The 576,716-nt window shown below is 41.0% G+C and overlaps 1 protein-coding gene and 1 non-coding gene across 9 annotated transcripts; both read right to left on the reverse strand.

Moving 5' to 3' along the window:
* Positions 1–56,447: 56,447 nt before the first annotated feature.
* Cacna2d1 (calcium voltage-gated channel auxiliary subunit alpha2delta 1) lies at positions 56,448–484,468 on the reverse strand. Of its 8 annotated transcripts, XM_087206740.1 has the most exons (41): positions 484,217–484,455; positions 412,196–412,277; positions 395,900–396,016; positions 262,979–263,038; positions 231,835–231,876; positions 211,633–211,762; positions 184,714–184,845; positions 165,571–165,637; positions 161,817–161,867; positions 160,629–160,728; positions 137,548–137,706; positions 132,884–132,988; positions 122,459–122,537; positions 121,437–121,486; positions 120,193–120,282; positions 116,438–116,515; positions 115,099–115,173; positions 114,663–114,737; positions 111,127–111,183; positions 106,982–107,053; positions 105,548–105,619; positions 102,133–102,194; positions 96,302–96,378; positions 95,057–95,077; positions 94,340–94,400; positions 82,028–82,125; positions 79,276–79,363; positions 78,104–78,166; positions 77,448–77,551; positions 76,737–76,823; positions 75,454–75,521; positions 74,859–74,897; positions 73,340–73,411; positions 72,104–72,256; positions 71,974–72,026; positions 71,571–71,626; positions 71,057–71,186; positions 68,959–69,068; positions 68,505–68,587; positions 66,681–66,759; positions 60,327–60,514 (listed from the first exon to the last, which is right to left on the reverse strand). In XM_087206740.1, the coding sequence occupies exons 1-40, from the start codon at positions 484,318–484,320 to the stop codon at positions 66,730–66,732; spliced, it is 3,252 nt and encodes a 1,083-aa protein (XP_087062866.1). In that variant the 5' UTR covers positions 484,321–484,455; the 3' UTR covers positions 60,327–60,514; positions 66,681–66,729. The 8 variants fall into 8 exon arrangements, with proteins under 8 accessions (XP_012925803.1, XP_012925804.1, XP_004839822.1 ...); XM_013070349.3 differs by lacking the exon at positions 66,681–66,759 and having other exon boundaries at positions 56,448–60,514; positions 484,217–484,454; XM_021253995.2 differs by lacking the exons at positions 60,327–60,514; positions 66,681–66,759 and adding an exon at positions 68,180–68,284.
* Positions 420,464–420,569, reverse strand: LOC147829179 (U6 spliceosomal RNA). The gene has a single exon (XR_015449455.1). It is a non-coding gene; the product is annotated as a U6 spliceosomal RNA (small nuclear RNA).
* Positions 484,469–576,716: the final 92,248 nt, after the last annotated feature.

The raw sequence follows: 576,716 nt of genomic DNA on the forward strand, positions 1-576,716 counted from the left end.
TGCTCTCCTTTTCTTGATTTCTTAATTTTGTGTCTGCTTCACTCCTTCACAGTACATCCCTGCGAGCACTTCAGACAATTACTCTGTCCCTGTGCTACCTGTCATTTTCCCCCATAAAATTATGTCAGGAAGTAAGCACAATACAGCATTTCTGGACCACCCTGTTTGATCTTGATATATAGTCCTTTGTGAATATAACCGTATTACATTTTTGGCATCCAAAATAAGCTTATATTGAATCCACAGTCAAGTGGAATTCTCAAGGCTGAAGACCTGCTCTCGACACAGCTGGAATTCCTTAAAAAAGCACCTGCAGACTCAACATCTCTCCACATCCTAGTGGGATACTTGGAATGTTAGCTAACTGTGAGACTAAACATAAGTCACCCCTGACTGCCCTGTAACTATGTTCTAATAACTCCGCTTCTACCTTCCTCCACTCAGAGCTTTCCCTGCTGATTGGGTCTCTGCCTATTTACCTGAGCAGAAGCCCTAGCTTGATAATTTGCCATTTCAGAGCATGTGCTTGGTCCCTAAACCAGGCTGAGTAACTGAGGCTGTTCCTGGCTTTCCACAGCAGAGCAGGTGTGGGTGCCTTTCCTATGGGAGCCTGCCATGGGGTTTCCCGGTGCCTTTGCATGGCCTCTGCACCTGCTCTGCTCTTGCTCCAGCCGTTGAGTTGGATACACCAGCCTGGCACAAGGTTTGTTTCCCGGTGTCAACCCTCTGGTCAGTGGGCAGGGGCAGATCAAGGACCTTGGGCTGCTTGTAGTCTGGTGGTGCACTTAGTGCTCTTTTGTGTAAATGCAATATGTCTTCTGATGTAATAGTATGATCCCAAGTGTAGTTTTGCAGACTTGTAGAAACCTGGCACAACATACAAAAATGAAACAAATCCTATATGTGGCTGTGTGTACATGCATCACAACTGCATTCATATGCATGACAGATTTTGCAGCTGTATTAAGGGTGATAGGATGCTTGTTGAAGTGTAGGCACTTTGTATTGAAATGCTTGATGGTGGCCTGTACATTTACTCCATGAAGATGCTTTAAAATGAGACATGCTTTGTGCCCTTCCATTGAGTCTCCTCAACTGGTTAGAAAACTAGGAGATGATCAGTTGGTTTTCACAAGTAGATCCTGATTACCATTTCATAGCAGTTCTGCTTTGGGATTTTTGTTAACTTGTATATTATTGGCTGACAGTCTTTAACAAACATAGTCACATATTCATTCATATGTTCTATTTTTTCATTTCATTCACTAAATTCTGAACAACACAAGAACAACTATAAATTATTTTTACACTTTTTCCTAATAAAATTATTGTAATATTTCCACATGCATACCTAAACAGTATTAATTTCTCAGACAAAAATTTACCCAAATAGGAAAGATATAATTGTATATATTTATATAATTTATATACATATTTATATAATGTATATAATTATAAAGAAAAGAGGACATAGTAAAATAAAAGCAATACCAACACTGAATTCTTCCATAGTCCTTTATTATATGTGAAAAAATGTTATAAGCAACTGATGTGTCTTTAATCCTCTCAAAAACTTACAAAGCAGATATTATTGATAAATTACATTTTATAAATTAAAAGAACTGAATCATAAAGAGTTAAGAACTAAATAAACCCTGGAAATGAATCTAGGCAGTCTGGAACATTCTGGAATTATCTAATATAATATGGCCCTTCACATTTCAACTATTACGTGATATATACATTGAGTAGTGCATTATGAGAAAATTCTTAAGAGATGGCTATGTATTTTTATATGTTGTTCTGAGTGTTGGAGTTATATTTATTTTTTCTGAGAATTCTATGAAATATAGTAGTTTGTCTCACAGAGACAGTTATGATCTACCTAAATTATAGTTTTAGTCTAACTAATTAAAAAATAAGTTTTCTATCTAAAACTATCAGATAACTCTTTCTAATTCCAAAATGTTATTTAAAATTAAGAAATGAAATTACATACATACAATTTGAAAGAAATTGGAAGTCTTAAGGGAGTTCCTATGTCTTCCCTGTTGTTTTGAGACTGCCCCAGCAAATCAGCCTTGCAGTTCCAGGATTCAGCTGGGGGAGAGTTTCCCTGAATCACCTTAATATCCTCCTGGTAGTCACAGGGATTTCATTATAGAGCTCAGAGAAGCTCCTCATCTTGCTTAAAGCCAATCAAACAAAAAGCTTTTGGTCAGAAAGTGCTGTGAAGTCATTTTCCATGCAGCACCAGAAGTATTTTACAGGTAAACAAATGATGATGTTCACCCAGTAGGCATGCTCACACCTTGAAGATTTGTTGTTCACTGGTATTTTCTATGTACTACATAAAATGTGAACTTTACCAATTAAATTTTTCACTTACTGTCAATGCACTAAAAAAGTCAAGCTGTTAAGTCAGTTAAACTATAAAAATTATTAAATTCCATAGTTTTACAAACAATCATAAATTTTGAAGTTATTTTTCCCATTTCAAAATTGTATGAGACTATTGCGTACCTATAGCCAGAGTGGTCCTATCTAGCCTAATATTAGTTTATTATTTTGGTATCTTTGACATAAAGAACATAATTATCGTTTCAACAAACTTATTCCTGGTTGTATGAGACATTGTTAATAATCTGTGAAATATTCATAATTTAAACTTTAAAACTTCATTTAGATTAATCACCGAATGACAGTGTTCTACTGTTTCATAGGATGTGGCAATTTTTCTTCTTATTTTATTTTAAAGATCCCTGTACATTTTGTAGAAATTTATTTCTCAAGAACACCTTAAGTATTCTAAAAAGTAATATGCAGAAAAGAATTGTGGAGAATATAAATTAAGGAAGAAGCTTCATATCATTATGTCTTCTTAAGTTTTTTTCTCTCCCTCTCCTTAAGCCTAAGGGTCCACCCCACCCCACATAGCATAGCTGTGGTCCCAACCAGGCATTAATCAATGGATCCTTTTGGTCACTCCATTTGGGGTAGGGTGGAAAAGCTTATCTTATTCTGAAAGTTGAGTTTTTATTTTTAAACAAAGGGAAACGAACCCTTGTTTCACCATTGTGTCACCAAAAAATCCAATATATCTAATTAAAGCCTATGGAATTTGATATATATCCTTCCTTTTATAGACTTTAAATTTTTATTAAATTCCTTTTAATTCCCTCCCTGCAGGAGAATCCAGTTAAATCCACAGAGGAAATATCAAGCAATGTAATACAGCTTTTGGAACAGAGCAGGACTGAGTTAGAGTACTGATTTTTCCATTTCAAATTTGTGGGGTTGTCACGGAACTACTTAACCTCTTTAAACATTTCCTATCTGTCACGTGGACACAGTAATAAAATATCTGAAGTTGTTATGAAGCTTCAAATGCAACCTATGGAATTTAGTAAACTATATGTGATATCTGATGCATTTGTTTTCCTATTATAAGCTCAACTGTTCTTTGGGCAGCTATTTTTGCAAGCCTTGAATAATCTTCATTAATCGTACCTATACTGTAGGGGTATAAGTGTATAACCTTTCTATTTTAGCCAGAGTGACCAAATTCTATGTAAGCCAAATGCTGGCAAAAGCTCAAAATGAGAGAGTATTTGTTTGAGATTGATATGTGTCTCACAGACTAATTTGGACTCTTGATGTTTAGTTTCCTCTTCTATTCTGCTTGCAACAAGATGATAACTGCAGAGAGATATAAGAAATGTTTACAATTCAGTTTATCCTCTCATGGTCTTCATTAACTTAGTGTGGGTGTTGCTCCTTCAAAAGGCCAAGGTTCAAGGTTCTGTTTTTTAATTGCAATGCACTCTTTCCGATGGCTCTAGGAGCATCAGCTTTATCATTGCCTGGGAGATTTACAACGCTCCCTTCCGTCTTCAGCTTGCTAATAGGCAGGGGCTGAACTCCCTGGAGCCGGGGCTGGGAAACAGGAGCGGTGGTTTAAAGCTGGAGTTGGAGTCTCGCTGCGCTCCGAAGCTTCCTAAAGGCATTTGCAGATGTGTGAATGTCCATTAGTGACCCAAGGGGATTAATGCTGGCACCAAGTTTGCCGGTATGAGGAGCCCGGGTGATAACACTGTTACACCGTGAGCAGAAAGGAAAGCAGACAGGCCAGGGGCTCGGCTGTTGCAGAATTCAAAACGAAAGTGTGTGGGAATAGAGGGTGCTTGTAAAAGAAAAAATTCAAAAGGAAAACCATCACATTTGGCCTTGGGGTACATAAGTTTAATATTTATATTGAGTAAATACCTAACATATTTATCGCAACATCCCAGGGCATTAAGGCCAAGTAATGTGATTTGATCTTCCTGTGTCTGTTTATGTGCGTGGTAATTGACAGTAAGCAACGCTGAACTTTCATTTCCTGCTCTCTCAAGCGAGGACAGACAGCACTGGGAGGATGACTCCGTGGCTCCCACAGAAACTGCCCTTTGAGGAAGAAGCTTCCTGATTGCACCACGGATGCAATCATCTTTTTAAGATGATTTGTACTCTTTCTGCCCACCCCCGACAGCTCCAAGCTTCTGTTTTTGCTCCAAGATCTCTAACCACTGTGCACACTGACTTCAAACTGGTCCCCTTTGGTTTTCTTGAGTTTATGGTCGATCTAAGGGTTTCTACGAAGTTGGGATCAATTAAACCAAACAAAATCCCTAATGTCTTTGTTCACTATCAACTAACTCCTCAAAAGATACATTCATAATCATTGTTTATAATAAGATAAAGAAAAAACAACCTACTGCTCAGGAAAATACAGATGATTGAACAGGAAGTGAAAAGTTTCAAAATTATTATAGCATCCAAAATATTATGAAAACTGATATCAAAGGTGTGCTTGTAATTTGGTTCTCTAAAATGTAAAAATGGAAAAAGTGAATGTATTCACTAAGCCTACATACAATTTATTGTAGAATGTCTATAGTAAGTAACAATGTGTTACCTACTTGAAAATCACTGAAAGATTTTATGTGTTCTTGCAAAAATAACATATGGTGTAATGCACAGCCTAAGAGTTTTAATTATTCTACAGTATATCGTGCACCATGATAATACTTAATTTTCATTGTCACTTAAACATATGTTAAAAGCCTAATGAATAAAATTGAGATATTACAGTCACTCAAACTGTTAAAGAAGGAACTATTTTTAAAACGTAAAACCATGTCATGGAAAATTCCTATGTCCAAAACAAAAGCTATGTGATTAAAAATGAAATTGATCTGTCTTTACAGATGTGCAAAGAGGCTGCTCATGGAGCACTGATGTGGCAGCTCCTCGGCTCAGCCCCATGACCCTCTGCCGGGGCAGCCATCCTGGGCGCCATCCTGGGCACCATCCTGGGAGTGGCAGCGTCCATGGCCTCTGCCAGCTCCATGCTCCCGAACCGTGTACCATACCAGTTGTGAGGTCCAGAAACACCCGTGGATAGCTCCACCTGTCCCTGGCACAAAGCCTCCCTTCACCAGGGAGGTCACATATATAAATGTGATCCCAGTTATGGAAAAAGAACATCTGTAGGATTTTACCTATGTATGTTTATTATTAACCTCAAAGAGTACAGCTTGAAGTATACACATGAAATATTACGTGTGAGGAAGGGAAGATAGAGGGTAAGGGGCGATTTGGGAGTACTTCTGAATAAACAAACAGGAAAGAAAAGCTGATAGACACTACTTTCCAGCCCTAAATGCCTGCACCATGGCTGAGCCCAGGTTCACTGCTTTCTCTGAACCCAGAATTCAGAATAGATTCACGAGGGTGATTCTGAAAGCCAGGCGAGGGCAGTGCCGGTCCGCGCCGGCTCTAATACACAACAGACCGGCTCAGTAAGTCTTGGAGACCATTCAACAGCCACAAGCACATCGTTGCAACACAGAGCAAGCGAAACAGGGCCTAAAGTTCTCATGAATGCAGCGCACTGTCTCCTCATCACGCCAACGAAAGCATGGACAAGTGGCTCTCAGTGTAGCCCCCAGACCACGGACTCCGCAGTGTTTGTGAAACGGTCAGAAAAGCAAACTCACGGGACCCTTCTCAGAGGTACGGAGTTGGAAATCCGGGAGGAGGCCCCAGCGACGGCTGTGAGCCCTCCAGGTACTCCTGACGCACCATCTCGCAGTTTGAGAACCACAGGCCTCGATACTAATACCTTGCTTTTGAGTCCCTTGATGTTTTTAAAGAATCGTCATCCTGTCGGCGTGTTTCCCACAAACCGTATATCAAGCAGCAGAGAAATTCGAAGTGCCCCCAACATTTGGAGGAGCCAGGGCTTCAAAAATTAGTTATAAAGTCCTGTTCACAAACCTGTCTTGGTGTCTTCTCAGTCTGTTGCTGTGATTTCTCTTTTGAATGCAGTCAGAACTTCGTAAATATAGCTCATATAATACACAGCTACCTTAGTATTTTAAGCTTTCCATTTGAGGGATACAAACTTTATTCACCCTGTACAGCCGGACAGAAAGTCTGCCAGAGAGTAGACTGCCTAACAATTGAAATAAGAAATCTGCATGGGGAAATCCTCTTGGAAAGGTGATGAATTTGATCAGTATTTTCTTTGACATCTCTGTAAATGGGAGGTGCTAGGTGAAAATATAGAGAGCACAAAAGTAGAAAGGATTTTTAAATTTCATATTTACCAAAATATACTTTAGAATTAATTCTCTGATATCCTTGTCTCTGAACTATTATAGCCAGATAGAAAAAAAGTGTTCATCTTCATTGTAGGGGTTAAGGTGGGCATAAATTATTTTGTAGAAAATAAAATACAATCCCCTATCTAACACATTAATTTGGAAGTCTATTCACCTAATGCCTAACACATGAAGTGAATAGACATTCCCCACTTAATGTGTAAAAGAGTTATGGACACTGTCAAGAAAGAAGACAAAGCAAAACCAAAGAAACGTGTAATTCTAGAAACTGGTGGTGTCTTTATTCGAGTCTAATTCCATCCCTTAAAATGTGTTCTTCTATTCTCATACAGACTAAATTACATGCAAGTAGATAAGTTATATACAACTTGTGAGCAAAATACACAGAGAATGAGTAAATCTTAAAAGTTATTACAGTAAAAGGTGCATTGCCATCAGTTACCCCGAGAGGACTGTCCCTTGCTTTGAACACACTTACCTCATCATTCTGACCACCAGAGCAGCTCTGGAAGTCCTTTTTCATGACTGTCTTCACAGAGCATGATGAAAAATGCAGTGACTGCTGCAGCTGGGTGCCCTCCAGTGGAAAGGTGGGGTGGTGAAAAGCGCGTCCTCCTCTGCGTGTCCTGGATCCGGCGCCATGACACAGTCTCCTCCCCAAAGTCAAAGTGACCACAAAAGGTAAACATTCCAAACTGACTCAGTACACTGCTGCAGCAACATCAAATAAAGACACTCATGGAAGAGGACTTCCAGAACTGCTTCAGAAAGTAGCAAGAACACTGGGATGGGTATTGAAAGCAAGAGAGAATATTTTCAGGAGGATTAAGGCTAATGTGCCTTTTACTGTAATCATTTTTTACACTTAAACATTCACTGCATTTTGTTTTATCATACCTCATATGTAAGTTCCATTTAAAACCTAATATTTGAAATCTCTCTTACTGATTAGGTTTCCATTGTATTTATCAGAATAAGATTAGTTCTTGATCTTGTAAATGTTTCATGTAATTCATTAAGTCATTGCTTTTGTGAAAGAGAATACTTGACTCCCAAAGAATTTTTATGATAAATGGATTTTTCACTTCAAAGTTATTTCTAAAGTGATTTTGGTTACTGATGTGTTTTAAATAGATCTACTCTTACAAATGCTCTAAAGGAGCCTAAAGTTTTTAGCTTTATCTTTTGCAAATATATGACGTTCTGACAACCAGATACTGGTAATTAAATATAGATCCAATGTAAACATGAGAAGCCATAAATCATTGTATCTTTCTTCCATGAGTTAAATGCATAATGCGTGTACTTCATAAAACCCAGTGGGTTAACCTTGCTCAAATCTAAGCAAAGGACGCTTCCTCCAATGGACTGGAAATATCTTATTACTGGTATTATTATTGAGATAGTTGTTTAATTCAGTGACTAAGTGATTAAGACAAGCAATACCACCATTTTTTAATTAATGAAAGCTTAAATTAGAAATCAAAAGTTCCTTCTCCTAGCCTTAGAACTTTTCCTAACCTGTCTTCTAATGCTAAGTTATTGTAGAAAAGCCATCACTTAGAAAAGAAAAAGTTTAATTTAACAATACTATTTTTACAAATATTGGCATGCACCATATTTTAAGCTGAATTTATCAATGCTTGTGCCCAGAATTCATGCAATTTTTATGTTTAAATGGTTATTTGCATACAAATTAATTTATTTGCAAAAAACACTCCAAGAAACCACAGATGGTTATCATTTTTCAATGTAACATTCTCAGTTTGTGAGAAAGACTTTAACGAGCACTGGTACTTTCCTGTAATGTTAGGTAAAGGCTATGATTTATGAAAGGAAATAAAATATGTCTAGATTATGGCTACAGGAAAAATGCTTGCAATCTTACAATTTAGGGATGGATTTTCTTTTCTCAAACACACGGAAGTGCCTGGTTGGCCCACATGGAGTCATTATAGAATGTTACTCATCATCAGTGATAACCCTTGACTTTTGTCGTGCTGACAAGTAGTAGGCTGGAAAAACAAGTAGCCTTGGATTGCGATATGATCACAAACTCTCTCAGCTGGATTTAGACAGCATTAGTGTTCAGTTACGTTTCATTCATCACTGTGACATGAGCGGAGACGGCGGAGGACAGGACCCAAACTTCTGAACTCAGAATCTCCTCCTTCGCGGTGCTTCCTGGTGTGTGCTCTGAATGACAGACAAACCTCAGGGCAACTGCTAAGCCAAGCAAGTGAGAGAGTGCTGAAAACCCTCCCAACCTCTCCAACCATACTTCCATACTTTGTATTTATTAAATCTATGTTATACTTCCAGTGTTTTCTTTGTGCTCAAGTAGTTCCTAAAATTGAAGTGTGCCCTTCTAACAGAAGGAAGATTGTCAAAGAAAGGTACGCCTTCTTTTCTGTTCTATTCATATTTTAATGGACACGGAACCTTTACTCTTAGGAATATCCCAAATATTGGTTTCCTGCTTGGAAAAAGACAATGCTAACACATGCACACCGAATCTATGTGTTCTAAGAAAGATTTCACAGAACATATTTTATCACACGTATACCTCGTGTCTCTCAAATCACGCAAACACATGTGCACATGCACACACATGCTAGCATACTTTCCCAGTGTGTTGACACTTCCTATGTTTTTACAAAGAAAAGATATTGAGTGGATATTGAAGGAAACAATGTTTTCGCTGCTGTGAGACAAAACATTATTTCCTGTTTTTCTTTTAGAAGAAAGAAAATGAAATGTTTTCTCAATTTTATTTCCTCTCAATACAGAGGAAAAAGATATGAGGCATATTCTTGATGTTTTAATTCACATCTAGAAATAAGATTTTAAAGAAATTATGTAAAGAAACTGAACAAAGGAACCACGAGGACTGCTTGAACTTGTGACTGTTACATTAGGTGAGCAGACAGGAGTTTGAAGGTGTATGCTAATCAAATGTTCCATTTGTTTTATATTTTTAACCCTATGATTACTTTTCCCTAACTGTCTAAGGATTTGGATAATAATTCACAATTGATATCTCTGCCTCCATTGAGGCAGTATTTCAAATAAGCTTTGCATAATCTTCAGAAACTTCCATGAACTTGCTCTCTCATGCAGAAGATGGATATATGGAAAGCTCTTTCCCCAGGGATGTTTTGCAATCTCTAGGAGAGAATGACCCTACAGATAATGAATTTTATTAGGAATTAAAAGAACACAAATATTTAACAATCAAATTGAAAATGAAACATTTTTTGCTTTAAAATTAAACATGGAGAGTGGCTTTTCATCTGCTGCTAAGGTATTTTCAACAGCAACTTTGTATAAAGGGCCAGGTCACCCTACTGACAATGTGTTGTACTTGTCACTTCTGTATTGGGAATTCCAGGTTAGTATGTGGAGTGAGTTCAGTGTGTCCTCCCTGGGATGGCCCCAAATGTCCTGGGAACCAGTACATGTGATTCTCTTTGAAAAAAGTGGGTTTTTGCAGCTGCAACTAAATTGAGGGTCTGAAGATGAAATTGTCCTGGATTACTAGGGTGGGTCCTAAATCCAGTGGCAAGGGTCCTCGAGAGAGACACACGGAGGAGAGCATGAAAGAAAGAGGGAAACAAGTGAAGACAAATCCCGAGATTAGAGTTGCTCAGCCACAAGCCAGGGAATGCCTGGAACCTCCAGAAAGACTGTCCCCGGAGAATGCTGCAGGAAGCCAGCTCTGCCAGCATCTTCATTTCTAACTTCTTGGTTCAAAACCATGTTGACATAAATGATGGAAGCCACCACCTTTGTGGGGATTGATTATGGCAGCCCTACGAAACTAACACAGCTCCCAATTGCATAAATTAAAGAAAGTACAGCCTGTAATTGTAATTATAGACCAGTAGCTAGGCATCTGATACATAGACGTCCACATGCCTTCCAAAAGGCTGTCAAGACTTTGAACTGTGAGCAACAAGTTTGCTTTGTGGTCTTGTTTTTGTTTTTCTTAAGACAAATCCACCTTTGGCAGAATAATCTAGCAATAATTCTGATTGTGTCAGAATAATTTATTTGGAGTAATTTAATTGCAATGCATTTTTGCCTTATGAATGAATGATGGCAATGAAAATATCATTACATAAGCTATAAAAATTTGCAATCTCCATGAAAAATGTGGCAAGAGAGAGGCTCCAGGGGTCTCAATGCCAGAATAGCTCAGCCAGCTGGGCTTGTAGGAGGCATAGTATTATCTTCCCACATGCAGAAATCTATAAACACCTATAAAAGCTGTATAACTCCTCTGAGCTTTGTTACTACTTTTAACATTTTTAAAATACTGAATGAGAATTATATGATATATGAAGTTATAAAATATATTCTTTCATATAATACATTAATATGTAATATAAAATGCGGCACTATAATCTTTCCTTGAAAGAAGTATTGTAAAAATTTTTCAAAGAACAGAAATTTGAAAAAACAATGTGCAGGAATCCATCTACCACGACTTCTATTAATCTTTTTTTTTCTTGGCGTACTCAGCCCTGTGACACAGATCTTGCCAAAATGATCTTCTCTGAAATAGAGACAAATAGGACGAAGAATATCTCTTGAAGATTACCAGGGAATCTGAGAGTTCTCCACACCGGCTAGTCCTTATCTCCAAGAGCTGGCTATGTGGGTCCAGACCGGCACTGGTGCCCACTTCCCTGACACCCACTTCCCTGACTCAGGCTTCTCAGCACTCATCCAGTGTGGCTGTGTGTGCACTGGGGAACTGACCACTGTGCTTTGGGCTCTTTTAGAGGGGATGATTCTCACTGTGACTGTTTCCCAGGCTCCTCTGCAACCGGATGTCTGTAGAGCTCAGCAGTGGGTGAATGTTGCGCTCACCCTGTGCTCTGCATTTCAGAGTGTCTGTAGGCTTGCTTCTAAGGCTAAAGGGACACGAGCCATCTTGACCACAATTGTTGTTTGTGGTCCGGTTCTGGGGTGACCTCCAGGAGCTCAGGAGTTGAGGGCTGTCCCAGCCTGTGATGCTGTTGGGGGCTGGAGCCCTTGGGGACGGGGTCTTGCAGGAGGAAGACGGTCCCAGGCGTGCCCTGGAAGGCTGCCTTCTCCCTGGTTGCACCCTGCCACTTCCTGGCCACCCTGAAGTGAGCAGTTTCCTTTCCTGTGTGGTGTATGCCCCACCTGGGCACGCAGCGATGGCTCAGCAACCATGGACTGCCGCCTCTAAAATGTAAGCCTAAAATAAATCTCGCTCCTGAAAGTTGACTTTCTCATCTATCTTGTCACAAGGACAGAGTTCACAAGGACAAACCTTAAATTCCAGCACGTAATTTGATAGAAGCAGGGGAAACTAGTACGTTTTTGAATAGTTAACTCAGCTCTAGAGATTTTTAGTGTCTTTCCATAAAGTGCGTCATCTTCATGAGTTAATTAGTAATACGCATCCCCTGATCTCAATCACAGGACGGTTTCATTATAGTGCAGCTCTGAAATCAGAGCAAACAAAAGCAAGCTACCAGTAAATGTCAGCCACTCTTCCTTTAACCCTTGGAATCGAGCATTACAGGTCAGGCCCTAGATTTCAAAATCTTCTGTCACCGAATTCTGTGAAGCACGGCTTTCCTAGAGATTTTAACTTCTCTCTAAACTTTTTCTGAAGCCACTTGCTGTTCTAAGTTTCTCAAATGTTTTACCTTGCATTTTTTCACTCTTGCTCAATCTAATTTCATGGTCATCCCCAGATTTCATGCTTTAGTTTTGTTAACATTGTACAAGTTAATAACAGCCACACTTGTAGTTCCAGGTCTGTGTTCTCATTTGAATAGAAGTAGGTGTTAATTCCAGAGGTCTGTTGATGCTGATCTTTAAAAATGAGCATTCAGATCTCTCTGTCTTAGGTAGGAGTTGCAGGAGACAACAGATAATGAGAAACTCCAGCTGGGCCACTGAGACTCAGAGTATTCTTGCAGACTGGAAGCTTAGAGACACGAAAGTGAGGGGAAAAATAATGGACACAAATCTGCAAAAGTCTCTGTAGTGAGAGAAGACATTAAAATATTTATAAATTTGACAAAGTACTTAGTATTTTATTAATACTAGATTATATCACTTTGGTCCAATGCCATTGTAGCATTGTAGTACTATATTATACTTACATATCTATTACATCAATTAGATTATGATCATCTCAGAACAGAACATCAGTCTTATTCATACTTCTATTTACAGTATTCACTGATACTAGTTGCTTTAGGAGTATCAAGGTGTTCAATTAAATTTTATAAGTAGATCTGAAGAAAGAAGAAAAACCTGAGGTAGAGTGATTGAAAATGGTTGCTACGGTTTAGGCTGCAATCAGTTGGAAAGCTGCCATAGAGAAACTCGTTGATCAATTTAGATGGTCAGTTGAGCAAATTCTATGCTGCCAAAGGTTGCACTTACATAAGTTTGATTTTGATTGGTTTCTGTGTGGCCCACTTTGGTAGAGGCAAATCTAGCAAGCAGAAGCATCAATGAATCACATTGGATTGGGTGAGAGGGTGTGGATTGATCAGGATGTCTACTGGTTTTAAAATAAATTCAGTCAGCAAGGGAAAGTGCAGAGACTGCAAGGATGAGCCCGATACAAGGATTAGACTTCCTTGCATGTAGGAGCTGGGTGTGCTTTTAAATCCAAGAGACCGCAGAGCTAATTGGAAACTGGAATCCACCAGACACAGAAAGTGACTAGGAAGACAGAAGTGAGCTCGCAGCAGGCCTCCTGGTGTTGAGCTCAACCCCAGAAGTACATGCACCCAACGGCTGCACAGCAGGCGGCTTTGCACTCAGGTAAGGTGTGTACAAATTTGAAAGATGACAACTGGATAAAATCGTTAAAATTGATAATGAAAAACATCACTAGCCTCCAGGAAGACAACACTTAGAAGCCATGTAACCCTTAAGAAGTGGTGACATGAAGTCATTTCCCTTATTTTAAAAACCTGTACTGATGAAAGAGAATTATGATTCTCTCATGATCCTGTTTTTCTTTCCAACTGGAAAGGATTCAAAATATGGTATATTTTCCATTTTTATTTCTTTAACATGAAGTATTTATGAACTCTTGATGTTTTGACTTTTCCCTCAGTATGTGGACTTAGAGAACTTTACCAGTGTACTGTCCCTACCAGACTGAAACCACAAGCAAAGTGATGAGGCCATTTTGTTGTCCCATCTCCTGAGGATCTTCCCAGCTTCGCCCCATTCCCAGGCCACGGCCCAGGCAGGGGTCCCCTCCTCTGGCTAGGAAGCCAGGAAGACCGCGTTTCCATCCTCCCAGGCGTCAAGTTGAGATCACGCAGCCAGCTTCCGGTTGTGGGGGCGTGGCTGGAACTGATGCTCGCCTGTGCTGAGCTCCTGTTTCCATCCTTGCCCTGTCCTGATGCAGCTGTGATCTTAGGGGCAGTGTGACCAAGACGGCAGAGTGCCAGGAAGGCGTCACCGCTTGGCCCGGCAGGTCAGGATGTGCTGTGAGTATAAACCAAGCCCTAACCGCGCAAGCCATTGGGTTTGTGTGACTCTGTATCGCAAACGTAAGCCCAGCCATGAGACTGCACTGCCAGTGTGAGGGAGGCATCCTCCAGGTCTCCATTCTGCTGTGGTAAGGCTTACCCATGGTTGCATGTCTTTCAACTTCTATTCCAGTAACTTCTTTTCCGCTCTCTCTCTCTGACCTGAGGGTCACAGACCTTACAAAACAATGCATATTTGTCAAAAAGTAGTTGCATAAAACATGATTAGTGGATTACTGAGTGAATCTATATATAGATTGAATTGAATACAGATTTATAAAATGTATTCATTACTGCTGAGAGTTTGGGATTCTATTCGGCAAGTATCAGTTCAAATGTTATAGTCCTAAGCTGAGTAGAGAAAGGAGCATTAAATTAAAATGTAAGGCTTTTCTTTTTCTTTTCTTTTTCTTTTACATAATTGTATACGTCAGACACAACTAGAAAATACATAATTAACCTGAGTTAGACACTTTAAAAATTGACAGAAATTAGTTGAACATTTAAAATCATCATATTTATGCTATAGAATTCCACTTTTTCTAATGACAGTATATAATGTAAAATAAACAAACAAAAAACCAACAACAACAGAATACTGCTAGTTGCTAGTTTTCTTCTAAGGGTTTTTAGAGAGAAAAATTTGTTTGATATCATATAACAAAAATTAAGTTTGCTTTAGAAACTAGATGAATATACACAACATCTCCCTCTTCTCTCTCCAAAATTTCTTGGTCGTGATTGGAAAATGTATATAGATATATAATATGTGAATATTCACCTGTACATGCCAAATACTCAGAAATGTGGATGATAACATGCTGTTATGCTCAAAACTAAAGGGAGAAAGTCTGAAGTGCCAGAAATAACTAGGATTTCTACGAACCTAGAAAGAGGATGAAGTGCAAGAGTGGCTTAGTCACCAAGAATGCACGCGACAGCATGAGGGAGGCAGAGGGCAGCACAGGGCGGCGACGCCCCCATCGCTTCGTGGAGGCGGGAAGGGAGTCGGGAGCCCCTCAGAAAACTCTGTTTGGCCACCAAAGCTGCTGAAGATACCTCTGAGTGCAGGATTGCATAGTCAGCTACGAGTCTATTGGTACTCGGGGTGAAGACAGTTTTCCAACAGCCGAGACCCCATCTTACTTCCAAAACAACGCAGCTCTGAGACACAAACAGAAAACCCAACTGTGGGAACTGCTTCATTAGGAAGCAACAGGAATCCCAGTGGGAGGCAGTGAGATGAACAATATAATGATGTAAGGGACCCAAAAGAGTAGAAAATGCCTTCTAACTCAGTATCATTTGGAAAAATCAAACAGTTGTGCTTTTAATTGAGGGATAAACACAAGCTACACTGACTGAAGGCACTGAGATAAAGTGAACACGTTTTACAGTTTGTCATATGGTAAATGAACTGTAAAGAAAGAAAAGAAGAAAACTTGAAGCTTCATTTTTATCCCCCCCCCCAACAAAAAAGGAAAAGAGAGAGACTATAAAGCTAGCCTGGAAAATTTAGCAGCTTATGCTTTGGAGAAGGAACTAGATCCAAATTCACCCCTGGCTTCTAGGAGAAAAAAGTCTTTCCTCAGGAGGAGCCAGGCACGGGTTCTGTCTAAATGGCTGTGTCACACTCTCAAGCTGAGCCAGGCTCTGCTGGTCTTTCCCCGGACTCTCACTGGGGCCCGCTGCATCCCTGTGTGTCCATCCCCTTCGTCTGCATTGGACACCAGCACCAGGCTGAAGGCCACCCTAATCCAGAATGATCTCAACTTGATCTCTGTGCAAGGCTGTGATCTCATTTCCAAATACTATCCGGCACATTCAGATACCTGGAGTTAGGACTTCAGTATATATATATTCTTTTTACTACTGAACCCAGAGCCTTCACAGGAGCTACCTCCCCAAATGCTTCCACCACACACTTTTTAAAAAAAATATATTTGAGACAGAGTTTTGCCCAGGCTGGGCTCAAACCTGCAATCCTCCTGCTTCAACCTCCTAGAGTGCTGAGGCTGCCTTTAACATGTCTTTTAGGGGGATATATTTCAATCCCAAAGAGAGATGTAAGTGTTTGTGATGATTTAAAAATAGACATTTTCTTTATTTGGTCTCAAGCATTTGGCAGCTTTTCTAGAGGAAATTTAGCGATCCTTATCAGCAGATGTAAAATATGGACATTCGCTGGCGAAAGGAGTTCATTCGGAGATATGTCCCCTTAAGTTATAATTGGAAATAATTAATTCACATTATTTATACAGCATTCAAGCCTTTAAATGACCTTAATATATAGCAAAATGTTAATTAAATACTTAAATCTGATGGTGTGCAGCGGTTTTCTTTTGTGGCGTGATATTCATATGTTAAAAGAAGATTTTCTAGGCAGCACAATTTTGTACTTTCCCTTTTATGTACATATTTTTCAAATTTTTGCCAATGTGTGGACATATGTTACTTTCTATAAGAGCAGGAAAATAAATAAATCAATAAAAGCGTTGTTTTAAAACCACCTGTTCTTGCCCTCCCGCAGTTTAGAGACCTCGTGTCTTGTTATGATAAGCTGTATCTGCTCATCTGCTTCTTTGTCTTGTGTTTTCCTGAATTTTAATCCTTTTTTTCCTGAGGCTTCTTTGATCAACAATGTTATTGTTTTTCATGTCCTACTGAAATAACAAGGTACCGCGTGTGATTACAGACCTGCGGAAGTAAATAGAAAATGATTCTGAAAAACGTCTACTTAAAAAAATCAGAATGCTTCCAAAACATAAAATAATCCAAGAAAACCTGCAGAGAAGTTCTGCTCTTTCACAGATGTGGCAAAATCCCCCACTCCCAACCAGGGAAGGGAGAGGGGAATATAAACCACAAGTAAGAAAGGAGGAACATGGAGGCTCGGACCCAGAATTACCAGACTATTTCCAAACTTTTCATGCTTTCCCTTGTTTGAATAAAAGGCACAAGCTAAGCAGTAGATGCTCTGGGAGCAACCGGTCAGTTCCTGCAGATGAAACTCCGATGCCCAGTGAGTCCTCAGCAGTGGGAGGCCTGTCTTCAATCTCCTCACTCAGACTGCAGGGGAGAAATCCACGGGTGCTTCAGAAATATCAGCCCCACTTGCAGAACGATGAGGGAAGCATTATTAAAAAATAAGCTCTTAAACCAATACAGAGAACACATGTGTAAATACCGAATAGTTTCTCTGGTGTGAGAAACTGAAAGTGTAAATAAGGACTAAATGTATAATAGGTAATGTGAAATAGGAAGAAAAGGGGCAAAGGGGAAGGAAGTGGGAGGGCTAGGGGAAAGGAAAGAAGGGAATGGGATTAATATGAGAAAATGGAAACAAAGTCTTTGAAAATAGGGAGGGATGGAGGGGTTGAAGGGAGGGCAGGGGAAGGGGGAAAAATAAGAACCAAGAGAGATTATGTAAAGGTGCAAATTTCCAATGATGAATGTAACTGTGTTGCATACCTAAAATGTACCAATAAAATTAATTTTAAAAAGCAATACAGAGAAGTGAATTTGAAAGAAAGAAGTTAGGCCTGAGAACATAAATTTTAAATTGAAAATCAGGGTCAAGAAAACACCAGGAAGAACTGGGAAGGGTGGGAAACCTGGTGGGATGTGGAGGCCCAGCCTGGCCCAGCCATCAACCTCTGTGGGGTGGACCTGGGCCGGGGGCGCCCAGAGTGACCCTGACATGCTGGCAGCAGCACAAAGACAGCTCTTAGATGCCACCTGGCCTTCAGTCTTCCCCTAGAAGTCAGGGAGGTAAAGCCTCGATGTGCTTCTGTAATGTTTCCCTGTGGGAAGCTTCTGGCAAATTCCTGATACACCAGGCCATTGAAGGCCACATTCTAAACCTGGCACACATTTGTTCTTTTATTCTAACTTTGGGAGTCTTTTTATCCATGAGTCACATTGTATAAGAAATTTATAGAAAATGAAAAAATATTAAGCTATTTTTAATACTGGATTATACAACTTTAACCAAAATCCTTGGGCCAAGTGTTGGTCTGTGTGTGGAGAAATTCGCAGTTTCCTGTGCTTTCGTAGGGCAGGTGCATCGCTACCCAGTTTCTAGGAGAGTAGTCTCCCCGGGAATAGGACCACCTGCATTACAGAAGTCACTTACGAACCTCTTCGCCAGAAAATAGAAATACACAGGAATATATGAATAGATGTGTTCATCCTAGTCATATGTATGAAATTTTAAAAATTGAAATAGTACCTCACATCCAAAAAGGTACTTAATTACACTTGAAAAATTATTGCACAATGTAATAATGATTAGAAACTAATTATTTTTAAGTGGAACACCTTGAAATAACTAGCAGAATAAATACATATTGTAGATTTAATGACAAAGAGAATTATCTGTACTACAGTGTTTACCAAAACACAAATTAGAAATAGATTATTAAGAATATATATTTCTTGGGCCGGGGATTTAGCTCAGTGGTTCCGGCACCTGCCTCGCAAGCACAAGGTCCCGAGTTCAATCCCCGGTACCAAAAAAAAAAAAAAAAAAAAGAATATATATTTCTAATTTGTGTTTTGGCTTTGACCGTTTTAATTTAAATTAAATTTTAACAGATACATAACATGTATGCATATCTATGGGGTGTCCTCTGACGTTTTGATCCAGTAAGAATAACTATTAAAAAAAAAATTGAAACTAACAAATGCTGCAGAGGAAGTAGAGAAAAGGGAATTCCAGTCCACTCTTGGTGAAGATGTAAATTAGTATAGCCGTTATGGAAAACAGTATGGATGTTTCCCACAAATTCAACACAGGATTTGCCATATAATCCGGCAATCTTGCTACTAGGTATAAACTCAAAGGAAATCGAATCAGCATGTGGAAGACATCTGCGTTCCAGTACTGACTGCAGCATCCTTCACAGCAACGGAGAAATGGGGACGACCAGGTGGCCGTCATCTGATGAATGGACACGCAACATGTGGAACGCATACACAGTGGAACACTACTGGGCCACAGGGGGTGGTGTTCTGTCACTTGTGGAAACACAGGTGGGACTCAAAGCTGTCGAGATAAATGAAATAAACCAAGCACAAGGATGCAGAAAGACAAGGTCCTCTGTGATCTCATACGGAATCTAAGAACTGGTCTCACAGAAGTTGAAGTAGAACGGTGGTTTCCAGAGGCAGGAAGGAGGAACGGAACGGCAGGGGGCTGGGTCATAGATTCTGAGTTACAGACAGGCAGGAGTAAAGAGGTGGGCTTCAGTGAGTGCAGGATGATGATGCATTGTAAACTGGAAAATGCGATATGTAAGGAGTTTGAATTCATCATAAAGCCATGTGTGAAGAGACAGATATTTTTAACATGGTGACCAGATTAATGTGGAATATATCCACAGTATACAACAAAAGGTATCAGAGTGGAGGGGAGCAATCAAAGCTATGGTTACTTTTACTTTTTACGCTCTTCACATTTCTGTGGCCTGTTCTGTGACCCTAGGAAAGTGACCTCTCTGCTTACATCATCAACCAGGCGCCGAGTCCTTGGATTGTAACAGAGTTTGGGGAAGAGAAATCACCAGCAGCAGATCCTAAGTAAGAGAGGTCTGGTTATTTCTTTCAGCCCCCACTGCTGCTCAGTGGGGCAGAGGCTGTGGTCTACTGGCCTGGCCACCACTGCCTTGGGAGACTCCTATGCTGTAGACACAGCTCTGAAGGCTCCTTTCATATTGCCCTCTGCTTCTTGCTGAGTCTGGGGCTTTATGGTTCCCTTCACTGATTGTCCTCGAGTGCTTTTCCATGTTCCCTATTGCTTCCCTCTAGGCTACTCATGCTATGCAAATGGTTCCTTGGTTAAACTGTCAAAATACACCTTTAAGCATAGTTTTCTATGTAGACAATTTCTGTTACTTTAATTTTTACCAAATGGGACCCCAAGAAACAGGCCCTGTAAACTGAATAGGGACCTCTTGCTCTCATATGGGATGGATCCAATGTGTGGTGAGCACTAGTATTAGAATTACTCACATTTTCACCGGTCGTGGCCCCAGACTGTCAGAAGGTCAGATATTTGCACAGCTAGTGGGAGTGAAGGCTTTCACCACTGTGGTGACAGTGATCATTATAAAAACTCCTTAGTGAATTAGCATTTTCTGACTGAGCTGATGGCATGGAGAAAGAGGCACACAGATATTCCAAACTCAAAGTAAGATAGAGAATCACTGGGCTCTCAGGGTGTCGAATGCGAAATACTTTATTTAACCACACAGAAGACGTGGCTGAAGATCCATCCCAAGACCTGATCTTTACGATTAAAGAATTGCAATTCCAATTGAATATGCAAAGCTTTCATTCTCTGCTGCTGAGGGAAAGACAGGCTTGGTAGGAACAGCACCCTGAGATGGGGTATAGCAACCTGTGGGCAGACAGAGACCAACAGGCTAACCCACAGGAGACCCAAATCCTCCTCAGCATTCTGGAGACGAGAAATTTGCCAGTGTTCCACACTATTCCAGAGGGCGAGCTGCCCCTTTGCATGAGAAATAATAAGAACTGAATTATTATTATTATTATTATTATTTGCCCCTTTGAATAATTTCATAATTTCACCAACAGCACAGAGCTACACGCTCTTCAGGTCACTCACACCTCCAGACCCATGGATGGCTCAGCACAGCCCTGGTGTAAAAGCCGAGTTTGCTCCAAGCACAAGGCAGCATAAGCACAACAGGCCTTCCCTGTTTCCAGTGTATGGAGGAGTAGCAACATCGGTGCAAGGTGTTGACAGGAGTATTCGACCAAAGCAGATAAAATGTGGATTGATTTTAGCTGGACTTGGGAGAACGCTAAGATGCTAGCTGAAGCGCCTGGGAGTAAGGTGGGCAGTGCCCTCGGGCCGTGATCCTGAGGAAAACCGAACTCCGCGACAGACAAAGCCGGCGGAAGCCTGTGTGAATGTGTCTGTCCATCGAAAGAATGCGTTCGAGGCAACACAGCTCTGGGCAAGGGAGGCTAGCACTGTCACTGGTGTCCTGAGAAGCGCAGCTGGCTGTCCCTCCGCTTCCCCGTGTCACCTATCTGTGGGGTAGACAGGAGACAGATTTTCATAACTGTGTAGCTCCTTAAACATGACCGGGATCTGAAGCTGCTCACAGCAGCTTTCCTCATGAGGTCCATGAGCCCGGATACGCAGCCTTGGGAGTATCAGTGTCTTTTCAGCTGTCACCACCAAAGGTAAGTGGAAGTAACTGACCTGCACTAGAAAGATGGGAGAGTGCTGTTTGGTGGATATGGCTTGGAGAATAAAGAGCACAGCCGCTGCATTGTGGTTGCACTGCTCGGTGTCCGTGTACTGAACCAGCAAGACGGCCAGGGCTCCGTGGACCACGAGAGGCCGAGAAGGGCCGACCCAGCTCTGAAGCACGGTGGCGAGCACAGGGCTGCTCATGTCTCCAGGCACAGCTCCGTTAGCCCTGCTGTGCTGTGAGGAGAATCCACCCGCCTTTAGGGTGGTCGGTTCCGTGGTGTCTAAATCATATCTTAGGGCAGCGGTTATTGGAAGAGTGGATTCTGGGGCTGGGGAAGGCTGGGCTTTGGTGATTCCTCTTTCCTTCTTGGTGTTCTTGGATGTTTCCCTCTCCAGTGAGCATCTCCTGGGCTCTCACCCCGGAGTCCCTGTGAGTTCAGCTGATAGGAGGCCTCACCAGCAGGCATACGATGGAAGGAGACAGTGACTGGTTCCCCTCAGTCTCCACCTCTGCCTGTCTGTCCTTCTGTCTCTGTCTCTGACTCTGTCTCTCTCTCTGCCCCCCCCGCCAAGATTTATGTCAGTGTCTCCGGCTCTCTATTTACAGTATCTTTCTCTTGTGAGACACATGAATATATTCTGGATTGCTTTATGGTTATTTCACAAAAATTCTCTAATTACCAAACATCTTTTCAGTGTATCCATTTTTAATGTACACAGGCTTTTTTATATTTCATAATGCAGTGTGAAAAGTAATATAAACCAAAAAATACTGTGTGGTGATAGAATGATAGAAGCATTTCCCAAGACTGGCTAAGGTTTTGAGGATCATAAAACACACCATCAAGGGGACTCTTGGAAAATTCAAGAAAAAACATATTATGTGTGGTTAGGTCACTGACGTCAAAGCACTGATGTGTCTCACGAGAACAGATGCAAGTTTTAAATATTTCATAATTTAAACACATTGTTTTCTTAGCAGTGTTTCATATCACAGTAATTAGAATCTGATGCCTCTTAAAAAATCTGAAACTATTGGTATGAATTGCCCTAGAGCTTCAACAAGACAAAAACGAACACTGTCTTAGTTTTTCTCTCACTGTTGAGACAAAATACTTGACACCCAAAGTTAAAGGGAAAGGTCTATTGAGCTCACAGTGTGTAGAGGTTTCAGTCCATAATCAGCTGGCTTCACAGCAGAGTGGCACACAGCAGGCAGGAGGGTGTTGCAGAGGAGCAGCAGTTCATGGCACCCACAGGGTAGCAAAAGCAACAAGGGACCTTAACGGCGTCTTTCTGTCCCTTACATCTTATCCAGACTGCTTAGGCCAGGCAGCACTCACGCCCTTCATCCTAGTGCCCTTGAGCCTAGCACTGCACCGTGCATCAGTTCCAGCAGCACACACTGTAGATCCAGCCTGTGAGCACGTGAGTCTTTGGGACACATCTAGGTACAGCCCATGACATGAAGATAGCAAGGATCTCTGTTTTCTTAAAAGTAAATTAAACTTACAAATAAAGCTACATTAAACGTTTATGCAGAGACCACTTAGACAAGTTAATAGTGATTAAATAATTTTCATTTTCCGAACATGGATTCATCAAGGGCAAATCATGAAGTGAGAGAATGTGCTTGAAAATGCAGAGTAAAAATTGCCATCTCAGTGATCACAATAATTAACTAGGTTCTACCAGAGCTTTAGAATCTCCACACATCTTCATTAAAAAGGTATTAATTTACGTAATTCTTTCAACAACCACATAGAAGCCAACCTAATTAACGTGGACCTACAGTACATCAGGACTCAGGTTGTGAAAATTCATCCATTAGAGAAGTCAGGCTTCATTTTTCGTGCACATTTCTGTCTCTGAAGATACAGAGCTGATGACAGCTGTCTCACCTGAGAGGTGACTAGAACCACGTAGGACTCACTGGTCAATACTTACTAAAAACCAATAAACAGCCACAAGTACTTCTCATAAGAAGATCTACTCTTCACTTTCATGAATGATAGCAAAATTAAATATAAGATGAGATATTGTTAGCCTAAAATATGAAGAATATATAAAAGCACACAGATGTGAATAGCATGATTGTGTTGGTCTCAATAAGAAGCATTTAAAAACTACATTCATGTGTTTTGCAATTAGATGTCTTATTAAAATATGTACTAACAATAACTTTTACATGTAAACAGCTTCTGGTTTTGAAACTTTTGGTCCCGTTTTGTTAGCACTGTTAATTTGCATCGAGAATTAAAAAAATAAAAACTTTCAAAAGTCAGAGCAAGTCTGACTGCTGGTCCCATTTTTCAGGGTCTAAATTCATAGAATCTGAACTTATACCAAAAATTATCAACACTGCCAAGCGGTCTCTGGAATGGAAGGTGACCTGAGCATTTGCGGAGCCCCTCAGATCCAAAGGCAGCTGAGTTTCTTCTCAGCGCTTCAGGGGCTTTTATTTCTGACCTCTGTCTTGGCTCTTATTGGCCCCAACCTCTCTAATTGACTTCAACTCCTTAAACCCCAACAAACAAATGAAGACCATGACTGTACCAAACCTGTCCACCCCACCTCAGCCGCACTGACCACCTGGAACACTTCTGAATGCACACATGGGCTTTCTATCCGCTTTCTCTCCTCCACTTTTTAATTTGTAGCTCAGATCTTCCGACCTTTCTAGGGGCCAGTATCCAGGCTCTTTCTGTCACACTGCGGCATTCTGATATAGTAATCGCTCTGTTTATCTGTTGTGTCCCCCAAATAAATGGAAGTCTCCTGAGTGTCCACTTCATCATTTTATTCCCCCAGCTTACTGGTTCTTTTATGCAAAATAAAATAAAATTCATTCACTGCAATGATATTTAAAAATTCTATAGAGCATTTATATATTTTTGGAAGTCACCAAAGTTGCTAGTGCAGAGGAGAATGGGCAACAATTAATAGTGTCATCTTGGGTGGCGGGAACCTCTCTGCTTCACACTTTGGTCGTCAGCACAACAGGCCTAAGGCAGAAGCGGTGGAGATGAACTACAGTAGAAACCCGTAGCTTTACTTTTCATCTGATCCCACCTACTTTCCTTCTCCCTCCAGCCTTGCTTAGTACTTCAGTTTCTGAGTGTTGGATTCCTCCTGATCCATGGAGTTAGCGTGGCCTTAATCACTCACACAGCTCTCTCTGTTACTGAGGTCTTGCTCGAACCATGCTCATGGGGGCCTAGCCAGAGTCCCAGCTCCTGGGCAGGCGGTGACTCTCCCACCTGCCTGTCACATCTGGGTTTTCTTATTGCCCACACCCTCATGTGGACTTGCACATTTACATAGCCAGCAACGTCCCTCACTAGAATATAAGCTCAGTGACCACAGGGAAGTAAAGCAGCTGCATTTTTAGCACCTAGGACAGAGCCTTGCTCACAATGAACAAATGTTCCATAAAAAATTCTTGAAGGGGGGGGAAATAAAGATTTTAAACGACTAATCTTTAAAGAGCCAATTCATTTGAGATTTTAAATTAATTGAATAGTCAACTTCAATTGCCACAGTCAACAGAATCAGGCAAGCCACCACTGGTCTTTTAATTAGTTTCCTACGACAGATGGGTTAAATGGCAGATTTAGTGTTGCTGTATAAATGATCTTGCAGAATTACATGAATATCTTCTGCATACCTAAAAGATTTTCATGTTCTTAAATTACAATAATAGTTGCAGGTTACAGACACAGAATGTTTATTAAGTACTTGGACATTTTTCCCCAATGCTTATATTGAACAAGTTGTCTTGGGGTATTTGTTGCATAAATCTTTGTTGGGACTTCTCCATTGCAGGCAGTGGCTGGGTCCTGAGTGCTTTTATTCCCCCCAACTTGGCGGTGGGAGTGCTGCCAGATGCCTTGTCTTGCACAAGCTGACTCCACTGGGAAGATTTAAGCAGGAGACGGGTCCCCTTTTCTCTTTAGCTTCAGAGTGGAAAGCAACTGAGCACCGATCTGCAGATGACTTCTTCGTCCACCATGAGGAGAAGCCCAGACAGCCTGTGATTCTGGGAGGGAAGTTAGGGAACGGGCTGGACCCAGCATCACAGGCTGTGCTGTGCTCCCGGGGTCCAGACACGGCCCTTCCATCCTCTGCACCCCTGGGTGTGAGTCTCACCTGCTGCTTGGAGCTCACTCAGCCCTGGCCACGTGGATTCCATCTTTGCAGTGGAGGAGTTCTGGTCCACACCAGGAGCATTTCACAAGAATGAGTGTTTTAAACAATTAGTGTCCTTGAGTCCTGTGACTTTTTATGATGTGAAAAAAGAAAATGAATATGAAGTGATAACGGAATTTACCTTAATCCATGCAGTGAACTCGTTTCAATAGCATATACTTCATGAGATACCATTTGGGCTGGAGGCTGAGCCTATTGGAATAAAAAGGGATCGTACACATTACATATTGTAGTTTTTGTTTACTATGGCCATTTATGTTATTTTTAGATTAACCCATAAGTGTAGAACTATTTAAATGTAAAAATAAAATGGAAAGAAACAATAAAATATCTCTTTATCAATTAAAAGCATGGCAACCTAGACCGTGAATACCCAGGTTGTGCCTGCAGTGGTAAACCATGTATGAGAATTTGTTAGCTAAAGTTTTGTCTTCAAACCAGGACTATACCAGCAGTCTCATTGTCGCTCTTTTTATGTTGCTGCAAGCCTCTGAAGAGAAGGCAGCCACAGAGAGGTAAGACAGTGTTCTATGATCAAGTCATGATCTTTACTCAAGTAATTTTTTGTTTGTTTTGTTGGTACTGGGGATCCACTCCAAAGGGCTCCACCACTGAGATACGTCTCGGCCCCTTTTATGCTTGATTTTGAGACACACTCTTACTAATCGGTCCAGGTTGGTGTTGAAATTGCTTTCCTTCTTCCTCAGCATCCCTCAGTGCTGGGATTTTATAAGCTATCTATTGCTAATTTTGTATGAATTTAACAGTATGAAATAGCAGATATGTCATCAAAAGAAAAGGGAAAAAAAGGCCTTCCTCTAAGCAGGCGAGGAAAGGCAGAGTTCTGAGTACACATGGGCGATCCAGTATGGAGATGTGTTTGGCCGAATAGTCTTTCAGTTGTGTTCTTCCAGGCAGAGAGAGGCCGGTGGCTGTGCCCAGTGCCCTGTGGTGTCATCACCATTGTGGCTGATACACATATGCAAGAACCAGCTGGCCCGTGGGGCCTAGAGTCTCAGGGAAATATGATGTGACTCTGGCTGCTGGATGAACTGACGGCACAGACAGTATGTAGCTCTCATCAGATTCAGCACTGATGTCACATACTTGGACTGACTTTTTTTTTTTGGTACTGGGGATTGAACTCAGGACCTTGTGATTGTGAGGCAGGCGGCAGAACCACTGAGCTAAATCCCCATCCTGGACTGACTCTTGATACCATGCTGCCCGACCCTCTTTTATTTTATTTTTTAAACCAAGTATGATGAAATACAGATATGATCTAAAAATGCAGCAAATGCTTAAATGTAAAAATTTTACTACAGCAAAAGGCACTGTCATCAATTCTCTCAAAATCCTCCTCCTCAATTCAAACACACTTGTCCTATTGCTCTCGCCATTTTCGGAAGCAGTTCTGGAAGTGCTCTTTCGTGAGTGTCTTTAGTTGAGCTGTCCCGGCTGCCTCCATGTCCTGACCAGGTTCAAAAGCTTTCCTTTCTTGGTCATTTTGACCTTGAGGAAGAGGCAGAAGTCACACAGTGCCAGATCCAGTGAACACGGTGGACGCAGCGTCAGGATTTTACAAGCTGCCTTTCTGTTGGATGGCACTTGGCAGCAGCCTTCTCTCTATACTTTTTTATCACGCCTTGTAAAATAACATGGACATGTAACTTTTGCTGTAGGACATTTTTAAAATGTAAACCATATATGTCAATCACCTCTTGTTTTATTGTAGAAAAGAACAGAAATTTGAGCCACTCCACTCTGGGTTTGAAATACTGCTTGTGCTACCTATGAGCATGAGGATTTAGGACAAATTAGCTGTTCTGTATTTGTTTTCCTAAAAAGATAAATGAACCACTAATATGAAAATAAAAAGTTTTGTTAAATTTAATGGTGAAGGATTTGGCCTATTTAACTCCCTCAATAACTTGTCACCATTATTATCATTTCTCTATTCAAAATCCAGGGAAATCACATGAACAGATTTGTTGAATAAAAGCATCAAGAGAAACCATGACAGAATTGGGCCAGTCTCTGTTACAATGTCTCTATGAACAACTAATTTAACCTGCACCAAATAAAAAACAGTATCACTGCTATTCTAGTTGCTTTAACAACTTAGTTTACTTGAACTATTAAAATTCCCTGTCAATTCTAATCGTAATATGATTAATTTATTATAACTACAGCAGAAATTAACAGAAGTCTTAAATTCTCAGAGACAATGCCCACACTGGAATTTTTTGAAGCTTCAAAGCTAAGAGTATTGTTTCTTGGAATGAATTTAAAATGAATGCCTAAGTTGTGTCTTTAAGAATTTACTAAAAGTTTTTTCCAATGCATGATTTTATCAATATAGCTGTTAGCTATTAACCTTCAAATTTTATTCTTTCAGAATATAGCTTGAAGATTAAGGTAACTTCATTGATCAAATAATATTATGGTACAGTAATTTTTTTTTTTTTTTTTTTTGCGGTATCAGGGATTGAACTCAGGACCTTGCCCTTGTGGGGCAGGCATGGTGCCACTGAGCTAAATCCCTGGCCCTGATACAGTAAATTGTTTCTTATACAATCAGTATATTCAACTTTAGGTTTCTCTCAGTACTGTAATTTGAAGGGAATCACACAAGTTATGCAATGTTTTTAACAGCTCCTGCACTGAGGAGAAAGCAAGGCTATGAAGTACAATGTCCTTGAAGGTCTAGGCCGAGGTGCAGCATCAGTATTCTGAGTGCCCTGTGCTCATAGAAGACCTAAAAAATGACAGACCAATAACGAAAACTAGAGAAATGGCTCAAATTTATGTGCAGAAATAAATGAATATTACATTTTCAAAAAAATATTTAGGCGATGGAATAATGCTAATGATATATTGAGTTAAAATAAGTCATGACGAGCAGCTTCACTGAAGAAAAATTATAAAAGAAAATAAAACGTTAATATTTTAGAGTGCTGGCATTAATATGATCGGTCTTTTCTTATATATATATCTTTATATATATTTAATTTTCCAAAGGTCCTGTTTTTCATTTAAATCAAAATGAAAATTATGAAACCAAATTTTATATATATATATATATATACAGAGAGTATCTGTGATAGAAGGATATAGCTTTATTTCTAGCATTTATAGGTGTAACGAAGAGTACATTTTTCTTTTTTTCAGTTTATATTGGGCTTTATCTATTATAAAACAAAATCTAAACAAAACAGCTAAGAAAACTTCCTATTAATTTAGCAATGCTCACAGGATAAGGCTCTTGGTCATAAGCGCTTTCGCGCAGAGAACTGAAATCCACAGCACCTGGTTCCCTTTGATCCCATACCCGACACTTTGCTCCCCACAGTGAGTGAGACACTGTGTGCGCAAAGCTAGCACACACGGGGTAGCTTACAGATATTGTGAAGGACACAGCAGCACCTTGGCAGCCGCATGGCCCTGCCACGGACATAGCCCAGAGCAATCCACGTGCAGGCTTCTTCGGCAACATCTAGTTGCCCTCCTGGCGAAAGTAGCACGTGGCCTTCCAATTTGAAGCAAGTTCTCCTGGTGACAGTTGACAGTAAAAACCTATCAGAATAGAGTTCAAATTTAAAGTCTTTGCTGTTTAAAATATCTCCTGTGCTCGGAAACTTCATTTAGCCGATTGCATACACACTAAGCAGACCTTTCAGGTCAAAGCATCGGAATCGATTTGTGTTTATTCATCTACCGGCACATTTACCAATAGGATGGCAAAACTGAATTCAACAGGGAGACCAATGCTGCCTTCTTCTACTTGAATCTATGCCATTACACATGATTTAACGGAAACGCTAGGGCAGGTGTAACCATTTAGTGGAATATAAGAAAAGATAGACCGTTATTTCCAGGTGCATCTGTGTGTGTTTTCTACTCCCATACTGCACATGAGTTTCTGATAAGAGTATCTAATCTCAGTTGATCTTCCATGAGTGAATGAAGACAATAGCACCCATTAAGATGGGTGTCAACTATAAAAATTAATGAATTATTGGTTGTCTGGAATGTTAGAAAAGGAGGAACTATGAATTAGATTTAGGGGTTGGAATAAAAAGGATCGAGGGACCCATTTGTTAGAGAATATTAATATAATTCAACTGGCTTTTAGAAACTTGAATGCACCATTGTGGGAAAAAGTTAGGCTTAGTTCCAGCTCCTTCTCTATCCCCTCCTAGTGATGTGGGTGTGGGGAAACAATAGTCACTCACACTAAAGAGTCCCAGGTGTCATAAATATGTTATTCCTCCTCTTCAAAAACAGTTGAGAGGAGTTATCAGTGCCTGGCATGGTAGGTACTTCATGAGTATTTATTATGATTCATATTCTTTTTAAATATTTACATAGGCTAGAACAGAAAGTCTCATGCGACACATCATGGTATCAATTTCACCTGCCAAGCCAAACATGAACAAGTGAATTTTAAACAAGTATGTTTAAAATAGGCAGTAATGTTTTAAATATTCTTTTGGCTCTAAACAATTGTCTTTCTTGTGGAATTTGCAGGTCTTGAGCAGCTCTAGTAACCTGATCATGGCCAATCCTCATTTTACTTTCTCCTCGGGTGGGGAGGAAATTTTTTACTCCTCTATATCTCAACCACAGATATTGCCTTTGCCTCTGGTCATCTTCTGAATTTATCTTCAGAACTCTCACAACAGCTGCTTTTGACAACCTCAGCCTAACGCCGTAGCCTAAACCCAGGAAACCATGAAGTACAAATTGATTACTGAAAGAATTTTCACCATTAAAACCCTAGATTTATTCTAGAAGACATCAGGGTTTCCAAAACAGCCACAAAAAGGATATTCATTCCAGGCACAGTACTTTTCATTAGCTCTGCAGATTTTTTTTCATATGCATGGCCGATAGAAGTCGAAACCTGCAGTTTGTGTTTTCCCATTTTATCTATAACTTTGTAGACAGAGAAGTTTCAAATTTGATGTCACATTGTGTTTCCATGGTCCAAGCTGTTGACAGGAAAGCTCCATTGTCACACCCACATCCTGGGGCTAGCTCACCCACAGTTTTGCTCACTCAGAGACACAACTTGCCAGCCTTACAAAAATACTGTTTTACCACACAAAATGCAGTCACGCTGTCCTCTGATTGGGTACGTCCCTGCCTTCTCTACCTGCTCTTGGGGAAATCTCTGCAGAGTTGGCATTTATGATCTAAGTCTAGATTTCTTACCTGATGTATCTATATTTTCTTTTATACTTTTCTCCATTCATGTCACAAGTAGTTTGTTGCATCACTTAAATACCCATGTCCATGAAGTATTTACAGTTATGCATTTTGAGAGTCCTTAGATTTTCATTCCATCTGACTTTTTGCAATGTTCATCTTCTTTGTTTGTTCAGACCAAATATTCCACATTCCCTTGAGTTACTTTTCACTACCATTGTCATAGACTACCAACGCCAGCCTGGAAAAGAGGCCAGCCAATCTAAAATACAGTGTCATTGCTTCTTCAGATAATTCTAGTACCAGAGAAAGTTCTGCTCAGATCCATAAATATTTTCTCAGTGAGCAATTTATCCCTGCTTTACTGCTGAGGGAACTGTGGTGTAGAAATGCTAAGAAGTTAGACTAAACTTACTCAAAAGGAGAGTAATGCTGTCATGTATCACAGGTCTTACTGGCTTACAGAGTTCTACTTTTCCGGGTCAGTAACTTCTATCAGCAACTACAGAAGATTCCAGACTCCTGCTCCCTCAGACCCCGTTCCTGGTGTGGCAGACCCACAATGATCATTGTATACCTTCTGCTGAATTTGAACCTAACCTCTCAGTCTTTCTCAAGGGAATTTGGGACACACGCACTGGCAGGTGGCTGGAGTTGGCCCTCAGAGAGCTATCTTCTTAATTAAATTAGAATAAAAGTGTACCTTTGTTTATACATCTGTGGAATGGGAACATGGGACTACAAAATTTCTAATATCTTTGCCACACTAACATTTTGTAAAGTTCACAAATCTGTACTTCCAGAGAACAAATAGAGATTCCTAAATATTTATTATAGAAAATACATGTGAGGTCTATAGTATGTTTACGATATGAAAGTAGTGTTATTCATGAACTTACATTCATGTTGTAACCTTCAAATAGCTTTCCTCAGGGTTGAAATTTCTCATGCTTGATCAAAGACCAAAGATAATTTTGTCCTGGAAAATACACACAGCATATCTTTATTCATCTAAAAGTCCTATCCTGTATGTGAAGCAACAAGGAAAATAAAGAAGAGGAGCTGCACACAGTTGAAACAGTCCATGTGTCTGGTCTGCACTGAGGCATATGCTCCTGAGAATAACCATTTGAAATATGTTTTACAAATTGCATTTTTAATGGAATATATGTAGTATGAGGTCAGAAGAAATTCTTTGGTTATTTCTTTGAAGTCCGATGTTTTAAAAATAATGCCAATACTGATTTAGGAATCTTTCAAAATTACATAACTGTGGTTTAGTTTTGCTTTTTAACCTAGAGGTATAATCCTTTTCCCCCCTTTTGAAAGACACCAGAAAGGCACTGTGTTGAGAAATCTCTCCCTTTATCACCCTCTTCCTTTTGGCCAAAATATGCACACATCTGTCCAGGGTTGAGAAAGGCCCAGCCACCACGTGCAGCCTTTACGCTCCCCCCTGCAGCCCAGGAAAGTACTACCTGCATGGTGGGAGCTGTCCTCAGCCTAGCACTGTTAGCGCCCATGGAACTGGAAACTCAGCAAAAAGAAAAAGAGGAAAGAAATGGACAAGGACCATTTTCCTTCTACCAAAGTATTCATCTTTTGCCAGGGTTTAGAGCTGGAGATACAAGCAAGGAGTAGGACTGAGGAAAATGAAGCCAAGTACAAAACCCTAAAATATCTCTAATGGCGTGTAAGGGTATTTTTACAATAACAAAAATACTAATACATTAACCTAGTGAAAACTTCACCCCAGGGTTCACACATTTAGCTGTCCCCTCGGTGCGACTTGCCAGTGTGGATTCTCTCTACTTTGGAGATGAAGATGGCTTTACTTGTCCAGAATTACAGGGGTCAGACAGCGAGGCTGAGATGCTTGGGCGCTGACTCTGGTTCCCAAATTGAGTACCCGGCCCTCGGCGTCCTGCTGTGGGTACACATGCAGGCATAAGACATATGCCCTTATCTAGGGTGCTGCAGTTAGGGTTTAGCTCTTTATAGCTAGGGGAAAGCCCACCCGCTATTCTGGGCATCCATCACTTCTATACAATCTTTTTGTTGTTGTTGTTGGTACTGGGGATCGAACTGGGGTCTTTGCGCTTGTGCAGCAGGTGGCGAAACCACTGAGCTAAATCCCCAGCCCTCTTCTATATAATCTTTAACCCTACACAAATGTGAGTCTTAAGAACTCTTGATATTATGCTCTTTTCTGTGAAACTCTAAGACACTGCTTATAATGCAATTGGGTGACATATGACTCAGTAAGCCTTTTGCATTCTGTCACTCTCTTGCACCTAACCAAACGATTTATTATAGCAGTGGCAGGGCAATGACATAAAATCTGGAAATTCTCTTCCTTAAGTGCCCTGCAGTGCTTGATTTTCCGGAGTGTTTTTGAAGACTAAGTTCCTGGGGAATGAGGGCTGCAGACATACGGCTTAATCAGCGCATGACATTATTGGTGCTCTCCCCAGAAAAAATTCCCTCCTCCTCAGTATTCTGTTGGACATAACAAAAATCCTGGAGGGCTGTAGCTGCAACAACACCTGATGCCCCCAGTGGACGTTCATATATGACCAACCAGGGATGATGTGCAAAAAGCGTTTCCAGTTTTCAAGTGCAGCACTTAATATTTTAATTCTAGTAAAATACATGAACAGTAAACAGCAGCTTCAGAGGTGCCTAAAATGCATGTGTCTGTCTCAGTAATCTTTGCATTCCTCCCCACCATTCTGAACGTGGAAATATTCCCGCTTCAGTGGTGCCCGCCCCCCTGCCCTCAGGAGCAGTAATAGAGGGAATACGGAGGCGAGGTCAGTAAGGAACTGTGAGGAGAAAATGAGGCCCTGCGCATAATTAGTATTTGCAATTCTGTGACATTGTACAGTACTGGTATATTAGCAATAGAGGAGGAGGGTGTACGCCTTCATTATAGATTTTACATTTCTAGAATATAATTCCAATCACAAACCAATTTCCATGTGAGCAGTGGTGAATTGAATTAGAGTTTTTAGAGGAACAAACACCCCCCCGGCTGGATTCCTTGCAGCTGGTCTATATGCTGGTGCCATGCGTGGGGAACAGGAAACACCTGGCTCCCTGCCGCTGGCACTCACTTAACACGATCCCGGCAAAGCAGCCCTCACGCGATTCAGCAGAGGCTGTTCCAGCATGGACTAGTGCAGCTGGCATTGCAGCCTGTCTGCTGAGCAATTTCCAAGCATTTTGTGGATAAGAATCGTTATGGGGTCACCAGAAGTTTTTAAACTATTGTCCCGAGGTCCTCTGAAAGAGATCATTTGCAAATTTTAAATTCACTGGGATTTCAATGCACAAAATATCTTACTTTTACATTTTTATTGTCATGGAGAGAATACATCTCACCTTGCAAAATGGAATGTGTATTTCTAGTTCTCTGTTTTTAAAAAGCATAATAAATAAAATCTTTGTGGGAGTTTTAAATGTCAGCACAATATATGTGCCTTAGGGCTTTGAGTTTCTCTTTTACCTTTTATAGTGCTTGAAAACAGAATCCTCCTCGTATTTAATATCCCACTCAAGTTCTGGCTTTGAATTTTGCAGTGCAGAGTTTGACAGTTACCACCAATACATATGCTTCAGATATGCTAACAATTTCAGCTCCGGGAATGAGGTAGACTGGCTTTTTTTGTTAATTGCCACAGTTTCATAATCAGCAGTCTGCCTAGGTTAACCAAAGAAATTGAGTTTAAGCTGTTGCTTTACTATTCCTTCTGACGGCACGAATACTCATTTCTGAAGGAAGGAGATTGAATAAATAGATTCTCCTCTCAACTTGGAAGGCCTAAGAGGCAAATACTAAGAGACATAAGATTACAGAATATCAGTTACTGTATATGAAACAATCTGCAATTATCACCCTGTTTCCACAGTCGCCATGTAGAACTGCGTGACTGCTCGAGAGATCTGTTCCCATCCCAGTTTCCTACCATCAGAGAAAATCATTTAGTATCTCTGGTATTAAAATGTGGCTCTGGCTCTCAACTGTTGTTGGGATGGACCTTAGTTTTAAAATTGTAATCTACCGAGCCAGGGATTTAGCTCAGTGGTTCCAGTGCTGGCCTTGCAAGAGCAAGGTCTGGAGTCAGATCCCCGGTACCAAAAAAAAAAAAAAAAAAAAAAAAAATTGTAATCTACCTTAGGTCAAATTTTACAATCTGCTCAGTTAAAAAGTTAATTTGACAACTATCAGAGCCACACATATTCTGAATGGGAAAGAAAATAAATTTTCAAGTGCTTCGTTTGAATTATTTGAAGTCAAATTTCTTGTTTTTGATTTTTTTCGGTTTTCTCCTGTTAAGAAATTGTCACACAAAAGGAAAATTGATTTTCTGAATATTCAATAAAGTTCATTCAACGTAGATATTTCAGTGGCTGATTTTCTCTGGTCTTATAATCACTGTTATGGAGCCTCAAGAAATTCTTAGAAGTGTATGTTATCTAAAGGAGGAGAGGGAGCCAGCTGGCATGTGTGCTTCTCAGTCCTAGATATTCCGCCGAAGGAAAGGAGTTCGGCGTCTGAGTAACTACAGGCACCAGGGAGCCGGAATTCCCTGTGTCAAGACTTCTTCTACACACACATCTAAGAAGTAGAACCTGGGCTTTGTCATTCATTCCTTGTCTAGTACAGAAAACACCAACACAGCAGATGATGTCAGCCTTCAGGACAGAAGAAAGGCTTGAGGCCGCTTCAAAGACATGTCTAGAATTCTTGGTTTCCTCCACGTGAGCCGCCCTCAATGGAGAAGTGGCTAAGCGAGTCCACTGCTTGCTATTGGATACTTCTGTGAGTCTGGATTTTCTGCAGCCTGGGAGGGAAACAGAAAATGGTCAAACATGTCTTACTTGTCAGTAATGGCATGAGTACTGCCAAGTGAAAGACCATCGCCAAAGCACGTCGGGCTTCATCTCCACAACACTGTTCATGTGCAAATGTACAAACACACTAAGCTGTAACTTGCCCACCTTGGACTTAGCACTGCATCCACGTGAAGTGGCTGTAGACATTGAAATAATTAATTAAAGGCACAATTTCTGTTTTTTTTAATTGTAAAGCATTTTATTTCAATGACAAATGAAAAATCCAAATTTGAATTAAAGCTAGAACTTCTCCCTCTGCCTGAAGTAGGAGGGGAAACTACAATTGGAGAAGGCAAATAACCCTGTCTTTTTGTACATCTCTACCCACAGCTCACACTGGAAAACCTGAAAGGAAGACGGAGCTGCCACAGCGATGCTGTTCCAGTGGGACTCTTTTGAGCTGGTATTGCTCCTCTTCAGGTTTGTCAAATATGTAACGCTGAAATTTTTTGTGGGTTGTCCTAAGATCACCCACACACAAACACCCCATGTACACAGAGACGAAAATCTCCCGGCTGCAGTGCCAGGAACATGAGTTCTCTGATCCTCAGCTAGGACTCCCGCCTCACCCTGGGTGTGTGGCAGTCCCCCAGGATGCTCTGCTGTGGCTGCCTCATGCTTCCAGGCATCGTCATGGATACAAGATAAGCACAGCCCAGGTCTCTCTGAGATGTGGGTCCACATCCACCTTCTAGAAAAGTCCACCATCGATTACTCATTCGCAAATGCTTGTTGAGCTTCCATTAGGTAACATGCTTTCTAAAATACATATATGCTGAAATATAAATGAGTCATCAGACTTAAAGTGTATCTTTCCCTGGGGGTGTTTGCATTTTTAAAAGATTGTTTTTAAACCACATGAATAAACCACAACCCTAATTCCACAGACGGATTCATCCTAATAAAGCAAGTTCCAAAAGTTTACATAGGAGGCTCTCTAGAGGCAGTGATGTACTGTATGCTCTTTAAAAAATTTAATGTATTACAAGTAGATATAATAAAGAAAATAAAAAAGCCATTCTACGAAAAAATAATTTTTCACAACAAAAATTATTAGAGAATAACCTTGGTAAATACACTGGGTACCATGATCTTAAAAGAACATATTTTTCATTCGCTAATCTATTTCTCAGCTCATTTCCTAATAATACTATACCTTTTTTGCATAAAATCTTTTAAGTATTGAAAAAGTATCTCACATCTGTATAATTTTGAGCAATTTCTTCCTATTTCACAATATTTATTTTTCTTTTTAGTCCATATTTTCACCTTCAGTTTCTCACACCAGAGAAACAATGTGATATTTACATGTGAGTTCAATTTATTTCACTTAAGAGTATGTTCTCAAGGTGCATCCATTTACCTAGAAATGTCTCGAGTTTATTCTCCTTTATTCTCCGTTATATTTAAAAATCACACTTTTTTTATCCACTCATCAGTTGGTGGGCAATTGGGCTGTTTCCAAGCTTTAGCTATTACAAACTGTGCCACTATAAACATGGGTGCACATATATCACTGTGGTGTGATGCTTTTCATTCTTTTGGGAAGACAACCAGTAGGGGAGTAGCTGGATCAAATGGGACCTCTAGCCCTAGTTCTTTGAGGTATCTCCACACTGATTTCCACAGTGGTTGCACCAGTCCGCACTCCCACCAACAGTGGAGAAGGGTTCCTTTCTCCCTATACCCCTGCCAGCATTTGTTGTTGGTTGATTTCTTGATAACAGCTATTATTTCTGGAGTGAGACAGAATCTCAGCGTTGTTTTAATTTGTGAACATTTTTTCATGTATTTATTTGCTGTTTCTACTTCTTCTTCTGAGAAGTGTGTATTCATCTCAGATACTGGGTTTTGGATTGAGTCTTTAAATTTGGTGGGTTGATTCTTTTCAATTTTTATATGTTATAGATATTAGTCCTTTATCACAATAGCATTGAACAAAATGAAATACTTAGGAATCAATCTCATAAATGAAGTAAAAGATCTTTACATTGAAAATTACAGTACTCTGAAGAAGGAGTTCGAAGAGGATATTAGAAAATGGAAAGACATCCCTTGCTCCTGGATAGGAAAAACTAATGGAGTGAAAATGGCCACACTCTCATAATGGTTATAGAGATTTAATGCAATCCTGATCAAATTATAATTAGCATACCTCAAAGAACTATGGAAATCATTTCTAAAATTCATTTGGAATCAGAAGAGACCTAGAGTAGCAAAAACAGTTCTGGGCAAAAAAGGCAAGGCATTACAAGGGGGCATCACAATCCCTGACCTGAAATTATATCACAGAGCTGCTGTGATAAAAACAGCATGGGAGGCAGGAGATTTAGCTCAATGGTTTTGCCATCTGCTGCACAAGCGCAAGGACCCAAGTTTGATCCCCAGTACCAAAAAAAAAAAAAAAAAAAAAAGCATGGTACTGGCAAAAAACAGACCTGAAGATCAATGGAACAGAGTAGAAGATGCAGAAAGAACTTCAAACACACTCAGCCATCTTATATTTGACAAAGGGGCCAAATACCTTCAGTGGAGGAAAGACAGCCTCTTTAATAAAGGGGGCTGGAAAAACTGGCTTTCTGCATGCCAAAGACTAAAACTAGACCCATATCTCTCACCATGCACTAAACCAAAATCAAAGTAGAACAAAGATCTAAATATTAAACCAGAAACACTGAATCTGCTGGAAGTGAAAACAGGTAGAAAGCTTGAGAACATAGGAGTAGGCAAAGACTTCATGAACGAAACCCAGGCTGCATGGGAACTACTACAAAGAATCAACAACTGGGACCTCATCTACTAAAAAGCTTCTACACAGCAAGAGAAACCACCAACAGAGTGAAGAGACAACCCATAGAGTACGAAAGACACTTAATTTTTGAAACATACTCTTAGAATTTTCATTGTGTGAAGGAAATAAATTCCTAATATAATACAATGAATTTTACATATAGTACTTTTAGTTTTTAAGAAGCTAGAGGGTTTTCAGTGTTTGGTTTTGTTTTCTGGTACAATCCTTATGACTTTTGTGTAATTTTGGTACATTATCAAGAAATACTATTTTAAAACATTTGTTATTTTCATTATTCCACCTAGGTCTTGTTTTCCTAATTTGTAACTTACTTGACCCTTTACACGTCATCATATCCCTGTACTGAAATAATTTCTTAGGCCTGTTCATGTTGACGCTGGCAGTAGATATTTTATGTATGTCCTTTATTGTGTTGGGGACAGTCCTTCTGGATCCAACTTACTGAATTTTGATCACAAAAGGATGTTGAAGTTTTTCAAATGTGTTTTCTTCATATATCAATTAGGTGAATTTTATGCTTCATTCTTCAATGTGATGCACTATATCTAATTTTCATATGCTGAACCAGGCCTGCATCCCAAGTGATCCGAATATGTAATATGGTTAATGTGCTGTTAAACTAGATTTCCTAGTATTTTGAGGAAGGTTCTTGCCTCTAGTATCATCAGAGACACTAGCTTTTCATTTTCTTTTTTATAGTAGTTTTACCTGATTTTGTCATGAGGGTAGTTCTGGCTTCATAAAATGAGTGACTTTTGGAATAATTTGCAAAGTATTGGTATTAATCCTTCTTGAATTACTTGGTAGAACTCACCTGCTGTGAAGCTGCTGACTATGGGCTTTGTTGTTATGATGTTCAGCGTGAGGGTCTTCCTTACAGATTCATTGATCACACTCATTAGTGATTTCTCTGTTTCCATTTCTGCATTCTGTATTTGTAGTTCGTGTGTGTACAAATTTATCCAATTTTTGGCATGTCTTTTATAATCTTTTATATTTCTATAGAATCAGTTGTACACTTTTTTTTTTTTTTTGGTACCGGGGATCGAACTCTGGTCCTTGCGCTTGAGCAGCAGGAGGCAAAACCACTGAGCTAAATCCGCGACCCAAACAGGAGCATCTGATATAGCTTCTTTAAGGAAATATACTATGCCAAGATCCAGTTTTATAAAATAAGAACACCATGAGAATCTGCACATTGCAGAAGTGCTCACTGCAGATTTGTTGGTACCTCGGGAGAACCTAACATGATTTCCTGTGTTTACTGCCCCTGTATTTCTTTTTCTTTTTCTTTTTTTTTTTTTTTGGGGTACCAGGGATTGAACTCCCTTGTGCTTGCACAGCAGGCAGCGAAACCACTGAGCTAAATCCCAGGCCCAGGATAACTTTTTAAAAGCAAAATAGTAGTACTACTATATACAGTATTATCTGATTTCACTGCACAGAAACTAAATATTATCTGGTGACAAATATCATAAACACCAAGTATACTAACCTGAGCTTACTAGATACTAAACAATTCACAGAAGAAACTGGAACTTTCTGTCATAAAATAAGACAAAATGAGATGAAAGCAAGACTATAAGAAGCATTAATTTCCTTTTGAAATATCAATTGAATCAAAATCAATTAGACTAACATGGAAACCAATCATGTAAAAATTGCTATATACTAATAGCAAATAACATAATTCAACATTTTATTTCTACCTATTTTTTGGTTATAATAGAAAGTTAGTATGGCTTCTTTTGTTTATTACCAAAAATATTTAATGCATTCTTTAAAATTTTTATAACCATTTCCATAAATACACACATATATTCGGTATATTTGAGAATGCTTCCAGGTTTACAGTTTTTGCAATGCTCCAAAATACATTTATTCTGTGTTCCACAGCTTATCTTATAACGTTTCTCTATTAGGAGGGGAGAATTTGCAATTTACAAAACTATGATTTGCTTTTTAGTGACTTACTCATGCAGAATGGATATCCAAATAACAATTTTAGGTTAAACTAAGATAAGACAATTACTTTTAATCCTGTACACTGGAAAATGTGGACTTTTCAATATCACCAAATTCTCCGAATTTGTGCAACCAAAGTCATCTCTCATTCATGAACACTTTAGTGTACGGTAGATGCTACTGAAGGAGAAGAACATTTCTCCAGCTTCCAGACTTTTACGTCTTAACAAAATTGAAAATAACAGATTAATTTCACCCTTGATACACTTTGAGTTTCCATTCTAATTAAATGCATTCTTTTCATTGAATTAGTGACTTGTTTTAAAAGGTGTCAAAGAATATCATTTATAGGTCTGTAGCTCTGTTAAGACAATCTGTTTGAAGGAGGGGAGATTGAATAATGTGTGGTTACAACAAATAATTTCAACATTTACACTGTCATTATAAAACTGTCAAGATTGGGTAAAAAGAAAATTAAATGGAAAATGAAAAGATTCACGTTCGTTTGACACACAACTCAGTTTTCCTCGGACTTCCTTGGCAGACCATGTTAATCTTGCAAATTTGTCAGCTCCATTTTATAAGTAAATTAATCGAGAGCCTCAAAATGTACATTTATTTCAAAAAACAAATTCAATCTATATTTTACCCTATTATAACTTCATCTTTTTTCTATTATACCCCACCAAACACATTGGCTCAGCTCGTAACATATCATGGTTTTAGGGTTCCCTCTTCACCCTGCTTACTTCATCAAGCGTGGTTTCTGTCCCTCACACTTCATGGCACCCACAGGCATGAAGGGCAGTGGTTTGCTGTTTTCTATCTTTGCTTAATCTCTCCAATGCCAATGCCATTAACACAATAGGTCACCGTTCCATTCTTCTCTCCCCTTCTGCTGCTCACTCCTCCCTCTCCCTTTCCAGCAACCTCCTGTCCTCTTCAGCTCCTACACTAACAGGAGTGAATTTCCCTCCTTTCCTTATGCATTCTTAATACTAAACACGACAAACTCTGTAAGAAAAAGGTTTAAAAGCATTCAATCTTAAGACAAACTGCATGCGCACTAATGCAGAAATAATCTAGAAAGTGTAAGAAAAAAAATAAAACAATCTTTATTTGGCTTGAGTGTCATTTCCATATTTTAGTTGACAGAATATTCCTTTCTTAAAATGTGTCACAAAATGAACTTCAGTGATGAATGAACCACGTTGTTCTAAGGGTGTAAAATGAATGACTTCGTATGAAACAAAGATGGATACATACAATGCAGTTGCTTTGTTAATTTAAATCTTTTAGAGGTAATTTTTCAAACTATTTTAATGGCCTGGAGCCAAATTCTATGCTTCAGGTGAACAAAAATCTATCCTTTCTAAATGAGCAGTGTGGACTGGCAGCTCACTTAGAGGAGAGAAATGCTGAATGTATTTTCTTTGCTATAACTATCAATAATGATTTAAGTAAACTATAAAATATAAAAATAACCCCTTTGTGAAGAATAATCTTTGCTTCACTGCTCTGCTAAGATAAATGTAATTTGCACTTACAGAAAAACAAAAATTTAGACTAAAATGTAGTTCAATGTCACATCAGTCTTAGAAGTCTTCCTTATGTCTCAGCCATATGGTTAAACATCAGAAAAAATAATGTCAATGAGATGTATGTTTTCAGCAGAGGACAAAATATATGTTTTCATTTTCTGGCTTAAAATATTGCTGTTCTAAATATTCTTTCTCCAAAGCACATGAATATAACATACAGCTGAGTTATAAAATTGTAAATGATTCAGTGTTTGAATAAATTAATATGGGGTCTCAAAGTTTGGTCCAAATACCAAGGAGTATGCTGTTAACTCTTTATTTGCTAATAGATTTTAAAACTCTGATTGCTCTGATTATTTAAAACTGGATTACTTTCCAATAAAAATGTCATATTATAAGAGAGAAATTAAGCTACAGTCTAAAGTGGTCTCCGAGTTTCACTCGGAATTAGTATGCAAGGTGGGGAGAGAGAGACTACTATGTTTATGGCAGCAAATATAAAAAGTTGAGCCGTTTCAGTTCAGTTAAACAGAATGGACTCTGAGCAGTGTTGTTTCTTTGTGGATGATAGGAAAGAAATGTATTATTGGGGAAACTAAGGCCAGAAGGAGTGAGGCCCATGCAGGGGAGGGCTGAATGGTGCCACTGAGAAAAAGTGTTAAAATGCATAGTATGGACCAGAGCAGGAGAGCAATGCAAGCGTCTTATTTATAAGAAAGCATGACTCTGGACTGGTGGAGTAAGAAGAATAAATCTGATGGGCAGAAATGTTTTCCTTTTCAATTCAAGTATAAGCCAGGTGTGAGGGCCTAAAACTAGCACTTTGGGAGGCTAAGGCAGGAGGATCTCATTTTGGAGCCCAGCCTAGGCAACTTAGCCACTTAGATTCTGTCTTAAGATAAACGTAAAAAGGGCTGGGATGTAACTTTGTGTGAAGGCCCTGAGTTCAATCTCCAATACTGACAAAGAATTAGACTCATAGGCCTAGTTTTATATATGTATTCCTAAAAAGGAAGTAAAAAAATTAAAAATCAAATAACATCACCCAGATTCCTATTTGCAGTCTGTGATTGATCACTACTAGTCAGTATTTTCATCCAGAAAATAATTCCCACCTCGATAAAAATTCAATATTTGCTGTAATACTCATTTGCTTTAGATTTCTCTTATTTACAACAAAAATATTGTTGAGAACACTTTCCGTTTTTAAGTTTTTTAACTTTTTATTAGCACGTGTTTGCAGTACCTAACTCATCATGGGAAGTGGGTGTCTATACGTAACACATTTGAACAATTTTTACTTTCCCTTTCCACTTCCCTGCCTCTCCCCTCTCCTAGGAGCATTTTCATTTCTTGCTTTATGAAAAATATAATAGCTACATGGACTTTTTTCTTTAAAATTTTAAAGAGAACACATTATTTACAAAGCAAATTCCTTTTTTGTGTTAACTTTTAAAATTTCATGGTAACTGACATCTTTATTATAGATTTTCTTCCTAAGCCAACAAATATTCTTCCCCATTTATTTTAAGTTCCTTAGTGTTATTTTAAAACTTTGCTTTATTCGCTTATTAGGTTTTTTTCTGAGATGTTTTCTCACTCATTGTATGTAAGATTTTCATTTTGTACCACTTTACTATATATTCATTTTGCATATTAATAATCCACTGACTACACAACTTTATGTCCATCTCGAGGGTTGGCTTTAATGTTACCATCAAAGGATACTTTTACCTTCTTCTTTACAGCTTTTGTAACTCGCTCCTCGTTTCTTTTCTATTGTAGTGGGTATTTATACAGCATCGGTCAAAAGCACTCTTCAGTGAGAGCGTCCTAGTAAGACTCAGCCCATTGGGCAGGGTGTTGTAAGGAGACATGCGCTTCCCCATGCATGGAAGGGCTGATGAACCCCCACCTCCCGTCCTTGGTACATGATAATGCTGTGCGAAGAGCAGCAGGAAACTATACACTCCAGGATCCAACCCCAGATGTCTGATTTCCTTGGTCTGAGCCAGGCTCTATAACCATGCAGTCACTGTGAAAGCCACTGATCTTATAGCACAGGAAATCATCCCTCGTCCCCTGCTGCACCTTTCTGGCTGACCTCCCTCCACTGCACAGACACTGTGTGCTACGGCCCTAGTAGCCCGGCTTTATCAGTTTCCTTGGCCGTGGTTCTTGGCACCGCCTCTGGAGACATTTTGCAGTTACCCAGTCTATGAGAGTCTGGGGAATGGTTCCCTCCCGCTTTTGCCTTGGCCTGGCTCTCAGGAGAGAGCAAAGTTCACGAGTGAGCCATTTACATGGGTGGTGACTAACAGACGGCCAGAGGCCAGGTGCGCTGCTGCTAGACATCTGCTCTTTGCATTTTGTCTGATGCCTTTAACTTAGTTCATTATTTACTTTGTTGTGATCTAGAGTCTCCTCCTTCCCCTTCAGAGCTGGTATCCTCACAAAATATAGATTGGCAATTATTAATTTACTTTTGCACATTTTCTCCCTTTGTACACATATCTCATTTTAGACGATGGTGAAAAGATCATGATTCATTATTCGACATAGAAAAGCACATCTGGAATCAATTACATCGAGTCTAACTCGTATAGCACACGGTACAGAAGCTGCATGAAATCTTTATTTTTTAATTTTTTTATTTATATAATTGGTACATTTTAGGTATACAATACGTTTACATTTATCATTGGGTGCTTGTACCTGTACACGATGTATCTTGGTTCTTATTTTTTCCCCATTCCCTGTGTGCCCTTCACCCCCTCCGCCCTTCCCTATTTACATAGACTTCGTTTCCATTTTTTTTTTCTTTCTCATAATTTTTCCTTTCCCTTCTTTCCTTTCCCCTTCTCGTCCCACCACCCCTACACCTTTGGACCTTTGCTTCCTATTTCAAATTATCAATTATTCATTTTAATCCTTATTTACACTTTCAGTTTCTCACAGTAGAGAAACTATTTGGTATTTACACATGTGTGTCCTATTTATTTCACTTAAGAGTATGGCCTCAATATGCATCCATTTAGCTATAAATGTCTCTAGTTTCTCATTCTTTATGGCTGAGTAGTACTCCATTTTATAAAAAAAAAACCCACATCTTCTTTATCCAGTTTCCAGTTGATGGGCACTTGGGCTGTTTCCAAACTTTACCTATTACAAACTGTGCTGCTATAAACATAGGTGCACATGTATCTCTGTGGTATGATTCTTTTAATTATTTGGGGAAGATACCCAGTAGGGGAATAGCTGGGTCAAATGGGACCTCTAGTCCTAGTTCTTTGAGGTATCTCCACACTAATTTCCACATGCATGAAATCTTTATTGATGGTAGACATTGCTAACACAATATGGAATGTATATAGTCTCATATTTCCCTGCTCGTTTGCTTGGGCTGGACTTGGGTGCTACAGCAGGCACGATCGATGAAGAAAAAGTCATGTCTTTTTAAAAGAAGTAACTGCTTTGCATTCATCTGGATTTGCACAATTATGATCTAAAAGGAGTTGCAGAGTATAAATTACTGTTCACACTCTTAAGATGGAGAAGATCTTGAAATGGAATAGCAAAACATGACTCTAAGTGTTGCTTACTGGTGTTCCTCAGGAGAAATCATAACTTAGCATTTTTTCTCTTTTTATACCATCGACAATCAAGAATCCTGCTTTTACATATATACTGTGCTTGAAAATCAATATTTCCTATTTTAGGAATAATCTATTTAATTTAGAGTGAAAACTAATCAAATTATGGGGATTACCTAATCATGCCTAGAGGTTACATTCTGCAGTTAAGGCACCATATTAGACACGTGCATGAAATTTCATAGTTTCATAGTTGATCATTAAACTCTTATTCAGATAAATAATGCAAATATAGTGCTTTCAGAGGTATTGAGGACAGGTGGTCTAAAAATAAAGAGTCATAAAATATAAAACTATGTCATAATCCAAGGAAACTACACTCTAATATCCTTATAAATGTACCTGAGAAGCAATCTCGGACATTAAAACTGAAACAAAACATTAAATTACCGTGTCCATATATTACTTAATAATAACATTTTTCTCATCTGCTCTCTGATTATGCAGTTATCTAAATTACAGAAAGTACAATTTTACTTGCTACATGAAATTGAACAAAGGGATAGAGATGCTGAGAAGGGTCAATCTAAGATGAAAGTTTCTTCTCAAGAGAATTCCTAAACATATACCTTATTTAAATGAACATGATTGGAGTTAATTTAGGGTGCTTTTATCAATGACAACTGACATTTCTTGCAGTACCAGCAGACAGCACACTCTTAGGTTTTTCATCTCTAAGCCTAATTAGCATCTTTGCAGTGACTCTTTGTATGTGGTCTTTAGTATGTGTTGCTGCGTAATTTCTGTCACCTGCATAGTGAAGGTCAGAAGATTTCTCAGTGGGACATAACTGTGGTAGAGACAAAGGGGCAGCACATGCACAGAAGGTTCACAGTGCAAGGACCGAGGGACTCTAGTAGAGGCTAGGAAGGGGTAGGTAGCTCAAGATGCTTTGGGAGCCAGGAGTTTCAGCACATCAGATACACATACACTAAGGTGGCAACGAAGTGACCAGGACTGAGGAGAATCACCAAGCTTCACTCCAGACAATACTGTGTGTTTCTTGTGTTGCCAGCAGGCACTGTAACAGAGGCAGTGCAGACGCCATAGGTCAGACACGGGAGGGTATCAGACAAAGACACTGGCTCTTGCAACAGACATATATAGTTTACATTTTATTGCCTTAGAGACACTTTTAGAATTAAAAACAAAATTTTTAAAGCACTGAGGATATAGCTCATTGCAAAATCTCTGGATTCAATCCACAGTATGAGACAGGAGAGAGAGAGAGAGAGAGAGAGAGAGAGAGAGAGAGAGAGAGAGAGATCATAAAAGAAGTATGGGGTGTGTAGAAGATGGAGAAGTTCTTTTAACTCAATGGATACAAAAAAGTCTACACAGGAGAAGTGCTGTTTGAAATGAATATTCCTTTCTTTACTTGGTCTTCCCTTTGCATATTCCAGTTTCATTGCTCTGCCAATAAATACATCAAAGCTAGGTGTGGAACACATTTAATTTTTCATAAAGATTTTGAGAAAATCTCTACTTGAGATTTGTAGCTCATTTCAAACGTGGTTGTTGCAAGCCGAATGTTTGTGCTGTCCCCAAACCTATGTTGAACCCTGCTCCCCCAGGTGCTGCTCGGGGGCGCGATGGTGTTGCCAGCAGAAGGTTGTCAGGATCAGTTGCGCTCATAAGGATGGAGCCCTTCCAATGGGATCGGAGTCTGCACAAGAATCAACAGAGAGCTCTCAGCCTGGGGAAAATAGAAAAAGTCTGCAAGTCAGAAAAGGGCCCTCACTGGGACCGGACCATGCTGTGAACCTCTGTGACATTTATAGCCTCCGGGGTTGTGAGAAACAAATTTCTCTTGGCAAATTACCCAGACTGCACTAATCTATAATAGCAGCCCATGTGACTAAGACATTAGTCTAAAACATCATCCACAATGCTACTATAAGGCTTACCTAAGAAGCAAGACTATTTGCGCACACAAATGCAAATTAAGACTTTCTTTAAAAACATTTGTCACATGCTTCTTCAAAAAGCAGCAGCAAGCAAGGACAGAGTCCTTTTGCCCCTATATTCCAGCCAGGTACTTGCCCCTAGAGGACGTAACACTCACAACCAGGGTGAGGCACCCTTAATCCCAGCGTAACACACTTAATATCAACACCACACTCCCTAGATCCTGCCACCTCCAAAAATCCCCACCCATGCCTGCAGGAGGCTTGGGGGGGGCGCATCTGATGCAAGCCACCACAATCATCTCCTATCCTAATGGGACCACCGGGGGCTGAGTGGCTCTGAGAGGTGGCTGCTGCATGGAGATTATCAAAGCCTGCACTTGAATGCCGAGGGACACACATTAGAGTTTGAAAATGCAATTTCAATATTTTAGGGCACTTTGAATTTATAGGTATTCAAGCTTAGTTTAATACTTTTCTTTTTTTAATTCACAATTTTTCTGATTCTCCAATTCTTGTTTCAAAGCAATCTTACTTTCATTAGTAGGCAGAAAATGCAATAAAACATATGCAAAAAACATTTCATTGCAATACAGTTGATAGTCAATTTTAGGTCTGTATTTAAGCTACTTGTAGTACCACTTTCTTTATAAGTGTGCACCTATGCAAAGACATACATATGCTATGTAACGTGTACTTCACTGGAATCAATAATGTAAGCTTTCTGGGACTGCTTGGCAATTTTGCTGTTTTCTTCAATTTAATGACATTTGGGTGCAATGACATTTCATTACAGAAAGGTTGAAGTATCAGGGTAGTAAATTCATATTTTAAAAGAACACATTTCCATGCCTACTTATGGGCTGGATAGTGTTAGAAACAGGGATTAGAGTAACAATAAGAGATTGTCTTTCCTTGCTTGTCTGGTCACCATAACTCTCTAACAAAGCAGGCCACTGCTCTGCACCCATTTCCCTTCATCTCTCCCTGGAGGTTGAGTTGCCTGGCTCCTGCGGGCTGAGACCCACCCGCTGAGCCTCTGCTGGGTGTGTAAAGCAGGGCCCTGCTTTCCTGGATCTACACAGAATCAAACTTCCTCCTGAACTCTGGCTGTGCACCTCCTTCACATATTTATCTATTTTTTATCATCACATAGTTACTACTTTAAAATATTATTTTGAACTTCCAGTTTATGACTTTGGCCTGGTTCACCTTTGGTCATCTAAGACTTCTGATTCTTATTTCTGACTCAATCTCTGTAAAAGGACCCCTTTTTCATCTTATCCACATGTAACAATTAAAAACAAAACATGTGTGAGTAATTCTCAAGTGACAGATAAGAATGTGAGGGCTGGCTGACGTCCTCTGAGGCGTCCTGACCTGATGTGTGAGTGACCAGGTAGGAGAGAGCAGAACTAGAGAGGCAGAAACAGACCCCTGGAAGATGGGGTGGTGTCACCATTACTTAGGCAAACTCTGCCACTGAGCTGTACTGCAGCCCAGTCCCCATCATTTAAATTGAGACGAAAACACTCAAAGACTAACCAGGTAACTATCAGAAGCATTCTTGTCATTCTAGCAATAGCAGTGAGACAATGGCCATATCGATTATGTGCTTATTTTGCTAAGTACCACTTATTGAGTCCTATTATATTCCTATCCTATACGTTAATAATTGATCCAACAATATTGCAAAGCAAATGTGGTCGTAACCATTTACAGTTAGGGAAACTAATGCCCGGAGGTGCTAAGCAAATCCTACCTGGTCGCTGCGGCACTTGGGGTGGAGTGGCGGCATGGTTGGCCTTGGGATCCACCACAGGCTTTGGTGAATGCAGTTCTGAGTGTATCTGGTGGGTCAAGAAGGCATAGACTTGAGGTCTGTGTCTGGTCCCCCTCTTTCCCCTCTAGCACTGCTCCTGCACTCTGCTTCCTTGTGGCTCTGAACTAAGCTTCCTTGCTCTGCACACCCTTCTGCCATGAGGTTGCTTGGTGCTGGTCAAGCATGGCTGAATCCACTGAACAGGGAACTAATTAAGCCTCTCCTCCTTTACCCTCTGAGCGTTGGGCAATGTGTCTCAGCAATGAGAAATCTGACCAAAGCAGTTACACTAGTAATCTGCTTCTCCATTATTGGACAAACAAAGCTATAGATGAAACTAGGCTTTTTAAATTTTAAAGTCTATGCTTTTTACACACGTTTACTGCATTTTTATGTGTTATAACAGAGACATGCTTCAGAGAGGGTGGCTCTTCTTCAAAGGAGCTGTGCTTCAGAACAGCAGGGGGCTTGGCAGAGATGGTAGCATTCGAACTGTGTATTGATGTGTCTCTGTTCACAGGGCTGTCTTAGTCCCTTTCTTGTTGCTGAGACACAATACCCGACAGCAGGGAGAAGAGGAAAGCTCTCAATGGCTCAGTCTGTAGAGGTTTCAGTCCATCGTCTGCTGGCTCCAAGGCAGGGCAGCCTGACAGACAGCATTGCTCCTGGAAAAGCAGCAGGAAAGAGCGTGAAAAGGAATGGGGAAGAGAAACCCTTTTAGGCCACTCCCCAGTACCCCAAGCCTTCTGAGCAGGCCCCATCCTCCAACAGCAAGTGGTGTAGGCTCTCACCGATGGATATCACACCCGTGATCCAGTCACCTACCTATGAGCACTTGGGGCTTTGGGGGACATCTAGACAGAACCATATTGGAAGGATCCAAAGAAGGCATTGTGGGATCCACGCATTCTGGCACTGAAATAGGTGTTCCCCTGTATGATTTCCAGAACTTTAGGCAATTTGGTAAGGTTTGAGTTAAAACTGCAGTTTTTGGTACAGGGATGGAAATGAGGAGAACATGATCTCATATTTAGGCAGAGGCCAGCTTCTAATTGGTATCGTATGTCCTCCTAAGACTCTCGTATTTTATTTTATGGGCAACGGGGAGTCACTAAATGTTTCTAAACAGGAGAAGATGAAATCAGGGGTAAATTTTAGAAAAATAAATAGAATGGAGGATGCACAGAAGTGGAAAGAAACCCAAAGGAGGGAAGTCAGACGGGAGCGCTTTAGATAGTTTGGGCAAAAACTGTTACAAGTCGGAAGCAAGAAAGCAGCACAAGGCATGGGAAGTCATGAGAATCAAAAAGGGATTTAGGGAGATTTGTCTGAATTCAATAGTTAATGGGGCTGAAGTTTCCAGTTTAGGTGGCTTTGCATCTCTGACACGGCCCTGAGGTGAGGCATACAAAAAGGAGAGCAAACAGGGAGACATGGATGACAGCTGTTTACTTGGCATGTCAAGCTTGACATGTATGTGAGATACCAAGGTCTGACGGTCCAGGGGCAGTGTGGGCCAGAGAGTGAATGAGGAACCGTGAAATTTGATAAAATCTGATAGCTACAGGATGCAGATTGGGATAAACATGGAACTACTGCTGAAACTTCCTAAACAACAGAATCTGAGGGAATGGGGATGAGAGGCCTTGAGCAGCAGCAGGAACAGAGCGAGAGTGAAAAGATGGTGCCTTGGAGCAAGGGGAAATTCAAGTCTTAGGAACGTGGAAGTTTACTGAACAATTGAGATTGGAACAGGTCATTTAGAGATCATTAAATGTGGATTTAAAGCAAAAGTGAAGAGGACATTTCAGAAGATTGAGAACTATCATTAGGAAAATAAGAGGCAAAAGTAAGCACAGGAAAAAAAAAGTCTAAAAGGTTTCCAATAACAGGAAACAAGACTACAGATGGTGAGACGTGTGTCTATTGAGCATATGCTACATGGGCCCATGTGTGAAGGTCCACCTTCTGCATCCCCGCACTGCTGGTTGAAGACAAATGTTCTCCCTGAGATAACTTCATCATCCACCTCCCTGTGACTTCATCATGTCTGCTGTGGTCCAGATGTGTCCCTGCTCCTGCATCTGGATGGAGACCTGGGGACAGTATGAATCTTCCACCTGCCTTCCCTCACGGAGTCACCAAGTCCAGCTTGGTCTCCATCGGGCCTTTTCTGTAGCCCTCCATCAACCCTTCAATATCAAGCCCCTTGCCCACATGGTGGTTGTTAGCATTAGTAATAGAATACATATTTGGATTGTTTCTCAGATGACCCCTCCCTGTACCCTTCTGGAGCCTGTGCTATGTGCGTGCTTCTCATCGATGTCTCCCTCGTGCTCCAAAGAGTGGAAAATGGAAAGTTCTGGTACTATTCTGACATGCTAGGTATCCTGACAGTAGTCCATGCATGTTGGGAACCCTCTTGATGCCTGGTTTCTCCAGGTATGCCTGCAATCCTAAGAACTGGAAGGATCAAGCTTAAGGCTAAAGACAAAAGCTGCAGCAGCTGTTAGACAGTGGCTATTATCTTTGTTTATTATATGCAAATATTTATTGAGTGACTTGAATAAAGCAGACAGACCAGGAAAAGGAAGATGGACATACCTACATCGTGTCCAGGTTGGGGAGCTGGCATGTGGATCCATGCCATTTGGCATCAGAGCCTGGAACTTTGACCCTGAGCCTCATGACTTCACTTTGGCTCCTCAGACTTTTTTGAGTGTTTATGAGTTAAGAGGGACAGGCAGGCTGAAATGAATCTGAAATATTCACCTTGTAAGTGGATCTTTAAAAAGGTTTGATTAATGTTCTATTTTATTAAGAAATGGTCATTATTTAGTAAAATATGATTATAATGAACCAGATTGTCAAGTCATATCACGTTCTAACCTTATTCTGACTTCCAAGTATCATTTTCTGTAAAAATGAGCCTGATTGACAAGGTTGCCTGATAATATTTATAGAAGTCTGTGGTCGACCGTAGGGTAGAAGACATTTGATACTCATATGACTCGAACTGGAACAGAATGTCCCATAAAAGCAATGACCCTAATGGTGGTCCAGCTTATTAACCACAGTAAATGGGAACTTTATTCAGCTATACGCAGCTATATAATCGAGGTCCAAAGAGAAAAATGAACCAATGAAAAATTCAGGCCTGAAAAAAATTACAGTTGAGGTGGGATCATAGAGTGCATTCAAAATATGTATTCATAAAGTGTGCTCATTGAATTGAACCAATAGTCACCCTCTACATGGGGCTTTACCAAATACGATTCAGGAATCACCTGCATTGAAATTGTCATGCCTGTAGTGCACACCCCCTGGCCATGAGTCCCCGGCTTCACAGCCCCCCAAGATTCTGACCTAAGAGTTGGAACATGGGTGTTAATCAGTACTAAATCAAAGCGAGCCCATCTCCATTAGCTATTTCTAATCTGCTGTCCATGCTGAGAATCATTCTATTGTGCACACTGATTTGGGCCAGCAGGGTTTCCTCTCTGCAAGTCCTTGTCTTTGCATCTCCACCATTTCTGAAGTGCAACACTGCCTTTCTCCCTGGGATGTGGCCCCCTCCCTCTGCCCGGCCTGGACCTCCTCCAGTCTTCACCGGCTCGGGGAACCGCACTGCTGACATTAGTGTTACTTGCCCCAACTCTGAAAATTCCTGTGCTTTCTCCCTTTATTTTCCAGTATCACAAACCATGAATCATGAAAGTGTTTCCTTTTTCTCTTCTGCATATTTCAATAACTGGTCCACTTTTAACTATGTAGCTTTGTTGTCAATCATCAAAATGTTTTATCTTGGCAGTGGTCTCTTCGCTGTAGGAGCCCTTCCACTAAGAACCCACACTTCCCCTGGGGTACTTTGCTGAAGTGCAAATACGAGCATACTCTTCTCTGCGTACGCATCGTTTCCTGAACATTCCGTGTCACCCAGAGAGGAGCCCAGGCCCCAGTCCTTTGTCTCTCCAGCCTCCTCTTCCACCTGGGCGTCCTTTCCCCAGCTTGGATTCACCTCTGAGCTTCCACGGTGCCCCCTACTTGTAACACTACTTCCTGCAGGAGAAAGTCCTGGGACCTCGTTTCCGAGAGTAAATTTTATTAAATTCTCAATATTCCAGCCAGTAGTGTACTTCGGAAAGGGACTACTTTCGCCTTGTCGGAGTCTACTTCTAGCACTTCAGTGGAATGAAGAATGCATGGATGTTTTCAACGACAGATTAATGATGCAGGTGGTTAGAATCTTTACAATGCCAGCAAAATGTGATGGTGACAACCGGAAGGTGGCTGTGAGGATAACCATCCCCAACACAAAGTAGGACCCTGCCTATACTAGGCTCTTTAAGTTAATCACAGCACTCGATCATCCTCACGGCAACTCCAGGGTGGCGCCTGTTATTGTTTCTACTTCAAGTCTCAGAAATGAGACAGGGACACAGTGTGCAACTTGCCCATGGTTCCTGACTCCTGAGTGGTGGAGTGAGCACTCGCCTCAGCAGCTTGCAGTTACCATGTGGCTACGCTGCCTTCACAAGGCAGACTCTGGCAGCTGTCCGTGGGTTTATGAATTTCACAGATCATTAGGACTAAAATTTAAAAGTCGGAGGGGACAGAGATAAAGGGAACTTAATAAGTTTTCTAAAAACTTCACCTTGCACTTTAAAATTGTTATCAAGTACTCCATCCTTTGCAAAGGAAGGTTGTGTTTTCTTCAACATTTAGGAAAGGAGACTATCTGGAAAAGTCCTCCCAAGAACAAGAGTTTGGCAAGATTACTCCACGTCTGCTCCGACCTACACACTGTCTGCCAAGGTGTTGCCCAGCCAGTGTCTGGAGCCAGCATCATAAGGGGAGTTGCTCAGCCAGCCAACGCAGGTCCTCGCTGCTGGTCTGGGTCAGACCAAGCCCTCACGGCTTCTTCATGTGCGAAGTGTGCACTTTTAATTGCGTGGACCGTGTGCCTTACAATCGGTTGGCTTTTCTCCAAGTTTCTTTTTTCTTTTTTTGGTACCGGGGATCGAACTCAGGACCTTGTGCTTGAGAGGCAGGCACCATAACCACTGAGCTAAATCCCACGGCCCTCCAAGTTTTGTTATTAGTATGTTTACAATACATAATGATTAAATTCACCTTGAAGAACCAGTAAGTATAAATATCACATCTGAATCACTTCTACTTCCCTTTCTCCTCCACACGCCCACCCCCCTCCTCTCAGACCCTTTTTGCTATTCTTTTTCTTATAGTGAGCATCTTTTTCTTCACAGAAACTTCATCCTATGGTATAAGAACTATTTAAATCATCTGTCCTTGCCATAAAAAGTTCATAATGAACTTAATTTTTAGATACCTTTTTAGAGAAAATAAAAATGTGTCTTACGATTATAATAAAACATTTAAGAAAAAATCTGCACACCTAACGAAACTCAAAATATGAAAATGATTTGTATACATTTATATATAATTTAACGCATTATCATTCATAGCCAGATGTTTGAGCCCATGGTTCTACTCTAAAACACTAGTGGAAGAGGTACAAAAGCTTCCTATCATGATAAATGCATGGTAGAAGTGCTTTTACAGTTGTGTCACCTGTACCGGGGGTAAGCACTGCAGGATTCTGCTGAGCTCTTGCCTTGGAACAGCTATGGACCTGCTTTAACACAGCGTCCCCGTGGATGCTGGCAAGTTAGACTGCTTTTCTAACTGTGGCAGTAATAATAAATTTCCTTCTATAATATTTTTAAAGAGTTCATTTAAAATAATAATAAACAAAAGCCATTTTTGAATTGTATACAAATTCATAAAACAATTTTTTTGTGCAGGAAACCTGGAGTAACCCTGAGATACATAATATTCGGAACTGAAGACTTTTCATTTATTAGGACCTCTTACCAATACTTTAACATTCTCGAAGTCATGTGAAACTAGGTTTCTTAGATAGTGTGCCTCGCGGATCTGCAATTCTACAGCCTCACTGAGAAAAAGGCAGAGAGGGTGTCTGGGTGTACACGGGAATGTTCTAATTCTAGGTTTACAAACCCAGGGACCTGCAGGGCCAGTGGGCAATGACAGGTGGAGATATTCTGAGTGGTCTGCGGCGGATGGGACAAAGGGGCAGGGAAATGGCCCTGTGGCCTGATAAAGGACCACAGGTCAGGAGAGGTTGCAAAGGCAGAGCTGGGAAGGGTAACAAGACTGAAGGGGAAATGCAGAGTGGAGACAAACTGGATCCGATTAAGCAGATGTTCAGAAAATAAATGTTATCTACCTTATACTAATAAACAGGGTTTTTTCTGTTAAAAATGTCTTGATCAGGCATGGGTGTCAGATTTTCTAGTACTCACCATCCTGGGTATCCACACAGCACATTCCACCCACACATAGACGTTTTGCTCTGCTTGATGGGATTCTGCAGGAAAATAGGCTTACAATATGGCAGGCTGCACTCAATACTGGGCTTGGGACCTTATTGTTTCTTAGGCGAGCACAGGGAGCCAGCTGGAAAGCTGGTATATACCTCGAAGAGAACCTCGCTCTGCCTCTCAGAGCTCCTTTACACACTTCTTCACTGTCTCAGCTGTTGTTTGCTATGAAATTCTTAGGAGCAATATTTAAATGTTAGGTGTACACATGATGAACACTTTTCATATACTCTTTCACTTGTTTCTTTCAAACTATTTTCCCAAGGAATTTAAAGGAAAACGGGAACTGTTTTTGCCTAAGAAGACTTTTCATGTTAGAAGTTCCAAGTCAGATTTAACAAGTTCCTAAATACCTTCATGGGCAAGGCATGGTTACATACAGAAGTTGCAAATGGCTTTGTTTGTGAGTTGAGTTTTGTAACTGTATAAACACCAAGTTGATTTCCACAATTCAGAACTATCTCCACTGGAAAGCTTGCTTTCTTACAATGGATTTATGACTGAGTCCTCTATCTCTTTCAACTGGATCTTAATATAAGCAAATAATTCAAATGATATGGTGACTGTAAATGATAAACTTTTATTCTGAATATACTGTTTTTGCACAAGATTTAACACAACATTTTCTGGGATTATAAATATTTTTATAACAGTATTATACAAATTTTTACAAAATGTTTTTAACAGGCTAGTTAACTTCCACAAAAATGTCAAGAGAACATAATGGGGGGGGTCTATTTTTCACAAAAGCCACTTGGCCTTTTTCAGGGATGCACATTGAGCATTTCATTGAAAGAATCCCTAAAAGCATGATCCAACAATCACACAACACAACAGAAAGGACAGCTTCTCCAAGCTTCTCAACTGGCATCTATCCAAGACAGTGGCCCATTACTCAGCAGAATTTCTCTGAGATAATTGCTTTGATGTGAACTAGAAATAAGGTAGGTGAAGCAATTGGTAAGGGCTTGTCTAAATCTTCCAAATTCTGTAAATTGTCAACACTCGATACTTTTGTTTGGTGATATGCTCTTTACAGAAATGTATATTGAATATGAACAATATTAACATTCTGCTATGAGAAACAATACAAGGTCCAGATAATAATGAAATATTGAAATTTGGGGCAAGTGAAAAAGTCACAAAATCCATTTTCTCTCGCCAGGTTAGACTCTACATCTTTCGACATTTTAATGTCAACTAACATGATTGATGGAATTGCTTGAGAGTTTTAAATTAAGACATAGAATTTAAACTTTGATGAAGACAAGACAAAGATTTAAAGGAGATGTAAAGTTACGAGAGAGAGCATCAAATAAGCAAGTAACACTTGGATTGCAAAGGTCACTTAAAAGGGGTACTGCCTATTTGAACCCCGTAAGGCCAGTTTTAAAGTTAATAAAAGGAATATTGTATAGGAAACTTACAAATGGCAGCAACACTGTTTTGCTCTGTTTGTTGTCCAAGTTAATCAATAACTCCTCAAGCATTAGAAACATGAAAAAAGATTGTACTAAAATCGTATAAGCCCAGGACCTAAAAATCTCTTCAATCAAACTTGCTAACTATGTCATGTTAAAAACCTTTTACAAAGTGGACCACGATTGGCGTCTGGCAGTAATGCTGGTTGTTCACGTGAGGAGAAGAGAAAGAAATGATGAATGCAAACCTCCATCCTGTGGCTGAGGACAAAGCCAAGACTCATTGTGACGCAGCTGCAGTGACACACTACGTTCAGCTGCGTGAGCACAGCACAAACTAAATATGTAATAAAAGGTTCAAAAGCCTTTTCATGGATCTATTATACTGCTCAGTCTTTGAAAATCAATTTTGGGGGTGGGTGGGTACCGGGGATCGAACTCGGGTCCTTGCGCTTGCGCAGCAGGCAGCAAAACCACTGAGCTAAAGCCCCGGCCCTGAAAATCAATATTAATATCAGACTTTGAGATTTCTATCAACAGAATTCATAGAAAAACAGTACATTTAATGTAGCAACTTGGTGGAATGAGTGCTATTGTCTTTTGAAAAAGAGTACGCCAAACCCAGGATGACTAGTATTGATTCTGGAAACAATTTTTAGTCCAAGAGCAAGTTCTTACCCAATTTTCTACCCTGTAAGTGGCTGTTATGATACAGAACTGTAATCAAACGGAGCCCTGCCGAGGTACGCTGAGGTTAAATGCGATTAACACAACAATAATGCAGCTGATGAAAACATACTATATAAGTGACATGGGCCAGGAAAATATATTTAATGGACTTTAAACGCAATCTTAAGGTAGTTTGTTGTATGCTGGAAGCAACTGTTTGTTTTAATGTGCGTCACTTATTTACATAAACTAACAATTTATATTTTTGATATCCCCTTCCCAACACTTTCATGATTTAAAATTCTGCAAAAGTTAACAGTAAGATTTAAATATCTAATTAACAAACAACGTGATTTAAACATATTATAACTTGTTTTTAAATCACTTTGGTGTTTTCTAAAACATCAATACAAGTTATGAGTAGACTAGAAAATTACAATGCATTAGAAATGGTAACTGATGTCAACTCTTAGAACAATAGTTGGCAAAGTGATTCCACTTCTCCCTTCCCCCATTTTAAATTAAAAAAATCTTATTAAGGAAGTGTTCACACATGGTACTTGGGATACAGTGGTGGTACGAGGGGATTATAAACATATGCAAAACTAAAAACAAAAAAAAAATGTATCTTCAACATTGCTAAAGAATTGGCTATGATTTTGATATGTAGAAGATATGAAAGCATGCTGGGTAATGTAAATAACTTTGATGTTAAAATTATATATAAGAAATTTCCCAGCATATGCACACACCAAAATTTGGCATGTTTGAATAAAGAAAAATGCATTTTATCATAAATATATCTGCATACTTTCAGCCTTCGGTAAAATTATGCACTTTTCCTAGAGTTACCCATTCATTGTTTTCGCCCTTTCTTCAAACACTGTTTTTTCCTGGAAATAATGTTTAAAAGCATAAATAATATTTTGATACCATATTAATCTATAATGAAATATCTGATTTACTACACTAACCATTTTCACTAATGAGGCTGTATAAAAACAAATGTCATTATTCACAATCAAGTGTTCATGTGCATTTGTAGAGATTCAAGGTTTCCTATTTGTTCAGATTGTTACAAAACCCTCATCAAATGTCATGGGATTTTGGCCAAATGATCACAGCATCGAAAATGGAGGAAAAAAGTAGAGCCGGGATCGTCCACCCTCCTGTGAAATGAACAAACAGGGAACCTAGGGTGTAGCTTCACTGAGAACATATATGTACTTTTCAAAAAATAAATGTGTTAAATCTGATTTATGTACTTAAAATATCTGTACATGGGTTTTCAGGCAGAAGCACGAATCTGTATAAAATCCATTAATTCTCATTTTGCCATTACCTAACCCTCTCATTCCGCATTTACATTGCACAGTATATTCAGAGTAGTTTAATGACATTTCTAAAGATAACTTAAGTGCATTTAACTGCAAGTTTCATATTCTTACATGACAATAATGTCACTTGGGTAACTTTTCAATAGACTACACTCTACAATAAGAGAAAAACAAACCAAAAAGTTAAAATAGCAGCAGGAGCATCATGCAAAATACCCTTGGTGACCCAAGTTCATTTATCACGAGAAAAACACTTTCCCTCCCCCCAACAAGCTTCTCTTAGAGCTTTTTTAAATACCTGGCTAGCACTGCATAACCGTACTGTGAACCAAAAGAAGGAACATTACATCAGAGCTTTATAGGGCTTACATTTATGAGAAAATATGTCACGTATTCAAATTTCACCCTCAAGCATCTTTAGTTTAATAATTTCTTAGCTATTATTTTCAAACTATCAATTCACTACCCCATTTAATTGGTCATCAATTGTGTTTTATTTCTGGCAGAGAAGTCATTCTGCATAAGGCATTTTATTCCCGGCAAAAGTTTTGTAGAAAATTAGCCATTATTCATATTTCAGCAGCTCAGAGCACTGTGAATTCCCTTTCCTTCTTTCTCCATTCCTCTACAGTCAGGGAACTACTCAAAGCAGGATTTAACGTTTAACAGAAGAATAAATGAAGGCAAAAATAACTATCCCTTTCCCCCACTTACAGATTTTCTTGGTAAATCTGCAGCAAGTTGAAATTTTAGGCCAAAATCAAGACGTCCCCTATGACAAACAGTCGTGTGGGGAGCCCTCTGACACATGCTCACCAGCAATGCAACAACTCCTGTTACCCAGCGGAGCACACAGAGTCTCTGCTTGGATGTTCTATACCATGGTGCAGCGTTCACATGAGGCTGAGGGTAGACCCCCGACATGCAGCCACTGGGGGCCCCAGGTTCTGTGTCTCAGAGATGCCATGGGACAGGCGCAGCTCGTGTTTGGCTGACTCCACGCGTGTCCCTACTTTAATGTCATCTCAGACTCCTGTTTTGGCAGGGTCTGGAGTTTAATTCCGTGGTTTTGGTTTCAGAAGGTCACAATAGGTAGTGTCTGCTGCCAGATACAAGCCAGAGGAGTAGAAACTGGAGTCCGAGAACAGACCACAGGGAGGATCTTAATCCAGAAACACCACCACAGTCGGAATAATCCTCCTGTTAGAAAGGAAAGGAAATGGGGAAATCTTGAAAAATATTTAGTAAGATACCTTCCAGAGTAAGCTTTCTTTAGTCCACTTTTGAACTCACCTTATAAAAGTGCTTTAACTGCAATCCAAATAAATAACACTTAGGTTTATTGCTTAGCATTTTGGGTAAAGCAATTTACCTAATGGCACCTGAAAAATGCTGTACATTTTAAGTTGTAAATGTTGATGATTAGAAAGGGTATACTTTAATAATAAATGCTGATTTGAGCAATGTACCAATTTTTAAATAAAAAAGCACTGTCATGACATCACAAATACACTACATTTGAAAATCCAAGAAATAAAATTTAAGAGTTCCATAACTCCAAAGTATTAAGGTTTTAACAACTGTGCACCACAAGAAAAATATATTTAATAAGTAAAACTCCTTTTCCCACATTTCTTACATTCAATTTTTCAGTTGAACATGCACTGCGTATGTAGCACCTTCAGCAAGAATTTTTTTTAAAAATGAAAAAATATATATTTGAAGAAATAACAAGAAAGGACAGCCTGAAATCATATCCGAAATACAAAATTAAGCTGGAAAGAGAGGTCTGTCTTACACGGGGACACAGAATGGCACAGCTACCTGGGCTCCCCTCAGTCTGAGTCCCAACGGCTTCCTGCTAATGCCGAGGTATTATTTATCTTCTGCCCCTAGGATGCATGTCTGCAGCACATTCACATCCTTTAACTCCTTTAGTGTAGTGAATTTCATTTTTAAATCTTCACGTCTAATCATTCTTATAAACAACTGTTAAAAATTCACTAATCAAAGGTTCAACTTCTAAAAATCAAAATAGTGATTATACAAATGAACGATACACAAAGCTGTTCTTTCTTTCTTTCTCTCTTTTGAGAATTATTCTACAATGACTTTCAACTCTCAAAGAATAAGAGCTTTTGCTTTTGGTTGTCAGAGTTCAATACTGTGCCTACCACTTAATAAATAAAGAACATTAGGTTCTGGAACTGCGTTTGAAGAGTGTATACTTCTTTTGTATTTGTGTAGAGAAGGCCAAGAATAAAGAATCTATAAAAGAATATTTTAATTTTCAAACACTATCCCCCAAATCTAGACAGAATCACAAAATAACCAATTCTTGGTCTTCATGTATCTGACTTTCAGGAGCACTCTGAAGTATACATTTTTCTTTCTTAAAATATTCCCTCTGCACTCTTCCAGTTTTCCGTGGCTCCTGCTGAGGGCTACTCTTTTACTTTTTTGCTCCTGGGTTTGATCTCTCCCTGTTTCAGTTGCTGCTTCTCTTTTTTTTCATTAACTTTATCGGTACATTTTAGGTACACAATACAGTTACATTCATCACTGGGATTTTGCACCTGTGCATGATGTATCATCTTGGTTCTTATTTTTTCTCCTTCCCCTGCCCTCCCTTCACCCCCTCCACCCTTCCCTATTTACAAAGACTTTGTTTCCTTTTTTTCTTTTCTTGTATTTTTCTTTTCCCTTCTTTCCTTTCCCCCACCCCTCCCACTTCCCCTGCTCCTTTAGACCTTTTCTTCCCATTTCAGAATATCAACATTCAGACACTATCTCTAGGCGATTCGCTCTGGTCCAACGGCTGTAGCTGTCCTCACCCTTTTCTGCCTTCGGCCCTGAATTCTCCCCCCGCCTCCACAGGAACATCTCTCCTCTCATGCGTTCTGGAGATCCTGACTCACCGGGCCCATAGGCGGCCCTTCTCAGGGTAGCAAAGGGCACTTCGAGAGTGGAGCAGCAGCCCCACACTCCAGCTCACGAGATTCCTCCTTTTCCCCAAAGACCCCATCAGCTCGGCCTCTATTTCTACTCCACACTACAGCCAAGCCCACTACCTCCCAGACTCCCAGGTCCCACGCCCGGCACTCTCCTGCCTCAGCTTCTGCACAAGCCGTCGCTTTGCTCAGGGCTTCTGCTCTGTCCTGCCCTTTCCTACCCACCCCCTACCCCCAGCAGTCTTCTTAAAACCACACAGCACATCTTCCACATTTTTGTCTGAAAATTCTCATCATTCTCAAAACAAATCTCAATTCCTTGCGAAAGTCACAGTGTTCCATGGTCGACAGCCTCGCTGCAACTCCAGCCCTCGCCGCCGATGCTGCCTCAGAAGTACCATCTTTCTCTGCAACAGCTCAAGGTGTTTACTACCTCAGGGCCTTTGCACTCGGCTCTTCTCTTTCTCCAGGTACTTTTCCCTCCAGATACAGTAACGTGCAACCTGGTTAAAAACAGGCACCAGTTGGGGCCGGGGATTTAGCTCAGTGGTTTTGCCGCCTGCTGCGCAAGTGCAAGGACCCGAGTTCAATCTCTGGTACCAAAAACAAAACAAAACAAAAAACAGGCACCAGTTACCTTTGCACTTCAGGTGTGTGTTTGTGCTTCTCACATGAAGAGGAGTAATAGAATACATACGAGGTATGCTGTGTTTGACAAATGAATAGTAGAGAGTAAAGCAGCTAATGCACTAGTTAGAAATGTCACAGACATAAAATACGAATTCACGTCCTAATCATCACTTAACCAGCAGTACTACACAGTTCTGGCTAAGTACGTATCAATTTGATGGAATAAAAGTTATCATTCGGCTACAACTCATTTATGTATAAATGATTCATTTTATCAAGGAAATCCCTGTAACGTAATACATATCATTGTACTGTAGACTGCATTATGGAAGGCAAATATTCTCTCTGGCTCTTCACTGTTTTTCTTTTTATACATGTTGCTCTTTTTTTCCATTTTCCCTGTGTGCCATTTCAGTCTGGGAAGGGGTAGTTCGAGCTCTTGTTTCTGACTGGAAATTCTGCCCCACAGCATCCTGGTCATGTTTTTTCGTGTGTTCTGCATGGCATCGACACAGTGAGGGGTGAGATTATGCTGTGAATGAGCTGCTGTATTTTAAAGCACTTCAGCCAAAGTGCAGTCGATGGAAGGAACCTCAGCATTTTCCATCCTGGAGAGACTGAGACTCCACTGACTCCTCGATTGGACAAAGCAGTCGGATTCTTAAAGATTACAGCATCAGAAAATAACAGCTTTGACGGTAAAGCTCAGGCTGGCCTCGAACTCATAGTGATTCTCCCGCCTCAGACTTTCAAGCATGTGCCACCACACCCTGCTTTGTATTTTGAATATGACAGGCTGATTTTACTGGACTTCCTCATGCGAGCCTCTCTCTCAAAAGATCATAAAAAAGATATCACCTAAGAATCCTTCCATTTCCTTCTCCAGAACTCATTAAAAGAAAGAAGAATCTTAACTGATTTTTGCCCCAACATTCACTTCATAGAACTGTGCATACTCTTGGCAAAAATCTCCATTGTTGGTGGACTGTACACTGACACAACCACTATGGAAATCAGTGTGGAGACTCCCGCAAGACTGAAAGTGGAAATACCATTTGACCCAGCTATTCTTCTAAGTATCTTGCCAAAAGAGTTAGAGACATCATACCACAGTGATGCATGCATACCCATGTTTATAGAAGCACAATTCACAATAGCTAAATCTTGAAAACAGTCTGTATGACCATCAACACATGAATGGATAAAAAATGTGGTATTTGTACACAATGGAGTACTACTCTGCCATAAAGAAGGATAAACTTGAGTCACATGTAGGAAAACAGATGTACCTTGAGAGCATAATGTTAAGTGAAGTAACTCAGACAAACTTATATATCACATGGTTTCTCTTGTATGAAAAATTATATATATTTGTATATATGTGAGAAAGAAAATAAGTATTATAATCCAGTGTAGACAATGTATCTAAAAGTGTGCCATGACTTAGTACAATTGTCTTATATGTTTTATATGTTCTTTGGCCTATTAATCTGGCTTGCAATTTGTGTATATGATAATTTTATAAGGTCTTGTAAGATAAACAAATGAATCTGATACTGAAAAAATAAAACAGGAATCCCCCACAGGGAGTGTAATCTTTACATCCTGCAAACATGGACTAACAAAAGTCAAAGAAATAAAATCTCCATTTACTATTGTTAAATAAGTACTGCTAAACTCTTCTCTGCCTTTCTTTCCCCAACTAGTATCTGGGACAACTAACTGCACAAAAAACACTATCCTTGTTAAATTGACATAGAAATCCTTGTTGAATTTACTAAAATAAATTTAGAACTAAATTTTCCAAAATAAAATACTGTAGTCATTTGGCTAAGGAGTTTCTGTCCTTTCTTCTCTGGATTATAGCTGTTGTTTAAGTTCTCAAAAGGCCGGTCACTGGTGAAAACCTCCACTAGTTAACAGCTGACTTTGGAACTTAGATACGTCAGCACTGAAGCCATCCGGTAGTTTCCAAGTGAATCTATAATCGAAACTGTGAGGGAATACTTGCTGCACAACAATGCTTCCAGTGGAAATCAGCCCTAATGCCACCTTCAGCCTCCACATAGCACTGGCCTGACTCAGCCCAGGAGCTAGGTAATTTGTTTAACTCTTCAAGTACAGCAGGATTAATGCGCATACACATAGGAACCTATTTCTGAATATTCATTTCTGTGGTCCCAATAACATGATTTGTATGAATCAGGTTTGCATAGAACAATACTTTCTTTTTCCTTTTTTTTTTTTTTTTTTTCCGGTACTGGGGATTGAACTCAGGACTTGTGCTTGGCAGGCAGGTGCTGCGCCCCACAATACACATTCTCAATAGACAGATGATTGGCTTGCTTTGCTTTCTGCTTTAATTAATGAACAATTGCAGCTCTTCGGTGTGCCCTTCTTTGCTTTTCTTTTCCACCTGTGTCTTCATGAACCCTGTGTCACAAACAGCCTCACCTGGACTCGGGTGCATTTCACGTCACGTCGGGAACATTTCCACTGCAGCTTTTTTTATTTTTACATTTTCTGAATGGAATATTCTCAGTAAGCAGTAATAGCTGAGAAAATGCTGTACTTATGCATTTTATATCTAATTCATAAATAGATATGTTACCTAAAATTCTGTTAGAGAAAAGTATACATTACAATCAAAGACAAAGACATGATGAATGTTATACTGTTCCTCATCTGTAGAATATAGTCATTGAACACCAAGATGGTCCAGTTTTCCCTTTTCTGTTAGGGCCACAAATAGGGACACTGATAGACACACAGCAGCACTGCACTCTTCCTATTCAAACGGTTGATTAACTGCCTACTTCTTGAAGGCACCTGTATATCAATTTTGGGAATATGTATATATGGACAGCAACCCAGCCCTTTTATTTCATCATCAAACCTAGCTAGGTACCTTTACCTGGGGTCTTTTGCCTCGGAAGTCTTTATCCCAGCCCTACTTTGGTTACTTTCTGCTTTGGTTACTCTGCCCCTCGCCCACTTTCCTGTGCTCTGTCTCTGCCCAGTAACGGCCACACCCCATCTAGTTGTCTCCTAATCAGTGGTACCTGGGCACCATGGAAGAAGGAACACAACGTGAGCTGCTCTAGTCACATGTGTGTGATGCTTTCAGAGTATCAGAAATGAAACTGCAGGACAATAGATGGAGCACAAATGAGGCCCCCAGGCATCTACTTAGCAGTATTGCTTATATAATTCAGAAATTTCTCAAAACATTAAAACATAATGACAATTTGACATCAAATAAAATAATTTTAGAAATTAGAGAGGCTATATTACAATATTTCAAGAACACCAATATTTTTAGAATAAAATCCTCAAAGGCTGTTTAAACTAAATTTATTTAAAAGAAAAACCGGAATGATCGAAGTCCTCATACAATGCTTGATAAAACTGAAATGGTCCATTAAATTTGTTAGCATTTTAAAAAATAAACTGATAGAACCAGCTCTAATAATTGTTAGGTATTTCTCTTTAGCAAACATAAGATGTCACCAAGCCTGTATAAAATTTGACCCACATTAACTTAATTTGTACCAAAAAACCGTGTAAGAAAACTGACATTTAAATAAATATAGGAATCTAATTTGTTCTGCTTGGTATGAGAAACTTATGCACCATTTGAAATCACCACTTTAAAAAGAATATTAGTACTGAAATTCTAATCAGTGTCTCATGGCATTTATTACTGTGGACTTAGGAATATGAATCATTTTCTAACATTTCAAGGCAAAAACAAAACGAAAGCAAAATGAGAGAAAGTGACTGACCATCCACACCACATGACAACTTGCAGTAAAATGAAGGTGGGAGCTGACGTCATGGACTCCTCGTGCATAGAAGTCCGTCCTATTAACAACGGGCAAAGTAGCCGTGCAGGAAAGGAAAGAAAACACAGAAAAGAGGACATCCGAGATGAGATTTCATGCAGTTCGCTGGCAATTAGCAGTCAATGTGCGCCTCCATCCAGAGCAGATGCCGTGACCCTTGCAAATGAGTGTTACCCAAATACTCCCCAGCTAGACAACACTATACATCATTAGCACACCAAGCTACATGGCAAGAGCTATACTTTCACACACAACCCCGTTTACAGGAACCAGAATTGCTGAAAATTCATCTTAGTCAAATTGCTGTAATGTTTTGGTGAAAAGATACAGACTCCTAGGAAGAGGATGAGAATGTGGGTTTGGTGATTTTGTATCTTTCGATTTGCCTGGGTGAATTCATCTGCCCTTGTATTGTCAGAAGTCGGTGAGCAGCCACTGGGCGTGAAGGCTCCCTAGTGAGGGACAGCACCCGTGGGCCCACAAACTCTTTTGGGAACCAGAATAACAGGGTCCTCAAATATGGATCGTGTGAGTCTTACTAGGTAGCACTGAAAGAAGAGATAATCTTAGTTCCGACTTTGAATCACTTTTAAGGGAAATGGTCAATTCTCCTCACAGAGACAAGCTGGATATACTGGCCATCAAGTCTTGGAGTTTACTTCTTCTTTGTTCCATTTTTGTTTTTTTGGGTTTTTTTGGTACCGGGGATCAAACTCAGGACCTTGTGCTTGCTAGATGGGCAGCAGAGCCACTGAGTTAAATCCCCGGCCCTCTTTGTTCCATTTTAAAATTTATATTATCTAGTTGTTTGATAGATATCTGGGAAAATGCTTAATCTTTTGTGGTTGTAACTCTAAGTACTTTTAAAAACACAAGTTAATCAACAGATGTTCTGATGTATTTTTAGACTAACAAATGTATGAGATGTCAAGTTTCTGTTTTTAAGCTCATTGTCCAAGCCACCTAATGTAGAACACCTTGAAAAATCAGAACGGGGGAATATTCTATTTCAAATCAGTAAAAATGGACAGAGATTTTTGTGGCATTTATTTTTGAGAATAAATTTTGTAATTAAAATAATTTTGAAAGCATAAACTTGACTATATATACAAGTCAGAAAAATGATAATTGGGAAAGAGACGATTTATAGGAAAAATAGTGATCATCTTTAAATAATATATATTAAATGCTCTTTGTAATTTATAAAATTAACCTTGCAAAATTGAATAGCCTAACTTCAAATAGTTAGAAAATATATAATTAAAGAAAATAATATCAGAAACCAAATAAAGGAAATTAGAAATATAAAATAATAGGAAAATGGCAACATAACAGGTATTTAACATACTTAATGAAGACAAACACAAACTAATAGGAATATTTTCATAAAAATAGTATATTTTCAAGTTTTGAATACAAATGCAAGCAGGCAACACATATAAATAATATTTACTATGAGTTATTTTATTAGAAAATCTTTAAAATCAGATTTGTGATCATGTAGTATCAGTAGATTGATGGAGTTGTGTTTGAAAGTACAATTTCTGTGGGGAAGACAGAAGAAGCAACTATTTAAATTTGTGCTAATCATGACAAATTTGGGAATGAAAAAAATCTACCTACCAGCAAGTATATCACATTAATGAGAAAAAACTATGGTCAAGACATTTATGTTTGAGATAAAATTCCAATTTACCGCTTAAGTTCTGGTGGACAACAGCCACTTATTTATGCAATTTTAATCCACTAAACATGTTGTCTTACCATCTCACTGTTGTCAAAGCAGACATCTGGCCCTTTTCGGTATCTGGGTTGCTTAACCATATCGCAAGGATTTGGACCATCAGCTGGAGACTTGTTAAGGAAGAGGAAGTTACATTTCCCCCCAACATGTGATTAAAAGTGATAGAATGAAACCTATTTATTTATCAATTTAAGCAGGAGATACTTATGCCATTACTTTCATACAACACCATCAATTCCAGTGCATGGGGATGTAAAGAGCTGAATTGAATTTTCCTCCTAGGGCTTGAGGGGAAGAAGCAACTTTGACATTCAAAGCCAATGTTTGGCGAAGCATTCATTCTTCCTCCCTGAGGTGATCACAGGACTCTGGTACTAGTGTTTCTCTTTATAAGCAAAAACAAAGTGACCAAGTGACCAACACACTGCTTTATGTTGGCTCTCCATCCTGAACATCTCTGATGTCAAAGGATACACGTCTGCTCCGCCTGGATGAGCAGCCGAGTGTCACAGGGACAGGACCCTTTGCTCTCGACCATTATGAACATTAAGTTGGTGTTCATAAGCTTTTCTACGTGAAAGATTCTGCAAAATTAGTGTTAAAGATCGCGTGAAATGAAAATTATCTTCTGGGAAAGGAATGGAACTATTTCAATGATTCTCACATGACAAAATATGACCTATGAAAACACAAAGCATCACAGCTGTAAGTAGTAAAAAGAATGAGTGTATTTTTAAAAACAAAGATTATTATCTTTGTATTTAATACTACGAACTTATTACCTCCCTCAAATTAATATTAAGGAACAAATGTCATACGTAAGACATTTGTTACAGCAATTGTGTTAACTCTGTAAAATAAGCCCTGTCTAGCTGTTGAAACTCATAGGGAAATGGTCCATTTTACATGCATAAGGAATTGTGGTATTCATCCCTTAAAACATGCCAAAGGAGCCTTATTATAGATAGGAAATTGGGGTAAGAAAAGTGGCTAAGTGTTCTCAAGCAAAGGGCAGAACAGTCGCAATGACGACACCCAGGGAAAGGCGCCCAGAGGCAGATGTGCTTTCTGCTCTTCCCAACATGGCAAACTTTAGGCACAGAGTCTGCTGAGCACTTGGATGTGACAGGCGTGACCAAGACACCACCGTCTGAATGCGGTCAGTCCCGGACTGGACAGCACAGAGAGACAGAATCAAGGGCTTGAAATGCCATCCCCACTTTTAGTCACGTCTACACCTCCTTCTGTCCTTCTCTGTAACCAACGTCAACATGTAAGCGGTGTCACTAAAAGAGTAATTTTACAATTATACAAATTTCAAAGTAGAATTTTATTCAGCCCCCCACTGATTTGGCACACAAACCTAGAACAAATGAGATGAAAATATAACTCAATCAGAAAGCCTGATTCAAAGGATGTCTCCATCATCCCGACCTTTAGCTTCCAACTGAACTTAGTTCTTCAAGTACGCATTGCTCCTCTTGGAGTCAGGCAGGATCCACAAACACGCTGCAGCCCTACAGCTGACATGCCCACCTCCAGCCCATACCAGCTGCTTCTGCTCTGAGCTCACGTTTGAGTCCTCGGCTTTGGCCCTCCTCCTCTGCGGACACAGCAGCTTGCAGAGCATGTCATAAAACACCAGCTGCCGCGTCTACTCACCATTCGTGGTCGGCATGGTCAACGCTTCTTGACAGTTGTTGTAACTGTCACAGCTTCTTTGCAGAATCTCCTAGCAACTCAGCATTTTAGCGCCTTCACCATCTCAGCCTACCTCAGCTCCTCACATTTCCCTCATCTCTGTTAACATTTCTTTTGGAACAACCGGCCTCTGTCTCTAAAAACGAAGTGTCCCAACTCTGCCTCCTGAGGGGGACCTGCTGCCCAGCCTGGCTCCCGAGACATGGATCATCACTTTCCCCTCAAACCTTTCAAAATCCCCATCCTTCCTTTCTCCTTTCTTCCATTACAGCCAATTAAATTTTCCATCTCATCGCAAAACCTTTAAAGATGTTTTATGAACACTGACTGAATAACATTAACCATGACTGTATGAAATTATACTTTCCCAGATTCTTCAGTTTCAAGTCAAAGGTAACATTCAATTCTTCATGTCAGAGAGGACTAGAAATAAAAACAAACCAAAGAACTATCCTTTTGGAAACCAGCTTAACTACCATATGTAAAAGGAAACTATATTTGGCTTAGAATTATTAAATAACGCACACTAATTGTATTAGAATTAACGTAAATATCATTCTCTAAATCAAAAAGTTGCAATATGGATTCTGTTAGATGAAAAATGTATTAAATATATCCAAATTTCTCTATGTTCTGACTACAACCGACAGGCAGTTATGTTGACCATATAATTATAGTTGAGTTACTACTTAGCAAATTTAGAGTTTTAAATGCTATACATTTTTAAGCCTTCCAAGAAACTGGAGATGTCTGATATTTCCAACTGAAACAGTTAGTCCCATCTGTGAACCCAATGATGGTTTCTGCCATCCCCATAAAGATTGTGAACACCGCTGGGACTTGGTGGACGGCAGACCCCGGCACAGAGTACCTGGAGCAGTTCCCGCAGTCCAGGATGCCGCTGAAGGACTTGCTGTCATTGTAGAAGAAGTACTGGGTTTGCTCAGTGATGCAGCTCTGCTTGGACAGGGAGGCTGTGAAGTCCTCCTCCTCCACGTCCACTGTGAGGGTCAAGACACAAGTCAGCAGGCCACCCGGCCTCCTTCCCAACCGGCCAAAACCAACACCAGAAGACATCAGGGCTTGTGTTGTGTGGCACCCTGACAGCCCCCTAAGAGGTGCCCAATGCGTATCAACAGGATATCAAAAGGACAGCTACAAAACAGGGGACAACAGGAATATAAAATTTTTCTAGAATATTAGGAAAGGCCTGATGAAGTCAACCTACAGAAGTGTCAGATGGATGATGCCTCTCTTACATGCCCACATGAGCGCACGCGCGCGCGCAAACACACACACACACATGCTTTTGTTGAGCTAAACTCATGATGGCCAAAGTGAGTTTTCATTGTTATGATGATGACCACACAGGAGCCTTTCCGTACCTGCTTCCAGGAGCCCAGGAAAGGTCAAACTCAGGAGAAACTGCTGGAGAATAGACCTGAATTTTTAAAATGAATAATTGAGAAAAATCTAGAAATTTTCCTCTATGAATTTTTTACTAAAAACTTCAACATTTTATATGTGAACGTACAAATAAACAATATATTTTCCATCCATTTGAAAGTTGCTCACTGAAAATGTAGGAACATTTTTATACACATATTTCCTAAATTAGACCAAACAGTGTAATTTTGCTGTAATCTGCGAAAGAAGGCAGGGGTTTGGGAGACCAAGTTTGGATCATGCACGTGTTCAAAGGCCCAGCCCGCAGTGCTAGTGTGCAGCACTGTACTCTTCCACAGCACCTTTCTTTTCAAGGCCAATCCAGCTGAAATGGCGACTCACCAGGCAGCAGCGGTGGCCCACCAGCCGATCTGCAGCACGTCTGCTATGGAGGGCTGTAAAACACCAGGAGCAAGTCAGTTCCTGTCCACGCTGCCCAGGCCAGGAACTGGCCCACCGAGCCTCCACTCACCACGTGTGCCGAGCGATGTCCGGCTCCTTGCTTCGGGGCTGCACCTGGCTCGCACACTGACTGATAGTCGTAAGATTTGTTAAAAGCATACACTGGTATATTAACCAGGTGTCTCATCAGGCTGGGGTCGATCTCTCCAAAAAATCGTCCAATCTGATGAAGAAAATATGTATTAAAGTTTCAAATGTACACCAGAGATAAATATCTGAACCGGCCCAGTGAAAAGGAATAATCTAAGAAACTGAACTAAAGAACAGAAGCGCTGAAGAGCAAATCCGGCGAGAAACCTGCGTGTGGCAGTGGAAAGGACTGAAATTGCACTCTGGTCTTCAGAGCCTGTCCACAAGCTCCCTTGTCGGGAATGGACACGGCACTAAGCACCCGGGCCCAGGGAAATGCTGCGGGGAGGGGACAGAGGTCAGAGTGAGAGGTCCTCTTTCCAGGGGGAGCAGCCTTGAGTGGACCACAGAGGAGCACAGTAATAACCGCAGTAATAATGTCTGTGCTACAGAAATGACCGTATATCAAACATCTCTGCGTCAGTACATACAGTGAAGCACAAAAGCAAACAAACACAAAGGCAAACACCTTGCGGGGAAGTGACATGTAAGCTAAATGAGCAAGTGGACTGAATAGAGAAACAGAAACAAAAACAAAAACAAAGAAGTTTGAGGGACTGAGGGACGGGAAGAGGCTCGCGTGCAGGTGAGAGTCAGTTCTTCAGCCCCAGCCAGGCCCGGCTGCTACACAGGAAGGCAGGCCAGTGCTCAGAGTCTTTGCTTTTTTCCCTTTATAACTAGAGAAGCGCCAAATGCAGATTCCGAAATGAAATAAATTGGCAGCTAATTCCAGTCTGTTCAGTCCTGGGTGAGCTGCCGATCCGCAGAGGAACTACCACCGCAGCTGCTTCAGCCAGCCTCTACCAAGTGACAAATGGTTAATACGAGACGATTTTCTAAACGTCTGAAAGACTGAAATAAGTTCATGTCATATTAAAATCCTTACTAACGTTTTAATTATAACTATCTAAGAAGTAAAATCAATTAAAAAGCTTGAAGAAAAGCTAGGGTTGGCATGGATTTCTTAATGGTTTACACTATATTAAGCATTTTAGAATTTATTTGTGACAGAAGAAAAACAGTGTACCAACTTCTCTAACGTCTGGAGGCATCTGTCAGGGACATATGACAGGGACACACACGCTGGAGACCTCGCACCCCCATGTCAGCTGCGTACCTGATTCGTATAATCATCATGATTTGCCATCAAAAGAAATCCACCATCATCTAGAATCACACAATCCATTACCTACAACATAAAAACAGCAGTCAGTACATCTTTAGGAAGTGTAACAGCCGGACTGTCATTACTCCATTGTTTGAGAAGATCAAAACAGCAAAACCAGGGGGAATTTAAATCACTATTTTCTCTTGAACACCCATGCCAGAGTCTCTGACTAAATAAATATCAACCGCCAGGGCTGATTGCAAAGCACCAACCCTCTTCTCAGGACAACTCGCCCGGACAAACCCTAAGAACAACTCAAATAATCTTTTTACCAGTTCAAGTCAACCACTTGATCCAGGAAGTTGGACAGACTAAAATATTTGATAATGTATTATTTTAAACATGTAAGGTTTTGACAAGAAAATATTTTAGAAATCATTTCAGATACTGTATTTCATAGATTAAAGAATAAAAGCCAGCAGCATTAAGATTACAAATATCTTATATTTTGTGCTAAAAATGTTTGATTGGACAATTGGAAATTAAAAAGGAGGAAGCAAAACAAAAAAAAAATGCCCATGGCTAAGAAAAAAGAATTCATCCTGCAATAGAGGAAAAAAATCCCACCAAGTTTAAATAAAAATCAATGTAATAATTATTATTGAATAAAATCTGAATTACAACACTGTTTTCAGAGTTGGGAACATAATGAATTATGCTTTCCTAATGTGGAAGCAGATTGCTAAAACTTTTGCTCTAAGAACAGCCACTACATAGTCTATGCACAGTGGACAATTTATAAAAATTTAAATTTGCTGGTTGCCACTTTTGTTCAGATGCAGAAAGAATGGAGAGGACATGAATTCCCGCTTCCACTGGAAACCATCCACCCACACAAAAGATCTGAAGAAAGCAGTGGTCTTCGTCGTTCATTTTCAACTTTGGAATAATTTGTATATTATAATTAGAGCACCTTCAATTTTTGAACAAAGCCTATACACTGTTTTTCAATTTCTCAAACAGAGTTGCAAATAATACAGGACAATGCAAAACCCAGGCCTTGTTAATTCAAACATTATAACAAACTATGTGACTCCAGGATCTACTTGTAAAATTTTTTCCCCATCACCATAAATTGTGTGAAAAAACTCAGAGAAGGTTCAAAGGATGAGAGAAGAAGTCATCGAGAACCAAGAAGATGTTTTGGTTAGAAATTTCTCACCGAGAAATAGAGGTGAAGGTAAATAGGTACAAGAATAATGACTGAGAATGAAGAGAACCTCACCCATACCAACAGGAATTTTTTTGCCTTCCCATACATCTGAATGTTTTTAAAAGACGTATTTAAAGATAAGAATTAAAAGTACAAATATTTAAATTAATATCTACTAATCAGTACATGCTTTCATAGAATTTAGCATTTAATTACAAATTCCTACATCTTTTTTATCAATACTGTAAAGTCTCAACAAGCAAGAGGAATAAAAGAAAATACTGTCACTATATATATTTTAAAGAGTTTTCTTACATCACTGTTTCTTTTGCAGTCACAAATTGGACCAGCACACTGAAAGACAGAAATACAGTTATCTCATTTAAAACATAGATTTGAACTATATTTATTGCTGCCAGGCTTTAAGTAGATACTTTGGAGTAATTTATCTAGTATAAAATAAGATTACATAATGGCCAAATAAAAATAGTAATTTCAAGGGCTGCAGATGTAGCTCAGTGGCAGCACACCTGCCTGGCAAGTGCAAGGACCTGAGTTCGATCCCGTGTACTAGAAAAAAAAGTGACTTTACCTTTAAAATTAGAAAATATCAATCAATTGATATCTAAATTAGCATATCAAATTATAAACTTAAAAAATTTAACTACTGACTAAATAAAACAAAGTTTAAATAAGCAGGCATCAATATGTCTTTTTTTTTTTTTTTCGGTACCGGGGATCAAACTCGGGTCCTTGCGCTTATGCAGCAGGCGGCGAAACCACTGAGCTAAATCCCAGGTGCTTATATTTCAATGTAGTGGCAGTGAAAATTTATTTTGCCACTCTATAGGGAGCTTATGGTTTTGAATTTTGAGAATGTTAAGTATACCATAAAAAAAAAAATTCTTACCGGATCCCTGATTGAGGCTTTGGTGAAATTCTCTATCCAGGAATTCACATCAATTTTAATTCCAACAACTAAAAAATTAATGTTAATTAAAGGCATAGTTAGCTATAATACTTTCTTCACTACATGACAGTCCAGGGCAGGGATGGCGAACCTTTTAGAGCTTTCAGTGATAACAAACAGGTAGCTGTGGCACACGTGCCATAGGTTCGCCACCTCTGGTCTAGGTGATTTACGTAACAGCAAGTAAATGCTGGGTTGAAAATAATGTTTTTCACACAGATATATTTCCTAGGGTCTTCGTTAAGAAATAATGCTACTAGCTCTTAAACTATTACATAAACTCTAATTTATATCCCCCAAACCGTGCGCTCGTGTACTGCTCCTGCAGGCCGAATAGGTAAGCGATGGTGACAGGGTCACCTCAGGGCTGCGGTTAAGCTGAGCTGCGTCTGAGAAGGGCCAGGGGACAGAGGGGGCGCGCAGAGGGGGCGCAGAGGGGGCACGCGAGCTGGAAGCGCAGGGCAGCAGACAGAGCAGTGGGTGAAGCCGCACCCGAGGGCAGGAGGGCAAGCAGGCCCACGCGTGAGTCCCACTGGTGCTGAGCCGTGACGGGCGTGTCCTCGGAAGCGGGGAACCACTCTCCCTTCTCCCGCGGCCCTCCCGGAGCTCTTCACTTTAAACCACACGGGTCACACAGTGGGCAAAGGCACGCTTTTCTCTGGGCCTCAGCACTCATTCCCGCCCACTCCCAAGTCTCACTGATGCGGTCTTCTGTTTCTGTTTGCTTGCTTGATTTATCTTACTAAAAATTCACTTTTCCATATATTTTATTCCACATTTGGATACTTACCTAGTTCTTTTTGATAGACATTCAGAGGTCTAACATATAGCTATACCATAATTTATCTGTTCCCCAGTGATGAAATTTTCATGATTATGTCAAAAATGTATACCCTTGGTCACCTACCTGGGTATATTTGAGAGCACAAGAGAGTTCTAGTGTAGAATGGCTAGATCAACCCAAGATTTACAATTTTGGTATATAATACCAAATTGATGGCCTAAATTTGTGAATAGCATATAAATATAGCTACATCTTTGAAAATTTTTACACTTTGTATAACAGCAATTCCTTAATTTCATAATTACTAACTGTATACTATATTAAAATTTTTCATATCATTGACATTGAGGTTTCCTGGTAAATGCTGACAGTTTGTGATATAAAACCGAGGGCACATTTTACTTCTGGTCATGTTCGTGTGTATAATGTGCATGCTTACCTGCAGGCTTAAGGAATTTTCCTTGGATATATATTTCTACAGCTTTGCTTACCATAATGCCTGACTCATAGGCACCAGGTCCACTTTCTAAAGAAAAAAAAAAAACAGACCAATCTAGATAAGTCATGAAACTGAATTTCTTTTAACAGATACAGGTGGAGAGTGTTTTCCTTAAAAATGCTAGTGTTTGTGATTACATAGAGGTGTGTGATCTCGTTTTTGTTGCTTCTTCCTTACAGCCCAGACTAACAAGAATGCCCATGAATTGGTTTTCTACAGTGTGACATGTGCACAGCAAATCTCCACTGCACTGCATTTGCTATAATGTCAGGGAGGCTGCTGAAGTGAAATGAAAGGATGGCCTTGGAGTTATGAAGCTACCTCTGCCTTTGATGGATATACACCCTTAGACAACACTGAAATTCACTGAACTTTGTTTCCTCGTTTGTGGAGATGGGAATAAAGAATACCTGTGCTCAGAGATGTTGAAGAAGTAAGTTGGAAAGTTTTTTATTTTTGGAGAGCAAGAACCTGGTAAAGTATTTGTAAAGAATCTACTATTTTTATAAATACTACAAAATACAATTAATCAATTCACTCCGCTTAAATTCACTGTAGATTTTTCAACATATTTTCTGGTGTGGGAGAGTAGGTAGTAGAATACATTGTATAAAAAGAATAGAGAAAGCCAAGTTCCAGAGCAACACTTACTATTAAAGTAGGGGGCTGTGAAAACATAGTTATCATTATCCAGGCTCCGCTTGTAGAAGCTGTCCTCATAGGTTTCTGGGTTTTCTTGCCAATTTTCTCCAGCCCTAAGGAGGAAACGGCTCATCATTTGTATTCTTTAAACCACCTGATAGCCTGCTTTTCCCTGTGAGGACTCACTGGGCTTTGCAGAGATGTCTGGATCTCAGAGGTGTGGGAGGGAGGGGGGTAACTGACAGTGCACCTGATGTTGTGCTCACTGCTCAGCAGTGGATCCGCTCAGCACTATGGTAAGAATCCCAAAAACTGACTGGGTTTTACTCTGCTCTTGACTAGACAGAAAATTATGGATGAGTCAGTTGATAAGCTAATTAATATCAATAGGCTTGGTGTCTACTTTGTGCACTGTACAAACTATTCATATACACGTATATATCATCAATGAACTAGCAATGATATCATTGAAAAATCCTATGGTGGAATTTCTCAGCAAAAGTATTTTGTAATATATTTTAATATAACTCTTTAAACAACAACTGCAATTTAATCTAACATTGAACAGCTCCCTCTGAAGAATGGCTTCCTTATACAGTAATGCGCGGCTCCTCAACACAGCTTGTCATAGTGCAGTTATTTTTACAGATGTTATTTGAACTTACTCTTTGGGATAAACTCTGGTAATCCCACCATCAGTCACAACAAACCGTGCTCTCACTCCCTTGCTGAAACAGAAGACGAAAGGAGGAAATTCTGTGTTAAGCTTACTCTGAGATACCGAGCTAGGTCTTGGTGATTCAAAAGGAAAAGGACAAGTTCGGAAAGGAAATCGAAGATGCAAAGCTATGTTTTAACAAATGGACAACTTTGAAGCAAGTGCTGGGGGTGGGGGGTTGCGTACGGAAGGGCTCTCACAGCAAATAATGACTGGGCCGCATCTCGAGGATGGAGTGGGAGCAGACAGGGATGACGGAGAAATAGGCAATTATTTATCACAGGCAGTGTGAAGAGTCTGTATGAGGGGAAGCGAGTTAAGAGTGCCGGTGTTTGGTGTCAGAAAAGCATACGGTAAAGAGGGGATCAGTAGAAGTCAAGTACAAACTTCTTAAGAATGGGCAGCTCATGAATGGTTCTGAGGTTCATGCAAGAGAACTTCATCTTTATGCAGAAAGCAGGGCTGCACCCTGGAAGGGTCTGGCAGGAGCACACTGTAAGGAGAACCACTGAGGCTGTGTGTGAGGACAGGGCAGCACCAGCAGGCTCAAAAATCAGTTGCTGGAACTTCTTAAAGACGGGATTCTAAGGCATTGCTTGTGAAGGAGAAAGGACATTGCTAGGGAACATGCATCATTTAGTTATGAACTGAAAAATGGATTCTTAATGAGAATCATAACAGATTTCTCAGTTTCTTCAGTGGAAGACTGCAAAGTGCAATTAGAAAGCCGACTAAACATTCACTGGAATCCAATGTTCTCACAAACACAGGGAGACACAAACTGGCCTGTTTCATGTGGTTTATTCTCACTGAAGTGTAAATCTGAGTAACAGCAGATTTTATTATGGAAATATACCCCAAACTGAACATGCACGCTGTCAACAATGCCAAAATGATTTTCTTGAGAAATTCTTATTAAATATAAATAACATATCTGTTCTGTATATGAATTAACCATGATGAACCAACCATTATGTACTATAAATATGAACTAGTAAAAATAAAAAGAGAAATAATAAATTTTAAATTTATAAGGCCCATTATCTAAACATTCCCCAAAGAGAAGCTAAACGGAAATGCAGAATGTATATTTTTTTATTAATAAGAACAAATACTTACATGTTTTTCTGCTTACTCCAGTAATTTTGGACAAGTTCATTTGTAAAACCTGCATCCAGCAAGACTCTATTAATCAAATCTGTATTACCTAACAGAAAAAGGATATCTTCAATTATATTCACATAGTTTTTTAATTAGGACAATGATGAACATTTTCATTATTTCATTCATTTTTTTAAAACAATTTAGAATAGATTATGTTTCCATGAATTAAAGAATACATTTTATACTCCTTATGTATTTTCTGTATTGTTCATGTCATTATTGTTTTTTTTTTTTAAGAAAATGGATGGAATTAGCAGTGAAAAAGTGAATTCCAAATGAGAGAAACTGCTCTGTAAACTTTATCAAAAAGATAACCTGATGTGTGTCATGTTAGGAAATAATGAGCAAGTTGTTTTCCTTTTTTTGCTTTTTCTTTGTTCTTTAATGTTCTTTAAGGTTAATATGGTGACTCCAACATAACTTCAATTCTATATACATAAAGATTTTACATACATGTAAATCTTGCACTCAACTGTGCATGTGTGCATGTATGTATGTGGATGTCATAGTACTAATTCTAAACTTGTCATGTAAGACCAAACAAAATGTTCTTTCTATACTGAAAATTATTTTTTTAAATTCTTCCTCATTCTCTGTAGCAAAGTATAAGACAATCATGGAGTAAATCTGACTTTTATGAGAAGCTCAGTACATGTTCTTTTGGCTCTCAGCAGACACAAGGAATAGATCACAGACCAGTGCTGCTCATGACAGGACTTTGGCATCTACTGGGATTGGTAAAGAGCACAGGTTGGGGTACAATTTCTGGAATAACTGAAGAGGGCAAGAGCCCAAGTTCAAAGGTACCGAGGGAAGAGACGAGGTGGACCATGGCTGATTAATAAACTCAAAAATACAATGCCTTTTCCCTCTCTCCTGCCTCCTCTACTCTAGCCCAGGAAGCACTGAAATAGCCTTTAAGACCCTTACCCCATCTCACATTTATGATAAAATTTCATTTATTCAGATGAGGAATATATGGTAGGAATATCCAATTACAATAAGAAGCGGGGTGGGGTGGGCTGGAAACATTGTAAATGATTTTAATTGCTTTACGATTTCCTTCATCTGGGATTAAAGGATCAACTTAATCCCTATTTGAAAGTACTCACTTCATGCTAGGATCTGTCTTCTTTATTGTATTATTTTAGAAATTGCATGACTTTAAAGTATAGCACATTTGGAAAGTAAATGATATATTTTAATAGTCTCCAATCTTTTTATGTAAAAAAAAGGGTGATTCTAATTTGTCATATAAATCAAGTTTGCAAGTAATTTTATGATTTTTCTAACATTTCATTATGTTCTATGTGTCTTGGCATGTCTCCTACAGGGGTTACATACAATATATAAACTACTAGAACTGATCTTTACTGTTTCTTACATACACTTTTTAAATGTTATGAGAACTTTTGACTTTCTCTTTTTGTCATTATTCTACTTTACAATTATAAATGGACAGACAGTCCATTTAAAGATTAAAGGATAACGGGAGGATGTAAGGCAGGTAACCATTATAGGTCAAACATTAAACTTTAGGAAAGAATCTGAATTTCACTAGTGGACTAAGTGTAGGTGTTTTACATAGAAAAATTAAACGTGAATGCACTTTTAAAAAATAAACTATTTAGAGCATAGATTTCAATCACATAAAGTTTTAGAGTTAGTTCTATACACTGTTTGATAACATAAAATAACTTTAAGAAAAAAGCTAACTTTATGGTATGTGTTCTTTTCTACAATTAATTATTTATAAATTCTCAATCTATGCATGATTATGTTATCATCACAAACACTTCCCACTGGGTTATAGGAGGGACAGATATGAAGAAAGAGACTAAAGAATAGACAACAACAGTAAGAATTGTACTGAAAGCATTTGTTTAAACATTTATACGGTCTTGGGAACTAGAGGCAGTGAAAAAATAATTCCAATTTTCCTGGTTTTCTGAAAATTTATTATGTATATTAAGACAAACATTTACAATAAAATTTCTCTTTGTAAAGACTATATGGGTGCAGGGTCAGGGATTTAGCTCAGTGGTGCCATGCCTGCCTCGCAAGTGCAAGGTCCTGAGTTCAATCCCCAGTACTGGAAAATAAAAATAATAAATTTAAAAACAGATTATAGGGGTGCTACATAATTTTGCTATCCAATTCAAGATAGTTAGCAATCTTATTACTTATTAATAGAAAATAAGCAGTGACATAAGGTAACACTTAGGCCCTGGCTTAGGTTGAACTCACAGTGAGACGAAAGGTCTGGAACCCCCTGGCAACACATGAACTGGGGGCCTCAGCTGCCCAGCACAACTTTTGAGTACCTCTGTGAAGCAGCCTGCTGATTCGCACTGAAGTCAAGCCACTAGCAAGTCGTTAGTTTTTGTTTGTGACAATTTTAAAAAGCAAGAGCTTCAAGAAATGGGTTTTTCACTTTTGATAAGTAATAAAATGCTTTAACTCTTCTTGATATAAAGAGAAGAAAAAACATTTTTTTACAAAGAGAGAAAGGAGGAGACGAAGGAAGAGAAAGATGGGGTATGGATCAAATTGTTACATTTTACCATTAAAATTCATAAAGTATGCAAATCGATGAGCACACTAATAGACTAATAGGGTTACTGCATGATATGCTAATAAGAGCTGAACTTTGACCACATCAGATTAAACACACTGAGGGAATTACTGCAGATTAATGCATACTTACATGATGGGTTGTTTGGAGTTTTTCTGTCAATAAACTCATTGAAATTTAAAAGGAATTCAGTGTTGTTATCAGATGGTTTAAGGTCATTGCAGTAATCTCTGAAAATACATATTTAGGGTATTAATAGTAAAACTTTACTGGGCATTTAGAAATAATAGACTTCTTCTTTTCATTTTCTCCCCAGCTGCATAGCTTTGCAAGCTGTTGAACTTCTTTTTATCTTTATTTCCTCATCTCCACATGGAATAATAGTTTGTCATATCTTAGAGGTGAGATTACAGACAATAAATATGTGTTAAAGCTGGTCTCTGTTCAGTATGCATTAGGCTTCGCTGTATGTATTAAACTATTATCATTGCATATTATAGGTTTACAGTTCTCATAGAAATTATAACAGGAATTTAAAGACTCATTCATTAAAATATTAATAAGTTGATTACATTAACATTTCATGAGAAATTATTGTATTAAAAATTAGTGAAAAATATCTCTTTTATTCCCAGCTTAACAGACAAGTACGCTCTCTTCATTCAGCCAAGGGCAAGGATTTTCTTAGAACATGATGAAAATATGTTCACAGAGACAGGCAGTTAGAAAAGACAGGGTTATTTTAATACTTTCAAATGTTGTGGTTGTTATTTTATAAAAAATTTCATTGTTTTAATGTCTTGCTTGTTAACTGTAATACAGAATCAGAAAGAGTATCAGAATTCTGTCATATCAAACTACAATGTTCTATCTTTCCCTTTGAATATTTTGGGCACCCATGATTTTCAACATCATAATCTGGTTATTTGAAGACCACTAATTGTACCAAACGTGCACGTGACATGTTCACTCTGGTCCACCGGAAAACCGCACACACTGGTATAACCACTGACCTCACCAGCTTGACCTGCACAGGAAGGCTGTCATGCTTGTAAAAGTGGATACTTTTGCCAAATTCTGATTTTTTTTTTGCTTAAAAGCTCAAATTTTCTCATTGGCAACAAATGATGTTTAAATGTTTTCTTCAAGATAAAGGGCTCAATGGATTCATTTTTGAAAAATGTCTGCTGGATATCACAGGCTGAATAGCTATCATTCATTTTTTCATCTCCCATTTAAGTACAATAATATATTTTAATAGAGGCAAAATGACCCGCTTAATTCAACTCCCAACTCAATCACACAAGTCCTTTTCTCTGAGACATTCAGGTTACTCTAGACTTTCCAGTCTTATCAAACAATAATAATAATAATAATAATAATAATAATAATAAAGAATAGGCTCCAATCAAGTTAATGATTTTTACTGGCTCAATTCTGGACATTTTGGAGTAAAACTGGCTTTACCCCCATGTGGGTGGCTGGTAGTGACATTGCTCTGATTCATGCTAAGCCACAGTTCTGCCATAGCTTTGCCCTCCGGCACAAATACCAATTCAGGAAAAGGGCAAACCGCACTTAGCATCATTATGAAAATACCTGAGACCTGGTGGATCCACTGAAAAAATTTAAAATCCATACAGCTCAGGAAACCTTAGTCTGACAACCACAGTCAGAAATGATTCAGAAATTCAAAATAAAAATGAAGCAACACAGATCTAAGGAGCTCACAATTAGAATTTCCTGGGCTAATACAACCAGAAGAAAATGCTTGAGACAAAACACAATTAAATAGTAACCAAAGAATAAACATTTTCAGATGCAAAGCCATCACCCAAACACAAAGTCTCCGAAGACACAGCAGAACCAAAAGTCAGAACTTCAAAAGGAAAAAACAAAAGAACAACTTCTTGGCTTATGAAAAAGTTTAGCCTAGAGGCAAGATTTAGAAATCTGACATGCCAAATTTGACATGAGGTGTTGACAGAGCTCAATTTGATTTCTTCTTGCAGCACAAGAGCCATGGCTGGTGAAACTACCAGTGGAAGAAGACAAATCCTGTCAGAAGCAAGACAGAGAAGATTTAAGCAATGGAAACATGAGAAACCCTGAACGCTGTGTCACTGGAATGGGTTTCCTGGCGATAGATCGGAATGATCCGGAGGACAACAGGAAATTCCATCGCCAGAGCCCGCTGGATGCCGAGACAGGATGGTGTCCGAACGTGTGTCCCAGAGAAGCATTGACGACGTTCAGACAGTGCACTGCTGTTCACCCCCAAGCCAGGAGCTTGAAAACAACATAATCAATAACCCATCACCATTTCTCAGGTCCTCATCCCAGGGAGCCCAGTGGGTGTCAGTACAAAGACTGTGGTCAGCAAAACAGCTCATGGTTCCCTGGATACCCCGAAAGACCTTCCCAGTTCTCACCCTGTGCTGCAGTGTTTCTCCAAAAGAAACCAGTTTTGTACACAATGCTCATTAGTCAATCTCTCCTAGGAGGAAAAGAATTCCTCAGGAAAACTGAGGCAGCAAAATGAAGAAGTGCTCAGCTGAATTTGAAGGAAAAACACAGAACATCAGTTTGTCTTCAAAGATTTAAAGTTACATCTTGTGGCCATTTTGCGTCTCAGATTAACTGGGCTTTGAAATGCACGTGGCTTTGACATTAAATGGACTATGGTATTCCAAATCTGGCCAAATTATTTCTAGGATACCCGCAGTGCATCTGTTTTCATGAGGCTCCTCAAACTTACAAAGGTGAAACACTACACGTGAATGCTTAACTATAGGCTACAGCATATTGTTTCCTTCTCATCCTAACTCATCTTTACTTCTGATCACCCAAGAATAAGGTAAAGTAAATCCGTGTGAGACGGCTCACCCTGGGGACCAGGCACCTCAGAAAGGTGCAAACGGCACCCACTGCAGCCACATTCTCAATGTCTTCCCTTTGCAGTTTTAAAATCTAAGAAAATGGCAAATGTTGATTATTAACCAGAATCAAATAGCTTAACTTATTTCAGAATGAACAAGAATTTATTCCTAAAATCTGTAAGCTCTTTATTTTAAAATAAGTAATTTTTAAACGCCCTTTATTAATAATACTCTACATACAGGGCCAGGGATTTAGCTCAGAGGTTTCACCACCTTTTGTGCAAGCTCAAGGACCTGAGTTTGATTCCTGGTACCAAAAAAACCCCCCAACTCTACATACAACTATTGCCTCCTGCCTAAGCTGTCAGGAATGATAACATACTCAATTAGAGCTTATTTACTAAGAACTATGATAAATATTTGCATGCATTGTCTTGTATAAAGTTAATAAGAAATTTATAAGATAGATATTATTTTGCAAATAAAGACCCATAGGGAGAATCTGAGTAATAGCCACAACAATAAAGATCTGAGAAACAGACCCTGTTTCTCATGAATGACAGTGACAGAAAACTACAGGATTGCAGTCCTGCACCACACATCTATTTTTTCTCAGTTTTCTCTTTATCCTCATTTGTCACTTTATTTTCTACTGCTCTGAATACACAGCCCTCACTCACTTTTCCAGGAAAGCTCCCTACAAAAACATTCTACTCAGATGTACCCGGTGTTCTTTGGAGATTCTTTAGGGCTTACATATTCCATGCGCATGCTCAGACCTTAAAAGCAGCAGGGAGATGCTTCCAATCTCATCTTATTCCACATCTTTAAAACTGTTTCCTAATCTGTGAAATGGGATAATAATTCCAATTTACCATGGCATTGTTCTAAACAGTAAGTGCCATAGTGTAAGTGAAGGGCTTAACACATGCTGAGGCAAACATTCCCACACCCTACCTTATCTCCCATCTCAGATGTTTCTCCCTCACAGGAGCACAGGTGAGTTCTAGTTTTTCAGCAGCTACACAGACATCAAATATGACCTAGACTGCAGAAACCATCATATGCTAATCCCTAGGGGAGTAAACAAAGCCTGTTGCCCATGAGTTGGAATTGGGAGGGACATTTATTGTCTCTATCCTGTCTATTCCTGGACTTGTACCACCTTTTCTACCTACTCATATGGTAAAGCTGGGAAAGCTATACTGGTATTTATCAGCTGGGAGATAGCAGTGAAACAGCATTCCTGACAAGAACACAGATATGAGATTTTGGAGAAAATGTCATTTTACCCTATGGTGAATTTCAGTCTCTTACATTTTGCTATGTTCATTTTCTTGAGGGAAACTCCGTTTTCTAGCTAATATTAATATTTGGATTCTAAAGGAGAATTTTTTTCTAGTTTAAACTGATTTCAGTAGTTTTATCACTTTAAAATAACCAAGTTAACTTAAAGTTGCTCAAAGGTACTGATGTCTGATTCCAGTGCTCCTAGCCCAGAGGAAGGGGCTTCTGGGCCACCTTTCCAGTGCTCCCAGCCCAGAGGTAGGGCTTTCCGGGCTGCCATTCCACCACTCCCACCCCAGAGGAAGGGGCTTCCGGGCTGCCATTCCAGCAATCCCAGCCCAGAGGTAGGGCCTTCTGGGCCACCATTCCACTGCTCTCAGCTCAGAGGAGGTGAGCCACATGGATGCCAACAGCACTGACCCCCTCATTGAAATGAGAAGACACATAAACAAATCTCAAAACCAAACTTCCAGATCACCTACAGCAACCCTAAAGGTAAACGAGATGGAACACTCTGATACTCAACCACCTGGACTCCCTGAACTGGCAACAAAAGAGGATCTGGAAAAAATGAAATCAGAAATAATTTCTCAGATAACAGCAGAGATTGTGCTTGTAGTGAAAGACATGATTAATAAAACTAGAGAAGAGCTAAGGAACATTATGGAATCCAACACAGGAAACAAATGCAATCCATAAAACAGATGCAAACAGATTTCCAGGAGATCAAAAACCACTGAAAGTCTATACAGCAGAATGAGCCAATGTGAAGAGAGAATTTCAGATATAGAAGATAAGATTGCAATTAGTGACCAGGAAAAGAAAAATTGCTTGAAAATTCCAAGGGACCACAAGAAATCCAGCCAACAGCTGCTAGACAATACAAAGAAGAATAACATAAGACTGATTGGAGTCAAAGAAGAAACAGGAGAGAGTGTAGATGACATAAAAGACTGTTAACAGAAGTAATGACAGAATACTTCCCAAGCAGGGGAAAAGAACTTGACATACAGATAAGTGAGGCATATAGGACTTCAAATAGCCTTGATCAAAAAAAAAATTCACACATAGGCATATAATTATTAAGATTCCAGAAATGCAACAGAAGAATGAAGTTCTACAAGCAATTAGAGAAAAGATGCAAATCACATACAAAGGAAAACCCATCAAAATCACAGCAGATTTCTCAAGCAAACACTCAAGGCAAAAAGAGCTGGGAGTGATGTATTGCAAGCCCTAAAGGAAAACAACCTCTAACCCAGATTGATGAACCCTGCAAAACTATCTTTCAAAATTGATGGAGAAATAAGATACTTTCATGACAAAGAGCACCTTAGAAATTTCATGAATACCAAACCAGCACTCCAAAAAATTTTAGACAAAATTCTAGGAACAGACAATGAGGATCACAACCCCAGAAAGCACAGGAGAATGAACCCATTGGGCACGATAAGAAATTAAATGTAAAGGGGAGAATCCAACAAAAAGAAAATATCATGACAATGATAAGTCAATACGTTTCAGTTATAACCATCAATGTTAATGGTCTCAATTCAACAAACAAAAGAAATAGACTGGCAGAATGGGTCAAGAAGCAAAATCCAACAATATGCTGCATACAAGAAACACATCTATTTCAAAATGAAACTCATAGACTGAAAGTTAAAGGGTGGAAAACAATACTCCATGCAACAGGAACTGGAAGAAAAGCAGGAGTAGCTATCCTCTTTGCAGATCAAGTGGATTTCAAACCAACACTGATTAAGAGAGATGAAGAAGGACACTACATCCTTGTAAAGGGAACAATCCAACAGGAAGACATGGCAATCATAAATATCTGTGCACCAAACACTAGTGTGCCCAACTATATAAAACAAATACTAATGGACATGAAAAGTCATATATGCACTAATACAATTGTAGTGCGGGACCTCAATACCCCAGTGTCACAAATAGATAGATCAACTAGAGAAAAAATAAGTAATGAAATACAAGAACTCAATTGACGTCTTGAACAAGTGAACTTAACAGATGTTTACAGAGCGTTCCACCCCCAAAAATCAGAATACACATTCTTTTCAGCTGCACATGGGTCGTTCTGCAAAATAGACCAGACACTCTCTTATAGAACATGTTTAAGTAAGTGCAAATGAATTGAAGTTATCCCCTGTATATTATCAGACCATAGTGCAATGAAATTGGAGATCCATAGCAAAAGAAACCACAAAAATTTCATAAACACGTGGAAATTGAACAACACACTTCTGAATAACCAATGGGTCACAGAGGAAATTAAAGAAGAAATCAGACAGTTCCTTCAATTGAATGACAATGACAATATAACATATCGGAATCTATGGGACACAGTGAAAGCAGTCTTATGAGGGAAATTCATAGCAGTGAATACTCATATTAGGAAAACAGAGCAAGCCCAATTAAACAACCTGATGCTGAACCTCAAGTTTCTAGAAAAAGAAGAGCAGGACAAACCCAAGGCTCATACAAGGGAGGAAATTATAAAGATCAGAGCAGAAATCAATTCAATAGAGACTAAGAGAATGGCACAAAAAAAATCAATGAAGCCAAGAGTTGGTTCTTCCAAAGAATAAACAAAATCAACAAACCTTTAGCCAATCTTATCAGAAAAGGGAAGGAAAGGGCCCAAATCCATGAAATTAGGAATGAAAAGGATGAAATTACAACAGACTCAGCAGAAATTCAGAAGATCAATACCTACTTCCAGAACCTATATGCCAATAAGATGGAAAACAGAAGAAATGGACAGATTCCTAGATACATAGGAATTACCAAAGTTGAACAAAGATCTAAAAATTCTAAACAACCAAATATCAACCAATGAAATTGAAAACGTAATTAAAAACTTACCAACTAAGAAAAGCCCAGGTCCTGATGGCTTCACTGCTGAATTTTACAAGACATTTAGAGAGGAACTACTGCCACTACAGGTTAAACTCTTCAATGAAATTGAAAGGGAAGCAATACTCCCAAATTCATTCCTGGAAGCCAGCATCACCTTGATCCCCAAAGCAGAGAAAGACCCAACCAAAAAAGAGAACTATAGGTCAATCTCACTAATGAACATAGATGCAAAAATCCTTAATAAGATACTGTCACATAGAATGCAAAAGATCATCAAGAAGATCATACATCCTGACCAAGTGGGATTCATCCCAGGGATACAGGGCTGGTTCAACATAAGCAAATCAATCAATGTAATACACTGTATCAATAGAGCCAAGGACAAAAACCATATGATTATCTCCATAGATGCAAAAAAGCATTTCACAAAATCCAACACGCATTTATATGATAAAAACCCTATAAAAATTGGAATAGATGGTCTCTACCTCAATCTGATAAAAGCCATCTATGAAAACCAACAACCAGCATCATACTAAATGGTCAAAAACTGAAATCCTTCACACTAAAATCAGAAACAAAACAAGCATGTCCACTATCACCACTCTTGTTCAATATAGTTTTAGAAACATTAGCCATGGCAATTAGACAGGAGAAAGAAATAAAAGGAATAAAGATAGGAAATGAAGAAGTCAAATTGCCAATATTTGCAGATGACATGATACTGTATATAGAAGACCCCAAGAAATCCACCAAAAGTCTTCTAGACTTAATAACCAAATTCAGTAGAGTAGCTGGATACAAGGTCAACACACAAAAATCAATAGCTTTCCTCTACACGAAAAACAGACTAAGACAGAAATAGGGCAACAATTGCTTTCACAATAGCACCCAAAACCTGAAATACCTAGGAATCAACCTAACAAAAGAAATCAAAGACTTCTTCTCTGAAAATTAGAGCACTCTGAAAAGAGGGATTGAAGATGATATCAGAAAATGGAAAGATGTCCCCTGCTCCTGGGTAGGAAGGATCAATATAGTGAAAATGGCCATACTTCCAAAACTGCTATAATAGATTCAATGCATCCCAATTGAAATCGCAGTAGTACACTTTACAGACTGAAAAAACAATCCAAAAATTCATTTGGAACATTCTTGGAACAAGAAGAGACCCAGAATAGCAAAAGCAATTCTAGGTAACAGAGACATGGCATGGGGTATCACAATCCCCAACTTGAAACTATACTACAAAGCTACTGTGATAAAAACAGCATGGTCCTGGCAAAGAAACAGACCTGAGGACCAGTGGAACAGATTAGAAGATGCAGAAACAACGCCAGACCCACTCAGCCATCTCATCTTCGATAAAGGAGCCAAACAACCTCACTGGAGGGAAGATAGCCTCTTTAATAAATGGTGCTGGAAAAATTGGGTTTCAACTTGCCAAACATTAAAAGTAGACCTGTATCTCTTGCCATGTACTAAACTAAAATCAAAATGGATTAAACATCTAAATATTAAAATATAAATGCTGAACCGGCTGGAAGAGAAGTTAGGTAGAACTCTTGAAGACATTGGGGTAGGAAAAGATTTTATGAACAAAACCTCAGTTGCCCCTGAACTAGTGCAAACCATCAACAAATGGGGTCTCTTCTTAATAAAAAGCTTCTGCACAGCAAGAGAAACCACCAGCAGTGTGAAGAGACAATCCACAATGTGAGAAAAAATCTTCACCTGCTTTTCCTCAGAAAAAGGTCTACTATCTCGAATCTGTAAAGAACTTAAAAAGATCAGACCTCCCAAGTTTAAAGACCCAATCCAAAAATGGGCATCTGAAATGAACAGACATTTCTCACACAAAGAAGTAGAAATAGCAAATAAACATATGAAAAAATGTTCAACATCACTGGTCATTCAAGAGATGCAAATGAAAACAACGCTGAGATTCCACCTCACCCCAGAAAGAATGGCTGCTATCAAGAAATCAACAAATAACAAATGCTGGCAGGGCTGTGGGGAAAGAGGAACCCTGCTCCACTGCTGGTGGGAGTGCAGACTGGTGCAACCACTGTGGAAATCAGTATGGAGATACCTCAGAGAACTAGGACTGGAAGTCCCATTTGACCCAGTTATTCCCCTGCTGGGTATCTTCCCCAAAGAATTAAAAGAATCATACCACAGCGATACATGTGTGCCCATGTTCATAGCAGCACAGTTTGTAATAGCTAAAACTTGGAAGCATCCCAGATGCCCATCAACTGGAGACTGGATAAAGAAGATGTGGGGTTTTTTTATAAGATGGCATACTACTCAGCCCTAAAGAATGAAAAATTATAGACATTTATAGCTAAATGGATGCACATTGAGGCGATACTCTTAAGTGAAATAAATAGGACACACATGTGTAAATATGGAATAGTTTCTCTAGTGTGAGAAACTGAAAGTGTAAATAAGGACTAAAAGGTATAATAGATAACGTGAAATAGGAAGAAAAGGGGCAAAGGGGAAGGGGAAGTGGGAGGGGTAGGGGAAAGGATAGAAGGGAATGGAATTAATATGAGAAAATGGAAAAATGGAAACAAAGTCTTTGTAAATAGGGAGGGGTGCAGGTGTTGAAGGGAGGGCTGGGCAAGGGTGAAAAATAAGAACCAAGAGAGATTATGTAAAGGAGCAAATTTCCAATGATGAATGTCATTATATTGTACACCTAAAATGTACCAATGATTGGAATGAATAATCGATAATGTGAAATAGGAAGAAAAGATCCAAAGGGGAAGGGGAAGTGAGAGAAGGAGGGAAAGGAAAGAAGGGAAAGGAAAAATGATGAGAAATGGAAAAAATGGAAACAAGGTCTTTGTAAATAGGGAAGGGTGGAGGGGGTGAAGGGAGGGCAGGGAATGGGGAAAAAATAAGAACCAAGATACATTGTGTACAGGTACAAGCACCCAGTGATAAATGTAAACACACTGTATATCTAAAACGTACCAATAAAATTAAGGAAAAAAAAGGTACTGATGTCTGAAAAGTACTAGTAAGATCGCAGGTGTCACTGCTAAATCAATAAACAATGGCATCGTTTGAGGACGCTGACAAGCATGCGCTGGGGGCTCCCAGGGAAGAACACCCAGTCTCGAAACACACAGCCCACTAGTGGGCGTGGCTCTACTGGAGTCAGATGGAATCTGGCAGTCTCATTCTTCCCGTTTTATTTTTTTTCAGGATGCTTTTGAGTAGAAATTATATTTTCATTAAATGGTAGAGATCCAATCATATGATTTTTAAAAATATTCTTCATAGACTTACAGGTCCTCTGGTCACTCAGTATTTATTCAGTAGTTCTCCAGCATGGGCTGGAGCTTGGGACTGAAGGGCAGTCCCGATGTGCCCTGCCGTGCATGGAGGACAGTACTGCAGAGCCGGCACTGCGGGCTCCCCGAGGCAGGAGGCGGGGTTCACACTCCAGGGAGCCCTGGAGTTCCCAGTCTGAGGAACTGGAATTTGGGGTTGGAGCACTGCAGGGTGTGCACAGACAGAAGAAAGGGGGCAAAGACAACAACAGAGGGGCAGTCGGTACGCAGAGCTGTTCAGTGTGTGAAACCTAGCGCAGAGGCGAAGGCACTGTCACCCTAAGGCCAATCTGTGACCCCTGCTCCACACTGCCTGCCCAGCCCTGCGCAGCCCATGGCCGGCAGCACAGCACGAGCTGCTGTGCTCCTGTGAACTTCGTGAAGACAGGCGGCCCCAGCCTGCCAGCCCAGAGATCCCGAGACGGGTGTAAAGTGCAAATCATCCTGCGGACAGCCGGCCGGGGCAGCGCATCAGGAACAGGGACTTCACAGATGACCACTGCTGCGCAGGTACAGCGCAGAGGCGGACCGGGATCAGGAAGTGGAGTCAGGAGGGACTGGGGAAGTGGGGACACAACCAGGGGCCCCGCAGTTTAGGTGCCCCAGGGGGCGGCTGGGGCTGGGACAAAGCAGGGGAGCATAACACTGCTGTCTGATTCCCTGACGCAACAAACAGAGCTTCCAAAGAGAAGGCACATCAAAGATGCTACATCTGAGGCACACTGAGGAGATGTCCCTAGGTGTCTGCGGATGTCTAACACTGAGCTGCGCAGTGAAGAGTCTGCAAGGAGACACCTGGGGGCTCTGTGTGAAAAGGCAGCGGGCCCTGGGCCTCTTCCCAGTGTCCGGCACCCTGTTGGGCACCGACTGCCCTTCCAACATGTAGGCAGCATGCAGATGGGTGGCTCATGGCGTGAAGAGAAGACATCCAGGCAGGCTTGCTCAGGGGAGTGCTCAGAAGAGCAAAGGCAGCTCACAGAAGGCCTGGGAAGGGCAGCCGCAGGGGACAGAAAGCCAGAGCAGGTGCCCTCCAGCGCTAGGAGGATGGTTCCCCAGAGCGCAGTGCTCTGTTTTGTCCATGGGGAAAGGAAGAGCCTTGCATAGAACAGAGCTTTCGCTTTGTCAGCTGCATCTTCTCAAAGTGCTACACAGACTTCTTGTTTCTATGCAGTACTAGGATTCAGAAATTTGCTTAGGCCAATATAACAGCGTAACTTTGAATGACTCTCATGAACCCTATCTTCAGTCTCAGAGTAATTTCTTTGGAAAGTATAAACGTGAAAAGTAATATAAATATTCTGCATCTATTTTCTTAATTAATTTAGCCTAGATTTATATGAAATATATTTATTTGAATACTATAAGTATCTGCTGGGTACTAGGGGCTCAAAAGCTGAGGAAAGAAAAAGAACTCTTGGGTTACTGAATAGTTTCAAATAATTACAAGAAATTAGAGCTGGGATAAAAGATGTATATTAGGGATAGGGGCAGAAAATTACACGAGAGATAGATAGAGTAGGAGGAGAAAAATTATATGACTATGAAAAATTATAGGAGGCAGTATCACTCATGAAAATAACTTTCCCCAGAAAGCTATGTTAGAGTATAAACAAAAATCAATCATGAAGCTAAAACACTGCGTACATGTGTATAAGTATGCATTTGTGTTTGCACATATCTGTGTATAACTATGGGTGTGCATGCATGTGAGCTCTGTAAGTGGAATATTATATATATGCCCACAAGTGCAAAAACACAATTCTTCATTACTATTGGAGGTACTAAAAGTTCCACAGAGCAAGGCTGCGTCTGCCTTGCTCAACACTGTGTTCTGAAGTTAGCACAGCGCTTAGCACAGCACAACTGCTAAGTATTTGACGAAGAAATGAATAAAAGAACAGGATAATGTAAAGTTTTAAAGTCATTGTTCCTCTTGGTTCCATAATTAGGCACTGAATCAAAATAGGGTGGTCAAGCCTGATTCAGAACTTCTGTTGAAAGACTTCCCCAACCATATGAATTATAAAAAAGACAAACAAGACGAAACCAACCTTGGGGCTATGAATGTGTAGCCAGATTCCTCAAAGTTATCTGGTTTCAGGGTTTCTGAATCTGCAAAGATAACGATACAGGATTAGATACACAACACAGAGCGCAATGTTCCAAGATCTGATGACTATAAAAGGCATTAGAAAGACTACCTACTAAGAAAAATGGGACTACTTACATCCTAAAGTTGAGTCAAGCCAGAAACTAGGAATATCCTCAATGCTTTCGAATATAATAAATCATATGAAGTAACTTCATTATATTATTACAACAGATATACCAGAAAAAATGCTCTCTCTATTCTTCCTATTTGCTAAGGCAAACTATACCCAAAAAGCTTTAAAAAGAAACTTTGTTACATCAAGTATTTTATTTAGAATATCAATAGGAATGCCTAGTAATATTATGATAAAATAATTTGAATATACTCATGAATGCACTTAATGAATTAATAACATTCATCATATTATGTATGAATTAGTAGGTGGAAGGATAAAACAGACATGGCTTTATATCTAACAAAAGAAAGCTTGCATGTGAAACAGGTTGCAATGTGCAATGTATCTTCCTCCCCCAGTACTTGAGGCTAAGGCTTGAGTGACCATGGAGGAAATCTAGCAAATGAGAAGCACAGAGGATAATATCCAGTAGGAATGGAAATACCTGGAGATGTCGAGTGTACTACATAGAAAGAAATTGAGCAACAAGAAAATACTTGCCCTTCATTTTTCCCTTTTTTGCTGTGAAAATCCATCAGAAAGAGAAAGCAGGGAAACAAAAAAAAAAGAGGGTAAAGCAAAAGGGGTCACAAACAATATTTTATTCAATGCTTTCTTGAATAAAAATATTGTGCATAGATCAAAGGTTCACTTATGTACTGCTGCAGTCCGGAAAAACACAGAATTCTGAAGGCTGGAAAGTATGTCCTTTTTCTGGATTACCCTTTCTGTACTGTGTTATCTCAAGGGCCTGTGCAAAGTGGTTAATGCAGGTGCAATACAAACGCTGGCAGCCCATTAACAGAAGCACTTACCAATCATCAAAGCCTCACTACTCATCCCTTTGTTTATTAAGTGAAGAGCTAGCTCATGCAATACTGTGTTTGGTTAAAAGACCATCATATCTATTAATGCAAGTGCAAATATAAAGTTATTAGACACCACGATATCCTACAAAAAGGCCTGCAGAGAGCAGAAGAGAACTGACAGAGAGGTGCAGGAAATTATAGTTTCCTTAAAATTACATGTGATACATAATTGTATTAACATATATTAAAAATAATTACATATTGATATATAGCTTTTATTTGTTCTTTGTTATTAATGATTAAACAGTGTGGAAAGGATATGATGGTCATTTTACTTTACTAAATCTAGCGACCCCCCCCCAAAAATAAAGATTAACAAGGACTTGAAATATGCATAGTGTTAAGAGTTATTCCACATTCCAAATGATGCTTAAAGAAAAAAAAAACTAATCCATTGGAGTTACTGAGACATTAATTTGGACTATGGAAAGAGTTAAATGCCAAGCACAATATTATTCTGGCCAAGTGCAAAAACAAAGCAAAGTGAAAGGAAAGATAAGAAAAGGAAAAGCTTTACTAGCACAGGGCCATGAGAGGAGAGCATGTAGATAGCATGTGGAACATTTCAGGCAGCCAGAGGACCCTTCAGCGACAGCCACGGAGGACACGCCACTGCAATGATTCCAGGCGCACATAGCAAGGCGGGGGGGCGGGGGGGCTGCTGAGACTGCAGCACCTGCTCATATTCTATCCAAGTAGAATATTTCTTGTTCCTTGCATGTTTGGAATGGGTTAGAATCATTGCTGTAGATTTGGTGGTCGCACTCACTAAAACCTACTAAAATGGCTTGCATATTCCAAAATCTAGACGTATTTCAACATCGGAGGCTAGGAGATTGTAACAAATAGACCCTGAAGTTGCTTTCACAGTACTTACATCTGGCCTGAGTTATTGTCTCCTCTATTTTGGCTTTTATATAGTAAAAACTGTAGGTTGGTAATACCAAGGCCAAACTGCAATAGAAACAAGAGAAGCATAAACACAAACAAACAAAAGTGAAACGTAACTTAAAAAAAAGGACACATCAGGTTCATGGGAAAATCCAAAGATCTTCCTCATGGGGGGAAAGACATATTACTTTGACAAGAAAATGCATTCAGCAAAAAGATTACTTAATTACTCTCTCCCTTCCCCGCAAGTGACCCAGCTCTCTGTATGGCAGGAAATCAAGAGGCAGGTGGAAAATTAGCTACCAAACATGCCCATGAGTTAGTTGAGGAAGGAGGGTCATGAGGTCCCTTCTACCTTGCCAGAAAATTATATTAAAATACTTTGAATTTTAAAATGTTAAAAATATCCCTCATGTTTTTCAAAAATAAACAGACCACTTGGATATTGTCTCACGAATGTATTGTATGGTACTAGAATACTTTGTATTCTACAGACACAATTAAAAATCACCAATGGGAGAATCATGACTATTACTATTGCACAGTGCACAAAGTCGTGTGAAATGCCTACTATTTTAAAACTGTGAGCCTTGGGTCAGTTGGAGAGTGCCCACTCACAGGTCCATGCAGTGGCTTTTGGGCACTACAGAGACTGCCCCTTGAGATCATGGAGCCATGCCAGTCTCCAAAGATGTCCCAACCAGAGACATCTCAGCACAAGTCTTGGGCCAAATTCCAAGCACTTTGGACACAAAGAATGTCAAACAAGCACTTCATCACACTTCATTTTGTGAAGGCTCAAAATAGAAAGGTATCGTGGAGGTAACCTTACTCATTTTGAAATCATGATTAATGCGATGTATCTAAAAGTGTGCTGGTGTTTTACAACTGTTAACAGACTCGGATTACGCATTCCCCAATAGCACTCACGCTGCCTTACATGCACACTCGTGCCCTTAGATGCTCTCAATACTGAAGGAGACTTGTGAGCTACAGGTGCAAAAAGCATCAAACCAACTCTCTTAACCAATAAACTACTTTCTAAACAAAGTCCTTGATAAGATGACCGATTAAGTTATCCAAATTACACTTTCCACATTTACTCCAAATGTTAGTGGTACAGAGGTCTGTGTGCTTCTAGGGTCCCAGGCATTGTGTGGGGTGCAGGGGCATTTACAGATTCATTCAATCACCTGGGTCTCAGGTTACCCTCAGCTTGGGGATTGAAATCCAAACTATAATCTCATCACATGTTATTTATGGACAATGTAGAATAAGACAAAATATGAAATTTCAGACTTTGCTTCTCCTGAATATAAATGTTAAAAGTTCACTATATGGAGAAGGGGCATCAAGAGTTTAGTTGCTGGAGTTTATGCAGTAAAGATGGCAAAATGAGTGGTTGCATGTTACCTCTGAGTCCCAAATCCTTTGGCATCACAAATTCATAGACTTTACCAATACAGAAAGGTCAGGGAAATAAAATGTAATGTAGACTCAATGAAAATTTCTATACTCATTTTATAGGTGGCTTCAAGTGGAGGCAGAGATTAAAGTTAAAATGAGCAGCACAGTCCGTATGAAAATGAGATGACCTTTCAGGATTCACTTGCCATTTATAAAATGTGGGGCAGAATTACTGAGCATTTGAAGATGGGCTCCTAAAAATTCCTCTCTGGGAAATTAGGGCATTTTTATTGCTACATCAGCATTTATTGCTAAGAGAAACCCTAATTATAACCAATAACATTATGTCACGTGACTGCTACATCTCAGACAGTGCACAAAAATAGTGCGACAACCCGGGAGGACCACCACAGAGGTCTTAAGGTGGCCAAGCAAATGTGAGTTCTGTGGGCCTGCAGGACTAATGCTGCTCTTCATAGCTGTGATCCATTCTACAGGAAATGACAGGTGTGATGATGTCCAACTCAGTTATGTCTTCTATATATTGACACGTAAGTTCTCTAGCAATACCCAGAGTTGACAGTGCTATCACATGCAGTGTTTGCTGTTTCTGGCTGAATAAAACCAGCAGACTAAGAGTGCTGTATTTCCTCTTACAGATTAAATCTTAATAAAGCGAGTGACCATCAGACGGATGGCAGAGCTCATGCAATGTTTATGTGACTCATAGAACCATGATTAACTGAGTTAAACATGCTGTAACAAACCTCTAAGCTCAGTCATTTATTCCATCAAAGTAAACTCTTCATTTAAAAGAGAAAAAATTCTATTAAAATAATTACTCTATTTCAAAATATGGTACTAAACTGGATCAAGGTTACAATTTGGTATCGCGTTCCTTAAATCAAAACATATTTTATTTTCTTCAACTTAGAAGCAACACTTTGCTCTAAATCGTTATTTGTGAATGCATTGGTCCAGAGATTCAGGGAAGTTTTTAATGGTGGAAGGAGATTTAATCTGACCCCTAAGTTCGAAGTTGGGAAGAGAATGCCTGAGAAAACCATGCAGAAATGAGGGCGCTGGTGAGATGCTGTGTCATGGATGCAGCAGAAATGACAGGCAGAAAGGCCAGGGGGGACATGTGATGTGCTTATCCACCCAGAAGTCCATGAGGAATGCTCCAGGAATGGAGACTGATGCTGTATTTGAGCAAAGAACAGTCACCCACCCACATGTGACTTATTTCCGGGTGTGTGAAGGGGAGAGGCTGCCAGCAGAGGCCATGTGTGAGACAGCTGCACATTCCAGTAGCACACGACAGTTCCCACCAGTGGGCTCAGAACTGCAGTGGACTCAGCCCTCATCGCTGATGCCCTAGCAAGGTCAAAAGAAGGCTGCATTTCGATTAGAATTTGTTCATCTGGGCAAGGGCTCCCAGCATCTCGTGTTTATGATGAAATTGTCTCTTGGGAGAGAGGGCTCCCAGATGTCCTCTCTTCACACTTTGGAAACAAGCGACCTGTGCACATACACAAAGACTGTGTACATCTTAGGTAAAATGCTGGAAGCATGAAGATAAGAGTCAGTGGATGGAAATAAGTAAAATAATTGAATCAGTCGTTATGATGTTTCTCAAGAAGTCTTACAATATGTCAAGAACTGAGAAAATGCCTGGTGCATTGGAAAGCCAGCGCTCTGGGAGACTGAGACCAGAGGACCACAAGTTTGGGTCCAACCTGGGAAACTGCCGAACTTAGCAAGACCCGGTCTTAGTGAAAAACAAACAAAAGGGTTGGGGATGCAGGTCAGTGGAGAGATCTTGGGTTCAATTCCCAGTATTGAAAAACAAAAACAAAACAAAACACAAACAGAAAATGTGAGCAAGGACAGCGCATGGTACAGAAAGACACCAATACTCGTGCCCCCCTCCTTCTCTCCTGCTTTACTTCTCGGGAACCCAGGGAGGCAGGCTCCTGAAGCAATAGCACTGCAGCTCTGGGGCTATGCTAGCACTCTAGGGGCTCTTCAAAGGTCCCGTGTATGTTCTGGGGAAGAAATGGAAATAGAAAGGAAAGAGTAGGAAAAGAAACGGGCCACCACAGCCTATGGATTAGGGTAGGTATAAGAGTGTAGAAATACTATTCAGAGACCACCATACTTGAGTAGTGCAATAGAAAATGTGGGCATTATTACAGGACATGACTCTACAGGATGCAAAGGATTGTACATTTCTTTAAAAAGGCTGCAAGTTGAAATTCATCAATTGTTTATACATTTGTAGAGTGCCTGCTAAGCGACACTGTCTTATAAGCTCAGGGTTGAGAAATAAGTCAAGCAGGCCACACTCTGACCTCTGAGAGCCTGCTAGAGAGAGGGGAGGAAAGTCTCCAGGTGGAAGGGCACTGGTGGCTGCAGAGCAACAAGGAGATGCTCATCCAGTGAGCAAGGAGGATCTGAGCGACGAACACAGACAGCTGAGCTGACAGCAGGTGTGAGCCATTGATGGCTGTGGCAGACTTTGGCTTTCACTGACCAAGAGGAAATGACTCCAGGGGTGAGGAGGAAGAAACAGTGTCATTGCAGGGCCAGGATCCTCCTTTCTACGTGTGAAGAGCAGAAAGAGACAGAAGGCAGAGGTCCAGGTACGAGTTATGTATGTGTTGGTGTAGCAGTTCTCTCTGACCACTTCTCTCTGAAATGGAAGCAGGCATCACCAAGGGAAGGGATAGAACTCCGTGCAGGTGTGCAAAATCTGTGCAAAATCTGCAAAATCTAATCCTGGGCTGGAGATTTAGCTCAGTGGTTCCACCACCTGCTTTGCAAGTGCAAGGGCCCGAGTTTGATCCTCGGTACCAAAAAAAAAAAAATTGTGAGATCTTGACTTCACTGCAGGACTGAGATGCCTAGGCAGCACCAGGGCACACTTGAGGCTGAGTTCTGGAATTTTAAGTGATATTTGAGTTAACCAGTGTTCTTCTTTGGTTGCTTTCAGTGTGGTGCTGCTAACCATTTGAACTTAACGGGGTTTAGCATTTTGCTCAGTGTGGTTTTCTGAAGGCAGGAGAGACTTGCCCAGGTGAGTCGTGCTGAGCAAAGACAGGCACGTGGAATGAAGAGGGAGAGGAATGGGAACATAGACGGGCTGGCAACTTTCATATCTCATGTGAGTCAAAGGATTGTTGCTGTCAGGCGGGGTGAGAGGCCAGGGAAAGCTAATATGCGGTAACCTGAGAGGTGGATGAAGAATCTCCAATTGAGAATATAAAGACGGCTCAGATTACACTGGGAGAGTTACAGACCATGACTTAGGAGGAGGTGGCTAAGATACTGGGATAACAAGATCGGCAGAGAAAAGGTCATCAAAAAACAGGAGGTAGATATGGAAAGTCAGCTATGTCAATACTTAAGTGTGGCCCATGGACCGTGCCCATTTGGAAACTATTCGTAGCGCCCCCTCCAGGCCACCATGAAAAATGCAGAAATTGAGAGTAGGCACTTAAGAGATTTTTACAATAATTTGACAAACTTACTTTATGCTAGTGGAATCTAATAACATTTTTTGAGCTTTTGATTTTAATCTTTCAAAATTTATTTTAAGAAATAATTTTTTGTTTTATTTCCCAGCAGCATGGGTATGTCATAAATAAGTAGAGGGACACTGATCTATGTGCATGCAGGAGAGAGTGACAATGAGCCAGACTTCTGGAACTGAGAGAGGGGTGACCATTCATGAGGGGGAACAGGGGCCGTGAAGTCTGGGGACATGCGATTCCAAGACAGAAGTGTCTGAGACGAAGAGAGAGGGTGTCTAACAAGAAGACCACAGTCACATAAGCTTCAGTGTTACAAAGACACAGGAAGAGGACCACAGTGAAAGCCCTGAGCTCGGAGGAGAGTGAAGCAAGAGCACAAAGGAAATGCTCAGCGAATGTGAAGACACAGGGTGACTTCCAGGACCTCACTGGCAGTGGGCTGGCCAGTTTCCCCGGGCTTGCTGGGCGGGCATCTCCCAGACATCAGCTAACAGTTTACTAACAGATGCCACCAGAAGAAAGAAGCTTTGCTGTTAGGCTAATTCACAACATAAAGACAATAATGTAAACTAAATGACAGCTTAAAATAGGAAGTCAGCGGAAGTTTTAACTGTAAATTATAGTTATGGGGATTTCGCCTAGGTTCAGGACTAGTGTATGCTGTTATATATCATATTTTCATTTCCAAATTCTATACTGATAGACTTCCCATCTTTTTCATTCTGAAAATCAGACTCCATAACTGCAATATATTTTTATGTCGGAGAGAGTTGTTTTTCTATTGAAAATTGCCTAAGACTAAGCAGGTAACGTTCACCACTGGAGACATGGCTCCTAGACCTTAACGTGCATGTAAGTATGGCTGGTTGGTTACCTGTAGTCTGTCCCATTGACTGGGGTCCACGTGTAGGTCCTGTTGCCTTTGTCAATGTATCTCTAGAAGAAAGTTTGACAGATTCATTATCCCCTCATTTCTCTGTGAATTTACATCAAGAGCACTAGCAGCTACTTACTAATGTGGTGAACAGTACAGTACCTTTCTCCTCAAATGTCTGATATATTCCATCCTACATTTATTTATTTTGTTATGAGTGTGCATAGCAAACTTTAGGACAGAATATATACCCAAATAATGAAATTTAGTGACACATGAGTGTAAAACATTAACTGATAGTATTCCAAATCGATAGTACTTATTTTAAAGTAGTACCCTTAAAACTTTGAGAACATTTCCTGAGAAACACATTTTAATAATGAAATAGGACTATGAAATATTAGACAAGGCTCAGATATTTTCATCAAGTACATTTAAGAGTAATTAAGCATGTCAGGAAGTGAATGCAGTCAGTGTGCCTAGATGCAAATATACGACTAGGTTAGCACTGTTATGACTAAAGTACTACTAAGGCATCCTAAGGGGTAATGACTCAGTGTCCCTGAAGTTAGGAAAATACCTAACTCCACTATGGAAAGGAAGTATGGAGTTAAATTACATCATGGACCTAGAATCCTTCATATGAGGCTCCCAAACAATAGTAAAAACACGCTCATGTTCTCCTCCCCTGGGCACAGTGACAGCACACCTGCAACTCATCACATTCACAGTCGCCTTCAGTGTCATCATGCCCACCACAGCAATGGCCTTTATTGTATGTAAGCTGGTGTCAGATACTCCACTACATACTTTAGTCCCTTCTCATTTAGTCGAACCCTTAGAGTAGATATGATTTCCCATAACTTATTGATGAAAAAATAGGAAAAGGATATTAGGTACATAAAATTTCAAGGTAAAGAAAAATGTCTGATGACAAATTCATTTTTATAAAAATGACACAAGGCTGCTTGTGAACGTGAAGCTCCCTATGACTGTGGGTAGTGTGAGGAGGATTGGTGAGGTGGTATTGGACTACTAAAATTCCTTAAAGAATTAAAGTGCCAATGTTTCTATATTTCTGGTAGTCACAAAACATATGGCAAATTAGCATTGTTCAACAAGTTATAAAAAATGATCAAAATAGCATCAGATACGAGATCACTTTTGCAATATTAGCAGCAGAAATGATCACATCATCAGTTTTTAATTTGTAATAAAACAGCCATATAGACAATTTCAAACATGGTTAATACCTGGTTTTTTAGTTAAATCTATTTTCCAACTTCCTACGAAGCTTGAAGATATCCTCAAACTAGCTTCTTGAGGAAATTTTTATAGTTGTAAGTACATTTATCCCCAACATTTTAAGTAAACTCCTACATGAAACAGTAGAAATACATTCTAGTTTTAAGCTCAAGCACATTGTTATAAACACTGGATTACTGATGGGGTATATGTAATGAAAACAAACTATTTTCAGATTTGGGCAAATAAGATTCACTTAGCATACATTTAAGCAGAATTTTTAAAATTGTTTTAAACTTGTTTTCAGTAGTAACTCCATAAAAATATCATTAAGAAAATGGGAATTTGCATTTATCCACTAAATTTGTGACACATATCATTTCTCATGTATTCCACAGATTCACTTTTTTGCTGAAAAATTTGATTACTGAAAGACCTGACTATAAAAAAGTTTACAGGTTAATTTGAGACAGGCTTTTGTAAAAAGGTATTCGGTACAGTCAGATGTGAGACTGAGCTCTATGGGAAGCATTTCAGGATTGAGAAATTTCAAATTTCAGGCAACTCATTAGGTCTAACATTGGGAAATGTGCTAACTTTGGCCTTTCCTATCTCACAGATAGGGAAAGAACATGATTTCCTGCAACAAAAAATAATGAACTTCACAAACCATGTCTGACCTTGACATATAGAACTGAAACACTGAATAAGATTAAGCCAAATAGCACTGTAATTTGAAGGCATTACACCTTAAACTGCCAAACTCCATACCTAGAAAAGATAAACATCCAAATAATGTGTAAGTACAATATTGTAATTGTTTTGAATTTTAGAAAATAATTGATAAAGACTGAAATGTATGTGTAGCTCTTCTTATGTTTTGGTAATAGGTAGAGTGGTAGCTCGGTTCACAGACTTAATTCTTTCCACCATTCTGGTCATGAACCGAACTTGCTGAGAACTGAATCAAATTTCCCCATAAGGTCAACATTAAACCTGACCATGGAATTTGTGTTCTAATGATATTAAAGTGAGAAAAGCCACCTGCTAATGGACCATCACGTTTGTATCCTATGTCCCTTTTAGGAAGGGTCTACTGAGGAATTCACAAGAAAAGCATGCCTCGAAATAGGGTGGTAATTCAAGGGAAGGATATAAGGAATGGCATTTATAAAATCTTAAATTTCCAGGCACAAAAGCTTCTGAATCTTACATTCTTGTAAACATTAAATATGTGAATGTCTGCTTTTACTCTGCAGGTGGCTAGTCATCGATAGACATGTTCCCCAAAGAACCTTTACAAACAGGGACCCAGTTTATTATACAAACCAGTGATTAGTGGAGCTGGCTGTGTTATCAGATGATTCAGTTTCAGATTTAAATGTGGGAAAATTATAAGGTGTATAAACATTAAAGAAGATAAGTCAAACCAGAATAAAATAAACAAAAAATAAATACAAAGACAAAATAGTACTTGAAACACAATGATTAGAATACAAATGTATATCATGTAACACATACAGTTATTAAATATTAACCTCAATTTTTCATTATTGCTATTGTCTAAAATATGGCATAAAATTACACTGTATAATCAATTTCTTATAATGATAATACACACATGATATAACTTTCAAGAATAATTTTTAAAAATATGTGGTTTATGAAATAATTCATCAAGAAACCTAAAGCATTAGTTTTATAAAAATAAAAAAGTTAAAAATACCTTAGTGAAAAAAACCCAAAAACCAAAAAACAAAAAAAATCAAAAGTTTGCCGGGGATTTAGCTCAGTGGTTCTGCCACCTGCCTTGTAAGCTCAAGGACCCGAGTTCGGTCCCCAGTACCAAAAAAACAAAAAATAAAAAACAAACAAACAAACAAAAATACCTTAGTGAAAAATTTTTAAAGTTTCTTACTGGCTTAAAAATAAAGAAAAATTGGGCAGGGGATTTAGCTCAGTGGTTCTGCCACCTGGCTCGCAAACTCAAGGTCCTGAGTTCGATCCCTGATGACAAAAAAAAAGAAAGAAAGAAAAAGAAAAATTGTTCACTAAAAATATCTCTTTTTAAAGTAAATACTGGCTTAGCAGACAGAAAAGACAAATTACCAATATCATTTACCCTTAGCACATACTTTTATAATGAGAATAAGCATGAATTAATTCTTACCTCATCTTGAGATTTTACTAGAGTTCTGAAAGTTTTTTCTCCACTTTCTCCGTCTATCATTTTATTTCGAATCTAAAGAAAAATGAAATAATTACTTTATCCCAGGAGCCAAATTCCCCTTCTAAAGTGTGATAACTGATGTCATCATTATTCAAAGGTTTTCCTTCCTTACTTTAAACACATTGAATAAGAACAGAGGGTTGGTTTTACCATCATTTGTAGTTGTTTCCTAAGAATTTATTTTAAGTTGCCTCATTATAATTTATCTTACATTATTTTTAAAATATTAAAAACATTCTTAATAAACTTTTTAACCAGTCACTGATTTTTGAATATAATTAGTAAAAATTATTTAACTTATACACTGGCTACATTTAAGTGAAAAGTAATCACTGAGAAATAGAAATGTACATGTATTTACAGAATTAGCATACAGTATGGAATACTTCAAATTTCTACCTCACTCAAATAATCAGTTTCATGAGAGGGATGTTTTTAAGACTAGCCTTTATACATTTTAGTTTTCATTTGTCCTATTTAGCAGCAGAAGAATGGAATAAGTGGAAATTATAATGAGCTACTAGGACTTAATACAACATAGCTTACAATTTCCCAAATCTTAAAAATAAGTAGGGTCACATTTATCACAAAATATTCCAGCCTGCTGGAATTTCTCAGAATTTTCCTTATTTTCCATTGTATATTCCTCAATTGGTGACTTAAATTTGGCTTTTAGTAACCACAGATGCTAAGTAAACACACTTGAGGTGAGGCAAGAATCAATTTAAAATAGAAGAACGCATGTCCTAATTTAGTTAAAATATTTGGGGGCTGAACATGGAGGGCAGATAACCACTTTTTATGTAAGTTGGGTGGCCACTTATGAGACGCTCAAAAACAGTAAGATGTGACCTGTTCCTATATATCGTTTCCTTCTATCTCGATCTAAATTGAGGGGAAACTGGCTTTGAGAGGCTGATTGACCTCCTTATGGTGCCCAGTGGAGGCCCGTCTCCTCAACACTTCATCCTCTTTTATCATGTCACACACTTTACAACAGATATTCATTAACCACCTAAAACACCACAGAACTATGCCACAACTCAGGGTACTTGGAATAAGTAATCAAATTCTGTGGTTGCACAATGAGAGAATAAATGTGCAAAATGCGCAAATCATGTAGAAATTAAAATACAGTGTGACAAATTATAAAAGAAATTCAGTAGCCTTTGCATAAATAAAAGGAAGTGATTCATCGGGAAAAATACTACAAGTCTGCGCCTGGGTGAGGATATTTTTAAAGATGAAGAACAGCCGTGTTTGTGTGTGCACGACTGAGAGACACCTAAAGTGATGAGGCCACTGGACAGACTTAGAGAATGGAAGGATCCAGTCCTCCCACCTCAGGGATTGTTTACCCCTCAACACACTCACCTCCACTTTTATATCATTCTCCAGCTCTGCATCCAGGAAGTCCAAAGTGACTGGTTCCTGAGATTTGGGGTTCTGCACAGAAGAAAGCAATAAGTATGTATCACATTATTGAGTGATGCTGGGCACAGAATGATTTAACTGATATTTAAATAGGAAATTAATTCTGTAATAATTACTTACCAAGGATACATTAATTGTATAAAGATATCATCACATGTACACACATATATATACACACACATATACATACATACATATATATATACATTGATATATATATATATATATACGACACTAGGTAGCTAGAGCTAGAAATTGAGCTTTAAGTGCAGCAAATATTAACTAAGCACCAATTGACAAAATCTCAATTCAAATGCTGTCTTAGACACTGCATTTATAGTCCCAAGTTCTATGGGGGTGGGAATGGGAGGACCCACTTATAACTTTTCTTTAAGCAGCGTGACAGAAGAGTCAAATAAAACAACGTGATAATAAACCAAAGGCAACATATAAGCATACAAGTTGTGGATTCAATAAAGAAATTACATAAGGAAAATACTTTTAGAATTATGTTTGGGTATTTTAAAAAGTAAAACGAACTTTTTTGAGACCTGTGCTTCCCTCTGAAAACATAAAAGGTAAAGAAAGAAACAAGCCTGTTTCAAACATTTGAATCTCAGAAATGTTATATTTTAATGATTCAAACTAATTCAAAATTCTGTATTCTATACAATAAAATTTGTGATCAAGCGATAAGCAGTGGAATAAAAATTAGGTTGTAATTAATGTCTAAATAGATCTGTAAGCCCTGGGGAAAATCAGCTCCCACTTCGATACCCCCTGTTTCTTCTGGTTAGAACATGAACATAATAATAAAGTTCACTGTGGAACAAGATCAACTATTTAGAGTTGTATCAAGTGATACTATTAGCTCAGCAAATTTGTCCCATATGATATACTTTAATTTCTCAATCAGAAAATGAAGATGCACTGAACCAATTGAAAAATGAACAAATGCATTTTAAAACTTGCTAAAGTAATGAAATATGTCATACTAGAAATTCAAAGTTCACTAGAATAAAAATCACAGTACATATGTCATTTTCCAAATGCAAATTGTTAGAAACTAGATGTTATAATGTTTATCAAAATAAATATTACCCAAATCTGACAATTACATAGCAGTAATAAATGCAAAACTATGGTGGATAAGGGCCAGGTTCACTGGAATTTTATTAATAATAGCCCCAAAATGTCCAGATCGTCAATATTTCCCACACCATTTCAGGAAAACAGACTTCCCAAGATAGTAGCAATAGCTAAAGACATACTGAAATTGAGCACACACTATTTGGATATGGAATGACTTAGTACATACGGCATGTATTTATTTTATAATTACAGCACAATGCCTTCCTTCAAGGAGTACCTCCATTTAAGTAATCAGAACTTTTAATTATCATGGGTTTTCATGAATCTTAAAGCCAATTAAAATTAATCTTCCTTGTCTTTTAAAATTAAAAAATACCACTTGTCTTTTTAAATTAAAATAGCCTATTACTACAGTCAGAAGAATCTATCGTACTGAAAGTATTAGATTTTTTCAAAGGTAAAAACACTGATCCTTCAAAGAAAGGGTCATGTAGACAAAAATATTATTTTGAATAGAGCATGTTTCATGAGAAAACACAGGCCACTATTGAAAATCCTATAAATCCTTCATTTATAAAATGAAACCTAGAAAGTTTCTATTGATAGGTCAGTTTATGTTTCAGAATTTTTTATTTAAAGTCTCATAAAATAAACTATTTCACACAAACAGCATCACATCAGCATTAAAAATTTAATAACCAATGCAAAACAAAGTCAAAATAACCCAAATGATAAGATAACTACTGAAATAAGAATGTTTGTCTTACATGCAATGGACAACGCATAGCATGACCAGACCCAAACAGCATGCAGGGAAGAGACAATATCAGGAGGGTTTGGGAATATGAAGATCATGTCCCGGTCCAGCATACAAAGACGCAGAGAGGAGAATGAAATCAGGGAAGTGCAAAGCGAGGCACAAGTTGTATTTTAAATGGCAACCCAGCTGACTGCTTTTCATAAAGGGCATGGGCACTGAAAAATTAAAAACCAGGCTAAGAAAAGAAACTATCTGGTACCTAGTTCCTGGAGGCTCAGTATGTTTTCTGGGTTTTTAAAATTCCTTTTTAAAATTTCTTCAATAATTTTAATTTTTCATTTTTTAGTACTGCAGGATTGTAGCACCTAACGATGACCTTCCTTGAGGGGAGCTGGTGCACAGACACATGTAGCAATGCTTCTGTCACCCACTTCTTCCCCTCCTCCTGCCTCCCTCCATTGCTTGGTCCCTTGCCTTTTGCAAAAGACCTCTCTATTTCCGATCTTTTATTTTGCTCTTTGCTTTCATTTTGGGTTTCTTTTATTAGAGAAATGTGATATTTAAGCTTGTGTTAGGATTTATTTAATTTAACATTTTGTTCTCAGTGTGCATCCATTTTCCCACAAGTGACTCAAGTTAATCTTTCTTTATGCAGAGTAGTACTCCGTTGCTTACACTGCATATAATACACATTCTTTATCCAATTTTAAGCATCCAACATTCCTTATTACAAATTTTGGATAGCAACGGACATAATGATGCGATCATTTGTTCAAATAAGAGGCAAAAATACAATGATAAAGTTTAGATTTGAAATAATTAAGTCAGTATCATTGTAACAGTTAATACTTCAAAAATATTCCCCAAACTGAGAAGTCTTATGTGGTTGCTAGTTTGCCATTTGGGGTTTCCTTAGAATGAAAACAAAAATAAAACAAAGCATTATTTGTGTTGTTTATTTTTTAATTATATCATAACTTTACATGCAATATTTAAAGTTGCTGCAAAAATAAATCACTAAAATGCACATTACTGTAAAAAAGTGTAATTTAAGATAATGCATAAAAGAAACATGCATGCAGAGTAACAAAATTTTAATATCTTAAGAAGGGTATACACGTGATTTTAATATCTACAGGAGTCATAAAAGACCCAAAGGCCTTCACATGCAACAACAGGAAATTCAGATTTTCACAGAGGTCCTGAGCTGGAAGGGGTTCAATGCGTCTTCTAGTTTGGGGTCTTGGTACTTCAGGAAACCCTCTGAGCTTTAGCAATGATTAGAAGCTAAATTAAACTAAAATGTACAGGAGATAGGGCCTGAGATTAGCATACATATTTCCAGATGCAGGGAGAGTGAACAGGTAGCTCACTTCCGCTTTCAAGAGGAAGACACCAGTATACTGTACTCGTGGGTTTTGTGACTGGCTCAAGGCTCAAGGATACTGAGTCTGCTGCCAGTAGGAAAGAACCAGAATTCCGGCCTTCCATCTCTGCTTTGCATTGTACCCCTCCGTACTATAATGTCATCAACAGGAAACAGTAGGTTTACATAGAAAATCTTAAATATTGTTAAACTGCCTTAGAAACTCTGAAATTATTTACAAAGTTGTAGAAAGTATCCTTTATGCTGATTTGTACCTACAGAAATAGGAATACACATAATAACTTTTACATTTTGTTGCCAATGGAGAAAAGGTTTTGCAATGAGTATGTCAGGAAGTAAAAATTCATAGCATTTGTTTGCTATTTTGAACAATTTAAATTTTCTGCACAGACATTTATCTAACTTCTAAACTTCAATTACACTTGCAGAAATTCAAAGAAATTTTGGCATAAAATGTCTAACTTATGGAAGTTAACACATTGAAATTGAACTTTTACATGCACTTAGAAGGCAATTTTACCAGCAAATGGTTAGAATCACAGATTGACATTAATTTCATGATATGTAATTTCTTTTTTAGAAGCCATCTCATTATGATTACTCTGGTTGTTAAGATTATTACAAAATTTACTCAGCAATCTGTAGCTAGCTAGGGCATACCCTCTCCCATCATTAATACAGTTTTGGTTCAGTTTATCAAGAACCAAAGCTAATTTTTGTCTCATGCTCTGGAAGCTTGGAGTCAGGAGAGGCAGCTCTAATCGTAAGCTTTAAGAGCAGAAGCTTGTTCTAAATTCTGATTTAGCAAATTTGAAAGCATTGTCACGTCCACCCTTGTTCAGTTACCTGCACATTGGGTCTTCTTTGTCTTACGTTAACTGTTGGTTTCCCTACACCAATAGGCTGAAGCAACAGAGAAACGGGAATTCATCACACTACTTATCCACACAGGGGAGGGTTCCATAGTGTAACCAGTCTGGGCCTCAGACATTTCTTGATCAGAAACAGATATAACTAATATACTTAGCATTCAAAGTATTTGGTACCACATAAAGTTCATGATGAATAAATTTTGTTAAAAATGAAAAGTTTACAAATATTTTTAGTGAATAAAAATTGGTATGCTAGTAAAAATCTTTGAGACACGATTGTTATTATTTTGTATTTTTCCTGGAATTATGTTGTCTCAAATAAAACTTCCTCTTTATTAAAAGAGAGAGAGGCAGGGAGAGGGGGAGGGGGAGGGGAGGGTTAGTGCCACACCAACAAAATGAAAATCAAAACTAAAATCAAACCGGGCCAGAGATTTAGCTCAGTGGTTTCGCCGCCTGCTGCGCAAGCGCAAGGACCCCAGTTCAATCCTGGGTACCAAAAAAAAAAAGAAAAGAAAAAAAAATCAAACAAAGAACAAGCCGGAGAGAGACCCTTGGGCCCCTCCCGGTCCACCCATGAGGTCAGAGTGAGATGCTCTCTGCTCTGTGCCTCCGGGGACCAGGCCGACCTTGCAGGGAGCTTGCCAGCCTGAGAGCTGGGAGAGAGAAGTTCTTGTTGTTTATAAACCACCGCCCTGTTCTTTTTATGTCTGTTTGTTGTTTTTGTCATAGCAGCCTAGATTACAGAATTATGATAGAACATTAAAAAATCTTAGACATCAAAATTTGTTCCTCTGCGTTCTGCAAAGATATCAAATGTTGTGTCTATTGAACTAATGGACAAATTCTACCATAGCACTGTAGATTTATTTTAATGTCCCCCAAAACAGATTACACATAATTCCCTATTCAATAAATATATTTGTCAGAATTGGTCAAAATGAAATAGCTAGTAAATAGACCTGGGAAAAGGGGAAGAAATATAAAATGCATTTTGATATAAACCAGTAAACAAATGCCACATTATTGAAAATGCAGGCAATAGTATGATTCCTTAGAAAGGTACATATGTAAGAAGTTCATAGTGACTTCATTTCCTGATATTCTGGGCTTTTTAAAGGCACTTGTGCTACCTTACACAAAACACAACAGTGTAATAAAATATTTTGAAATAAGATTATAATATCAGGGAGAAAATATAAGATATTGAGCAAGGAATACATACTTGCATAACACTATATTTTTACCTCATCAAATAATAATGAGCACGATAGATGTAGCTTTATTTTCTTTCATTTTTATTGATGAATTATTAATGAAAGAATAATTCTGTTAGCATAGCATCTGCTACTATATTGACTCTTTGTATTTGACAACTTCTCAGTCAGCTTGTATCATCTTTTTGTAAGGTTCTTGTATAAATCTGTATAGCATGTAGTTTTACCCATAAAATAGGAATCACAGTATTTATTATGTTAAGGATGAAAATTCATGAACAAATTTCAGGAAAATATAGCACATTATTACACAAATGTTTTTTCTTTTGGTAATTTTCAGACAGTATTTTTTGAAATGTCCTTCTGTTGCATACTTCTTTTAATAAAATCTACACTAAATTACGAAATGCTAATTTCACCTAGCCTTTCATGAACATTTCTACAAAATTTATATTTTCTTTGTGATTTTATGAAGTTGGTGAATTGATTATTCCAAATATGAGTGAAATATATATTAACATCATTCAAACAGTAATAAGATACTATATGTATGTCATTAGGAAAAGCTGAATGGGGAAAACCTTTTTCAAATTATTACCTCTTTTTCGCCATGAAAACAATCTAAACTGCTGTTACCACTAGATGATGGATTTATATATCTTCCTAATACATATATTTCTGTCATTATTAATTTTTGTCTATATTTTAGTTCCTTTAGGGGAAGGTTAAAGTCTACAATCAGAAAAGTAGGGATCTTTTGCACATTTCAACACATTTTCATTGCTTTTAGATTACTTAGCAGGATATAATTTAAAATACTTTGAACATACAAAGACCAAAAATAATGCAAAAATGTAAGCCTTCTTTAATATTTAAAGATATAAATGTTTTCAATTACAGCATAAATTCCAGGACAATTACTTGGCCATAAACAACTATATTAAGAGGAATTTAACATGACTTGCTTTTCAGAACTGTGATAGTCTAATAACATGAGAAGTAGCTAGCATACCTTTCTATGAAAGTAATATATTTAAAAATAATGGGAGGATGATCACCAGCTACAGTTGCTGAGCTGATCTTTATACCCTTATGGACTGTAAGTGAAAAAAAGTTCAAAAGTAGGAAAAATTAAAATAGGGAAGTTAATTATAATGTCTAATCTTATTTAGCATATATTAAAATAACATACTTTATTTAATATAGTTTTATACTTAGTATTGGTGGCTCTTAATTGTTTTGGGGGTTTTTTTGATACTGGGGATCAAACTCACGACCTTGTGCTTGCAAGGCAGCTAAATCCTCAGCCCTAGTGGCTCTTAATTCTTGATCTGAACAACACTTAAATGCCACAAGGTCACGAGTGTGTGTGTGTGTGTGTGTGTGTGTGCGCGCGCGCGCGCGCGCGCACTTCTGTGCTAATGCATGGGCTTGGCATAAGGAAGTCTGCATGGTTTAATGTATCTTCAAAGTTAAACAAGAACATAAAGGCCGGGGATTTAGCTCAGTGGTTCCACTGCCTGCCTCACAAGTGCAAGGACCGGAGTTCGATCCCTGGTACCAAAAAAACCCCAAAAAACAAAAACAAAAAAGAACATAAAGATGTTTATAAAATTGCAATTATATAGGATTTTGTCTGATTTTACAACTAGCTAAATAAGTTTTGTCATTAATGCCTTGTCAAGCGCTAATGAAAAGTGAAAGGAGTTGCACGAGACATTTTCTGGAAACATTTCGTAACTTTGGAAAACAGGCATAAAGGTGAAGGTAACATGGCTGATCTGAGGGATTTTATGACTTCCAGATTAACCCACGGAGTAAAAACACGGTCCCAGTCTGAAGCTCACCACCCGGTTCCTGCCTACTGAACTTGGTACACATCTCTCCAAGCCTGCCCGGAAGGGGGAAGAAACCCTGGGAGAGGAGAGCAGAGAGGACTGGAAGAGATGCGCACCGGAGGATGCAACCACGGCCAAGGACTGTGGCCAGTGCTCACCAGGGTCTCCCGCAGCTGTAACCAAATCTGCAAGTGGGATTTATGAAGACGAGGGCCAGGAGGTAAGACTGGCAGTCTCTGCAGAAAGATTACTAACTCAGCTAATTGCCTTGAAAAAAATGAAAACCTTTTTCACGTCTTTATTTATCATCAGCTGTAACCTTGTCATTAAGGAAAGGAACCACAGTGCAGACTATTCTGTTGTATGTAATGCCATAAAGTGAATCTTAAAATGACAATCCCAATAAGCACATGAACCACTAATGATACAAAATACTAATCATGGTAAACACATACCTTTGGCTGAAGATTTGGATGCAGCAACACATAACCATTAGGATCAATTGCAAAATAATAGCCATTGGGGCATAGCTGAAAAAAATCAAAAAGCATTTATAGACATCCTGAGTCACAATAAGAAATGCATCTGTTCTTTAAAAAAATCTTTTGATAAATTATTTATTAAAAACATTTTATAGCATGCAACATGGGAGCTCTACATTTTATTGGTAATGATTTGGGGGTTTTTTTGGTATTGGGGATCGAACTCGGGAACTTGCACTTGTGAGGCATGCAGCTCTACATTTTATTTTAAGGACATTTTTAAACATTTAGTTTTTTGTTAAAGTAACTGCACGTAATTTCTTAGAATTACTTAAATGCCTTATGGACAAGCTAAAGTAGTCCACAGTTCGAAACTAGGAAGGCTATCGGAAGAGTAATTGCATCTTACCGTGAAGCGTGGTGTCAGTCTCTTAATGTCTTCCAAAGAGACATCGACACCCATCACACCAAGAATCAGCTGGTTCTATAAAAGATGGCAAAAGTTAATGCATTTTATACCACAGTTTATCTGTTTCTGCACAATTATTGTATATGTTTATCACTTTACTACAGTAATGGTTACAGCCCATAGTAGCTTAAATAATTACATGAAGATGAGGCACATTTGCTGTCAGTTAAAGGATTCTTGGGTTTGTTTTCCTCAATTTTATCATCATTATTGTTTAGCTTACATGAAATCTTGATGACTGTGTTTAAATATAAGACATATATAGTGTGAGCCCAGACTGGGCAGCCTAGCTACCTAGTGAAACTCTATCTCAATATAAAAATTCTGAACACATATGAGAAGGATTTAGACAACTATCCCTTCCTGAGCTCCAATATTTAGAACTCAGATATATTTAACAATGGCAATAGTCCCCAGGTAGAAATAACTAATGTTTTATATGGCTATATTATTAAAATAAATAATTCAATTGAGATTTATAACTGAATGAACAATGCTTAAGCACAATGGACTTCATTAAACCATAAACTAGAAATAAATATCCCCTCAAGTCGGAAGTATCACCTATATTATAAAGTAAGTGTTTAGTATGAAAAAAATACAACTTCTGCAGTCTCTCATTTGGAATCAAGCTAAGAAATAGGAATGCAGTCCTGTGTTTAAATCAAAAGTACTAAACAAATAAAAAAGTAAGTACAAGATATTTTGTAATAATGATTCAGAATGTTCAAGAGGCAGCATTTTATTTCACAGACAGTACTACCAGAGCTACAGAAATCAAGTGTTTTAATGAAACTCATTAAGTATTTTTCCTGTATCTTACAAAATAGGAAAAAATACTACACATCAGACCCGTAAGTTACAGGGTTACTTAAAAAATCTACTGTTTGGGAGTCAGAAGAGTAAGGATTCAATAAGTATATCTGTGTACATCTGCTACAAATAGCACTATGTGGTCTTCTGATATTTTTCTGAACTCCATGAATGTTTCAAATGGATTTTTAAAATGTGCACACAATATTGTTGTCCATTTGTCATGTAATTACTCCCACGTCTGCCTTGTGCTCTCAGGGGGCACAGTTAGGCGACTCTGCTGGGGACCGGGTGCTAGGCCCATCCTCTTTCCCAGGGCCTCTGGGTATGCAGCGGTGGCCACAGGCCTCCAGCTGAAAGACAGGTGGCCTGTGCACATTTCCTCACAGAAATATCTTCTCCACATTGAGTTTCAATGTCCCAGTTTATCATTTACTGTTATTAATTTGATCAATTAACTTTTAACCTTTAAATTTGTCTCATTTTCAGACTGGCCGGTTCTGTTGAAGACCGGAAGAGTTCCAGTAATGACGAGTCCCAGTTCCTAAAAATAGATGCAGAGAAAAGACAAATGAGCTACAGTTTCAACTCTGCCCTGTTGCACTGGCCTCTGATATCTAACGCTTTAAGTTATAATTACTTTATAAAGAACCACTAAAATAGCAACAAATTTTAATATCTATTAGTTTATTTTTTTAAAAAATCACTAAAAAGTCTTGAAGTCAATAAAACTTGTTATGCAACTATTTAAGAATGCAATGTTTAAAATAATATTCTAAATGAGAATTACAAATAAATAAAAATAATTAACTTACACAAACAACACATAGCCTCTCATTTTTTCAGTAATTCTACCCAATCCCACCTTTTTTTTTTTTTCAGTGACAGTTCACTTATGATCATGGTCCTCCACATTCATAATGGTATTCATATAATTTTAAATGATTTATTCCTTTTTTGTGGCTTAATTCTTAAGTTTTTTGATCCTATACCAAAATTTTCATGCTATAGCAGAAATGGGTAGTTGAATAACATAAATAGAAACATACTATTGATACTGTATTTCTAGAATATTCTAGATAAATACTTGTCATTTAAAAGAAGCAATATTACTTCTAAGTATTCCCCCAAAGTAAACAATACTTTGTGATACAGTAAAATAACACAGAAAGAACTGAAGATATTGAACAGGAAATCCTAGTTCTAGACACTTTAACGTAACAAATATAATGCCATTCTATTATTCATTATGTAGATAAATTCATATATTAAATGAATCCATGGAGATTAGTATTACCAGCTGATTTTATATTCCTGTCATCTGTGGCCAGAGTGTGTGTGTGTGTGTGTGTGTGTGTGTGTGTGTGTGTGTGTGTATGCATTATTATTTCATGTCAAACATTTTCAACAAAATAATTTCTTAAGCAAATAGCAAATTTGCCAAATTGGCAAAATATTTAGTAATTTTTCAGGAAAACATTCTTAAACCAAATTGTCATCAACTCTGTTTTGATTCTAAAAACAGCATAGTCTTATGAAGAAAATTTCCTTAAAAGGCTGTGGTTCATAATTGTGCCCATGGTAATCTCTAAAATAATGGGAACTAAGTTAGAGACTAGGGACAATCACAAAAAAGCTTCCAGGAACATAAGGCAAAATTATTTTATGTAAAGAAAATGAAGGAACCACTACAAGTAGTTGATAGGCAGGTGCATTATGCTGTACATATTAGCTTTCCATTTAGTTTTAAGGGGAGGTTAATGAAAATATCCTTAATCACACAAATTAATATTCTCAGTAAAAACCTTCTACCTCAATAACTTCAGGATAGAAACTAATTTTTAGATTAATTTCTAAAGCTAATATTTGAAAGATAATTCAGTGAAGATTACTTTGGAGAGATTCCAATTTAAATTATAATTTATTTGTGCATTTTAAAAATTTCACCATGATAAAATCAAGATGTATATGGACATAGTCTTTTTCTTTGCATTGCTTTTGCATTTGTACAAAATACCATGACAGGCTTCTTATAAAATGATCCTATGCATCCTAAAATGAGATCCTAGGTTACTAACATTAGATTTCAGACCATTGCAGAACTCAGCTTCCATGCCCTCCTCATTCATCAAGAGGACCAGAAGAGGAATATTCTGTTCCCAGACACTGTGCACAACTTTAGAAAATTAAACAAGAAACAGATACCTTTTCTGCCCCTAAGATTTCATTTTTATGTACTAGAGCTCAACTCTTTTCATAAAATTTTTATATATATTTTACTTACTTTTCTCCCAAATAAATTGATAACCTCCACAATATTTTCCTAATCTTGTTTCAGGCCTTGTGTCCTATTATCCCAAAAGGTGATCATAGTATTATTCCTTCTCTACACGCAAATTTTAATTTAGAGCTCACGCCATCAATTACAGAGAACTGACTTGTATTCACATGTGTAGCTAAAATGTCAAAAATTTTAAATCATTCCTCTCTCTCTCTACCTCAAATATATGATTTCTTTCCTTTGTAAAGCCAGAGCTCTTTGAATTTTCCATATTATATTTATTACATTTTGTCCTGAAATATACCTTTTTATTTTAACAAAACTGTTTATTTGACAGCATGTGCTGTATGCAGTATGTATTTGATTATAAAAATAACTTAAATACATGATGGGTCACACCATTCTCAAATCAATAAAAAGAATTACACTGTTCCTACTGAATATCCAAATTGTGTGCCCCTTATTTTATATGTAGTTCCAGCTTGTAAAATGGACATTTCCTAATGTCATTTCTGCTATCAGGAAGAACCTTGCCAGCAGTGCAGATATTCTGGTTAATGAACTCTTGGTCATAGGAAACACAACAGGCCATGATTATCGACTCCCCTAATATACACTGTCCTGTGACAGATTTGGAGGGGTGAAACACTGTGGCCATAGATTTAGATGACCATGTGACCTTAAGTAAATAAGTGACATCGAGAAGGAACACTGGGCAGGCATTATAGCTAGGACTCGAGGTAAGTGAGCGTGCCTTTATCTTACATAGCATGCAAGGCTGCTGGTAATAGTGCCTATTTTCTTCTAACTTCCTGTACATGTTTATTTTTTAAGAAGCAAATGATAAGTAATCCTAAACGGATTTCACTCTGCCCTTTGGGTTCATCACTACATTTAGAACAGAAATAAGGACACACAACTGGATTCCAAGTAGGGAAGAGGGTATTTTTGAATCAGCATTTACTTTTCAGGGCTTAGTGTTTTGGCTTTCTCCAATATGTGATTTCAGTAAACTGTTAAGAAAGCCTTCAAATTAGGATTGAGCATATGGATAAATATTAGCTGATGTACTTATCTATTACTTTTGCATCAGGAAAACAAAAATAATATCAACACAACTTTGGGCTTCCTAAGGTCTTGGCTGGGCCACGTTTTGTTGTGGGTGAGGGACAGTGTTGTTTGGGCACTGCAGGATATTTAGGAGGCCAGGGGTGCTCCTACAAGCTGCAAGCCCTAGCCCTGGGCCAGGACAGTCAGAAATGTCTACAGACATTTTCAGACAAGGGAAAGTCTCCCAGCTAAGAACTGCTGCTTTGGAGTATGATGGGCACCAGTACTAATACACCAACAGTGCAGTGGACAATTCAACACATGGCTGTTATCACACACCACAACCAGTCAGCTCAAAGTCATACTTCCATAAAGATCTCCAGGATTGAATTGAAAGCAGGGATTTTATATGAAGAAGTGATTAGGTTTGTGCTGATTCCAGGGCAGGGTGAGATTTTTGTTTGTCTAACTGAATATACTTCTGAATTTTGGTGAATCTGCCTACAGTTGTGCAGGTCATACATATTTCTATTAGCTGACATCTACTTGAAAAATACTTCCTTCCAAATTCTTGAAGGAATAGGTTTTCTTCCACATTTCTTTTGGCTTTATTCTTTTACATTAAAAATTCAAAATGTTACTGAAGTGCTGAAAATTCATGATTCTATGTTAGAAATTCTACATTCTCAGTAGATCAAATGCAAAATAACACTGTATGTTTGTGGTTCTCTATTTCACACAAATCTAGGATTTTAATCAATTCTCTAAATTCTAGCAAAGAAGTCTGTGAGCAAAGAATTTTAGGAAGGGCTCCCTGAAGATTAAAGGAGAAATTCATCTAGGAAAAAGTCACTCTGCAGACTCTCCAGCTCAGTATCCCAAGCTCTTACCAGCGCATCCAAGTACACATTTGTCCACTGGACTTTTCTAGCTTTTTCTCCCGCTAAAACCATCGGTCTTCCTAGTACGTCCAGATATTCCTATTTGTACAAGAAGGAAAAGTTACGGTTTAAAACTGGGGATGCTGTGTGTTTAAAAAAACTTCCAAAGGAAAAAAGTAATCTAGCGTTAAACAGGAATATGGAAGCAAACTCCTGAGAGAGTGAACATATAATCCCTAAATTCTACTTTGGGCATTCCATAAGTGGTATTCCACATACCCTGAATCACCAATATATGGTTTATTTATACAATATATTGATTCCAGTTTTTTCCTAGTAACAAGCAGAACTCCCAGTGCTAAGTGAACTATGTTCCTTACGAATATCTTCATGTTGATATAAACTATTGAGGATCTGTGATTTACTGTGAGAAACTGAACAAATTGGAAATAATAAAGCAGCCACCCTCTTGGTTTCCTATCACAGACTTTTTGGCTGAAATTCCAAACTACATTTAATCATATCAAAAATAACTGAAATACTGTGTCCAGTCTTGACATCAGACTCAACTGCAGCGCTGTTTCGTCTCAGCATTCAATGCACTTGGCGTTCATTTCCACAAAGGCCAGGCTACCTCTGCTAGACTGTGACTTTGTCTATCTTGTAGATTCTTAGCTATGTTTAGAATTAACCAACACTTTTAAATAGTAATTTATGGATACTGTAGAGTAGTATATATTCAAATTAACTTAATTACTGAATTCTGCAAAATTTACTTAATACACTTGCTTTCCACTAAACGTTAGAGAATCACCTCCTTGAAACTCCTCTTTAAACAAGTCAATAGATTTGCAGTGATTACCCATACTGAGTAGACGCTTATAAATTTGTCCAGAATAATGACTGCTTAGGATTCCATATGATTAAGAACTCGTTTACATGATTTGTAACAATCAGGTTCGAATTGCCTTAGACTGTTCGTCAATATGATTTTACTCATTTCTCATGCTGTTTTTAACATCTCATGCTGTTTTTAACATACTCAATTTAACCATGAATTTTGGATGCTTGGAAATACTGGGAATCTTAATAAGACCAGTATGTTACCATGATATGCATGATTTTAATACTCCTAATATTATGGACCTTTCTTTTCATTTTCAGCTGCTTTCAGCACACTGAACATATTTAAATTATAAAAGAAACATTTTGAATTTTGAAAAATAATTTAAGTAAGATTTAACTAACCATACCTGAGTATTAATCCTTATTGCTCCAATGGATGGAATTTCATAATAATAACCTGAAATACACATACATTATAAATATGGATATTACATCATAATGAAGAACCACAAAAATTGCTTTATGATTTGTAGGGAAAAAGGATATTCTTTTCACTTCTACATTGAGCAAAAATGAAAGTATAAATACAAATGATGAATTCAGAAAATGTTTCATTAACAAATATTCACAACTGTATAAATATTTTGAAATAAATAGAACTATATTTCTTAGATAGTATAAAATATCCTCTACTACAAAGTAGTAGGAAAACTAGCATCATTGAAATAGTTTTTCACCAGAGAATTATAAAAGATGCAGAAAGATATACAATTATAATATGCATATAAAATATATTTCTAGGGCCGGGGACTTAGTTCAGTGGTTTCGCCGCCTGCTGCACAAGCGCAAGTCCCCAAGTTCGATCTCAAGTACCAAAAAAAATATATATATATATGTGTATATTTCTAACTTTCAGAATATATTCAGGTTCCTCTTGTTTCTGTGGTTTCACAGTTTATTTTCCAAACACTATAATTTTTCTAAGTACAAAGGAAATATGGGCACTGCATGAAATTTAAATTATCTAGGAATGTATGAGACATTTTTCAAAAAAACAGTAATTCAGTCAGAGAAAAAAACGTACACGTGCCACACTGTCATACATAAATTATGTAAAATTCAGGTATTCTTTCATTTCTAATTTTCCATATGAAATTATATCCATTATGTATGTTTAACATTCAATATAATGTATTTTTTTTGAGTTTAAAATATTATGATCAGCAGATGACTGCAATTTTTATAATGGAATATTAATGTCAAGTTTTTGAGGTTTGTTTTCTCTACAGAAGCATCTTCAGAACTGTGTTGTTGCTTCAGTTCTGACAAAATGATCGACAACTTCGCATTATGTTAAATGGGACATGTGCCTAACAACAGTGGGCAGGAGAGTTTTCCTCCAATAAAACACAGCGAGGAAGCAGCTCACCTTTGTTTTCGCAGGCCATCCACTGGATGGGTCCTCGGTCGTAGTTGTGCTGACCCACGGAAAATGTGAACACGCGAACCTGTGTGAGGTGGAAACACAGGCTGATGACAATGCAATCAAAGAGCAAAACAGCAAAATCGATACATTAAATAAAAGCAAATTTTTCATGAGGAGAAAGTCTGAGTTCAGTAAAGAGTTCAGGGAAGCCCTGGAGAGAGACCGCACACCTGCTCCAAGCACCGATTTAAACCTGCCCCAGGTGCCAACTATAAACGAGCACCGCAGGGCCTGCACCACGGCCCGGACTCGGCCAAGTGGGCCGAGGCTGCAGACGGAAGAGGCGGCTTCCAGCTCCATTTCCCCTTCATCTTCCTCCCCTGCACTTGGCCGGGCACCCACACACCGGCCACTGCTGGGGGCACCTCCCCTGTACCATGGGTAAACTGTGATGACATGGATACAAAAAGGTCATCGTAGTTTAGTTCCCTAGGGCAATGTGGTAAGTTTTGCTGCTTTTGCACCACGGGCATATTGAATATGGACCCATATCACTGCGATGTTAGTATATTTCTTTCTAGAAAAGCTGGCTGGCATAGATGCGTGTTTTAAGCTCCCAGCTTTTCCCTAATTGATGTGCATTGACTAATTCAACTGACACTTTCTGTTTTATCTATTTTGCCTTTTACCCATTAATACACAGCACATATCATGCACAGCTGTTTTTCTTTCCTTGGTCCCAGGCACACACCAGGGTGACCCTGACCCTCAGAGCTGGCTGTGCAGGAGCCTCCCGGAAGTGGACACATCTGAGCTTTAGTCACTTCGAAGCTGTTAGCGATGAACGACGACAGCACGTAGGCTAACGGTGGGGCTGGCTGGCGAGTGTGCGGGCTGCCCCCTTCCTGTGTTTCCTTTCTTCTTTTCTGTCTTTCTACTCTCTCTAGGAGTTCTCCCTCAAAACTCAACGGCTTCATCTTCTTGACTTCTTCAATTGGGTCACGGGGGCGTCTGTCTGTCTGTCTGTTTCCAAGTCACGCTCACCTGCTTGAGCTTGCTCCTAACGGGGAACACGGTCAGAGGCAGCATGGTCACCCTAACCGAGAGTGGATTTAACTGCTGACCTTTCCAGATCATGTCTGGAGCCAGGAAACACTGCAGGGTCTTCAGAAAGCACTGGGTGTGTCGTTCACAGAGGCCTTGGGGGTTCAAGCAGCACAGCTGTCCCTCCTGTCCCCACTACCAGGACCAGGCTCCACGGAGCCTCTCTCCCACACATCCGTCATGTGCAGAAGGAGCAAGAGCGGCCGAAATGACCCCATCTGTGCTCTGGGAGGCGGGCATTTGTAGCAAGAGGCTAATTTAGACCTACACCATGTGATTATCTTGACTGATGCTATTCAAGTAGTCCAAACACACACTGAACTTATCCTCAACTCTCCAGCTCAAAGGGAAAACAGGCTTATATGGCTCTATCTATCTCAGTACAAAAGTTCCACTCAACTCCCGTGTTTGTCTACATGGAGCCCCGGAGGCTGTCAAAATTAAGAATTTGAGGGAAGACCTGGGTGTGGAAACACACATTCCATCACATTTAACTACAAGGTTTTACATAAGCTAAACTATCTCTGTTCCTTTTTCACATAGGTGCTTGGCTATTTAAATGCAAGCTGCTGAATCACTCGCATATTATTAGTGTTTTATTTGCATCTATTTTCTCCGTTTTTACTTGCCTAGTAGCAGACATCTTTAATGACTCAGTATTTTTCTGAAATTTTTCTCCCAGTGGATCCTAAAATCTTAAGACTTACAAGTGCAACGTCCTTTTCACAATTTATGCAGTTACTTTTCGGTATTCCCATTACAGTATTTCGAAAGCCTAGTAGATCTCAGGTGTTCCTTTTCTCTTAGGTTTATATATTCACACATATATTTAACAATTTTATAAATCATATGGGTTATTTTACTACTTTCTGAAATTATTTTATAAATGTAAACTTCATTGGGGAAAAGATTAATATAAGACTCAAAACTTACACTTGAAAAGTCAATATGAAAATGATTCTTTTCTCAGGTGCTGCATCATTGCTGAACTTGCCTTACTCTGTACATTTTAGATAATTATGCAGTAAGGCTTTGAACTTCACCGATGTCACAAACATTTGCACTGCACATTTTGTAGTGCATGTAGATAAAGAACTGGTTAGATTTTATAAAAATCTGCATATAATAATTTTCTACTTGGAACTGTAATTGGTTTCATTCCTCTTAGTTTGTGCTGTTTTACTGCCACCCTGTGGGAAAGCCAACAAACTAACTCTAAAATTTCAGAGGCTGAAACCCACAGAGATAATAGCTATTCCAACTTTACTGATGTTTTCTCCTTCTTTAAATTTAAAATTCTTCTTTAGTCATAATTTTGGAGAAATAGGAAAATAAAGAGATACCTGGAAGTATGCATAATTTTAAATTTAAGACTTTTGATTCTCAAAGATATGTATTTGTAGAGTTATCTTATTAGTGTACTTGCAACTTGGAAAGAGACCACTTGCATACGTACGAAACAACTCAAAATTGTAAACAGGGAGTCACAAAAGCTAAATATTTCATCAGAACTTTCAAGTCGGCATATTACTTACTAATATGTCTCTTTCATGGAAAACTCAACTGTTGCGGAGGAAAACGGTTTCACCCATGTCTAGTAGCACATTTGAAATACACATCAGGTTCATGTGACAAATATACCCTGGAAATCTTCCACGTGCAATGTTCCTAGGAAACCAGCTAAACGTTGCTGAACTATCCTGTATGACTTTAAGTAGGTTCTTCTTTCAAAATGTTTGCTTCTGTGAAATTTTCGTCATAAGGTCACACGAGACAAGCACAGTAATAAATGGCTTTCATAGATATTTCCATGTGTGAGGAAACAGCAGAGACTAAATGTCGGATTGGGTTGAAGTAGATCCAAGAGTGCACAATTTAGCACCGAGTGTGGTACCTCCTGCACAAATGGAAACACTAAATTCAGCAAAAAGGGTCAAGTTGGATGGGTGCTCTCCACTTTCCAGAGGGACTGAGGACAGGGTCTGCCGTCACCCAGCAGGGAGCTGTTCATTACCACATGCAGGAGGAAGAACGGAGCCCAAACTGGACTAGACTCCTCTTTCACTGCATCAGTTCAGCTCTTTCATTATTTTTGTATCATAGTAAATTTCTAATGTTTATATTTTGTAGGCATGCTCACTGGAAAGAATACAATTCTCAGGCAAATATTAAGTATATTCATACACTTATATTATTTACATCTTGTATTACTTCTATAGGATACAAAAATTCTTGGAATTCTTGACTCATGCTTATAAGCATATTCTTTAAGGTAATAGTAATCCAGGAAGCAGATTTAATACAATTAGACACAAATTAAGAATCGGTCTTTATTACTAGTTGTAAACTTACATAACTTTACCTTCAGATGTTTGGAAAAAGTAAATTTTTCTCTTAAAGTATTCAAACCCGATGACTACCCTGGCCTGCCTGATTGGAGAAAACTTAATTAACAGCAAATTTGAATATTTGAAATGCATTACTGATTGGTTCCTCATAGATCACTAGTTTCTAACTTTATCCTATGGTTCTGAATTCTGTTAGTCTGTCTTTTGTCTTGTTTGTTGAAGACTAAAACACTTTTCCTCAATGAAGAGTTGTCCAAAGCCACAGGTCAGCCTTTTTAAAGGCCATAGAAATCTGTTTCCCGGCCGAACTGAGTTACTGGAAACTGTCACCTCCCAATTATCAGCTATCCAGAGTTCACGTTTAATTTACAATAGGCAGATCTCCAAAGTATAATGGAATTAGTCTATGAGGAAATGAAGCCAATAAAACTAAAATAAAAACTTCAGCTATCGAAACATGCTAGAAAAATGATGTCAGAGATGGGCTTTCATTAATGTACTCTGTGTACTAAAAGTTTTGGTATTGAGCCTATCAAAATACTAGACTGGACTGAGTATTTTAGGAGAAAATTCCACAGTGGTTTCCATAATTCACAAACATACAGAAACCCAAAGCGTTTGAATAGCTCAGGCCTCTAGTTTCATAGCAGTATTCAACAAATAAAAGTGTTCACAGTCAGCTTCTCCACTTAATTTATTTTCTGCAGCCCAGTGATCCGAAAGGTGGGTGTAGCCCCCAAAGCTCTGATGTCCCATCTTGGCCCGAGGAAGCTGTGAGGAGCAGACCCTGCAGATCCAGGAGGGACAAGTCCTGCTTTCTGCTGGGGGGAAGACTTCCCGTAGACAAATGCTAATTAGCATGGCCCAAGGCTGTCCGGGAGGAAGACCCACAGACACATGCCAGCCAGGCACACGCTGGATGAAGTTGTGAAATTCAGGCCAGAGATTATTTTATTTGCATTCTTGACTCTGTCACTTAATAGCTGTTGACTTTCAATAAGTTATCTAACTTCCCCAAGTTTGACTTGTATATTTCCAAAATACGGGCAATGACAATGAGAACTGTGTCAACGTTTTTATGATATGAGTATTTCAGTTGTGAGTAAAATAATAGATGTAAAACATTTATATCACATGGAAATATAAGCTCCATAAATATCAGCTATGATAATGAAGGTGAGAACAAAGACTAAAATGTTGTCTTCTTACATCAAAATACCAGAATTCAGTGAGGTGACATTTTCCATTAGTGGGACACTAATCTTTCGCTGAGAATGCCTTGCTAGAGGATGAACTTGGTGTTTTTGTTTGTTTGGAACAACTTTGGATCCCTTTATTCTGTTTAGCAATAAACCCTACTATTAGAAGGCAACGTGTTCTAAATGTCAGGTACCTACACAGGTTTATCTATTTGAAGTTCCCAAGAGACTGACAAGAATAAGGATTTCTATTGACAGTTATAATAAATTACGCTTGCATTATCAGACCATAGGGAAGCAATTTCAGGTTCCTTCTTTCTCCATATACATCTGTAATACTTAATGAAGGAGGAACAGGCTGCGGCAGAGGTGGTGAACCCATGGCACGCACAGCGGGCACCCAGAGCCCGCTGTGTCAGCAGGAAGCCAAGTCACCCCAACAGCTGAGCATCAGGTAGCAGATGTTTCTTCTAAGCTACAACCTCAGGACTCAGGTTTCATTGCAGTGTTGGCTTTTTGAGATAAATAAGTGGGTTTGAGGTTGCAGTTTGTGTGCTCGGTCTCTAAAAGGTTCGCCATGGCTGGGCTATGGGCACCATGCATTTCCAAGCAATCTCCAGCTCTGTAAGGAGGATTTTGAGTGGAAGGGTCAGAACTGAAGCCACAAAATGATTTCAGAGGTTCTTGAGAAATGATGAATACTTTTCTGACACTGATAATGAGAATCCTCTTTAAAAACTGCATTGGACTGAGGGAGGTGCTGGGACAGGGAGAGCCATTACGACCAGGCTTTATGTCACTTGAAGCCCTCCCAGCTTCTACTCCTAAGGTGAAGTACGGGACAGTGGGACATCTATCGCTACTGTACTCCACAGTCTAGCCGTAAAGAAAATTTCTCTTTTAGCAATCCTCTTTTTAAAAAAGAACAAAGGTATTGATTTTTCTAGCATTTATGAATTTCTTACAGTTAGCTGCAGGAGCACACTTACCGCAAGCGTAACAAGACAACCACCGTCGCTGTTAGCTCTGAGCAGATATCGTACATCAAGCACAGAACTGGCTTCCCAGAACCCACAAGTACTCTGCAAACTTCCACCAACCCCACCTCACGGGTCATAAAATAGAGAGGGAAGGTCAAGATAAGAAGTCAACAGTGATTAAAATATAAAATGGAAATCCAGAAGAAGGGACAGCAAGAGGAAACAAGGCACCCTGGGAGTGAGTGAGGGAGGAGTTTGGGCAGACCTCTGGGGAGGCGGAGTAGGAGGACCCCTTGAGTCCAGCAGTCTGCAGAGTTCTGAGTCCCGGGGGGAGACAGCCACGGAATAGGTGGTCTTTTCTGCCTCAGCACTGCAGCAGGAACAATGGGCAATGCAAGTTGGAGTGGAGCATTTCTGCCTAACATTGCTTAATGGCAATTTCTTCACTCTAAAGTGTATCATGCTATAAACATGGTGCTTAAGGTATTAGTTAACTTAGTCTTTATGAGATTTTCATCAGTGTCAATTTTTTTTTTTTGGTACCAGGGATCGAACTCAGGACCTTGTGCTTACAACACAGGCAGCGGAACCACTGAGCTAAACCCCAGCCCTCATCAGTGTCAATCATATTCTAAAAAAAGCAAATGTAAATATTAGATTCAAGGAGACACACACAGGCATGTGCACAAAACATGTCTTTAAAATCGGTGACGCCTCAGTTAGGAGGGCCAGTACCACAAGGGCTTCAGCTCACAGTATCCTTAGCATAAAGAGCAACTTTGCATTTTAGGAATGAAGTACTAGCTCCCACTATAAAGCTGAAATTTTTAGAAAATGTTGAATGTGCAGAAATATCTGAAATACAAGTTTACTACAAATGGTATATTATTAAGTAGTATTAAATATTGTGTCAATTAAATGTCCTTCATTGTTTGAACTCTCCTTTCAAAGGTTTCGTTTATACTTGATGGAGAAGACAGGCAGAAAGATAGCAGAGAAGGCAACAGATTACTTCCTGTGAATTATTTTCCCTACTATCTGTTGAAAAATTGACAAATTTCCTCCTAACTACATAAAACACAAATGCGTACTCTATCACTTTTGACTTTAAGTTTTTATAGACTACAGGACATTTCTAGTAGAGATCTGAATGTAATGTAAGAAAAGCTTTCTCTAAATTACTGAAGTGTATTAAAGTAAATTTTAGCTGTGTATTCTTTATTATTCCTCACAATACACTTCTTTTCTATTTTCTTCTCATTCGATTTACCAGGTATTTTGAAGTCTTCATCATTCATTATTATTAATGTTAAAACGTCTTTTTTATTAATTCTGAAAATTAAGCAGAGAGAAAATAATTTCCTAGCTGGGGAAGCAATCTTTGAGTGTGTATTGCTAAGCAATCCATTGCTATTCTACACAAGATCAAATGTAGTTGACTTCGGTACTACTGGGAATTATCTTTCAACTCCATGTCTGGTTTTACTTTCCCTTATTCATTGTCTGGGCTGTGATCGACTTCATTTTGGCCTCGGCACCATGTCTGAGGGGGTCTGGTACACACGGTGAGCCCTCGGGAATGGGGCTGCAGGTAAAGAGTAGAGCAGAGGGGCTGTAATTGGGAACAGCTGTACGAGGAGACGAACGTGGATTCAGTGTTACAGTGGTACCTGTCCACCATCAGGTAGATTAATTCCCCTGAGTAGCACATTCCACAGAAGAATCTAAACATTTTGTCCCAACTCTCAGCACTTCCTGGCTTTGCTGACTTGCACTGTGCATTTGCCGGTTCATTAATCAGCTCTCCGGATGTGCCTCCTACCTACCTGGTTTGCTTGGCAAGATTTTCCGATTCATGTGGATGAAAAATGAATCCAAACAAACCACTCAACAGCCACACTAATGCCCAACAACAGGCTTGGGGAAAAAGCAGGATTCTAAGAGTAGTTTTCAGATATTTTTTAAAGTGCACAAAACTTTACAACTTTATAAATTGTTATTTTTTACAAACATGTTACAGTGATGGGAACACAACATGAGATCTCCCTTCTTAACATACTTTAGGAGTGCAGTTAATTATTTTCATACAAGTGCCATGGTATGCAGCAGGCCTTCGGGTTTCTTCATTTTGCATAACTGCAGCTTTATCCCTATTAATTCAGTAACTCTGCAAGTTTCCTTTTCCCCAGCCACTAACAACTGTTATTCCACTCTGATTCTCTGAAAAGGACTGACAGATTCCTCATGTGAGTGGAAACATGTAATGTTTGGTTTTCATGAACAGTGTGATGTTAACTTAGTGTAATGTCTTCAGGCCATATCCATGTTGTTACATGTTATGGGATTTCCTGCATTTTCAAGGCTGTATAGTATTTCACTGTATGCATAAACCTTTTTTTCTTTATCTCCTTCCCTGTCAATGGACATGTATGTTCTTTTCATCTCAGGACCATTTCAAATAGTGCTGCAATGAATGTAGAAGTGTTCTTAAATATCATGAATTCAATTTTTTCAGATAAATACCGAGAAGAGAGATTAGTGGATCTTATAGAAGTTCTATTTTTAATATTTCAAGGAAGCTCTGTATTGTTTTCCATAGTGACTGTACTGTTTTTCTTCTGTTCTCCATGTGCCAAGGTCTTCCAATTTCCCTACATTTTCTCCACACTTGCCTCTTGTGTTTTGCTAACAGCTACATTGACAAGTGTGCAGTGCTATCTCATTGTTGGTTTGAACTGCATTTCCCTGATGACCAACAGCACTGATGACTGTTTCTCCCTTGTTGGTAATTTGGATGTCTTCCTTGAAGAAATGTCTGATTCATGTTCTTCGCTCATTTTTCAGTCTGGCTATCCATTTTATTGTTTTGTTTTGCTATTGAGTTGCAGGATTTCCTTCAATATTTCGTATCTTAACTCTTTATCATTTTCATGGTTTGCATATGCTTTCTCCCATTCTATAGGCTGCCTTTTGAATCTTGTATTCGTGGAGCTTGTACTCTAGGCTGGAGAGCTAAAGTCCAAGGTTAAACAAGACATGGGCCCATATTATAGGAGCCTGTAATCAAGTGAGCGGCAGAGCGGCCATGCTGGGTCCGTACAGTCTGCTGCGGGGACAGAGGCCAACCGTGCAAACCAGTCTGAAGAGGGACAGAGACACCAAGACTTCCCCAGGCTGTCAGGATCTCTCTGAATGGTCCACAGTGAAGGGAAGTTACTATGTAAGGCAGGGTATGTACATTCTATCTTATCCTGATGTAACTGCACCTTGCTATTACTTTTGACTCTGTTGATTTCCTAGATATGTTTATAGAATCAAGTTAGCCCTTGAAAGTAATCATAATCTATTAATAGCCCAGTGCATTTGCCAACTTCACACACAAAAAAAGAATATCTCCTCTATGCCATTATAATCAACAAATGCTTAAAAAATAACTTAAGTCTTGGATTAAACAGTATGACATTAGAGCATATGTAGTATGCAAAGAGTTCAGTATGAAAAATGATTTGTAAGTAATTTAAAGTTAGATGTGTGTATATGGATTCAATTCTTTATTTTCAAGAGCATGTAAGCTGAAAAGCATCTAAGTGTTTCAAAGCATTTCAAAAAAATTTTTATCAGAACTTTACTCCTTTATGCACAATATTTTTCTGCTAACCATCCAAGTATATCAATTCATAGTTCTCTTTTCAACACATATGAACTAGTCAAGTAATTCATATAGTTTCCTGAAATACAAACCTTAGAACTAGAAATGAGCCACATTCCTCTGAAAAGTGGAAATTCCAAGCAAAAGCAAAGGGAAAACCTAGGTGTGGTGGTGCACACTTTCAAAATCCCATCTACTCAAGAGGCTGAGCCAGGCAAATTGCAAGCTCAAGGCTGCAGCGAAGGCAACATAGTGAGCCTTTGAAATATATATATGAAAGCTAAGCCAACAGGCATCACTGCAGTCTTCTTATAATTTTTGTTTGACTTTTTGAAATATAAGAAAGATTATAATTTCTCAGTTTTTTTTAATAGATCCCTCACAACATAGCAAAGCAGGCTGAGTGAGAATCACTGTCTGATAATAAAATGCGCCGTGAGTCAGAAAATTGAAAGAAGGTGACAATAAGAAACAGAAGTTAAAGTTTTTATGGAAGTGGATACTATCCACAGTACCAGGCCCTCTCGTGTCTCTCTTGCTGCAATACTTGCCTCTTGCTGTAAAGCAAGCAGTGAGTAAACATATTCTAAGCACAATATACTCATCTTCACAGTGTGCATTGCTTACTGAGAGAGCAAGCATTCTTTTAAATATTATATCTACAAAAGATTTGTTGTAAAGTTTTCTTTGAGAGGATTGAAAAGGATTCAGCAACTGAGACACAGTTTTGTTTTGTTTTTTTCTGTTGTAGATTTCTTCCTGCAAACACACAAGACAATCTACATGCAGACTTGTGGTGTATGCAGAAAATTTGAGTAGTACTACATTTATTAAATATTAAATGGCATCTTACCCAAGAAAAACTTAAATTGTTCCTACTTTTCCATTCTCTTCTGATTTCTTTCTTTTTGTAATATTTTCATATTTAGAATTTGTACATAAGAATCAAATAGATCCTAAAAGTCTGAATTATTTTGCTAGTATGTTAGTCAGATGGTGCTTGTGTATCTCATGAAAATATTGTTTATGTGACTTCATATTTGGGACTAGAGTTTTTTACAAAAAATTCTGCCCTCAGCACTACCATCTGCCATCTCTTTAAAAACTACCTAGATATTAAAATGAAGAGGTTGTAACACGGCACTCACTTTTTTGTCTTTATTATATTTGGTAAATATCTCCTGTGCTCTCTCTTCTCCTCCATCCGTGAACAACATGATGATCTTATTGCAGTTGGCTCTGGAAACGTTATACTGTGAAAGAAAAAGAATATTCATAATGACTGGGAAAATAAATCAACATGGGAGGAGCAGACATGGGCTGCAAGTAACAAGTGAAATGCCACGCCCCAGTGAGCGAAGATCTCAAGGCCTCACTTCTTTTGGGTTTTTGATCAAATGTCACCCTGCTGGTGACAGCTTCCTTGACAACGATGCTTTTAATCATAATCTCCTTTTTCAGCTGCATGTTTCTTTAGACCATTCTCTTACTTTAGTACGTCTATACTTTTTTAGAGTCTTCCCCCATAAAACAAAAGATCCATAGAAGTTGGAAATTTTGTCTGTTTCGCTCAGTGTTGTTTCATTGCCACGAAGAGTACTGAGCGAATAGTAATCTCTCATCGATTGATCAGTAAATGGATTTTAAATTAATAAATGTGTAGGTCAACTTTATGCCCTTGTAACTTTGTACCCCAAAGTAGGAGCGTTAAGTAAGGCCATGCATACCTTTTCACATACATATTCAAATGCTCTTCCTCTCTTCCCTTAGTCATCTATTTTATTCACCTTTACATTTGCAAGATGACCAGCTCCCAACTGCTCCCCTAGTGGACAATAACAACGCCCCATTCTCTGTAAATGCTAAACCTATTCCCTCAGTATCATCCTGTCCTCCCTCTGCTGGCCACACATATTCTAATTCTGAAAGACTCAACTCCAGTGATAAGTCCCCTTCAACTTTAAAGTTTCCAAAAAGAATTGTACATAGGAGAACAATGAATTAGTACCCAAAAACTACTCAAATGAACCACTTAAAAAGCTGGACTTTGAGGCAGGATATTATAATCTTAGATTTTTTTCTATTGTGAAATGTATTTCTTTAAATGCTGAGAAAAACAGACCACAGAAATTTGTAAATTGGAGCTTCTTTGAAAAAGTCAACCCTCTAGTTCAGAGTTAGCCAAAAGAAATTAATGTGAGCTTAATATATAATTTTAAATTTTCTAATAGCCATCATAAGGTGAGTAATAAGTATCTATAATTGATTCTAACATTTCATTTAATCTCATTATTACTCAAATTATTATCATTTCAACCTGAAATCAATAGAAAAGTTACTGGGATAATATACATTTATTTCCTTCCATAACAAAGCTCCAAACTTCAGAGTATATTTTATACTTACACCTCATCTCATCTTACACCTTAATTCTATTATTCAACAGCAACATACGATTGTGATTTCATATTGGACAGCATAGTCCTGGCTTTATGTGATTAATCTTTTAAACAATTATTGATTCTACTTTAGTGTTTGAGCTCACTGAAGGTCCATACTCTTACTTTTCAAAGACGGTAAACCCATTTCTTGGAGTAAAAATGAATGAAGACAGCATTTTGTTTGGCATAAGACCCTGGCAGTGAAAGCTGTCCGTGAAGTATCCAGGAAATACGAGCACTGACCGAGCTGTCTCTCACACCCTGGCATGGTTCTCTTCTTTCAAGATAACCCATCTGCAGCTTTGCCTCCACAGAAAGTTGCACATCATGTCATCAAAATATGTTTGGGAAAGGCCCTAAAGGGGTGCTTAATTAAAATTAATTTCTCAGATAATTTAACATTTTATCAACAAAATGGGCAAAATAATGTTCCTAAAGGACGACTGCCTGAGAGCAGTACAGTAAGTAAAGTTTTATTGAAGCAATGGAAATATTATTATTGAATGCAAATGTTAATATAAGGTAACACACTAGGTCTTGGTGATCATTTTACTTTGTGTGTAATATAAGATTATAATAACATTTCCTAAGAAAAACAGATCTTTGAGCATATATCTAATGGGAAAATTCCAGAAATACTTTGTTTTCAGCATTGATTTTCCCTAGAAGTAGGTTTTCCAGGATCCGTGGTGGAGCAACAATAGCACAGCAAGTTTTCCAAGTTGCAATTATGTAAAAACACATCGCCACAGTAATTAACATAACTGGCTTGTAACAAATTGAGAAAAAAAATTGATTGCTTCCATAAAATTAGAATCAGCAGAGTTGGTAATTATTTTAGTGTGGCATTTTGGAATACCGCATGTCTGTCTGCTGTATTCCTGCGTGGCCAAAGCACAGCACGGTATCTAGCAAGTATGCACGCAACACAAATTGCTTTGAAACTGCATCTCGATGTACTTGGTAATATTTCATGTAATTCTGCCTGAAGACAGATGTGAATCTTCATTTACAGGTTAGCATGGGACTTCATGCCTAATTCTGTCTGATACTTGCCTCAGTGACTTCAAAGGCAAATCATGCAAGGACAAACATGAACCACAGAACGGCACGGTATGGTAATGAGAGTCAAAGTATTTGAAAGAAGTGGCGAAGCAGCCCTCCACTTTGCGTTAACCAAACCATGATATTTGGAGAAATTCCTAAATAAAAATATCGAAACTGAAGGGACGTGGAGAAAGCAGAACACAGGAGCCCTAGAGACTGAGAACACATTAAAAGTCATTTACAACTTGGGAGAAGAGAGGGCAGTGGCCAAGGGGAGTTAAGTCTTGTTTTATCAGCAGCTAGCAAGGACCTTGGGGTCACTGTGGCCTCGCTGGTGGGTGAGCCTCTGACACTGCACCCTAAACCAGAGACCCTGAGCCCTGAGCAGGAGCGAAGGAGGTGAGGGAGCTAATGATACTGAGAATCATTACAGTGCCAAGGTGCAGAAAGCTCTGTTACTAACGGAAGAAAAACTTCTATTAAAAATTAAGGTTTATATTCCTTTAATCAAGGGCAAACATATCTCAACCTCATGGTTATTGAAATTTGAATTCTGAAGCTTCAAGCTTTCGAGTTTTGTTACTGAGCAAGCACCTTCATTTCATCAACGGTAATTTCCCCCGGAGATGGCCACGCAGAATGTCTCTGTTCTTCTGTCTCCCTCCTGGCTTGTTGAATGGTGTTGGTTGAATAGTTAAGACCTCAAACTGAACACATCTGAAACTAGTTGTACCCTAACCCTGCCTGGGTCCCCAGCTACCTTGAGCTTCATTGACACTGCATGGTCTTCTATTGGTGTCCTTGGCCTGCTGGCTTCTCTCCCAGCCAGGCTAACTCATTGCAACTTTGTAGACATGCCATGTTTTGTACTTCTCAGAGTTGTCCACTGTTCTTTCCTTCGAAAATGATTTTCCCTCTATCATCTCCCTCCGAGACTGCTCATCATTCACAAGTCCATTTTCAAGGAACTGGCGCCTTTGCAGGCTTCCTTAGGGTCAGCTGTACTCTGAGTACAGAGCCTGTACTCTGTGCTGGGTAGGCAATGGCTCTGACCCAGGAAACACTACTCTGACCCAGGAAACACTACTCTGACCCAGGAAACACTACTCTGACCCAGGAAACACCACCTTAGCATTGTACTGGGATGGCAGTTATGCGTGATGCTGGGCCTTCCTGAGCACAGATGTCTCATTTCTCTCTCTAATTCTTGCCCTAGCACAGCAGGAAATTGAGGGGCACTCCATAAATACTGGCTGTGAAGGAATGGGTGATGCAAACAGTCTAGAATATTCACTCAGGGACCAACAAAGTCAGATTTCCAGTGAAGACCAAATGTAAAGGTTCATTTATTCAGTGATACAGCAGGGATGCCAGGAATTATAGGTTGCCTCTTAAACAGATGTGGCTCGTTAGTCCTTTGTTACAGAAAGAAAGATCATGAATCCATTATGAATCTGCCACTCTGCATCTGCATGTGGCTGGCTGTGGGGCAGGTTCTATGTCCAGTCCTAAGCACAGCTCTGAGGTCCCCACCCTGCTAGCCCCACGGGGACAGGAGGAAGCCAAAGTATGGAGAAGCCCCCTCTCCAAACTGTCATACCAGCTCCTCACGAGAGACAGGAAATTCAGTCATGGCTCCTGCTCTGCAGTAGTTAAAAATGAGACAAAGGACAGGGCAGAGCACTAGTCCTCAGCACAAGAAACACACTGGAACTTGGGGCAGGCAGCAGGCCAGGCCAGTGGTTAACAGAAGCGGAAGTTTGCACAAGTGAGTCTGGGCAGGCCGTGCCGAGGAGTTCCTGCTCCGGGACTTGGCTTTCTGTTTACCTTAGTTTCTACCACTAGGACATTTTTGTTCATTTAGGAAAAATAAACTTAAAGACCTACACTTGCCATTTGAAATGAAAATATTTCTTATCCCCATGTGACGACTGGAAGTACAAGTGTTCAGGTAAGGACTGCAGCGACAGGGGTGAGGAAAAAGCAAGATATTTTATATAGGCCAACTAGTTTGCATGTACTCAAGGTAAATCAAATCATTAACTTACAAATGAGTTTTTCAATTAGAATTTGGAGAAAATGTGGGAATAAAAGGTCTAAAAGAAAATACATACATAAAAGAAAGTACATACTACTTGAAATTTAGATTTAAAAATAAAGAGTTCAAAGATTTTTACTGCCAATGTCCACCTGGTGCAATTGTTTCTAAATAAGTTAAAAACAGTGTGGTTATTGAACCCTCAGAGAGAAGTAGCTATCAGGATATGGAAGTCCAGACACAATAATTCAATAATAAATGAGAGAGACATAATATTGATACTCACATTAAGCAACTGTTCAAAAGCAAAACTGAAGCCTTTCTTGTAATCTGTTATTCCTTTTGCTGTGATGTTATTCACTGCGTCTTTCAACACTTTCTTATTTCTTACATTTGCTTGGACCAGGTGCTGAAAGCAGCTTACATCCTGAGCATTGCTGTTAAACTGCAGACGATAGAAAAAGAAAACATGTAAGCGACCACTAAAATCAACTGCTTGGTCTTCACAGAATTAGTGTGTAGGCAGCTCAAGGCCACAATGCTAGTTTCCCTCCAAAGGGTGCCTGGTGCACGCAAAGTGCCCGGAGGACCAAGGGCGGCTTCGGCTATGCCTCTGTTCCTCCTGTCAAGGTGATCTGCTCACTTCCCACAGCTTGGTTTCCCTGAGAATGTGGGATTTGAGTCACATGAGGCCACTTCCAGGTCTCCAGTGTGGTGAACATGTAACCCCTCCCTGAAAGAATTAAAGACAACAGAATATACTCAAGGTTTGGAAGTGATCTGAGATGCCTGCTGAGGATGCAGGGAGAAGGCAAGCACTTTAGTCACCTCCTCTCAGGAAAGCTTACCTGGGAAGAAAGTTCCTAGAGTGACAAGAATAGATGTTTAGCAATTTTGAAACTTAGTGGTGGAGCAATTCCATGGGGCTAAAACCAGAAAGCATTCTGAGAGAGTCAAGAGTAATGGGTCATCTAGAAATGTCACAGTGCAGGGTACAGGAAAGACACAGGGAAACCTTAGAGAGCAGGTGAAGGCCAGCAGGTCATTACTACGAGGCTATGAGAGGACAGAACGAACTCCAAGGAAACCTGTCCCACACCAAAAACCCCTACAGTTGGGTGAGTATTTCCACAAGGACACGGAAAGTAGGAGTGATGTAATGCTGTCTAGAATCATCCTGTCTTTTATTAATTTGGTAATTGGAGTCCTTTCCTCAGATTACTGAGGCCCAGACCACCACAGATACAAAGGGAGAATGACAGAAAACATGTTTGCTAGAAGGCAGGTGCCTGGCTGGGTAAATGTGGAAGGATATTTTCAGATCGGTAAGATATAATTCAGTGATTTCAATGGGTGGCTCCCACATGCTTACCTGTCATTACGGAGTGCCACATTCTCTTTCCTCTGAAGATCTCCACGCTTCATTTCAAGAACACAGCAAGTTCATCAGTCCAAAAGCAAATATTGACCAGTGGTCAAGAATCAGAACAAATGAAAATATTGTGCTCCAGACAATAAGTGGATTGCTCACGCATGCATGCACTCTCACACATACCCTGCATCTGGAAGCAGACATCTACATGGTTTTCACCTTATGCAAAGTGTAATACAAACCCTAAAATATTATACATGTCCTCTTTGCAGATGCCTTACAAGATGAGCATAATCATTACTCCCATCAGACCCAGGAGGAATCCTAGGCTTAGAGAGGTTGAACAGCGCAGGGGGACAAGGAGTCCTGCAACTCACGAGCAAGGAGCCAGATCCTAACCAGCGCTGACACAGGTCTGTGCCTCCAGCTAGCCCTGTGCTGCTGGTCAGGACAGGCGACGGGTGAAGCTCAGCCTGGAAAGCCCCTCACTGCACTCTGATGCAGTATCAGGCACAGGGTTTCCAGTGTGCACGGCTCAGTTTGGGTCTCTCCTGGGAAACGGCACGGCTGTGACTCCAGAGCAATGCTCCATGAAGAGCGGGAGATGGGCACTGCGGTTCAGCAGGACAGGCACACGGGCCACAGTGTGGGAAGGGGCGGCTGGGCAGGGAACCCAGGAAGGAGATCCAGGTTCTGTCACATAGACAGGACTGATGACATGGGTCAGAGAGAGAGAAGCAGGGCTCGGTCACGTGTGCTCTAGAGGAAATGCTGAAGAGCTGGGGTTTCATTCTCTGTCGAGGGAAGAAAAAACACAAACCTGCGCTGGAAGGCCTTATGCCAAATGCAAGATAATCCAGCCTAGAATTCTAAGCCTTCACCCTGGCTGCCCTGTGGGAAAGAGATCTAAGCTGAGCAAAATTTCAAGGAGAGAGTACTTGGCTGGTGAATGCAGTTGCCCGGCTGAAAATACTAGGTTGTTGGTTGTGGAGATGCTCCGCGGGGAAGGACTCGGGGTCCTTCTGAGAAGCACTAGGACACGGCGGTGGATTCCCCATGCGGATGAGTCACGGGCCTGAGCCTGCTGGCAGGCCGGGTGTGTGACACGGGCCTCAGGGCACACGCAGGACTGGCCGGGTCAGGACACTGGAGCCCTGGGTAAGAGAAGCAGAGTTCACCTGAGGCTGAGATTTCAGAGTGCGAGAGACACGTGGAGATGCCAAGAAACGATCTAATGTGAGGCTCAGAAGAAGCTGTGGGTTAAGATTAAAAAACACCCCCCGCCCCAAAGCAGAGATTCGCTATTGAAATCTGGCTTAAAGGCACGAGAGTAACGGCGAGGTAGGATCTGGACACGGAAGACGGAGCTCGGGGGACAGGGAATCTAGAGGCTGGAGCTCTGGGGTGAGGACTGCCGCGGAAGTCTCAGGAGGGAGACAGAAGCCACCCGCTCGCGCGGGCTCGGCGAGACGCTGGGCAGAGCTGCAGGGTGGGACCGAGGAGAGAGGGTGGCCAGGGGGGGTCCCCAAGGCTGAGAGGACTGGTGGGGAAGAGAGCACGGAGGCGTCCGTGCAGAGCGGAGCTGAGGAGCGAGGGAAGGCGGGAGGAAGCTCCGTGGCTGAGGACTTCCGGCCGGAAACGGACCGCGGGCCCGGCAGAGCAGAGGAAGCTGGGCCGGAGGAGGCCATGGGACCACACAAGGCCGGGAGCCAGCGCTGGGACGGGGAGGGCAGCGTCCTGCTCGGGTGCGCAGCTCAAGCCCTTTCCGGGCTGTATTGCGAACACCACTTTCACAGGCTGGATTTGCGAGCATGAATGTGTGTATTGTATTTCTTATTAATATACCATTATTTGATATAATCATTAGGGGGTTTCTGTAAACTCAAAGGTTCAAAACTCATCATCTTCAATCAGAGTGACTACTCCCATTGCCTTAATCTTTGCCTTCTGCTCCTTGATAGCTGGATGCAATCATGCTCCACTTTAAAAATTAAAGAATGTGAGAACTCCTCCTATATTCGTGAGAAAGCAAAGTTTGCCAATTTATTAATAGGAAACATCTGACTTTAGAGAATTATGAGAAATAGTTACAGGAAATGTTATTAACTGATTTGCTTAAACCATGAGTCATGGTGAAGATAAAAGTTAGGCAGCAAATGAACACTGAACACTGAATTGCTATCCCTGAGTCTTTCATTTGGCCTTGGCCTGCTTTTAAAGCAGAACAGTGAAGCATCTCATTAAGTCCCTTAAATATAAATTGATTAAATGTGAATCCGATTCACTAAGTACAAATTCAGTGGTGTATAACAGAAATATTACAATTGTTCTCATAATGCCAGTCATAAATAATGCAGAGTGTGGAATAACTTATGAGGTAGAACTCCCTCTAGCCAATCTTACTCTCCTAGCAAAGGCATGATGAATTTTTAAAGCTTTAAATTAGATAAGAATACATTTCAGATATCTTAGGCTCAATTGCCTTTAGAATGTGTGTGTGTGTGTGTGTGTGTGTGTGTGTGTATGTGTCTATGTTTATTTTCATGAACTTAAATGGCAGCTTTGGTAACCTGTGTCCTGATATTAAAACCACCTATTAAAAACCTTCAAGCAACAGTATAAGACAGCTTTAGAAAACTTGGAAATTGTGTAAGGTGAGTGAAAAGCTAGACTTCAGGAGCTCTGCTTTTATCTTAAGAAAATGCCTCTTTTGAAAGTGTGTATTTAACATTGCAGAGTCAAAAATGGAAACAAACATCACACTGGATCCTTTGCCAGTCCCAGAAAAGCCAGGCCGCCTCCACCTCTCTCATACAGAACACCTAAGAGTCACCAGCTCACATTTCTTTTTCTGTGTTATTAGCTCACATGCTCAAAAATTTCCCATTCCACCACCATCAGGAATGGCACATAATGAGTATGCTGTGCATATTTACTGAATTCACGTACACATTTTCTCCATAATGCCTTGGATATAGGATGTGAGAAAATTAAACTAGTGCAAAATGTTGATCAATAATCAAGTCATAGACTTATAAGATAGGAAATTGTGTTTTCCTTTTGCCATGTGTTAAATTTGTACGTTCAGAAAAAATTGAATCCATGAAAATAGTCAACTGAAGAGGTGGACAACAACTATCACACATGCTGGCCCATAGTAGATTTTTAAATGATTCGAAACTCCATTACTTAAATAACTTGCAACTCCATTATTTCAAAAGGTATTTAGTAAAAAAACATGAATGTGTTCAGTATTGAAAGTGGAATATGTTGTTAATTAAGGACAAAGATTCAGGTCAACACTCAGGTTTAAGAGCTTTAAATAAAGTTCACTGAAGGACAACCCAAGCAAGCCTCAAATACGAGGCCAGTGCGAAATAGTTTCTAAAATAAACATGATCTGTAAATTTCAATGCCTCCCCTGCAAAAAACCAAAACACCCTTCCTTTTAAATGTCGCATCAAGTACAAGTGTCCAATTAAAAGAGAGTTAAGAGCCACAATCGATTGCTAATTTCCCAAATGAAGTAAGTGGAGCTCTTGCTTTGGTGAAGGCAGTTTCTGTTTTGCTTTGCTGTCCGCTGCCTGGTGAGAAACCCTTGACCCACAGGTCCCTCCATCTGCCGATCACCCTGTCCCCTGAGCCTAGGATGTCCCCCTGAGGGTCCTCTGCCGAGGAACAGGCTCTGGCAGCACACGGCCTCCCAGAGCACACGTCTCCCCTGAGAGGTAAATGGGCTCCTGGGTTTCGCCCCAAAAACTTGAGGAATTAAGGGGAAAAGGGAGCCAGAGTGGTGGCCTGCATGTGGGGCTTTGAGCCCAGCCATCTCTGTCTGCCTGTTAATTCCCTCCCTCCTCTCTCTGGCTCTGTCCCCTTCTCCTCCCGAGCTGAGCTGCTGCAAAGGCGACCTGGTGGTGTAGGCCCTGCAGATGTCCAGTATGAAGCATTGCTTCTGTGGCAAAACCGGGTGCAATTTATAACGCGTTGGTTTTGAAAAAACTACCCAATACCTAAACTATTTCTTAGAACCTCCCCAAAGATCCTCCTTCTAATACATAATAAACATAATAAACCCTAAATAAATTCAAATCGAACCTGCGGGCTTTGAAGCATGGGCGATCTTGAAATTAAATCTGTCGGTGAACTTTTTAATGAAAGTTAAGTGTGATTAATAGCACATAACAAATTTAAATTATGTAATTAACTGAAACTCGTGGCAGAAATTACATAATCAATACAGTCTTGCAGAATCCTAAAGGACAGCATCTCACGCTGCTGAGATTTCAGTCAGCAGATGGCAATGGAGGAAAACGGTCGGGGAGGAAGCAGGTCTGCAACTCTCAGTTACACCTGAGTTTTACGCACACATGAGGCACAAGTTAAACATTTCCTTAGACTTTCATAACTTTCGTAGGAGAGGGGAAAATAAAAATCATATAGAAGCAAAATGTGTATTTGAAACCAATAGAAGACAGCTGGGTACATCTGTCCGAACAGATCCTCCCATAGTCAGGACTGACTCCTGGATTTTTATCAGCTTCCAGAAATTCTGTACCATTTCAAAGTGTACCTGAGTCAGTCTCATAAACACAAGCTCTTTTTGTCTGCTAAACTGCAAGTGAAATGTACACTTCAACATTTATATTACACGAATTTCCTTGTTTGCTGCAGAAGTGAAACTTTGTCTCCTACATCAATTTTTTCATGGTTCTGTGAATTGTGCTCTTTTTCCATTTTTTGTTACCTTTTAATTTGAGCCTGTGAACCTATTCTTTGTGATTTTTAAAGAATATTTTGGACTTAGAAGATTTGCCATCAATCAGATAAATATTCACTTATAACTCGTACAAATATTTCATTTTTTCTTTCTTTTTTTGTGTGCTTATTTTACATCTTGACATTTAGTCATGGTGGAAATTATTTTCCGCAACATTAGGAGGCGATGAATTATGTTTTTCAAATGGGCAATTTCCTTGTATTAAATGAAGTTTTGATTCATGATCTGTTTTTATGCGATTTGGGTTGTATTTCTACAACTTTTGTTCATTTACTTTTTCAATTATTCCTAAACTTCTCACTTTTCGTAATAATGAAACTTTTGGTTAGACTGTGTCAAGAATCACATGTGTGCCAGGCTACACGCACGATATGCTTTTTGCCACTGATTCCTCCTCCAGCCGTGGCTGTGACTCTGCTGTCTCCCGAGGAAATGAGGGCTCCCACGGCCCGCACTTGGCCCAAGCCCGGACGACCCAACACTTCTCTGTCTTTTGCCACTTCTGAGTTAATTAATACCACAGCACACACCACCAAACCCTGTTAGGATACTTTCCCATATCTGTCTTCCTACAGAACTTTAGAAATATTTCTGTCTAATTAAAATTACATTTACTGGTAAGGTAGAAAAAACGATGTTTTCATCGGAGTCTGCTTTTCATTTCAGGAAGAATTACTCATCAATTCCGTATTTCAGTTCTTATAAGCCTATCTCATCTATTCATACACTTGTTTTTCTATTTTTAATTCAGGCCCCAAATATATTATTCAGAGTACCGCTAGGTAGTTTACGATTTTCCATAACGTTGCTCACGTGATTTTAATTTTGCCGCTAACCCCGATCCAGGGAAAACCAGAAGCTGTGGCCACATCCCAGTTAGACTCGCCGCGAACGTACCCCTTGCAACATGCTGCATGCGATCCTCGATCCTCGGCTCTTCAGACCCACAGCGCTGTCTCCACAGGGGTGGCAGCCGTTTGGTCGCCTTGGCCCATTGCATAAAGACAGGAGCAGACTAATAAAAATTCTCCACTCAGACTCAACTCCAGTCCAGACCCTGCCTTAATCAGTATCATTGATACAACAGATTCAATTGCTGCCTCGGGGACTTAGCCTCTCCCTTTATGAAATAAAAGCTTTGCTAGATCATCTGGAAAACCACTCAAGCTCTTATACCTGTAGGTTTAACAATCAGAAAAAAATTAAATGCAAAAGGAGTAATTCCGTGTGTGTCTAAAGAAAATAGTATCAGTAGAGAAAATAGAATTGTTTTATTATAATTTAATTATTGTATGTACTATATAAGGACAACATTTATCTTTATGATATATGATATAAAGGCAAAATATGTTTGCCTATGAATGTAAGTGATCATACATTAGAAGTGTCAATATTTTTATTTCTAAGAAATATCTCAATTAACTTGAAACACAATACACTCAATAGTCAGTCTGTTCACCTTTTCTGAAATGTTGCATTGATTTCAAAGTAAGTTCCAAGTATCATTGTTAAAACAATCTATTTGTATCTTGATACAAAAAGTTTTGAAATTCTGCACATGCATTCAGGAGAATTTTAAGCAGTTGAAAGAACACCATTCTTCTACTTGGCAAGTAATCTGTATTTTGTTTCTTCATTCATCTCGCCTTGACGTTTCAGCCATCTTTTCTTCCAATACGGTGCAATCCTGATGCTGCAATGTGTGTCCAGCTAGAAGTAAGGGCAGCTTCCCTCCCCACTCCATCAGTCCGGAGACTGATGCTAGGATCATCTCCACTGCAAATACTTTTCATAGCCCTCTGCAAATCTGAATGCCAGCAACTGAAGAGAAAACCTCAATGAAATAACGCAAAGCTCACATACTCTTTGATCTATTCTGCTGTAGCAACACTGTGAAGCAGACCTGATCAATACAGTGTTTTCATGATAGGGGAAGCCGACTGCTTGGAAAATTTTCCCTAGTTGAAAAAAAAACAGCATTTAGAGTATGTGTTCATGGCTCAGTTTGCTTAAACAACCTAAACAAAATGATAGCTACTCATACATACTGAAACTCTTTACTGAGCAGAGTTACTACAGGACTGAGGAGTAAGGTTAACTCTGCCCATAAAAGAAAAGTGAATTCATCAGTGATTTACAAGTATCTCAAAAATCTCGACTCTAATGTAGTTAGTTGTTCAGCAGTGTTACGACTGACAAAGAAGTGGCAGAGATACAAAAGTGACCATCATGTGCCTTGAACTACTCCTGACACAGTCATAGCTGCACAAAACATCTTGGGGAGGAGGGAGAATGAGGATGCAGAAAATACAGAGCACACATGTATACAACATCAGGTGGAGAGAAATGGCAGAAAGAAACGTGACGTGAAGGGAAGTGATGGAGGGAGAAGGGGGTGGAGGGACTGGAGAGATCCCCGTGGTGGGTCTCTGACAGGGGAGCATGAGAGGACAGAGCTGAGGAAACGGGGGACAGTGGGGAGCCCTCTGGGCCAGAAGTGTCACAATCCCAAATCCCCAGCAATTTCTGATCTGCACAAATCTACATGACGTGCCTCAAACAGGAAGGGGGCTATGATTTACACAAAGTTATTAACATCACCAGTGAATTCTCTTGAACATGGAATGGAGTCTGGAATCCACAAAACCAACTGACGAAAGTTACCACAGAGAGTTGACGGAATCCTGTTCCATCTGTCTTAGTTCCACTGAGATCTAACAGACATGTTTGAAAGCACACAGTGCGGAGAGGATCTAAATTCTCCAAAAACGGAACAAAGGTCATATTTAGCACAGAGCACACAGTGAAGTAGAAGAAATCTCCTGAGGAGTGAAGAGCTATTTTGAAATCTATGTTGAAGGGTGTCATGGGGGCTAGGGATGTAGTTCACTGGGTGAGTGCTTGTCTGGCATGAGCTAGGCCCTGAGTTTGATCCCCAGCCCCTCAAAATAATAAAATAAAATATATCTTATGGATGTCATAGCCAGGAATTACTGAATAAAACATGAAAATGATGAATTAATTGTGAGAAAGAGTATATGCCTACAACTGTACTTGAAATTTGTAAGAAAAATGATACAAATTATGGGTTTATGATGAAGCCTTTTGCATTTTAACATTTAAAGGAAAGATCTTAATGTCTTAGCACATGTTTTTTAAGCTACAATATATATTATAATTCTAAAAATGCTTTTATATTGCTTTAGGAATTTTCTGAAATGTGATATTAACAAGTAAGATTAAAGTCATAAGCATTCTACCTAATGTAGCTATAGTATCCATTTGGACTTTAATTTGTTTTGAACTTTTAGCCAACCAAATAGTTAACAACAAATACGATCATTTAATTTAATACCTAAACAATTTGAGTACACCTACAGCTCAGGGCAGGCTAAGTCATTCTCTTTACTTAGATCCAAAATTAAGTATAAATGTAATTTGAGAAAATCCTAACCAGTAAGTGCTGAAATCCATGCAGGCTTTGCCTAGTTCACCAGCCAATAAGTCTATTATTTTTAGACTTTTAAAATAATACCTCAGTTCAGAATAAAAATTTTCCTTTGGCCTCATCTTTTGAATACTACTTTTCTATTTATTTCCAAAACTACACGTAGAACTAATTTCCAAGTATGAAAAACTTCGTATGTCATGTAATCAATGGACAAATATTTATTATGCTAGTCAACACTTTCTTATAAATGCTTCTTAGGTTTGCAAGGCAATTAAATAATCCTTTGACATGTCTCTTTTTTTAAAACTAAATAACCTTCTTAATTTGGCCCTGTTACTCTGGTCCCTAAATGTATTCCTTTCTTCTGTCTTTTCTTCATCTTGTATAATTTCTTCATATGTCTTTTAAATGAACATAATTTTTAGAGCACTTACCTTAATCCTAAAAAAACAAAAGCCAAGTATATAAGGAGACAATTTGGCTTCCAGAGACCTTAATTCTATGCTTTCTTCTTGTGTTTTTAAACACCTCACCAGAAAGCAAACGGCTGCAAGATAAAAGCACTCATGAATATGCACAGTACTAAGAATTGCCCAAGTTACCAAGATCTCAGATGGAAGTCCATGATGAGCCGGGTGCACTTGCTAAGTGTGCCTGCTCCGTCTGTATGCATAGATCCCCTCCTGGATGTGGGGAACCGGCCTGGGGGGACGCAGGTAACAGTGATGGGACCAGTAAGTACTAGGGCCTGCTGAGTGCTGAATCTGCCTCCGTGGGCCTGGGATGGAGCTTGGGATTCTGCTTTTCTAAGCACTGCCTCCCACAGCCACCAGGCCAGGCCCATGCTGCAGGGCCACCGGTGCCAATTTAAGAAGAGGAGCATAAAGCACGGGCTTCCTGTTGACACAAATGAGCATGGATCAACATCAAGTCTTCCGGAAATCCAGATGGATGGATATTTTATCAGACACAAGATGAAGTTATGCTCCTAGATTTCATTTGTCACAGAAGTCTATTGGCTCGCTGCGGCTCTTTTATTTTATTTTAGCTGTGGTAAAGGGGGTGCCTGGTTTGTGAGGTGATGTGAATTCTACCGAAGAGAACAATTACCTTTATGGTCAAACTGTACAAAAACTCACAAAGTTATCATATGTTGATACTTTTAAAAGCTACTTCCTAACTTTAAAATATGTCCTTGTCTAGAACACATTCAGCATATTTCAGAAGGAAAGTGGAGATTTATAGCACACAGGGAAGGGGATGGCTGAGGCTGTGCCTTACCCTGCCTACACAGTGAGCACAAACCCACCCCGAAACAAACCCCACTCTGAGTCCAGCTGGGGTCAGACAGTCCAGGCAGGGACCCTGAGCTGCATGAGATTTTTACACCAACTTGCAAGCTAACGTTAGCTTCTTACTGTTTCATAGATAATAAGCAAACCAAACCACACCAGAAACCTCTCTGGGTCAGAGACTAGGGACAGATTATCACTCACAGGTGTAGCAGAAGCCAAATGGCCCAACCCCAATTACTGCAGCATGACAGAAGGGCGGGCTCACCCACACAGGCAGTGAGATGTGATTCGGGTGGCCACTCTGCAGATGAGGAGGTCCCTTATTGTAAGTGAAGACACCTACAGCACATCCATCTTCCCCTTCACAGAGAGCATTGTAAATTACTCCGCAGTGTAAATTTCTTCTGGGAAGAAGAATCTCTGTCTTGACCATGTCGGGATACTCAAAACTCTGAGCTAGTGGCTTTCCATGCTTAGACCCGAAGAAAGAGGACAGATTCATGAAGAGCTGTTTGCCAACAGGTGGTAGAAAAGTATGGAAATACAGTAATAACAAAAAAACACAGTAATGGTTATAACCTATGAACACGTCATATGTGACATTTCACTCGGTGCTCCCTGCTGGTTTGGAAAGTTGTATATGCTTCTGTCCATCTGAAAGGGAAGAAGCTGTGATTTGTGAGTGTTGGGTCACTCACAAGAGGTCACATAACCAGTAGTGTCAAAGGTCGTGCCCGGTCACTGTAAGATTCCATCCTGAACAGGTGTGTGTGAGAGGAGAGACATGGCCCTAAATCCAGAGGGAGCCTTGCTGATGCTATGGGAGAGGTGGGACGTGCGGAGGATCAGCACAGGCCAGTGGACATCAGGGCCCTCATCCATATACTACGGGAAGCGAAGACACCCATGATGTTTGGAATATCATATTCAAAGGAATACTTTGTTATTTGGAAGTGTGAACACAGACCTGTCTCACTCAGAGGACTGTATCTCAGAATCCACAGCCTATTTCTACTTTTTCTGGAGGGAGGGTTTTACAATGCCTTGAGTCCAGGGACTCATGCACTGCAAGACAAGGTTTCCACCACTCGGAAACATTCCCAGGTCTTTTTATTTTGAGACAGGGCCTTGCTACACTGCCCAGATGGCATTCTAAATCAGGATCCTCTTGCTTCAGCCACATGCGTAGGTGGGGTCGCAGGCCTGTGCCACCAGTGCCAGCGCGGGGGAATCCCTTCTCTCTGCAGCAGTTACATGTAGGAGAAAGATCCCACCTGGCGTAGGGCTGTGCTCCCCTCCCCTCTCTGGCCTGGCCATGCTTCCTTTTGCCTCATTTTGCACCTGCATTTATAAACTGTTACTTATGGATTCTTTAGTGACTGCAGCCTGGATGAATGGTAAAATTTATCTTTTCAGTGATCCACCCTACAAGCAACTGCAAAGATATTACACAGAAATATATTTTGATTATTTCTTTTTTTCTGGTGAGAAATCAAAGACAGCAGTTTATGATGACCACAAATTAGATAATCTCACAGGAAGAAAACTGACTCAAAGACCCTGCTCATAATGGTACCACTGGTGTCTGGTCCAGCAGGTAGGAGGGATGTGCTCGTACTCCAGCATGGGAAGACCCTGCTCAGCTGTTAGCATGCCTATGTGTCAGCGTACGTTTTCTTTTCATCCTCTATCAGCTCACAGTATTTCACTCCTAAAACGTCAAGCTCCTTCACATCTGGAAAGAAACTGTACTCCCCATGTCAGCATCTGAGATGCTGTGACTGAGATGCTGTGACTGAGCTGCTGCCTGCGGCCCAGCGCTGCCTCTATCAAAGCATCGGCCTGGATTAGTGGGAAGCGGCTCTGCTCCACTTACATTGACACTGCCTAATGCAGGCTCGCTTTCTACACAGAGATCAGCCATGGGGCCACTGGACACGCTCAGAAATGGTTCCGCATGAGTCCTGGCAGCTCATCTCAGATTCAGGCATAAAAAGTGCCCTTAGTTTTTGTTAAGAGTTATAGGCACATAAACCTAAACATGCGAGGCTGCTGGCTTCCTCTGTCCAGCGGTCCGGGCCACACTGAGGAAGTGTCAGTGCAGATCTGACTGTGAATCTCTCAGGGACTGAACGTTCTCAGGGACGGAGCACATGCAGAGGCTTCCTGGGGAGACTTAGGAAGTCTCTTCAGTACCATGAGAAAATGCATCCCTGCAGTCACAAAAGCGAAAGAGAAATGTTCCATTGCTGTTTTCCTGGACTTTATATTCTCAGAGTAGCATGTTACATTGGGTGAAGGGCTTCTTTAGCTCACAAGATCAAGCCACCCCAAGTGAGGACACAGAAGATGGGATTTACAAAAAGCTGCCTGGGGATCAGTAAAGTCTCTTGTAACCTGGTCCACAGAAACCACGAGGAACTCTCTTGCAGTGTGTTTCTTAGTAACTGTGCTTCATAAGAAGTTACTTAACACTCTTCTCTAAAGAAATGCACATTTAAAGACTACAATATTTTTAGGAAAAGTCATGGTCTTCAAATTTGTTAAGTACTGAGAATTCCAATGTCAATCCCATACAAGATCTTTAAGTAGGAAAGAAGCACAACTCACACCTTGCTGGTCAAAGGTTCAAAGTATAAAACACATCCGAAAGATACTTAATCAGAAATTCTTTGAAAAGGCTCTAATTGATAGCATTGTTCAATCTAGTAGGAGCTATTGATACTCCATGCACATTTGTCTTCATGCCAATCTAGTGTGTAACTGCCTGAGACTGCAGCCTACTCCCCGCTGCTGCCACGCCAGCCAACTGATAACCCTTGGGAAGAGTTAACAATTTCATATGCTCTAGCGTATTTCCCTCTCAGAGGGCATAATTCTCATTTATGTAATCCACACTCGTTCCCAGAGTTACCCAGAGGACCAGGTTCTACTCACTTTAAAATAAGTGGTGACTTATTTGATAAGGCATCAATTCAATAGTTCTCATCTTTCATTCCCACATTTCTCAACAGACTGCCTTAGAGCTAATTTCCACATAAATACTCGAGCTTGAATCCTTGTCTTGGAAACAGTTTCTGGAGAAACCCAATCTAAACCGACCCTAGCAGTGATCTTAGCAAGCAGAACCTGTATGACTGAATCACTGGCAGCTGTATGGCAATGGAGACTCCCTGGTACCTGGGTGGACTAGTGCTAATTAGGGCGAAGGAAGGGCCTCAGTGCTGCTGAGTCACAACTGCCAAGATTTCTGTCTCTTGTAATCTAGGCATACTATAGATTAAAGGGGATGCCCTAAGCCTCTGGGAGACACAGGGACAATACTAATCTAAAAGCTGGAGTTGGCTGGTTGTCAAATTTCATTGAAGGAGATGTCAGCCTCAGAGCAGCCAGCTATGAACTAAGAAAGAAGAAAGCAAGCCAGAAGATCTCTCTGACAGCTAATAAAGAGACTCTCATTTCCTGCTGCTAGAGGACTAGCATGTGCTAGAAAGTGGGATCACACTTGCTTTTGGGACTCCTAACTGCAAAAGTGCTGCATCCAGACCCTTCACAGATTTCTATGTAGAAAGTCAGGGTATTAGGAATTAAGGAATGGAACCTTAAGAGTAGGATGAGGAGATTCAAGTTGGTGCAGTTCAACATGGAACATCTGGATAGGTAGATGTAGCCTGTTCCCACTGTTTAGAGGACAGCAGCGTCTCTGTCCCTAGAGACTATAAAAGATGGCATTTTCTCTCCTAGTGGTCCATCCCATCCCCTCTCATGGCTCTAGGCAATAAAACGGCAAGGGACAGCACAGCCGGAATGGAAAAGCTAAAACAGAGACTGTTTGCCAACTGAGCTGCAGGACCTGTCCAGTTTGAACCAGCTGACGTCAGGAAAGCCTGTCGAGGATGCTGAGGGACCTTGAGGAAAAATGCGCCTGCTATCAACATGGCATGAGGAGCGAGGAGCCCGAGATAAGAAGACACATGGCCTCCATACAGCAGTGAGGGGCTTGGCTGGCTGGCTGGCCAAGGCCCCGAAGGAGCAAGTTTGGAAGACTTTCCTCAGGGCAAAAGTTCTGAAGAAGAAACGGGGGACAGACCCATGGGAGGAAGCAGGAAGTGCACATATCCCTTTGTTTCGAGTCAGTGGTCACTGGAGAGGGTCCTCAGAGGGGACGTGCTGAAGGACAGGTGGGTATGAGGATTTGTCCTCAGGAAGGCATTCAGCTCCCGATGGGGTTGTGGGGGTGCATGCATGGAAGAGCAGGAGGACGTACATGTGGAACTGGAGACACGAGTGCTTTCTTACCTACTCTGACCTAGCTATTGCTACTGGCAAATGGCCAGCCCATAGGGAGTAGTCCAACCCAGTGTCCTCCAAAGAACCAGGAGGAACTTGGTGCAAAATATTATTATATTGCATGCCATCTCCCTCGAGAAGGGTACAGTTTGTTTTTCTTATAATTGACACATAACCCAGGAACAGGATTTTCTTTTTCCTGGTGCCTCATGCAGCAGCACTCACCCTGAGTGCAGATACTGTTTGATTTTTTCATTATGGGATCCTACATAACACCCTCTAAAGTGAAGCAACCCATTATTCGGAAAAGAAAGGTCAATAATAGATACATGACCAAAGAGTCCACTGGGCCTGCCGCATGCTGTGTTCCCAGAAGCTGCCCACTTGATAAAAACTGCAAGTGCCTTTTACATGAGGCTCCAGATCCGAGATGAAAATAGGGGCCGGGACGCTGTCTTTCGTGAAACAGCACGTGTTTTCCACTGCGGTTCTTCGAATCGTGGCGCAATGTGCTGGAGCTAGCTTATAACTGCTCATGACAAAAAAAGATCGCATTTGCAAGAATTTTTAAGGACAGCTGACCTCACAATGGTAGCATGAACCTGGCATGGTGCATTTGTATCATAAAAATTGCCAAATGATACAGTAAAGTGTTCCCACTACTCCTTGGCTATGCCCGCAAAAAAATAAAATGCTTGAGTGTGAGTAGCAAGGAACCAAATGGGGAAGAGCAGGGTGCCCCCCGTCACTATCACTCAGAGTGACCCACTGGGGGAATGCGTGTGTCCTGTCCCTGTAACTTTAGGCTCTGCAGAAACATATGTTCTGCTTTCCCGCAGTGTGTGCTGAGAAAGCAGGAATGCTCTTGTCATGCTAAGACTTCCACTAAACCTAATTCTACAGTTACTATTTGGATATTTTGAGCCTCACAGAATAGTAGGTCAAGTTTAAAAAAAAAGAGATTATTGTGAGGGTTGCTGCCACAAAATATAGAGAAGAGGAACTAGGAATGGAACTCAGAGCATTTATTCAGGTACTTCCATCTTTGGGGTAACTATGAATGGACAGCTGCTGAAACCCTCATTTAAATGGCCCAGAACCATGGATGGATTCAAGGCCTCTGGGAAAACATTTGGGTCACCCCACCAAGGAAGGCACCAGCACAAGGGCTGAACAGAGAGGAGGGAAAAGATGAAAATAAATGATGGGGAAAGAGTTAGAGGACATGGGGAGTATAAAAGATCAAGATGTGGTGTGTGTACAGACTGATTCACTGATGATTAGAATTGTGTGTTATAAACATAAAGCAAAGATAAAATGAAATAAAATAGGAGAATAAATTTTGATCTTGGCTTTCATTCTGGAAGCCCACCATCCTGGTTAACCATGTTTGCCTGTTTGTTTTTAAACACTGACATCAGCCTCCGTCGTTAAGAATCACTGATCAGACAGAGCGGACTGGGCACCTCGTCACTATTAGTGTCTACAGCTTTGGCTACTCCTTCCTCTGAGGCCCGAGTCTGTTCTTCCCACCAGTGAGGAAGGTGGGTACCGAATATCTGGGCAGGACTATTTTGAAGTGGCTGTTCAAGATGACTTCCGGGCTTTATCAGCAGAATGAATTTCCCTTAAATTAAACTGAGGCCCTGTAGTTGGCTTCTGCTTCACCTGCCTCCCTCCCGTGCAGCGACCTAGCAATGTTTCCTGGGATCACCTCCCAGACAAGACACCGACTCCCATGCAGTTACAGTTTGTGCAGGAAGCCAGAGGATGTGAACCATTTTTAATGTCTGCTGCTTTCCTATAAATTTAATGTGATATGCCCAATCTACTGTAAATAGAATGTGTGTAAATCTTTCTCTTTGCTAACCAAGGATAATATTTTGTTAGCAATAATTCCAATGCCCTTACAATTTATGTGTTTATATATAAGTGAAGCTAAATTGCATTCTTTTGAAATAAGAGGTGAGCTCACACACAGGGTCTGACTGTAAAATGAGACTAACATGAATTGGAGATCTCATGCATTATGAAACTTTACTAAATAATGTCAAGGACAACAACAAACTCAGGGATTCCTAACACTTACATGAGGCAGACACAGTTCTGGCATGGAAGATGGGCACCTCCCCAGCCCCTTTCATCCTGTGTTGGACACATCCCTCTCTCTGGCCACATGAAACAAATTCACAAACAGTTTCACAGGGTTTCTTGTGAGTTTCTTTAAACTATGAAACATCTCCAGTTCATTCCCCCAGACAATTATGTCACCTTTGAGAAACTTTCTAGAGACCCTTGTATCATACCTATTGGGTTCTATTTACCATAGTTATGCTTACCCAGAAACAACCCACTGAAAGTATTTTAGGCAAAGTGCACACAGATCCAAGCGAGAAGCCAATGTGGACCAGAGCAGTGAGGGTGCAGGCAGGTCCCAGCCAGGGCCCCACCCCAACCCCAGCAGCTTGGGCCCACAGGTCCCAGCCAAAGGCCCCCTGGAGAAGATCTACACAGGCGCACAGGCAACAGTAGAGGCCACCCATATTCCATCCATGTGTGTGTGCAGACCCCAGCCAGAAGCCGGCTCAGACACCAGTGATGGGGAGCCCAGCTCCCAGCCAAAGGCCCTCCCAGACAACAGCTAGGTAAGGGGGCAGGCCCCAGCCAGAGGCACACCCAGATACCATCACAAGTGTGCACAGACCCCAGCCAGATAACAGCACAGCACAGGGATCCAGAAGGCCACCACTTCGAAGCCAGGAATTGGTGTAGTGGTGAGCACCAGAGAAAAAGCCTCCCAGTGGCTTGCTGAGAATTAAAGAGCACTGGGTGAGCAAAAAGTCACCTCCACTAAGGCACAGCAGGCTGCATCCATTGAAATGAGAAGTTTCAAATCCAAACTTCCAGGTCATCTAAGGCAACCCCCAAGGGAAATGAGATGGAACACTCTGACACTCAACCATCTGGACTCCCTGAACTGGCAACAAAAGAGGATCAGGAAAAAATGAAATCACAAATAATTTCTCAGATAACAGCAGAGATTGTGCTCATAGTGCAAGACATGATTAATAAATCAAGAGCAGACACAGATAAAAAATTTAAAAAGTAAATGATGGAATTCCAACATAGGAAACAAATGGAATCCATACAGCAAATGCAAACAGATATCCCAGAGATTAAAAGCTCCACTGAAAGTTTACATAGTAAAATGAGCCAATGTCAGGACAGAATTTCAGATATAGAAGATAAGATTGCAATTAGTGACCAGGAACAGAAAAGTTTCTTAAAAATAGTAAGGGACCACGAGAAATCAATCCAGCAGCTGCTAGAAGATGCAAAGAAGAATAACATAAGACTGATCAGAGTCAATGAAGAAACAGGAGAGAGTGCAGAAGACATAAAACACCGCTCACAGAAGTAATGGAAAAAAACTTCCCAAGCAGGGGGAAAGAACTTGACATACAGATAAGTGAGGCATATAGGACTCCAACTGGCCATGATCAAAAAATCTACACCTAGGCCTATAATAGTTAAAGATTCCAAAAACTCAACAGAAGAACAAAATTCTACAAGCAGTTACAGAAAAGAAACAAATCACATACAAAGGAAAGCCCATCAGAATCACAGCAAGCTTTTCAACACAAACTCTCGAGGCAAGAAGAGCCTGGAGTGATGTATTTCGAGCCTGAAAGGAAAAGAGCCTCCAACCCAGAATGATCTACCCTGCAAAACTATCTTTCAAAATTGATGGAGAAATAAGATAATTTCATGACAAAGAGCACCTTAGGAACTTCATGAATATCAAACCAGCACTCCAAAAAACTTTAGACAATACCCTAGGAAAAGACAATGAGGATCACAACCCCAGGAAGCCTAGCAGAATGAATCCACTGGGCATGACAAGAAATTAAATACAAAGGGGGAGAATCCAACAACAAGAAAAGGTCATGACAAGGATAACTCAATGCATATCAGTTACAACCATCAATGCTAGTGGTCTCAATTCACCATTCAAAAGAAATAGACTGGCAGAATGAATCAAGAAGCAAGATCCAACAATATGCTGCATACAAGAGACACAATTAATTCAAAAAGAAATTCATAGGTTGAACGTTAAAGGGTAGAAAACAATATCCCACATGACAGGAACTGGAAAAAAAGCAGGAGTAGCTATCCTCTTTGCAACACTGATTAAGAGGGACCAAGAAGGACACTACATCCTTGCAAAGGAAAAATCCAAGAGGAAGAGATGACAATCATAAATATACATGCACCAAACACTAGTGTGCCCAATTATATAAAACAAATACTAATAGACATGAAAAATCAAATAAATACTAAATACAATTGTAGTGGGGGACCTCAATACCCTACTGTCGCAAATAGATCAACTAGACAAAAAATAAACAACAAAACATTACAGCTCAATCAAACTCTTGAACAAATGAACTAAACAGATGTTACAGAATGTTACACCTCACAAAATCAGAATACACATTCTTTTTGGCTGCACATGGGTCATTCTCCAAAATAGACCACGTACTCACTCATACAACATGTTTAAGTAAGTGCAAAGGTAGTGAAGCTATCCCCTGTATATTATTAGACCATAGTGCAATTAAACTGGAGATCATAAGAAATTGCAAGAACTTCACAAACACATGGAAGTTGAATAACTCTCTCCTGAACAACCAATGGGTCACAGAGGAAATTAAAGAAGAAATTAGACAGTTTCTACAATTAAGTGACAATGCCAGTACTACATATCAGAATCTATGGGACACAATGAAAGCAGTCTTACGAGGGAAATTCATAGAAACGAATACTCATATTAGGAAAACTGAGTGAGCTCAAATAAATAATCTGATGCTAAACCTCAAGCTTCTAGAAAAAGAAGAGCAGGATAAACCCAAAGCTCATACAAGGGAGGAAATTATAAAGATCAGAGCAGAAATCAATGCAATGGAGACTAAGAATGATACAAAAAATCAACAAAGAGTTGATTCTTTGAAAGAATAAACAAAATTGACAAATCCATACCAACCTTGTTAAGAAAAGGAAAGAAGAGACACAAACCCATGCAATTAGGAATGAAAAGGGTGAAATTAAAACAGACCCAGCAGAAATCCAGAGGATCATCAATATCTACTTTGAGAAACTATATGCCAATAAGATGGAAAACACAGAAGAAATGGACAGATTCCTAGATATGTATGAATCATCAAAGCTGAATAAAGAAGACTGAAACATTCTAAACAATCCAATATTATTCAACAAAATTAGACAAGAGAAAGAAATAAAAGGAATATAGATAGGAAATGAAGAAGTTAAATTGTCATTATTTGCAGACAACATGATACTCTATATAGAAGACCCCAAAAACCCCACCAAAAGTCTTCTAGACTTAATAACCAAATTCAGTAGTGTAAGTGGATACAAGGTCAAGAAGCAAAAATCAATAGCTTTCCTGTACAGGAACAACAGACTCACTGGAAGAGGAACTAGAGAAACAACTCCCTTCACAATAACATCCAAAAAAATGAAATACCTAGGAATCAACCTAACAAAAAAATCAAAGACCTCTACTCTGAAAAATATTGCAGTCTGAAAAAAGACAGGGAAGATATCAGAAAATGGAAAGACATCCCTTGCTCCTGGGTAGGAAGAACCAATATAGTGAAAATGGCCATACTTCCAAAACTGCTACATAGATTCAATGAAATCCCAATTGAAATTCCAATAGTATACTTCATAGAACTTGCAAAAACTATCCAAAAATTCATTTGGAACAAGAAGAGACCTAAAATAGCAATAGCAATTCAGGCAACAAAGAAAAGGTAGGGGGTATCACAATCCCCAACTTGAAACTATACTACAAAGCTACTGTGATAAAAACAGTATGGTGCTGGCAAAGAAACAGACCCGAGGATCAGTGGAATAGATTAGAAGATGCAGAACCAACTCCAGACACACTCAGCCATTTCATCTTTGATAAAGGAGCCAAACACCCTCACTGGAGGAAAGATAGCCTCTTTAATAAATTGTGCTGGAAAAACTGGGTTTCAACTTGCCAAAGATTAAAACTAGACCTATATCTCTTACCATGCACTAATCTAAAATCAAAATGGATTAAACATGTAAATATTAAAATAGAAACTCTAAATCAGCTGGAAGAGAGGTTAGGTAGAACTCTTAATTGGTGTAAGAAAAGATTTTATGAACAAAACCTCAGTTGCCCATGAACTAGCATAAAGAATCAACAAGTGGGATCTCTTCTGATTAAAAAGCTTCTTCACAGCAAGAAAAACCACCAGCAGTGTGAAGAGACAACCCACAATGTGGGAAAAATTTTTCACCAGCTGCTCCTCAGATAAAGGTCTACTATCTAGAATATATAAAGAACTTAAAAATCAGACCCCCCCAAATTTAAACATTCAATCCAAAAATTGGCATCTGAAATGAACAGACATTTCTCAAAGAAGTAGAAATAGCAAATAGACATATGAAAAAATGTTCATCATCATTGGTCATTGGAGAGATGCAGATGAAAACAACACTGAGATTCTACCTCACCCCAGAAAGAACGGCTGCTATCAAGAAATCAACCAATAACAAACAAATGCTGGTGGGGCTGTGGGGAAAGAGGAACCCTTCTCCATTGCTGGTGGGAGTGCAGACTGGTGCATCCACTGTGGAAATCAGTATGGAGACACCTCAAAGAACTAGGACTGGAAGTCCCATTTGACCCAGGTATTCCCCTGCTGGGTATCTTCCCAGAAGAATTAAAAGAATCATACCACAGTGATATATGTGCACCCGTGGTCATAACAGCACAATTTGTAATAGCTAAAACTTGGAAATGGCCCAATTGCCCATCAACTGAAGCCTGAATAAAGAAAATGTGTTGTTTTTAATAAAATGAAGTACTATTCAGCCATAAAGAATGAGAAATTAGAGACATTTATAGCTAAATGGATGCACATTGAGGCGATACCTTGGGTGAAATAAACAGGACACACATGTGTAAACACTGAATAGTTTCTCTGGTGTGATAAACTGAAAGTGTAAATAAGGACTAAAAGGTATAATAGATAATGTGAAATAGGAAGAAAAGGGGCAAAGGGGAAGGGGAAGTGGGGGTGGGTAGGGGAAGGGAATGGAATTAATATGAGAAAATGAAAAAATGGAAACAAAGTCTTTGTAAAGAGGGAGGGATGGAGGGGTTGAAGGGAAGGCAGGGGGAAGGGGGAAAAATAAGAACCAAGATACATCATGTAAAGGTGCAAATTCCCAATGATGAATGTAACTGTATTGCATACTTAAAATAAACTTAATTTTAAAAAAGTATTTTTGGCATATGCTTAGTAAATATCATTAACTAGTTACCTGGAGCTTCAGCACATAAGAGATTATATCAGGTCCCTGCCTCCCCTTCACCCTCTGCTTCCAGGAAAAGGAGGAATCAATTGCAGACTAGTGCTTACCTCCTTTTCACAAGTGATCTCAGAGACAGACCCCTTCTCTAATTCCACACAAAATAACCTCACCACCAATTCCTTGTTCTCCACCCACATCGCCATGACTATAAGCACTTCAAGTGGGAAATTATATCTACCAGGAAATGGCCAAGAAATACTTTGCCTAAGGTCTGTGAAATAAAATGAGCCATGGTAACATTTATTGGTCTTTTCATTTGGTTCAGAGTTCAGTATTTTCTAGCTGTGCATAAGAAAGTTTAAGACAGCTCTGAGCTCACTCCATTGTCTATGGGTTCTTGTGTTATTTTTAAAAGGATGCTGGAAAAATATAGTACAGGGTGGTTATTTGTCCAGAGTGAAAGTGACCTTTACAGTGAGTAGAGAATTGCTTTTGAATGCTACCGAGACCTGCTCCGTGGGAGCCCCAAGGTACCTGTGAGTGTAGAGTTCACTTCACCTATTTAGGGTCCTGGAGTGAAGGAGAATTGGAGAACGCTTGTGTTCATTATTTCAATTACCCTATGCAGGGTTGACACTCAGGACTCAGAGAGGATGTCGGTATGGCAGGGGAGAACGAGTAACAGCGGAGAGAGGAGACCTCAGAAAGCGCCCTGTGACAGTATCAGAGATCCCTCAGAACACAACGCAAAGCTGCAGCATCGAAAGTCAGAGGTAATTCAGGAAAGCAGTCGTCTGGTACTCACGGAAGCTACGTTCACGAAGTCGTCATCTGAGAGCGTTTCCAGCATTTCAGAGACAGACGTTCGGATCAGCTTCAGAGTCAGGCCACTGACGCTCCCGCTCCTGCAAACAGACCGAGGGGCCCCAAGCTGCTCACCCATGACTTAATAACAACACCACGAAGCAAGACAGCATAGCGACTCATCAGGGCCATTCACATCGTTGTCAGTTAGAACAATCATCCCAAGCAATCAGCACCAAAATCAGCAGCAGACCTCAGATCTTTTGGCACCGTGGACATTATAAGAAACACTGTTTTCCTTTCCTACCAATGTCAGCATGTATTTCTAAGTGAACTATCGACATTATATGGCAAATGGCAGTTTTTAAAAATATATAGATGGATACTCGGATATTCACGCATCCAGAAAGACGTGTTAAACACCGGGTCTGTCAGCCAGGTTGGAGTGAGGGCAGAGGTTGGGAGCCAGAGCCCAGGTGCCCGGAGCCTTCTGCTGACTTGATTAAGCAGTAACCAGAAAGCCAGCCGCGTGGCGCTGTGCTGGTTACACCCCAAGGAGGAGTCCCCTTCTCCTCTCCATCTGATCCACGCTCTGCCCCTCCCTGTGGAGTGCTCACTGCTGGGCACTGTTCTCCCTCCCACCTCAGTCACCCAAATGAAGCAAGGGAACAAATAAACAAAAGGGTCAATGCAAAAACGCTACGAATTCTTTCCTTGTATATTAACATGTCCTTTGAAAAAGTCCCAGTACAAACATTTCATATATTTAATATTTATTTTGGGTCAAAACCCTAAGAGTAAATTGAATCATTGACGACCAAGTGCCTATGAAATGCTTGTTTAGTTTTGTTGTATGAGGGACTGCTTTGCTTTAGCAATGCTGTATGTTAATACAGTCCTCAAGATAAAACAGGCATTAGAAGCCAATAAATGATTTTTCAAAAAGCTCTGATTTGAGAATAACGCTGTCATTTTCCGTTGTGGTATAGATATACATGTGATTCTCCTCATTTCAATCAAGTAGCTTTGCTGGTTTTGTTTTGTCTTATATGGCTTCTCTGTCTGGATAGAAAAATATCATAATGATTGGGGATTTTTTGACCTATCACACATTTCTTAGTCCTGACACACTGTTACCTACAGATCCACTCCCATTCCCACATGTAAATGTGTAACACTAACTACTCACACGTCCACCAGAATGAGCATGTCCTTGGGAGACGCTGCCCCTTGGATGTACCTGAAACAAAAACGACACGGATATTTTCTCTCTTGCAATCCATCAAACATTAACGTGGGCTGCACTGGCATCTGCAGATCTCTGAGGTAAGTTGTTTCCAGGCAGAGACCTGCTGCTATTCTGTTTCTGCAGAAAATGCTCTTTTATTCACATTCTGCAATGTCAGCTTCAAAAGGCTCTGTTTAACACAGAGATCCCAAGGCGTGACATTTGAAGTATATTTTCCAGATATTTATATCAAAAGATGGAGACTAATCCCAGTATTGAAGGAAATTAACTTGCAGGACACTTTTTCTCCTGAGAAAAAACTGGTACACAGTGGAAATTATAGGAAATGTATTATCCTGAACTCAATAATTGACCACAGATATGTCATCTAATGAATAACAGATTGTCATACTATTGAAGACAAAAAGTAAAACAAAAACCAGGTTGTTTAGGCACTTTTAGAAAGTGGCTTAGGGATGGGCACAGTGGCACAGGTGTGTAATCCCAGCACCTGGGAGGCTGAGGTAGGAGAGTCACTGTGAGCACATGGCCAGCCTAGACTACATAGGGAGACCCTGAATCAAAAAGACATAAACAAAAAACAAAATAAAAAATAAATAAAAAGTGGTTTAGAAACCTAAAAAGGGTTTTTAATAAGATGAGATCCCAGTTGTTGATTTTTTCTTCTAGCTCCCGTGCTGCTGAGGTTTTGTTCATGAAGTCTTTTCCTATGCCAATGTCTTCAAGAGTTCTACCTAACTTATCTTCCAGCAAGTTTAGTGTTTCTGTCTTAATATTTATATCTTTAATCCACTTCGATCTTAGTTTAGTGCATGGTGATAGGTATGGGTCTAGTTTTAATCTTTGCCAGGGTGAAATCCAGTTTTTCCAACACCATTTATTAAATAGGCTATCTTTCCTCCAATGATGGTGCACTGCAAAAGAAACCACCAACAGAGCTAACAGACAACCTACAATGTAGGAAAAAAATTTTAGCAGCTGTACCTCAGACAAAGGGCTACTATCTAGAATACATAAAGAATTGAAAAAGATCAGACCCCCTCAAATTCAAAGACCCAATTCAAAAATGGGCATCTGAAATGAACAGACATTTCTCAGACAAAGAAGTAAAAGCAGCAAACAAATATATGAAAAAATGTTCAACATCACTGGTCATTCTAGAGATGCAGATGAAAACAACACTGAGATTCCACCTCACCCCAGAAAGAATGGCTGCTATCAAGAAATCAACAAGTAACAAATGCTGGCAGGGTTGTGGGGAGAAAGGAACCCTGCTCCATTGCTGGTGGGAGTGCAGACTGGTGCAACCACTATGAAAAGCAGTATGGAGATACCTCAAAGAACTAGGACTAGAGGTCCCATTTGACCTAGCTATTCCCCTGTTGTGTATCTTCCCCAAAGAATTAAAAGAATCATACTACAGCGATATATGTGCACCCATGTTCATAGCGGCACAGTTTGCATTAGCTAAAGCTTGGAAGCAGCCCAAGTGCCCATCAACTGGACACTGGATAAAGAAAATGTGTTTTTTTTATAAAATGGAGTACTACTCAGCCATAAAGAATGAGAAACTAGAGTCATTTATAGCTAAATGGATGAATATTGAGGCCATACTCTTAAGTGAAATAAATAGGACACACGTGTAAATACAGAATAGTTTCTCTAGTGTGAGAAACTGAAAGTGTAAACAAGGGTTAAAATGATTAAAATGAATAATTGATAATTTGAAATAGGAAAAAGGGTCCAAAGATAAAAGAGTGAAGGGAGGGGAAGGGGAAAGGAAAAGAGGGAAAGGAAAAACAATGAGAAAAGAAAAAAAAAATGGAAATGAAATCTATGTAAATAGGGAAGGGCGGAGTGGGTGAAGGGTGCACAAGGAATGGGGAAAAAATAAGAACAAAGATACGTCATGTACAGCTACAAACACCCAATGATAAATGTAAACGAATTGTATACCTAAAATGTACCAATAAAAGAACAACAACAACAACAAAAGAGACCAAAAAGGGAATAAAGGAAAATAAAAATAAAAAAGGTTAAAAAAAAAAGAAAGAAACCTAAAAAGGGTAACATCAATAAAAAATAAATACAAAAGGCCAAAAAGGTTACTAAAAATTGTGTAATATGCAATGCTATTACAAAGCATTTCAAGTGGTAGCTCTCAAAACTTTACTGTGTCCGGCCAAGATGCAGCTGGCAAATGAGTTTAAAATGTTGATCCTCAAATTCAGCCACAGCCCCTCAGAATCAGCATCTCTGCACCGAGAAGAGACCCAGGAGTTTTATGCAGATGGTTCACTGATGGCGGAAGAGCTGAATTTCAGCAGCCGGAAACACTCGGGCTGCCTGCCACAGACTGGCAGGAAGCAGAGGGCCTGCTCCTCACAGGCCGCTGAGCCTGAGCTCAGCTCCTCGCTGCAGATCCAGGGTCCAGAGACTGCCGGACACCTGCCTGGTGGCTTGCAGCAGCTGCGGCATGGGGCAATCTGCACAGGACTCCCTGGCCCGGAGCCGTGAGTGCCTACCTGACCCACATGTGTTTCCTTAAAGAACGGCACTGGCAGCGAGGTAGGGGCATCCGCGAGGGACATGGCCTCGACTTCCCTAGTGCTGCCCCTGGGCCTCCTCCTGTGCCTCTCAGTGGAGGAGCGGAGCAGAGCGTCCTGTCTGCTTCTCACGACTGGCCTCTAGTTTCTACGTTTCTCCCCAAATGATCAATTTCTAAATCCAAACCATGTGACAAACTAGCTTTGGCTCTACTCAAAGACCTACAGCTCCACAGGGACACGCTGGAGAAACCTGCCATGAGCAACACTCACAGTAACACAAGTCACATTGCTGGTGTTCATGGAAGCTGCTACTGGGATCCTTACTAAGGCATTTAAAAGCCTCACATATGCATCCTTTGAGTGAACAAGTTTGCTTCTCATGATGTGCCTGAACCCAGCAGAAAGTTCAAGATAGCCTCAATATCCAATAGGGTATTTCTTTAAAAAGTTACCATACAGTCTACTTCTAAATGATATGAAGGGTCTCTTGTCATGAATGTGTACTCCAAGGTACTGGCAAGAAAAGTGCAAAACACTGTGTTGTTCCTAAAGTGAACACATTAGGAAAGAAATAGTCACACATTAAGTATATTTTTAAAATACTCAAAGCCCAATTACTAGTAAAATGTCCCCAAATTGGTAATTGTTTCCAACTGAGTCCAAGTATGGGTTATTAGTATTTGTCAAGCTTTGTGTTAGGAGAATGAACTGGTTAAATTGTGGGGGAACAAGTAGAAATTCTTTATGGAAAAAACAAAACCTAAATTGTAGGACGATAACCAAGGGCAGCTCCTACCATGGGGTCAGCTCTCGCTAGTTCACCACCAGAGGCAAACTCTGTTCTACCTGTGCCACCCCTCCACCTGCCGGAGTCCACTCCAAGCCAACCAGCAGCCCACGAACTTCCCCGCCAGCTAGAGGGGCGTCAGTGCTGTGTGTGAGCGTGGAACCAAACAAGGGCCGTGTACTAAAGCTCTCCACTGTCCTTTATCTTTATTTATATTTATTTTCAAAACTATGAGCACTCTCTACCATTAGGTAACACTCATCCCAATAATGGAAAGATTCCCACTAATATTTTACCAAAAAGTTATGATCTCTTTTCTTCTATCTCATTTTTTTATGGCCAGCTAAAAAACCCTTACCATGGTCTCCGGCGTACATCATAAAGATCAATCTTGTTTGGAGTTCTACTGTCTACCCACGGAGAAGCTAGGAAAAAAGTACAGAGATGAGATCAAAATGGTATATGTGCTGTAAAACTTGAAAAGGCACAATGTGCCTTCGACACAAAATTCCACTTATTACAGCAGTGTTCAAATGGGAGGCTCCTGGGCCAGGGGTTTAGCTCAGTGGTTTTGGTGCCTGCTGTGCAAGCACAAGAACCCAAGTTGGATCCCCGGTACCAAAAACAAAACAAAACAAATGGGAGGCTCCATTTTTCTTCCCTTGGAGTTGTCTTTGTCAAAGTGGAAAACAGCATCTCGGCAGAAAAGCAGCGTTGTCAGGTCTGTTTTCCAGTGAGTGAGGCGTCAGCTGCAGAGCGATGCGGGGCGCTGGCTGCTGAGCGACCAGGTCTACCAGGCGAGTGGGGGTCACACAGTCTCCCTTCTCTTCTTAAACTGAGAATGCAGCTTTCAGAAATGTATCTGCCATGCGTGGAAACTTTGCTTTCGATTATTTGGTCCCTATATTTTCATTCCATGAAGTCCTGTCTTAGTCTGCACAAGATGACTTTTAGGCTTGTTACCCTAAAATCATGTGATTTGTTGACTTTCACATTCATATCACTGATAATGGCAAATCCACATTGAAAGTATAATGAAGGGTTAAAGTATAATTAAAATAGCAGCATTGAAATTGTTTTCTTTACATTTATTTGAATGATGTGAGCTAATCTGAATCCAGTCAATGATTTGTGTGATTTTACAGCCTTTATATTTTAATGAACATCACAAGAAACCTGAGCTTAGTTGTGCTGATTTTAATGCAATTAATTTACACTGATTCTAATTTAATCCACATTTACTTTAATGAAAAAGCTTCACAAAGCTGTATGTGCCCACACAGCTCAGAACTCATGGAGAAGAGGAAATATTGATGCATTCAACGATGACTTTGTTGGAGAAGTTCTCTCTCTTCCCGAACATGGCCAGACACACGACCCTGAGGAATACTGCTAATTCTCAAGACCGCCGCAACATAATCTATTTTCCCCTTCTCTTTATTCAGAAACTACGGAAATAATGAAGAACTTTACAGAGTCAGATTTATTAGCCAACTAAGATAATTTGGGCAACTAAAATAAGTCAGAAAATATACACAGTATGTCCCTCCTTGGCTGTGAAATTAGAGGCAATGGAGGGAAATGATTTATTCATTTTAAATGACTAATCACATTTACATGAAAGAGTTCCTTTAAATATAGCACTCCCCCAAGATCCAATTACTGGCACATGTAACTGATATGGTAAATTTATTTTATTTTAAGTCTTTCAATTTGCATTTGCAGAAACTAAGTGCCAGTAATATAAAATATTTTTCCCTTTGTAACACTAGAATTACGCAACAAGCAAGCTGGCAGACATCTCTATTCGCTTTCAAATACTTCTCTGTAATATCTGACCCCAAGTTAATGTCTTAGTGATCACTAAAAGTTTAAAGACTGTGTGTCTTAATTTCAGCATCACGCAATGCCGGGTACACATTGACTCCCTCCCAACTCCAAATGCCCCCTTTGGTTGCCTCCATGGAAGTAGATCTGGGCCTCTGATAGTCTGCACCACCAGCTGGCCCACTTCTGGCTCTGCACAGGTGGCCCAGACACGAAGGGAGAAGATATTGGGCCCCCAGTGTTCCAGGAGCCTGGCCAGTTCTGGCCCCAAGGTCAGCGGTAAATCCAGCTTTCAGAGGCGCCTGGAGCCCAGACGGCGGGTTCCCGGTAGATGCCCCTGGTGTGCGGCTCAGCGACCTCTCTGCCTGGGTAAGTCACCGCCACCTTCTCTAGAAGAAGGAATCTGGCTCTCTGCACAGGGGGAGGGGGGAATTGGGCCGCTTTCCAGGCCCTCTGGGCCTTGGGGGTCATAACTACACACAGGATTAGATGGTACGACATGAACCTGCTTCTTGTATACCTTTCAGCATTCTCTGTGATTCTAGTCAACCCCTGAGTATCCCACTCACCGTGATAGTCAGTAATTCTTCATTTAAAAATAAACTTTCCCTGTTTCAAAGGACGGTGTGTTTTCCTCTTCCCTGATTGGAGCAAGACTGATACAAATGTGCAGTGGACATGAGAGAGGTGACATTAGTTAGCACAGCCAATCCAATGGTCACAGCCAGGAGTAGCAAGAAGCCAGCAAGGAATTTGAGATGTGATTTGATGACACCAGGAACTGAAAGTTATTCTTTGTAGAGCACATTCATCCAGCATTTCTGTTTTAACTGCTACAACTGCTAAGTGCAATTAGCTCATCAGAATTACTACATTCCATAAAATATATATTTCTCTTTAAAGACAAAAAAAAGTATAATTTATATTATGAGCCAGATCATTAAAATTTAATGTAACATACAAGCATAGGTGGTTTACTTTTAAAAATATATTAATAATCTTTTATGAGGTTTCTGAGATATTTGCTTTTAAGTAATAGCCCATGATTAGACTAAATTTAAGATATTTCTATTATGGTAAAATTAAATAATATAATCTCTTTTGTGATGTTACTAATTAACATTTAAAATCCCACTGTGGTAGTTAAGTGGCATGTTATTTATATAAACTCAGAATTATGGCAGCTCCAATAGTAAAACAGACAATAGATATACAAAGTGACCCCCTGAAATAATCAGCTTCATAATTGTGCACAGTGAGACTTCACGCCATGAAAGAAATCACAGCTTTGCAAATCCCCAGAAAAGTGAAGTGTGGATCCACTGCAGAGTTCCTTCTGGCACGAGGGGGGACCAGAACCAGCCCACACAGGGGCATCTCATTTCCCAGTGCTATCATTAAAGGTGACAATGATAAATTATGAGGATGTTTCCCCTTATCAAAAATAAACTGCACCAGGAAGGGAGGAGAGGGAAAGGAAGGCAGGGAAAAGAAAAAAAGAGAGAGAAAAGGAAGATAAAACAGAAACAAAGCTCTTGTAAATAAGAAGGGGACAAGAGGTAGAAAGGAAGGGAGGGAAATGGGGAAAATATGAATCAAGATATATCATGTACAGGTACAAATTCCATACGATGAATGTGATCACTATGTACATCTACATTGCACCAATAAACTTAATGATTAAAAACCTGGAGATGTATCTTTTATTAAATCTTCGGGAACGCTATTCTGCTTCACCAGACATCAAAGTTGTGCTGGGGATCTGTCAAACCTGCAGCTTAAGCGAGCGCTTACCTAAACATTAACTCAGAACACTGGAGGAAACATGCAGACTTTGGTGCCATTTTATAGGTAAACAGTCCAAAAGTTAATAGGAAAGTATTTGTTGTTCATTTTAGTTCTTAGGAAACAATGAAGCAAATGATGTATTGACGAGTGACTCTATTGGTAGAAATTCCATTTTAGATGATAGCTATTGTATTTCCGATTAATACATTCAAATGTACTTTCCTAATTTTGAAAGGCATCAGATTTTTTATCTCATGAGAATAAAAAGAAGTGCACTTCCTACACTCAAAAACGCATCTTCTAAGTTACTCCTGGGCCCTTTGCCTTGCTCTACCTGGGGGATCCTTTATTTTAGCCTTGTCCCAGTCACGGGGTCAAGAACATTAGTCACGCTGAACTGCAAGACAAGATAAAAAACTGGGACTGGTTATGAGCAAAAATTAACTCACTGGGTTTGTATTCCACAGCTCAAATAATTTCTGTGAATCTGAGAGCTGCTATCCACCTACCACCATCTTGGAAAGACACCCTCAGCTCTCCTGTGTCCCACCTGGACCCTGCATCTAGGATGGGGACAGAAGTCTCCTTAAATGAGAGTGAATTATGTCCACACAAGGAGGAGCCAGAGGATCTGGGAAAGCCAACAGCTGGCATCTTCAGACCTTGAGCGATCTGAGAAATACTCAAAATATAGAAAGATGAGTCTATAGTAGTTAGGATGATGCAGAATGCTTTAAAGTATGGTCTCAAGCTCCCCGTGCCTCACTGCTCTAAGCCATCTGCCCAGCCATGGCTGGGGTGTGGAGGGAGTCTGCTCCCAGCAGGTATGCACACACCTAAACCTGCAGAGCATCTGTCCTCTCCAAAGCATCGCTTCCAGGCCGCCCAAGGCACTGGCCAGGGCATTGGCTGCTAAAGAGGGAGGATCTATGTGGAAGGCACACGTGGGTCACCACAATCTCCAGCTTGAAGTGATGTGCACTACACTCAAGTTCCACTGGTGACAATGAGCCCCATGGCCCCACCCAGACACAGAGAGGTCTGAGAAACAGTTCCTGGCCACGTGGTCATGTCCACAAGCAACTTCACCACAAAAGGCGAGGACAAGAAGGGCAGCTAGCGAGCTCTGCCGCCGTACAGATGGACACTGAAAAATCAGTGACATTCTGTGCTTCTCACTGTATCAGACTGTGTGTGCCCAGTGCTGTCCTCAAGTAAGCCACCCGAGAGGAGTAAGATAGGAAAGGGCTCAGCTCAAAATCTAGAAAATCAATGTAAAATGTCACATTTAAGAATTATTTCTAGACTGCATTGTAGGAAAGGGACTATCTACATGAGAAATTCCCTGGAAGGAATTCCCTAGAAGCGCCTGGCATTGCTGCTGATACTGTTTGTATGACAGACGAGACGAAGCCCGGTCTGCAGAAGCACTGTCTGACCCCTGAAGCAACTCTGGGGCTCCAAACCTGCCCCAGAAATCAGCAGGCTGTGAAGACCAGGCAGCCCCAAGCTCTAGCCTTCAGACTCCTCACAGACTGCTCCTGACAGCTGGGCGAGTCCCAGGGCACTGGCTGCAGCAGTCCTTGGGCTCCCCGAGCAGCCACCCTTCCTCAGGGCGGGAGGTCTCCATCTTTTCCCTGGTGCAGTGGAGTGGTACAGCGCATCAGTGGCCAGCTTGCATCCCTCACTGCTTTCCCAAGGGGAGATGCACGGTAGCAGAGAAACCATGTAGATTACACATCTCAGCAGCAATCGGAACAAACAGGGCAGAGAAAACCACTTAGGAAAAGTTATACTACCTGATACAGATGACAGGGCCATCTGGACTCTGAACTGCGAGTACCAATTTGTGGGATCCTTGGGTCAACTATGGGGAGAAAATGAACTATTTTACACAGGTGGGGGTATGCCAAGATGCTAGTGGTGGCAGAACAGTAGCTCATGGCAGGGCTTCAGTGTGCATGTCTTTCTCCCTCTTCACAAGGGTATGTCTCAGGAGTGAGGTCCTGGCCCTGCTAGAACAGATGCTTCTCAGCATCTCCAGCATGATGGACTATTGATAAAATTCAGGGCAGATAGCATGCAAGCAGAAGGGACACACGTACAGCTCTTCAGCCCTACCATCACCTTCCACTTATTGACATGTCCCCTTCTTCTGGCCCCAAGTTTGGAAGTGCTAGTGTTGAGTGAGCTACAGCTACCAATGAGCATAACTAACTTTCTAAGGAATGACAGACAGATGGACGGATCCTAAGTTTCTGGACAACCCCAGTGGCCACAGTTTCCTAGCCAATGAGTTTCCTATAAGGTAGAACTCTACCTGAGATTTAAAGCTATCAAGATTTAAAGCCCTATCAGGATTTAAAGCTAGGATGATGCATAGGAGTCAAAATTTTCATAACGTATTTTAAATATGGTTAAAATTTTTCAAAAAAATTTTTTTCTTTCCTTCTTCTAGATTCTATGCAAGCCAAACTGGATATGAACCAAATTGCATGAGAACCAAATCAAATTCAATAGTTAGGTTCAGTGTTGACCTTACAGGGAAATTTGATTTGGTTCTGGTTCAATTGAGTTTGTGACCAGAATGGTGGAGAGAATTAAGTCCCTAAACCGAGGAAACACTATATAATGTTTACAGACCTCGAATCTTTATTCAACATTGCCTTATGTTTTACCAATCAACCCTGGATTTGGGGGGGTGGACATATGTTTTTGAAAAGTAAATGGTCCCAAGACAGTAACCATTTCAGATCAAGATTTCCAGTGCCGAATAACTGAAGTTTTATAGCTTATATCTACCATTGAGATTCACATGCAGAAGATAAATCTAGAAGAGAGTCATTCCAATTGGATACTTGATTATCCAAGAGTATTCTCTCATCTTTCCATAAAACTTATTCCTCTGGTTGGAAATAGTCTAATGTAGAACATTATTATAGTGAGAGAAGTTTGAAGCCAGACAACCTGGATATTCCTACTGCATGCATGAATCTGGATAGGATACATAACTCTTTTCAGCAAAATGGGATTAACAGCCCCACTTCTAAGGGTTACCAGGGTGACCCATGAGTTACAGACAAGAACCACATCCACACATAAGAAGAACTCCACCTATGGACATTTGAAAAACAGCAATGTTGAATCACTGGAATTATTTATTGTAGATTTTCAAAAACTATATTTTTAAAGATATACTTAGCTTTTAACCACTTAAAACTATGTTCATATGATCTGGGTTTTAGCAACATGTCTTCTTTCCATTCTACTCTGTTCACATAATGTAGGCTACTATTAATTTCTAGGGATTGAAAAACTGACTTTTATTTTTTAAAAATCCATGTAGAATACTGGCACCAGTGATGGAATGGCATTCACAAGCTATGCAAGTCAGAAGACCAGAAAATACTAAGTCTGCTTCCTAAGATTGTTCCAGCTGCATTTTTCTCATTTCAAGTATGTAGCGATCGAATTCTCTGAAACTCCCCTCTAACACTTTCTTCCAGCTCTAGTGCTTATAATCATGACTTAAAATTTATCCAACTTAATTAATACTTAATAAATACTTCCTAGCCTCTATGTGCAAGGCACTGTTAGGTGCTGATCAGTGTCTCAGTAGGTAATGAACTATTCCCACTGCCAGCTGCATTCACTGAGATGGTCTGAAAAAGGGACATTGCAGAGAGTTCCTGAGAAGATAAAATTCCATAGCTGTTGTTACACTGATGACTGAAGGTAAAGGCAGATGGCTCTTTGGTGTGACAAGGTACACATGACCAGAAGGGGGCGCTAGGAACAAAGAACACAGATACAGAAGGACATGTACAGATACTAAAATGAGTTAAATAAAAGCAGGGAGATGGTGTAAAGTGTGAGACTTGAGCTGCATTATCAACCTGACTGTCTTGGGACCCACTCGGGAGATGAAGAGCACACACTGGGTGTGTGGGGTGCTGGGGTCCTGGGGTCCTGGGAACTGTGCCCAGTCCTCCCCTCCTCTTCGGCACTGTCGCTCTGCTCCTCTTGCCAGCTGCCTGAACTAGGCATTCAGCTCTACCATGCCTTTCTGCCATGATGCAGCCTGGGAGGCTGCTACCCCGGAGTGAATACCCTGAAACCTGGCCCATGTTTTCCTCTCCTCCATTAAGCTGTGGGTATCAGGTATTTTGGACCAGCCCAGGGACCCTGACCAACACACGGAATTATATAATGAAGGGTGCAGTGTGCAGTGATGAAGTCGTCTCTGGAGCATCGGAATGGCAGGCTAAGGGAGCCAGAGAACACTAAGTGGACTGAATCAGCTTGGATAACTTCACAAGGGAACTCATAATCTAAATTGTCATGATGGTTTATGTCTAGATGTCCCCCACACATTCATAGATGGGGCTTCTGGGAGGTGACAGGACCATAACTACGTGATACTCATGACTGGATTAGTACATTGATGAGAGTTTATGGCTAAATGTGATGTTGGAGGTGAAGCCTGGTTGGAGGAGGTGGTCACTAGAGGCATGGGCTAGAAAGTCTATCTCCCTCCTCCACCCTTGATCTCTCTCTGCTTCCCAAAGCCATGCTGTGGACTGTTTCTCTTCTGCCATGCTGCCCTGCCTGGGGCCCAGCCGACTATGGACTGGAACCTCTACACACTGTCAGCAAAAATAAACCTCTCTTTCTTTGAGTTGGATGTTGGATATTTGTCCCAGCATTGAGAAAGTAAGAAAACTGTAATAATTTCATTAATCCGCTTTTGGATTGCATTTTAATATGTTTCTAAGTTTTCTGTCTTACCCACATGTGAGCTCTAGAGAAAAATTCTTTCTGATAATAGAATCTTCAGGATTCCTCATTTCCTTCAGAAAAAGGAGTTCTGCCCTGTTTTTATTCCTTCCTTAGCTCAGACTCTGTTCTCCTGAATTAATAAAATCATCTAAAATATTTTTCCTGAGCATGGAGACTCTATATTCAGATGATATCATTATATTGGCTGAAAGTGACTTTGATATCTCTACTGCACTATATATAAAGAAAAAAACAGAATATACAAATACTGAGGGTTATGGCTAAGGATAAATCATCATATTTTAAAAATAAAAGCCCTATTACATGGTTTAATGGCAATTCTGCAGATGCCAGATAATCCACATAAAACATTTTCTCATACTACAGATGCATACTTTTATGTTAGTGGAAGTAACCATGAATGAGGCCCAGTTGTATGTCAGGTGGAATATTCAATGAAGTAAATGGTCACACAGACATCATTTAAATGCCCAGTAGGTAGTCATTGGGTGAGACAGAAACAGGCACAAGCATGGTGAGCTTTCTGAAGTATGTGATGGAAGGTTGGAAAATAATGTGAGTCATGTTCCACTTAGAGAAAAGTATAAAGAAAGTGACAAAGAAACAGGTCCCTATTTTTATAGTTACATAAATCCAATTAGATGAAAATAATAATACATTTTAAAAATGAAAACACATTATTATTCTATAGGAATACATTCTCTGATTTTACAAGGCAGTAAATCTTATAGCACTTAAAGGTGGTATATTTCTTTAAAATATTAGGACTGGGATTTAGCTCAGTGGTTCCGCCGCCTGCCTCGCAAGCGCAAGGTTCTGAGTTTGATCCCCAGTACCAAAAAAAAGGTCTACATTTGATGTACCAGAGAAAATGAATAACACAAATAAGTTTTAGACAAAAATCTTAATTTTCTTCAATTAAATATACTGAACACAAAATTAATTACACAGTAAAGATGATTCTATGCTTTTAGGGTTGAATGGCACAAGGCTGGAAACATCAATATGTAAAGTAAAAGGCAACAGGATGAGCTATTTTATAATTTGAAACCAATGAAGTTCTTAGCAATATATATTAATATATTTTATGGGGTTATTGTTCCCAGTCTAATTACAAGCACCTTCCAATCTTCATATTACTGTCTGACTTAACTACTCTAACCTGTGAATATAAAAACACATCACCTAGTCACTTCAACCACCACTAGACTCATTGTTGATCGCAAATTGAGCAAATAATATAAACCTCCTCTGTGAAAATTAAGACAGAGTCAGGTAACAGGTGAGGATCTCCAAACAGTAAAAAGAAGTGAAGCTACAGAGTCACCTCTGTAACACAGGATTATGTGCAAACGTCCAAACAGTGTGACACTCTCTTACATATGTCCAGCATGTGTCTGCACCTCACAGTACAAGTGACAGACCGTACACAGCAACGCCAGTCACAGAGTTCGGAACAGAAACCTACCACCCAGGTGAAAGTAGCGATATTTACACCCTCCTGTTAACATTTCCAGCCTCGCTGTTCTAAAGTAAAACCCTCATTTTACTTGTAAAATAAAAATATTTTTGATGTATAATTTCGGCTCCAACATTCTTACAGGCAGTCAAGCTAAAAATTACAGTCCACTTCTGCTGCTAGTCATGAAGTTCTCCTGGTAAAGAAGTGGCATAGCAATACTTGGCGTTTAACCACTGGTGTTAAGAAAAGTAATAAACACTTCAATTTAAAGTGTGTTTATTCAGTGACTGACAAATCTGTAAAATATCTTTAAAACTGAGCCATGTGTCCTTTCACAAATATCCAAGTTTAAAAAATGCAATTTTTAAAAAACAAGAGAGAGGCTGGAGATGTAGCTCAGCAGTACAGCACCTGCCTGGCAAGCAGGAGCCCTAAGTTCCCTTCCCAGTACAAACAAACAAACAAACAACCACCAGGGATCACTGAAAACACTACTTTTAGAAATACCATGGGTGTTGATGCAGGGTTATCTCATCTTGTTAAAACTGGCTACAGATCTATCCACTATCTCTTTAATGGTGAACAGAACAAGGCATCTTTGCATGATTCTTGTCATTTGCTACATTATATGAAAAATATTCTAAGGTTGTTCTTCCAAAAAGAAGTATGCAATTTAAGATAATCAGGTGCCACGAGGAACAAGTGATCCTCACTGCATATACTGCTCCAGGCTCCCCTGCATTTTACCCACACACCCCACTGGCCAATGCCCCCTCAATACATTAGTTCTATATTTCATAATCCCATGGTTCTGAATGAACAAATGAGGTAGAGAAAGAAAAAGTGATCAATAAGAGGTAAATGTTATGTGGAGATGAATTAAAGTTTTCTATTTCTGTTTGCTTTTCTTTATAAATGCAACTATTTATCTAAAAATACTAAGTGCTGCCTCCATTGGCATTTCCATGGGCCAATGATTCTTAAGTAGTGGAGTAACTTTTAATTTCAGGCGACACTAATAGGTGAAATGAGTAGTTTGTACCTACAGTTTTCTCCTACCATGTATCAGAGTTCACGAGGTTGCTAGCTATGGAAAGCAGTTTTAACATCTTTAAAGTTAATTAATATAAATCAATTAAGAGCACCAAAGAACTTACAAATGAAACTGATTTTCTAATAAGCACATATTGAATGAAGATGTTGTTAGATGTGGGTTTCAGCTTTTTAAGTCTTATTTTGTTTTTAACTGACACATCCTAATGATGCATCTCTGTGGGTGACAGTGTGAAGTTTCAGTTGATGTACACCTTGCACAATGATCAGATGACAGAATGCAGCATAGAGAACACCTCAGACGCTTATCACTTCTTTGTCTTGAGGACATTCCGAGTATGCTCTTCTAGTTAGTGACATACACACTACCGTACTGTTAGTTAGTCACTGCCTGTGCTGGAGGACGGCAGAGTGGATTTCTTCTGCTGTTGGTCAGTCTCTCCCTGTCACTCCACCTAGTGTACTCAGTCTTCCCATGGATGAGCATGGGATGCATGTTCACCACACCGGGAGCTGTCTAATGGCCTGTCATGCTTGCACTAGGCAGGTCACCCTGGTTACCCAGTAAAACAACAACTGTGGACAAGGCAAATGCTACAGTCCTGCACTCACAGGGGATGATGTTCACGCCTGCCTTGGAAATCATCTCACCAAGTTAGTGGTGAAGAAGCAGGGACAGCAGTAGGGCGTGATTTGAACAAAATCTAGAATGGTGTTGAAAACAGCTGTTACACAAACCAAGAACTTCTCCCAGGATAATGCTCTTATTATCAAACACAACACACTTTTCTTCCAAATTGAGAGGAGAAAGAAGGGTTGGAGAAAGAGATAGAAGAAAAAGAGAAGGGAAAAGACAAAGGACAGATAGCAATGCTTTTCAAAGCTGAGTTCTTAGCTACATCAACCAGATTCGAAAGCAAGCAGAGGCTGAGTCCAAGGACAGACATGGGGATTCAAACTTTCACTAAGTACCCAAAGAGAAGACTTTTCATAATCATCTCTGGGGAAACAGTCCTTACCTCTGGAGACCTCCACAGTAGAAAACATGTTTTCACATACTTTTAACGGGCACATGACAATCACAAAGGAGGCTCACCAACCCTGGCTTTCCTCTACATCGGGGCAATACAATGAGAAAGATATTTAAAGCTTCCTGTTTCCCAACAATTCTGCCACTGAACCTGATGCTCCTCACCAGAGGGCAGTGAGGGTTTCTGAAGGTGACACCCCATCAGGTGTTGGAGCTGGGACTCAGAGACTGGCGACCCACTGAAGGCCCCCAGACTGGGCCCTGCCCAAGCCTGGCCTTTGACAAGGAACATGAATATATTTTAGACTCTGTTGTGAATCAGAAGATTTTAGTTTCTGCAAAACATTTCATTTTTAATAATTCTGCAGCAAGAAGTTTCTTGAGATAATGAAACAAAAATCAGCAGCTTACACAATTAGAGAAAAGTATAAAATTCTACATTTGGGGGTGTGTATAAAATAGATTTTGATTCTCACAGTTCTGTGGCATAATTGGGAAGATGACTTTCCCATGCTACAAATATAGACACTGAGAGGCAGAGAGAGAACCCTGACAGATTTAGCATAAAGAAATACAGAATAAGCCAGACATGGCTGTTTATGCCTGTAATCTCAGTACTCTAGGAGGCTGAGGCAGGAGGATCCCAACTTTGAGCCCAGCCCAGACAATGTAGCAAAACTCTGTCTCAAAACTTAAAAAAAAATTTTTAAAGAGGGGCTGGGCAGTAACTTAATGAAAAGGCCATGCGTTTAATCCCCAGTACTGCAAACAAAAGAAAGAATTTTAAGATAACCAGTTAAGTTTAAATTTAAACACAAAACAAATAGTGTTTTAGAAAAGGTATATCCCAAATAATTCATGAGGCATACTTAGGCTAATTGGTTCCTCACGGTTTGCCTCAGTAGACATCTGTTTCTCCGGCAATTCCGAGCTGACCGAAGGTGAGAGGCCAAGTCTTCAGGGCACAGGCACAGTCTAGGATGATAGCTTAGCCCCGGCGAAAGCCCTTCCCCAGCTCTGGTTCAGCAGCCCAGTCAGCAACCTACAACCTCAGTTGTGTTTCTAATATCTTTTAAAGCCGGGTGTACATGAATTGTGCCAGTTGATGCACCGCTGCTGCCATGCCTACAGCTTGGTATGTTTAGAGCATCTCTCGCCATATTATCTCATTGAGCACAAAATCCCACAGGTGCTAAGCTGAGGAGTTATTAATGTTTTGTGTGTTCCAGGCTTGATGACTAGGACCCAGAAACTAGGACATCCGCCAAAGTCCTCAGTGCCACTGAAGCCATGTCCCAGGAAGCTGAGTCTGCATGTGCAAACCCAATTAGGTGAAGGCCTGTGAGCGGCTTCTGCTCACTGAGATGATGGATGCAACAGAAAGACCATCTTCAAGCTTTGGTGTAACGAGCAGTAAGGAGGGATGAGCCATTCTATGCTGGCTTGCATCAAAATGGTAAAACTAGAGAGGAAAGTGTGATGTGCTGAGAATACATACAAAAATTATTTCATTGTTAAGTCTTTAAACCTGAATGTGTTAAATGTGCTGCAAAGACATCTTGGTGTAAACAGAAACGCTGTCCTGCTTCTCACACTGTCTTTCTGGCTTTGCTAGGGACTCGATGCCACTGTATGACTATTGTTACAGAGACCAACTGGGCAGCGGAAGCATTGAAAATGCATGAGCACAGCCAGCAGCCCAGCTGTGTGGAAAAAGCCCCTTCGGCAGGTGAGCGCCCTGGGGCTGACACCCTGCGCTGTGGTGTCCAGGTGTCTCCAAGCCAGGCCAACAGCAGGTGATGAGCCTGGGCCCAGGGTCATTCCTACAGCTCCTGCTCTGGGGGCCCTGTGGATTCGGCTGCATGAGCATCTAAAGATCTTCCCAACGGAGGGAACAAAAGTCAGCACACTTTAATATCTGATCAGGGTTAAATAAATGGAAGCCATCACTCCCTGCTTAGCATTTAAAATGAATTGGCTGCAGAAGATGGTTTGCTGGTAAGTGTACAAGTTGAGTTATCTGTAAAAACGCTGCTCTCTGAGAAGCATTCAGAACTCAACGCATCTCCCTCTGCCTCGGTCCCATTCCTTCTCGGGTCATACACACAATGCAACTTCTTCCCTCTTCTCATCACTTCCCCCACGAAAGCCTTCCTTGTCTCTCTTTGTCATATCATCCACTTCTTTTGGGTTCAGAGCTCCCATTTTTCATTATTATACTCATTTTCGCTAACATGTTCTCCCTCTTCCATTCACTTCTCATATGTGGAATTTTATAATAAGGTAATTTCTTAAAGATTCATAAGATACCTACTGCTGAGTTATTGATAAATGTATTTGATCTGTGTTTTATGGGCAAAAATAAAGTGTCCAAGTCCCATATTTTTAATTGTATTCAGAAATGTTGTATAAGAACTGATAAAATTTGAAGGCTTATTATACTCGGTTTGTTACGTGATGCATGAATAGTGTTGCTTTTTTCTTTATAATATCTTATAAATTTAATTTTAGAATTAATAATAATAATAAATAATAATAATAAATTAACTGAGAAGTCCTTTAAGTGTTGGAGCATAGGCCCGCCAGCACAGAGGAGGTGAGCTGCATGGGCACCAGCAGCAACCACCCCCCAACCCCATTGAAATGAGAAGATGCATAAACAAGTTTCAAAACCAGACTTTCAGATCACCTAAAACAACCCCAAAGGGAAATGAGATGGAACAATCTAATACTCAACCACCTGAAGTCCCTGAACTTGCAAGAAAAGAGGATCTGGAAAAAAATGAAATCAGAAATAATTTCTCACATAACAGAAGAGATTGTGCCCATAGTGCAAGACATGATTAATAAATCTAGAGAGGACACAGATAAAAAAAATAGAGGAGCTGAGGATCATGATGGAATCCCAACATAGGAAACAAATGGAATCCATAAAACAGATGCAAACAGATTTCCAGGAGATTAAAAACTCCACTGAAAGTCTATGCAGCAGAATGACCCAATGTGAGGACAGAATTTCACATACAGAGGATAAAATTGCTATTAGTGACCAGGAAAAGAAAAATGGCTTTAAAATTATAAGGGACCATGAGAAATCTATCCAGCAGCTGCTAGATGATGCAAAGAATAACATAAGACTGATCAGAGTCAATGAAGAAACAGGAGAGAGGGCAGATGACATTAAAAAACTTGACAGAAGTGATGGCAGAAAACTTCCAAAGCAGAGGAAAAGAACTTGACATACAGATAAGTGAGGTATATAGGACTCCAAATAGCCTTGATCAAAAAAAATCTACACATAGGCATATAATTGTTAAGATTCCAGAAATCCAACAGAAGAATAAAATTCTACAAGCAGTTAGAGAAAAGAAACAAATCACATACAAAGGAAAGCCCATCAGAATCACAGCAGACTTCTCAATGCAAACCCTCAAGGCAAGAAGAGCTTGGAGTGATGTATTTCAAGTCCTAAAGGAAAACAGCCTCCAACCCAGATTGATGTACCCTGCAAAATTATCTTTCAAAATTGATGGAGAAACAGGATACTTTCATGACAAAGAGCACCTTAGGAACTTCATGAATACCAAATCAGCACTCCAAAAAATTTTAGACAATATTCTAGGAAAAGACGATGAGGATCACAACCCCAGGAAGCAAAGCAGAATGAATCCAGCAGGCATGACAAGAAATTAAATGCAAAGCAGGAGAATCCAACAAAAAGAAAAAGTTATGACAATGATAAGTCAATATGTATAAGTTATAAACCATCAATGTTAATGGTCTCAATTCACCAATCAAAAGAAATAGACTGGCAGAATGGGTCAAGAAGCAAGATCCAACAATATGCTGCATACAAGAAACATACTTAATTCAAAAAGAAACTCACAGACTGAAAGTTAAAGGGTGGAAAACAATATTCCATGTGACGGGACACCCCCCCCCCAAAAAAAAAGCAGGAGTAGTTATCCTCTTTGCAGATCAAGTGGATTTCAAATGAATATCTGAAACACTCTGGTCCCAAGAATTTCAGATAAGGGATACTCAACTTGTATGTACAAATCTACTGTGAACATGTGTTTTCATTCCTCTTAAGTAGAAACTTAAGAACAGAACTGTTGGTTCTTAACAGTAATACAAGAAATTTCTATATTGTTTTCCAAAATGGTTTAATCATTTTACATTTCACATTAGCAGTATTAGTAAGTTCTAACTGGTTCACACCTAAGCTGACATTTGTTCTTTTAAAACTTAACTTCATCTCCCTAATAAGTGTATAATTCCATCTTGTTATTGTACTGATTAGTATTTCTCTGATTCTAGTGTTGCACACCTTTCCTTGTGCTGGACTGGCTATCATCTTCTTGTGTCTACTTTTTAATTGGGTTGTCTATTAATGAGCTGTATGAGTTTTTTATATATTCTGGTCTTAGGTTATATGCATTATAAACATGGTCTGTTTAAGGATTACTTTTCATTTTCTTAATGATATCATTTAAAGTTCCAAATTTTGATGGAATCTCATTTATCAATTTTTTTCTTCTACACATCATGTTTTTTATATCCTAGGAAATTCTTGCCTACCCTAAATTCATAAATATTTTCCCTTATAATTTTTTCTTAAAGTTTTATAGTTTCAGTCTTTCATATTTAGGTTCATAGATCCTTTCAAGTTATTTTTATGTATGGAAATAAAGGGTTGAGGTTAATTTTTTACATACAGATAACAGGCATTCTAGTGTCATTTGCTGAAAACACTATCTTTTCCTCTGCTCTTGAATTGAGTTTATGTTCTACAAAATGTTAATGTTAAATAATCTTTCAAAACTCAGTGGATCATATATGTGTGGTTCTATTTCTAGATTCTCTGTTTTATTCCAATGATCTATAAGTCTTTCCTTACACTAACACTGCCTTGATTATTGTAGCTTTAGAGGAAGTCTTAAAATTAGGTAATAAATGTCTTCCAATACTGTTTTTCTTTCTTTTTACTTTTCTAGGTCCTTTGTACTCCTACATAACTTTTAAATTTCAATATCCAATTCTTCATTTATAGCAAGTATACATAGACCTGAATTTTTATATATACTATATGTTTTCTAATCCTGCTAAATTCAAATACAAGTTCTAGGGGCTCCTAGAGATTTCTTAATATTTTCTCTGCAGATGATCATTTCATCTACATAAAAAGATTTTACTTCTACCTTGCCAATCCTATTCTAATTGTGTAATTTTATTGCCAGACTATTTTGGTTTGGGCCTATGTTTCAAAGTTTAATAGACAGATGAAGAGTAGGCATATCTGCCCTTGTTCCCCACCTTAGGGAGAAAGCATTGTATCTTCTCCATTCATATAAGGCATTCTCGCTGGAAGTATGGAGTACATGTCTTTAATCTGTTGAGAAGGTTCTGTTCTACTTCTAGTCTCCTGGTAGCTTTTACCATGAACATCTGTAGAATTTAGTCTAATACTTTTTATGCAACTACTGACAGGATCATATGGCTTTTTCGTTTCCTCTGTTAAAATAATGACTTTTGGGGGTTGATCTTCCAATGCTGAACCAACACTGCCATCCCTATAACAAAACCACTTTCTACATACTGCCAGATCTGACTTCTAATAGTTCGTTTTGTTAAACAAATTTCTATCTATGTTCATACTTTTCTCTTCTATTATCTTTATCCAGTTTTAGGATTAGCACAATGTGGATTTCCTAAAATGAGGGGAGAAGTGTTCCTTCTTTTTTTGCTTTAATTGTTTGATATAATTTATCAGTTAAAATGTATATGAGCCTGGTGTTGTCATATAGGTAGGTTTTCAAGCTAGGATTATACTTTCTTTAATAGGTGCTACTCAAATTTTATATTTCCTCCAGAGTCAGTTTCATTAATTTGTCTTCCAAGGTACTTCGTATAGATTGTCAAATTTTATTTCAAAAAAGATTTTTGTAATATGCTTTCTATATCCCTTTAAATTCTGTAAAATCTCTGGTAATGTCTTCTAGATCTTGATATTGTAATTTAAAAATGTATAATTGATATTGTGTAATAGGAAGAAAAGGTCTAAAGGAGCAGTAGAACTGTGAGTGGTAGGGGAAAGGAAAGAAGGGAAAAGAAAAAATATGAGAAAAGGAAAAAAATGGGAACAAAATCTTTACAAATAGGGAAGGGTGGAGGGGTTGAAGGGAGGCCAGGGGAAGGGGTAAAAAATAAGAAACCAAGATACTCATGTAATGGTACAAGATCCCAATGATGAATGGTACTGTATTTTATACCTAAAATGTACCAATAAGCTTAATGGGGAAAAAAAGTGTTGGAGCATAGGGAAAATATGTCTATAAGAGGAAAATTCTACTATCAAGATAATTACCGATGTGATAATTTTCCCTACATCAAATATGAACATTAGCATATTATTATAAATTATTTCTTACAATATTTAGTACAAACTGGGCCTTTCTTAAGGTTCTGGATTTCTGTAAAAAATAATCACCACTGATCTCGTCTTTAGGTGTTTGCAATCACACAGGACACACAGTCTTTACCTAACCTGTGTACCGGTCAGACTGAAGGCTCCCTGGTGCTGTTATTTGTTATGATAGGAAGCCTAATACAATCTACTTTTATATTAGTCCTTTTTACTATGAATAATTCAATTTACTAAGCATGTTTAGTTAACCTCAATCCCCCAAATAAGCCTCCTACTTAAGGTCATATTGTGTCCCCTGAAAGCCAAATTTCCTACAACATTTCCAATGATTCAGGTCAAGCCTTTGAGAAAGAAAATGCATTTTGTGTTTGGCAATTCGTTCAGCAAGCAGAGAAGCTAAAAATACCAACAAACCTTTCACTGAAAGTATCTGAATGGGTTCTCAGGATGTACCTGAGATTAAGTCTTCACTTTTGGTACAGAAATTACTATTTATTTCTCCTCACTCTCCTTTATAAAACTAAAGAGCATTAAAAGATGTTGTTTTAATTTCTAAAGTATATTCATCATCACTGAATATATATGATCACTCACCTGCCCATAATTCACCCAGCTTCTCACAAAAAGCCCAGTTCTTCAAAGGATTTCCTCTTATTTCTTGTCATACTCAATATAACAAATCCACATTTACCAATTAAGGCAACGTACTAACCTTTTGTTATAAATTACAATGTAGACTCAAAATCTGAAGATAAATATTTGTGCTAGTTTCTAAAAATTTTATTAATTCCTCTCCTGTGACTCGCAGTCTGGTCTATGCTGAACATTTGTACTGTTGTGTCAGAAATGTTTCTGGGCTCACGTGACCTCCAGCTCCAGGTTCTCACCTGTTCCCTCTGCCACTCTTACCTGGTGAGGCTGCAGGTACAGCCAGCCCAGCCTGAATTCCAGGTAAAGGTGACTGGGATCATTTTGGAGTCATCCAAGGGGAACATCTTTTTTCATTATAGAGATAGCATGCTATGATCCTCGACAGTGAAGGCAACATTCACAAAAAATATTGTAGCTGGAACTCCCGATTTCTTCTGAGAATTATCGAGTCTCTATAACTTACCTGGGTAGTAGCGGGCCAGGCCAGTGGCACTGCCAAACACCTGCCACAGCAAGGTAGGGTCCTCCTCTCGGTTTTTCTTGAAAACTTCATCTAAGGCACTTGTCCAGTTGAGTTCATTCAACACTATTGTTGCTAATAAAAAGAAAAGAAATCCATTCATTCAAACTTATAATTGAAAGTCGAATCTTTGACTTTTATAAAATAATGTGACATATTCTCCTTGCTCTGCCTAAAAAAGCACGGTAAACTCAATGGTTATCAGAAAGTCTTAGATGTAGAATTGCTTTTTCAAACAAAACTTTCCCTGATGTTGACACCACTGACATTCTGCCTGGTGTAGCTGTGGGGGACAGTCCCCCAAGCATGGTGGAGTCTCTGTCCTCACGCAAATGTGACCAGCAAGAAGCCCTGCGAGGTAAGGCTCTGTCACTCAGGTCCCGAGGGCGGAATCAGGCACATCTCAGAACTGCCAACGCTGTGCTGAGACATCACACTGAAAGAGGGTCCGTATTGTCCCTCCTTGTCCTTAGGAGACTTTTTAAAATGTTTACTTTTTTAGAGACCCAGACCTGCCATTACTTTAAAAAAAAGTTATTAGTATATGTTTGCAGAACTAATGATTACATTTATTCTGGGGAACTGAAACTAATATAAATTGGTAGTTACCAGAATTAAAAAATATTTCTCATTAAGCATAGCTTATTAACAGTGCTTATCCAACAACCAAAATGCATAGAGTTTGATAAAGAAAAACATCATTCAGGGGCCTGACAATATGAGTGTTAGAAAACATGAACCAGTTGATACTCTGTCACCACCTTCCAGACAACAGTTTTGCTTTCCTGATTATTCAGTTAATAACACATAACGGTGATAAGGGTTAGGAGACTGATTTTTGTCCCTATTTATAACTCCTCACTGCTCCTGAATAGCTATTTTACACACGCCATTCATAATGATGAACGAGAAGCCCTTATACTGTGGAGGTGGTGGAAGTGCAAACCTGTGGTATGTAATCTATAACGAGGGCTGCTGTGACCACAGCCTACTAAATCCAACACATTAAAAGTTTCACTGATACAGAATGTAACTTTCCCTGTACTCAAAAAGATGGAATACATAGCTTCATGTCTCCTTTCTCCTTACGTGTAAAAATGGGTACCTGGGACCAGCACGTCAGCAGATTGGGCTGCTCCGAATTTGGGAAATTCAGATAAAACCCAAACAGTGTCAGAGAGTTAGAGTCAGGAGACACAGGTCTACCTTCTTATGTTCTTTACAGTGATCTCCGTTAATAAAGCAAGTGGATTCAACTGTGCTTAAATCGTGCACGCATGATCTTTTATATGTTCAAAAGGAAAAAGAGACTTTGTGGAGAAAGATGAGCAGCAGATGTATTTATATTTAAAAGTTTGTATCATTTACCAAGAAAGAAACAAAAACAAGGAGCTCACAAAGCTGTTCTGGGAGGAGCATCCTGATGCAGCTCCCATCACTGAAAGCTACGGAGATTATCATCTGTGAGGATGTGATTACCCTCAGAAAGCGCAGTTGTGTGTGTAAATATTCATGAGCTGGGCCATGCCCGCAGTGCCACTTTGGAACTGGAGAATTCATATTCAGGAGCACGATCCAATGAACGCTGAGGGGCAGTTATATGAAAATTTATATTCGCAGAGATAACCTGAACAGATACTCATCAGTCATGAATATTTATATTAATATACAAAACATCACAGAAAAGAGGGACATTGTATTTTTATTTAAACATTCATGACTTTTATACTAATAACCTTCTGAACAAATAATGACGTTTATTTGAGATCCATGTAGACTTCATTAATCCCCAATCTATTCTATCTCTTCAATTTCCTTGACTCTAACTCACATGAAACAACAACAGACAGCTAATTACTTTTAATAAACTTTTATTTGTTTTCAAAGATGCTAATTTTTTCTTAATTTTATTTGATAGCTCAACAATTAGTAGCAGGCACTGATGCACCGATTGTGAATTCTGCTATTGTGTACTTGGCAAAAAGGCAAGCTCTGAATCAAAGGCAAGCTCTGAATCACTCCTATCTTCAGGAAGATATATTATAAAATCTCCAGTTCATACATTTGAAAATTCTTTTTCAGATCAGCTATTGCTTAGGTAGATTTCAAATTGTTTTGAAATGTGTTCATCTATGAATGAGTAAAGTACATAATAAATATAAAGCTTCTTGAACTGATTTTAAAGTTTATACAAAGTGAAGGAAATTGTATTTTGTGATGATCACATCATCCAGGTTTATAGATGTGATGATACTTAGTGTGTAGCAGGGTGGAAGAATACAGACACTGCCCCTTCTCTGTGTATATTTAAAGGTAATGGTTTCTGGCTGCAGTCAGTATTCTATTAGTCACCATCTTTATACGGAGTCTCTGCCATGGAAGTGAAAACTAGCACAGGCTCTTTACAGGGGGGTGTCTGTCTACTGAGCCACACACAGCCCTTAGCCCAGCTACCCTAAGCGAAGAGATTCCAATTGCAAAGAATGTGGGCCTGCAGTCCCTACTCAGCAAACGGTAAGAGTGAGAATCATTCATTTAATTACACCATTCAAATCCCTTAAAAAACAAAATAAAGAAAGTAGGGTAAATTACTACACTTGGATTTTTTTCTCAAAACATACTGAAAGCAGCACAAAATGTTAAGAAAAAATATACAAAGCATAAAACAAAATAAGCAAGCAATGTGAGTGCTATTTCATATCCTTGGTTATTTAGCTATATTTTCCTGAGCCAGATTAGGAACTGTCTTTGACTAATACACATAGATTATTTTAGTAATCTGAATGAACAGACTTTTCTTACGTATAAAATTAAATAGCTCGTCCAGTTTTACTCGTGTGCCTGGCATTTCTCCATCTAGGTGCTCCGAACATAGTCAAGGTAAAAATTGCTGAAATAACTCATACAGTGCTGAGATGTCATAAACTAAGTACAATTCGGGCCATGCCAGCAAGGTTCTCCCTTCCTGCTGTGAACCCTAAGCTGGCCACTTTCACTGTATTTAAATACACACAATGTACCAGAATCTCTAAATTTGTAAGCAGAGCTTATTTACAAAGTTATGTTTTTAAAGTAACTATTCTGGTTACAAATGAGGAAAAAGCCAAATGTACTAGAAAAGTTAAAAGTTGTTAGGGGAGAGCCTTTGTTTAATATTATGAAGAGTTTAGGTGGCTATGACCTTTCTCCGTTGTCAGCAAGTATTTTTAATCTGTACTTGTTTTCCAAAATCCTAAAATAAAAGGTATAAACATATTTCTTCCATGATGGAAAAAATTAACACAACTTAATTCTCCAGGAAATTACATTTTTAAGGAAATATTACTCTAGATTATAAAAATATTATTAATTCACCTAAAGATGCTACATGCAAAAATATTTATAGAACTCTGACTCATTAATATTTAGCAGATTGAAAAGCTTTCATTTGTCACTGTATATTATAAAGACTTCAAAGTACAATTATTACTCCATAAGTCAAAATCTTTAGTTGAATACCCAGAGCAAGAAATCAAAATTCAATTCCCTGCAATAGTATTTAATATAAGAATTAATAATAAAGTATATAAAAGAATTTCAAATATTTCCTGCCCCAAAATAAAACCACTCCTATTCTGACAGATATTTTATCAATATTGTTTGTATTTCTATTTTTCTGCAAGTATGCTGTCCCTTACATTATCAGTCATATGTTGTATACAATACTCTATTATATTTGTAACTGCCCCCTTTTTCCTCATACCAGGAAAACAGGAACATTTTGCATTCACACAAATCTGTGATTTCTTGCCTGAACTGAGGTGGGAAATATTTGAGTGCACTGTTTCAAAGGCTAACTGACTAAGGTCCACTTAGCCTTCAGTTACCAAACGACTTAGCTAAGTATCTTATGGCTACTTTCAGAGTAATTAACTCCCATTTTCTATCAACTCTTACAAAATGAAGATCTTTATCTGCTAGAAACTTATATTTTGCAAAACATTAAGCCCTTTCTAGGTGTCCAAGGCCAAGCCTACTGAAAGCAGTGAATATCTGGAAAGGAAACCTTGACTGCCAGGCCTCTATTCTGATGAACACAACAGAATTTCCCTGATAATGGATTCAAAATGCCAAGCGTACATTGCTCTTCTCCCCATACAGAGCTCCCAAAGGCATGGCCTTGGCACACAGCAATCTCTCTTCAGGAGCATCCCATTATTCTGTCTCGCTTCTCAAGGGAGAGAAGAAAAATACAATTTGTAATGGCACAAAAGAAGCATCTTGCATTTGCTGTTAATTCTTCAAAAAGTCCATGACTCTTCTACCTGTGTATTGTTTATGACACAGGATATAGAACCACTGAGGAGCTCTGAATTTAATTTTCTTCTAAAAACTTCAACCAATAAAATGATCCATTATTGCTGCCTGTTGTGTTTGAGTTAAGTTTGTACTAAGCTTCAACATATCCTATTGATTTATTCAGGGTCCAAGACCTCACTGCGCATTGAGGGCTCTATGTAGCTCCTCAATGCTATGCATAAGGTCAACCAGTTTTCTACTTTTAACAGCTTGACTGAGAGAGAAATCACTGACATATAAAAAGCATATATATTAAAATGTAAGACTGGATGTTCTGACACATGTATAAATTGTGAAACAAGGACCACCTTCAAGCAAATTAACCTATCCCTTACTCTGCATAGCTACCACTGTGTGAAATCTGTCCTCCTAGAAAATTACAGATATTACAGATATACAACATTAACTGTCCTCACCATGCTGTGCATTAGATCTCCAGAAATTTCTGATTTTGCACAATAAACTTTATATCCTCAATTACTGCCTTCTAATGAAACGATTATGGTTAGAGAAGAGAGAACAAAATTTTTTATGGTTCACTTTATATAATAACCTAGATAAGTCTTTCATTTTATATATATATATATATATATATATATATATATACATATATATATATTACGACTATGAGAGGGTCTAGTCACCAAAATTTACTTTTGATCAACAATGCTCAATTTTAAACAAAATAACTGGCCACAGTATTTACTATACTATTTCCATTTAACTAATAAGGTCACTAGTATTATAGCTCTTCACTGAGGTTAAAATTAACACATTATTTAAATTATGGCCATTATTCACAAATCCATTCAGTAACATTTGTTAAGCAATTACAGAATGCCAGTGTTAACCACTCTCTATGAATTATCTCATTTTACAACACTCTTCGTGTGACTCTAGTATTAACTTGACTTTTTAGATGAGAAAAATCAACCCTGGAAAAGTTAAACAAAAAGCTCACAGTGAGAACTGTTGACACCATGTTTAAACAAGTGTGTGCTATTTTCCAAAATTCTTACTGTTTGTGTGCTATTTATTTCTAAACTTCCATTTTACATACTGATCTGATTATGCTGAATTTTATATCCAACAGCAATATTGACTTGAACATTATGAATTGTTGTATGAATTCTTCCTCCACCACCGAAGGGTTCTCTACAGAGAGTGCTGTCTACTCCCAGACTGGGCCAACGTTAGGAAGACTTTTGGGGTCACCATCAATGGGATGAAGGCAGATGGAGTCCATGAGGACCACGATGCTCTAAGCCACCTACAATGGACAGCGTGCATGGCCCCACAACAAAGATGCATCAACTTGTGATGCATTCAGTGTCCATGCCAAGAAACCAGGCTCAAATACCGCTAATAAGGAGAAGACTGATTCATCTGGGAAAAAAAGCAATGTTACCCATGATGAGGGTCAAGAAAGAGTCACAGTGCAACTGCTCCCAAGTGAAATCTGATGTAGTGTTAAATAACATTTCACGGATTATATTATGTCACTATTTCAGGCCATGTTTTGGCACCCTTTGAGTTAGACAAATTTTCATTTTAGTTCCAGAAGCTCTAATGCACTATATTCTCTTACCTGAATAAAGATTTCAAAGTTGTTTATAGTGCTACTAAATGTCATGCTCACTATCAGTCTTCCTTTAGGACAATCACAGAATATTATAGGGTTTTAGGGGCTTTATTAAGATTCAATACTAACTGTAAAGTCTATTTCTACACAGAACTCTCATCTTCATTGTTATAGAAAGTGCTCATTCCATACCCTAGTAAATAAGGTGGTCATTAGAAGTGTTGCATTGGACAGATGAGCCATGCCAGATGTCACTAATTTTATTCATCAATCCTAAGCTCTAAAAGGAAAAATGTTAATAAGAAAAAACCCACTGATCCAATTAAGCACACAGACAAAAAGAATCCACTTGGAGATCTCGTCAGTGTGCACAGATATTAAAACGAGAGAATCTTTTTAGTGACTTTGGCTCATGGAACCTAACCTAATCCCAGTGTAAATGAAAGATGAATAAAGCAGAGGGAGCTGGAAGAAGGAATCTCATCTCTAATCGCCTCTCAGGAATCCACCTCCCACTGTGCTGGGCGAACGCCCCCCGCCCCAAGCGCAGGGTCTTTGATGAGCAGATATGCCTTCTTCCTGCAGCTAATTTAGTGGTGATATTAAAAAGCTCTTGTCCTTGTCAGTTCTCTAACCCTTCTATTCCTGAGGTTCCTGGCCTTGCTCCCTGCTCCTTCCGTTTCCTGCAGACTGAGCACCTGGCCAGTGCCCAGAACACAGCTGTTCTGCTTTAATGAAATCTGCAATTTGTGGTGCACGTAGAAGAGCTCAGAGAAAATCCACATTATTATGAAAGACAATAAGAATCTAGCAAGGGAAAGAGAAGGCATTAGGAGCCAATAGCATGTCTATTAATTAAAGGGTTTCACATCACTTCGTATGAAATGGCAATTGCTAAGATTTTGGGGTGGGGATATAGGGATTTCATACGAAGCCTCCAGAGAACAGGGGACAAGTAAAAGAAAACTGTTTTACCCTGTAAGCATTCTACATTTTCCTGTTCCTAATATTGTTAAAGCCAAACACACTGCGGTTAAGATCGGCTGTCACCAATCGTAATCATTAGGACAACATGCCACGTGCACTGTTTCACTTCTTGAGCTTCTATTCTTTTCACCAAAACAAAACAAAACAAAATGAACACAACCAGCCAGGTGTGGGGTTCCCAGTAAATCCAACCCTCCAGGAGGCTGAGGCAGGAGGATTGTATGGTCAAGACGGCCTTTGGCAACTTAGCAATTTAGCAAGTCCCTGTCTAAAAATAAAATACGAAAAAAGGGTTGGGGATGTAGCCATGTGTGACAACACATGTTGGGTCCCTTATATGACTCTCCCTAACCCTACTGCCACTAACCCTAACCCCCATAGCAAATATTGAAAAAAGGAAAGAGGAACCTAACTATACTAAGGATCCTACATAGCCTAGAGGTCTGGTATGAAAGTCAAATAAGTCTATGCATGAAACTTAAACTAGTGAACACCATTTTATTATAGTTCTTTCCTAAATTGTATGAAAACTTGTCAGGTATTCATCTGCTTTAAATGTCTTGCATAGACAGCAGCTTTTTACATATCAACTTATTGTTTTGCTACTGTTGATTTTCTTTTACCTTAACAAAAACACATCTTTATATGCAGCAATTGAAATGTCATTCTCTTTATTTTGAAGAGTCTCAGTCTTTCTGCCCATCCTATTTTAAACCTTGCAAATCATAAAATACTCTTCAGTAGAAACTGCTGAAATGTTTTCATTTTAAATTTGAAAACTGCCTAATTTATATATTTAAATCAAGAACTTCAGTGTAATTAGCTGAGGAACACAATCTAGTCTCTCTCTCCATTGATATTATCTCAGAAGATCGTTTTCATTAGAAACTGGAGTTGTTGGTAAATAAAAATGTAAACCAGCCAGATCTCTACTTCCACATAGCAGAGTGGCTGTCCAGGAAGCACTCAGCTTGCTACATTCTGAACAAATGAAAACAGCTAAAAATTCTCTAAAGATCTTTTATTTAAACCTTAACAAGGAAAAATAAAATACGTGAATTTAGAAACTCAAAACCTCTGAAAAAACAGAAATGAAGCTGCAAGGGAAATAGGAAAAAATACCCATTCCAGGCCAAATTTCAAAGCCTCGGTATGGAAGGGTTTCTGCATGCACAACACAGACTTGCTGGTGATGCTTTGATTCGAGAAGCATTTTTTCAAGGAGCATGTCCACCCATGCAGTGGGAGCAGAGAGAGTGCTCTTCCCAGCCACGAGGGCAGCCTGCACCTGGCCTGGGGAGTCAGGAGCCCCAGTCCTTACACTTCAGCAGCGGGCAACACCAACAGTCACCACACACAGCTGCTTGGGGTGACACACCCTTAGCGTAGTGCTTGTCCCTTGTGCCTGCACTGGAGAGTTTGCCTTCCTTTACCATTATCTTTTTCTTTTCTCTTTCTGATGCTCACCATTTAAAAGATTTTTTTAAACGTATCTGAAAGGGCCAATAAAGTAGCTGAAGCGCTAGGGTGAATGATTCCCATCTGCCCCCTGCAGGACCCTGCGCTCCTCCCCCAGCTGAGTTCCTGTCCAGCAACCATCACGTTTTCCTGGTGTGAATGTCATGAAGAAAAGTCAATCATTCGTTCCCAAACCACTTTCACTGTTAAACGATAACGTCAGACCAAATGTACGTGTGTGCACACATATATGTACATAATATCTATGCACACATTCTAATGGCAACATTTAATATACAATTTCAGTCAGCAGGTAAGCTTTACAATTCCCAGTGCTCCTGAAATCAAACCACTTTGGTGAATGCTGCCCCAGTCACAGCACTGACTGCTGAAATTCTGATAAAAGGAATGAAATTCTATAAGATTATGCAGACTAGACATGATACATGTGAGCACACAAACATGCACAGGGAATTCTGCATGTCCAGGGTCTTATTAAAGCCCAGGAGAAACTCCGGCTGAGATATGCCAACCAAATCAGATCTGGGAAGTGTGCCTGAGCTCCGAGACCGCCCAGCTGCACGAGGAGTTTGGTGTCTGTGTGAAGCCCAGAGGACTAAGTTCACAAGGAGGGCGGGGAGGCTGGGAGCTGAGCACCTGACAGGGCTGAAGGAGGAGGTGACCGAGGCCGCACTGTCACTGAAGCTCACCCTGCTTGGTACCGGAGGGTCTGCGCCTGCCCGTTCTGGAGCAGAGAGCTGCCTGTGATTAATTCCAAGATAGCAAGATCGGAGTTCCTCACACGGAGCTCGGCCAAAATGGAGCACAGACCCAGTTTAAACACCGGGACAGCGCCATGGTGGGCAGGAAACGAGGTCGGGAAGGACGTTCAGAGGATCGTGCATGTTCAGTCCTGGCACAGGGGCGTGGGAGAGGGTCCACTGCTCCTGAGACAACAGGAGGCACGTGACGTCGCTGGTCACACACGTGCACGATGTACATAGAAGTAGAGGGCATTAACCTGCATTACACCCATACATGTGAACGTCTGTATAAAAATTAAGGCAGCAAAAGGCTACAGCGAGCAGGGTGTTATGATGCAGGACGGTGATAGGCTTCAATCAGGTTTCAATGTACTCACTGCAGCTATCGACAGACTACATTTGTAAGTCCCAGCCACTGCACTGGTCAGCAAGTATTTACTAATACAGATAGGAGTCCTTTCCCATTCTGATAAATTATATATTTTTACATTTTGATTCATGCTGTCTCTTAACACTTATAATTTGTCAAATTGAAGACCTCAAATCATCATCACATGCCTTTTACATATCAATACGTAATTTAACACTTGGTCAAAACAGATACTCATAATATTTTTAAATGACTTCAAGATTTGAGATCTGGTAAACAACAACAGATGCTCATAAGCAATCCGGTCCTGTCCTTTGAGCTCCAAAGTGCACATATTGTTCCATAGCGGCTCTGGCTGAGGTGCTCTGCAGGAACATTAATTGGTGCTCCAGCCTCCAATTTCAGTGGATACTCATCCAAACTTCCAACCTAAGTGGCACTCGTGTCAGTGCCCGCCCTCCTCACAGGTCTTCAGCTGTTCTCCATAAGAGATCTTTCAGCAGCAGCGTCCACACCTCCTTCCACCTGCTCTGCAGCTTCTTCAACACACAGCAAGCCTGTGCCACCACAGGACACTGGAGTTCTTCCTGGAGACTGCAGAGCCTCCTCCTGTCTCCTGTGTCCCTGCATAGAAGGTCATCGTTGTCTGGACTAGTTTTCTTTCCATTCTTGCTCAACTTCTCCTTTCTTTCATGTCTCAGTTCAGTACGACTTGCTTGACAGTGTTCTCTGATTGTTCCCCTCTCCTTCCTCCCTCTTACTTAAAGACACCATGCTGCTGCTCCTCGTGGCTCAGAGTAAAGTAGAGGCAATGGAATGCAACAAACTTGGGTTCAATGTACAATTTTACAATCTGGGGCAAGCTATAAATCAGAAATGCTTCTAGTTTTTCAGGTATAGAACAGAGAAAACATTGTAATATCTAGGATTATGGAAATTAAGACATAATCTTTTATGTAGCAGAAAAGAGGTATTCACTGAACAGTAGAGACTATCAAGTTTACAAATACTATACACACACATCAGTGCCTAAACAGACATGAATTCATATATGAATTGTGACTCTCATGTGTTGGGTAATATTTTAGAGCCAATTTCCAGGAAAGGGTAAAAAATGCTATTATGTTTAATCATCTTTCACTGTGGCTATGTCATCTTTGAGCATGGACAAATGATCTAGCATTCACTTTCAACTACAGTTACTGATGTAGCAGGTATCACCTGAACTGAAGTTTAGTCACCCTTGTCCAAATATTAGTTTCACTTCATGTTCTGTTGTAGATCAACCTTTTCTAATGAAAATAGTTTGAAGAGTTTGGTGTAGATGCATGGCCCAATTTTGGGGGAAGTCTTTTCAATCACTAAATATGTCCAAGAAACTTTCACTAAAGTATTTTCCAATATGGGTGCTTCCTTTCTTAACCACCTGGTTTCTATACAACAAATAATTTAATCCAGTACATATTTACACACATCTATCATGTGTCAAGTACCCTGCTAAGCACTTGAGCGGAAGTAGGCAAACATTTTCTTAAAGGACCAGGCAGTAAATATTTTAGGTCTTGATCTGCATCACAACCACGCATTCTGCAGCTGTAGAGTAAGTTCCTATACAAAGTGCGCACACACACACACACTCACACACACGCAGGCACAGTGACTGTGGTCCAGTGATCTAGAAAAGCAGTTAGTAGGCGGTGGTGTGTAGATGTCCTCCCAGAGCTACAGGAGAAGCTGCATGCAGGCCTTGTGATGCTCACACGGAGGAAGGAGCCAGAGCAGGGAAGAGCAGCACAGCCAAGACCCAAGCCTGGCCCCGCTGCAGAGGAGCAGACGGCTACTCGGGGAAGTCAGGAGCTTCTCTCTGGAAAGATGCATTTTAAACTGGGATTTCAAGGACAAAGAACTAGCCGTGGGAAGGTGAATATTGAGAATTTTATAAAAGAATAGACTCTAAAGGTACTGCCAAACAGAAAAGGGTCAAATATCAGCATTGTGGTCAATGTGGCATTTCAAAGACAGGATCTCGCATGGTTTTCTATCAACACCGCAATACCCAAGTAGACACGGCTGGGCCTGGCACAAAGGGCTTCGGTGGTGGATTAGCGGGGGTGCGGGATTCTCACCGCAATAGGGGATCTCAGAAAGGAGGTCTGACTCCAGCGCTGTACAAAATCATATTTAAAAGGAGCTGATTACACACCTTCTCTCTACCTCACCCCAGCTCTGGTGGCCTCTATTCTGGACTCTGATGCTACATGGCCAGGGGTTTTAGCTTCCACAACACACAGCATTTATCAATCTAGGCTGACTTATTTTACTCTATAATGTCCTCCTGTTCCAACCATGTTGCTATAAATGAAAAGATCTCATTTGGGGGGCCTGAATATTCCACATTTTTAATTCATTCATGAGTCTAATACTGTGCAGCACAAAAGGAAGCTGTACTCTAGAGTTATCACATTTCAAGGTAATTGGAGAAGAGTTTGAATGTTTCCAACATATAGGAACAATTATAAACTGAACTGAACTGAATTAAAGCAGTGTACCCTATAAGTAAGCACAAATACTGCATCATACCAATTCAGTTTTAAAGAAAACTTAACTAGACTCTTGGAATTCAATTTCCAATAAATTGTGACCACTATTCTCAAGTTATTCTGTGTTTGATAGCAAAGAACCAAGAAAAGTCAAAGCATCAAAATCAAGTTTTGCTTTGCATCACAGACCTTATTGACACCAGCTGCCCACCAGGGGCAAAGCAAGTGTTCTGAGCAGCAGGGTAGGAGTGGTGGTCACAAAACACTTCCTTGGAAAGAAGAAACAGTTTTCAATGGAGCAGGGAGATGGGCCAGACCTGGAAGGCTGTCCCCATGAGCGCCCTGGGGGGCTTGGAGGCCAAGTCAGGGGTGAGGCATTGGACAAGTAGAATGCTGCGGAGTGGCAGGAGGGAAGGGACCAGGTGCCAAGGCAGGGGTAACACTGAGGTACACTGGGATAATCCAGAAGAACCAGACACAAAACAATTCCCCTGATAACTGCGGAGTCAGGGGGGCAGAGAATCACATTTACTCTCGCGACTCCACTGAGAAGGCAGCGAGGAGACAGCATGTCTCAAGCGGATTGGAAGCAGAAAGTGAGGGATAGAAACTTACTGAATCCACAGGGAGAAGGGTGGCGCCTCCCCAACTAAGAAGCCAGTGATGGATGTGGTGAGGGGAGACAGACCATAGCACAATGAAGAGAAACCACGGACAGTCAGTCCATGGTCACAACGGGTGGGGATAGGATTATTAACAAAGATGAGAACAATGGAGGAGGAGAACATCAGAGAACAGTGATAATCACAGGACCTTGGTCTATAGGAGGAGGTGACCAAGGGATCCACACACACAGTTACTGAAAAGGCAGCTGGAGTAAGACTGAAACTTGGTCTGAAGGCTGCATGGACATTAGAACTGGGAGGATTTTTCAGTGACAGCAGAAACAAGCATCTGAGTGAAGTCACCAGGAAACCACCCTGAGAAGGACTGTAGCCCCTGGGGTGCTGAAGAAACTTCACTCATGGGAGAACAGCTGCTAAAGGGAGTAGGGCAGACCCAACTATTGTAAGCACAAAGAACATCCATCCTAACGTTAACAGTGGAGGGTACACTTAAATATTTATTGTCTTCATTAGGCAAACAGTGACTATGTCTCTCAAAGGGTTTTCACACACAAAAATAAATGTACCGATTATAAATTCCATGTGCTCTGCATAACTCAGTCTGTCAAGAAGAAATAATACAAGGAGATAGCAAAACCAATAAAAACCCATTATGTTCTAATGCATGCTTTGAATTCTGCCTTTTTCACAATAGTTATTGACTTGAGTCAAGTCCCAGGGACACTGTGCCTGCACGTGGAGCAATGCTGGCTGTCGCCTTGGAGAATGACCCAGTGCCCTTCTGCCTCCCTTGGAACAATGGGGCATGCGGTACACTTTGCGGGGCGGCGGGGGGGGTCTTCTACCTTGCCTTATTAGGGCACGAAGTGCACCCAGGAGTCATGTGTGTATTAGAAAGATGTGTCAAATTGCTGAGCTTCCTGTCCTGGACATCACTGCATGGCTGTCTTCTGCAATTCTCTTGCACAGTGACTTTCTGAAATGACTGCAAACTGCATCAGGAGCTCTGACACACCAGGCCGAGCAGTGCCATTCACTCTCACAGAGGCAAGATGACAAGAAGGGCCTATGTAGGAACAGATCTGGGTTTGATTTCTCAAAGGAAGTTTCACCTTAATATCACAAAATATTATTTCATAAAATAGAAACGTTGGCACATGTCAAGTGACACTCAGTCTCACAAGCCTGTAGTTACCATTCCCTGATGTAAACATTACTGGCATACTGAAGTGGACTGCAACGTTTTTTCAAAACCGTCTTTGCCTTCAGCCGTCTCCCTCGGGTCTTGAAAAGAAGATCTTACTGTCCTGTCAGTTTGTGTTCTGAATCAAAGTGATGGGAACCAGGCCCCTTCCCATGATTTGTCAGTTTCTCTGGCCATTCCAAAAAATCTGAGGCTAAGTCTTTGCATATCTGTCTTCAATTCAACTGAAATTTTTTGATATTCATTCTACCAAAGTATCACTCTTCCATTGCATTGGCCGTGTTTACTATTCCAAAATGCAAAACCTCCAACAGTTTCTGGTGAAAATCAAAATCAACAGCCTCAGAAATTTATCATTTTTAACATTTTACTTTGCAATTTTTAAAATTTGCACACCGTTGAACAGGGTATGGATACCGTCTCAGAGAGGAGGGTGAAGGTGTATGCATGAGGGTTACGGTGTCATACGCTCTCCTTACACTGACGAGGTGAATTCCAGGTACAACCTGAACACTCAACTAACTGAAGGCATCCAGTTATGGCAGCCTCTGTGCCCTGGCAAAAGAATTTCTCACGTGTTCATAGACAAAAAAATATGGGTTTACAGTTTCATAAATTCCAAGTGCAATGAGACTGAACTTACTGTCATTCTGTCTCATTGGCCAAGAGACTCCTCCTGACTGGATTCCCTAACCCTGCAGGCCCCAAGTTCTGCCACTTGAAGCGCAACTTATTAGTCACTTAATGGAAATTTTCCTACTTTACACGAAATCCAAACATCAAATCTTACTGCCTAGAGTTAGTAACTCTTATGAAAATGACAAGTTTTTCACAGGCATTGTCAGTGTTTTGGAGGCAAGAAGATGTGTTCATACAAATAAAATCTTCCCTCAAACTATGGTACTTTTATAGGCATTTCAAAACAATTTCTTTTTCCCAATTCAAAGTAAATTAAAATAAATGTTATCAACATCAAAGTATAGACCATCCAAGCACACTTTTTCCCTGTCTCAAATTTGAGTGAATGCACAGCTTGTGGGAAAGAGTTCTACGCACAAATGCCACAACCATGTGCCAGATCCACAAGCCTGTCTATAAAACGGTACAGTGAGGATCAAGTAGCAGACTGGGAATGGTAGGTAAGTATTTCCATTTTCATAGTGTTTCAACAATACTACATTTTTAAGCTAATCTTTTTTTTTTTATTTGGGGCTAAGATTGATTTTCTTTAAAATGCTTTAAATGTTATTTTCTAAGTAGAGTTTGAAATCATGATTTATTTTTTTGGTACCAGGGATCGAACTCAGGTCCTTGTGCTTGTGCAGCAGGAGGCGAAACCACTGAGCTAAATCCCTGGCCCCTAAATGTTGATTTTTTTTCAAATGTATACATGACAGTAAAACCACGATTTTATGGATAAGTGCTTTGAAAAATGATGGAATTAAAATATTTGGCAATATTTTATGTTGAAATCTAGAACTCACTGCTTATGCCAAACACAAATATACACACAGCCATGCTAAATGTGTGAATGTAGTCTTCTTTCACAGATGCCGATCCTGGGGGATTCTTACATACACAGACTCAATTGGAAGTAACTGTACACTACCAAGGTGAAAATTTGCAGAAAATGTCTACATGTTTCAACTGTATGTTGCCAGTAGAATTTAAAGTTTTCAACCAAGTGTGTCTCAGGACAGAGTTTTCAAATTTCCTGTATTAAATTCTGCAGTATTTAGGGCCAGCAAGGGCCATGTCATGTGTCCAATCTTTCAGATACAGACTATGGTAATAATAGTACTAATAATGTGTGGCTAATCAGGGAAATACAGCAATGCCATGGTAATCTTAGTGGCATGACAATGACATATCTATCCGTTTTGACAATTTAAATATATTTTTTCCACAGCCCACTGACCCAAGTTAAATTCATACTTCCTAATATGAATTTAGCTTTAGCCCCATGATGACAGAGCCTATGTTAATTCCATTACATTTTGCCAATATATTAACAGCAGTAGAATTGTGTCCATGGGAAGAGTCATGAACATCACATGCCCTGCTCCAGTATATTTGTGGAATGACTTTTTTAATATATGTTTAATTTCATTATATAATTTCAGCTAGATAATCCATAACTTCTCCATTAATAATGATTTAGGTGGAAAAATACAAAAGCATCAGTCTAACCAAAGAGTGAGTCAGAAACAGCATTGGAGTGACCTTTGGCACACAGGCCTATGGAGAAGACCACGCAGATGAAGCAATGTGACTTCTCTGATGAAGAGAGGAGAGAAGGCTGACCATGCATGAATTCCCGAAAAGCAGAGAAGACTGTTGAATCACACGACATGACATGGCACAGCATGACATGGAGCCCAAACACATTCTTCTGTACATAATTCCTAATATAATTTACTATAGTACTGAAATATACAATGCATGAGTGCTAGATACTCAGTGTTTTGCTTATATTATTGAATTCTTAGTAAATTTAATTGAACTTTAGTTAAATGTGTGAAATCTATGAACTGTGAAACACAAGTATTCTATAAAGGCAGACTACAGCTTAATAATTTAAAAGTCCTCAAAGGCAATAAAGTCATATTGTACTCAAATTTCAGATGCATGGTCTGTTCATTAAAATATCAAAATCTATCTTAAAGTCAACAGTTCAATTTCATGTTCATGAGCTCTTTATGGTACTGTAAGAGCTGTGTCTGATGAAAGCATTACAGCTGCGGAAAAATCTCTGATGCATATAGCATGTGTGCAGCTTGAGCAAGGCCACAGGTTCAAGCCCTGACACTTCTGTATGAAGACCTGGGCTGTGGAGGGGCTGGGTGCTGAACTCAGTGGAGGACAGAACTGTGCCCAGCACTCATGAGCCTTCGGTTCAAGCCCTAACATCCCCAAGTATTCAAGTGCATACCTGACGGTAACTTTACTCGCACTTGCGGAAATAAATTCTACACTGTAATTCCATTCTTTGTTGTTACTCACTAAAATACTGGTATTTTAATTCAATGAGTGAATAAAAAAGTGAATATGTGTATGAACTTACAGGTGACAACATTCTCATTGGACGTATTCCAACATAATTCAGACACATGTTTTCTAGTGAAAATAAAACCTGGTGATGGATAAAATGAGACTGATTTTGTGTTGATGGTCATCAAAGACTGATGCAGTCAGCCTACACACGTTTTCTTCTACGCTTCTTGTAGTTCTTTGATGTGCCTATTATCATATTATAATTCTTACAAATGGCAATTTTGACATAATGTCTTTGCTAATGAGCTGTTTAATGTTCACAAGATAACCCTCATTTCTCTCTATAATTTAAAATATTTATTTTCCACCCCATCATGTTTTACTGTACAAAACAGGCTCACAAAAGCACTGCACACTCCCATGCTTTCTTAGCTTTTGGACTTTGGAAAGTCTTTCAAGAAATTCAAAAACAACTCACAACATCTTTGAAAATAATGAGAACTAGATAATAAATTGAATAAATCTGGACTCTATGAGAAGATTTTAACAGTGGAACTTTAGAAAATAGGTTGTGGTGGATATGAACTACAAATTGAAATAAATGTAAAAATTGGCTTGATGAAAACTAAAACATATAAATGCTATTCTGCACTAAACTGATTATATACAATATGTGGTCTTTTAAAATTACAAATGCTTTTCATTCAATTATTTCATCAGAATCTAGATTGAAGCTCCTATTTCTTGTTTGTTTGTTGGGTTTTGGTACTGGAAATCAAACTCGGGTTCTTGCACTCGCGATGCAGGCAGTGGAACCACTGAGCTAAATCCCTGGCCCGGCCTGGGAGCTCCTATTTCTTGAAACTCTTTTTGGAAATCATTATTTGGAATTGTACTTAAAATTGATAACAAATACTTTGGCCTTTCAGAAATGATTTTAATTTCTAAATAGCTCTCACTCCTTTCTAATTAAGTCTAATAAAAACGTGTGGGCGTTTTCTTCATGTATTTTTAATGTGGTATTTACTCTATTTCCTAGGTTAGACAACCAACACTGGCAGTCATTCCAGGTTAAAATGTGAGAAATAACAAATAAATATTCAGCATTATTTCATAAGTCTTACACTTAAAAAACCAGGAAGAAATAACTTTATATTTAAAAAAATTTGCTATCTTTAGTTTGAGTACAAGAACTTCATATAATGAGTAACAAATAAAATACAAGGGGAAATCAATTTTACCCACTTATTTTGTAAACTGGGAAAACTGTTGGATATACATTGAAATCAGCTTTTCTTGTCCCGTGTGTGTGTGTGTGTGTGTGTGTGTGTGTGTGTGTGTGTGTGTGTGTTTTGTTTTGAGCTCTGGAGTGGAGTTTAAAACTGAAGGAGTCATGAAAGTAATTTACCCTGAAATAAGAATGTTCTTCTCCAGGTCAAAGAAACCCTGTGATTCATGAAGGGTGAAGATGAAGTAGAAAAGCCATTTTAAAGATAAAGAATACCAGACTTATGCAAAATTAGTTTCTTTCCAGTATAAAACCTGTGCCAGCTACCACCTAAGGACTTCTGCTTTATTCCCCAGAAGGCTGGTCACATGTATCACATTTCCATATGGCCTTGGGGACTATAAGAAAGTACAGAAAAAGCAGCTGGTGTTCATCAACCTACAAGCACAGTGATGGGACATTTCTCCTGGCATGTCCACGTGACCATACTTAGAGCTTCTACTTACTTAGCTTTACAAGGAACACACGATAACAAAATTTTTACGTAAGACTGAAACATGATTTTCAAGGCCTTCCCTATGACCTTAAGATGCACCATAACTCAAATAGTTTTAAAGTTCCTGTATTATTCTTTAAATTAAAAACTGTCTATAACTGGATTTAATGTAATGACAAGATGGACTAAATTCAATCTGATTACCTGCAAGGTTTAAAGCCCCATACTTTAAATATCTGATGTTTTCATCTTAAAGCAAAATAATCATGAAATCTTTAGTGCACTTGAAGTCTTCTTCTTTTCAGTAGAATTTTAGAAATATTTAAAAATGTCTTTTCATCTCTAGAGAGAACTCTCAGTAAGATTTTATCCATGAAGTAAAATGCCAGATGATTAAAAAATTCTCATCTCCAAGTCCAGATCTGCATCTTCTCTCCAATTGTTAATCCTTTTTAATGTGCTGTGAGCAGGACCGTCAGTGTCAGTCTGTTTTGGAAGCTATTCTAATTCAAGATTTCATTATCTCTCTTCTTCAACCTTTGAATGGCCTGTCACTTGTTATACCCATCATAAAAGCAGCCAAGAACGCCTCTGATTTCCCGCTCTCCAATGATCGAAGCACTGAATTGTGTACATGTCCTTTTTCATTCCTTTGTCTGTATTCCCTCTTAATTTATTTTTAGAGACAAAGAAAACAGTGAATTTTTATTCAGGCTCTCCACTAAGCAGGAATGAAAGTACAGCACTAACTAGTTATTTTCTAAATCCCTGAATACTCCTGCTCAAAATGATTTACAGAGCATTTTTTAGAACACTGTACCTAATAAACTACGAAAAGCAAATGCAAATTAAGGAAATTTAGTAAACATATAATACAAAATTTGAGCCTCCTCTGAAGAAAGGTGGCTGAGAAACAGCAGTTCTAGGAGGTGTTTTAGGAAAATATGTGGTGTGGATGGCTGTGTGCACCAGGAGGCAGCAGGACTTGTGGGGGTTGCCATCCTTCTTAGGTGGGAGACAGGGGGACAGTGCCGAGATCAGCCTTGTATGTTGACACAGATTCTTAAACTTTTCTAAGTACTCTTCATCCACTGAACTTTATTTCCTTATTTTGTTTCTGGTTGGTTGGTTTGTTTGTTTGCTTGATTTTGGTGTTCAAGTTCAACCCAACTCACTGAACTTAAAGTTCAGACTCTGAATTAAAACACTGGAAAAGAAGGTGTGGGGATGGAGCTCTGGAGGAAAGTGCTTGCCTAACCATAGTGAGGCCCTGGGTCTGATGCCCAGCACCACACACAGAAAATAACCGGGAAGTATAAACAGGTAAAAGGGGTCTTGCAAAGCTGAATTTAACAGCCAAAGACTTCTAAACCATATAATGCGCTATGAAGTTTGAAACATCAGCTTTAAATTGTTCACAGCTTGTTTGTACCCACGCTTTTAAGACTGGGTTTAAGCTAATGGCAATTTTTCTATGCAAGCAAATTTGAATCCTAGTGTGCTTTGGCATCCATAATCAACACCACAGATTTGATGGCTTAAACGACAGAAATTTACTTCTCATGGTTCTGGGGCTCGAACCACAGGATGAAGGCGCTGACCGTGAGGTTTCTGGGGAGAGCCCTCCTCTGGGTTTCTCGGTGGCAGCGCCCCCTTGGGGAACACCCCGTCTGTATGCACACAATTCGATTCTCCTTTTATCAGGCCACTGTCACCATCAGAGAAGAACCCCACCCTCACGACAGCATTCAACCAAAATTAACTCCAAAAGTCCCGGTCTCCAAGTAGTTACACTGGGCTTAGACATTCGACATATATAGTTTTGGAGAAAAACATAATTCAGTCCAAATCAATTTGCAAAATTGATAACATTCTTATTACTGAGTGGTATATTATTCTATAATCCTAAATGGATCAAAATACCAACATCTAAGTGATGGGAGGCATACAGTGACTATGTCACTCGGTTATGTACACATTTTCCTATTAGACAAAGAATACAATAGTGCATTCTCTGAACATGCATGTGTTACAGAAGCATCAGTGGAGAAAAAAAAGTGCCAACTTTATCTCAGAAGTAGAATTGCTTCTTTTGTGCCAGACTTATTAAATATGATCAAATTATCCTAGCCTAAAATCTATGCTTTGAACCTCAATGTCTTTTTATGATGTTCTATTTCTCTGGCCTCCTCCTAATGAGCAGCAATGCTAATTATTTAAGTTAATCCCTTCATTACAATAGATGAATTGTTACAGAATCCATTCTTACTGTTTCCAGTGCCCCTTCCCAGATTTCAATAATCAGATTTCGGGTTGCATGATTCAGGATCAAGGCTTTTTAATTTAAACATTATTTTAATAATAAGAAGGAAAATCTCCTTTGTTAGTATTAGAACCTTGATAACATTTTACTGACAGTTCTTTAAAGATATTTAATGTTTTTAGCCATTTAATATAAAACCTTATAGAAAGGAATGATGCACTCCCCATAGCTAAATCTTGCTGTTTTCTAAATCTTCTCATTAAATACTAAAAAATCAGTAAACACAAGACTTAAGAAGACTATATTGCCAAAAATATTTGCTATGATGGAATTTGATCTAATTTCCCATTTCTGATGAATATCAGCCTAGAAAATGAGTGCTGTGATATAGGCCTGGGACCTGAAGATGTGGGCACTTTCCAGGCATTCTGCATGGAGCCCCGGCCGCAGGGGAAATGTCCCTAGTGGGGACACTCAGGGACTCACAGGGATGGCGCAATCAATCACCTCATGGGAGCCGAGCAAGCAAATTTAATAAAAATGAGTCACCAGCTTGCAAAATGCAGACCACTGTATGAAAGCCTATTGTGATTTTCAATATGTTAATAGTGATTCCAGTTTATTTCTTGGAACTTTTAAATCGTTATAAAACTTAAATTTGGTATAGATTGAGTAACATGCTAATATTTTGAATTATTGTCAAAAGGTATTCTTTCTACATTCGTCTTATTTTGGCATTTGGGGATTTAACAACAGGAGGGTGGAAGTGTTTCGTATTGGACCCATCACTTTGTCTTGTGACCCACGCTGCTGGCCAGAGCCTGGTGAGGAGCGGAACGGACCACCCAGTGGTAGAGCCAGGATGGGCCGCCACTTCCTGAGGGTTTGGGTTCTGGTCCATGGCCCATCCCAGCTGAGCCTGAAGTCAATGGCTATCTCATTTTTACCCTGGGAATGCACATAATGTGTGGAATTCTGGAGGCTCAGGTTCCTTTTGTATAATTTGAATTACTAGGTACAGGGCTGGGGATTCAGCTCAGTGGCGCCATGCCTGCGTGGCAAGCACAAGAATTATTAGGTACAAATAATCTTCAAAAATAACAAATCATTTAAAAAAGCCCAACTGATTTAACATAGTAACTACCAGTGTTTGAGAAATCGATCAATTTATATAATTAAATCAATAATTTAATTGCACATAAATGTGCACTACTTTTGCAAAGTGTTAAAAGTACACTTTATGTACATTGTTTCAATCCCACATATAACCTTTTAATCACTCCCATGGCTGCTGTGAAAGAGCCTATTCTTCTATTCCATATTATATGACCACTTACTGATAATATGCAGGAAATACATAGATGGATTTCTTAATATCAGCCTTATATATAGTAGCCTTGGTAAACTATCTTAATTCTGCAAAAGTGTTTTAGCTTCTTTCTTTAGAACTTTTAGATAGTTTCAGTTCTTACACACCAATATCTGTGACTTACCTCTACTGCTTGGCTTATTAGATTGTGTAGCGTCCCCACCATACTGTTGTACACAGAGTGGCTGCCATCCCTGATTATTTCTGACTTACAAGAGGTTAAGGCTAATATGAATGATATCAGCTATGGATTTCTTTTAAAAATTATTAAAGTAACTTCTTAATTTTTCTGTAGGTAGTGGTATTTTGAATAGATTTTAATCTAAAAGTGAGAGTAAGACTAGACAATACTCAATCTGACCCGTTGGTATAGAATTTAGTAATATTATTAGCCATCTAAAATACTCAAATGTTAGTTCAGTTATTTTGACTCCACACATTATTATTTTAATACATCGCTTGCTTTGTAAATGTTTTCCTTTGGATTTTTTTACCCTCTATAATGAGATTGGCTTATGGTTATCTTTTTTCTTTTTTTGTACTGTTTTTATTTTTGTATAGGAAGTGATATAAATTTATGGACTTCACATTTCTTCTGTATTATAGTAAAATTTTAACAACTTGAAAGTAGTTCTCTGAAGGTTTTATAGAAATTACTCAAAATAAATGGATTTTTTGATAAAAAAAATTTGAAAACGATTCCAATTTATTCTATTCTCACTGGCTTACCATTAAGTCCATCTTGATTATTTTGACCATGCATTCTTATCCTTTTTTAATGTTTTGTTGTAAATTTGTAAGCATTCTTTTGTAATTTTATCTCCAAAATAGTTATACATCTTATATTTAACATTTTTGTTTCTCACTTGAGAAATATCTCTGTATTTTAAAGATTGATTAATGTACTGATAAAGTCTATTGTAATACTTTTTTGGCCCAAGAACACTAACTATCTTAGAAAGGATTGCTCTCATCTGCCTTTGCATATCAGAGCTGGCGAGAGCATGTTTGCCATTAAGCTTGTCAATCAAATTAGATTTTACCCTTTTCATTCTGTAAAAGGTATATTATTGTTACTTGTTAGAATAATGAAATTAAACAAGTTGTTTAAACAGGTAAATATAGACTGTTAGCTTAGTGCTCCACAAGAAAATGGTGCATATATAGCAGTTTGGAGAGACTGGCTTCTAAAACTTACAGAAGAATATGAAGGGCTATGTACACGTTTGTCAGCAAAGTTGGCAAGCCGCTTTTTCCTTCCTAAGTTAAACCTTAACAACTTTAAGATGCAATAGACTAATGTGCATCAGGGTACATTACAATGGAAGTGTTATTGTCTGTTAATTAAGTTTACAAACAGCAAGTGATTTTAGTAAGGTAAATGACACTTCAAAATACAATTCCTGAAACTTTCCTGTCTTATTAAAATGAATATGTGTTTGAAATCAAAATATGCTTGCTTATATTATTTCTAAAATGAGAGTACTGCATCCTTACTGCATTACAGTAAGGTTAAGTGGAAGGACAAAATTATCTGTTACCTGAAAGCTCTGGGGAAATTTGGGCTCATTTTTATTATTTTCCCTTATTAAGGTATATTTTTCTGGAATTAGCCATTGAGTAATATACAAGTTCTATTGAGAACGACTACAGAATATTGTACAAAAGCACTCCCTAAACTTACATCTGAAAGTATTCAAAAATTAATAAAATTCTGTGAATAAAAGCAAACTACATCAGAATATTCATTCCTTGTTTTTCCTGAATTGCATGATTATTTTCTGCACTCACAGATAAATGAGATCTTTAATTTAAGTATGGTTCAGGTGTCCTCAAAATTAAAAGTAGTGCTAATGAAATTTTCAAAAATGGGAGCTTTCAGGCCGGGGATTTAGCTCAGTGGTTTCACTGCCTGCTGCGCAAGCGCAAGGACCCGAGTTTGATCCCTGGTACCAAAAAAAAAAAAAAAAAAAGGGAGCTTTCAGATGGTGTTCCAATTAAATATGTTATTTTTAAAGCTTTAAATAGATCACTGAGCACAAATAATCACACTTCAGTTCAAGAGATTTCAAAAAGTAATCACCTTTGGGAAATCTGAACACAAGATTTCTTCTGAGGGTGCAGCTACACATCTGTCCTCTGAGAAAGCACAGGCTGATTTCCTCAGCTAAGCCTTCAATTAAAGTGCAGTTTCATATTCATTAAACTCAGAAACCTAGAACAACCTTCTGAATCTGATCTGTCCCAACGCACCGCCTGAAGAACACTGGTAATTACAAAATTTTCCAGATCCTGTTGACATTTCTGGTTTTCCTTCTGCCATTTATGCATGTGCAGCCCATGATGCTGAGTATGGATTTGCAAGGGGCTTGGGCCTCACAGATCAGAATCTCACTGATGAGATTTCAGCTGAGGAAGACGCCAATATCAAGACAAAATAGGGCTAACCAATAATCCAAAGACAGAGCTTCTTTTTCTTATTTTAAAAGTTTAAAATATTTCAAACAGTATCTTATAGCATCTAAAAACATATGTTTAAATATTTTACATTGGTTTTCATAGTAGTAGTTTTGACTCCCTATAACAATGTAAATTATTCCCTACAAATGCTTACAAATAATTTATTCTAAATTGGAAAGAAAAGCATTTACACTCAAAACTCACATAGGACACTGAAAAATGTGTGTGCTATATAAAAATTAATATATTTTTTTAAAAAGTGTTTGAATTTCCTTTATGTGTTGGATTTCATGTCTGTACTAGTACAAAATACATTAAGACTTTAATGATGAATGTGGTGTCAACTAAAAAACAGTAAAAGAGGAAAAGAATAAGAAAATGAGGATTCTCTTCGAAGTATCTTACACTTCCTGTGGACAATTCTGGTGCCTGAATTTTAAAAAAATCTATGAATTTGCACAGAGAACATATCTTGATGACCAGTACCTAGTCTCCCTCCAAGGAACAAAGAGGTAAACAGGCAGGGTCATGCCTTCTTTGTTTTCATAACAGTGGTTTTGGCTTTAATTTACTTTCCATACAAACCTTCCATGTAAATATTTGTATTAAACAAAGATGGGGCCGGGGATTTAGCTCAGTGGTTCTGGCACCTGCCTTGCAAGCACAAGGTCCCGAGTTTGATCCCTGGTACCAAAAAAAAAAAACAACCAAAGATGAAATGAATTTTGTCTCAAGCCACATCCGACCATGCCAGTCTATTCCACTGTGAATGCAATAGACAGATGAGTAATAAGCAATATTATTTGTTGACAAACCCATCAAAACATAGGTGTCAGAAAATTTGGAACTAAAACTATTTTTTTAATTGAGAAATAGCACTACATAGATTAGTAGCAGTGGAATAGTTATCACAATAGATACAAATATTATTGTAAATACTAAAATAATTAGTGAAAACTAGAAAGAGATCAAACAAATTTTAAAAGCTATGTCTTGATTTAAATCTCATGTGCTTCCAAAAAGTCCTTGGAAGTAATTCTGTGAGTTTGATTGTAAAGAGGTAAATTATATTCTACATATATACACGAGTTGGTTTCTGATAGAGAAAACTGTATGTTAAAAATCTTTCAAAAATCAATTATTTGAAAATAGTAGGTGTCTTTAATAAGAGCAGAAAAAGATGGGGCATGTTGCTCAGTAATAGAGTGCTTGAGTAGCATGTGCAAGGTCTTGGGTTGAATTCCTAGCAGAGAGACAGAGAGGGAGGGAGAGAGACAGCAAGAATAGAATGAATAAAATAACTATGAAAGATGAAATCTGTTATACAAAGAGTCATTCATGCATTTAAATGTTCTTTTTAAACAAATAATCCAAATGAAACTACACATGGAAGCTAATTTATAAAGTCTATTTACTTAATCTTTTGTGCCTCAATAAATGTTATAGTAACAACCAACACAGACACATACTCTGAATGTGGTACCATATAGATAACTTATATACATGAACTGATTTCATCTTCAGTGTTATTTCAGGTTAGTAATCTCAACTCACTTTACAGACGAGAAAATGCTTGCCCAGAAAATTGCAGAATTTGGTGAAGGAAATGATAGGGATTTGAACCCCAGCTCCAGAACCCAGACATCCTGGGCATACTCTGGATGCCAGATCTATTCCACAGCCCGTCTGCTTCAGGGAATAGAAGAAACATATTTTACACCCTCCAGCGGGTCTTTCTGGCTCTTCCCCATGGTAGGAGGCAGCGTGCAGTGCATAGGAGGGCACAGGGCATGGGAACAGTGGGTCCAACACCAGCGCAGGGCTGGGAGAGCCCACACCCTGGGTCCCGGGGCACTGTCCCTCCTCCTGGTGATGCAGACCTGCCTACAGGTATTTGTGTAGTCAAGACGCATGGATCATGCGCTGTTCACAACATCAGTTTTGGTTTCTTACACAGATTTAACATGGCTTTGTTTTTTTTCTTCTCTCGGTGCTGGGGATCAAACTCAGGGCTTCACACATGCTAGATACCTGCTCCATCAGAGCTACCCTGCACCGCTCAGAGACACACAGACCACTTATAGAAATAGCTCACACCTGCTCCTGCCTTGGGCTTCAAACCAGGGATCATACGACAGGCAAGAGTACAGCCTTCCAGCAGCCGTTCCTGCCCTCTTACTTACAGCCCTCGTAGATGTCGGTGGGAATATGGACTGCTGCATGCTGGTAGGATATTTGTCTTCCAAAATTAGCGTCTTCAACAAAAACAGGCTTAATCCTCTGGCTGCCTGGCTCACTGTCATTTTTTTCAGACTGCAAGGGAAAAGATGGGTAAGATACAATTTTACAATTTACACTAACTTGGATATGGTCACATGTACTTCTTCATTTGTTAAATGTCTATTCCTCAAAAAGTAGATCTACTACTTTCCAATAGCATACCAAGATGGCACTGGATACACACATTTTCACTCCAGAATAGCATTCGTATTACCTCCTCCTAGTATTCACATAACAAACTTTTCTCCTCATTTCTTTAATGTTGGAGTCACTTAGAAATCACCTAGAGCTTTTCCCTTAACATATATTAAGGTGTACATTTAAAGAACAGGATAAGCAACTTAAAATACAACCAAATTAAAAGCATCAACTTAAACAAATTTCACAATTTTTGTTTTTAAATTTATATTGAGCAGTTGAGGATAGTTTGACAACTAATAGTCACTAAGGTAGGATTAAAATATTGTCATTGCACTTTATGCTTATCATATGTACCAACAAATGTTTTAAAAAAGAAATTATACTAAGAAAAAAGAGACTTCTTGTAACGCTAAATACAATTAAATCCTAACATTAGCCAATTTTTTTCCTGAAGTAAGAACAAAGATTTAATCAATAGCCATTCAACCAAATCCCACGGGATTTTGAAGTCAAAGATTAACTTCCCATCTACTGGGAACTCTACTTTGATACTCAGTTGAAATTCACTTGAAATATAGTTTTTAAAAACCCTTCCTTAACTTAAATTTTTAAAAACAAAATTAGACCTGTGTTTTCAATTCCTTCACTCTGGAGCCTATTTTGTATATTCCAAAACCAATCTCTCCAAAACCAAACTGAAAAACTCACAACCTTTAACTAAGATTAATGGCATAAAAATCCCATCTTGAAGTGCACTTCTAAGAGGCAGGGACACAGCGGAGAGAGGAACTGGTCAGCAGAAAGGGCAGCGACGTGGCCGATAAACTCGGCAAGGATGCAGTCAGTGGGTCTGCAGGATTGAGTGTCCAACCTTCCATAAAGCACGGAAAATTTACACGAGCACATAAAACATTAGTAGCCTCAAATATTTGAGGACATGCACACACATATTTCTGGTGGAAAAACTGGAACTTTAGACGCAAACATGAGCAATCAAACCATTTTTATTGTTAACAATGGCTTCCAAAACTCCAGGCACCACCCATTACTAGGTAATGAAATCAATTCACTAGGCCATGAACACATTATTTATTCATTTATTTACTTTTTTGGCACTGTGGATCACGCTCAGGACCTTGAGCTTGTGAGACAGGCGGCAGAACCACTGAGGTAAATTCCCGGACCCACATTACTTTAAAAAAAATTTTTAAAAATAACTTTATTATCAAACATACACACATACAAAAATTAAAACCCTTCAAAGAAGAACAATGCAAGGGGTAAAAACTACAATAATATTCAAATACAGTAGAACTCAACCAAAACAAAACTGAAAAGCACTTGAACATTTTTCCATATAACTTAAAAAAGCATCTCAAGCACTAACAAGACACCAGAGGATGTGATTTGTTTCAGAAACATTATTTTTTAAAAATGGGACATTATTCAGAGAAAATATGAGCATACAGGGGCCGGGGATTTAGCTCAGTGGCTCCACCGCCTGCCTCGCAAGCGCAAGGACCGGGGTTTGATCCCTGGTACCAAAAAAAAAAGAAAAGAAAATATGAGCATACATTCCTTACCAGGGGAAGAACAATTTGTGAAGCTTGTGGTTCAGTTAGGAATCTCTGTGTATGTACAAGGACACATAGGTGTGTGGGGTCTTTGATAAGTGTTTGAAAACATAGCGGGAAAGCCACAAATATGTAGTTGTTCTTGACAAAGTGAATTTGCAAAGAAGAACAGAGTCATATTGAAAGACTAAAATTTGGCAAAATTCCCTAATCAAACATTCTGTTTTCTCAAACAGAAGCCAGGGTAGGCAGAGTGAAGAAGGGAGGAGAGAGACAAGAAGGGAGATGAGAAACACAAAAGAAACCAGGGAGCAAAGCACTGTTCTGCCGAATTTAATATAACTCATATGCCTTGGCGACGTGCTTCATAAATACAAGGACCAAAGTGATCCTCGAGGTTCCTACTTTGGATTCAGCCACGGATTTTAACGCATTTCAAAATTCACATTCTATTCTATTCCTGGGCTCTCCTGAATTGAGTAAGAGTCCATTAAAACAAACTATCAGTATTGGTAACACGAACAGAAGGAAAATTCCAACTAATGAATGGTTATCCATCCCAGCAGCAAATACTGAATTCGTAAGAAGTCACACAAATTTTAAAGCAGTGGTTTCTCAAAGTGCAGTCACTGGGAAAGTGTCCTAGCGATGATTGCAGCTTGTTAGTCTGAAGATCTAGTCAGTAAAAAAGAGGCAGATGAGCCCAGCCCTGGATACTGTCACCTCTAGGAGGCTCTTGTATAAACTAAAATTTGGTGCCCATTAATTTAGGGTTTCAATAATGTAAATGAGATATATGTGATTATTTAGGCAAACATAAAAAATTAGGATTTATCAGTAATAAGCATAATAAGGGACAGCTACATTTAGTAAACTTCCATGTGTAATGATACGGTTTTATTATTTGTGATTCATGGATAAAGGCAGAGAGTACAATGGTGAATAACGTCAGAGGATGCTGGAAAAGACAGTGGAAGCTCTGCATGCTCCTGGGCTTTGCTCCATGCTGAAGTAAGGTGGGAAACAGTGCACGCTACATACTCTACTGAAACACTAATGCACATCAGTGTGCTTGAGGCTGTAAGATATTCTGCACTAAAAAGTGTTTAGCCCAGTGTTTTCAAACTTATGTGACCCTAGAACCGCTCTGTCTCCATATGATACTTATTAGGAAATGCCTAACGGGAAACCTGTGAAAAGGCCGAGTGGATTGGTAAACGACAGGAAATTGGACTTGGCTGCATTAATACCATTAAGAAATTTGATTTTACGACAGTTACTGTTGTAGGTTTCAGACTCATGACCTGTAAAATATGTGATTTTTGGTCTACAGATGTGGCCCGTTTCCTATGGGAAAACCCCCAGGGAACCTCCTCCCCAACAAAAAGGAGCGTTTCATACAGAGGAGGAGGGGCTTCAAAAGGGCCCCCGAGCCCATTCCAATGCCCTTTTCTACCTTACATTAAGATTGCACAACTAAAGGATCCATAAAGCCATGGGTCAGTTCTGAAAAACGTTAGCCCGTTTCTACAATTTTACAAAACACATTACTTTAGACATCTTTCCCCAAAATCACATATTCATTTATTGTAGCAAATTTCAAGTATATGAAATACAGTATAATTAGATGATAGAAACTACATTCATGAGCTAAGGTTGGGAATATGAAGATGTAAGCAAATATTTTACTTACCCAGCAGACATTTATTGGTAGAGAAAGACTTATCAATATAAATAGAAGTACCATTTAATATCTAAATTTGAAAACATTAAATGTTCAAGAACAGTAGTATGATCATAAATTCTTTAAAAAATTATAATACTTTAAAAAGGTACATATTAGGCAAAAATGGAGAAGTGTAAAAACCTACTTATTTTGGGAGGACAGAGAGGTGAAGGGAGAGATGAATGGTGGTAAACATGGCTTACCAGTCTTACGGTCGACTTTGTATTTGAAAATGTATTTTATTAATATTTGTGCCCTCTTGTTTTTTCCAATAATAAGTAAATATGTGTTACATTCTGAATTGGAAATAATTTTTATTTTTATGTCTTTTACAATGCTGTCAGGCATAATGTAGTTACCTAGGATGAAAACTTCAGTACTCTGAATTTCTTCTGCATCTTCTCACACTTGAAAGTTTCCACATTTAAATATAAAGAAGGGAAAGGAAAAATTATGGGAAAAGAAAAAAAACGGACGAAATCTAGGTAAATAGGGAAGGGTGGAGGGCGTGAAGGGCACACAGGTAATGGGGGAAAATTAAGAACCAAGATACATCGTGTACAGGTAAAAGCACCCAATGATAAATGTAAATGTAGTGTATACCTAAAATGTACCAATAAAAGAATTAAAAATAAATAAATAATCTTCATACAGGGTCTATTTCCTGTTTAAAATAAATAAATAAATATATTTTAGAGAGATTCTTGCACTTTTAAATTACCACATAAAGGGAATTTCAGAAAAAAATTTAAAATAATAATTTATTTCTCAACTTGTACACTCATGTGATGAGATTTGTATTAATGTGCAGTTGCTAAATATATTACAAGAAAAATACAGCAAGCCTCCATGTTCTCCTTTTTTTGGTCTAGATAAGGCAAAATAACTTCATAAAAATACTAGAATTTCCAAGTTAAAATCACTATCTTTAAACTATTGAAATTATTATCCCTGATCCCATCATACCCCGTCTGTACTTTTCCTGACATGACAGAATATTGTTTAATTAAAATGCAGTAAATATTAAACACAAAGTAACTGACATTTTGGAGAAAAATATATTCTGTAATGTGTTAAACATCTCAAATTCTCCCTCTGAAACAAATATCTTCATGTTTTTCAGATCATGGACAAGAAAAACATACGTTTTCAATTTTTAAAAAAATCTCTCTCCTGGAGTCCACAAGCCACCTTGTACAAATGTGCACATGGGAGCTGTATGAGCAGGTTGTGAACTACATTGACATTTGTTTGGTCAAACACATCAGAGTGACAGTAGATGCACTTTTTCAGGCTGTTCTCAATATAATTTCAGTTATTAAATAATGGAGTAGATCACTTAAAATGGGGCACAGACTAAGGCTGGAGTAGCAGCCCATCCAATTTTACAAGCAGTGTGCATTAGCAATTAAATTTGGAAAGGCACAGTAATTCTATGGCAGACACATAAAGCTCTTGCATGTACATTTATATCAAGATAAACATTCTTATATTTGATTTTTATATAAGAAAACATTAATTCTTAATAATTTGTGTTTTCATAGAAAATGATTTCTACTTACAGTAAATGTGCCAAAATTAAAAATTTATGCCTAAATTGCATTGAAAACTAGCTTAATCATTTCCTGCAACTCAGACTGAGCATGCTCATGCCTGAACTTTGCTTACAGTCATACTCTCGCTGTTTACCTCCCCTTCTATTACTTTTGTGAACCACAAACGATCAGACACTATATAGCCTGCTCAAAATTTTCCAGTATGTATGTATGTATGCATGTATGTATGTATAAGTATGTGTGGTTTTTAAACTTCCACATCAAAATACATCTTTATAACTTAGTTATTTCATAGATGTTATTTACAACAGGGCGTTGGCAACTTTTATGATAGAGACATTATTGGCTTTAGAATTTTTAAAATTCACAATGATATCCCCAATATTAAATAAAATTTTGATTATGCCACATGGTTTTGGGCATGCACTACAATCCTGATAAATACTTGTTAGAGACAGCCTACTGTATAGGACTCATTATATTTCAAATAGACTTCCATAGAGGTAGCAAGTCTGAACATCCTGGAACACTGGCATACTGTTATCAACACTGACAGTCTCTCCTGTGAGCAGGACAGCATCACTGGAGTTTCAGCATCTGGTGCTGGTCCCCCAGTAGAGAATGGTCACCAGTTCCAACTCCTGCAGAGAAAAGCCTTACTTACAAACCACTTAGACTGGTCAGAAATGGAGACTGATCAGTGGAGCTGCACCAGACCATGCCCAGTTAAGGGATGCAGAGAGGAGGCAGTATGGAGCCTTCCTGACCTCAGAGCTTTCTACTTGAGCTGCAAGGACAGGCTGCAAAGGGAACAAGGAGTCTAACACTGTGACCCAAGAGCACCACAGAGTTGCTGCTTTAATGGTTAGAGTGCTATTGTACCCTTGAGGAGGCCATGATGCACATAATCTCTACAGACGAGCAGATTCCAAAAAAAATAAGCACTGGACAGCACTGAAGGCAGATACTTAAGGACTTAACTGTAACAGTACACTTTTCCTTTACTGAATCACACTAAGAAAATAGAATTTTAAAACAGTGAATCTAATAGTTATTATCCTTCCATAAATACATGAGCTCAGCTAATCATGTTTGATGTAACAGTACTAGATTCTTTTTGATGAATTTAGGAGAATCCTCCCATTCCTTGGCCAATTAAAATGTTATAACATCTTACATTTACCTTGCAGAAATCAACTGCATTAATTATTCAAAGGCAATTTATTTAACATATTAAGAAGAGTGTTTTGAAATGAACATGAACAGTATATTTACAGCATCGATGGTCAATTGAAGAAATAATTCTTTTCTTAAAGATTAAATTCATTGTCAAACCTCCATGAATTCTTTTCCTAATAATTGTGACATATAAACAAAGACAAGAAAAATAGTCTTATGGAGATAGCAGACTTTGGCCAAAAGAGAATAGAAAGCAGCTGAAATTGCACAATAACACAAAGAAAGATAGAAAGTTCAAAATAACTGTATGGAATATTAAAGCAAAACATTACAAATTTTCCAAAGAGTGAAGACTTACTTAAAAATAAGTGTAAATAGGGTTAATCTGAACTAAACTAAGTCAAAAAGGTATAGTACTCACTGCAGTAATTTGTTTTTTAAATTTAAATGGCAACAATAGACAATCTTCAAATTAAATATATTAAGATGTCTGATGAGAATTATAACATTAAATAAAAAGTTGCAACATAGAACCTGAGAACATTCTTGAAACTCATATATCTTTGTACAGATGAATGCCTGTGAATTACCTATCACAGGATCTAGCACATGGTAAAAAAGTGTTCCACCACAATTACAGTATAGGTGAATGTCTTAGTCACTATCTTGTTACTGGACACAATACCCAACACCCACAAGTTAAAGGAGGGGAGATTTATTTTGGCTCACATTCTGTAGAGGTTTCAGTCCATAGTTGGCTGTCTCCAAGGCAGGGTGGCATGGCTAATGGGCATCGCAGAGGAGAAACAGCTCATGGCATAGCAGGCAGGAAGCAGAGGTAGGGATCAAGGGAGGAGGAGGGTGATAGACCCTTCCAGGCCAACCCTCCCCCCCAGTGAGCCACATTCTCCAACCAGGCTTCACCTCCCAACATCACATTCAGCTACAAACTCATCAGTGGACCAATCCATTGATGAGTATCACATGCCCATGATCCAGTCACTCCCAAAGCCCCACCTATGAGTGAATGAGGCTTTGGGGGACATTTAGACATAAACCATAACAATTAGCATGACAAGAAAGAGTGTTGGAGGCTAATTTATTTATTTAATTTTTGGAGACTAATTTAAATGCTACATGTAATAAAGAATTTTCAGATTATCAGCATCAGAAAGTGATGTACCACTATAAAGTACATCCATGTCTATGCTCTCTTTACGTATGCACCCTATTTAGGGAAGAGGCTAAGACACTTCCATCAAGACATTGTGAAGAGCACTGTGTGACTTCAGAGTCTGCAGGTTCAGTATAACAGTTCCACAGAATCCAGATAGTAACATAGATTAAAATATATTATATGAATATTTAATAAAACAGGAATATGATTTATTAGATAAGACCAGTCTATTTCTAAGAGATTAAAATAAAATTTATATTGTGATAGACAAACATACTTTATAAGGCATTTTAATATTAAAAAGGTTTAAAAAGAACCCACTGCAAGGTCAGCAGCTCAATCATGTGCCCTTCACATCTGAGGCAGAGACTCGCTAAAGTCAGGCCGCTCAGAATGACTCAGACCTGAACTCTAGGTCTCCAAGATCCCCTTCCACATGCCTAATTCACAGCTGAGAATGCATGTCTAAGTAATCTTTGAAAACCGAAAAAAAAAAAGCCCAAGAGCACAAAACATTAAAAATACATCTGAAAAAGTATTTGAAATTGACCTTCTGAAAAACAGAATTTAGAATCCCTAGAGGAAACTGAATCTCATCAAACTTGTTATTGGTTTTACAATTTCCCCCTGTGAATCCTAAAGTAGCTATGTTTTATAAAGGGATGCCTGCATTCACTTTAAGATCTCCATACTAAACATCCAACACTGGGAATAGTGAATCAGATCAGTAGAAACCTGATCCAAAGTCTAAGGTGAATTTGCATCTCAAAGGTTTTATTTTATCCACAGCAACACTACTGTAACCTAAAAATTGTTAATGATAAAACTAGTTGCATGGGGCTGGGGATTTAGCTCAGTGGTTTCGCTGCCTGCTCTACAAACGCAAGGACCCGAGTTCGATCCCCAATACAAAAAAAAAAAAAAAAAATTAGTTGCATGAAATACATCAAAATTAAATATGGATAGGACAATGGGTAAGTATCATAATTCAAAATTTACTATCAAAATTGTCTGCGACACTTCGAACCTAATAAAATCCTGTGATTTGCAGCAACAGGGCTAGAGCTGAAGATAATTATGTTACGTGAAATAAGCCAGACACCGGACGGCAGGCACTGGGTGATCTCACTCACTTACACGTGGGATCTAAAAAGGCTGATTTCATAAAAGTCAGGGCAAAATGGCCCAGAGAGCAAGGAGAGGAGCCAGGGCGGGTCGGCCGGGGCCTGCTCGGTTGCACGGAGGAGGAGTCCCCAGGTGCTGCTGTACAGTAGGCTGGTGGTAAAAACGATAATGTAGCCTTTGAAAAAAAGCTAGAAGGGATTTTGAATGTTTTCAACATAAATGTTTGAGGAGATGTTTCAACTGATGTACACATTACACAACATGTCCATTTATCAAGTCGCTACTTGAGATCCCGTTGACACGTGCAATTTTTATGTGTATGCGTCACTTAAATCTAAATATTAACAAAGCAAACAACATATTTGTTTACTAAGCACGGGCCGTGCCTGGGTCTCAGACCCTCTCACGGGTTAGAAATGACTAGGGGTAAGTTTGCTCTTACTTACATAATTCACTTAGTATGCTAGGAAAGTCACCTTTTGAAACAGTTGTAACTTAAAGGCTGTTTAAGTTGTGGCGTCTGAGAAATGAAGTTTGTTTTCACTGCTGAAGAACTAATCAGGGCGCAGGTTTTCACACGGGACCTGGCCCTGCCTGGGCTGGCCAGCGCCCAGAACCTGCAGGCCACACGGACCACACCGACTCTACTCAGGCAGCGGCGCTGCGACGCCTGGACACACACACGCTTCAGCGCACCAATGCCCCGCGCTCATCCAGAAGACCCTAACGTAGTAATAGTGCGGGGCACCAAGGGTTACTGCGAACTGCAAATGGTAGAATAAGTAAATATACATGTTGGCTATTAATATACCTCAATGCAAATACATTGCATTCAATACAAGTAAGACACATTTTCGTTCCAAAAAGCAAATAAGGAAACTCTTACATCATTTATTACACAGAGGCAAAGCCGTGTTGTAACTCTGTAACATCATCTTTTGAGGATGCAGTATTTGCCAACATCAGAGCCTGAATAAAAGCTGTCTACTGGCAGATTTAAAAGAAAAAAAAACAAAAAAAACTCAGATCTAACCTAGACTTTGATTCTTTCCTTGACAAGTAGAATAGATTTTATCATTATTTGGTGCATACCCTTATGAGCTCATTCTAAAATGACATTCATTTCTACAGAATAAAACCATGAAAGATTAGGCTTTTAAAAAAACAATTAGATGGGCCTGGGATTTAGCTCAGTGGTTTTGCCGCCTGCTGTGCGAGCACAAGGACCTGAGTTCGATCTCCGGTACCAAAAAAAAAAACCAATTAGATGACACATTATGTTAGAATTAATGTTAAAGTAGACAAGATTCTCCTAAGAAGAAAATAAATACCACCATACATTACGCAAAGGAATTCAGCAAAACCAGACAAATGTCCCAGACAGATCAAATTTCTAACATGATCAATAAAATAAAAATGTAGCAAATAAATCAACTCAATTTAATGACGTGAGAATTCTGGGCTGAACTTACTTCATTTGGATTCCAGTCAGAAACACAGATCTTCGAATTAGGTTAATAAGGCTTTGTAAAGATTTGATTTCTTTTTGTTTACTTTGGAATTAGGAAAGCAGCATAGCTTTATCAGCACAGCGCCAGCCTTCTGGGGCACTGGCTTCACTAATATTCAGGGAACTTAGGGTTTTATTAGAACAGCTGTCTCTAAATACCTAGGAATCTATGTAAATTCCAGAGCCCAGAAGAACCTAAATGTGGATTTTCATACGTGATTATTTCATTAATACCTGCTTTCATTTTATTTTTACCTTTAATTTCCTTTAGAACTTAAATATACAAAGCTAAAAATATCAAGATAAACTGTTGTATTTTGTTCAGTTTCATAGAAGATTCGACTATGATTTTTACTTTTATAAAATGTTGTATAAAATATTTTGGTTGAAGTTATCCACATCAAGGCATGAGTTGTATTCATAGTAATAAAATGAAAAATACCTCAATCTAATAACTTTTTGTTATTAAAAACACATTTAGATCACAAACATGCACAATTTGGTGCTAAAATCACTTCACAATCAAGTCTTTGAAAATAATTTTAATAATGTTATTAATAATGACAGTCATTCGGCCGGGGATTTAGCTCAGTGGTTCCGGCACCTGTCGCACAAGTGCAAGGTCCCGAGTTCAATCCCTGGTACTGAAACAAAAATAATGACAGTCTTTATTAACATTTCTGGGTTCCATATTATAAGGCAGGAAATGTTCAAAATATGTGTGTTAACTAACTCAATCTTCACAATAACTCGATGACATCTTACTACAATCACATTTAGTTTAGAAAGCAAATGAATGAAAAACAGATCATGTGACTTTGCCAATAGCAGCAGCAAAACTTGCAGGGCTAAGATTCACATGTGGGCAGGACTGGCCCCTGTGAGGGCTTCACGCTCACACACTGCCATCTCATCTCTGTAACTGTTCAGGCAGGCCTTCTTGTTTGGAGGAAAAAAACTGGAGTGGCATGCAGGAATATTTAGAAACAGAATGCTACCTCTTTGCTGTATAAATAGCTTTTCTGACAAAAATGTTTTTAAACCCTCATATTTCATATTAAAATATTATGCCCATTTTAATGATGTAGCTCTTTGAAAATAAAGCCCATCTACATTACTATTGATTGTAGAGGAATCTACAATGGAACAGAACTTTAATTTTGAAGGAGGGACATAATAAGCCTGAGTTCATCATTTATTCACAAAGAATCATGGAAGCAGCTTCTTAGTCTAGATTTGGAATCAAAAATGTTAATCTTCCATCACTTGTCGTAGCTACAGGCAAATCCATTAACACTGCCACCCACTCACCACCTGAAACCCGCATGGAGCAAGGACCCCACACCGTCTCTGTGTCTTCGTCCTGAACCTGTTGCTGAAGACCAGGAAGGGAAGGGGAGTCACAGGAGATGGGGAAACGCTGCTCCCGTATACGGCAAAGGAACCAGTATTTCCCTTACAAATTAATTTAAACATGGTCATGGTAAAAGGAAGCTTGCAATTTCTTCTCTTAACTTTGATTCCACCAATCTGAAAGCAAAAGTAAACATTTTCCTTTCCCACCATGTTTGCCGTGGCTTTCCTATTTGCCAACACAGCATCTCTTTGAGAAATGTGTCTTCGCTGATGCTAATAAAGTAGTATCCTCGGGGCTGGGGATTTAGCTCAGTAGTTTCGCTGCCTGCTGCGCAAGCGCAAGGACCTGAGTTCGATCCCTGGTACCAAAAATAAAAAATAAATAAATAAATAAAATAGAAATAAAGTAGTATCCCCATTGAAACCCATACATTTAACAGGCATTACCTCAACCAACACTCTGTAATATGAATGACAAACCAAATAAGACCCCGACCTTGAGTCCCTAAACACTGAGTAGAGATCAAACTCTGTGAACATAATACTGTCCTGAAAGGCATCACACCATTTCAGCCAGGATTCCTGTGTGGTACAAGTTGCTTACAACACTGGGGGGAAACAAGGCCATTTGCTACCTAGGAAACCCAGCAGAGGCTTCAAGAGAAGATTTTATTAAACTGTAGTATTTACAAAATACTTAGCATTTGATTAGAAAAATTGTAGGACATCTTTATCAGCTACTCAGAAGCATGAATATGCTAACTTTTACTAGCACAAGTCCACTAGACAGGGCAAAGATTGTCCCGTTTTTCCAATAAGGCTGTGTGATGTGCGTTCTTCCCTGAGGATTGTGGCTCATCAAACTAATTCATCCAGTTAAACTTTCCTTCTAAGTTTCAAGAGCAGAACTTGTTTACATGACTACAACCAGAACTTTCAACATAGTCTACAATCCCAAGGGGACATTAATTCTCCCCCTTATTTCAGCCACTGCTTTCACTAAACCTGGCTGTCAGTATTTATTTTACAGCCACAAGGTGAATATAAATAGCACTGATCTAAGCAGAGGAACATGGATAAAATGTCCCTGAGGAATTATCTTAAACCAGAGTCCTTGCAGCTTCCAAACTGAAAACTCCTCGCAAAGGGACTCACTGAGATGCTGTTAAGAGGAAGTCTACGGTCTGCAATCATCATTGATCACCTTTAAATACTCGGTTCACCTTCCAGTGAGGCCATGAATCATCATTACAATGAGCAAAATCAATAGATTACACTTGAACACACACGCCTTCCATAAATGTGCACTTGGTGATATACTAGCATGATACACGGGAGGAGCAGTAGACTCTGTCAGAAGACTCTATCACCCTAATCCACGTACCGATTCATGGCTTTCTTTGTGTGACTCACTTCTCTTATGAAAGCTACTCCTTCAGCTCCACCGACTTAGATTCTATGCTCCCCAACCGCACCCCTGCCTCCCCTTGCATGCTGGTGTCCTGTGAGTTCTACCCTGTGTCACTTCGAGGCACTTTATTCATTGAGATTGAGCAGATGGAAGAAGCAGGCTGACAGTGAGACAAAGGATGCGGTGGGACAGGCTGGACAGTGTGTGATGTGGAAAGGTATTCAAATTCATTTCATTTTTAACACTGCCCAAGCCCAATAAATCATATCTGGGCTTGACACAGGTCTTGCTATATATGTGCAGCCTCACTCTTGTTGAGGAAATTTCAGCTACATATTTTCAAATTCCACTAATAAGCTAAACATAAAACTCTATTCAAGGGCCCTCTCCTCAGCAACCAGACTAAATATTTAGCTGTCTACCAGAGATCTGCTCTTGGATATTCTTGAGCAAGGTTTTGGTATAAATGTTCTTGACATTTAAAACTCTCTGCCTGAAGCACTGTAGGTCTTCCAAACACAGCTGTTATGCACAGATTTCCTCATAGACCTAAATGCTGCCTTCCTTTACATCTCTGAAGCTTCTCTCTAACCATGTGCTTTGGCTTGGTCTTTGTGAATACATGATTTGTGGTTTACATCTCTTCATTTCAACCTCTGTTTCATCATCCTTATTTGTTTGTTTGTTTGTTTGTTTGAGACAGGGTCTCGCTTTGAACTCACTATGGCTTTGAACTCACTATGTAGTCCAGGCTGGCCTCAAACTCATGGAGATCCTCCTGCCTCAGCTTCCCAAGTGCTGGGATTACAGGCCAGCACTGCCACTCCCATCTATATGCATTATCTTTGTTCCCACACCTTTCCCTACTTCTCTCGGCATTTGGGGGCTTATTCCTCAAGCTCACTCTGAGTTTCACTGATGAATAATTCACATCACGGAATTTGTTCTTTCAATGCAAATTTCGTTTTCGCAGTTTTGTTTTTTTGCTTTTGGGTGTGCTCTTTTACAGACCACTGGGTCTTTCATGGGGGGACACAAAGCATATACTTAATGTCTTTTTTTAACCTAAGTAGCTGAAGAAACACTTTCCTGTGTCTTTAACACTATAGTATTTCTATTTCACTGACTCATTCGTGGATTCCCGAACTGACTACTCTATTATTCTTAAATAGATAAATAAAGCCCATCCATTCCCAGGACTGGGAAAGTATCAAAAATAACAGTTTCATTTTGTTTTTTCACTCAAGCATCTGTCCCTCTTCTATCAGATTTGTAATGAACCTGAATATTTGGCCGTGTGTTTGGTCTGCCATGGACATTTGCTGAGAACAGGTGTTTTCTGCAAGGTGTACTTTTCAGCTGCAACCCTGCAAACCGCAGACACCCACAGGCCTGGGCAGAGGCTGAAGGTGGGGTGAAAGAGGTTCTTTAAAAAGGAGACAACGTGGTGTAAACCAACAGGGGTTGTGTGGGATATCCTTAAATCTGGCATTCTTAAGCCATTTCATGGTTGTATACACTCAAATTTCAACTTAGATTCATTCATTTATTAGGAAAGAAAACTTTGCTAGGTGACACCATGTGTTAGATGTTCTAAAAGCTAACAGCTGCTGAAACTACCCAAGAGCTTCCCTGAGCAGTCTTATGCTGGAAGGAGGAAGCCAGGGAGCAGCGCATAAGGAACAGCTGTGCCTCCCAAACAAAGCTGCCACTTTACAGCCAAGTTAGACCTGCTGAACAAAGTTTCTGCAGGGAACCAAATACCAAACAAAGTCAATAACAACTTATTTGAAGATCATGACAATGGAAAAAACTTTAGGAATATTTACATATTAATATATTATGCAATCAAAGATAGATATAAAATTTAGAGGCATAAATCATGAGATTGTACTGACAATGCCTATGTATATACTTGAGACCAGTGTCTAAACTCCAGATGACTTCCTGGAGAGGGAAAGGAAATGACTGACGTAACTATGACATACCATCAAAAGGTGAATGTTTCAATTTAAAAAAATAATTACACTGAAAGACACATTGCCATTAATCTTCTTCAAGATAATCTCCCTCACTTCAGACGCATGTATCCCATCACATTTGTGACTTTCGGAAGCATTTCTGGAAGTGCTTTCTCATGGTGTCTTTACGAGTTGTGATCATCAAGTATGACGACTGCTGCTGAGGAAGGCCACCCACCCAAATGTCAAACTCAAGAAATCATTCTGGTGTGTCCTCATCCACCCTATTCACCAGATCTGGCACTAGGAAAGTTCTGTTTCTTCCCCAAACTCAAAATAACCATCAGAAGTAAACATTCTGTATTGATTCAGTTGATCAAGTCATCTGTGGCATTACAACTAGAGACACTTGTAAGAGAAGAATTCAGAAGTGCTGCGGACAGTGGCAAGAATGATGAGATTAGTGTGTTTGAAGTGAGGGGGAGTTCAATCTGATGACATGATTTGTGAAAATCTGATAGATAAAAATCAAACAATATATATATGAAATTATGAATAGAGTGGCTAATTAAATTCACCTGTACTGCAAAACTTTTGGTGAGGGTGACTATATCCCATCATCCAAAGAGTTCTACTTCATCATACATATTAATCTTTGGTAGAAAATGTGTGATGACTAAAAATTCTGAAGTAAAGCATTTACTTATAGTTCTTAGCTTTCTTTCACTGTAAGAAATATTAAACAGAACTGTTAAGAGGGACTAGAAAATATACAACTTTATATTCATTCACCATAAAAGAGATTGCTTTCTCCAAAGGATTTGATGGTACTGAAATGGTAGCAGTCACTCAGATGGGTTGGTGGCATGTTAGCATCAACATTACTATGTCAAGAAAAGCAAATTGAAGACACAACAGAAGCTATTCACTATGTCCTCGATACTGCTCTGCCCCTTCTCTTTTAAGGAGCAACCTCTCCATTTTCCATGGGAATAGGTCCATCCAAAGGGGATAAATTGCATTCCACATGCTCTTGCTGGTAAGGCCTACTTCCTCAGGTAAGTAATAATCTTTGGGGGAAAATGAGCAACCACTGTAAATTCTGAAGCAGAATATCAAAGGCAATGTTTACTTGAGGACAGAAGCCATCTGTGTGGCTTCCAGAGCAAGTCCTTAGGGACAAAGGCCATGTCCTCCAAGAAAGGAAAGAGAAAACAAAGAAAAACACATCCAGGGCATTGGAGTGTCCACCTCGGTCCACTACCTGTACAGTGAGAGGAGAGGGGGTGACTGTGGGTTGCCACGTTAGCCCGTGTACCCTGAATGTTGATGGCAGAAGGTCCAAATCCTGTCTAAATTTAGACATATTTAGTTTAGGTGTGTCTATCACAGCTGGACCAATATAGTAATGAATGCAACATGGTCCATTTTTATTCCATACCTAAGGTTTTAATATTACCATAGCTAAAGCACTTTTGAGTTACTCAAATAAAAAAGTCTTCTTGAAGTATAAATCATTTTATAAATTTGTATAAGCTTTCAGAATTTTTAGATTAACTATTCTAGATCCAGAAAATTATACTGTTACCTTGATGCATCTCATAGTTTAACTTAGGCTGAGATTCAACATGAGAATTTACTGATCCTGCTATTTTTCAAAAGCAGTAAATAGAATTATGCTTTATTAGGTAATTCCTCAAAATATTTTCTCTCATCAAATTACATTCTTGCTTTATGTAAGCAACAGTAGCCACATCATCAGTTGTGATTCTTTAATTTACATGGATGACAAGAAGTGTAAAATAAAATTAAATGTTCGGGCTCAATAAAAAATATTTTCTCAAATACCTAGCAGAATGTCTTAAATATTTCTATACATATTTGATGACTCTTTCTGAATCATTTGAATTTGTATTTGATAATTTATTCGGATTTCAGGTAGAAATATGTGACACAAATTGAAATTTAATACTAGAAATATCTTTTAAAATGTCTTGCAAAATAATCTTATTTTTATCAAAATCATATTTATAAAAAATAGACTCATTAACATGGCTAAAAGCTCATGGCATTTCTTCAATGCTTACATGTGTCAGGCAATAGGTTCTTAGCTTTCTATGCAGAAAACTTTATCTTAGCCAATATTAGGGAACATCTGACAATGTGCAGATTCTACAGATAAGTCGATTGCATTTCACTTCGCTTGGAAAATGTAAACAAGGTTACACAGCTGACAAGAGTCTTTCGAAAGTGCGTGGTTTTCCCATGTGGAGGGTAAAATAGGAATATTAGCAGACACAAGTAATCAGGGCAGTGAAAAACAATTTGAATGTGCTAAATTATCTTTTAAGACAATGGTGAGCAGCCTTTGAGAAAACAATTACTTTGTAAATTGATGAGATTTGGTCTGGTCCTTTTAAGTGATTTTGCAATATGTGCCAAAATGTATTAAAATATCTAAAACCTTTGACACAATGCTACCACTTCTGGATAATCTATGCTACAAATAAGTAAAAATTATGAAGTAAAATGTTCATGCACATGGGTATTTACTCCATTATTATATATGTTCATATTCACAAAAGACTATTAAAATTCTAAGGTAGAATAGAATTGTGTTATATCAACTCAAAACAATGATTTAACAAGTATTTCATGGAATAGGAAATGATGATTTGCTTATTTAAAGAATCATGAAAGTATTTGTCTTCCAAGGTACTTCTTAGAAGTTGTCAAATTTATTTCAAAACAGATTTTTGTAATATGCTTTGTATGTCCTTTTAAATTCTATAAAATCTGTGGTAATATCTCCTAGGTCTTGATATTGTAATTTTAAAAATGTATAAGTGATATTGTGTAATAGGAAGAAAAGGTCTAAAGGAGCAGGGGAAGTAGGAGGGGTAGGGGAAAGGAAAGAAGGGAAAAGAAAAAATATGAGAAAAGGAAAAAAATGGAAACAAGGTCCTTGCAAATAGGGAAGGGTAGAGGGGGTGAAGGGAGGGCAGGGGAAGGGGAAAAAAATAAGAACCAAGATACTCATGTAAAGGTACAAGATCCCAATGATGAATATAACTGTATTTTATACCTAAAATGTACCAATAAAGTTAATGAGGAAAAAAAAAAGAATCATGAAAGTATCTAAAGATATATGTTGATGAAAAAAGTTTAAAAGTGCAACAAAAAGACATGTTTACAGTAGAATAAGATGGTTGGTCATGCATGGCTCTCCTTCCTGTGGAGCATCACATTCTCTAATGTGGCCACAGCCTCCATATGTGCGAGTACGTTCGTTATACACACATATTCTTATTAGAATCCGATCATTTTCAGAAATGGACATTACAATTTATGAACTCAACTACCTCATTCTTAGATGAAAAAAATAGCCGTCTGAATTGTAATCAATTTTAATACATTAATGGAAGCTAAAATTTGCACTCATCTGGGTTATGAATTAGTCTCTCATTTCTATTCTAGTTCTTTTGCCACTAAACAACTTTCTGCAAGTTGTTCTGGCACTATTATAAATTTCATATAAATAAATGAGAACAACTCCCCAAAATCTTTTCCTAAAATTTTGGTGTCAAATTTAAAAAACGATAATTTGCTATTTATAAAGTTTTGATTAAATTTAGGAAACTTTACGTTGGGCCTAACAAAGAGAATGAATCATTTTTATACTCATAATTACAACCCACAGAAGTATTATCCATGTTTTCATTATGGGAAAAGACAAAACACAAGAAAATTCAGTACGTCCACTTTTATGTATGCTTTTGTCTCTTACAGAGAATTTTATTTGAATACCTAAATAAATATCTATGTAGATAAACTATGTAAGAAAATACTGAATACAGCTCAAGTATTCCAAATATATAACCTATGAACACTTTTTCACTTATACAGGGCATACATATTAACTTTGTAGCATTGTGACTGAAACAAACACACTACCAGGCAGGCAGATGATGATTCTGCATATATTTTAAATGACTATATAATACTTAAATATCAAATACTAATTCTAATCGGAAACTGAACTTCTCTCCTCCAACGATATTTATTCTGACATCAATACACACTAAAACACTTTGTGTTAAAATGCTGTATATACTCTTTGTAATTAATTAAAATGATACATATCATTTGATATATTTAATTAAAGATTAAAATGATATATACAACCTTTGTAAAAGGAAAGTTTCACTAGCAAACTACTTATATACAGAGGAGGAAAGCACCTTTCAAAATGTTTAGTTCTTCATCAGCAAAAGGGAAGGAGGAAATAAAACATTTTGTTCATAGTGTTGTTGCAGAAATTAAGATAATTTATGTAAGGTGGTTAGCAATATACGGGAAAATTTAGTGCTCAATTAATTATGATTTCATAATCATTATTACTGTGGTGTAATCTGGGGAGGTGTGACATTTCAGCTAAGTATATATGTGTGTGTGTGTGTGTGTGTGTGTGTGTATGAAATTTTTTATTTGAATGAGAAATGTTTGAGTAGCAAATATAATTCTACTACATTAATTTGATTCTTCCTTGATATATTCCAAGTTCTTAGATAAATGCTTAAAATGTAGGAGAACCTCAACAAATATTCTTAGATTAATAATTATATACAGCTTTTTTTCACAGACAATAATCAAATATGAGAAATTTTAAAACTTAAGTATAAATTGTATGTTAAACTTTTGAAGTTTTTTTTACTGTAACTATTGAAAATGTCTCCTCTACCTTCATCCAGAGTGGCGATATTAGAAGTAACTCATTAGTGCTGAAATAATCCACGTTCTTACTTAATTTTAAAATGTACAGTAGAGTCTTTGTCCAGAAAATCCCACTGGTGGGCTGAGGATATAGCTCAGGGGTAGAACACTCACTCGAGGCCTTGGATTCCCCTCCCAGGACGCAGTGGGTGGGAACCCAATATGTAGCTGTTGTATTTCAAAGAGGGACCGTGAGGCCAGCCTCTCTGAGCTGTTGGCTCCTTCCCGTGAGGGTTGATGTGAATGGTGCCCCTGGCTTGTGCTGTTCAAAGGAGAAGAGAACCATGTGGTGACTGGAAGCCAGGGGCCAGGCCTTGTCTCTGCCCTCGGCACTGCTAGCAGGATGTGGAGCATTTGAAAGGTTTGGGGTTAGACATGGTGTTCCCTGGGAACAAATCTAGAGAAGCACATGGCATTTCTACATAAAAAAAGGGCAATAAGAAGCTGATAAAATACATAAGCATTAAAATTCATCATTTCCCTGCTGTGTCTAACTGGTATTTTGCTTATACTATCAATGTGTTCTTAAAAACTAAACCTGCCAAGATCGATTTGTTCTGTAATCCCAATCATCCCATTATAACTAAGAATTTAATATAGAATATTTAGTACTCACATCAAGATCATCCTTAGCATTGTAGTAGACAACTTCATTGCTCTACAAAAAAAGAAAAGAGGAACATTTTATTGATTAGAGTAAAACCAACCAAATACTAGATCAAACAAACACTGAATATATTTTATGACAAATGTATATTAATAAAAAAGACAACTTCTAGGGAGCCTGATTTTCATGGAAAATAAAATAAAATAAGCTCCTCATAATATTCCTTTCACAATATATTCTACAAAAATCCATTAAGATTAGCCAATATTTCCATGAACATATTAAAGAAATATATCAGTGGTAGTAGGAAAGCACATCATACATTGGGGAAAAGATCTCAGTAAAAAACTGAGAATGATTTGTCAAGAAAAAATAAAGTGAAAAATCCCTGTGTCTAATGAGCCATTCACACAAAGCAAAAACATGCCTATGCACACATATATTCTGGACAATGCAGAGGAAAACTTAAGAAGTAGGTAAGTGTCTTATTACCATGTTGTTAAACAATAATTTTTAAAAATACACATCTCTCCAGTGCTGAAGTGATTCTTAGAAAAAAATGTGTAAATTAGCAATATTGGAAGAAATTTCTTCATGTGCTTCGGATAGGGATTAAAAGAAACTAAATTCAGATAGCCAAAATTATCAGATTACCTAACACACTAATATTTCTGTATTCTACAAAGTGATGAGATAGAACTGGCCCTTTAGTAGGAATATCAATGGACAATTCTGAACATCAAGACTGCTGAAATGCAACCACAAAAAGAAAATAGGGGTGCAAATTGTGTGATGGAAAAAAAAGGATGAATAACGTGACCACCAATGGATTTAGAATTCCGATTCCTGATTCTCTCGGGCCCCTCTGTCCACTGTCCCTGAGGTGCCATCCGCCCTTGCCCTGAATTCTGTGAACAGTCAGTGCCTGGCACGGTGTCTTCGCTAGGAGTCAGCACCAGGTACAGATGTGCTCTGTGGGCCTCTAAAACTTCCACAAACATACACACTGTCAGGTTATATGAAAAGTAAACACATAATACACATCTTCTTAGGAAAGGACAATTACTTGAGAAAAACCACTGTTTCCTGAAGTGTATTTGGGAAGTTCACTAGCTGAGATAGCAGTAGAAGCTACATAGGGAAAAGTACTCCATGGTCATGACCCCGGAAGACAAGAAGCAGAGGTCAAATTGCCTCTGTCTGGCAGGATTTCACAAAACCTGACAGTACTTACAGATACCTAACAGGAAAAGATAGCTTCCTTTTGTTCCCAATTCATCTGACACAGAAAGCAACCTCTACCCTTTGCTTCTTTGCAAAACATGGCAAGAGACAAGTTATATGAAGAATCACTCACTTTGAAGACCAAGTATATCCAATGACTCTATAAATACCAGAACATGTAACTCAAAAAACCGAATGAAACCCATGAGCTGGAATTTATTTTATTTAGAATCAATAGAACTTTTAAAGGTATCATCTAATTGATTTTAAAAGAATTAAATGGAGAAATTCAATATGTACAAAAGTTTAATTCCTGAACCATTTCTTACAGAATTTGTCTTGTAATAGAGTTAAAATACAAAGTAAGAACTCATCACTGCATAAAGGAAGAGAATCTTCTAAATCCACCTGAGATCCAAATCTAATTACTAAATTATTGATCTCACTTGCAACTTTGCAATTTACATGCAGGAGACAATTTTCAGTTTAGAATGTGGATTCCAGCAAAACCTAAAACACTAAAGACGCATATCTTCATTTTAGATTATTTTCTGCCAAAATCTTGCTTCTAACAATAGAAATGGAATATGTAGAAAACAAAGTGCAACTACATTAAACATCAAGTAGTTCAGCAACATCTTTTCCACAGATACACGTGAATTTACACACAATGATGTAGTGCAAGAAAGACACAAGCTATCAGCTCTTCCTCTCCAGGGTGGAACAGATACAGACGGATTATATAAAACAACAGCTCTGCAGGATTACATTTGGTTTACAGTGCTGGAAATAAGAGACTATATTTAACTAGTCATCTTTTTCCTTCCTGGGAACATATGAAGAATACTTATTAAACCTAAGATTAAGGGTATTTTAAACATCACCAAGAAATAAAGAAATGTTAGTATATAATCCCACTAAATATTTTAATTCTGGTATGACAAATTGTATATGACATTAAAATAAGTAAAAGTTAAAGAAAATTAAGTTCATTTGAATGCTTTAAATGCTTTTCTCTGTTATTATTCTATATTTTATACAAAATCTTTTTACTTAACTATTCTTTCAGAAACTATATAGTATCCCTAAAACTGTGACTGAACATATATATTCTAAATTTTATTTAAAATTTTTGCATTTGCTCAAGCCTTTCTGGATGTGGGGTGAGATCTAACTGTACACATTGTTTTCTCAAGCAAATTAAAGAAAAATACAAATAGCATATATAAGTGTAATTTAGAGAGAAATATATTTAAATATATATATGTAATATGTATATATGCCATGTAAAATATGTAAGATGTGTGCAGTTATGTTAATTTAAATTTGTCATAAATTATATTGTATATTAAACATCCATACTCCTTGTGACTGGGTATTTTGTGCTTCTGTTTTAAAGAGCTCTTTCTCAACACCATGTGCATTTCTTACATAGTCAAAATATAAATGCAAAGATCAAACTTGTATTTTTATAGAACACAGAAGATGGTGAAGCACTTAATCAACTGTGAGTGCTTAGAGAGACTGGGAGAAAACACAGTATAGACCTCAGTGGAATGTGCAAATGATTATGTCTTACTCCATATAGCTGTATTTCTTCTCCAGAAATAAACAGGAAATGGCATTTGGTTCAGGGCCATTTTTTTCTACCTCTTTTATCATAAATACAATTTCGTTTTCAAGTCCCCAAATTTTATTGGTAGTGTAGTTATCTTACTGTTTCCTTATTAAACCCAACAAGAAAGCTCAGCTGGTCAATTTTATTAAGGGCAAATTCACATAGGGAATCAGGATTAGGAGAAGCTGTAAGTATGCACTTAGTCAACACAATCCTCCTCTCTATCAAATGAAACTAAAACAAATGCAAATCTTTATAGGACACTTAATATTCACAACCATACATTTTTCCAGTACTACTTTACTCTATTTTTTTTAAGTGCAAGAATTTGTTTGGTATTTTTATTTAGATTGTCTGAAAATTATTTGGCTAAGAAATTATTTTCAGCTTAAATGTCAGAAAAACACACTGGATGAAGAAGTATCTGTTTCCCATCACATTAATTTATAGCTATTTTCTCCGCTATATAAAATATTAAGATATGTGCCATAATGTTAAAGTATATCCTTCTTTAGAAGAGCGATTCAAGCCCCTGATCCACCAAAATATACCCTGAATCAACCTAAAAGGAATGGATGTGAGGTATTATCCAGAACAAAGGAGCAATGACACCAAATCAGCCAAATTCCATGGTCTAATGTCATCATAGTGCTGAGTGTTGGATAATATGAACCTTGTGTCAAAGAAACTTGGGAAATTTTATAAAAATGGATAAGTTGTGCAGGGCATGGAATTAAAGGAGGAGAAGCAAAAGTCTCAGCTGTTACCCTTCCCCTCCACCCGGCCCCTGACTCCCTCCCACTCAGACTTGGCACCGGAAGATTCTTTGTCCTGGATGAGCAGAGGGAGCCACATCACAGACTGATCGGTTATTTTGGTGACTTTCTCTGTGCTAAGTGCTGAAGAAACAGAGATGAATAGCTGTGCCTTCAACTCAGAAAGCCAACAAGCCCAGTTCTCACCCGTCAAGCAGGTGGTGAAGCTGAGCAAATCGCCTGACCTGCTGGCCACGAAAGTTCCCTGTAAGCTTGGACGGCATGCCCACTGAAACGAAAGCTTCCCTGAAAATACAAAGGAGGTGAGATTGAGAATTCAGATCACTGAGATCTTTCCCTTCTCTTGATGAAGGAGGAAAGACAGATGATAAAGATGATAGATGAACAGAGAGATGATAGACAGACAGATATGGATGGATGATGGGTGGAAGAATGGATGGATGGATTATAGGTAGTGTCAGTGTTAATCACTTACCTATCCTAACTCAGACTTCCTCAGTCCTTCCCCCAGAAAGCACCTGGCTTCACCAGTACCACTTCATGCTTTAATTGAAACTCCGGCATGTAAAATAACCACCAGAGGCACAGATGATAGAATTCAGTCATCGTGTTTTCCCTACTATCCTTCTGCCTAAATATTTTAAGGAAAATTTTTAAGCATCACCTTGAAGGTATTTCATATTCAAGCAAAGAGGTCTTCAGTGGATTTCAGAGCACTGTGATGGAATAAAGCCAGCCGTACACTAGATTCATCGGTCACACAAACCTTTAGAGACCTGTTTTTCATAATTTTAGCACCACAGGATGACAAGACAAATTGTTTAGTTTCTAATTTTAAACCAAGAAGTTTACTTATTGTCTCATGGTAAGAAGTTTACTCAAATGGTCCACGTTGATATAATATTGCTGCTTACTGAAACTTAAGACACCCTCTAGCAAGTTGAGAGATAAATTGCTTTAGTCTCCTGGTCTCTATTGGGAGTCAAAATTAAATCTGAACAAACAGATTATTCCATCTTAAAATGTATACTGTGAGAGACTTTTCTGAGCATGCTGGGTTCCTATGAAAGTCAGCCTCTCATAAAGAAAAATCTGAGACATAAATACAGAGCTTCCACATGGAAATAAAATGTTGCCAGGGATAAGTCTTCATTATTGAAACTAAAAATTAGGATCTTATAATTGACATCAGAAATGTATGACACTTTTAAATTTCAAATAGAGATTATCTTTCTGTCCAACTTTCTAATTCTTCTTCTTGGTTATGCTCTTGGCTGTGTAGATAAGCCACAGCCTGACAAATTTGGGGCATCTGTATTTTCTACTAAAACACTTTCTTACAATAATAGCATGCTTATTGTAATGTTAATTGGCCCTGAGTTTCAGAGATGTGGTCAACTGATTGAAAATCACAGATACTGTTCATGAAATTGATCTGTGTTAAAGATTCCTATAGGGCAATATCTACATGATTTAGCTAAAATCATTTATATTGAGAGTAACTTGGTCCTGAAAGTATATAGCACTGCTGTGGATTATGCCCAAACAACTGTTGCACAAGCCGTGTGTCAGACAGCAACACTGCAGCACTGTGTGAAATACAGCACTAACGAGTATGTGTGTGTGATTGTATGCACATAGGTGTGGATAGAGTGGAGGAGGTGAGGATAAGCAAACGTTTCCTTCAATAAAATATTTTATATCACTATAATTATTTGAGGAGGAGTGTGGAGCTCATGAGAATACTGAGAAAATATAAATTCAAAAGTAAAAAGGAAAAATAAAGATGGGCATGGGTCTGTGTAGCAGATTACTATACCAGAGATATCTGGTAAACCTGCGTTCATGGGATGTAACAAGAGCTAGTAAATGACACAACTGGGGGAAAGTGTCTAGCGTGGCATGTGGCACTGACACTTGTTAACTGTTATTTTATAATAAGTATAAATGAAAATTGCAAATACTCATGCACAGAATTTATCTATTAGCTTCATATCTATTAGCTACTTATATATGAATTGATTATAGTTTTATTTTCTCAGATCACTTGGTCTGTTGCTATTTAGTTTATTTAAAGTACTTTCTTCAAGAATTCCATGTATTAGAGAAGAAGAAAACAGCAGAATTCCTACCTGTTATTTGTAATTTGGAAACCACACGGAATAATGGACTGGGAAGTGTCATGTAAGTGGGGACCCATGCTGCTGAGGGCACGCTACACCCCCAACCCTGGGCTGTGTTGCAGGTTTCTCTGCGACTTCAAGCTCTCTTTGTAACCCTACACCTTCTCCATGTATTAGTCCTCACTCATACCGAAAAACTCAAACAAACCCCAACCTTGTACTAAACCAAAAATTTGCATGTGGACCCAAACACCCAGACTACGCGATCTCGAGAAAGCCCCACAGGCAGGAATTGGTGCTTCCCGTGCACAGTGTGACACGCCTGCAACCCAGCTCACAGGGAGCCTGGGCAGGAGGGCCACGAGTCCAAGCCCAGCTTGAGTAACTAAGTGACTTAGCGAGACACTGTCTCAGAAAACAAAAACAAAAATCAAACAAAATAGTGTAAAAAGGCTGGGGATGTAGGTAAGTAAGAAGGCCTGGGTTTAACCTACAGTACTGCCACCACAAAAAGGAGGAAAAGAAACGCACAACCAAAACTATAATAGCCAGTAAACCTGTGGACTTGCCGTGTTTGTTCATTTCTTTTTCCTGTTCAGAAACTCCACCGTCTTTGAGGAAATGGTTCTTCCACACATGCAATTATGCGAGTCTATGCACCTAGCAAATACTTCTGTCCCTTTCTCTGACCACAGCCTCGGGCTCTCCAGTTGTGGGACCGTTCCCCACCCTCCTGCTGTAATCCTGGCCCTGGAGGAGTGCAGCTGGGGAGGCCAAGCCTGGGAAAGCCTGGCTTCATCTGGGCAGGGCCAGGGAACCTCCAGCACGTGTGCTGGAGCGGGCTGTTTGTGCCACTGAAAGTGCTAAAAGGCTCACCATCAATGGGGGGAAGTCTACTTCCATCCGCTGGGCCCTGGGCTAAAGACTTTCCTCAGTTAAAATGTCATTTCTGACTCCTGCAAACAGTATTAATAGAGAGGCCACACTCCTGCAATGAGTCTTTTTCCCACTCCACTTTCCTGTTAGTAAGAGTCAATGGCACTTGGTTAACTTAGTTTCTCTTGAGGGTATCATGAGAGAGACTTTCAGAGCTGGTCCCCCACCCCTGTCCCAGATGCTAAGTCTCCCTTATTTGTGGAAGATCTCATACCTCAGTGTCCCCTTCCCTGTCTGTCTCCTCTGTAAGGACGCTCAGATGACTGCAAAGCGCGACAAAGGTTTGTGGAATGAAAGTCCAAATATGTTCTAGCATAAAACTCTGGTCTACAATTGAAAATTCTAATAGAAGATTTTAAAAATCCAAGAACCAAAGAGGTCAGCATTTTTAGATTATAAAGATAAATTCTTTTAATATTTCTCTAATCTTTCTCCAATGAATAGTCAAAAACCACTTAGTGTCAATATTTTTGTAAGTAGAAGAGCAGCAAGTCATTATCATATTAAAAATTACTTCTACTGATTTCTTTACAGTAATTCTTCACTAGCCTTTAGAAATTAGTTGCATAATGGAAAAGAAAATATAAATATTAATTATATGCATGGCTATCAGTTACTATTTAAAAAGATGAAATTGAAAGATTATTGAAAGGTGTTATTCACTGAGGTATTATGGAAAAATATAAATCCATTCCTTCTCTGAATTTTAAAATTTCTCATAGGAATAAATATCTATGTATTTTTATACAGAGCCAAGGTCTATGTCAGCCACCTGAATACATATTTGGCTTCTTGTTGTTGTTTGTTTTTGAGAACTTATTGCTAGAGACAAGGCAGAGTGTAAGACACTATCGATCTCAATTTTGTGTCCTGGAAATCTAGGACCGACAGCAGGGATAATGAATGACCTAAGCTAACTCACATATCAAGTACCTGTCCCTTCACCCTGCTGTCACTCTCAATACAAGAATGAATTCCACATAGAGTCTACACAGTTCGTCTGAAAATAAAGTTAATGTTCAATCTCTGAGATAGATTCATTCATTTGATGTTCTAAGCTTTGTTGTATAATTTGGTTAAAACATGAATTTTTTGAGCGTAATGGAAGATCAAAAATCTTCAAACAAGTTTGGTGAGTTTATTTATGTTACTTTTATGACATCATTCTACGTTTGTTCCTTGGGTAATTTCCATCATATATCTGTAATGTTATAGGCCTTTTCACAGTTTCATTGCAGTGCCTGTTACATGAAGCATTACCAATGGATAAGCCAAAGCCAACTCCGAGCAGTCGTCACAGCAAAAAGATGACAGATCTATGTTTCTTTCCCACATTTAATTACCTAACTGCCCAATAAAGATTCCAGCCTCAAGCTTTACTATGAAACTAGTGACAAAATTTAAATATCACCCTCAATGAGAGAAATAATTCCAACAGTCACCAATAGAACATATTAATTATTTCTACATAAAAGTCCTTTTTTTTTTAAGGATGAGAAGAATAAATTATTCCAGTTTGAGTAGAGACAATGTACTTCAGTACTAGCATGGTATGTGGAACACTGTGTGAACTGCTGGTGAATAGACTGCTGAGTGGATAAATGAATATCAAACCTAGAAGAAACTACATGCTAGAGATCCTAAACTGAAACAACCAAAGTCCCATCTATTGGCACACACACACACACACACACACACACACACCTGCACACAGAGCACTGTAGAGAAAATATATACAACTTTAAAAAGGTCCAAATAGGTGACCCTTTCTTCCTCTACTAAGAAAAAGAGAAGAAATTCCAAGTAGGTTGTAATTTTATTATTCCTTGGCTTTTGAAACTCAAAAAGGAATCAATTCCTATTGCACATTAAGAACAACCTCAATTTATTCCTTCATCTAATAAACTTTAATAGGAATCTGCCTACAAGTAATTCTGGTGCTCCAAAATGATATCAATACACACAAGATTAAACCATAGGATAAAATCAAAAGTAGAATATGGGAAAATAAATCTATTACTTTCTCCACGCACAAAGTATCCAAGGGGCCTCTGTGTAGAACCGAACAGACACAGGCATAAAGCTGAGACCTTGCTCTACTCCTCTTTGGTCTGTAGCTCCAAAGAAGCCTTCAGTACAATCATCAAAGCATTAATAAGTAATCCACCAAAATATTTCATTTTTTATTTTCCTTCCTATTAACTTAGACAACCCACAGATCTTCTTGACTCATGATCAAAGCTAACAGCACTTGATCATAACATATGAGATCCCAGCAATAGAGCTCAGTTAATTTGTCCAATGGTTTTATTAGCACCACTTTTCCAAAATCATCACTGTCAACCTCAGAAAATTAAGTGCACTCGGACATTACGGTCAATGAATTGCTGAGTGGAAAATGAGCTGGCAAAAATGAGAACCTCACAGAAGGGTAAGCTGAGAATCATGACACCAATTTAGCTCGGCTCACACTGAAAATGACGGGCCACATAGCACGGGAAAGATAGATGAGCGAGGAGAGAGACGTTCATTATGTGCCTATTCTGACACAGGCATTCACATGTTCTAGATCATTTTAACATGACAAAATCTTTCAGCATAGGTGTGATCCTTAAAATACAGAAAAACTTCATCAACCCTACACACATCGCTCTTGGGATTCCTTCCCTGGCCCTGTAGTACTGAGACAATGGCTTTCAGCACTACGTGAAGCAAACGCCACCAAAACAAGTCCGATATTGCTTAGCTTGGACAGCATACCATGTTTACATCCCTCTAGGGCAGAAGTCTTAAAAACCCAAGCTTGTTAAACCCAAAAGGCAATGAGTTTTTCGAATGAGTCATATCAGACAGAAGAACGAAGCTAAGAAGTCTAAACAGGAGCCACCATTGAAATGGATTCAAGCCATGGAGTATGGTGTGGCCCTGGAGTTCAGGAAAGGACTGTCAGGTCACCTGAGCTGAGGTGAGGGATGAGGAAAGTGAAAGGAGAAAGCAGGTGCCTGCGGGTGGCCGGGAGAAGCTCAGCGTGGAGCATGCCCGGGAGGACAGGACTCCGGGCACAGTGCCCCCCCCCCCGTTAGGGTCAGACCCCCACCTCCGTGGTGCCTTCTGGCTTTCCCGCCTGTTTTAGGCAATATGAGCATCACAGGTCCCCCCACTCACTGTGGAACAGATGAGCAAAACTGGGAGAAAGATCAGCTGCTCCCCTCCCCAGTAGATGCACTGACCTTACCCTACTGTCTTCTCCTCTCTCAGCCTTGCGTTATTATTGTTGTTGTTGTTATTTGGCCTTTTGAGGTGCTGGCAATTGATCCAGGGCCTTGAGCAAGATAATGGAGCAGTGTTACCTGGAGTCCCAGCCCCAGTGGATGGCAGTGATTCTGGTGCTCAGTGTTTTGCCAGTGGTCCAGCAACAGTTAGGTGCAGCAGGTCTTGGTGATCAGGCTTGTAATCTCAGCACTCTGGGAGGCGGAGGCAGGTGGATTATAAATTTGTGCCCAGCCTGGGCAACTCAGAGACTTAGCAAAACCCTGCCTCAAAATAAAGAATTGAAAAGGGGGCTGGGGATGCAATTCAGTGTGAAGGTCCTAGATTCAGTCCACAGTAGCACACATGCACCAATGCACACACTCACACATGTACACGCATGCAGTTTGTACACTGGAACAAGCCTGCTGCCCTCACATGGCTGTTGAGAGAATTGATAAATTAACTGCATCCTCCATTAACCGCTACTGTACGTTATGTTCACCAGACAGAGCCTCTAACTTTAGGACTTGAGCACAGGAAATTTATTTTGCAGGTGACAGGGCAACACCAGCAGGAGTGCAAATGAAGATACAGAGGTGAAGGAACTGAAAACATGGTGCGTTAAAGAGCTGGGGCTCAGTTTCCCCTGGAGATCAGCACACAGAATTAACACATCCAAAGAGGGAGCAACCAGGGGCAGGCAGGAAGTGCTAGTGCTCACAGGCGCAAGCCAGGGGAGGGCTATGGCCAGTCATTGGTGTGGACTGTGGAGTGGGGCAGGGCCCAGGAGCGCAGACTGTGGGCACGATAGGTGCTTCGCAAATACGCACTGAGCACGGACTGAGTGGACATGACCCCTAGGCCTCTGTGTGGCTCCGCCCTGAGAAGAGAGCAGGCAGAGGCAGTAGGGCCTCGGTTCCTTTCCCTGAGTGCCTGGGTCAAGACCTTGCAGCTTGGTTCACTTCTGTGCTCTCCTGAGCCTTCGACTGGTTTGCTTATTTTCTCATGGAATCACCCAGCAGAACCAAGAGACATCCATGTGATTGGAAAGCGAAGGTGAGCCTTTCCCTACTTTGCTTTGACTTGAAATCTCTGATGTTTTATGTAAAAGCATATAAAACTATAGGAACTGCTACCTAATTATTGGCTTTCAGTCTTGAAAAGTTAAATTATGGTATATCAATTTGTCCCCGAAAAATAGTCCCTGTTTCTGATGACAGATGTCTGAGACAGTATCTCCAACTAGCCCGCATTGTCAGGCTACCCCTCATACCATAGCCTGTCAACCTCTCTACTGTCAGTTAAAGCAATGAAACAACAGCACTTACATGGAACTAAAGTAGTAAGCACAGTGTACTTCAGAGAGGATAGACTGTAGTTTATATTTGTGCTTTTTCTCTTTAAAAAATAACGAGTAAAAGTACAAAGAAGAAAAGGTTAGTGCAGAAGAAATAAGTAGAATAATTTCAGATATTTTAGAAACATTTCATTCTATCTAAATAATATTTAACTGCTTTGGAAACAAAAACTTCATTAGCCTATACTTCATTAGCCTAGTTTTTAGTAACTGTATTAATTAAATTATATTTCAAAGAGCTTTTCAAATTCAAACTGTTCACTGATTCAGATATAAAATGTCCCTAATTAAACCATGCATAGTTGTTAAAATGTTAATTTCAGAAGGCACCAATCCAAAAGTCTCAACAAATCCAAAATCCTCAACACTATCCTCGTTAGGTTGTATATTTTATTCAGCCTATTGTCCAAACTGGAAAAAAAAAAAAGAAAAAGGCATAAAGGAATTCTCTGGACCATACTTAATTCCTATGGATATTTTAAGAAATTAAGTCATTTTAATTTTCATAATGCAGATTTTTGAAAATGTAAACCTAGATTTCTAAAAGATATAGCTTTCTAAACTCATAGATAAATTTTATCAAGGAAAGACAGAGTGATAGGTGTACTGAATGAGAAGTAAGTAGAACACATCCCATCCCGGGGCAGCCCTTAGCCGGTGATAGTAAACAAATGAATCAGTCTGTCCAATGCTGTTCTGTCTTGTTATTAATTGGGCAAAGAATTACAACTTCAAAGGGCCGCAATGATAATTTAACGCTACAATTCACAACTTAGCCAATGTTAAGAAGACATATAGGCATAATCCAAACAAACAAAAAAATCCCACACATATAGGCATAATTATTATTCTCTTGGACTCAGATTATTTCAAGATTGTTTAGCAAAAGTATAATCAAGGCTTCATGTACTCACAATATATTTATTTAAATAATATAATTACATAAATTGACTAACACAAGAGAAGACTGAAACATCAAATAAAAATTTCTTAAGACGATATTTATTTTAACTAAGTATGAAAAATAAAATTTAGGCAGTTTTAAAACAAGAAATTGGGGTGTAAAAAAGATTCATCAGCTGGCAGATCTGCTTAGAATACTTTAATCTTGCGATGCTGCTGTCAGTTCAGCAGGGAGCAAAAGTGTGGCAGAAACACAGAAGCAATTACAGAGCTGTCTGCACTCCGCGCTCTGCTTCCGGATGTGCTGGTGAGCAAAGGAACACATCCCGGAGCCCGTCTTTGATCCTGCTGATGATTTCTCTCCTGGCACACAAGAACCCGGTATGAAAAATGCTTTGCATTGAGAGAATCAAGCAATTTCAAAGTTAATATCCAGGTGAGAGGAACGGAGAGGCACGGTTAGCACCTAATTAACCCAACAGGCACAAGTTCCTCTCCACCGAATGAGAAGCTGGCCTGCTTTTCCCTCACTACGCTGCACGCTGCGGATGCTTTGCGTGGATTATTTCTTCAGTAGAAACAGAACAGATCTAAAAACACCCAGGAGGAACAAGGGATGTGACTGCACCAGGAGCAACTACCTACATTTTATTCCTAAACCTCAAATTATCAAACTACACACTGGTGATTACAGCGCACGAGGATGGCAGACGACCCCAAAACGCTCGTTCAGAACCAGTATCTACACAAGGAGCTGCCCTTGCCCCATCGCGGGTACAGCTGCCTGCTACTGCCGAGAGCGCACCGCAGAACTCGCACTAAGTACAGAAATTCGAGAGGAGCCAGGCTAAGTCTCGATTTTTTTCTTAAGTGAGGAAGTATCTTTACTCACTTATCCACAACATCAAGGTTTTTGTTTTTATTTTGTTTTTTATCAGAGATTAAACCCTGGCCTTTGCCCTTTGCACTGAACTACATCTCCAGCCCTATTTGTCTTTTCTTTGTTTTGTTTGTTTGTTTTTTGAGACAGGGTCTTTGGAAATCAGGAAATTGTGCCGGTGGGGCTCAAATTTGCGATCCTCCTGCCTCAGCTTCCCAGAGGTCTGAGATTACAGGCATGCACCACCACATCTGGGTCACAACATGAAGTTTTGTAGCACATATACATTTTAGAGTAACTAAATCTACCCAAATAACATGCATATTACTTTATATAGTTATGTTTTGGTAATAAAAATGGACAATAAGGCAGTATTAAGCAAGAACATAATATTTAGAATGTGTTAGTATTCATAATATAGGTTTATTAGATAAAACAAGATACCCAAATTCAAACTTCACATAATAAATTTTATTCTTTAAAAATATGTTCCAAACTTATACAAAATACAGTTTATCTGAAATTGAAATGTAACTGGGTGTATTTTATGTTCTAAATCTGCTGATCTTAATGTAGAAGATACTATTACATCATATAGACGTACTACACACACACACACACACACACACACACACACACACATCGTTTCTGACAATTTCTAAATTTTAATACACTTAGTCCCTGACAGACTTAGGAACAATGGACTTGTAAACTTTCAGGTGTAGGGTGTCCAATACAAACGAATCCGACTTATGAACAGTTCTCCCAGAATGGAACTCATTCCTCAGTTGGGGACTTATTGTATTGTTACAAGAATATTTGGGGTACAGGATGCTCTACCACTGAACAATGGTTCTGAAATTAAATCTGGAACAGTGATCTCAAACGAGTAACATCAAAATTACAAACTGTTCCACCCTTTAGAAAACGTAACTACCCACCAAGGACGAGGTACGCTTTGTTTTGCACAGCTGGGCACCAGTGGTACCTCGGTTGGTGAACGTTTGTTTGTGAACTCTGCATCGCACAGTGAACATGACCGTGGCCATCTTTTCCAGACTCGGGAATGAATTAAGTTCGTGGACCGAGGCACTGCTGTAACCCTTTACCTCTCGGTGAATCCCCAACTTCAAAGCTACTCCCGAAGTCAGGCACGGAAGGATGTTCAGGCCTCTTCAACTAGGAGAGCCTCCTAGGCATGGCTCAGGGAGCTTCCCCCCCCCACTCGTGCAGGGGGACACCATGGGGCTACTCCTGATGACAGCAGAGGACACACGGGAGCCCTGGACCTCGGCAAAACCCGCAGGGTTCTAAGTGACACCTAAGTAATTTTCCTCCTTTTTGGATTCTGTTGCTACCAGTTATTTTGTTCTTCAGACTAGAAGCCTTGATTCCTTAGGAATTCACAAAAGTATTTAGAATTACCAGATGTGAAATTCCTAATTTATAATTTTCAAGTGAAAGGCAAACTAGTCATTTATAAATAAAACAAAGCAGGCCCGAATAACTATGTGATCAATTACAGTGGTGCCTCGGTTAGGGAACGCTTTTGTTTGACAACAATTCGGTTCACAAACAGAAGCATTTGGCAAAATCTTATTTTTGTTTGCAAACTCTGCATTGGCTGATAAACACGACCCTGGCCGTGTTTCCCACACAAACACAAACATGGCCATCTTTTCCCAAATCATAGAGCAAATTCAGTTCGTGAACCGAAGCACCACAGTGTATGTGATTAATAAAACAAATATGTATCTTTTTAGATCTTATTCCCAAAAAGCGAGTTTACTTAGCTTATATACTCAGATTGGAAGATCTGTAAATAGGAGATAAATGATCAATTGCACAAATGTCGCTCACTGACCCACTGTTGTCCGATCTCCACTGAAATGACTCTTGGATTAACAGTGGTACCTACTGTGACAAACTATGGAGCAGTTACAATGGACCATTGGATATCTACATCTTGATCTACATCTACGTCTACATCTACATCTAGATCAAGATATATAAAATAAAAATTTATTTGAGACAACCACATTTGTAATTCCCTGTTTTAAGGCTTTCACCACAGTGTTCATTAATGTGTATATCCACTCCTTGATATTTAAACAACCTGGCTTGCATGTACAGAATACCAAGAACGAAGGTCCAATGGAGATTAGTCTAAATTCTTCATCTAAAATATTTAAATATATTAAATATGTATATATAAACATATATATGTAATTTATGATTACACTCCTAGAGCAAACTACAAAAACACCTACTGAATGGGATAGTTAAAATAAATATTTCAGCAGTAAGAATTACAAAGAAACTCTTTAGGAGGAGGAAAAAGAAAACTGTCACCCAGCCTGTAATCCTGCAATTAATCATTCAATTTAGCTTAAGCTTCTTGACAGACTGGGAAGAAAGGACACCACACTCAGTGGCATCATCCTGTTTGTCTGATGAAAAGAATAAATGGGATTTTGCCATGAGCAATGAGCTTTTTCATGTAGCCAAAGCCTGTAACCGTGGGAAAACATAACGGGCATGAAGTCAAAGGCCCCTGCTCAGCAAAAAGAAAAAGATTCTTCAAATGCTGCCTGCATCTGGCCATACACGTGTGTACATAATGAGCGTATGTGTTTGTATACAAGGCAACAGATCCTGTCTCATAACACCTTTGTTTAATATTTAAACACACCCTCCAGCCCAAACCAGGAGTGAACTGTTTTAAGAGATGTGAGTCTGTATTCAGGCAGAGTACAGAAAGCCAGAGGCAACCCACCCTCCTCCTCCCTCCTGGGAGTGTATACCTAACACGTGCACACACGCTCACAGACACAGGGCAAGAAAAGCACTGTGAGGGGCTATAAAATGTGGCTCACAAAATGAATCCCAGCTGTCACCTGTCGTAACACGAGGTATTAACAATAATGATAGTAATGTACTATCCCTTCATTGATTATTTCATACAGAGATCCATATCAGCTTATGACTACACAACAAAATATTAAAGAGATGTGAACTACAATTTGCAGAAGACGAAACTGAGGTTCAGCAGCTAAAGCAGCTTCTCAAAGTTAATTAAGTGCTAAAAAAGAAATCTGTATCCTGGCTTTATCATAAAAACTCCCGTGACTTCCTCTATTGCAGATTAACTTACTTTTTCATTTAGTGGCATGCTACTAGCATGCTGTGCATGTCCAACATCCGCGGTGTGCCTTCATCGCCACTCTCTTCCCTCTCGGTGGGCTTCCCAGTTGGTTTTTGCCAGCAGCAAAAGAAAACTGATTCCCTGGAGCTAAAATCTACTCAGAAGGGGTCCCTGTGCTGCCCAGGCTCACTGACTGATGCTCGCCAGCCACCCAAGTGTAACGCCATGATGTAAAGGAAAAAATGACAAAGAAGGAAACGAAATAGGAAATAGGACTTCAGCATGAAGAAAGGGTGCAACACGGGGCTGTCTGCATTGCTGGGCATTTCTCGTGTAAGCTGCCAAAGCTCAAAGTCATGGAGGGGCAGAGTCCAGTCAGCCAAGAACTGTGCCACGCAGAATCACACTGGGCCCGGTGCACTGGCTTTGATGCTGTCCACAGGCATATGCTGGAGGCACTGGGTATCTTACCCCTCATCTAACTCTTAAAACACACATTTTATTGAAATAAACGATTATTAATTGGGTTTGGAACTACAAATAAATACTTAAAATATTAAAGACTCAGATTGAAGACCTAAAATACTATTAACTGCATCCCAGATGTAATTACATAATAACCAACGGCATAATTTTTTAAAAAAATATTTGAAATAAATCATGTTGATGCACGATGAGGTCAACTTCATTTTCCACACTTCTGCTTTAACTCAGAAAACTTTGCCTTTACCTTTAGAGTCAGGGCCCATAATGCCTATTTAATTCCTTGTTTTGTTGACTTCTCTTTACTCTAGATTTCTATTGATTTTGAACATCAGTTATCCCAGCAGGAAGCCTTTTGTAACTAAACCGCCTGGTCCCAAATAAGGCCCCAGGGGAGCTGAAAGCAGCTAAAGTGAAAGGACTTCTATAGAAAAGACTTTTCCAGGGACAAGGTGGGAAATCAATCTTTAAGTATCTCAGAACTAAGTTCTAAATTTCTGTGTAATTAGCCTTCACTTTACATTCTCAAGTGATACAAAGAAGAGCACAGATCTTCGCCACTTGGGTTAAATGCATCTCTTAGAAAGTACACAAATAACAGAGAATGAGCTAAATTTTTGGTATGATAATAAATCGAAAAACTCATTTCTCTCCCAGAAAAGGAGAGATAAATACGCATAATATAAAATAATAACCGTGATATTCATCACAAATTTTTCCTTTTTCTTTGTGCTATGGGATGAGAGGATTGAATGCTGGGCCAGGGATTTAGCTCAGTTGTTCTTCTGCCTGCCTCGCAAGCACAAGGTCCCAAGTTCGATCCCTGGTACCAAAAAAGAAAAAGAAGATTGAAATGCAAAGCTGAGCCAGTTTCTCTCCTCTGTAAATGTAGTTGGACTTTTTTTCATAAGACTTCGTTTTTCAATTCATTATAATATGTTGTGAAAGTTGCTTATATTTCAGTTCCCACATTACAAAATCAAGTCGCACTAACAGAATTAGACTTCCTTTCCAATCACACAATAGATGTTTGATACTTTTGAAACCAGAATATTTTCTTCTATTTAATTTGCTCCACAGTAGCCTTGAATTGTACATCTCTTTAAACTTTGAAGCTACTGGAAGATACAATTACAACACAATGGCCTCTCTTCATTCTAAATTCAAAAAGCTTTCCACATAGTCAAAGAGCACTTTTGTAGTGAGACCTTGGCTTTTCTCGTATGGCTGTTTTTTTCTGTGAGTTGCAGAGAGTGGCTCAAAACAATTTCTAATCATCAAGGAAATATCCTTGACATTTTGAGAGTACTGAGAAAAGAAGCATCAGCAAGGAGGGCACTACAAATCCTCATCAGAGACTGATGTTCTGAACTTCCAGACTTCCATAGGCTTTTGGACACAAAAAGACACAGTGCTACAAACACAGTACACAGTGCGATTTTTTTACTTGCGATTGAAAATATCCATATTTCCAGTCTCTCCTTCTTGCACCTCAAGGCCTAGGAGAGGGCAGAAACTTCAGCGATTAAAATCCAGGTTACTAAATTAATCAAGTAACTATAAATCAGAATTTCAGGGATAATCCAAAAACACAGAACATGTGGGATGCCTCAGGATTAACATCTATGATGTTAAAAGAAGAGGAACACTGACATTCTCTGACAGATCACTGCAGTTCCCACCAGCTGAAGACAGGCTCTGTCATCCTGGATAAATGACCGGGTCACTTTCACTCAAAAGGAGGATTATGAAAAAAGAACATAGCAGCAGGAGCAAAATGGACCTTAGATTTATTACAACCTCAGTTCCGTAATGTATTTTATCCAGAGAATAACTAATACTCTTTATTTCAAGATGAAAAACATTCAGAACATAAGCACCTCAGCTCTTCAAAGTGTGAAAACATAAAATATATTATATTTCACCAATTATGAACTGGAAGGTAATGGCATTCTGAGGTTCCTACCAATGCTAAGACTGCTGGAGTGTTTTCAGGAAGTTTCAAGAGCTTTCAACAGCTGTGCTGATATTGTCTATTCACCTGTACGTGGACATATATTTGCACTGAGCAAGAATGCAGTTTACCAGCATGGACATTCTGAATTGGCACTGTCTTTGTTTTCTTTCTTAACACTGCACATATATTCACATATTAGAAGTCTTTAAAATGAGGTCTCAAAGGAGAAAGCATTTTTGCAAGGATGATTGATCTACGCAGAATGCATGGATCACGTATGTTCAGGAGCTGTTCAGTGAGGGCAGCATGAGGATTAAACTGCAAAGCAACCTGGAGAAGTGCAAGCCATGTTTGAAAAAAAACCCAAATCCAATTACTCATAAAATTTCAGTTATATTTGTTTCGACAACTTAGAAATATCATCCACTTTTTCAATAAGATGGCATTATTCATAGTTGTTCTTAAGCTTGAGTCTCTTCAAAGGCCTGTGTATAATTTCTTATTAAGTAGCAAAGTAAGTCTTTGGCATTGAGACTAATGTTATTCTCAATTTATTGTTGAGGAAATTATGGTTTAAAAATTACACATTTAGCTAAAAGTTAGAAAACTAAAGTGGGAACTGAGTATATTCTTTCTGGGCCCTCGCTGGCCGCTCTGTTACTCAAAGTGTCTTATTTCTGAGTAAAACAGTTTTCATTCATATCATGGCTCAAAAGATAATTTTGGACAATATTAGACAACCAAATATCCTCTGTAATGAAGTGGAATAAAAAGCTCTCTCATGTACAAACTGTAGCTTTATAGTTAAATGCTTAAATATCAGAGAATATATATATTTTCTGATCACTATATTTCCACTGGTTTTAATTGTATTTCTTAACATTTCTGATTTAAAAGTAGAATTTATAGTAGCTTGCTGGAATCTCAGGAGTGATTTATGTATAATGGGGAATAGTTATGTTAGGCATTTCCTATTTTCAGTTTTAAAAATGAAGTTAACTGTACTACTATCTGTGTTTCCTATTTTTACCTAATAAATTCTAGCTGCAAAAAACAAAAAAAAAATAGTAGTAAGAAATAGAAAGTGGCAAACATCATACTGCAACAAGAAAAGCCATGATTTAATCAATTTACCATAAAGATCTTATTTTGTAAGATATTTGAGACTAGTCACCTAGGTGGAAACTTTGCATTATTTCAGTATCTTTAGCGACCCCCTTCATCTTCCAGGAAATCAAGAGTTTATTCAGAGATCCAGGACCTCAGGCTCAGCATTTTTTTTTTTTTTTTTTTTTTTTTTTTGGAAAAAGGAAAGAAAAGGAAACCCAGGACATGAAATCTTGAAATAAAATGAAGATTTTATATTCATAAGTCTTTAAAATATCAGAGAAATTGCAGACCTCTCTTTAAAATGATGAGAGGAGAACACTAGGAAAAAAATAAAAGAAAATAAAGGATAAAGGGATTCAAAATGAAGCTATAAAGAAATAAATGTTAGCAAAGAAGCTGGCAGGACAGAGAGAAGAGGGGCAGATTACAAGACTGGAGAAGAAAGCTACATTGAAACTACAACAGCACGGATGCATATGAAAAACCACTATTAAAGACAGGCCAAAAGAAATCACATAAATTGAAATACAAAAAATATGAAGATGTTTAAAAAGTCAATACAGAAGATGTCAATAGTGGAAAATAAAACTGGTTCAGTTAACACTAAGTAATACTTCTGACAGGGAGAGCATGAAAACTTACAAAAATACTGAAAAATTATCTGAAATAAAAGCAAAACTTTAACATGAAGATACTGAATGATGAACAACAAGATCTATCATTCCTAGGTCAACATAGAGAAAAAAGGATGTTATCTTCAAGAACCCAGTGAAATAAATCAAGTCAGTTTGGGATGGGATCTAAGGGCTGTGAACAGTAATTTCAGAGTTCCTGATCACCACTATCAATGACAGGAAGTGAAGCATCACCCTAACATTTTAGGGTAAACAAATAAAAACATTCTTCGCTAAGACTTCCATTAATTCCAAAATGATACACCCAGATAGTCTCAAGCACACAAGGACCTAAGGGTTAGAGTATTTCATTTCTCTTTTAGATCAAAATATCTAATGAAGGTCCAAAATATGAGCTTTTAAAGAATAAACTGCACAGAGGAATAAACTCAGTAGTGGAGCAGCTACTATAAAAATACTGTTGATAGCACTTAATCCATGAAAATGTAGAAGAGGATTAAACACTGAGAATTAAGATTCTAAAACCTAAGACATCTTAATATAAAAAGTAACATATTATAAATCTTAATTATGACTTGAGAAGGTGAAAAGAAATGAAAACATAAATTTATTCCAAATAGAATGCACTCTCATTGCTAATGCACATTTTATTCATTACATAAAACTATGACTTTTTATGTGTATTTCATGAATAAATACACAATAAGATAGAAAAATTGAATATTGTGGCACTTACTAAATATAAACAGAAGATACACTATTTGAATTTTAAATTAATTATTTTGAAACTTTTTATGAGATCATTAAGGAGAATGATGTCTGTTGTTTCTGTAGTCTTCGTATTAGCTAACCCCAACGAGATATTTTTGAGCTTCCAATACTTTGTATAGTTTTCACTTTTATATCAATTTATTTACATGTGACTTTTTACTCCTAAACCTTGGAATTGCACTGATTCACCCAGTATTATCATTCATAAGCAGTGCAGTTAGTGGTCAGTACAGGTGACAGACCATATGCACTTCCTGCAAAAGGAGTCAGTGTCCTGGCTCCACGGAGGAAGGACTAGAAGGGGGCCAAGGCTGGGGACTAGGAAGGACTCCTAGCATCCTTAGAAATCCCTCAGAACTCCCCCTCACAGGAGAAGCACTGGTACAAAACTACAGGAGTTTTGCAATGTAGTAAATTTACACTTCCTAGAAACTACTAAGTTGATCAACATAATAAACCCATGACACATAACACTATAATTCTGACTCTTGATTCTATTTAACATTCAGCAATGACAAGCTCTCTTGATTAACCTGGTTTTTTGCACCAAAATGCCTTATCATGAAGACATTTTACAATTGCTGTTTTCAACCTGTGCTCATATAAAGCTTCACATTATTTATTGCTAATTTTGACTAAATGTAATATTTTGTTCTTTTTTAAAAAAAAAATCTGTTGTTACATGTGTTGCCTGGATTGTATTGCTGTTGAGCTACATAGGCCTATTTTCCATGCTTGGCTTGGGAAAAGCAGCACACCACTTTCTAAATTCAGATTGGTGTTATCTGCACCACTCTGTTTTGATACTTGGCTGATTTACCAGTTTCAGATTTTACAGTCTGTTCACCTTAGTACTAAAAATGTTTGTGTCAGAAGGATATACAATGTCTCTTTTTCCACTATCATATAAAACTGTCTACTTATTTTAAACAATTGTGTCATGTTTCTCTTTTATTAATGAATGGACCACCATTTTATTTGCCTATGTATATGTTGGATCACTACTGAAGCAAAGAACAAATATCTTTCCTTTCTATTTTAGGTTAACAGCTGAAGCTCCTTCAACAAAAAGTTTCACAAAAGAAAAACACACAGATTTAATTAAGTTTTGTGTAGCATAGGATACTTTATAAAGGGATGAAGGAAGACCCCAAAAAGCCAGAAAAAACAATATATGCTGGGAGTGGTGGAGAAGAACATAGTTGTGGAAAAATGTGATGGGATGACAAAGAAGGACGTCATGGTTGCAAGCTGGAAGAAACTTATGAAGGCCTGCTGTTCCAATGCTTCTGTGGCCCCAGGACCTCAGTGATCAGGGTGCTCCCTACCTCCCAGCTTGAGGAGAGCACCAGCCCAAGGGGATCTTAGGCTCTGCATTAGGGAGAGACCTTCCTGCCTTTGAAGTTGGCTGCAGTTCTTTCAGCTTTAATAGTGGAAGGTAGTGTGCCCTACCAGTGAGAATTCTGATAAATGCATCTAGGGTTCCAAAAGAGAGCTTGTAATATACGCTATGATCTGGAGTTATACCTAAAGTGAGAATCACATCTAAAGTGATGCAATCAATGAGATATCCTAGGAGAAAGCATGGATACTTAAGGGGGTGATGAAGCTGTGGTCCAAATTTAGACAGAATTGCAGATATTGTAAAGAAAATGATACTAAATAGGAGACTGAAAAAGAACTAGATAATGATATGTGTCTTAGTTACTATTTCTCATTGCTAGGACAAAATATCTGACACCCAAAGTTAAAGGAGGAAAGGTTTATTTCGCTCCTGCTTTGTAGAGTTTCAGTTCATAATCAGCTGGCTCCAAGGTAGAATGGCACATGCAGAGGAGAAACAGTTCATGGTGGGCAGAAGTCAGGAAAGCAGCAATCCAGTGAAGCAGCAAGGAAGTGAGCAGCAAGTGACAAGTGACAAGCAACAACCCTCTTTCTGTCCCTTATGCCCTATCCAGACTACCCACCCTTAGGGCATGTATCACTCACACCCTAGGGCAGGCAACCTCAATCCTTGCATGGAACCATAAATCATTCTCAGCATCACACCTTTGATTCCAGCATCACACACCCTAGATCCAGTCACCTCGGAAAAAAACCCATTTATGACTGCATGAGGCTTTGGGGGGACATGGAGACACATCCAGAACAAGATGGGAGTGGGATTCGGGGACAGGGCAGAAGAAAGTGCCAGGAGGGATAGGGGAAGCAAAATTAAGAAGTGCGAACATAGACTGATAAAACATGGCTCAGGAAAATTGGGAAAGTGGGCTTTCCTGAAAATTAAAGTAAGAAAGAGAAGAAGAGAATAAGTGGTATGTTAAGGTGAGCTGAAAAGACTCAGTATGAAGACACACAGAAAGGGTCCATTAGGTGCTCTGATGGAACCACTACTGGGTGCCGTCTCACCACAGATGAAAGTGACAGAAGCTGTCCGGCCAGCAAGTGAGGGTGGAAAGGAAGACACAGATCTGCTCCACACCTGAGCTTTCAGTGTCAGACAACAGAGAAATCAAGCACAGCTACAGAGGCAACTGACTGATGTTTCTTATTGGTAGAAGATACTGGAGTCTATTTGTAAGATGGTGAGAAAGTGAAATAAAACAGACTTATTAGAGGAGAGGACAGCATGGGAATAAACCCCTGATCGGGCTGGTTGGGATGTTGAAGAGAAGGAGGGTTGACAGAGAAGGAGGAGCATTAATACAGGCCCTTTCCTTCTGCTCAGAGAAGTAGCCATTGCCCTCAATGTCTACAGCACTCTACTTGCACAGGCTTTAAAAAATACTTGTAGATGAATACTGCATTTGAACATTCCCTATGCTGTTCTCTCTCTCTCTCTCTCTCTCTCTCTCTCTCTCTCTCTCTCTCTCTCTCAGCCAGAGAATCCTTGACAGCATCATGTCTCAGTGTTTACTAACTTCTGGCTTCAGCATCCACTGTCAGCCTCATTCAGGTCCCCTCAGCAGCCCTTCTGGGTTCAGAGCAGTTGTCTTTCCACTGAAACAGGGTGTTAGGTTTTCTGAGCAGCTCCCAGTGTCCAATGCAATTCCACCAGGAGTGAAGCCCACAGCCTACATCACACCTGTGTATCCTACTTTGCTTCTTTACTTTAAAGCCAAGTTGCACCATAGCATCTACTGTTCACAGAGAAAAGCTTCCAGAATGCTTCTTCAACTTCTGGAACAGTCTCTTTCCCATAGCAGTATTAGCAAAGCCATAACCATATCTATGACTCCACTAAATTGAAATTATTCCAACCTCTGATGTTACTCTCAATGCAGAAATTATCTCTGGGAATACAGTTATTGCCACAGGACTCCATCCTCAAGAATCTCCAGCAAATGGAAATAGGTATTAATGTCTGTGCTCTCCAGTTTCTTGGGAGAACCCTAGGAGACAGTGCCCCTATAAAAATTATTCCTGAAGACCTTCCAAAGTGCTGGGAATATATTTATATAATATATAAAATTATAATTATATACTACTATATATATTATTATTACATATATATCTTATTCAGTTTTAAAAGCTTTTTGGAGATATAAATGTATATAGCAGCAGAGTTCTCTAATGGTCAACCTGACCTATAAGGATATAGGTGTGAAACTGACAAATTATCAAGAATCTCTTTCAATGCTTTCAATTTTCAATGCTTTCACTTTTCAATGCTTTCACAAGGTCAACTGTTCCTACAGAAGAGAAATATATGGACAAGAGGGCACTAGGACACTGGGTTGAGGCCAAGGCAGGAAACAGAAACTCCCAAAGAAAGGTGCTCCTGCTCTCAAGGGGGAGAAGGCTTAGGTCACAGACGGGAGCCACTTTCTCCAGAAGCTGGCGGTGTGGAATTAGCTTAGGGCCGCAGTGATTAATACTTCCTAGGATTTGGAAGAGCGGAGTTCACCCACATGTGGTCAAACACTCCATATTCCCAGCTCCAGGTCATCTCTGTTTGGAAAGCAGTAGAGGCAAGGAGAGGCTGAGGATGGCAGAGGGGGGCTGGCAGGGCTCCCTGCGTGGTGCCGGCCCATCCAGGTTTGGTCAGCCCTGGTGACTCCTGAGACAGACCCGGGCTTCCCAGAAACATTTTCTCTGGAAGACAAGTAGTGTTCATGGAAGCATGGAGAGGTGATTCCTGAGCATCCGAAGGATAAATATGCCGAGAGATTTTTAGATAAAGAAACTGATATTCAAAGAGACTTATTTTGCCAAAACTACATAGCAAGTTGTCGGTGGATCCAAAATTTGAAGTAGATTTGCATAACTCTAAGCCCAGTGCTTAGAGTTAACTATGCCACAGCTGTGGAGAGATACATTAAGACACATAAAAATGCAGTTCCACCAAATTTTCCATTATCTCTTCAATAATATTGACAATAATGTTTATAAGAAAAAAACAGATGGCCCAAAGCTACAAGTAATATTTTAAATTTAAAAAGTCATATACTGACTATTATCTATTATGTATTGCACTAGATTAAGGTTGGCTTGGTAATGCATCAGTGACACTTCTTATTCTCAAAGAGTTTACATTTTAGTGTCGAAAAAGCATGGACATAATACATATACATTTTGAAACTTATGTGGGTACTAATGGATCAGTCAAAGCCAAGAGGAAATCTGCAAGAGCGGAAAAAGATTCCTAAGCAGAGATTATCGAAAGGTCTGAAGGTGAATAAAAGAGTATTACTGGAGGGAAACTTGAAGCTGTTTGCTCAGTATTGGGCTTAGAATCTCAGAAGAATGGGAAAGCCTTCTGAGGAATTGTTACAGTGGAGAATTTAGGGAAGGTTCCGTGGGCCACACTGGCCTAGCCTCAATATGTGCTAAGGAAGCTAAAGACTTAAACAATGAAGTGACATTCATGGGAGTCAGTGTAATTTCATGGAGTAAGCATACACTCAAATTGTAGTGATTTGTAACACATATACCATTTTCACCTTTTTGCTTTGTGGCTCAGAAATTACTATAGGAAGCTCTCACATTAATGTACATAAGAGTGTCCAAAATTTTCAATGAGATGCAGCTCCCATGATGGAGAAGCTAATGAAATCTGCATTAAAAACCCTCCTTTGACAGCTGTAACCTGGCACCAGCTGGTGGTAGTAAGTGATGAGGCTCTGCTAACCAGTGAGGATGATGTCCAGCACTCTGGGAGCCGGGAGGCTGAGCACACGGGCAGCAATGCCAGCCTCTCAGTGACTCAGCCCTATTTCCAGAATCTCAATCCCAAGATGCTGAGTACCAGGCTGATCTTGAAAAACACAGCAACCCACATCCCACCTCCCTACTTCCTGCCTCCCCACTCCCTCCTCATCTCTAAATCTGTAGCATTAGAGGAAATGCTACTGCAGCATCTCACTGTATGGGCTTCTATTACACTCTCACGTATTATCCTTACTTTGGCATTAAGATAGAAAGTGTGGCCACAGAGATCATTAGAAGACAGTGAAAATCATCGAGTGTGAAGCCAAGCTTTGGGCTAAGTAATTAATGGTTAAATATTTTTGCTTCTTCTGTTTAATATAAGTAACAAGAGGTGATAATCCAGAATAACCAACAACAAAGTCCACAGTCATTACTCTGTGGTCTGGTGTGTTGTAATACTCGCGCTGTGAGCATTTATATGTATGTATGCAGGCGCCATCAATTACTGACTCCTTTCCATTAACTGGTTCCCTAGAAATTCTGAGTAAATCAGTTTGGTTTGGTACCTCCTTTGAATCTCTCTTAATGTACAAAACAGATTCCCTGGACTCTTAAAAAAGCAGCAGTAAGAAATTGGCCATCCCCCACATAGCAAAAATGTTGGGAAGGCATTAAAAAAAGCAAGAGTTCAACCTAGGGTAGAAACTAGAAAAACTAAATCAAGCAAGAGGCTAAAATCATTGTGGTGATCTATCAAACTCACTTACACATCCATTAAGATAAAGTGCCTTTCCCCTGGTTTTTGCCCATAAAAACCAATTTTTTCACATCCAGAACGAAGTTATACTGTAGAATAGTGTTCATTTTTATCTGTTATAATGAAAATAAATACAGTATGTTTTCCCATTCCACATTTTCACAAAATCTGTGCTGCGTCTGAGAAGGTTGTGGGTTCATGAATGACTAAGGATGGGTGAACAAGTCCAGGGCCTGTTTATTCCTATTTACACAGGTTTTAAAATGTTATAATTCTAAATCAATGTTTCAAAATATGATTTGGCAAAGAGATTTTTTAAAGTATAAAATTAAAGCTATATGGAAGAAATAAATTAGCCTGACTGACACTCAATAACATTTAACTTTGATAGGAAAAAAAGAATCCAGCTTCTAATATACCTTCTCCGAGAAGCTGAAGTGAAGGAGAGCGCTTCAACTGTTTTATTTACTGGTCAATTCTGGACATCTCTACTCAGCCTGAACAGTAACACGCTGGCACTAATAAGCCATGCATAATGGTCCCAGTTATTAAAATACAAATTAGGCACCTTCTCTGTTTATACATGTGTAAGTACAATTAATACTGCAGGCTTAGTTGGAAACGAGATTGCCTTAGTTAACCAAGCATTGCAGCGCAATCAAATGAGATTCCAAATGCAACTGGAAAAGACCTGGTTGGTAGAAATAATAGCAACAATTTCACATGGAACAGTTAGTTGTCCTGCCTCTTTTTCTCCCACCTGCCCTTAACAAAATAATTTGTCCCTCATCAGTACATGAAATGTCGCCTTTAACATCCGTAAGTTGCATGGCGCCTGGATGGCAGCTGGCAGACAACACTTATTTACAAATACTGGTTTGAACTTGTAAATGTGTGACCACATAAATCTTAATCCAGTTAGCGTGTATGGCCTTTGTTCCCTTGACTGTACGTTCAGTTGGGAATTCAAGGCAGAGAGGGAGGATGAGTTACAGGAGCCTTTGTTGCACCAGCGTATTGCTGCTCTGCCTTTTGTTCTTCTTGTTTTCTGCCACTTCTCCGCATTACACAGTAGGGAATGTTAATCAACATTTGCCTAAGTAATGTTAATGAAACTCACCCACTTATACTTGAGAGAAGAAGCAGAATATTATATTTCTTTTTGAAATGTTAATGTACCTTTTAGGAAATTATTTCTGCCTTCTAAATCATCTTGGTGTTAAATTATTAAAGGATGGCATTAAAGGAGTATTGCATGGGTGAAAACACTTAAATAACTTAAAGGTTTAAAAGGATTGTAAGAATTTAAATGGAGAAGCTTTTGGAAGATTACAGCATTTAACAAGAAATTAAACATTTTTAATGTTGGTTAAAATACTGACAAAATTTTCAAATGTTTTATGTGCTCTCACAATTCAAGGACAGAATCGATGTTGATGCTTTGTAATTTCCAGCCAGCAATTCGAATTGCAATCTAGCCTTGAAGGATTTACTTTGTCATATCTAAAAATGAAAGCACCATCTTCTTTGGGGGGGGGCATGGCTTATTTGACACATTTTCCTTGAGTTTTGTGATTAAACAAACTTTTTTCAGGTTCTACTCTCCAAGCATAACATCGCTCCCATCCAATGTTCTACCGGCCATGGCATTTAAAGGGAAGGGTCATGGAGAAGACCGCATAGACATAGATGGCTGGCAGGGTTGGCTACGGAAAGTACCAATTCTCAGAGGGAGGCGAGTCTGCATCTGGGAGCAACCATGCATGATCCTCCAGGCACACTGGAGATGTGGGCTGCCAGGGCTTGATGATGGCCAACTTTCTTCCTTTAATGCCTTCCTTTGCCATCCATCAGTGTGGTCATAAGTCCCGAGTTAACTGGGAAACAACCTGGAGGGACACTGAAAACAGAGCTTGTTCAAGAATTCTCCCTCATGGTGATGGCTATGTGCTGAGGACATTGACACTTGCTGGGTAGGCTATGTGTTTTCTACTGATGGCTTCTATGTGTTCACTGTGGTATCGACTTGTCTTGCACAGCTGTTGCTAGCAGTTCTGCTGCTTCCACTTGGGCACTAAGAGAGCTATAGTCGGGTCCCATGCAAAAGTAAAGTCCTTCACATTTGGAAATCAGACAGAGGAACACAGCTGAAAACTGCTGGTGTACCACAGTTTAACTGGCTTCTTTTTCTTGGAAATAAAATGACTCAGTGTCTAACAATTGATAATGGCTTGGATTCAACAAAATATGATAACAGCTAACGTACGTCAAGTGTTGTGTTATGAATAATGGGCACCCATTCCTACTGTAAGGAGAACAAGAAGTCCCTGCCAAAATGTTGACTCCGTGTCAAAAGCACCACATGAAAGGGTCTGCAGCATGTCTGGGAAGGAACCCGGAGGTTAGGGAAGCAATAAATAAGAGTTAAAGGAAACATATCAGTGAAGGAAAAAGCATCTCTACGGCACTACTTTCCAAGTTATTCTTTTCTAATAACTACTTGAAATACTTAATGAAAGCGAGGTTCTGAAAAAATGCACAATCCTAGCTGGTTTTGTGTACTTTTAATGATCTTGAGTTTCTCGCAGTGATTGAGCACTGACTGTACTACACCCGTGCAAGGCAGGCTGCAGCGAACTTTCCACACGCGACACTTCACACTGCCCTCAGCGCTGCCTCCTGTCTGTCACCAGGGAGCAGGAAGAGTGATTTCTATCTAATATTAATCAAGTATGTGGATTAATATGTTTTCCTTTTCGTCCATTTGAGAAATTTCAAGTTTATTTTCATTTCAACCACACCAAGTATCTTCCACAACCCCATCACTGCGTGCGTGAGCTCATAGTTAGTCCTCAGTGTTCTTGAGGCTGGTGTCTTACACAATCACTGAGTCTTTCTTCTATGTGAGTGACAGATTCATCTTTATCAACCTAACCATGATGAACAGTTGCGGACAAAGCCCATACCTACATGATACCAACGACTCAAGCAGTATGATCAACTTACTCAGAGAATCAAACAAAATTATGGTAGTCAGGTAGTCTCTACTTAGTGGACTATTTAAAACATTATAAATTAATAAAAAAGAGAAAACAAAACAATATCAGAAGCTTCAAGCCTGGAAGCTTAAATAACTACGATAAGTGAATGAAATGCTATTCAGTGTGTTTTCCTTTGATATACAACATAATCAAAGAAAGTAAAAGTCTTAATTCCTAAATCCCCATTTAGTGTTCTATTAAAGCACAACTTTAATCCTGACGTTTGTTTTACAAGACACTAGAAAGTAGTCATGCTCTCAATCACATCTTATGACTATTTTAATGAGGAAGTAGATTTAGGGGACAGCCACATCCGTAAAGAGAAATATCTGGAATTTTTCAGTGATCAGAAATTAAAGACATTCCACTGTAAATGCAATAACTCAAATATGTAACGGAAGTGTTTTAGCTGACTGTTAAGGTCACAAGAGAGTTGACAGGTGACAGACTAAGCTCATCACAAGGAGACTTTATGTTTATTTGTATAATGAAACCAGTGCCTTTTGACCACAAAACCAGCTGAAGTGCACCAGCTGGCGTTTCTAAAAGGAGCCCAGGACAGAGGAAATATACTTCTAGCCAAAGGCAAGAAAATTAAATTTTAAAATGTTTAATACATTCCTTCTCACTTAGTCATACTGCCCCATCAAAGTGATTATGAGATACACAAGACTACTCACAAACTCAAAGTACCAACATGCTTTTCAACCAGTGTATTCATGACATCTACAAAGATTACTCATATCTGGTAAGTTAATTCTATTTTAATGTATTTTATAAATACCTCCAAGTATGGGAGAATATTTTAAAGGACTTGTTTTTCTTTTTTCATATCGAACATGAGCAAGAATGCTTCTCCTACCTTAATTGGCCTAGATTACCCGAAGTAATTAAACAAAAATAGAACAAAGTAAGGTTGATTTTTGGCCCTATAACACCATAAGATTCCATCACTACAGAGTATCTCAATGCGAACATAATTATCCACACAAATGTCAATGGACATCAATCAAATGAGGTGAAAGGGTCCTTACTGCAAAGTCCTCCCGCCACTGGTGGGCTGCTTGCACTTTCTCTGCTTTCAAAGCCAGGCGCTGCAAAAGAAAAAGAACCATAAATCTTAGAATTCAAATGACCACATGAACATGCAACTGTTAAACAAACTGCTTTGGTTTTCTAATCAATTACGAGGGCATAAGAAGCAGAAGACATTGCTTATGTATGATTCATGGACTCCAAATTACTTAGCAATCTAACCTGCTGAAGTTGATCCGTGAGTATTTATGCATTAGAAATAAATAATACCGGGGGCCGGGGATTTAGCTCAGTGGTTTCGCCGCCAGCTGCGCCAAGTGCAAGGACCCGAGTTCGATCTCCGGTACCAAAAAAAAAAAAGAAAGAAAGAAATAATACCATTCTCCTTAAGATCAATGGCTTCACTGCCTCTGCTCTTCCCGTCTCCCATCACATTCTCCAGGAGCTCTTTCTTCAAGCGACTGAAGCTTTAATCAAGAGTATGTAGAGTCCCGTTTAGCAAATACCTGTGTGGCATTTGTTTAAGTGGAAAGGAAATGGCATCTGGAGAGGAACGAACATGTGCTGAGCACTACCCTCAGCACCTCTCAGTAGCATATTTAGTTTTGACCAAAAGCCACAGCAACACACTTTGCTCTTTGCAGAGCACACTTTTCCTCAGAGATCATCTGAGGGGAAACTCCCAGAGTTCATCTCGCAGTGGCTTTATTTCTCCTTCCCTAGCACATGCAAGCAGGCAGGGAATTCCAGCCGACGCGTTTCCCTCTGACATACGCCAGACGTGTTCCATTGAGTTCAGCTGGTGAAACATCTCGGTCAGTCACCTAAACGCTTTATGTTCCCGTGTGATCAGCTTTTACAAGAGCCAATAATTCTTAGCAAAGAAGGACAGAGCCAGGAAGCTTGTGGCCTGAGTCTGAATACCAGCCCTGGCCACCTCTGCACTGGGCAGCCTTGGGGAAGGTGCAGGCTCCCTCCCTTCTTGGATGTGAGCAATGTGAGCAAAGTGAATGCTTCATTGGCAGGTCACTGAAATGTGTTTACGATTCTGCGGTGGCTCTGTCCCCTTGAGAAAACAGCTCAGTGCCGCTGTCTGTGGCCCGGAACAATAAACGTAAATGCACGGGAAACTCTCAGGCAAAGAGACGCGCGTTATCGGGTTTTAGGGGCACATCAGTCTCAGGAGCGGCCTACTGGTTTCTCCGCTTTGTGATCATCGCTGTCCTCTCTCCTGCTCTTCCTGTGGAAATCCAGTCCATACCGGCTAATTCAAACATTCCTCAGGCCAGCTTTACATTAGTGTGATGCTTTGTGTCCTTGAAATTTAACACTGTACTCTATTCATGTTCAAAGCTACTACATAAGCATTACCAGTAATTAGAAAATGTTACTTAATGGAAGATTTCAACTGAACCCATTTATGCTGAAGGTTGTAATTTTTTTTTAAATTTTCATAATATTTGTTACCTAGAAAAATTCAAGGCACAAGAATTTGAAGAGAAAAATTTTTATCATGTTCCATTATTATGTATTGTTCCAAAAATACAGCTGTAGGCAAAAAGGATTAAGAAATCCTAAATTAAACTAAAAGAAAAATTCTCCACAGTATGCTGACATGGTAACAGTCTTGGCTGTCGTTAGACAGAAATGAGGTATAAAGGGATAACAAATGTGAGAAATTGTGTCAACAGAGAGGAAGCATAAGTAGGGTCTCCACCCCCCCACCCCCAAAATCTAAACGGATCAAAGCCGAAAGACACATGTAAACATTCAGTAATACTATATTATAATACATTTGCATATTCAAATTTGTATTGAAATGTAGTCAAAGGCAATGAAAATGAGCCAGGAAAAATGGTTCATGCTTGTAATTCCACCACTGAGGTAGGCTGAGGCAGGAGGACTGCAAGTTGGAGTACTGCCTGAACAACTTAGCAAGACCCTGTCTCAAAACAAAACAAAATGAAAAAAGAAAAGACAAGTCTGAGGGTGTAGCTCAAGGAGAAGGTCCTGAGTTCAACCCACAGTCTGGAAAAAAAAAAGTAATAAGGGAGCAATGAAGGATGAAAAGAAAGCCAAAAAAGGAAGACAAGGAGAAGAAGGAGTTAAAATGCAAATGGAAGCCATTTCTCTGTAAGAAAATTTTAGCATGGAAAGAAAGGATGGGAAATAAGCATGAAAGTGCATTCTTGATGAAATTTGAAATGTAAATCTTCCCTCATTTCTATTACAATTAAAGTTTCAAATGTAAGGGGCAAATGAAAATTTTAGGTTTTGGAAATTTAAACAAAATACTATTTTCTTTAAGCCAGAGAAACTTTTGAATGGCAGAGGCCTCTGAGTCTTGGGGAGGAGCCTGGGGGTTCTCCCTTCTCACCCACACAGGAGGGGAGCAGCCCCAGCCTGCAAATCTACCAGCACCAATCCTGCCTGGGGAAGCTCACTGAGCTCTTCCCCTCCAGGAAGTTTGCAGGCCAAAGTGCTATGAATGGACCTGACACAGCCACATGCGGGTCACAGGGACGGAGCCCATGGTCACCAAGGTCACCAAGCCCCCTGGCAGTAGGCAGAGTTAACCACTTCCGGGGAAACAGGAAAACGGCACCAACAAACTGTAAGACGGCACCCTACAGGGAGAACAGTCCAATCAGCTTTACTTCTACTACAGTTTACACACTCACAAGTAAACTGCACAAAGTAAACGCCACATGTGGCAAGGTTCTGAGGTTTTAGGAAGCTAGAGGCATTGAATTGAATGTATAACAAAGACATGGATTTTAAATGATTGATGTGAAGTGGAAAGTTGCTCATTTTTAGAGCCCCAACTTGGAAAACTAGAAAATGAAATCTATTGTAATCGCTATTTACTATTGTAGTCACCTTTGTTCATATGGAAATTGGTGGAATCTTTCCTTTCAATTAGCAAATTTTGTGAAGGCTAAATACTGAAGTTTAGATTCTAAGTCTTTCTTGGGACCAGCACACAATTGCTAATGAAGCTCTTTCTTGTGGTAGAGGCCACTGGCCACCACTTGTACAAAACTGACACATCATCTAGGCGCCTGGAGCCTCTACTTAGCTTCTGCTCCATCAGCCAAGTGACAGATTTAAAGCAATGATCTATCATTAAATGCCACAGGTAACTGTATCAAGACCGATAAACTCCCTATCTAATAAAATGTGTCTTCTTAATGGAGCATTTCTGATTCTATACTTCGCTTTCTAAGCGTATCAAGAAATTTTTAAAAATTTAATTTATAGCACAGTATAATAGCAAACATTCAACCCAGACTGAATATCAGACAGAAATAAAACCTGGCTCAGCATGAATATCCACGAAAGAAATTTGAATCTTAATTCTGTGCATATTAAGATAAAGCAGAAAGTCATGAAATGACTTTATTAAAAATGAGACGGCACATGTATGGATAACAGTCCTTTCAGTATGGAATGATACATACACACACAATGTGATCATTCTGTTTATACATGCTGCCCTATGTTTCCCTACACAGACAAACATTTTAAACATCATTTTAATGACTCAAACTCAGAAGACTGGACGCTAAGCCTTTTGACTTCAACTCTGCGTTCATCTGACAAGATCACTGAGATCCACCAACAGTGGTCGCCCCAGACATTGCCAAAATAAACAAAGACACTGTGATATCAGACTAAAGCACTGACTGAAGTCTGATTTTGGATAATGAAAAGCTTGCGAGAAAATACTAGAAGATAGAAAAAAAACCCCTGAAGATAGAAAACAAAAAAAAGAGCACTAAAAAATCATATAGTATGTTAGTTTTGGAACTGTCTTTACAAAATTCTTGTTCCAGAATCCACATAGATTATTCCTCACCAGGGAAAAAGCTTTTCATCTGCAGTGATTGGCAGAAAAAAGAAAAAGGGAACAAACAGAATGGAGGCAGCTTATCAGGCGAGAGAAAGATCACCCCCTTGAAGACCTATTCACCCTCCACCTTCACTTGCATACTATCTTGATCTTTCCTAATAGCTTTGAAGTCTTTCAGGTGACAGGAAATTCTAACAAGAGGGATATACTTATACAGTCCATGGAGATACAATTCTATCCTTCTAATCAATGACACCTAAATATATTTTCTCTTAAAGTAGAATATTTTCCAAACCTCTCGATAAGTTGTTTCCTAGACTGTAAAGTACTTGAAGGCAAAGATTTTCAAAGTTTTTGAAATAATTATAAGGAATTTTCCTTTGATATATGCTAAGTTAGATTCCAAGAATGCTTATACTTATATTTAAATATCAAATATTGACTCAGACAAAATTCAAGCAAATTCTAAAACAATTTCTTTGGCTAATTATGCCAAGATTTTTCTTTTTAATAAAGAGATAACAGATATATGCAACAGACTAATCCAAGTAAGACCCTCATGTGTTATGTGATTAATGTTCACACAGTTAACACCCAATAAGGCTCAGCAAATTACTGTGTTATGTCTATGTAGACAATCTAATTATCACACTAATGAGATTTACCTATCATCATCAAAAAGGTTTTAACATATCAAAAGGATTACATACTCAATTGAGTGGCCTAATAACACCTTTTGAAAATAGCAGACTTAGGTGAAAGCATAGACTCCCATGTTCTGAAGAACAAAGCATGGCGCCATAGGTTACACAGGGAGCTGTGGTATCCTGAGCACCCACTTTTAATTGGACGTTAGGTTTCAATACCCATTAACTAAGCACTTGCTTTGTGTACATTTTCTGATAATAAATTATAAGAAATAGTTCATCCTTCTGATGTAAGCATACATAACATCAAATTCTGATGTTGCTTTTCACAAAGTATGGAATTTTAGGCAATGAATGCTTTTAGCATCTGGGATACTTATCAACCTCACATATTTTCTATTTGGTATCTTAAAAATATAGTATATTATAAAATCCTTAACATTTTGCCTCCAGCTGAATGTTACAAACATGGCTTCATAGCATAGACCTTTAATCCCTGACCATCACTTCAATATGTAAAATATGAATGAAATGAGAAAAAACCCCACAATGGTCTCTAAATTCTCACTGTGCTTTCCCAGCAGAAAAGGTCATATCTGTAGAAGCACATTGTGAGTCAAAACATGCAATTAAGGGAAAAGTTTAATGCAGCAATCAATACGAGTTCATTTTATGTTATTCTATTTTTATCACAAATGAAATAAAAAGGCCAAGGGTCACTGCATGCTGCTTTCTCACCTTATTTCCTCAGAAGGGACTCAAAGGAGATCACAAGACTTGACATTTCTTTAGCAATTCTTATGCTGACAGGAAGTGTCAAAGCCCTCAATGGTCAGAACAACATAATACCTCCATGAATATTTAGTATCGCATACCCTCTCAAAGGAAAAATCTTCTTTTCTCTCCAATAACCTTAAAGCAGTTGACTTAAATCAAAATATTTATGTCCAGCAGAACTCTTTCTAAGCCTTGAAGCAATCAATGTTCTATATTCTAATGAACAAGGATTCACCATGAAAACTTCATGTACAGAGATAGTCTTCTCAGGTTAATCATACCTGCTATCCTTACACATTGTGTGAAATGTTTCTGTATAGAAACACTGGCCTTCAAAAAAAGCTTTATTGGTGAAGAAGTCAAGTTAGAAACTGTGACTTGAGGTGAAAATGTTATAAAGTGTGAATGGATGAACCAGATGAGTTAACTTCAGTTCCTTCTGAGATTTGGTAGTTGTGGTAACCAGGTAAATAATCCTGCAGCCTGACCGGGAAGAACAGCGTGGCCAGGAGCGCTGGCCCACACCTGCACAACAAAACCCTACCTCCAAAAAAAATGTGTGTTCCTTTATTCAATACACGTTCACTGAGCACTTGCTGTGTATAACTTTTTAGAGAATAAGATAAAAGAAATATTTGCGGCTCCTAAAGTTAACACTCATAAACTCTCACGCAAGCATGTCCTTGCAGTCAATACATGACAGGTGCTTTCTGAACAGTTATAATATGTATGCTTCAGTCTGACTTTATTTCAGTAGATCTCCCACACAGCACATACATGTTTTACAAGTGAGGGTTTTTTCCCCAATAATTAATGTACAGATTAATGAAGTGGAAGGATTCTCTATACTGCTGTTCCCAGCCAATCGGAAGATTTAGCCACAAGTTGTGGTTTGGTTTGGGATTTTTTATGGGGATGACTGAAAATATAGATTGAAAGCTGCCGTGCAGAATTCAAATGAACTTTTTTGTATTTAGTTTATAACTTCTTAGGAGAGAAGTAAAATATCATAGACCTCTTTGAAGTTCACCCTAGTGCCCACCTCTGACCCCCGCCCTAGACTCACTCCAGTCGAGTGGTCAGCATCCGGAGGCCCTGTGGGGATGCAAAAGCAGGTGGACACTGTCCCACGCTGGTGTGGGTGACTCGTGTCAGCCGTGGGCTGAAATCCAGAGGGAGGCCCCGCAGCCTCCACAGGGAGATGAGCTAGGGAAGGAGAGGCCCAGCCCCACTGAAGGGAGCGGCTGCTCTCACAAGTGAGCACAGTGTGTGAGGTCAGTGATGGGTAAGAAACCAGAAATGATTTCCAGAGCAGGCCAGCGCCCCAGGGAAGCAGCCTCGGCTCAGAAATTCTCCACCTCCACTGCATCTGCAGGCAGGACATGCCTTGTCCCTGTGTTCCTCCTGCAGTTTCCATTATTCCCAAGCATTACTCAGTGGAGAAGGGGGAGCAGGCCTCTAATCTCTCCACCCAGGAAGGCTGAGGCAGGAGGATCACAAACTCCAACCCAGTATAGGCAATTTAGCAAGACCTTGCCTCAAAATCAAAAAGGTAAAAGGCGCTGGCTGGTGACGCAGCTCAGTGGGAAAGTCCTTGTTCAGTCTCAGGAACACCACCCCAATTCACTCACCTGGGGCGATTTCACCAAAGCCTGAGGGCCCTGTCTCCCCAGGCCTGTGGTTAGCAGGTGTCCTCTCACAAAGACACCCATTTGCATTCACTACCACTGCCTGCAGCCTGTAGGAGTCCTCTGGACTTTCTCCTGTAGCTACTGACATGGAACATGTTTATATAACTATTGTTTTCAATTCCCCATGTTTTTGAACAGGGCCATCACAAATTCATCTCAAGACATACAAGGTAGGTTTAATATAATCCAATTTTAATTGAGAAAAATATATCCCAGTATTGAGAAATTCTCCTGAACCCTGATAAAAGAGTGTAGCACTTGTCCTTCTACTTTAGTTTATAGTAGGGAAGGGGGAAAAAGCAATTTTTCTTCTTCACCATTGTTTTTCAATAGTATAAGTATGGGCTACATAATTCTTAATATATACTTTGATTTAAATTACTTGTAAATAGAACAATGACATAGAAATAAAGTACTATATGTAGTCTAGTTACCTGGGTCTCTTCTAATATTCGAACACTTCTCTAAATATTTAATTATGACACAAAATAATGATTAAAATTGATAATAAAACATTAATTTGGGATTATAATAAGCCAAACCACAAATACATCTTATCCTGTATTAGAGGAATAAAAAGATACACATTAACTTTTTTGATACTCTTATCATTTTTTGCAATTGATTTCATGCCACATTGTATGAAATAAAAACTTCATAATAAAATTCTATTCTTCTTTCTAGTGTAAGCTTTTAGAAAGCCTAGTATATGGAAAGCACATAAATAAAACTTGCTGAAATCAGATCACTCATCATTTGTTTTTCCATTTGTGGCCAAGTGGAAAACATCTTTGGGAACATTGCTTGTGAATCATGTTGTTTAGATTCGAGCCTGGATCTGCCATACTCAGTAAATGCTTTGGAAATGAACCACAGAGCTTCAAGTCTAATCTTCAGAGATATAATTAGTTCCAAAAATATTTGGCTGACTATTGGAATACAGCAGCCAGGGTAGAGGAGATATCATCCAGTGAAAACAGCAATGCCCCCGTTAGCAGCAGTGAAGGTAAATAATACACAACTGATAATTATCATTACCTTTCTTTGGCTCTAAAGTACAAAATAATAAAATAACATTTTTTAACTGAAAGTAATTTCCACAGTAGCGCTACACTCTGCCACCTGCAGAGAATCACCTAAAAAGCTTGGAGCACCTCATCCAATGCCCCCAACCTCACCACCATCCAAAGGCCCTGACTCCGCCATACTGGGCGCCCTCTCCATGCCTGCAGGTTGGACCCAGTGTGTGTTTTCCTTGGACTGAACCATGGATCAGTCTCCCACAGGTATTCTGGAGCTGTGAGACAGATGGACTTAGGTACTCATTGAGAGTCAGTCTTCTAAACAGAAATACATTTGAGGGAAGTCAACAAATGCAGCCCGCTGCCCTTCCCTGGTGAGAGGCCTTCCACTCTCATGCCATTCGTCATGCTGTGCTCAGTTCCCTGGCTCCTCTCAATCACTGTGCGTAAGCACCTTGGCTGATGAAGTGCTCCTTCATTGCTGGCCGCCTCTGATGTCTCCAGAAATGTGTGCCATGATGCAAGCTCTCAGAAACTGTGTGGAAGTATAGAAATAAGCATTTCCAAGATCCCATCAAGATCTTTAACTACATTCACTAAAGCATCACTCATTATCATGCCATTTTGCAGAGACATCTATAAATTTCTGGCCACAAAAACTGCCTTCCTGTGGACATATTGCTCAATGACTACATCATCACCTAATTCTTAGAAATCATGGGCTTGACTTGACAATGCCTGAGCCCCAAATGTGAGGACCTGGCAAGGGGTGTGAAGGGACTGAGGTTGTCCCATGAAACTATCCTGGGGCTCCAGAAATAATCTATAAGCAGCCACCATATTCTCTAAATATTGATTACCACTGCGGAATCAAAGACTCAGGAAGAGGTCACACTGTGAAGATGAAAATTTGAAGAAGGAGAGGAATAAAAAGCAAAAGGAAAAAAGAACACCTTAAAACTAGTCTGTCCCTTCTGTCCGCTAAAAGCCCACTCTGGGGTCCTGCTTAGTCAAGCTACAAGATCAACCTGTGTACATTAGGAGCTCCTGAGCTTGGGAATGCAAACAGCATCTCTTCAGCCGAGACCTGAGCTCAATGGAGTACACCATGCTCGCTCCAAAGCCCTTTAACCGCTGATTTCTTTGCCAGCAATTTGTTGACAAGCAAATATCAACCTAAGGTGCCGAAAGTTTATGTCACTAGTGGATATCTTCTTTACATATCTAGCAAATATTGTTCACTATTGTGAGTAACAAAGAAATGTGGTAAAAAGAGCTCTACCACTTAATATGTCTGTGACCAGTGGCAACTTAAAGGAAAACCTCTGCCTCAGTTTCCTCCACTATAAAATAAGGATTATAATATGCACATATTGTATTACATTGTTGGAATTAAATAAGATGTTTGTGGGGTCCTAAATAAATGCAAGCTATCAAATATTAAAAATTGAAGTACAGAGATGATGAGACTCTTTATCATAATATTAATTTATTGATGAACTCTTAAATTAACATCACCAGGAAGTTTTACATGCACTTCCCAAGGAAGAAAACAGCCATCGCAAATCGCTCCTGGAATAAGGGAAGTTACTGAACAGGGCACACGTTTGCTAAGAGCAGAAGCTTTAGGATTGCTCTGGCTTCCTTCTGAATCTGTTCCACTTTCAGTCACAGTGCTGGGAGACAGTCACCTGGGAGGGGACAGACTCCTTTCAGCACTGTTGGCCTAGCACAGTGCTTCCTTCAGAAGAGGAAGATGGTACCACCTTCTGGAGTGAAGGCCAGACATGTGTGATGGCCAGAAAAAGAAGAACAATTCCCTGGGGCATTTGGCAGCAGGGTTTAAAAGACCAGGGCTTCCCAAGCTCAGGCTCACCGGGCAGTCACTGGCACACACGCAGTCCCACCTGGGCTACACAGCGTCCCTCTCATGGGACAGGAGAGCTGGGAGAACCATGCAACAGGAAGCTCACGTGACGTCACAGTGCCCTGTAATCTGTCACCGAAGGAGCATAATGGACTCAGAAAGACCTGCTGGAAATCTTTGCTTTCTCCCCTTCCACAGCTTTGCTTTGTGTAAATCCTGATTGCGGTATTCTCAGGGAACTCCAATGGTATTAAGCTTTGTGGATACAAAAAGAGACATATAAGGAAGCACAAACCTCTTTTCGGGGCTCTCGAGACTGACAAGAGTCACTTGCTGAGTCGCTGGCAACATTAAAAGCCACTTTTGCTCCTATCTTTGTGTTAAAGAGTTGTCTGTGTGGGGTTCTCATTGTTTTGTGCTTCAGTGGGATATGTGGAGGTGACCAGGAGCCTGGCCAACAGGCAAGAGGGAGAAAATCCAGGAACCAGGCCTTTATTAAGGTCCATGGGCATTGTGCCTGAGGGTGGGGAGTGGCCGGTTTGAGCAAAACACAACTCTGGTGTTGACCACTGTGTTTATTATGACCAGCAGCTATGGGTTGTGCTGAGTGTTTAAGGCCCATCAAATGAGGAACAAGTGGGCCATTTGGAAATACCCACCCAGGGAAAGGATGTATTTTACTGGACCAAAAATGACCAGGTTTGGAAAACTTTCATCACCCCTAAAAAAGTTGCACCAGCAGTAGCTATGTTAAATTTATGGCACATCCTACCTGATGGGTCAGCTTCTATGAACACAGCTCCATCTGTCCAATTTCAAACTGTTACCATGTATTTTTGTCTTTAGTAGTCCTGAACTGAACACACGTGGCACACCTTGTTTGAGTGCTGTGATGTTTCTCAACAGTTTGGCCATGCCACTTGGGCCACAACACCAGGCAGACTGATAAACATGCAAACTCTCCATCTCACCCTAGCCCTATTAAATGAAAGGCTCTTGGACGGCCCCTGCAGATCTGGGGTCTAACACAGCCTCTAAGGGTTTTCAGTGTGTCCTAAAGGGCGACAAGGTCTGCTCTGAAGCAGACATCCAAACCACTGTTCAAGCTCCAGCCTTAACAGCTATTGACAGAACATGCTCACCACTGTGGGAAAAGCAACAACACATTGTTCTGAAGTTCATCCTTTGAAAAGCAATACTGGTAAAGTAGACATACTGAAAATAAGTCACAGATTCCCACTGCGCCAATTGTTTGAAGTGATATCAATTCGGAAATTTAATCATAATTTGGAATCCTTTTCCTGATTATTATCTGAGGGACTTAGTGTCTCAGCCAGTTAACTTTAATTTGGAAACTAAAATAATTACAAGGAAAATGATATCAGCATCGTAGAAAAAATATGTAAAACAATAGCATATGCTACAATCAAATTTATGTTGGAACCTGTAGAAATGTTATTAAATCATCAGTTTCTAAAGATCATTAATTATCATTTATAAAATTGCATGTATATTTGCTTTTTCTTTCTTACATGTCTGCATATGTATATATGAAATGGAAGATAAGTGAGAAAATGGTAAACAGGAATAGCTGGTTTAAAAAAGTACATCAACTATATTTTGATTTCTATGGTGAAAAATAAATGGCTTATTCTCTCAGTAAAGGACCATTTATTTTCTTTTGTAGTTTATCATATGACTTTACTTAATTGCTGTTTTTCACTCTATTTCCTATGTGATAATTCAAGAGTTTTAAAAATCTGAATTATTAACTCTGAAATCAACCAGCGGGGGGACATCCATTGCCTTCCACTTCCCCCAAGTTGCTTTTAAGCATTTATTTCAGGTAGTCAACTACCACATATAAATTTTTTTAAAAACTAGAAAAAAGCAGTAAGGTATTCATAATACATGGTATATAAAACTATCATAAAGTGTTCATTCAGCTATTCTGAATATGATTCTCAAGTTCCTTTTAAATTTTCATTAAAATGTCGAGCAGGGCTTGGTCAATGAAAATCTTAAACCTTAAAACACATACTAACTTTGAAAATATGGGGACTAAAACTTTATGTTTCTTTATTTGTAAAATGGAGATAGAACGATTCTATGGATTATTTTAAGGTATTGAGGTGTTTTTTTTTTAAACAAACAGCAGCTGTTTGTCAACATTAGCCATTCTGAGTTAAGACGCGGGATAAAACAGGGCTGGGTTCTTTGATTTTACTGAATGTACAATCAGCAGGCACAGGTCTATGCCTGCAAGTGCATGAAGTGCTCCCAGGATTCTGTGGATCCTCCCTGCTTCATTCACCTCCTGTCCTGTCCTGCCCATTGTACAATAATCACTGCTCATCCCAGCTGTCTCCCTTCCACCACACACCTTCTGACTCAATATCACAGAGGATCTGCTGTCTTTTCCTCCCGCTCCTTTTCGGCCCATTGCAAACTATTTATCATTCCTGCCTTGTTTTAATTTCTTTTCACTTTTAAATAATTTACCTCTGAGTTTAATTAACTCACATAGGCTGTCAATTTGGTGAGTGGATGGTCTTAAAAAAAGGTGGGGCCTTAGACAGTAGGCAGACTTTGTGTTTTGCTAATGTTGCTATGGAAACGTTTCCCCTTTTTTTGTTAATACACCTGAGGGTGAATGGAGCACATTCTGTGGTAGGTAAAAGCCAAAACGCATTGTGTGCACCCTCCTTATGTCCTCTTCAATCAGTCAAGCACAATTGTGAAGTAGGGGATTTACTAGGTTGTAAAAATATCAGAAACATTCACTACAATTTGGAAAAAAAATGCCATTCTTGTTTTCCCCTTAAAAATGTAGTTTTAATGCTATTCAGTAGCTCTTCAGTTTTTATTTTCACTTGAGCATTACTATTATTATTTCTCTTGCTCTCAAGTTTTAACAATTTTATGCCAGCTTCCTTTCCTGGCCTTATGAAAGATTCACTTAATAATTCTCACCTTATTATCCTGTAATTTTCTGTTCACATGTCCTAGGTATGACTTCTAACCAGTGACAAAAGTTTAAGCTCTTGGCTTTCAAGTGCAAAGTTCAAGTTTCCTTTTGACTTTTTAAAGAAAAATTCAAACTGTGTATGTACACTTATTACTCATTACTCATAGGCATGTGTGTGGCTTATATGTATCTCAGTTGCCCATTGTTATAATGAGATATAAATAAAATCAGGAGCTGCCATTTTTTCTGAGCTATTTTTCCAAGTATTTTTCCATCTATCTTTCCTGCAGACATAGGAGACATTACCATCAGCTCCATTTCACAGATGAGTAAACAGAGGTTAAGTCCCCTGATCATGTTTAGCTATCCTGGAGCCCTTGCCTCTACCCTACCAGATATGGAAAATTACACAACCTGTTCTCAAGGTCACTTAAATAGAAAAAAATCTACAAGCAGGAATAATGTCTGTGCATGCCATGTACTTTACCACACACCTCAGAACACATGTCAAACAACAAAACAAGCACTTGCAAAAACACCTTTCCCCTTTGTTCAATTCAGCACTCACTTTCTAAATTAGCGGCACCCTCTTCCATGGGAATGCAATAAGCCCTGTCTCTGTGAACCCACATTTGTGTATTCAACCAACCTCAGACCGAAGATATTTGAAGACATTTCTGGCTCTACTGAACATGTATACTTTTCTATCATTATGTCTTAAACAATACAATCGACTTACACAGCCTTTGCCTTGTATTAGATATCACAACTAATGCAGAAATGATTTAAAACGCACATGGGGATGTGCGCACAGGGTATATGCAAACATCACTCCATTTTATAAAAGGAACTTGGGTAGCTTTGGGTGAGCCTGGAACCGGACCCCAGGATACTGAGAGACAGCTGTGTTTTCTCTGCCTACCCACTGCACTCCACCACTTGGCTGCCGAAGTGGAAGGCTAGGACATTGGGCCAAACGAATGGGACTGAGTGGGTGAACGCTTGCTTCCAGGACTGTGGGGAGCCAGGGGCAGCCATCTTGCATCCTGTCAGCCATGACTGCTCCCAAGCAAGCCTGGCCTGTTTTTCCCAGCAAACTATTAAAAGACGGGGCAGGGTGAGACAGTGAGACAGAGAGACAGAGAGACAGAGATAGACAGACAGACAGAGACAGAAGGAAGGACAAATGGATGCAAGCAAGCAAAGAAGGAAAGAAAGAAAGGGGTTAATGCTGACAAGACCCTAGCCCACACAACCCCAGGAAGAGCCCTGACATCTCTGCTGTCAGCTTAACATAAACCAGGAACATTCTAGAATGGATGAAAGTCACCTTTGTCCTGCTCTCCAGCCCAAATTTCAGGATCCAATGGCCTTGCTGCCAGCTGGACCCTTTCTCTGTTGCTGAGTCCCCTGTAAATCGAACCCTGTGCAATCAGGGTCGCTGTGCCTCTCTTTGGTCTCATGGCAATGTCCACTTTCCTTGGCTGTTCTTTTGTACCAGATTTTACCAAAAGAAGTTTCTAACCAGATAACTCAAAAGTAAAATTTTACTGTCAGTAAAAATGTGTATCAACCACGGAACAAGGAGAACACTCAGACAAATGTGGAAAAGGCCTTGTGAGGGAGGGGTTCCTCCCATTAACTCTTGGTTCTTTTGGAGAATTTTGTTATATCTGTGATATAAAAGACAAGCGAAGGGGAGGGACATATATTCTGTATTTGCTCTAGTAAGTTTAGAAGGGCAGAGGAAATATTCCTACAAAGGATTTATTTACAAGACACTTGCAGGAAAAGAATTTATCCTAAAGAAAAGGAAAATAGAAGCCTTAAAGAAATGGGCCAGACTTATGGAAAAGAGTAAAGGTTAACTGTGAGAGAAGCCTCATCAATATACCTCTGATTGTCTTTATTCCAAATAATAAGGACTTGAGAGAAAACACAAAAAGTGAGCACTAAGAAACAAAATCTTTATAAAGAACTACAATCATAAGGCAATGCTTCATTGAGGTATGGAAAAGAGCATTTAGCCTACTAACAGACAAGGGAAAAACACAGACTAATTTAAATTCATGTGATAGAAAGTTAATAAAATCTATATGCAATAGTATTTATGACTCCACCAAGATCTGTACATGGGAATAATTTGTCAGTGTTTTAATTATAACATCACAAAACAATCATATAAATGGATAAACATAACAAGAAGGAAGATATAAATGAGGATATAGCTGATAGCTATCAACTAATCAAAACTGATTTAATTCATTAAATCAACCAGAGCATTTCATTGATCAACTACTTTATATAGCGCTTGATTTTTCAAGACATGTATGATACTGTGATGCTTCAGGTGGAAACTCTGCTGCCTCGTGATGCATCTTTGCCAGTGTGGGCTACAAAACAAGCACAGCAGAGCTGAGGGGGGTGAGCAGCAGCACCTGTTCCTCACAGTTCAGGGTCAGGGCACTGGGAGCCTCTGGGAACTGGTGAGGGGTACCGTCCGGTGCACAGTGGTCTCCACATGACCGCAGGTGGCAAAAGGGGTAGGGAGCTTGATGAGTCTTTTGCTTCATGAGAGCAAAAATCATCTGTGTGCAATCATCTTCCGCAAGCCCTGCCTCCTGATACCCTCACATGGAGATCAGGTGACAGTATGGGAATTTTGAAGGGCACATGCATTCTGTCTCTAGCATTAAACAATAAAAGAAAGTATCACAAAGCACTATATGTATGGCTTATTAGACTGATTTCAGACAGGAGATAAGCAAGATACTAGAAACTGAGCATTGCATAAGGGTTTAAAAGCAATGGAGAACAAAATGTTTAGACTAAGAACCACATGGCTGTAGCACGTCTGGGGAAAGCCTCCAATCAGCAGTTCCTGAACAGTGAGGAAGACCACATGCAAACATGATTCCTATAAAAAAGACACAGGAGGAGGAAGAAACGGCACAAAGACATTTGTGTAGGGAAAATCCAACTTTCATTCATGGGTTGTTACTGAGCCTTCCACAGGGCCAGCTCCCAGAAATACACTGATGGAAAAAAAAGTCTCAGGATTAGGGCTGCTCAGAAGGTCGCTAAAGGGGGGATTTTCACTATTTTTAAAGCGAAGATTTAAAGGGTTACATTGAATATATGAAGCAGTAGGAGTCACAGACTTGATTACAGATCTATTTCAAAGATAGATGTTTTAGAATGAGTTTCCCATTTCAAAGAATTAGCTAGGCTAATCTACTTGAAAAAATTCCCTATTGGAGAGTTTGCAAGGAACAGGAGGATGTTCAGTTGGGAGAAGTCGCCACTGTGGACTTCGGTGAAAGGCGTTTAGGAATAAGAGAAACAAAATTTTATAATGGAAAGTAAACAATCTAAGTGGCTAAAATGATGTTGTTATTCACCAGGGCAAGATTGCATTGCTCTTGGTATATGCATGAAAAATTCAGTTTATCAATTAGTTTTTCTTTATCCTGAATGTGAGCCACTGTTTAATTGCTTCATATCCATAATTGTATTACCTATGAATAAATCATTTTAGAAAAATATCTGTTCTATGGCACAAAGGAGATTAATTACTAAAAGACAGTAACAATCCTTAGCTCTCAAACAAACATTCAGAAAAGCAGGGCTATCTAATGAGGATTCAGCTTCATTAACTTTCCTCAAATCTCATTAGTAATATAAAACACCACCACATATTCAATTCCCAAAAAGATAAATTTAATCAGCCAAACAGGGTGTGGATTTGTTTTCACCTTTCCTCATGATTGAAGGCAATCTCATGTCCTCTTCAGATTGTAATTGTATCGTATCCAGTGTTTTCTGACAGTGTGCTGATAAAATAAAATGGAAGAATCCTCCCAATATCTTTAAATCCATATTCATTTCTCCTTAGCATTGTGAAAAAGAATCAATTCCTGGGATTCCATAGGGCCAGAGACTGGCCTGAGAGGTCACTAGGTGGATCCTTCGAACTTCATGAAATGACGAACTAGATTACACAAAGAACTTGTCTGCCGAGACACTGAGAAGTCAATAAGGACAACAGAAACTTTTTTCTTAGAAAACAAAGCATGATATTGAGTGATACTACAAATCACAAAATACACTGCATTGTAAGGAAAAGTAAGCAATCCACTTCTAGTAAATATGCTGTTATGGAGAACAGTAGTATATACCATGCTTATGAAGAAGATGAAGATTTTAGGTACAACTCTAACCTGTAAAGATTTACTTTTCTGTCTCCATCTCAATCTCCACTCGATCCCATTGTATCATTTTTAATAGGAGTTTATAAAGTGAAATCTAAAAGGTTGCAAAGTTATTAAATTTGTCATTATTATTAGAAAATATGTGCTCATTACACATTCATAGATTGAGTATTTTATACATTTTAAGATAAGATTTTTGCATATGTCCCATGTAAGAATTCTCACAGGCATATTTATTTAAATATACTTATAATGTACTTCTAGACTGGGAAATGCTTTTTCACAAGCTACTTCTTTAAAAGATTTTTGCAGTATTACCTTTCTGATAAAAGCTTTGAGAGCTCCCCAAAGCAATCTGGATTTATCACGCTGCTTTTCACCAAAAAGGTGTTTAATTAGGTTGTCTCACACTTCTCCAAAGCTGAAAACTAATCACCACTTTCTAACTCAAAGAACACAGCAAGTTATTTTGAATATTATCCTGTATAAAACCTTTGGTTTTCCCTTCCATTCATTTCCACCTTCTATCACAGAAAACTTTGACTTTAAAAGTATTTTGTGTTTTTTAAAATCAAAGAAAAAGTTAAAGAAAGTCAAAGTCAAAACAAGATTAAACCCCACTAATTTCCTTCTATTTTTTGTTAATGAGGCACATGTGGGTGTATATGTGTGTAGGTGCAGGCATATGTGTATGTGTGTGGATTAAAAACCGTAAGCAAAACTAGGCATTTAAAAGTAGAAAGTAAAAAGTGTAGGAGCACAACAAACCAGAACACTGAATTAGTGCATGACTAAATACTTTTCAAAAAATTAGGCTGCAACATAGAAGCTTAATCAGATAGGCTTTTTTCTCTCAATGAGGACTCAGGTTCATCTCACAAGTGTGCATAATGATGATCATTACTTACCGAGAGTGTCAGCAGTGACGTTCACACCACTCAAATCTCACCACGGGCAACGCCTCGCAGTTACCTTCAGAAACTCATGTATTTACAAAAACAAACAAACAAACCTGGCTCTTCATCTTTGTCCACTTTTTGCTCTAACATATGTAAGTTTAGGTGTGAAGTTACAGTTCCTGTCCTCAAGAATTTTACAATTTAGCAAATTTTATATGCTAAAGCCATTAAGAGTCAGCGAGATTCCAAAGAAGGAAATAAGGGGAACGCGACTGACAACCACTTAGTACTGAGCAACCCTGTCAACGGCGTCCTCAAAGCCAGATTAAGGCATAGAAACCCTCTCAGGGCAGGCCCCAGCACTGCGACCTGATGGTAAACAGGAAATACGGGGGTGGACATAGCAAGAGAAGTACATCTCCCGGATGGAGATGTAGCAGGTGAGTCTGGGTGACTGGGTAGGGAGAGGTGAGCCCCGTTCCTCCCAGCGATGGGCTCCTTCTGAGGAATGCCAGCCACAGCAAACACACATCCATTTGGTTCCGCTGTGCCCACTGCTGGATGTGACTGGACCACAGGAATCCAGCTCAGACAAGAGGGAGTGCTGTGCGCGCAGAAACATGGAAGGACAGCTCTGTGGGTGCCACACCCCACTCTCCTTTGGGTGGCGTGTCCTGACCCCAACCCGAGAGACGCTTCAAGGGAGCTACGTAAGTAGAATGAATGGACTCAGAGAACAGGGGCAAAGTTTCATTTCGGAGCTAGACTCCCCCAAAATTAAATATTTCAGAAATTTACTGTTCAGTTTAATGTTATTTCTGTGACCGACACTTGAGCCCCTCGTCTAACCTTCCCCTTGGGTATTACGTCCACGATCACCTTGGGAAACTGAAGAAATTCTTGGGCACGGCATCTTTTGGACTTGTGTGTAAGAGAGGTCACAATTGCGGAGGCAAAAGCTTGGCACAAACATGGCTTGTTAAAGAGTTTTCAAGCCACGGCATCTCCAGGAGGGGAATCTCTGAGGAAATGGTGCACCCTGAGTTTGAGATTCTGGGGTGTTCTTGGGATCTGGGGATCTGGCTGGAAATCCTCACATTCTGAGATGAGAAGCTGATGCCTAAAAACAGGACGGTATTAACTTGATATTCATCTTCTTATGTGTCAAAAATTTAAATATGATCATAAAAGAGACTATAAAGAAAATGATAAAGAGATCACTCTCAAGTTTTTTAGAAACATTTATTTCTAAAGTAGAAAGATCAACAGAACCAGAAAGGAAGAATTCAAGAGGCTCCTGAGTTGCTTTTGCAACACATAGGTCAAAGGCAGAAAGGAAAACAGAGGGGCAGAAGAATTAGATAAATACTCTTTGATGGGGATCAGCCACCTGTCCAGTTTCACTGTGCCTTCATCCCAAAGCCCTCCGTGGAGTGTGTGTCAGTTTTCAAATGCTGATAACTCGGGCAGCCGTTTCTTCTTTGTCTTTGCAGCATCTAAATGAATACCACACACGAGCAGTAATGGACACACACACACACACACACACACACACACACACACACACTGGTCTCTGTATCTTTGAGATTGACATCAGAAAGTATTCTTGTCTTGAACAATAACATCTACCCCAACCTACACAGAAAATACTAGCTCATTACTGCTGTTTTAGTCATATTATTTGAAACAAATCTGTTATTTTATCAGTCATCTTGAAATCACTGGCTGTCTTGGAACTCAATCTCATTTGGTCCAAATTCTAATCCCCCTTGTCTGTTACATTTTATGATCAAACATACTGGCCAGTGATGGGCTGATCTCGAGGGTTTTTCAAGGATTTATCCTGAAGATTTATAGTTAGATTTGAACAGAGACCTGCCTTTTACAGGGCATTACCTTCCATAATTCAAAAGAGTAAACAAGGCCAAACAAGAGAAAGAAGTGCTTGAATATTACTAATATCAGGTACAACTGACATTTTGCTGAAGCAACTTTAAACAATACACATCTACACAATATCTACTTAGTTTTATTGCAGTGGCCACATGACCATAGAAAATTAATGTCTTCCTGTGTGTCCAAAATAGTCCTGGGCAAGCTGACAAATATCTGGGATATTTTAGCAGTTTTTGGAATTAACAATAATTGTTCTCATTGCAGTTTGCCAAATCTTTTGAGATGCGTGGGTTTGTAGGAACATTTTTTTAAGTCTGAAAAGATTTAGCAGAAGCCAAAATGAAATGTCTCACTTATACAGTAGATTTTAAAAGACCCTTAGCAAAACATTTATTACACTGGAGGACAACATAATCTACAGAAACGTACACTATCTTGAAGTGAATATAAAAAATATGATGCACTGTGCTTCTTAGAAGGCATTTTTCAGAACAGTCTGTGATGGTTTGTAAAGCATACAAACTCGACTTTATTTGACTGGGATATTATCCTACCCTTAGCTCTGTCCAAAATTCAATATTTAAAGAGTAAGCCTTGTTAACAACAAATGTATTTGCCATACTAGCCAGTTATACTTGAGATGTTTTAACTTTACCTTTGATTAGCTGCTTTACAACTTTAAGATTCATTCTGTGGGTACTGAATGAAATCCAAGAATAAATATATATATATTTTCAAAAATGATCCTTTTATCTGTAATGTATGTGACAACTTTATGCCATTAATGTAATGAAAAATTTTTTGAAACCGATCCCATGTGCATAACCAATTTCATAATACACTGGAATCTCGCTATTAACTGTGATGATTAGCCTACCTTGCTGCTTTGATAAGAAGCCCAACCCAATGAGACACTTTGTGTTGAATTAAATGTCCAGAACTACCATGGTTAGAGTGATACTGCTAAGTAGCTGCTGAAACCCTACATGGATATCTACACAATAGTTGGCCCAGCGAGCAGTCTGGTCTGGATCCTCACTGCTGAGAGGCTCCATGGGGAGAGTCTCCAGGCCTTGAGGGGGAACCTCTGCCATGGCACCTCAAGTGATGCTGGCGATCAGCTCTGGCCTCGGGGCTCACAAGGGGCTCCACCCTACCCTGCACCACAACCAACGGACGAAGCTCCATATCTGAGACAAATGACCAAACTTATCCCACTTAACACAGGGCCACAGAAAACCCTCCACATATGAAGGAACAGCAAAATGAATGAATACATAAACATCCACTCCCCTTTCTGTGTGAGCGAATGCCTGGGTTCATACAGAAACAGAAGGCGAGACTTGAAGTGGCTACACAGGACCTCACACCCTTAATTTTTAAAACTGAATCCTAGCTATAACGTAAAAATTCAAGCAGAAACATTAAAGTCTGAATAAGGAAGAGGGCACATTATATTGCATTATATTGTATATATTAGGTTGTTTTCTTGAAAATTTATTCTCAAAAGTCTTCAGACTTTAGGGAAGGGGATCAACGATTTTTGGCAAAGGTCAGATGAGGAGAACGGAGAACAGAGAGGGTAAAATTTTCTCTGACAACAGGACCAAAATACCGGTGGCCAGACACAGTGATACAGGATTACAATCCCAGAAGCCTAGGGGCCTAAGGCAGGAGGGTCACAGGTTTGAGCCCAGGCAGTCTGTGGTCTACAGCCAGGCTCTTTCTGTTGGGGACATCTTGACTCTGACCAGCTGCTGTCTTCACCATTTATTATGCAGCTTCATGGTAAGAGATCAGCTACAGCCAGAACAAGGTTTCAGAACGACCTGCTCTCCTTAGAGTAGGATACACAGCACTCTTACTCCCAACCAAATTTCCAGAGGGGAAGAATGTCATCCTAAGCACTGGTACCGTCCAAGGAGGTCTGAACATGATCCTGCAGACAATGCCACCACGGACTCCTGGAAGGATCCCTAAAAGACAGTAGGGGACACACCCCAGGCAGAGCCCCTGCTAACAGTGATGCACTCTGACATTCGGGGGGAGCAATGAAGTCATGGTGATCGGGACAGAGACTCCAGAAACAGTAAGGAGGCAGCAGTGAGATGAGCTGGGCCCGGATATACTGCAGTGTAGTTTATTCTGGTTCATTAGTTGGTTTGTTTGTAGGGGGGGTGGTTTTGTTGTTTTAAAGAAAGAAGCAGAGAAAACTGGAATTGTTGGAGAGGAGCACAGGCATGAAAGAGTTGGAAGAGAGATCTGAAAAACAAGAGAAGATTGCAAGACTTGGACAAAATAGAGGCCAATTTACTGAGCCAGAAATAAAGAAGACGGATGGTCCCCGCTCGAGATGGGCCAGCTAGGAAGGCAGGCAGGGGGCTCCCGCCCGCTCTCTCTTCACCCGTGAACAGAGTTGCTTTACAATAAAGGAAGCTGTGAGAGGGAAGGAGGACAGGTTTGAAATGACACTTATTTCGGAGAGTTAAGTGAGGGCATTATCTAGGAATAATAGAGTTTGTGACTCTCGATCCATTTTTATATGAACTTTTAAAGTATCAAGGTGCTGAATAATACCACATCACTGAAAAACTGTGGCCGCTAAGCATTTAACTGTCCAATAAATGTTTTGATTATCTTAGCACAGGGAAGGAAGCAGGTTACTTCTAAAGGGATTAAAATTCACAGATAAACTGATCTTTACTCAGGAGTATTTTAACTTAGAAATATTTTTATTGAGACAGAATACAATATTTGGGAATGTTCAGTCACAAAATCAAAGATTTAAATATAATTAATGAAGTGAACAAGAATACAGTATTTTTCATCTTGATCAACAGTTCTCTGAATAATATGTCTGATCTTTAGGTACGTGAAAATACGTTTCTGAAATAAACTGAGTTTTCTAATTCAAGGCTTTAGAAAATGTTTACAATTATGTATATGGCACACCTTTATAAATCATAAATCACAACACGAGTGTGGGCATTATGCTGGAAGGATGGGTGTTCGCAGGCATGTGACAGTACACGGGGCTGCAAGGAGACACAAAAGCTCTTTCTCCCCCATAGTGGAAACCGCTCTGAATGCACTGCGATATGTTACAAGCACTTAAGGAACTCCAAGGATCTGCTAAACCCAATCATTCTTCACAAGTTCTATTATGTGGAACATGCCTTAACCATGACACAGACAAGCGAGGAACTATTTTTCAGAAGAATTAAACAATGAAATACACTAGTTACTTTTAAACACAATACGTAGGAAAATAAGATTTCCAAGAAAATTATGCTGCATATTTTAGCCTTCAAATAGCTCTGTAAAAACTGTATTTCTATATGCACTGTCTACTTCTATGTGCTTCTAACTATGTTTTAATTCACCTTTATCATGTTACTCATATTTACTGAAAAACGTGCATATGTGTAACACATGCACATATACATGCTGCACTACTGTATATGTACGTGTACATATGTGTACAAAGAGTCGGAGTGCAGGAAATGCAGCCCTTTTAGAGTCCCGTACTGAGAGGCTGTTACTGAATGTGTGGGTCACTGCTGGATGCAGGGAGACCCAGTTCCTGTCCTTGCCAAGCTTGGGGTCTTTGAGGCTCTCATGTCTACATCCCCAACAAGCGAGCGACACCAGCCCACAGCTGTGACTGCTGATGCCAAGCATGCTGCAGGTGTGCTCTCCTTCACCTGGCACAGCAACCCTCCCAGGAGGCAGCACTGCGGGACTCACTTACAAATAAGGAGATGGAGGCACACAGCATCGAACCCCAGCAAGGGTCAGGACAAAGGGTGCACCAGGAGTGAATACCACAAGCAGCCCACGCCGGCCCTGGGCAACCTTAGCCCATCCGGCCTTGGTGCTGCCTCCTGCCGGTGAGGCTGGGTGGCCCTGGGCTTCTGGTGCTCACGGCGGGGCTGGAGGACCTTCCAGCTCTGCCCCTCCAGGGAGCGCACCTTCCTTCCAGGCCTTCCTGTTCAGAAGGAAGGAGCTGGTTACACAGGCCTGTGGATGCAGGCTTGTGGAAGCCGGCCAGGGAGGCGCCTCACCTCCTCTCCCAGCCAGGCCTGATTTCTGCTCCCATGCCCACATCTCTGAAGAAAGGCTGAGCCGCTCCTGCCCCCGTTAGGCGCTGGGGACTCAGCTGTCAGGCCGTGCTCATCACGTGCGTCCCCCGAGCTACCGACTTGCTCAAGAGTGAGGCATTATTTACATAGTTTTAACTATTTTCATTGACTTGGCTTTTTCTGGCCTGCATTCACTTATTTATTTATATTAATTTATTTATATTTGAAATTATTTATGTGCCACACATAAATACCATTGTGTGTGTTTGGTTCGGGGGTCTGTGCAATGTGTTACAACCATCACAAGAGCGAGAAACAATGAAAAGAAAATGCCTTGCTGGACCACAGTATGGTGCCTGACGTTCTTAAAGTAATCAGCTTTGTTTCATCGTAAATAAGCCTAAGCTCGGGGGCTCTGGAACATGTAAGAAATGTTTTGAAGTAATTCACTTTTAAAGCTTTTATTCAGTAATGGAAAATTTGTTGGAGAATTTAATAAGGTATTTTAGTAGATAGGGCCAAGGATTCTGGTCACTGCTGAACCCTCAGTCTTCAACACAATTTGCATTAGCAGGGAGAAATCAGAAATTGGTTAGCTTTCAGCCAAAACATAATTTCATAGTGAATTTTCCCCTTTGGCAGTTTCTTACAAACTACACTCCTAAACATATATCCTCCTACCCCTGCAAAATAAAAATGTATGCCCACAAGAAAGAATCTACACTTCTTTTCATAATAGGAAGAACAATCAGAATGAATATCAATAGGGAAATACATCAACAATTTTGGTGTATTTTATTAAGGATGTTCTACTCACCAATAAAAAGGAAATTACTGCCATACAAAAAACATAAATGAATCACAAAAACATTATGCTTTGTGAAGAAGACAGATACACAAAAGAATGCATATGGCATGATTTCATTTTATGAAACCTAAGGAGAAGCAAAACAATTCCAGAGGGCAGAAATCAGAATACTGTTTGCCTGGGGTGGGGATAAATTATGAATATAATTTTCCTTTAGAAGGGAAAAATGTCTAAACATATGTGTATATATCCACATACACATACATAAATATTCCAAAGACTGTAGCAAAGTACAGTACAGAAATTATTGATACCATCTCTTCTTACAGATCTAAGTAGGATGTGTATATACTGTTTAGCAAAATGAGAGTTTATCAAACAAAATTTACAGTAAAAATATTTATATACCTGCCCCACATAAATATACTCATAAAAAATTCATGCACTCATGTATAATAATATTAACGAGGGTATATTTTAGACAAGATAACGAGATTTAAATATTTTTCCTCTTAAATAATTCTTTATTATCTTTTCTTAATAAAATGCATATATTTTTATTGAAAATAACATTTCTACTTTGGAAAGCAATAAACATGGCAATTAAAGTTAGCTTTATTTCTATCTTCTCCCAGAAATATAAAGAACGTGAGTTATCACATATTCTGACAATTTTTACAGATTACATGTACAGCTCTGAATTTGTACCATATCACTCTCTATAATTATTTTTGTTTATCATAAATTTAATTCCTCTAAATGTTTTATATTCCTTTATTGTGATCTTTCAACGAATGCATGAAATGCCGCTAATTTGTGAGCATGCCCTGTTTACAGGACACTTCTCAGGTTCGAAGATTATCATTACTTTAAACAAAAGCGCAAACACTGAACGCGGAGGGACCTGTGAGGGCCCGGGGTCACCTGCGGCAATCAAGCACAAGGCTGGACGGGGACGCGCAGCCCGTGGACGGCCCGGTGCCCGGGAGCGTGGTGCAGGCGCGCGCGTGCGTGTGCCACCCTGAAGGGCCGTGGCGCGCAGTGTGCGCATGCTCAGCAGGTACGCCAGCATCCCAGCATCCGCACTGGGGCCACAGGTTCGAGCCCAGTGTCCCTCGTTGTTCACTCGGGAGGTGCACACGTCTAGACCAGGGGAAGGCGGTTCCCTCTTAAAAGTATGTTCAAATATACATAATGCACTGTGTGTGTGTGTGTGTGTGTGTGTGTGTGTGTGTGTGTGTGTGTGTGAACCCATACAGCGCACAGTTGCTGACCCTCCCGAGCACCACAGTGTTGAGTCCGGCTATGACCCTAATGCCACCAAAAAGGCGATCCACGACCGACTCGCTGCAGTACTCTCCTCATGGCATTACTGCTGCTCTTCTAGTCCTTTCCATCTTGGTGAACGTCCCACTTCAGATTCTTTATATAACAGACCAGCCACTGAAAATGTGAAGAAAACATACCCACAGACTGCGTTTATCTGAAAATGTCGCACTAATATCCAAAGAAGAATCTGAGCTCTATGGTACTTCTATCATCATGACTGTAGAGTATGGACCTAGAGAAATAGGAATGTGGATTTATGTTTTTTTCTGATTTGTTGCATTCAGTGCAGGTCTATTATTCTGAAATCACATTTACCAGTTCAGTGTGAATTAATCCAATGCACTTAGCCAGTGCTATCATTTGTTAGCAGATGAGTGTGTGTGTGTGTGCGCGCTATATGCATGTGTGTACATGTGTGTATATGGAGTTTTCTCCACATGAGAAAACAGTGTTAAAATGGGCTAACTAAAAAATTCTCTATTACGAATGAAGGTAGAAGAGCTACATAAGTTCCAGCAATCAAAGATTTGTGCTATGTCATAATAACTCTTAACAATAACTGTGTATTTTTATCTTGTTTCCAAATTTATCAAATGGTAACCCTGCTACTGCTATAATATTCTATAAACAAAATTAGGTGTTGGGATGCTTAAAAAATACAATAATTAGTTCCATTCAATGAAATATTTAAAATATTCAATAATAGATGCAAATTTAATTGCAAAAAGAGTGGTTCTCATTCTGTGACTCCAGGCAAAGCCTGGGGCTTATTCTCCCACTTTATGTCCCAGAATAGCAGGAGGCGGAGGCATGTGGTTCTGAGAGTTAATAGCAGGATACCTAATTTAAAAGAGGATAAAAATGACTGCTCCAATAGTGACATTAGTGACTTGGAAAAATAACAGCTAACTGTATATTAAAATACAGAGAAAGATATAGGTAGGCTGTCATATGTATGTGTGGTAGCTAAAAAACAAAACGAGAACGAGGAATTTAATCAGATATTACTGGTTCAACTAGTTTTATTCATAGTATCTTTAGAGAATAAATAATTTTAACGCTATAACTTCAAACTTATTTATAAAAACCAATGAAAACAAGGAATTGATTATACTGGATGGAATGCATAAATGACAGATGATATTTAGAAAATGACAGAAATTTCCTTTCCTGGTGGGCCTGGTGGTCGTGAATGTTCTCAACAGGAGCCCTGGTGGGGTTTGGGCAGAAGCGCCCACATTCTCCTGAGACTCCGCCTGGGCCCCCCACCACCCCGTGGAGATGGTCCCAAAGGTCTCAGCAGGCAGCAGGCCGATTCCCTCAAACCAAGCTCCTCTGGGAAGGCTTCGATCACAGGGGAGTGCTGCTCCCGCCAGGCCTCAGCTCTCTCTCCCGCCCGCTGTGTGTAACAAGTGCTGTCTTCCAGCCTCTCAGGTCGTTGTCCAGGTCAAAGGAGGCCAGGACAACAGAACAGAGTGGTGGGTATCGAGTACCGCCCCAAATCGCCACATTTTGTTCCCTTTAGCAACTCTCCTGTGCTGTACTTTAGATAGATAATTAGAGAAGAGCTGAGATTTTTAAAAAATCACATGTATTACTGTCACACAAGGTTGGACACAAGGGTACTAATGGGAGGCTGTGGTTTTTTCAATTAGGAGGCCTGAAGTAGTCCTCATCACCAACCCTGTGCCCTGGCCTTAATGAGACCACGCAGTTGCCTGCTGGTAGCTCCCCAGGGAAAGAGAGAGCAGCTGGTCCTTACTGGGAATGTAATCACCTCTGCACAGTTAGTCCTAAAGACTCATCTTCTAGTGACAGCAGCAACACGACACCGCTGTAATTCGCCTCCACAAATTGTGAAGCCACAGGTCTGTTTCAGTGTCACCACAGGAGCATAAAGCCCTCACATGTATTGCCAGGCAAGGGACACGTCCATGTGTCTCCCTTCTCCTCATCCCTGGAGCGGGAGGATCATCTCTTGACCGTCTAAGAAGCTTAGAACCCGGCCAAACTTTTAATGACAAACAGCAACATGTCTCTGTGACTTGCTGTGAACTTGTGCCCCGCACCTCAAGGGTGAAGAGAAGGTGGCCGCCATTTTCTACAAAGAATGGTGCGACAGAGGGGCAGGGTCTCCATCCACGTGTCCTAATGCAGACATGACTAAAAGGGGCTCAGCTTCAAGCCTGGTCCTGAACATTACTTTACTTTTCAAGTGTTTAACAAATGTACATTTGGTGGGTATGGAAAATATACACATGTGCATCATAAACACACAGGATGGCACTTAGATTCCATTTCTGACTGTGGTTCTTATTTCAATCTATTAATGGCTTGATTTCATTCACAAGTTTTCATAAAGCTGTAGAATTTACATTACAATGGTGGAGGCTAATTGTTCACTTTAACAGATTTGCTTTTTGCTATTTCGGTGTCACACAAGTTATATTCAAGTAACTTGGATCCAAACATAAAATTACACTTAGATTAATAACTCCACAGGCTCTTCCCTCAGCTTTTCATTAAAAAAATACAGTTCCTCCAAAATTTAAATAAGTTAAGACAAGTGACCTATTATTATTCAGATTCTAAATCCATATAATTCCCTTCAAATTTGCTTCTGCCACTGCTATTTTTATATAAAAAACTATTCAGGGTGATTTTGAAATCATTTTCGCTTCTTAGAATTATCACCTCTCATCACCACTACTCCTCCCATCCGTCTATATTTATCCAAGAAGAGCTCAACTATACAAAATTTCAGTTAGATAGGAGGAATAAACTGGTGACTGGAGTCAAAAATATTGTACTGCATTCTTGAAAATTCTGAGAGTGGATTTCACATACTCTAAGTACAAAAAATATCGCATATGTGAGGTAAAACATATGTGAACTAGCTTAATTTTGCCATTCCACAATATATATGTATTTCAATGCAACATGACAAATGTATACACTGTTTACTTGTCAATTAAAACCAATTGATTTTTAAAGAAAAGCCCACTTTATAAATGACAATGATCTCCAATAACTGCCTTGCAAAAGTAATTTCCCAGTTTTCATCAGTGAAGGAACCTCAGATTCATACACCCACAGGTCTACACATTTCTCTCTCCTGTCTCTCTCTGTCTCTGTCTCTGTCTCTGTCTCTGTCTCTCTCTCTCTCTCACTCACACACACACACACACACACACACACACACACACACAGAGCTTTAAAGAAAACCCATGGAATACATCTCAACCATGTACATGTCAAACAGATATATCTGGGGAAAATTAAGCTAGGAAGTGGGGACCACTCCTAGAATCCACTCCTGGATTCTCAGGGCCCAGCACCATCTCTGCCTGCCCCTTCCTTTCTATACAAGCCGTCATAAATCTCTGTCCTCTGATCTACTTGCATTTGGCATGAGACTGGGTAGATTATTTATTGGAGAGATTTCTGTCACACTGGGGTTAAGATGCCCTAAAATTCCCAAGTGGCCAATTCATCACAACACAATTTAGTGAGCAAAGAAGGCCACAACAGACCTGGGAGCCGGGGCAAATGAGTGACAGGTGAGCGAAGCCCAGCCGTCTAAAAAAAGCAGACAGCATACACGGAGGCTGTCAGTCAGTCACTGCCGCCCGGCAGCCCATGAATATGAAACAGGGAGTGAACAGATTGGCTTTTCTTCCCTAGCTCCCAACAGTTATGAGATGCATTCCAACGGTAATAAGCTTGTTTCTGTATATATGCCAGGGAAGTGTATATGCCAGGAAAGTTTTATCTCCAATTCTCTCTTACAGTCAAAGAAACAAAACAGGCATTATTTCTGAAATAGCAAGAGTTGTGAAGTGTTTCACCATTGCCAAATTGCTCCCTTTATAGCCACTGCCACATTTTGCACTGTGTGAACCACATAAATCTGCCTCTCTGTTTCTAAAAATTAGTAAACTGAAGTCTATTTGGGGGATTTTCTGACCAACATTTACAACACAACCTAAAACCCTCCCTTGTATAAGTGTGAATCTTAATCATCTGTGAAACTTCATTTTTAAAAATGAAAAAGAGCTGCTAAAAATAAGCAAGCGACACAGTGCACCAGAATTCTTTCTGGAGATCAGCAGTCATGAAGTCAGTCAAAATTTCTGAACTGAAATATAAAATCAGCTTTTCACAAATGCTAATGTCAATAAAATTATGATCCCCAAGCACCATGCCTGGCCTGTACACATGCTTTTGAGTAAAAGGATTGGGAAGGAAAGGCACAATGGATTTGCTTTGCTTGTTAGAAACAGTTCAAAACAGCTCTGTGTAAATTTATGCTGAAATGGTAGTAGTTGATAACTGTAATTCTCATCTTTCCTGAAGTGTTCCTCATGTGATGTATGTACTTATTGCCTCATATATGTTACAGATATCCTGCAGGAAGTCGCCAGAGGAGAGATAAATAGCTCTGGAAAATGCTAGCATGCAATGCTCAGGTCTCCTAAAGCGTCTCTAAGCTCAGTCTTTCCCTTTTGGAGTGGAAGCTGAGACTACCCCACCAAGCCCAGGAAAGCACAGGAGCAGCAGTCTGGAGTTGACCTGTGGCTTTGGTAGTGAGATAGCACAGGAGTCAGAAACTCCAAGACGGAGTCCTGCTCAGGCATGGGGAGCAGTTACTGGAAATAGGCATGTGTCCAGGGGCAGAAGAAAGATGATCAGACTAACATAGGTTTGGAACATAGGTTTCTGCAAAACAACAACTATTGGATTTCCAGCATTCACACCCTGTGAATAACTCTAATTAGGAAAGGGAGAGTCTGATGCACAAAGTTGTTCAATGGAATTATTTCCTCATTTCTCTATTATTTCCTTTCTTCCTATTAAGATTTTTGTTGTTGTTTGAGACAGGGTCTTGCTGTGTGGTTCAGGCTGGCCTTGAACTCACTGTGTAGTGCGGGCTGGCCTGGAACTCTGGGCAGTCCTCCTGTCTCAGCTTCCTGAGTGCTGGGATTACAGGTGTGCACCACCATGCCCAGCTTACTCCTATTAAGATTTGAAAATGGAAAATTCTGACATAATATAAAAGTGCTCAATTCATGTTTGTTTAATAAAAGGGGCAGTTATGTATTAGAATTAGTAAAATACTAATAATACACATAGTAGAAAAAATGAATGGGGTTTTCTAGGTACCCAGCACGCTGTTGCGATTCCTTAAAGTCTTTTGCCATGAGATATAATCATCACAGGTATACTAGATACTATTTATATAAAGCATATTTGCTTGCATTTCTTTGTTTTCTGTCTGCATAGCATCTGTTTTTTGCTAACAGTGCCACAGTTTTTGTCCCACGGCTCCTTTTAAAAATCCCTTTCTCGATCCACTTGGAGCAGGTGAGGGCCAGGTAAGAATGCATGTAAGCAGGACCAGTCAGCATGCCAGTCTGCCCAGAAAGGTGGGTGCTCGAATAGACAGGGCTCCCAAGAACTGTGAGACCTAGTGAGGCCTGTGTTTTAGAGGATTCATAGTTCAGTCTGAAACTCACATGTACAAAGCATCCTTTTGTTAGGATAAGTGCATTCCGTGCAATGTTTAGGTCACACTTTACAGTGATTCACTGTTCATCTAAAATTTCAATATAACCAGTGCACTGAATTATGCCTGGCAATCCTACAAGAGAAATCTACTTCTCACAGCTCTGGAGGTGGGGAAGTTGAAGGCCAAGGCACCAGCGGATTCCATCCTCGTGCAGATGCACTTTCTGATCCATAGACGGTGCCTTCCCACGGTTGACAGCCCAGTGAGCTCTGGCTCTGTAAGGACAGCAATTCCAGTCCCACCCTCCTGGCCTAATCGCCATAATCAGGAGGCCCCGCTTCCTTATGCCATCACCCAGGGGTTGGGATACTGACACATAAGCGGCTGGAGGTGGGGTACATAAGCATTCAGCCCACTGCAAACCTGGAATTCCTACTCACACTGCAAAGCAAACGCACTGCTATCTTCTGAGAAAGCCTCTCGACCTGTCAGCACCACCTCCCTAGCTTGGTGAGATACTGCTCTTCTTTTACTATAATTCCTGTGATTCCAGGTGGTATTTCATCCCACACTGTACCCTTGTCAACTCTCCATGGGGTGATGGCTGCCTTGGGGAGGGACCTGGGCCAGGCGGTGGTGTGGGCTGTCATGGGCCACCAGCACTCCCGCGCTGAGAGGAGAGGCCTGCATAGCTTCTCAGGGCTCTGAGGACAGCACTGGGCGACCAGCCTGGAGCCACAGGAGTCTGGAGGGAAACTGGCAACAGAAATCAACTCAACATCCCCTAATGTATAATAACGGGCATGTTTAAGAGGAAAAAGGGTATAAATTCTAGCAACAAATCCTTGGAAACACAAGAGATTCTATTTACAACCTATCAAAATTACTCCTTACAACAAGCTAAGTATCCAGAAAATCAATTAACTTTTCTACTTCCAAGTAACACTCTGTGCCCTAGAAGCACTGTAAGCCTCCAAAGAGTTTAACTATTTTGAAGTAAGTTAAATGGTAGCATATATAATTTCAGCATTGTATGTAGTCTGTTGCTCCATGAGAAACATTAGAAGAAAAAATCACCTAAGTTAGCATCCAAAGAATAATTTCAGGAAAGTATACAAGCAGTTATTCATATATTGGAACCATTATGTTACACAAGGAATCTTATCATTTCATTCTGAATACATCAAGAATCTGATCCGTTTCTCATTCCTTGAAAAGTTATACTATATTTTTTAAAAACTTGCATTTAGCCTTAATTATATTATCTAATATATAATAGAGTTCTGATTCATATGCTTTCTTTCATAACCATTTAAAAACATCTGTTAACTTTTTCATTTACTTATTATATGTTAGGGATTTAATTTTCATTAATAATTCTTTACAATCCAATACCATAGTCTTTGAATGGCATTATGTATTTTTTCTTAACCACAGTTTCTTCTTTTATGTCCAAATATCTTTGACAGAGATCATTTTCTTAAAGCATAATTTTCAGAATTTGTCTCACAGAAAAATATTTTTTCTCATTGTTTCTACAGAAATTTTTGCATCTTGGTCTTATAATTAGATGCATTTTCTCTGGTATGCCATAGAAAATCCTATGCAGGGCCATCACCTCCTGTAGTCCAATTCAACCAGGCACTGAAAACTAACAGACACACAAAATATTAATTGCACTTAAGAAAACAATTTAACTAGTCAAAAGCAATTTTGCCTTAATTTAGATTTTCTAATAATCCACATTCCTCTTTATAACAGGTTGGCTAAGCTGTCTAATAACAAATCTATGGCTCTTCCTTCTTTACTATATACAGGATGTGCTAACTTCAACAGGAAGAGATGGTAAATTGTGGCCTTCAAGGAAGTAGACCTTTTTATCACATACAATCCTACAACCTAAAATATACTTAATTATTCCGTAGAGAGAGACTCAGAAATAGCCAGGTGTGATTGGAAGAGCATCTCTAGTGAACTGTGTAACAGAAAGGATCTCCCATGAGCGGTATGTCTGTCGAGCATCAATTCAAAGAGAAATTGCAAGGTCTGGAATGATCTGATAGAAAGATCATATGAAACCCAGAAGTGAGGGCCCTGCAAAATGGAAAACAAACTGTTTTCCCATCTTGGACAGATGTCTGTCACCACACAGCACTGCTGCATGGAAAGCCTATTATGTTATACTTGTGAGGGAAGGGCCAGCTTCTCATCCTATCTTCCATTCCCCTGACATTCACTCCTCTTCTGTTTTCAAATATTCCTTACATTGTTTAATTTTCTCACCACTCAAAGCAAATCTTTCAAGACAGAGTAATAACAGTGGAATATGAAGCAGTTTATCAAAATCAATTTGGCTTGCTACATATTCATGAGCTACTTCATTGTAAACAATCCACACCAAAATCAAACTGCTAATTTATTCTTCCTCATATATAACATTCTGGAGCTTAAAACATCACAGTAGGAATGCTGGCTTTCTTCTAAGAATGGCTTTGCTTTGCCAAGAATTTCAACCATCCAAACCTAGATTCCTGGCCAGATTAAGTAACTAGAGCGGATCAAGGGGATGATGGCTGGGTAGCACTCAACGACCCACAAACAAGCAACCAAAAAGCTTCTAAATGTACCTGAAAGAAAGAAAGAGCTAGGAACTTTTGGGCTTTTTGTTTGTTTTTTATTTTTTGGTTTTGGTCTTGCAGTGTTTGGGACCAAAGTCAGGCCTACGAATGCCAGGCAGGTGCTCTGCCACTAAGTATGACCGACCGTCTGCCCTGCGCTCTGCACTCCCAACTGGGTGGGCTTTGAGGTCTCATAGCATACAGGATCATCATTAAAAGGAAGGAAGAGAGACAAGGAAAGGGAAGAAACCCAGGGAACACTCCAACTACTGTATTCTCTACAAAGATGATGTTGGATACACTTTGAATTAATTACCTGGTTTTAGTTTCATGCCAAATCAGTGACTAGGTAATTATCTTATAGTTACTCACTTTATAAAGTGATATTTCCTTTCTCTTCGTGGTATTTTTGGCCACCTGCATTAACAACACAAACTTGGGCTCTTTTTATTTGTATCATCTTTGATAAGCCTGGCTTGTGAGTGTTTTTTTTAAATCCGTTCCTCTTAACCCCTTTTGTTGTAACACTTAATACACTTTGAAGTAACTGCAAGCCAAACACACAAAATGATAGTATCTAGAAGCTACACCATCAAAACAGGAAGTTAATCAGAATATGTAGAAATCAAGATTTTTCACTTAATGCTACACTAATATCTATTACTACTGTATATATTACTATCTATTACTATTGTATATTACTCTATGTTTACTGTATACATTATTGTCTATATTACTGCATATTACTTTATATATACTATAGTACAAGTATATATATATAATAATATATTGTAACATATATATATGTGCTGTGCAGATAAAAACTGAAAACATCTTTGATATAAACAAATTTCATAACCAAGCTTAAATAAATTTGACGTTAACAAAGTCAAGTGAAAAAAATTAAAATAGAGAGAAAATTTCATTATAGAGCGAGCTAGAATTTCATTAGTTTTACCATGTTATTATAATGTGGCTCAAAACACAATTATCTACCAGTAGTTTTGGTTAGGTTTCACACAGAAAAAAAATTATCGGCATTCTGAGTATAGTTCTTATTAATGTAAAATTAAAGATAACTAAATTGAAAGCCATTACAATAGTTTAGGGACAAAATATCAATCATTTTTAACTTTAAGAATAATCTTCCAGCTCTCTCTTTACCACCGTCCTCTTTGTGGTCACCTCATGGCCAGAGTTCTGTGACCTCCTGTAATGTGGGTGGCACTGCCGAGGGGTACCCAGGGCTGGATGACTCCACTCCCAGAATGACCTTGGAAGAGGTACATGTTCACCCTTACTAAGGATGAGAAAACTGAGGCTTTGAGGGCTGCCTCTCTTATTCAGGTTCACTCACCTTAGAAGGTGCGTCTAGAGCAGCGGGAAGAGTTTTATCTGAGAACTACGAAGCTTGAAAATACCCCTTCTCTTGTCAACAGCAAAGTAATTTGCAGACTTTATTCCAGCTTGCTTTCTCCTTCACCAGATTTTTTGGTAAAAATAAAAATAATGATGCTTTATTGTGAAATAAAGGTACAGGACTTTCTTCACACCAAACACTTGTAGACTTTTCAATATAAACGTATTAATTACGTGAAACTATAGACCCAACAAGAGTCATCTGACTTCGGGTACTGATGAAACCAGTCTTGTCCTCACTGGGAGCACAGTGATCACCACAGTCCTCATTTTGCATCACTTTTGAAAACTACAGCTATCTTATCAAGAAAAGGCACTGCCTACAGCTCAGACCACTGAGCCTGGACAGCCCAGTTCTGCTCCTTCTTCCTGGGCCGCCCCCTTCTGGCCTGCGGTTTTCCTTATTCCAAGATGCCAACAGTATCATAAATTATAAATGCTTATCCAAAGACGTTATCAGAACTCGCACAACTGTCACGTCATAATGGTGTACCCTAAGGAATTTATGCTTGTCTGGGGTGGTTACCCTAGTAAATACGTCTCTAAAATCTATTAGCGCCATATGAGGATGGTGGCAGATCAAGGTAGGACAGGGTAAATCTCCGTGATCCCCTAAAAAATGATTTGACAGTTTGTAGCACTGCCAATCATAGGACTACAGAGGAGACTTGATGAAATGATTTATATAGTTTTTAAACTTGGAAGCCAAAGTCAGTTAATTCTGTCTGAGATTAGTTTTTCAACTTTTGCACAGATATCCCACCCCTTCCCAACTCCATGGTCCTCTGTAGTGGTGGGAACAGAAGGTAATAAGCTGTAAGATGCTCAGTATTTTGCTGATTATGTGTAACTTTTAATATGGAACAATTAAAAGACCATCCATTACTGAATGTATTTTTAAACAAAGAATTATCACTATATGTTTAGGTGATACTAAAATTATTTTAGGAATATTTTCAATGCACTTTCTTTGGCTCAAAAGCTTTCACTTCTCAGTTTTTCCACTGTAAATTTTTATGTGAGAAAACTCAGAAAACTAAACAAAGTAACTTTAAATCTATGCTTACTTAACTAAAAATTACAAGTTTGATCCTTCCATTCAGCTACATTTTAATTATGAACTATCATTATTTCATCTTTTGATTTAATTTTACCTTATTCTGATGAGAATAAACATCATTAGTTCATGGTACCTACTCAAGAACAGAATATTCATGTAAAATACAGGGAAGGTTAAACATACAGTGCACAAGCTTTTAGTCCCCTTCACAGGTAGGATCTTCCTCTTCTGACAGTATTAAGATTAGTGTACATTTGTCAGGTTATTTTCTCCAAAACAATATATAGCTTTCTAGCATAGCGGAGGCTACAGTCGTTAATGAAGAGCCTGCGTAAGTGCTGAGTAGCAATACTGAGTTTCCCCTCACAACAGAGGGTGCAAAGATCACATTCCTCTTGTCCACATGTTAACACCTGGCCAAAGTCCAAGTGTCCACTGTTAATCAATACAACGGAGAGACTTAAAGTAAAAACTTCATTATCTCGGTCTGATGGAAATCAATACAATGACAGGAATTATTTTTTAAAAGCCCACAAGATGCAGATTTTATAATCAAATATCCATACAATGCAACTTCAAGCAATTTGCCGTCTGGATTCAGACAGACCTTTGCTGTGCTTGGCTGAGGTCAGCGGCGTGAGGGTGTCAATGATCTCGTGGACAGTGGGCAGCTACTCTGCTGCTCCACAGTTCCCAAATGTTTGGGTCTCACGACCCATTTACGCTCTTAAAAATTACTGAGGTCACCCAAAATCTTGTGTGTGTTGGGTTTACATATATTGAAAATTACTAGAATCGCAATCAAAAAGAAATTAAATCAGTATTTAATTCACGTAACAAAAATAACCAGATTATATGATTAATGACATTTTAATAGAAAATGTGAAAACAATGAGAGTAGCAGATTTATGTAGGTTGGAAACAAGAATTTTTATAAACTTTATCAGTGATTGTGGGTGTCTTTTGTAACACTTTACTCCACAAATGGACATTCTAGTTTTCTAAACATTAGGGTAATGTGGAATCTGAAAACTTAGCCATGATCTCTCCACTGTTTGCTACACTGAAATTCATGGCTCTGTCTTTCACAGAGTGCACCCTACAGTGCTGCATGATCTATTCCCTAAAGATCCTGAAAGATGTGCTGGGGACCCCAGTTGTCCCCAGGCCTCTCTCTGAGAGCCACTGTGCTGCCCCTGAGTAGGTATGAAGCTTCGGGATACAACAGCTTCGGGACACCTACGAGTCACTCCAGCACTTTTTCCACAGTAGATTCTCCGGAGCTAAGGCCAGCCTTGGATTCCAACCTCAAGGAAAAGCAGTGTCACCCACTCTGGTGATAAACTGTGAAATCAGTTTCCTGATACAAAAAGATACATTTACTACAAATTCTGATAGCACATTGAAAGTATTTCAAGATAAATTACATTTCCTATACTGTTGCTTTTGAGGTAAGTAGACATGATTTTGACATAAAGAAAAACCTCTGGCAGTCTGAAAATCTGAGCAGTTTTGGGTGGTGAAAGATAAGTTGACTATAATAAAAATAAAAATAAGAGCTTCCTTTTCATCTATATTACAACAGAATTTTGACAATTTTTAGGACTTTACCGTAGTCCCTAGGCAAAGGTAGGACACAATCCTTTGTATGTGAGCAGAATTTTTTTTAACTTGGGTTTTTTAAAATTAATTTTATGTATACAATATAAGGACATTCATTATTGAAAATTGGTACCCCAACGTAACCTATCTTGGTCCTTATTTTCCCCCTTCCCATGCCCTGCCTTCAAACCCTCCACCCCTCCCTATTTACAAAGACTTTGTTTCCATTTTTCCACTTTCTCATATTAATTCCATTCCCTTCCCCTACCCCTCCCACTTCCCCTTCCCCTTTGCCCCTTCTCTTCCTATTTCACATGATCTATTATACCTTTTAGTCCTTATTTACACTTTTAGTTTCTCACACTAGAGAAACTATTTGGTATTTACACATGAGCGCTCTTTTATTAAAAAAAAAAGAAAACCTGGGCCAAGGATGTAGCTCAGTGGTGCCACTACCTGCCTCGCAAGTGCAAGGTTCCAAGTTCAATCTCCGGTACCAAAAAAAAAGAAAAGCGAGCAGAATTTTTTTTTTTTTTTTGGTACCAGGGATCTGAAGCACAGTGAAAATTGTGTGGGAAGAAGGCAGCAGAAAAGATCTATGGCAGAATCCAAGACGTGGCTCCAGGTGCAGCTCAGAGAGGATAGTGGACAGAGCGAGGGACAGGATGGCCACTGCCGTATACAGCAGGGACTCAGGTGACACTGGGCAGCAATGAGACTCTCCGAAGGACTCCCCAGGAGGATGTCACTGGATGTGCACGTGGTCCCTGAGACTCTGGTGGCCAGGGAGGACTCTGGAATACCTCAGATCCTCTTGGACCTATTACTGTGCTTACACTTTCCATTCTGCCTGCCGTGAGAACGGAAGCAGACTCCAGACAGCACAGTGCTCCTAGCTTGAGCATTTGGAGAAAAGAAAGAAAGCTCTTTGTCTCCACGGAGCAAGTGAGTGTTTCACCTGCAACCAGAGAGACGGCCTTTCTGATACTCTCCTCTCTGAAGCCTTCTCCGTCATTCCCAAGACACAAAACTGCTCCATCCTTCCTGCTTCCTAACACAACATTCTATCATTCCCTTCAGTACAGGCTGGGATCATGTATTATAAAACTGAGCCCTTGAAGGCAGGAACCATGCCATACTCATTTTTTAACCCAAGCTAATAATAACTGCCACATACTAGGGTCTGGATGATTTTAATAGTTGTTCATGAACAAACACAGATAGTTTTTCAGGGTTTCTGGTTGGCGAGTCTTTTGTTTCTTTTGCACCTTGCTTGTAGAGCTTCGTCTCGGAACCTCAACCTCTGTGGCTGTGTATTCGCCAGGAAGACGCTCCGCAGTTTCAGGACATTGGAGCTTCTACGTTTCAGGTCCTGTAGGACCTCACTGTTTCCCCACTCCCCCCAACCCCTTACCCCCTCATTCCCGTGGGATCCTCCAGTGTTGGCATCAGGCTGTCTGGTGCACATTTCTTCTCTTAGCCTGGCAAAGTGATCCATGTCCCCGTAGTTTTTCTCTTCCTCTTCCTTTGGCCACAGAAAGCCGTTGCCATGTGGTGACCACTACGGCACACTGGCACTTCGAAGCCCGGGCCGGGACCGTAAAGGATCCACTTCAATGTCTGGTTCAGGGTGCGACTCACCAGGCACCCCCCGCACCCCGCCCGGCGAAGCCAAGAGCCAGCATTTCCAACTAAGATGCTCTGTGGCTCCTCAGGCCTTCCAGCTCCTGAGCTTGCAGCATCCCACAGAGGCTGCGACGCTGCCCCTTCATGTGTATGCCCCTTGTCCCACTCTCCCACTTCAAGCCACCCCACGCTGTCATCCTCCTCAGAGGGCTGACAGGATGCCCCCAGTTCCACCTGGCTCTCTCCTGATTGAGCTTCCTCCACCACCTGCCTGACACCTCAGGGCTCTGTGCCATAGCAAGGGGCTCCAGCGAGGGCCTGGCTGCTCCTGAAGACCCAGCGCCTGGAAGGATAGTGCCCTCCTCTCCTGCAGGCCCAGTCAAGCCCGTCCTGGCAACCTTGCAAGCCCACCCTTGCTGCTGTCTGCCGAGGACCAGGAGTAGAGCTGGGCACGTGATGCCTCCTCAAAAATGTGTATTGGCTGGATGACAGAATAAACAAATTGGTGACAATAACCCCCAAAATATTAGGAAGCATGCAGCAGAATGATTACCTCATGAGGATACACTTTTCATCACCTCAAATTAGAAAGTAAGAACAGCTGGTCTGTATTCAGTGTTTACGGATTATAAACTCAGGCAGTAACTAATGTGGTCCTCACACAAAGTGCCTAACACAGGTGTAATCCCATACCGGAGAGCAGTCAGGGCTGAGGTACAGGGAAGTTAAGCACCTAACCCAGAGCAGCATGGCAAAGGAATGAGCCCAGGACCACACTCGGGCAAAGCTGGCTCCACCGTCTACCAGCATCACACACTCGTGTGCAAAACCAGCTCCACGACTGAAACACTGTGTGTCCTCACAACATTCATTTTCTTGTACGGTTCACAAAATCATTTTGATCTACTGTTACAAGGTGTCAAATGATTTGTCAGGATTCACAGAGCATTTTTCCCTGTCATGTTAGGAAGGATAAGCAATGAGACAGGAGTTCTTCTGCAGTCACCCCACACTGGAAGGTGCACAGAGGTCTGAGGAGACGAGGGGGCTCGCCGTCTGAATGGGAACTGCAAACTGTTCCTGCTCATCCATCACTGAGCAGCGTCTCGACATCCCCAGGCCACATTCCTCTCCTCATGGCGTCCCAGGCTTCCCCTCAGCAAAGCAGTGACAGATGGAATTTCTGCTCCTATTTGGATGTGAAATTCAAACTGACGTTGGAATGTCACACTGCTGGAAAACAAGCTTAGGTCACTAGTAAGACGTAAGCTTTCTGCTTGATTGGTTTGTTCGATAGCCTACAAATCCCTCCATTCTTTGATGGTTGTGACATAATGGTAATACAATCATACAACCAACTGGTCTCTCTCTTAACTTTTTCTCTTTCACACAGTGATGTTATTTATTCAAGTGATCTTACTACTCTGCTGAGAAAAATAGTCGACTATAGAAACTAAACCAAAATGGCAGACATATCAGGGAAAATGCAAGTAACTGTAAGAATTATGGGCCGGCCAGAGAATCGTTTCTAGTTTGAAGCCAGCCTGGGTACATAGTGAGTTCAAGGCCAACCTCAATTACAGAGCGAGGCCCTGTCTCAAAAAAAGAAAAGAAAATTATGGAACAAATATATTTACTAAGCAAAGAATGCAGACTATAGCCCAGTGATGGTGAACCTTTTAGAGCTATCACTGATACAAACAGCCCACTTCAGCACACGTGCCATAGGTTCGCCACCACTGGTGCAGCCTCTGCTGGTCATGCAATTAAACTGTATTGGATACAGAAAGGAAATCAGGTGAGAACACAGTAAAGTAAGCATAAAGTTACTTTTGTTCCCTTGACAATAGTAGCCAAATGGCTTAACTCTCCTGTCTATCACCAGACTCATAATCTACTTCCTCAGATGCTCCCCGCAGCTCAAGTTCACTGAACTGTGATGTGACCTCAGATTCTCAAGCCACCTCCCAGAAAGGAATGAGGCCTTCTGCCCATGTCTAAAAACTGTTCACACAAATTGTACAGACATTTAATGTTAATTTTACTGGGGAAAATTTCTTATCTAACATTGAAAACCTATTCAATGTAACTGGTTGAGGAACTGAAGTTTTGGGCAGAGTCCGCTCACCCCATATTTGCTGTCTGTCTAGTTCTGACACACGTACATCTTTATAGACACAAGACCTGGCCTTTGGATTTGGGGACTCAGCAATCCTGTGACAGAGAGGAAGAAATATCTACCCATCTACTAAAGGGCAGCCTTCAAATGAGGTTTTGGGAATGCATGGGGGGAAAACTTGCCTTCCTATTCTTATTTTCTTTGGAAATGAAAAATATACTAAATGGGTGTCAATAACACAATTAATTGAATGGGGGTCAATAACCCATTCGACACATATTTGTCGTGTTTTTCCAATGTAACTACGCACAGGGCAGGACAGATGCACACAGAGAAACTGAGGGCTACAATGACCACATTGAAAATAAACCCAATTCCAAAAATGGAAAGCCTATGTTAGAAAACCTAACCTAGTTCTAGCAAATCAAAATCATCTTTTAAAAATGTGCTCAGGTCTGTGTTCAGTTGGCGTCTTAGGTGGTGGGCACTTCTCACTTCCCAGGCGTCTGTTCCAAAGCACGGGGAATCACAATCCTCCCTGTGGCAAAGCATCTTGCTTAGACCAAAGACCCCTCTATCCGAAAAAGCACTAAAGCCCCGCAAGTCCCCTGCCACCCCGCTGGTCTCTGGACAGCTGCCTGGCTCTGCTGGGGAAGTCCGTTCTTTCCCATTCATCCTCACAGCACCAGAAAGAGAAAGCTGGAACGAAGCTGCATTTCAGATGAGGTAAGCGGTCACCACCCGCACTGCCCTCCGGGATGAACACTTTTCCTATTACCCATTCCTTCCAGAGAAAGGAGGAATGGATTTACTTCCCGGGCAGGTGTGTGGGCTCCGGACTCTGTCATTCTGCTAGCATATTGGCTCTTCAGGGATCGATTAAAAAGCAATTGAGTTATAAAGCCAGTGGAGGAAGCCTCCTCAAAGTGAAGGATGAAGGAGCTCATGCAGCCGTCCGTTATATTAGAAATCAGAGCACTCCAGGAGTGAAAGGCATTTAATTCTGAAGGAAGAAGACATAACTACCATGAGACTCACAACAGCTCGATGCTCTCAGACCCAGGAAAGATCACATTTGACTGGTTTGTTTTTATTCCCCTCAATTAAAACTCAAAAGATATATTTGTAAGCTTTATTCTGTCCTGGATATTTTCAACATTTCCTTTTAAAAGAAAAATCAGTTGAGTTAGGCACTGTGTACCACTTAGACTGTAGCACAAAAACTATTTTCGGAAACTTTCCTTATGCATTATACAAAATATATAAAATACTGGAATTCATATTTGCAATTCTATGCTACCCTGACACCTACTGCTTCTCCAGGGCCCTGTTGATAAGTTAAAATATGTTCTTGAAAGACCTTGGACACAAATTAGTAAAGCTGAAAGGACAGCAGAGATGGTAGGTAATAAAAAATGTTGGAAAGATAATAAAACTGCAACTGCCCCCACTGTGTAAGTGACAGTGAATTTGTGCTTTTCAAGTATTCAGGAGGAACTGGACTCAGGTGGGGAAAGCTGAAACCGAGAGGGTGAGCTGCTCATAAACGCTCCAGGGCTCCGGAAGAGGGTGTCGGGACCCATCACCCAAGTGCAACTCATCCTCCCGAGGAAGGAAGAGAAACTGTACAAATGTGACACTGAGAGTGGCACTCACCTGGAAACCTCGCTCGTACAGGTATTGAGCCCTGAGAAAAAGAAACAGGTCCTGTATCAGACTGTCAACTGGTTTAGCAGGCTACAAGCCCTCTTCCAAATCTGAAATCGGACATCTATCGATAAGGGTGACAAATTTGGACCCTGCATGAGTATGTCCTTGCATGCAGAATGCAGGCTCATTAGACTGATGACTGACGTAGCTTAACAATAATAGCAGTAATATAACCACACTTGAAGCAGAACAGCCCAGTGGTTCTGGGCAGGATCAGGCCTGGCTTTCCTCTTCTGGTTACTCTAGCTCTAAAATCCTTGTTTGAAACCAGAAACCAGAGAGAGTTTGAGATTTAGATTTTTTACAATATTACTTTAATTGTGTTCATACCCAGGGTCCCTCCCGGTGCTCAGCACATGCTCTGCCATAGCGATGTACCTCCTGCCCTCTTCCTCCATTTGACAAAGACATCATGGTGAAAATTCTGAACACTATGTTCATACTCCCAGTCCCCAGTACTCAAATGCATTAATTCTACTGTTAATATTCAAAATGATGGGATAAATAAGAGACTTAGGTAGCCTCACCTCAGGTTAAGTGAGATCCATAGTACTTACTTGAGATAAAGTTGAACTTACAACACATGGACAGTAGAGATTAATGATAACTACTAACCAAACAGAACAATTATAACAGTACACTGTAACACAACGGCGAGCATCGCTGCTCCTGCCTGTGGGTCAGGATCTGTAAGATAAGGGTCACTTGAACACAAGCACTCCGGTCTGTGACAGTGCGTCTGAAACTTGGATGGCTCCTCCGTGAGCAGCGGGCGATCCAGCCTGGGTGCACCGGTCCATGGAAGGCATGATCCGGTCCCAGTCAGACAGAGCAGGACAGCGAGACGTTTCATCACACTACTCAGAGTAGCTCAACACTTAAAAAGTTATGCATTATTTCTGGAGTTATCTGTTTCGTATTTTTGGCCTATAGTTGACTTGGGGCACGGAAAACCTCAGGAAGAAAAACTGGGGACACGGGGGACTGACTCGTGTGCACAGGGAAGGTGCAGAGCTTTGACCAGGCCTGGCCTAATCGCTCGGGTGTATTCAAAGCAGGTTTCCTCCTGTGGACTGGCAGGAAGCAAGCCACCCTGAGGAACTTCGAGAGCTGTGAGGACAGAATTCCGACAGCCATACATGAACTTGAAGGGAGCCGTCAAATCCCGAGAAGATGACAAGATGCTCTCCAGTAAAGCCCTGAGCAGAAGCCCTGGAGTCAGCCAGGCCCCTGACCTACAGAAACTGCCAGGGAACTTGTGGGATCGACACCTGCCGCGAGCCTTTAGATGAAAGACAGTTTACTACAGTCCAAGACACATTTCCAAGAGTCCCCCCAGAAGCTGCCCTCTCTCTCCAAACACCCTTACCCCTCCATTCTCGCCGCTCTCTAGAGCAGCTCTGGAAGTGCTCCCTCCTGGGTCACTTCAAAACGCAGGCATTCTGTGGTCACTGTGACCGGGATGAGCGCGCACGGTGCCAGATCGGGTGAACCGGGTGGACGGGGATGCTGTGGAGCTTCCACAAGCCCGCTCTCCGTGTGTGGCACTCAGCTGCAGCACATTGAATGTTCTGCCTCACCTCGTGAGGACACTCACAACAGCAGGCTTCTGGAAGTGCTGCAGAAAGTGCTAAGAATCATTGGAGAAGTAGTTCAAAGTGCGGGGAATCGTTTTCAGGTGCATTAATGGCTATGTACCTTTTACTGTAGTAAATTTTTCAGAATTTAAACACTCATCATATACTTTGTCCACCTCTCTTAAATGTATATTATTTAAACCCCACAAGATTATAGTACTTGGCTATGCATCATAGAAAACTAATGCACGGCCAAATCAGTTTTTCTAAGGTTACTGACAAAAACAACGTAGTTCTTAGAGAGTTCCGAATTCTGGAGTTGTGAATAAGGACGTGTGCACCTGTGGTTGTATAAGCAACAGATACAGTAGTTAAGGAACAGGTTGATAGCGGTGAGTACATTACTTACGTGCTATGAGTGTTAGTTCTATCTTTCATAGCAAGGTAATAACAAGGCCTCCTTCACAAGATGTTGAAGAGAAGTTAACAAAGTGTGTGCACAACACATGATGTGGTACCTGGAAACCGCCACTCCACAAACCGGCTGTTCCTACACCAGTCAGACCCCAGAACCTCAAGCAGAGACTTCAGAAGTAGAAGAGCCTGCCCCCAGCTCCAGGTCAATGGCACTGAGGTCCCCGGTGCAGCACCAGCCCCACGGCAGTCTAGGGCCCCCGATGGCACTCACACGACCCGGAGCCAGCTGCTGCCCCAAGTCCAGGGTCACGACAAGTGCTCGCTTGGGGGGGGGGGCTGCTAGCAACTCCTGAGGAGGCTGTTCCTAAACAACTTCCACCAAGTAGAAGGTCGTGCAGCATTGAGCAAGATGTGCTCGCGTCTTTCATGTTTCCACTATGAATCCCTCCCAGCTGGCTCAGGAGGTACAGCTTACAGGAGTTTAGCAAGTATTTTCTTATAATCTAATGACTCTTGGGAGATCTGGCAAATCTCACACATAACCCCCAAAATAAAGAGACCAAACCTGAGGCTCCCACAGGGCATGCCTCTTCTCATGCCCCAGATACGGCCTCCTCTTCCATACAGACCGTACTCTGAGGAGACCGGATATGCAAAGGGACTGTGGTCCATCTGTCCAGGACACCAGAACTCGGACTCCCTGTACCCAAAGCAACCAACCTGAATTTGGAGCTATAAAAACTAGTCCCGCTATGAACATTCTAGTCCATGTCTTTTGGCAATTTCCGTATCTCTGCTCGAAATGTATCTAAGAGTAGAATTGCAGTATCACAGTGTCTGCATCTGCTCCATTTTGAATCTACAAAAATTATTCTTTAATTAAAAATGAAATCACGAGGAACATGTATCAGTACACAACTAAAACCAAAGCAGGAGTTTAGTGGCCAAATACATAAAGCTCAAACTTTGCTTTTTTTTCCATGCTAATGGTATTTTAAAAGATTGTATTAAGATTTTATTCAAAAAAAGCAACACTGCAGATGTTATGCTACTTTTATTTCTTCTAGAAATATACAGGCTCATTTATGTGAAATACAATTAACATCTAGGGGAAAAATATATGTCTGAAAATACTAGTGTACTAAAAGCATCCTGTCTTTTTACACATTATGAAAAAGAAAAGAAACGCTGGCATTTTAGGAGTGTTTAAATTAAGCAGGAAGTTGCTCCCTTACATAAGCTGCCGGAGGCAGGGGCCAGGACGAATCAACCCATCTATCCCCACAGGGACACCCGGGTCATAGAAGGCTGTGGCTAAGGGTCCTGTAGGAAGCCACCGTGACACATGCTCCTGAGAAGTCTTTCTCTGAGCTGGTACGAGAGGGTACAACCCCGTGCTCGGCCTGGCCTCCTTAGGCCTCCTTAGGCTACCTGCGGACCTGGCTGCAGAATGGGGCCCTGGGAACCTTCCAAGGGGAGGCTGGAAAGGGCTCGCGCCAAGAGAAGAGAGCGCATGCACATTTCATCTGGCAACACAGACTCCCACCCAGGCATCATGAGGGCCTTCTGGCCCCAAGGCAGGCAGGGCGAGGAGAGTCAGGCGGGGCTTCCAGGGGCTGCCAAGCCTTCACGGTGCCTGACACACGGACTGTGCTCGGCAAACACAGCTGTTTAGCCGTGAAAGATTCTATGAGATGTTTAGGCCAATTGCAAAGGTATGATTTGGAAAGACCTCACATGCACACGCACGCACACACTCCACGGCAGAATGCCTCAAGGAAAACTGAGACTGTACGGGAGTGGTCTCACTGTGTGGCAGGCAGACCTCAGGGGAGAGGGTCCTGGGCTAACCAGACAGGCCCCGAGGGCCTCCTTACTGTGGACGTCCTTCTCATGGAAAGAGCAGCATCCTAACAACAATAAAGGAACATTAGCACCCGGATTCCACCGCCTTAGTCCAAGAGATGCATTTCTCCCAGCTCTGATAGCCTTTGTTCAAATGCATAACTATAATAAATCATAGCAATCATAGCAATCCACAGACTTGAAATGAAACACTGCTCATGTTGTAAGAAAGGCTTCATGATATTAGTTCTTAAGTTATATAATATCCTACCTACTAGATACCTGTTCCATTATCATGTGACCTTTAAACTACAATTTTTTACCATCCTGTGTCTTTGAGTCTTAATTTTTTTTACCAAATTAATTTTTTTAGATTTTTTTTTCCTCTTACTTTTTAATCGAGTTTCTGAACATATATACCCAGCAGTAACAGTATGATGCTAAAGAATATATAAATATTTATTGTTTAAAGAACAAATTACTTTCTGGAATAATTATGCCAGGTCTACAAATTTAAATTGTATCACTATTTAAATTTACAAGCAAACAGCACCCTAAATTATGAGACTGCCCTCATTTGACCTACACCTACAATGCATTGCTAAACACCATCTAAATACACATTTTCTGGCTGATGTTTTCATAAGATGGTATATATTTTAAAGTAGTACATGTTCATTTTTTATATTGGTAGTAAAGCAGAGAAATCCATCCATTTTTGACAGTAGAATGAGAAAAATTCTCCATGAGAAAAAAGAAAAAAGAATTGATTTTTATTGAAAATGCACCATGGGCCATGGCCCATGCTATGGCTTCCTCGTGCGTTATCCGAGGCAATGCTACAAAATACATGGTGATAGCTTCTACATTTAAAAATTGAGAGTCTAAAATGAGGGCTATATCAAGTCACACAAATCAGAGAAAAACAGAATCCATATCATCTACATTATAGCATTCCAAATACACACACAAAAAAACTTATTATGCAGATAACTTAGAGTTTCTTTCAAGCAGAAATATCCAAACATTTAAAATCAGGTAGCTAATTTCTTATGACATGGAAGCAATTAATCGATCATTTAGAAGACAACTATTTAAAATCTTATGTTCCCTGAACAACTGAGAAGAACAGCTATTTGTTCTCTTTACAATAAATTTTTAATTTATTGTTTACATTTATTTTTAACTGAAGCATAAAAAGTTCATATTCAAACAAAAATTATCACATTTTGATAAGTGTATAGATTGTGTAATTTGTTTTGGCTTTTATTTTGAAACAGAATCTCCCTATGTAGAACAGGCTGCCCTTGAATTAGAGATCCTCTTGCCTCAGCCTTGTGAGTATTGGGATTACAGGAACAGTCTACCACATTCAGCTTTGTGTTATATTTAAATCAGGTTAAACATATCTGTCTCCTTACTACATATTTCTCATGTCTTGATGATGGAAACATTTAAAATGCTTTCTTCTAGCTTTTGATACATGTGAAATATGATTGCTATCTACAGTTTCCCTTCTTTGAAGAGTGCAGCATAACTTCATTCTCCTAAATAAGCACAGCCTTGTGCTCACACATCAACCTCCCCTGTAATGCGAGATATGCATTCAGATATATGCTTTCTGATACCGGCATCTTTAACTCTTACGCAGAACATAAGAGAACTGCACAAAGGAGAAAAATACTTTCAAAATTTGCTTTCATGATGTAATGGCTGAAAATATTTCCCCTAGGGGAGTAAAATGAATTATCTGAGGATCTAGGGAATTAATAAAAATACCAGGACTTGACTACAAAAAGGCACACATAATATATACTATTTCATATCTTCCTATCTAAAAAGTCTTTAAGAATTTCATTTATGTATAATTAATATCTAACATCATAAAACAGCATACTTCTTTACTGCCTTACTAATACCTCGGAAGCAAAATGTTATTATACAGATTATTCACATAACCCTGCACAGATATCTATTTACATAGAATGTGGGGTATTAGACCCAAGTGAAATATTCAATCACCCAAAGTCTTTCCTATCTCTCAGATTATGATTTCGACGCCACAGCCTTAGAATTTTCAAGACCATTTCTAGAAAACAGCTGCTCTTCCATTTTGGGAACTGTTCATCATTTGACCACCAGGGGGCTGTAAGTCTCTAAATTTTCAGGGAAGTCAGGTAGCAGGCAGCTTACCGTGCAATTCCTTGTGTCTTGAAAGCTAAGAAGCTACCTACCCTAAGCAAGGTTTGTTGAGCACCGAGCTCTGATGTGGGGGGGACACCGGTCTGTCCCACACGTGCTACATTCCAAGAAAGACATTTTTCCCTATTGCAGGATTTCCCTGTGACCTCGGGCTCCTGCAGTCTGGCAGTCTGGCCTGTAGGTGCAGTCAGCACTTCCCGCGCTGTGCGGGAGAAGGGCTGACCAGGGCCACGAGCAAAGGCACCTCGAGCTCAGTGCCATCAACCTAGGAACCCGGGTGACACCCGAGAAGGAGCAGAGGAGACAAACCCCGCTCCCAGGACCCCTGGGCAAAACACAGGAGAAATGCTATCCGCCCAGGGGTGCTTACATCCGGTTCCTTTTTAAACTGAAATTATAAAACAAGGGAAGGTGAGCTGTAAAGCATCCCGACATCCTGCGCAAATGCTCTCTATGGTGCAACTGGAAGAGGCAACACTCCCCTCCTCAGGTGAGCATGTCAGGGTGTCCGTGTCCCGAGGGGGCGCCCCACAGCAGTGCCAGTGTGGTCGGTGCCCGTGTCACCCTTGAACGTGTGGGAAGCTCCACTTCCAAAGCATCTACTGGGTGTTCAAACTGCACACCACCGGAGTTCATAAAACATCCGCATTTTCCTCGCTCTTCCCCGTGTGCCCGGTGGCTAGGTGGGTGCCCCGTCGGGGAGGGCCCGGTGCTGCCGCTCCTGAGCAGGCTTCGGGCCTGGACGGGTGGCAGCTCCACGGGCGCCCAGCGCTTCTGCATGTTCCCGGAAGGTCGCTTGACAGTCACAGAAGAGCGCATCCTGTGACAGCCCCGTCTCCCTTCGGTTTTAAGCCAAATCTGACACTCACAGTTTAATCTTTACACTAACCAACTGCACATTGGAAAAACCGATTTAAAAATTTTCTCACTGATTTACATGAGAATGAGGAATTGTACCAAAGCTATTAAAAGCATTCATCCCTTTTGTTTTAGAAGTGCCAAGATATTAAGGTTTTTCTAAAAGCATCTAACTTGATGTTATAATCAAAATAAAAGGAAAACAACAACGTTATGCGCAAACTTTATTTGATTGATATATCTGTAACAATAATATTTCTTCAATGATAGTAGTTTCCTGCTATGAAACTAACTTGCCACCCACTATAGGTATTTTTATTCTAAATATTAAATTTTATATGGAAGAGAAAAATAATAAATAATCCAGGGAGCATGGAGTTGTTAAAGGAAATCGGTTTCCTCTGCATTGCATGTCTTCCTGGGTACTTAATCCAGCTATAGATAAAAACCTTCTTTACTTTAATGTGACCTCTTCAATCACACACCAGGACTAGTAAAAACAAAAATTAGTACACTAATTCCATGACACTGCATTAATAGTGGACATGTTTTAAAGTGGTTTTTTTTTTTCTAATAGTTAGCTCGGCCCTTGTCGAACACAGACATCATGTGAAACAGAACTAGGAAAAATATGGCATGAAATCCGAAGGCAAGGATTGCCAGTGTCCGACCCTTTGAAAGACCCGAGTGTGGGCGATAGTCCTCGTCTTGGTTAGACCCGAAACGTGCCCTGGAGCCTCCGTGTTCCAGGCCGGGCTCCTGGGGGTGGGCAGGGGTCCATCCGGGCTCCTCCAGGGGGCAGCTCCTAAGGGAGGGCTCAGGGGGGCCCGGTGGGGCATGGGCCTGGGCCTTGACTGCGCACCATCCCCTGCCCACTTCCCCTTGGAGTGTCCAGGCCGCCACATCCCAACTTCTCAGGAATGGGAAGTCCATACATTGGCTGAATTTAAAAAGCAGGAGCATGGATCTGGTCTTAAAAAATAGAACAGACTGAGAGAATTCAAAGATGCTTAAATTATCCATCCAAACAAAATAAAAACTGGGCATTTCCCTTCAATATGGGCCAAACCCTTCTGGGGGCGGGCAGCTTCTCCCTTGGGGTGTCCTCCCCTCAGGAGAAGCAGGGCAGCTCCCGTCCTGGAAACACTATGCTGCCCCTCTTAAGGGCCTGCACCCTACTTCTCCCGGTGGGTACTAGAATTTCCACCTAATAAAACCTTCGTCCCAAGCCTCGTACTGAAGTGCCCTGAAAATGGAGTCAGAACTTGCAATCCTGCTCTGTGTGGGGGGTGGGTTAGGTCCCCACCTCACCCCGGGGAGCCTCCTGGGCCCCTTCTGCTGTAACCTGTGGCGGACCACGAGCTCTCTTGCTGCCCTAGCAGGTGCACCTGCACTGACCTTCTGAACGCGTCCTTACTGCTGAGACTTCAATCCCGTAAGTTGAGCTTACAGTGAGCACCCCTCCGAACAGACCTGCAACACTGCCACTGCAAGGCACCAGGCGGCCTTGCTGGGAGGGTCCCAAGCAGAGTGGGTCTCGAGAGCCCGTAACCAAAGTGCGGAAGGACAGAAGAAATAAAGATGAGGCACAAGGAACAAGGAAAATCAGAATTTTACAAAGAAAAACTGCAGCTTCAGGACACAAACCTAGTTTAATTCTTTTTTTCCTTCCAAGACACAATGAGCCAGCCCACTCCTTTCCACCTGTAAACTGGGCCTTTCCCTAGGCATGGCTACAGCTCTGTCACCCATGAATGGGCCACTACCACACTGCTGAAGAAAGTGCTTTGCCTTTCATCTGGAAACTGTCTCCCTCCCTTCACAGAGCCACAAGAGCACAGATTTCCCCCTCAGCCTCCAGCAAACTACCCGCTGGAAGCCAGAACCAGGATATGCGCTCCCTCTCCCCCCGCTCTCTCTCTCTCTCGCCCACACTATTTCTTTGAGTGTTTTCTTTCAGAATTCTGCTTAATAAATTCCTCTATGCCTCTTCCTGACACATCCTCCTCTAAGGGAATTTCCACAACCTTTACAAACCTTACGAACTAAAATGATTAGAGCCTGATCGAATGCACAACTCTTAGTGTATCTGGACTGGGACAATAAATAACAGCCTGCTGTAGAATCAGTAATTCTCTGGAATGATCTTCATCAAGACGTATATATCCGTCAGGTATGGGACATGACGTGTATTCACAGGTGGCACCCGCAGAAGTGTGTCGTCAGCTCTGTCTCCAACTCCTGCACGGTCTCCTGAGCCACCTCCAAGGCCCCAAGACTCACAGGCTTCTGCTCTTACATTTATGTACATGACATGTGTGGGATTCATCTCTTCCACGGTGTCTTCTGTAATCTGTTGATCAAGAGCCTCTTGATTTGGTTTATAGGAGGACTCTGGAAAAGATTTTAGAAGCGAGGTTGAAACAAAGCCTAGAACGCCATGAGCAGCACGTCACTGGAAGTTCTGCTGGGGCCTCGGGAGGTGGGGCAGAAAGCACAGCGAGGGCTCGGTGAGGAGGGCCAGATGGAAAGGAAGACGCTGTGCACTCCTCGGCTCTTGTCTGTCATGTCCTGGCACTTGTTGGAGACCGTGTTTAAGACTGACGGGCTACTTTACCTTCCCTTTGAAGGCAGCGCAGCATTCAGGCCAGGACATGAGTATCACTGGCTGCTTTTAACCAAATTTACGGTGAGAATTGGAATCAAATGCAGCAGAGTGTACAGATTTGAAAAACTGACAGCTTGGCCAGAAAAAGAGTGTGGATCAATGCATGGCCGGGGAGGGGTGGTGACTCACACCCATAACAGTCAGCCAAGAGCTTTGCCCTGGGACAGCAGGAAAGACCCCTCACAGGCATCTCAGGAATGGGCAAGGCCATGGCCACCACTGTCTTAGAGATGCCCAAGTACAGGTTTGCACCAGATGCTTCAGGGCCCTGGGTGCTGATGCTGCCCAGGGATTCCTTTCTCTTTCAAAGCTGCAGGGCACCAAGAGCCCCTGCAGCCACGGCTGAAGCAGGCCCAGGCACGGCTGGCACCAGCTGCAGACCTCGATGCTGTCCTTGCGGGGCTGGTTTTGCAGGCATGCAGAAGGCCAAAACAAGAGTTCATAAATACTTTTCTTCATCCCACAAAATTTTGAAGGAATCCTAGGAGGCCAGGCATTGCATTTCAGGGAGGAAGCCGTGAGAGTGCAGGGGAGCTGCGGTGGGAGCCCAGGAGGGCGGAGCTGCAGGCTGCGGGCACTGGCCGGTGGAGGAAGGCACAGGCAGGGTGCAGGGCCTGCCCAGGAGGACGACCATGCGGGCTGCACACAGCAAAGCCGGGGGCGGGGCTGCCCGAGGCTGTGGCGTCCCCATCCCGCCACACGGTGCCCGAACGCTGGACATGGAGATGGAGGACTTCCCGTGTGCCTTGCTGGGTTCTGGTCTTGCTCCATCTCACATCCACTTCACCCTTGCTCCATTTTCGAATAGGACATTTTATCTTCTTCCTGTCTCACTGCTGCATCTTGGAAGTATATAGCTTATTTTATTTGATGGTTTTTATAGAGGCTCATGTTACGTTTGCCTTGAGGCTCAGCGGAGACCCTGGAGTTGTACTCTTGAGCATGACGGAACTGAGAAGGCGCCGGAGACCTGTGCGGAAGGAGCAGACGCACCTTGCGCTGTGTGAAGGCTGCGCCTTTGGAAGGCAGGGACGGTGCTGTTGCCGGGATCCGGAATGTTTCGGAGGTGTGCTCCCAGGGACGCACCTGGGAGGCTGCTGAGCATTGCTGGAGGCCCGGGCCATGGGGCATGGCCTTGAAGGGCACCCTGGGCTTCCAGTTCCGCCCCTTTCTCCGGTATATTTTCTGGCCGTGAGGGGAGTGGATTTTTCCACCGCACGCTCCTGCCCAGATGTGCTGGCTCACCTGGCTAACAGTTCATCAGGATTGGAGCCTCCAGGAGTTTAGGGCAAGATAAAGCTTTTTCTTTAGAAACTGATCATCTCAGATCCTTATTGTCATGAAGGGAAGCTGATTAGCGCATAGTGGTTGCCAGTGCTGGGCTAGGAGTTAGATATTACTACTAACTGACCTCAAGAATGGAAGAAAAATCATGTCTGGAAATAAAAGCAAGTAATCTGGGGGCCTCAGGGAGCACCACAGAACAGAAAAATGACTGCTTTCCCTGCCTCTTTGGAGCAACACAGAATGCCATGTAAAAGGACTCTGAATTTCTTGAAAATGACAGATTCAGGGAATTTAAATGGATAGTGTTGATTTTAAAAAACATTTACTCTGGGAGTGAAAATTGTGGAGAGGGCCAGGGTCAAAGGCAGTAAGACATTTCGACCACGAGAAGTCACCATCAAGGGCCACAGCTACTGGCTCTGTGTGGCCAATTGCCGGGCCATTTATTCAACGGATTCCAGTATCTGTTCTTCTGGCGTCCCGTGTTGTGTCTGAGAACTGTGTTTTGGTCTGAAAACTGTCGCAAAATGAAGAGAACGCAGCCAAGGGCTTCCTGTAGACATTTTCTGGTAGAAACGAATAAAGTCAAATCACCACTGCCCTTCCTGAGGCTGCTAGCAAAGCAATGCTGAACTCACTCATGGTGAGACCCTTCCTCAACTTACCATCACATATGTGTGGGTGTGTGTGAGATGCGTAACACAGTTTTTCTGTTAAATTCAGCTTAATTCAGAGCTCTACTGGCTTTATATAATGGACATCTAAAATTCCTGTGTAAGGAAGCACAAAGACATTACTTCCGGATTCCCAACTTCCAGATATCCGTCAATCCTGGCAAGTTGACAGCCACATAACCACACGGTTCTGTAAACACTGCACTCCACACTAAGTCCAGGCTAAGTTTGCTCCACGAAGTGAGTTCATTGAGAAGGGAATTCGTTGCTCAAATAGTTTTATATCTTCGGAACCGTCTCTACGCCAGTCACACTGTAGACATTCTATTAAATGTTTACTGAAACAAAACCTTGGATTGCAGGCTGCCACACACGGAGTTGGCAGTGTAGACCTAACTGGGGACATACCAGACACGGTCTGAAGACTGGTGGCAACCACATTCCTTCCTCCAGACACCCTCAAACTCCGTTTCTATCTGACAGGGGTGCATGTGTAACAAACGTTTATTAAAAATCATGACTACATCGATGATACACTGGGTTATAGATGATGTGAGGAAATAAAAGATTGCTAAGTTTTGTCCAACTGATAAAAAGAAAGCAGCAACACAATAAAAACTCTAGCAATAACTGTCTGTATTTTTACACCAGCATTTTTGTTAAGTCCGTCTCTTTCCATTTTTCTCTAATCTCTTTAAGAGAGACAGAGTATTAGTTCAGTAATACTATTCCAACAAGAAAATAAGAAGATTGGTGAGTATGCTGCTAGTAAGAGTTAGATCTCATTGTCCCTAAAAGACAATTACTTTGTAAAATAAACTTATACATATGCCAAATATGACAAACTTAGTCTTGTCTAAATTTATGATATATTTAGACTACTCTTTTAAAGAAAGATCAAGCTTTTATGAAAACATCACAAGGAAAAATAATTTTAGCTCCACATAAACGCCAGCCAATCCGCTCACAATATCTGTAATACTCCGCACACATTACTCCCCCACCAGCCACCCTGGCACAATAACGCCCTCTGTAGCCCTCCAAGGTTCTCCTCATTAGTAAAGGTAGCAAGCGCAGCTAAAAATAATTGTGCTATTTATGTGATTATCAAAGTAAATTCATTATTGCCTTTAAGAAGCACTTACATAATCCCAAAGCTTTTCATTAAAGAAACAGAGTAATATTCCCCACACCCATCATAAAGATATCAAAGCCCCTATATTTCAAGTCGTGGCAGAGTTTTCCATGGTAACAATACAGAAGCCTAAATTTAAATTATTATGTAACTTTAATGGTCTCTTTCTTTATCATAATGTATTAGTGATCAATTGCATTTTTCTTCCAAGTGATTTACTTTGTAAAAGAGGTAGGAAGGCCCCACTGGAAATAATTAGCTAGTTCTTAGGACGGATTGGAACTTGCTACACACTTCTGGTGTGAATACACACACCACACCACATCACAGTGGCACCACTACCAAGGGACCCATGTGCTACTGACACAATCCCAGGCCCTTCCTTCTTTATTCCTTCATGGACCATAGAAAAAAAAGAAGATGAAGAAGTCATAAACAACACAGATGCCGCTTGCTTTGCTAAGACTTTACCCATTCGGAGTGAGCAGAGCACAGAGCTGACTGCTGAAGAAGAGATACAAATCATTATTTTAGACTCTCCAGGGAGTCTATGGAGTAAGAAAAGGATCCTGGGCTATGGAGTCTCACAGAGCAGGGCTTAAGTTCCATTTCTGGCACTCACCTACCAGTTATATCACTTAAGAAAATTAATCAACATCTATGAGTTTCAGTTTCCTCCTCAACAAAGATGGAATGACACCGCTGACCTTCTCAGTTTCTTTTAGTGAGTAATCACTGAGACCAGTAGACTCTCAATCTGTGTTATATCCCTTCACCTTCTCCACTCTCCAAATTTACTATAGATGGACTTCAGCAGGGTTTGCATTCATCCTCATCCAATAATCACACTTTACATTTTGGATCTAATTCTATATCTGAGTTTAGAAAACTAGATTAAGCTCTTTCCATAGGACACAGAACATGTAATAAGCATGAAAAGTCATAGCTCAAGGGTTACTCCAGAGATATCCTGAGCTGGCTGCACAAATACTCAAAGATTGCTGCTTTCTGTATCAGTGATTCCCTAATGTATTTATTCTATTTAATTCGTAAAGCATGCTTCATTTACATTTTACTTATAAGGCAACTTTAACATTTTATTTTTAAAAGTACAGCGATGAAAAACTTTAAGTTTGGAAGTGAATTGGGATTGCACATGCCTAGCAATCTAAGTCAGCCCTGAAACGTGATGTAAATCAGTCTCAGCATGCAGTGTTTGTTCCACCAGCCATGTACCAGACCCAACATAACTATGCTCTGAAACTAATTTTTCAGATTTTCTCAACTGTAATTGCCTTGATTATGAATCACAGATTTTTGCAAATATATATGTATCGGAGACCTCTGCTGTGGACAACATACATTAATGGTTAAGATTATTAGATGACTGCATAACAATAAAACCATGTCTTTGTATTTCAATATTTGACCCGAATACTTTCTACTTCTGTACATATTTTATTCTCCATACAGTAATGTATCTGCAGCATCATCCTGATCCACAATATATTTTGCATTAATTCAAGGACTTCTAAAACTCTAGGGAAACGCTTTTCAGCCCTGCTTAAGGTCAGCCAGCTGAATAAAAACAGTACCCACAAAGAAATGTCAAATACCCTGGGAATACCCACTTCAAATCTGCAGGATCAGCTTGGGGATGCAAGACAGAAGGGGTCTCGGGAGATCTAGTTATGCTAGCACAAGCTCATGTTTCAGGGCCTAATCTCTGAATCATCTAGAGTGTGGGGAGGGGGTGAGGTTCAGGTAATGGAAGGGAAGAGGGGATACTAGGTTAGAAGGGCTAAGGGCGGGCCCTGTCACATTAAAAAGTTAGTTTCAATGTTTATTGCAAGTATGACTAGGTCAGCAGTGTAAATAATATAATAGCATGCTAATAGCAGAAATGCATGCATGTGTGCATGTGTGTGTATGTGACTGGGAATTGATCCTAGGGTCTTCTCCCTGGGTTATCTCCCTAACAATTTAGTTTTTTAATTTTAGACACTGAGTCTCAATAAGTCCTCAAGTTGCTGGTGAGCCTCCCAGAGTTCTGGAATTACAGTTGTGCACAACCACGCCTAGCTGTCATTATTTTTAATTTCTATGGGCATGAACTTGCCCCACTATTCACAATATTCCCCATGGAAACCCTTTGCACAGGAAAAAAGTGTAATGTTCTCGGCTACTGAGCAGAAGCATGATGGTACCGTAAGCAAGCTTAGTCTTTCAAATACTGCATTTCTTATTCTCCAAAACATTCCTCAGGTGCTTCACCTGTAAACACAGGCTAAAATCTGCCCTAAGAGGAATGACTTGAGGCTTGATATGAACAAAAAAGTGAAAATGCTTAATATAGTGCATGATTGGATTTGGGATTGACATTATGTAAGTATGACTATCATTAAGTTAACAATAAATGAATTTATTGCCAAGATTATTAAACAGTCCTAAAGAGAAGCATATAATATATCAAAATAAAATAAGCAGAAATGCAACATGTTTTAACCAATTATCTTACTTATCTGAGACATTATTGCCTTTAGGAGAAGTATTCTAAACTGTAAAACTAAAGAAATTTGGAGCAAAGTCAACTATATTCACTGGCCGTAGGTATCAAAATGCGGTATATACATGTTATGTGAGTATACACATGTTATGTATCATATATTCAAATTCAATACAACTATTTCACTTTTTGTTAAAGAATTTTACTTGTGGATCTTAAAACAATTTATACTCATTTTGACTAGTAAGGTTTGCTAGCCGCATCTTTTCACATAAAGTCTAGATTTCCCCTCATAAACTAATTGGTTCCATCTTTTGCAGGAGTAACCAATGAAGAATACTCCTCTGTCAAATGTGAAAGACCATTCAGCAAAAAGCAAACAACAGAAAAGAGGATTTTCATTATACAACATGGAAAATTTTCCTTCTCCAAATGGAGTCACTGGATTGATAGTTTTTCCTGATTTTTTTTCTTATGTATTATGCATATCCACGCATGATAAATCAATTTTATGAGTCAGGCTCATTCTGAATTTATTACAGAAAAAAACTTCATAAAATCAAGAAATATAGGTTGTACACATTTTTTTATAAATCAAGAATGTATCTTAAAATCATATTCGGTGTGATGGCTAGGAAAAAACTTATTGTACTATCTTGTCTGAAAATCACAAATCACAGTTCAATCCCCAGTACCAAAAAAGAAAATCACAAATCAAAATACAAAACTCTTTAAAAATATTCAAGAGTTGTACATTTAATTCTGTATAGTTTTGATTCCAAAATATTTGGGTGTATGTGTAAATCATTTGTATTCCAAATATATTTCATTACAAAGCAAAATACTGGAATAACACAGTTTAAAATCCAAATTGTTCTGATATTTTTCTTTATAATGAAATCAAGCCTTTAATGACAGAATACAAAGCTCAACCCTACCTCTTTTGTTTCAACTTCTCCCAATCCCCTTTTCGCACCCTCTACCTTTTCCACTTACCATACACTAAAAAAAAAAAAAAAAAACTTTTATATATTACACATCTTTCCAAAGAGAAGAATCTTAGCTAATTTTAGTGACAGATCATTTAAAATTCAATGCAGTAACAGAATTCATGCATTGTAAATATTTTTAAAAGACGGTCTACAAACGACTGATCTACTCCTGTGGCAGGGAAACAGAATACCAGGACTGATTTTCCACCTAGCTAGGGACCTGATATTGTCAACATTTATTGTCCAGTTATTATAAAACAGCCCCAAATCCCTGAATCCTTGCTACCTGGCCAGCAGTGTAAGGAGTTCTGCACACATTATCTTTCCGCACTCCCCAAGACAAGCCCGGACAGGTGTGGGCGAGACCCCTCCTTGGCCGCCAGCAGGTGGGGCTACCGGAAGCTGCTGGGCCCCAGCCTCATCTCCACTACGTGGGCACAGCCAGCAGAGTCAGACTCGATGCCCAGCCTTTCCACTTTTATCCTGCACAGCCTCCAAGAGCAAAATCAGAGAACTATTTACATTCAGCCCTAGCTTTTGAATTTTTAAAAATGGTGAGTGGTTCTTGTATTTAAAGGTCAGAATTTCCATTTTTCAAAGGTGGTTGGAAATCTTCATACTGGCTTCATACACAGAACAGAGACCAAAGACGTTTAAGAAATTCCTAGGCTGAGCTATTTCTTTAACAGTCTAATTTAGAGGCAGAATCTCTTTCAAACTTTTTTGATTTGTATCTTTAAATAAGAAGCAGAAGAAATTTCATCCATTAATTAATGTGCACATTAATGAGATCATTTGTGGGGTTTTTTATTTTTTCAAAGGCATTGACCTTCTCAGGGGAATCTATTCCACAGAAACAAAGTGCAGGCCTGTTATTAAAATTGCCATTTCTATCTCAGTGGGTAAAGGAGATTTCATACATATGTTCATTTATTAGGATTTTTATCAGCTTTAAGTTTAAATTCTTCATGACACTAAAGGATGGCATATCCAAACCTACCCACAAAATTTTATTTACCAAGAAAGTTTGTATAATCTCACAAGAAAAAAGGAAGACAGGAGCTTGAAGAAAGTAGAAATCTAAAATATTAATCATAATTGCACTGTAGGCTGGGAGATAGCTCAGTGGCACAGTGCTTACCCAGCATGCATGAGGCCCTGGCTTCCACCTGCAGAACTGACCCCCAAAATTGCATTTTGTTCCTTTTCAGGCATTTTCTTATTTAATGCCTAAGCTTAGTTTTAACATTCTATAGTAACCCAAATAGCACCAACTGGTGTTGAAGTGAATCCAGTAATAACTTTTTCTTTTATTTTCCATGTTCACAGTACACAATGCTTGACATCTTTGTGTGGAGTCTGTACACGTGCAGAACACGTCTTCATTCCTTTTTATATCCTATTCCTTCCTCCCTTCCCTCCCTCCATCTCTTTAGCCTCTTCCCATTTGAGAAACATCTATCTCTCTGCTTCCTATTATCTTTTATTTTGCTTTTTATAATTTGGTTTTCTCCTGTAAGAGAAAACATATGATGTTTAAGTTTATGTGTCTGATTTAATTCACTTAACATCACGGTCTCAAAGTGCATCGATTTTCCTACAAATGACTCAAGGTTATCTTTCTGAAGAGCGGAGTAGTACTCCATCATGTACATGCCGAATTTTCTTCAGTGCTGAAAGCTATGTGAAAGCCAAGAAAACATACCAAGTCCAAATAAAAAGAAAATGAATTTAAGCAAGGGGATGAAAAGAACCAAGTAAGGAATAGAATAGCTATAATTACAGGAAAAGCAGGTTACATGGAGGAAATTTACTCTTAATAGGAAGCAAGTTAATCATCATTTAAGAAGCCTTAGTATGGTGTCTGCCTCTGAATTCCCCCCATGGGTAGTAATGCTTCATTTTTTAATGACTAAGTATCCTTCATCTTATTTTACCTTAACAAATACACCATGAGCATCTTGCCTGGGTTTTCCTTATGTTGTTGAAAAGCAACTGGTTTTTACACGAGGCCATGCACGCAGAACATGTCAGGGTGTGGCCAGTGATCAATCACCATACTGATCTGAGGGTTCTGAAGTGTACTTGAGATAGAGAGAGATAGAGCAAGAGGGAGAGAGAGGGAGACAAAATTGAGGTCTGCTCACTGGCACTACACATCTATTCTCTAATCTAAAACATCCTGAGGTCTTCACTTCTCTCATTAAGCTTTATTTACAGATCAAGAAAATTTGATAGAAAAAATGGGGACAAAAATACACAGTTGAATTCAAGCACCACAGAAACTTAAAGAAATATCAGAAACATAGATAATGAAAATGCAATGATAAACAGTAAAGAATGCTTAATTCAGAACCATGATTTGCCTGTGCACACAGATAGCGTATTTCTCAGATACAAAGAGCTGCCCTGCTCAGGAGGCCAAGTGTTTCTGCAGATGCAGCCTGACAGTGGCAAAGCTATGCAGCCCGGCGCCTGTGGGGTTCTCCCTCTGGAAGGTGCCCAGGGAAACCGTGAGAAGCCAATGAATGTCCCAGGGAGGTCTGTCCTAAACTAGCCAAAGATGAAGTCTCTGTAGCCATTTAAAAATCTGTTTCCTGCCCAGGTGTAACAGCACACACGTGTAACCCCAGCACTGTGGGAGGCTGAGTCAGGAGGATCACGAGTTTGAACGCAGCATGAGCAACTTAGTGACTTTGTGAAAAGCTGTCTCAAAAAAATTTTTCTTAAGGGCCAAGGACAAAACTCAATGCAAAGGCTTTGGATTCAATCCCTGGTATGGCAAAAACAAAGCAAAACAAAACAAAAATAACAACAAAAGGAAACCAAAAAGCCCCCACTGTTTCCAAAATCTTTTCCTAACAATCCCAGCCTTCCAACGCTAACACAATACTCATATAAACACAATCACTAGCATTATATTAAAATGTCTAATTTTAACTATATTCTGCGGATGACTTCTGTCATTAAAATCATATGAATTATTCATAGGAAAAAGTCTTTGATCACTACTGCCGCCCACACTTGAGAAAAGCTAAATAAAACAGAACATGCAGCAAGGGTCAGAGCTGATTTCTAACCAGCCGAGTGCATTGTCAGCCTGGCCAATCAGCCGGGCTCCTCACTGACCCAGGGCAGAGGTGAGGGGCAGCCTCCAGGTGGCCGGGAAACACAAGGCTCCCTGGGCCAGTGACTTGTCCTCCCGGGAGCAGCATGGTGCTGACAGCCTGCTCAGCCCTGCCTGATGCACAGTGTATTTTTGTCTTGAAAGAACCCCTGGATAATTCTCCGTTCTGCTACCATCTCCACCACACTTGAAATCCACCTTTATTGGTTTCCAAGCTACACGGTCCTGGTCATGTGGCTCTGGGGTTTCCAATGATGCAAGACAACTGTTTTAATGGAATAAATATGCACTATAGGTAGTAAAACAGGTGGGATTACTCATTTTAATAAACAACAGAACCCCAAGTCTAGGGAAAGGGCAAGCATTCTTAAGTATTTGGTAACTTAAAACATTGTAGGCCAGTCACAATGGCACATGCCCACAATCCCATTATCCGAGAGGCTGAGGCAGGAGGATCCCAAGTTCCAGCCCAGCCTGGGTGCTTGAAGAACTTAAAGAGACCCTATCTCAAAATAAAGAACAAAAAGTACACTGTGGACTTAGTGCAGTGTGAAAACCCCAGTACCACACATGCCCACTCCCAGCAAATACATGCATACAAACACATGTAAAATTGAGAAAATTCATTAGACTTCAGGATCATTTTCATCCGGTTTGTCCATTTTCCTTGGGATAAAGGCAGCCATTGGTCTTTGAGATAAACTTGTTGTTTGATATAACTGAGATTTGAGAAGAGATAAATATTCCATAAGAAATGAACAGAAAGTCTATGAAATACAAGGACAGAGTCTTCCGCTGCAGAAATATACACTTCAGTATCGGAAGGAGGAAGCCCAATCATTCCAATTTGAGTGAAATGGAGCTAGGAGATAGCAGCGAAATATGAAAAGGTCCAGGCGTAGGCTGTAGGCTCTAACTGCAGCTTGCATTGCTGTCAGGAGGTCACCTTTGACACCCTGAGCAGCGGGGTGACACAGGCTCCCAGAGCCCCCATGACTCTACTGCAAAGCCTATGCTGCCACAGGTCACAACAGTGCATGCAAAGAACGATACTCACAGTCACGTCCCGAGCGAGGACAGAGCACTGCACACATGGGAGGTGCTGTCACTCACGTCAGACACTCACTTTGAGGAGCTCAGGTTTTTTGTTCCCTGATGGCAAAATCCAAAGACCGCATTTGCTTCAGTAGTGAGGAAGAAGGATTTCTCCAAAGCTAGCTCTCAGGATCTGGGGGGACCCATTCGCCTCAAATGGCCATCTGCTATGTACAGGGGGACATTGGGAGCCCCAGTCCCTACTGTCTCTCTTGCACCTGATGCATCTGAAGTATGACTTTGTGTGTGTGTCAGCTCCGTACATGGGGCACAGTGTCAGAATGAAGCTGCACTGCAATTAGAAAAGCACCAGATGCAGCATAGGAAGCCCTGCTGAGCACTATCAGGTGGTCCTTTGGACCGGGTGATGAACAAATACCTTTCCCAGAGGTGCAGTAGTGAGAAAAGCTAGTCTCCCCCATGAGCCTCAATACAGAGGCTTTCCAAAGATACCATGGAAAACAGGACAAACACTACAGAGGCAAGACAGGTAACAGAAACTTGAAAACCTTCAAAGAGACCGTTACCTCAGGGTCAAATCTTAAAGAACAAATGGAAAAAAGGTTCAAGGAGACACAAGAGAGCATAAGACGATGTGGGATAGAATTGCACGGCCTGGCTGAGGAGCCACCATGGGAGCGGACCGGAGATGAGACTGAGGAGGTGAACAAAGTCAGACGGGAGTGGCTATCACTTTGCTCAAGAAAGTCACTGGCTGACCTCCCACACGTGACTCCTCTGCATCTCTGCTGACCTCACGGCTGCACCTTGGCTGGAAGTGGGGCGGAATCATCTGATTTCCATCCACTGGGAGCATAAATGTCACAGCGTCACAACCACAGTGTCCTGCATGCCACTACTGCAGCATCCTTGATGCAATCTCTCACCAGGAACATACCTTGTGCAGCTCAGTTTGCAGATTTCATCTCCAAACCTGAAACCAACTGGCTTACGACGAGCAGCAGCCATCCCTGAAGCTGGCCTTGGGATTGACCACTCCTGCTCCTCAGACCAGCCTGCATCTAAGGACGCAACAGGCCCAGTTTGTAGAAGGAGAAAAGCTGCAGAGGAGGCCACCCACAAACTGTCTCTTCTCCTCACCGATAATTTCTCTGCATTTTAAGGAACCCTTATGACATTACGTAGAAAGAAGAAACAGAAGAGAAAGACGACACCGTAGAAACTATTCTCTTTCTTAACTACCTTACATGTAAGACCTGATATGATTTCCTATACAGTCCTGAAGGCCACTGGCCTTCTTAGTTCTCAGGTAGCACGGACACACAGCAATTCGTGAGTGCCCAACAGTGGGGCACTGTGGGCCCCACCACTCCAAGGGGGGCAGGCCCAAGCAGTGCTGTCTAGGAGTCATCTTATCAGTTACAGATCTCAAAGATTAAAGTCACAACATGTAAGTCACCATCATGAAATAAAACATCTTATTTTAACTTATTTTTATTTAGCATTCTGCTTTCGGTACATAGCATGCTGCTAAGGGACTGAATACTGACTCTGCTGTGTGTCCTTGTTTTCCTAGAAGGTTTTATGAGTGCTTTGATTTACTGGTAATTCCAAGCACCTGTCATTTGACACATTGCTTCCTGTCACTATCACCCCCCTCAAAGGCTATCTATCATCAATCAAAAATCACACTGTTCCACAAGAATATCTCAGGATTGGATTTGTGTATCTCCAAAACTTAAAAGAGTCTGTTACATTTATTTAAAAAACACAAAGGCAGAAATAATGAGAAGCAATCACAAAAACATCAAGTCAGATATTTCCAAATTCTAAAATCATTAAAGCAGGGGGTACAATAAACAATGCTGGTGTCACACTTCCCCACATCTCCCATTCAACTGGATGATGGAATAAAAAGTCACTGAACATTGTTAAGCAAAGCCAGAAGCCACCTACTTCTGCCACCTGTGTAAGTCCCACATTTTTAAAGGGCTTGTTTAATGATGAGCTAACTAGCACCCAAAACAAGCCATTAACAAGTTACCAAAAAACAGAGCGATGAAGCACAAAACAGAGCACAAGAGACTGCCTGGGGATTGGAAACTGCCTCCATCTTGGTAGGGTCATGGGTTCCCCCAGCGTACCGATCTGTCAAAATCCACTGAATATCACACATACAACGTGTGCATTTGATGTACATCAAATGAAATACATGAAAATATATGCACAACAATCAGAAAGTATAATGTAATATCATTGTCATGGGCAACTAGATTTTCTTGCATGCCATACGTAACAGTCACTGAAATAATTCCCTTTTAGGAAGTATCAAGTAGTCCAAAAGCCATGATGCAGCTCAGAAGGGCAGGAGATGAAATGCAATTTCCTGGCTTCCTGAGGGTGACCTTTAAGGATTTTTAAAAATTGGTAGAACAATAAAGTACCTAGGAGACAAAAAGCCTAAAGAATCATCACTTTCTTCCTGTATGATTCATGCCCTTTTCATTACCTGAATTTGAATGCTCTTCATTCTTTAGCTGTCATTTACTTATTAGTCAGCACTGCAGTGACTATTTTTCAGTTATCTTTTACCCTATTCTTTCTTGTTCTAAATGAGAAATGTAAGATTCTTTGGGAAAGGCAGAATAGATTCCAAATTTTGATAAGCATCCCCCTTTACAATAAAAACAAGTCCCAACAATTATTTGAACACCAGTGCTATGCCAGGAATCTTGCAAACCACTTTGTGAGACCCTTAGGACTGTGGTATTAGGTAGTTGTTTTGTAGTACTCATTTTTCCAATCAGGAAGTGAAGCAAGAGAGGTTAAGTTATTTGATGGTACTAATAGGTAATAAGTAGTAGGGCCAGAGTTGAAAATTGGCCAGCTGTGCTGCCCCAGAACTGTCTTGCAGAGGCCAGCACCACCCCTGAACCACGCCAAAGGGAAGCCAGCCACCCCAGACCACACAACCCCACGCCAAGCTGCAGAGGCATGGGGGGCCATAAAGGCCATTGTTCTGAGCTCCAGAAGTGAACAACATAGACAGGGCCTCTCTGAGGCTCCTCAATGAAATCTGAAGCCTACTGGGAAAGAGAAGAAAATCTCCACAATAAAGGCACACCAGACCACGGTAGTTGGTAAGTTGGTGGGATCAGCACCTCCTCCCATAGGAACCTGGACTCGCTTCGGGGGAAGGGCAGCTGGGACCTGCAGTAGAATCTTGCAGAATTCAATCCTGCAGGAGGTCATGGAGCTCATCTTGGGCCTCGCAGACAGAAATCACCCAGAACCTCAGTGGACAACAGCTGGCTTGCTGAGACTAATCAACTTAGATCTGCACGTTGCCGCCCACGTTGTCTACCGCAACAGCAGAGATATACCCCGAGGGAGGGCTTTTTTTTTAATATATATACTTTTCTCTCTCTCTGACTTCTTCTTCTGCATTTCTCTCCCTCTTTGTTCCTGTTCCTGTCCTATTATTTTTCTCTCTCTTTCCTTCTCTTGATGGTCATTATACTTATAGGAAGGTGAATACATTTTCTGGCTTCCCTATAGCTATTTGTATGTTCTATTCTTGTCTTTGTTCCTTTGCTCTGTCTTTTCCTCTTGTGTTCAACAGTTTCCCAAAATTTGCATGATCTTCCTGTGTCCTCTAGCCTCACTTCTAACCTTTTCATCTCCTTCTATCTCTCTATCTCACCCTCCCCAACTCCAATTCCTCATCTGGAAGAAGGGTAAATTTGCTATCTTAAAGGGTGTATTTACTACAAATATATGTTGGGTTAGTCCTCAACTTTGATCTAATGCATGGTGGTTAAAGGTGACAGATTAATAGCTTTCACAAATTGTCATTTTCTAAGCAGTGTTTGATGCTATTGTTGATGCTGATTGTATCACATGGGCTGAGGTGTCATGACTGATCTACTCAGTTGTCATCCCTGGTACACTGACAATGAGATTGCCTCAGAGTCATTAGAAACTCAAAGCCTAAAGACCAGCCATACATGGAAGACACCTCTGAGAAGCAATCACTCCATAAGGATTTAAGCAATACTGAAGTATCAGCCAGGAATTAAACCAAAAACAGCACCAACAAAAAAAAAAAACAGAAATAAGACACTTAAGCGAGGTGCAATCCCAGACATCCACCTCACCACAGGCAAATTCTAGGGGCAATGAAGTGGAAAAACCTATAGTCAACCACCTGGACACCCTGATCTGATAACACGGGAAGTAACAAAACAGATGAATGAGGCTCTAGAAAAATTCAAAACAGAAATAATTTCCCAGATAACTACAGAGATGGTGAGCAGAATGAAAGACATGATTACAGGCTCTAGAATAGAAACAGATTTAAAAAAAAATAGATGAGCTCAGGACCATGATGGAAGCCATGAATGCCCAGGATATGAAAGAAATGGAAGCCATGAAACAGATTCAAACAGATATGTAGGAGATTAAAAACTCCACTGAAAGTATTTGAAGCAGAATGAGCCAATGTGAAGATAGAATATCAGATATAGAAGACAGGATTGCAGTTAGTGACCATGAAAAGAGACATTTTTTAAAAATAGTAAGGGACCATGAGAAATCGATCCAGCAGCTGCTAGATGATGCAAAGAAGAATAATGTAAGACAGATAGGAGTCCACAGAAAAAAAAGGAGAAAGTATAATTGACATAAAAAACTGTTCACAGAAGTAATGGCAGAAAACTTCCCAAGGAGGGGAAAGGAACTTGACATACAGATAAGTGAGGCATATAGGATTCCAATTAGCCATGATCAAAAAAAATCTACACCTAGACATATAACAGTCAAGATCCCAGAAACCCAACAGAAGAACAAAATCCTACAAGCAGTTGGAGAAAAGAAACAAATCACACACAAAGGAAAGCCCATCAGAATCACAGCACACTTTTCAATACAAACCCTCAAATCAAGAAAAGCCTGAAGTGAGGTATTTCAAGCCCTAAAATGAAATAACCTCCAACCTAGATTATTGTATCCTGCAAAATTATCTTTCAAAGTCAATGGGGAAATTGGATACTTCCACAACAAAGAACACCTGACAAGCTTCATGAATATTAAACTGGCACTCCAAACAATTCTAAACAATATCTTAGAAAAAGACAATGAGGTTCACAACTCCATGAGGCCCAACAGAGTGAAGCCATCAGGCAAGGCAAGAAATTAAAAGGAAAGGGGGAAAAATAAAAGAACCAACAACAGGAAAATATCACGACAAGGATAAGTCAATATGTATCAATTATAACCATCAATGTTAATGGCCTCAATTCACCAATCAAAAGAAACAGACTGGCAGAATGGATTAAAAAGCAAAATCTAACAATATGCTGTATACAAGAAACACACCTAACTCAAAAAGAAATTCATAGACTGAAAGTAAAAGGATGGAAAACAGTTCTCCATGTCACAAGAACCCAGAAAAAAAGCAGGGGTAGCTATCTTATTTGGAGACAAGGTAGATTTTAAACCAAAACTAATTAAGAGAGACAAAGGAGGTCACTACATCCTTGTAAAGGGAACAATCCAAGAGGAAGAGATGACAATCCTAAATATATATGCACCAAATACTAATGCCCCCAACTATACAAACCAAATATTAAGGGACATGAAAAACCAAATAAGCACTAATACAATTGTACTGGGGGACCTCAATACCCCACTGTCACAAATAGGTCATCTAGATAGAAAATCAACAACAAAATACTAGAATTCAATCAAACTTTTGAAGAAATGGATTTAATAGAGGTTTACAGAGTATTCCATCCTACAAAATCAGAATACAAATTCTTTTCAGCTGCACATGGGTCATTCTCCAAAACAGACCACATACTAGTTCATAGAGCATGTTTAAGTAAATGCAAAGGAACTGAAGTTATCCCTGTTATACTATCCGATCCTAGTGCAACTAAACTGGAGATCAATAGCATAAAAAACTCCAAGAACTCCACAAACACATGGAAATTGAATAACACTCTCCTGAACAACCAAGGGGTCACAGGGGAAATTAAAGAAGAAATTAGACAGTTTCTACAATTAAATGATAAAGCCAGTAGGACATTCAGGAACCTATAGGACACAATGAAAGCAGTTCTATGAGGGAAATTCACAGCAGTGAATGCCCATACTAAGAAAACAGAGGCTGGGGATTTAGCTCAGTGGTTCCGGTGCCTGCCTTGCAAGCGCAAGGACCCAAGTTCAATGCCCGGTACCAAAAAAAAAAAAAAAAAAGAAAGAAAGGAGGAAGGAAGGAAAGAAGGAAGGAAGGGAAAGAAAGGAAGGAAGGAAGGAAGAAAGAAAGAAAGAAAGAAAGAAAGAAAGAAAGAAAGAAAGAAAGAAAGAAAGAAAGAAAGAAAGAAAGAGAAAGAGGACAGAACAATGAGCTCAAATAAACAAAGTAATAGTGAACCTCAAGCTCCTAAAAAAAGAAGAGCAGGACAAACCAAAAGCTCATACAAGGGAGGAAATTATAAAGATCAGGTCAGAAATCAATGCAATGGAGACTAACAGAACAATGCCAAAAAAAATCAACGTATCAAAGAGTTAGCTCTTTGAAAGAATAAATAAAATTGACAAACCCTTAGCAAACTTTATCAAAATAAAGGAAAGAAAAGGCTCAAATCCATGCAATTAGGAATGAAAAGGGTGGGATCACAACAGGTCCAGCAGAAATCCAGAGGATCATGAATACCTACTTTGAGAACCCACATTCCAATAAAATGGAAAACACAGAAGAAATGGACAGATTCCTAGATACATATGAATTACCAAAGCTGAACAAAGAAGATATAAAAATTCTAAACACCCCAATTTCAATGAGTAAAATTGAAAACATAATTAAAAATTTACCAATAAAGAAAATCCCAGGTCCTGATGGCTTCACTGCTGACTTCTACAAGACATTTAGGGAAGAGCTAATGCCACTGAAACTCTTTAATGAAATTGAAAGGGAAGCAATGCTCCCAAATTCATTCCTGGAAGTAAGCATTACTTTGATTTTGAAAGCATAAAAAGACCCAACCAAAAAAGATAATTACAGGCCAATTTCCCTAATGAACATAGATGCAAGAATTCTCAATAAGATACTGGCAAACAGAATGCAGAGGACCATCAAATAGATCATACACCCTGACCAAGTGGGATTCATCCCAAGGATGCAATGATGGTTCAACACATGTAAATCAATAATTGTAATACAGTATGTTAACAGACTCAAGGACAAAAATTATATGATCATCTCAATAGATGTAGAAAAAGCATTCAACAAAATCTAACAACCATTCATGATAAAAACCCTACAGAAAATTGGATTAGATGGTCTTTATCTCAGTCTGATATCTATGAAAAACATCATACTAAATCGTCAAAACTGAAAGCTTTCACTCTAAAATCAGGAACAAGACAAGGATGCCCACTATCACCACTCCTGTTCAATATAGTTCTGGAAACATTAGCCACAGCAATTAGACAACAGAAAGAAATAAAAGGAATAAAGATAGGAAAGGAAGAAGTTAAACTGTCATTATTTGCTGATGATATGATACTCTACATAGAAGACCCAATAAACTCTGCCAAAAGACTTCTAGACTTAATTGACAGATTCAGCAGATGGATACAAGGTCAGCTCTCAAAAAATCAATAGTCTTCTTGTACACAAATAACAGACTCACTGAGAGAGAAATTGGGGAACAGTTCCTTTCACAAGAACACCCAAAAAATGAAATATCAAGGAATCAATCTAATGAAGTAAAAGACCTCTACACTGAAAACTACAGCACTCTGAAAAAAGAGATTGAAGAGGATGTAAGAAAATGGACAGACATCCCCTGCTCCTGGGTAGAAAGAGCCAATATAGTAAAAATGGCCAGACTTCCAAAACTGCTATATAGATTCAATGCAATCCTGATTGAAATCCCAGCAGCATACTTCATGGACCTTGAGAAAACAATCCAAAAATTCATTTGGAACAAGAAGAGACTCAGAATAGCAAAAGAAATTCTAGGTAACAGGGACATGGCAAGGAGTATCACAATTTACAACATGAAACTATATTACAAAGCCACTGTAATAAAAACAGCATGGTACTGACAAAGAAACAGACCTGAGGATCAGTGGAATAGATTAGCAGATGCAGAAACAATTCCAAACATACTCAGCCACCTCATCTTTGACAAAGAAGCCAATCACCCTCACTGGAGGAGAGACAGCCTCTTTAATAAATAGTGTTGGAAAAACTGGACCTCAACCTGACAAAGATTAAAACTAAACCCATATCTTCCACCATGCACTAAACTAAAATCAAAGTGAATCAAAAATCTAAACATTAAAAAAGAAACACTCAGGAAGTAGCACAGAGAATCAACAACTGGGATCTGATCCTATTAAAAATCTTTTGCACTGCAAGAGAAACCACCAACAGAGCTAAGAGACAACCTACAATGTGGGAGAAAAGTTTTACCAGCTCTTCCTCAGACAAAAGACTACTATCTAGAATATTTCAAGAATAAAAAAAATCAGACCCCCCATATTTAAAGACCCAATCTAAAAATGGGCATCTGAAATGAACACACATTTCTCAGGCAAAGAAGTAAAAGCAGCAAGTAAACATATGAAAAAATGCTCAACATCACTGGTCATTCGAGAGATGAAGATGAAAACAGCACTGAGACTCCACCTCACCCCAGAAAGAATGGCTGTTATCAAGAAATCATTCAATAACAAATGCTGGTGGGGTTGTGGTGAGAAAGGAACCCTTCTCCATTGTTGGTAGGAATGTAGACTGGTGCAACTACTGTGGTGATCAACATGGAGATACCACAAAAAACTAGGATTAGAGGTCCTATTTGACCCAGCAATTTCCCTACTGGGTATCTTCCCAAAAGAATTAAAAGAATCATACCACAGCAATATATGAGCACCCATGTTTATAGTGGTACAGTTTGTAATAGCTAAAACTTGGTAACAGCCCAAATGCCCATCAACTGAAGGCTGGATAAGAAGATGTGGGGTTTTTTCTAAAATGGAGTACTACTCAGCCATGGAGAATGAGAAACTAGAGTCATTTATAGCTAAATGGATGTACATTGAGGCCATACTCTTAAATGAAATAAATAAGACACACACCTATAAATACTGAATAGTTTCTCTGCTGTGAGAAACTGAAAGTGTAAATAAGAATCAAAATGTATAATAAAAAAACCTCTAAAGGGGAAGAGGAAGTGGGAGGAGGGAAAAGGAAAGAAGTGAAAGGAAAAAATATGAGAAAAGGAAAAAATGGAAACAATGTGTTTGTAAATAGGGAGAGATGGAGGGGTTGAAGGGAGGGGAGGGGAATGGGGAAAAAACAAGAGCCAAGATAGATCATGTAAAGGTACAAATTCCCAATGATGAATGTCATCATATTATATTCCTTAAATGTACCAATAAACTTAATGGGGAAAAAAAATCTGTGATGAATTTGGGGGAAAAAAAAGAAAAAAATTGGCCAGCTGACTTGTCCTTCCTGACATGCTTTCATCTGCCCACCTCCTGTAATGAAGAATGCAGGTAAAGCTCAGCTGTGAAGTACCTATTTGTTGAATGTCTACTGTGCTCTTCAGTGGATACAGAGTTTGTGACCTCACAGAACTACAATATATTAGGTGTTATGGCCATAGAAAATATCACAGTAGTGTGGTAAGAACTACACTGCTTAAGCAGAAAGGAGAACTGATTAATCCAGAGACAAACAGTAGTTCCTGGAGGGGTGGGCTGGGGACAGATAAGGAATCAAATTTAGGACAGTTTCATGGAGAAAACCTAGTTTTAAGGATGGACAGTTAAGCAGCAAAGGAATACAAGTATGCAAAAGTCAGCACAGGGTGTGGAGAAGGAGGGAACCAGCCACATGAGTTGAGTAGAGAGGAGGGGAAGCAACAGCAGCAGATAGAGGGCTGAGCTGAAGGCAGGCTCTGTTTTGACTTTCAAAATAATGTAGATTTCATAATGAAAGGAATGGAAATGGCTGAGGAGTATGAGATAGAGTAATAAAGATAACCAGAAGAAGTGAGGCAGGAGATTAGGGTGCAGCAGACTGGCTGGGCAAGTGGGTGTGTCCTGTCCATCACAGAGATCCAGAAGATATGTGCCCAGGCCCTGCATCTGGGACTAATCAGGGAGTGTTACCTTCAATTTTTCTCAGGAGAATTCAAGCAGGTTTTTGACAGGAGGACCAGGACCTGATGTCAGCCTGAGAAGTAGGAAACACAGAGACAGCTGCCATTTTCCTTACAGCCACTGTGTTCTCTTTCCCAGGGTTCTGCTTGCACCCTGGTGAGTGATCTTCTTTCCCTCCTTTTAATTAACCCACACTCACTCTGCAGAACATTTCTTTTCTTTTCCTTCCTTTCATAAATGTAAAACCTCGCTACTTTTTCCATTTGCTTTGTCCAATTCTTTGGTCAAGACAAAAAGAACCTAGAAAGAACCTCTTATAAAGAGTCCCCAGCACCCCAGAAGCTGGTAGCAGTAGTATGGAAAAATCTATGGAATCCGAGGGCAGTGAGAACACAGGAAGATAGCTGGAAAGAGGGCAGAAATGCTGAAGGCAGGAAGTGAGGTACACAGGGGTAGATGTCTTGAATTTGCCTAGGAAAGCATTCCCTGGAAGAGAGAAAGGCATCGTTATATATCACATACAACACAGTGTTGAGGAATATCAATTGAGGATAGAATAAAGAGTTACTAACTCTGGAAGATGGCTTTATGTTAAAAAGAAACCAAAAAGAGACCAATAAATACATGAAAACACAACACTAAGATAACACAAAGGAACTTGAAAAGACATGAAATATAGACATACTAGATAAATGTACATTTTTGTTTTAGAAAGTATTTCAGGTAGAGTATTACATGATATTTGTCCCATAATAAATTTAATGGTCCCTCCTTCAAGTTCTGGTGTTGAGTCTTGTGTCTCAGTGATGAAGACACAGCCTCAGGTATTTTGTCATAGCAGCTCAAAAGGATTTAGACATTATCTCATCACTCTGATTCATCTGTTGTCATTAATATGTCATATGTGCCACTCATGAAAACAGAGCAACTACTAGCGTAAGAATAAAGGATTTAATAAATCCAAAAATTAATAATCCCCTAAAACATGTGTCATCACATCACTTTTACTATACCAATAAATATCCTTGATATTTATTACCTACGAACTTACAGTTTTTAAAGCAGATTCCCTGAGGGAATTGAGCCCTGAGTCTAGTGCCCAAATGGTTAGGCAACATGAGGTTAAAATAATTTTCAGTACCAGGTTTTGGGGAAAGAGGCTTTTTTTCCACAACAACTGAATGTGATGGGTTTCACCCGCCCCTCAACTCTGGGCTTGAAATGTGTATCCATTCTGATTTAAAGCAAACCAGTGTCAAAAACCAATGCTATCAACAGACAATTAATCCAACTTTTATTCTAATTTATTCAAGAAATGCAAAATACATATTTGCTTTACTACTTGCTAAATGGGGGGAGGAGATTAAAAGTGAATTGTACATCACCAAGGGTTTGAAAAGATCCCACCCTCTCTGCTCTGACCATCCTATCTATGAGATTTAATTTGGTTAATTCTTATTCTGCCTTTCCAAAAGTGAATATAGCACAAGTGAAATGTGCATAATAGGGAAAAAGAGCCATGAAATGTTGCTTGTTTTTAATGTACCTCGTGTATTGGTTCACTTTTCTTTAAATTCTCATTTGTTTTGTCCCATAAGTTCTTTTTACTTACATTTTACTGAGGTATATATACAAGTAAGAACTGTATAAATTTTAAGTGCACCATGAGATATTGATAAATACATACATTGTGCAGTTATTACCACAATTAAATTACCTCACACATCCTTCATCCCCTATATAGTCACCAGTAGTAGGTTTTAAGTGTCAGGGTACAGCTGTTGGGGTCTCTGGTAGAAGCTCCAAATGGAAAGAGAAAGGACTATTTTAAAAACCTAACAGCAAAAGCACTTGGTTGCTTGAGTTGGATGGACTCTTTGCCCACATAAGCAGCTCATCTCTCGAGGTCAGCAACAGGGCGCCACTCGCATGCTTTGAAGCTACAGCTATCAGAGTAGTGTATCTCACGCTGCCGACCCTGCTTATCTCTGCTGTCAGAAATAGAAAATGTCTGCAGGTGCAGTTGTTTTGACAAAAACTGGCTTCAGGAGACTGCAGAGTAGAACTCAGCACTTGTTCAGTCCACTGCATTCCTAAGTGGGGCTTTCCACCTCCCAGATTTAGAGCTCTGTTTCCTCGATACCCACGGGGTGGATCCTTCTCTTGGGTTGGACTAACACTTTACACATTGCGTGCATTTGGAAAACACCAAAACCCACACATCTACAAGCTTCTGCTCCGTCTGACCTCACCTTGCATTTCAAGCTTCCTGTCCTCCTCCTCTGCTAAAACTAGCCTGCTCAGCACACCTGAGTTTTTCCACCTGAGAAACTGTTCTCTTGTCATTTGCTAAACAAATGCTCCTGGCCTTTAGTTTCCAGCTCCAAAGTTTTTTCCAGTCTCCCTGTGAACCGCTCCCGCTCTGTCCCCGCTGCCCTGTGTGACACCACTGTGTTCTTTCCCTTCCTGTTTTTCTCAGTGTGAGCATTATTACGCCTGCCTGTCCATCTAGAGCACATGCTTTCGCCAGTCTGTTTGCTAACGTATCCTTACAGTACACAATAAAGCACGTCCCAAGAGTGTGTTCTTGATAAATATTTCACGTAGAAAAAAGTTAACCCAGTTCACAAGACTTAGCTATAATACAAACCTGCCGGGTATTCACGAGGAAATATTCCCTCAACTACCACAGACATCAACAAGCCTGACTCGAGTCATTACAGTGGGGAGGGGTCAGTTCATTCCCAATACTATGCAGATTTTACTGTTCTGTCTTCACTTTCTGTGTGTGCGTCAAGTTTTCACACTTTTCCAAGAATAAAAGTTGTGTAAGTTTTCATCAAGGAAAGTGTTTGCATTTCCTCCCTGTGAGATTCAGGACTGCGCCTTGCGTGAGGCATCGCAGCTGAGCAAGTCCGCGCTGGGTGCCTCTGACAGGGACCTCAAGGTGGCTCTGGTGCCAAGCCCACAGCGGCTGTGTCTGCAGCACAATCACACACATTCCTGAGTCTGGCACTGAAAGCAGTCCATGCTGGTCACCTATTTCCAGGGGAAAAACCCGTGTGTGTCTTGATTTCCACTTACAACTGGCAATGCAACCTGCTAAATTAAATCGAAGCCCTCGTTTTGATTCAAAGCCAGTGAGGCAAAGCCTCACCTGTGAAGACCGACATGGAGACAGTGAAGTCACCACTAAAAATGCAGAAGTTAATGAGTGCGAGAGTGCCATACTCCCCCTATGAAAACCCTAAAACAGCTGTCAAAACACAGTGATCATAAAGGCACCTTCCCTCCTTCATGGGGCCGAATTATTCCTCTTTTATGAAATTAAGCTGGTGAGATACACTCATTCTCGGTGACCCAGATGGCAGCCACACATTTGTAAACAAGATATCGGTCAGGAAGCATGCATAAGCTTGTCTATTAAGTAAAAGAAAGAAGAAACACATTGGCTCCAAGAAGAATGTAGAGCTTAAGAGTATTTATTTTGTTTGTAGCTTTATCTGAAATGGAAGAGATTAGAGCATTTGTAAACCCTCAAGCTTGGAGGCAGGAGCCAGGAAAGTGGAAGATTAAAAGAAAAGACAGTGGACAGGGCTGCTGAAGGGGCTTCCAAAGTGAGGAAGTAGAAGAGAACGCTTTGGGGAGCCCGTAACTCCATTAACCTCAAGCAGAAGACGCAACACTTCTCCCGAGGCTGGGTAAAGAGGTACAGGTGGACTCTGGAGTTGAAAGAGGAGGGAATCGGGCACTCCACTCACAGCTGAAGCCAAAAGGCTTCATCCCATCTAACACCTGCTCCCAGGGCCTGCTCCTCCTCTGTTCCCTTAAGACAGGACCGTCCTGCCTTTACTTACCCCTCGTCCTCAGAGAGAGGAAAATGCTTCTGTGAACAGTCCCTTGACCAAGAGGAAACCATAAAAGCCTGCCGGGCACAGTGTGCAGCCATGCACCTCTTTTTCCTTAGAAAGCATTTCCCACTTGAGCCTGGTAATGCTCCACACACTTCAGGGCCCAGCAGAGCTCAGAAGGCAAAGGTCCCAGTCATGAACCATGATCACGCAGACAAACTACAAATCTCCAGTTCACAGCCAGCAGTGTCCTTCGTAACAGTCATGAACAAGATGAGTTCTGTCATCAAGAAAGCACTTTCCCGGGCATTTAAATATCAATCACACCTCTGTTTTCCAAAGATGACATCCTCCTTGGTGTTCAGTAATCACTCATCTGACCTAACCTAACAGGAATACAGAAGTCATTACTTTTGAAGAGTGATTTCTACTCATTAGAATAATATTTCTAGTTATTCTGATTTTTTAAGAAAATAAAATTGTATATATGTTTCCTGAATAAATGCTGAGATACATCGGGATAGAGAGATGACAGGTATTTAAAAGAAACATGATAGATTAGATTAGATTAGATAGACCAATGGATGGACAGATGGACAGATAGCTAGCTGCCTGGAGTATGACAGCTACAAAACTGTCATCTTCCATCTAAGAAAACACCATCACATATGACATTCAGTGCAAACTGTCTAGGTGGTGAGGCAGTAAAGTTTAGTTTTTAAATTTTATTGAAAAGTATAGGTAGATCAGTGTCCTTCTATGAGTATGTATACAACATTCGCATCATATTTAATGTGTGGACTATGAATGAGGAAGCCAAAACTCGAATGTGAACCTCGCTGTGATCTTTCTATAGCACACAGTTGAGCTTTTCAGGCTCCAATGCCAAGCTTCAATGTAAGCAACTTTCGGCATCTGCAACTGACTGCGATAGTCTTCCAGTCTTCTGAGGTGGCACAGAGGCCTCTGGAATGGGAATAATCAGAGATTAAAGAGCAGGACCTGCCATAGATCTGGACAGCACCAAAGATCTCTAAATATAGAGGTGTTCTACTTGCAAACAGTTAATGGGTATCATCTGAATAAATAGTTAAGAGCACCTTAGGGACTTCTCACCATGTAAGATATAAAGCTAACCTGTTCTCATAAAGATCTGTTGGAAAATAATGCCTCTGGCCACAGAACAGCTCTGATGACCATTTGCCAAGAAGTGGATCAAAGCACAGTTTCTAGAGACATGGCTTTGTCCCAGTGGGTAAAGGCAAAATGACTATCAGGACTCTACATACTACATTCATTCCTGAGAGCAACACGGCTTACAAAGAAAGTAAAAAGACATAATCACCACCACACAGGACACAGATGACAGAAAGATAAAGAGCTGAGAAATATGGCCTAGCTTAGGTCACTTGTTCCCCAGGTGGAAAAGGGGAATAGACCCTCTCACTGCACATTCTGCCATCACTCAGGGCTAGACTCCAGAGCCCAGCTACTTCTAGGTATCTTGAATACTGACTCCAGCATTTAACAGGTATGGGCTTCAGCTTCTCTGCTTTGTTTTGTGGAATTTGGGGGGGGTCTATACAATTGAGATAATTATAACCAGTATGTGATAGAGTTGATGTAAAGATAAAAGAAATGCAGAAATATAAAGCATTTAAAATAATACCTGACATGCGGCAAGGGCTGTGTATGCTCATTATGAATACTACAATCACCAAAATCATCAGCATTATTATAGCAATCCCAGCAGGACATGTGGAATACAATACTTCCTCCTCAAGGTGTGTAAATTCATCCAAAATATGACTGAAGAAAATATTACCTAGTGGTGATTATTTTAATACAGCAAATGAAAGCAAACATATGAGTATATTCAACTTTTTCAGTTTTGGTGACATCAGAATCATTATCTTTCATTATCGGCCATGTTCCATGGAGAGGAAGAAGATGGCAGAGAACGGAAGGGTGCGTTTGATTCTCCTCTAATAGGAATAAAATCTACATGGGTGTGGCAAGCCAAGGACAGAAAGGCCTATGCAGACACTGCAAAATGAAGCTTGTCACAATGTGCAGCTTTCTGAAGACTCAGATGGGGCTATAACTACACACACCACGAGGCTTTTCCTTCTGAAAATGTGGAGAACGTTCCAGTTTACCATTATTACGCAGGCTCTCACTGTTCGCAAAAACCGCATTAGGCCTATAAACCCATTCTAATTGGCAGATTTTAAAAAGGATGCTTATGTTTACAGATGCTCATGCTTTTGAGAAAACAGACACCCATTTTCATTTCTTTGGCTTCTCAACATATCATACTGGTGACAGATGTTTCTGAACTACTTCAACGTCTCCATCCAAACAGAAAATGTACACTCAATGACACCCATGTGTGTATATTTATAGTCTTGGTCATAACTCTGTATCTACAAAAAATTGTTCCCCTTGGTAATCACATTTCTATTCAATATTAATGAATTGTTGAAAGAAAGGCAGCTTTTATGTTCACACACACATAAAAAAAAGATCAGTTTTGTAGGATGATTATAGATATACATCTATCTATAAGTGGTCACAATGTTTTCTATGATTTTCTTTTAAAACCTCTAATTGTGTTACTTTTTTTTCAGGGCATGCTCTTCAAGGTATCATTTATTGTGAGAGGCTCCGAGAAATGCAACTCAGTGTCAGTTCTGCTGTCTGACTAATCGGCAAGCCACCCCCTTGAGTGGCTCTTCATAAATAATTCAAATTTTAATTATGCCGCCAGCCTCTGACCTGCAGAGAAATGAAGAAAGGACAAGAAGAGAACGGAGCTGGGAAAGCGCATCAGTAGAATCGAATTGCGCCTGCAGTGAATGAATCAGTGTCTCAAAGTGCCGCTTCCCACTCGCGACGCACCTGCTTCCTCCTCCATGAATTAAACAAAACTATTAGTGTCCTTCCAGACAAACCACTGATAATGAGCCAAGATATCTAAAAACAGATATCATGCCCTTATTTAAAGAGCTCTATTTCCCTACATCTAGAAGCTAAGTCCACTCACAGGTAGATCAAAACACACGCCTGGCCGACAGCAGCGCCCTCTGAGGAGAAATCTCGCCATGAGTCCAGCTCTGGGCTTTGTCTGCAAAGCCCCTGGGGTTCATCTCGATAGCAGCACGTTCATATCACCGCGGCGACACATCAGATCTCTGTTATATTAAAAAGGGACACATAAATCTGCTTCCAAGCCCAGGCCTTCACGTCACTGTTGGAGGGACTCCTGCCAAGTGAAAGGCGGGCTGCACAGCCTCGGGAGAGCTAAGCGCATCTGTCATGAGGAAAGACCGCCAAGGTGGACCTGTCGGGCGGTGGGTGGCTGAACTGTCTCCTCCAATCTCAAAACCTCTTCTAATTGCAGCAGGTTCCTCAAGCCACCAGCGAGCATCTGCTCATTAGAGCCAAAGCACTATTTCTCAAATTAAAATGCTGAATCTCACCGTCTAGTTTTTTTCTAAATATTGGCTTACAGTTTTCCTAAAGCAATGTAAACCCAGTCATATTTGATCTAAGATCCCTGGGGCCAAATCTAACCCATGCATATTAATAATTTATCCTTTCTTCTTCTTCTTTTTTTTTTTTTTTGGTGTCTATAGAGATTTTATGCCTCTACAAAGATCGTATTTGGATTTCATTCAGGAAACCCCAAATCCCATCTGCAGTGGTCCTTTGGCTATTTAGAGACCTCACAGATATATATCCAGAAGTTGATTTAATCTGTTCTGATTTCCTTTTCTACCTTTTACTGCAATCCCTTGTGAAAGATTTGGAGAATATATTGGACTGTATGCAAACGTATTATGTAGCTGTCTCGAGTATGGATTTATCTTAAGCTTGTATCTTACTCTTCAACCACCTGTCACTATGTGCAGCCCATTTTCCATTTTCTTATACTTTAAACTTTTGATTTTTCAATCATTCTCTTCTCTATTTCCCCTCTCCTTTATCCAGGATTTCATTCTCAGCTGAGACAGGCAATACAGAATCTTACAGATATATATTTGGTAACCTATTTTAATGGTTCCATCTCTTCCTAGATGATGATAAAACAGATAAAAATATATTCTAGCTCATTATAGCATCTATTTGATCTATGAGGCAGCATATTTATTTGTATGTGAGCATCGAAGGCACCATTTCTTACAAAATTATATCGAGGCAGTCTTGTAGGAGCCATTCAATTACCTTGAGAAAAGCCACAGAAGTATTTCTAGTCAATAAACCAATTTAGAAATGAAAGAGAAATTGCCCGGCCTTTAGATAATAATGAAGTAAGTCTCCTCTGTTTATTTGAAATCCAGGTTTTGGTTTCAAGTGTACAAGTGCAGGGACCCCTGGTAATCGGGGATGTACACCTTCCTTGTCAGCGCTCATAGCAAACACCTGTGCTTCTACCACCTAGAGAATGTATTTCTCCAACTGCTCTTCAGTGAATTTAGATTTCATAATAGCAGAAAGTACTGTTACTTACATGTAAAATAAGTCATAACTATTACAGAAATCAACTCAGAAGTATTTCATGGTATTACAAGTCAGTACCTAAAAGGTTCATGTCAGAAGTCTACCAGTGGAAAAAGTCTTCAACTCATTCTTCACAGAAAGTATTTGTCCTTTCTTCATGCCCACAGAAACTGTAAGGACAGAATCCAGAAAGAAGTTGATTTGTGCTACAAATACATTGCAATCATGGGACAAACCACTTCTGAATATATTTTCTTGTAACAAATTCAGCAGTTGGACGTTCCCAACAAATGGATATGGAATCTAGCCTCCTGAAAATTGGCAAATCAATTTAGAGTAAAATAGATTCAAGGCAAATGTCAAAATTCCCCGAAAAATCCTTTGTAAAATATAGTGTATTTTTCCAGTGAAAAAACTGAAAAGGGGTATACAGATGTTTTTATCTACATTTCTCGAAAAGGACAAGGTCTTCTTTTAGTATATTCGCCAGTAGGGGTGTTTATGTTCACAAGTGTGTGTGTGTGCACACATGCATCTGGGTGTGTGCAAATGACTTATGTTTTGTCCATTTTTTTTACATTGCTAATCTGCTTATTGATCTGTAGAATGTCTATGTGAATACAGATACTATGATACAATTCTTGAGTGACACAATTATTTTTACCTCTGCGCCAAATGGAATGAAATCCACATCAGGAAAACAGCTCAGAATACCATGTCTGCTGACTAGCTCTAGACCCTCTGTTACGAAACACAGACAGAGTGAGTATTAGCATGCAATGATATTGAGTACTTGTGTGTTTCCCCCATTAGCCCGGAAGTTCTTTCACTACAGGTGCATTGAACAGCTATGATTTTATGTAATCGTCATTTGGGTTTTTTATATACAATATCAATATGATTTTCCTGCCGAACTGAAGAAACTATGGCTTTGAAAGCTGACTTCCATAAGCCTATAGAAACTACAAGCCACCTTTTTGGACCAAAATAAATTCAGCAAATTAATAAGAATTATTTCATTCTTTCTGATGAACTAAGACACTTAACTATTTTACATAGTGAGAGGTAAAATCTATTTTTGGCATGAAGTTGGGGTTTTTATTTTTTTCTTTAACAAAAATAAAAATAGTTTTAGTGAACTATAAAGTAGAGTTTACTAAGATTAAAACTGAAGCAAGAAAATACAGTTGCACCCTTGCTGCAAAGTTAAAAATTCTTTTTAAAAGCTATGGCATGGTGAGTGGCTGAGATTTGATGTTTCAGATATCATCTTGATAAAACACCATACACATGGAAGGGACTGGAAGAGGTTCTTTCGTGCAAATAGAAGAAAGGGCCAGGTGAGGTAGTAAGGAGCAAACCTGGTCGTGTCCGTGTTTATTCAACTACAAAGTTTCACTATTATAATCAAGCTACTCACTCTTCCTCTAACCTCTTCTCTTATTCAACTAAAACTGGAAACACCCGAGGATTCGTTCCTGGGCCGTGCGGACCTCGGGTAGCACACACTGAGACACGAGCTGGGTCCCACGAGGCCCGTATCGTGCAGAGTTATTGGAAGCCAGAGGACCTAAAATGGGCTCCAGAGGGAACAGAATAAAAAGAGAATTTAGAAGGCACCAGAGGCAAACGTAGGAGGCTGCAGTTCAGGACTGGAGAAGCAATGACCGGTGACTCTCCAGCTGCCTCTCTGAAGAGGCAGCTAGGTGGCTCTGGGCAGGAGAAAGGAAGAAGAGGCCGCATCAGGAAGCCTTCATGGAGCCCATCTGCAGGAGGCTGGGGAGAAGTGAGCTAGTAGCAGCGAGGAGAGGCAGAGCGGGCTGCAGAGGGAGCTGGACGAGGGCCGGGTCGAGCCAAGCCCTCCACTCACCCATTTCCCTCTTCCTCCTCCTCCTGCACCTGGTTTGGGGGCCCTCGATGCCCCCAGAGCTGCCAGTGTCCATTTATAAAAGTCCCACTCTCGCCCCGATAGCTTCCCAGTGGTGACCTGGCCGCCTTCACAGAGCGAGGGCAAGCGGGTCCGGGGGACAGGGCTCGGGCTTCGCTCCCGACCCCGCCTCCTCTCCGCCCCCTCCCGGCCTCATCACACCCCACTGCGTCCCTGTTCTCCCAGCTCCTGCTCCCCAGGAGATGGCGAGCTCCTGTGAGCTTCCGGGGCGCCCAGCATTCTTAAGGAAGAAGGGTTTTCCCTGCAGCCCTCCCGGGCACGGTAAATTCCTGCTGCTGGAGACAGCCTCTCCCAGCCCAGCCCTCTGCAGCCAGCTCAGGGGATAAGGAGGCAGCACGGATACCAGGAAGAAGATCCCTCCCTGCCTCTCCACGCCCGCGCCCCGGTCGGTCTCAGCATTGTCCATCTCCGCTCCTTTCCCGAGGCGCTTCAGTAGATGAGCAATGTTCCCCGCAGTCCACAGGAGCTTGCTGCAAACCCAGAGGAAAGCCGCCCCTTGTAAATCCTTGTAAATCTCCGGGGTGAACGTTAACACACTCTGGGCAGTGACAGCATCACCGCTGGGCACCAAGGCTGGGGGACTCTGGCAGCACAAGGGAGACCTCTGAGCAGTTCTGCTGCTCACAGGCCGCACGGCCCACCCAAGCCTCTCAACTGCATCCTGAAACCTCAGTGTTCCAGCCACAATGGGGCTTCCCGTCTAATTAGGTACTGGAGCTGCTCCTTCTCGGTTATTTCTGCTGCTCCCTGTCATTTGTACTTTTGTGGTCCTTGTCCACGAATCTCCATGCACGTGAGTCAGTGGTTGTCTGCCCACACTAACAGGTGCCGCTATTCCAGTCAGTGGGCACAGCGACCAGGTCTGACTGATCATTACTTTATAGGTGTTGAATCACACAGCATGTGGGCTTCTCTGCCTGCTCTGTTCAACTCTTCCATGTCGCTGTGAGATTCGTGTTATTGTGGATAGCAGTAGTTCCTCCTTTTTACTGCTGCATAGTATTCCAATCTATAAACATGTTGCAGCTGATTTACCCAATCTTTTGTGTGGACATTTGGTTTGTTTCCTGTTAAAGGTAACTGAAAACAATGCATGCCTTTTAACAGAAGTACACTTGCCTTTCTGCTGTGTATGAAGTAGGCATTTCTGGATCCTGGGCTACATATGCACTACCAAAATGATTTCCAAAGTGCTTGCTAAGCAGTGGACATAACCACCCCCACGTACTTCGGTTCTACTTGCTGTAACAGCCAACAACTGGCACTGCATCCCCCTAAATGCTGAGCTTCAGCATGAGCCCTCTGATGCCTCCATCACTGGGCTCTGAGCGACTGTTCCCTCTGTCATTCCCAGTGCTTCCCAGCCCATCTCAGTCCTGGCTGCAAGTCTCCAGTCTCGTTTCTCCAGGTCCCCCCTCCTGTAACCAGAGCCACCTTCCACAGTGATCAATCGGAGACAAGGAGACACCGGGGTAAGGGACACGGCAGACCTGAAAGTGGCCACTTATAAGGTAAAGCTCTGAGCAGTTCCTTTTGTCCTGAAGCTATTTTAACTCTTTCAAAATAAAGTGTTCGTAATCCCACACACAGATGATGGACTAACAACCCCAAAGGTACACACACAAATTTATAAATGTATTTATAGAAGTCAAGATTTGTTGCAGCAGGAGCCCAAAATGATTAATGTATGAGAACTTATAGCAGAACTGTTTTCTCAATATAATCTCTAAAAGACATATACTTTGTGAAACATGTATTTTTGCTATTCCTTTCTTCACAAAGTATGCTGCCTGGCTACTCAGGAGGCTGAGGCAAGGAGACTGCACTTTGATGACAGCCTAGACAGCTTAGATTCTGTCCCAAAATAAAAGTTAAAACAGAGTTGGGGATGTAGCTCAGTGCTGAAAGGCTCTGTTCAATCCCCGGTACTGCCAAAAACAAAAATCAAAGCAGGCTGGATTTCATGACTCTCCAAGGAGCAGCGGGGAGCAGGACTGTTAGTGCGATTCTGGAGACCAGGGCTCACAGGGCAGGGAGTCCCTCCCTTCCTCCCTCGGATTCGTCACCCGGGAGGCAGGGACCACAAGCCTGGGGCAGGAGCTGAGCGCCCCGCCACCAGCCCTATGCACACATCACAGGTCAGGGCTTCGGAGAGGTGCGGGCACACAGGGCAGCAATGGGCTCAGTGCTGCTGGAGTCCCAACCCAGGGAAACCAGGACACCAGAAAGGCTGACCGTTTTAAGTCAGGGCGGAATTGTTTGAAACACAGACATAGGGAATTAAAGCAAGACATAATCAGTCTGCACTCCCACCAACAATGGAGAAGGGTTCCTTTCTCACCACACCCCGCCAGCATGTGTTATTGGTTGATTTCATGATAGCAGCCATTCTTTCTGGAGTGAGGTGGAATCTCAGTGTTGTTTTCATCTGCATCTCTCAAATGACCAGTGATGTTGAACATTTTTTCATATGTTTATTTGTTGTTTCTATTTCTTTGTCTAAGAAAGGTCTGTTCATATTAGATGCCCATTTTTGGATTGGGTTTTTGAATTTGGAGGGGTCTGAGTTTTTTCAGTTCTTTATATATTCTACATAGTAGTCCTTTGTCTGAGGTACAGCTAAGAGATTTTTTCCCATATTTTAGGTTGTCTCTTAGCTCTGTTGGCAGTTTCTCTTGCAGTGCAGAAGCTTTTTAATAAGATGAGATCCCAGGTGTTGATTCTTTGTACTAGCTCCTGTGCTACTGAGGATTTGTTCATAAAGTCTTTTCCTATGCCAATGTCTTCAAGAGTTCTACCTAACTTATCTTCCAGCAAGTTTAGTGTTTCTGTCTTAATATTTAGATCTTTGATCCACTTTGATCTTAGTTTAGTGCATGGTGAAATAAACAGGACACACATGTGTAAATACTGAATAGTTTCTCTAGTGTGAGAAACTGAAAGTGTAAATAAGGATTAAAATGAATAATTGATAATTTGAAATAGGAAGAAAAGGTCCAAAGGGGTAGGGGAAGTGGGAGGGGTAGGGGAAGGGAAAGAACAAAAGGAAAAATTATGAGAAAAGGAAAAAATGGAAACAAAGTCTTTGTAAATAGGGAAGGGAGCACAGGGAATGGGGAAAAAATAAGAACCAAGATACGTCATGTACAGGTACAAGCACCCAATGACAAATGTAAATGTATTGTATACCTAAAATGTACCAATAAAAGAATTTAAGCAAAAAGAAAAGACGTAATAACAAACTTAGGTCCCAATGCAACCAGAAGTTAAAAGTAAAATATAAGGACAAAAGTAAGAGGCCACATGTTAGTTGTTTTTTCTTTTTTAGTTTTAGTTTTCATTTTTTGAGACAGTTTCTTGCTTTGTAGTCCAGGCCGGCCATGAACTGACCACGGAGCCCAGGCTGATCTTGAACTTGTGGTGATCCTCCTGCCTTGTCCTCCCGAGTGCTGGCATTACAGGCATGTGCCACCATGCCTGGCTTCAACTGAGCTGTTTAAAACATTGTAACATCCAGTTCTAGAAGAAAAGGAGGCATGGGCATTCTCATACACTGCTTAAAACTTCAGATGGAGAATCTGGCAAGCTCTATTCCCATTTTAAAAATAGTAACAGTACGCCTTTTTATATGACTATACGCTGGCAATGTATGCTAAAGAAATAAGACAGCTGTATATATATTTATGTATGAAATGTTTGGGGATTGATATTTGTGGTTCTAAAAATTTGAAGCACTTCTGAGTTAGTCATAGATACGGGAATAGCCATATGATGTTGCCACTGAAATGCTATTTCACTGGTTATTATTTAACCATGCATTATTATATATTTTGTATATTATATAATGTTTTCAACTTATTTTTATACTTGATGACATAAGAACACATTGTCAATACATTAAGTGTAAATAATAGCTGACTTTAAACATTGTAACTTAGTAACAAGTCTGTGTGAATGCTTGTGGGTTCCCTGGTAATAGTGGCTGCATGCACCTGTACAAGGTGTGACTGAAACTCCAGTGATCATTTACATTGAGATTAATTTATCACAGTAAAAGACACACTGCCACTGACCCCACCCAGAATCCTCCGCACTGCGAACACATTCATCCCTCTGTCCCCGCCACTCCGCAGCAGTCCTCTTTCCCGAGGGTCTTTAGTCGAGCTGTCCTGCTGCATCCAGGTCCCCAACACACTCAGAAACGTTTCCCTTTCCTGGTCATTTGGTCACTTTGACTTTGGGGAAGAAGCGGAAGTCACACGGTGCCAGATCCAGTGCAAAGGTGGACGAGGACACAGAGTTCTGTTTTACGAGTTGCCTGTCCCTTGATTGGTGCTCAATGGCAACATTCACCACATTTTTGATCACACCTTATAAAGACACCCAGGAAAGAGGACTTCAGAAAGTGCCGAGGATGATGGGGAGTGTTTCAAGGCGAGGGGGATTACACGGAGCATCTTGAAGTGAACGAATGGCGATGTTTATTATTGATTAAAATGTAAATGTTCATTGTGTATTTCTGTCACGCTGTGTACTTGGTACATAAGGATAGAAAGAATGGAAACAAAAACGTGGCTGTGTTAATAACATTGACACTTCAGTACAGAATGGAGTATTTTTAATTTTCTTTCTGATCATCTACATTTTGAGTGCCTGAGGATGGAGGATAGAATTTTCCAGTGAAGAAAATCTTCAAGGTCATCAGGAGATTCTTCCTGAGGACTACCCTGGCCCTCGGCCCTTCCTCAGACATCTCCATAGCTGCTACCCTGGCCATGCTGAACCGGAAGCTCCCAGGCCCCAGGGCCCTTGCACTGCCAGCCTCCTGCTGGAGCCCATCCTCACCCCTGCCACAGCCTCTCCATCTGCCAGCAGCTGAGGGGACCTCGCCTAATCCCCAGACCCAATGCCACCTGGGCAGAATCCCGCTCTGCAGACAGCCAATCTTCAGAGCACTTCCTACTGGGAAAATTTTCATTTTATTTATTTTCGTGCTTATTTCGCTTATACCTTAATTCTTAAAATGCAGTCAGAAAACTTGCCTGTGATGATAACTGCTGCACTTCCGGGCCCTTAAGATGCTGGCCAATACCAAGGGCTCGGGAAGCGAGCTCTGGTGACAGGGGCTCCCCGCTGTCAGGCTCAAGCTGCACAGCCCCTCGTGCCCTGGGCCTGCACTCTGGGCCCCCCCCCGCAGAGAACGAGGACACCCAGGTCACCCGAGGGACGGGCGGGCGCGGGTGGTGGGACCCTTCTCCAAGCCCAAGGCCACAGGGCCAAGGGGGAGCTGTGCCTGCTCCTGGCCCCACGCCTGTTAGTCACTCCTCGTGGAACCGCTGCTGGATACGCTCTCCGTGCATGGCAGGGTGCAGAAGCTGGCTGTGCACCCTGGTCCCAGGATGGGCGAAAACACCAGCACTTCAGGGAACGGGGAACTAACTAGTGAAACGGAGTAGCGTGCAGGCACACACCGGGCCCTGACCTGTGCACAGTAAGCCAGGGCCCCGGGCCCCACTGAGCCTGCCCCGCACGCAGGCAGTCAGCACCCTGGGAAGCAGGCACAATCTGCCACCCGCCCTGGCCAGCGCGGACACTGCCCATGCGATCGCGGGACATGAACTGCTGACCACACGTTGGGTCCCCAGGAACGGTCACCCAGCCCGGCCGGCCCGGCCCTCAGAAGGAACCAGACAGGATGCCGGGCTGAGCTGCTCCTGCCTGGGGGGACCCAGGAAGGCGCCGGGCCTGCGCCTGGAGGCAGAGCCCCGTCCACCTGGGACAGACAGGGCTGCACCGGGCACCACGACTCTGACAGGCGAGGCTGTCTCTGCTCCCTGACAGACGCCAGGGTTGATGACTTCTTGTGAAACAGCAAAGACCTCTAAAGAGGGGACGGAGCAGACAGAAACAGACCTCTGTACCACCACTGACTAAAAGTGTTCCCCTGAAAGAATGCAGGGTGTAACACGCAGGTCCACATCACCATCTCGGCCACATTTACACCGATTACATAACCGCTGAACCGCTTGCATTTCCTGACAGGCAAGTCAATCAAACAAGCGGTTTTACTTTCATAATCTTTCTGTTTTGTTTTTTTTCAATTTTTTATTTTTGAGACAGGGTCTCACTAAGAGGTTCAGCCTGGCCTTGAACTCATTATGTAGTCCAGGTTGGCCTTGAAATCACTTCGATCCTCCTGCCTCGGCCTCCCAAGGCCAGGGATCACAGGCATGTCCCGTCATGCGTGACTACTTCACCTTATTCTGAAACTGAAGGAAGTCTATCCGCTGTGGCTGAGGATCAGGTTATGAAAGAAGAGGGTCTGGCAGTAACATCAAGAAGAACCTGATTTCAGTGAGCTCCACTTGATAGTGGACAGTTGTCACAGAGTTCATGTATTTGCTGTTGGAAATCGAAGCATCGTCTCTATTTGCAGAATTACCCCAGATCCAAATTCTGCTGAGAGATGGTACTCACATCCCAGTACTGAACCACAAGCTCATCTTTTGCCTCCCTGGTACCTGGGGCTGGCTGAGCACCTTGACTCAGCCAATGAGACGGGCTTGGCCCACTCTCAGTACCCAGAGAACCACGTGCAGTGGCATGGACATCCGGCCACAGCTGAGATCCCATGTCGGGGTGACAGCAGCTGCTGTGGGGGTCCAGTGCTTCCAGGAGCAGTGCAAACCACAAGGTCTGCATTCAGAGATGGTGGTGGCTTTAAATCTAGTTCTTAATTCTGCAAAGTTCCTAATACACTGGTTCAGTCAACACAGAATAATACATTGTTTCAATGACTATGCCCGTACTATGCCCAATGTTTAAATCAGCTCATCAGTACTTGTTATTTGATACTGTAAACCTTACTGGGACAACCTACTAGCAAGGGTGCTTTGACAGATCCTGTGCTGACTGCACGCACCTGCCGGGCATTCTGTTTATCAGCAACTGGAGCCTGGCCATTTAGAGCTAATTCAAAGTGCTGCCAGCTAAAAGCCAGTGGCTTGACGGGACAGAGGTTGTACATTTATCTGTATATCTGTATTAGTAAAATCTGCCTTCAAATACAGAATTGTATTTTGCCCTTTCAAAAAATGACTGCACAATAGAAAAGTAAAATTGCTGGCTCTGTAATAGAAGTATAAATATGATTACATTAATAGAATTGTGACAATGACGGAAATTTGATCTAACTAAACCTATCTATCTCCAACCCCAACTGGACATATACAGGTAAATATTTACCCATTGTATATTACATATAGTTATTTATAAACTAGGTAATTGATATGATATAGATAATTGTGTGCATCTATATATACATATATGTTGAGACTAGATCATTGGATATTTTATAAAAATACATAGCTAAATATTTTAAATTTTTATCTTCTGAACATGTCATAACTGTCATATATTCAATTTTTAGTAATATTTCCATACATAAACAGGACATGGGACATGTCAGCCTTGTTACAGTATGACATTTTGGACAACAGACAGAAGAGATGTTGTTAGTGTTTGAAACAACACCGAATACCTAATATATTGAAAACAACAAACCAAATCATACATCTTTCAGCCACAAAGAAAGCCTTTTCTTTGAGGTGAGTCCAAGTCAGTTCCAAAAGTGGTTAGCAAATCTGCTGTAAAATTCGCAAATCTTCCTGTGTTATTTGTTTGGAGCAAGCGGTGTTCCGGTCTGCGCAAGCGTCACCGACAGCCACCCGACAGCCCTCCAGTCTCCCGCCTAAGTTCTGTCGGTTTCCTTTGAGGAGGCCGGGGACACACGATTTCAATCAACCCTGGCAGCAGCCCACAGAGGAGGTGAGAGGGCAAAGATGCCCCACAAGGCATCGCCCGAAAGTGACCTCGACCCCAGGGGCCCGCCGGTCTCTGTGGTACCTGCCCAAGGCCCTGCCCGCCTGCGCTGTCCTGCACGTCCGCAGCCCGCTCCCCACTCCCAGGGTTTCAACCAGAGAGACTCAGGAAGAATCAGTTCCCAAGTCTCCCCCGTCTTTATGAGAAGTTCACCGCATTTCACAGGCCGAGGATGTGCTCAGTGTCTGAGAAACAGTTTTGTTACCAAGGTAACCTCCAGGACCGGTAAGTTTACCTGTCCCAGGGCTGCCTGCTCACAGAGGAAGATAAACTAGAAGGATGCTGTTCTGGAGAAGCACGTGAGCTCTGCTCCTCCCTGATCCTCTGCTAGGAGGGCAGCGATTTACTGGCTTCCGGCAGTAACCTGGGTGGAAGTTGCCAATCCAAACTTCACAAAAAGACGTAGAGCACTTTGTAGATTGGCAGGCCTTCTACAGAGTCTGACATGCATTGAATGTGTTGTCCATGTCAGAATCCAGAATGGCAGGCTGCTGGTCCTCATCAGGACCCCTCTGCCAACCCTCCTGCAGAGACCCCAGGGAGGCGAGGGCCTCCTCCCAGGCCTGCTGTGTGAAAAGAGGTTCACCACACCGGACTGAACCACAGGCTTCTCTTAAAGACATCTCATCTCCTCCTCTACCCAACTGGGCCTGCCGAAGGGTTCTGCCTTGGCCGTGTCCAGATGTCCCTCAAAGCCTCATGCAGCATGGGGGAGGGGGTCAGAGGTGGCTGGATCTACAGTGTGTGGTGCTGGGATTAGGCGTGTGTGAGTACTAAATCAGTTTCCTGATGGATTTGCCATAGCTCTGGCTAGGATTAAGGGTGTGAGTGTACCCCTGCACCAGGGCGGGCGGCCTGCATAAAATCTAAGGGACAGAAAGAGGACTAATGTGCTCTTGCCCGCCCACCTGCCTGCTTGCTGTGGACTCTTTCTCCTCTGCGATGCCCCTCTGCCGTGCCTTCCTGCCTTGGAGCCAGTGGACTGGGGGCTGAAACCTCTACTAACTGTGAGCCAAGCAAATCTTTCCCCCTTTAACTTTGGGTGTGGGGTATTTTGTCTCAGCAATGAGGAAAGTAACCAAGACAGATTCCCACAGCCTCCGTTCCTTTATTTCCTTCTAGAAATTAATCTGATGTTAGGATCTAGAAAAACTAAGTCACCTGAATAAATAATAACTGTGTTATATTTGTACCCTGGTAGCTCTAGAGTCATTTTAAATGCACTTAGATTATATCTTATGAGAAGACTCAAATCATTTCTGGTAATTTTGTGTGATCCAGTCTCTGCTTGGGCTTAAGTCATCAAAGGAAAATCCGGCTCGGATGTCTGTGAATATGCAAAACCTTATCATAGCCATTTCATTTTCCATGTCTGCACTTTAAAGTGTCATAAACATCAAATGAAAAGGTGTCATCATGATTGAAAAGGAAAATGCAAGATAACTGTACACTTATTTTTTAAATAAAAGCAAGTTTTGTGATTAAAATAATCATTAAAATGTATCAACTTTGAAATATGAACAATACATTTCATTATGTATCATAATTAAAAACGCGGTGCTTATGGTGACATCCTGGTTGGGTTCTGGCCAGCTTTCCTGAGACTCCAGCACTGCCTTCTGTGTGCTGCTCACACACTTATCACTTATCAGGGAAAGGAAAGTTTGAGGACAAGAGAACTGAGAAATTGTAATTTCTTGGAATCTCAGGGACAAAACGGCTCAGACAAATAAAATGCAAGCCTCAAGTAATGAACAACGGAGGTTCGTGGCATTGTTCGCTCGTGTTAATATCTTCCCAAATGAAATTTTGTTGTGTGTCATCTTTATATATCCAAACAATGCACTCGCCTGTCCTGCTCCCACATCGACAGTCAGCTTTTTCTCCTCAAAACTGTCTAGACAACTGACTAGTGTAGCTCATGAAGAAGGTAATGACGCTCCTCATTCACTGAAATTAAAATATGCAGGGTTTCTTTTCCTACTCTTAATGAGGATCCAGTTTAAGATCACAAAACTCTAGAACTTTAGAGCTAGAGGACTCTTTTACGCCATTCTATTCTGCCCCTTTCCCATGGAAATCATTTATCTCAGATCAAATCACTGGCAGGACAAAGGAGGGAGAAGACGGAATCGGCCTCCTTGCTTGGAGTGGGTCAGGGCACCTTCATGGCGCCATGAACAGCAACTGGGTTTCTTTTGGCTGCAAATGAATGAAAATCCAACTCAAACTGGCCTAATAAATACGGAATTCACTAGATTAAAAAACAGGTGAGTCTAGATGTAAGATATGACTCAAAGTTACTTGACCACCACCACCGCCACCATCAAAGAATCAAGCGGCCACGATCCAAAGGCATCATCGGTAGGCTTCAGGACAGCCAGAGCCCAACCCAGGAGAAACAGGTTCTGCTTCCTCACAGAGGGACGGAGGGAGAATCTGAGCTTTGCGCCAGGCCCAGTGCTGCCCAGTCTCAGGACAGCGAAGGTGCCGGTGAGCAGCCCAGTGCTGGCTGTGACAGACACAAAGCCACGCCAGCAGCCCCCGGTGTCACCCAGGACAGGGATGCTGCACAAAGAAAAGAGTTGGACTCATCCAAGAGACGCCACCATGGCCAGGGCACAGAACCAACCATGGGGACAAGACGGTTCCTGAAAGTGCTTAGGAAGGGCCAGCCTTGGGCAGGAAGCGTGCTCCATGACACGGTGTCGAACCGGACACAGGTGTGCAGAGGACTATTACCCGGAAGGCTTTCCGTCCTCAACTGAGAGCTGTACACAAAAAAGACCGTGATTTGCCTTTCATTTCATTTGCATTAATATTGCAAAATAGAAAGGAAAGGTAATTCAAAAGACTGCTGAGCGCATAGTGTGAGATTACAGAATGATACGCTGTTTTTATGTACATTTTAGATCAATTTGAAAATTCTAAGTATAAAATGCATAGTCTTACAAATTGTAATTAAATAAGTAAAATAATTTAAAAATTACAAATATTATGATTATTTCAAACTCTATCATTACATTTAAGAGGGCACCTCCCCTATAAATCTAAAGTTATACCTCTGCAATAGCTTATGAAGATATTTTTATGAAATCAATTTTTAAAACCTTTCATAATATTGTAAATATCAAGAAAATCAAGTGCCATATAGCAAACCTCAATAACGTCCATGGTTGGAATTTTTTTCAGATCCATTGCATGACCTAGGGAAGTTGGGAAATATCTAAATCAAAAAGAAATGTCAGGGTCCCGTGAGTCAGACAGAAGGGCCTGGTCGGAGTTGTGTCTTTTGTTTGTTTGTTTGTTTTTGGTATTGGGGATCTAACTCAGATCCTTGCGCTTGCACAGCAGGCGGCGAAACCACTGAGCTAAATCCCCGGCCCTCGGAGTTGTGATGCACACATCCAGATCCTCGAGCTCACCCTGGTGCCAGGGTGGGCACAAGGGTCAGAGGACTGGGAGGCCGCCATGTGTCCCGTCTCGGTACATTCAGCTCAAGTGATTATCAAACCCTTGTATGTGAGACACTAGTTTCTGTATTTCCGACAAATGCCTTGTATTAAAGACAATGCAGTGTATATGAAGTTGTAATATGGGAGAAAACTCACAGAGAGTTAAGGATGTTTAAAACAATACAATGGACTCTAAAGTGAAAATGCATCTTTTAGGATATTTCTCATTTGTTCCCTTCAGTCCAAGTCTATTCTGTGTATGCAGTGGCAGGGTCAGGTACCTGTTTCCATTCGACTACACAGGATAAAGCTGGCAGCTCACCACTATGGGAATCAAATCAGGCTGGCGAGTAGCTCCATGGGGGAGCACGTGCTTAGGAAGCCCAAGGCCATGGTTTCTGCCACAGCAACCCCCAAATCAAATTCAGTAAAACTGAAATTTCATCCAGGGCAAGAGTGACCGTGCTTTCAGAATTTTTCAAATATCTTTAACTTTATAACAGGACCTTCATTTCAGCATTTGGGAGATTTTCTCTCCCACATTCCTTACGAAGCAGTGCAGGGAACCTGCTCCTGCATACAATTGCATTTGGACCGTGTGAGATCCTCGCTGAAGAGCACCAGTCTACCTGCTACAGAAAAAACTGAAGTTAGATAAATTTCATTTCAGAAAATCAGTTAATAGTGGGCCGATCCTTTGTAGTCTGTGTTCCAGAATTCAACCCAACCTTCCTGGAATTGCCTGAAGCTCTATGATACATTTCCCCTGAAGCTTCCTTCTAATTCCAGCAGAGGACAATTCAACGCTTGCCATGTGCAACACTGGGTGGGTGGGCAATGCGAAGTCAATCCAGGCAAGATCCACACAGCTTATGATTCAAACTTACACCGAGAGACGGAGAGGCGAGGCACTTACTCAAGTGTCAGGACACGTAACCGAAGCCGATGGGAGGCCATGGATTATTCCCTCAAGCCCTGTTAGAAGGGCACAAATTCTACCTCCAAAGACTCTACCTCTTACTACCATCCCCCTGGGGGCGAAGTTCCAAGTGGGAATTTGGCAGAGATATCAAACTTTAGGCCATAAGAATAGTATATAAGAGGGCTGGGCACTTTTCATAGCATGCATCAGACCCAAAGAGTTCCAACCCTTCATTTCAATTAACCAACTCAAATGTTTACACATCCTGCTGCTCTTTAAAATAACTGCCCCCCGCCAGAAAAAAAACCAACTCCAGGTTTCTAGCTCCTTGGGGTTTGTCTCTTGTGTGTACGCCTCAAAGCCACACCTAACAACCTCACTTCACACACTGGAGGAGCAGAGGGAATAACCCTGAGGCCGGCTGAGACTCCACAGTGACAGCACCTCACGGACACCCTAGGTCTTCCCAGGAACCCTGGGTAACTGTGCGATCCTCGCCAGGGTCCTTTTCACGGATCAAAAGTACCGTGGTAGGCAGCAGTCATCCCAGAAACGTCACTCCTCTACACACTGCTAAATTATTTACTAAGTCTTCAGTGCGCGCGTGCATGGATTACAGAATCAGTACAAAAAACTGTGGCTGCTGGGCCGAGAGGTGGGGTGTCAGAGACGGGGCCTGGAGCTCAAGCCGGGCTTTGGCTTAGCAGCGCTGGCAGAATGCCCGTGATGAGTGGGCCGTGGAATAAACTGCGGAAAGGAAACTGGACAGTGAAAGTGGCAGCACAGATAACGGGAGGCGGGACCGTCGTTCCTGGCACACTGAGCAAAGGATCTCTCCAGTTCTCTGGCAATGCCACAGTGCAAAGTCGGGTGGGGAGTTTCCCACGGGAAAGGGTGGGTGCAGCGGACGGAGCACAGTTAGCGGTACACATCCGAAGGGACAGCTTGCCCTGCTGCTGGGAGGCAGGAGGTTAAAAGGCCAAACCTGCCTCCCCCTGAGTAATTCCTTGAGAGGTGAGGGCGTTTTCTCAGACCTCCCAACACCCCTACTTGTTGCTCTTGCTGTCTCTGTGTGCCACACCCCTTGTATGACCTCAGGCATCCTGCTCTCTCTCTTCTTCCACACCTGCCTGGATAGCACTTCCATATCTGCCAAAGCCCCCGCAGATGTCACCCGGAGCGCTGCTACCCAGGGAGCACCTCCAGGTGAAAACGGGCATCTAAACCCGGTGCCAAAGCGACGTCCCAAAGCGACTTTCCCAAAGTCTTTAATTTTCTAGCTTTTCTTATGTCCCAGGTTCTCAACTTTCACATTCTGAGTCATCACCACCAATTACGGATGTCACAGGGCTGCTGAGACAAAGCCGATTAGATCATGTCTGGACACCTCCTCTGGCCTTAAGGAGCTTTACATCATCTTGACAATAAAAGGAAGAAAGAAGAAAAAAAAAAGTTTCATTACAAACAGAGTCCCTGATGGGATTTTATTTCCTCAGGAAGCTACTTTGTTTCCTTGACTACTTCAGTGTTCGCGAGGGGGGCTGCCCATTTATCAACACAAAATGAGACATATTTTATTTTTCCATAGGTTTCAAAAGCACAGCAGGCCCGGGACATGGAAAGGCAGGTGGTCTCTGCACCCTGCACAATTTAAGAAACACACACACACACATCAGAAGAGAAACTAGAAGAGAGATGCCTTCTTTCCTTAATTATCAACTGATCTAATTTACAGTTCATTACTATTTATTATTACTGTCCTGTAAGCTCTCTTTTTAATAACATATGTCTTTGACCTGGGGCAGTGACAATTAGCACAGCGTCTTTTTTTCTTTTTAGTGGATTTCCAGAAAATAGCTTTGAGATCGATTGCCCAGCCCCTGACACACAAATCAATTAGCAAATCACGTGGCTAACTAAGCCTGGGCTTCTTGCTTCTTGTCTAGCACACTGCAGAGTCCTCGTTCATTTCTGAAAGCCATTTTCTGAGTAACTTTCATTGTATCCAGGCAGGCGTAGCTGCAGGTCCCTGGCCTGGAGTCTGGGCGTGGCCATGCGGGAAGCTCTGGAGAGCGAAGCACATGGACTCCACTGTGTTCCCTCCCCGTAGTGCCCCTGCATGGCTGCCTTGGTTTCCAGTTTTCCTCCTCATGCATAACATCTGTCCTACAGGCTTCACTGCACTGTCTTTTGAGTAAAGAAAATGCAGCAGAGGAAGAAAATGAATAACCAATTCAGAGCTCCTGAGAAAGCCGCCCAACATTCTCAAATGAGCATGAAGATGCACCTCCACTTTCAGATGTGGGGATCGCAGGACCCTTAATGACCCCAAGACCAGGGCTGCTGGCCGCTATCTCGGACAGGCCTTTTAGAAAGCATGCCAATGATTAAAACAATGACAAAACAAACTCTTAATGATGCACTGACAACTAGAAAAGGGTAAAGCTCTGAGAGCCAGAGCACTAAGAATAGACCTGGTTTATGTCCTTGCTGCTGCCTGTGTCACAGGCGTGCACATGACGATGCTTCTGCAGCAGGGCGTGGGGCATGGAGCACTGCACACTGGCTGCTTGCTGTTCACAGGAAGCTGTGAGCGTCTGAGGCCCTCTTCCCAAGGAGCTCACAGGAAGGCGTCAAGCACCATCAAACTGACACCTGGAGTGCTCTTGACAGTCGTTCCAGTGTTAAAACTTGCTGTGTTATTCAAAAATAATTTCTTTTTGCTATGCTGGGGATTGAACCCCAGGCCTTCCCCACCCCCTGGTTTATTTCTTTGAGACAGGGTCTCCCTGAGGCTGGGATTGAACTTGCAAACCTCCTGTCTCACCCTCCCAGAGAGCTGGGATTACAGGCCTGTGCTGCCACACCTGATTTATACCCTAAGAAAGAATCACAGGGAGTGAGGGTGGTCTTGGGAGCTCAGGGACCTGCAGGAAACAGGGAAAGAACACTCACATTAGAAGGTAGTTTCACCCCCACACACTTCAAGGTTTAGCTTCTTCATTAAGAGTTAGCGAATTGACATAATTCATTGACTAACCTAGGCAGATTAAAAATCATTCCTGCTTAAATATTTGTAACCACAAATACACACCTGTCTCTCACAGACCCCAATTTAATATTCTATATCTGTGAGGAATCTGCTGCTAATTGAGCAGGTTTTCCTCCAGTATTAATTTTAATCATTTAGAGTAGCAGGAAGCGCTTCACAATTTCTCACCTGACTACAGGGGCCCTAAAGAACAGCTGCCTATGGTTTTCTGCTCTTATGAACACACTGGGTATCAGAGAGTCAATCAGCCTAGGCATGAGTTCTCAGGGTGCTCCACTGAGGTTATGAAAAGGAGCCCTCTTGGAGCAGTTCAGAGGGAATGTGAGACTGAGAATGATGTCCAAGCCACCGTGCAAGGTACTATGACAGCTGCAGATCTCAAAGGAGCTGCAGGAAGAAAGGCTCCCCGCTGCAATGAACACAGCCCATAGTTAAATAATAAATCACAGCCCCAGAGCCAGCCGGCAACAGCCGCTACCTATCACACAGCCACCATGACCACACAGAGCAAATATTTGGTTGCACACAGTTGTGTGTCACCGTGGGAGCCAACTGGTGCAGTTATCTCTTGTCCTTCCTAAAGGAGAAAATGAATGCTATTTGTTTACAATGCACTGAAAGGCAAAATGATATTATTTGAATTTATCAAAGCTACGATGAAACCTAGTTATAATCCCCACATTTAAATATATCCCCTGGCACGACTGTGAGAACCAAGGCCCAACATATACATAATTTAGCACAAACATCTTTGACATCTCATATATTTTCTTCTCCTTTTGCAAAAGAACAAAAGGCTTCTGTAGGAACCCAGAGTATTATATTTGCTCTCAGATATGCCAACTCAAGATACAATGAAGTGGATGAATTATTCATTTTGAAGTTACAATTTTTTGTGATAGAAGTTTGCAGACGTTAAGAATAAAGAGGTGGGTGTAAAAAAAATGGGACCAGAAAAGGACACAAAAATAAAAAGCTCACCCTCCCAAAGACCAAAGGCAGCTATGTAATTGATTTCTAACTTTGAGGTAAATAAGAAGTCTTTCACTTCAATAAAAATATATATAGTATTCTTGCTGAGTTCAGGCATAGAGGAGAAAAAGCATCACCATGTAAGCCAGCAGAGCTGAAACACCATTCATTTATCCTGAATCTCTCTCAACAGCTTCTTGCCCAGCAGTAGCTCGGAAATGGCACCGACCACTGTGAAAGCTCTCGTATTTATGGTTCTCCTTCAACTGACATGACCTAAGAGGGAGACATTCACCCCTAGTCATGGCAGAGTGACCTTTTCAGGGCCACTGGGCAGGGGCACAGGCTCCACTTCCCCTGACAACTGGTCCCAGCTGCAAAGTTTCACCACCTCTTCCTCTGAACTTCTGCGTCCACTCAAAGGAAAACCTGTAACACTACTGTGAGTGCTGGCACTGAAACCAGAAGCGCTGTCGTGCAAAGGAGAGCAGAGACTAGAAGTTGGAGGGAGCTGTTGCTGCCGAGAGACCCTAGGGCCCGCACAGAGGAGGCGAGGAAGGGAACTGAGGTCAGAGGTGGCGATGGCAGACAGGAAGGACCAAGAGGACCATCTGCCGGACAAAGGAGGATGGAAACGGCAGCCATTTCAACGTCAGGAAACTGTAAAACTAAGTAGTTCAAGCAGAAAACAGTCACACCGTTCAGTACTATGATACTAGGTCCAAACAGGCAAACGCCTGGACCAATGTACGCGTTCAAGCCCAATTTTGGGGGGTGAGGGTTGTACGTTATCTTATAAGAGCAACACAAATGCACTGATGCACATTTATTTCCAAGTAGTAATTGTGCAAGTAGATTCTTTTTTATTAAATTGTAGTTTTCCCATGTAATATACATGTTTCACTTAAAACTCATTCAGTACTATAAGTCTTATATGGAGAAAAGAGGGTATAATTTTTCTAAAAGTTCCCACCAGCCTTTCCCACTCTACAGCACTGCACCCCAATCAACCACTTTCTCTCATGTTCACCTTCTTTCCTTTTACGCCTCCATTTTCATGGGCAACATTCTGAAATTGACGTCCTTTTTGCAAATTTAGATAACGGCCATGAAATTCCTCCCATGAGCAGTATTTTTCTCCTATGGCTTCCCCTTCTGTCCTGCACGCACACTTACACACACACACACACACACACGCATCTTTTTTCTCGCTGAAATTTCCACTGTCAGTGGTCATGATGCTGAGGAAGTTCAGGGCTCACTGCTGACATAATTATGATAATGGACCTATTACTAAGAGATAAGCAATGCAGTGTACAGCGGCAAGAGCCAATATTTCCTTCCTTTTATAACTTTCTGATTTCCCTGGAGTCACACATTCACAGGCCGCTAAAGAAAAGTCAAGCCCTGGAGTAGGGTCAGGCCTCCAGGAATCCACTGGCCCAGGCTTCCGGGAGGGAGGCGTCTTCCTGCTCCTCTCGGGCAGCACCTGTAGGGGCAGCACCTGTCGGGAAGGAGGGAGCGAGGCCGCCCACTGTTGCGTGCACAGCAGGCAGGTGCCTTGCTCTTTCTGATCTCAATTCCTAGCGTTTTTTTATTTATTTATTTTTGGTACCGGTGATCGAACTTGGTCCTTGCGCTTGCGCAGCAGGTGGCGAAACCGCTGAGCTAAATCCCCGGCCCTCCTGGGTTATTTTTTTTTTTAAACCTATATATTGTTTTATTTTTGTTTCATCGTTGTTTGGAGTAGTTCCTCCAGGTGCTCCCAAGAGGAAATATCTGGGAGAACAAGGCTTTCCTGACTTGCTTGTCCTGCCTTATGTAGGAGTGCGAGGCTGACTGGAGGGACGATTCTCCTGGGAAACCGCACCCCCCCCCCCCCGGACGCGGAGGAGGCTGGGCCTTGCCCGCCCCCTGGCTGCCTCCCAACCCCACCTGCACCGCTCTCTCTGGGGCTGGAATAGCACAGCGTCAGAGCGCAAACTGACTGCTCCTCTTCCTCACTGCTTTGCATATTTAGGGATGCCTCTCAACCCGGTTTCAAGTCCGGAAGTTACAGGAGACGCCAGATAGCTACGTGTGATTTAAATAACAAATATAAATATGAGCGCGTGACTGTACCTCCATAATATAGAAACACTTAACCTAAGAATCACACCTATTTACATACATATGCACGCACAAAACACACACATTAATGATTATTTTGCCACCACTGTCCTAGACTGATCTGCTAGCCTAATTTCTTTTTTTTAATGTTTAATTATTTTATGGGTACATTTTAGGTACACAATTCATTTACATTTCTCATTGGGTGCTTGTACCTGTACATGATGCATCTTGGTTCTTATTTTTTCCCCATTATCTGTGCGCCTGTCTTCTATTTTCTATTTCTTTCTCTTTTTTCTAGGAAAATGTCCTTCACTTTGTCTTCTTTACCTTCTACTTAATGTTTTTTAAATTTCTGTCAACTTTTATAAATTCTATGAAATTTGTATATACTGCACATACTCTATAGCATACTTTATAATACACATACAATATATACTATGTATACAATATACATTTTACATATGGTTACTATATCTTTGATCTCCTTCCAAACATGAAAGAGCTCTTACATACGGATATTTATTATGGTTTTTAAAAGATTTCCTGTTTCCTGCATTGTCTCCGGAGCCTTGCTTCTCCTGCGCTTCTGTGTATCCCATTTGTCACTATGTCTTTCCCGTTATGTTTCAAGCTTTCCTCAAGCATGTCTAGTCTTCACCTGCCCATTTTAAGAGCAAGGTGGGTAGAGCTGAGTGCACGGCAGTGCGCACGCAGGCATGCTGGTGTGGCCCACAGTTCACTCCACCTGGCCATTTGCTGTCGGGATCTGCAGGGCTCCCCTCTTGGGGCCACAGCTCCACAAGTGAAGTCTCCAGACTCCTCTCTAATTCCGGGATGGAGAGGGAAGGAAGCCGGAGCCTCACAGCTCCACGTGCACCCTCCATTTAATTCTAAAAGAGCCTACTCAGGCGCTTCTTCTAGGGTGATGAATCATTCCTGTCTTCCTCACGCCGGCTCTGAGGCTGCAGCCCCTTGGTTTCAACTCTGGGCTGATTCAGGGAGAAGGCTGTGGTAAAGGGACTTCTTTCAAGCCTCCCCAGCCAGGCTTCACATCCGACCTTGTAGCCCACAGCTCAAAGGTACCTTGTGGCTCCAATCTATAAATTCTGCCTGAGGTAGAAGTGGGATTATTCCTCAACACAGTTTGCTTTTATTACATATCACCCAGTGTCAGCACGGAGCTCTGAGGCTCTCTCAGCTTTCACAGGCAACTCTCACACTTCCACTTCGACAGTTCTGCTGGCATTCCTTAGCTGATGTGGCATCTCTTCTATAATCTTCGTCCTCACAGATTTAATCATTTTTTATTCTTTTATGTTATTTAAAGGGAAGTTTGGGAGGGAAAAAGTCATTGTTCAAAACCACCATGCTTAATCAGAATTCTAATAAACTCACTTATTATGTTGTTCAATGGTAAGAAACAAGAGGGGCACCATTTTGATACAGCAAAGTGTCTAGTCATTTCAATCCTGAAGAGTAGAAAGTTCTTAAAAGTGACAGTCAAAATAACTTTATTAAATATAATTCAAAGGTTCTTACGTAAAACCTATAAAATGGAACCATGAGAAATAAGGTGATAGCAAGTCACTTATCACAAGTCTTCTTTTGAATCTAGGAATTCAGAGTTATTTGTACTTGAAATTTCCATATGGCAGCATGACTCATCATTTACTTTTATAGTAATTTGATTTTCTACAGAAATAGAAACATGACTTTTTGTTACTCTGAGATGAGCTATTTTATTCTCGGGGGATAAATGTATTTACAAATAAAAAGAATATTGACTGACAAGTCATATCATTAACTACCTCCTAATGTTAAAAACATATTTCTTGAGTCAGGAAATCTACCATGTATGAATTAATGATAGAAGAATCTCTTAAAACAAAAAATAATGCCACAGATTGGGAATAGCGAGGTACAAGAAAATTTAAAACAGTCTAAAAATTAAGTTTCAATCTTGTTCTGAAATTTCACAGTGGTCCTGAACATACTAATAAATTTACAACCTGATGTTTTCACTTCTGTTTTTCTACTTACATGGTGTATTGTCAAATAATTTTACTTTTTTATAAGATGATATATTCACATTATAAAAATCTAAATAATGAAAGAGTTAAAACAGTCCAAAACATATCAACTGCAGAGAAGCAGAATATAGAGACCTAGAAGTGTAGTTTGTTAATGTTTTTACTCACTACATTAAACGAGAAATGGACGAAAGGCTTCCCATCCAATTGAGTTGCACTCAATCTTTCAGGAAGAAGAGAAACTTGAGACTTCATTTTTGGAGAAACGATCTATTTCCAATACTCCATTTTTTCAATCTCCTCAGTTTTTCATAGACAAAAAAAATTTGAACTTCGAAGTTAATATGAAATGGATCAGGTTATAGTAAGACAAGTGTCTGAGGAAACAAACTGTTGTGTCTCAGTAACAATTAAGATGAGGCCACAGTACAAGTGTCAGGTAGAAGGAATAAGTTTAAGGGACTACTGCACATAATAAAAGTGTATTGTATTTTTTAAATTCCTGAGAGCAGACCTGGAGTGTACTCAGCATAAATAAATGATAAGTATGAGAGGTAATGCATGGGTTAATTAACTTGATTTAGCTATTCTAAAATAAATACATATTTCAGAACATTGCATTATCACAGTGGAAGCCATACACATATATCTATGTATATATGTTTGTATATATGTACATATGTATATGTATGTATATATGTGTAATTTTGTGTATATATGTATATATATGTAATTTTCTTAAGTAAAAAGTATAGCTGTGAGATAAATGAAAAATAAAAAAATACTGAAAAGAGCACCTAGGCCACCTATTTACTAAGCCTTTCCAAAAAAGCAAATTATCTCCCAACTACCATGACTCAGACATTTTACTTGGGGAGAGGAGTCTAAAATGTAGCAGGACAGATGGTTTAGTGGTTTTCACTGTCTGCACATCAGTGAGTCACTACTGCTATGTAGCACAGGGCCACTTTGTGCCAGTGAAAAGGACTAAAGGCTCTAAAGAAGTGTGAGAAAACTGGATTAACATGTAGACAATGAACAAGAAAAGCTGTCTCTAGAAGTGGCCCTGTTTACATGGGGTGAACATCTCCGAGCTATTTTGGCATTTTAATCAGTTAACTCAATGTGTCAAGCTAAAATTTTGCAGCCTGATGCACCATAACTGTTATAAGTAGGTGAAGCTTCGTGCTACCACAATTGATTAGCAGAAAGACACATAAAGTAGCAAGAAGGATTTTGATGAATTTAGAGAAACTCAGACCTAAGAGGCTTAATTGCATATTATACCTTAACAAGCATATCTCTTTTTAAAGTTATCTGTCAAACTCCTATTTGCTTCAATACTAATTGAGTTTTCGCATGGCTATAACATTCCTTGACCCTACTCCCCACAAAAAGAAGTAGAAATAATCATCCTATCCTGTGTATTTTCACTATAACTTGTAAATTCTTTATAGGTTCACTTGTTATGTCGTATTCTAGTTTATCATATGCGTATGAGAATATCTCCCACATGTATGTACCTGGCTTCCAGGAGGTATTCACTGTCATATTTTAATATATAACAATTGATTCTTGATTGGTTTATACATATAGTTGGAGCTGTCTATATGTTTCCAAAGATTTTTTTTGAAACTTAAAGGTTTAGGATGGTATAAATATTCACTAAGAAAAAAACTCATATTACAAGGAACCAGCCTCTCAATATGTAGGGTAACAACATGCTTGACATGTACAACATTTACATAATTCTGAGGAAAGACTTAATTTGGGGGACAGAGGAGGTTGTTGAAAGACAATTTAGCATTTGCTTTCTATGAGGGATTTTATCTGATTAGAAGACTATTTCTACCACTATCATAGAAAATACTACAGCACCATAGAATGTATAGAATTTGGTAGACTGGCAGGCCTCAAGCATAGTAAGCATGACCTTTCAAAAGAAATTTAGTAGTCTCAGGGCAATGATAGAATTACTGGGTCCTTACTAAATAAATAAACAGATTTCTAGGATACAGTGGCTATATTTGTTCTTGAGATTATCTTGAGCCTTCTTAATCAAGTTGTGGTTTTCACCAGTCTCTGTGTCTAGTGTAGTTTACTTCCTTTGCACGGCACATCCTGTCTCAAATGGGTAATACTTAGGGTGCTGGAGGCCAGCAATAAAGAATATGACTTGGAAGTAAAATGAGTAATGAGCAATCTTAAAAATAATTACGTATTCATCCACCTTCCAAAACAAGCTTATTACCAAATGAGACCTAACCACAATTGTCCACAATTAGTCTTCTGATATAAATATATCAGAAGCAGAGTTTATTGCCAAAGGGGTAGTTTTAATTAGAATCAAGCGGGGATACAATTGAGGTTTTAATAAAAAAGAAAAAACACTTCTCATAAGATATATTAAAAATTATTACAAAATACATCACTAATTAGAAAATGTTAATAAAAAACTTCAGATAATTCAATACAAAGACATTTATAGATAGCTATTGTACAAATACAAATATCTATTACAATTGGTAAATAGTAATTTATATGAATGTTTAAAGTGTTTTAAGAGCCAATAATGTCTCTAACAAATAGTATCATATAAATATTTCCCACAAATTGAGAATCAGTAGAATACTACTTCCTTAATTTCTGAGTTTATTGCTATATATTATAGGAAAAGATTATAATTACCACTGAAAGACAACATTACAGAGTCATATTATGAAGCCCTTTCTTATTCCTAAGCTTATATATTTCATAGATTGTGATGATTCAGATTTTCCATTCTTTTGAATAATACTATTAACATAAATGAAGATACTTCCTCTCTTCAAAATTGGAGACCAACTCACAGTTTCCTGATTTTATATTTCATTTTAATGTCTTTTATAGTAATGCAAATTCACGTGCACACAATTAAATAAATTAAAAATGACAAATACAAAATCATTTTTATTTGACAAACTAACATCAAAGAGATAATATATATTAAATAAGAGTTGATTTTCTATCCAACTATTCTCAGTTTTTGTTCTATTTTGGAAAACTTAGGTTAAAATGGGAACTTCAATTGTCTCATTACTGTTTTTGTGTTTTTCAGCAATTATCTCATGACAGAATACCTATGTAATTTCAATGATTCCTAACAGCTCATTCAAATTTTGAGATTTATTACTATATAAACAGTAATAAAATAAACATGATTCAAACTCATTTCTATATCCTAAAGAGGGTTATAGAAAATCAGAAAATTTCAGAGACCATTAAAGAAACAAAAGTATACTTTAGTCATTAACCAACTTATGTAAAAAATACTTATTAAACACTCACTATAAATCAGATACTATGGTAGGCACTGCAGATAAAATGAAAAATAAGAATTAAAATGTGCTCTTATGGACTTTATGCTTAGGGAAACAATGAGACAAACAAACCAAAACTTCAGTAATTACTAATCTGTGATCACTGCTCTGAAGATATTAGAAGTAGCTCTCACACAAGCGCAAGGTTCCGAGTTTGATCCCCAGTACCAAAAAAAAAAAAAAAAGAAGTAGCTCTCTCTAATTTCAAATAACAACTGGGGATAGGCTGCCTGATTTAAACAGTGTTATAGGTAGTACATACTATAGTGTTATAGGCTTGTGTCTAGACGTCCCCCTAAAGCCTCATGCAGTCATACGTAGTGCTTTTCAGAGGTGGCTGGATCTAGAGTATCTGATGCTGAGATCAAGGATGTGATGCTAGGATTAAGGATGGGTAGCCTGGATAATACATAAGAGACAGAAAGAGCCTCATCCCTTGTCTCCTTGCCAGTTGTCACTTGTTGCTTTGCTGCCTTCTTCCTACCATGAACTGTTTCTCCTCTGAGATGCCCCTCTCCCTTGCCGCCCTGCCCTGGAGCCAGCTGATTATGGACAGAAACCTCTATAAACTGTGAGCCAAATACACCTTTCCTCCTTTAACTTTGGGTGTTGGGTATACTGTCTCACCAAGGGGAAACGTAAATAAAACAAACAGTATAGTCCAGCATGGTGATTTTAACCCATTGACCTCACACTGAGATGGGCCAGATGAAGAAAACCAGGGAGGACACCAGGCTGGCTGGGGCAGTTTTCTAAACAAACGGAACAGAATATGCAAAGGCTGTGAAAAGGAACGCAGAAGAAGGCGGCTCTCAGAAGCACTGAGAAAGGTTAAGAGAAACAAAATCATGTCATAGAAGAAAGGACCAAGCAGATCATGTACAGACTTGAAGGCCTTCATGGGAACACAGATTTTATTCTACATGAATAATATTTTAAATGTTAAAGAATGGAAGCATGAAAAGCTCTTCTGTTATATAACATACCCACCAGTTTGTCCATATAAGACAAAAATGAAAAGCATGAGTAGGTCACATAAAACTATTGTCATTTGACAGTGAGTTCAAGGCCAGCCTGAACTGCACAGCAAGACCTTGACTCAAAAACAAACAAAAAAAGAGTGTCATTCATATTTATTTATATCCTCAGCATTTTTTCATGTTTTATCATAAGTATGCGAGAGGAATTTTAATAACAATATTTCTATTCCCTAAAGTCTGAATGCTAATGGCCATGTTTTTTCTCCAACCAAAGGGTATTATAAAATGATGTCAAGTAATTAACGCTTTTTTAAACTGGGAGTCTTTAAATTGAGGTTAGAGCAATTAGAACACTAAAAATTCATAGCTACTCTACTTATTGACCATCTGTCCTCTATATTGACTAAAAATGTAAAATTTAAATATTACTAAGATAAAGCATCATACATATTTGACCATGCCTACATAATATACTTCTTAAAAATGAAAATTTCATTATATACCTATAATATCATTTTTCATCTCAATATTTCAATACAATGACAAAGAACCTGGATTCTTGGTGTTAATGATTACAATGAACCAGTTGATGAAAAGTTCAAATTTAAATTTCACAAAAGAGGAAAATGAGTTGATAAATAAAATCCCAATATAAACCTTGCATTTTAATTTACATATTCCAATTTCATTTAATTTCTATAAAAGCTAAAGTGGTAACAAGGAGAATGCTAGAGATTTGAGATCCTAATCATTTTAGTGTCTGCGTTGAACACTTCTATGAATATTTTTCACTCACAAACTTGACAGATTCAAATATGAAAATATTTTATAAGTAGTACAAAATGTATTTGTTGTTCTAATTGTGTATAATGAAAAAAATACTGATTAAAAGTAACGTGATACTCTTTATTTTTCAACTACTTATTAAAAACTGATATTTAATTTTCAAGTTTTTCAAATCTTAGCTCATTATAATAATTTACTAGATAAATGAGGGCTATCTAAAATAAATGTATATTATGTTTGATAAATAATATACCTTCACATTTTGGAAGAGTATAACTAAAAATTCTTTCTTAAGTAATGTTTTATAAATTTATAAATGCTAAAAGTCTGCATATAATTGTGTAAATTATTAGAGCTCAAGAGTTTAAGTATTTTTGCAATTATGTATCATAAAGAATATTTAATAATAACACTTCCATTTATGCAGTTTACACATATATTGTGAGATGGTACTGCAATCCACAATGCAGCTAAATTGTAATGTACTGGAAAGCTGAAACAAATTTTCAGAGCTCCTTTTGAAGAGCTGTAACTAAAAAGCTTTGATTAGCACACATTCACCTTTATGATTTCTAGTTTTTACGGTTTATTCAAGGTAATATTCCAATATTCCAATATTTCAAAACTGACTACATAAAAGATATACCTCCCAACATTACCTATAGATAGCCAAATATAAGTCAATCTAATAGTGTACCAATGGAGAATTGTTAAGTAGCCCTGGAATGTTCAAAAGATAGTTTAGATCACCATTGAAAAACATGTCATATGCTGGGTGTGGTAGCCAAAACCGTAAGCCAAGCTACTTAGGAGGTTGAGGCAGGAGGACTGCAAGTTCAAGGCCAGAGAACTTATTGAGAGATCCTATCTCAATATAAAATTAAAAAGAGCTGGGATATAGCTCAGTGGCACAGTGCTTGCTTAGCCAGCAAAAGGCCCTGGGTATAATCAGCAGTACTGAAAAAGAAAAGAAAAGAAGAAGAAAAAAAACTAAAAGGACAAACAAAAAAAGTAAAAGAAAACATTGGGAGTAGTGATACCTTAGAGAAATGTAAGACACAATTCTGATGACCAAAAGTACTGTGGTCAGTTTCAGATCATACTGCCCAGTAATAGTTTATTTTGTGATTTTTCAGAAATTTAATCCTCTCTAAAATGCTAACTCTCAAAATGAGCCAAAAGTATACATTTGAAATGAAATCATGTATTTTGGAAAGAGGATGGCACATGCATGGACATGTGTACAAAATGTGGCAGCAGAATCTAAACTGTTAAAAGTCAACATTTGTGTACAAAAATGGAATGATATACACCAAATATGTAAGTCATGTTTATCTCTGGGTAATAAAACCTTACATATTTCTCATTCTCATATTTCCTACATAAATTTCCTACGTTAAATATTTAAAGTAACTATTACTTTAAATTAGGCACTAAATAAAATATATAAGTACATTACATATTATCCCAATGATTTCTAACAATTGTTTATATATATAAAAACTTTAAAGCAAAGTATACATTATTTTTGCCTATTTATATTTGCATCTAATGCTTCTGTATAAGAATACTTTAATCAAATGAATAAGTAATACTTAGGCCATTTACTTCTTCAATCTTAAGAATCTTGAGTTTCTTTTGTACATGACTTAAAGAATTGAAGGTTACCAGCCAGGTAAATACCTCGTTTACTTGACATTGTTCTTTTCCTGTGCTATACTTGCTCTTTACCATATTAGTTCAGTTGAAAATTGAAGGAAAGAAGTTTTGTCTTCATTAATTTTTTACAGACAAAAGAACTGTACTTTATTCAAAATGCTACAAGCATTTATTCTTCTAATCAGCTGTATGTGCCGGTCATTAAGCAAGTGAGAAAGCCAGGGAAATGTTTTCCTCTGATTCTCCAAATACCAGGATAATGAGACTACTGGCAAAATCAGTCCTCTCCATTGTTTTTGCAGTCTGCATATCAAATCAATGTACTAAGCGCCAACAATATGGAGTCAGAACTGCAAGAAAATCCAGAACTCATGAGGTATGTTGGCTCCACCTGCGCTTGGGATAACTACTTTTGGTCAAATTTTTGTGTACCACTTTTCCTTTTTAAAAAAAATTAGAGAAATGCAAATTGAAACAACCTTAAGATTCCATCTTACTTCAGAAAGTAATCATTAAGAAATCAAACATTAACAAACACTAGCATGGATGTGGTGAAAAGGGAATCCTCCTACATTGCTGGTGGGAATGTGAACTAGTATATCCACTATGGAAATCTGTATAGAGATTTCTCAAAGAACTGCAGCTAGAAATTCCACATGGCCCAGTGATCACCCTGCTAGGCACCTTCCCCAAGGAGCGAAAGTCATCACACTACAGTGATAATGCACAATTTGTAATAGCTAAATCCTGGAACCAGCCTGTATACCCATCAACAGACACCTGGATAAAGACAATGTGGTATCTATACAAACGGAATACTACTCTACTGTCAAGAATGACAGATTTGAGACATTTGTAGGAAAATGGATGCAACTGGAAAACACAATGTTGAGTGAAATAAACCAGGCACAGAAGCTTAAATAACCATGTGGCATCTCTCATCTGAGTGAGGCAAAGTACAAACAAAGAGAACAATAAAGGATGGATAGAAGAGGACAAGGGAATGGATCTCCTGCAGTAGGGAAGTGGTCCAAGGGAGCAAGGGCCAGGCGTGAGGGGTGGGGGAAGAGGAAATGAGAGGAATAAAAATGTGCCATGTACACAATCCTAAGAACGCCAATCAATGTAAACACTATGCGCAAGAACAAAGCAGCAAGAACAACACTGGGATGGGGGAACTGACGAAGGAGGGGAGGGAAAGGAAGGGTTAGAAAAGAAACAAATTGTGGTGTGTACAGGTAACCTTCCAAGGTGACTGTGAACTGCATGTACTGCAAAGACGCGCTGCTCAGATAAAACAGAAGCTCAGAGCCTAACGTAATGTGCTGTGTTCATACTCATGGTAAGAAAAGAAATAGTTATCAACTTTAACTTGTGATTTTTATGTCTTATTTTATTTTATTTTTTTGGTACCAGGAATTGAACTCGGGTCCTTGCACTTGCGCAGCAGGTGGCGAAACCACTAAGCTAAATCCCCCACCCAGCTTGTGATTTTTAAACAACAGCTCTTCTCTCCTGACTTGAAGAATCCCCAGGCGCTGTAGCGCAGTAACGATGACGTTTCCATTTGCCACAGAAGGAGGCGCGATGACCTTGGCCCTGCCAAGCCCCCGGGAACAGTCTCGCAAAGCAAACACCCCTGACGTCCCCAACTGGGTCACCAACCCCACACATCTACTCCAGGGGTGCGGAGCCCTGTCCCGCCTGCCCTAGGTGCTTAAGCATACAACCTTCTTACATTACGAAGTCAGCGGTAGGTGATTCGTGTTTCAGAATCACTGTCCACCGGTCAATGTAAATACACTTGTACCTTTGTACAGGAAATTTTGCCACGGGTACTGAAAGGAACAAGAACTTCCAAGTTTGAGCTTTGACTCAATTTACCTTTAAGTAATGTTTTCCTAACTGGTGAATGACAGGAGTAGAACTTTGTGCCGCAGGCCGGCGTCACAGCAGCCCAGGTGGCTCAAACAACAGCAGTTCTGCGGGACTCCAAGGTGGAGTGGCAGCAGAGCTGCCCTTCCTCGGGAGCTCCGTCCCTGCTGGGCCCTCGGCCTCCTCACTCATTCTAAGTTCAATGGGCGCCCACCCAAGTGGCCTCTGTCACTCAGTCCCTCCTCACAGACCCATCCCACAGGCAATCACGTTCTGAGGCACTGGGCCCTGAAACTCCAACACATGAATCTGGGGACACAATCCAGCCTGGGACAAGATCCATGAGGAAGATCCTCGAGGCACTTACCCCAAAGGGAAAGGCCATTCCGAAGGGCCATTGCTTTCCTGGCACTCTCGTGCAAACTCAGGATAACGGTCACACACTGGAAGACCCAGAGACTGCATGTGGCGGTTTGGAAAGATGTGTCCCCCAAGGGTTCTGGGCTGGACGCAGAGTTGCCAGCGTTACAGCCATGGTGGCAGGAACTTTAAGACGTGGGTGAGATGGAAGGGAATTAAGTCACAGGGTCTTTACCTTCACGAGTGGGTTCATGCTTTCTCCAGAACTGGGAGGTCTTGTGTGACTATGGCCGTTCTAATGAGACTGGAGTGTGGTCAGCATGGGACTCGGCCCTTTGTTCTTGGGCCCTGCTGTGGTGAACCCAGGGGTCCTTGTCAGTGCTGGGCTACTGGGCTCTCCAGCCAACAGAATTAGGAGCCAAACACACTTCTTCACAAGTTCCTGGCCTCTAGTATTTTGTAAGAGCAACAGAAAATGTTAGCATTGGGTCCGCAGTGTCCTGTGGGAGTCCCCCCTCCCCTGAAAGCCAAGAAGGGTGATGTCTGCAGCCTGTTTTCCATTGGTTCAAAAAAGAGTTGGGGGGGGGGCTAACGCTGGAGCACATGCAGTCAAATGGTAACTTTGTGGGAATATGGGTGGATATGACATAGCAGTATTTTTTACTGATCTTGAAACTTGACTGTAAATTTAAAATTATTTCATTATTATTTTTTAAACAGTACCAATCTGGAAACAAAACCTCTAAGCAGGAGCTGAGAGGGGTGAGGCTTTCTGCTGGTTATCAGAATGTGCAGGAACCCGCTAGGTCCTGGAGGAGCTCTGACCTCTAGCTTGGTCATGTCACGTGCCCATTCTAGGCCTTCTGAGCTCTGCAGCCAGGATTCCTGCATTGGATGCATTTCCATAGCCAGGGTACAATCCCAGGAGGGACAGATAACAATCCTACTTTTAGGGAATGGGAGATCAGGTAGAGGAATCAGAATCTGTTTCAGTGAAATAGAGCGTGTAAAGGACATAGGCAAATTCATGTAAAAACAGCAAAACAAATATATAGAGAAAAAAAACAAACCATGGGTTTCAGAATTTTAAAAAGTGGATGAATTAAATGGGAGGAGAATGACTGGATATCTTTGGTGGCCTACAAGTTCAAATGCAAGAAATTAAAACTGGAAACAATTAAAGACAAGGAAACAATAAAATAAAAGCTGAAAGAAGAAGAAAAGAAGAAGAGGAAAAAGAGTCCTAGGAACCCAGCCTACCATGGCATGTGGTGACACAATCCTAAAAGAGAAACTCCCACTACACAAGTGTGACAGAAGTGCTCCTCAGCTGGGAAAGACCTGAGTTGGAAGGCCAGAAGCTCTTGGAGTGGAGACAGAAGGAAGAGAAAGGACCTCAGGGAGGCCTCTGTGGATGAAACCTCCAATCCCAAAGGTAGGTGCCATTCTTACAAACTGTGACAGAATGACCACGCTGGCCCGGTCACATCCTCTGATGCAGAGAAGGTAAAAGTCAGGGCCACAACATCTACAAAGTTCTGGGAGACAAGACCACACACAGCCTGGCATGAAGATATTCTGCATGATGGTGAAAAATGTAAATGCTTAGATCCAAAAGAAACTGTCCAGGAAGCTCTAGCAGGAAATAATCTATCTCTCACATTTGTACCAATGTGCAGAAGAGGGCAGGGATTAGGAAATGCTGCAGCGTCAACACAGAGAAAGAGCACATCTCCAGTAGCAAAGCAGCTGGGGCCTTGCTTAAATGTGTAGTGGGGTCACGGAAAGGCCGAGAGAAGGGACTGAGGCCAAGAATAAATTCTAAAAACACTCCAGAAGTTCCACAAAGGAGATAGAAAAATAATTTCATCAGAATAGGAAAGAGAGAGAGAGAAAGACACGCACACAGAGAGAGAGAGAACAACAACCAGCAGCATTATAAGGGAATATCAAAGGGAAAAATAAAAATAATATTTTCAGCCACAGGTGAAATAGACTGCCTTCTTCCATCAAAAGACAAAACTTACTTTATTAGACCAAAAATTAAAAACTATACAGTTCTGAAAGAAACTCCACCAAGAAAGATTGAAAATAATACAGACAATGGGAAAGAGAAAGTTCAGCTACAAGGACAGGCAAGACCGTACTAAGACTCACGGAATGCTACAGCCACGTGACAGGACCCTGCACTGGGTCATCTCTCAGGGCTCTGCCCTAGCTGAGTGGACCCAGTTCTGCAAGATTAACTGTCCCCTGCCTACCAGTCCACACGCATTTCCAAGCCACTGAGAATGCCCAGCAGTCTTTTCAAGCTCCCTGCCTAACAGGCCTGCATGATTTCTCTTTTTTAAAATGCTGTCACTAAATGGAGGATCGGAAAATTACTACTGTCACAGGAACACAACAATGCACACTGCATCTCCCCCTGTAAGGGACGGCTACTTCTGGGACAAGAAAATAGTCAGATTACAGGGCGGCTCCCCTGCGTGGAGGCTGAGAGGCAAACTGTGGCCTGCCACGACAGCAGCGCAGTTAAGTCTTGAAACTGTCCTCCCTCCGGCGTCTGCTCACTGCACCCCCCAAGCAGCTCAGCAATGCTGCTCGAAATCCATGAGCGTCTCTCAAACCCCAGGGAGCAGAGGAGAGGCTGGGCGGGAGGGAGAGGCATGAATTTTCAGGGGTGTTGGCCTTAGGTGGCACTTGCTGCTTCTCAGAAGGCTGAGTTGGCTCCCAAGGGAGGTAGAGCAGGGCGGGGTGTGAAATGTCAGCCGAGGACTAGACTCCACCACTGAGAAGAGAAATCTGATCATGGAAGGGCAGCCACATGAAGTAACCCTGATTTTCCTGGCTTGATGACTAGCAAATGTTTGGCATCACTGAAACTAAAGAAAGAGCGATTCCCAAAAGATAGCATCATTTGCAAAAGTTATAAAGCTGCAGTAAACAATTATTTAGGGCAAAAGAACGACAGTCCGCACATTGAAGATCTGCGAATCTCATGTAGAAGGAAAATCCTGAGTGTTTCCTAGTTACTTGTATGGTGCAGATGAACAGCTCCTGTCTCCTGCCCTCTCCGCCATGACTCTTCCCCTTCACTAGAGCGTGAGGTTTTAGGCGTTGGCCGTACATCTGCCCTGTGCCCACACTGTCACTGATTCAAAGGCTAAGGGAGCAAGTCTGGTACTCACAGTTGCCAAGGACTGACTTAGCAGCACATTTCTGCCTACAACAGGTGCTTCCCAGAGCTAGTAAATGTCCCTTCCAGAAATACCAAGGACCGAGATACAGCACATCAAAACAGTTGTTACACTTACTGGTTACAATAAGATTAAACATCTGCATGCTATCTAGGCTCAAGTTCAGAATAAAAACTTTTCACTAATTTTGGTTTTTATACACCATGAGTGTGTAAGCTTTAATAACCAGTTTCCCTAAAATACTCCAGGACACAGTGCCGGCATCTGTCACAGCGGCCTGGAAGAGCGAGTGGCCTGGGCAGACCTTGCTACCATCGGCTTCCCATCCGAGCCTAAGTGACTACACTCGGCTGCTCCAAAGCTCAGCTCTGTCTCTCTGGGCAGATGGACCCACCACGTTTTTATGTGAACACTTAATACCAATCAGCCTGGAGAAGTAAGGGCGCCGCTCCCTGTCCTGTGCGCCCTCCATCTCTGTGGTCTTTCTCTCCTTTACCTACACTGTAATGAAGTTAAAATAAACTCTCATTACTACTTTTCTATGTAACAGCTGATGTAAAATAAAACACAATAATACGTACTCTAATTCCCACACACGCATACCAATCTGGAACTGCATGATCTCGGATAAGATACTCAGTTTAGTTCTACACTGACCTCCCGGCCTCACTGCACTGGATAACAGAGGAGGAGGAGAGAGGGAGAGGAAGAGGAGGGGAAGGAGCAGGAGAGAAAGAAGGGAGGAAGATGAAGAACCAGAAAATAAAGACAAGCTGGGCAAGGAGTCATGCAGTCCGCAAGCCCGGGAATTAAATGGTCTGGATACGAATGCCTGGGCAACAGAGCTGGTAAAATAGAGGGAACGTTAGCACCAGGACAGCGGGATTTGAGAGGTGAGGGAGGCTTTAATAAGCAAACGCAAGGCCCTGGTACAGTATCTCAGCACCTAATTATCCTGCTGTTGTAGGTCTTATATAAGACATTTGATTTCCAAAAATTTTAAAACAAACAAAACGTCAACACTCCACTGCGAATTTGTCAGGATTAGCTCCATTCCAACAGGTATAATTAATGAGTCAAAATCTAATTACTAACAAAGATATCAGGAATTATGTAGTTTACAAATGTGCATTTGACAGGGGAAAGTTAACCTATGCAAGATAATTTAATGAAAATAAATATTTAGGCAAGAGTTAAACTTAAAAGGATGAATTTCAAGCAAAAAAAAGTGGCTTTGGAACATGGACATTTTGAAGGCAATGTTCTGAGTGCATAAATATCATGGTGGATGAATATTTAACTTTCCCTGACACAACACAGGTGCTAATACATAGGGCAGTAAACTCTTCTAAGCGCACTTTAGAAAATGAGTCGTGATTATTTATTGCTGGTCCTTCACATCGGCAGACCCGGGGCTCCTCAGAGAAGCAGCAACAACTCCAGGGGTGACTGCCGCACAGCGGGGGATGTGGGCAGCACAAGCTGCAATGGGGAGTAATGAGTCACAGCGCAGGACTCACAAATAGATTCAGCAGAGCAGGAGGAGACAGCCCTTTGTGACCAAGGGTCTGCTGTCACTGTCAAGGCCCAACTGGATTTTTATTCTCAGCTGGGCCTGGGTGGCATCAGATGTCCGGAACTCAGGACTGTGACAGCAGGATCACTGTCGCCACCGGCGGTGTGGCCAGCTGGCACGCTGCCTGTGGCTGGACTGTGATCAGCACCACAACCCGAGGCTGAAGGAGTTTTAAATAAAGCTGGAGGACAGATGTTTGCCCCCAGCAGCCTGCTAATTCTGAGCTGACTGTGTTGCCAACAACAAAATCACTAATGTGCAGATGAGAGCACCGTTTTGACATTATTATAATAATTAAAAATGCATGTATCATTTAAAATCAAGTCCTACCTACAGAATGGCATTTAACTTATCAGACTGGGCCGAATGGAACCTGTTCATCCCTATCCAAGTCTATTGGGAGCCTTAAATGTAAAAACGAATAAAGGTGAAAGAACAGTGAATGGGAAGATTAAAGGTCTCCCTTTCTTTCAAACAAAAATATAAATAACACCCCATCTGTTTTCTGAGTCCACTGTTCCACTTCCATGACATAATTCTAGTAACTGAAAGCTTCCTTCCCCACATATATGTAAAGATGCACCATAAACAGTATACAAACTGAATTTCTATCAACAGGATACAAAATAAGTCATAATTCCTATAATGGAATAATACAAATTACCAAATCAATCATTTAAAGTGATACCCCATCACAAAAAATCTCCATAAAATATTTTAAAGTCTGACATACAAGTTAAAAAATATATATGTTCTTAAAAAGCACTCACCAACTTTAAAAGGTAGTTTTAGGGGCTGGGGATTTAGCTCAGTGGTTCCACTGCCTGCTTTGCAAGCACCAGGTCCTGAGTTCAATCCCCAGTACCCCAAAAAAAAGAACAATTCAGAGAATTAAAAGGTACTTTTACTCTGGATGGTGGATTCTGAACAGAATTTGTGATTTTCCTTATCCTACTCTTTTAGTTTTCTTTTTCTTTCTTTCTTCTTTTTTTGGGGGGGAGAATGCTGGGCACGGAACCCAAGACCCTATGTATGCTAAGTACACACTTAGCCCTTACATCACATTTTTATTTGTTTAAATTATTTACTATACTGATATTCTTGTGTATCTATAAACACAAGTATAAAATTTATCAGAATCATCTAACAGACATTATCATCCACAAAAGCCTGCAGGGAATAAAGATGTGTTTGCTGAACTAGATCAGATGATGACTGACTTACACCTAAACTTGCTCATCATAACACCCACTCCCTCATAAAAGTACAACTGATTCTGGCCTCTATTCTCCAAGAGAATCGGACAATAGAATTTGACAATTTCCAGAAAATAGTGCAAAATGAAAAAGAAAATATTTCTTTATAGGAAAGATTATAAAACTCTGAGACCATTGGTTTATAGACCTCAGCACATTCTTGAAAAGCACAGAGGGAAGTCAGAGATACCTGGGTGCAAAACGTTCTCTGGGACAAGATGTGGATGGCTCAGCCCTCTTTATAAAACAGATGACAACACAGATTGTGAAAAGAGTAGAAAAACCGCACGTCTATCTCCTCGGGTTGTGCAAACAGTAAATGTGTTAATGTGGACAAAGCGTTTAATGCAATGTCTAGCGATAATGACTGCTCACTTGGCAATCATAAGCTTCAAAATCGGACCAACTGCCGGTAACACCCCAGCCCCTGTCCCAGCCCCCAATTCGCAAAGACGAACCCAGAAGATCTTTAGGCAAACGGCAATCAAATCATAATGCACAGGAGATAGAAAATCCACCAGGTTTACGTGAGACAGGGGCATGGATGCTAGAAAAAAGTACTCAAAAACAAAGCTAAGCAACAATAATATTTTACAACTGCGAAAGCTTAATCACTAATATTATCTGGAAAAAGAACAACTAACTCTTGAACCTTGGTGACTTGGATGCTCACCTACCTGGAAGGTAAAGACCTCAAAGTGGGTCCCCAAAATTCATTGAAGATTTATGAGTCTACCAGACTTTAACTAAATCAGTGGAACATTCCATCATGCTAATAGTAAATGGTGTCCAGGGATTTTTGCACAAGCAATTCCTTATTTCACAAGCACTGAGAAATTACAGACTACAGATTCTGAAGATCTCCTGTGTATATTTAAAAAAAGAAAGCCAAGATGGCATTGGGCATCTCATAAAGGGCCTCTGTCTTCAGATGATCCAGTAAAAGTTAGGAAATGAATTAACAGATGGTGGAGGGATACAAGTTGACGGATGAAAGGGAACACAACATAAGAAAATAAAGTTAACAATGTTTAGCAATCAGAAGGCCACTTTAAGCTCAACTCTATAAATGGCCCGATGATGCCGGATGTTGGCAAATATCACCTCATCAGGCTGTCTCTGAATATAAGGGTTGCCAGGAAATTCTATTTGAAGATTCCATTGTGTGAATCAAAGAGGGTGGCACTGTTCCTCCACACATATTTATTTTTATACAAAACATTATTCACTAGGATATTCAGGTGAGAGCATTTCTTTTAAGATAGTCTGCTAGTTTGCAAAAACAAAAGAGGAAAGAAACACTTTGAGCTCACTTTGAGCTCGTCACTCAGGACACTGCAAATCTCACAGACTCTCACATTACCAGGTAAATGTGAAGAATACTCATGGAGTAAAGAAGGGGGACTCCCAGCTCAAGCCCCAGGAGGAGTCACGCGTGTGCAGGACCCACCTGCTTTGTGGGTGTGACACCCTTGTGCTCAGCCTCCGCTCACACCCGGACACCCGCACCAGCTTTTTTGCTCTGCTGCTGTCATCCTGGAATTCTTTATAAGTTTTAATGACAGCTTCACACCGAGGATGCTACTAAGCCCCCACAGGAGGTGGGCTTTGCCTGCATAAGCTTCGAAAACCACTCACCAGATTCTCACATTTTCCTCGAGGGCATCGACAGGCCCCCATGCCTCTGCCCCCATCCTCTGCAAGGGCTGTCATCACAGCACACATTATCCACAACAAGTAGTCGCTGCACTCAGGCTCTTGTTGATACTCTAAGTACTCTTTCTGATCCTAAGGCAAACTCGAGACTACAGCAACTTTCCCTGTCTGACCCTTCCCTTAAGGAACTGGGCACACTCTCTTGTGAATCTGCTTTCTACCTGGATGGAGAGGCATGTTTAAAAACACTCCACTGCTAACTTTAAATCACACACTCATCAGAAGAAATGTTGTGAAAATTAAAATGCCAAGTGTGGAGGGGAGGAGCAGCAGTCGCAAGAACATGGACCCATTTCTTCTGGGTGTGGGTCAAGAGTTCTTACACACACACACAGAACTCGGTGCCTGCCCACCCCTTCTCCTGGGCCCCAAACTCCTAAGATTATAATTACTTTAGATTTCCAAATCAGTAAGGATACTCTAACACATGTAACCTAAGAGGAGAAATGTGGTGGCGGAGCACATTGACTCATAGCATCCATGATACAGACATCTCACCCAGGGAAGCCAGAATCTGCTTCAGAAAAAGCCAATGTTCACAGTGAACATTCTGATGGATTGTTACCTGTGCCAAAAATGCATAATCTACTTGTATCAACAGAAACCCACAACCAACTTTTTAAAACCTAAATAAAATAGTAAAATAGACATTTCTCAAATGCTCGTGCTCAGATCCAGGTAATAAAGTGCATTTTACAGTGCTGGGTTTGACAGCCATCTCTTCCGGCCAAGCAGTGCACAGGACACACAGGTGAATGAATGCTTCATTTCATGACTTCTTTCCTTACTTGGAGAATCTTGTTTCTGCACTGTTCCCTATAAAGGGCTTATTCTTTACCCACATACAGTGTCTACTCTCTGGTCTTCCTCATCCTACACGATTATCAGACGTTTCCTAACAGGGTTCACCGTGCCAAGCACTTCAATTACTGTTGACACTTCAGTGCCCTTGATGTTTACAAAATTTACTTTGCCTCAATTCTGGATGAATTCAACCCTCTTTTCTTTCTAATACCATTCATATTACACCAAGCCTTGTAATGGAAAGCTGATTTGTTTAGGAAAGTAAATGTTACAGCAAAGATTGGGACTCTGTTTAACAACAACAACGACAACAACAACAACAAAACCTAACAGAAATCAATGTTTTCTTCCCTATCTTCTGCTTCTTTGAAATGAATTTACTCTAGACTCTTGCTATGGCTGTGTCTGGACGCCCCTCAAAGCCTCATTCGGTCACAGGTGGGGCTTTTCAGAGGTGGCTGCATCTAAAGAGTGTGGTGCTGGGATCAAGGGTGTGCGATTGCTGAATTACTCCACTGGTTGGTCTGGTGCAGTTTAGGGTGTGGATAACGGGAAGGCCACCCTGGGTGTGAGTGCTACTCTTCCGGGACAGAATATAAGGGATAGAAAGAGGGCTGCTGCCATCACTTGCTGCTCTGCTACTTCACAGCTTGCTGCCCTCTGCCCCGTGGGCTGTTTCTCCTCTGTGATGCCCCTCTGCCAGGCCACTCCACCCTGGAGCCCGCCGACCAAAGCCTCTTCACACTGTGAGCTGAAATAAACTCCTCCTCCTTTAACTCTGGGTGTTGGGTATTTTGTCAGCAAGGAGAAAGAGAGCACTCTCTTCCCTAAAACTACCACGAAATCTAGAGAAGTTCTTCACAGAGACAGGGCTGCCTGGATGTATCTGAACTGAGAGGAGGTCTCTGCCGCCCAGCTGAACAGAACAGCTCTGAGCCCAGCCCTTCACAGGCAGAGTTCGCCCAAGGAAATCACAGAAGTAACAGACTAGGGTTTCTGGAAGTCTCTTGAGCTGCTACTTCCATGTTTCTTCTTACAGGAGGGAAAATAAACCTACAATCTGTACGGCTTATCTTTGATTGACTTTTCTAGTAATCATCTTTGAAAATGACATTAAACCATATACTTTCCGTAACTTTTCCATTCATCTTTGCTCATAAAATTATATTCTCCAAACCAGTCTCAGTTACTCAATTAAAATATCTACTCTGGGTTAAAAATCAAAAGTCTACACATAAAATTAACTTTCCATTAGCACAGTGTCACCTACCTCCAGGTCCATCTACTCAGGGGGCTGAGGGAGGAAGATGAGGTTATCCCAGGAGTATGGGGTACACTTGAGTAACGTAAGACCCCGCCTTTCAAAACTAATACTAGTATTAAAATAACATTTGGAATACATGGGATTCATTTGGAAAAGTCATTGTCAGTGTGGTACTGTGTCAGACCCGGAAACTTCAAGTCGGGAGCGGAACAGACTCCTGTATCCATCCTGTGTGCTTCACCTTCTGATCCTGCCTTCACACTACCCACCAGCTCACAAAGGGTGACGCAGCAGTGACACGGAGCAACAGAAGGCTACACGGGCTCTTCCTGGACTGTGATAATGGTGAGTCAAAGATGCTCTGGGTATTTAAATTTAAAAAAAAAAAACCTTTATTACAATAAAAGACACACTGCACTACTTCCTTCTGAAGTAGTTCTGGAAGCCCTCTTTCCTGAGTGTCTTCCCAAGGGGTGACACTAAATACAGTGCATGTTCCTGCCGCGTGCCATCGAATGGAAAGGTAGCTTGTAAAAACATGGCGCTGTGTCCTCATCCACCTTATTCACCGGGCCTGGCACTGTGTGACCTCTGGCTCTTCCTAAAAGTCAAAGTGACCATGGAAGGGAAATGTTTTGAATCCATTTGAGACACTGAGGCATCCAGGACAGCACAACTAAAGACAGGTATATAAGAGGGCTTCCAGAAGGCTCAGAAAGTGGCAAGAATGATGGGATTAGTGTGTCTGAAGTGAAGGGCAGGATGTTGAGCGGGATTCATGGCCATGTGTCTCTTACTGCAATAATTTTTATGTAAACACTCATTTGCAATCACATCTCATATGTGTCAATGCTCCTGAGCACTGGTAGACGTTCAGTGCCTGCCTGCTCCTCTCTTAGGGCACATTCCTGCTCTGCCTGCAGACCCCCAGGACCCTGACCTACCACCCCCGTGGCTGTCAGAGGTACTCCACCTCCTTAGTTTGTACCTGACAGTGCATTTCTACCCTCATCTGCAGAACTGGCTTTTCCCCTGCAGGAAGCCCAGAGCCCCAGACCTGCTCCATCCTATGACAATGCGCACTTGGGTGAGTCTGTACTCCAGGAAGCCAGCTGAAATCTCCAGGTGAACTCATTCACTCTCAGCACCCACAGGCATACACCGCACCTGAATAAAGGAAAGTAATCTAAACTACACAAAACCCAGAGGGGATTACCCCCGTGCTGTACTAGCCCGGCTCAGAGGGAGATGTGTTGGCTCCCTGACTAATCCAGCTGAAGACACTTACACTAAGAGCAAAGAAAACAGTAAGCATACTTTCTCCTGGGAGAAAAGAAATGGCAAAATATTTCGAACTTTTTGCCAAAGGAATCTTTTCTCTTGGTTCCTTCAACGTTAGTAAGTTTAGACCTCAGGACAAATTTTGGAGGAATGGCCAAAATACATGTACATGCACAGAATTTTCATACATCTCTGAAATTCATATTTATTTAATAAAACCTCTCTGCGCCAAGTGAGAGATCAACTCTCCGCTCAGAGATGCGTGCTACAGCCTTGGTCTTTTCTTGGCTTTCTCTGCAGCCACCCTTCAACGTTCAGACTGCACCCCTCTGTCTGCCTTCAGATGGCAGACTCCTCCCATGTGACTGTAAACGTGCCTTTCTGCCCTCCAGTCTCAAAGTTAGTGAACACAGTGTTCAGTGGTGCTTCACGGTTCTCTCTCAGTGCCCTAGCAAATGTCATGGACATCCAGATAGATAGGCTCTTCCGCCATGCTCCCCAGCCCCTCTCCAATGCCAGTCTTTCTCTAGTCCATCACCACAGCAAACCATGACCCCTCATCACAGAATGCATTTTAACTCTTCTTTGGATGTCTACAAAACTTTATGACTCATACCCCGAACCCTTGTGTCACTTGCTTAGAATTAATTTTTCTTGAATTTCTTTCTAGATTTCTGTATCAAAGAATCCAGAAGTGAAGACCAAAAATCTGTATTTTTAGCATATTCTTTTGGCACTGTTGGCACATATAAAAGATGCAGAACTAGTGAACTAAGAGCTAAGGGAACACAGAAAAATATTTGGTTAAATAACAATAATCTTGTCATTCCGGTAAGAAATTCTATTTCTATAGTCATTTGAAAACATTTGTCACTTTCCCCTTTTCATTATCTAATAATACACTGAATGTCAAGGTTGAAATAAGAGTTAGGGTATATTACAGTAGTTAAAGCTTCATAATAGACTGAAACAGCTGTAATTAAAGTTACCAGGACAACCAGAGGGAGACAGGATACGCCGTAATTGGAGAATTATCAGTAGAAAAATTTGTTTATTGTAACCTCGATCCTATTTTTTCTAAGTGAAATGTCTAGAGACCCTCATTTCCTAGCAGACCCCCTGGCTGTGCTGGCCAGGGAATAATAACATAACCAATTTCATTTACCTCTTCCTCTCATTTGGCACCACGGGAGGTGAAAGGTTTCTTTCATGAATTAACACTTGCAGCTATTTCTGGCCTAGTTCAGGCTGAAATAAATGCTAATGGCACTCTGAATGGCTGTTTCTTTTTTGCTTCTAAACGCTGGGTTGAAATTGCTTTAAGAACAATCCAGCAATGTTAGCACGTTTCTGAGCCAGTTTCTGAGCCACTGACACAGCAACTGTCCCCGACCTGGTCATTCAGCTGATTTGTCCTAGAAATAAATTACAGAAATTAGCATGGGCTCACTGCGGGAAAAGTTTGAATTTGCAAGAAGAAGCCCTAAAGCTGAATTCCACCACAATCTCATGCTATCTATACGTTGTGAGGCAAGAATCTCTAAGATTCCTTATTTGAAAAACAAGGAACAAATATGCAATCCAGGGACCCTGAGAGATTTCTATAAGGACCTAATGCAAAAGAACTGCCAGAATCATGGCGTGATTTTACACAGTTCACCACCCAAAATACCACATCACGACCACTAACGTGCAAAAATCCATTTTACTGTCAAACAGATAGTTTTAGAAAAAAGTAGTTTTGCGGGAGGAGTAGTAATTTCCATTTCAGTTCTTCCTCAGAATGGCTGCAGACCAAGAGTGTAAAAGAATTACTTTTTAAAAGTAAAAAAAAAATAATAAACACAAGTTAAAGTTTAAAAAGATAATGTTGGGGGGACAGTTTATAGAGTCAAACATATAAACAAATACTAACTGAAGCATAAAGCAAAATATGTAATATTTAAGACTTTTAATCAACAAGCTATAAAAAAAGAATTAAAATTTAAATTCAAATATATAAAATCTGTGTGCACGCATGTAAAACAGAACTTACTGCAGATATTCAAAAGCAATAATTCACTAAAAAGCACTGCAGTTTTCATTTCTTTTTTTAAAAATAAACTGTTAAACATAAACTGCTAGGTAATTTCTTTAGTAAACACAAGGAAATAATCAGTTCAAATTTCCTCTCTTCCACAGATTTTAAATACATATTTTCAAAGTTATCTTATATTGATGATATATATATCTTATATATCTTATATGGATAACCTTGATACTGAAGAATAAGTATATAAAATTTTTGAACTCAAAAATGAAAATCATTTCAGTACCCTACATTTTATTTCACTGAATCATTTTAAATAGTTAATTGGTACATGATTTGGGGAAAAACCCATCGTATTCCAGAATATAGCATTGCAGCATACTTTACTAACAGGAATATGGAATTCTCAGTGAGTCTGGAGCAATAGTAGTTTACACAGAAGCTGGTGATTGTTTCCTCCTTACTATAATTACGCACTTCTCTAGGCTAAAGGATTCTATCTGCATAAGGAAGAGTACAGATCTTGCACTAGGAAACACCTGCAATCAAACCCTGTCATGCCCCTGCTGCCCAGAATAGGGTTCTGTACCTGGTACATCAGCCACACTCGGAGCCACCTGGCAAAGCAGCCTCGCCCCCCTGCACTGTCACAAGAACCCCAGGCAATCCAGAAGGACATGAAAGTCTGAGAGGCACTGGTTCACATATATTTCCTCGGGCAAGTTTCAGAAACCCTCCAAGACCCTACTGCAAAACAAGATCAATGATGGTACCCAAAGTGTGCTAGTATTGTGGGCATAATCAGATAATGCTACACAGTAACAAACAGTAAAGTCTAGCTGTATTAAATTCTATCATCTACCTCAGACTTGTATATTCTTGTTTTTTCTACTATATTTCATATAAAATTGCATTGGTACAGCACCCAGATAAGGTAAAGCTCCTTTAATCCTGGTGTCTCCCTGAGTTGCAAAAATAGAAGTAAATTAGTAATGCCATCTTGCATTCATTTGCAATATAATGCGGCACCTGTTGTACAATTGGCCTCAAAATATTTCCCTTCTAAATAATGTGTTTCCTACTTTTGTGGAATCAAAAGAAGTTGAATAAAGAATTTAGTTTAAAAACAAACATGAATCTTTCACACAGACATAAAACCTAACAATTCTACATTCATTAGACTTCATGCATTTACGAGTCCCTGACCCCTGCCCTGGAGCTCAAATGATACACCAGGTGTGTGGAGCTCCAAAGAAAAAAGGACATGTAAGAAAATGTCTCCAAGAGCTCACATTACAATCCACTTTACAGCCTTTCTGGGGGACGTTCATGCCCACGTTATCTGCTTCTGCTATACAGAGAAAAACATGTGAGCAGAGAAAAATCAGTATAAACTAACAGTGTTCAGCTGTCACCAGATTATTAATTATTTAAGAAGAAAGTACACTTTATTTTGGGCCAGGGATTTAGCTCAGTGGTGCCGCATCTGCCTTGCAAGCTCAAGGTGCTGAGTTCGATGCCCGGTACCAAAAAAATAAAAAAGGTACACTTTATTTTTATAAGTTTTTATGACAAATATTGACATCCCTAAAAATGTATTCATAGCCCTAAAATTGAAGATAACATTGCTTTGAATCTTCCCGTCATGAAAGTTTACCTCACTATGGACTACTCAGTGCTATTTTTAAATTCAACCTTTCAGTGTATAACAATACAACATCAAACAGATAATTCTACAGTGGACCCTCAAGTTACAACTGGCCTCACTTACAAACAACTTGGGTTATGTCCAGAATTTTCTAACTTATGACCAAAATCTTGACTTACAACCCAAATGCCAGTCTTTCCAGTGTGGGGTTAACTGAGAAATCCTGGGCCAGTGTCTAAGGACACTGAGATCTGCCTGGGAGAAAGTGTGGCCTAAAATGATACAGGAGAAGACTGAAGGCTGTGTAGAGGAGCCGAGCCTTCAACTGAGCCTGCAGTTGGTGACACTGTCGCTGTAGCAGAGTCCACGGCTGGCAGGTAGACAGTGATGCTGAGGAACTGGTGGAGGAACACTCAGAGGAACTGTCTACAGAGAAACTTCAGCAGCGTCCAGCTGAGCAGCAGAGAACGGCAGCTGAGGAGCTTTCTGAAGAGGACTGGAAAGCATCAACAATCGGTGCAGTAAAGTTCTTCTGAAATAAGGGAAATCCTGAAAAAATGGGCAGAGCTACAAACATTTGCAGAGAAGACACCCGGCAGAGAAAAAGCCAATCACTGCATTCACTTGCTTAATGGCAATGTCATGTCATACTACAGAATGAGGTTACAGAAAAGACAGAAACAGACGACCTTAGAGCAGTTTTTAGTTCTGAGAAGGTTGAGACCTAGTGATCCAGAGCAGGTCCTAGCGGGTACAGTCTCTCCCAAGGAGAGAAAGGACACCAGAGAGCCAGATTCCTGATGCTCTTATGGAAGGGGCCTCTCTTCCCAAACAATAACCACCTTCCATTTCATCCTCCAGTCCTGCAAGCCGAAGATGTCAACTGGAGTGGTGAATGCAGTCTGAAATTGTTGTTTCTGGTAAACTAGGCACATTTTATAACTTTTTGCTGAATACAATAGGAAAATTATTGGTGTTTCTGGTAAATTACGCACAGTATACAACCTTGTTATTATGAAAAGATTAGTTAAGGGGTGCTTAGGGAGGTTCAGAACACGTTATAGGTATTTCCAATATTTCTTATGAGAAAAATAGTCTTGACTTACAGCCAACTTGATTTACAGCCAAATTGATTTACAACCAGCCTTTATGAATGAATTGAGTTTTTAAGTCAGAATAGTATGTTTTGGTAAGATCCTGGGTACTTTAAGAATAATAATAAATATCTTTGGGAGTGCCTAAAAACTCATGGGAATTTTTTGAGAGCCAAAATATATCAAGTTAAGAATGTGAACTATGAGTGATAAGTAGACAAGAAAAAAAAGGTGACCTTGGGACAAATATCTGTGACAGTTCTCCAATCTGTAGGGCTCAGGGTTAAATCTAACAAAACGTGTAAAACTCTGTAAAGAAAGTTTAAATCTTTATTGAACTGAATGACTGAAAAATGCCTAAGTGGAAAAAACTATCCTGTTTACAAATAAAAAAGACAAAACAGAAAATTATTCAGTTCTTCCCAGTTTGGCCTGAGTCAATATACCAATCAAAATCTCAGTAGGTATTTTTTTGGATAATGGAATGCTGAATTTATAATGAAGATGAAAAGTAAAGTTACAATAATATTCAAGATCTTGCTGAATAAAAATATGGTAAGGAGCACGGCCTATCAGATATCTAGCGTCACAATCAGAGCTCAAGGGGCAAAGGTCTTGGGAAAGTTAATTTGAATTGCAGCCTAAAATTACATACTAATATCAGTTGCAAGTGGATTAAATACTTAAATATGAAAGATAGATCCATTTAGAGTAAAATACATTTTACAGTATGTGTATTATCTCAAGGTAGGGGAGGATTCCGTATATCTAACACCGCAAAACACTAGAAGTAATTAAAAGGAAAGTTGACTTTGACTACGTTAAAATTAGGAATTTATCAAAAATACATTATAAGTCACAAGATGTAAAAAGATATTTCCATTATGTAGGACTAAAATAAATTAACACCAAGTGTACATACCCTGGAAATCAACTGATAGAAGAAAATGGGGCTAAAGACATGAGCAGATGCTTCATGGGAGAGGAGAGAATGGGGAAGGGAAACCCAGCAGGTGTGTTCCTCAGCAGGCATAAAAACCCCACCTCACACCCCTCGTTTGCCTGTGACTAGGAAGTCTTCGCTTTCACATGTGTCCAGAGAATGGATTCGTGGGGGCTCATACTGCTAGTAAAGGTTTAAATGGATCCAACTATTTCAGAAAACAACTGTCATACCTTTATAAAGCTGGCACTGAGACATCACTCTACTCTAGCAGTTTCACTATGCTGTAGATGGGGACTGAGCCAAGAGCCTTTACACTGAGCTTATCCCCAGCCTTTTTAAATTTTCTGAGACAGCACTGCGCTAAGTCACTACACTTGAATTAGAGATCCTCCTAACTCAGCCCCTCAGAGTGCTGGGATTACAGGTGTGTGTCACCACTCCCAGCCTAACCCTGTAAATATTCTTGCACACGTGTACCAGAACATTTGTTCAAGAAAATCTAGCAGCATTATTCATATTCATCTAGGAGAAATCCAAATACTAATTTGCCAACAGAAGATAAATGAATTGAAATATATCCTTATAAAATAATATTTAATTTTGAATAGAGTATTCTCCTCTTAGTTGTTGTTCGCTGTTTTCGGTTACAGTACCTGTGCTCTGTCACAGTCAGAAAACATTACATGGAACATTCCAGAAATACTAACTGATACATTTTAATCCGCATGCTCTTCTGAATAACATGATGACATCTCTGTGCATCTCGCCCAGGACAGGAATGAGCCCTGGTCCAGTGCACCCTCACACTGCTCACTGCCTGCCCATGAGTCACAGGGCCCCTTCAGTGGCTGTCATGGTCCATGCAGGGGCTGCCAATAGCACCACTGGCTCTTTCTCATGTGCCCTTTACCAAGCAGCCCCGTGTGGCATCACAAGACCTCCCCGTCACCCATTCATCTGTTCCCTCATCAGCACAAGATAGGTGAGCATGGTCCAGACAGACACTCGGAGGGAGAGAGGCCAGGTTCACACAGCTTTATGACCACGTGTTGAGGATCGCTGTCTATTTTGTTATTAGCTGCCGAATCTACACATTAAGCTTTATGACCATGTATGTAAAGGAATAAACACAGCGCTGGTTTATGCAGACTTCCATATCCGTGGGTCCTGCATCAGTAAAATCGACCTGTCCCGCATGGACAATGACAAGGAACAAGCTGAATTTGTCCTGAACATGCACAGATACGTTTTTCTTGTCTCTATTGCCTAAGCAGCACAGTGTAACCACCACCTGCATAGCACTTCTAGTATATTCAGCGTTCTGTGTACCCTGGAGGTGGTGGCACTCTACACAGGAGAACATGTGTAGGTTACACAGAAACACGCCTGCACATCACGTAAGGGACTTGAGCATCCATGGGCTGAGGGATCCTGGAACCGGTAGTCCAGGGCCACCACGAGAAGCCTGTATAGATGTGGGTGTCTGTGGTTGCCGGAAGCCACTGGAGTGGTGGGACACATCCCAGTAGACTAGGAGGATTGCTGTAAAATGCACTGGGGTGAAATGCACACAGAGAAGTCAGGCCAACATAATGTCTATGAGGAAAAGGCAAGTTGACTACACACAGCTTGATAAGATGTTAAGAAAGCTCAAAAATAGACAAAATAAATACCTTGTTCAGCAAAGCAGGTATGCTGGGTACAGAAGCTGTTAATTATCATGTAGCACAGTGGCCTCCTCCGGCAGGGAGGCCGGAGGGTGAGGTAGGAGAGTGCTGTGGTTTACACGCACCAGCAATGCTTGTGGCTTCACAGCATGACACACTAAGCACGTTCATTCATTTTGCACAATGACTTACACGCGTATAAACATATGAGCACCCCAATTAGTATGTGTATCGTAAAATACAGTAATATACAAAGAAACTAATATTTAGAGAAAAGCTATCTGATTACTTTGGTTTCCCAGTAAGGCCATGATATCTCATTTTTTTATGAACACATTAGATAGACACAGTTGCCAAGGAAAAGAAAGCATACCAAACACAACCTCCCCCAAAAGCACGAACAATAAATACCAGGGAAGCAGGGATAAACAGGAGGAGCAGATCCAATTTAAGCTCACCTCCAGGGCTTTCGATCTGTTGCTCAGGAGCTTCTCAATATCCCTGGCTGCAATCTCCACCAGCTGGCGGGCATTATTTGGCTCCACAGTATACAAGTCTTGGTATTTCTCATAAATCTGCGTGAAAGGAAAAGAAAATGAGAACACACATCCCTTACTGGGCTCACAGACTCCCGCTGTAATATATTTACAACGATGAAGAACAGATTGAAAAGGCCCATTCTTTTTTTTTCTTTGTTTTGATCTTTTTTGAAGTTTGACAATATCAGGGAAACATGTATAAGTAAATATGTTTGCTATAAGACTACCAGCTTGCTGAAATAGTTGTATGTTATAAAACACCTTGCACGGTGCAGTTCCAATGTGCAATTTTGAGGTCTGAGGCTGCACCACATCCCAACTTCAAAACTTGGCTTTAATCATCATTTCAAAAAAAAAAAGCAGGCAGAGGGAGGCCAGAGTGGCAGTGAGATGCTGCTAGGCCTGGAGACCAGGCCCCTGGGGAATCAGGGCTTCAGAGAAAATCCCCACCCAGAAGACTGAAAACTGCTCCTGTCCACGTGGAAGTTTGGTTAGAACTGTGAGGGTATATTTATTTTTTATCAAATTAAATGTTGTCTTTGTTCAAAGTCAATGAATCAAACTACAGTAAAATTATGCAAGGTGGCCCTTGTTGCTGGCTCAGGCCCGTGAGTAAAGGAGGGATTCCCACAGAGGCACAAGGTGCACCTGGTCCTCAAGGCTGTGTGCCCCCAGCAGCAGAGAGAGAGGGGCAGGACAGACGAGCAGGAGGGCCAGGCTGCAGGGCTGCAGAGCTGCAGGGCTGAGCAGAGAAGGAAATCCCTTCTGCACTGCACAGATGGGGCGCACATGCATGACTGAGCCACCCTGCAAGCCAGGGCCTGGCAGGTCCACCGTCGGAGGGGAAGTGAATCAGCACAACAGCTCAACCCTGCGTAGCTTGGGCAAAACTCCAGCTCCCACTCCACTAGGACAGGTGCCACAGCGGGGCACAGCTACGGGCAGATGCGGCCTCCAGACAGGCCTCAAGCAGACACAAATGCTCATGCCAACATTTATCTAACAGAGTGCAGTAATTTTCTGTGCGCCTGTAGCTTTTTACTTTAAGGGATTAATAGATAATTTACTATCAAAAATATTTAAATTGTGCTTTATTTCTAAGATTGATTGAAACTCTTAGGTTTGGGCCATACTCATTAGAGCTTTGCCCTTGTACGTTTTCCTTCTAATCATTCACGACTCATGAATTTAGTGATAGGAAAATTCTGTATTTCAGGGCTGGGGGCATAGCTCAGTTGGTAGAGCACTTGCCTACCATGTGCAAGACCCGGGTTTGATCCCCAGCACTGACTTAAAAAAACAAAACTCCCTATTGGAGTCATCCAGAATCCCTCCATAGCCTGGAACTGCTGATGTTCCTCTCAAAGGGCAGACTCTGAGCCCTTCCTAGACACCAGGGCTATGCATGAGGGAAAAGCTCCATCAGCACAAGGCCCTTCCTTCATTTCTACCTAAGATGAGATTCAGAAACATGAATTCCTCAATGGATGAATTGATTTGGGTTACAAACAGATAAACCTCAACATCACTTTAATTGATCCAGGATATTTAGTTCTCTGAAGAAAAACCAATAGAGCTAATTGGTGTGAGATGTAGTTGTGCTTTGTCCCACTAATATCTTCTGGCGTCCCTGTTGTTCTCTACAAAGTCTAACTGCCTCCCTGTGGTACAGGGAGAACAATATGCCTTTGAATTTATGGGGATGGATTCAGATGTAAATGTGTACTTCATATTGCATAGTATAGGGCATCATGTAGAAAGTCACACGTGTCAGACTCGATGGTTTAGGAATTAATGGATTGTAAAATAATTTGCAAGTATATATAGATAGTCTCTGAAATATATAAAGAGTAGCATCTCCATTTCTCCTCCAGAACAATCTTTTTTTTTTTCTTTTTTGGTACCAGGCATCGAACTCGGGACCTTGCGCTTGCGAGTCAGGCGCTGGAACCACTGGGCTAAATCCCCGGCCTTGGAATAATCTTAAATACTTAAGAAATAGTATGGTTTGAATCCTGAGTGGCCTCCCAAGGGCCAGGTGTAAGTAGCTCAGTCCCTGGGTGACACAATGCAGAGGGGTAGGACGGAGCAGTGGGGTCTAACACGAAGTCCTCGGGTCACCGGGGCACCCCCTTGAAGATGACTGTTGGGTCCTAGCCCCCTCCTCTTCCTCATTCTGCTCCGCCGTATGTGATGGCTGCCTTACCAAACCCCAAAGGTTCAGCACTATTGATCATGGATTGGGCCCTCCAAACCATAAGCAAAAATACATCTTTTCTCTTTATGGGGGGATTACCTGGAGTATTTTATCATAGTTGTGGTAAGGTGACTAACACAAGAGATGAAAACAGGATCAAACTCGCAAATTTTAAATAGACAAAGTCAGCTATCTTATATATAAAACCACAATTGGAATATTTTCTTGGAAATAGAAATGAATTGACATTGTAAGCTTAGTGAACAATTTTGAGAAGTTTCACATATATTTTTAAGATTTCATGATGCACTGTAATCATAAATATATTTCTTTTATCACTAAAATAAGCCACATTTCTATAATATTTACTGCTAATACATTAATATTTAAAATGTAGCCTAAAGTATCTTTTCTCCCTCTTAATATTATTTCCCCTTTTCTGATTCTCCACCGCATCATTTGATCCAGTGTCTTTCCTGAAGAAAACCATACGTTGGAAGTGATGAGATTTTAGCTCCAGACAGGGCTTCATTAAAATCACGTCCACATTTCACCGGCTGTGTGCTGCTGGCCCCATCTTCTCCTAGAGAGATGCAGTGCAGAGCGAGAACCCAAGATGGGGCATTCCCCTTCTGACGGGCACAGTACCCTAACTAAACTGCCTCAGCTACTCTACCCTTCAGGTCCTCCTCCTGCCCGCTGGACACCCACCATCTCCACAGGAGTGACTGTCACCCGGGCATCTTTCTGAGACGCACCACTGGCTTCAGTGTTCTGTGACTGCCACACTCAAACACAAAGCTCCAGTGTCCTCACGCACAGCAGGTGCTGTTATGTTATCTTCCTCATGGAAACTTCTTTCAAATCTCTAAACTAAATTAAGTCCACGGTTCCAGACAATTTTCAAAATAACACACTTAAAAACTAGACTCAAATGTACTACATGGAAAGGGACACCACTCACTGGTAAACTGCCTAACAAAATTCCTAAAGAAACATTTTAGAAATTAGACTATATATCATTATGCCATGAAATTCCTTCATGAAGTAATAGCCCCAAAGATATGGACTGGGAAGTGCATACGCCTGCAAGGTTTGGGACCCTACCAGCTTTTCATCAGTGACTAGTTTTAGGCAACTACTGTTTACCACCGTTAGGGTTCCACATATATTATACTACTTGTCCAATTCAATAAAGACAAATCCATGTTGACTACCCTACTAGGTTACCAAGGCAGGGTCCCCTTCATTGTAAAAGAACAAACCACTGCTCTAAGCAGCAGGAGACGGAAGGTAAGTGGGCTTCATCAGGCAAAGAGTGCAAGGCCACTGTGCCCCAGGCTGTCTTGGGGCGCAGCTGGAGGCAGGGACACGGGAACAGGCCTTAGACAAACTGACATGGGTACTGTAAAGATGAGCGCATCTGGTAGGAATCAGCCTGAGGGCAGGACCAAGGGGTTCCAATACGGAGGCCGAAGGGTGAAAGGAAAAGAAAAGTTGTGGTCGTCAGTGATCCACAGGACCTGGAGCTGAGGAACCCAAGGCAGCCTGGGACAGTACCAGTACCAAGTGCCGTCCAGGGAGCAAGCAGGCTCAAGGTCAGTGTCAAGAGAACCGAAGAAGCAAATCCACCTGAACTCTTGTTTCCCCTCATATGAAACACCAAGGAGCAAAGTCAGGAATGTAAGAGACCTGAAAGGAAGCTAGAACTTGGAATCTACTAAGTGTGTCATTGACTGCAAAAGGTTTCGACCTGGAAGACACTAACCTTCCAGGAGTAAGATTAATTTCCCCGCCCATGGGAAACAAAAAGGCAGCATCTAAGCAAGTTAAGTTCCCTACAGAGAATCACAGTCAAATTTCTGCCTACTAAATCTTAACCATGTAAACTTTAACAATCCTTCCTCCAATACTTGTGTGTTTACACCCTTGGAGTGGAACTTGTGCTGGACAACCATCAACATTCCTACAATGCCTACAGCCATCTTTCTGCAGGAAATTTCCCCACTGACTCCTGGATGAAGCAGGAGCCCTTGGAGCTTTGTGGCATGTGGCTGGCAATATTCTAATAGGTGACCTTGGCCTCAGCCCGCAAGGAATTGCAAGAACTTGCATCAGCCCTCCAAGAAGCCAGCTGCTGAGTAGATAGCTGTGAAAAGCTAGAAAGAAAAGTTTTGTATAAACAATGATAATGACGGTGACTGGGACCCATCACATTCCCTCAGCATAGGACGACAACTGTGTGGAACAGCATGGATCAAGAGCAGAAGCAGGAATGAAGTCTACTGGAGGAAAGCAGTACTCAAATGTACTGAGCAAATGAAAGGATGGTGCTGCGGGCAGAATGTAACAGCCTCCCTGAGATACCACATGCGCATCCCCAGAACCTGTGAGCAGGTTGTTCTGTGGCTAACCAGAACAGAACTTGCAGATGGATTTAAGTTTTCTCATCAGCTAAATCATGGGTCCTTGATAATGGAACAGGAAGTTGTGATGAAGGAAGCGGAAATTGGAGAAATGGAGCCCTGAGAAGAAAGCAGCCTAAGACCGGGCTTTGAAGATGAAGATGGGAGACATGGGCAGGGGAGGACAACTGGTCACAGAATTGTGACATAGTAAATCGCACTGTTGTCTGCAAACTCTCACACGATGACTCAGCAGTTGTCAGGTACTCCCTGGTGAGAGTTAACCACCATAATTGGCCTCTGGAGAGAGACACCTGGGCCCTGGGCGTTCATTCCACCCACCAAAGTTTCATCTCAACCCCCAAGTTCTTCCTGAATGAATGATTCTACTGAGCTCCCTTAGACTTCCCAAGTTCTCTGGAAGTAGTTCTGCAATAAACTCGCCGAGTGATTCACCATTCCCAACAGAACAGAACTAAGACAGCTTCCGTGTTCCACAGTTGGATTAATAGTGTCCCTTAGATGTGACTTTGCACTTTCCTCCCATCATTCACTGGGTTCTGATGAACAGGAGCAATGAGCTGTATGGTGACAAATGTTCCTCCTCCACTGGTCTTCAGGACTAATGAAAACTAGCTCAAGGAGACCCAATGCTGCTTTCACTACTCTGCGATGTTCGCAAAGAAAGTCTAGACAGAAACCCTAAAATACCCAAATGGACATGCACACACTGTATGAAGGGTAAATGCAATGGATGAGTAATGACAGGCTCATCTCCAATCATGGAGCAGGACTCAAGAAAAACATTCCTTTGCCTTCCCGCCACTCTTATGTCACTGTCTTAACTGGCTAACAGGAGGAAATTCAGGGCTCTTCAACACCAGCACAGGCCAACAAGAGGCGAGCCATCGCCTCCACTCTCCAGCAGCCCGCAAAATCAATTTCACTAATTTTAATTGAATTTTACAACACGAGATGTCTTTTCTGTGGGGTATATTAGGGCTGTTCCTATTCCTGTTTTTATGGAGCTCTGTAGACCTTTGAATTATTTGTCTCCTAGCAATGAAGAGTCACTTATCTCCAAAAGGGTCATTAACATAAAAGAACAATATGATGTTCCTTCTCAGACACTTTTAAGGACTAAAGTTCCCTTAACTGACTAAGTTTACAGTGATGTGAAATAGAATGAAAGCTTTCTTTTTCTGTTTCTTAAGTCTCATCACCATCCTAGATGGCCAACAGACAGATGTGGGGGTAGGTCTTCATCGGGCACAGAGAAGCCAGTGATGGTTACATACTTAACAAAGAGAGACCATGAAATAAAACCCTCTGTTCTCCCATGAACATCAGCTGAGTTTAAAAGTGATCAGTATTTTGTAATTAAGCCTTGATCTCTCCAACCTCTCCTATCTTCCCTGAAAACATTCATACAATCTCTGAAGCAAAAGTTCAGGTTTTTGAATGTTTTACTCTTTAGCATTCTTCGTATATTTTCATTTAGGCTTATCCACACTGGGTGAAAATCAAGGCAGACGCCACCTGGCGAAGTATATTAATCAAGTTACAGTACTTTGCATAACTTCATGACGATGTAAGTACTCGGTTTAACAAGATGCATGGCTTTGATTTAATGTTGCTTCCAAAAAGGGGTCACATCTGATTCAACGCATATTCACTTTCCGTAAATTACAGGACTTTTTTCTTTACTTTAGCTTTGGAATTGTTAGGACTTGAGATTTCATTGTTGCTATCTTTACCCATAAATGAACATAATCTACCATACACAATTCATGTAACTATCATGTTTATTGTTTTCTACCTCCCTTACTCAGCATTTAAGCTTCACGAAAACCAAGACTTCTATTTTGTTCATTGGTACATGCCCAGCACACTGTACAGTGCCTGACACAACAAATACTGACTGTGTGGATTAGGGAACAGATATTGATACTGCACTCAGCACTCTCTAGGCTTTGCAGGGGACACACTTGAAAATCAAAATGAAACTAAGAAAAACAAGGCAAAGTAATACAGAATCCAGTTACATAATGTAACACAAATGCATCACCTATAGAATAATACACAAAGTAAGGTAACGGTCACTATGAGGAAGGTGAGTAGGGTTTTAATGAAGAAATACAGAAATTGATGTGGTCAGAATTCAGGGCAAAGTAAAATCACATGAACCATGATAATCAAAATAATGGGGTCACAGTCACATTTCAGAGGAAATGTGCCCTTGGGCCAAGGATGAAGTGGATGAGTGTGTGCAATACCAGGAACTATTGGAAAATAAAAATTGAAAGGCTAATTGGAGTACAATTATGGAGAGGTATAAAAACCAGAACATGTGTCAATACTTTAGTTTTTAGTCAACTCCAAACTATTTTAAGCTAGTAATACCTAGTCCTGAACTTCAAAACTTCAAGTGCCTGTGGGAACAACTTGTACCCAGGAAAAAATCAAATTATAAACACCATCTGAATACACACACACATATTCATACGTGCACATACACTTGTTTACACAGTATACATATGAGTAGTGCACACCTTTCTGACAACTATCTGAAACTCTCATTCTCGCAGCTGTTCTACTTTTTCTACTTGATATCATACAGCTTCTTAGCTGGGATTGTATTTTCACATTTCAAGTGGGACACTACCTTCAAGGAACAATATTTAGGAAAAATAGTCAGAATTGGTGAAATTCCACCACATACAGCCACCTGCCCGAGTTCCTATGCACAAGAACCTGATGCTGACACTTCTGAGCAAGATAGTATAAAGACAGAAGAAGGTAAAACGCAAATGACATCATGGAAATGCCTCTTCATCTTCTCCATACCATGCATAAGAACAGGGAATTCCACTTAACCAGAGACGTGGGCTGTTCTTGGAATAGAGAAACTAAACTATAATAAAGATAAAGGTGAATGTGGAGAACATTCATAGCAAGCGCTTTTCTGGTTTTAGGATGGAGACATTTCACATATAAGGTAAATCTTTAAGAACACTTAGGAAAATACAATGTCAGCGAAAATGTAACCTAGTGTCTTTCCTTTCTGTATCCGAAGCTATACATATATTGAAAATTATGTATATATATTAACCAGGAAATTCACATGGAATTAGAAGTGAAAGAGATCATACGACATTCTATTAAAACTGAATTTAAAATAATTGACCATAGGCCAAGTGAGCTGCCTGTTTTTAGTGTCTCTAACCCCAAATGACCTACATTTATTTCACTGCCAATAAAGAACTTTAAAACCAGTTCCACTGAGTTTGTTCTTCAGTTACCTCACTAACATGCAGCTTTTCTAAGGCAAAACTGCTACCTACCAATGTTGATATGCAGTGTGATGAACTTCTAGCCACTTAAAAACTTTTATGTACATATTTGTACTTTAAATTCTTCAGTATTTCTGCAGCTGTTTTTCAACCGGTGCTGCTGACCTTTTTGTACCCAGGCAGGTCGCTGTTGTGCCCCGTGCACTGTAGGATGCTTAGTGCCGTCTATGGCCTGCAGAACACCACATGCTGGAAACAATACCTCCCCAGCAGAGACACGATGATCCCAAATATCATCTAACATTGCCACATGTCTCACTGGTAGACAAAACTGCCCCTGCCTGGGAATCACTCGCAGAAAAAAAATTAATTTAGGCCCCACCAAAGAGCATAACTTAAGAAAATTTTAATTAATGATTCATACTGGAAGGGAACAGGAAGATTAAAAAAAGAAAATGTCTTAACATCTGTTAATAAAATACTGAAAATTACCTTAAGATTACAAATCCCCTTAGAGTTTACTCTGTCTTTGGGAATGGATGTAATTAATCACTGATTTTAAAAATAGCAACTTATTCTAAAAGGAATAGGTAGGAAGGAATCTATTCTCTATTGGTAGTGCATTTTGCAGTAAAACATGGTTAAAGCATATGGTGAATATTAAATAATTTTTAAATGTATTAGAGTACCAAAACAAATTTTCATAAATCACCCTCAAAATACTATGTCTTATTTCAAACACAATTCTTCTATCGTTCTTGCTGCTTTCTGAAGCAGTTCTGGAAGTCCTTTTTCATAAAGGTCTCTACACATGTGATCATAAATACAGTGAATGCTGCTGCCCAGCACCACTCAAAGGGAAGGAAACCTTGTAAAACCACGACACTGTATCCTCATCCACCTTATTCACAGGATCTGGTGCATGTGACTTCTGGCTCCTCCCCAAAGTCAAAATGACCATGGAAAGGAAACATTTTGAATCCATTTGGGACACTGAGGCAGCCAGGAAAGCTCAATTAAAGACATCCACGAAAGACTTCTAGATCTGCTTCACCAAGTGGCCAGAACGATGGGATGAGAATTTTTGAGGAGACTGGGAGGGTTTTAAGGGAGACTCGTAGCAATGTCACTGTTACTGTAAAAATGTTTTATATTTATGCAGGTCACATTCATTTGACATCTTTATCATTCAAAAGTTCTCATGGAGGCGTGATACATATTGAATAAGCATTTATTAAGCTCTAGTCACTTCAACATCCACCATATTTTTCAATCAACCCATAGATTTGAGAGAGAGAGAGAGATTCAGAGGGCGAGGTATTTCAAATCGCCTATATGATCATAGCAACTGATTTAGCTATACTGTGTCATCATTCAGGGAAATAAAGCAAATTGGAATAAAACTGAAAAGTAAAAACAATTAAAAATAGCCATATTGGGGCCGGGGATTTAGCTCAGTGGTTTCGCCGCCTGCTGCGCAAGCGCAAGAACCCGAGTTCAATCCCCAGTACCAAAAAAAAAAAAATAGCCATATTTGTTTTTCAAAAGTAAACAGCAGATAACTTTTTCAAAGCGGGCACCGCTGCCTTTGCACTTTCCTCCCGTCAGCTGCGCCCTCACCACTTGCCCAGGAAGGAAACTTGCTTGCTGCTGACCTCACATTACACACAGGTGAGGGGCGTCTGACTTTGGTCCAAAGGCTACTCTGGCCTGTGCTCCTCTCCAGCCTGAATCACGGAGACCAACTGCGGTTTGTCTTCCTTGCTAAGTATGGAGCTGCTCTCATCCCTCCACTTCAAGGAAAAGGAAGCGTCTCCACGTAAGACCACAGGGCCACAGTGTCAAGACCTGATGAGGGAGGCGTCCTCCCCCCAGGCACTATGGGCCTCGCGAGGAGCCTCCAGTCAGCGTCCTCACCGTGACACTCGGTCCTGGAGAGCAGAGCCACACTGAGCGCCCCAGTGAGGTCACTGCCCAAGCAGGACCCGAGACGGAGCCAAGCCGAGACCCCCAAGCAAGGACGATGGCTCCTGGGACAGGACCCTCAGAAGCTAGGAAGCCGGGGAGATGAGGATCATGCAGCCCTCAGCCCACCACGGCACCCGCAACCCGTCCCCTGCCTTAGTCCCAGCCCAGTCCTGTCCCTCCTTCTGCCTGGTGCCTGCAGCTGCTCACACAGTGTCTCCCCACTGTCTGCTCGGACTCTGCTTTGCCAAGAGGCCGACTTTTAGGTGCTGAGCACCCCCTGACGTCCCAAGGAAAGCTTTCTTCCTGTGAATTCATGCTGATTGGCTGACTTTCTGTGGGAGCAATGCTACATAATTTTAGGGAGAAATCATTTGATTAGGCCTAGTTCTCCTGCCTACAGGCCAGCTGTGGCATTCCCAGACATAATTCCAGTTTGGCCCCGGTCACAACTGAGACCTCAAAGATTTGGTGATGCTGTGATGCTCCAGGACAAGATTACACCAGCTGAAGACATCCTGGGAGGAACCAAATCTTCATCTGCATAGTTCCTCACTGATCTAGGAATTCTGTCACTCACCTGTCATCTGTTACATCTACTTCTCCCGATGTACTAAGTAAAGGTGCGGTAAGCTGGGGGCTGTCATCTTTGCACCCAGAGCAGCACTGATCAGACCCAAAGCTCAGCTTCTTCTCAGTCTCATTTTTCTACCTTTCCTGTATCATAAGTTAATTCACCGTGTGCTGCCGTGGCTCACAAGAGACCAGGACTCACTGCAGAGGTCCTAGTAACGTCCCCTTTCCCTGCTCCCTACAACTTTCCATTTCGGAGCCCACAGGCCTGCGACAGAAGGGCCCCATAATCTCTACTAGTAACATGCCTGGATCCCCAATGCCCTCCATCAGAGGACACAACACGGAATGAGAGTCAATGCATGGCACATGCTGAGCATCCCAGGAGCCACCGACTGGGAAGCACTAGAGATGCACAGGGCAGTCTGGAATCCTGCAGACTGCAGGGGTCCCTGGCAGATGGAGTATGGAAGAAAAAGATCAGGGAAGAAAATGCAGATTCAAGGCCCGGGCTTCCTGTGGAAATCTGCACCTCTCTCCACAAAGGAGAGCAGAGGACACGGAGCAGGAAAGGCCCAGCCTGTCCCTGGGCCCCAGGGCTCAGGCCGGGGCTCAGCTTCAAGGAGCGCCCGCTCACGCTCATGTGGGGGCTGGGTCCAAGGAGCCTCAGAGCAAGCGTCCTGCAACTTCACACCCAGGCACCTCAACTCCCATCCAGGTCCCGCCAGAGACAGGCCCATGCGGACCGAGGAAGAACCGCAGCTGTTCCAGGCACGCTCTTCTAACATCCAGCACGTTCTGTTCAGCCACACAGAGCTATAGGATCGCAGGCGAGTGACTGCTATCAAACCCTCTCCTCCTAATAAAGAGGACAGATGTCACAAGAAGGCCCCAGAGGGGAGAGGGGAGAGAAGGAAAACCAGGCGCAACAGAGCCACCACGCTTCCGGACCGGAACCCCTTCTACACCTGCCCTCTGCTGTCCCCAGGCAGGGCCCGCAGGGTAGTTCCTGAGGTAGGGACAGATGTGCGGAGCTTTTCTTCTCCACAGAACATTGTGCAGGGTCAGGAAGTATCACACGGAAAAAGGAGTTTCCTGTCATCTGTTTATCCCTAGAAAACCTTTGCTTCAGGCAAACTCTCCGTACTATATCAATTTGGATTATCTCACGATTTAAATACTGGATGAAATTTAGGAACATCTTTATGATGAAATAGTTTCTCAACAAATTAAATGGAAAAAGGGACTGCTGGCCAATGTTTCATAAACTTAACAGATACTTTTTTCAAGAATATCACAAACATTTTAATTTTTAAAATGTTTCCACTCATTAATATAGCATCAGCCTCTCCGTTTACCAACACAGCAACTAAGAGGGTGTGAGTGTGTGTGTGTGCGTGCACGAATGTGTGTGTGTGATCAAAAATATATTCCAGAATATTCTATAACCCAAAATGTATAAAAATGAATAGAGTTTTCAAAACCTTGAGGTTTTTTATTTTTTCTTGATCTAAATGTTTAAAATTTATAAATGTGGCTTCAATTCCGTTCACATGTCTTCAACACAGCATCTGAAAACATAGCTGTCCACGGACAGTATTTGGACACCAACCCCCGTCAGTGGACAACTGCAGGTCTGCTAGTGACCCGACCATGGGTTCCGCTCCCGTCCATTCAGACAGAACTTCAGCTGGATGTGAAGACTCCTCCCACTCCCACTCCAACAACGTGTCACTAAATGGTTTGTATGGATTGCATCACCAGTCCCCACCACCCAGAGATATTGCATCTCAGCCAGATCACAAGGCCAATAACTGGCAGAACCAAGGTATAGTAACAGTCTTAAAGATCTTGTAAAAGAAAACAGTCAAATGTTAAGTATGCTTTCTTCAGTTGGAAGTCCATAAAGACAAAAATCATAGCAAATGTACTTTCTCTCCATCATGGCAATTATCTCATGGCCATTCCCACAAAAACTTTTCTGTACGTCCCAGTAAGACCAGAAAGTTCACGTTATACATGTGCATTTACATCTTAGAGTTTCTGTCTGCTATTTCCTTTTCTTAAAGGAAATTCAAATGAAAATGTTCATGAGTGGAAAACTGTTGATGGCAGAGCTGCAGCTTCTTAAAGTTTGTATCTTTTATGAAAAGAGCAGTATCATAGCCACATATACTAACTGGGGATCTGCTCACTTGCTAAAAATACAGACAGGGATATGAAAGTGTAAGATATTAACATATATGCTAAAGCACACAAGAAGTTTTACTTCGCAGAGTTGCATCCAATTTTCTGGTTGTAGTATTGAGAATAAGATTTTGAACTCGCAAAGAATTTCTTCAGGCACATTGAGGAAGGTGTTGCTCTGTGAACCAGGTTTCTGTGAGGATTGATGACAAAATGCACATAAAACCTTTAGTCAAGTGGCTGAATTAATGGGGAGGAAATGATGTCCTCTAGCTGAACTTTTAAAAGTTCTAAAAATTAAGATTCATAGTTTATTTCCTATATTTTTTCTTCCTACAATTATTCCTTCAGTTTGTTGGATGAAGATACACAATAATTTATAGAAACATGTATCCTCCAGTAATTAATGGTATTATTCTATAAGAGATATCTGAAAACCCAAATGCATCCAGGATATAAAAATGTTGTCTGAACAGAAGATAGGCAAGTAATGTGGGAAAAGAATCTCTCACCTATGAAGTCAAAGTATTGAATTTGTCCAGTAATATTCACCAACTGTCTCTGAACTCATAAAGCAATTTTCATAAAATTGGAAGGATGTATTTATTAGATACTATGGATCCTTACATTATTTGTTGCCCTTCCTGAAAAAATGCAGTTGTACTGGTGAACCAGAAAAAATGATTACACTAGTCAGTTTGGGAAGAATCATTATTTCCACAATTCAGAATTCCAATCCAGAGACCTAAATGCCTCCACTTTTTCAACTCCTTGCCACCACCGGGCTTCCACTACTCACTCCCATCTGTACTCAGTAGGAAAGCACTTGCCTAGCATGTACAATGCCCTGGGTTCAATCCCCAGCACCTCATCCAAACAAAGAAAAGCAAAACAAACCAAAAAACTGACAACAATGTCCTCATCTCAGCTTGAAGCTCACTCTCAACTTGCATCCTTCAGTCAGTTTTACTTTGACTCCCTACTGCTGAAACAATGCATTTCTTTGTCCACATCACACATCTGTATAGAAAAAGGAACAAGGAAAATGGAATCCTTTCCCTTGTAAAAGGACACTCTGCATGTGCTCTCAACCTGAACTATAGTTCCAGTAATGAATTCTGCTCCACCTCTTACAATACAAGTTACATAATTATTTTATTTGTAACTTTTCTGTCACTGAGTTGATGTTTATCTCATTACAGGCCATTATGAGGACTTTTCCATTCCATTTTGTCACCCAAATCAAGACAGAGTCACTTCCTCACTTATCCACACTGACAGACTTCTGAGTCAACTGTACTTCATAAGGCATGGTGGGAACCACTTGAGACTTTTCCTGCCTCGTGATTTAGTGCCAAACCGGGCAGGCTAGTGAAGCCCCAGGTACTGTGTCAGCACGGAAAGCAACAGTGAGCATGGCAAGGCAAGTAGTTCCTGAATCCAGGAACCGCTAACAGGACAAGTTGAGAGCAGCCCGCTTCTAATTCCAAATCCAACGAAGAGATCCATATACATGGAAAACCAGCATCAGTCTTTTCTTTTCCCACCTTACCATGGCTGAATGAAAGCTTTCCCCTCACTCAGACAGTTTTTCAATGAAAATTAACACAGAATACCCGCTAGAACTTGCACCAACTCCACTGCTTTCCTAGAGGCTCCCTGGCCATCTGGACACTGTCACTTTCCAAGGAACCCTGGGACGTAGCTCCTGGGGTCAAGGTGAGAACTTTCCACCGGGGGCATCATGTCAGGGCTCCCAAAGATCTGGATTTTACAAGATTCTAGATTTCACATTTTCACATTAGGGAGGCTCAACCTAAGCTCTGGGTTGTTCAACACAGTCTTGGTTCAAAATCTACAATTATTTTATAAAGAGATTCTAGAACAACTGTTTGGCTGACAAGGCTTCTTTATGAATCTCTATGAATACATCAGAAAACTACTTATTCCAGTTCCTCCTACAGGAGAATATTCATATGCAGATTGAATGTCTGGAAAATCAGATACCTGGCCTTATATGAGAGGTCACAGGTAAAACACAGCACACTGAAAACACTGTCTACAATTAATTTCAGGGTGACATGGGATGGAAAAAGACGATTAATGTTTGAATTTTAAAATGTATTAGAGTAAAACACATTGCTGACAATCCCCCTCAAAATTCACCCCCACCTTCCCAACACAGCTTTTCCATAATTTTTGCCACCTCTTGAGGCTGTTCAGGAAACCCTCTTTCCTGAGTGTCTTTGGTTGTGTGGTTGTGGCTGCCTCAATGACCTGAAATGATTCAAGATGTTTACCTGTCACAGTCATTTTGACTTTGAGGAAGAGGCAAAAGTCGCATACTGCCAGTTCTGGTGAAGCGGGGAGACGAAGACACACTGTAAGGATTTTACCTTTCTGTTGGATGATACTTGTCAGCAGCATTCACTGCATTTTTGATCACACCTTGTAAAGACACTCAGGAAAGGAGACTTCCAGAGCTGCTGCAGAAAGTGGTAAGAACAATGGGATAAGTGTGTTTGAATGGCAGGAGAGGATTTTGAGGAAGATTCACAGCAATGAACCTTTTACTGTAATACATTTTTAAATGTAAACATTCACCATATATTTTGATCACACTTCATATAAGGTGTTATGTGAAACATAAATTAATTTCATATCTAAGGTTGGGTCCTAATCCTAATTTTTGAATTATGCATATGCAAATATTCCAAAATCTAGAAAATCACTATCCTAAATACTTTTTTTCCAAGCATTTCTATCCATATATCATACATGAAACTCTTTCTATGCTATTTCACCCAGCTAACCCACCACAATTTTGGAATATACAAGGCTTCACTGTCTGTCTAAGAACACAGGATGCAAGGACATTCAAACTGTCACCTGTATATTCCTTACACTGAAGTAGAAGTAATGAGACCCTAGAGAAATGACATCTCATTTTAAATAAATCTTAAAGATTACACACACAAAATGCTCTTCCCCAAGAAAAAAATCTGTTTAAGATGCTACACAAATATTTGTATTATATATTCCTGTCATTTTCAGAAAACATTTTAGAGCAATTTTCACAGCCAGCTTAGATAGCATACAGAAAATCACCTCTTACAGCATCTCCACTTCTGGCATGGAAACAATCATTACCAATTTCAATGAGGCACTCTACTTTCCAATCCTGGCTACATACTCATTGCAATTTAATAAAAAAGTAAAATTGACCACCCAGGAGTGAAGACATGCTCCCACTCAGGATATTCCAAAGACTGCAGGACTTGAAGCCACCACTACACGTGAAACTGCGTAATACACTGTGAAGAACGAAAGTACCATAGTAGTAACTGCACAGCACCCAGCTCTGACGGTGGGAGAGAACACACCTCAGGGGGACTCACACAGCAAGGGCAGTGTGTGGACTGTGAGCGCAGTGAGAAGGCTTCAGCCGTTGTAACGGGTGACACCGTTCACACTAACGAGCAGGTCCCCCTGAGAAACTGTGCCCAAAATGTAAGACAGATGCACCATCTCCAAGAATTGGAGCTGCATGCAGAGGACGCAACACAGGAACATTTCTCCAGCGGATTTCACTCACGTCAACGAGCTGGGTGACGCCACTTGCTGTTTTCGCCAGCGTGACCAAGTCTTCCTGCATCCGGTCCACCCAGGACTTGATCCTGCAGAGGGAAGAAGGAAGAGAGTCCTCTGAGCAGGGCAGACACGGGCCATACGGCGTTTCATGGCCATGCTTCGGGCCTTCATGCACAGCCTCTGACGCCTCCTGGCTCCACAATGCCCACCCTCCCTTCCACCTTCAAACTGGCACTGACGCTCTTAGGATCTCGCAATTTCACCAGTCAGAAAGACGAAAATAACATAGGTACCTTGTGCAATATGATGAAAAAGCTTCATTAATATTTTATTAAAATCCCATAAAAGGAAAATGCAAAGGTAATTCCACCACCCAATAACAACCGCTCTAAACACTTTGATACATTCTCTTCTAGTCTTTTAAAATTCTTACCCTCAGTGAGTGAAAGCATGGTACAGACCATTCACGTATCTTGTCTTTATGTCACATGATTGTCACATACCATTACAAATATTTTGTAAACATTTCCCTCCCATGGCCACCATTTAATATTCCACAATACATTGCACGTCCTCCCTTTTTAGAAGAGAGACATTAGCTTTTAACAACTACAAATTACGTCGCAACAAACGTCTTCAAGCACAAGGGTTGAAAGTGATTTTCTCCCCAGCTGACTCTTAGACTTGGAATCAAAGCTTAAATTTTAAAACAATGGTTTTGATCATTAAAATTATGATTGAAGGATTTAAGTGCAAATTCTTTTCAGGAATATTCTTTAGATTAATGCAAATGAGCTATGGATATGAGGGCATTTTACAAAAACCTAAATCCATGTTCTATCTTAATTTTTTTCTAGCATAGAAACATTACCAAATACCACACGCTTTTCTTCATTTGAATCAATGTGATTTCATTTTGAATTCTTTCCTATATTTAATTTATTCTTTCTCATGCTATAGATCTAGTGTATGTAACCTTTTCTCCCCAGGTAAATGTAAGGTAACACTAATATTGTATTAAGAATGAGAGGAGATGGTTTAATATCTGAGGTTGAATTTTTATCTACATATATTTGATGCAACACATGGAACTTAACTATGTGTGTCTTCTCTTCCTTAGAGAAGAATTATAGCACTATACCGAGGTCACAAAATTCTTCTCAGAAAAATTTAAATGTAATAGAATAAAAAATTAAATGTGGAATAAAAAGGTAAAACAACAAATAATTTAAATGAAGTTAGGGAGACATATAAAAGAATAATAAGCTGAAGAAGAAAGAAAACTGAAAGTCATTAAAAAAAGAATGAAGTGCCTTAGAGAAAAACAGAGGACCGATTTGCATTGAAAACAAACTAGTTACTAAATAAAATATATTAAAACTAGGAATACTTTAGCACAAATAAAAATAAACATGGAGAGATGCAAATGAAAACAACACTGAGATTCCACCTCACCCCAGTAGGAATGGCTGCTATGAAGAAATCAACCAATAACAAATGCTGCTGGGGGGGTAGGGAGAAAGGAACCCTTCTCCATTGTTGGTGGGAGTGCAGACTGGTGCAACCACTATGGAAATCAGTATGGAGATACCTCAAAGAACTAGGAGTAGAGGTCCCATTTGATCCAGCTACTCCCCTGCTGGGTATCTTCCCAAAAGAATTAAAAGAATCATACCACAGTGATATATGCACACCCATGTTCATAGCAGCACAGTTTGTAATAGCTAAAACTTGGAAATAGCCCAAGTGCCCATCAACTGGAGACTGTATAAAGATGATGTGGGTTTTTTTTTTATAAAATGGAGTACTACTCAGCCATAAAGAATGAGAAACCAGAGATATTAATAGCTAAGTGGATGCACGTTGAGGCCATACTCTTAAGTGAAATAAACAGGACAAATATGTAAATACCGAATAGTTTCTCTGGTGTGAAAAACTAAAAGTGTTAATAAGGATCAAAATGTATAACTGATAATGTGAAATAGGAAGAAAAGGTCTAAAGGAATAGGGGAAGTGGGAGGGGTAGGGGAAAGAAAAGAAGGGAAAAGAAAAAATATGAGAAAAGAAAAAAGTGGAAACAAAGTCTTTGTAAATAGGGAGGGGTGGAGGGGCTGAAGGGAGGGCAGGGGAATGGGGAAAAAATAAGAGCCAAGATTCGTCATGTAACAGTATAAGATCCCAATGATGACTGTAACTGTACTGTATACCTAAAATGTACCAATAGTTAATGGAAAAAGAATAAATAAATAAACAGTAATATTTGTTGAACCATGCTGTCTGAATAGGATAGAAAAGATACATAAATACCAAAAACAAAATAAAGTAGAAATTATAGAACCATTAAAGTGAGTGTACCACACAATGTTATTCTAATATTAGTTGGTAATACTTATGAGCTGGTGCATATATTTGCAAAATACTACAAACTCTGACCAATCGGTATTCTTAGTATTACTACTAGATAAATATCACTGTGCTCCACTTCTAATTAAGGAAAACGTTACAGCAGGGTACAGGCTGAAGCAAAGACCACAGATGCTATTTTGTAATTTAGGCCAGACAATCTCATTGCTCCAAGCAGTTACTGAATAAGTTCTTGAAACTAGAGGAAATAAATCATCCCTTCTCACATGTAATTCCCAACACTGTCAAATTGTAAGAATTGCTCCACGTCCCTTTCTTTGAGAAACAGACAAGGAGAAGCGCTCAGCTGGCGCCTGGGTTCTGATTTACACAGAGCGCCCCTGGTGCCTGGCCAGCCACATGCTGTCACTACTGAAGCTCCCTGGAATGATACTTCCTGGCCCTCTGCACCCACCGCTGACGAGCCTTCAGGAGCGCTTGAGGAGAGATCATTTCCATACGTGGGAGGTGATACACAATCTTCCTAAATATTCCCCCAGCATTCCAATTTTATGGGGTTTTTCATGCCGAATTACTTTTCTCCATGTTTTTACAAACTAGAGAGAGTATTTCTGTTTTTACTTTTATTAGTACCTGTTTGCAGTCACAATAATTGCACTCCCGTTAGGGGATTGGTACTTCAGCCCCACTCTTCCCCACACACTCATTTTCTTCTTCCAGCATCAGATTCCTTGGCTTATCTTATAAGGCCTTATGAAGTTAGTTATCACATATACAGATCAAACACCAGATTCACAGGCCAAAGAACTTACGGAGACTGAATTACAACGCTATAATGGCTGGGAAAGATTCATAATGAAAACTCACAATGACACAAGGAAAAATACACACAGGTACAAATCTTTATCATTCTTCCCCTCGCTTGGCAAATTATCAAGTGCATGTGTATCATCACTAAGAAATATCTGATCACATGCATCCAGCCGGTACTTTCAGCTTTGGGAAAACTCCAGAGGCTGCAGCATTCTCACGAAATAATGAAGGAACTCTGCTCTCCCTTGACCCCCTGAAGAGTCAGTGTCTGCCCAAGAAGACACCAAAGATGGAGGCGAAAGCTGGGGTTGAAACAGAGCTGGCAGAGCAAAGCTGCAAGCACCTAGTGGGACATGTTTTGGGATCCAGGGGAAGAGAGCTTCATGTTCATCCAGGAGCTGAGAGAGAGCCCTGCAGAGGAGCTTCGGGGACAGGGACCCAGTCGTGTCCGCCCCAGGGCTCAGGAGGGCTCCCCGGCTGCCTCCAGGACTAGAAGAGCTATTCATTTACAGTCACAGGGATGTTCCTAAGGCAGTGAAATCCAAAGTAGTGACTGAAGTATGATTATCTACTTTTCAGACAGGGAACAGTAAATTTGCTAAATGACAGGACAAATGAGTACCTGGACTAGAAGACACGTGGGAGGAGTGGAAGCTGGTGGAAGACTAAGGTTCTTCCGAGTTTGCTTCTTCGGGTCCACTGCAGTCCTGCTCTCCACCCTCAGGTGAAAGGTATTCCCCGGGATTTGTGCCTGAAGGCCAACCCTCCCAGGAGAATGGCCGTGTCTTCCTGCACATAGGAAAAGGGAAGATCCAGTTCCTTCAGGAACTTCAGCCTGAGATAATACTCTAATTGGGCAATTAACCCTAACCCTTAATCTTTCAAGGCTTTCTGGAGAAGTAGCTACTTAAAGCGATATTTGAAAGACAAGTGGGACTTGACAGAATTGCAGAAAGTAGCAATGAAGGCAGAAGGAATATAAAGCATGGCACATTCAGGATCCTCAAGAAGTTTGAATAGCTGGAGTCCAAGTTTGGCTCAGCAAGTTTGGACTGGAGGGAAAAAGAAACTCTGCCAGAAACACGGGCCAGACCACAAGTCTGAGCATTCTGAAGCCTTTGGATTGCATTCTCAAAATAATGGAGTAATGGAAAAGGAGAGGCGAGGAGACACACGACCAAGTAGGTATATACGAACATGATCAATACGCCTTCCTGACACACCGTGGACGACGGCTCCGGGGAAGAAGAGAACGTGAGAAGCGAGGGCCTCCTTACCACGCTAAGAAATGAGATTGGCTCAACCCAACTGTGTGAGGAGAGGCAGAAGGAGGAGAGGAGGCGAAGCAAAAGCAAGGATTTCAGCAGAGCTGAGGGGTACAGGCACAGGGTTCCATGCACGGCTGGAAATAGAGCCGGCAAGATCAAGCCTGGCGGATGACGTCGGGAGTTTCTCCGTGGACGGTGGTAGAGCATTTGATAAGGAAAGCACAAAGGAACAGCTCAGAGACGGCGATGAAGCCCCCGACTCCCTGGGCTGGGATGGAACCTAGGAAGCTGTGCACGCGGGGCAGGGACCCCGCATCCCCACCCCGGAAGAGCTGGAGCTCTTGGAGGCACTGAGCGGCGATTTTACAGACTGCGTGCAGACGTAAGAGACAGCTGAGTGACCCTCTCCACAGAGGTCGCCACAGAATTTAAAGGTGTGGTGTTGACCGATGCAGGTGTGTGAATCAACGCAGGGCTCCCAGAAGGGGCGAACAAAGGGAGAGAGGAAATAAGCAGTAGTCAGAGCTCTGGAAAATAACACTTGAAGGAGGAGCAGCTGCGAGGAAGGACTCTAAGGACAGTGGGACCGCAGAAGCCAGACGAGGACAAGGGTTCCTGAGAGAAGGAGGAGCTGAGGAAGTGCACTCGGGCCATCAGGGGAGGCCAGGGAACATCACCTGGGCCGGGCCGGGGAGGAGAATGAGAGGCTGCGGGGCCTGGCAGGGACAGGGGCGCGGCAGGGGCCTCCGGTGTCCTTCCAGGGGACCGATGGGGGCGTGCTTAAAGGAGACAGGCAAGCAGAGAAGGAGGCTGCCCTGCCGAGACTCCAGGGACGCAGAACTGACGGGCAGCGATGCGTTGCGGAGCTTGGCCCGCAGCAGGGCCCTGGGCGCTGGGCAGAACAATGGGCCTTGCTCCTCCCTCCTCCGGCGGAGATTTCCATCTCTCCTCCAAGCGCACTTCTGAGAGGCACTGCACAGAAACACGCAGCTATCCCTGGGACTCCACCGCTGCTGTCACATAAAAGTTGCACCACAGTCAATGAATGCACGTGTTTTTCTCTTCTTAATCCATACTTGTTAACAGAGGTCTCTGCCAGGGAGCCTGCCCCGTGTCAGCAGGGTCTTTCAGAAGGCAGCAGGTTCACTGCCCACCTGATCCCATGCGTGAGAGGGTCAGAGGGAGGGATGAATCAAGAAAGAAGCATAAGGAAGAAAAACCTACCATGGCTTCAAGGGAGGCTACTTACTCAACAGAGACGAGACAGAAAGGAAAGGTTGGAGATAAATGGAAAAAACTAGGACAACTTAGGAAAAAGTGAGACAGCTCTACTTCACTGGGGTCTATGTTCTTTGTGATAAAGGAGGCAGAGCCATCCCTTCGGAGATAGTGAAGATTAAAGTAGTAAGTCGAAAAGAAAGTTGCAGATTTAACGAGAGTGCCAGAGGGTTTCCCTTGGTACTGATCAGCTCACAGTGTGACTGCTATGAGTCCTGGGCCCCGGAGGGAAAGTCAGACCCCAAAGCCCTCAGAGGGGTGTGGGACACATCCCAGTACATAGGAACGGAGGACCAGGAAAGGGTAGTGAAGGTCCTGACAACGCCGGATCTCCACTGATCGTACCAAATACTACTAGAATATTCGTTACAGTGTCGCATTACATTCATAAATAATGCTTGTTTTCTACATCTTTTTTCTGATGAACCTGAAAAAAATCCCATAACATTATCTCTAAGAAAATGTGAAAATATGGTATTACCAAATTTCAAATCTTTCTCAGCACTTTTTGAATTTTTAGCCAAACAGCCTCATTAAAATAGCCTTATTTTTCAAAAAATATGCTGGAGAGTCTAAAGGCAGAAAGGAAGAAACACAGAGTCCGTTTTAAATCACTGGAAACAGTCGAGAGGTATTTTCAAAGAACAGACTATGAAAATCTTGTGAAATAAAGACTGCTCTCAGAAAGTTTAAAGTTTGTTTGAAAGTCTTTCTCTCAGAAATAAATACAAATTATGATCTCCACCCAGACCAAGAAAAAGCAGCACTGGAGTAAGAGAGGATCTGGCTGCTGGGTTATCGGAGGAAGAGGCGCAGAACTGGGTTGCTTCCAGGGAACCCAGGCCAGGCTTGCATGCTCGCCCCGTCCGCAGGGCCTTGGCTGACAACAGGGAAGTGTGCCTTTCAGGGGTTCGAGTCTCAGGTGGAGCTGGAGGCTTCAAAGTTACCAGAGGAGGCTTGAGCCTGACAGGAAGTCAGAGAGTAGGAAGGTTGCAGGGGAAACACGGAGGGAAGCTGGGAGACCCAGGGCAGGCCATTCAGAGCAAGGGTGTGCAGCCCAGACGACGCAGGGCCCTGCTACCTGCTTCCCACTGCTCCTCCGGACACCCTGCACCGACAGCGCCCTGGCCCTCTCCTGGGGCTCTCTTCCATGGCAGCCGGCTCCTCTTCACTCTCCTAACGCCAGGCATGTCCAGCATCCACCCTGACTTTATGCACCTCACCCCTTCCTGTCGGGATCTATGCTTCTTCGAAATCTCATGTTGTGGCCACCACTTCCATTCACGCGGTTGCTGACCTGAGCTCTGGTTTCCCCTAGTGAGCATCTCATCGCCCCACCCTGCTGTCCCATCACTGCTCTTCAAAGCCGTACAAAGTCAAACCCGAGTCCTTGCTCCCTGCTGGCACAGCACCTCCCGGCCTTGCCCAGGGCATCCGACCGGCCCTCCGACCCTCCGCGCACCACAGGACTCAGCACACACCCATGGTCACCACCTGCATCCAGCCCGTGGAATAGGTAACATGCACGGCCTCACTCAGTCCTCATAAACACCTACAGGCAAGAAAAAAACATAAAGGAGGGAAATCCGGAGAAGAGCCCCAGCCCTGTCTCTTCTTACTTCCTTGACCTTTTCCTTCAAACAACCACCTATTTTCATGACTGCTGCATGGCCCTATCCACAGGTGGCCTTTGGTGTCTACCTGAAAAGAAGCCTCACTTTCACTGTGAATTGATACATTCCCTAAACACCGTAATATCACCCTTTGTAACCCAAACCAAGACGTTTCTTCTGTCCCTAAATTCCAAAACCCCTCAAGCTGCACTTGTAACACTGCCATGATTAGGGGAATATATTTATGTTCATTTATCACTACATCCTATTATCACTACATCCTATTCAAGTCTATTAAACAGACTCGAATGTAGTGGGCACATAACATTCACTGAATAAATAGAAAAATGCAATGAAATTAAATGCAGTTGCAGTACTATTTCCACATCAGAAAACAATTACTGCTGGGCATAAGCATTTATAAATAGCGTCTACTTTTTGACAGATGTCCAATATTCAAAGTGTGGGCCTAATCCTTAAGGGAATAATTAAATCTCTGGAATGTCTCCCTTAAAACTCCAAATATTTTAAGTGTGTATGCAATTCACAAACAAAAGTCTTACAACCCCCCTGTCCCTATAATAATGCACTCAGAGTCAACCAGCAGTGTGTTTGCAACTTTTGATGTCCAGAGTTGATGCAATTTGAAGCATTCACTAAGAAATCTCTAAAACTGAGGCAAATATTTTATTGAATAATTCAATATTTTATGTCTTCTACTGTAATTTATTGTACAGAAGCAGTCCAAATTCTGAAAGCAAACATGTAAATTATTCACATTTTCATTAAGTTTGAGAGCAAAAACTTGCCATTCAATTAATGCTATTCCATGTGGGGCTGGATTTGCTCCTAATAGGCTTTCAAAAGAGTAAAGCATAGTTGTTGTTTTTTTTCAAATGAAGATAATTGTTTTGTGCAGTAGTCTTTATTACTTTTAAAAACATGGAACGCATCACAAATTTGCGTGTCATCCTTGCGCAGGGCCATGCTAATCTTCTCTGTATTGTTCCAGTTTTAGTATGTGTGCTGCCCAAGTGAGCACAGGAAAAGCATAGTTTTGAAAACTACTGTTTTTTAAAAAAGAAGAGAAGAAAGATGGCAATCCATTTCATTCTGTATGCGTTTGAGGAACACCAAAGTCAGAAAAGCAGAAATGAAGCCCTGTTTGATGCACTGTGAAGGTAACCGTGAGTGCTAAGTGTGAAGTCTTCCTAGTTGTCCAAGGAATTGTCTTCAAAGCTGAGCTACAGAGAGGACGGACGGCCTGGGTGAACAATGGGATGGAGGAATAGCTCTGGGTGTCAGAAGTCCCACCCCACACGAACTGTTCTTCCTTCCCAGATTTGGTGCAGGCTGGCCATGTGGAGGAAAGAGTAAAATGTATAAAACTGCTGCTACTGTAAGGATCGAATGGTAAAGCAGACATCCTTCTCCCACCCCACTCCACTCGTTCCACTCGCAATCATCATAGAGACAAAAGAAGGAACCAGAGGTTCAGGTTCGCATGGACAGAGGGGAAGGAGGAGGCTGAGATCACACGGGACAGGAGGGGCGGGGGGGGGGGGAGTCCGTGCCCCTCCGGGCCCTTGCCCCAGGGCAATTCTCTGCCAAAGCCACTATTTTTGGGAAATAGCGTTATTTTTAACCCAAGGAAAAACAAAACATAGTTATGTCTTGTGGAGCTGGGAAAAAATTAAAATACGGAAAGATCTGATAAAAGGACCATTTCCTTTGTGCTGATACATAAATAGCTTATTCATAAATTGGAAGTAATGAGATCCCGTATTTCAAAAGTCAAGTACTCCCCTTGCTATAATTCTTCTACCAGTGCCAAATAGCTTCTATTTTTGTTATATAATAAACAACCCATAGTGTCCAGTGTCCCTGAAGTTGGGTAGAAATAATATAAGTAAGCCAAAGATTTAGATAACCTAGACATGCAAGTTTGCTAACAATGCCTTTCTATAGCATGGATACGTATCTAGTGGAATACTTGTGGAAGCGCACGTGCGTTTGTGTGTGTGTGTGTGTGTCCCTATTAGACAGGGAGATCTTGGTATCTACATTAAATCCTAAGATTTTTGATGAGATGGGTACCATGCCAGGAATGTTAGTTCCTGAAATTATTTTCAATTTAAACTACTTTCTATAACACTGCCAGTCTGTTTTTAGAAAGCTGTTTCACCTTATGAAATGCTTTCGTGTTTCATTTTTGGTTAGAATGACCCTAGAAACACAGAAGGGATGGGACCACGCTAACCAGAGTGGAAAGGTAAAGTACTTAAGAGTGGAAAAGGCTTACCTCACTAAAATCTGATTCTTCAGCTGTTCATGTTCCTCTGGCTTCATTTTTTGCTGGTCTTTTCCTGCTCCTGTGTGCGTGTGTGTGTGCAGTTAATCCACTTTACAAGTAATCAAATTCCCAGTTCTCAAAGGCCAGGGGTTCTTTATGGGATCCACCTACTTTTCCACCATCTTGGATTGATTTTTGTTTTATCCAAGCATTTTTAAAAACTGTTCTGTTACTATTTCCTGCCTCAGCTGCAGCAATTTCTTTCCAGCTTTCAAACAAATAAGCAATGCACTGTAGGGCTGATATGAAAGGGGTTTCACTCGTGAGCTGGAGGGCAGAGTGCACACCCAGCCTTGGCCCTGAGGCAGGCGGTCTTTGTTTTTTACCCTTCACATCACAGTTGGTTACAACCTCCAGCATGGTCCCTGTGCTGCCTGGTGCCAGCGGAGGAGTCCCACATGGCCACGCAATCTGCTGCTGGTGTTTCCATGAAGCAAATGAGCTGAATTTCTAATTGCTCATTAGGAAACCTCCATTCATTTTACTGAAAACCTTCCCTTTCATTGTTGTCTGCATTTTTCCTCAGGCACTGCAGACTGCTCACAAAATTTATTTTAGCCTAATTCAAGCATGTAAACATTATTTAATGTCATGATAAAAATGTCCTCATTTCCTTTTGTCTCAATTATTATCTGAGCAATCATAATATTTCCAATACTGCAAAATACTCAAATATTGATTATATTGTGATTGGATACTTCCCCAACATGGATTGATTCTTCTACTCAAGCTAGTTTCCCTGTTTCACAAACACGTCAGTTTGTCCCACTCTGCCACCCTAAATCACCCCTGTTAACCCTCTTCCACTCCCAAAACCACCCTTCAAGTCTACACTTCAGGCTCTTCTTGTAGTCATTCCAACTCCTCAGTCACACACATCTTTCTCTTCTCTAATGTTCTCAAATACGTACGTCCTATCCTACACACTGTCACACTTATCAGTATACTGTCCTGGGTACGGTTATATCTCCAGATAGATTCATTTTCCTTGAAGGAATGGGTCCCAGTTTATGGTTCTGAATCCAAGAATGTCCAGCATAGTTTTGAACACACAGTAGGTGCCCAGTGAACAACAGACTATATCTACTGAGCATGTATGTGCCAGGAGCTATGCTAACATGGTATATGAACAAATTCTTCAGTGCTCACAAAAAATCTAGTGAGGTAGATTCTTTTCTGCAAGTGGCAGAGCAGTTTGCCCACAGGAGATAATACAGTGTAACTACTTATTTATGCTGATCGGTGCAGCAAACTGAAACAGCTCAGTTCTTAGCCTTAAACCACCAGAGCAGACCTCAACTGCGTCGTCTTCAAAACTTAGGAATGCTTCCCACTTTCTGTTTTATAGACCGTCGTAACCCTGCCTCGTGGATGTACAGAAAAAATGACATTTACAGAAGCTTATGTTTACATCGCAAGAAGCAAAGTTAGTCATAGTTAGCAAATAAAGATTTCAATACTGAGAAAACCCAAGAATTCTCCTCTTTTAAAAGTCTCTGTGGAAATCTGCATGTGATTACTTAAATGCTATAATTTTCTTCAAGTCTTCATCAGGATTATCAGATTAAACAAGCAGTACTTATTTTCTTTACAACCAGCAATGCTTTCATTAGCATCACATGACATTGTCAGTGACTTGCATGGGGTCCACAGTGTGCACATGGATTTGGCAGGAAGTAGCAGGTTAAATGTAGAGTCAGCCTTGATGCACTGCTATGTAGCAGAGATTCTAAAGCGACATGAAGTCCTTTGATACAAGCAGACAAACATGATGACTGTATTGGCCTTTCTTGAGTTCACGATGCAGGTTCAGATACACAAACAAATGCATGAATATCAAAACCAGGGTTCAGATTTCCGAGCTGGGTGCTTCTGTCCAATATGGCCCGAAGTGTAATTCGTCTGACAGCTGTTCCAAGTCAGAGTTTACTTAACAATCAAAAAGCTGTCAGTGCAAGTCGATTAACTTGCAAATTAGACAACTCTACTTCTGAAGACCATCAGAAGGGATATTGTGTGGTTAGTCTGCCTCCACCATTTTCATGCCTTTATCAATTAAGTACGAGGTTCTAGAGAAATAAGAAAGAATTCTCCCACTGTGAGATGGAAAATATCTTTCCAGCTCAGGAAATGCGTGCAGTGTAATTGCTTTCGGCCTTTTTGTCCCCACAGAACACGGCTGTTCCCAATCCTTTTTGCCAGAGCTGCATGCATCGCCCCCCTGTTCCCCTCTGACCTCGCTTCCAGGCGACGCTGCTGGCTTAGCAATCACAGCCAGCTTCCTCTCCTGGCCTGTGACGTACAGACAAAGCCTAACTACTTTTCCTTTTTCAATCTCACTCTTTTCCCTAGTAATGCAGTGAAGTAACCCTGAGCACTGTGTTTAAAAATGAATTTATGTGAAGAGAGGCCGAAGATGCAAGGATAGAGAACAAAACACTGGCTTCCTTGGGGTGGAAGAGATCTCGGGTGTGGGTGAATGGATCCAGAGAGCAGGTACACGTGGGGAGCAAGATTAGAGATGAGGGCCCAGCAGAGGCCCACGGTTCACACATTCGCACTGTGGCGTTAGGTGAGGGAGGAGATTTTCGCGATCCCAGCCTACACAGAGCAGGGGCAGTGCGAGGTAGAGGCGCTGTGAGCTCCTCTGTCCCACACTGTACAGTCCCCGCCACCTGGACTGCTCAGAGCACCGCACTGCATGCTCAAATAGACACGGCCACACCTAGCTCTGAAAATGAATGGATGCTGAGCAAGTGGCAAAAATATTATATTCTTTGGCATTCTCAAATAAACCTTTTCCAAGAATGTGAAGCATCGGTGAAAGGTTCACATAAATGTCACCTACAGGAACATAACTCGTTTGTAATTTCCTAGCTGCAACTTCAAACACACTGTTTGAACTATTAGCTCTTCAAATTGTGTAACATTTCCTAATGTCTAAGCCTTTTATGCTTTATATGTTGAAAAGCAGGCCAAAACCTAGGTAACTGAATAAAAAAATATGTATTAGGGGAAAAAGCACCTTAGCCAAATGCAACTGCAGCTTCTGGGTCATATTCTCAGTAAATTAAAAATATGCTGTCAGGCATGATTCCCACACGTTCAGGCACTGAGAAGTCCTTTGTAAAACAAAACTATAAAAATTTTTCAAGTTAAACCGTTAATATCGGACAATTCATTATTATTAAAAGAAAAAGAAACAGAAGAAATCACAGTGTTAGATATGTTTTCCCTTATCTGGAAGTGAATGACAAGATGGTAACTGAAATTTAAATCATTAGTAAATGAACACTTAAAATTCAGTGGAGGATTCCTCACAGCCAGGCTCCTGTGTGCTCACGGGTTTATCTTTCACAGTTGCAGTCATTCCCGTCTGCATGGGCCTAGCCTGGAAACAGGCAGGAGGCACTGGGGCTGGGGACAGGGGTGGCACCGGGGGTCGCCTGGGGTCCCCGCTGCAAGGCTGCCAGCCCTCGGAACCCATCTCCACGGGGCACAAAAGCATCAAGGAGCGGCCGGCAGCATGAATTAAACATCCATGTTCCTCGAGACTTGTGGCAGGCTCCTCTTTTTCCTCATGCTCCTCTGAGAGCCCAATTCCAATGCGCATTCCGACAAGCCGTCTTATCATGGACCCCCTTCAGAGAAGCGTCAAGCTGGCTAGACTTCTGAAGCCAGGTCTGTGGACCACGCACGGCTCAGCAGCTTCCACAAGCCCACCAACCTTGGACTCAGCTGCAAAACGCCCACCTGGAGGAGAGGCTCAAAGGACCCATCACTCTGAAAAAAGCAAAAGGACCTGTGCCCATGGAAGCAGTAAGAACGCCCCTGCCTGCTTCAGTACCCTGCAGTAACAGCCAACTCGCAAGGCCTCTCCCACACGAAGCTGGCCTCCCCAGTGCCACCGTGCCCTCTCCCAACACCCTGGGCTGACCCTCCTCTCTTGCCGGTCACATCCGGAAAACAGTGGCCTCATAGGCATCATGTGGAGTTTCGTTCTGCAGTGCTGGGGAATGAACTCAGGACCTTCACACTGAGCTACTTTTCCAACCCTTTTCTATTTCTTATTTTGAGATAGGGTCTCACTGAGTTCCGAAATTGCCCAGATTGGGTTTAACTTGTGATCCTCCTGCCTCAGCCTCCCCGAGTGTTGGGATGACAGGCGTGTGCTACCACACTCACCTCTGAGCCCAAATCTTTAACTAGGCTTATTTTTCTAGTCAATGCAAAGTAACACATGATATAGAGAAGAACAGACTGCCAACACTTCATCAGACTTAGCATCGAGACATATTTGTATAAATCCTATTCTATTATTGGATGAAAATGATATCCTGTTTACACTGATTGTTCTGTTCTTATATTCCATTTTAACCTGTTTCTAGACATTTCTAGAAAGTATAGAAGAAAACATCATGATCTTTTAGTCTAGTTTCTACATCGTAATAAAGACCTCACTTGTAGACTACAAATGAAAAATTACCATGCAAGCTCTCCCAAATACTCAATTACTTACTGACAACCTTTTCTTAAAAGTTCTACTGGACACACACACAAATATTATGGCATATTCCTATATATATATTTTTCCTGATCAAAATAATGATCATTACCACTTTAAAATTTCCCAGTGCAATTGCAAACATCTCAGAAAAAATATCTTCACATGTCCAGCCTCTAATAAAAAATGCATATAAAATATTATATATTTCACAATTTAGTTGGCTGACTGTCATACTCTTATTTGTCTCTATCCTTAGACTTAACCAGAATGAAAGTGAACTAAAGTATAAATATACAGGACAAAATGAGACTTTAGAGCTTCACCCTGATGTTAAGAGAAAGCAATCAGTAACTAAGAGCCAAAGACCCTGTGATGACCAAAAAACATCCCATGTGTTTCAGAGAAGTACCTTCTGCCCAAGTGGTGGTCGGGTACCAAGATACCCAGTGAGTTCTGGAACCTTGCTGTTGTACTTTATATCTAAATGTTCCCCCAAATCTTCCTGCACTCATGGGTGGGGTCTTGGGGGGGCGGGGACTGGATCATGGGGATGTGATACTCATCAATGGAATTAGTGCACTGATGGTTTATAGCCAGGTGTGATGTTAGGAGATGAAGCCTGGTGGAAAGAGATGGGTCACTGTGGGTGTGGCCTGGAAGGGTCTCTCTCCCTCCTCCTCCTCCTCCTGGGATCCCTAGCTGCTTCCTGCCTGCCCTGCCATGGCCTGTTTCTCCTCTGCTGTGCCCCTCTGCCTTGCTGCCCTGCCCTGAAGCCAGCCAACTATGCATTGAAACCTCTACAATCTGTGAGCCAAAATAGACCTCTCCTACTTTACATTGTAGGTGTCAGGTACTATGTCTCAGCGATGAGAAAGTAACTAAGACACTCATTTGGGCTTTAGGGATGGATGGATCTGGCCCTCAGCAAACTCTCGAGACTGTGGATCTCAGGAAGAATGGGAGCAAGGCCCAAGAGCAAGGTTAATGCTAAGAACCAAAAAGTAGCTAGTGAGAACAATGGCTCAAAGGAGGTGGACAGAAAGCATGCAGGACTCTGGCAAGAAGATAGCAACTGGAGATAAAAATGTAGCAAATGTCAAAGATGGAGCAAATTCAGAACTGTGGCTCAAAGATAAGCTCAAGTTCATACAGTGATAATAACACTGAAATAATCACTGTACTCATGTTCACCTGAGGATGCAAAGGAAACAAAAGATTAGCTAAGAGAAACTGCTTAAAACTTCTGTTTAAACACATCTACTTTGTTTACTCTTCTTGCTCTCAGATCTCACAGTGCTCCATGCACAACATCACTAAAATGGGAAATGAATTTGGATTTCCCATCCCTTTAAAACACCCCAAGTTGAAGAAGTAATATACCTTCCTTCCTCTGTGCTCACACTAGGGCTCAAATGAGAACATTTTGTAAGTCCCTCGATCACATTCTCCCTGCTAGACCTTTCTGTAAAGCCCACCACAATCATTTGGATCCATCCTAGAATGGGCGTCCGTGCCGCTCTGCCAGAATTGCAGTCAGGGGCCTGTCATCCCCATCGGGCTAGCCTTGTGCTCTGCATCCACTCCTGTGCTGTGACAGAAGGGGAGGGCGTGCGATGAAGGGGCAGACACAGCATTACTGCAGGGGACACACTGTGGCCACCACAATGTCTGTCCTGCCGAGTGGAGACGTGAGGAGAGCCCAGGGGAAACGCGTGCTCCTGATTAGCCAGCCCTCACTGCATGTGCCGCACAGCCAGCTGCTCATGGGTAAGATTAAAAGAAGAAAAATAAGACTGGAAGAACAGAGAGCAACTCAGGGGGCCAAAGGAAAAGGAGGAAATCAGAGCAGACCAGTGGAAGAGGGACATGCAGGAGAGTGGAGAGAGAGGACACTTAAAATAAATTTGCATTTTAAAAAGAGAAGCTGAAAAAAAAATTAAAAAAATAAAAAGAGAAGCTGGAGTTTGCCTTAAAAGGTGGGAACTTATTTATTAACATTTGAAAAAAATTGGCTTTGCACCAAAAGCTGTAAACACTGCACTATTTAATGAACCACTACTTAATGAATTCAAATATTCACTGTGACTTCTAAAGGTTGCAATGAACAGTGCTGTAGATTAAAATGACATAAATCTGATGGGACATATGGTAACTTTGTGGGGTTTTAATGAGTTGTAGTGTTTTGGGTTTTGTTTTCTTTTGCGGTGGCGGTTTTTTGTTGTTTGATTGTTTTGTTTTTCATTCTGGGAGCCGAACCGAAGGGCTTCCCCCACACTGGACAAGAGCTCTCCACCCACTGAGCCGCATCCTACCCAGACCTGGGCTATTCGACAGGGAACCGTGAAGTCAATTCCTGTAAAACTATTTTTATTTATAAGAAAGTAGTTTTTGTTTACTTTCAATATATTGTTAGGACAAGCAATGTGCACTGATCTTTACTGCCCAAGAATAGCAGGGATTTGGATAACACTGATTTTGGTGGTGTGGATCAATGGCCGATCAATACATGAAAGGAGGAGTGTTTATGGCAGTCATTAGGTTGGCTCCCGGCACAGCAAAGGACTTCGTGTTGTTCATCTCCACCCTTCAGCTGCACTCATATATGAACATGGAAGACACAGCTGTGGTTGTTTAACTGTGCTAAATACTGGACCACTGCAGCCTGTGCTGCTGCCTCAGGCAGCCGCTCCCCTCGGAGCCCCTCAGGTGAGGAAGGCCACACATGGCCCAGGTCTGGGCTCATCTCCAGGACCTTCCCTTCACTTCCCCTTTCAGATCCTGCACCCTAGCCAGCAGCCCCGAGTCAGGAGGCGACTGTGCAGAGGGCCTCGGCTGCTCTCCCTGCTCCCAACCAGGAGCTCCTTCCTTCCCTCACCCTACTGAGCAAGTAGAGAATCTTGGCACCAGGATTTTCACCTCACAAAGTGAGCCACGAGGCAGCCACCCTGAGCCACCCTGACGCTGGACAGCTCATCCCTGAGCACAGACAGAGGCCCTGGCACCACCATGGGGAGGAGGAGATGCCTGCTCACATGGGTGGGCACCATAGGCACACACCGCCCGCCACCGCGCTCTCCCTCTGTGCCTCTCGCCCGTCTCTTTCCTCCAAGCCTTGGGGCAGAAGTGGGCACCTCCCGGAGGCACCCTGGCTGCCCGGCTGAACTGACTGCTCTGTCCTGCCCACTCCTGCACACCAGCTCCTGTTGCTCCCGAAGGACGCTCAGGACCTTGCAATCTGGATTCTGCTTGTTCACTTGTGTGGGGTTGGTTTCTCCCCGCAGTGGAGTTAACAGCACCAAGGGAAGTTTTGCTCCCTTCAAATCTAAAGCACCTGCTTTGCAGGAGGATGAAGCAGTCAAGCAACACAAGAGTAACCAGATAAATAAGTGAGTGTCACCTGGAGGGCAGCAAAGAGAGAGCTACACCAGTGTGCTAGCCAGGCAGAAACCAACGCTCCTGCTGGGAAACTCGAGGTCTTCAATGCAGTGACTTCTCTCCCCACTACTCGGATGATGAGGGATGAGGAACTAATCTGTGCTGATGATGGAAAGACCAGGAAATTCTCTTAAAGTCGTGTCGAAAAGGTTTTTCTGCCTCAAGTCTGTGCTTTCCTGTGGGACGTACAGAGAATATTTCAGGTCCTTCTGGAGTGAGAAAAACATAAAAGCACTGCTGCTTCCCCATAGGAAAAATCAGAAAATCCAGCAGGGTCCAGACACTGCAACTCCCTGCGGGCCGCCCTGCTCTGGGCCTGCAACACTCTTACACACTCACATTCACACTCACACACTCAGGAGGTGCCGCACACCCCGCAACCCGCTCGCCACACTCGGCTTCAAGGGCCAGCGTCACAATGACCTGATCAACTGCAGAGAGGGGAACTCAAGGGGGTCGGGCAGAGTCAGGCGGACGGTTAGATTCTCAGAGCATCAGAGCCGGACAAGGGTGTGGAAAGCGGTGCGCCCTCCCAAGTGCTAAAATCACTCCGCAAGCTCCTGAGGTTCCGTGAGGCAGGAAAGTGATGAGGCCACACTTGATTTCTCATTCAAAATCATGAGTAGAGTTTGAAATGAAAGTGGAAAAGAACCTCGCTGCACTTCTGCATTAAAACAAATCACTGCACTATTTTACCTCACGTGACCTTCTTAGACTACTGATTCTAAGGATTGCATCATCATACATAATTTAGTGGTAGGTATTTTTCATGTTAAAAACTACGTCCTAATTTGTTTTCAAACAAAGATGTATTTCAGCCTCAATTTCTGAAGAGTGGCTAAGGCACTAGCATTATCAATATACAGCAAAAATCTGGCCAGGCGTGGTGGTCCATGCCTGTAACCTCAGCACTGGGGAGGCTGAAGCAGGAGGATCACCAGGAGTTTGAAGCCAGTCCGAACTATATAGCAAGGCCCTTCTCAGAAAACAAACAAAACCAAATTTTATATATATATAACAGTATCTACTATACACACACACACACATATATATATGAGAGAGAGAGAGTGCAAAATAAATACAGCCCTAAGCATCCGCTACTCATGACAGCTAGAGCACAACATTGTATCCCTATTCAGACAGATCACAGCAGTTTACATTTCAACTTTTTCACACTGGACCCTCCATAGCCCAGAGCCTCCCATGCTTTCAGTTCAATCCTCAGTCACCATTTCTCTTCTTTTGCTGTAAATAACAATTCTCGCATCATTCTTACTCTAGAATAGCACAGGTCCATCTCGAGATCATTTAGTGCAAAAATTCAGAGCTGAGGCATGTCCTGAGAATAGGACGCCTCCACTCACACCACATCCTCTCTGGTCCTCAGTTACAGACTCATTACTTCATGTTTCTCTTCTGGACATGGCTTGGCCTTGAAATTCTCCTTAAAAATTTCCGGTCATCTTTTAAGACTAACTTCAACATTTTTGTCTTCATAAATCCCTCCACAATGCTGTCACCTACAATCATCAAAAGGGCCATTTATTTCAAAGTAACGATTTCATTGTCAAGCTCTCCAGTAAACCCTAAGCTTCACTGGGACAAGGAGAGCAAGTAATGTTGGACCCACAGTAGGGACTCTTAAATGCGAATGAATCGATGCTAATTCCATTGTTGGGAGAACGCTGTCTCCCTCTCTCCTGGGCTGCTCCTGTCCTGCGTTTGGGAGACCTTTCCATCACGCAGAGTCCACTGCAGGCCCTTGGTCTGCCAGGATTCCACAACGCCTTCTTCACAGAATCCTTCAATAATACATCATCACAATTTCTTTTCTGATCATAAAGTTACTATGTGGATATTGATTACATCTGAAAAACAGCAAAAGCCACCCTACTCCTAAAACAGGCCAAGAAACGAAAAGGGGTATAATCTGATTGGACCTAGAAGCCCAGGCTAAAAGAACTGCATAAAGTGTCAATGCATCAAATCCAATAGAAAATTTTTTTTAAATAATCCTTTTTGGCAAGAAATATTATTACAGAAAGAAACAGATGCTTTAATATCATCCCAATTTTTTATTTACTGTGTGAACTTTGACAACCTGAAATAACACCTTACATATCCTCTCTGAGTACTGTTTCTTCATTTCATATGATTGTGGTATTTAAATCTCAACAATAAACACAGCAATGTCTAGAAATACTAGCAAAAGAATTAATGGCTAGTGTTATTTCCCAGCTATAGTGTAATCTAACAAAGTCAGAGATTAAAGACAAAAATCAGCTAATTTTAATAACTGTCCCCAAAATATTTTTACTGATATTCAGTCTTTATTCTTGCTAAAAAGTATTAAATTAGAAAGAGAAAGAAACTTTCTTAAGTTAATAAATATTATCTAAAACATATATGGAAAAGACATTTAATGGTGAGATACTTCTAACACTCCCCTTCAGTCAGAGATGAAAGAATAGACAGGCATAAACTTTGGCCAGAAAAAGAAACATTTTTATTATTTGGAGACATTCTGATCATCTAGATAAAAATCCAGGAGAATTAAGCTAAAGAATTACTAAATTAACACATTTTTAAGTATGAAATTTTAGAAATCAGTATGAAAAATGTAAACAACTAGAGCAATACGCCAAAAACTATAAATTATCAGAAAAAAGGACTGAAATTTTTGAAAAGAAATTCAGCCCCATAATTAAACAATTAAAAGACACAAAACATGTTACCACACATCAAATCAATAAAATTTTTTAAAGACTGGGGGAGAAATATATGTATGTTTGAAAGCAAGTCAGGACATGGTTTTTAACATGAAAAATACTCATTCCTCTGTAGGTCTTTTCCACCAGGAAATGTTCTGAGATGTACACAAGGTAAGATGTACAAGGATGTTCGCTGAGACCTACTTCAAACAAGAAACCAATGGAAGCCATCTAAATCTTCTTCCTAGGAAGACTCCTTAAATATCTGAAGACACATCAGTCCCATGGAAATTGCAGAAGGGAAAAGATGAAATTGAAAATAAAGGAATGAAGCAATAATGAGTGAAAAGTTCCTCAAATCTTGAGTGGAAAGGCAGGTCACAATAAGGCAGAGTACCAACTTCCCTCTACATATGTGTAAAAATGGCACGCTGATTATGCGTGAACTCCCACAAGGAGCTGCTCCAACCACACTGCGGGAAAGACACAAACTCTCCGCAGCAGGGCGGGTGGCAGGTGAGGTGAGTCGGGGTGTGGGGAGAGCTCTTAGTTTATTAGCTGCTTGGGTCTTTTGTGACTTAATGTATTATGTAATCAAATGTGGCTATGAAAGGGCTAATTCATACCTACTCATAGGAAGAAATGGTCCAACAACACAACTTGAAGCACTTCCCTCCTCGTAGTGATCCATCAAAGTGAAGAGTTAAATCCTCAGACCCTGGGTCACACATTCTGGGTCCTAAACCTGGCTTGGCTGTAGAAGATGTAAGAGCTGCTACATTGTTTCAGATTCATCCAGGATGGTACACTTACAGGGTTCTCAGGAGGGTTAAACAAGATCTTACATATAATACACTCACAACAGTATCTAATACACACTAAATCTCTACTACAATGTTGTGGCTGTACTGCGAGTTTACAGCAATGAGAACTTAAGCTTACACCTGAGAAATAAATACACCACTAATCTGTAAGTTTAATTTTTTTCAAGAAAGAACAAGTATTTACATCAAAAACAGCCATACCCTGGATACAGAATTCCATTAAAAAAAATCACCTATTCTAGATAAGAATAAAAATAACTTTCACTTTAATGAAATTCTGTGAAATGTTTAATGTGCAATTTCATTTCAATAGGAAAGGCCAAGAATGTTGTACAACTTCTTGTCATTTTCATGCTTTTATTAAAATTTTTCACTATTACCCCACATTTAATTATCATTCTATTATTAGAAAAAGAAAATGAAACTAACTGATCTGCAATTTCATATATTGAACAAATTCGTAAGTTAAGCTTTATAGGGGTACATTATGATTAATATATTACCTTGAATATATATCTTCATATAATACAAAGTTGCTCAACTACAGCATTAACTTACATATAACTTTTGTTCTATGATACTTATCTCAAAAATAAAACACAGCAAATAAATATTAACACAAAAATGAACTATGAACTATAAAATATGTGCACCTCCTGGTAGCATTTCTAAAATTACTGGCTAATTCTAGCATAGTTAATCTCCCAAAAACCTGCCCAATGCCCTGGAAATTACAGAAAGATTCCTCAATACACTGAAGTTAGGAACAAATCGGTTAACTAATAAATAACTTACAGAATTGATTAGCACAAAGAAAACAGACATAAATTCAATGAGGCAGAACTTCATTGTGTATAAAATTAAGGCGATATAGTCTAGGTTAGAAAGCAGGTTTATTTTTCTAATCTTATCTGAAATACAGAAAAGAACAGTTCTATGACTCTTGAATGCTGTTTATAAAATCTGAACCAATCCCTGTTTTTGGAGGACATGTGAAGAACTTTACCACAAGGGGGGATTAAGTACTAAGATGTCTATGCTCCAGAGAATGGCTTCGTTTCCTTTAAGTTCTTTCATGTTGCTATCTGAAGGTGTAATTTTTGAAAAATGAAAAATTACAAATACAAATAAGAACAATAGATAATTGAGAACACAGCAGATGTTGGAATTGTCAGATTCTTGTGGACTGCCTTAGCCTGGTTATCTCTCTCTCCTGGTTATCGACTGGAAAGAGGCTTCTCAATGAAGTCACACCTTTTGTTCACACTGAATAGCATCTTCACATCCTTTCTATGCTTTGTCAAGGGAAACTAAGAAGTCCACAGAAGCACAAATCCCATCCACAGACGGGGTGATGACATGAGGTCAGTTTTTCCCCAAGTGGGTAATGGCCACTGTGATTCATTTTTAAGAACTTAATTTTCTGTCCTGTCAATTCCTTCTTTTTAATTGCAACAGGATCTCATACATAATGCATAGTTTTATTAAAACACATCCTACTGCCTTGTGACATAGCATGAGTTGTCAAGAAAAATGTAATAATCTTTGACCTCAGCCCGCCCGCTGACATCAATGAAAAATGAAAATTAAGCTTACAAGATGGCCAAGGGCCCTTCAGATGAGGCTCAGCGTAGAGAACCCTCCCCTCCTGGGATGCTCCCTGTGCCCTATTACAAATCTCTTCCCACTCTGTTTCCGAAGTTTGGAATTAGAATCCCCACTGCTAGTTCCTGAATCAATCTGTGCATTTGTGTACTACATGTTTACAATTAAGATACATGGGACCATTAATTAAAAAATATGAAATTGATGCCCCATTTGCTTCCATAGGGACACAGCTAGGGAAAAAGTAAATTGTAATTTTAAATTAGATAACCTCAATTTTTATTTTCTACAATATTTTCTATTGAAAACCCTCCTAAAGAAAATGCAGCTGGCTATTTAACAAAAATTGTGTTCCCCATGGGAAGCTCGCCTGCTGTGACCAGCCAAAGGTTCGCAAGGGTCACTCCACATGGGATGGGTCATGAGTGACATTGAAGGTAAACCAAGCCCAGCAAAGCTCTCTTCTCAGGGAAGCTATGCTGCCTCTCAAGGCAGCGTAAATGCCTGAAGGTCTGAAGAACACAATGCTTGTCAAAGAGCTTCGGGTGTTAAAAAGACAGGTGATTTAGAGTCTCAGGCATTTAAATAGGAACTATGCTTTCCTAGCCTCCCCCCTCCAACTTGACACCTAATTAAGCATCAATACAAAGCAATGTAATTGAACAGATGTAGCAGTCATTAGCAGGGTCACCCATTCTCCTACCTAATCAGAGTACAGAGAGGGCTCTGTTTGACTTAATTGCCTGAGAATTCCCCAGAGAAACATACAATTGGATCAAGACATCTCACACGTACACGCGTGTGCGCACACACACATGCGCACACACACACACCCCGAACACCAGCTTCCAGCCCTGCATTTGTCACGGGTACATCAATCTCTGAGAATGAGAATTGATGGTGGCTACAATCAGTACTAGAAGATCAAATAGATGAAAAACAAATAAAGCTCAGTGAAAGGTAGCAGAAGTCAGATTTAGCTATATCATAATAGAAGTTTTCTATGTAGCAGTGCTTTTCATAATGTAGCTATTTTTTAGTAAAAAAAATGAGCACAATAAACAAAAATATCAAAGAATGGAGTACTGAAGAATTCCATCTTTCGGCAATTTCCTGTGGGATCTGGTTCACAATTATTGCAGTTGCATGGTTTGTTGATTAAATCAGCCACAGCCATCATTAGAGAGAGTTCAGAAATCCTGAAATGTACCAACCAGTTCTGCTCTCATCATCATGCAGGCAGAGAAGCCAGAAAGCTGACACAATATAATGTCTCCCTGTCTCTTTAATTAATATCCCCCGGGTCTGTATATAGTACCTGCTGATTAAAGGGATCAGTTTACGCTTACAGAAACCTATCTCAACAAAGTCATTTCTAATGCAGGATAGAAGAGAAATATGCAGCTGTATTTAGAATGTAGAATATAGAAGACAGATCCCAGTTTTCTAGATCTCAAGGAACTAAGGGCATTAATGTGAAAATATGAAAGATTTACTCCCAAGAATGTTACACTGGACCTGAACATCACTGGTAACACAAATCAAAGCTTGCTATTCCCAACGGGGGTCAGACATAGAAGGGAAACGTGAGGAGCAGAAGCAACACAGCCCCTGCTGGGACTCCCAACATGGGGTGGGGTGCAGGTGTGGGGTGTGGGTCCTGTGCCGGGCCGGAACACAACTGTGCACACTGCATTGGACACCTGCCCGCCCACAACTCTGAGCCTTTCATGACTGAGGCTGTGCGCTTTCCCTGTTCATTCCACTCCGTGGGCTCGGGGCCTGCCAGTCTCTGTATTTAGCTCAGTGTGTCGTAGCGCTGCAGGTGCCCCCAGACGTTGCTCATCCCACTGGAACCTTCCCAAGCGCACCTGGGAGTTGGTCCTGGTGAGGGAGAGGCCAGAGCACCTGCTGGCCCAGTCAACGAGCTTCCAGGTTGGCCAGACCAAGTGTCAGAGGAAGAAAGTGTCATGGGGGATCGTGGGGTCTTGGCCATGCCACCTCGTGTGCTGCTGTTCTCAGAACTACGTTATCTAGCTGCTTTTTGTCCAATTCATCAGATTGGAAGGCAGGTAAGAAATGTAGTGAAATTCCCAAGGTTGGCAAATTTAGTTTTAAATTCTCCGAAAGACACTTTTAAATTTACTAGGGGCTGTGTGGTTATTTTTCCATCTTGCTGTTGTCTTAAGCAACCCAATAAACACCGCGCACTCATGCCCTGGAGTGCACACAGTACTGCTCTGACACTACACCCTGCTGTTGCCATCAGCACAAGACATTCGGAAACCTGACAGCTTCACCCTGACTCTCACGATTCCACCGATGCTGTCTGTGCTTTCTTCCAGAATCCAAGGCAAATGTTCTCTTCCGAGAGAAACAACCAAGAGCTAAAACACAACCTTCGAATAGGAACTGCATATTGGGGTCAGGGCAAGTAAACATTAGGTATTGCAGAAGAGCAGGCACCCCAGTAATCAGTAGGGCAGCAGTGGGCCACAGCTTCTCATCTGAAAGAACAGCCTCTGTCTTCCAATGCACAGAAATAACTCTGCATCTAATTTATAAGAAGCCGTGCGGGTGAGAACCTTGAAACTGTACATGCGTGGTTATTTCTCTTAGATTTTTCCCTGCTATCAGCCTTCTCGACACTGACAAGTAAAATATTTGCCTTTCAACAAGATTTCAGCTTGCAAAAGATGAAAGTGTGCTGGACTCAGCGGTGCTAGCTTATGTCTATAAGAAAATCTCTTAGGCGAAGGAGGAAAACAGAAACAAAACCAATGCCATTTTAGAATAAAATGCTGAACAATAAAATGGAGGGTTATTAATTCTGTGCCACTTGAAGAATGTTTTCCACCCCTTAGCGTGGTGAGATAATTATATACACATGACACTGTATTACACATGCTGTTTGCCTACTTCAAAAGTGTTCTCTAACACAGTGTTATTGATGGAAGCTGCTTGTACATCACGTTAAAGCCACAAAAAATTACCTAGTTTCCACTGGAGAAATTCCATTAATCAAAGTTTGTGAAGGAAAATTCTGGATGAATTGTACAGAACTGCCAAGTTCTAATAAAAATTGATTCTTAGTTATTGGGGGCATATAGTCAGCTTTTAAAATCTAACATCTCTTCTTTTGCCAAAAATGTAACATTCCAGTTATTGATTAAATCTTCAGAGTCGCTTTGGAAGGTATTAGATTCTCTTTTCCATTTAGATCAGGGTTGTTACGCTAGATTGATGCAATGGCAGCTATCTGTTGGATTCTGCTCTCCAGGTGAACTTGCCTAGACCTCTACTTTATCTTCAGGGAGAGTATAGTCAGTCTGGCTCGGTAATCTGGCGGAAATCGTCAAAATGCAGGAAGAAATATCCAGTAAGGTTGGCTTTTCGACCTATCTTAAAAATTTTGTCATTTTCCCTTTGAGTCCAACCTTACTCGCTCACCTTGCTCTTCCTAAAGGTTCACACCTGAAATACTGATTGGCCTATGAATACCAATAGTTTAAAGACAGGGACCCTTAGGAGAGAAAAATCTCTCTTACACCCTTTGCTGTTTGCCATGTGACTATAAAGCTGCAGACTCAGGTAAGGGCTCCCTGCCATGCCCTGACCGTGAGGTTCCCAGCAGGATGCTTAGGTTCCTATTTTGATCCCTATTTTCTTAACTGCAAACCAGAGCAATTTAGCATTACCTTTCTCTCCACCATGTTGTGAGAATGAAATAAAATACTGGATCAGGAAGAGTTCCGAGAGGCCACTATCCTTCAGTGTCAGGGGGATTTGCTCCAGCAAGGTCCCTGCGGCACCAGTATCTGAAGAAGTTTGAACCCTGGTAGAAAATGGCCCACTCTGTAGCCTATGCAGGTCTTCCCATACACTTTCAACAATTTCTAGACTACTCAGAATATCAATGCAAACAGTCACTGTTCTGTCTAATGAACAGCAAAAATTGTCTACATGTTTTTAGTATAGAGACACCTTTTCTTTCAAGTATTTCTGATCTGCAATTGGTTGAATCCATGGGTACAACTCACAGATATGGAGGGATAAATGTATTAACGTTGAATACATAGCAAGTTCTGAATTGTATTAAATATGACGAGTGATTGCAAGCTTAGTTTCTTTAAGATTACATTATGTGTTAATATTTTTAATTGACAGAATTTCCTTCTATTGAGCTGTAGTTTGACTTCTAAGAGTTTCATTCATTAGCTCTCAATGTCTGAAGTTTTCATTAGATGTCTAATTCTATCACAAATCCTCTAGACTTGCTGAAAGTACCAAATTTTTTATTATTCCTGAACTATGATTCCTTTCATACATTAGCATCCTAGTCGATCCCCTTAAAAGTAACCAAATCTGCCAGTAAAGTTGCTTACTGACCTGGAGACCCATGGCCATCTCTGACCACTCCCAGTGTGGACTTCTGCCTCCCCATAGGCTGGCACTTTTACCCTGCCTCTGACTGCCACTGCTACTGGCGCGCGCATGTGTGCGTGTGCATGTGTGTGTGTGTGTGTGTGTGTGTGTGTGTGTGTGTGTGTGTGTGAGAGAGAGAGAGAGAGAGAGAGAGAGAGAGAGAGAGAGAGAGAGAGGGAGACAAACTCACAAGCTGTATCTAAGCCAGGTCTCAACTCTGAACTACAGACTAAATTTAAACTAAAACTATATTTATCCCTGTTAAACAGTTTTCTTTTCTTTTCTTTTTCTAAACAGGGATGAAGCATAGCACTGGGAAGAGAAACAACGCTTTCCTATTTTAGCAACCTGTACTAGCTTACTTTTATTTAGTTTTACTAAATCTGTTTCCTGACCACTCTACATCAATTTGGAGCCTTTTAAAACTTACAGGCTCACTAGTCCAGCCCCCTATCTACTGACTAGTGAGTTGCCAAAGAAAGGTTCACAAGGGTCCACCAAAGTATAACTCCTGAGAGTTTTGATTATTAGGAGGACCTAGGTTTTCTTGACCATTGAAAGCGCTTTAACAAATCCACACATAATCCCATTAGTACTCCTACAAAAACAATGCACTGATCTTGCAACCATCATCGTGTTTATCTAACATATCTACATTTCTCCGAACCCCTCAGAAAAGAATTTTTAAAAACATGTTCCCATGTATGTGTACTTTCATTGTCCTAGGGCACTTTCAACTCCTACTGAATTCTCAAATGACTGTTCAAAATTTCAAATTACTGTGTCCACCAAAGCACTCATTAAGTCTGAAAATATAAAGGTAACAACTCAGCTTTGGTGCAGCTCAGGGGTAGAGCACTTGCTGAGAGCATGTGAGACGCTGGGTCGACCACCCACACCACATGCACACACACACACACACACCGCATGCACAGACACACATACCACACACACACGCACGCACTCCGCATGCACACACGGACACACACAACACCCATACACACCATACACACACTCACCACACACAGGTGCACGTGCACACCACCGGGTTTTGAAAGTTATAAACAGTATAAAATGAAAAGTAGAAGTTTCCTCTCTCTCCATACACCATTCCATCAATGACCTCTACGGTTTCCCACTTTCCGTTTACAAGCCCCATGTGGCCTCCACAAAGAATCCACACTCATCTGTGCTCATCTGCTTACTGACCCCTCCAGCAAGGAGCCCTACCCGTCCTCAGTGAAATCTCTGCTTCCTCTCTCCCTACCCTTCCACCCCCTTCTCTCTCCCTTCTTCCAGCTGTGATTGGTCACAATTCTATTTTCCCACTAAAATACACGTTAAAGGGTGACTGTTCTACCCAAAAGCTTCAGGCAATACTTTCACTCCCTAAATATGGACAGAGAGCGCGAGGTTGGCAGCCTGCTCTGCCCACTCCGTGTCACTTCATCCGTGTTCACTGCGCTGCATTTACTTCCTGCTCTGCGGCCATCGGACTCCCTGTCCCAGGCCCGTGAAGCAAAATTGCTATTCAGTGTCCAAGCCTGGTTCATTCCAAACCTCAGATCTTCACAGCTCCAAAGAAGACGATAAAATCAAAATAGGAAAATTAGTCACACAGTGATTGAAAAGGACTCAAAAGTCAAGCACATGGATCCCAAGTCTACCTGTGCTTCCCGACAATTCACAGCATTGGGTTCCTATCAATATCTCCTTTATGCCAGAGTGCAAACACTGAAGAAAAATATCCCATAATTACTGGGCATTTTGCAAGTTTGGAGAATTGGCCATTCCATTTTTTGTGTCAACGGAGGATCTGGGGCTACTATGCAGAGAGAATCCCCTGTAAGCCCAGACCACTCTCAGCATGCACGGCACACTGCACTTCCACAGCTGCAGGGGCAGGGAAGGACCTCCTCCTCCTGAGCTCAGGTAATTCAGTGTCTGCCAAGCTCAAACCCACCACGCACGCCGGCACTGTCCATGGATGCACGCATGTCCTGGTCAAGCAACAGACGCCCGCACTCCAGGCCCATAGAGGCGACACTCACAAATCATCTGAGACTACCTGCAGCATCAGCCAGAAGAAGAGAGAGAGGATTTAGGAAAAGTTGCTTGCTTCCAGGGCATTCTTCCAGAGCCAAGGTTTTCTGCCCCCGAGGTGTGTTCTTGGATCGTGATATCTTAGAATCCTACAAAATCGCTCTGATTTTTGACTCTGTTGCCCTTAGCTGTAACAGAAAGAAGTTTACAAAATCCAGCCCAGGAGTTATTGATCCTTCAATAACATATGTACTGAAAACCCATGGAAAGAATTTCTTTCAAATCCAAACACCAGGAAAAACAGTTGAGCTAGCCTGTGCTACTCTATACGACTATTAAAGGTGGGTTAGATGTCAGACTTGTTCCCCTTCTTCTTCTGGCTTCTAGAAAACTCAAGAATGACATCCGCAGGCTAATCTTTAATGATTATGGAGCACTGTTTGGTTCCAAAGTATGCTGCCCTCTCCTTTGCATTTATCTTTTCCCTGTCTTTAACTGTGCAATTTTTATTTTCTGTAGTGCTGTTTCATATTCGTATGTGTATAAATAAATACGAAAATATTCATAGAAACACTATTTCCTAGTGAAATTTTTACATACGTCACTTATGAGAGACTAGTCTAAAAAAACACATGCTGGGGAGAAAAATAGGGCTTTTTGACCTGAGAAAGCATCCTTCAAGAGGATTCAGGGCACTTAAAACGAATAGAAGTCAAGTTTAAACTGCAGCTGGGCTGCACACGTGGCGTCTAGTGAGGGCAGGTAACTGCACAGGGGATGCGCTCTCTTTTTATGAGCACACGCTTGCACTGTGCAATGTCTGCACCCCCTGTGTGGGACTGTACACGGACAGAGCACGCCTTCATTTCTGCCGCCCCTTCCCTCCCGCCCTCCATGTCTCCATCCTCTTCCCCTTTGAGAAAGACCTCCCTCCATACTGCCTGTGAAGTGAAGCAAATCAGACACCTACGCTTAAATACGGCATGGTTCCCCTAATAGGAGAAACCCAAAGTATAAAGGGCAAACTGAAAGATCACAGGAGGTCTTGAGCTGTAAGGGAGTTTCCTGATTCTCCGGTGGCCAGAGTTCCTCCCGAGTCTGAATCTCTAGAACTGCAGCAAAGGGGAGGAGGCACCACAGTGGCAGGCCCCGTCCCACAGCCTCTGCCGCCTGCCCCAGTGTCCTTGTGTCCTGGTCCCCTCCCCGGATCAGCCTGCGGCCTGGGAGCTTGTTTCCCAGCAGCCATCCAGTGCTGGCCCATTCACTCCTGACCCCAACCTGCTCTTTCAAATACGGCACCAAGAGGGGCGGAGGGGACATGGAAGGGGACCCCAGGCCTGAGGCCCATTCACTTGGAGCGCCAGGGGAGGGCGGGGCGGGCGGCCCTCCAGACAAGAAAGGAAAGCGACCCCTTAAATCAGAAGGTGACCTTGCATTTGTCTCGGGCTGTGGAGTAAGCGTGCGGGACCGCCCCCTCCATAATAGGCTTTGTGAGGCCCTAAACGCTACACAGTCTAAAATGGTGCTTCTGAAAAGATTAGGTGAATCACTGTTGTTCAAGACTAATTAAGTGACATGTTTAGATACGGAGAAGGGTATGAGATCTACTGTATGGCTGATGCTCGTAAATATTTACTGTTTGAGCCAAAGACAAAATTTGGAAACACTGCTGCCTGAAAATATACCCCAGAAATGAGCGCTCTGAAGAGGACTTAATGATTCTGCAGCTGTCCAAGCTGTGGCCTGGGCCAGCCACTGCTGCTGTCGAAGAGAGGCTGGGATTCCTCCTAAATCATCATTCCCACTGCCACAAAAGGACTCGCTCCTATTCCATCTGATAATCTAAAAAAGTCAGTGGAAGGTGCAAAATTAACCATTAGAAACATTTACACAATTATCAGTTAGGACTTAGACACAGCCTGGGTAGAAAAATAAATCATAATTCGTGTTGGGGATTTTTCTCCACTGGAGAAATTAACAGAAATTGTGCTTCAGCTTCGTTTACAGAGATTCCTGGGCCACTGATGCAGTCCAACAGAGAAAAACTGGCCCTGAGGTGGAACTTTCCCATCCCCATGTGGGCCAGGGCTGCTCTAAAATCTCCTGGCCATTCAATTATTCATAGCAGTCCTCTTAGGGAGGAAGAGAAAACACCCAGGAGAAATGGAGCAGAAATAGGAGGACCGGGAAGAGAGATGGGCTTTAAGCGTTACCAAAAAAAGAAAAAAGGAGGATCACAGAAGAAGGATGCTATTTAAAGCAAGGGACAGAAAGAATGCACTCAGGAATCCTAATAAAAATGGACCACATCTTTTCTGTTCATCCCCAGGAAGTAAATCAGGGCAAACACATCCGAAAAAGGCCTGCAGCTCTCTGAGACACTGCAGGAGCAGCAGCTCTGGGCAGGCTGCAGCTGGCTTTCCTGCTTCTCCCTTCCCACTGACCTAAGCCAGGCCCTGCCCAGCACCCACTCGCACTGGAACTTCCCTCCATGTGCCGGGCTGCCCTTTATTTCTTCAAGTGTCATTACTGGACATTACTGTGTATTCACTGATACATTTGTGCAAGATTTCCATTTTATTACACTGCTTTCCATACAAATTAAAATGCCCAATGTTGATGTTTGTAAATATTTATAAAGTACCTGTTTATTTTGGACCTATCTACCTATCTATACAGCATGGAAAAGACCAAACCTTTACATATTTGAAAAACCAAATGCTTTTAAAATAAATATGCCAAAGCAGCTGCAAGGAGGAGACGCATGTGTGTAGAAAGTGTGGATCCACCACGTACAGTCAGGTGAGTGCTCAAAATGTGAAATGTTGCAGGGCACAGAAAGATCTTTCCCCTTACAGTGCATTTACCTAGCTGAATGTGACTAAAACCCTACAAAACCGAAGCTACAACTGACAAGGCTTCCAGGGTTGTCTTGGCTTTACTTTGGCTGCTGCAGATTGAACCTTTTTCCCAGAAAACTCACCTGTGGAGGCCCCCGCCCAGGTGACTACACCAGGAGGTGAGCCCTGCCCTGGGTGACTGGCTGAGGGGTAAGAAGAGAAACTCTCCACCACCCGCACCCCACCCCAAGCGCAGCAAGGGGAGCCCCTCCATGGCAGGGAGATGCTGCACCAGGAGCGCTGCTCTGTGCAGCAGGTTCACTGTCACTGACAGCAGCTCAGCATGCTAGGACAACTGGGCCGTAAAAGATTTTGAAATAAAAAGAAAATGCAGATCACTGGTGGTCAAATGAAGAAGAGGAACGAAAAGAAGAAAAACCCTTTTATCCTGAAACAGTATTTTTTCCTTCTCTCCCTCTCCCTCCCTCCCCTCCTTTTCTCTCTGAACTGGGAATTGAACACCCATTCTTTCCACTAAGCTGAGTGGCCAATCTTTTTTAATTTCTAAATTCATTTATTTATGTTTATAAACAGTGTATTGCTAAATTGCCCAGGCTGGGCTCAAACTCATGAACCTCCTGCCTCTGCCTCTCAGAGTGCCAGGATGGCTGGAGTGCACCATTACGGCCTGTTTTGTTTATTTTTGTTAACAAAATAAACATTCCATTCAAATCCCTCAGAAAAAAGAAGTGTCAGGCTCATCTGTTTGCCTTGTATGTAAATGACAAAGAAAGCTGATGGAAGAAGATCCTTTCTACATAGCTTTAAGGCAGAAGTTAAAGGAGAAATCAGCAGAAAGTACATTTCCTTGCCAAAAATAGCAGGGGTGGGGTTCTTTTTTCCTGTATGTTGAATCAGTACCTGAGGGAAAACTTGGGGGCATGGTGTAAGAATCAACTGATGATGCAGACCGAGCATAAATCAGAGTAATGTACTGAAATGCACCCACACCTCTCAGCGCTGCTGAAACACAGCCCTACTGAAACACAGCCCTAAGAAATGCCCTCCTCGGGGCTAATGGCTCCGTCCTCCTGGCCCAACAAGTTAAGCAGTGAAGTTAAGCAACCTCACTGTGGCTCAGGACCAGGAACCTAAGGAGATCTTCAGCCTGACTGGGCCTGGCCACCTCTGCCCTTGCTCCAGCCTGTCTGAGAAGGCTGCACTCCCACCAAGGATCAGGCTCTTAAGGGAAACCAGATTCTTCCCCTTTCACATCTCCTCCCCTGCCACCTGCCTGGAAATGTTTCCCACTGTTGCTCAAGAGGGGAAGGGAGCACAAAAGCCTGGTGTCCACAGCTCCACTCCCACTCTGTCTGCCAGGGTGTGAAGTAAGTGCACTTTACTCACGTCTCTGGGAATTTTGTTCTTGTAATAAAATGTATTACTTGTTTTCCAATGCCTTCACTTATACACTTTTGGAACACATAGCAAGATGTCACCTAGACGGGGCACATTTTCTTAGCCTGCATTTGAGTCTGTTCTCTTCATCTAACATTAACTAAATCCTGCCTTTAATATTTAGGCTGAGTTGTAAACACATTAGAAATAACTGCACTGGAATTTTTCAGGCAATTTTAAAATATTTCTGGTTCATGACATGAATATTCATTCTTGGAATTTTTGCAGCATTTCCAGGACCCCAGCTACTATAAAGCAAGCAACAGCATCTGCCTGTTTAATGGCCATAAGCACCCTGAGAGTGTCCAGCAGGGTCAGAGACAACACAATCAACACCCAGAGGTACTTCGTGCAGGCCTGGACTTCTCTCATGGGGCCCAAAGCTTACCTTGGGCTGCATCAGTGCATTGGCACATCATTAGGAAGTCCAAAGTATGCAACTCTTGAGACACATTTACACACCAGAGTGGGGGAAGAAAGCAGCTGTAGCTTTAAGTCACCTTTAACCTATGAATCACAAGCTTCTGACGTGAGGGAGACACTGAGTGTTGGCACTTCTCTGAAGTACAAAACACAGGTGCAAACAGTGAGATGAAACAGTCGCACACCATTGTAGACTCCAAACGCGTTAAGCATCAAACTCTTTGTTTATTGTAAAAAATACACTACAATAATTCAGTTTTTAACCACCAAGCAAAAATAATTATATCTGAGCAGTTAGATCAATACTCTGTGCATAAATACATACTCTTAATGTACACAGCACAAAGCAGTGGCAAGTTAAAGATATTACATATAATGTTGCAATTACAGTTTAATTATTAAGTATTACAAGTTAGGTCTTTGAAAAAATCATGTCATTTTCAATGGCCATATGTCTTTTATAAATCCTTAAATGTGCTCACTATGATGGCCAGGGAAGAGACACACATTGTCAGCTCTTCCCCAAGGAGGCCCGCTGCCTGCCTGCCTTCCTGTCTCTTCTTTTTTCTCTCTTTTCCTGCCTCCCTTCCTTCCTCCCTTTCATAAAAGACCACAGGAAATGGAACTAACACTGACAGGCTTATCTGTTATAGATCTCTTGAAAACAGATGTGGTTTCCTTACCCTTCAAAATTAAAGCATCCATAGCTAGAACTCCAATTCATACCCCACCCCCTTTTACAAAGGGATCTTCTTAATATTCTTAAGAGGAAAAAAAATGGAAACAAGGTCTTTGCAAATAGGGAAGGGTGGAGGGGGTGAAGGGAGGGCAGGGGAAGGAAAAAAATAAGAACCAAGAGACTCATGTAATGGTACAAGATCCCAATGATGAATGTAACTGTACTTTATACCAAAAATGTACCAATAAAGTTAATGGGGGGGGAAGGGATCTTCTTAAACATTATTCCACATATGAAATTTAAAATGAATGCTAGATTAGTGATGATGAATCTGAAACCAGAGCACACATTTTTAGCAGCACTGTTGACTTGTTTAATCCTGCTTCCTTAAACAAATCCCTTATCACTCTGGGTGCCACATCTCATTCATGAGGCCATAAAATACACCTGCCAAGGTCTAACGATGGGAGGTGCCATGAAAACACCTAAATGAACCCTTAATTCCCTGAGATACTCAGATGATCAAGAAAAGTAACTTTACTGAAAACTGGTTCTCTGACATTATTTTAGTTATTTTCCATTTCCAATTCCTGAGAACACAGTGGTAACAATTTTGTTTTGTTATTTTTTTCAGCTAGATATAAATGGAAAGAAGCAACGGAAATTAAAATACATTTGAATCGCATAAGCTGAGCAGGTCCACGGTGATGTTTCCTCAGTTTGGATGTAAGTATGAGCTCATCTCTCCATCACTGCATTTTCATGTCAGTTCTGTCTTCTTTTTACATGAAAACTGGAAAGGAGTGCTCACTTTCTGCTTATAGATTCATTTTAACCCTATAAGTTAGCAAGTATTCAAGAAATTTCATATGCTTTGCCATCAAAGGAGGCTGGAACCTATTTTTGTATTGTTTGGCTATTTCACAACTGGAAATGGAGATGTGACAGACCAGAGGACCCAGGATGAGAAAACGAAATCCAGTTGTTTTAACCACCTGTCACCTTGTCCAAAAGCAAAACTAACAAAACTGTGACAGTGACTCCACGCTGATGCTTTCTGGTAGTTCCCATTTCATGCGAGATGCAGAGGTCCTGGCATCTGGTCTTAGCAGATCTGGGGAACAAGAGGGAGGAGCAGCAGGATGTGCTCCAGACAAGACAAGGATATAATCGAGGCAAAAAGAGCACTAGGCAAACTTCAGGTGTATCAAAACCCCCGGGCCTGGGCCTCCACTCCTGCACAGTGGCATTTGGGGTTGAGGGGCTTAACATCACCGTGAGGTCCTGGGTGGTGCTCACCTTTCCCAGGCCAAGATGGAAACACACAAATTTACTCTAAAGCCAGCCTGCTTAAGATCGCTCCTCAAAACCTGTCTGCTTCTGCAGTTCCTGTGTTTCATGGCTCAGCAGGGTAAGTGCAGTGAACAAGAAAGCACCACACTCCTCAAAGGAGACTGCAGAGAGGATTCTGAATGCATTCCCCCCAAAGAGATGTAAATTAAGATGAAGGGTGTGTAAGCTATGTGATTCCATCATTATTGAAATTATACAAGAATCAAAACATGTCATAGACTTCACAAAAAGACAAATGTGTCAATCAAAAAACCCCATACCAATAAGAAAAGCTAAACAATTGATTTAAAAAAGTAGAGATCAGTGAAAATTGCACACATAAACACAAAAAGATTTTGTGTTTCTTGGATGGGGAAGTGTACATCCCTCAGACATTTAAGCAGCCAACTTTTTTTTAATACCTACCACATGCCAGCTGCTACGCTGGTCACTGGAAATAAGAGGATAAATGAGGTTTTCATCCATTCATTCGTCGCCTTGTACCACAGCCTCTCCAGGGACCGGGGCATAGCAGTGAATAAGAAGGCAAAAAGTCCCAGCCCAAACAGAACATTCATTTTAATGGAGAAGACAGAAAATATTATAAATAAGTAAATTATGTAGGGTTAGATATTTGTAAGTGCTAGAGAAAAATAAACCAGAGAAATGGATGTAGAGTTGTAATTTTAGATGGACAGAAGGGAGGTTAGCTTCTGTTTCCACAGAACTCAGTAGAGAAAGTTAATATGGTATTTAGACACGATGGAGCACTACTCTGCTATAAAGAAGGACAACCTTGAGTCATCTATGGTAAAGCAGATGCATTTTGAGAGCCTAATGTTATGAGAAACAAATCACACAGCATAAATGTCACGTGGGTTCTCTTCTATAAGAAACTCAATGTATAAATAAAATGCAATAGAAAAGACAGATAAAAAGGAAAAAGAGAGAAAATAAGTAACTGTAATCCAGCACAGACAATGTATCTAAAAGTGTACCTTGGTCTAACTGTAGTATGTTTTTTACATGCTTTTTGGCCTATTAGTCTGGTTGTTGAGCTGTACATATACCAATCTTATAAGGACTTAGAAGGTAAGTAAATGAACCAGATGCTGGCTGGTGAGGAAGATAAATGTCACGTGGTGACAGCTATTAACAAGGTTATAAGGAAATGCAGACACTGCCTAAGAAAGGCGGCTATGCCTGAGGAGGAAGGAACCAATCAGCCCGATGAGGAGAGAAAAGCACAAGGAGGCAGAGGCATGGCCAGTGTGTGGTCTACGGTCACCTGGACCTCGAATACACAGCCCACCATGTACAACCCCACCACTGGGGTCTTCACATAAACCTGTGCTTCCCATGTCATCACGGGTGTAAAGTGAATGAGGACGGAAGAGGAGATTGGGAAGCTGGTGGGGCTACAGAGGGTAGAAAGCTTAGACACACAGGGGACCTAGGGAGTCCGAGTCCGTTTCTTTGTTTTGTTAAGACGCTAGGCTGCTGTGCGGAGCAGGTGGCAGAAAGTTAACAGGTCACCCTTTATGATAACAAAATGGCACGACAGAGTGACAGTGTGCCTGTCTTGACTTCAGCACTGGGAAAGAAAGTGCCCTAAGGAAAATATGCGGTAGGATTTCATTGGAATGGAAAGTATGGACAAGCATAGAAGGGGAGGTGCTGAGTTGATTCTAAATTTTTAACCTACAATTCCTCCAGGTCACACTTTTAGCACAGCAGAAGGCTGAAGAGATGCTCAGGACTGGAGAGGAGAGAGGAGAGGGGAGAGGGGTCGGGCTTCGGAGTGGTTAGGTGAATGCATCCCAGGGAAACTGAGGTCCAAGCATCCCGACAGTATCCAAACGATGGCCACATTTTGGTCAGAGAAAGACCCTGAGCCACTATATTAGAGAACAGTCAACAAATACACCTTTGCATCAGCTGTAATATTTTGGATAGGAGAAGAAACCCATATCCACACACAATTAATGGCATTATTTTTGGCTTGGCTCTAAAATCTTTAAAAGGAAGGTAGACTTTCAAGTTCCATTTGATTGTAACTCCAGCTGTCTTTAACTGTGACTGTCTTTTTCCTTGTATCCTCTGACCATGGTTTGATCTAGGGCAGCAAAACCACGGAGCCACCCCCAACAATTCCTCTGTGTCGTACAAAACCCAGAAGAGAAATCTCCCCCACCCATGGAGCAATCCTCCTGGACAACAGCCTACATCAGTGCTGGCAAATCTATGGTGCTGGCATGGGTGCCACAGGGGGCGGGCTGTGTCGCTGAAATCACTGCTCCAGACCCTTGGGCGCCACCCCCTGCCAAGGGGAAGGTGGCCCTGGCTAGCGTGAACCCTGGTCCACACGGTGGGCGACCACAGCAGAGGGTGGGTGGGGACCCCAGTCCCCTCCGCAGGCTGCTCCTCGGCTGCCAGGGTTTCAATGCTCCACTGCCTTGCAGGAGAAAGAAAACTCTCAGAAAAACAAAAGAAGTATTTTCCAGGATTTGTGGATTTTAAAACTTTCTGAGTTTCCAATATTACTCAAATCCAACCACATTCCCTTAGCAGATATAGTAACAAAGTCAATACTCAAGGTATATGAGAAAATATATTAAAATATGAGTGGAATAGTTTTAATCAATGCGCGAGGATAAAATCTGGTGCCCTTGACTCAGAACTCACGTTCCCCTCTGTCTGCCTTCCCTCCTCAAATCTCTCCAACTCCATCAGCAGCCAAAAGAAAACACCAGGACACACAGACCCAAGAGTCCACCTCTCCGCCCCCGAGTTCTGAGTGAGTTCTCAAAGCAGGGTCCTGGTGACCCTAAGGAACCTCGAGGCTGTGCTGAGGACACGGCGAGAGCTCATGGGAGCAACACAGGGTCCACAGCCCTGCAGCAAGGCCAGAGCTCAGCACAGGCGGCTTCATTTCATACAATCCCGGCAAAACCTGAAGGGGGCCAGGCCCTCTCAGACCCCAGCAGCCAGCGCGGTTCAAAGGGGCTCGGGAAGAGCCTGGCAGCAGAGAGGCCAACAGTAACCAGCAGATTCCCTATGGCTCCTAGGGCTCAGGAAGGAACTGGGCTCTGTCTGCTGCACACTCACTTTTATCCACACTACAGTTTTACACAAACTATAGAATTTCACAGGCAGCCACACTCGGCAGCATTCAGTGCCTCTCAACCCTGGCCAGAACCTCAGCAGCAGCCCAGGAGCCCAGCAGGCCCAGGCCCCATCCTGGTCACCCCGCGGCCAGCAGGAAGCCACGTGCTGGGTCAGGGGCCCAGCAGCAGCGAGTCGCCAAATATGGCCCAGTGAGGCAAATTCAGCGTCGGGTTTCAGCATGTGCCGCCGCCACTCAGAATTGGATCCATAGTTACTCAGCCTTGAGTGGAGAGTTAGATGGAAGAATCCTAAGCATCCCCACACCGCTTTCCTGACAGCTGATTCTGAGTTTCCCTCAGGAGCTGGAGTAGTCTCCAACCTGACTGAAGCAAATTCTGCCGGCCGAAGAACAGCACAATGTTCACTGAAGCTGGTTCACTGCCTCTGTACCATTCTTTCAGCTGTCTAAGTGATCACCTGGAAGTCACTGTTCTTGGGGTCTCTGGACATGAAACATGGTCAGCGCCAAAGACATCAAATGCTTGCACTGCACAAGAGAAGAGGTGAAGCTGGAGCACGTTTGCTTTTTAAACACACGTATGAAATGTATCCAAAGCTTAGCAGAATGGTTTTTAAAAGACATAACATTGAAATAAACAGGACACACATGTATAAATACCAAATAGTTTCTCTGGCGTGATAAACTGAAAGTGTAAATAAGGACTAAAAGGTATAATAGATAATGTGAAATAGGAAGAAAAGGGGTAAAGGGGAAGGGAAAGTGGGAGGGGTAGGGGAAAGGAAAGAAAGGAATGGAATTAATATGAGAAAATGGAAACAAAGTCTTTGTAAATAGGGAGGGGTGGAGGGGTTGAAGGGAGGGCAGGGGAATAGGGAAAAATAAGAACCAAGAGAGACTATGTAAAGGTGCAAATCTCCAATGATGAATGTCATCATATTGAATACCTAAAATGTACTAATAAAATTTTTAAAATCATTTAAAAAATGACATACCATTAAAGTTGTAAAATAGATGTCTAAATTAAGATGTACAAATAAGGTAAATTTGTACAACCAGAATCAGATTTCCAAAGCTAGTAATTCCCTAAAACGATTTTTCAGTTAAGGCACCACAGCATTCCTGTCCTCCCAGATGATGGATGGATGGATGGACAGACAGACAGACGGAAAACATAACCAGGAAAATGAAGGCCAAGTCCAGGAATTTATGCGTGGCTGATGAATGAAAATGTTGCCTATGCAACTCAGAAGACAGTCTCGAGGCCCGGGACTGAGTGTCTCTCCCCGACTTACATAGCACAATCACCACAAACACAGTCCAGCTGCTTCTCCAGCCTGGGGACGGGAGTCTGAGGGGCATGTGGGGGAAAACTTTCTCTCTCCCGTCACCAACAGTCACACCCTGTCTCTTTCCATCTCCGGATATATGGTTTGGGTTCCTTTGCTACATATAAAAAGGAAAGGATTTCACATTTCTTAGAAGCTCTGGCTCAGAAGCCCTAACTTTGATATTTACTTTACTGCTTTTTATGGGGTAAATCCTTATCTATTTCAGTCTTGGAAGGTTTTCTTCTTTTTTTGTATCATCACTTTGTTAATCTTAGTCTCTCTATATTCTTTCCAACTTCATCCAGATAATCCCTACCAAAAATAAACTATAATTATAATGAATCCACCTATGTTGTAATAATTTCAACGTAGACCTGCATATATAGGGACGATCACGACAGTGAAACGCTCCGGAGGGCAAAGGGGCTGACAAGGCAGATCTGACAGGCACCAGTTCTAGGCAACTGCAGCTGGCCCAGACTAAGCAATGATGGCTGCCTCTTCCTCCCGACCTCCGCAGATCTGCTATCCGTCCTGACCAGTGCTGCCCGCGCTGAGCACACTTCAGGGGCACACAGGAGCGTGAGCTCACTTCACTGGGGCTAAGAAAACACACTGGAAATTCAAGGAGGCCCCGGCAAACGGACCTGACAGCCACACCCAAGCAACAGGACTTGAGTTAGAGATTTTTCAGTCACCCAGTGACTGCACCCACTCAGTCATAATGTCTCAATCTTCTGCAACACAGAATTCCTTGTATCCCCCACATATGGGAAGATTGCTGCTATTAAATACTTAACTGCATTCTTCTTTATGGTCCAAACGTTGGCCACAAAAGTAAGAGCAATGTCCGCTAAGATTTCTGAATCACCAATCTTTGATCTTTCAAAAGTAATACTGGTCTCTGAAAACCATACTGGATCTTTAACAAAAGGTAAAACATTCATAAGGAAGAATGAGATCGTGTCATGGGAAGGAAAATGGGTGGAAATGGAGATCACAGTATGCAAAATAAACCAGACTCAGTGGGGCAGACGTGCTGGTCTTCTTCCTTACGTGCAGCTAGAAGAGTCGGCGAGAAAGGAGAAGGAGACACCAAGAGAAGCGGAAGGGGTAAGGGGGAGCAGAGGGGCACAGGTGTGAATCATCAACGTGTTAGATCCATGCACAACTACATCAAATGAACGCACTATTCTGCACACCTAATATTGACTAACTTGAAGAAAACTTTTAAGACTAAAAATATGGAAGAAAAAGTTTACATTAGCGGAAATGCTATTTTAAACTAATGAAGATTTCTACAGACATTTATTAGTAACTGTAACACTGACACACAGGTGAAACACTACAGTCACGATGATGAAGGTGACCATTCAGTCTCCAGACTGCAGATTACATTTGGTGCCCTGAGGATTTTGAGAATCCCTCTGGACCAGCTTCATAGCTCTCCCCTCTGCTTCACTAGAGCTCCAGGACATTGACTGGGTTACAGCGGTATCAGGAAGGCCCAGAGCGAGGGGTGGTGGTGCACACCTGTAATCTCGGCAATGTAGGAAGCTGAGGCAGTAGGACTCCAAGATCAAGTAGAGCCTGGAGAACTCAGCCACTTAGGGAGACTCTGCCTCAAATAAAAAATTAAAACGGCTGGGAATACAGCTCAGTGTGAAGGCTCTGGGTTGCATCCCAGTACCAAAGGAAGGGAGGGAGGGAGGGAACCAGGAAGAGGCTCAGATGCATGAGGGGCCACTGCACCCTGCCCTGGCTGTGGTGGCAGAGATTCATCTTCACGGAGCCTCAGCCTTCAGAAAGCCAGTTCACAGCACCCGCCGGTCGAAGCTGGTGGGTCACTAGAATCCTCTTCAGCATGAAGAAGAACTCCCTACAGCTTGGCACACTCACCCACCGTTGTCTTGCTAACTATACAGTCAGTCCCTCCTGTGACCCTCAGATGCAAGCTGTTTACATAGACACAGCAACGTGCAGGAGCAGGGTCAGCCCAGTCCCCCACCATGTCTCCTGCAGAGAATGTTTCCCACCATGCAATGTAATTCATCTCTGCACAAAGAGGAGCCCCGGCGACACTCCGAACACGAGCCTGTGACAGCACCCCATATCCCAGCACCTGGCGATAGAGCTGGCTCTGAGAAACGAGTGTGCAGCAAAACACAAAGCCGCAAAGAACATGGGCAAAACTTGGAGGACAGGGAGACAGTTCAAAGGTTTGCTCCTCCTCCTGCAGGCCGACAAAAAGCAGACCACTCACCCAGACCCAGACATCTGATGCTACGACTCAGGTTTTGAAGAAATAAACATTTTTACTGAATTGTCATATTCTAAACTTCTAGCCAGATTCACCTCAGGGGTTTTAATCCCCGAGACATTCTGCCTGCAGCACCTTCCACCAGCGGCCCCCCTGCCAGGATGAAATGGACCAGAACTGGGGCTGAGCCTAGCTCCCCCAGGCTCTGCCTCTGCCCTTGCTGCCTCCCTTCACCCTGGGCAGCATGGCAGAGGGATGGAGGCAGCACTTCTGAGAGCAGAATGGCCATGGCACTGTGCTACATCCCGACTGGAGAACCAACTGAGGTCTGATGTGGCAGCCTCTTAGTGACACGTTCTCCACTGAGTAAAGGTAATGAATACCAAGGGAAGTTGTTGAATGTAAGAGTAAGAAAAATGGCACAAAAGGCACGTCGGAGAGGGACGCGTGGACTCGAAGTTGTCATGACTCTTGCTTTAATCAAGCTGTCTACCTCGGTGTAACTCTCCTACTTCTGCACTCAAGCTGGGAAATTCAGCCAATTGTACTTGCATTATACCCTATCAACTCTGCACGGGCCAATGTTTTAGATAAACATCATATTCAGGTACTGAACAGTTGTAAACAGGGTGATAGGAGAATTAAAGACGGTCCCAAGACAATGAAGAATATTTATCTTCAGGGAGCAGACAGACAGGGACTGCTGGGCTATAAGAAAGTTCCCAAGAGACTAAATTTAAAGAGGGGAGCTGTGACGGGAGGGTCAGCAAGGTGACCACCTGGCCGGCTTTGCAGATGCTGTGTCCTCCGGGAGCCTGGATGGCCATGTGGCCGGACACAGGCACTCCTGGCTCCGCTCCTGCGGGCCTGCACACTACCGCCGGGCCCAGCTCCGGGACGCTAATTCCGTCTTCAGCGCCCTGGGCTCCAGGAGAATGCAGAGGGTCAGTGCGCCCAGCCGTCCAGCGAGCGCCTTCTACACAGGCATCCAGCACGGTCTCCAATCACTGTTATGGACACACGGCCAGGCAGTCAAACTTGGGCGACATCCCGTTCTAATGCTCGCCAGAACAGTTTAACTGCGATTTCTGCAAGTCACTCGAGCCACATATAATCGGATACAGATATTTCTGAGCGTACAAAGTTCATTTTTAAAGAAGACGCTATTCTGCCAATCATCTGTCAGCACAGGACCCTGAACTGTGAGGAAGCACAGGGACCGCCAAGAGGTTTCAGGGACAGCCACGCCAGCAGCAGCTGCTGTGGGTCCCTCAGTCTCTGGGTCCCGGCCTTGGCCTTCCAGCCCTGCAGTCCAGGGAGATCTAGTTTGAAACACAGTGCGGCAGTTGATAGGCTCGGGCAGAGGCCCCGGCGATTTAGGAAACTCCAGGAGAGCCCAATGCGTGACCTCAGTGTGGGGGAAACCACCGCGCGGCTCCGACTTCCAGAGAGAGAAACACGGAGGAAGCTGGGGTCCAAGTCCCTCTGCTCACCCTGTCTCCCAGGTTTCAAAAATCCGTGCATTTGTGAGTCTTCACAGTGCCTGTCAAACTACTCCATCTCCTTTCTCCTGGGTAAACAGCATGCTCCGGATGCATCTCAAAATGGTACTTCCTGTAATTTCTACCATATGGAAACAAACATGCACAACTTTAATAAGAAAATCGTTTCGCTTTTATCACACACACACACACACAGACAGCAGTACGTTTTTATGTCTGAGGCTCTAGTGTCACAGAAGCCCCGAAATGAACCTTCTCATCCTTTCCTTAGGAACCAACCTGTCACGGCAATTTATCGAATCCCTTCTTTATGGAATGTTTTCTGCCCCTCCTGCATCACTGTCTAGCCAACACCCTTCACTCTGATTGGCTTAGCTTCAGGAAAAAAACCCCAGCACATGTTAATGGGCAGCAGAAAGTCACACCCAAGCCACAGCTGGGTGGCTGCTGCTGGCCAGCGACTGGCTGTGCCCAGGAGCCCCTCGCCCCTGTCTGGGAAAAGACGCTAAGACTGGGGGGGGTCTGACAGCAGGCACAAAAGGCAAAGGACACGGCTGCCCGGAGAGCTCTAAAAATAACGTACAGCAGCATGGGGAAGGCAGAGGAATTCTTAACAGGGGAACTTGGCTATTTTCATCTGCTAGGAGCAGGAGACCTCAGCCCCAGTGACGCCTCAGCTCCATCCCTCTCCCGCTGGCGGGCAGGGTCCTCAGGATGGAATCCCAGCCCAGCTGCTCCAAATCCACAGTGAGAATCTTTTCCAGTCTTTCCCAGCCACACCTCTCCCGTGGGATCACATTCTAACATAAACCTCTTTGATACTCATTTTCTGATTTTACTTTGAAGATTTTTTTCACATGTATTATTCTGGAAAGAAAATGTTTATTCCTTGAAGGCTTCATGTTTGGAGGTGAAATCATACCTCAGGAGGGAGAGTTAAACATCCATTCCTCACTCAGAGATCAGCCTGCATGTCCTCCCCTTCCAGACAAACTCCAGACTGGCCAACAATACCTCCTCCTGTGCCTCTAAGTAAACTCACCTGGACTTTAAATGCTAATTTAAGTGCTATGGCCCCAAGCCTTTCTGCAGGAGAAAGCAATACAATGCAGGCGTGTAGCTGAGAGCAAATCCATCTCTCTGAGTAGTCTCTGCCTCAACCACTACCACCAATGGAGTCAGACTGGGCTATTCAACCATGCAGTCTCTTAGCTTAGAATGATGACATTTTCCTCTTTCATAGCGTTATGGTCAGAATTAAATAAAATCATACAGACCAATACTGGCCTACTGCTTGGCATCTGGTACCATCCATTATTGTTGCTGCCACCAAAAGAAAGAAACCCTAGTAAACACCTCGTAATTCAAAAGACAAAGAGGCAATATATAAAATATGCTATTTATGGTTTTAAATTAACCTAGTATGTTTCCATCCAAGAATCCAAAACCTCAAAGCCCTCTTGCATACTGGTATATGGACACCTTGCTTCATCTCATTTTTCTACCCTATGGAGCAGAAGAGCTAGGAAGAGAAGAAGGTATTTGGAAGGTTTTTGTTTTTCTAAGTTGTTGACTTCTCTGAAGAAACTTTTGCATTTGGTACCATTTTAACAACAGGCATGCACAAGAGAGCTCTAGTTTATTAGATGGCTGAAGGATTACTACCTTGATATTGAGCATTGGTCAAAGTGGTAGACCCCTTACTTCAAGCTCAAACTAACGCTAACCTCTCTCCCTCTCTCTCTCCCTGTCTCTCTCTCTCTCTCTGTCTCTATCTCTCTTATTACATGGATTTCTAAAATCCATGAAAATTACCAATCCTACCTAGCACAAGTGGTTCAAGACTTCACCCTCCTGTCTGTATTTGTGTTGAAGCTATAGGTGTCTGTAACTGTCTATTTTATCTGATTCCCTTCTCAAAGAACATAGAAATTATCTGCTATTCTTCTGGCAAGTACTTGTTTTTCTTGGTTTGGAGGGGATTTTTTTATTTTTTAATATATGCTGGATTGCTTTTCATCTTATATTTTACACCAGAAATTATCAATTCTTGGTATAAATATGGAAAATTATGCAGAAATCTATGTTTTTTTAAAAAAAACTTACAATTCAAAAGGTCTATTTAGAATGAACATTATACATCACCCTTGAGGTTATCAAAATATTTTGTAAACTTCAGAATTAACAGAAACATCTCCCAAGTTGCTTCAAAAATGGAAAACTGTAAGAAGAGAAACCCATAAAATGCTCATGCACGACTTACATAAGCCCATACAGTTTGCGAAAAGTGAGGCATTTACAGTAGCTTGTTGGATTTCATCTCTGATCATTTTATCTCAGAACCTGGAGAAGCATCCTCTTTTGCCTGGCCCCCACCTATAAGCATTACTTGTACTTTTTTGCAAATTAAACAAATGTTTATGGACTACATTGGCATTGGTGGGATGACTTAGCCATGGCATGCTTCACTGGACAATTCTTAATCCACCGTTTTTTATCTTTTATATTCTGACTGAGGAACCATTTCTTGCTCCAACTGACTCATTCCCTCCCTAAGAGCTAACATTTACCTGAAGGAAAATGGGTCATCAGCGAGTTTTCTACCCACCTGCTCTTCTCCCGCAGAAGGGCTGCGTCTGCCTGCACAGGCCTGGGCCAGGCTCTGCCCACCCAACCCCTTCCAGCCTGGCTGTATCCACCCCTGGGCCCACACAGCGCCAGCTTCGGTTTGGCTCTCATGCCCCATTTCCCTTTAGGAAATAAAGTGGAGCTTGTTCTCTCATTTCTAACTTGTGAGAAAACATTTCCTTTGGAAAAGGATCCAAAAAATAAAAAATAAAAACACCTTAATGACCGCTCAACACTTATAAAAACAAAAGATTGTTTTAAATGTCAAACTTCCAAGATGGTAGGTGCAAACATGCTGTGATCTGGATCTGAAATGCCCTCCAAACCCTCGCGTCACAGCCTGGGTCCCTACTGCACCAGTGTCCACACAGTGGGGCCTTCGGGCTCCAGCTGCCACAGCGTTGACCCAGCAGTGGATTCACAAGGTGGTGGCCCTGGTGGGAGGCGGAGGACCCCTGAGGAGATGGCGGCGCAGAGATGCTGAGGATGCGCCCAGGAGGCTGAGTTTGGCCCTAGCTGACCCCCCCTCCTCCTGCCAAGAGGTTTGCACCTTTGCTGTCGTCACCTCCCACCCAGATGAGCTGCAGTCCCAGGGCAGGAACAGTGCAGCTGAACATGGACTGAAGCCTGGGAAACCGGGAGCCAAAATAAACCTTCCTCTTCTAAGCTGCAATTCTCATGTATTTTGTCCCAGCAATGGAAAGCAGACTAACATACTAAACAAGCATTCATCGTCATTACAGCTATCTTACAACTTCTCTAAGGTACAGTACTGCTCTGTTAGCTTTATTTCTTCAGGGACTAACACGCTGCCTGTGGTTGGAAATGCATATACATATATATATATATATATATATATATATATATATATATATGGGCTTACTACTTATTAAAGAGCATAAATATACATACATGGACCTAGAGGCATAGCTCAGTGATAGAACAACTACTTGGGCAAGGCTTACTTGGATCCATGGCACCGTGGTGTGTATGTATGTATACATTTATTTGCATGTACATATATAGAGAATAAAAATACACATGGAACTATTTTATTAATGAAGATACAGTATCACAAACAACATCATCTCTTACTCCACATCTGCCAAAACCGTAACCAATGAACTACTAACATAACTAAAACATGATAATAACTCAGTTACCCTTTTATTTTTCTGGACAACAAATCCACCCCAGGAGCAATCTGTGGAGCAAAATTCTAGCATGTGATAACTAGTTCCTAAAGTAGATGAAGATGGAGCTGCATTTCATTACAGGATAAGCTCAGGGAAAGAAAGTCCTGAAATAGTCCATCCAGCAACCTTCCAAGCAACCCTGACATTACATAATTCACCGCAAGGGCTTGAGAAAATGCACAGCCTAACGCCACATGTCAACGTCGCGTCCTACCCTACTTTCTTCAAAGCACTTCCATGTGCACGGCCTCATGTGAATGCCACAGCCGCAGGCAGGGCTGCAGGAGACAGTAACTCAAATGCTTCCACTGCTGCACAGATGGAGACCACTCCAACCCTTGGTATTGCCCCAGGATGCACAACCAGCACAAGAAGCCACATCACAGTCGGCCCTGCACACGTACTGCAGCGTTGACCAAAGGAAACCTTAAGCAAACTGGGCAAAAAAAATAAATAGCAGAAAAACCCACTAAACGCAACTCTAGACAATGAATCCCTGGGTATTAATCTGTGGGAAGCAAAACAGCAATGGGTGTTAAAGGAAGGTATGAAGCTTTCCTCCCGAGGAGGAGGCGGCATAGATGGGTCCAAGTGTGGTAGGGAAGACACAGGGCACTGATTCAGTCTGCCAGGCTGCCCCATCCGTCCTGGGATGCATGCGTGTCCTGAATACCCACTGTGAATGCTTCCTTCACAAAGTCGCACAGAGGGACAAACGCTAAAGCTCAGAGCACCTGACCTCTGACCCTACACGTCCCGGAGTGCCTGACCCTGTGCATGTGGGTTGCGCTGCTGATGGTGCCCTGGTTACATTCATAACCACACGGTTAACACCCTCAAATCACACAGACTACAAATTCATACCATTCCGAGTCAAAACTCCCCAAATAAAAGGCGCTATTCTCACACTGCCTCATTTTAGAAGAATAAGCAAAAAGTACTGCAAATTGGCCTCCTATCTTCGTTAAATACACCTTTAAAAAACTAAGGGTTTTGTTTGTTTCCTAGGAAGTCTGTCTAGCAAAAATCCTCTTGTCTGCAGGTCACACCGTCTCCAAACGTGGAGCAGATCCACTGGTGTTGTGCCAGAGCGGGAGAAGAGAAGCTGCAGATGTGGCTCTCCTCCTGCCAGGAGGCCGGGGAAGCTCCCTCCACACTGTGCAGCAGCAGGAAGCCGCACGAAACTGGCCACGCTCCGCGCATCTCCAGTCTGCTGAAGTGGGCTGCTTGGGAGTGTGCATCCACACCACTGACTGTCGACCTCGTCTCCGTATTCTGCTACTACAACTTATTTTGGAAAAACTAGGTTTATTAGCTGAACCTAGATTTTCTTAGAAGGGAAAATGTGCCCAGAAGAATCCAAGCTATCTGTGAGTGCAGGTCGGAATACACAGACATGCTGGACAGAACAGCGTGTGCGGGAATGGGAACGTGAGAATCCCTCATGGCTCCGTGGGCACAAAACTCGGGTAACAAGTGATATTGTCTTGGAAATACAGCTACAGTGAGGGCGGAGCGTGAGGATGCTGGGGCCCATTGGACTTCCAACACCAGATGGCAATTCCGCATCCAGCTCCATGGAGTGGAGTGGCCTGGACAGGGCCGGAGACCTGGGCCCCTTTGCTGGGGCTGCATTAACAAAGAGCCAGGAAGTGGGTGGCTGGGGACAGTAGAAATGTATCATGGCTGTGCGAGAGTCCTGTGAAGCATCCATTCAAGTATTCAGTCTCTCCCTCCCTCTCTCTCCCTCCCTCTCTCTCTCTCCCTTCCTCGCTCTCTGTCTCTCTCCCCTGAGGCTTGTGGTAGCACAGCCTCATCCAGGTGCCACTATTCCTGCATCAGGTGCTGCTGTCCCTGCATGGGCACTGGTGTCCAGCTTCTTAAAGGACAGCACCATGCTGGATTAGAGCCCACTCTACTCTACTAGGCTCCGATCCTAATTCCAGCTGCCAAGTCACATCCCACTCTGGAGTCCTGGGGATTGCGATTTCAGCACCGATATTTGGGGGAACACAGCCCACAGCAGTGCCACACACAGGGGTACGGCCTTGATTAGTCACTCGAGATCTTAACAGCTTGAGTAATTGGCTACTTACAGCCCATTAAAGCTCTTAAACTCCTATTGTGAAATAGGATATATAGTAATTATCTCACATGCCAAGGAAAGAGTGGATGGTGGATCTGAAGGGCGAAACTCCCTCAACTGTGCTACTTGAGTCAGTGTAACTGCAGTGAACACTGTGTGGAGGCTGATAAATATATATACCCACCCCAGGTTATATTAATAATTCCTCCTCTGACGTTCCCAAAGCCGACGCCATACAGCGCACTACACGGCAAACTTCTGTGCTCCTGAGAGCCTGGGCACTGGGCGCAGAGTCATCTGCGGGGACCTGGACACCTGTGAGTGTGACGGCGGGCACTAGCAACTGGGCTGGGCAGCAGGGACGCCAAGGACGTTCCACTCATGTCCAGTGTGAGGGTAACCGGAAGTGCAGACTGCAGCGAGGCGCTGGAGAGCAGGAAGCACACGTCACTGTTCGTGTGTAGTGCGGAAGGGTAAGGTAGAGATTATCCCATTCCTATGTGAATACCGAGTACCTGCAAAAAGACCAACCTGCTGAGGCACTAGCTTTTGCTTAGAGTGAGAATGCAGTATATTGTTTTGCAAATGAAACACTGTCCTTCAGAAAGCCATAGTGGAGAAGCCACATGGAGAGGAGACAGCAGGTGGAGAACGCAAGTCTGTCTCTCCTGCGTGGAAGAAGAGGTCTCAGTACTCCGCAAGCCCCACTGGGCCTGACTGGAGGTGAAAGTCTACTGTTCACTTTGCAGGTGGAAGAAAATGATGCTGAGAAACCACATTTTCATAGAATAAGCGGGAAGACTGTCCCGGAGCCGAGACTCAGGTTTCCGGGGCAGACAGCGGGCTGGGTGACTGTTCCTACTCCACACCACTTTGTGTGGTCGCTCTTGTTAGTATCCTGTCCTAAGAAGGAGCAAATGCCCTCCATTTATAGACAAGGTAATGAGTAGAGTCACCTGTTTTGCTCTGCATACCAAACCAGGTATTTTTGGTGCCTCCTTCCAGCCAGCCCTATAAAATTTCAAAGCCGTGTACCACACAGAATACTGCAAAAAACGCTTCCTAGCACCCCGAATCTGTTCCAGCAATGTCGTTACTGTTTAGGGGTCTCTGTAACTTTCCCTCTGAAACAGCAGAGCTCTCTCAGCACAGAAAATCTGCATTAGTCTGCTGCCTCTCTTTCCCAGGTTTGTCTCTTTTTCTCTCTCGGAGCTGTGTCCGAGTTAACTGCTGTCCCCACAGGGCACGCGGGCACCTGGCAGCCTCCTGGTATCTACAAAGCACTTTACACGTGAGCCCAGGGATGGGACAGATTCCATCTCGGACCCAGCAGGCCAGAGCAGAGAACGGTACCCTTCTGCGAAAGACATGTTTCTCTGCGGAATCTTCCTGTAGGAGATTCACAGATCTCCAGGAACAGGAATTTCACCCCTCTACCTTTGACGGAGTGTTACATAATTGCACTTCCTGCTCCGCCGAGCGCTAAATTTAACTGCGTACTGCAGAAAACATTTTGAGCTAACCAATTGCCTGTTTTTAAAACTCACTTGTTATAAGAAATTAATGAATAAAACTTCCCGATTGGACACACATCAGCAACACAAAAGCACCACGCATGGCGACAGGACCGTGGGACTGAGCCCGAAGCAGACACCCGGCGCGGGGATGCACATCAGGAGTCTGCGTCATTGCGTGGGTTCAAGTGGGGTCTACACTCAAGTAAACAGTCAGACCAGGGGGGCCCACCCAGGGGTGATCCCGTGCCCAGCAGACACTGGCAACACCCGGAGGCATTTATAATCGTCAGACTGGGAAGGTTTCGCACTTGGCAGGGGCCAGAGTTCCCACTAAACATCTCCCCATGTGCAAGGCGGACCCCACTTCCAAGAGCTTTGGGCTCCAAAATGCCACTAGTGCTGGGGTCAAGAAACCCTGCTTTTGGCTGTTCGGAAAAATCAGTGTTTCATATAAACCCCACGTGGTAATATAATACCCTCTCATGGGGGTATTTTAATAAGCCTTAATAGTTATTTTAGTCATACTTCTCTGATATGGGTTTTTAGCTTGTCAAACATAATTATGGATTATCGCTAAATACTATTATGAAGTACAAATAAATACCATCAAAGTAAAATAAAATGGTCTAGCACTTTTCACACTCAATTTCAGAGATCAAGAATTGGTCAGAAATTCGAAGGGCCAGCCATTATGGTACCTTCCTGGTACTTCTAAAATGCAAACATAAGTTGCATATTATATTAATCGAGAGTTCCAGAAATCTCTTAATTTCCAGCTTTTACCCCACTACCAAGTTACGATTTTCTTTTCTCCACCAGATTCACATTGTTTTTAATCCATTGCACCCTGAAGGTCAGAACCCAAATAGCTCTCGCTGCCAGGGAAAACCAGATGTGCGGGGCAACCTGCCTGTATCTCTTCAAAACCCACTAGGGTCTCTCCTGGGACGCACCTTAAGGAGTGACTGCTTTGAGTGTCCTGGGGTCCCTGTCTCATAATCAACAGCAACAATTCTGCGCAATACTTGCCTTTCATGAGTTGGTATGTGGGACGCAGCATTGACCTTCAATTCAAGATGACACCAAACGGCAAAATCATAGTAAGTAGAAAATCATGAGCCGCATGGTCCTCCACTCTGAGTTGTCCTCACTCAGGTTGTGTTGTGTGGCATATCCCACCCTTTCTGCTCTTCAAGGATGTGTCCCTCCAACAGTGTAGTGTTCAGTCTAACATGCTGGGATTCGACTCTGTGGGACTCATTAAATATCCATTTTCACAGTAGTCCTTGGGTGGCCACATTTAGCTTTTCTCACAACCACTGTACTATGTGCCACAGATACTAACCAAAAACGATGATGTTTCTGTAGAAGAGAACCTGCCATTCTAAGGAGCTGGTAACTGGGGTCAGGAAGAGGAAACTCCAAGAAATCCTTCCTGGGAACCTGCCCAGGTCCTGCCAGGACTGTGCCAACGTGCACAGGCAACTGTCCCAGAAGTGCTCTTCTGGCCCCGCTTGACGGCTGCAGTTATGACTCAGACAGAACTAGAGGAAAAGCTTAGAGATACAGTCTGCACTTAAACGCTAGCCACACACACACACGTGTGCGAATAAACTCCCTGCAGCAGACAGTAGGACGAGTCTGCTTTCTGACATTCTTTGAAGGAAGAGTTACTGTGAACTATTTTAGGGGCTGGGGTGCTCGGCTCAGGAATGGTGCATGCAAACAGGGCTCGTGCGGCCAAGGAAGCTGGTGCACTCCCACCCCAGGGAGGACTCGGGGCCAGGGAGATGGACGCAGCGAGCTCCAGCACAGCCAGTGACTGCCTGTCCAACCCTGAAAACAGTGCTCCTAGCTCTCTAACGGTGCTCCCGGGATGTAGGGATGGCTCAGAACTGATCAGACCACAGCTGCACAATGCGCCTTCATTCCATTCTGACTGGAAATGAGGTTGGTCAAGAAAGAATATCCCAAAGAATTCCATTCCAGTCCCACCTGCGGGCAGTGGAATGAGCCTGGCGATAATCCAGAGGCGTTTCCCAGACACACCAGAGGCCCTAGGACCCCTTCCCCATGTATCCTTTACATGTGCTTTGCCTTCTTGTTGGTCCATGTGCCCTAACCAACCCTCAGCCACAGCCAGACAAAAAGACAACGCTCACTAAACTTTTAGATGTGATTTTTGCAAGACAAAGGCACCTAGGTCCAAATCTTCACAACATATCTTTGGCCAAATTGTGTAGATTAAAATATTAATGCATAAGGGACACCTTGCCGACATGCTTGAAAAGATACACTCGTAAAATGCAACAGGAATGAATATTTTCTTGCGATGATTAAGTGTAATGGTTTCCAAGGTGTGGAACAATTTCTACTGGTAGAATTTCAGCATATTTCTGTCAGTATTGTGGGCTCAGTAATATTCTAAATTGCATCTTCTCTTTCTTGAAGATTTTCAAACCACAAAGAAATAGCAATAGTTTTCACTGTGTGAGATCCATGAAGTTACAAGAGACTTTATCAACAAAGTATTTTATGAGTTTATCCTGAAGATCTCTTAGTAGAGAATGGCACTCTGGGAAGATACGCAATAGTTTGTATAGCATTGTTAGTATTGGGACGTGCGTCTCAATGTAACACCCTATTGTCTAGGAGATGCAGTATCTTTATAAAAAGACAGTGTACTTCAATTAGCTTTAAGAGATCCACTAAAGAGCACAATAAGAACCCCTCAAGAGAGTCTTAAAATACATAACTCTGATTTTCTAGAAAAGGAGTTTAGCTCAACAGTGTAGAAAAACTCTACAAGAGGTTCTTGAGACAATTGTTCAGAAGCAAGCGCATAGTGACAGGCATCATTTAGAAGGGAATGCAAGGGAAAACTTGCTTTTTAAAAGCAGATAATCTTGTACTCGCCAGTTCGTATAACTTAACATGCCTGTTTTCTTAAGTAAAATCATACGTGCGATGTAAGAACATTTGGCGAAATGCTATCAGAAAAATCTCCAAGCAAGCAGGAGAAACAGAAGAGAAACGTGCTTTGTCAAAAAACCCGACATTCATTGTTCATATGTTTCGATTCTGAAGTGCAGAAATGCCTGCGAAGAAATTGGGGTCCACAAAATGGAAAAACTCTGCAATTCTCACTCCCAGCTAAGCAAATGCTTGAACCAAGGATGAACCACGCATTCCATTGTTTGAAAAGTTAATTGCCTTTTGCATGAATTAATTGAGTCTAGATGTGTTTCAATATAGTAAAAACGTTCATATTTTTATACCTTGCCAAACACTATGGGATCTGAGATATCAATGGAGCGATTTATGTAGCCTCAGCCTACAGCCAAATGCACTTCATATAGATTTTTTTTAAGTATGTATAGTGAAAATTCAACCTGCCCTAGGTTCGTATTAAAATGGTTTTTATCTTGATCCTTGGACATAAGTTCCCTGTGGAATAACCATCTTGTGGGCATCTGTTTTTTATTATATACAAATAATGCCAGATTCCATCAGAAGCAAACAGCTCTATTCACACTGGCGTGCTGGTTAGCTCTGCTAACACCAAGTGCTTTCAGGTCATGGCAAACAGTAAATGTTCTAAAGGCCAAATTTGCTTATAAATAACATAAAATTCCATTTAGGAACTGCAGCATGTAATCATCCAATCCGAGGCTCTGTTCAAACCAAACGATGAACATCACCTCAAGAAAATGACCTGTGCCACACAAACAGCTAAACTAGAAGATGTGTCCAAGTGGCCCATTTTGCTTCCCTGTGAAACCACTGAGTGTGAAGAGCCCCCATTTTGGTTTTTTAATGGTACTGAGAAAAAAACTCAGCAATTTAATTATCTTAAAAACCTAGTAATGCTCAATTTCTGCAGACCCTGCCAGGGTGTAACCGGTTTCTACCCATGCACGAGAAACAATAGAAATTAAACATGTTTGGACATGTTTATAACATTTGGGAAAAGTCATTTGTAAGCCTGTTGAATCTCACTACTTTGCATATCTTTTTAAATTTCATTTTCCATTCATTGCTTCTCATTGCATTTCACAAAAATTCACACTTGCCATGGATATGCAACTTACAAAATAAATAAACGCTGCTCCTTTAGGTCGGCTACTGTGAACAGGACTGACATAGAAAATTACTCTGGCCAGAGCTGTCCCCTAAGCATTAGCAAACTAATTAGTGCTGGAGGTGTAAGAAGACAGATCCCGAACAAATCGAGTAAGTAGTAGGACTCTGAAAAGGAAGCAGGTTGGAGGGCAAGGCCACAGCTCAGAGATACACCTCTGGCCCTGTCTGCACAAGGCTCTGCATTTAACTCCTGGCAATGCATGAAGAATAACAACTGAAATAAGACAGACAAACAACAACAAGGTACACAGAGGATACAGCAAGGGAGCCCCAGCCTGCTGTATGCAAGTGCCCTCTTCTTAGGGTGATTCGATGAACACCCACCGTGCAAGTACTGTTGCCTTTGAAAAGCGGAAGTCGTAGTTATTCTAACTCGAGTGTGCAGAGAGGCACCAATGCTTCTCAGAGGCAGCGCTAGTTACAGAACATCCCCAGCCCATAAGAAGGACCTGGAATTTCAGAGAGTTCCCCAGTGTGTACATGCAGGAAGATGCGCAGGATTTATGGGCAGACACACATTCAGACCTTCATCTGGAAACATCCAAGCCCTTCACATTTCAGAGGAGCCATCAATTTTCGATCGGCAATGTGGTATGAACTGGCCTACACCAGACAAGGAGAATCTGTCTTTGTAAAAGGGGGCGACCTGCTAACTAATCATGACAACTTTCCTAGTGACTGCTCACTGGGCTGCTGGATTTACTTCCCACATGGCGGGCAGCGCCCAAGTGTGCACATGACCCGGGGGGGCACAGCTCCCAGAGCAGGTCCCGTGCTGGTGACATCCGAAGTGCAAAAGCGACGTCCCCAGTTCTGCCTTTTGCTGCATTTACAATGCGCCTCTCAAAACACTGCCTGTGGGCAGCAGGACTCCAAGGCGGTCCTGCGATGCACCCCTGGGTGGGGTGAGGGGGAGGGTGTCACCCCAAGATGAGGCTGTGTTACAGGACAAGGAGGAAGGATGCGGTCAGCGTAACGAAGATGCCGAATCACTGGACTTGAGTTCCTCCAAAGGGACAGCATGCCGGTGACTCGCTTCATCACTGCTGCCCCTGAAAGTTGGATGAGGAGGGCAGCAAGAGGTGTTCTCGCTTACCCTGAAGAAGCGAGCTCCAGGCTGTGAGAGGACCTTCTCAACTGTGTGTCTGGTAAGTGAATAAATAAATCTGTTATTGGTTAAAAAAAAAAAAAAAAAACAAGGCCTCAACAGCCACGGGAGCTTGGTACAAGCCAGTCAACCAGTTTTGCAGCCCCATGAGAGCCTAAGCAAAGGACTGCCATGGCCCAGAACTGTGTTGCTCATCTGAAATCTCAGCAGCTGAGGAGGCTGAGGCAGGAGGATCTCACGTTCAAGGCCAGCTTAGGGAATTTAACAAGACCTGTCTCAAGACAAAATATAAAGGACTGGGGATGTAGCTCATTGTAGAGTTCCTGCCTAGCATGCAGGAGGCCTGGGTTCAATCCTTGGGACTTTTCACTATGGAAATTATGAGATGATAAATCTCATAATAAATGATAATGAGTCTCATGGTAGCAAATATATATTATTTCAAGCCATTAGGTTTGTAGTAAGGTTACACAGCATTGAAAAGGCCCAACAAGCATAAGTAAGGGAATTTGTAGGACCAAATATTAAACATGGGGTCACTTCTTTTAGAGTGTTCGCAGTCACTGCCTGAAAGCTCTCCGTCAGCCCCGCTTCGAAGCGAGGCCTACTCTTCATGCTGAGGCCCGAACAGCCCCTCCAGCTTCAGTTCATCTCACAGCAGGCTCCTCAGCGAGCAGGGCCATGGCCACAGGCAGAGACCTGCACACGTTCCAGTCTCGAACTGGCTCCTCATCTGAAGCACACCCTCTACCCGCTCTGTATTCCTATCCAGAAATTTCGTAATGTCCACTTATTACTCAGTGTAATCTATGGTGATGTATTTGCTGCTCATCTCAGAGGACAGAAGATTTACTCTACATTACACACAGTGCGGCAATTCTGTCTCGCTTGCGAGGTTTTGAAATCACGGTTTTCAGAGATCTTCCGGCAAACACTAAAGTGCATCACCTGGTGAGAACATCTAGGGCCTGGGTCACAGCATGGCCAGGTGCCCCGAGGCGGCTCCAGTGATCTGGAAACAAGAGTGAAAGGCCAGTGACTTTATCACCCGTCCCCTCTTACGCCCTGCAACCCGAAGCACGAGAAAGTTGGTACTGGACTATGCTGTCCTGCAACTCGGTGGTAACAGTGTTATAGGAGAGGAGAACCTCCGGCTGCCACCAGTTTTGCTTTCAGAAAGATCACGAGACAGGAGACTGAAATGGGGGGAGAGGGGCACCTTGGTAACGGGCCCTGGGATACTCGAGTATCTCAAGCTCCAAAATAGACCCAATTTGTGGTCAGCTAACACGTGCACAGCAATTATGCAGGAAAGACTGAGTTTCTGAGGCGTGGCTGGGAGAGGAGCAATGGGATGTCCAGCTGCTAAGGCCGTGAATGCATCCTCCCTAGCTGTGACCAGCGGAGCCCACATCCACACGGTGTGGGAAGCAGAAAGGCACTCACTCCTCCCCGTTCTCCTGTTTCTACCAGATTACATTTGTCCAGGGTTTCTAGGCTTCAGTCCTTCCCATGAGTTAGAATTTTCACTACCACTGATCCTCACCAAAACCTTGAGAAGTGATGAATTAACTCTTACATCGTATTTCTGTCAGTACTGGGAACTCAGCCTCTAGGGGTACTCTTCCACTGAGCTACAACCCCAGCCCGAGACAGGTTTCACTCATCTGGCCCTGTGGAACTTGAACCTGTAAATCTCCTGCCCCAACCTCCCAGCATGCTGGGATTATAAACTTGCACAACCGCATCCGGCAGTTAACACTGTTAGTCCTCAGCAGAAGCCTATAAAGATTTTCCAATGGGAAGATAAAACTTCTTCAAGTTCAATACTGATCCTTGAGCACTGAATCCACATTTTTTAACCTACCAGCCAAATCCCACAAGAGAATTAAACCCTAGCCTTCAAAAGCATCTACTTAAGGGATTGTTACATTTTATAACTAGATGTCCCCCAAAAACCTCATGCTCTCACAGGTGGGGTTTGGGGGAGGTGACTGGATCATGAGTGTGTGGTGCTGGATCGTGGGTGTGTAGTAATGCATCGTGGATGTTTGATGCTGGATCCTGGGTGTGTGATGCTGGATCCTGGGTGTGTGATGCTGGATCCTGGGTGTGTGATGCTGGATCGTGTGTGTGTGTGTGTGTGTGTGTGTGTACTGGATCGTGTTGGTACTGGATGTGTGTGGTACTGGATTGTGGGTGTATGTTGCTGGATCATGTGTGTGTGGTGCTGGATCATGGGTGTGTAGTGCTGGATCATGAGTGTGATGCTGGATCGTGGGTGTGAGTTGCTGGATCGTGAGTGTGTGGTACTGGATCATGGGTGTGTAGTGCTAGATTGTGGGTGTGTGATGCTAGATCTTGGGTGTGTGGTACTGGATCATGAGTGTGTGATGCTGGATCATGGGTGTGTGATGCTAGATCATGAGTGTGTGATGCTGGATCATGGGTGTGTAGTGCTAGATCATGGGTGTGTGATGCTAGATCTTGGGTGTGTGGTCCTGGATCATGAGTGTGTGATGCTGGATCGTGGGTGTGTGATGCTAGATCTTGGGTCGAGGTCTTGGATCCTGGGTGTGTTGCTGGATCATGTGTGTGTGATGCTGGATCATGAGTGTGTGGTACTGGATCATGAGTGTGTGATGCTGGATCATGAGTGTGTGGTACTGGATCAAGGGTGTGTGGTACTAGATCAGTCCCCTGATGGTTCACATCTGGGTGTGATGCTGGAAGCTGAAGCCTGGTGGGAGGAAGTGGGTCACTGGGCATTGCCTGGAGAGATACCTGTATCTCCTTGCTGCTTTCTGCTGGCCAGGCCCTCTGCGGTGCCACCCTGCCTTAGAGCCAGCGGGCTATGGACTGGACGCTCTACACACTGTGAGCCAGAATAAACCTCTCTTCTAATGGATGGGTGTCAGCTAGTGTGTCCCAACAATAGGAAAGTAACGGAGACAGGAATTCACTCTCTGTGCCCTGAGAAGGGCAGTGCCATGAGGCCTGTTGAGGAGAACTAGAAAAAAGTCTCCCATGCGCTGCTGTCCCATGGTTCAGGCGGGGAACCCCAGGTAGAAAGGCATCGACTACTCCCTCCGAGATCATCTGGCAGCACCAGAAGTTTCTACTCAGTGTGAACACAGTTCGGGAAGGCGGCCATGATGATCCTGGCGTGGGCCAAACATCCAGGTCCACAAAAACACAGGAGTCCTGCGCATCTCCAGAATCTGCTCTAATTTGTTAAACAGAGCGGTTCGGATCCAACTGGCTGCTGACCAAATCTGCCACTTCTCGAAGTGATGTACAACCCACCTTTAGACAAAAGCCTTGACTCGCAGCCGGAGAAATCCTAATCACACCCTCCTGAAGCATGGAGTGAGCTGGTGTGCTGTGTCTCCTCACTGGCCCTCCCTGCCCATGGCCTTTCCAGTCCCCACAGTGGTGTAATCTGCTTAGCACAAAGAATTAGGAGAGCACTTACAGAAAATGACCCTTCATCATCTGCAGATACCCTCATAACTTGGTGGATCCTATTGCAATTAATGATCCTCCGTATGCATGGAGGTGCTCTGGCTAGTGCAAAACAGTTTTAGGTTTTCTTGTGGGTTAAATGGGGTTTTTATAGATGTATCCTATATGTATAGAAGATACTTATATAAGATCTCCTATATATGCATAAGATACCCCATACCTGTGCAAGGGACTCCATATATGTACAAGATACCCTATATATGTATAAGGTAGCCTAATCCATATGCATATTGTATCCATTTTTATTGTAACTGCAAGCCCATGTGCATTCTGTATTATTTTCAATGTAATGTTTATGTATAATGGTCTGTGTTTCTCTGCATTTCGGGTAGGGGTATACAAGAAACAGAAGGAAGAAGAAATAGATCCTGGGCAGCCTGTTCCCCCGGGTTATAGATCCCTCTGTGTTGGAGGAAAAACCCAGAAGGGGAAGAGCAAATCCGAGGCTCCTGGCCCTCAAATGGCAACACTGTCACAGCTATTGACACCCAGGGACGCAGCTGGCGCGTGGACAGCACACAGACAGGTTGTGTCACATTCGATGATTTAAGGAGATGAATGATTCCATCAAATTATCATGCATGGTTTGCCCTGTGATGAATTGCCATTCCCCTATGTTTATTCATTACCGTTGAGGATTAATATAAATTTTAAACAATTACCCACTGGTAGACCTTTGCACCCATGTATCCATCCCCTGAGAGCTGAGCTACACAAGCACAATAAAATTCTGCCTCATGAAAGTTAATTCCAATCTCTACATTTATTGCAACAGCAAAATCAGGTGTTTGGGACACAGCAAAGCATTCAGTGGGTTTAATTTACGGCAGTCCGCACGCCATGGCCACGCCACCCTCCTGCCTATAGCCCATGTGCTGGAGTCTCCTAACATTTGGCAGATGCAAATTTAAGTCCATTGTAATATAATGTCATGGCAAGAAGGGTTGGTATTCTGAAAGTGACAAACATCTTAAGAATTTCACACGTTCCTTGCTGTAGCAAATGTCTGCAATGACTGTTGTGTGAAGGCACCACCTCACCGCTCGGTGCTTGTCATGGAGCTGTGCTCCTTAGTCAAGGTATTAAAGCACAGCTTAATCTAACGCACCTCTCAGTCCCAAGATCAACCCAAAATTTACAGCAGGTATGTTAAGCGCCTCACTTCTACCAGCAAGAGCATAATGATCATGAAAGGCTCAACTCATTGGACAGCAAAGGGTGAAGTTGCACAAGTGCAGCATCACCAGTTGGGTAAGTCAGTGAACACTGGCCTTCCTACTCATTCATTCATTGATTCATTTTTAGAGACAGGATCTCACTGTGTGGTTCAGGCTGCCCTCCAACTCCTGGCGATCCACCTGCCTTGGCCTCCCGAGTGCCGAGATCACAGGTGTGCGCCACCACACCCAGCTTCATCTGGGTCTACTCTTGACAGATTTGTCCTGACTTCTGTGCTGGGTTGTTAAAAAATGCAACTCCTCTCAATTTTACTATTCACTCCTCCGTCTTCGGAGTTGGCTGGAATTGTCCATATAAACATTGTGGACAGATTGCTTTCTTAACTTTCAAGTATTCTGCTTTGAAGCAGGAAGCTCACATCCTCGACACTGAGAGGTTATCAGTGGCAAAGTGATGACTTTTAAAAATAGATTCCCCAGCCGCTGGCACAGTGCTCCTACCACCAGTGCTGGCTGAAACGCCAGAATGGACCACATCAGACCCTCAGAGGTTGTGCTTTCTCCCTGGGCCCCAGCCTGGGGGTAGCCTTTCTCCTACGCTGCTCCCTGCACTGCATGCATCTCCCCCTTCACTTTCCTTCGAGGATGAAAGGTAGACACATCTGTGAGGCCCGCTCAGCACTCATTTTCTCCATTTGTTTCAAATGTTTCTCGTGGCCCAAGGATATTTTAGCACAATAACCCAGTTCACTAAACCGCAGCCATCAATTCCTAGTGTCTGAGGGGCAGAGACGTCACACAAAGCACGAACAACAACGCCTGAGCATTAAACAGTGCTTCAAGGACCCACCCTCTGGCTCATATGCTTCCACAAGGAAGCTGCGAGGCAGGGTGCAGGAGTGCACTGCCCTGCTTCTGTGGACAGAAAAACCGAGACTCGGGGTTTGTTCTGCTGCCCCCACACTGACTCCTTTCTTTCCTCAATCTCACTGTCAGAACCTGAAGCCAGGTAAGAAAGCGGGTGCTGATTCCCCCGAGCACCCGCAAAGAGTAAGACAGTCCAGCAGGAAGCACAGGACTCAGACTCAAGCTACCCAGCACTGAATGTTATCTCCTAACAAAATTCAAAGAAATCCTCTATACTTTCAATTTCAGTTTTATCATCTAAGAAACAGATATGATAATAAGACTTAGCCTAGATGTCTGGCTTAAAGGAAAGATTAAAAATATGCACGGTAGGGGCAGGGGATTTAGCTCAGTGGTTCTGGCACCTGCCTCAAATGTGCAAAGTCCCGAGTTCGATCTCCAGTACTAAAAAAAAACAACATTGCAAGGTATTCCTTCATTCACAGTGCCTGGCATATACAAGAGTGCACAAATGTGAGAAAGTAATATTATAATAATCAAAGGGTGATTCCCAGTCATTAGTGTGCAGATCTGCATACAGAGACATCAAACTTAGCTCCAATAAACTGTGACTTCCAATGGGGTGGAGGTGATACTGGGAGAGAGAGAGACCAAGGAGCAAAGTCACAAAAGGGAAATAAATAGCCCACTCAAAGTCTTTTCATCTCTTGCCACAAACCACGAGGGTGGTTTTTCCACACTGCAGTGGGACCAATGAGAGCAAGATTGATTCTTAGATCTGCTGGCATTCACGATCCTCACCATTCATTCATTCATTTATTCATCTTGGAACCTCAGGAAATCGCTGTGTGGGCAGCTGCCAGTAATTCCCAGACCTTCGGGAGCCCCAAGCTGCCCCAGGAAGGGCTGACCACAGCACGCCTCCCAGGAACCCTCTCCCTGTCAGGGGTCTGGCATCCTGAATTTCCTCGGTAAGAATCTGTTTCAGTTCAAACTGCTGGAGACTGGACATGGGGAGGTTGAAGGGGACAACAATAGGAAAAGGCAGTCGACTACCACCATCTGCCTAAGTTAATAAGCAAATGATGTAAACTGCCAAAGACAAGAACTATCTGTTCTTTTGTTTGTTCCCTTTTTGGTGTTACTACCGTAACATCTTCTGTCCACTAGCATATACATTTATTAAATCTAATGGCAACAGATAAAACTGCATGTGTCTTCAAGATGGTATGTCTCCTAGGAAAGAAGCGAAGGAAAACTAGAGACAAGGGGGAATCGATGTTGCTGTGTCCAAAGGGAATACATCGATGAGCTGGGATCTTGTTACTACCAGAAAAAAGCAATCCTCTGGTCCACACATCTCAAAATGTGAACATTTCTAATGAATGTGTGTGTACATTTGCACATTTTTAAATCATGTCATTCCTTCTGAAGAATGGAATACATAATTTGGAAAATTCCTCCAAAACCATCTCCAGTAAATTAAACTTGTGTTTCTCCTGTGCTCCATCTGCTCTGATTCTCCAGGCTCTTTCATGTTTCAGAAGTTACTTTGTAAGACATTGTGTCTTCTTGATCCGTCCTCACCTGCCTCCAACAGAACGCTCGCCTGTCAATCATCATCTCCTTCACCACTTTCATCTCCGCCATCCAGTCTGCTTGCTCTTCTGCTCTCAAATCCCCCTCTGGTAACACTCACTGAGCTGTCTGCACGAGCTCCCCACCCCAAGGCCTTCCTGGGAGAACGCCCTCTCCCACCACCCACAGTAATAGCTGCTGGCCTTTGCATACTGCTATCTCCTAAGGAGATCAGAGCAGACAAGGAATGCAGCCCCCGGCCCAGAGTCCCTTTTCCCGGTCCACCACCTGCTCACAGCGGACTGGCCACGGACGCCCACCTGCCCACCCATGGATGCCCAGCCCGTCTCCTCGGGAGGCCAGAGTTTGGTCTAAGAGTCTGCACTCATGTTCAATGTAGGTGCGACAGAAAAAACACAGTGCCTTACAACCCTTTAATACCGCGGGGAGCAGATAAAACTGACTCTGGGGACATCTGAAGAGGAGGCGACAAAAGGAACGTGGAAGGGACTGGAGAGCTGACCTGGGTGGCGACCCTGAGTGCAGTGGCTTGGCCATTTCCAGACGTGTCCTTCTGGTCTTCTCCTACCTGCGATCCCGAACGGCCTCACACAACTCCTGTTCCTAACCTGAAGCGACTCCCTGTCCGTTTCTCTCACAGTACCAGATTCTTTGAAAGAACAATCTGTGCTTGCTGTCTCCATATTCTCAATTTCATTCGACTCCTCAGGCTGCTGAAACCATGCTTCTCTGCCACTGCCCTGTTGTACCCTTGGCCTGATGACACCCTAAATGGGACCATCTGCCTGATTTCTCTGCAGAATGAAACTGCAGACCAAGGCTCTTCTTTTGAAACACGCAGTGCTATCACAGTGGGGACTGAGTAAACAAAGGCCCACTTCTCCTGGCTCCAGAGCCCTTCCTTTCGGACTGGGCCTCCACATGCCCTCAGAGGCACATTCCGAACACCCAGCTAAGACACACTGCAAATTAAGGCATCCGACGCACCCATGTCCCCAGCCCCAAGAGCCTAGTGCTCCCAGTGTCCTCCAGGCCGCAGTCTGGTGAAACACGGCCACCAGTCAGAGGCTGCACATCAAGTCCAACTTTTCTCTCTTCTCGACTCCCCAATGGCACACCCACCAGGGCCTCAAATTTCCCCTCTCCAGTGAACACCACACTTGTTTGCTTTCTCACAGCCACACTTCTGATTTGGATCACAAGCCCGCCTCACGGAGCGCTGCACTGGTTTGCTAACTACTCCTTGCTTCTGCCGCAACACGGGCCTTCAGGCTCCATCTTCTCCATCCCATGATTCAGAACCCACCATTGAATTCAAGAATCCCAAGAGTGGCCCATGACTAGGCCCACGAGCCCATCAGCATCGCTCCCCACTCAGGAGGCCCACGCCTAGCCCAGCACACCAGGCTTCTTTAGCTCATGCTCTTTCAACACGCAGTGTGGCTTCTCCTTGTTCGTGGTGCGATGTATCCGTGCTGATTCTCAGCTTGGACGTACAGCTGCACTGCGTGGAGGCAGACATGCTTTTCCAATCTGCCTTCACACTGCGTAGCTCAGTGCAGCCCATAGTTTGCACTGAATAATAATAATTGGATTAACTGTTGAATTAAGTTATATTTGATATTAATAGTATTTCAAGCAGCAGACATTAAAAGAGATAGTAATTAAAACTGTTTCTCAAAATGAGTTGTGCTATTACCTCAGAGGTCTAAACAGTGCACTACTAGAAGCCTGCCCATCTGTGAGTTACTGCATTTCTTGTAATCTAAGGAAAAAATTACTAACAATTTAAATTTTGATAATTAGCCCTTAAGCTTTTAGTAAAACATTATACTAATGTTTCTTAACCAACGAAACATTCCCCCAGGGTATTATTTTAAAAGTAAGGATTTTTAAGTACTTTTATTTGTGGAGATCTTGACAATTTTATTGTCATTACTCCCTAAGGTTTATTTCCATGTCTGAATATTTAAGCTCTAAAAATGAATATAATGCTTGGTGACCAGCATTTCAAGTACATCTAAGATCACACGGGAAATAGGGGGAAAGAAGAAGAAAACAGGACAGCAACCAGCCACCTTTAGCGTCTTTAATATCCGTCTGCACCTTGTACTTGTGGGGACGGCCTCTGCACCCCACTTCTTAGCTCTCCCTCACAGCATGTTTACTACACAGCCTGCTGCCCGCAGCTTAAGAACAAGAGCTCTTCCCAGTGTGCCTGACCCCTCGGATTGTACTGAGCTCTCCCTCTTTTAACTCTCAAAATAAGGCGCTATTGTTTAACCATTGCTTTACACAGCCTGACAGTTGCACCTTAGAAAAGAACAATTTTATTAGCTCGTTCTGTGTTCTTTCTCTAATTATCCCCACAGTATGCGGGCAAATGTCAAAGGAAACAATTGTCTACACTGCTTGACATTTTTGATGGAATTGTCAATTAGGTGCTACAGATTTATCTGTGTGTAAGTCCCTAAAAAATTTCTCTTAATGGGAAATGTCCACTGTATAAAAGAAAATAACTTCAACAGTCTACTCATGGTAATTTGCAGGAAAAAAATCCAAAATTTTCCCATTGGATTTCATATTCTGAGCAAATAATAAATTATAATTAATAGTAATTATATGCATATATGAGTACAAAAGAGAAAGTAGGAATGAATTATTTGCATAAGAAAATGCAGGAATTACGTCTCCTCATTATCCAAGAGACCACCATAGTAAATTTTTAACTACTCAGGAAAAAAGAACTAAGGTACTAAAGTAATCCCCTGAACTGAAGGTTCTGAAATGGCCAACATCATTATTTTCTACGGCCACCATTTCTAATTCAAGTTTTTCCTCCACTTATGATACAGAATTTTAAATGTATCTTCATTTTTTTAATCTACAGAGCATATGGTTAAGGAAAAATCAGGAGAAGCAAATGCTAAAATAACATTTAGCCAGAAATATCCCACATTCATATTCAATGAGAACTGCAAATACTGCTTTATATAAAACAGCCTAATTCTGAATTACTGAAGTAAAAAATGAAAGTGCATCGGTATATTGAGGCCACAATGTCAGTCTTCTCCTCGTTCAGAATCTTGTTAAGACTCTGTAGAAGTAAATGACAAAATTTAAAAGATCAACTTCCTTTGCTCCTTCTTGGTTGCTGATATGTGTTAATTCGTACGAAAGATGCACAGCTTACTAAAAAGAAATACCTAGGAGTGGATATTTCACAAATAAGATTTAAAAACCTGTGCGCATTTGCCCTCGTTCCAAAAACATGACACTGCCAAACATGTATAAATCTTACAAATTTCAGAGCATAACATATCTAAATGCAAAAATAAAATGCAAATGTCTTTGCATAAGATTCCTACTGCAACAGTTTCTTTGTCACCCTTGTTTTGTTTAAAAGACAGCAGATCTCTCTTTAGAAAATGCTTTTTCTAAAGCATGAGTCCTGTTAACTTGTTTCGATAGGATTTGAGCATTTTCAAGTTGCTTTTGTACATAAGGTCTCCTGTAATTCTCCTGACAATTAGTCTTAAATGCCAGTGTTATAAAAATACTCTGAATGAGATTTAAACCACGAAGACAGTTGTGCATTGCCAGAAATCTGACAGCATGAAACTTGTTCATGAACTTACCTTACACAGGCTGTTTTTGTAATCCACATATGTATGCACACATGCATAGAGGTATGTTTTCACACACACAATATTGTCCATTAAATAGAGTACTGCAATTACATAAAGTAGACGGAGTATCTAATTATGCAATGTTAATCTTCTGGACCCCAAGGGAAAGGTGGCAAATACAGCATGTTTACTACCCCTTTTACTCACAAAGTACTGATCGGTATTAATCTGTGAACACTAAAGTCAATCATTTTTTTCTTTCATTTCCATAAACAATATGACACTACCATTTGCACGTTGTAGTGCACACAAAAGAAACAGTGAATCACGTGTGAGCTCCATGGCCTGCCTTCAAGGCCCAGTTCCAAGGAGATGGGAAACCACAGCATGAACAAACAGCTGGGGAGGACTGGCCCTGCCTAGGAGACTCAGTCCCTACAAAGGCGGGGCAGGGGGCACTTGAGGACCAGGTCTGCTGCAACCGGAGCTGTCAGGGAGCGCAGGGTGGGGACCCAGGCAGCTCTCCAGGAGAGGCAGCTGCCTGCAATACCGACCCAGGAAGCTCTCCTAACGGAAATGATGGGAAGATGTTCCTTAAATGGGACTTTTCAGAAAAACTGAAGTAAATTCTGACTTTTTACAAAATGCCATGAATGCTTATGTTACAGCTGTTAATGTCCACATATGTAAGATACTAAAAAAGATGAATAAGTTGCACAATTTGCAAAAATATATATTTCATGCTATCCTCTTAAATCTCCAGTTTAAAGTTATAAACAGCTGGAAGATACACACTAGGAAATAAGATGTGAGTTAAGAAAAACATTACTTTCTTGGAAATACGCATCTGTATTGAAAAATAGGGAAGAAAATCCTTAGGTAGGAATTTTATATAATGACGCTCCACAGAATATATAAATCAAATAATACAGTTTTTCTGAGCACAATTTTTAAATTATTTTTTAGAATTCCTAAATGTATTTTTTTACGAATATATATTTTAAAATCAAATACTATATTTGAATACAACACATAATTTGCATTGCTTATGGTTTTGCAAAATCTCATTGTGTAAGCCCTAGAAGAATATTTTATTGTAATTTTGTATCTATTGTCATTGTTAGATTAATAATAGAAATGTCTATGCAGCCAGGTTTCTTTGAGGAAAAAGAGTGATGAGTTTATACCCATTTTCTAAGTGAACCACATTCTTTGTATTCTGGTTTATATGTATTCATTAAATTAAAATTAATGAAAGTCATAAAAAGATAATAAAGGTACATTTATTTCCTTTTTATAAGCCATTATAAGCTCAGATTCTTGTATCTTTCCCCAAAATTTTTTAGATTATATTTATTTCTGCCTAATACTCATTGAAATCCCAATGCAAATAGCTGCATATACTTATGTGCAACAATAATACACTTACCAGTAAATTACTACTTACATGGAAAATATATTTAGTGTTTCAATGTTTTAAGCACACACCTGTAGAGTAATAAATGTTACATGGCCAAGATGATGAGAATAAATTAAAGGTCTGAACAAAAGATTCATTAGTGTTCACTGGTTTTAGGATTACCATATATTTCTCTCATTTTTATAAGGCACATTTACCTGTGTACAAGTACATACAATACTATGCAAACAAAAATTGCTAAACTCAAGTGAGAACTATGACACTCTAATACATAGAATAGACAGCCATTCCAATGCCACAATACACAGAAATCTCTTTTCTACAACCTTTAAAAATGTGTCTAACAACAAAGAAAACTGTATCATAAATATATAATACTCAAAAAGACTAGTCTTTTATGAGGTTTTATGCTTTTCCTGTAGATATCTATATTGCTTAGTTATATATTTATACCATTATACAATGTACATTAAAATCCTTATTGACAAATGAGTTTCCAGCCAATTATTTTTCACTGGTTGCCATTTTAATAAGACTGAGATAAAAGTTGAATATGAACAATATAACTACAATGCTTTAAAAACTGGTTTATGAATAAGTTCTAAAATTAAGAACAGATTTAAATTAATACTGGTTATCATACATGTAATTCTGAATTTTAAAATAGATGTGTTCTAACACACGCAAGTAGAAATTATTTCTAGGAAAAAAAGCTGTACTTTTTGAAAACTACATTTTAAAACACAAAAATAACATATACACAATAGGATATGAAAATGATGTGTTTTCTATTTACACCAAAACCAATATGCATTAGGTGGTTGCTATCATATTACATACTTGTGTCACACTTTATTGAGACAACTATTTCCAAGGGAAATATACAATGGAGAGAAAGAGCTGTTATCAAAATTCCTTTGTCTAAAAAACTACTACAGATTTTAGTGTTTGTTCTTAGAATAGTTTAACTGTTTTAATCCAAAATATGCTCTATTAAAATTTTTGTTAAAGAGTAGAAATTCAAAATAACTCTTTAGAATGACGTATTATTTATTTTTAATTATAATAAAACTTAAGCTCTCATTCTATTAACACTACTTTAAAACTGAATGGCTAATTGTAATTCATTCCAGCTTCCATTAGTGCCTAATTAATTTTATAGCGTGTTAATGGCATGTCCTTCCTCTTCTGATAATAAAACTTCTCATGATTTTTTGAAAAACAAGTTGGCAAAAATTGTTTAAATATTAATTTCCAGATACATTTATACACAAAAGCATAGTAATCTGCCTTCAATGATTGCTATAATTTTTTGCTCAGCTTTCATAAACTTGAATTTTTTCCAAAAGATTTATCTTGATAAACGAAATCTTTCCATGCAAGAAAACCAAATGGCAACACATCCTGATGAGATCAACGTCATTTTTTAATTTCATAAGACTTCTTCTGAAATCTAAAGAGAAGGACAACTGTCACCTGTCATTTCTCCCTTCCCCGGAAGATGGTCTGGCTCACTTCTCAAACGAACATCCAAAATCATCATCGTTAATGCTGCCTACAGGAGGCCGCCTCCGCTCCACCGATCTGTCCTTTGTTCACGACATAACACGTCCTACAGTTTGAAAATACCTTCTACATCCATTGCCCAAAACAAAGTCAAGTCCTTTCGCAGAAAAGAAACTGGCGTCTTCGCGCGCCCTTCTCGCCCGGCGTGGGTTTCTCCCGCCCGCAGTAAGTTTTGGACCGGACCGTGGACACCTAATTACCTGCGGTCCTCTCCTCTCCGCACAGGGGCCTCCCCGACGCGCACCATCGCGCTGGGATAACGAGGGCTGCTTCCCCGCGTGTGACGCTGCGTCCCCAGCCCGTCCCCCTGGGTCAATCCCGCTTAAGAGGACACTTTGGAAGAGGCCCAGCCGGGCACGTTAGACTGTGACTTTGAGGACAGAGCCACTGCTCATGGCACAAAGCGCCAGCGCGCACTTCAGTCCCTGACAGGCCGAGCGGCAAAGGGGCCGAAGGGCTGGAGCCCAGGAGCGCGGCGCCAGCCAGCGAGAGAGCGAGCGAGCTGCCGCGCCTCACAGGTTCTCACCTCGCCCGGCCCGAAGGGCAGCGGGCGCCGCGGACAGCAGCGGCCTCCCAGAGGCCTTTAGCCTCGCGCCGGCGGCGGGCAGGGTCTGCAGCGGTGACGGAGAATCACCGCGCAGGGGCAGGACCAGGATCGCAAGCCGCCACGGGAAGGGCGGACGCCCCTCGGGGGCACTGAAGGCGCGAACGCCCGACGCCGCCTGGGTCACAGCCCCGCCGAGGGCTCGGGCTCGGCCGCTGAGACTCGCGGCGCCCACGCCCGGGCGCCCACGGAGGCAGGGCCGACACGGCTGGCGCCCGCCGGGAAGGCCACCTCGGGCTTCGCCTCGTTACGTAAAAGGCATTAGTGACTCATCCTCCGGAGCCGACCTACTCCGAGAGCTTCCAAAGTAGCTTCAAGAAGCAGCAGACGCTTTCCCGGCCTCGCCTTACAGCGCCGTGCGCCCCGGCCCGGCTCCTCCCGGGCGCTCCCATCCGCGCGAGCAGCCAGCGCTGCCCGGTTCCGCTCGCTTCCATTTCAAAGTTGTGTGGGAAATGGAAGCAGCGCGAGGGACGCGGGAGCGGGGAGCAGGGCCGCGCTACCGGCAGGGCTGGATCCGTCCCGGAGCGGCCGGCGGCGCGGGGAGGCGCTGCCCGCGGGCTGAGGCTGGGACCCGACCAGCCGCGCCGAGCGCCCGGCCAACCCAACTTTCCTGGAGCGGGCTCGGGGCTGCAAACTTTTCCTGGAGTCAGGGGCGCCGGGCCGGGCTGGGTGGCGCGGGGAGCGATCGCCCCGGTCCTCGAGCGCCCCGACCCCTCTTGCCGCCCTGACCCCGCGCGTCCGCGCCCCGCGCCCCGCCCCAGCACTTACGTGACGGCTGAGGGGAACGGCTCCGGGGCTGAGGGCCGGATCAGCGCGCCCTGGAGCAGCGCGAGCACCACGGCCAGCAGGCGGCCCGCGCCCATAGTCTCCATCGAGGCCGAGCGGGCGGGCGGGGACCCTAGCGCCGCGGCTGCCTCGCCTCGGCCACCGGCGCCGCCATCAAGGGCGCTGGGCTCGGGACCTGGCGGGCGCCGAGGTCCGGCCCCGCTTTATCCCGCGCGGGCGGCGGCGGGCGGCGGGGGCGGCGGGGGCGGCTCCTCGCGGGGCGGGGACAGCGGCGGGCGCGGCCTCCCTTCGGCAGCGCGGCGTCGGGCGCAGTCCCGCCCCGCCCGGCCGCCGATCCACGCGAGCGTGGCCTCCCGCGCAGACTCCGCGCGGCGGGGAGGTGACAGGGGGGGGTCGGCGTCGGGAGCGCGCTGCGCACGGGCGGGGCGGTGGGTCCCGCGGGTTGGGGCGGGCTCGCCTGCGGAGCGCAGTCTGGGGACCCGCCAGGCGCGGCGAGACGGCTGAGGGCCAGACCCGGGCGGGGCCGCGCCGTCCTCTGGGGGGAAGCGGGGCGGGCGCGGGAGAGGCGCGGCGAGCCCAGGGCAGCTCCGAGGGCCCGGTGCCCGCCCTGCCGGACCCGGGCGAGGCATCCGGGCCGAACAGGTGGCCCTGGAGGATGCGCCCAGGGTGGAGCGGGAGGCGAGAGGGAGGAGCGGGGGGCGGGAGAAAGGAGCGGCCGAGGCCCGGCCTCCCCCAGGGGCCCAGGAGCCCCAAGGCCGGCCCGGCGGGGACCTCGTGTCCGGCTGGTGGCCCGGGGACGTCGCTTCAGTACCTGCGCCTTCCGAGCCCCGCCCTGCCTCGGATGAGTCGCGGCCCGGGCCCTCAGGATTGCGGCCCGCCGGACCTGGCCGAGGAAGGGCTCGCCCCTTCGTCCCAGAGCAGCCTGTGCCGGCGAGGTCCTTCCCTGAAGCCCACCTCCCTGAGCCAGCGGAGTGCTGCCCGAGGCTGCCCGGGCCCCAGGGTGCGCGATTTGTGACTCGCTCCGGAGACCTCCCCGCCCCCTCGATCGCCCCCTTTTCTCAAGCCTTATTTGTTTCCTTTCCGTGCCCTGCGTCTCTATCTCGCTCTTTGTCCCTCTCTTTCCTTCTGGAGCGGCCTCACAAAAGGCGCCTGGCGAGACTTAACTCGGTTTGTTTTGCGCCAGGCCTGGGAGAGAGCGGGGCGAAGGCCAGGGGTGTGGACCCGAGGGGCTCTGGGACTGACGGGAGCTTCAGCGCCCAAATTAGCCAGCCAATAGTCAAATCCACCGCTTTTCAATTTTTAATGATTCAAACGCGATTTTCCTCCCCCAGCATGAGGAAGAGAAGCATGACACGTTGGTATCATAATGGGCTTGCTGCGTAAAGATAGCAGCATAATACATCTTGCCGGTGATTCCATGAAGGACTCCAGACTTCCGACTATGGAACGCAATTTTCTATTTTATATCTTTAGGAGAAAAGGCTTAAAGAATGAAAGAAGGTAAGAAACTTGAAAAGGTAACTTTCCTGGCCTTCGCACCAAATCTCCATTTCTTGGGATCGCTCTGAGGGAGCGCTGAGTTCGCCAGTGTCCGAGGCTATAGGACTCCTGCAGAAAGGGGTGGACATCAGCTGTGGGCCTAAATCATTCTCTACTGCTCTGGAGTGAGGTTTGCCATTAATTACTTATCAACCTGAACCTTTTTCGTGAGCTATTCAAATATGGTTTTTGTTTCTTTTCTACGATTATGATAGCTAAAGCAAAGTCATTCCTGCAACATTCCTTTTTTTTTTTTTTTGCTCAGTTCCATTATTGGGGGAAATTCCATAAAAATCAGATTGTATTCCATTAATTTTAATAAAACATTGCTAAATCACCAGAATTTTCCATGACTACACATCATAAGGATTGATGATAAAATTGTTGTTATGAGATGTAAAGGAGCAAGAATCACGATACCTACTGTTCATTTAAGAGAACATACTTTAATTGGAAAGTAAATTGAAGCATTGTAGGATTTTTTTAAATTTAGTTGTTTCTAGAAGAAAATTTAAAGATTTTATTCATGCGAATTTACCTACAACCAATTTATGATTGGTGACTTTTGGCTCTCAATTGCTGTTTCACATAAATGAAAGCCAAACGTGGAGACAAATGGATAGGAACCTTCCACTGCCTTATCTCCTTAGGGAAGGCTTTTAGGAGAAGGAAATAAGAAAGAGATCAGCTGAGGAATGTCAGTTTCCAGGAGAATGGTTAAGAGAATGTGGTGTGGTTGTTAAGTGAGAGTATATTTTCAGCATTTTTAAACTAAAGTGGCACATGGAGGCCTTCAGAAAAGCATGGAAAAATATCAAGAAATGTGCTCGAATAGTTCCTACAAACAAGACAACTAGGAGAAATTTTTCACTGGCCCAAGTAATACACTGTACCTATATGGCATTCAACTTTTGAAGCAAGAAATGCTTTTCTCAATGGACAAAAAGGAACATTAAATGAGTGTTTATTGAAGCTGTAGTATTTCCCCATCAGAGGCTTATATTGGCAAACTTCTACCACCTTAAGTATTTAGCCAAATTAGCTGTTACATTTTAAAATGCCGTATCTTCAACCAAGCAGTAGCTTTTGTTACTGCCCTGAATCTCTGCTAATCATATAATTTTTCACCCACTTTCTGTTTCTTGCTTTATGATCTTCTCCCATCTTCTCCCCCATAAAACACAAACATCAGGGCCTACTGCACTATTTCCAATTTAAAAAACTATATGACCCTGAAATCTAGATTCTGTAGTCAGAAAGATCCACCCTTCCCTTCATAAATACAGCTGCAGGTTTTTCTTTTTTTTTTTCTTAGACTGTAAGTTACAGCACAAAGAGTATGGAATCCATTATATAGGCCTACATAGACAAAGAGCAGTAGAAAATTTAATAATTCATCCGAATATTCACTAGCAAAAAAATGCAATGGAAAGTGGTTGGCAAAAGGTACACGGTAACAACTGAAATGACCAAAGCTAATGACAGCTGCCAGTTTCTCATTTTTCTCCCATCTCTTGGATATACAGCCTGCTGTGAGAGGGAGAGAGACGTTTACTGATCCTGTCCTCCTGGTGGTAGCTAGGTTCTTCACATTCTCTGAACACAACCGAACACCATCCCAACCTAGCATATTTTCATAAAAACGTGGATATGTTATGGGTTAGATTCACCTCTGCCTAATCTAACTCATTTCTACAGGCTGCACAGAACATGGTTGTGGACTGCCACAGTTGTGTTGCTAGGATTCCTCCCTCTCTGCGATGAGCATGAGGAGAAAACCTGGAAACAAGCACATGACTCTTACTGCCATGCATTTTATACTTACATGGTTAACATGCCTAGCATTTTTACAAAAAATACATGATATTTGAAAATACAGAGAAATTGACAGTTAAAATCGTGTATTCCATTGATAGATAAGAAAAACGAGACATCAGGGTACTGTCAGTCACTTTTATCACTGATACTTTTAAATGTGGTATTTGGAAACTTTTGAAAATCAATATAGAGCAAATAATATCCGGTAGTAATATTGTATTTGAGATGTGCAAGGTGGTAGGGTCTAATTCCTAAGGGTTGCTGATAATTTGACAAAAACTTTCTATGCTATCCAAGCAGTTGAAGGATATTTTGTATACCATGTGATGCTCCATCATGCTTTGTAATAAAAGTAAGAGCATTTAAACATTACACATCTTTAAAACTAAAGACAGGAATTTGACCAAATGGCTTGTATTGTCTACAGTTGCAATTCCCATACGCTAATTTCCTTTTTTATTTTAAATTCTCAAGTCCTTAAACCTTTCACTACAGTGACCTTCTTCTTAAGCACATGGCTTTCTCCAAATGACAGTAGCTAGTGAGAAGATCTGATTCCATACATCTGTCAAGCTAGGTGAAGATGGTCCAGAGTGAAAAGCTGAGTGTTTCAGGTTGGGCTCATTAATTGCTCTAGTGTTGCTGCAAGTCTTTCTGTTACACAGATTAATGTGTTTTCTGCCACCATGTCACTCATGCTGGTGAATTTATTTTATACTGTCAGGATACTTTTAGTTTAAACCAAGCAACCAAATGTATAACTTTAAAACACTGGGGAGCAACTCCAAAATGAAGATTTTTCATGTCATTTTACAATCACATTTTAAAATCTAGCTGCCATTAGTAATGATTAGAACTTTAATGATGTCAATCCACATATAGTTAGCAGTCTTTATTGTAACAAAAGGGAGCTTGTATTTGGTTAGGATGACTGTGTATGTATTTACTCTCTTCTGTGCCTTTTTCTGCTATTACCTGAAAATTCCTTATACTCAACAGCTGATTCTTTTCAAAAGATTATTAGTGTACTTTTGTGTTTCCTGTATTTTGTATTGAATATAGTTTTTCTTTAAACTCCATTTTTCTTTCTTATAATATGTAAAAGTTTTCCCTTGCAACAACAAACTTATCAAAGATGAACTGTCTCCATACATCTGCTGACAGTACGTTGCCCACACTTCAGTGCAAGCTTTGACAATTACCCACAGCTCATCAGCCTGCAGGAAGAGGACTCTTCTGTCCAGCTCCATTTCTTCCCCAAGTTAAGCAGCCAGCCCACTCCGCCCCTTCTCCACCCCTTCTTTTGATCTTTTTCTTCCTCACTAGGCAACAGTTGAGTGCCTTCAGTGCATTACCAAAAGAGGCACCCCTTCTCTTTACTGAGAAGTAAGGAGCACAGAAAGTAGAAAAGTTAAGGAAGGCAAACACAAATTATTCAGAGGAGAAAACAAGGAAATCGTGAAAGAGGAACAGTGTGAACAAGTTTGCTCAGATGACACAGATAAGCCAAAAGCAAAGGCCAAAGAAGTAAGACACACAGCAAGCAACACTGGAACATAAAGGGGCAAAGAAGTAGGGCAACTCAGTATTCAATCAGCTAGAGTTTTTATTGCTAAACAATTGTTATACATAATTCTCCTGTCTCCCTATTTTTTCAAAATATAAATAATTATTCAAAATGATCAATTTTTCTAATTTAAATGTAGAACAAGCTGTATTGCGTTAATATTTAATTACTTTCTTAAATGTAAACAGTACACGATAGGCAAAGCATTCTATTTGGTACAACTTCCATAACCTAAGTTTGCAAATTCTGTTTGCATTTGATAAAACCTATGGGCAGCAAATCTGATCATGTGGCATTTTGGGGTTTTATTTGTTTTGGGGGGTTTTTTTTGTTGTTTTTTTGGTACTAGGGATCGAACTTGGGTCCTTTCGCTTTCAAGGTAGGCGGTGGAACCACTGAGCTAAATCCCTGGCCCCATTTTGGGGTTTTATATGAAGTAGTTAAAACACCATAATCCATTTAACACAAAATAATTAATGTACACAACAATTTTATAGTAAATCACTTATGAACTTTAATAAACCAAAATTCTTTTCATTTTCAACCTGAAGAACCACTTCTTTCTCCCTATACCTTTTCTTTCAGAAAACTTCACAAATAATAAGAAGGTGTGAATGGGCTTCAGAGTGAGAGGCAACAGTAACTTTGCTGCTTGAGGACCCTCTCACCTCTGGAAAGTGTTGAGCTCTGAACGGTGTCATGTGTCTCAGTAGCTTAGTCCTCCCTCAAATATTCAGAGTTTTTAAGGTGGTGGAGATGGAATCCAGGGCCTCACACATGCTGGCCTGAAACAAAGGATTCCCCTGCCTTACCCTGCAGAGTCCAGTGGGATTCCTGGCCTGCACCACTGTGCCTGGCTCACATATTCAAACTGCTGATTGCAGGTATCATGCTGATTCTTGAAACCATTGTAAACCCTGCCCTAACCGTGCCTAAATGTATGGACCTGACTTGGAGTTTAGAAATACCACAAACAGCTAGCTCCAAGTCATTATTGCATTCATAAAGACCAGCACTAGGATTCTTACCTCAGTGCACTGGCTCTTAACCACCACGCCCGCCGTGTGTCTGCCTCTTCACTGGTGTTTAGGAGCTCAGAGGTGCAGATCGAGTCACTCAGCTTTCCTAAGCCTCAGCTTCCAATTTTTATCAGTGAGCATAGTGCCGTGGGAATTAAAGGACATAGCTAGCTTCTTAGGTCATCTGTAATCATGCCTAGGTCAGGGATGCTACGGGACACCAGGTACTGTAAAACATACCGCCTTGCAAGGCAAAAGGCTTCTCTGATCTGTAGATGAGTTGAAACCCACTTAGAGCAGGTCATTGTAGATAAGGCTGAATAATACTTGACCTGTGAGGACAGCTGATTGGTAAGTAGCATACATTAGTGGGTCTTCTGATGCCCATATGTTCTAAGGTGGTAACACCAGTTTCCCTATTTTACAATTTGTCTACTTGTGTATGCTTTGAAAAGCCCATGATACATTAATACACCAGTGATCAGCAAAAGACAAGCACCAGGCCCTTTGCTTCCAAGGAACCCGGAGCCTGGACTGGAACCCAGAGACCTGGGCAGAGTTTGAATTGACAGCCCGGACTCCTGATGAGCAGTAATCCCCCTGCTTCTGTTTCCCCGTGGCCTCCATGCCGTGCTTTGGAAGGAGGAGAAGTCAAGCCAGAGAGACGCGACAGTGGAGAGCAAACCCTGGTGCATTCATGTCTCTGCCTGGCCCCTCTTCCTGTCATTTACTTGTCTCTCAAGGCGTTTTTGTCTGTCTCCCTGCTAGAATCTAAGTTCCAGGAGGCCAGGGATGTTTGATTGTCCTGTGCCTCGCTGTGTTCCCAAACCCCGGGCAGTGACTGGCACACACCTATCGCTCAACAAATGCTCAAAGGGGAAAAAATGTGGGGATAATTGATTTAGAAAAACGTGGGTAATAAAGAAAATGTTGTTGGAGAACAAGCCATTTCAAGTCTTGATTTACACAGGTAAATTTAACTGGAAAAAGTTACTAAAATATTTCATAGGGTTTTTCCCCAAATTATTATTTTTTATTGATATATATAGTCCATCTACCATTAAAATTAACCCATTTAAAGCATATGTTCCTATGGTTTTTGGTATTATAGAAAGATTTTCACTATCTTTTTCAAAGTATCAACTATTACATATATAAACTCAGTATCTGATGAGACATGAGAACTGGCCACACAGACATGTGAAAAATATCAGTTCCACCAAACGTCATTATTAGACAGTCTTTAGTGACTCTGACACTGAAGTCGTGAATTGCTAATAACTAGGGTTTTTCCGTATGGAAATCCACATAATCCTCTTTAAGTAATTAATCACTGTCAATGCTTATACTTAAACTTGTATGAAAAAATGATACTCAGATTGGTTCTGTATGATAAATGCATATGAAAACAATAAAATTCTAATTCCGATTGGCACATGTACCTATTTCTTTATTTGTATCATTTACGTGTATATGTGGAATCTGTTTTATGTTGTCATCTTTTCCTTGCATGAAGGGATGAGTGTTTATGATACTGAAGTATGTGAGGCTGTAAATGGCATTTACATTCAATAACTACATCGATGCTGCTTCTGCATTTAATCGCTGGCTGGAGATATTTATTGCTTGGTGTACTATTCTCCCATAAACAGCACTACCTCAATAGGACACTCTCTTACTACTGATTATTTTCCCCTTTCCGTGGAAATGAAAAAAAAAAAAACAACCATTTTATAAAAATAAAACATTCCCACCTTGACCGAATAAAAAAGAAACTCAAAGACTGAATGTGACAATACTAAAACAAAACAAAACAAACCTGGTCAATAAAAACTTTAATCAAATGCTTTTCATCTTGATAGCTTCTCTTCAGTTCTCAAATATAAAATATGTGAAGGATTTGTCATATCCTCAAAACAGTAAGACAATTAGCTGATTTTAGTATTTTTTGTAAGAATTTTTAAAAATGTAAGTAAAAATATTTTCCATTGTATTAATAATCCAAAAAATACAGGAAATCACAAGCTTATAGTTGTATGTATGTTTCAAGTGAGAATTTTTATATCTCTATTTTGAAACAGGCTGCATTTCCCATAGGAAGAATGTGGATTTTAATTAGGAATCTGGCTCTGCATTCACATTTCTACTTAGCTTCAACTGTTCAGTTTAGATTGACCACTTTACAGTCAAAATTACTAGACCTCAGGTAATATTTAATTACCTTTGAAGCATCACTGGATTATATGAGTTGGTGGTCATCATTCAATTTCATTAATAGCATCAACAGTGATATTTTCTAAGAAGAAAAGCCAAATCCTCTGTTTCCCACATATAGCATACATGAGATGTGAAAAAATATACAACAAATGTTTACTTTGAATTTACTACACTAAAGACGCATTGTCATTGTAATACTCAGAATACCCCCCCTCAGTTGAAACACACCTCATCACTCTTGCCGCTTTCTGAAGCAGCTCGGGAAGTGTTCTTTCCTGAGTGTCTTTAGTTGCACTGTTGTGGCTGCCTCACTGTCCGCTTGATCCAAAATGTTTATTTTTCATGGTCATTTGGACTTTGGGAAAGAGCCCGAAGTCATGCAGTGCCAATAGGGTGAATAAGATAGAAGATGAATGCTTGCATTTGCCAGAAACTGCCATAAACAGTAGATCAATAAAGGTAAACAATACAGCGAATGCTCAAAAATGTATTACAGTGAAAGATGCATTGCCAGTAACCTACATCACCCAGAATATGCCTCCTGGCTTCAAACACACTTTTCCCCTTGCTTATGGCAATGCATCTTCCACTGTAATGTTTCTTTGGTAAACATTTACTGTATTTTCTGATCACACCTTGAGTATGCAAATGTATGACAGAAACTGAAAGAGCTCACCACCTCAGGTGTGAACTAGAACTGTACCTGTGTGTCTTTATCCATCTACTCACATATTTATTCTCTCAGCTGTCTTTCTGTATTAATCACTTATTCATTTTTATTAAGTTACTCAGAGGCAAACATTCTATTAAGAATCATGTGCATCATAAATTTACACATATTTCTACTTGCCACCAGAAATTGGATTAAATATGTGTGTTGGTATGTTGTTTATGTTTATGAGACAGCAACATATTTTCTAATCTTAGGATACATGATGCCCTTTATCATTAAAAAATAAAATTTTAAAACTTGAAGCACACCCAGAATTCCAAGTCAAGAATCCTGCAGACTGCATTCCTGGTGGGAACGGGAAATGGGCAGGTGCATTGGAAAGGCTGGACACACCTGCCGCCTGACTCAGCAATTCTACTCCTGCTCACTCATGACCCGAAAACACGGCTTCACACAAAAATGTGGCCGAGACGTTATAGCGGCAACATTCGCAATAAGACAAATGGCAACTGTCCAGCAACTGACCAATGGGTAACACAGTGTGATGTGTCCATTTAATGGAATATTATCCAACATTGCAGACGAAGCACTGACATGGGCTACAACACAGATGAGCCATGAAAACATGCCAAGTAGAGTAGGAATGCTCAGGAAACACCACCGATTTTGTGATTTTACTTATATGAAATGCACAGTGAGGCAAATCCATAGAGACAGAAAAAACCATGTTTACTGGGGTGGAGAATTATAGGAAATACAGGGTTACTGCTAATATATATGGGGTTTGGGGGGGGAGTGATGATATGCTTAGATTGATTGTGTTTTTAGTTGCACAAATTTAAAAATGTACTAAAATGTGTGGAAAGCCTGGTGCAATTAATAGTTTGCAGGTCTTGTAGATAGTATGCCTTTAGTCCATTAGCTGGGCTGTAATGGGCACTTGATAAGCATATTATGAAAGAAAAAGGACAATGAGTAAAAAACTCATTACAAGCAAGGAAAAGTAATCAAAATTTGGTATTGTGTCTGTTAAAAGCAAATCCAATGTAACTGAAATGTTTTCTAATTATCCTCCACGGAGCCAGGATGGATTACTGGGAGGGCTAAGCTGAAAAGACAGGGGCTTGTCCCCCTTCTAAGCAGTTTCAAAGGATGTGTCAGCCCAGGAGGTGAGACAGGCTGGGCTGGGGCGCTGGACAGAGTCTGCATCTGCAGCACCGTGGTGCCTGAGCCTGGTGTCCAGCCCAAATGTGCAGCAGAAGCATTTGGGCCACTGGGGAGGCACCGGTCGCTGGGCCCCAGTCTCTGGGCTGTTGGTCTGAGAGGAACCCAGTAATGCAGGCGTGCAGCACGTCTGTAGGTGATGGAGCCTCCTGGTCAGGGTCTGCAGTGCAGGAACCGTGTGTACAGATGTGTGTTCCTCATAAAAGGTGTGTTCACGATAGGAGCTGCCAGGCAGTGAATGAGGAGAAAGCAAAGACATAAAAGAAAGCCAGGTTGGGTACAGACACACAGGCCGACAAACCAACTCCATGGTGCTTCCAGCCCTGGGCCTTGGGCCCAGCCTTCGTGCACCGTGGGAAGGAGGCACCAGCAGGCGAGCGGTGTCAGCAGCTGCTGCAGATGCCACAGCTCCTGCGTCCAATGGCCCTGTCAGAGGTGCTGCTCCGCTTCCGGTGTCCGGGTCATGGAAACACATGTGACGGCAGCTCCAGCAACGTGGGAGACCCTGACTGGAGTCTGCTGTTCAGTGTGAGAGCTGAGGTGTCCAAGGCCTCATGCTCCCGACATTGTGCCAGCCCCAGCGCCATCTCCGCCCTGCCCTGTTAAAACTCCGGGGTAAAACTGATTGCGTGACACCAGTCAAGACCGTGCACACGGCTCTCCAGCCAGAAGCGCCTCGCCCGTAGACACACGCGCGTCCATCTGCGGTTTATCACCTGGACGAATAGCACCTTGGAAGGAAATTTCCAGACTCCATGGGAAGTTTTTCTGAATTGCTAAGAAACTCAGTATGGAATTGACTCAATGCAAATATTTCAGCCTGAAATTGAATGAGACATACGATTTAATTTACCATGAAAATAAATTAGCAAGAATAATAACCAACAGGAAAATGTTAATAAGAGTAAAAATGCTTCTCAAATCTACTTTATATGATGTGGATGGAAAATTTCATTGATCTTCACTATTCCTGATAAGACTGTTTCATATGGGTCATACAATCCTGTCTGAAAAAAGTTCAAAAAAATAAACAAATTTCTTTATTTGGTTTAAGATAGGATCTGATTTTGGTACTTTAAGCAGAAAAGTAATCTGGTACTCCAAACATGATGTAATTGAAGAAAGAAAAATATTCAATAGAGAAAGTATAGAACGATGATTCAAACCTCCCTAAATTCCCCGAGTGTTCCAAGATCATCTGTAGAAAGATGCTTATGTTCTATATTTCTAGAATGTCAATATGAATATTAATAAACAGAAGCACTAATGCAGAGACTAACACTGGTGAAGACATGGATTGTGGACTACTATAAGATTCAGGAGTGTAAATTCAAACCTTGTAACCACATGACTTTTGAAGTAGATAATATTTTACTTCATAAGAAATAATATATTTAATTGTAAATATTAGATAATTCATTATTGCATTCAGAATCAAACTCGTAAATGTTAGGTAACTCACTATGACATTCAAATCACTATTAAACCATTAGTAACATTATTGAACTACCTTAATACTATTAAATAAATCAAGCTCCTGAAAAGATATGGCTGCTTTAGCAATAATTCACAAAACTAAATGGTTGGTTCTTATCATGATATGCTCAATATTTTCAAGTATTATCATCCACAGAATTGGATTCTATTTATACTACTTTAATGTAAAGCAACAGTATTGTTGCAGATAGCTAGATGTAAGCACAGTTTCCCTTCGATGCAAAAACAATTCCACCCTTAGAGTTGATTTATCATGATTGAATTCCCACATCATAATATAATTAAGACCCTTAGTCTTAATAATAAATATTGATTGAAGATTGCTAAATTATATCAGACAATGTATTTTATGGAGTTCTTACTTTTGAAAGGACATTCAACAAAATAGGCATTTCTGGACCCAAATAGATGCAAATGTTAGCCTGGTTAAAATAGTCTCAGAAGCTCTCATGCTAATATTTTCATAAGTTTTTGTATTTTAATAGAGGAGAGATGGATCTCTTCTAAATTTTTTTAGTGCATAAGATCATGAACCTTTTCTGAGTATGTTCATAATTCTGTGCTAGGTTACACTGACGTCTGTGACAAACCTCTGAATATCAATGAAGAAGAGAAGGAAACACATTTCCTTGCTCACTAGCCCAGGCCTGCTTGTTGCCAGCAGGTTTCTCTCTGTGAGAATGGAAGGACCCAGCCTTGCATTCTGGTGACTCCTTGGTCTCCTCCAGCCTGGATTGTTTTGCTTCCAGCTGACGGGAGCAAGGAGGCTGGACACGGAATGTCCACCTCCTAGTGGCCGGAACCCGGTACTCCTCTGTCATTCCCTAGGTGAGGTGCTCTCAGGACTCCACTGAGATGCAAGGTTGGCAAGCCGGGCCCTGCCTGGCGAGTTATTTTGCATGAAGGCGATGTAGCTAGGGCACAAGTGTGAGAGAAGAGTTCTCTACAACTCCGACTTCTTTCTCTGAGACAGACCTCCACATCTATTATACCCGCTGGCTACTGGTTCCAGTGTATGGCAGGTTTGTCTTTGCCCACTTTCCCTAGTGATTGTTTCCGAAGTGATCAGAAAGCAATAGTCCCAGCACAGAGTCAGCTGTGGTGGGCAAAACTGTAGCCCCCTCAAAAGGATTGCATCCTAATCCTGGGAGCTGGCAGATATACCATATTGCATGGCCAGGGAGAATTAACATTGCAGCTGGAACTAAGGTCACTGCCTGGCTTCGTCACTTTCTCATTGCTGAGACCCAATTCCCAACACCCACAGTGCAAAGGAAGAAAGGTTTCCTTGGACACAGAGTGTGTAGATGCTTCAGTCCACAGTCCACTGACTGCAGGACAGAAGCTGCATGGCACAGAGGCCTGGTGGAGAAAGGCTGCTCTCAGCGTGGCATCTGGGCAGCAGAGTGAAGGAAGGAGCTGAGGCAGGAGCCAGACCCTTCCGGGCCATGCCCCCGGGGTTACAGGTGATTGATTGTGTCAACTTGAGGAGTTTGGCTAAGAGAACTAAATGGGCTCAGCAATTCCATGCCTTCCCTCCGGAAATAGGGAAGGATAATTGGATGGGCTTCTGTGTCTTGGAAGGAGCTCCAGTCTTCGTGTTGTCTCCTGGATTCCAGGGCAGATCTTCAGCTTCTGATGCAGACCCTTGAGCCTCCCAAGGTAGACGCTTAGCCTCCATCCCAGACCCATCAGCCTCCTGATGCGGACTTGAAGGGGACACTGCAGTGAGCTCCTGGCCTTCGACTGACTCTTTCACTTAACCCAATCTTGTAAATTCATCTTGTACATCTTGTGTACATCTGTTTCTCTAGTAGATACTGACTGGCACTCCCATTGACCCTCTCCTTCCGACCCAGCTCCGCCTCCCAATGGCACATTCAGCTATCAACCATCAGCTGACTAATCCACTGATGAGCTGATGAGCTTCAGGCCCCAGGACCCAGCCACCTCCCCAAAGCCCTGCCTATGAGCACAGGAGGCTTTGGGAGAACACCTCGGTATAAGCCGTAGCATTAACTGCCCTGGAGGGAGAGCACCCAGGCAGGCCTGCTGGAAGTGGAGGACCCTCGTAAGTGCTGGGTGTGAATAAGACGAGACAGCCCACTGCTGGCTTGTGAGGCACAGAGAGCCCTAAAGAGGCCGCAAGCTTAGGAATGCAAAGGTGTCGAGGTGGGCGGGAAGCGGTCTCCCAGGCCCCGCAGCAGGGCTCCAGCCCTGCCTTCCTGTGTGCTCATCTCAGGGACACCTATTTTGGATATCCGATCTCCAGGACTGGCAAGCTAGTCAATTTGTGTTCTCTTAAACCATTACATTTTTGGTAATTTGTAACAGTAGCAATAAGAAACTAAAGCACTCTCCTTGGGACCCATACAGATTTTAGATCACAATCTCTATTTGAGAATTTTGGGGGTAAGAGGGGAGGCTTTTTAGCCCTGGTTCATGTTTTGTTCTTAAAGACAGAATTATCTTAAAATGTAGAGGCCTCTGATCTAATTACTTACATCTGCACCAGGTCACAAGGATCAACTTAAAGTTCTTCGTTAGACTTAACACTCAAATTGGCTCTGGTTTTGTTTTTTTTTATTCCTACTGCTATGCTTGTGGGAAGGCAGAATTTGGTGCCAGAGCAGTGGGTCGTTGCTGTGACTGTACCTGACTGTGTGTTTTAGGAGCCTTTGGAGCTTGTGGGAAGGGGAAGAGTTAGGGAAGGTATGGAGATGCCAGCTGAAAAAGCAGAGCTGGAACCCCCGAGACTGTACTTGATGGGAGAGTCTGGTCAGAGCTCAGAAGACCAGAAAGCTGATAGAAATCCTGCTGGTAAGGACCACGCTCAGGTGCTTTCTGCTGGGAAGAAGGACTCACTGGCTGTTGGACTCCAGATGATGTGTTGTGGCTTGGTAGAAAGTTTGTCTGCATTTTGCTCCCATCCAGAGACTTTGCCTGAGTCTGAAATTAAGGGTAGTAGACTAATTAATCTTGCAGAAGAAATTTGAAGGCAGTCTAATATTGAGGCAGTGCCATGGCTACTGTTGGGGACTTTTAGCCAGATTTATGTTGAGAATGAAAAGCAAAGAGCCCAGCAGAATGATTTAAAACATTTAGAGTTTGTCCAGAAAGGAAGCTCCAGCAAAGCTGTGTATTGCAGAGATAGAGCAGAGGAGATCTTGATTGCTGAGAAGGAACAGGAGAACAGAAAAGAAGGCCTGAGGGCATCACTGGAAGCAGCAGGACTCCATCCTTTGCAGCCTCAAAATTCCAAAAGTAAAAGACTTTGCTTTGAGAAGAGAGCCCCAGAACACCACGCTCCAGAATAGCAGTGACCTAGGAAAGTTGTTCCTCAGGATTTGGTTCATAGGCACTGGACCCCAACAGCTAAGAGAGAAGGAAGCCTGGCTACTGCTCCAGTGGGCAGCAGACCTTGGTATCATCCACATGGTGCTGGTTTTAGGTGTATGCAGAAGGCAAGAGTTGTGGAGTCAGGAAGGCTTCCACCCAGATTTCAGAAGAAGGCCTGGGAGGCCAGGTAGTGTGCTCCTGAGAGGGCAGTTTGTGAAGCTGAAGTTGCAGAAGAGTCCACAGAAGTTTGGAGAAGCCAGAAATGTGGATCATCCAAGGAAAGCTGGAAGGAGTAAGCAATGCCAGCCAATGAAAGAAGCCATGGAAGCTACAATCCCTGGCAGTGTCATAAGGATGGAGCCACCCAAGCCCTTTGGAGTTCACAACTTGCCACAGGTTGCCAGGGATGCTAGAAGTGGAAGTACAGGACTTAATATTGGCCCTGCTGGATTTTGGACTTGGTTTGTTCCCACTCCTTGCTATCCTCCTGTTTGCAGCTTTTGGAATGGAAATGTCCATCTTGTGCCATTGAATGTTGGTAGTGTTTAACTTTCTTTGCATCTGTACAGGGGCTTGCAGCTAGGAGTTTGCCTTGAATCTCAGAGGAGACTTTGAACTTGGACTTTTCAGCAGTGCTGAAACTGTCAGGACTTTGGCAACTCTTGGAGACGGACTCAATGCCTTCTTCATAAAGGGATGCACATGAGCCTTTGGGGGTGAGGGGGTTATTATTGTTTGTGTCTGGATGTCCCCCCAAATCCTCATGCAGTCATAGGTGGTGTTTTTCAGAGGTGGCTGGATCTAGAGTGTGTGGTGCTGGAACTGATTCATGGTGCAATCAAGGGCACTAGGATGAAGGGTGTGAGTCCTGCCTGCCCTAAGTAGTCTGGATAGAATAAAAGGGACAGGATGCTGTTTAGGTTCTTTGTTGCTTTTGCTACCTTCTTCCTGTCTGGCTTGTCCCCCTGCCTTGGAGCCAGATGATTATGGACTGAATCCTCTACAAACTGTGAGCTGAAAAACCTTTCCCTTTTTAACTTTGAGTGTTGAGTATTTTATCTTAGCAACGAGAGAAAAAGAATGACACCTGCTGTCATCTCCCTTCTTCCCTCTCTCTCTCATTCCCCCTCCATTAATATTATTTGTCTTAGGGACATTGGAAATTATGAATTTATTTAGGAATGTAAAACTCTTAAAACCAATATTCACCACAGGGCTGAGCTGTTCATGCTGTTCTTCCATGAAGTCTTCTGTTGTAAAACTTCATTAAGTTAAGCAAAGAGCAACCAACATACACTGACTTCATTAAGGATCTTTTTTCATCTTTCTTCAGACAGAGGTATGGATTAGGTAGTCATATAGCTTGCTTATTCAGTTCTGCTTGTGACAAGGTGACCACATGTTTTGACACTGCATAACATGTCCCTATCTGCCCGGTCTGTCACAACAGTTTTTGCTGTCTCTTAATCCTTGAACTGAAAGCTCATGTTTTTGATTGTTATTCTGGCTGCATCCAGTTCAAGATGTCAGTTTCTATCTTAATTTGCAAATGATAACTGTTGTAACAAATAAACCCGTAGGTTTCAGTTGTTTGACAAAGCGGGCATTTGTTTCTGTCTCTGTTGACAGTAGCGTCTGTGGCTCTGGAGTCTAGACACTATCAGGAAAGAGGTTCGGTCAGTCTTGTGGCTCCATGCTCCATAAACCTTGGAGTAAATGATTTCATATCAAAGCAACTCACAGAGCTGCTGCTCACATTTCTGTGGGAGAGCTGACTGCATGGCCCTGTCCAGGTCGCAGGCTCCCCCAGACCAATTCAACAATCAGGAAAGAGCATCGCCTATGTTGCTGGCCAGCCAGCTGCCTCTGCTCATGATACATGCTCATGGTATGTGGAACACAGCATTTTCCATGCTTGTTACTTCTGAAAACTCCACTCACTAGGACTAAGCCATCAGCCAGGACAGAAAGGCACTGTGTTAGAGGCATGATGCTCCATCCTGGGAGGTGAGCTAGCATGCCCCAAATTTGGGGGAGGTGGGGAACTGAGCCTTTCTATAAGATGACCTGGATGAAGGCTAGGATGAATTCCTGGCATTTGCTGTTCTGTAAGAGATCAGGGCAGAGCACACACACTCCAATAAAAGAGTCTTTGTCTTCTCTGACCTTAAAACTTAGTCAGGGAAAAGCATTGCATGAATAACACATTTAATTCCAGAAATTTAGAAGTGTTATAAACAAATGACAGCAGGCATTGTGAAGGAGTTCAACAGCAAGACAATATCTGTTGATGAGTTAGTAAACAGTTTCTCAGCAGGAGACACAGAAGAGAAATAATATTTTGCCAGGTAAAAAGTGGGACAAAAATATTCCAATAAAAGCAAAGTCATGTGAAAAAGCTGAAGCCGACATCCTTTTTGGGCTGAATGACCCAGCTTGCAGAAATCTAGTTTCTTTTCAGAGCACCTAGAAAAGTCACATAAAATATTCAAAGGCATCAAAGCTCTGTAAATCAAGCAAGCTAAAGCGTGCGGGACCCTGAGATGAACACTCTTCCACAGAGGCCTGAGGATGTGGTCTTTGCCTGAGCCAAAGATTCCCACCGGAGGACAGAAATCAGAGGAATTCCAGGGTCTCAGAGGTCTCTCAAGACCAAACTAAGGGGCAGGCTCTGTGAGGCCAAGACCCAACACTTGGTGCACACCCAAGCTATGGGTCAGGAAAAAACCCTTGTATGGCACAGCAGAATTTCCAACAGTTATTCTGTGAGGAAAGAACAAGTATTAAAGTGTTAGTGCTTTCATGCAAATAGATATGCACATAAATCTAGATACAAACAGGATGTTAACAAAACCACCAAAGAGAAGTTACTGTACTGAGCACCTCAGTGAGACCTGCCTCAAAATACAAAACAACAAGGGCTGGCTGGATGCAGCTCAGTGCAAAGGCCCTGGGTTCAACCCTCATTACCACACACACACACACACACACACTCACACAGGTTTCTACATATTGAGGTGATCAACCTCAGTATATCTCCTGACAATTAGAAAGGGAAGGGCACGTAATTTATAATTTCTACAGGTTTTTATTTTATGCCTAATGTCCAACATTTAGTCAGATAGTTTAAGCATGTTGAAAGACGGAATAATATCAAATATTTAGAAAACATGAGAGTAACAAAATTAAATTAAAGCTATCCAAAAAGTGAGGATAGCAGAAAAGGACATTAAAATAATTAATTAAGGATCTCAAGGAAAGAAAGAATGGCATAGAAAAAAAGATGAAAAGGTAGGGAATTTTTCCAGAGAACAGAAAATTATGAGGAAGCCAAATAGAATTTATAGCTAAAATAACAGCTATGGGTAATAGTAGACTGAAAACACAAAAGACAAGATTAAGGAGTTGGAATACAGGTCTATGGAAAACATCCAAACTAAAGAGAGGTGGGGGAATGAATTCATCAAATCATGTGACAAACACGTAGGAAAGGTTGTAAAGGTCTAACACACGTGCAATTGGGGGTCTCCCAATAAGACGGGAAAAAATATTTAAAAGATGATGAAAGATATCAGGTCAGAGATTTAGGAAGAAGTGTAAAAATCAATCAGTATGAGAAAAAGGAAGCCACCTTGAAGCATGTTTAAGCATATTATAGTCTAATACACAGTAACAATGACAAAAACATAAAAGCAGTTCTATGAAACAAAAGGCAGAAAAGCATATGTCACATTCAAGGAGAACTTTTTACAAAGCTAGTGTGATTGGAGTCTAGTTTGAAATAATAATAATTAAAAAGAACAGTGGTTCAAAATGGCTGCAAAAGGAAGGAACAGGTAAAATCATACAGAACCCTGGGGACCATGTTAAAGATTTTAGATTTTATCTTAGGGTAATGAAAAGTTTTGAAGGACTAAATGGAAGCATGCCAGGATCAGGTAAGAGCAATGAAAAGTGACCTCTCCAGTGCTGAGAAGCAGGAAGGAAGGCACCAGAAGGAACAGGGAGACCTGTGAATCTGGTTGATGTAGCTCAGCACAGTGAGGATTCAGCTGGGGGAAAGAGCCTTGGCGTGACTGGGGCCAGCTTCGGAGAACAACCGGCAAGGCTGGTTTGATCCCACATCTCCACGGTTGACTGAGGCCTTGCAGAAATGCTTCCACCAGATGCTGCTGGGAGACCAGCAAGACAGAGGTTACTGGACAGGGCCGAGTATCAGCCACTAAAGCTGTGGGCCAGTGGGGCTCGCTAAAGCGAGGACCTGATTCAGCACTGCTCATATGCACTGAAACTGTATTGCAACCATTATTTTGCTTTTATTTGTACTATTTTAGGGATGTTGATGGTGCTTAGAGTCATAATGGAGATTTTTTAAAAATCCAATTGGAAGTACTGAAGTTTAGGAAACTAACAACTGTTGAGCACTTAGTACCAGGCACTGTATTGTATGTTCTATCTATTTAATATCATTCCATTCTCACAGTGATCTTTTAAACAGGTCTCCTTTTCCTTATATGAGTGATAAAATTGAAATTAAATTTAAGTAATTTGTGAGAGTGAGACAGAAATGAAGAAACTTGTTTTGAAAAACATAGCTCCCAAGTGGTAGCTAGTACTAAATTGAGGTCATCAACCGACTTTGAAGTCTTTGGCTTTTCACTATATCCTGCTCTGGAAAACCCTTGAGACCCTTGTCACATCCTCCTTCATACTTTTTCTGAAGGACTCAGGTGGAGGGGACTTGGGTTCTGCAAAGTTTGGGCAGGAAAGGATGCAACGGCGCTACCCCTGGCTGTGGGATGAGAGCCAGGGCATTACAGGGAAGGTGACTCAGTGTCAGTGATTTGTCTTATCATTCTTGTCCAAGTTGATGAGTCATCTATAATTTTGTTTTGTGATGACTTCTATTAACTAGGATTGCAAAACAGTTTTAAGCATATACGATTCCACAGAATAAAGTCATCACAATGACATGAGAAATAAAATAAGATAGTTATGATACAGAGTGACATTTTAGAAAAATATCTAGAGTTAGATATTTCTTCTTTATAGCAGTTTTTAATTGTTTCTATGTACAAGTATTTAAACTTGGCATTACTCCTGATAGATTTTCCATCTTATTTTTTAATGAAATATTTTTTGAAGTACATAAAATCCTATTCATCACATAAGATTTATTGTTTCATTGGGAAGAAAATGAAATACAGTAATGCTTGAAAAGGCATTTTTGAAAAAGTGGCCCAGTTCCTCTGCTACATATCCCAAACACAGTACCTCATGAAGGATGACTCGTCTTGAAGAAAAGTGAGAAACTACAGGACTTATAAAAGGTGAAAATCTAGACTCAGCTAGACCTTTAGTCTTACAGGTCTTGAAACAAACTGGCTGCTTTCCATGAAACTGAGCAGGATCCCCTAAGTAGCCTCTGGCTATACTGGGCACGTCTGGAGACTGCAGGCAGTCATTGTCACGCAAAGCGTGGACAGCACAGTGTTGAGAATTAGCATGTCTGCAGTGGCATTCCTACACCTCCTCTGCCACCTACCAAGTGTGCAACCTTTTCAAGTTCACTGGCTTCAGTCCAGTAATGTAAAAATGTGGAAATAGTATTGGATCTGAGCTCATAAAGTTCCCATAATGTTTGAGTTAGGTAATGCACATAAAACTGAGGCCATTGTCTAGAAATAACAACCACTTCATGACATCAGCACCAGGACTGGCTCCATGGTCACCGGCGTGGTCAGCACCCTCTTATGTCAGTGGGACTGTAACACTGGCCCACTTTTCTCTGCTTCTGCTGACTTCACCTTTGCGCTTCCCATTCTGTTCAGACTACTTAAATCTTGTCTTCCATATTTCTTAGTCATTATTTTCTCCCTGAATTTTTCCATACTTTCCTTTTCTTTTTTCCTCTCTTTCTTTGCTCCTTTGTTCACTTGTTCCCTCCTTCTCTTCACAGCTGTTTTAAGTTATTATTTGATGCTTTTCTTATATATAGAGCACCAAGATAACAATCATAAATCAAACGCTACCATGCCCCCACCAGGTTAAGACACAGAGCATGACCCGCATCCCTGAGGCCCTCTGCCTTCATTCCCCCTTTGCTCAGTACCTTGAGCTTTCTCCTACCACTACCTTTTAATCCATAAACATCTTTATCCCCCATGTCTCTATTCCTATCAGTGCATTCTGTCTGAAAACTTTTCATGAATGGAATAATGGTATTTCCAGTCTTGACGTCTTATTTACACCTCAACCTATGAGCCCCAGGTAGATTCATGCTGATTTTAGCTGAGTAGCATTCATTTCTATTGTCATTTATCATGCCAATATATAAATTCTCTGCAATTCTTTTATCAGTTTATTATTTATAGACATTGGATAATTCCTCATTCTTTGCTCTCATTAGCAGTGTTCCTGAGAATAATTTTATACCTAGGTCTTGGTTCCCATGTTTGAGAATTTCCTTAGGATACACCCTAAAAATGAAATTTGAATAACTGTCTATGTATAATTTTACTAAATAAATGCCAGATTTTTTTCACAGCGGCTATCATACTTTATATAGTAATATATAATCATTTGGTTGCTTCAGAGCCTCAATTTCATTGGATAGTGTCTCTCTCATTCCTCTCTCTCTGTCTCTCTGTCTGTCTCCCTCTCCCTCTCCCTCTCTCTCTCTCTAACAAAAACTTAAAATGGAAGGTACCTGTAATGTAGGACACAAGTCTATCGCATTTCTCTGAAGAGCCTGAAGTCACCTATTGTCTCATTATAGTTAATTAAGAGATTCATTTTGAAATGTCTAATCCTTCTCAAATTTTGTTAGATGAGAATATTGGGAGTCCTGTAACAGTGTGCAAGAAGTTACATTTTCAATAACACAATCAGCGCTGCGTGGTCAAGTCCATCCCAAAGACTGCAGCACACTGTCCGCTAGGGCAGCAGACAAGGCATCACCTCTCCCTCAGAGGTCACGTTGTGAAGATGTTGGCACCCACAAGGGCTAGGGATCCAGGGAGGGTGGAGAGATTAGGTTTCCACCCCGTGCTTCTTGGAAATGCAGACTGAGTCCCCAGGAGAGAGCTGTGTGTAGTGTCGGCCACCACTAGGCAAGGCTAATGGCAATGGCTAAACGTTCACATCAACAACTGGCACTTTGTGTTAAAACTAATGAAATGCAGAATGAAAAGCTACTGTGTTTCACTATACTTAAGATGCCTTTTGACAGAAATTCTTGTGGTTTGCTATGTTAAAAGTATAATGTTTGATTCCATAGGCAAAGTTTTGAGAGGGTCACTTTTGGTCTTTGATAATTACAATTTATAGAATTTCAATGGAGAGGGCTTAAATCCTCTCTCTCTCTCTCTCTCTCTCTCTCTCTCTCTCTCTCTCTCTCAATTATATGTACAAAGTATGTATAGGTACACATAAAATCTCCACACTATGTATACACTCTATGCTTTTATACACACATATGGTAGAGGTGGGAAGATGAAGACTGCTTGGGAAGCAAGAAGTCTTGCGAAAGTTGCTAGGCCCACAGAAATTCCACTTGGGTTGCCAAATTTGCATTAGTCCCACCCACAGTTGGAAATGTCACCCCACCCTCTCTCTGCCATCTGCACCACCACCTACTGAGTCCTATGTCTCTAGTCTTAGAGAACAGAAGCATCTGCCTGGGACAGGCACACTCAGAATTGCCCCCAAAACACAGATTCAAAGGAAAATCAGAAGCACTAGTAAACAGGTTCCGGAATGCCTATATATACATATATATATATATATATATATATGATCAAAATTTTACCATCATAGGCAATGTTCAGGTCGGTTGTTTCTCCCCTGACTTCTACTTTATAAGCACTGAAAAGAGGGCATTTTTCACTGGATCTAACTGGGCCTTTGAGGGATTATTACACGTGACTTGTGCAAATTACTTTTTTCCAATTGAATGAAGCAGCTATTTTTCTACAGATTGCGGTCATTTATAAATTTGTTCATTCAATACACATTTTTGAGGCCATATAATGATAGCTAGAGAACAAAAATATCTTCTCTACTCCTGAGGATCACAATCTAGTGAACCAAAATGTAATAGAAATATACTGCATAGCACACATGAAAATTTTAATTTTCTAATGCCACAAAAGAGTAAGCACAAAAAATGAAAATGCTTTTAAGAATGTACTTTACCTCATATCCAAGGTGTTATCATTTCAACATGCAGTTAATATAAGATTTACCTTCCTGATGCTTTGCATTCTTGTTTGATAATCTCCAGAACCCTGTGTATGTCTAACAGTCACAGTGCATCTCCACATGGACGTGTAGTGCTGGTGCTGTGTTACACAGCACAGACATCATGCATAGATAATGTTTACTCTTTATTCAGAGTGAGAAGATAACACATCCATAATATGTAATCTAAGTGTGATGAGTATGACAAGCATGTTTCTAGGGCAACTAGCTGGTCTCAGGAAACTGGGAAGGTCTTCCAGGATTGTAGGGCAAGGACCAATTGATGAAGAGGAGAAAAACTTGTAAAATAGAGAAGCATCAGGAGAAAGATTCCCATGCCAAGCACATAACACATGGCTTTTTGAGGTGCTGAAGTGAGTCCGGTATAGGGAAGCACTTCCAATAGATATGGCGCTGATTACATATGATAGATGAATGTCCAACGTGCAACCGGAGTATAGAAAACAGAATGATTCCGTGACAGGAAGGAAGGGGAGAGTTTAGCCCGCACTCGAACAATGAGTAGACATCTATGAAATGGAAGAGCCCTGGGAAGGACAAAGGGTTTCTGGGTTAAAGCTTAAAATGCTGAAAGAAAAGGGCAGCCTGGGGAATTGGACATAGCTCCTTTGGGCTGAAGATTAGAGCAACACTGAGGCCTTGTTTCCCAGGATAGCATGAAGTTCATTTCGGAGGCGAAGGGCTTCTGTGGGAGAGCAGGCCGTGCCGTGGTTCTGGCAGCATGGCAGATCTCGCTCCGCACTGGTCGCACGGAGAGGAGGCGGGAGACAGACGACCCCACACCCTCAGCACTCCCGAACTTCTTATGTGAGTTCTTATCTTTTTCATAACAGAGACCAGAGTGCTTACTTGGAGGAGAAGCCAGGAGAGGACACAGCAAGAGAGCCTTCTCCATCTACTGAGGAGGCAGATCCTTCACGGGGACGCGGCCTTGTCGAGCAAAGAGACTTCCTTGTTGAAGGCAGTGGTGTTGGCTTAGGGCGTCCTGTATGAGACAGTGTTCAACAGACGTTTATTTCTCCCAGCTCTGGAGGCTGCAAGGCTGAGGCTGGGGTGCGGCGTGGTTGGGTTGTACGCAGGGCTCTCTTCCAGGCTGAGGACCATAGCCTCTGCCTGGGGTCTCCCATGGGGTAGAGGAAGCTCCTCTTTTTACAAAGACCCCATCCCACTGGGCCAGGGCTCCATCCTGGGGAGCTCCCGTGACCCAGGCCCTCTGTAAAGTCTCCGCAGTCACACGTGGAGGACGAGGCCCGGCGTGGACTTGGTGTGTGCCGTGCTGTACTCCAGCCTCAGTATCACCCTTGCAGACCGGGGCGCCTGACTCTCCCTGTCTGGACCTCCTCAGCCCTGTCCTGGGCCTGGGAAGTGCTGGAAAGGTCCCCAAACCGAATGTGTCAGACTCAGAGCACTTACAGATCCGTTCTTCCTTTTCCTGAATAAACCTATAATCTGGATCTTTACATTTTACTTACAAGCTGTCAGATTTCAGGTGTCCTAGTCTGTAAAACAAAAATAAAGTCTCGCATCTTGATCCCAGCACTCCTGCTGAGGACCTTCTGGAGCACACCCTGGAGCACACCTTGGCACTGTCACTTTTTCTCTTCTTACTTCTATCCCTATGGAAACCTGTCTTCTGATAATAGAATCCAGAAGGTGGAGGGTAACACACGGACTAGCTCCTCACCTCATGGACAACCAAAGCTTTATCTGATTGGTGTCCAGGTTAACCACATGCATCTGTCAAGGCACATCTTACAAGGCCTCTCCTTAGCAAAGCTTTTTCTAGTTTTACTCCTTAGCAGTGGCCCCTCTTCTCCATGAATTCCAACAGGATCCTAGGGAATTTTTAGAAACAATAAGCCCACCTTCTCCACATTTTCTCTTACATTTTCTGAAGCAGGATTTGCAACTTGGTAGTTGACACCTTACAATCTGATTTTGGTGATGATCAGGATTGAAGGAAAAGAAATGTATCAGGATAGCAAAGGTATACATTTGTTCTCCTTTGGTGGTGGTCATCAAAGAACTTGCTGACAGAGAGATGTTTGTTGACAGATGATGAATGGAAGGAGCAAGCCACAGGACATTGAGGAGGAAGGGTTTGCATGGTGGGCGCTTAGGCCCAGAGCTGGCCATGCTTGTCTTACAGAGGAGCCGTCAGGAGGCCAGTGTGACAGCAGAAAGTGAACAGGACAGGGTGCAACTGGAGTGTCGTTCTCTGCAGTGTACCGAGGACACAGGTGAAGTGGGGGCCCCTAGGCCCACTGGGAGGTATGCAGTGTGGGGAGCCACTGCAGAGTTCAAGCAGCAGAGATGCGACTTTTATCTAAAAATATCACACTGACAGGTGTGGGTGTGTGTGCCTTACAGGAATGAACCCAGCGAGATAAGACTGAAGGTATTTAAGAGGCTGATCTTGTGAAGCAGGGAAAAAATGACAGTAGATCAGACAAAAGGGGTGTGCTCAAGAGGGTGAGGAGATGCTAGATTCATGTGGGTACTGCGAGTATGATCTAGAAGTGGATTGTCAAGGATGCATGAAGGAGAGACACGAAACATAGCCACAGAAATGAGGGGTTCTGAGGAGAAACTGATCCTGCTGGGCTGGGGGATGTCCAGGGCTCATCTTTGGACATACTGAGCAGTCTTCTGATTACACCCTAGAAGAAACATGCATGGAGAAAAAGATATAGGACCCTAGAGCTGTGGAAAGGATTCTCAGCCAGTGGTAGAATTTTGGTAACTGTAGCATAGACTAGATTTTAATGTGTGGGGCAGAATGAGACCACCTGAAGAAAAATCAGATGTGAAGAATGCTAAGACATGATCTCAAGACACACTGAAACCGACAGCCTCATCACAGGAACAATGTTTAGCTGAGCAGTCTGGACAGGAATTGCCAATAAGACAAGAGCAAAACCAAGATCTTGCCTTGCCTTGGAAAATGCAAGGAGGAAGAGCTACAGGATCATCAGGCAGTTGTCCGTGTCTGTGCTGAGAGAGAGGGAGACAAGGGCATAGGAGTGACCACTGGCTTCGGCCACACTGGAGCTGCTGTTGACTTAGACAGCAGCCACTAACACAGTCAACTCTATGCAACCAGTCGTCCAGTTAAGGTGACACTCTCGTCACTTTGTTTCTATCTCATCACTGTCTCATGTTTCTGTTAAATGATATCGTATGATAGATATCCACAATTAGTACAGCACAATACACATTATCTTTTTTGCTCTAATGTGGCCTTCATGGTTAGCCATTCTTAAACAGCTTGCTTTAACACATTGGTGGAATTAATTCACCATAGGGCTCTTGCTAACAGAGGAAGGGACAGCCATTGCTCCAGACCAGTGGTGGCGAACCCATGGCACACGTGCCACAATGGGTTGTTTGTATCATTGAAAGCTCTAAAAGGTTCGCTATCTCTGTTCTAGATGCTTGTGTGAAGGTCAGTCTTGGAAGATGCAGATAATATCTCCTTTGGAGCAAGAGGAAGGTTTGGTTACTGTTGTGCACAAATGTAATACAGCCAGAGTTATACCCTGTTACAAAGGGTCAGTTCCCCAACTGTAGGGTTCCTCTTTATAATGTCACCCACAGGTGATATCTGTCTCTCTTTGCATCTATCTGTGGGAATTGGGGTTCATCTCAATGCTGAACTCTGTAATCAGCTGCTTCTGTGAGTAACTGAATCCTCTGCTTCTGACTTAGGAGCCTCTTGTCCTTCCGCCACTGTCAAACTGCAGCAGGCTTCCCTGATGGTTCACACGTGTACTACAATCCCCCGCAATGGACTGTATCTGACCCATACGTGGAACTCAGTGATCTAGTTCCACCTTTTAATATTGCCCTTCCATAACTTACATTACATTAAAGTTTGGCTCTATGACAACTTGTAACTGTTGCACCTTTAGGCCATAACTCAAATGATTTTGACTTCTATTTCCTCTTAAAAAGAGCTGTTAGTTGTAAACATTTGGGAATGAGGTACTTTGAACAGACATCAGAGCATATATCGCAATAGGATTTCAAAAGATCGCCACAGATCTACCAGACTTTGGAGTTCACATTCTCCTTTTTCTTGGACTAGAAATAGAATTATTATGTTTTGAAATTGACACATTAATTTCTGTGAAAAAGAAAAAGAAGTCCATTCTGTTGTAAGAAATACTGCTTCAATAATACATGCTGCTTTATTTTATCCTTTCTCACACACAAACATAAATGAAAGAATAAGAAGAACATCAGAGAGGATAATGTCTAACTACTACTTTTGCATGGGAGGAATAAAAATTATGCTGCACTAAGTGACTTGTTTTGTCAGCTTCACCACCAGGAGTGAATTTCCCCTGCTCTCTGTGCATCCCTTGGTGCCAAGGAAGAGGCAGACTCAGAGAAGCAACATGATGGGGAGGCGGGGGGAAACAGAGCAGGCATGGGAGAGACCAAAGGCCAGGCTTCCGCGGGCGAAGGCCACAGCTAGAAATTTCTATTAAAGCAAGCAAACAAGCCACACCGGGACTTCATTCTTCTCATTTCAAAAAAAAATTCCTACAGACTAGGACTTCAGAGAAGATGTTATGAGCAGGTCATCGACACTTTACAGATGCTATGCACTGTCCCGGCCATGCTAGGTCCATTCAGGTCCATTCATTTATTCCATTGGCTCCTTGGACAAATCAACTGAGAGACTAAATCAAATGAGCCATTTGTCATTACATAGCATGAAAGCTCAGGTCCTTGATTTTATATTTAGAGATATAAGTATATATTAAACATATATTTGATATATAAATATATATAACCAGTTATATATGCATTATAATTCATGTATAATATACAATCTTTCTCTATAATATGTTTTTAGATGTTCTATAGACGCGGGATAAAAGCTGCTCTGTGTCTAAAGACAGAGCAATACTTTGTAAGAGATTGTTCATGCAGAGAAGGTACAAATTAAAAATTTGTATTTATCTTTTACGCCTCATAGCACTTTGTTTATTTAATGTTCCAAAGTTCATTTTACGTCCTCTTTTGAGTCTGTGAAAACCTCCACAGCAAGGCTCCACAGCCTCTCCGCCTTCTGCACATGATCTTCTTACACCTCTGAGGGCGCCTCTCAGACAACGCCAAGGGTGATGGGTCCTATTTCACGCAGTTGTGAGAATTTTGTTTTAAATCAACTCCAGCAAGCTTCTGATTTTATGGACACCTCAGGCCCATAATGCTACACTGTGTAATCAGCAACAGAAATGATATCTAGAAAGTTCTCATACTTGGCTGGTAACTGGGAAGTTTATCCACTGCCGTCTAAACAGTGAGAACTATTTTTACCCATGTCAGTCATTTCTAAGTGTAATTGAGCCAAAGAGTGAGAGTCAGAGCACAGTCAGTAACAGCTGCTAAGAAAGACTTTTTTCCTTTAAATTAGCTTCTGAATTATATCCTACTGCTTCCTAAGGCCAGTCTGGTGCTTCCTAGGGTCAGAAGCCTTTTAAATAGACTTGAATTTACAGAGCTAAGAAACCACTGGTAAACAGAAAGTTTTCCTTATTGAAACTAACACATACTTGAACTCACTGATTTGCAAAAAACAGCTAATCTTTTAAAATACGCAGAATAATTTGTCATATTGCGCCTAATGGAGATTGAGTATATTAACAAGCTTATTCCTAAACATGTCAATAGATGCCAGTTATTATTTAATTCGTGGGATCCAATTTCATGGCCCAGCTCAATTTAGATGCAATTTCATTTTTCACGAAGAGTGAAACAAACCAAAATGGATTTCCCTTGAAAAAGTAGCCAGTTATGAGAATTTCCATAAGGTCATTCACCATATATCACCTTTATGCCTTATAAGCTGACACCAAACCCAGCATCTGTCTTGCTGTGGTCACTGTGAGCTCAATCTCCTCTAGTAATGCACTGGTTCCTTGCTTGTGTTTCGATGCCTTTCTCCACCAGACAACTACCCGTATGTCATTTTATTACTTTTATTTTTCTTAGTACAGTTTTATAGTACACAGTGACTCCATTCACGGTAGGGGTTGGTACAGGTACATAACACATCTTGTTTTACTTCCCCTTCTCTCTCCTCCATCTCTTCTTTGTTGTTGAATATAAATGCGAATACCTAAATAGTGTTCTTCTGGTTTTCTTTGAGGAAATTTTGGTTCGCTGTTTAAATTTCCCTACTCTTTTTCCCTGCTGATCTGCGTGACCCGTGGTTGTTGATATCATGCCACAGCACTACAGATGCAAACAATTATCCTGGCACTTGTATCGCCACTGAGTGGTTGTGTTTGTGTTCCTGTACTTCAATATTTCTTGATGTTATTGACCATCGTTATAATGAAGTCAAGTCAATAAGAGTTAATCTGCATTAGATTGTTAAAACATGGTTCATCGCATTCCTAAAGCGTTGATGAGTGGATAAATGTGCAGCAGTTAACAAAAACATTGTTATCCACCAATGGTAATTTATGTAAGTGCTTTTACAAAATTAATCGCATTGATTCACTAAAGTGGGAGTTATAAGTTATCATAACAAACTTGTTTACAGTTTAGTGGGATCCTTGAATATGTCATTTAAGTTGTTTTAAAACCCAGCTTTAATTATTTGCAATAAATTACGATCAAAACAAAGTTTGCATTTCATAAACTCATGCATTTTATTTGTTTACTGATAAATATTAATTTCTTGTTAAGTTGAAGGAAAATATTAAAAGTCATCATCTGTACTTTGTATGCAAGCGTATCTAATACTTGTCCTGTTATAATTGTCCTCCTTTTCAATATGTAAACCTAGTTTTGTAAAAGGAATCTTCTAATATTGCACATCTTATATTATTCTACTGTAAAACATTCACCGAGTCCCAGTTTTCTCTTAGATGAAGGACATGCGTGGTGAACAGGCCTGCACAGCCCTCCACAATCTCCATCTCCCTCCTTCCATACTGCACCCCGCCACCCCGTTATGTGGCTGCAGGATTCCATGGAGTTAAACTCTATGGGATTTCGTCAGATTGTTTTGGTCAAAATACATTCATCTCTCTCAATTAGAATTCATCTTATGCAAACAGTAACTTTTAAAGTCTTAGATTGTGCTATGGATTTATCATTCAGTTGTTCCTTTAGACCTGCTGAGATACATAGGTATACTTTCTCCCATTGATTTCTGATTTGGGAACAGCAATCAGCATGATAATAAATACAGCACTGCATGTTTCACAGTCCACAAACTGTCATGTAACGCAGTGTCATTTTTGATTTTGAGAAAACTCTTCCCCCCTTTCCCTCCTTCGGTGGGGACTAATGGCAATGAGTCTTTACTGTAATGATTAAAGAAATTTTAGACACATACTATACTTCCCAGTCACTCCCCCCATATACACCGCCTGTGCTGAAACCCTGTCCCATCCTCTGCTGGATAAGGAGTGAGTCTTAGCCAGGTACTAACCTCTGTTCCTCAGTTTCTTCATCCAAGGAACTGAGACAATAAAAGTACCTACCTTGTAAGTTCGCTTTACTAATTGGAAAATATAATTCATGTTACACAGCCCAAATTGTTTTTGACCCATTTAATGAGCTCATTTATTCTGGACAGCACTGGGTTGGTGCTGTTAGTTGCCGTCATTGCTATCATGTGTTAGTTTTCTGTCTCTGTGAGAAGACCCCTGGTGTGAGAGACTGTGGCCCTGTCTTTTCTATCAAAGGATGTAAGCAGGGGCACCCCATCTTAGACTCCAGTCCACCTGGGCTGTGCCCCCGGACACAGTGGGATACAGGAGATGCCTGCTCAGTTCAAATTCTGGGGACATAGCTGCAGACCAAGACTGCTGTCAACAGCCAAGGCCTGTCTGTCCATCCTCCACCTTCTGCTTCCCCTCTGCAGCCCTTCCATGCTCCCCTCATGCAGCTTACATAGCCAAGGGCAAGCCTTGGGATTCAGCAATGAACTGAAAGGACAGTTGCTGCATGCACGTTAGGGTCCAAGGCTCAGAGTCCTGCTGCCTCCTGTCCAGGCTACCACGCCCTTCTGCAGAAGTAGACTTTAAACTCCACCTGTCCAGTGCCCTTGCTGGCTGTCAGAGTGCATTCTCACCCACTCCAATAACTTGAGCCTGGGGGCTCATTTCCAGTACTGGGAAAAATGAGTTAAAAGAGGAAAGATTTACTTTGGCTCAGTTTCAGAAGTTTCGGGCCCTGGTGGTGTGGGGTGAGGCTGGGTCCCTAGGGGAGCAGGAGTCATCTCGGGACAGATGAGGTGGAGTCCCCACGAACACCCCACGCTCCAGACTCCCTCCCTTCAGATGGCCAGATGAGGCCAGCGGATGAGGAACAGCGGGCCAGTGCCTTGAGCTCTAGGTCCAGCCACCAGCCACCTCAAGCTCTGCTCCTGGACCCTGTCCCAGGCCAGTCTCCACCACCGGAGCATCTGAGAAACGCTTCACCCCCAGCCCAGGGCCGTGTTCATCAACAAAAATAACCACAAGCCACAAGTGAATACTTATGAGATTGGAAAAGGAAGACACAGGCAGAAGAAAGCACATCTTCCAACAGCAAATTTAGATTAGAAATAAAAGAACTGGATGAAGTCGGGTGCATCAGTTTGATCAAGTTGATTCAAATAAACCTAATTTATAATTTATGGCTGAAAAGGAGACACTCTGAAAGAGCCCAGGGGCCCCTGTGACACTTCAAAAAGGGGGCTTGGGATTTATCGTGAATTAGGGTCAGTCTAAACCATCAGCCTAAGGGAACGACCGGAAGTTCCTGCTCTGTTACAGATGTCCTTGTGCTTGAGTCAGGCAACACACATTTAACACAAGTGCTGCTTTGTTCCGTCAAACTAGATTTCTTGAATTTGTCTAAGTGATAAATAATCATAATAACCGAAATGTAAGTTAGTCTTATCTTTTGGTTTGTTTTCGGTAAATCCCTTCAGAAACAGATCTCAATGTGCCTGTCACAGTGAAGGGGTAGGAGACATTGCTTCCGGTCAGTGGGCGGAAATCAGATCAACTCATCTCTGTTTATAAGTGGACTCCAAGGTTAGTATGGCTATTCTTCTTTTAAAAAATTACATGGAGATAGATAATACTTCCAAAAAATAATACATTGTCATATATCGTTTAAAGGAGCTGTTGTCTGCTGAAATATTTTCATACGGAATCCAGGCTGTTTTTCTTTTCCCCCTCTAGTGGCCTTCTCCCAATACTGCACTTTCTCTTTTGAGTCATTGCAGCCTTGTGTCTACTTTCTTTGCTGAAGGTTTGTTACTTAGTACTATGCTGATTGATGTACCCATGCTTCTACATTGATAACTGCATAGCTGCTCTTTAGTTTGTGCTAAAATGCGTCTTTCACGGTCATTGAAAGAAAATTGGCTTACTGTGTTTCTGCCTGATGTTGATAGATTCAAGTCACATGTGTTGCTGTCTAGACTTCAGCTACGGTATTTTTGTTGAGCGTTTTTTATATCTCCAAAAGATGACCTAAAGATCTTCATGGAGGCAGAAGAAATCGGCTTTCTTCTGAATATTCCTCATCCATAAATCAGTTTAAAAATCATAAAGATTACATACCAGGCAAAAGAAGAATCTTACATTTTAGTTGTCTTGTCTGGAAACCTGAATATATTTCAGTTTTCTGCCGAATGGAAAAAGAAAAAAAAGCTGCTATTATTGTTTAAACTTTTTTATTCTAAAATTTTGTCATCTATGCTAATATGATAGTGTCTGTTTTTAGTTAAGATGTGAATAAGCAAATGAAACAATTTTATTAGAATTACGTGGATCATTGATAAAGGCATTGTGTATTTGGTGAAGTGTAGTATTTATTTGGAAATAACCACCCAAGTAATTTTTCATTAATCACTAAAGAGAATATCAAATCCACAGGAAACTTTTTATTTTGTTATTTTGAAAACAACACACTCTCAATAATTATCAGAGATTTAGAATTAAAGCAGTTACTATTTGATAGCATCATCGGTAATAATATTTTCAGGTCACAGTATACCCTACCATGCACACGTTTTCAATGATTTCAGTAACACTAAACTTCGCCCTGATTTTAATTATCAGATGATAGAGGGTAGTGCTGCATTTTTTCAATTTTCTCGTGTCATTTGTTTGCTATTCTGGTTGAGGAGAAGTTGAATATTGTTTACATGTGTCCAGCTACTGTACAATGAAACACCTGGAAGCTGAGTACAGTTGAGAAGCATATTTAAACAACTGTGAGCATCCTCCCATCTTAGCTTATGTGCCTCTAGCATAAAATCAACACAGAACCAAGGAAAAAATACACAATTTTGGAAATCAGTTGGCTGTTTCCTTAATTTTGCATGAACATCTAATAAGAATCAGAACAGGTAAGACTTTTGCTACCAGGAATCTTCTAGTTTTCTGTGAAGATATAAAACAAATAATAGCACAAACAAGTGATCATAAATATCAGCAGTAAATGAAAGTTGAAGATGTAATGAAGATGAGAATGAGAGTATATACTTTAGGCTTGGGCAGGTAGGGCAGGCACTGAAGAAATAATATCTAAGTTAAAACTTGAAAAATACTTTAGAGTTAGCTAGGTTGAAAGTGAGGAGGGGGACGAACTTCATGGGCAGCAAAGCAGCATGGTCAAAAAGTCCAATTTGGAAAATAGATAACGAAGCAAATTACAAATAGAATTTACATTTATTCATCATATACAAAACTTACATTTTGCTTATTTTCTTTTTGGCATTTTTTAGAATATGCAAACCCTCCACCATCACCTAATTTATTCGCAATAATATCTGTGTTTAATAGCTGTGTTCAGTAGGCACCCCAGAGATGAACATTTTTATTGGTACACATCTACATTTAAGTACGTCTACAGATACACATGGCAAGGAGGGTTAATTCCAGTCTTGGAGAGATTTTGTCAGATTTTCTATTCTTCAGGTAAAGAATGAAAGCTACTGTCCTGATTTTCATGTCATATATTTCAAAGGCCATCAGCAACAGACTACTTCTTGCCAATTATCCTTTTAAGAAAGCATTAACCAAGAACTTTTATTTGTTGTTTATTTTTCTTTGCCCTTCCACTGTTTAAAACACAAGAATTTATGATTCATAAAACTGAAAGAAATGCCTTCATCTCTATTACTTGCTACAATAACGCCCTCAGCAATAATGTTTCGAAACTTCTCATAAGACTTGAACAAAGAGGCCAGATAAATCTCCAAGATGGCAAAGAACTACTCCCAAAATCTTTAGGTTAGCAAACTCAAAATTTCCTAAAAGCTGATGATTGCTCACTACTCAGCCTACTTCTTCTCATCTCTTAAAAAAATCAAAACTGCAAACCAGAGCCGATGATCTGAAGCAATTTGCACAAGACTCACTAAAGTTAGAGTAAGGCTCATATCCTGTTGTGCCAGTGACACCCAAATTGTCCTAGCTTAGGAGACTGAGTTCTTTCATCATTTTGGCTACAAGACAGGAGCAGCTCCTCAGGACAACTAATCAATAGCCGGAAGTCAGATGGAAATCACCTAATGCCATTGGAAGTGGCCAGTAACAGTGTTCTTCAGTTGCAAGCCATAGGAATCATCGATGGAAATTTAAGCAGAAAGTGAATTTCTTGGCAACCACAGGACCAATATGCTGTGCAGAGGAACAAGTTCCTCGAGGGCAGATAACAGAAGCAAATTGGGATATTCTGCCTCAGAGCTTCATTGTTTGTGTCAGTCTGCTGGGTATCTATCAGATTCTGAGGGCGGAGCACTGGACTGGCCTTGGATGATGTTTCTATCTCACAGATCCGCAGGACAGGACTTTCTAAGTGCAGCTCTGCCAAGTTATACACCACTGGAAAAGCAAAGCTGAAGTAGCAAGAAAGGGTACTGGGCGCAAAATCGCAAATACCCACACCCTGAGAGGTATATGGAGGAACCACGCCAGGGGAGGTCCCCTGACATGCAAGAGGCAGGCAGTGAGAATCCTCTTGCAGTGACTCAGGTTCATTTTTAAAGTTGATGAAGACATTTACATCTTCATTTTAAATCTACTGCTTAAAATTTCTGCATCAATTGCCTTGCAAAATCTCCCCTCAGGTAAAAGAAAAGCAGGTAATAGGCAGCTGCTATTTTCAGGTAAACAAGCTCATTATTTCTTAATTGCTCTTTATCTGATATTTCTGTTTTGATTTATGGATGTAGTGACTTAAGAAAGAAATGAATATACTCGAATTGTGTTTGAGATTCATACTTCCCAACCTGGCATTTAATATATTCTACAACCAAATTCAATCTTGTTTCTATAGCTTTATCACAATCTTCAAATATCCTGGGAAATAGATCTACCTGCCAACTCCAAACACGAACAGTGTTTTCATATCCTTTCTGTCTTTGTTGAGACTGCTTTCTCCTTCCTGTGTTCAGCAGTGAGGAATCCTTCAGGGGCCAGGAAAATCATACTTCTGGTGAGCAGCTTTCTCTTGGTATTGCAGGTGGAAGATTGCAACCGTATGTCTTAATGCTTCTGGAATTTGCAGTCTGGCATACATTACATTTCTATGAATATGCCTTTTGTTTCCTAATATCACAGAATTTTTAATAGCCAGAAATTATATCTCATGATTTTATATCTATAGGAGTGTACCCTGAGCTTTGATGAGTGAATCCCAGCCTGAATGGCAAGTAGCAGTGAACAACTTCTGCAGACAAATCTCAATCGTTACTGTGTTCTCTTCTTTTAAAAAATGTGACACACACAAAAAAATGCACTTTCAAAATCACATGCCTACCATCTGTAGTAAGCATCTTTGAGAAAGTCTCCACACCTTTCAAAAAACATTGAAATTTTAGTCAGTTGGGTCAGCTCACATCTTTTTACAGATTCAGAGTGCGTGTTCTCTTCTTGTCTGACTCTAGTCAATATAATTCAATGTCCTTTTATGACCTGATAATCAAACTATGGCAATTTCAAAAATGATGCATCTCGAAAATCCATGCACTTGAATCATTTGACTAATTTTAATGTTTATATTAAGCACAAAGCAAAATAATATATTTCTTTAGTTCCATTTATTAAATTAGCTCAGTATATTGCTCCCAATTTTCCTACACTATAGAGTTGCTGACAAATCACCAAGCTTCTGGCTGGTTTTACATAAATCTTTGAAAGCGTTTGGAAAAAATCCAAAAGCAACATAGAATTCCTTTATCAAAAACATCTATTTCTGTCTGAAATTTATTCATATAATCATTGTCATGGATTCTGCATGTTCCAGATTTTCTGCTAAAAAGTGGTACAGTATTTGACAATTATTGCAGTTGTCACCTGTAAAGGAGCTGTATTATACCCTAAAAACTGTTTTATTCTACATTCACACACACTGGTGGAGGGTTTCACTAAGATGATTTTGTCTGAGAAGTGTGATAGACCAGGACTTGTCTGCCGTTAATTGATAAGTGTAAACTTCTACAGTAGTAACTTTAAAATGACATTGGAAATTCCGTAATTGTTTATCACTAGCTACTAGTGTTGGTTCATTAATGGCATTTCCATGCTTTCAAAAATTTTCCAGCTGCAGTTTTGAAGTTTATGATTTTCATCTACAGTAAGATCTACAGATTCTTTGAAGTCCTGTGCACTCATTTGAACATCTAATCTAAGCGATCACTTCATGTGAGGATAGTTTTCTGTGATTTGACACATACACAGAGAGCTGTTTAAATCTGTCGCATTCTTAGGTCAGGAGTTTATTCCATTCTCTAAGTGCAAGTGACAGTGGAGTTGCTGAAGAGTATCATGTTCACTTAACCTTCTATCAAATAATTACCTATGCTTTACAAATCCAAGGCACCATAGCCCAGAAATGTGACCAGGATAACACTACAGCTACCCAGTAGTTATTAAGTATACAGATTGGTAGATTATAGCATAGCAAGCTCCTATATCCACAAAAGTGTTATAAATGACTGTGTTTATTTTATTTTCATGGCCAACAACTGTAAGACATCACTTGTAATGTCCTGCTGCTAGGGAAAAGACACCATAATATCAAAAATAACTATGTACGGTCAAACACAACAGCATCTGTAACTTACCTGAAGTTTACCCAAGTGGCATTTGCTCTTCTTTCATGATGTTCCCTAAATGGGTTATTGCATTACACTAACATGAGAAAAAGGGGTTATGCAAGTATGTACCTAGTGGTTTTCTTCATTGCAAGCCAATGAGCCCATTTCTACATGAACTTACTCTTTGTGAGCTGTATTAGTTTGTAGGGCTACCATAACAAAACACCAGAGGCACAGGGGCTTAAGCAACAGAAATGCATTTTCTCATAGTTCTGCAGATGAGAAGCCCAAGGACACCTCTCTGTGTCCCACAAATGGGGATCTCCTGGTATCGCTTTCTATGTCCTAATCACCTCTCCTTATAAAGACAGCAGGGATGCTGCAGCAGGGCCCACCCCTAAAGAACAGACATATCTTAATCATTACCTCTTTAACTTCAATCCTAGGCTCGTTCATATACGGAGTTAGGGGTCAACATAAGAATTCCAAGGGAAAGATGATGCAGTCCATAACACTCCTTGATTTAGGAAGGGCAGGAGGACAGCCATGGCAGGTCACTGTGAAATCACACCGACACGTGTGTGTGGAAACTTCTCCTACACTGTGTACGAGGACGCAGACTTTGGATATTTATCTGTGTATCTTATCACTTCCCAAGGAATTTAAAAGAAATTATTCTTTCCACACAATTTCCAGTTGTCACCCATCCACACCTGCTCCTCACCTTCTTCCCGCTCGGTCCCTTGTATCCTCAGCATGGTGGAGGGTGTCACCATGGTAGGGTGGTTTCCAGTCGGTTTTGTGGAAACCTCCGGGATTCACAATGCCTGATGTGTATGTCACTTTGGCTACACTTTCCCTTCCACATGAATGCATCACAGTGAAAAGTGAAGCAGCAGCAACTCCAAGTGGGACAAACGGCGGAGCATTTAACGGGGGCTGCGACATCAGTGGTTGGGGGAAGAGCCGGGGAAGCTGCACGTCCTCTCTTCTCTGCGCATAAACTCAGATTTTTGCCAAAGTGCACAATACTAAGAAAGTTACCGCTTTCACGGTTTTGAAGCCAGCTCAGACATCGCCTGCTTCTACGCGGAGGCACGGCCCACGCGCCAGTCAGGGCGCATCGGCCTTGTGACAGCTCTCAGATTACCCTGGACGAGTGAATGCCCAACATCCTCGTGATGGGATCGCTCGCTGGCTGTAGAGCTGATTGTTATTTGGGGAGGATTCTCTCCTGTCACGCATACTCACGCTTCCTTCTATCGCAGGACTGGGGGACAAAGTCAGGGTAAAGGGGTCACCTTCACAGCTCCACCTTGGGCTCACGTGTTCTACTGCTCCAGCGCCCCGGGATCCCCTTCCTTCTGTACCCACAATACCTCACCCTAGTTTCCCAAATCGCCCCTTAAACGATTTTGGAGTTAATAATCTCACTACATTTTGTTGATGCTGATTGGTAATTAGGACTCAGGTTGGGACACGAACACGTTAAAAAGCAAGAACTGTAAATGCAAGGCTACACTTCCTCATTCCTAGGTATCTCCCTAGTCCATTCCTACTGTGGACTTACTTGTCTTGGACCTCTTGGTACCACAGCCTGCTGCTTGTGCCTGAGGCTTGTTTGCCCCTCTTTTCTCCTGGTAGCTCTTTTCCAAAGACACTCAGGTCTTTGCCCTCAGTCCTGTGAGTTATCATTATGAAATTTCTCTTACTTCTTGGGCACAGGAGCACCTCACTCCAGTGCCTTCCCTCCAAAACAGTGTGGGCAGCTTGCTCTCAGCTTTAAAGGCCAAAGAGATTCTCTAAACAGTAAATAAGAATATTACCCAATTTATGTCAACTTTTATACAGCAGAAAGAAGTTGCCCAATGTTTACTGTAGTGTTCTGTGCTTTCTGCTTTCTTCTAATCATATTTTTGGCAATATAAAGAAAAACCCTAGTATTAAATTAAAAACATATTATTTGTTAAGAATAAGAAAATGCAGAAAAAGATGACATGATATAATGATAATGATTATTCCTGAGATAAACTACACTATGCTTTTTCTAAACTTCAAGTATTTGTTGAAGACATTCAAAGTAATATATAAAATTTAAGTTTCATGATGAATAGGAAAAAACATTCACATAAGGTCATTCAAAGAGAAGAATGTGTGATAATTATAATTTGTCATGAGGATTTCCATTTGTAGTAGAAAAATTATATGTATGTAATTATACTCAAAATCATAATATAACCATATAACATTATATTCTGCAACATATATATATGTTCATTTATTGAGTAAGTGGAAGGTTTTTTTCATTAAGTTTATTGGTACATTTTAGGTATATAACACAGTTATATTCATCATAGGGAGCTTGTATCTTTACAAGTTTTTGACAAATATTTTAAAGCAGAAACTTAAAAAATACTTCAATAAGCATCGCAAACATGCTTTAAACAAGTGAAGGTAGAAAATTTCATGAAGGAAATAATCATAGCAAGAAAGTAGAAGAAAAAAGAAGCAAGGAGAAATGTTGGAACTGAAGCATGAAATAACTTAAAAACTTATCCTGTGGGGTAAGAGTAACAGCTGAATGGAGGCCCCAGAGGAAAGCCAGGGCTGGAAGATGCAGCAACAGATGGGATCCCTTTGAGCAACAGAGAAAATACATTGAAGAAATGAACAGAACCTCAGGGGCTGGGGCACAAGGACGAAAGTTCTCACATTGGCGTCACCACCATCCAGGAAGGAGGTACAGGGAGGGCAGGATGAGAAAGCACTCCAGGACTTGGTGGTTGAAACCTGGCGTCGGCAACCATAGAGAACTCCAACCCTCAGCTGCGAAAGATCCAAATAATCCGCTTCAAAAGTGAACACAGGCTCTGAAGGCTAAATGAGAGTGCGCTTCAGGAAGCTCACAGCCCTGCCTCTGCTGGGGTCCACCAAGCAAGCAATCTCTTTTGTTCATTCTGGGCACTTAGGGAGTTTTGAGCGCACAGGAAACTTCTCTGGCAAATTTGCCTCCTTGGGGCAGCTGGTAAGGAGACTGTGGCTGAGTCCAGTGGCTGCCTCTCTGCACATCAGTTCTTCTGCCAACAGTTAAGAGGCGCGCTTTCCCCTGGGAGCTGCTCCCTTCAGGGGACTGAGTGCATTTCCTATTGCAGGCAATGACAGCCGGGTGTGGTGCACGCCTGCTGTCTCAGCAATGACAGTAGCAGCAAGAGCACTTAGCCAGCACATTTTAAGATAACTTATAGAGGACGCATTAACTAAGAAGCATTTGTTTTACTCGTGAACTCCTCGGTGTGCTTGGTTCAATTCTGGGTTGATACCATCCATCCGTCAGTGCAAATGCAGCCTGTCTTAGAGTTCCTGGCTGGGTGACCCTCATGGGGTGAGCTATTACTGACCTGTTATTTAACACCGACTCCTTTAGCCACGTCCACCCACGTATTTATTCCTACTGGCCAGTCAGTGTACAGCCGGCGGTCTTAATAAGAGTCTCCAGGAGATAAGCATTTGAATGTCACAATATGTATACACAAAGCTCAGTAATTCTACAAAGCTTCTCTGCCAATGTTCTCAAGGCTGTTTCCACATGAGTGCTTAGCCATGGAGCTTCAAACCAAGATTTAGTTAATAAACATGTGGATAGCTTTTCTCTGTTTACAGTAAATGGTTCAAGTATCAAGCATCTGTCATGTGTATGGCCAAAGTGCAAGCTTTCAGAAGATAATCATGTTCCTGAAGTCTTTACGTCCCCCTCAGGGGTACTCACAGCTCTACCCATCCAGTAATATATTTGTCAGATGACTGCACGGCGGCCAATGATGTCGTATGCCTTGAAATATTTACCCTGCATTCAAATTCCATTTTAAGAGCTATCTTCTTCTTCAGTATTTACCATGGAGTTAAAACTAGTCACTCATTACTGTGTTTTGAGCTTTGATTTGGGAAAAGAAAAAAAAAGGAGACAGGAATAAGCTGCCTGGGGCCTCTGAGCGCTGGGTGGCTGCTCCCACTGGGCCCGGGTGCTGCCGGAAGCTGGCCTGGGGCTGCTGTCCTGCTGAGTGCAGCCTCCCTGGAGGCCACCAGCATGGGACAACTCTGGCTGTGGTCACAAAGGGACAAAAAGGCCACCTCATCATTTATCTCAGCAGACAGAAGAAAGGTGGCTGTGTCACCTGCAGGCCACCAGACGCGTCCCTGCACAACAAGCACAGGTAACTGCTACCGAGCAACCGGTTCTCCCCATTCCAGTCTGCATCACCCAGGGGAAGAGCTACTGACTGCCCCCTTCCCCCTACAGTCACCTCTTCAGCAGATGTGTCCTGTACTGTCTGCAGATTAAACAAGTTCAGTAGCGACCCTCTTTCTCTCTTTAGAAAAACTTCTGCCTATGTAGAAAAGCTGAAAGAACAAAACAGAAACAACCATAGCCCTCTCTCGATCCCACCATTGCTAATACTTTACTATACTTGGTTATCACGGACACAAATGCACATATTATTTATATTTAACTTGCAGACTTCTTCCTAGGTCGCTAAACTTGCTTCCTCTAGGAACAAAAATAGTTTCCTGAGTAAGCACAATGCCTTTGAGCCAGGCACAGTGACACCTCCATCCCCACAGATTCCTGGCTTCTGCCCAGGGTCTGGGCACAGTTAGCTCACAGGGCAAAAAGAATTTTGTGGCTGTGATCAAGTTAGGATCTTGAGACGGGTCAATGGCCCTGGGTTATGAGAGCCTGCCTAAGGTAATTACATGGGTCCTTAAAAGAAAAGCCCTCTCTCTGCTGTGGTTAGAGCGGTGCAATATGGGGTGATGCTGAGAAAGAGGTGATGTTGCTGGCTTAGGCAGTGGGTAGGGGGAGCCCAGAGACATTAGTGGCCCCTGAAACACGAAGGAGACAAGCACTTCTGCCCCAGCATCCTCTGAAAGGAGCATAGCTCTACCAACACTCAGATTCTCACCCAGTGATACCCCATAAGACTTCCAACCCCCAGAGCTGTAAATTAACAAATCGGCATTGTCTTGAGCCCAATAAGGGGCAATGGTTTATAGCAGCAATTAAAAAATGTAGTCACTTTCATGTGTAAGAAAATGAAGAATAATTCTACATAATCAACATAAGTTCTTATGAAAATTTTCTGCCTCCAAAGACATCTTTCGCAGCTCTCCCTCCTCCCAGGTCCAGGACCCAGTGCAAGTATGCACATTACCTTGGCTGTGTGGCTTCTTTAGTCTTGTTTAGCCTAGTTTGCCTTTGTCTTTCATGACACTGGCTGTTGTATTGAAGAGTCCAAGACAGCTATCTTATAGAATTCCCCTATTCTAGATGTGTCTGAGTGCTTTTCCCATGATTAGATTCTAGTTAGTTAATTCCTTGCCAAGAATACCTCTCGGGCAGTGATGTGCTCTTCTTATTGCTCCAAAGCCTGAGGCTGTCCGGCTTGGGGTCAGGTTAAATTGGATCACTTGAGTGGAAGGTGACACCTGATTACTTTGTTGTAAAGAGCTATGGCTTCATAACTGATAGGTCATCTGTGGGCTGCGATTGTGAGAGTTGCCAACATCTTATGGCCTGACAACTTCTCACCTAATGGCGTTATCATTGATTGATGGTTCTTGCCTGCATTAGTTATTACTTTGGGGGTTGCAAAATGGGTTATTTTTCTCATTTGATGATTTTCTCTACATTTATGAAGTGGTGTTTTTTTTGTTTCACTGCACTTTCATCTGCCTCCTTTCTGTCTGTTTCTCATCAATAAGGTCATGTGGAGAATTCATCATTCAGTCCTTGGAATCCGCAATCCCCTCATCACTGCCCTTTGAGGTGCACACGTGTTGGAGACTCTCTGGATTTTCGGCACAATGGGAGTTGCCGACTCTCCACTCCAAATCTGGGAGCAGCCCTTCTCCACGGAGGGTTTCTGGTTCCTCTTCCTGACAAATAGACTTGAGCTGCAGAATCTGGGTGGTCCACACCCTCAGCTTCTAGAGAGGATGCCAGCAATTGTTTCCTGCTTCTTTCTTCACTGCAAATTTCTACATGTGTCCTGGTCATATCCTATGTTTTGATGTCAAGTGTTTTATTATCACTGTGCAGAATATTTTCTAAATTTTAATTGTGATGCTTTCAACATATATGGTTTTTGGAAGACAATTGCCTAACTACAAACTCATGGAGATTTCCTAGCTTGTTAGTTGGTTTATTCATTTCTAGATCCACAGCTCTGTGATCAGAAATAATCCTTAGTGTTATTTTTGTACTTTGAAGAATGAGGAGGCAAATGCTTGGCCCAGCATTTGGTCAACTTTGTTTTATCTTCTGGGTGAAGTTGAAAAAAATGTGAGTTCTACGGTTCAAATGCAGTTTACTCACATGTTCACCACATCAGCTCTGTTAATCATGTGGTTCAAATCTTCTCTCTCCTTACTGGTTACTTGTCTGCTCTCTCAGTTACAAAAAGATAGGAATTAAAGAGTACCTGATAGTGTGAATGCAGTAGTTTTACCTGTTTTTGTTTTATATATCTAAAGACAATGTTACTAGGTATATAAAGGTTTAGAACTGCTAGATTATTTTAGGGAATTGAAATTTTAATTGTGAAATGTCCTTCTTCATAGATTCTAATGCTTTTTGCCATATATTAATACAGCCATATCAGCTATCTTTTGCTCACAGTTTGCATGGTTGGCACAGGGTACGGTTTTGTTTTGTTTTTCATCATTTTGCTTCTAATCTTTTAGTTTCTTAAATTGAGAATGTCTTTTATGGGGCGTGGTGGCGCACACCTGTAGTCCCAGCACTTGGGAGGCTGAGGCAGGATGACTGTGAGCCCAGACCAGTGGGAGCTATGTAACAAATTGGAGGCTGGCCTAAACTACACAGTGAGACCCTGTCTCAACACTCCCAGCAAGTCTTTTGTAAGAAGCCTAGGATTTTTTAATCTCTTAAGATCTAGTCAAATAATCATCGTTACATGGAGTATTTGGTCTATATCCATTTCCTATGGCTCCTGCTAAATTTGAATCCAAATCTATATTCCTTTCTGGATTCTATGTGTCTATTTTGTGCTCCTCTCTCCCTGTTTCTTGTCTTTTCTTTGAATGTTTCCTTGCTGTTTTTATGGCCTACTTTGTCTGACTGAATTTTTTCAGTGGCTCCTGTAATGATCACTCTACTGACTCAGAGTCAACATGAACCGATACCTTCAGCATTTCTCAGATGATGCGAAGACAGCAGAACTTGTAAACCCATTTACGCCATTCTTGCTTTATGTGTCGTCCTGAACAAGTCTTTATGCTTCATAAGACATTGCATTTATGATTTGGTAAAGTCGGTGCTTCTCGGCTGTCTTTCCCCTCACATGCTGTGTTATGCTGACTCAATGTCCACCTTAGCATTGCTTTCTGTTCCTCTGGTGTCTCTGTTCTGCCTTGTTTATGTTTCAAGCTGGAAGTATGTGGTAATTTGTTAGAGCAGTGACAGAAGCTCCTACAGACACAGGGAGATGTGTGCAATAGAGCACTGACCAGAGTCCATAACTAGAATGGAGACCCAATATTAGATCGTATTGTAGCCACTGTTATTTATTATGAATGATGGGATTTTGAGTGTCTGAGGAGGCTTCACAGCATAGTTGGTCCTGAAACACTGAATAGTTAAAACAGTGGAAAGTGCCAGGTAGATGAACAGTGTATCGACAGAGCTGGGCCAAGGAATAACCCAAGGTTTGCCGAGCAGCAGGTTTCAGAGGTGCTTTAATAGTGATCCAATTCGACTGCGGCTCCTCTCCACATTCTGGGATGACATCTAATATCTTTCTTGTATTCTCAGTGTCTCAGACAAGTTTTCCATTAAAATAAAAAGATTTATTTTGAATGGTTCTTCTGCTTTTCTTTCAGCTCAGCAATGCATTGGAAATCTATAGGGTGGTCAGAATGGGAGACACTTGAATTATCAGGAAGGAGGTGATAACTAAACCCATAAATCTGAGTCAGCTTAATGCAGGGTGCAGTCTACAGATCAAAAATCTCTGCAGAGAGGAGAGAGTGGTTAGAATCTTAGCCTTGAACCTCTTGATCAGGGTCATCATGCTGTGCCTGATTAGAAATATTAAGCAACTAATAATTACTTACATTTTTTCTTTTAAATTACAGGCCAAAAAATAGTTCTACCTCCACCCTGTGTTATGATTAATTAGCAAACATTTCTATGAATATAAATCATAAAAAGCAGATACTGAAGAAGTTAAAATATTTGGAATAATTTAGAAAAAAATTAAGGTCCTATTTTTGTATTAGCAAGGACTCACACGCTTTTTCTTGTCCCTAGTAAAAGAATCATTATCTTGTCCCATTCATTAAATCATTTGATTACATACTCAATCTTTGAAGTGTTCCCAAATGTCATGCTGCTTTTATATGATATTTTCTTGTGTGCGTGTGTATATTTTGGGAAGGTGTCTTGCTAATAAATTTAAGACAGCATGGGTGCATTTTATATGCCACATAACCTCAGCACTGTGAAATATTGTCATGGTTACCTGCAAAGCAGCAAGATGCATGTGGGTGAAAGGAGAGGTCTAAGCAGTTTGAGAATAGGTTCTTAACAGAAACCCAAGACTGTGGACCAAGAAAGGGAGGTGGTCGGAGGTAGAAGGGTGTGTGAGCAGACCGGTGGTCAACTGGTTTTAAAATAAGAAGACAGCTAAATATTTTTCTGTAGTCGTGATCTGGTAATTATTAGCTTTGAATGGCTGTACCCCAGAGATTGCTTCCTGTGTGGAAGTTGCCCCACAACAAACTGGAAAGAAGCGAGAGTGAGAGTGAGAATATGTTATGAAAGCAAGAGCAGTTTTTGAGGGCATTCATCAGTTCAAGGAGTCAGTCCGCTACGTTACCTGTTGTGAGATTATTGAAATGCCTAATAATCCAGCCTGTAAACATTAGGACATTTGCCTAGAATGCTTAGCCACTTTTGTGCTTAAATTGTCTTGCAATAACTTGTAATTTATAAGCCACAAAAATTCATTCTATAGTTATTCTTAGTGCTTAGATTTGTCAAAATCTAGTTTGATTTGACTTATTTGTGACAATTTACTTGTTTCATCTTATTTCTTACTTTTCACTGCTTACTTGTAAATCAATATTCTTCCGTTTTTAATAGTCATCTATAAACATCGAGGAAAGTGAAAAGGACTGAAAAGAACCTTTAAAAATCCAGATAATTTGCAAAGTGATTCAACAATGTTCCATGTAACCCTGAGCAAGTAGCAATCTAGGTAGCGAAGTGATGCAAACTAATAGAATGTGATGTCTGCTCTTAGAAATCTCACAAGAATGAGAAAAATGCCATGGGTAAGAAACAGATAAAAAGATAAACGTGAGGAGACCCACATTAGGCTGAGGCACAGAGGCATTTGGACCACTGAAGAAAGCAAGGGAAAAGAGGCCAAGTTCATCAGCAGAGATTGTTAAAAACAGGACAATGAGCTTGTTTCCTACCTCTGAAAAATGAGAATTGGAATTTAAAACAGGCCTCTGAAAACCCCACAGTAGTGAAAACGAGGGACATTGTGGAACCAAAGAGAGGAGTGCATCCTCTATGAAAATTTTAGCCTCCTTCAGCGTGGAGATGCCAGCTGAACATGCCCACTGCTGTAAATAATCCTGGATTAATATTTTATAACTAGAAATTATTGCATTTCTCTTCCCACAGACCTAACATCACTCTAAAAATACTGTATTCATCATATAAAAGTAGATTGAATTGTTCAATAAAATAAAAACAAATTTTCCAAAAAGTTCATGAATTAGGGTCAGATTTATAGAGCTATTTACATGAAGTTTAGTTAACTTTTTTCCCAATAAGTAGTTTAGTGCTAGCATCTCTACAGTTTCAATGCATGCTACAGAGACACGGGAATGGAACTGGTAAGGAAGGAGTCGAAGGTTTCCTATTCCCGGAAGAGAGGCAGCCAGCTTCGAGGACAGCTGTTCTCCAGGGCCCAATTACAGCAGAGCCACTTATGCTAGGTGTTGGGGCCGGGCCTCCTCCATCTCTACCCGGTCTGCCCACGGAGGAGACCTCTGCATCTGCAGGCATTGGGTTCAGTAATGTGCACTCCCAATGTTGCTACATCCGTCAGCAGCACTTGATATCGAAGGGGGAGCGGGGTCTAACATGTGCTCCTTTAGAGTTCAAATCATGTCACATGTGCAGTCATGTTAGGAACCAGGCTGCAGACTGAATGCAGCCAGGCTGCTCAATGTAAGAAGCAAGGGAGATAAAGATTTTCAATTAATTTTCCCATTTTTTTCTTTAAAAAATTGCAGCTGCCTCGCTCTGTGCCTCCATCTCACTGGTACAAAACAAAACAAAACCAAAATTAAGAATAGGAACGTAAGATCTCATTTGCAGATTATTGATCCAAAATCTACAGCATTGTTGTGAACATGCTGTGCACAAAGCGAATATATCACTGCACACTCCACGCTCTCTGATTCTCATAATTGGAAAAGGACTCAGAGAGCAACAGGAGCATTTGCAAAGCAGAAAACCTTTCCTTATGCTTTTGTGGTGACTTCTCGCTAAAGTGAACTGAGCTGTCATTCTTTTTTCCTATATATAAAACCTTACTGTTTAATGCCAGCTGGTCTTCCCTCTAGAACAAAATTTATAATGGAAAGGTAATTCTCTTTTTGAAGAACAAGGTATTTTTTTTCTTTTTTCTCTTGTTTAATAACACCAAGTCTTCAAATTCTTATTTTGCTTAGCAGAGCATACAACTAAAAAGCATCCCATAATAACCAGAAGAGTATTTTTAAATTTCTTGAAAAATATTTTGCAATAGATGTAGAGATGGAAAAAGAAATGAAGAATGAAGAAATCTCTCAATTCTAGATATATTGAGTTTGAGGTCCACAAAATTCACTAGCCAAGACCTGTGTAAGGGTCACAAACGATAGACTGAAATCTTCGGATGGACTTTTATATGCTATTAATGTTAGAAAAATATTTTGATCAAATATTTGCTTGCAGCCAGGGATGGTGGTACACTCTTCCAGGCCTAGCATGCTGGAGGCCGAGGCAGGAGAATAGCAAGTTCCAGCCCAGCTTAGGCTGCCTGTGGATTTATGAGGTTGGCTTACAATGGCCGCCTGCAGAGCCGGGGCCGAAAGACCCAGGAGGGCCGTGCGCCCCCTGGAGCTCCGAAGGATCCAGCCGGAAGTCCGAGGCCTGGAGCTCGGGCAGCGTCCCGTCCCGTGAGACTCCGTATCAGGAAACCAAAGGGCCTGCTGTGGAAGGCTGGAGACCACGTCCGCTGCCAAGACTCCTCCCAAGGCACAGAAACAAGACTTCCTCTTCCCTTTTTACTCCACCCAGCCTGCAGGCCTGGTGCTCGGTGCCACCTCCACCCAGGGCGGTCTTCATCCCTCCGTCAACCCAGAAGTGTGCCCAGCCACTCAGCTGGGCGTTTCTTACTGGAGTTGACAGGACAATTAACTATCACAACATCAGGGCCAACAGACAGGGGAGGTGCTGGGACTACAACAAAGGGAAAGGGTCCAGGTTTGAACCCGGAAATGTGGTATCTTGCTGAGCACCAGCGCTTACCGCCCTGCCCCCTCCCACTGCAAAACATCCTGCTGCCATCGCGCACAGCTCTCAAAATAACTCTACGGAACCCTCTGGTAAGAAATAAAAGAGCTAATTTGGATTTGGGCACCTCAGTGTAAATCTCTTCCAATTCTAGAATGTAAAGCAAACCCTGCGTCAAAGCCAGGCCCCTGACGCATTACCCTTAAACAGCCAGTTAACAGATTCTGTTCATACAGAGAGCATTCATTCCTCCCCTTCTTATCACTCGGGAACCAGTAACCAAGACATTAGTCACATTGCGTTTATGGCCCTGTAGTCAGGATATCTGAATGTAAACGGCCAGTATAAAAAAATAGGAAAATTGTTCCAAGAGGAAACCAAGGTAATTTCTAGAACAGAAAACGACTTTTAAAAATTGTGCACTCTCTTTGGAGACGTTCGCTATAATATTGCAGCCATGCCAAATAACTGTATGTCAAAAGTAGCAATTAAAAAACAGAAAAAGCTACTAAGAATAAAATACATAATTGACAAACATAAATCTCACATGAAGTTTGTAAGAGAGAGTAAATAAAAATTTCTAGAGTGGAAATTGAAAGCATATCGAGCAAGAAAAATGTAAAAGAAAAACCCAACAGATAAATGGTAAATGTAAGAGTCTTGAGGTTTGAATAAATGGAGTATAAACAAGGCTAAAGCTGGAAAAAATGGAGAGATGGGGCGGACAAGAGGAGCAGCTAGTGTTCAGGTGGAAAGCATATGGCCGATCCAGATGAACCACAAAGGACCCGAGGATAGAGCCCGAGAGGCACTCAGAAATTACTAATGGGGCAGGCACACACGGGCAAGGGCACCAGAGAGAGAGGGCTCTGTGCATGGGGTTTGGCAAAATGATGCATTGCCCTAGAGTGATTAGGCCATTAGACCCGCAGAGGCTAAACATGCCCCAAAGTAGAAATAAAGGGAAGTGCCAAGGGGGCAGGTGTACCATAGGCAGGTAGAGGAATCTGTCCAAACTGGAGCGGGAAAATGGCAAGTTTCTGGAAGCTATTGCTAGAAAAGGCAGTTCAACGCCAAGGCAACATGGCTGTGAAGCTGGTGTACTCTGAGGGTATGTAAAGGGCGTGGCGTGGTAGTGGAGAAACTGAGAAAATGTCAGATTCGAGTTATAGTTTGAAATTGGGACTAATAGAATTTTGCTAGAAAATCAGATGCTCAATATGAACAAAAGGGTGAGGTCAAATATAATGCTGAGGTTCATTGGAGAAACTTAAATGAAAGCTTCAGTTTTAAAGTTAAGGGTCACTTCAATATCTGTACAAAAATGTGTGCTCTAAATATACAGACACCCGTCCAAATTAGATAAAAAAACTGAGGTTTCTAGACAAATAAAATGGAGGTAGAAGGCAAAGATTAAAGTTAAGATATAAAGGAAATTATTAATATTAAAGTTGCTGAGAATAATGTGAGCTAAGCAAATAGCTTTCAGAGAGAGAGAGAGAGAGAGAGAGAGAGAGAGAGAGAGAGAGGCACAGAGAGAGTTATAAACCCCAGGAAAAAAGTTATGCAAAATATGGGTGGAGGTAAATATAAAGCTAAACAAAATATGATAATACTTTGAGTCATTCATTTATTTATCCATTCTTTATTCATTTATGTATAGCTATGTCTTTAAATGAAGGAAGTGAACAATGAATCAGTAGGAGGCATATGATATAAAGAGTTTGCAAAAAGTAAAAAGAGTATACACATTTCAGGAAAATAAACACCTATAAATATTTTAATACTAAATTTACTGAGATATCATGTGAGTCACACGTTAATTTGGCCTCTACAATTACAAGAGGAGCTTAAAGTGGTGGCAAGGGGACAGCTATACCATAGTTTACTTCACAGACACGTATCAGTTCAGTGAACTGCTGAAGTGTATACATTTTTTGGCTGACTCTGTATATGAAAAGTTTGCTCCAGAAGGTGCACAGGTCCTGGCACAGCCCTGTGCCTCAGTGTGAAGGGCAGCAAGCATGAGGATGAAGGAGGAGTGTGCACAGAGAGGAGGTTAGAGGGAGAGATGGGCAGCAGGTCATGCAGAGACCCCATATTGTGTTCTGTTCTAAATGGGACGGGAAGTTCATCGGCCATTGCAGACCTGAAAGTGACCTGTTTTACTCAGACATTTAAAAAACTTGTTCCGAGTATATATTAGTTATACAGAGCATGGGTTGTGTGTGCATGGAACATAAAGCAGCAGTCAGGGTAGGTGGTGAGGATTCTGAGGGTGGAGGCAGGAGATCATTCAGAGAGAAGGGAAAGCATGCAGGCAGGGTAGATAGCGGAGGTGCTGAGTGAATATGGACTTGGGCCACAGTGCCCATGTAGAGCTGACAGGATTTGCGAGAAGATCAGAAGTTCAAGGGGGAACTGTAAGCGGGGCTATGACCCCAAGACTTTTATTTCAGCAACTAAGTGGGTGTTGAGCATTGCCAAGTGATGAGTAGCTGTTGGCATTCACTCAGTGAGGAGCAGGGAGCCCCTCTGCTGATGGGCTTATTACTTCCGCTGGGCTTTGCAAGTCCATGGAAACTACACCCTCGATCTGATGCCTACTTCTAAGCTGTAGCAGCTGTTTCCCTCTGCACTGTACACAGGAAGCTGTTGTTGCTGCCTGAATGGAGGGAAGAAATGGGAAGAGGCATGCTTTACAACATGCAATCAATGTAGTATGTGTGCAAAATACACAGACATGGGGAGATAAGTTTCACAAACATGTTAAAGCATCAATGAAGCAGGAATCAAAACTGATTACAAAATGGGACTTTGTGATAAGACAAAAATGTGGATGCCTGGGGTTTGGGGTGTAGGGAGACCAGGGGCTGATCCAAGGGTCTCACCCCCAGAGTCCTGTGATTTCTGAAGGAGTGCTTTTCAGGGGGAAACGCGCTAACTGTGTGGAAGTGAGAAAAGCAGAACCAGAACAGGGCAGGAGCCAAGCAGGGTGGTGGTCTCGGTCAGGTCCGGACTGAGCATGTGAGGGAGGGCGGATTTGGAGCATAAACACACCTGTGATTTCCTTCACCTGAGATGAGAGGCAGGACTTCTGCCCGGCTCCACAGGCAGTCACTGGGTGATCAGGCACGGCCTACGAGGGACAGGGCCAACCCACAGCATGAGGCTGCTCCCGTGGCGAAGGCGCGGGCAACTAGGAGCTGTTTGTAGTCAACACGCACGGCAGCTAGGATGGGCTACCCTGGCCCACTAAAAGGGATTTGGTGCAGAAACGATTAGGACTAAATACAATTTTGAACAAGTCAACACATAGCAACTTCAGAGATTCTATAGTAAAATGATTTGCCCCAAATGCAATTATAATAGATCATACTAAAAAGCACCACTCACTAAATCCTAAAATAACTTCTCTAAATAGGTCACAGATAAAACAAAAATTCACAACTAAAATTCAAGACCAAGTTGCCAAAACTATACTTCTAAACCAATTCATTTTATAAAGTATGGTTATTGTTGTTAGAATAAAAATGTTCAAAGCACTCCTTTTAAGAAGTTTGAAATGAAGACAGTAATAAGGAAATAAAAAGACAAAAAGAGAAACAGAAATTGTAGTGGTTAAGCTTGTGTCAGCTTGGTGAGCTTGGGAGCTGCCCAAGGGATCAATGAAGCCCATTTCTGGGAGTCTGGGTGGGTCTTGGCCATGGAGCTACATGTGGGCACTGACTGTTCCTCTCTGGCACTGTTCTTCTGCACTGCCTCCCAGCTCTCATGAACTACGTATCTTTGCTCTGCCACTCTCTTCTGCCACAATACTTCTCCTCAGAGCCAGCTAACCATGGACTGAACCCTCTGAAACTGTGAGCCAAACTAAACCTCTCCTCCTTTAAGTTGTAGGGGTTGGGTATTTTGTAACAACAATGAGAAATCTGACTAATACAGGTATCAGTTAGAATATGGTATTGCTTTATAAATCAGTTCACTGTCTCCAGAAAATACATGTTCTTTCCACATTTTAACATCCCTATTAACATTTAATTTACATGCAGTAAGTCACACGTGTTCAACAGTGTACAGATTGATGTTTCAGCGTAGGTATATCCTCATGAAACCATAACCACAGCCAAAGTCATGAGCAAATCTGCAACCCCAAAGTCTTCTCCATATCATTTGTAATTCCTATCTGACTCCCCCCAACATGGGAAGCAGTGATCTCTTCCTATTACTGTTGGTTTGGAACGTTTAGACTGTCACGGAGCATGCTTTTCTGTCTGAATTTTTCATTCGGAATAACTAATTGGATATTTTGCACATTGTGGTGTGTATGGATAGTTGTTCAGCACTATTTCAGCTCATATATTACAACTAATCTATTTACGTCTTAGTGAACATTCAGGTGGTTTCCAGTTCTTCACTGCTACCAGTCAAGCCACTGAGAAGAGAAACAAGAGGAAGACATCTGTCCTCACCTCTTTGATCAGCCCTGGGTGGAAGGCTCCTCGGCCCAGGCGGGGGAGCAGGCTCACCAGGCTGCCCCTCCCGGCCCTGTACCCGGGTCGGTCACTGTCTCAGCGGTCTGCTGACACAACTGCAGGGCTCACTTCTCCTGGTTGCTGAGAGGCTATTTTCCATGTCATTTCCACATGCCTTCGGGTAGCATTTATGCTGCACTTCCTTTTCAAGGCTATTCATGCGACCATCTTAGAACACATTGGTCAGGCTTCCTGATGGGCCCCCTAATAAGATTGGCGAGGGGGTGTTCTCCTGAGCTCAGGGTACCTGCCCTGCAGTGGACCCCCGGTGTCTATAAGGCAGGATCTGGCTCTTAGCATGTCAAAACGTAAGGCTGAGTTCAGAGAGTCAGCACCAACGATAAGTATCCATTCGTCTAGATCCACCTTAGCTCACTGTACTGTTCCAGCCCAGTGTGCGACAGGATGGCCAATTGGGCCAGCACCACCCACCCAGCTGCTGCTTAGGCACTGCTGGGCCATGAGACATTCCTTCTACGAGTGTCACCATCCTTGCTGCCAACACCAAAAACAATGCAATCACTGTCGAATATGTTTTGCATTGACTTTTAATTGTTTCAAAGGAGAGAATAAGTCCAGTCCCTGTTGCTGCATCATAGCCAGAACCAGTTCAGGAACTGAGTTTTTCCAAAACCAAAACCAAATAATAACAAAAACAGATTGATACTTGGCAACTCCACTCAAGATAAGTCAGAGGAAGCACAGAGACACAAAATAAGAAATGAGGAAGCTGTGTAACATATTGAAAGAGGATGAAATATCATAAGATCAAACACAGGATATAGTTTGGGCTGATTAAGATATATCCTCAAACTTCATTTTTTTTCAGTTATATCCTCAAACTTCTACTTTTGGGCTCATGGGTGGTCTACATGACCCAGATCTGACACCAAGTAGGAATTACTGTCCAGAGGTCTACAATATATATATATATATTTTTTTTTTCTACTATATATATATATATATTTTTTCTTCCAGCCTAGCATATGGCCAGTTTACCTATGGAGTGAAATTAAAATATGCTTGGTAAAGAGGGTAGAGCAGAAAAAACAAAGATCTTGGGTCCTTGAGATCTGCCTTAGCTGTTGTCCATTACTAGGTCATTACTACACTGGTTATTTCAAGACTTTTTGGTTTTTAAGATGTGCTCTCTGTTTAAGCCAGTGATATTTAGATTTTCTGTCATCTGTAGCCAAATGTATAACTTATAACAAAGTCTGAAAGGGAGCCCTATATGCCAGCTAATCATTTTGCCTTTCAAGGATGCTGCTGGATGACAGAGAACTCCTGAGTTAGAGACAAAGGGAAATGTATTGCCCACAGCAACATCAGGAGCCAGAAAATCACTGTTTTTTACTGGGCCAGTTCCTCAAATCCTGGGTCCTACAAGGTAAAAGAAAGAGGACCTCATAGCACTGTGGGTTGCATGGTAAGAAGGGAGGCCCTGTCTTTTTCAGAGGGCGGCAGGCACATCCGATGGCCCTGTGCCCCAGAGCCCAGCAGGGGATGGGATGGAGTCATCTTTACTATACTGGGGAGCAAAGAAAGAAATTCAAAAACTTAAATTTAATTTAAAAAATGTCCTCTACTCTGAAAGGAGTGAGAATCTCCATGTTTGAAGTTTTGTTGTGTAACATGCTTGAAAAGACAGTCCAGGAAAAATCGTGTGGAAGAGCATAATGAAGAACTGCCAGTCAGTGGTTCTCTCAAAAGGCATGCAGAACTGTGACTGGCGGGTGGAGAAGTGTCCTCTAAAATTCCTGGTCTTCATTAGAATTTTGTCCTTTGAATTACATGCTATGAAATTTGCAATGTAACTGAATCTATCTAAAAATACATATTTAGAATAAGCTTTATAATTAACTACTGGAAAATTAACAACAGTTGGAGACATTGCTATCAATGTCAAGAGATTTTCTTGCTGTCAATACCAAGAGATTTTCCTTGCTGCTTCCTTTCTACCTGGCCTATTCCTTTGCCTCCCCCAAATACCTCGGGCTGAAGTGCTTAGGTGACCTGGGTGGAGGAGGTGGGTTTCTGTGGGGGAAGGGAAAGAAGAGCCCACTGAGAGAAGTCACCCCACACTGCTGCAGGGCAGCCTGCATAGGAAGTCAGAACCCATGCCCATGAGGACACAGCTCTTCGTGTGGGCTTGGATGGGATCAGGACTCAAGTAATGTAAGAAGAGATGGAAGGGTGGGCCTTTGGTGGGTGGGTCAGAAAGGAGCAGGAACTGTCCACAGCAAACATGCATGCTGGGGACACACAGAGGCCACTGTGAAGAATAGGATCCAGGAACAGAGAGGAAGGCATCTACACAAAAGGGGTGAAAGGGAAAATCAGAGACTGCTCATATACAGTGGAGTGGTCAACTAAATAAGTGTTAAGTGTCATGGGAGTAATGATCCCCAATGTCTGAGAAGGGCTCTAGGAATATGGAAAAGGAGAAAACTAACATGAAACCTGTGGTATTGAATGGGACCTGGAGTGTGAATGGAGGGTTCTGATATTTAGATATACAAGACAATAAATACAGATATGTGTGTGTGTTTGTACTCATGGGTCTGCCCTAGTTCTGTCCTCTGTCTGGGATGTATGACACTCTAATAACGTCAGCAATCCTGGAGCTCAGATAGTGGCTTCTCAGAGCCATTTCCACTAAACACAATCAAGGTTCATGGAAGAAATGGTAATATCACATCTGGAGCAAGGAAACTGAGACGAACCTAGAACATCTTGTGCCAGAGACAGGGAAATGTGCACAGAATGAGGAGGACATGTCAAAATGACACAAGAGTGAGGTCAGAAGATTCCCACCCATCAATCAGGCAATATGAGCAGCCTAATACTGGTATTAACTCACTGTAACTCACTGGATAAAGTGGGAAACTATAAACCTATATAGAAATAAATTTAAATAATTGCACTAATGGACAGCATTACAGGGAATAGGTGACTTACAGAGCTTTGACGTGTCTCCCTCTGGAATATCTATTCATTTTAAAAAGAAAAGAATGACTTTACAGTGGACATTCCTGGCAGATGTCATCTTAGTTAGCAATCGGGATGAACGATTACTAGTGGTGGTAAAAAATGAAATCAAGTGTTATACAAGAGAGGCTAAGGAAATGGTGTAGTCACATGTGTCCTATTACTGCTAAAGAGATATGATCTGAATTTAATCACGAGGCGATATCAGACAAATCCAAAGTGAGAGACATGCTAGAAAATAATTATCAACTCCGGCAAAGCCAAGGTCATTAAAATCAAGACAGACTAAGGAACTTTTCCAAAATAAGCCTGCTACAGAGATATCAAACCTAAGTGCAGCCACTAATTAAACACTGATTCGTTGTGCAGAAAAGACATTTTTAAAATAAGTAGGGATACTTGAATGGTATCTGAGCATAAGATGTAAAAATTTATCAGGGTTGATTTCTTCATTTTGTTGGTTGTATTGTGGTTATACAGAGAGTAAGTGTTTATAGGAATTGTACAAAAAAAATTGGAAGACTATAGGATATCAGTTTGGCAAATGAACTTTCAAATAATTTGTTTAAAAATATTCCTCTCCAGAAAATTCATGGTTATTTAAAAATACATTAAGTTTTGAGTACAAAATATACTTAAAATAATTCCAAAGATAGATAGTTTGATTCCAGGCTTTCAAGATTATTTCATATTTTACAAGAAAGTGTGATCTTCACCCTATAAACTAGTGCAGAATCCAGGAAAGAGGAATAACATTTCAATTTGGTTTATGAAGCTATCATCCTTCTGACACCCAAATGCCAAAGTATAGTATATAAGAAATGGAGAGGGATCATTTCTGTGCGTGCAATATGAAACCCTAAATAAAATACTACCATTCCTAATTATGTAGTAGATCACGAGTATTTAAGGGTGAGCTTAGGAATAAATCTAAATGTAGTGATTAAAAGCCTGCATAGTTACGTGAACTCCCTGTGGTCCTGCATCCTTTGCCTGCCACTTGCTGCCAGCTGAGTGGGTACAGGTACGATAGATTTTTTTTATGCCTCAGTTTCTCCCTTAATAATGTGCTTCACATAGGGGAAATAATTGAAAAATGCAAGTATATATTCACAGAGTAATTATTATTAAAAAGAGAAAATGTATCAATAATAATCTACCTAATCAGAAAAACTAGAATAGCCTCCTTTGATCCTAAGGGAGCACTTAGTAAAGCATAATACTTAATCCAGAACAAATTCATACATATGCGGATGTGAAGCCTAGCTCTAGCACATTTTAACATAAGAGAGAATTTAGTCTCCTCCAGCTGTCTATTGTTGTGTCACAAATTACACTGCAGTCAGGATATTGCTTGAGGCTCTGAAGGATTCTCTGGGCTCAGCTTCTGTTTCTAATGTTGCTAAAACTCATGACTAGCAAGATGGCACTGGCTGCTGGAAAAGGCCTCAGTTATGCTGCATGCAAGCCTCTGTGTAGACCTGCTTTTGTGTCCTTATCCTATGGTGCGTGGGTTCTCCCAGAGTGTGCAATTCCTCAGAGCAAGGCAGAAGCCCTGATATCATCTATTACCCAGTCCTCAATGTCATTCTGTCACTCCAGAAGGACTCCCAGGGACCAGACCTATCACCTTGGGAAGGGATCCGACAGGGTGTGAATACCAAGAATGTGAATCACCAGGCCACTTGGAGCCCAGCCACCCACCACACTACCTGAAGCCCATAGCCAGTGCTTCCTCTAGGTTGAAACTTAGAGTGAACACCTTCTGGTTGACTACATCTCTCCCTAAACTTCTTTCTTAGCTATATGTTAGTCAGCTTTTCATTAAGGTGAACAAATATCTGAGAAAAATGACTTAAATGAGGAAAGACTTACTTGGGCTCAGTCCATGGTCAGTTGGCTTGATATCCTTTGGGTTTGTAGTGAGGCAGAAACATCATGGTGGATGCCCTGTGGAGGGAAGCTGCACACTGCAGCCTGGAGAAGCAGAGAGAGAGGGAAAGAAGCAGAGAGGAACAGACCAGGCCCAGCTTACACCATTCAAACGCATGACTGCACTTCCTCTAACAGGGCCCTGCCTCCCACTGCCCATTCATCTTGGGACTCATTAATGGTTCATCATTGCTGAGGTCAGCAGCCTCAGGATCCAATCACCTTTCTAGACCTCCCTTCTGAACATTGTTGTGTCATGGATCAAGCCCTCGGTACATGAATCCTTGGGGTCACTGCACATTGAAACCATAATAAGTCACACTCACTCACCACCTGCCAAATGGGTATACCAGATGCCTCCTGCTTCCTGAGACTGGTTCATGGCCAGGACCACACTTTCTGCTACATGACTCAGACTGTGCTGGGCAGTGTTCTTGTCCTAGACATTTACCCCAGGACAGGACTTTCCAATACAGGTCTAGCTGTTCTCTTGAAATGATGCTTTTATAAATACAGAAGTGTTAGTCAGCTTGAAGTATAAGAGGAAAAAGAAGTGATGTACAAAAAGAAATAAGTGAGCATTGGACAGAGAAGGTATGCTGCAGTATTACTGGTTAGTTTCCTGTGCTGTATTTATTTTCTTTTGTAGGATCTCATTCCATCCTCTGGACACAGCTATGGCCTGAGGGCTGATGTGCATGGTGTGTCTTTGGTTGCAGCAAACCTCAGATTTTTAATGACATTTGCCTCTCATGGAAAAGTGAGGCTGCAGGTAGCTTTGGGATTCATTAGCTGCCATATTTGGATCAGGGTTAGGATAAAACTAATCCTGAGAATGGCAGAGAGAAAAAACTATTCTTGTTGATCTATTCAAAGAATTATGGCCAGCTTTATATAAAGCCTCCTCCAAGCTCAGACTTCTCCATCACAGGAACCAATGAAGTGCTTTTACTCTGTTTCAAAGGCTAGAAGCATGTTGATTTCACAATTATAAAAATGTAAGAACACCTCTTTTTTTTTTCTCCAAGTTTTTCTTGGAGAAAATAACAATAATTCCCAGATCTCTGGAAGCATCCTAATGTGAGAATATTTTTAGTCCTGGTAATATTTTCACATTTCTTTTGTTTGCAGAGCCTCTTGTCTCTTCGTATAGTTTAGAAGAGAAGGCCTTTAATTATCCAGGCTGCACCCGCAATGGGGCTGCTTCCCGCATGTAATCATCAACCTAACAAAAAGCCTTAGTTCTTTTTTTCTGGCTTACATAAACTGGGTTGGATCCATGTCTATGTTATATTTAAGATGGTTTTTCTCTATTTCTGGGTATGTTTTTCTCCTCAAAATTACAATGTAACAGAACAAAAACTTGCAAAACTGGTGAGATAATATTGCAATGAACATCTGAGAATACTTTACCTAGATTGACCAATTGTTAATATTTCGCCCCATTTGTTCCATTCCTTTTCCCACCCCACTGTGTGGTACCCACAAGTACACAGTTACAGACATATTCTCATCTGCTGCCAGGACTTGCACATGCCAAGATCTAGTGGCTTAAAACGTGATTTATTATTTTCTTCCTGGTTTGTCAGGCTGAGTGGGACCAGCTAGGTACTTTGGCTTGGTACTTGCCCTCCTGTGACACACATCACGTTTCAGTGAACACCTAAGAGGGTCCAGGCCTGGGGTTGCCATCGGTGGAGCACAGGGCCTCTTGGGAAGATTCTGTATCCTTTATCCTTGACGCTCGGGTATCTGGGGCTTCGAGGGCCATGGGGTCTTTGCCCTCCCAGGGTGAGCCAGGTCTCAGAGAGAGCAAACGACTCTGTCGATTTGTCTTCATGCGCAACCGAACTGACTGAAAACCCACACTCAGATGCCTCCTCCGTGCGGATCCTGCACTCCAGGAAGCGACGTTCTTCTGCCCTCCCCACTCCAAGACTGGGGCTGAGCAGCCACGGCCCCTGTCCCCTGAGCCTGCCGAAATAGCTGCGACAACCAACCAGCGCCTGCTACCTCTGCCGAGAGAAGCCACAGTGTATCGATCCTGCAGCCTCTGTCTTCCTCACTGCTGGCTCCTGGATGGCCTTGGAGCTGTCCGTGAGGCCTGCAGCCCTCCCTCCTGGGATCTGTGAGCACAAACTATCCCAGCGCTAGACAGCTCCTGACCTGGCAGCTCCCCAGGCCTGACTAACAAGACAGGTTCCACTGTGAAGGCTGAGGCTCAGGGTCCCACAAAGTACTGGATGTGCATGGAAATAGACATTTCCAGTCTTCCTGCTCGGGCCCTGACACCGGGGCAGAATCACTTTGCAGTTTTCTGTTGCTCAAAGTGGTCACTGCTTTTCCTCCATTGAAAGGAAAGTCATGCTAGCCCCACATCTCATTGGAAAGAATGTCCAAGGGTTTGTGGCCGTCTTTAATCTGCCATGATCCACCTTCTATCTACAGGTTATTTACATCCCTCCCATGTGTAAAACCGATCCAACCCTTTTCCTTTATAAGAACCCAAAGTCTCAAAACGATTTCAACATCAGTCTAGGTCGCTGTGATCACTTCAGAGCCAGATGAAGTGAAAACGAGCATCCTTGGTGTTTGTTGAGGATGCTTGCTTTCCATCCAAAGACCTATCAGCTGAAGAGAGATCCCCCTGCTATGCACAGATCCCATGTGCAGGGGTGAAGATGGGCTAGAATAATCAAACCAGACACTCCCTTAGAAGGGGGGACAGGAAATGAAGCCACATGGTCCTCACTGGTCCATTGCAACTCTGAAACCCAGCTGGTCTATTGATTAGGGCCTCATCCTACCCCAGGGATGGGGATGATTCTTTGGAGCTTCTGGCCTATTACCTAGGCCCTTGCTTCTACTGGCTGAGCATCTTGCCATTTGGGTAAGAAGTTTATTAGGATTATTATTATTGGCAGCTAAATGGATTTCTTAGCTTTTGACTGCTCTTAGAAGGTGGAACACCAGCAGCCTTTTCCGTTTTGTACTGCTTTGTTGGCCTCATAACTTTCTATGAATCATACTGGGATTCTCTCCATTGTCTGAAAGCCACTCCACGGATCTCTTTGGACTGCCTTTCTTTTTTCTTGGTGGGAAAGTACCTCAAGGCTCCGAGAAGTCTGCAGTTTGATAGAGAAAGATTACAAAACACACATCTTCCTAAGCGCCTTTATAGTTTTTTTTTTTTAAACTGAAAGATTTAATAAGATCTTTCTGTCTTACAGAAATAACGGCTCCTACATGGTGTCCCAGGTTGACCTTTGTTTTAAAATCATGTCTTATTTTGTGAAATTTTTTTTCTAGGAGAAGTTGAGGATATGAAACAGTTTCATTTTTAAACTCAGAAAGTTCTAGCTCTTTCCGAATTCTCAATAACAAATCATCTTTTTTGTTAGTTTATCTCTTTGTCCATGTATTTTATCATAGGGAGTATAGCAGTTTGCCAGGGCCGTCATACAAATTGCCCAAAGTGGGTGGCTTAAAACAATGGAAGTTTATTCTTTCTGGAAGCCAGAAGTCCAAATCCAGGTGCTGAAGGAACATGCTTCCCAAGCAGCTTCCAGGACACAATCTACCCCATGCCTCTGTCCTAGTTTCTGAAGTTGTCTGACATCTTTGGTGTCTGTTGGTTAGGAGATGCATCATTCCACTCTGTCTCTGTTGTTATGGAATTCAGCCAGTGTGCTTACATCTCTTCTTCTCTAAGGACACAAATCATTGCATTAGGGTTATCCCAATGACCTCAGCCTGATTACATGTTGCAAAGAGATTGTTTTCAAAGGAGGCCAAATTTTGCAGTTCTGAAGATTAGAACTTCAATGTAAATATGTATTTCAGGGAACACAATACAGACTAAAACAGGCAAATAGAAGAAGCTGGCGTATGCTTTCTGTAATTCTCCTGGAAGCCTTCCCAGCCAGATTGGCAAGCTCAGTAGGTACTTTATCTATTTTCTTTTTATTGCAGGTGTAACACTGTACGATACTCTACAGAAAGGGTCCCCTGCTCACCATCTTATGCCAACATTTCCCAAACCTTACCAACTGTCTCCTCAGATCTGTTCCAGCTTCCACCTGCCACCTATTCCTCAGTCAGTGCCACATGTTTGGTGTTTAGCAGTAGCAAATCTCTCTCCATATCCTCACAATTGTGTGTGTGTGCGTACTTGAGAGTATTGACACACTTGCATATGTTTACATATATGGATGTATTTGTAAGACCTACTTCCAGACATCATGACACTGCACACTATTCTTTAGTACTTCGGCAAATATCTTCTAAGAAGTAGGCCATTCTCCTCCATTCCTATATTATTATTATTATTATTATTTATTTTTGGTATTTATTTTGGGGGATTGAACACAGGACCTTGTGCTTGCGAGGCAGGCGGGTTGCCAATGAGTTAAATCCCCAGAGCTCATTACTACAATGTTATTACTCAATTCAAGAAATTTTATTTTGATGCAATATATTTACTTAACATATTCTCCATCTTTAAATTTCTCAAGTTTCACAATTAGCTTATTTTAAAAAAATCCACAACCAAATTAAGATTTGCACATTTCTTTTTTAAACTTTATTTCAATGTAATACAAGTAGATATTAATAAAGAATATATTTTTAAAAACAGTCTTCTTACTTCTATGAAAAAACAAAGCAAAATTTATCAAAGAATAACATTAATTAATACATTGTGTACCATAATCTTAAAAGAATAGCCAAAATGTTAGAGTACAAGTTATAGACAAAAAAAAACTCTTACAAAGAAGAACAAATAGATAATGCCACAAAACTTTCTTTTCAATGAACTAGGAGGACCTAGTGGTGTAAATGAGATAAATTATCATATATATTGATATATGTTTGAAACCATGGAATATGTAATTTGGGGAATTATTAGAACTTCTCTCTACTTCCTATTTCTCTATCTTTTTCTTCACATTTTCTTTAACGTTCAATAGAATCTATGGACAATAAGTTTTTACTGTATTTTACGTAAGACAGCCACTGCAGAGATTTTCACGTTTCAAAGTATTGGTCTATCACAGTATTTTCCAACTTCTTATTTTTGTCTTTCATAATGCTAACATTGTGCAAGAGTCCAGGATTGAGGTAGGATAGAAGAAATAAAAATAAGTGAAAGGAGACACGGAAATTGTAATATAAAAATTCTGTTTTCAAAGAAAAACTACAGCTTGAGGACACAGAAATTATTCCGACTCTGTTCCCTGCCCCGTCCCCGTCGTCAGGAAGCCACTGGGAGGAGGACAGCAGCTCTCATCTTCACGCAGGCCAGGTGCCCGCACACAGTGAACTCAGACAGCGAGCATGCACCCTGGGCGACCGGGCCAGACAGGCAGACAGACGGGCGACGCCCAAGTCCAAGTAGCCCAGCCATGAGCGGCTCCCTGGCCTGCCGCACTGTCCCGAGATCCGCCTTGAGGCCTCTACCTGTGTCCTGGTGAGCGAGGTGCGCCTGTCCTGGCCGGGCAGCTGCTCAGAGCTCGCGCGGGACGGGCAGTTGCTTTGCAGAACGTGAGCCCGGCCACGTCCTCACGCGGACACTTGGTTGACCCCTGCACTGCTGGTATTCGGTCGCTTTCACCTGCAAAATGTAGGCTCTACTGGTTCCGGAGGACGCTGGGCGCTCACCGCTCACGGCAGACAGTAAGGTTCCTTCTGCCAGAGTTCTCCTCTGAAAATTGTCATTGCGCTTTGTAATTAATAATTTCTGAAGTGATACTTTGAAACTGTCTGAATAACTTTTGTTCAAAAGCCTATTGTTCAGGGCCAGGGATTTAGCTCAGTGGTTTGACCGCCTACCTCGCAAGCGCAAGGACCCAAGTTCGATCCCTGGTACCAAAAAAACCCCCCAAAACAAACAAACAAAGCCTATTGTTCAATTATTTAAGAAACCATGGAGGAATTCCTCCCCCCCGTTTATGCTTTCCTTCCTTTAAAACATTTTTTTTCATACTGGGAATTGAATCCAGAGAGAATTGAGCTACATCTCCAGCCCTTTACATTTTTTGTAGTTTTTCTTTTGATACCCGTCAATTTGCCCAGGATGACCTCAAACTTGCAATCCTCCCCGCTCAGCCTCCCAAGGAGCTGGGATTGCTGTGAGCCCCACACCCGGCAATAATTCTTTTCCGCATCAGTTGCCATGATGGCTGCCGGAAAGGGGATTTTTAACGCACACCGTTCCTTCAGTGTCTAGTCATTGGCTTTCTTCTCTCCGAGCTGATGTGTTCACGTACAGTGATTTCATGTGGAGGTGGCGGCCTGCTCGCACACCGATGGAGCAGTGTGGTCACACTGGGGAGGACCCGGTGGGAGGACTGGCAGGCGGGCTCCGGAAGCACGGGTCGCCCTGGGAGCCCTGGCCTCCCGCGGAAGCTGAGGCAGCCAGCCAGCAGGCAGAGTGCTGTGACCTCCAGTTTTACAGTCACATAGAACAAGCCGTGCAGAGGTCCCGGCTGAGCTAGGACGAATATTTCCTGTCGGGACTCCAGATGAAGCCAGGCATGGGGACAAACACCCCTGATCCCAGCACTCTGCTGAGGCAGGAGGACTGCAAATTCAAGCCCAGATTCAGTGAGACTTTGTCTCAAAAACAAAAGTGGAAAGGGCTGAGGGCCTAGCTCAGTGAGAAGGCGCTAGGTTAAATACACAGTATGGAAAAGTCAACAGCAAACTCTGAAAGAAAGTGTGGCCCAGGGGTCTCTCTGTACGCTCATGAGGCCCTGCTCAGGAGATCAGCTCCATCCCTCCCTGACTCTGGACCACTGAGAGGGCGTGCTGCTCCAAGCTGTGAATACACAGCATAAAAATGAACACACTGACTATAACACAACCAAACAGAAAGTAAAATAAACCACTGTGCAACGTCATTTCTAGGACAATCTCATTAGAGAACTATATATTTGCAAGGTACAATTCAAAGTAGAATCCTCAAAAGTCATTAGGATTATCGACCTGGTTCTATTAATGATTGCATGATGGGTATCATTGCTATGACTACCACTGCCATGAAGTGTTCCTCACACCTTCAACAGCTCTAATCAGCCTGTAAGTTTTATTTTAACATTGTCATCATTTGAAATATGTCATATATGACTAGATATCAGGATACTTTAAGCTAAAAGCTAAAGTCTTTAGAATAGTATTTAAGAAAGTAAATCCTATCTGTGAAACTACAATGCATTTTAAGATGACTTGAGAAGTGGTTTCTTTATAAATCATGTAACATTGAGAGCTAGGAGGATTTCTACTGTCATTACTCAGAAAAATGCCCTATTTTTAGCTTCCTTGAAAAATACCCAGAGTAGTTAAAATAACACTAAACATAAGTGGCAATCAAGCTGGACTAGAAATAATCATGCATTTTTCTCAATACTAATCAATACTTCTTAATTAAACATATGAATTTGCCTTAATTGCTAAAAGGACCAAATTACTGAACTAATGGATTTGTTCCATATTTAGCATGCTGTTATTCGATTGCATTGTGCATATCATTTTTCTTGGTGTGACTGTGATAAGATGTCATGTTCTGAACTAATACTGCAAAATCAACTCATTGGGGAAATAGTAGTAAAGAAAAAAGGTATATTAAGTAGTTGATGTGTTAATATCCAAACTTCAGTAAAGTACAAAATTTGACCTTGTTTACTACATATTTTCACAGGAACAGAGAGCTCTAAGTTAGTCGATTTTATTGAAGGATCCAGTTCATAGGAGAATTTCTAAATAAGAAAGATGTGTCATAGGAGATTTTTAGATGCTTAAGTTTCTTCTGCATACATTAACGAGGTACAGGATGAAGAGTCTTTGTGTGTGTCTTTACTGGTGTATATCAGTGAGTTGAGAAAATGAGGCCCACGTGGTGCACTGGTAATGCGTGTAACAGTTTCATTACTTCCATCTTCTCTGCTCTACCTCTCCTCCTCCCTCCTCTTGAGACCCTCCCGATCTGTAAGACCATTTTCCGGTTTCCTCTCATCTCTTGTTTATTTATCTACAATATTCACTTATAACTAATTTTAGATTACTTATGCAAGAGAAATGTGCAGCTTATAACTTTCTGAGACTGACTTAGGTTGCTAACATTGTGGTCTACAGTTCTTCATTTCCCTGCAAATGGCAAAATGCTCTTCTTTGTGGCATATCTACACCACACCTGCTTTACCCACTATCTGTTGATGTGCGTCTAAGCTGTATCAACAGCTTAGCACTGTGAATTGTGAGGCTAGAGACATGGACATACAGGTATCCTCACAGAATGTTGTCTAATTCCTTTGGGTCAAATGGTGTCTCTGTTTCAAGTTTTCTTGAGGAATCTCCATACTGGTTTCCATAGAGGTAGTGCTAGTCTGTACTACCTGCACGTCCCACAGCAGCATGGAAATTTCCTTTATCCTCACATCCTTGCCAGCATTTATTAATTTATTATTATTATTGTATTCTTCATGACAGCCATTCTAACTGGTGGAGATTTGATTGGCACTTCCCCATAGCTAAAGATACTGAACCCATTTTCTTATACATACTCCCCATTTGTACTTCTTTGGAGAATTCCGTTTGATTTATTTGCCCATTTAATGATTGAACTATTTGCTTTTGGGTGCTAAATGCTTTGAGTTCTTTGTATATTCTAGGTACTGATTCCCTATGAGAAGAGACCCTGGCAGAGACTCCCTCCTGGCTTGTAGGTTGTCTCTTCACTCTGTGCATGTCTCTCTAGATGTGCAGAAACTGTTTCCTTCCATCTGGCCCCAGTCTTTGACTCTTGCTACTCCTTCCTGTGCTACTGGAGTCCTGTCCAGGACATCTGTGTCGGTATCTGTGGCTGCAACTGTTCCCTTGTGTTTTCTTCCCGCAGTTTCAGTGTGGTCTTATGTCTAGGTCTAGGTTTTGGTTCATTTTGATTTAATCTTAATACTAGGGGAGAGATGAGGATCTGGTTTTAATCTTCTGCATGTTGACAATCAGTTTTTCTTAAAGAGCCTGGCTTTCCTCCAGGTTATGTTTTTGGCCCCTTGGTCAAAACTCAGATGTTAGTAGGTACTTAGTTTTACTTTTTTCTTCTGTTCTATTCCACTGGTAAATGTGTTTTGTTTTGTGCAGGTACCATGCTGTTTTTGATACTATGGCTTTTAAGTAAATTTTTAAAATGGATATTGTAATGCCTCCAGCCCGTCTTTATTAGTTACTATTTCCATACAAACTTTGCTGGTTTTGCTCAGGATTGCTTTGGCCATTCTGATTATTTTGTTTCCATATGAATTTCAGGAGTATGTTCTTATTTCTGTTAAGAATGTCATTGATATTTTAGTAGGGATCACATTGAATCTAGAGGTTGCTTTTGATATTCTAGCCATCTTAACAGTATGATTTCTGCCGGTTTATGAATGAGGGAGGTCTTCCCATTTGTATTGTCTTTTTCACCTTCTTCAATGATCTACAATTTCAATCATAGAAGTCTTTCATCTTCTTGGTTAAGTTTATTCCTAGGGGTTTTTTTGGAAGCTGTGCATTGTCAAAGAATTGTCCTCCTGATTTCTTTCTCGGCAGGTTCATTATTGGTGAATAGGAAAAACTACTGATTTTCACTTGATGATTTTGTATCCTGCACTTTGCCGAACCTATTTATGAGGTCTAAGAGCCTGCTAGTGGACTTTTTAGGGTCTTCTACAGAAAGGACCATGTCATCTGGGAATACAGATAACTTCTCACTTTCCTATTTGTATCCTGTTTTGTTCTTTCTCTTGCCTGGTTCCTCTGGCTAAAGTCTCAAGCAGTGTATTAAACCGGAGTAGTGAGAGTGCACACCCGTGTCTTGTTCATGATTTTAGAGTAGATGCTTTCAGTTTTTCCCTGTTCAGCACAATGGTGAAGCTTTTAAAACTACAACTAGGAAAAGAAGTAGCAGTACACAACTGAGAGTGATTCCTCTAACAGTGCCCTGACTGAACTTGACTCTGCACTTACCTCCCTCCGCCAGCAGCTGAGTGATTACCTGTTGCTCAATGCATCACTTCATTACAATGCTAAACAAAACGCTATTTATTATCTTCAGTTTGCTCTTTAATATTGATTTACCATGTCAAAACTCCAGCTTTCCATGTAGTAGCTTCGAAATGAGACTACTGGTGTATTCTCTGGTTTACTGGCTACAGTTGCAGAGTGTGGGAGCCACTGATTCAGCCACCACTGAACTCAAGAGTAGGACACGTACATCGCACAGAGCACACTGGCTCACACCATGGAGCAAGGGACAGACAGACAGACGAAAGGGGGCTGAACTCCTCCCTCTCCATCAATAACAGTGTTAATCCATTAACCCATCATTACTACAGACTTAATCATCTTTCATTCAACACTCAACTCTTGTTGGATTGAAAATTAAGTTCTCAACAATGCTTTCTGGTGCACACATTGAAGCTCTTGCCAGAAGAGTAGCAAAGATTATTATCTGACCTTGCCACCCTCTTTCTTACTATTTTTTTTTAAGGAGAAGATGATGAAAAGAACATTAAACTAAGTATGTATATTCAATTTTAAAAACTCCATAGAGCATTTTATGGAACGTTAGGTACAATTCTTAAAAAATCTATAAGCTATGTTACATATTAAAAACCTCATCACAGATAGAAAACTAATTATGTCTAGACAAGGAAAGTAATTGTTAAAGGACTTCAAGAATTAATATTTATCCTTTCTTCCTCATAATTTCTTTCAAATCTCAGAGAAAAGAATTAATATGTTAATGGTACTCATTGTAAAATTAACATAAATATTCAAGTAACAATTCTTTACATGTTTTAGAAAGTTCAGGCCATAAGTAGCTATAACACTTTTTTAATATAGATAAGGTATTTTTATTGATTTTTTTCCTTCTTAAAATTACTTTATTAGCTGATTTAATTAGTGTCATTATGGAGCATGTGTTGCAGGTAAAAATAGGTGTACATGCATTATTTCACTACGGATTTTCACGAGCATTTCAGGAGTGCTGAGTTTATTGGTGACCATTTCCATATAAGAAAAGTGTTTTCAAAGCTTACTTTCTTTCAAGTCTAGGGCCTGAGTTTCAAGTTGAATTGCTCAAAGGAGGGAAGCATATGGGGAGGGGCACCTGTGACTCACAGGAAGCAGGTGACTAAAACGGAGCTTGTAACATCCATATAGAGGTGTGTTCTAACTGGAGATACCATCTTCTGTCTACTGTGCCTTAAGCTAAGCAAGAATATATTATTAAGAATATATTATTATAAGAATATATTATAAGGGTTATTAATTATTCAATTTTCACAGCAGTGCACCAGCATGAACTTATTTAGCACAGCTACTTGCATTGTTTTGACATATTAGGAAAAATACTTCTGTCAACCTGGCCTCCCATCTCCCCCTGTACTGGTCCTCAGGACGTGCTGCGTGTGCAGATCTGTAACAAAGCTCCGCTGCCTGTCCACATCACGCATTTCTCTGTGCACGTCTCTTTCTGTGGTGCGGGGATTAGAAAAGTGAACATCTTCAGACCAAGAGACACACCCACACCAGAGCAGTGGATGCTACATAAACCCGTGTGGAGCTCGCCAGCTGAGCAGCTCATACAGACGCGAAGACGGGAACGAGAGGCTGAGGATACCGGGCTGGGGCTCCAGATGCCTGCTCCCTTCCTTTCACCGGTGCCAGTGGCTCTGTCACCGAGAACTGTCCAGTGCTCCCATGCTACTGAGTCAGAATCACACACTCATCAGAAAAGTCAGTAAAGAAGCATGGCGCTCACTTCTCTTTGAGCATGTGATAACCTTTGCTTGTGTAGAAACAGCTCTGCTACTGAGCCTCATTAGAAGCAAAGTACTTTCTGGGCTTCAAGAACTCTTTCATATTTCTCTTTTAATTTCAAACTTCTTTCATTCCCTCCGTTTCCTTAATCTATGTCTTATTTCGTTTTATATTTCTGTTTTCCCATGAGCAGTAGGCACTGAGGAGCTCTAGATATCTCCCACTGAGGAGGAACCAGGCCACATCGTACGGGACGGCTGCCTTTTCATGGATGAGCTCTGGGTTCGTTCTTTTTCACTCCTTAGCAGCTTCGATCCTTAGTATCCTCTTCCCCACTTCGTCAGTCTCTCACTCTGCACAGCGTTGCTTCATCAGGAGCCAGACGTCTCAGAAGCATCTGAAATGGATCATCCTCTCTGCGCATCCTCTTTCCAGCTGCCGCACTCTGACCGTTCTTCTCTGGGGAGAGCTGTCCACGAACACAGCCTCCACATCAGCTATCAACAATTTTATTGGCAGTTTTCTGTTCTGCATCTAATTATGCTCCACCTCTTTTTCTTAAATATTTTTAAAGAAATTTTAGCTGTCATATCTGTGTGTGTACTACCTTAAGCTGTATCCCTCAGACAAAGCCATTTAAAATAACTACAGTGCTATCATTACCACACCTAAAAACAATAACCATGAGTGAGTGATCCAGTGTCTAGTCAATGTTCATTTTTTCCTGATTTTCTTAAAAATACTACATTCCCTTGGCCTTCAAAATGGCATTTCTTGAGCTGGGTGCAGTGGTACAGCCGAGGTCCCTGCTGCTCAGAAGGCCCATGCAGGAGGATTGCATAAGCCCAGGAGATCAGCCCCCTCTGAGGCAAAGCAAAGCAAAGTAAACAAAGCAAGCCATGAAATGCCATTTATTTGTTGCAGCACCCAAATCACATACTGATTACATCTTTGCTATGTCATTTAACAGGCCATCTACCCACCATAGCTCTCATGGCCTGCTAGTTAGATCCACATCAAGATTTGTTTTCTTGAGGGAGGGAAGAAATGCCAGTGTTGGCTTCATTAATAACCTTGTTACAGAATCCTCCGGGGAGGAAAATCCCTAATATTACACCAATAAAAGAGCAAATCTATCCATAAACACCAGAACTTTTGTGAAAACTGGAAGTAGTGTGGTTTTTACTACATGAGACCCATGCCCGCTCATCTTGGGGAACTTGCTTTATTGATTTCTCTCTTCTAAGTCAATGTATGTTTTTAAACATTCTGAGATGTTTTTAATATGCCCCCCAAAGTCAGGAATTGGAAATTTAATCCCCAAAGCCATGAGCTAATGAATCAATGTAACTTTCAGGAGGTGATGCAGAGCCCTCATGAATGAATGAATTTGTCCATGGTTACTGAGGGACTTGTTTTGTTATAACAGCAAGCTCTCCTGGGCACACTTCTCTGCCTTGCGATGTCCAGCCCTTCTTCCTCTGTGCTACAATACAGCAAGAAGACCTTGACAAGCTCCAGGTACCATGCCCTTGGGATTCCCAGCCTCTGGAACTGGAAGCCAAAATAAACCTCAACTCTTCATAAATATCAAGTCTCTGGTATTTTATTATAGAAACAGAAAGTAGACTCACATATATGACATTAGCATTTGAACATATTTCCTTTTGAAAATGATGAAGAACTTTCTTTTAGACTATCAACCTTTCCTGTCTATCTCCTTCATCCTGATTTACAGCAACACGCTTGGAAGGAGTTCTTTGTACTAATCATGAATTCATTCTCACCCTCCCACTCACAGCTCAACCCATTGCAATCTGGTGTCTTCCCACCAAACTCATAGAAATTGCAGTTGTCAGAGAAATTGGCAATTTCTACATCTGTAAATCAAATGAGCACTTCTCAGTTCTTACCTTGATTTAGTACTTAGAAAAGTTTGACTCCTCTTTTCCTGAAAACTTTCTCTATTTTGTTAAAAGATAAGGCTACTGTGGCAGACTCCTAAACAAACTCCAACATTCTCAGCTACTTAGGAGCTACCCCCACCAACTGCCATGTCTGCTGGAAGGACAACATCACCATACATAGAGGGTCTCAAAATGCTGTTTCTAGAATGTAGCACTATCATGGGTCTAAGACTTATTCTGCTCCTATATTTTATAATTTCAACTTTGTTAATACCATGGTATTAATTTCAACTTATAAGAATTAATTCCTCTTTACTTCATATAGTGAATTTTAATCAGATAACTAATACATTGGCAGGACAGTCCATATATTTAAAAGAAATACGTATTTTCTAAATTTTCTTTTACTCGGGGTAGACAAGACCTTAGTTTTTCTTCAAAAATTAACTAGTTAAAATGGTGAATAGAGACTGGCAATAGACTCTCTGGTCATCATATCTAAGAAATGTTTATGCATTTGAAATGGTGTTATATTTTAAAATTCTTGAGCCCCAAGGAGATAACTAAAAGTGAATTAGAGTAATAAATATCAATGCTAGATAAGTCTTGCTTGACAAGACTCTTTATATTAAAATAATTAGCTACATTTGAGCATCTTGATTCCCATTGCTCATTTGTAAAACAGTTTGTAGCCAAATGAAGTCATTAACACATTAAAAATTCTTATTAAAAATTCTTATTGAATAAAATTTTAGAATAAAAATAACTTAAAATTTCTCTTTATAAAGATACTCTAAGGAAATAGTATTACTATCAAGAAAAGGCTAATACAATAATAACTGGATTTTTGTTATTGATTTATGATCCTAGTTGAGCTGTTTGATGACTACTTTGGTCTTAGTTTCATAGCAATAAAGAGAATTTATATTAAGGAAATATTTATGTCTAGGCTTTAAGAAAAACCACTCACTACAATTAATATATGCTTATAAGTTAAAGAATTAAAATAATTTTAATGGGGTAATCTAAGATTATTATGGTGAAAAATATATCTGTTCCTTTCAAGACTTGACATTGAATATTGACATTGGTATTGGAGAAAATTTCATAAATAATCTCATAAATCTCATAGTTAATAATACTTGGTTGCTATCACAGAAATGTTGGTAAAAGTGAAGATAAGAATTATGACTTATAGTAATGTCAATTCTGTTGTATTTGTGCATAAGTTAACAAAGTTAAACAATTGTGACTTGTTTGCATTTTACTGAATTTTTCTTAAATTGGATTCAAAATTAACAAATATTTTAGAGTATTGATTTCAAAATTGGAAAAAATATTCTCATTAAATAATAACTTATACTGTTGAATATGCTGGTGTTAATTTCTATCTTTCAAATAACCACAAGTATAGCCATACCATTATGTAAAGATAACAAAGATGCAGTGATTGCCAATGTGCCTTAGTAACTTTTCTGGACACCCACAAGTTAAAGAGGGAAAGGTTTATTTTAGCTCACAGTTTGTAGAGGTTTTAGTCCATTATCAGCTGGCTCCAAGGCAGGGTGGCATGGCAGGGTGAAACAGTCCATGGCATGGTGGCAGGAAGCAGAGGTCAAGGGAGGAGGAGGGAAATAGAACCTTCCAGGCCATGCCCCAGTGACTCATGCCTTCTGACCAGGGTTCACCTCCCAAAATCACATTTACCCACAAACTGTCAGTGGAATCCACAGATGACTATGATCCAGTCCTTTCCCAAAACCCCACCGATGAGAGCATGAGGCTTTGGGAGGACATCTAGACACAAACTATTTAATTTCTTATAACATGACACTAAGAATTCTGGATGTCCAGAGATTCTGTGGGTTCTAAAATATAAAACTTCTCTACATATAAACTGCATAAAAATTAAAACGTGCTTTCTGTTAATTATGAGACAAGGTCTTGCTATGTTGCCAGGTTGATCTCAGACTTCTGTGCTCAAGTGATGGTTCTCTAAAGCCTCCCAAATTTAGCCACTATGCCAGCTAAAATTCTCCTTGCTTTTTGCTTATAAAGGAATGAAAATGGTAAGGATAAGTAGAAACTGGGCCGGGTGTGTGGTGCACGGTTGTAATCCCAGAACTCGGGAGGCTGAGGTAGGAGAATTACAGCAAGGCCAGGCTGAACTACATAGTGAGACCCTGTCTCAAAAAACCACATGTACAAAAAAACAAAACCAAACCTGGAAATCCCAGAAAATACCAAAACATGGCAAAAAACCCAAAATAAAACAAAACCCAAAAAACAAAAAACCCAACTAACCAAACAAAAAACACCAAAATAAAATAAAATAAAATAAAAAAAAACCCCGAAACTGGAAGTCCCTGAAAAATACCAAGACATGGCACAGATATGTAGAAATGGAGCCCTCAGGGATGCTGGTGAGAACACATCTTTCATGAACTGTTTCTGGAAATGTGGAATGACATAGCCAGTTTGGAAAAAAGGCATAGCAAGTTCTTTTTTATTCTTTTATTGGTGCATTTTAGGTAAACAGTTCGTTTACATTTCTCATTGGGTGCTTGTACCTGTACATGATGCATCTTGGTTCTTATTTTTTCCCCATTCCTAGCCCTCCCTTCACCCCCTCCACCCCTCCCTATTTACACAGACTTTATTTCCATTTTTTTCTTTTCTCATAATTTTTCCTTTCCCCTGCAAGTTCTTACACAGCCAAACCGACACTGACCATGTGAGCCACTCAGATGCATTTGTTGGCGGAAAATGAAAGCATGGGTCCGCACGAACACTCCAGCACGGCATTCACAGGGCCTCATTTCACCAAGCCAAACAGGGAGCGAACAGAAATGCTGAAGAGGGGAATCGAATCGAGGAGGTCGGGAGACTGGGCCAGGCGGCCTGCGCCCACAAGTCTGGGCTGCGCACCCCATGCAGGCGCGGCTCTGTGCTGAGGAAGGGGAGACCCAGGGCGGCCTGAGTGCTGGTGGTCAAGGGAGTCCCCGACACCAGGCTGCCTGCCCAGGAAAGAGGCTCAGGCGCAGGGGCTCTTTGCTCCTGCGCAGCAGCCGAGGGGAGGGAAAGCCGGCTGTCCCGTGAGGCCCCTCTGCCCCTGACAGCGGGCGCTGAGGGCCTGTGGAGGGGACCAGGGCCTCCGTCTCCTCCTGCAGACGCAGGGGCGGCCTCGCAGAGCCTCTCCCAGTGGGCCTCAGGGCAGCAGGGGGACAGCAGCCTCAGAGGCCGCCGCCGAGCCGAGCCCTCTCCTGGGCGCCCGGGCTCTGACTCCCAGGCGGGAAGGGGCTCCCGAGGCCACAGTCAGCGCGGGCGCAGGAAAAGGGGCCTGCGGCCCGGGGAAGCTGAAGGCAGGGACTCGGAGCCCCGGCCCAGCTCGGGAAAGGCGAGCCTGGCTGGGAGCCCCTCATCGCCACAGGGGAGAGGGCACAAACAGGGCTGGCGTGCAGGAGCAGCCAGGGCAATGCAGGGAGCGGGCCTTCGGGGCTGGACCCTGCGCAGCCCTCCTCTGGGGAGTGACGGCGTGCACCCCCGGGCAGCAGCCTACTGTGCGGAGCTCTGGGCCCCGCCCCAGCACTGTGGAACGCTGAGGCAGAAAGATCACAAGTTTGAGCCAGGCCTGAGAATTTAGTGACTTATTGAGACCCTACCCTATCTCAAAATAAAAAATAAGAAATGGTGCCAGATACAGCTCAGTGTGAAGGCCCTGTACCACACAAAAAGAAAACAGAAAGTCATTTCTTGTTCTTAGGTTAACAGAATTAATGTTACAATGGCCATACTACCAAAAGCAAACTGTAGATTTGGTGCAATCTCTATTAAAATACCAACAAAATTCTTCATAGAACTAGAAAAAGTAATCACGATTTCATTTGGAATCCGAAAGACTCAGAATAGCCAAGGCAGCTCTGAGCCAAAAAACAGTGCTGGAGGAATCCCAATACTACCTTCAGGCTATAATGTGAAGACATAGTAACAAAAACAACAGGGTACATCACAAAAATGGAAGTGTAGACCAGTAGTATGAAAGAGAAGACATAGAAGCAAATGCAAGCACCAACATCCTTCTGATTTTTTGACAAAGAGGCCACAAACATGCTGGAGAAAAGACAGTCTCTTAACAGACAGCGCTGTGCAAGATGCACATGTGGATTTAAATTAGATCCCTACCTCTCGTGTTATACTAAAATCAAACAAAAATGAACCATAGACAAAGATCTAAAACTGCAAACACCAAAGCTTCTGGAAGATAAATGGGGGAAACACTTGAAGCCATAGCAAAGACTTTTTAACAGCACTCCAAAAACACAGGAAATAATATCAAGATCAAGGATGGCTCCACGGCAGATTAACACGATTCTGCATGGCAAAGGAAACAATTAACAGAGCACAGAGACAGCCCGCTGACTGGGAGAAAAGCTTTGTTAGCTACTCTCCTGCCAGAGGATTAATGTCTAGAATGTTAACTTAACAAACAAACTTAAAAAATTAATTCTCATAAAACAATGAATCCAAAAAAAAAAAAGGGCCAATGAACTGAACAAAGAAGACATTGAAATGCCTAAAATGTGTATCAAAAAATGTTCAACATCCCTAGGTACTAGAAAAATCCAACTTCAAACTACACTGAGGTTTCATCTCACCTCGGTCAGAATAACCATCATTAAGGAAACAGAAAACAATGGGTGCTGGTGAGGAAGCAAGGGAAAAGAGCTGCTCCCACACTGCTGGTGGGAAGGTGACCTGGTACAAGTACTGTGGGAAACAGTGTGGCGAGTCCTTAAGAGACTAAGCATGAAAACACATTTTGACCCAGCTATACTATTTGGGCATGGTCCCGGAAGAATTAAGGACTGCATACTATAGTGATGCTTGAACATCTGTGTTTTTATTGGCACAATTCACCATAGCTAAGTTGTGCCTGTCGACAGAATGGATAAAGAAAATGTGATATATAAACACAATGGAATATTACTCAGCCATAAGGAAGAAAAATGCCATTTGCAAAAAAAAATGGATGGGACCACAAGCTATCATGTGTGAAACTAGCCAAACTCAGAAAATATTTCTTATTTTCTCTTACATAAGAAAGATAAAATACATAAATTTATAAATAATTAAAATAAAAGCGAGTGGATGGGAAATGAGGGGTAGACTTCTGGAGATGGGGAAGGGAACAAAAGGGAGGAGGAGAAAGAGAGGAAGGGCCAAGAGAATTTAAACTGATGATGATACATTAAATGCACACACTGACCACCAGATAAACCTCACTGTCAGGCAGTATTAGCAGGCACTCATAAATACATTAAAAAGGTGAAATTACAAAGGATAACACTAAAATCCAGAGGATTATTAGAAATTCTTTTGAAAATTCCATTAAATCAACTCTAGGGAAATAGAAATATTCCTAACATACCAAATTTGAACAACAACAAAAAAAGATATACAACACTTAGACCAAAAACAAGCCACACAATTGATTCAGAAGTGATAATTCTATTAACCAGAAAAGCGCAACACCTGATGGATTTGTTCCTGAAATTACCAGGTTTTTCAGAACTAATACCAATGCTCTTCACATTTTTCAGGTAATTCAATGGAAAAGAATGCTTTCAGAGTCATTCTATTTTTTATTTTTAATTTTTTATTAGTACGTCTTTGCAGTACATAATGATTACTTTCATCATGGGGACTTGGTACATATTCATAACGCATTATAATTCTACTTACATCCCCATCTTCTCCCTTCCCTCCATCTCGAAATTTATTCTATTAAGCCAGCATTACCCTGATATCAAAACCAAATAAGGACTCAACAAAAAGAAAACTACAGGCCAATATTCTTAATGAACATAGATATAAAGTCCTCAATAATATTCTTCCAAATAGAATTCAACAAAAGATTGAAAAGATCATATATCATGACCAAGTTAGTTTCATCCCAGGAATATAAGGATGGTTCAATCTATGTAAACCAATCAGTTAATAAATACAATACAGAACATAAATATAATCAAGGATAAAACACACATTTTCTCAGGTGCATAAAAAGGTTTCATAGAAGTCCAACATTCCTTCATGATAAAAATCCAGATGAAAATGTCTTATGTCAAAGTGATAAAAGCCATATATGACAAACTCAAGGCCAGCATCCTACTGAATTATGAAAAACTGAAAGCATTTCCTTTAACATCATGAATAAGAACAGGGTGTGCACTGTTATACCTCCTGTTCAATATAATACTCAAAACTTATCCAGAGCAATCAGGCAAGAGAAAGGAACAAAAGGGATATGTGTAAGAAAGGAAGAAGTCAAATCATCCCTGTTTTCAGATGATATGATTCATAAAAGACCCAAAAATCCTCAACAAAAGTTTTACATCTGATAAGCAAGTTCAGCAAATTCAATACACAAAAATCAATTGTCTTCTCACACAATAATAATGAACTCAGCAAGAAATAAATCAGGAAAACAGTTCTATTCACAATAGCTTTAAAATAATACCTAGGAATCAATGTAACCAAGGAGATAAAAGAACTCTACAATGAAAATTTTAGAACTCTGAAGAAAGTAATTTTAGAGGACATTATAAATTGGAAAGACCTGCTTTGTTCTTGGATACACAGAACTGATACTGCTAAAATAGGCATATTACAAAAATAAATATAGATTTGATGCAATTCCTGTGAAAACACCAACAATACTCTTCACAGAAACACACATGCACACACATGCACACACACACACACAAATGCAAAATTCATAGGGAAGCGCAAGAGACCCAGAATAGCCAAGGAAGGCCCAAGCAAGAAGAGCAAAGCTGGGGGTGTCACAATATCAGATCAATTTATACTACAAAGCCATGGTACAAAAAACAGCATAGTACTGACACAAAACAGACATGTAGACTATGGGATAGAGCAAAAGAAACAGAAACAACCCCATGTACGTTCAACCCTTTGTTCTTTAAGAAAGGGGTCAAAACTAACACTAGAGAAAAGACAGCCTCTTAACAAATGGTGCTGGGAAAACTGCATATCCACACGCAGAAGATGGAAACCAGATCCCCATATCTCACCAAACACTAAAATCGAATAGGCATGGAGCAAAGGGCTAGGTATAAGACCAGGAATCTTGAAAATTCCAGCAGAAAGCAGGAGAAACATTTGGAACCATAGGCATAGGCAAAGTCTTCCTAAATAGACTTCAGTAGCACAGGAAATGATATCAGGAATCAATGAATGGGAACATGTAAGTTAAAAAGCTTCTACATAGCAAAGGAAATAATCAACAGCAAAGTGACAGCCTACAGAATGGGAGAAAGCTACTCTTCTGATAGAGAACTATTTAGAATATATAAAGAATTCAAAAAAATAGAATAAATAAAAATATATTCTAGAGTATATAGAGTATATAAAAAATTCCTAACAAAAGACTTAATCCAAAAATGGGAAACTGAGCTAAATGACACTTCTCAACAGATGTCCAGCTGGTTAACGAGTACATGTAAAACATGTTCAACAGCTTTATCCATCAGGGGATGCAAATCAAAACTACTCTGTGATCCTATCTCAGTCCAGTTAGGATGGCTTTTGTCAAGAATAAAGAAAACAAATGCTGGCAAGGCTACATTGTTACTACATTGTTAGTGGACATATAAACTAGTACAACCACTATGAAATCAGCACAAAGTTTCCTCACTTAAAAATGGAAATGCCATTGGATACAGGTAAACCTCTCCTTTCTTTCGAAAAGAACTAATGTCATCATCCTACTTTAATACAAGTATATGCATGTTTATATCAATTTCACAGTAGTTAAGCTTTAGGAACCATCTAGAGACCTGTCAGGAGATGAATAGATAAACAAAATGTGATATATGCATATGATGGGATATTATTCAACACTGAGGAAGAATGAAATCACATCACTTGCAGGGAACTTGATGGGACTCATGACCATCATGCTAAGCAAAATAAACTAGAGTCAGAAAGTTAAATACTGCATGTTTTCTCTTATATGAGAAACCTAAAATATAAATACATACATGAATAGCATACAGGAGCAATGACAGGAAACTAGAAGGTGGACTCTTGGGGATGGAAAAGTGGATGCGGGTAGGGAGATGTGGGGAATGGGATTGAAAATGAAACAGATATGTTATACGCATGTACAAGTTCCCCACAACGAACATCAGTGCCCTGCATTATGAACATGTGCCGATTAAAAATAAAGGGAGTGAATGGATAAACTGTGGTACATCCACACAATAAAATAGTACTTGGCAATAAAACGTCATGGAATTCTGTTACACGCCACACAGTGACTGTATCTGAATATCAGTGTACTAACTAAAAGGCCAGGTACAAGAGATTACATAGCGTATGATCCCGCACGTGAGCTGTGGGAAAGGCTGAAAGCATGCAGGGGACAGAAGGGGCCAAGTTTACTGCGGGTCCAGGTGTGGAGGCCTCCACACTACCCAAGCAAGGGAAGTGTGGGAGTGACAGAGTGCTCTGTACATGACTGTGACGGCCACATGGGAGTGGGCAGAGCACATGACACACTTTAAAATGGGTGTGAGTTATTACGTGTAACTATATGTCCATACATTGGCCTGTGTTAAAAAATATAAGAAGAATGAAATTAGATGCCATAGTCTGGAACATATTTTCTATACACAAACTGATAAAAATTACTATGCAAAACAAATGAAGAACACTTAAACATCCACATAATAAAGAAGAATAACCCAGTAGATAAATTGGCAAGAGAAGCAGATGGGTATTTCCTGGATTGAAAACAAGTACTTCTAAAAATATTTGGAAGAATGAGTAACCTCAGTCATTAGGCAAAGACATACCATTTATACCCCTGGAACTGGCAAGAATGTGAAGCTACAGGCAAGAATCAAACAACTTTCCTAATTAAACATGTTGTTAATTAAACACATACATATCCCATAAACTTTACTCCTAAGTATGGACTGTACACAAAATGAGGCAGAAGCATAAAAATGTTCATAAAAGCATCATTTATAACAACAAAAACCCTGAAAAACAATATAGATGTCTATTGAAATGAAAATGGGCTGATAAATTGAGAAGTTTCATACTAGAAGACTAAAATGTAGTTAGAAGTAGTAAAAATAAATGATTGAAACTATACACACCAGGGCCTGGGATTTAGCTCAGTGGTGCCACTGCCTGCCTCACAAACACAAGGGCCTGAGTTCCATCCCTGATACAAAAACAAAACAAAACTATACACACCAATGTAATTTTTTTTGAGACAGGGTCTAGCTATGTATTCCAGGCTGGCTTGAACTCACTGTGTAGCCCAGGATGGTTTCGAACTTGCAGTGATCCTCCTGCCTTGGCCTTTTGAGTGCTAGAATTACAGGCATGCACTACCATGCCTGGTGCTGTATACACAAATATTAATCTTTGAACACTTCAAATAAAAAACAGAAGAAGAACTATAACTGAATCATTTGTATAAATTAAACACACTTTTTAGAAATACATCCATTCTTAGTAAATCAGTAACACAAAGCAAAAGAATTTGTAAAACATTCAAGACTAGTGTCATTTATAGGGAAGCTGGAGCTTAGAATTTGGGGGTGATTGGCAGAAAGACAAATGCTATATTTTCCCCCTTATATGCTGATGTTTTTAAGAAAGTCCCTCTGCATGTAGAATCGTGATTCATGGAGGTTGAAAAGGGTCATGGGTACCTGAATACTTCAGACAGAAGTACTAAATTTTAGAGTGCTGCAGGGCAGTGGACAATTGCACAACAACCCATTCCCCATTTCATGAACAACTAGGGAAGAGGAGCTTGAAGGCACTTAACACAAAGCAATGACAAGGAAATGGAAATGTTAACTACCTTGACATGACCATCACATCTTGCATGTGTGTATGGGAATAGCGTGCTGCACCCCCTAAATACATAACCTCTATTATTACATGGTAGTCAAAGACTTAAAGTGTTTAAAGAGAAGGAAATGTTACCTACCCTGGCTTATCATTACACACTGTACACAGATATCAAATTATCCACCATACTCCATACTCCATAAATTTGTACTATTGAAACAATAATTAACTTTAGAAAACACAAAGAAAAACTGGGGAGAGATCCTTGATTATGTTCAGGTTCCTCTAAGTGTGAGTTTCTGTTCCATGTGTGTTTTTCTTCTGATTATGCTTTATAATGCACATTTGTGCATGTGTTCTTTTGTTATTTTTCAAATGTTCCATTAGAAAAATTGAGAAACTGAAGAGCAGTTGACCTATACATTTTATCATATATCATGCTCTACTTTCTAGTTCCTTAAAATATAATAGCATAGCTAGCACTTCCCAAGAGTCTACTTCTGGATAGTGCTTTTTAATCTTTCAACTTAGATGTCACTTTTTCAGAAAAGCCATTTCTGACCATTTTGTGTTATGAGCAACTGTTGTTTAAATGTCTTTTTCACTGCCCATTAGAATGACAAGTCCACCTCTGAATATTCTACCCTATATGACTCTCTTGGGGCAAAGATTACTTTGTTTTGGTTTTCTCTGAGCTCTGCTGTCTCAGCCACTGTTACCCCGTGGGAACAGACAGGTGATGGAAATCTTCCGTATGTGACCGTCCACAGGGCAGACACCAGCCGTGGGTGGCTTTTGAGTCCTTCAAATGTGATTACTGAGATGGATGAAATACATTTTGAATTTTATTTATATTAAATTAACTGAATTTTAATCAATTTAAGGCCACTTAAATTTACATAGCCACGAGTGGCTGTGACCAGTAGTACTAGACTTAGCAATAGCGTCGCACATTGACTGGTCCTCCGCTTACCCATTTAACATGTTGCTGAAAATGTAATCTCAATAAAAGGCATGAATAAAGAAATGGATTGCACTTACTATATATTTTTTCCATTTTCTTTACAGATCTGCATTTTTTGCCCTGAAAATGATTCAGTTAATCTGAACTCCTCTGTGATATAACCCTTTGCCGAGGGTGACATGAATTCCCAGGTTATTTCTTCCGAAGTTTCTTCTCCCAGAACACACGAGGAAGCCTGGTAAAGAACGCCTCGGAGCAAACTTGCAGGAGTGCACATATTAGTAGTGTATTCTTAACAAAACATGTAGTTACAGAGCCACTAATACGAGCACTGTTGAAAAACATTCTGAGTTTGTAATAATTACTTTTTTTCTTTCTACTTAAAACTAACAGAAAGCCCGAGTCCAGCTTCCTTAGAAGAGAAGGGCAGTGCTGGCTTACAAGGCTGGAACGTTACTGGTCAAGCTCTGCTCGGTGCCTTGCGGTCAGCCTCAGGCCTCTCCTCTTGGGGTCCAGGCTCAGAAGGGCACAGGGTGGGCCCTGCTCCTGGCTGCATCTCCTGTCCCAGGATGGCAGATGGTGGTCTCCCCTACTGTTTCGGTAATCCTGAGATTTACTCTGATTGGACTCTCTAGCTGAATCCCCACGCTAATTAATCCCAAGAACTGTGGCTATGCAGTGTTTAGGCCAAAGGAGACAAAGGAGGGGAGATTGCTCCTCTCAGAGACTTCAGGGCTGAGGTGGGGAGAGCAGAGTTCCCAGAGGAAATCAGGATGGAGGCAGATGAGAGGGTGGGAGCCCTTAAAAGTCCCTTCCACAATCGCTGTCAATCTCTTACACTCTTCGCTTGTTTTGGAAAGTTAAGATTTAAAACCATTTTCAGAGCAAGAGCTTGTTTTGCCTTTGAGTGTCATTTGTAGTAATCAAAATGAAACTCTGACAAGGTGACTGTGGAAACTGGTGTCCAGTCTTTGTTTATTCTGCAACCTTGCCAGCTTTATCAGCGATAGATTCTTCCAGAGAACTCGGATGCTTGGGCTGGTTTTTCCACTGGTGTTAATTATACCCCGTGATTCACCAGAACAAGTCTGAAATGTTATAAGTAAGATGATGTCAGCCAAAAAGGCACAGCTCTTGAGGCGGACCTGAGAGTACGAGGATTTGATAGATCTGTTTTCTAGGTGTAGAACCTGAAACCATACCGGCTAAATGGCTTCTCAGCATCACTCACTGGCCAAACTTGGGTAAGATCCATTTCCTGTCATAGTACTTGTGTGTGTGGAATCTCTGAGCAGGTAGCGATTGTCTTACATATTTCTGGAGAAAAAATTTTATTTTGCTAAACTTATTTCAGTTAATAATATGCATATATGTTGAGATGGGAGGTAGGACAAGATCAAAGACCAATGAAATTAGCAAACATGGGGCTGGGGATTTAGCTCAGTGGTTTCACTGCCTGTTGCGCAAGCGCAAGGACCCGAGTTTGGTCCTTGGTACCAAAAAGAAAAAAAGAAATTAGCAAACATTAGGGTAGAGAAGTTCTCAAATAACTGTAGCAGTGCTTCGGTGTTTGAAATTTCAAAGTGAACTGAGTGTCACATGAAGTATGGGGCCCGTGTGCAAATGACAAAGAATTCCTGTCCTGATTTCAGTGGTAATGGCATTGAAATAAGCTCCCTCACGTGGTACACTGAGGCTTAAAGCCACCACTACCACCATATCGCATGCCGCCTGTAAAGTCTGATGTGTTCTTTGGATATTGATTTTCTGTTAGACACACAGTAACATATGGTGAGGAGAGGGTTTATACTATGTATTCTTGTTTACTTACCCCAAGGCCCCTTCGCAGTACAGATTTTTGTTACGAATCCATCTCACTGAGTCATTTGTGTAAATACACTTTGCAATACTGTAAAAAGATATCCTTGTCAGGTTTCTCTTTGAGGCCTGTTTTCTTTGAGGCATTTGTTTCTTTTAAAGATCAGGGGAAATACTCAAAATTCTCAATTCTCACTCATTGCAAAACAAAGATAGAAGATATTTGAGAATTGATTGAGGATTCAGTGCTTTTCTTTTGCACAGCATAAATCCATTTTTGGCCTTGGGATGTACAGATTCAGACTCATATTCCATCACTCATTTCTGTATTCTGTGTGGTTCAACTGTAATGAACTACAGTGGGTGTCATTTAGTAGTGGTATTTTGCTAAGCACAGCTGGGTACTGATCTAAGCATTTTACATAGTATGAAACATCACAGGAGATGCTATTTTATAATTCTCATTTTATTACAGAGGTAATGAAAGCTAGAAAGATAAAATAAGCCAAAATTTCAGGGTCACCACAGGTAGCAGAAGGAAGAGGGTCAGACTCTGTACTCAGCGCTTGACATGCTGCCCTTACTCACCTCTAATCCACCATGTGGTTTAACACTGTGTCTTTATGGAAGATGCGAGGGCCTTAAACTACATACACACAAGCCCACTCCATCACAGGCTGCTGTCTGCCGCTCTGCCGTCTCATGTGAGGGGTTAGTTACATGCAGTTGTGCACGCCATAGTAAGATGTCTTGTTAGCTAAACAAGCACATAACAAAACACTGGGGAGTGAAAAAAATCAGAAAACAATAGGTTTTTTCTTTTAGTTTTCTCATCTTAACTTTAGGTGCTAAAAACTACAGTTGAACCCACAGTGTGGGAGACACGTGAGAACAGCTTCTAAGGTATCCCCTTGTGCCTATGGGGGAAGGCAGCCTTGCTCCTCACTTTCTGTCCCCCTCTGCCTCCCCTGGATCCTCACCCCAAAAATCTCCCAACTCCCGGCCTTCAGCTGGGACCCCCATGTCTATCCAAGGCCCCATACAAGGCCGCCTTTAGTGTTCTGCACAGCAGCTCCAAGAAGAGGGAGGTAGGGTATGGAGATCAGCAGGGAAATCACTCTACCTTCACAGAATATGAGTCCTGTCCTGTTAGTGCTGCCTGATCACTGCAGTCACTGGGCGGCTTTCACCATTGGAATCCAGCAGGTATATATTGGTGCTCTTAAACTTCTGTTGTTTACATAGCTTCCCAAAGTTTTGGCAATTTTACAGTCATGGTTTGGGAACAATTATACTCTGAAAATGATCAAATCCTTCCTATCAGTGAAGACCAGTTCTCAGTTCTGTCCCTCCACACTATCATGCTGTGATTTCATCTGTCACACAGCTTCACGTCTCTTGAGTTACTTCAGTTCTAGAGATGCAGTGTGAAGAAAGGTGATCAGAAAGCACAGATGGAAGGGAGAAAGCTGCTGCAGTCTTGGATTGCTGAGGACATTGCAGCCGGGTTACAAGTGTTTACCCACGTGACTGCTAACTCGCAAGAAGTGCGATCCCAGGACTGTAAATTCGATAGGAGGGATCATGAAGGATGAGGTATCAGTCATCCGAGGACTGGTTCAAACCTCACAAGGAAAGTTGTTTGAGGTGGACCTCTGTTGAAGAATGGTTTGTAGAAGTTGATGAGCTCCAGGGTAAGGACATCAGGATTCCTAGGCAGCAGTAAGAAGCCACAAGAAGTTCGCACAGGCCCAGGCCTTGGACAGATGTGTACTTCAGAGGTCTGCCTTGCATCCAGCATTGATGCATTGGTCTGGAGACTGGGAGGTGACAGGGGAAAACTGGAGTGGCTTGGTGATAACAATGATGGACAGCACATGTAAACTAGGGACAGTGTCATTTTTCATAAATACAATTTGTAGGAAAAAATTAAAGTGATGAGGATGAACTCTGTGTTTCCCAGAATAACTATCTAGATGTATGATGGTGAGCTTGAGACAGGATAGAGGCAGGTTTTGGAAAGGGATTTAGAGTTCCAATTTGAGAATTTTTAATTTGGAGCACTTCTAGATCACCCAAGATGATCTGTCCAGGACAAACACAGACTTCGGAAGAATCATTACTGTAGTACAGTAATACATCCAGACACAAAAGTATAACCTCCTTAACTTTCACAAAAATCTACTCTGGATCAATACTCCTTTACCACAACCTCAAATTAGTAAATAACTACAGTTATCAATTAAAAATCCTTAACATTATAAAAAATCTACCATTTTTCAACATAATTACTGTCTTAGAAATGGTTGAATAGATGAATGTACAGTTCAGTTTTCTATCAACTGTTCAAGAAATTGGGTCACGTAGACATAGATGGTAAATACTATGGAGGGAGAATTATAACATGCTGCAAAAGACGTGAGGTGACAGGAGGTGAGATTTAGTTGCAGTTTGAATGGGTAGATTCTAAGCAAGTGCACTGTAGCAGAAAAAATATGAAGAGTGAGAATTTGGTATGAGAACAATATTTTCATGTATGTTATGGTACTATCATTAGCATATTCGATTTTTCCATTGTGAACAAATACCCAATGGAATCATTGTAAAGGAGGAGAAGCTTATTTTAGCTCACAGTTTCAGAGGTTCCAGTCCATGGTCAGCGGGCTCCAAGGCAGAAACATCATGGCGGAAGGGTGTGGCAGCAGAATACTGTTCAGTTCATGGCACCCAGGAATTCTGGCAGGGGAAGAGCCAGAGACAAAGGACCACAGACCAGATCAAGGCTGCTCCCCACCCCCATGACCCACTTCCTCCAACTCGGCCCTCCTACAGTCCATTCAACTAGAAACTCACCCATGGGCTCATCTGTCAATGATGTCAGCACTCTCACAATCCAAGAACCTCCCTAAGAGTCTGAATCCAGCCCAGGTGACAGCCAAGACTATTTCACAAAGCCCACACATTCAGTTTAGAAGAAATGAGTGACCTGATTTCGGTATTGGTGTGTTTTTGTGCTGTTAAGAATCACTAATCTGGATTAAAAGAAATTATAACCATTAGAGATTTAAAATGACTTTTAAGCCTCCAAATTAAATCCAAAAAAAAAATTCAGAATATGTGTGATATCTTTAGATGGAAAAGGAATGAAGAGGGGAAAAACAAAAACAAAAATAGAACACTCATAAGCGGGTATAACACGAAGAATGGTGTATGAGTTCTTGGTGCTCACATCCGTAAAAATAACCAGCCTACTGATGCAGCCATTTGTAGAAATAAGATGAACACTCAGCCTGATGAGTTCATAGCAGATCCTCAAACAAAACTTTTATTGCAAGTGGATACTGTGAAATTTCAGTGCTGTGTAGTCATGAGACACCTATTAAGGTTAAGCACTCTTACTCCACAGAAAGAACATCAATCTCAATGACAAGGAAAATGTAGATTTAAATTTGGAAAAGGTGCAGAAACAGAAGCTGTGAGTTGTGTTCCTGGGTGAAAGGCATTAAACAAGGAGGAACACTTGCTATTCTGGTAACATTCTTTATAATTGAATTCTAGTTTTAACTTTAAACCTTTGAGGTATTTGATATCAGACAGATGCATATATATATAAAATAAAATGTATAATATAAAATATATAGTATAAAAGTCAATATTTATATATACATTTTTTGCAGTAGAAGGGACTGAACACATGCCCCCAGGATGCTGGGCGTGTGCCCTACACTGAGCTACATCCCCGCATGTTATGTTCTTTAAATGTGAGCTCCCCTTCATGTTGACTTGTTATTATTTGTATTTTATTTAGTAGCTTTCCTGAAAACAAGCTTCCTTAGCACAGGTAATTTTTTGCATCACTCACAGAGAATTAATTCTAGGCTTTAAAATGATAATTTATGCTGCTCCTGATGATATAACAAACATTGAGTTCTTAATAAAGATCTTTCTTGACTTTAATGGTTGCCATAAAAATTAGGAAGGAACATGCCTGTACCTGGACTCCTTTAAACTCAAGTTTAAAGGCTTCACCTCAAAGATATTAATTAAAAATAAATCTGCCAACCAGTCACAGTGAAGGCCTTTTGTTTTCTCTCTTGAAATCCTTATTAGATGGAATTGATCTTGGAGGGAGGCAGCTGGGCTTCACAGGACAGTGCTGCTGATGTGTGTGCTTGCACTGCCAGGACCCCCAGATTTTAAAGAGATCTCAATAATGGTTATTAATTTCTGACAGTTTTATTTATAATATCACTTGGTTGACATAAAGAGCACCTTTCAGTTTTTCAAATGGAGAGAGCAGAGTGGGAATAGAAAACCAGCATAACCGAAGGGAACCAGAATGCCTCTGAAGGCATACAAATTTTTCTTAATTGAAAGGGAAAAAAGCAACTTAGGCTGTGAAAACAATGACTTTGCTCATAACCAGTAAATTCTCATTCTCTCTCTCTGTCTCTCTCTCTCCATATATATTTTTAATTCTTCTTTTTTCTGTGAAAACAATGACTTCCCTCATAACCAGTAAATTCTCTCTCGATATATATTTTTTAATTCCCCCTTTTTCTGTGAAAACAAAGACTTCCCTCATAACCAGTAAATTCTCTCTCGATATATATTTTTTAATTCCCCCTTTTTCTGTGAAAACAAAGACTTTCCTCATAACCAGTAAATTCTCTCTCTCATTCTCTCCCTCTCCCTCTCCCACCCCCTTTCTCTCTCTCTCCATATATATTTTTAATTCCCCTTTTTTTCTGCTGCATACAGAGAAGCAGTACCTCTTATTCAAAGCCCTCTTGTCTGAGACCTTTTATTTGGGGCGCATTTTAGTACGTGAAGCCATGTTCCTGACAGATTGCTTCATTTGTCTGACATACAAATAGAACCCATCTCCACTCTGCTTTGCACACTTTCCTGAAGTCGTCAAGAGTAAGCGTGGGTGGCCAGAGACACCTTTGGTCTGTGGTGAATCATCAATGAAGCCACACAGGTGGGTCACTAAAGTCCTAATCGATTGCTGCTCTTGCCTTTCCGGCCAAGCTGTTGTCTAGGGGCAGATTTTTAATTAAACAAATAGCTGGGTCGGCAGGCAGGTGCGCCTGGGCAGACAACCTGCCCGGGGATTTGGTTTTCAGCGGTTGCCTGGCAACGCGATGGAGACAGTCCCTGAGCAACAGCTGCACCCTCCTTGGCAGCAGGCAGATGCTCACACCTCAGAGAAGGGCGTCAGGAATAATGGTCGGTGAAGAATAGTTTGTGGAGCTCTGTAACACACAGAAAAATAGTAGCTGTAATGGGAAAAGTCGAAGATGTTCCCGACAGTTAGGATGAATGTGAATTTGCACCTAGTGAAATTAGCAGAAAAAGACAATGAAGATAAAACATTACTGACACACTCTCACTAAAAAGAAAGAAGGAAGGTATTATGGGTGAAGAAGAAGAGAGATGATTTTCCACACGCTGGCTCATTTAATTCTCCCCACAAACTCCTGAGGAACGCGCGACTCTGTGTATGTCTAGTTCAGCATCCAAGCTACTGTGCTTCAGAAAATTTAAATCACTTACAGTGTGATTGATTAATTTAGTATGCAAATTTAAAATCCGGTGGCAAAAAGAAACCAAAGATGGAATGTTTAACATATTACAAGAGAAAATATGTGCAATGTAATAACTGTTACTATTAGCAACTGGTGGCTGTGTCAGTTTATAACTTCTTTCCTTATGCTGTGTCTATAGGATCATGCTTCAATTTAATATAACCAAAAGTCTGAGTAATTCAGCTCACTGAAACTAGTTAAAAATATAATAAAGCATAGGACTGGAAACGCTGAGTCTCTGTACTCAAAGGAACATGTAATTAAGTTGTAGCAAACCAGAACCCCCTACTATTCTATTCTGATCTGATTACCCCATGCCATGAACATATGGCCCGGGTTTTAATCTTCCTTTGATGCAAATTCATTTGAATGAGGTCATTAGAGTATTTTCTATCAGCATTTTAGTAAAATAAAAAAATCGTTTTAACATTTATTTTGTCTTTTAGAACAGGCTTTACAGTTTTTTTAGGAAGTAAACCCTCCCAGTTTATTGATCTGCACACATCCTGGGCATGAGAACTAAGGTAGACAAGCAGACTATGCAACCCCATCAATTCATCTGTGTGCTAACATGGTTTGGTGACAATGCCCATCTGTATACGTAATTTGTGGTAAATGGACACTTGAGTAATAACAAGGCAGCTCTGCTATAAAAGATAAGAAATAGAGCTATCATCTGGATTACATTTTTCCAGTAAACAAAGTATATTTTCCTTCAAAACAATATTTAAGTAAAAACACATCTCAAATAATGCCATCCTACTGTTTTTCTATGAATTTTGATGAAAAATACTCATTTTTTTCTTTTTACAGCCTTAGAAACTTAGGCTTCTTAAACATCATTTTGTGTTATCATAGCTTTTGAATAAGTAGCTAAAGCACTCTTAAAAATACAAAACAGAACTCTACCCCAATAATCAAATACGTGAGTTATTTCTGATATAGTAAAGAGTTAATGTAATGACAAGTGCCTAAACTGGTCCTTGTTGAGTCAACACAATACATTGTACATCATCTACAGAGTGTTTCTTTCATAATCCTTTTCAAGATATAAACAAATCCAGTGAATCAATTGTTACACCCTAAAAAGTAAGATCTTCAAAAGTAAATCCTTAAGGGAAGAAAAACACTTCTTTTTGAAAAAGAACTTATTGATTAGGTATAGTATTGAATTTTAGAAAAAGACTTTCACTCTTAGCCTTAAGACAGATCTAAAATTTCAATAAATTTCCAAGAGATGTTAAAAAACATGCTTCCCTCATCGACTGAGGGTGAGGTGAAGAATTCTCTACAGTTGCTTATCCAGGCCTGATTTTGAAACCAAGTGGAGCTGGGAAAGAGCGTTCTCGCATCGGCCCAGCACTCTTGCTCATGCAGGGAGCCTCGCTGTGAGTGGAGTGGCTGCCCTCAGTGCCCCTTGCAGCAGGGCACAGTGAATCCTTATAAAACAACAAAGAGAAGTGCAGCATCCTAAAGCCAAGAGGATTTGACTTGAGTGTAGGATTAGCTCTACAAAACAGAAAGGTAAACATTTGCCTTTGTAGCAAGACACGGAATCCTTTAGAGTCTCCCATTATGGCCAATGAGGAAACTTTATCACTTCTATCATATTCTTGCTACAAGTAGACAATTCAGTCATCAAAAATCTGAAGCTCAAGGGTAGTCTGCAAAATGCCTCATCAGTACTGTTGAAAAGCGTCAAAGTCTTGGGAGACTGAAGAGCTTTTCTAGAATAAAGCAGATGACAGAGAATTATAACTGAAGACAACACCCAAGGCTCTCTAGGACCTTGGACAAGTCTTCCGTAGCACAGTTGTCAAAATTGGAACAAGGCCTGCAGATGAGAATCTAGTGCTGTGTCAATATTCATTTCCTTGTCATCATTTTACCACGGTTATATAGATGTTGACGTTTGGTGATGAAAAGTGAACAATAATTTTGGATTATTTGGGATGGCTGCATAATTTCAAGACAGAAAAACAAATTAAAAAATTAAAAAACTCATTGCATATCATTGAATCACTGTTGCTTGCAAGTCAACACCTGCTAAGAGAGCCACACATTCAGCTCTTGGAAGTGACAGCCTTTTCTCTGTCACTGTGCCGCGTGTTGGTGAGGACAGAGAAAGGGGTGCCCAGGGAGCCAGGCCTGCAGGTTCAGCCAGATGCCTGAGGATGACACGGGTATGGCTAGTCTGGGGGCCAGGCGTGTAAACAGGGGCTG

The sequence above is a fragment of the Heterocephalus glaber genome, unplaced genomic scaffold (genome assembly GCF_053883595.1).
Source record: "Heterocephalus glaber isolate CG9 unplaced genomic scaffold, H.glaber_assembly_v1.0 deba00000678, whole genome shotgun sequence".
NCBI classification, from domain to species: domain Eukaryota; kingdom Metazoa; phylum Chordata; class Mammalia; order Rodentia; family Bathyergidae; genus Heterocephalus; species Heterocephalus glaber.

What these genes read in the sequence shown, in the direction of transcription:
- Cacna2d1 (XM_013070349.3), bottom strand. Translation starts at nt 484,320, where the DNA reads ATGGAGACTATGGGCGCGGGCCGCCTGCTGGCCGTGGTGCTCGCGCTG. An exon ending in ATGCTAAGGATGATCTTGAT is followed by an intron (nt 211,763 to 231,834) that starts GTGAGTACTAAA and finishes TTTCCCTTGCAG; the next exon opens with TCTGAAAAAAATGACAGTGA. An exon ending in AATATAATAAAGACAAAAAA is followed by an intron (nt 122,538 to 132,883) that starts GTGAGTGCCGTG and finishes CACCTCACACAG; the next exon opens with GTTCGCGTGTTCACATTTTC.